Here is a 517,669-nt window from a genome sequence, read left to right on the forward strand (position 1 = left end):
ACATTCATTGTAGTAGTTAAAAACCACCAAGCCACGCCCCCTTTTCCATCCAAAAGGCATGGAGGTGAAACCTGTCCTCCTATTGGCGCACGTTGAACCTGAATAGATCTATTTTCAATATTACAAATATATAAATGCACTACACAGTGATAACAGCGATATCCTGTCAGGTCATTTAATACTTCATTGTCCCAAAAAGACATTTTCATACACTCACATACACACACACACACAAAAAAAAATCAATTTGGCAACTAATGGCCTTTCTTACCGTTATTTTTTTATAGGCTTTCACTCCTCAAGACTCAGGTCGGAGGTCATTTATCGGACATTGTGATCAGATGGGACAGAATGAAAGGTTAAAAGATCAGGCAATACATAAAACTGTCAAGTGCTGTGTTTATAACGTTAACCGTAATTGCAATTATATCGTTAATTGCAATCCGCGTGTCACGTGACCAATCTTGGATTTCTACTTAACGTTTGCGTGTATTATTATATTTTCACATTTACTACTAAATAGGCATCACAGTCAGTAATTGGTTGTGAAATTAAAAACAAAAATAGGAACGTCTACATCGATTCTTGCGGCTGCGTGAAGCAAACAAACAAAAAAAATCACTTTCATAATTTATATTTTCAATTTTGAAGGTTGAAATGGTGACAGGATGCAAAAAAAAAAACGAATGCATGCATACAAACGTCGTAGGTCCGTGTTTTGGTCTCGTCAGGAATGACTACAGTGTCACAAACAAAAACAAAAAAACACGTGCGACTTCTTGAAGGCAGTGCAAAATAATCCAGAATCTGTCAAATGTTCATTAATGATTTGATCTGTGCGACGTCAATCATGTAAATAAACAGATCTAGTTTTTAATACTACTCATGACAACAGACTAAAGCCACCATTATTTAAAAAAAAATCAATCTGACATCTACTATAAAGAGAAAAAAACATTTTGAGACGTCTCCTAAAATGACACCAACTTTGATTGGAATGTGAATGAATCAGTGGAGGTAGAAAGTTAAGCGAGTAGATGTCAGTCTGAAAATGGACTTCTCCTAAAACGTATTTCTCCAACAGTGACTTTAATATCTTGTTGTCAATGAGCAGAATAGCGTGGGCACTTTAAACCTACTCTATAAAAGATCACATACTAATCGCATACCTGTCAACCTCTGCCGATAACTGCCCTTATAAATGATTATGATTCCCCTTACAAACCCCCCAAAAACCTTCCAAACACCGTACGAGTCGTACGGTGTTTGTAAGGTTTTTGGGGGGTTTGTAAGGGGAATCATAATCATTTATAAGGGCAGTTATCGGCAGAGGTTGACAGGTATGCTAATGTACACTTCCAGTGCTTATTAATTGCATTTGAGCAACGCCACCACCTAACGGTCTAATAACCTCATTTTCCTTTTATCCATTTTGATTGAGATTGAACCCAAAGTTAAATTATAAAATACATTTTTTTCCAAGAGTTTCAACTAACGTCGCAGGGAATGACGGCGTTGGTGTAGGATGTTTTTTTTAAAGAAAGAACTAAGATAGTTTCCATCCTTGGGTTGCGCAATCCAAGATGGCTGCCAGCTACACACGCCAATCATCAGTTTTGTTTTGTTTTAAACCAGTGGTTCCCAAACTATCTTACCTGACGCCCCCCCTTCTTGCTTCCAGTAGACCCGCACGCCCCCCCCCCCCCTCCCACTTCCTCTTTTGCTCATGTGAACTTATTTTATTTTATTGCATTTATTTCTTAGCATTGTTCAGGAAAACAGATCTGTTAATAGAAAATGGGTTGGACCGTTGGAGTGACTGCTGTAATCATATTTTGCATGTATTTAACGGCAGATATTTGTTCTTTGATTTTATCATTCTTATAATCTATTTTTTTTTTTAAAATTAGCAGATAACTTCACGCCCCCCTTGAATTCTCTTTACGCCTCCCTAGGGGGGCGCGCCCCCCAGTTTGGGAACCACTGTTTTAAACGTATCGGCACAGGATCGGCGATACTTTTATGAGCGTTATTTGGATAAGAGTTAAAAATGACGGGAAAGGGGGAAAAAAAAATCGATCCATTTTGGTAATCGTGGCTTCCGTAAAGGTGGTTAAGTGTCAAATTTGCGTTTGTGTGTGCGTGGGAGTGTCAACGAAGCCAGGAACAGGGTACCCACTGGGGTTCCGTGTCCAGTTTGTTGATGAGTCTCAGCAGCTCGGCGTAGGCTTTGTCCTGGTCGGTGTTGACGATGATGGCGTCGAACGCGTGACCCCAGGTCTGCTCCATCTCCCTGGCTCGTTCGATAATGTCCCGCAACTCCTCGGGCTGTCCGTGGTCGCAAAAAAAAAACACGATCAGTAAGGGCGAATGACATGAATAAACCAAATGATGACGCTTTTATTTTCTTCCGCGGACGGGCGGAATAGGACCTTGGGGTTCTTGTTGTCCTTAGCCAACAGGGCTCGGAGTCTTTCCTGGGAAGGCGGAGCTATGAAGATGATGTAGGGTTTTAAGTCGGAACTCCTCAGCGCCTTGAGGGCCTACGCGCCAAGAAATGCACGTCAGGGTCAAAGTTAAGTACAAAATTAAACATGTCCTTCAAAGATTCACGTTAGGTGCTCAAACTTTTTATTAGCTCAAATATCTACTTTTCAAGGAGGCAACTTTGCGCGATCTAAGGGATGTACAAAAAAACTTGGAAGAGTTTAGAGCACATGTGTCAAAGTGGCGGCCCGGGGGCCAAATCTGGCCCGCCGCATCATTTTGTGTGGCCCGGGAAATTAAATGATGAGTGCCGACTTTCTGTTTTAGGATCAAATTCAAATGAAGAGTATAGATGTATATTCAATTTCCTGATTTTCACCCTTTTAAATCAATCAGTCATTTTTTAATCCATTTTTTTCTGTGTTTTTAGTTCAAAAATCATTTTGTAAAATCTAAAAATATATTTAAAAAAAAGCTCAAATAAACATTGTTTTAGATCTATATAAAAACGGAATATTCAGTGCTTTTAATCCAGTTCTTTTAATCCATTTATAAATTAAAAAAAAAAATCTAAATATTATATCTAAAATGGTCCGGCCCACGTGAAATCAAGTTGACGTTAAAGCGACCCACGAACCAACCCGAGTCGGATACCCTTGGTTTAGACACTGACCTGAGTGTGAAGACAGAGCAAACATATTTTTCCAGTGTTGATGACCTGTCTCACTGAATCTGTGCTGGTGCCATAAAGATTCTTCTCAAACTCGCGGGAGTCCATCAGCTTGCCTGAGGAACATATTCATGTTTTATGCAAGGTACGGTTTATTTTTTTACTTTAATTTCATTCCTAGACGTCATTTTGTAAATTTTGTTAAGCATTTTTTCTGTTTATCTTTTCTCTATTTTGAAATAAATGACCCCATTGTCTTGCGTTACAGCGTTTTGTGCATGTCAAGTCTAATTTGTGCGCATATAAGCTGTAGCCTCGATTCAGTCATTGTTTTTTAGCGACAAATACAGTAATCCCTCGATTATCATGGTTAATGTAGACCAGAAATGGCCGTGATAAACGAAAAACCGCAAAGTAGGGTCACCCCAATTAAAAAAAAATAATAATAATATATATATATATTTTTACTTCAGTCCTAGTAGCAAGCGGAGGATGGGGGAGTGGCTTCCACTTGCAAGTTTCAGTGTGTATTTTCACATTTTTATGAACTTACAAAAATAAAAAAAAATGTAATTAACCAAAAAAAATTCCCCCAGAAAAAAAAGCGATGTAGTGAAGCCGCGATAATCGAGGGATTACTGTACGGCTTGTATGCGAGAAAATACGGTATCATAAAAGTAGTAACGCTACATAAGTAAATGCATTTACGAGGCATTTAAACCATTTCTAGCCTTACCGGCGGCCAGCTCCGTCTCAAACGTCTGTCGTGTGACGAAATGGTAATCTCGGCCTCCGATTTCCACGTCTCGCCGTCCTCGAGTGGTGTCTGCAAAACACAAAATGAGGGTGAGCGCACATCACGCTTCAACGCGACGCGTGTATTTTGACGCCTTACGAGGGACGGCACCGGCGAAGCGTTCGGGCTGGTGATTCAGAAGTCTCTGTCGAAGCTCCGCCTGCCCGCAGCTGGTTGGCCCGATCAAGGCGATCGGCCGCTTCCTATTGGCCGGCTGGTGGTACAGGGCCATCTCCTCGTAGGTGAGAATCTCTTCGTCAATTTCTAGGCGGAGTGGGTTGCCAATCAAAGGCGTTTGATCCGTGACAGAATAAACTAGATTGTACCTTCGTTTCGCTGCGTGTTGTAAAGCTTCTTCCTCTTCTTCTTGTTTTTTTTGCCGCACCACAACTTCCCTGAAAAGAGACGGAAGAAAAACATTATTGGCCACATTTGATGGGAAATTTAACCTTTTGCTAAATGGCAAAAATGCAGCGGATGACAAAAAAAACGTTTTGAAGTGAGCGTCATGTAGAGATAAAAAAAAATACGTTTCGAGCTTGTTTGGACATTTATTTTGGAGGAAAATGAGCCAAACCAAAAAAAAATGACTGGATGATTGATTGTCTTCCTGTTTTTTGGCTTCTAATGGCTTCCACTTTGGCCACAATGTCATATATTTAATAGGTTAAAAATGGGATGATTACATTTAAATTACGCGTCTATAAAGCACCTCATGATTCGCTTTTCCATGAGTACATACCTGATTTCTCAGGCTCTTTGTCTTCTTCTATCGTCTGTTTCATGGCTTCTCGCTGCTGCTGGAAACTCTTTCCTTTAAGAAAAAAATACACATTTAAATAAAGAACTGTTGCTCTATTGGATAGACCAGGGGTGCTTAATGAGAGTAAGATATGATCCAAGGATTGGATTTGTAGAGAAACCGTATTTTCTAGCATATACGGCGTATTTGTCGCAAAAAAAATGACTGAATCGAGGGTACAGCTTATATGCGCATAAAAAGACGACATGCTCGAAACTGCAAGGTGACAAAGACGAAACGGTCGATACTGTAATTTATTTCAAAATACATAAACCCTTAAAATGTATTTTGACGTCTATGAATAAAATCCAAGAAGAAAAAAACGTATCTTGCATAAAATGTGAAAAAAAAACTCTCTTCAGAAATAGTCTGAGTGATGATTTTTCTTAAGTGTCCCTTCAAAATAACACATTTGTACTCCCTGAATATGGAGGTGAAAAGTATGAATCAGGGGGCGGCTTATAGGAGGGAAATTGTCAAATTCAACGGTTTTAAGGCAATTTTAAGGTTATGGCTTATATGCTGAGGTGGCTAATATGCGAGAAAATAGGGCAGATCTTTGGGCAAAAAAAGTTAGAGCACCCCTGGGAAAGACTACCGTCTTTGGACTTCTAAGTACACAAAAAATAAAAAGGAAAGTACCTGGTACTAATCCAGCAAGAGGTTGATTATCTTCATCTCCGTCTCGGTACGCTTGCCACCAATTGGGGTCCGACTGGCTGATGATATGGAGAATATCTCCTTTCTGGAAGGACAAGCCCAGCTCTCGACATGGGACGTAAGGGTCATCCGAGGGGTCGTAGTCAAAATGGGCTTTCACGTGAACCTAAAAGAATTCAAATAAAATAAAATAAGATAAGATAAAATAAGATATGCTAAAATAAGCTAAGCTAAGATAAAATAAACTAAGATAAGATAAACTAAGATAAGATAAACTAAAATAAGCTAAACTAAAATAAGCTAAACTAAAATAAGCTAAACTAAGATAAGCAAAGATAAACTAAGATAAGATCAAATAAGCTAAAATAAGATAAAATAATCTAATCTAAAATAAACTAAAATAATATAATCTAAAATTAAATAATCTAATCTAATCTGATCTAATCTAATCTGCCACTAGATATGAGCGTGAATGGTTGTTTGTCTCCTCGTGGCCCGCGATTGACTGGCCCGTCTCAGGCCCGGAGTTGGCTGGGATAGGCTCCAGCACCCCCTGCGGTCCTAATGAGGATGAAGCGGTTTGGAAAATGAGATATTTGCTTTAAGATTTTGAAGACATCCAAGAGAGAGTGTAGTAGGTATGATCAGGGTACGAAAGGGAGGGGTTTTGTGTGGAAAAAGTGACGTCATTGGGTAGAAATGAGTTGACGTGACGGACTGTGGAACACAAATGGTTTGAGGGTTTCTGTTTGAAAGACTTTCAAGCGGCTACCTTAGCGCGGTTTCGCCACTTACCACATTCTCTTTGACTGGGGGAGGTTTGCTCTGAGTGCTCGGAATGAGAACAAAGGTCAGGAGGCCGTGCATGTCTGCCTGACAAAAGACATTTTGCAGGTTATCTTTAGCCGTTTGACGCTTTTGCCTAAAATGATTCGTCCGACTGCTAGCATAAACGTTGACTAAAACTGTAATGTAGACATTTTTTCTTTATGTAAGCGTACATGGATACATGCAGTATAAATGTGTTGGATATGTGATGTTTCTTACTAGAATGTCAAAGACTTGGTTGACATCTTTCCCTTTTATTTCAATGCCATTAATTTCCAATATTTCATCTCCTTCTGTTAAAAGTCCGCTTCGTTCCGCCGCTCCTCCTCGGACAATCCTACTGATGATCACGCTCTCCATTTCATTGCGGACCGTCGCCCCCTGCGGACACATCGGATCGTTAAATCCATACCCATTACGTTAAGTTAACGGTGATATTCGAGGGATTACTGTAATATGATAGGAAAAATTGGGATATAATTCGATACCACGTGTAAGCAATGCTATGTTTTCATCTAGACTTCAATCATAATGAAGTCAATTCCAAAAAAACATATTTTTCAAAAAACTGAGCGGTTGAATCTTTTTTGGCTGATTTTGTGAACCTACGAAAATAAAGCTGAATATTATTTAATGCTTTTCAATTTTTTTTCAATAGTTGTGTTTTGCAAAGAAATTAAAAAAAAATAATAATAATCAACTATTACTCACGTTTTGGTTTTAGCTAACACTAACACAACTGACGTGTCGTTGAAAAGGAACTGAGTGCGCTCCTTTCAAAATAATGGAATATCATGGCAAGTTAAAATGGCCAGTGAAAAACTAAAACTTTCAACATTATAATTTTTTGTCATGTAAAATGCAAAAAAAAAAATACATTGCTTGATTTTTTTGGGGTGGTGATTTTCATAGTTTTGATAGAAAATGCTTGGTATAAAATGATAGAAAATTAATAAAATTGACAAAAAAATTTGATAGAAAATGCTTGGTATAAATGGTAAATTACAAAAGATTGGTAGCATTTGGTAGCTATGCTAGTAGCTACATGAAAAATACATCGACACTTTACTTTCAGTCAGTTAATGAAATCCTTGATGAAAAAGAAACCTCCATCTTATTTTCTTATTAATGACTTGTGGTCACTCATCTTACCAGTGGCACGTCTCGGGCTTTCTCGATGTGAACGATTTTTACGGTCTCTCCTCCCACTTGTGTCAGCGTCTCTGTTTGGCTCGTCACTTCTTCCACTTCCATTTCTTTTTCTGCAATGCCATCGTGTGCCAGAAGCATTGACTGCGGCATAAAAGCAGACGTCAAAATACGAATATCTCAAGTCATACTTTTTCAAGTTGTTCTCTACGTTTAAGGACGTCTTCACCTGGACGTGGATGTCGGATAGGAGACTGCCCAGTTCCAGTCCTTCTTTGTGTGGGCTTGTTTGACAGAGATTTCGCACCTGAATCGACGACAAAAATCCAACGCAAATTTTAAAAAAAATGATTATAATAGCGTGTTTACTTCGCAGTTCTGGGGTCGAGGGTTCGATCCCGGGTCGGTCCTCACTGTGTGGAGTTTGCGTGTTCTCCCCGGGCAAAAAACATGCATGCTAGGCTAATTGGATGCTAAATTGTCCCTGGGCATGAGCGCGGTTGGTTGTTTGTTTCATTGTGCCCTACGATTGGCTGGCCACCCATTCAGGGCCGGCCGGGATAGGCTCCAGCACCCCCCGCGACCCTTGTGAGGATAAGCTTTGAGTGAAACTCATTTCAATGGTAGGATTTGCAATAAACTACACTTACTGTGGTGTTATGACCCGAAATGAGGAGCTTTAAAGCCTGAGTTTAATAGATACAGTGTGGGTGGGTGTGTGGGTATGTTTTTATCCATGTTACCTCCAGTGCAAGCTGCAGGGCCTGGTCTGTTTGCGGGTATGGCGGCGAGGGTCTGTGCATGCTGTTGGCCACAGCATTGTGGATCTTAAGTGCAGACTGGAAATCGGACTAGAAACAAAGAGAAGGAATATTTAGTGAGATAATTATGCAAAAACAGAAGCAGGGTTCAAAATAGAATGGAGTTCTCCAGCTATGTCCTTTGTTTTGAGTTGACGGGGAAGTTTGAATTTAGAGTGGTAGACACAGTACTCACATCGACTGGAATCAATGCAGCGAAATAGAAGAAAAACAGCAAAAAGAAAGCTGAGGTCATCCCGAATTGGTCTTCCTGATTTTATTGGGCAGCACAAGACAGGCTAAATTTACAGGGAAATGACTTTCTAAATAGTCTGGCCAGATTTTGGATTACTATACGTGGATGCTAACCATGTAAAAAGGGACGAGGGGGGGGGGGTGTCAATCTATAAGAAATGTGTCCGCATTGTGATTATTTACAGCTCTTTAAACGTCCTTAGAAATTTGCAGTTCACTTGGAAAACATAGAACAAGCTAGCAATTGAGCATTGTTGACGACTCGAGCATACCACAACATTTAGTAACAATGACATAACTCCCCACACCAGGGGTCCTCGCACTTTTTTGCTCGGCACTGAATTTGGAGGGGCGAAATGAAGGTGTTCAAAATCAAAGGAAAGACTTGACAAGAAATTGCGAAGGGTCGTTTGCGTAAAAACGAGACTTTGTTCAGGCCTGACTGGATGAAATCTCACTCTGCCAATGGTACCTTGGCAATCGACGCAACGAGACCACCTGATCTAGACGATTGCTGCAGAAAATGATGAATTACACTAACGTATTACCTTGTTTAGTAGTGCAAGAACCAGCTCTACGTCACTCTGACTTTGCTGGTCGGACAAACAGCCCCGGACTTGTTTCAGCGACAGCAGCAACTCCTCCAACTCTGCAGGACAAATGTAATAACATTTCCATTTTCAGAACATGCCAACAGACGATGAACGTATTTTCTCGTATATTAGCCGCCCCCGCGTATAAGCCGCAACTTTAACGATTGCCTTAAAATGCTTTAATTTAACAATTTCTCTTGTATAAGACACCCCCTGATTCAAAATTCTCAGCTCCATATTCATGGTTTTAATAGGGAGGACAAATGTGTTAATTTGAAGGGAAAATCTTAAGAAAAATCATCGCACCCGGTATTTATGAGATATTATATGAATCGATTGCTGGATTGCCTACATGTAGACAAATTGAAAAATGAAGTCAGGTGAGCAGTACAACCAGGAAGTGTGTCTATAGCGGTCTAGTTTGTCATCCTGAGGTAAGATGGCGGCGCCCTGAGCGAGCAAGTGAGTTTTTAAATCACATTTTATGCAAGATACGGGTTTTTTCTTATTCTTAAATTAAATTCATAGGAATCAAAATAAATTTTGTTAAGCGTTTTATCTATTTATATTTTCCCTATTTTGAAATAAATGACCGTATCGGCCAGAACGGTCCCAAAGCCATTTAATGAAGTGGCTTGGGGGAGACTCTCATGTCTGTCTCTCCCTCCCTTTGGAATTCCCTCCCACAAGTTCTTCCCCGCATTCCTTTCCCTCCGAGCTTAGCTTCCTCTTCTACGGCCGCGCTCTTTCACCCCCCCACCGCTAACGGGTCGGCCGACGTCGACGTTAGGTATCGAGAGTCGGTACCGAGCGAAGTGTGCCGATTGCCCGGCAGCGGTTGCCGCGACGTGCAAGTGTCCTGCAGGAATGTGGGGTTGTCGATGCCAACGTGGGGATTCTGGGAAAGTTGCTTCAGCCTGAGCGAGGCGTTCAGATCCAGCTGCCGGCCCTCCTCCTCGCGGCGCCGACGTAGGTCCTCCTGGCGGAACGAAAAGAACGGAATTAGCGACGACGCGCTCCGTTTTTAATCGAATTCTCTCCCGTTTTGACTTTTTTTTACCTGATGTTGTCTGATTCTCTCCAACTGTGCGGATCTCCGGACCGGCAGGGTCCGGCTCCCGAGTTCTCCTGGGCAGTCGACGGCCATTTCCCTGGGCTGCTGTCCGGCCCTGGCTTCTTCATCTCCTCCTCCTCCTCCTCTTCCTCCGCCCTCGCCAGCAACATGGCCGTTCAGATGAGATGTTGTCATCCCGCAAAGATTTTTCCGGCGTCGTGCAGGTGTAGATTAGCAAATGAAGGATTTCGAGGGGGGTGGCTTGGTAAACGAGGCGGCCATGTTACATTCGCCTGTGGAGAAAGGAAATGCAATTTAATTCTGGGTAATTTTTTTTTTATTTTTTTTTTTAACTCAATGGCGGCCATTGAGTGTGGTAGACGTCCAATCCATTTTGACTGGCAGCGATCGCTCAATCCCTGTTGCTACCCAGAAAAATTGGATTGACGTCTATTCTTGTCAATGGCAGCAAAAGAGTTCATAGGCATTGAGGGGCGTTCTTTTGGATTGGACGGTTTTATACCGTTAATGGCAGGTAAACAAATTAGACGGCATAATTGATTGATTGACTAATTGTCATCTATTTTGATCGTCAATATAGCGGATTTAATTTAAAAAAAATAAACTAATTTTGTAATGTATTTCATTGCAGAAAAAAAATATATAATATCCAATTTTTGGGGTACAGAAATGTAATAAAGTGGAAGACTTTGTGGTACATTTTCTGTACATAAAATGATTATTTTTAAACTACAAGTCACAGTAGCCTTATGTTGCCAGATAAATCACAAAAAAAAGAGAAGTCACATTTTTTTAAAATTAATCTGAAATCAAAAAGCAACATAAGTAGTAATAGCAAAATGCTGAATAACAGGCTAAATGGGCATCTGCTAATGTAGCATTTTCAGAACTATTGCTTAGAAAAACACAACATACCAAGCTGAGTGGAGAAAAAAAATAGACAATTCTCAATTGAGTATGGGTCGGGATAAATATGTAATTAAAGGCTCAATTGATTGCCTAATGACAACATAGAATTTTCTTTTCAATCTGCTGCATCTCTACCAATTGTGAGCTAAAGTAGGCAAATAAAATGGCTGAATCGAAATTGATCACTAATCTGTGACATCAACCTTCAAATCACAAACTCCCGCCAGCCCGATTTGTGTATTCGCAAACACCAGGAGAACGTCCGGATGGCACTCGGATCCCACGGTGCGAGAGCGAGGAATTCCAGGCAGTCCCGGGGACTAAATTCCACCGCGTGGGGGAGGCAGGAAGTGTGTGTGATGCACACACACACACTGTCATTATAGTATGTACAGTAATCCCTCGAATATCGCAGTTAATGTAGACCAAACATGGCCATGATAATTGAAAAATCACAAAGTGGGGTCACCCCTATTATAACTACCCTTGTTTTTCTTCAGTACTGAGTAGCAAGAGGGGCTTCCGCGTTGATTTTCACATTTTTATGAACTTTAAAAAATTAATAAAAAATATGAATTTAAAATATATTTTAAAAAAATAAAAATAATAATTCTTCAGTGCTGAGTCCTCGTAGCAAAAGTGGCTTCCGCTTACGAGTTTCAGCGTGGATTTTCAGATATTTATGAAGTAAAAAAATTAATAATTTTTATTTTTTCAAAAATAATCGCAAAAAAGGGAATTTGCGTAACTGAAGTTGCGATAATTGAGGGAAGACTGTACACTACGGGCAGGATTTTATTTTTTGGGGAGTGTCAGTGTGGTTAAAATATAACGCGGTGACGTCAATACTAAGGAAAAGATGGGTTTTTAAAGAAAAGGGGGCGTGGCTTGGGATTCCTGGCGGAAAGTAAAGTTTCAGTCGTGGGTTAGGAAGTCGGGATGCGTCTTTTTGGAATCACACATCCAGATAGTGGTGAGAGTATCCCTACCTTTTGCCTTTCAAATCCAGTTTAGCTGGAAAAGCCAGTCATTGTGAAAGTAACCTGCTGACTTAACAAAATTGATCAAACATTCCAAATTTCCACTAAATGACTAACATTTTAAAAAAAGCTTTAAACAACACCAACCAGCTTATTTTTTTTTTTCAATCAGTATCGGCGTCTTTGAAAATGTTTGAAAAATATTGAGGAACCCAGCCAATGGGGAGGGAGATACAGTAAAACATAGAGTAACATAGAGATAGAGTAAAACATAGAACATTTTCCCATGTTCTACGTTTTACACGCATTGGCCATTTTGTGCCGAGAAGCCTTCCAGATCTGCAAGTGTGTACTCTCTAGTTGAAAAGCAGAAAGAGTGCCAAACTTTATCATGTGCGCAAGTATAAACACACACACACACACACACACTAAAAAAAAAAAACGCTGTGCAACCCTGTACCAAGCAAAAAGTTAGTGAGGTCACATACAGAATGAAGGCACAGAAAAGTTAGCTAAAGCTAGGTTGCCTTTGACTTTTTGGGGGACAACATTCAAATAATAAATGGCTATATTGTGTAAAAGCTTGGTGGAAATGGCAGAGCGCAACAAAGTGAGCAAAACTGTAAACAAGAGCAATCCAATGTTGGATTGTTGGCGTATTTTCATTCATCATACGTGGCCTCATTTTCAGGCCGACGGGTCATCGAGAGAGTGACGATGAGAATGAGCGTACATTCCGGGGAACAGAGGACTTGTGTGTTGGGCTGGCTCTCGGCCCATCTGCTTCTAATTGCTATCTTAGCTGACCGGCTGCCATTGACGGCGATAGACGTTCAATCCATTTTCAAGTGGGAGAGTTGACGAGAGGGTAGTAGCTTGCCTTATCTCAACTGCATCTCATTTGAAAATATTCACTGTTGTGATAGTGAAACAAAAATATGTTTATCATTTAAATTAGTAGCATACAGTTTTTAATCCTTAAATGGACAGTGGACAGCTATTCAAAAGTTGACACTTTATCCACTAATATAGGGCAAATGACTAGTTTTGTTTTACATTTAAAAAAAAACACTACACAAATATTATCAATTACTATAATTATTAATCATGCCTGCATTTTACTTTTTCTATCATTATTAACATGTCAATTGCTGCTAAATTACCCATTAAAAGACAAATATACATTCTGTGGACAGCCCTAAGTAACATTCAAACGTAGATTAGTTTTTCGGTCATAGTATTTAACTCATTGCATGCCATTGAAGACGATGAACGTCCAATTCAAAATGTGGGATTTACCTTGCTTGAGTTCTTATCTTTCGGGTTTAAAAAAAAAGCTTTTGAGTGTTCCACTGATCTGTTTCAGTTTGTATCGTTATAAGCCAGGTGGAATGCCTTGCTCAGGGGCTACACTCATTCGCCCTCCTATTCCAAAGCCCATGCCTTCGCTAAATTAAACTCTTATACACATTTTCTGTCTCTCCACAGTGTAAAAAAAAACTTTATATTAAACGTATTTCTCGTACATTTGGGTAGGGCGCGGTGACAGCTAACTAAAGAACTCAGTTACACAATCAACAGTTCCGTTTTTCTCAGCATATCTTTACGAATAAACACTAATAAACATTTTGCTGGCGTTCCCCAGGTGTAAAACTATGACGAATAGGCAAAATGAACGTACCGAGCGTCTTCTTTTCCTGACTTACGGCTACCGGGCTAACATTAGCAGCTAACTAGCTAGCTCATTTGCTCCTTACGGCAGCACCTGTTGACAACAAAGCCACTTCGTCTGATACGGAAAACTTTAAAACTCACGCTGTTGCCTGACGGTCCCACTGTCTTCCTTAGACTTTCTTTTTTTTACGTATTGACACCAAGCAGTTGTATTTCCAGGTTTATGGCGGCCGAATGTCAAAGTTTGGCTCTGACAAGTTTATTGCTCGATTATTCTACTCAGCGGTGCAGACGTCTCCCGCCCTCCTCCTCCTCGCATCGCTCTTTCACACACACCCGTCATCGTTTTCAATTGGGCGTAGCCACAGAGAAGCCCCACACCAACGGCAAATATGATTGGATACAGTGAACTTCAGCCTGACCAATCAAATAATTCCCCCGCTGACTCGCGTTTAGGGTTGCCAGATTTATAAAAGTCAGTCTTGATCACAACCTCCCGTTCAAACTAAACCGTTTCGCAAATGCAGGATGAAAAAAAGGCAACTATTTATTATTTTATATTCCGAATAGAAAGTAACTTCAGAAAAGAGAGGTGATTATATTTTTAAATTAAAAAATAAAACACAGTATTTAAAGCTACCGTCTCTTTCTATTCTGACTGTGGTTTGCCTATGAATGTCAAACTAGCCAAAATGTTAATGGGGGTCTTTGATGTCAAAATGTATGTATTTAAGGTTAGCCCAACAAGGGGAAATGAAATGGGATGGTGATTATAAATTGGGGTCAACATGGGTTAACTTCCTTCCTGCTTCATACTTGTAATTGTATGATGGGGTAAAAAAAGCCATAATATTAAAAGATTAAAGTTGTATAACTTGATGACGTAGTGGTTCACTTTCTTGACTTGTGTGCTGGCAGCGCGGGATTGATTCCTGATCAGTGGCGGTGTGTTTGTGAGTTTGAATGGCCTGTGATCTATTAACTCATTGGCTGCCATTGACAGCAGGGGGCGAAATAACGAACAGAAAATAGGGGTGCTGGAGCCTATCCCCACCTGACTTCAGGGGGGGCACCCTGAATCGGTGAGCAGCCAATCGTAGGGCACGAGGAGCTCACGCTCAAAGCTAGGGAAAATTTAGCAACCAATTAGCCTAGCATGCATGTTTTTGGAACGTGCAAGGAAACGGAATTACCCGGAGAAAAGCCACACAAGCCAGGGGAAAAAACACTAAAACTCCAGGCTGGTGGACCGACCTGGATTTTAACCCAGAACCCCAGAGCCGCGAGGCCGACGCGCTAACCACTGAGTCACCATTTTTACTGATTAAAAAGCGAAATACAAGAAGACGGTGGACACTTTTGACCGTCCGTCCTTGTCGGGAAATTTGGGGGTGATGGGTCATCACCTACCTGAATATTTCAGCGGGTTGCTGATGTCAGATGTTGTATAAAAAGTGCTCTCTCGACGTCAATTTCTTCACTGGACATCGGCACCATGGCGAGCATCCTCTACCTCCATCTGGTCGTCCTCCTTTCCACCGTCGTGGTCCTCTATGCGTCCATCGGCGAGGACGTCTCCGTGGAGACCCGCTCGCTGGATTTCGCCTCCTCCAAAAGCCAGCAGGAGAAGGACCTGGTAGGACAACATTTGGGTGTGAGCGTATGAAAACAAGCGGTACCTCGTTGCTAATCGTTTTGACGGCTTTGACGCAGATTGATGCTTTACAAGAAGTTCTGGAGAAGCTGAGGAACAAGGAGATGCCTTCGGAGAAAAAGCTGGGCTGGCTGCCATCTGTAAGTCCACTTTTTCATTTTATGTTGCTTTTTTGGGGGGTGGCAGGGAAGAACTAATGTACGCAAATACTTATCTTTTTCATTGACTCGCAAGTACATACATTTAATGTATTGCTTTTTTTTACAAGGGCTGCGGGGGTGCTGGAGTCTATCCCAACCGACTTTGGCCACCAGGCTTAAAAAAGAAATACAATTTTTAAAATGTATATTTGTTTTTATTTAATTAATTAGTAAGTTAGTGTATTTTTAAAAGCTATTTTAATTCTTTTTTTAAATTTAATCATTCTAATTCTATTTCATGAATATTACTTTAGTGGGCCAAAATGAATGGAATCGTTTGTAAAAATTCAATTTTCTTCCGAAACATTTAATTACATCATGATTTTTAATGTATCACTTTTTATATATCGATCCTATTTGAATTTAATTTTCATTTAAGTACTATATCACTGAAGCATATTGCATTCACTTGAAGAATTTATGTTTTAGCAGTTTTTTTTTAATAATATCAATGATCTTATTTGACAAATTACCAGTACAGAAGATGTGCAGTTTATCATTTTAATTTGTCATCTTTTTTCTTCCTTTCTAGTGCGACGCCGGAGAGGCTTGCGCTTTACGTAAAGGTTCCCGTATCGGCACGTTATGCGGCTGTCCACGGGGGACGTCCTGTAACTTTTACGTCCTCAAGTGCTTGTGAAAGAAGGAGGAAAAAAATGAAATTGTGTCATAAAGTTTGTCGTCAAATTGTTTTTGTTTACAACTTGATCATATGTTGTTAAAAGATGAAGTTCTTGCTATAAAAGAGGAAAAAAATGCAAAGTGTGTCCTTGGGGTTGAAGTATGCGGGTGACCTTGCGTCATCATAATTCTGATAAAAAAAGAAATTATTTGGACCATTTTATCAGCACCGAGTTGATAACCGAAAACATTTCCATAACAAAGATATGCATCCGACGCCCTTGTCTTTAAATTTAAAGTTAAAACGGAAGGAACTAGGAGGGCTGGCAGCCCCTCAGTCAAATTGGATTGGACGTCTATCGACGTCAATGGCAGTGAAACTAGTTCACTAAATATTAGCATTACTATCTTAATTGGATTAGCGTAGAACCGTCCTATATTGATGTCAGCATTTTGGGTTTTTATCGCTATGCTAATGGAGAAGCAATGGCTCCATCTAGTGTTGAAGCTGACTAGTGCAAGAGAATGTAGGTGGAACTCAAGCATCTTGTTAGGGACAATAAAAACTGGAGGGGCCGGAATTTGGACGCCAATGTTTTATGCAGTATTTTTTTTACCTATTTTTAAATATATTATCACTGAATATTAATTAGAATTTTCAAATTTGTAAAATTTAAAATTTGGAAAATGTTTTTTTAAATTGTAAAATTTATATATATATTTTTTAACATATTCTAATTTTTACTCGGATTTGTCCATAATGTCTTATTTATCAGATTCTTGATCAACTTTAGCTTTTCATGAGTCAATTCATTCATTTCAATTCAATTCATTTGGCAATGGTTACTTCAGGGACATCTTGTAATTTGCAGCTATATTACTACATTGTTTTTTGTAAGGAAAAAAAAATCACTTGAAAACAATTCAGTATTGAGGAAAAATAATGAAGCGCTTACCGGCAAAATAGTTTTGAAGTCCAAATATTCCGTCATGGCGCAGTTTGAAGGCTGGTGCTGGCTCGGTGACGTCACTCGGGCATCCAAGATGGCGTCCAACTGCCGGCTGCAGGAGGAGAAAGAGGAGAAGGAGGAGAAGGAGGAGAGGAGGAGCAAGCAACAGCAGGACCCCGAATGTCCCCGTGTCCTCGTCGGACGCCAAAACACACCCGCATAGGTACGTCAACTATGTCATATTTTAATACCATTTTTAAAAAATGGGTTGCGACAAACGAGGATTTCCATTTCATAGCATGCGATCATTTTAAAAAGCATTTTCTTAAAGAGCACCCGCTCTAATAACCACACGACATTGCGATATGTTATTGAAAAAGACGGCGTAATCCTATTGTGCGCGTGCGCGTGCCCATCGTTTGCAATGTGCACGACGCAGGCGATTCGTGAGCATCTTAAGTCATTATATTAGGAACACGCAATGGAAGATTTCTATGGGGGCGCCTTGAGATACGAGTTCAACTCACGCTCGGAAGTCAAAACATGTTCTGCCATTCAAGTCACTTAAAATGTAATGAAGCCATTATATAACCTCTGCTTGCCATAAAAAGCACATTTTATATCAGCACTTAAAAAAAATAATAATAAAACCATAGCTTGGTGGAAGAGTGTTTAGCGCGCCGGCCTCACAGTTCTGGGGTCTTGGGTTCGATGGAAGGTGGGTCCTCACTGTGTAGGGTTTGCATGTTCTCACCGGGCAGATGTGGGTTTTCTCCGGGTACTCCGCTTTCCTCCTACATCCCAAAAACACGCATGCTAAGCTAATTGGATGCTAAGTCGTCCCAGTTTTGTTTACTTTTGAAAGAGCATTATATCTGGCAAATAGGGCGGTCATCATGAATTGACAAATTATCTATCTTTTTTAATCTTACTAAAAACAAATCTTATGTAATATACTTTTTAATAGGGTTTCCGCCAGTGCTTTGTAAGCCTGGTGGGCCGCCATGTTTTCCTTCACCGCCCGCCCAGGTGAAGAGTACGACAAGACAAAGTATTAAAAATAACAATAATAATATAAATAATGACTGGTGATATGTTCCAATGCGCAATGGTGGCATCTTCTGGTCGACATTTGAAGTATCTGACATTGCACTAAATCGAATTGTATTTTAAAAGGCATGCAGGTAAAATCATGTCGAGAATAAAGTGGTTGAAATATTTGGAATTCGGTTGTGAATGGAATTGAAAATGAGAACGCCCGCCGAGGTCAGCGGCGGCGAAGGCCTTGGCGGTCCGCCACTGGCTGTCGTCATGGCAACCCGCCGACTTAGGAAGGAAGGGAGGAAAGTGAAGGGCTGCAACACAATAGCCAGACTCACAAAAAGCGTGGGGGAACTTTGACATCTAAACACAAGGATTGGGTCACTATACGGGAAATGAAAATGGAAGGCAAAGAGAACTGGTGAAGTATCGTAGAAATTACTGTTGCACTGTACAGTCAATGGCCCGTTAGCTTAGCTCATGTGCTAATAATTTTTGTTAGTTGACAGCTAGTGAACCGACTTTTTTTTATACTGATTCATTCATTTTCGGAACCGTTTATCCTCACAAGGGGGGTTGGGGTGCTGGAGCCTATCCCAGCTCAATGGGTGGCCAGCCAATCATAGGGCACAAGGAGACAAACAACCAATCAAACTCAAGTCCAGGGGCATTTTAGCATCCAATTAGCCTAGCAAGCATGTTTAGGGGTTGTAGGAGGAAACTGGAGTACCCGGAGAAAACCCACGCGAGCCCAGGGAAAACATGCAAAACTCCACTTCACCTGAGATCGAACCCTCGACTCCAAAACCACACACTAACCCAGGGGTGTCAGACTCAAGTTGGTTCACGGGCCGCATTAATGTCAACTCGATTTTTATGTGGGCCGGACCATTTTAGATATAATATTTTGATTTTTTTTTAAATAAATGGATTAAAAGAACTGGATTAAAATCCCTGAATATTCCGTTTTTTATAGATCTAAAAAAATGCTTATTTTAGCTTTTTTTATATATATTTTTAGATTTTACAAAATGATTTTTGAACTAAAAACACAGAAAAAATGGATTAAAAAATTACAATTATTGATAGAAAAGGGGGAAAATCAGGAAATGTAATATACATCAATACTCTTCATTTGAATTTGATCCTAAAACAGAAAGTCGGCACTCACGATTTACTTTTCCGGGCCACACAAAATGATGCGGCGAGCCAGATTTGGCCCCCGGGCCGCCACTTTGACACCACTCTGACTTTCACACTCATCCTCAGGTTTTAGTTCCCAGATGAAGAACACGCCCCTCAAACGCGCACTCAAAGACCCGTCGACGCCCACCATCCAAAATCCACGTGAGGTCCCCTGAGAGCGCCCCCCTGAGGATTACCTGGTAGGCGGAAATGTCATCCCAAGGGGATTCCACCCGGCCCGTTGGGGCGTCTCCGTTCGAGCTCCTCCCCCCGCCGGCCACGGTGGGTTTCCTCAAGTTGTCTCGGCCGTGCTGCTACGCCTTCCCGGCGGGCCACGGCGACTGCGCCTTCTTCGCCGTCAACGGTTTCACGCTCCTGCTGGACGGCGGCTCGGAGCCGCGGGCTTGCTTCTGGAAACTGGTTCGCCACCTGGACCGCGTGGACGCCCTGCTGCTGACCCACGCCGGCGCCGACAACCTGGGCGGCGTCAACGCTTTCCTGGAGAGGAAGGTGGCAGAGACGGAGCTGCGGGCCGCCAAGGACGACGGCTCCGGGGCGCTCATCTCCCCCGAGCTCGGGGTGGTCTTCTTTAACGCCCCCGACGGGTTGCTGGCGGAACGGCGGCCTTGTGAGTTCCACGCGTGGAAAGAAAGTGGGATGGGATGGAATTGTTGAAACCAGGGGGTTTCAAAGTCAGCTGATTATTCTTTTCGTAGACGCTGAATCTTTTAGAAATGAAATGTAAAAACATTTTTTTAGAGCATTTTTCATCAAAAAAGGCAGCAATAGGAAATATTTATTACTGTCAAATGTATAATTTTTACTTTTTTATTTTTAGTCATTCACATTTTCCTTGAGCAATGGTAGTAAATGTTTTTATGTTAAATATTTTAGTTTTTCAATAAAATCAAATAGTTATACAAATTAATTAGTTTTTAATTTTTGTTGTCTTGTTTTTTTTCAAGAAAATCAAAGTTTAAAAAGTCATTCGTTTATTGATTTTTATTGTACTGTTTTTTTTTATAAATAAAATCTAAAATACTTTAAAAAATAATCCCTTTATTTTAATTTTTTTTTTAATTTTTAAAATTTATTGTTATTATTATTTTTGCATTTTTAAAAATCTCTTTAAAACTCTCCCTGTATCAAATCTGTAGTCCTGGATCTTACATTAAACCTTCATTAATTTAATCTAGCGAAAAACAAACTCAATACTCACCACTTTCGCGCATCAAAGACAATCACGTGGCTCCTGGGCCTCGGATTTGGGTTTGATACCGGCACTTCAACTCACATCAATTGATTTTGCCCCTCCCTCTTTTTGCAGGCGCAGACAACGTAGCAAAGAGCCCGGACCAGGCGGCGCTAACTGTCAAACTGTTAAAGAAACTGGACATCCGCCCCCACCCCATGTTCCGACCGCCGTCGGGCCCCCCCGAGCCCGTCACCCTCTTCCAAAAGATGGGCGTGGGCCAGCTGGACTTGTACATCCTGAGCCCGGTCCAAAACAGCCAAGACTACCAGACCTTCATGCGGGACTGGCCCGACGTGGCATCCCCCCGAGACCTGGCCCTTGCCACCCTCAGCTCGGCGTCCGCCCTCCTGGTGTGGCACCCGGCCTGCCCCCGGGAGAAGGTGGTCCGCGTCCTGTTCCCCGGCGTCACCCCGCAAGCCGAGCTACTGCGGGGCCTGCGCAAGCTAGGGAGCTTGGACTTCCTGCGGAAGCCCGAGCCGACCGCCGGGGAACCGGAGGGGACGGGGGACGGCGGGAAAAGCAAAAAGGGGACGAAGCGGGAGGAGGGCGTCGCCCTGCGGCGGACGGACGTGCCCGCCAAAGTGGGGAAGGAGGCGAAGAACAACGCTAAAGGGTTAGCCGTGGAACGGAAGGAGGTGAAAAGGAATAAAAAGCCGAGTGGCCGGGAAGAAATCGTGGTGTCGAGGAACGGCGTCGGAAAGAAGGAGACCCCCGTTTCCGGGGCGAAGAAGGAGAACAAAAGTAAGGTGAAAAAGGACGCCAAAGACGACTCCAAGACGCCGTCCAAAAAGACGAAGAAAGCGCCCGGAAAGGACGCCAAGAAAGCAGAGGTCAAGAAACTAGAGGTCAAGAACCACGCGGTTAGACGGGAGAGTGTGGTCGTGGTAGAAGAGTCCGCCCCACCCGTGCCCCCCAAAACGGCGACGACCCCCGAAGATAGGACGACGGACCCCCTCCGAGAAACGAAAAAAGGCAAAGCGGACGCCTGCGAGGCGGAACCGGGGGAAGCCGTCGTGAAGAAACCGTCAAAAGTGGTGGGATTCCCGTCCCCGCTGAAAGCGCCCCCAAAGACCGGAGCCAGCCCGGATACGGATTTGACCCCGACGGAGTACACGCTCCTGGACGGGGCCCTGCGAGCCAGCCCGCCCTCGCGCTCCTCGGAGGAGAGGACGGTGGAGCGCAACTCCGGGCCCAACAGCGCCGGACACACCCCTTACTGCCTTTCCCCGGACGACGTGTGGGGCGACAGAGACGCCCTGGGGCGACTGCGGGCGCGGGAAGCGGCAGAAACCCGAGAAGACGACCCCAGGGCCAAAACCCTGGGGTTCCTCCCCCTGGGCCCCTTGAAGGAAGGCGCCTCGGACCCGTCGCCCTCGGCGGCCAACACCAGCACGTCCACCCACTCCATGGCGGCCGAGGTGAGCTCGCCGCAGTCCACCGAAGTGGACGAGTCGCTGTCGGCCTCTCTGGAGCACTGGCCCGCCGTCTCGGGGGGTCAGCGGGAGGCGGGACTCCCCGGGAGCAAGAAGCCCCGCCTCCCGCCCGCCCCGCGCTTGGAGACGGCGTCTCACGACGTGGACCTGTGTCTGGTGTCCCCTTGCGAGTTCAAGCATTTTAAGGTAACGGACGGCGGCGCCGGCGAATCCAACGCCCCCACCTGCACCGAGGAGTGCCCGTCCACCACGGCCGACGTGGTCCTGGACTCGGACGAGGAGGAGGAGGAGTCGTGCGGCGTTCCGTCGCGGGACCCCCTCCCCGGCCCGCTAAAGGATAGCCCGCCCCTGTCTCCGCTCCATGACAGCGCCATGCCCGTCCCACAGTCGGACGTCGGCGCTCGGGAAAAGAAGACGAAGACGGGCGGCGTGCGAGGGAAAACATCCGGGGTGAGTTTGTCGTTGCAACAACCATAGTCACATGGCTCCATTATTTAACAACATCATCACCTGATGGGTGCTGGAGCCTATCCCAGCTAACTATGGGCATCGGGTGGGGGGATTCCCTGAATCGGTGGCCAGCCAATCACAGGGCACAAACAACCAACCAATCGGCTAGGGCACATGTGTCAAAGTGGCGGCCCAGGGGCCAAATCTGGCCCGCCGCATCATTTTGTGTGGCCCGGGAAAGTCAATCATGAGTGCCGAATTTCTGTTTTAGGATCAAATTAAAATGAAGAGTATAGATGTATATTATATTTCCTGATTTTCCCCCTTTTAAATGAATAATTGTAATTTTTTAATCCATTTTTTCTGTGTTTTTAGTTCAAAAATCATTTTGTAAAATCTAAAAATATATTTAAAAAAAAGCTAAAATAAACATTGTTTTAGATCTATAAAAAACGGAATATTCAGGGCTTTTAATCCATTTATATAAAAAAAATCTAAATATTATATCTAAAATGGTCCGGCCCACGTGAAATCAAGTTGACGTTAAAGCGGCCCGCGAACCAACCCGAGTCTGACACCCTTGGGCTAGGGGCAATTTCGAGTGGCCAACCCACTAGCCTAGCCAAGCAAGCATGGTTTGGGGATGTGGGAGGAAACCGGAGTACCCGGAGACAACCCACACAAGCCCAGGGAGAACATGCAAACTCCACACAGTGAGGACCCACATGGGAATCGGACCCATGACCCCAGAACTGCGAAGCTAAAGCGCTAATCACTCGTCCACCGCTCTGGGAATATTTAAATGAATCCTTTACGATCTTTGTAATAAACTGCCCCCCCCCCACCCCTCTCCCGCCCAACAGGTGACGGCCACCCTCCCGAAACCTCGGACAGGAAACGTCACGGCGAAAGCGACCCCCGTCGTGGGTCGTTCGTCAAAATGGGCGCCCTCCCTGTCTCGCCGTCCGTCCTCCAGCGAGGAGACGACGGTATTCGTGGACCTGGCTTACGTCCCCTCTGGGGCGTCGTCGTCCACCGTGGGCGTGGACTTCTTCAAGAGCGTGCGCTCTTCTTGCTACGTGGTTAGCGGCCACTGTCCCGAGAGGGAAGAGCTCATGCGGCAGACCCTTGACGCGCTTCTCCAAGCCAAGGCCAGCTGGGAGCACAGCGTGCAGGTGAGTGCCGTTGGAATCTTTACAAATACCCTTTTTTTTCCTGACTACAAGTCGCACCTGAGTATAAGCCGCACTAGCCAAAAAATGTCCCCGCCCCCCAAATAACAGAAAAAAACAAAGTACAAGTCGCATTTTGGCCAGAATTTTTCATTCATTCATTTTCCCAACCGCTTATCCTCACCAGGCTCGCGGTGGGTGCCGGAGCCTATCTAAGTGGGAGACAATGAGACAAAAAACCAATCACACTCAAGGCCAGGGACAATTTAGCAACCAAATAGCCTAGCATGCCTGTTTTGGGGATGTGGGAGGAAAGCAGAGTACCCGGAGAAAACCCACAAAAGCCCGGGGACAACCCTAACTCCACACAGTGAGGACCCACCTGTGATCGATAGAACCCACAACCCCAAAACTGCGAGGCCAACGGTACATTGTTTGCTGTTTGGAAGCCAGGTGGTTAGTCTCTCGGCCTTAAAGTTCTGGGTTCGACCCCAGGACCGGACCTTCCTGTGTGCATGTTCTCCCTGGGCTTGCGTGGGTTTTCTCCAGGTACTCCGCTTTCCTCCCCCATACCCAAAACATGTATGCTAGGCTAATTGGAAGCTAAATTATTCCTGGCCATGAGTGTGATTGCTCGTTGTGCCCCGCCATTGGCAGCCCACCAATTAAGGACGTCCCCCGTAGTTGGCTGGGAGAGGCTCCGGCACCCCCCACGACCCTGTTCAGGGATAAGCAGTTGAGAAAATGAATGAATAATAATGTCTGGACTCTACCCGCAGGTGACTCTCATCCCAACCTTTGAGTCAGCGTCCATGCAGGACTGGTACCAAGAGACAGTGGAGCGTCAGCGGGAGTTGGGGGTGCTGGTCCTGGGCTCCAACAGCACGGTGGCCATGCAAGAAGACACCTTCCCGGCATGCAAGATCGAGTTCTGACCAATTCCCACCCCGCCGTTCGTTTGCCTTTCACCCCAAAGTTGCGTTGGGCCAAACCTGTACCACACACATACAGTAATCCCTCGAATAGCGCGGCTTCACTACATCGTGGATTTTTTTTTCATTTAAATTTTTTTTCTAAATTCATAAAAATGTGAAAATCCACGCTGAAACTCACAAGCGTTTTTTTTGTTTATCGCGGCCATGTCTGGTCTACATTAACCGTGATAATCGAGGGATTACTGTACTGCGCTTGTATTGCATGAAAACACACACACACCAACAAGATTGAACATCTACGGTAGAAAAGTGTCTTGGAAGGCAAAACGTGGTCACCATTTCAATGTTTCTTCGCGTTTAGTTCCAAGTCGAGCAGAAAAAAATGCTAATGCGATTGCTAATGTAAGTTTGATGATGAGTTGAGGTTTCACTATGCAACGTTGCGCTATGTTTGAATTTGTTGAATCTTTGAATGTTGTACATTGTACGTTATAACATGATTTTTTTTCTCATTTAAACGCGATATGATAGTGTTTTTTGGTTTACGTTTCGCATTTTAGCGTGATAGCATTAGCGTTTCTTGCGTTAAACAGGAGTTTTAATGTGTTACAGTATGTGTCACCTTCTAATATGACTTTTAATGTCTTACATTTCAAAGCATTACGGCATGATTACTTTCAGGATACATTTCTAGGTTCCATGTTTCAACACTACTTTAACATGATATCATTCAGATTGCAACATTATTCATTTAAAATTTGACATTTTGTGTGCTTGTTTCAAAAGGATGTCATTTCACATTCTGGCACAATAGCTTTCTTACCTTGAACGTGATTGGTCGCAAGTTTCGTGCTCTAACGTAATATAATGTGGCACATTTCACAACTTAACTTTCCCATTTAAGTCGTCACGTTATAATAATGCGCAAGTTTCACGCAATGCAAAGTTTTTCCTTGGAAATTTTCCGGGATTTTCTCCGCCCCCTCCCCGACAGGCTCCGCCTCCTTCCACCCCAATTTCATCGGGGATTAACGGAATAAAGCCGAGCCGAAAAAAAGTCAATGATCGTGATTGTAATCTGGGGATTCCGCGGGTGTTTGTTTACAAGGGATTGTAACAAAATCACATCAAGCAGATTATTATTATTATTTTTGCACATCATAACGAGCAATGATGATTTTCTGTCCATAAATGACAAATGAATCCCTCTGAAAACCAAATATTAAAGTGTCAATCGTGGTAAATTTGAATGTTAGACCAAAATGTGAAAAGACATAAGTATGTTGAATAGATATAATTTCAGATTTTTAATTGAAATGAAATTCTGCTGCATATATATAAACGTATATACATTGTTTCCTGTGATGTAAAATAAAATGACCTATAACGTTTGTATTTTTTTTTCCTCTTGTTTTGTAACATTTTTTTAAAAGATACATTATTGAGAATATATATAGTTGCTGCATTTAACTTTAATAATTTGATATTTCCCTAAATGTGGGAAAGAATTATGCAAAATGGCGCTTTTACTTGTAAATTATTGCTATTAACATTAATTATTGCGTAACATTTTTTTAAAGATACATTATTGAGAATATATATTATTTATTACTTTAGAATTAATTTGATATTTCCCTAAATGTGCCAAAGAATTGTGCAAAATGACTTTTTTTGCTTGTAAATTATTGCTATTTTCCCCAAAATGTGTCCACCAATCAAAAAATCAGGGCCGTGTTTGGCCCGCGAGCCACAGGTTTAAGACCTCTATCCTACATAGATGTCCCGAAAATATATATTTTTAAATGAATTGGACGTCTATAGCAGTCGATGGCTTAAAAACATGATAATCAAATTCCAACCTTCCCCAACTATAAAAAGGTCAAATTTGCAACATTTCAAATGTTATTTTTTTGCGTCATCATTGTTTACCAAATAACCGCTTTCGTAATCTGTTACCAAAAATAGAGGACGTTGCCAAACAAAACATTATATAAAAAAAGGAAAAAAACAGTCAGGTGTTTCCACATACGTAAGAAAAAAAATGTCACGAGATAAAACATGCAACGAAAGAGAAGCTTCGGCCAATCACAACGCGCATCTGGTTTCGGTCCCGCCCCCTTTCCCCCGTGCAAAAATAAAAGTCACCGAACGTTCTTTGCAGCATTGTTCAAGAGTTTTAACGTTTCTCGTTCCTATCATGTCCCCCAAGGAGAACCTGACTTCCAGGATCACCGACAACAAGTAAGTTCCCTCGCCGATTTTCGCACACTCTGGTCGGTGTAGTTCTGATGGATTGTCGGTGAGGACGACGCGTGTGGAGACTTGACGTGCTTCATCAACTTTCGAGGTTTATATTAAAATCTCGCTTGAATGATAACGCACTGAATTTTAGGTGTAAATTACATATTTAAAGCGGACTTTTATTTGTGTTTAGTGACGTTCATCCTGACTGGAAGGGATTGTGCACATTTTAGTTGTGGTTTCGTTTTGTAATCATCACTTTTAACCCTCGTGGGGGTGCTAGAGCTCAGATAACTATGCTCAGATTTGCCACTCAATCACAGGGCACAGTGAGATGTACAACAATGCACAATTTTATCATTAATATATTTTATTTATTTATTTTTTCATGATTAGAAAAACATTTTTAGTGAATACAATGTTAATATAAAAAATAGAAAGTACATTGAAATTAATGAGAACAGAAACAGGCCCTCTAAATTGATTTTTTCCTCCCATAGTATTTCACTTATTGCATAACATTGATCTCGATAGGGTCCAATTCAGTTAAATTTCAGTTTCATTGCCTGTCCAGTGAAAATTGATTGGTAATGCCAATCAATGAGTTAAATGTAAGGTTGTTGTTTTTTCAAATCGTAATTTGAGGTCATTATAATTAGCAGTCACGTGACCTCAAAGGAAGGGTGGTCAATCTGTGGTTGGCGGTCATTTTACTGCACTGTGTATAGACAGACCAGAATTCTCAGTTTTTTTGGAGGTGGTGGTGGTAGCATTTGCTGGTTTGAAATGCTAACTGGTCTTCATGGTGACTTTCCAGAATGCGGTCGGTGGCGTTGGCGCTGGAGGAGCTGTTGGTGACCGCCCAGAAACAAGAATGCCTGACGGTCGGCATCTACGAGTCGGCGCAACTTCTCAACACGTGAGTTGGGAAAATGCCTCCAGTCAATCTTTCTCCAAACCAATAGGGGAAGCCATTTCTTGCGTTGAACTCACATCGTCTGCCTTTTTTAATGATCAATTTCCCACCAAATTGAGCTAATAACGTTGAAATGTAGACGTGCACTGTCGCCAAAAATGGGCAAAAAATGTGACTTTTGGGCGACTTTGAATGATCGCAGGGATGCGGACAGCGTGGTGCTGTGCGTGCTGGACGCCGACGGCGCGGAAGACGACGTGGCGCTCCAGATCCATTTCACGCTGCTGCAGTCGTTCTGCTTTGACAGCGGCATCACCATCCTGCGCGTGGCGGGTTCGCCGCGACTCCGCCGGCTGCTGACGACCGCGGACGCCGCCGGCGACATGCACTGTATGCTGGTCACGGTACGGCCGCCTTTGGAATTCCGTCTTTTCGCTCAGTTGGACGACTATTTAAAGGCAAATGTCCTATTTTCTACAAAACACTCGTTTTAAAATGCCACAAATCCGTCTGGGGGGCACCCTGAATTGGTGGCCAGCCAATGGCAGGGCACCAGGACACAGACAACCAATCACACTCATAGCTAGGGAATACTGGAGTACCCGGAGAAAACCCACGCAAGCCTGAGGCGAACAAACCACCAATCACATTTAAGGCCATGGACAATTTAGCATTAAGTTAGCCTAGCATGCACATTATGGGGGTGTGGGGGAAACTGCAGTACCCGGAGAAAACCCACACAAGCCCGGGGGAACAAACTACCAATCACATTTAAGGCCATGGACAATTTAGCATCCAGTTAGCCTAGCATGCACATTATGGGGGTGTGGGAGGAAACCGCAGTACCCGGAGATAACCCACGCAAGCCCGGGTAGAACAAACCACCAATTACACTCATGGCCATGGACAATTTAGCATCCAGCTAGCCTAGCCTGCAAGTTTTGGGGATGTGGGAAGAAAACGGAGTTCCCAAAGAAAACCCACGCAAGCCCAGGAGGAACATGCAAACTCCACACAAGGAGAACCTGCCTGGATTCGAACCCAGAACCCCAGAACTGTGAGCCCAACCCGTTAACCACTCCCCCCCTGCGCCGCGCATCAATGTTTTAAATTTAGCCAGGATATTTTTGTGTATATTTTCCATTGTAAATCGATTAAGCATTTACAATATTGCTATCTGCGTAGCGAGATAAATAAATATGAATATTAATTACTTTTTTTTTTTTTAATTGAGTCCTAATATTAATGGAAACGGCGATTTTTGGTCCTCAGAACCCCGAAGCCAATCACTGCCGGCTACGTGAAGTGGGCGTCTACTGCCAGGAGAGCCTCCGCGTGGACCAGTGGGTCCCCGAACTGGTCCTGGAGGACCGTTGAAAACCAACGCGGGTCAACTTTGAACAGCTGCGGAAAGGGGAAAAAAACGCACCGAGCCGAGGATGCGCGTCCAAGCCGGCGGACTCCGGGAAACGACAGGGCAGGCCGGCTTGTTTCTGGGAAGCGGAAGTGGAATGCGGCCAAAGTCGAACGACCCGTAAAATGCACATGACAACTGTTATGACAATTTGGTGTTCCTCTATTTATGTTGCTGCTATGAACATTTTTTGGTGTGAAACAGCAATGGACTGCCTATTTTTATTTAATTTAATAAATTATTTTCTGTTTGGATTGAGCGCGATTTCCGTCTTTTATCGGACTAAAATGACACATTCTACGTCTTGTCAAACAGCCTTGGGCATCGAATTTTCTCCCACATTGGTAAACAAAACTCAAAAAGGGGCGGAGACAGAAACCGTCAAACAGGTCAAGCCAGCCAACCAGCTCTTGCACATACACACTTTCCATTCACACATTAGCCGCTGAAACCTGCCTTCATTCATTTTCTGAACCACTTACCCTCACAAGGGTCACGTAGGGTGCTGGAGCCTATCCCGGCTAACTACGGGTATTAGGCTGGCGACACCCTGAATTGGTGGCCAGCCAATTGCAGGACACAAACAACCAATCGCAGTCAAGGCCAGGGACAATTTGGCTTCCAATTAGCCTAGCATGCATGTTTTTGGGATGTGGGAGGAAACCAGAGTACCCGGAGAAAACCCACACAAGCCCGGCAAGAACAAACTACCAATCACACTTAAGGGCCATGGACAATTTAGCATCCAGTTAGCCTAGCATGCATGTTTTGGGGACGTGGGAGCAAACCGGAGTACCCGGAGAAAACCCACGCAAGCCCTGGGAGAACAAATCACCAATCACACTTATGGCCATGGACAATTTAGCATCCAGTTAGCCTAGCATGTTTTGGGGACGTAGGAGCAAACCGAAGTACCCAGAGAAAACCCACGCAAGCCCGGGGAGAACAAATCACCAATCGCACTTACGGCAATGGACAATTTAGCATCCAGTTAGCCTAGCATGCATGTTTTGGGGAGGTGAGAGGAAACCGGAGTACCCGGCAAAAACCCACACAAGCCCAGGGAGAACAGACACGCAAACATCACACAGTGAAGACCCACCTGGGATCGAACCCTCGACCACAGAACTGCGAGGCCAACGCGCTAACCACTCGTCCACTGCTGTGGGAATTTTTAAAATATATTTTTTTAAACTCACAACTGTACACTTTGCTCTATACGTCCAATGGCATTTTTAATATTAATGTCGCACTGTTATTTACGATACCACAAGAGAAAAGACATGTTATATCATCTTTTTATTTATGTATAATCTATTCGTCAATATTTTTTCTTTGACAACCAATATCCACAAAATATTGAGAGTGCGCGAGAAAAACATGACGTATGTACGTATGGCACGTTAGATCAAGGCAATAAAATTAAATTAAATAAAAAGTCCAATTTCAAGGCCGCTTTTTCGGTGGCATTGGTCACGTTTTGATATGAAAAGTATGAAACGTACTTTTTGTTTGACGCGGAGCACAACTACAAGAACTAAGACGGCCAAATACGGACGGCAAAAGGAAGGATTCCCACAATCCATTGCTACCGCTGAAGGAATGACAAAAATGGAGGACGTTTACGATAAATATGAAAAAGGGAAACAACTTGGTTAAAAACGGTGAAATGAAAACTGCTACCATTCAAATGCTTTCATGGATGAAAGAAAGTTTGTACACTGCCGTTGTCTTATCTTTCCATTTTTTTAAAGTGTCAATTAGGTATCATTTCCAACATAGTAACCAAAAATGTTCATATTTTTTTAACCAGCATACTATCAGAACAGTATCAGCATGAGTAAATAGCAGAATCGGTACCGTTACATTTTCCCAATGTTATTATGTTTCAAGACGGTAAAAAAAAAAGTCAAAAGGGGGCAAATAAAATTGATGGATCGACAACTTTCAGCTTTGAGAGGCTTTTGTAAATGGAGCTCATCTGCTCTGCTTCAAAAAAACAAGTTGTTTTACTTGAGTGAACTGAGCAGTGGATTCATTTGATATGTTCGATTTTGGTGCAGTTCTCATTGACGCCAAGGGTGGTGCCATTGTGCCAGAGTAACATCTGATAGTAGTAGAAGAAGCGAGAAGTATTGCGCAATCGTCGTCTGTTTCATGAGGACGGTGAGAAGAAAACAAAGTAGTTACTGTACACTTTTCAAGCTGTGGCCTACTTCTTCACTATTTCTACTACTATCAGACGTTATTCTAGCTACCGTGCAGTGGCGCCACCCGTGGCGACTTTGAGAACTGCACCAAAAGAGATCTTTTTAAATGAATCAACTGTCTTGAATGCTTAGTTCACTTGAGCAAAACAACTCTCCTGAACATCTTGAGATCTATTCAATTCAAAGACATCTTATGAAGTAGAGCAGAAGAGCTAAATTTATATCTTTTACTCAATCATCAGGTCCGTTTTTCAATTTCAAACCCACATTTTAAGACAGAAAAACACGGAAAACATCCCAACTCTCCCCCACGAGCTCCACCGAGCAAAATAAATGCTAATAATCCCTTCCCTTTCCAGTTAAAATGACACAGTTATTAAGAGAATATTACACCGAAGCACCTGGGTTCACACGGATTTCATCCACTGTGTTAAGGACCCCCAACCTTCTACCTCCATCTTTAGTTGGACTGTCGATTATGGCGCTTTTCCAGAGAGGCTATTTTGGGAGTGTGTACTGTGTGTGTGCGTGTGTTTGTGTTTGTTTGTGTGTGTAGAGCGTAGCTATAGGATGATGCAGGGCTTCTTGTCCTTAAAAGGGTTTTCGGAGGTGGGAACGCCAACCAGCAGCGGGTCGCTGCGAGCGTGCTGCTCGCAATAACTCATCAAGTCGGCGGCCGCTTTGGAAACCTGACAGGTGGATTTTGATGGTGAGGTCGGGGGGAGGCGGGGCAAGATGGTAGAAGGAGAAATGAAGACGAGAGTCAGTATTGAGGTGTATTTTGTAAGGGGGGGGGCGTTCCCGATCGCATATTTTACACGTGAATCCAAGTCGCCTGGTTTGGAGAATCTGCCCGTACAGAGGTTGTGATGTCACAACCAGAATGAGTGAAGATTTTTAGCGTTAGCGAGCTAGCGCACGTTGACAGCGTGACACGCTCATTAACCATTTTGAATGTGCTTAAACAAACATTATACTTGTTGACTGTTACTACTCATGATTGTTTTTGCTCATTAAAAAATAAACAAAAACTAACCCCATAGAGACCCGGCGTCCGCACGTCAATAATAAAGTGTGGTCTAGGTGACCCAAACTTTCACATATGTTGTTGCTAAGTCTCAGGTATAATTTTATACCGTTTTGAAATATGACATGATTATAATTTTCCTGAATAACTTCAATTTCTACATTTAAAAATGTCTAAAAATGTCATTAAAATCAAAATGAATAATATTACACTGAATACCTGCTAGTCATGGCTACAGTATTTAAATATGACGTTATATTTATGACTGAATTTTCAAGTTTTGCTATTTTTTGGGGCAAAAGAGTCAGGTGATAATCTAAAAATTAGCATAGGAACATCGCTAAAGGCAACACGTTGGGAATATTGGTACAAAACAAACTAACTAGGAACTAGTTTTTTTGGGGGGGGATAATGAAGTTTGTCAAGAGTGACGGTACCTTAATCCGTTCAATTCCCGCCTCGATCCTGAGCTGCTCCACCAGTTTCCTGGCTTGGGCGATATTATTAGTGGTGGACATCCTTGTCCATCAGAATGGAACAACACGGCAGAAAACTGTAAAAAAAAAGGCAGAGAGAAAGAGAACACTGTTTGAATATAATTCAATAGAGGGCAGCCATTTTGAATTTCATATTTTTGTGAGTGCACGTGAAACAGAACAGGGCAAAATGGTGCAAGTTTAGGGATTTCAGTCTCCAAAACTAAATATTAACTTTGCACATTCAACCAAGGGGAATATTTTTACATATTTTCTCATTTTTAATTTCCTTCCACATGCTTTAATAAAAAAAGGATGGAAACCATTAATCTCTTTTTTTAGTAAATATTTTTGTTTTTTTAATTAAGAGAAAAAAAACAATATTTTCCTTCTATGTATTTTTGTATTTATTTATCTTCATTTATTTAATGACATTTAATGGAAAACAAAAATGGGTAACAGCAAAGTGTCTGTTTATTTATTTATATTTTCCCTTTTTTTTAATATATTTTGTGTACTGTAAACTCATTTCTCCATCCATTTTAGAAAATATTGAAAAAATAAATATTTTCTTATTCCTGTTGTCCTCTATTTTTCATCAAGGAAAACAGAAATGACATTTTTTTTTAATTAACGACCACGAACACGATTTCCAGGCCACGTAAAAAGTGACAAAGAGCCGGGAATTAGCCCCGGGGCCTCGAGTTTAACACCTGCCACTCACCATATCAATCCAAACAAAACATGTTTAAAAACAAAGTCACATATCTACACGCAGATCCTTTTTTCCAATGTGTTTTCCCCTCTGTCACGATTCCCATCCTCAGCCTGTTGCTATTTTTTCCACCGACTTGCAAACTTTTGGCGGCTCTGACAGGGGGGGGACAAAAAGCCACCCGTGCGCGTCTCGTACGATTGGCCCCGAAAAAAAGCTGAGGCGCGATTTTGCGTCCGTCGCCGATGGACCCGAACGGGCCTCGGCTTCGGAACGGGCGCGCGGGAGGAGCACAATGCGGGGCTTTTGACCGCGGGAACAGCGTGTCCCTTTCCGGCCGTCCACGCATCACGAACACACGCCAACGTCGAGCGAAGGGTGGATGTGGATGGAAATGGAGGGTGCTGGTGTGTGTAGGATGAGGGGGGGGGCGTCCTCCATGCAACAGGCCCTGATGGGTGTCACCGAGGTGGGGGTCACGTAAGCCCTAACGGCCATGTTTACACGATACGTCCTTACTTGTCAGCACGGTCCGGTTCGGGGAGGCCGAATGTTCTCCGGCTGGAAGCGGCGCGCTCTCCTTGCCGGCCAAGGGTCGGGGGAATCCGGCTTCGTGACACGGATGGAGTCCGAGTCCGCCTCGGCGGCTCGCTACGCGGGGAGGCAGGCGAGGAGAGAAGAGGAGAAGAAGGAGAGGCCCCGTGCTCTTTTCTCTCGGCGCTCTGCGTCTGCGGAGGGAAATGGAAGCGTTACGGGCGCAAACGATGATCCGACGGGAGACGAGTGTGGCTCTACTCACCTCGGAATGCGCTATTGGGGATTTAAAGGGCCAGTCGGCCGTTTTTGTCAAGGCGGCCGTGCGTTGACGCCGAGCCCCGACGCCGCCTCGCTCCCCCTGGTGGCCGGTCCGTGACATGGCAGGCAATTGGAAGCCAAGCGCGTCCAGACTAACGTCCGGGTTTTAGCGGCCTGCAGGAAAATGAACAAAATAGGGTTGAGTACAGGCCCGCACAAGAAGCTTGGATTCGGTCGATGTTGCTGTTTTCGGTTTTGACAATAGATGGAGCTAGTCGTCTTTTCGTCCGATGAAAACCTGACAACATGTCGAGACAATCTTTTTTTTTTAAACTGATTTTCTTTCCTGAATCTAACAGGTAAAAGAGACTCGAGTTTGACATTGTAGTACACACATTGGCCACGAGAAGACGCTAAAGACTGACATAACGAAGTAGACATCTGTTTAAGTTTTAATTATAATTGTGAATCAGGGGGTGTCTTATATGAGAAATTGTAAAATTAAACCATTTTAAGGCAATTTAAAGGGTGCGGCTTATATACAGATGCGGCTAATGTGCGAGAAAATACGGTAATCAATGTTTTGCGGTAAAGAAAGAGCTTGATATTGAAAACTATTGATTTGTCTCCTTGTGCCCTGCGATTGGCTGACCACCAATTCAGGGTGTCCCCCGCCTCTGGGCCGAAGTCAGCTGGGACAGGTTCTAGCACCCCCAGCGAGCATAATGCAGACAAAGCGGTTCAGAAAACGAGATGAGAATTAAAAGCCTGTCTTGTGTTGCAAGTCTTTCGTTCCATCATCTGTTCTGTCGCTAGAGGGCGCTATCACCCCCGTTGTGTTCACCATCTTTTGTAGGAGGGAACTGTTTTTTTTTATCTTCTCTTTATGAACAAACAAGAATGCTGCGTGAGATTCTCATTGGTTGCCAAGAGAGCTTCGGTGAGAGATGGAAGGATTGGCGATGGTGGGTGAATTTCGGGGCACCCCCTCCACCCCCTTCCTCATTTGGCGTAACTTGTCCTCAGCGGGGGGTCACGCGACGTCACGGCGTCCCCATGGCAACAACACCAAGGTAGGGGGGGTACGCAAGAGCTGTCAATTGGGACTCCGACTACAATTCCTGCTTGATGTCATCGAGGCGAAAACGTGGCAAAATGCACAAGAACTGGAGGAGAGACGTCCAATCAGATTGGACAAGAAGGAGCGGATGTTCATTTGTCAGTCCAAGTCATTCTGGAGGAGAGACGTCCAATCAGATTGGACAAGAAGGAGCGGATGTTCATTTGTCAGTCCAAGTCATTCGAAATGGATTGGACGTCAATGCCACTGAATCATCATTCACCTTGTTGTCAATAAATGAACTTCATTAACAAAATAATAGGCTTAAAGTAAATATTCCAGAATATCAGCAATTAGTTTAAATCATCATATACACTATAAATATTTTCATATATATATTTCTCAATTTTTTTTTACTGCAGTATAATTTTTAAAAAATGAATAGTAACAGTCAAAGACATCCTTTTGACAAAAAAATACAAATCTCAATTCAAATTGTAATGATCATCTTTAATCCTGTAAAAAAAGAGGGACTTTTATTGTGAAGGAGTCTCGAAAACAATGAAAAAAGGCAGCTGACACACCTCCAGTTCACAATTTTATTAGGAAAATCATTTTGCAGAACTGATTATCATCATTTTCATTATCGTATGTATGTATGTATATATATATATACACATATATATACATACACATACATACATACTTCTATTTATACTGTACGTATATGTTAATTCAGTTATTCAGAGGATGCATCAGCACAGTATATCTTAATAGGAAGACTATTGCTAGAATAAATATCTATACATTTACATTAAATTTAGGTTGTTGTTGTTTTAAAAAAAAACAAAAGAAAAAAAAACATGGTGGCAAAAGAACTCATCCGCAAAACCGAAGCACTTTATCTTATTTTATGAATTTATTCATTTTCGTGTTGCACTGCAATTTTAGAAAAAGACAAAAGATGATTCACAGTTTGTGTCCTTGTTCTCATGCTGGCAGGAACACCAAGAATGGGGGAGCATGCGGGAAGCAAGAACCCAGAGGAGCGCCACGCAAGTCGGACCAAAATTAAAGAAAGAAATAAACAACTCCCCCACCCCCAAAACAACGGATTCCCAAAACGCAATCGACGGTCTGCGAAATTCAGAAAAAAACGTGTTTTTAATTCATTCAAACCTGCGGAAAAGCATTGCTGTCATGCAAAAAATCTTTGGGATCCCATCTTAATGTCATTATCACATTAAAACGAGGAAACAATGCGAAACTACCGTATTTTCCGCACTACAAGGCGCAACTAAAAGACCACAATTTTCTCAAAAGCCGACAGTGTCCCTTTTTAAATATTTTTATACATTTCTTTTTAGATTTGAAAAATGCTTTTTGAACTAAAAACACAAAAAGAAAAAAATAATTGGATTAAAAAATTGCAATTATTGATTTAAAAAGGGGGGGGGAGATATCAGGAAATATACTATACATCTATAATCTTCATTTGAATTTGATCATAAAACAGAAAGTCGGCACTGATTATTTACTTTTTCAGGCCGCACAAATTGATGCGGCGGGCCAGATTTGGCCCCGGGCTGCCACTTTTACACCTGTGAGTTAAAGTATAACACAACTCCTACTATTATTACTACAGCTCCATCTAGTGGCTGTATAACATTATAACAATTCCCCCCTACTGTGTTTTATAATCCAATGCACCTTATATAAGAAACTAATTTTAGGGTCATTGAAGGTGCGCCTTATAGTGCGGAAAATACCTCAATCACAACACATGTCCAAATTTTTTAAAACGTCATTTTAATGCAATACTCGTTTCGTTTTTGGGTTTTTTTTTACCTAACAGCAATGCATTTATTTCCCTCTTTATAATTAGGTTTTTTTTTTCAAACTACGTTGTTTCGACCTTCCAGGATTTATTTACAGCTATCTACAAGGACCTTAAACAATGCGACCCACGGTTTAATTTCCTACAAAACCAAACAAAATGAATCGGTTCACTGATACCGCCATCTACACGCGTGTGGGCGTGCGGGTGACTCATGCCGATGTACCCGAATGTACATGGATCCATTGTGTACGTGGCTTTTTTCATGACAAATGAGAACCGTACTCTACATTGCCTTGGGGAATTTTGTTCTCGGCCCTCGAAGATGACTTGAAAATGGGGTTTTGGGACTAAAATGTGCTGAATTTGAGGTTTTTACTAGAGTTGCACCAATACTAGTATTGCACTAAAATGGAGGAATCTGCGAGTAGTTTCAAAATAAATAAAAATAATGTTACACAATGTGTATTCTTTGAGATATGGTGTCCTGACACTTAATAATAGCCAACAGTATGAAAATAGCTGTATAAAAATAAAAATAAACAACAACTAGAGAACTAAGGGCAGGAAAAAATAGCTCAAATCTGATGAATGTGTTTTTTGTAAGATGGAAAATGACAGTCAAGTTCTGTTGCGTTTTTATTCTGCTCATTTGGCATTTATTTTTTTTATGTTAGCGGCTCTATAATAAATGGTGGATAAATTTAAATGTCAAACGGTAACACCAGCTAGGATTTAACGTTTTATGAACATTGACTTTGACGTTAGGTGGTAATATAGTGCGAATACCAAGCTAGCGAACTTGTGTAGTCTGCTAGCAAAGCAATTAGCACACGTGCTAAGCGAACCTGTTGATGTGGTTTAATTACATTGAATGACTATTAACTATGGAGGAGGAAAAACGGGGAAAGTAAGCTAGCAAACTTGGATAGTCTGCTCGCAAACGTGATTAACACACGAACCAAGCGAACGTATTAAACTGGGTTAATGGCATTAAGTGACTATTAAAAATAAAATGGAGAAAAGTAAGCTAGCGAACTTGTGTAGTCTGCTAGCAAAGTGATTAGTAACGGAGCTAAGCTAACACGGTACAATGAAGTGATGGCATATTTCGAACAGGAAAAACATATTTAATAATGTTATCGTCTTACCTTTACTTTTAAACGAAGTCTCTACGCCTCTCCTTTTGAATATAAGTATAACTTTCTTGTAAAAGTCCTTCTGTCTTCAGTTTTAAACGTCTATTTCAAGAGACCGACTTTCTATTAGCTTGCTATTACGATCACTAATTCTACTGTTTACCGCCAAGAAGTGTGCCAAATCAGAATACCTGGTTTCACTACTGCCCCCCGACGGCGAGGAAGGCGAACTGCGTGCCAAACTCTGCAACTGTGCACAGCCGTTTAATGACGCTCAGCACAAGAATACGTTACACATTAATTGCATTAATAAAATCGGATAATATAATATCATACTAAATATATATTAATATGCTGTGTTGGACGTCATGTTGCAATCCACTGCATGTCCCTATTGAAAAGTTCCAACAATTTTAATAGATGAATAAAGTGTAATTAGTTTAGCTAGTGTGAATCATGCATTGTTTATGTTTTATTATTAACAAATGTATGTATGTAACGCATTCTTGTACGCAAAGTGGGCCATGCAGTTTTCCTGCCTGCTGTTAGGGGCGCTAGTGAGACCAGTGATTCTCAGCATAAGGATACAATGTAAAAATTCACCCATTTTGAATTTTAGTTTTATATTTCCATATTGACCTTAATGGCATTGACAATGCACTCACAATGATTTTACTATGTTTTTTTTTCCTGTTAACGTTTTTTAGCAGTCTGTGTCAAATTGTGATAGCAAAAAAAAAATGATTTTGTATGTTTAAAAAATAAATAAATTCGTATCAATACAGTATCAGCCCATTGGTATTGGGAGCAAAAAAATAGCATTGGTGCAACACTAGTTTTACGGCGTAAAATCGAAACTAGCGGGTGAGTGCAGCCTTTCCCGAATTATAACCTCGCACCCGCGTGATAAAAACGTCAGCACAACGTCTGCCAACGTCTGCCAACGTCTGCCAACGTGCAAACAAAGAAGGTAAAGTGCAACAGAAACGCAACGGTTCACTCGATACCCGCCAAGGACGGCGATGCCTGTCAATGACAGCCAATGAGTTGAATAAGACACAAATACGTAGCTTTACCAACTAATTACTAGGGGTGTGCGTCAACAATTTCCTGACTATGCTTTGGATGACACGATTATTGCCGATAGTCCAAAGTTAAAAATTAAAAAATGTCATTTCAACTGGGAGGAGGGGTCTCAAACTTGCGGCTCGTGGGGAAAATGCAGCCCGCAGATCACATTTTGCGGCCAGTTATTTAACATAAAATTGTATTTTTAGTCTTGCCCAAATGTGAAAAAAAACATACACAATTAATTTAAAAATAATTTTGATGTAAAAAAAAAAAGAGAAAAGTAGTTGTAAAGAATTATAAACATTAACATTTAAAAAGCCACGGGCAGTAAAAAAAACACACAAAAATTATTAGAACTAAATTAAGATTTTTTAAATATATTTAAAGAATGACTAATGAATAGTTTTAAAATTTGGCCACTGGTATTTTACTTTGGCAATTTTCAAAAGCGGCCCACCCAAAAAAAAATTGAGTTTGAGACCCCTAACTTAAAACCGCTATAAAAAATACAGAGCAAAAATGACCAAAACAGCATTTCTAAACTTTCTTAATTTCTGTAAAAACTACGGGGGCTTTTAAGCTCGTCCATAATTGTGAAATGAATTGATCATAAACCTATACTAACTAATATCGTGGTCTAAATGACCTCAAATGCGAACTCCACTATGAGGTCATTTCTATAAAAAAAAAACTCCTGCGATTTGATTGGCTCATTACTTAACCGATGTATCGTGACAGCCCTAGTAATTACGGTAATTTACCCCACCAAATATGACAAAGCAATCCATAAATATACGTCCATCTGAGCATCCCTGCTTCCTAACAAGTAAAGGTACGTCTGTAAACAATAAATTCCTCCCCTTTTAGTGCAAAAATACAACAAAAGAAACATTTTTCCTCATTAAAATGCACCCAATGGCCTTATTGATCCAAGATATGATTATGTTATACTATAAATGACAGTCCAGTTCAAATTCCTACTTCCTTCCCACCAACAGGAAATTATTTTTGCCCTTTCGTCTTGATTCTGCTGCACATGTAGAGTGCTAAAAAGATGTGCTTTTTGTCTTTTTAGTGAGTTATTCTTACATATATTGTATATAATTCATGTATATATGTACAGTTTATCCATGTAGATATATTTATATATACATATTTATTGAAATATGTATACCCTGTTGTTTATATATACTTTATTTTAGTGCTGTCTGGATGTAAGGATAAATTTGACCATCTTTTATCGTTTTGATACGACGTTATGTCCATATTTAACACAATCATTTACATTGATCCGGCAGCCATAAAAAGACATTTTTTAAACATTTTGTGGCTAAAACCGTTTTTTGTGTTAGCGAATTGACATTGCATTTCATAACGATACGATAGAGTTTAAATTCAATATTATTATCAATAGTGCACAGCCATTTTGAGCATTTTCTCCAGATCGATCACCGATTGGCTATTCAATCCTCCGCCGCGTTAACCAATCAACGCATTGTTACATGCCTAATACTATATATATATATATTATACCCTGTTGTTCAGCAGAACCACAAGCTCATCGTGCGGGAGAAAGAAATGGGGCGGAAAAAAAATAAGGAAATATTAAAAAAAAGTAGAAAAAGGTCCAAAATATTGTGCTTTTGTGTGCGGGAAGAGTGGCGAGTGCACAAGTTGTGTAAAAAAAAAAGTGTTTATGTTATAAAGTGCTATGTTGGCTTTGCTAAGTGGATTTTTGAGTCCATGACAAGTCAGAGGAAAATATGACAATGGTGGATGGGAGCCATTTTAAGCAACCCTTTATAGGGCGTAAACCGGCTGCCATTGACGGCGATAGACGTCCAAATCATTTCGACTGGGAGGGGCGAATGAATTGGACGTCAATGGAACGGAAAGGTATTTGTTGTTTGAAATGATGCCTGGTGTCCACATTCTATTCATATTTTGTCCTACGTGATCTAAAATGATTTTTAATGGGGTTTTGTTTACGTTTTTAACGGCTAAAAATAGACGCTAGCTTGCCCTATAAAGGGTTAACTTATCCTGATCATCTAATGGAATGTAAAAGAAAGAAAAAAAATCAGCCTGAAGAAAAAAATAACCACATCCATATTTCATACTTGTGTGTGCTTATTTTTGTTTTTGTTTTTTGGGGGGGTGATTGGATGGAAAGCGGAAAAAAACCTGCACATTCTTGACCTTCTCCCCAAAACCTCCTTGCGTCGAATCCTCCCTCTGGCGGGGAAAAGCGAGCACGCCGCCGTCTTCCGCCCGGGGGGGGGGGCTTGGGCGGGGTTGATGGGCCGGTCGTTTTTTCCCAGTGCGCTTTCCTAAACGAGGTTTATTTACATCCTTCTGGTGTGGCGTTGGAAAGCAAGCTCTTTTTATACATCTAGTTCGTCTAGGCGGCGGGGAGGAAGAGGAGGGGGCGGGGCTTCGGGGTGGCGGCGGTGGCGATGTCGGCGTGGGCGCGGGCGTGGGCGGCCGCTCCCTCACATGACGCTGCACTTGCCCTTCAGTCTCTCGGCACGCGACTGCTTCCCCGAGCGCTTGCCGTCGATGTTGAGGCTCATGTTGCGCTTCTTGTCCAGGTTGAGAAGCTCCTGGAAGAGCTCGGTCACGTTGTGGTTGGTCTTGGCCGACGTCTCCATGAAGGCGCACTTCCATTGGCTGGCCTGCGCCTCGCCGTCCTTGGTTTCCACTTCGCGCTGGGTCTCGTCGCTCTTGTTGCCCACCAGCATGATGGGGATGGCCTCCACGTTGCCCTTGATGGCCAGGACCTGATTGGGGGGAGGGAGGGCCGGGGGAAAGTCGGGTGAGAGTCGGGTGAGGCGCGACAACGGAAACAAAACACATTGTGCCTCACGTCGCGTAAAAACAAGAAAACGACAACCGGATTTCTCGTCATTTAGCAAATAGCAGTCTTGTGCTTACCGTATTTTGCTGTTTAATATGCCCCTTCATTTAATATACCCGGGTATATTAAATGGCGCACAAACGGGAGGCTCAAAAAAGCAAAAATCATTTAATATACCCGGGTATATCAAACGGCAAAATACGGTACATAGATTTGGCCAAACGTTGATGCTCTTGAAACCAAACAACTTTTGCTTCAAAAAAATAAGCAAGAAAATTACAAAATCTTGTAATATTATGACTTTTTCCCCCCAATTTAACTTTAATTTCCTAACTAGCTGTTTTATACTCCTCAAACTTTACAACAACAAAATCGGAAGCCCTCAAAACCCATGAACTTCCAGTTCATATAAATAACTAACAAAACAACTTAAATCTCATCATTTTATAACTTTTTCCACCAATTTTACTTTAATTTCCTAACATTACACCAAAAGCAATTTAATTTTACCCATGCAGACTTTACGACGACAAAATCAGAACCGCTAGCATCTTATAAAAATAAGCTCAAATCTTGCGATATTAAAAAAATCAAGCACACCTGTCATATTCCGTTTTAATCTCCCAATTTTTCTCCGTTGATGTCCCGCATTTTCTCGCATATTAGCTGCCTCCACACATATCCTTAAAATTGCCTTAAAAATGGTTGAATTTGACAATTTCCCTCGTATAAGCCGCCCCGTGATTCACAATTTTCACCTCCATATTCATGGTTTTAATAGGGAGTACAAATGTGTTCATTTGAAGGGGAAAATCTTAAGAAAAATAATCGAATGCGGTATTTCTGAGATATTATGTAAATCGATTGATGGATTGCACATTGCCTGCACGTAGACAAATTCAAAAAGGAAGTCATGTGAGCAGTACAACCAGGAAGTGTGTCCGTAACGGTCTAATTTGTCATCCCTAGCTAAGATGGCATCACAAGTGAGTGAATTTTTTGTACCTGCTGGTAGATGGGCTTGAGCTCCTCCAGCGACTGCTTGCTGGTGATGGAGTAGACCAGGATGAAGGCGTGGCCTTTGGAGATGGAGAGCCGCTGCATGGCGGGGAACTGGTGGCTGCCCGTGGTGTCGGTGATCTGCAGCGTGCACACGCTCTTGTCGCAGCTGATCACCTGCCGGTACGTGTCCTCCACCGTGGGGATGTAGGTGTCGCGGAAGGTGCCCTTGACGAAGCGCAGCACCAGGGAGCTCTTCCCCACGCCGCCCGCCCCGAACACCACCACGCGGTAGTCGTTACTCTGTTCCGGCATCCCGATGCCCACGACGACGACGCCTTCGCCGCCTTCGCACGCTCTGGCAACCTGGGACACAGCGTAGTTGCGGACTAAATTCATACGGCGAACAATCAAAGAGTCGGCCAATACAGCAATCCAATTAATGTAGACCAGACATGGCAGCGATAATTGAAAAAAATTGTCAAGTAGAGTCACCCCTATTATTACTTTTTTTTAAAAAATTGCATTAATTTACAAGTTTCAGCATGGATTTTCACATTTTTGTTAACTTTAAATTAATCTAATTTAAAAAAAATAATAATAATTGTGGAAATAAATCGCTAAGTAGTGAATTTGCGATAAGTGAAGACGCGATAATTGAGGGATTACTGTAGATAAAAGTCCCAATTGACTAGTCATTTTATAGTTTTTAGTTTTTTAGTTTAGTTTTTTAATGTTTTAGTTTTTACTTAAGTAAGGAAAGTCAGTCACTGACCATTCTAGGGCTGGGCGATTGTTTAGAAGATTGAAATTGATATTTTTAGATTAATTTCTGTCATAATATATCTATTTAGAATCTATGAGATTGAAAAAAAATGGTATATAAATAATATATCATACATATATAGTACTATGCCAAATTATATTATTGCAATTAACTCATCATTTTTTTACTATTTTAACAAGAAAGAAGATATGTCAATATATATGAATTATGTTGGTTAGTGACTATTTTTATACGCACAAAAAGACAAGGGTGGTCCAGTGGATGAGTGGTTAGCACGTAAGCCTCGCAGTTCTGGGGTCGAGGGTTCGATCCCTGGTGTTTCCTCACTGTGTGAAGTTTGCATGGGTTTTCATCTGGGTACTCTAGTTTCCTTCCACATGCCAAAACATGCATGCTAGGCTAATTGGATGCTAAATAGTCCCTATCTATGAGTGTGATTGGTTGTTTGTCTCATTGTGATCTGCAATTGGCTGGCCACCCATTCAGGGTCTCCCCTGTAGTTGGCTGGGATAGGCTCCAGCACCCCCTGCAACTGTTTTGAGGATAAGTGGTTGGGAAATTGAAGCATAATGTGAAATCTTTAAAAAAAAAAAGATATTTTTGATGACTAAAAATAACAATCCGAGTAAGCCAACCATTCAAACATGAACCACCATTGACAGCGATGGACGTCCAAGCCATCGTGGAAGGCCGTCAGTAAGGAGGCGACTCATCGAGTGGCGGTGAATGCGGACGCCACGGTCACGTTTCATCACAGCGGCGGCTTAGAGGAGCAGCCCATTAGCGAACCTTCAAACCGAACCGCCGCATAAATTATGCACGGCGCTCTGGCAGCAGAGGCCGGCCGCCATGCGCCGAGCGTGACAACGTGCATGCCAGCGTTAGCAAAATGGACGCCGCTGGCTTCTTTAACTCAAACGCTGATCGGCGAGAAAGGCCTTTTTATGGATTACAGTTAACACGGAACCTTAAATGACAAGAGGAAATCCCCCCAAATCAGCAGAAAGCCACAAAATCAATAAAAAAATGTCCAAAATTTACATTAAGTGACCTGGAAGTACCATAAAAGGACATGGAAGTCAGATAAAATTGCAGATGCTCCAATCCAATCCCGATTGGACATCTGGCGTCGTCAATGGCGGCCAGTAAGCCACCTTTTGTTTTTTTAGTTTGACAGGCCTAATTTAGCGATTAACTAAAAGCTTTTTCATTTTTTGCTTGCTCCTTTAATTAAAAATAGAATAACGCATTCATACATTGAACTCATTGACTGGCATTTCAGTCCCATTGACGGCTATTTACGTCCAATTTGTTTGGATTGAAATGAATCAAACCGAACGCTTTCTTTCCTTTTGGCAGCGTCGAGGCTGTTCCGTGACGCCGCCGCCGCCGCCACCGCGGCGCTCACCCACACCTCCCTCCCCTCGGCCTTTTTTCATGCAGCTAAAATTAGCCTTCCCCACACACATACACAGGTGATACACACAAAAGAGTGAGTGTTTTTTTTCTCTCCTTGGCAACCCATCCTCCTGGAAAAGCTGAAGCCACGTTCCCTTCCTTTTCATGAATTAAAAGGTCCTAGCGAAATGGCGACCGTGTCAGAAAACAGCTGCGCTAACGGGAAAAAACAATTTAGCGTTCGCTATCTTTTAGCATTTTGTAGGCATTGATGAACGGCCATTTTTTTCCAGCAATTCTGGTTGTGATGTCACACAGCTTAGCATTTTGGTTTCGCGCTAGCTAGCAAATGTTGACACAGAAAAAAAATAATTCCTGTATGTCAATGTAGAGCAATCCCTCAAAAATCGCGGAGAATAGAACCATGGCCACAAGAAGACAAAGGACTTGGACTAAAACTCCCATTGACCTGTTTTTTTTTTTTTTTAATATTTATATCAAGTGGAGAGGAACTATTTTCAGTACAGAATTTGAATGTAGTTACATTTTTAAATAGATACATTACATTTAAATAATAACACATTAGGGTTTTTTGATATGCTTATAGCTGTAATTAATAAATATAGACTTTTGATCATTGCTACTTTGCGATTTTTTCTGCTATTACTTTATTTATTTTTTTTACATATAAAAATGTGGAACTCGTAAGCAGAAGTTACAATAGGGGTAACCCGACTTTGTAATTTTTCTTATTAACGCGGCCATGTCTAGATATATTATGACAGAAATTAATGTAAAAATGTCCATCTCAGTCTTATAATCAATCACCCAGCCCTAGTATGGTCAGTGATTGACTTTACTTGCTTAATCAACTAAAAAATGACTATTAATGATTTTTATATGATGACGACAGGGCCTATGTCAGATTATTATTATTATTTTTATTATTATTATTATATATTTGTGAAGTTGTGAAAATCCACACTGAAACTTGTACATTAATTAAAAAAATGTTTAAAGGGATAATAGTGGTGATCCTATTTGGCAATTTTTCAATTATCACGGCCATGTCTGGTCTTCATGAACCACGATATTCGAGGGATTACTGTATTACTGTGCTTGGATTCTACCTTTGTTATGAATTGAATGCTTTTATTGTCATTATACAAGTATAATGAGCCTTTTTGGATGAAAAACATGGTACGCTAACATCGCCGTCCGTGGTATTGGCGCGGAAGTTGTCCATTAATGGCGCTGGCCATCCATCCATCCATCCATCCTCCCTTCCTGAAATGTCACCTTCCGCCGTGGCTAAATATGCGCATAATTTTCCAGTCCGGCGGGAGCCACTCGACGCGGCGCGCATTATCCCGCGTTATCCTCCCACATGAAAGGCGACGACGGCAGATCAAGAGCGTGATTAAAAGCGCGCTGCGTGCCGAGGTATCCCGCTTTTAATCGGGGATATTGGAATGCCGGCGGAGGCCGGCCGGGCGAGCCAGCCTATTTGAGGATCAACACATTTACACGCGCGCCATCAAACGAGCGTGAGCGCGTGCCACTGCGCCCTTTTTCCCAGCATGCCGTGGGAGGCCATGTCTCCATTTATTTATTTATTTATTTATTTCTTCTTCTGCCTCCTCGTGACTCACTACAGCCAGCGCTTTTTGTCACCGCATTGCCGCGTTCGCAAACACGTTTAAGCACCACCTGCGAACGAACGGGACGGACAATCGTTGCGTTTTTATTGGCCGCCGCAAAATGATGTCACGTCATTAAGTGTGACCCCACAAGAAGCTTGAGTTCAAGAAACTCTCTTAGCTCAGGAGTCAAAAACCTAGTCATTCATTTTCCGTATTGCTTATCCTCACTAGGGTCGCGGGGGGTGCCGGAGCCAATCCCATCTAACGACGGGGACCTGGTCGGGGACACCCTGAATCGATGGGCAGCCAATCACAGAGCATAAGGAGACAAAGAACCAATCACACTCATAGCTAGGAGCAATTAAGAGTGGTCAACCAACTAGCCTAGCCTAGCATGCGTGTTTTTGGGATGTGGGGTCAAACCGGAGTACCCGGAGAAAACCCACACAAGCCCAGTTGGAACGGGAAAACCCCACACACGAAGCTCCGGACTGGGAATCAAACTCTCGATCTCAGAACTGCAGGGCAGAGGTGCTAACCACTCGACCACCGGTCGACCCGCGTCAAAATCTAATGTTTTGAAATCATCTTTACATCAGGGAAAGAAAAAGCGCTTTTATCCAATCAATGGTTGTGATCACGTTTGCAATGTTGATTTTGGGGGTGATAGAGTTCAATACACGTGTATCAATGGGATGGAGTTGGCTGGCCAACTGCGCTGAGGAAACAAGTTGCAAATTGAAGCAATTGAAGTAAGCAAGCAAGCAGAGTTTTCCGCAGCAATGCTACGCTACGCTACGCCCCGACCGGCATCGGACCAGATCCGACCGGCTTAGTTGCTAACGACAGAGCTTAACTTTGACCCAATTTCCAAAACTTAAAGGGATAGACGACATCTTCATAGAACGGAATCTTGCTCCATCAACCGTAAGAACGGAGAAGGCCATTTTTCTGATGTGTAAGAGTCACCCCCCAAAAAATGGGAATAAAAGGACAGAAATGGCGTGGCTGAAACTATTTGAGCCAATCATATGCGAGCGAGCGTTCCAGTTAGCCGGACAGTCCCGCCCGAAAACTTTTTGTCCTAACATTCAGAGAAATACGGTACCAGAGAAAACTGTATACTTGTCTACACTTATTTGAATTTCTATTTGGATTTCTCTCCTTCCTAATTGATTACAATCCATTTTCATGTATTTTTTTTAAACTTTTTTTTGATTATTTTATTTAGAATGATTTGCCTTGTTTTTTTAGTAGTCTTCACCTTTAAAAATATTATTTTTGCATTTATTGCTCATTCTATTTGTTCCCAAAATGGATCCTTCAACTAATTATTTAAAAAAAAAATGAATTATTTTAAAATAAATGATATTTTTAGACTTTTAAATATTTTTTTATTAGACACACTACAATGGCGATGCGAAATATTGGCCCTTGGACCGCAATTGGCCCCAGGGCCGCAAGTTTGAGATCCCTGTGATAAAAACATTGAAAAAAAACAAAATATAACTTGCGCATTCAAATCGCTCCCAAAAAAAAAAGAAATCAAGCCCTCGTTAAAGTATCACGTGACGACGGCGGCGACCGCTCGGTGTAATTAGCGTGTAGCAGGCGTAGCGCGGCGCATTAGCCTGACCCGTCTCTCGTTAAGAAGCTGCTAATACCGCAGCTCCCGACTGTAAACAACCGCAGCGGGCAGAGGGCCGCCGTCACTAATACGCCGCCATCATCTGCATTTTTATTCTCCATTTTGAAAGATTCATTCTCACAAAGTATGGCGAGGGCTGGACTCCAAATTATGGGCTGCGGCTCCAAAACAGCCCCGTTCGGAGATCAAGAGTCCTTTTTTTGTGTCGGAAAATGCTTCCATTTCATTCTTTCATTTATTCGCTATTCTCACAGTGGTCGCCCGGGGTGCTGGAGCCTATCCAAGCCGACGGGGGATGCCGTGAATCGGTTGCCGGCGGCCAATCCCATCACGCTTACGATCAGGGACGATTTAGCATCCAATTAGCCTAGCGTGCATGTTTTGCCAGCCAATCCAATCCGATCACAGTCATTGCTAGTGACAATTTGGCATCCAATTAGCCTAGCATGCACGTTTTCATTATTCTACAAGGGTTGCCGGGGGTGCTGGAGCCTATCCCAGCCGACAATGGGCAGGAGGCGGGGCACATTGTGAATTGCTTGCCAGCCAATCCAATCAAACTCATGCCCACGGCCACTTTAGCATCCAATTAGCCTAGCATGCGTGTTTTTGGGACGTGGGAGGAAACCAGAGTACCCGGAGAAAACCCACACAAGCCCAGGGAGAACAAATCACCAATCACACTCATGGCCATGGACAATTTAGCATCAAGTTAGCCTAGCATGCATGTTTTAGCGATGTGGCATGAAAGCGGCGCACCCAGAGAAAATATATAATATATGTTATGTATAATGTAATGTTTTTTAAATAATTATATCAGGACTTATGCATGTTTTAAATACAAATGTTCACTTTTTTTGCCTCTTTCATCGCAAATTATATCTCTAAAAAAAATCTAAACAAAAGACTGGATAAAAATGTAGATAAAAGGAGATAAAGTGGTTATGGCGCTTTATTTTTATTTATTTATTTATTTTGCTCGCTCCCAAATCAAGTGTATTTCCTCTCGGGGCGCCTCCACGTGATGCCTCGGCGCCCGCAGTGACAGATGGGAGGCGCGCTGTGGCTTTTTTTCTCGCTAAGTCCGCCAAAGTCGGGGCCGGGGCTCGGCGCGGCGCAGATGGCAAACAAAAGGGAGGGAATCCTGCTCCGGGGGGGCGCGTGATGCGAGCGGCGGGGGCGGAAAAAAAAAAAGAAAAGAAAGTCTCAAAGACGTCACGGGTGACGCTAAACGCCGCTTGGAAAATAGCGCCATCCGATGATGATTAAGCCTTTCGTGCGCAAAGTGGGATTTGTTTGGATGACGTTGGCAAAGCGGCGGGGGGTCTTCAACTTGCGGCCCAGGGGCCAATTTCAAGACCTATTTCGGACCTCCGTGACCTTTGACCCTTTCCCCATCAGATCCGATAAATGGCAATTTTGATTTCTGACCTTTGACCCTACGTGGTAATTTTGACCAAATAAATGACTGTTATCAATTTATCACCAATTTATTTTTCTGACCTCTGTAACCTTTGACCCCACGAGCCCAAATTTGAATAACATCTTTGTTTTTAGATTACAAACGTCGTCCAATTGTTTTCGAATTATTTTGAAGAGGCACAACAATACGTTAAACAATGTAACTAATTTTTAGAAGGCTTTTAAAATGATTTTTACAAAGTTTATGGAAAAACGGAAGAGAAATTGGAATTTTGTGTGCATCGTGGAAATAAGGACCTTTTTTTTCGAGGGAAATAATTAATTATATCTAATTTAGCATCCCACTAGGCGCCATAAAAAAAGCTATAGAAGAATTTTATTTGGCACGCGTCAAATCATTGGCTTTTCCATTGATGCCAAACTGCCTCCCCTCCTTGTTAAAATGAATTAGACACCAGTGGCAGGCAATAATTAATGGTTTCCAGTTAGTTTTTTCCTCAATGTAATTGTATTTAGTAAAAGGAAAATAATATGACAAAGGCTTCACATGTTATAAATACAATCCGATTGATAATAACCGTAATTCTTGGACTATAACGCGCACCACATGTTCACACCCAAAAAACACGCAACTCATTCGCCTGTAAAAATCTACACGTCAACTGCACCGTACTATAAAATGCAGGTTTCAAATGGGGAGGGGGGGGGGGCGTCTTATCCTGAGGAAAATGACGTTCTTATCGCGACCTAACTATTCGATTATTCGATTTTGATCGCTGGAATAACAAACGCAAATTGGACAGCAAATCTCGCTCTCAATGGAAGGCAGGCAGATGGGAGGATTAGCCCGGCACTAGCACCACCACCACCATCCTCATCCTCATCCTCCTCCTCCTCCTCATCCTCATCTTCACCGGAGCAGATTCATGCGTCACGATGACAAAGAAGGAAAGGAAGGTAGCGAAGAAGAAGAAGAATGCAAAGCGAGGCGAGACGCCATTACAGATCTCATTCATAAATACCGGAGGAGCGCCATCTCCTCAACGCATCAATTCTACCCCCCCCCCCCCCCCAACCCCCCTAACCCTGAAGAAATCCCATCTTCTCGCTCCACAACATGACAAACGACGTACCTGCGTGAAGATGTCGTCTTGTCCTCCTCCTCCTCCTCTTCCTCCTCGATGTCACTAAAAGAGGAGCAAAAGAACAAATCTGGTGCTTTCAAAAGAATCAAAAAGATGGGAAAAAACAGAGATGGTAGTGTTTTTTTGTTTTTTAGAGCATCGTGAACGAGCTTTCACGTCGAGCTCATCGTCGTCCGTCCGGGTGGACTCCCCCCCTCTCTCACTTCATCTCCCTTCGCCTCTCCCACTCTGGCGTGGGAGGGGCTGCACTGTCTCTCTCTTGTGCTTCACTTCCTTCCACTTGCCACAGTACAGTAGGCAAGAATTACGCTTGCCGATTTTACGTCAAAATTAATAATACACAGGTAGAAGTCGTCGTTTTAATTAGGGAAGAAAGGTTGAGAAAGGTCCTCAAATTCCAAGTCGGGATTCTGTGAATAAAGTCAGAGTTCTGATTTTCTACGTCGGAAATGTGACGTCGAAAGATAGATGTCTGTTTTCCGTGTGTCCCTGAATGCGTTCAAGTCGCTCATTGGACGTTACTTAATAGAATGAACGAGAGCAAACGTCCGTTTGTGGACTTGGCACTTGGGACTCGGCTTCCCTCTAGCGGTAGAAATGTAGAGTTCACACACAACATAAAATATGTAGTCACGCAACCATTGAGATATAAATACACACAAATATTCCAACTTATTTTAAGGTTATGACAACCGACGTATTTCAAGCCTCGTGAGTTATTGTCTGAATTGTACAGTAGATTTGAAAACTCAAACTTTCATTTCACTTTTTTTGTTCTTGATGCGAAAATATATAATCAATAATGTAAATAAATAGAGCAGTAGCTTTCTGTAATGTTCTTTAAAGAATAGAAATAAAAATAACAGATTGATTTTTTTTAATATATACGTAGTATATCAATATTTATATATATTTTTAACTTACATGAAGCGTGGTAGGACACAAAAGCAGGGAGACAAACACGTACACGGTTAAAAGAAACAAACGTGGCTTGACGAGATAATCAGAAACACCTGGGAGGCAACGACGGGGGCGTGGCAACGACAGCTGAACCAATCACAAGGACAGATCACACAGACGAAAACAAACAAACAAAAGAACAACATAACCTGACCCACCCAATGCGTAACACTAACATTTAAAGGAAATAAGTGCTAGAATAGTGACAATTAAAATCATAACAACCCACTTTGAATTACAAATTGACAAAGATACAATGAAAATTGCCCGTCTTCCTTTATTCATCTCACCGGCGACCTTTCACCGAGCACTAAGCGATTGGCCATTTTCCTGCGACAAAAGCAAGTGAGTGCCATTGAGGGTCTTTGGAGCGTAAGCCAAGCCAAACATTAAATTAACGTCCGGGCGCTTAGGCCCATTCAATGGCGGTAAATGTGCCCTCTGGGGGGCGGGGCTAGTCAAGGGGAAAAAAAAGGAAGGTTTGTGATTCAAAGTGGATTATGTCAGTTTATGAAATTAATAGAAAAACTGTTAAAATATTCAAAATTCACATTTTTACAGTACAATTTCATCATGTACTACCTTATATTTTTTACATGAATTCTTTTCGTATTTTTCGTCTCCGTCTAAAACAAAAGGCGGACCACGAGATTCGTTTGAGTGTCCAGTTTATTAAATCTTCATAATTATTTGACGTACACGCGAGAAAATAAAGGTCCTTAAATAATGCCTGCTCTTGCTCGGTAGCGTTCAAGACCGAAAGGGCTCAGTTTTGTCAGGCATCTTCCCAAAGTGCTTAAACCCGCTGATTGGTCGTACACGTGGTCTTTGCGCCGATCGTACCGAGTGGATTTGTGGGCGGCCGACAAACAAATTGTCGTCACGTGTGGCGCAGTCCAAACAAGAAAGTGTTCCTCAGTGGTCTTGGTTGTGGTTCAGAGCCCGATTAACAGCTGAAAACAAAAAAAATGGAATAAATAAATCAATGAATAAAAGCTCAAAGCAATAAGCGGCCCGCGCTCACGTCGACGACAGTCAAAGTCGAACAAGTTTCAGTTCATGTAAGAAAAAGAGCAGTCGTGTTGCAAAGCGCTGCGTTTTCGGGGCCGTCCCTAAACGCACCGCCTTTGTGGTTGAGTTGGTTTTGTTTTGTTGGCATCAACAGTTTCGGTTGCAAAGAAACCATGAACTGCCATAATGCCAAGTATAGGATCATATGTTTTATTTTTTATTATTTTAATGTATTTTCCTTATTTTGTATTTTGACATAAACTTAGTAATTTAAGTTAGGTCCCTGGAGCTATAGACCTTAACACAAGGACTCCCTGTATTATAACTAAAAAAGTAGTTCAACATTTTAACCTTTTTGTGCATGAATTATATATTTTTAAAACACTTAATAGGTTGACGTTGAAGTCTGTCGGCGTCCAAGCCGTTTTGACTGGGAGGGGCTAATGAACGGATGTGCCAGATGCTAATCTTTTTTTTTTTAACATATTTTTTTGGGTTGAATTTTGACAAATTTTGACTTTAGCAGCTAAATACAACTTCATTTATGTTAGGTCGCCAGAGTAGAAAAAAACAAGACTTTAACGCGAGGACTACCTTTAACTTTAACACTTAAAGAATCATAATCATAAACTAAAAAGTAGTTTGACATTTTGACCCTTTTCAGCACGAATTATGTTTTTTTTTAACACTTACGTGGCCCTCATGGACTGCCAATGAAGTCTGTCGGCGTCCAATCCGTTTTGACCGCCAGGGACGTTCACCCGCCCCTTCCAAGTCAAAACGGATTGGACGCCCAGCGCCGTGGAAGCATGCCGTGGGGCGGGGCCAGCGTGCGGGAGCGAAGGCATGCCGTACGCGTCCGTTTAAAAAGTGTGGTTACTTGCATGAGGACTGTTGGTATTATCTCACCCTCCCGTTCGATCTTCTCCGACACGCTCTTGGCTTTGGCGCTCAAATCGCTAACCACCTCGTCCACGGCGGCCTGGTGCTTGAGGAAGAATGGTCGGATGACGCGCTTGTACAGCAGCTCGGAGCCGTTCCACGTGACGGGAGCCATGCACCACATCAGGAAAATACACTAAAAAATGAAAATAAACTCTCAATGATTGTTGTTTGCGCTTGATTTTTTTGGGGGGGTTGATTTGGACGTACTTTGCCGCCGTAGTAAAATGGGAACCAAAAGAGGAAGATGTCGGAGAAGCTCTCGGCGATGCTGAAAAGTCCGTAGACCACCCAGTAGGTGAGCCACTGGGTGTCGTCCTCCTTTGCTGTGCTTTCAATAGCTTTGATGCTTAAAATGTTAAAAGAAAAAAAAAAGAATTCTATTCAATGGCTTCTTTGTTATTTTACAAGTACAATCACATTTAAAAGCTTTGCCATCAAGCACACACAAATAAAATCATTCATTTTCTGACCCACTTCTCCTCACAAGGGTCACAGGGGGTGCTGGAACCTATCCCAGCTAACTATGGGCACCCTGAATGGGTGGCCAGCCAATCGCAGGGCAGGGGGAGACAAACAACCAATCACAATCATAGCTTGGGTTAGGCAATTTGGAGAATTCAACCAGCAAACTAGCCTAGCCTAGCTAGCATGTACTTTGGGATGTGCGAGGCGATTTAGAGTGTTCAACAAACTAGCAAGCATGTTTTTTAAATGTAAAATGCAGTTTAGAATGTTCAACCAGCTACCTGGCATAGCATGTTTTTTATATGAAAGGCAATTTAAAGTGGTCAACCAGCAAGCTAGCCTAGCTAACATGTTTTTTTTAATGTAAAATGCAATTTAGAGTGTTCAAACAGCTAGCTAGCATAGCCTAGCTAGCATGTTTTTGGGATGTATGTGGCAATTTAGAGTGTTCAACCGGCTAGCTAGCAAAGCCTAGCAAGCATGTTTTTGGGATACGGGAGGCAATTTAGAGTTTTCAACTAGCCAATATAATAATCATGACCTAAAATATGAGGAAAAATACTTCCCAGTCGGCCAATACGTACGAAAAATACGCCGGGTAGAGGAATCCGATGAGGTTGCACAGCAACGAAGCGCCGTAGCCGAAGAGGAGGTAGACGCCGACCAATCCCAGGGCACCTGCACAGAGTGGAAATCAGCTGAGTGTGGGCGGGGCTTTGGTTTTTGGAAACGACCTGCCACCGGTGGACCTTAAGATGATTCATCACTTTACCCGCAAAAAGTCAATATTTGACTTTTTGCGGATGTTAGACTCAAAAAAAAGACAGTGCAGGCGCGTGATAAGTTTTTGCATCTCATTTTGGTCGTGGAAAAAAAAGAAGTCAAAAAGCCAGCTGCCTCAACCACAAGGCCGAACCGGAAGGACGACTTCAAGCTTTCGTTGAGACAACATTTGCATATGAAAAAAACAAACTTGTGTGATGTGAAAAATGATACATATTTCTTCAATATTCCTTTCCCAAAAGCGAAAAAAAACAACTGGATTAAACGGTCCAGGATGTACGGCGCCCCTCCCATCTCAATGTCTCCAAAATAAACAAACTGAAGACTTGTTCTTTTAAAGCTAACGCCGTGGGCTAATTAGCCAACTGTCTTACCTAGCTTGAAGTGATGTTTTCTTTTTTTTACGCAAATATAACGTCCTAGTAATGTCTTTGAACTAATTTTGTTGTTATTTTTAATTTTGTGAACGGGCACTTGAGCATCCTAACCCATTGCTGTATGCTTTTTGCCTCCATTTTTTTCATATTTTCAATATAACCTGCAAAATCCAAAATGGCTTGTACCGTTGAAGTAGCTAAATTTTTCGGCTTAGCAACTGTAACTAAGGAGGTGCTGGTCGGCAAAATTTTGACAAAAGGTCAAGTTTTTATTTTGTTTTATTAACTTTTAGTCTTAGTGTTCATCCCAGTGTTTTGGAATTCAACCCCAATTTGTAATTTTCTCATTCTTTTTTTTTATTCACAAGCTTCTGCTCATTAATACATAGCTTTTAAACACTTGATTATATCCGGTAACCGGAAGTGAAAGTTGTCCGAAAAGTGCACAAATGACAAATACTACTACGTATTATACTGTCACCACGGTTAGTTAACTAGCTCGCTAACTCGATGTCAAAGTCATTTTTCTTGATGGACTTCAACCCCATACGTTTTTTTCCCGTAGAATTTGATGTAAAAGAGAGTTTTGTGGACGTACCCAAGACGATATATTCTCTCTTGGTTCCCGTTTTTTGCTCCAGCGTGGCCAGCTGGTCGGTGACAAAGTTCTTCTCATGGAGCAAAGTCACAAAACGCTCCTTGAAATGACTCATTCTCGAGCCTGGAAAGCAAGGAAAAGCAAACCGGGTTGAGGAAAGGGAATAAATTGAAATAAAAGATCGATTGGGTGGCTTCGTTAAGGAAAAAGTGGATTGTTTAACTAACCTTTTATTGTAAAACGTGTCTTTAAGTGGAGAGTTGTTCAGAGGGCAGCTGTGGCAGAAGAAAGGCAACTGGCCAATCAACGGGCTTCCGAGGAGCGAGGCGGGGCTCAATCAGTTCAGTGGCCAATCAGAGAAGAGAATAGCGTTCCTCGGGCCCCATGATAGGGAAAACGGTTCCTGGTTGATATGGATACAAAACAAGGAAAGCTAACGAGTTCGGAAGGGCTAAAAAACAACGACTTTATGGTTAACGTAATAATTATAAAAACGATACAGGAATAATGTACATTCGTTAAATAAAAATATTTAACGGGGTAAACTATTTCCAATTCAATAAAGAAGCGAAAAAAAATCATGTTTTAGCCCTATACATTTCTTTAAACCAGTTTACTAATTTATGAAAAATTAACGGGTCCTAGTTTTGTTAGTCATACACAAAGATATATGAATATGTAGCATATCAATTTTAGTCAAGGCCACACCCAGCTTGCTGCATCATTTTGTGTGGCCCAGGAAAATACATCATTTCCCCCCCAAATAAAATAAATCTGATATTGTTTACTGTTTTTCTCTTTTCAAAACATGTGATAAAAATGAACATTTAAAAAATGTTCTGAATTTTAAATATATTTTTAATTTGAAAATATAAATCTTTCTTTTTTACAATTAAGAATTCATTATAACGTTTACACGTCGCTAGCTCTATTGTTTCTCGATCGGGGTACTCCGGTTTCCCCCCACATCCTCAAAACATGCGCTAGGCTAATTGGATGCTAAATATTCCCCGGTCATGAGTGTGATTGGTCGTTTGTCTCATCGTCCCAACAACTGCGTGTCCCCGTCGTTGGCTGGGATAGGCTCCAGCACCCCCCGGTTCAATAAGAAGGCGCCACAAAGCGTCATGATACTCGTACGTTTTATTGGACAAGGTCGGGAGTGGAGGGACGGGGGGACTGGGCTCTCAGCAGTGTCCGGCGGGGGGCAGGTCTCGCGTGACGGGGTTGTGTCCGTCCAGGCGGGCCTCGCAGCTCACCCCCGCGGCCTTCCCCCACTGCTCGGCGGGGAGGCTGAGGGTGCTGGTCCAGCCGAAGAGGCCTCCCGCCGCCACCGGGGGGCCGTTGGACGACCCTGAGGTGGCGTCGGCGCCGTCCACCTTCCAGGCCAGGGTCCAGCCGACGGGGGAGCCCCCGCTGGCCATGCAGGCGGCGGTGGCGTTGCCCGATTGCAGCTGTTCTTTGGAGGGCGCGAAGACGGTCAGGGTGGGCCGGCGTACTTCACTCGCTGCGTGGAGAGGAAAGGGTTTTTATAGAACTGTTTTGGCAACACAATGTGACCACGATTTAAAAAAAAAAAAACACAAAGTTGGTAAATAAATGGAAAGAAGAATAAAAGTATGATATTATGGTCTGCTTTTGTTTCATTTTTTGTCAACGGACATGAATCGTCTAGTCCAAGGGTGTCAGAGTCGGGTTGATTCGCGGGCCGCTTTAACGTCAACTTGATTTCACGTGGTAAAATGGATTAAAAGAACTGGATTAAAAGCCCTGAATATTCCGTTTTTTATAGATCTAAAACAATGTTTATTTTAGTTTTCTATATATATTTTTAGATTTTACAAAATGATTTTTGAACTAAAAACACAGAAAAAATGGATTAAAAAATGACAATTATTGACTTAAAAGGGGGAAAATCAGGAAATTTAATCTACATCTATACTCTTCATTTGAATTTGATCCGAAAACAGAAAGTCCGCACTCATGATTGACTTTCCCGGGCCACACAAAATGATGCGGCGGGCCAGATTTGGCCCCCGGGCCGCTACTTTGACACCTGTGGCTAGTCTTTTGTTAGCTTAGCAAATGCTAATCACGCTATTGCTTTTGGCCCCTCCCAATTAAATTACTCACAAAAATAATTCAAATTGGACGTCTACCGCAGTCAATAGCGGCCAAAGAGTTAAGCTGTGCCGGGCCGCAAAAGAAAAATAATAATCATAATAATAATCTCAGAGCAAAATATACACTTATTTGAATTTGGGTCTGAATTCTTTTTTTTCAATTTTGTGGTAAGTGGTTAGCGCGTGGGCCTCGCAGTTCTGGGTTCGACGGTTCAATCCTAGGTCGGTCCTCACTGTCTGGAGTTTGTAAAAAAAAAATTTTTTTTTTTTTTTTTTAAATGGACATCTAGCTCCGTCAACGGCAGCCAACGAGCTGCCATAAATACGGCTGACAAAAAATCATTTCCTGCTCCCCATTTAGCAATAAATTGTCTCAATTTTTCCACTCTAAGTATTTGAAGAAACAAAATGACACCTGAAAAAAAGGCAAATCGTTCGTGTTACGAATCCATTGGCAAAAACGCAAAATAAAGACTTTTGGGGTGCCAAAACAACATAAGATGGATAATGACAAAAAGTGGGATACTCACAGCCCAAGATGAGCTTGGTTCCTTCGCCGAAAGCGTACCACGCCGTGGCAAAGCGGCGAGGCGGCCGTGCAAAAACCTCCTCCACGTTCCGCTGACTCCTTTCCGTCAGTTGAAGGCCTCGTGGGACTGAATTTGGTTTCCGCAGGCCCGTTTCTCCACGCCAGTTCACTCCAAAGTCAGCCCATTTCTAGAATCTGCCCGTACCGATCCGATCCCTCGGAAATGGATTAAGGAGAAAAAACTGTCACTCTTAAATGTCTTTTTTTCCTACGGGAAAAAAAAAAAATCACAAATCCTTTGGAGGAAATCAGGTTGGCCCAGTGGTTAAGTGTTTGGCATGGGGGGCTCGCAGTTCTGGGTTCGAGGGTTCAATCCTCACTGTCTGGAGTTTGCCTGTTCTCCCGTGGGTCTTCTCCGGGTACTCCGCTTTCCTCCCACGTCCCAAAGAACACGCATGTTAGGCTAATTGTATGCTAAATTGTCAATAGCTATCCGTCCTACTAGAATTGCTCTTTTGCAATGGGCAATTAAAAAAATATCTAAATCTGGAATTTGAAATATGAATTCATACATTTAAAAAGGACCCAATTGCGGAAAATCAATGATGTATAAATAAGAATAAGTCGAAATTGAAAAGCTTTGAGTACTATAGAAAATGTCAACTTCCCCCAAAATAGATTCAAACAATGTCATTGTTTTAAACACGTCTCGTAACCTCATTTTTGTCCGCCATGGGCGGTAGTAGACGTCCAATCAATTTGAATCGACTCTCCCAGTTGGAACGGATCGAACGTTGATGGCCGTCAATGACTTGATACCCAAAAAAGGACGTGAAAGAGTGCCAAAGTCCCCCAAAAACAGAAAGCGCAAAGCTGTCACTTTCACAAAGGCAGGTGCGCATCTTCATTTGCATGCTACGCTACGCTACGCTACGCTCGATCGCTCCGCCGCTTCTTCTTAAGCCCTCACGTCCCCCTTAACCCAAAGTCGTCTCGTAAGCCGAATCAGGATGTGGTCTCCCGCGTTGGTGTCCGCCGTGCTCGTCCTCTGGACTCAGCTGATCCCGGGTGAGAATCTCCCAGAAACCGGAACCGGCCGTACCTCTTTTTCGTTGTTGCCGGCTTTTCACGTGGGTGTGATTTTGCTCTTCTTTATTTCAACGCAGGATCTTCGGGAGGTTCTTTGGTGAGGCAGACGGAGAGGTTCAAGTCCGTCTCCCTCGGAGATACGGTGACCATCAACGCCAAGGGCGAAGGCGTTAGCGGCGACTATCTCAGTTGGTACCAAGTGAAACCCGGGCAGCCTCCCAAGCCGCTCATCTACTACGCAGACCAACGCTTCTCTGGAACGCCATCTCGATTCAATGGCGGACGAGCCGGCTCCGATTTCACTCTGACCATCAACGGCGTCCAAGCCGAAGACGTGGCCGATTACTACGCTCTGGGCTGGTCTGGCTCGACGTACGCACGGTGATTGGGCGGCGTCCAAAAACCTCCCCTGACTCCGAGAGAAGTGAAAGTGGCCTGCGAGGAGAAGAAAAGACGAAATGACAAGCATGAACGATCAACAAACAGACTATGCGTCGTTGGAGTATTTTTGATGACTTGCGTGTAGTAAGGCTAGTACATACATTTGATTAAATAACTTTATGTATCCCATATTTGGGAAATTTCACTGTCACAGTAGCAAGAGAGTGAGAATACAGACACAGAAAAAGACACTTTAGACATAAATAAATAAGCATATTGCATGAAATATATATACAGTGGTACCTCGACATGCTCGAGGTACGATGAAAATTTTGATCGGATAATTCGCCCTAGATACGATCAAAATTTCGAGATGCGAGAAAGCCAGGTGGCCATGACATGAGAGGCTGTTTATCATTGTAGCGCACTGTCTTTTTTTGCCGCATCTCTTTCGTGTATAACAGATATCTACGAGCACTGAACGATTTATTCAGACGAGTTTCTTCTACGCATCGACCAGGAAATGCATGCAAAAAGAAGGCTTTCTGGGTAATGAAGTATACTCGTGCACACAACACCGATAGCCAATGGCACCCTTTCTCAGAATAAAACTTCATTACGCACAATCAATACATGGGTAGGCTGTTATTCCTTCCTTAGCCTGTTAGCTCCCGCGATCGCTCATTCAAGACTACTTCTCGTTGCCAAGAGGTTGTGCGTTATCCTATTGTCAGGGCATTTGTGTGCATCATTTTGGGAATATTTTGAAGGGAATACAACAGCTAACAGCACATCGATAGCAAACGGGAGGGTGGAGGCGTGGCCAACAGCTAAGCCACCCAGAACAAAGGTAAAAAAATAATTAAAACAAAATTAGAATTCAGTTTTGTGTAAAGTTACATTAAACGTATGTTTGAGTGTGTCTGTATATATTAATCCAAGTTCATTTAAATTTGTTTGTTCGGTTATGTCCACCTGTGTATCCTCTGCGAAATCCGTCTAATTTTAGTTCTATTAAACACATTTTATTACTATTAAACCACTAGTTATGTGTTACTTTGTTAAAAGATGCCGAATTAGAAGAAATAAAACATTTTTTTCCAATCCAATATCCTGTTTTTGGTGTTTTTTTCAGGGGGTTGGAACAAATTCATTTGTTTTTAGTTCATTTCAACGGGAAATGTCCGCTCGAGTTACGAAAAGTTCGACATACGATCTCAGTCCCGGAACGAATTAAGATCGTATGTCGAGATACCACTATATATACATATATTTTGTTGTTTTTACGATAGGCGTAGCATCAATAAATGGGTTAATTTTGCAACATGAGCTGCATCTGATTATGTTGTAGAATTAGGGACTGAAATGAGTGTTCTGTATTTCTTCTTCATTTTTGGAACTTATATGGGGCAAATGATTATTCTATTTTATTTAAGCAATTGAAAGAAAAAAGCAAAAAATATTTTTATCTTGATTTAAAAACAATGTTAAATGGAGCAAAAAGTATAAAAATAGATCAATCAGGGCTTCGGCTGGGATAGGCTCCAGCACCCCCTGCCTGTCTCAGTTCCAAAAAATGAATGAATCCAAAGAAAGGCTGAAGGCCTGGACATGTTCGTTCTCTTTCTTTCTTTCTTCCTTCCTTCCTTTCGTACAGTTGTGACATTGTTCTGATGGGCTATTACACCTAATTGGATTGCTAGCGAGTGACGTTGGCGGACATTGTTAAGCGCGGCGAGTTCAGGACACTTGACGGGTTAGCCCAGGCGCCGTGGAAGGAGGATAATCCAATACGGGGCCACTTTACCAGGAAGCAGGGCGGGGAACACTGGCGCTCTGCTCTTGAGCATCCGACGACGGAGCGAGGCGGGAATTACTGGCCGTGTTTTTTGCCTCCACGTCAATATCGGCGGGCCGTTCTCGCTCGGGGGGGGTACGGCGGGATAGGACGCCGGGCTCCGTGGAGATGGAGCCGTGGAAGAAAAAGATTCCCGACATCATGTCGCCAAAGTGGAACGCCTACGTCAGGGAGTATTGCAAGAGGAACGGCCTTCTGACCTTGTCCGTCTTCGCCGTGGTGACGGGCTGCGTGCTGGGTTTCTTCCTCAGGTCCTTCAACCTATCCACGCAGGTAAGGAAGGATGGAAGGAAAACTGACAAATGCCTAAAACGGGGTGTCCATTTTTGTTGTTTCTTTACGTTGATGAAAGGTTTTGATTCCTCCGCTAAAGGAGAGGTAGCGTGTCTGGTGGCGTCAAGATGAGAAGTGTTAGGGAATGTCGGTTGAAGTCAAGCTTCTTGTGCGGGCCATCTTTGATGATTTTTAAATCCATTGGCCGGCTTGATTTTGCAGGACTCCTTCATTTTAGGGACATTTAAGGTCACTTTTTATAAAAATGTTGGATGATGGATTTATGGGGGGGGATTTCCAGGATGCTTCTTGTTCCTTTGTGGGTTCCTGCTGATTTGGGGGGACATTTCCGGTTGATTTTAAGGCATTTGATGGTTCCGTGATAACTCATGGATGCCGCCATTTTGTCCGCAGGGGTCAAAAGAACCAATTTCACAGCCAATAGGGAAAAAAAAGCTGTACAGTATGAATGGACTCCATTAAATTGCCTTTAACGCATTAACATCAACTCGATTTCATGTGGGCCGGACCATTTTAGATATAATATTTAGATTTTTTTAAAATAAATGGATTAAAAGAACTGGATTAAAAGCCCTGAATATTCCGTTTTTTATAGATCTAAAACAATGTTTATCTTAGCTTTTTTTAAAATATATTTTTAGATTTTACAAAATGATTTTTGAACTAAAAACAGAAAAAATGGATTAAAAAATGACAATTGATTTAAAAGGGGGAAAATCAGGAAATTTAATATACATCTATACTCTTTCATTTTAATTTGATCCTAAAACAGAAAGTCGGCACTCATGATTTACTTTCCCGGGCCACACAAAATGATGCGGCAGGCCAGATTTGGCCCCCGGGCCGCCACTTTGACACACCTGTGGGTTAGACCAAGTTTCATGTCCAGTGTCCTTCATTCAGGCCAAGATCTACTTCTCTTTCCCTGGGGAGCTGCTGATGAGGATGCTAAAGATGCTAATCCTGCCCCTTATCACATCCAGGTAATTGATATTTGCCTTGAAAATATCTGGGAAATTGAAACAGCGTTTTTAACTCACTCGCGGGTGGCGCTCTCCCATGTCGCGCTCCAGTCTGATGTCCGGACTGTCGGCCATGGACACCAAGGCCAGCGGGCGTTTGGGCGTGCTGACCATCACGTACTACCTGTGGACCACCTTCATCGCCGTCATCGTGGGCATCGTGCTGGTCCTCATCATCCACCCGGGGATCGGTACCGAGAAGGACAGCCACCACGCCCACTCGGGTCCCGTCATGACTTCGGCCGACGCTCTCCTGGACCTCATCAGGTAAACGATTGGTCTCCCACTCCTGAAATGTCAAGTACGGAATGTTAGTCATGTCATGTCGATTTTGAACGATTTTTTTTATTCCACTGTGGCAAATCACGACAATATCGTTGAATGAGGCCCGCAAAAGAAGCTTGAATTCAGCCTACATCTTGAAAATTGAATTGAATGCTTTTTGTTTTCATTCTACAACTATAATGAGATTTAAAGCTTTACCACCAAGTGCACAAAAACAACAGAAATTGAAGAGAAAAAAGAAAATCAAGAAAAATAATTAAATTAAATTAGTTAAATAGTGCCTCTGTTAACTGGTTAAAACCTGGCATGTTTATATCAAAGTAGAATTTCAGTGGATGAATGAGTAGAAATTAGTTTTATTTTAATTTGAATATACGTATTGCGGTTATTACCTAAACAAAATGCACAAATTCCTGCCTACCCTTTTAACATAGCTTGATATTGCAAGTGAGTTACTCTAACGTCATTTTGACTCAATTCTATAAATTAAACTGTAAAAATTGACAAATTGGTTAAATTTGGCATTAAAAAAACCACACCAGAAGGAACCAATAAAGTAGAATGATTTTTTTTAGAGGGAAAACCCAAAAAGTTTTGATATCCCTCTTTTTGTCCTCCTCAAGCAGAAACAAAACAAAATAGTTGCAGTGTCATGGGAAGCTAATAATACGCTAGGTAGCCACTTACTGTTGGTAATCTTTTAATCCCACGCTTACTCTCTCTGTCTCTGTTCTCACCGTGGTTACGGTTAATCGCGGGACCGTTGATGTAACAGCTCCACGAATAAACCGCAGTTAAATCTGATTAGGAACACGGCGTTGGATTGACATAAGAGATCTCTTACGTGATCGTACGTGGCGTGGCGTGGCGTTGTGTGGCGTAAATCCCTCAGACTGTTTGCACCTTTTGGAGATCTCCGCAGCATCTCTTGTTTTTCTTCCCAGCTCCGCTTTCTGAAAAAATAAAGGATCCAGAAAAGAGCCATTTTCAAAAAGGCCCGCTATTAATTATTTTTTTTTTTAAAGTTCATAAAAATGTAAAAAGCAGAAGTTACAATTGAGGTAACTCTACTTTGGAATTTTTTGATTATCGCAGCCATGTCTGGTCAACATTAAGCACGATATTTGAGGGATTACTGTTTTTTACTGGATTTTTTTTAAATCATAAATCCCATATTATGAGTTATTTGAATATATAAATAATCATCAAAAAGCTCTAATGCCTCTCTTTCTCTCTACTAGGAATATGATCCCTTCCAATTTAATTGAAGCCACCTTCCAACAAGTAAGCAGATCCCGTTCCCCCCAAAAAATTCCCAACAAGCGTGAAGTACTTTTCCGTAAACACCATCGTTGCCGTTCCGCAGTACCGGACGGATCTAGTGCCGATCGTGCAGAGTCCCAACATGAAGGAGTCGCAAGCCAACTACGTGTACGTCATGCCCGACTACCACAACCCGCGCCTGGGCCACCCGGTCTTCCTGGACATCACCCCTGCGCCCGACGTCAACTACAAGATCGTGCCCAGCACCAGCAAGGGCATGAACGTGCTGGGCATCGTCATCTTCTCCGCCACCATGGGTGAGAGAAGCGCCGGTGGAATTTTTGAAGGGTCTGGCGTGGAGCTCCCCCACGGAAGAAATGCAAAATGTCGTTTGTGTGTTTGCTGTCAGGGTTGCTGCTGGGCAAGATGGGCGAACGCGGGGCACCGCTAGTCAACGTGTGTCAGTGCATCAACGAGTGCGTCATGAAGATCATTAACGCGGCCATGTGGTGAGAAACGTGCGCACACACGCATGCGCGCTTGAAAAATAAACAGATTAGATCCAAAAATAAATAGCACATGGCACCACAGTATAGTAGCTGTCTCACCGCTCACAAAAACAACACTGTAACCAATTGAATCCATTTATAAGCAAGCTCTGAAAGTATTGGACAGAAAGCCAAAAAACACACCACCACTGTCAGATATTAGAAAAACAAAAACGCCTGAACTGGGACAATACTGTTAGATATGCAGATGCCACCTTAGTTTACAAAATCTTCCAACACAAAGCTCCTCCCCCACTGCAAGATTTTATACCAAAAAATTCCAAGACGTCAACAAGGGGAGGCTCTAGAGGTGACTGTGTAGTTCCCTTCAAAAAATTAGCTAAAGCACCTTCTCTCTTCATACCTGGAAGTCAATAGCAATTAACATACGTTAACTCCCGTCCGTCTCTGAACCTCTTGGCCAATCATCTTAAAGCCTGGCCATTAAACCAACCATATTGCAATCACAACGCTGTTTAAAACTGTGCTAGGTTACGTGTGTGTATGTCTAGTATTTGTTATGGTTTATCTTCAACCTACACAAAGATGGAAATTAGCCCTGGGCTACAATCTTACATATATATGACCATTAATATAAATATGTTCATTAATATGTGCTGTCCCTTATTAAAGGAATCAAACTCAAACTCAAAAGGAGTGAGAGTGCGCTACCAAAAACTTGAATGACTGTTGCTAGGTTCTCAAAAAATAACAGTCTTCAAAATCAAACTTAACCGGGATTGCAGGACATGGGCATGACAAACGTAGAGGGTCGAAATAGGCAGACGTGGGTTGATGAGATCTATCGGAAACACCTGGGTCGCGAGAGAAGCAGCGAGCCGGGGGAAGGGGAAACGACGGGTCAACTCAACGAGCAATTACAAGGACGGGTCACGCAACAAAACCAATCCCCAACAGTTTTGTGTCAAGAGAGAAGCTAACGCTTCTCTCCGATAGGTACTTTCCTTTTGGGATCGTCTTCCTGGTGGCGGGAAAGATCCTGGACATGCACGACCCGGCACACTTGGGGGAAAAACTGGGCATGTACTTCATCACGGTCCTGTCCGGCCTCTTCGTGCACGGCCTCATCTTGCTGCCCCTCTTCTACTTCTTCTTCACCCGCAAAAATCCCTTCAGCTTCATCCGGGGGCTCTTGCAGGCTCTCGTCATCGCCTTGGCCACGTCTTCCAGGTGAGGGCGCTTTGGCGTCCCCGACCGGATTCGCCGGGGGCCGTCCGGGTTTGACGCATCCGGTCCGAACGCTTTGGAATTTCCTTCCAGCTCGGCCACTTTGCCGATCACCATGAAGTGTCTGCTGGAGAACTGCGGCGTGGACCGGCAGATCGCTCGCTTCGTCCTGCCCGTGGGAGCCACCATCAACATGGACGGGACGGCTCTGTACGAAGCGGTGGCGGCCATCTTTATCGCTCAAGTCAACGAGTACGACTTGGACTTTGGTCAGCTGGTCACCATCAGGTAAGGGGAGTTTTTGTAGACCAGGTCCATTACTATAGAGTAGAGAAAAACAAACAGTAATTTAAGGGTTTACATCACGTGTCAAAGTGGCGGCCTGGGGGCCAAATCTGGCCCGGGAAATTAAATGATGAGTGCCGACTTTCTGTTTTAGGATCAAATTAATATGAAGAGTATAGATGTATTTTACATTTCCTGATTTTCCCCTTTTAAATCAATCATTGTCATTTTTTAATCCATTTTTTTCTGTTTTTAGTTCAAAAATCATTTTGTAATATCTAAAAAATATTTTCTGTTTTCAACTTTAATATGGAAAATAATTAAAGAAAAATTTGGTTTCCTCTTGAAATGAAAAACAAATGATTAAAAGAAATGTTCCCTTACTAAGAAAAAAAACTCAAGTAAAAATTGTTTTTAATGTTGCTTTTAACCCAGTTCTATTAATCCATTTATAACAAATAAAAAAAATCGAAATATTATATCTAAAATGTTCTGGCCCACGTCAAATTAAGTTGACGTTAAAGCGGCCCGCGAACCAACCCGAGTCTGACACCCTTGCTTTACATCATAGCCTAGAGCGCCGCCCTGCTGACGAAAAATGTAATGTCTTAACTCGCTTCTACTTAGCATCACGGCGACGGCGGCGAGCATCGGCGCGGCCGGAATACCGCAAGCCGGTCTGGTCACCATGGTGATCGTCCTGACCTCCGTCGGGTTACCGCCGGCCGACATCTCTCTGATCGTGGCCATCGATTGGGTTCTGTGAGTCCAGCTGCAAGGCATTTTTATTTTGGTTTGGGGGGGCTAAAAGACGCCAGGGGTTAATAACCCCACCGTCTCGTTTCTGGCAGCGATCGCTTCAGGACCATGATAAACGTGCTCGGGGACGCCTTGGCGGCTGGTATCATGGCGCACGTATGCAGGAAGGACTTTGAGAAGGCCGCGGCGGCGACCCCGAGGGCTACCCCGGATCCCGTGGCCCCAATCATTGTGAATAATGGAAGCTCGTCGAAACGGGTAAGAAAGTCAATTAAAATACTGATTCATGGTCGGACAGTTTTTCAGCAATTTGTGTTTGTGTGAGGGCTTCGGTTATCTTTAAGAATTGAATTGGTATTTTTACATGGTAATGTTGGAGCGTTATTGGTTGGGCAAGTTGGGTTGTGGAATAAGGGGTGGAAAATATTTGGTCTTGCATTTAGAAAGTTTGTGGGGGCCAGAATTCGTTAATAGCTTGGTTTTTTCATACAGTTAAAAGGTAAATTTAAGATTGAAATTTCGAGATTCCAGATTTGGTAAAGGTTTCCTGGTCTTGGAAAAAGAATAACTCAATTTTAGGCAGTATTTAGATAGGATTTTTATGACTAGGAGAATGAAGAATTAACAAAATCAAAATTTCTCCCAACAGAGAGACACGGTGATCTCGGTGGGCAATCAGAGCGTGGCGCTATCCGACACGCCGTTGATCGGGCACCGCTGCGATTTCATGTTTGATGTTGACGGCGACAATATTCTGGAGAAACCAATGGCCTGCTACAACTTATGCCAAGTCTGAGTCCATTTGTAAAGTTGGCTATAAACCAAAGAGAACTATTTAAGACCCGAGACCAGCTTTTCAGTGCCAAGACATCAACTGTACACGTTCACATGATGTACAATTTGCAATGTGCACGTGCAACCGTTTAGATAAGTACAGTAGGCCTGTCTGAGTGACGGCGTAGACTTTTTATCCAGTTGCCTTAAGACGTGTCCCGCCGAACCTCCAGCGGCGGGTGGCTAACGACAAATGAACTTCCGACTTAGAAATAGAGCGTAACTAGTAATAGAAGCGACGACACGAGACGATCCGATGTCTTTTTATACCACTTTTTGTGCTTTTGTTTTCCAATTAAAAGTTTGTTGGCTCCACCCTTGAATTTTGAAGAGTATTTTTCAATTTCTTCTGGTCAAACACAGGTTAGGGCCTACTTTCAAGAGCTTTGTTATGTAATATGAAGTGAGCAACTCAGTTCATTACAAAACATTAGCATACCTGTCAACCCCGGGCAATTGCTTTTCTTTTGGTAGATAGGTTGGTATACAGCGTACACAATTTGAAATGATTTAAAAAACGCATAAGATATGGGGAAAAACGTATGAGTTCACAGGTATGCTTTAGGTAGGAAGCGCTCTCAGTGCAGTGGTTCTCAAAGTATGGTTTACAGTGGTGTACGCGGGCTCCCTCTAATGGTTCAAAAACGTATTCGTCAATTTGAAGTCGTTTTTTCTTTTTTAATTATGATACAGAATCGTTCTGGGTGCTTTAGTTGCACCAAAATCATAAAAACTGCAATGAAGTGGTCTATCCAAAACTTTCAAAGCAGGCATTTGTTGTTGTTTTTTGTTTTTGCAACCAATTGGATTAAGACAGCCATACTTTTAACAAGGAATACACTTGGGAGAACGACTGCACTCATATGAGGGGCGTAAATACTACTTAGCTAAATTCATACCCACTTCAGAATGTCTACAGATTCAATTGGCAGTTAGGAATTAACATGAGAAAATAAAAATACATTGTACTCACCAATAAGAGATTTCCAGATCTTGCAAGCCTTTACTTTACTTGTCTGGAGATCTTATAACTGAGCGTGCCTTCTTTGGATGTCCTCTGGAAGTCATTAATATACATTTTATAACATTAAAATGGCAAAATATGATAACACTGTGAAGCCATGAGTAGAAAACATTAGTAAAAGGTACCGCTCGTTTCTTTTTGGCATGTCCAAATCACAAAAGAAGCCTCCGTCCTGGAAACAGCAATTAAGAGTACTCGTTACTTGACGCTGGAAAACACACAAGCTCGTCTCGTTCCACTTAAAATCCACCATTGTTTTTTTATTGACATGATCCAATGTTAAGACATACCAGGGATGCCAGGCTTGAAGATCAAGAAAACAAGTCATCCGTTAAAAAACATGACATACATGAAGAAATAAATACTGTGTAGCTATGAACAAAATCAACTCCTGTGATCATAAATTTAAGGCTGAAAGCAGTGCCTCCCCACACACTTTTTTTAGGGAGGAGAGGAACATAAAACACTAAAACCAGTGGTACCAATCAGTAAAAAAAAAAGTCCAACAAGAGACAGGTCTTACCTGCTTTGAGCTAGTCACCATATATTGCACATACGTCAAAGACAGAATAAAAAAATAAAATAAAATAAAGACTAGTGTTGGGGATGAGGGGGGGTTATCGAAAGACGTTTACAAAATTAGTTGTGGATTTTTAAAGAGGCTTTGGGGGGAAAAAAAGGGTAAAATGTTAAGAGTAGCTGTTAGCGTGGATGCTGAAACAAATTAGCTTGAATTGAGTGTCACGTTTTTGTACGCCTGGAATTAAGTTTTAGATTAAAATTGGTCCCATTGCAGGGAAACAAAAATATTCACAGTAAAGAATGAAATGGCCGGTTAACATTAAAATTCAGTATTTTTTCTCTCTCTCCAAATATTATGAACACTAAATCGAAACGCTCGATGGTGCTTTCGAAATACGAGCGGGATGGTTTAACTTAAAAGAAGAAATAAAATAAAACAAACAAAGCAACATTTTTGCAAAACAAAAGGAAATTTAATGGTTTGAAAAGGGAAACAAACAAAAAAGAAAAGTAGAATCATGAACAAAAGGCCATTTGTTTCACTCCAAACTTGAGATGAGCACTTGTTAAAACTTTTGAAACCAAACAAGGAGAACCAAATCCATGAATAAAATTTGTTTTAACCGTGAATGTTTTGCCTACGTTTGGTCCATCACTTTTCCTGTAGAAAGAACAACAACAGTAATAATAATAAAAATAAAAGTAAAACAAAAAAACAACAACCAGACAATCAGTTTTCCTCCAATTTTGATAATTCGAGCAACTGACATGTGGCGGTCAACGAGAACTCAATTTAAAGTGCCTTGCTCTCATAATCCATCTGGATTATTATAATTTAAGGCCTCTATGCCTCCTCATGACAATAATCCAGAACGGTGGGAAGAAGTCCCAGAGCAAAACAAAGCTCCAAACTAGCAAGGGAAGAGGGATTTTTTTTACCTTTCGATTTACAATTACAGTCGTATTTTCCGTTCGCGTGCACACGGCGCCCCCGTGCGTATTGACGTGGCCAAGTTGCCAACGACCTCCGCATGGACACTTGAGTTCCGCGCTCTGTAAAAATGCGAAAAAACCGAACGAGAGCGACGTGGGATGAATTCCGAACAAAAAAAAGCCTTTAGACGAAAGGTGCAGTTTTGAGTGACCGCGTGAAAGTGAACGAGCGAACCGTACTTCTCCGGGCGGCGCCTCTACTTGTGGCCCTTGCTGGTCTTGAAGGACACCTGCAGGGTCTTGTCGCCCAGCCGGTACCCGTTGAGACTGGCGATGGCCATGGCCGCCTCCTCGTAGTTGGTCATGGTGACGAAGCCGAAGCCCTTGCACTTGTTGGTGTTAAAGTCGCGGATCACCTTGACGTTGGTGACGGCGCCGAAGGGGCCGAACATCTGCCACAGGACGCTTTCGTCGGCTTCCTGGCCCAGGTTGTAGATGAAGATGCACCAACCCGAGGCCGCGTTGCCCGCCACGCCGCCCATGCCGCTCATGTGGTCCACGCCCATGGGGGAGAATCTGCGCAAAAATCAAAAACTTTTTGTACCCAAAAATTCCTACACATCAACAAGGGCTGGCTTTAGAGGTGACTGTGTAGTTAGTGCTAAATTAGCCAAAGCACCTTCTCTCTTCATACCTGGAACTGAATAGTAATTAACATACATCAACTCCAGTGATCCTCTTGGCCAATCATCTTAATGCCCAGCTGTTAAATGAACCATATTGCGATCACAGCGCTATCGCTAACTATGCTACGTGTGGGTGTGTCTAGCATGTTTCATGGTTTATCTTCAACCTACACAAGGGACTAAAGATGGAAATTACCCCATGGCAACAATCTTACATATTTATGTTTATCAACATGAACATAAATTTGTTCATTAATATGTGTTATCAAATAAATCAAACTCAAACACAGGTGATCTTGCCGCTTGCCGGTAATTGGGGTGGGCCGAGAACCACCTTGAAGGTACTAAAATGTCAACCCATACCGCAAGAACTCTGCGACCTTCGATAGGATGGACTGCTGGCGACCAAGACTTGGCAAGGAGTGCTTTGCTTAGCATATTTTCTCGCATACCACCTTAAAATTACCTTAAAATTGTTGAATTTTACAATTTCTCACGTATAAGCCGCCCCTGATTCACCATTTTCACCTCCATATTCCTGGTTTTAATAGGGAGCACAAATGTGTTACTTTGAAGGAAAAATCTTAAGAAAAATCATCGCATGTGGTATTTCTGAGATACTTTTACAAATAATTAATATCATTAAAAAAAAAAAAAAAAATCGCTAAGCGAATTTCCGATAATTGAGGGAAGACTGCATTGCAGTGGGAACATTACAAACTAGAGGTCGTTCAGGCCCATAGGAAACTAACGGACTGGGTCAGTAATCTTCCTCTCAGGCGGTCTACCAGTAATACCGAGGCGGTCAAAAATGTCCTTTTTTTAAGCCGACGCCAACACCTGACTAATTATACACTGCGACTTTAGCCACCCACCTGAAGCGTTGCGCCTGGTGGTGCATGGGCCCGGGGAAGCGTCTGGACTGGTTGTGGTAGAGCTGGGAGATAATTTGCGTATTCTTCACCTGGTTGGGGTCGGCCGCGAAGCGCACCGAGATGGGCTCGGTGGCCCCCGGCGGCTTTTGCCCGTTGAGGTTTTTCACCGCCTCCTCGGCCTCGCAGCGCTTATCGAAACGAATGAAGGCTTTGCCGCGGGACATTCCTGCGAGGGCAAAAAGACAAACGGGCCGCTGAGCAAGCGACAAACGGACCATTGAGCGAGCGACGTCCTACCTGTGGACTGGTCTACCAGCACCCGGGAGTTTATGATCCGGCCAAAGCGCGAGAACATTTCCTCTACGTCCTTTTGCATCATGGACCTGGGCAGGCTGCTGATGTACAGGTTGGCGTCTTTGATGGTGTCGGAGCTGGGCCGTGCGTACGACACCTGCGACGGGAGGCAAGGCAGTGCTCAATGAAACGGGACGTTTACCCAGACGGGTGTGCACTCAAATCAAGATTTTTTTTTTGTCCCGCTGCTTTAGAGGGGACATTATCGAAAGTATTAAGAGCTTTTTGGTTGCCCGTAAAGTGAGACAATCAGGTAACTATTCCCTGATCGACCCAGATCTGAAAAAAAGGCTGTTCTTCCACTTCAAGAGAATTCTGGACTGTCTTTGTTTCCTTGGGTATAAAATCAGGCCATATAAATTCACTTCATTACGGCCAATTAGAATTTACAACAGGAATGTGCAAGGTAAGGCCGGATTGGAACCTTGAAAGCAACATTAAAACACAAACGCTGTTGAGCATTTCAAATAAGTGATGGGTTGGAATAATGTTGAAGTCAATGATGATATTGTGTCAAATCTAGCCACGTTCTACTGCTGATTAGCAAATCTTTTAGAACACTCATTTTAATTTGTATAGTGTTCCAACGTTTCGGGAATCCGTTTTGTCAAATTAAAGATGACAATATTCATTGGACAAATGTTGAAAATAGCTAGCAAAATAACTGGCAGAGAATAAGAAATGTGGGCAATCTTTAATAAAACAACATCATCCTTGAATTAATAAACCTCTATTTTGCCACACCCTAAAAACAAAAGTCGCCAAATTACATAATCCAACTTTTTAGTACCGTATTTTCTCGCATATTAGCCGCCTCCACGTATAAGCCGTACCCTTATAATGGCCTTAAAACTGATGAATTTGACAATTTCTCGCGTATAAGCCGCCCCCTGATTCACCGTTTTCACCTCCATATTCATGGTTTTAATAGGGAATACAAATGTTTTACTTTGAAGGGAAAATCTTCAGAAAAATCATTGAACGTGCTATTTCTGAGATACTCTATCAATCGATTGCTGGATTCCGAACGGGTGTTGCCTGCACGTAGACAAATTCAAAAAGGAAGTCACGTGAACAGTACAACCAGGAAGTCTGTCCATAGCGGTCTAGTTTGTCATCCCTAGGTAAAATGGCGGCACCCTGAGCAAGCAAATGAGTTTTTTTTCACGTTTGATGCAAGATATGTTTTTCTTTCTTGAATTTACGGCAAAATAAATGCGGCTAAGCGTTTTATCTATTTATTTAAATGACCATATCAGCCGGGTTATGACGTTTTGTGCACGTCAAGTCTAATTTGTGCGCATATAAGCCGTATCCTCGATTCAGTCATCATTTTTAGCAGCAAATGCGCCGTATATGCTGGGAGAAAATACGTTTGTAGTTTTATCTTTTGACGACAAGCGAGCCGGGGCAAACCCTCTCAACGGCAGGCAACGCGGGTGTGTTACATGACAGTGGTGGCATCGTTTGACAAATGGTGGAACACCTGATATGTGCACGTTACCTTGATAGTTTTGGAATGTAGCCTTAGTCCATTCAGTGAATCGATAGCTCTTTCTGCATCACTAGGGTTAACATAGTTAACAAATCCGTACCCTAAACTGTGGCCTAGAGAAAAAAAACAAACAAAAGAAAACAATAAAATAAAACAAAAAAACGTGATAAGTTAGTGGCTAGTCTAAACAAACAAATAAACAAACAAAATGTTCACAGATCATCCCGGGCCGTTAGAATAAATCAAACTCTGGGGGTGCAGAAACCTAAAAAATAATAAATGAAATTAAAACAAACGAACAAACAAACAAACAAAAAAAAGAATAAAAATCAATTCCTGTAAAAGAACGAGCAGAAACGAGGATTTTTCTATTTCACCACTTCACGTTTTGCCATCGGAAACAAAAGATTGTCCGTTAATTTTCTGTCGTTAGCCGGGCCGCGTTCCGAAAGCCGAGACCCCGCCCCCCCCTGCGTACCTCCGACTTTATCTCGAATCAACTTGGCCGACTCCACCTCGCCGACGCTGCTGAAGAGGTTGCGCAGGTCGTCCTGCGACATGCCCTGCGGCAGGTAGTTGACGATCAGGTTGGTCTTGGCGTCCCCGACGGCCTCGCCCGGCATGTCGAAACCGTTGGACATATCGAATGCCTCCTGCTCCTCATAAGTGGGTGCACAGGAAGAGGGGGGCGGAGTTAGAAGCTGGAATATTGTAATAATCAGCGGTGTTTCGCGACCTTGGAGGTTTTGCGTTGGGAAAAACTCTCCAGTAAACTTAAATGTCAATATACTCTTCTTTTGTTGAGTTGTTACTCGATCCAATATTGGTCATCTAATATCACACATACACACACACGTGGGACAGTTTTACCCATAAAGAGCTATAATTATGCCATTGATATATTGCTGGGTGATTTTTTTTTTGTTCTATTGAGGGATAAGGCTAAACCTGAAAAAAAAACAGGTATACATTCGGGAAGGAATAGGTTTACAGTAATCCCTTGATTATCGCATCTTCACTACCTTGCGATTTTTTTCCACTATAAACTATTTTAAAAATATATACATTTTTAAAGTTCATAAAAATGTGAAAATCCACGTTGAAACTCGTAAGCTACCAGGACTAGTTATAATAGGGGTGACCCTACTTGGCGATTTTTTTATTATCGTTGCCATGTCTGGTCTACATTAAACGCGATATTCGAGGGATTACTGTATAACCGTGCATTCTGGTGGGAAAGAAGCAGGAGGGCAGCAATTTCACGATTAAACCGCTTACACGTGACATGGATGTGCTCATTTTGAAGAATATTTCAGGTTCATGCACTTCACGGCAGCAGGGAGGATATTTTGAGCATTTTTCTCAAAGAGGCATTTTGACAATGCCGTTTTGAGCAGTAGGTTAACAGTCAAAACAACCACATTTTGTACAATGCTAAAAGAGGTGACACTAAGCATTAACGGTTAACAAATAGCAGGTAGCTACACTATAAAGCAACGGCTATTTGAAAACAACACAAAGCAAATAAGATTCACAAGTATGTATGCTTGACCCCCTATCTTAATCACAGTGATAATATTTCAAGACAACGTCGTGACAAGAAATTGAAATGGTAACGTTTCTAGGGCCCAGGACGGAGCGTATCAATGGACCTTTCGCAACAATAACCGTGTCGTAGCAATGATACTCCAAAAAATTAAACAGCGAGGACGGCCTCACTACCGGGGGAACCTCTTCAAAATAAACAAGCACATAGAGGCGTGGCCTAAAGCTAAAAGTCAACCTAACTTGATTTAGTAGAGGCAAGTACATTCATAGAAACAAACCGCTAAATTGTACTGTTATCCAATATAAAAATCCAAAATGTGCTGAACTTCATGTCTTTGTTCGCAGTAACTTTGGCCTTTTGACCTCTATGGATACTAAGTAAACAATAAGTGCCCCGCCCCCTTTTTAAGGATAATTTTGTGAATAAATCATTAACAGACTACGATATCGGTCGGAATCGCGATGATTGGCAGACTGGCAACAGGGCAGAGTTTTACGAAAGGTCCATTCTTTGCTGGGTTTCGCTACTTGTAAGATCCGAGGGAGGTTACGAGGGTGAGGGATGCACTTTACACAACAAAACGTAGTGCCGTCACGTTCATGGTATTGATGTGTTGAAGGATGGTTATTTCAAATTACTTGACAACACAGCTGTGCTTTGTAGTGAGCAAAACAACTTACATCCAAGTACTGAATGTGTCCTCTACGAACTGCCATGAAGACACTTGACTGCTCCAGAAGCTGAACAAGGGGGTGGAATGTAATCACTGTTATCTTAATTATTATTACTATTTTTTTTAAACATAAATGCACGAATGACATGTTAAATTGTCTACGTCGGGTTTAGTGGTTAGCTCGTTCAATTTCATGCATTTCAACTTGGCACGCACTATTTTGTGTGAATGTCGAGCTTTAAGTTGTACCTTTTAAGTAAGTCGTCGCAATGTTTTGGGGGGAAATGCAGCTACGGTTGTTTATTTAGTTTGGAGAAAAAAAATGAAAACGGCGCCAAGGAGCTACCTACTACTAGCATTAGCAGAACCGCTAGTCGTCGCTTCGACAACCTTGAGCGGACTCGACTGAACGTAGGAAAACACCCAAACACAACTTTTAACACGATTTTGACGATTCACAAAGTCGTTCGACGTAACAAACGACGGCTTCATTACGCGAGTTGCTCGCTATTTCCTTCCGCCCGTAGTGAAAATTCCACCAGACTGCCACAAGGCCTCAAAGCCGGACGTTAGCTTTAGCCATGTTAGCCGTAGCACTTGTAGGCCGCGACGGCCACCCCGACCGAAAAACGAAAAATACAGACCACAAACACACCACGGCACATGAGCGAATTCCTCAGAACCTTACCAGCTTTTCAACAGGGGCGGTGGGCCTTGCCTTTTTTATTATTTAGTTAGCCCAAGCGAGTTTTCGTTCCACTGGACGCCGAACTACGTCTCCTCTCCTCCGGCCGGGCTCTTCTTTTTCGGGGCGTCATGGGCAGGGTTGCCAGGTGGGAACGACAGTTTCCAGCCCCCTCAGAGCGTAAAGCCATCCCAATTCGATTAAAAGAAATGACAATATTCTGTTCAAAATAAATCGTTTCACTTTTACAACGCAATCTATATTTTGCTATTCGTTGAATTGTACCTCTAAAACTGAAAAGGCATGCTGTTCACAGCAAATGAGTGGGGAAAAAACATTTTCGTTGGTGGTAGTTTGCATGGATGTATTTGCATAAATTGTATATTTTGAAAAACAAACAGCCAAACAAAGGAAACAGAGCGCTAACACGCTTTTGAATAGACTAAAAAAATGCTAACTATTCTTATACAGATGGTTGAATTCAGCACCACTCTGGTTTCAACTATAAATTTTTGACATATATTTACATTCCTTAAAAAACACAATCATGTCTAATGAGATTTTTTTGCCAGGTGGACTAGAAGAAAATTAATTGGCTTGTGTACAAATTGTTGAGGTTTTAAACATGGCGTTTTGAGGAACACCGTTTAAGGAAGGCACCAAGGTGAGACAACAAGGTCTTCGGATTTTTGGGGGTGATCTTAGGGAAGGGGATGAAATTTTCTTTTTTTTTCTTCAGCGATTGCTCCTCATGGCCTCCTTGGCAGCCAGGATGAGAGGAGTCAGGCTGGACAGAGGCTTGGCCAACTTCAGGAAGGGATGCTGCAAACAAGACACATTATGTCCTCAATTTTCTGGTCCAAAGTCACACACCTTAACCACTAGGCCACCTGGTCACATATAGGAAATATCTTCTTGAGCTATCTAGAATTAAATCATCTGTACCTGTAAGAGTTCTCGGCCCGAGCCTCGTTTCTCCACGTCCATCTCCAAGCAACGTGTCAGGAAGGATCTGAAAATCGGGGAGAGCTTCTCTGGATTCTGCAGCTCGGGGGTGCCGTTGGTGGCGATTAAATACAGTGCCTACAAGATAAACAACAGGGGTGTCAAAGTCAGTTTGGTTGATTTTGCCCCCCGGGGGTCTGGGGTGTGGTCCACTAGGCTCACCCTGAGCGGGTTCTCGTTGAGATAGGGGGGCTCTCCTTCAACCATCTCGATGGCCATAATGCCCAGAGACCAAATGTCCACTTTGGGACCGTAGGCCTTTCTGGTGACCACTTCCGGTGCCATCCAGTAGGGGGTTCCCACCATGGTACTGCGTTTGCTCTGCTCCGGCGTGATCTGAGCGCAGAAGCCGAAGTCGGCTGGAAAGGTGGACACACACACACACAAAACACACAGAATTAACATTATATGACTCAATGGCTGACATTGACGGCGGTGGACGTCCAATCGAGGCACGAAATTGTGAAATTCCACCATTTTTAGGCAATTTTAAGGGTGCGGCTTATACGCAGACGCGGCTAATATGCGAGAAAATATGGTAATACCTCCAAAAAATGACTGAAAAGCAAAAGTCCGATAAAAATTTGAACAATATATCAAGTTACGAGTACACCGAGGTCAACAATAGCAGTTTTAGCACTGATTTAACGGATATAACGAGATTATTTTGGAAAAAAAATGTTTTTGGGGCGTCATTAGTAAGATAGCCGCGTTTTCTGGACTTACTAAGTTTGACCGAGCCGTCCATTCCCAGCAGTACGTTATCACTTTTGATGTCTCGATGGATGACCTGATTGGCGTGAAGAAACTCCAGAGCTTGCAAGACCTGAAAACCAGAGAAACCACTATTAGAATCTCTTATTTCTCTTTTTGTGTCCTCTTTTTGATTAAAAAAAATGCTAATTAATATGTGGCTTTGTAATAAATTGCTCATGACGAATCCCATTTCAATTGCGCAGTAGAAAATATTTGGCCGGCATATTTTCCAGCGGTCATCGCGGCTTAAAACGTGGGAGCGCAACCCGAATAAAAGCGGCGTGGCTCACCTCCCTGCAGACGGCGGCGATCTGGGCCTCGTCCATGCACGTCTCCGTCACCACGTCGGTGAGGGATCCGCCGGCCAGGTACTCCATCACCACAAAGAGTTCTTCGCCCACCAGGAAACTACGAGGCAAAACGGACATGTGACTTTCAAAATAAAAGCTCACCCTCTCCCTTCAAGTGTTTTTTCTGGGACCTGTCGACAAAGTTGACAATATTGGGATTCTTCATCTCCTTCATGACCAGGATTTCATTGATGATGAGTTCTTTCTTGGGCTGCTTCTGCAAGTTGATCTGCTTGATGGCCACCTGCGCGTTCAAACCGTTACGTAAATATAGAGCTAGGACAAAAATTGTAAGCACGGTAAAATTTAAAAAAATCAGTCGATTTTGATAATTATCATGACATCTATGACATCATTTTTGTTTCAAACTTCTGTGAATTAATAAATAAATTACTTTCCTCCTTATCAAATGATGAAAAGTTAAAGAATAAAACCTGCAGGTATTTTGACAGGCGTCTTTATTTGTATAAATTTGCCTTCAAACTTAAAGTTGCTGTGCAATGTGAAATAAATAAAACGATCAACTTGGTTTGGAACTAGCGTTCATCTCGCAACAGCGCCCCCATTATCGTTGGTGGTCGGCTGGTGTAATTGCAGTTTAAAATTATGGATTTGTATTTAATATTTTTAGAGACAAAAATTATTTCACAATAATTATCGTTATCGTTTTATCCCCCAGCTCTAAGTACATATACTCATTTTCCGAACAAGGGTCGCGGGGGGTGCTGGAGTCGATCCCAGGTAACCAAGGAGACAAACTACCACTCGCTGCTCGGGGCAATTTGGCATCCAATTAGCTTTGCATGCATGTTTTGGGGATGTTATAGGACACCAGAGTACCCAGAGAAGAAAGCAAGCCCGACAGGAGGATGAAAACTCAGTGAGCACCTACCTGGGATCGAACCCTGGACCCCAGAACGGCGAGGTCGACGGGATAACCACCCAGTTAAGTATACACAAAAGGGAAAAAACTTTTATTACCAAAATAAATTGGAATATAAATATATATATATATATATATACATATATTTATATATATATATAAATATATAAATATATATATAAATATATATATAAATATAAATATATATATATAAATATATATATATTTATATTTATATTTATATTTATACTTATACTTATATTTATATTTATACTTATACTTATATTTATATTTATATTTATATTTATATTTATATTTATATTTATATATATATATATATATATATATATATATATATATATATATATATATATATATATATATATATATATATATATATATATATATATATATATATATATATATATATATAGTCTTTTTTTTCCACACTGAACTATCATGTTAAATAGGGCTTTTGGTGATTGGCTGCCAGCCCTCCCAAGTAAAATGGTTTCAAGCGGGGGTGGGCAAAGCTGTCGTGGAGGGCCGCCGTGGGTTCCGATTTTTGTCCCAAGTTTTGAGCGAGCGAGCCAGCACGGCCAGTTTGAGAGCAACGGGGGATGGGCTGAAACGCAAAGCACCTGAGTGCAATCCACTAATTGCACTGGTCACATACCAGTTTGGTGAAAGTGTCCGCATTATGAGTTGCAATGAAAACCCGCACCCACTCAGTAAAATACTTTGGCCACCACTGCTTTAAAGAAAAACTTTAAAGAACATACCTCCTGCCCTGTGGCAACATCTATCGCAGTGTAAACGGTTCCAGATGCCCTAAAAGTGTGAAAAAATAATATGTTATATTGCACCAACAGCAACACACTAAGCTCCGCCCCTGACTGAAGCTCCTCAACTCTAACGCAGGAGTTTGATTGGCGGGTACCCATGGTTTGAGCGCCATGGATAAAAAAAATCATGTCCTCACCCTTGCCCGATCTTCTCATATCGAGTGTATTTCTTCTTGGGATCTCCGATACTGACGATGGTTCCTGAAACGCAAAATTGGAAGACGGTCAGCGTGTTGGTTTTCTACGTGGTCTAATGGCAAAGCCGAGCGAGCGGGTGGGTGCTCTTACTCAGCTTCTCCATGATCTCCTCGTCCGTCATCTTGCCTCCTTTTTTCTTCTGTCTGTCGGCGTTTTTCGAGGCGGCGTCGCCTTCCGGAGGCGGGAGGGGGTCGATCACCGATCGCGTGTACACCTGCCGACAACCATGTCCACGACCACCATTAAAATGCTCTTTTAGAAGCAACCGCCATTGCACCGCCATTGCAAGCCACACCGGTTTTATAACAAAATGATGTTCATTCATTTTCGGATCCGCTTATCCTCCCGAGGCTCGCGGGGGGTGCTGGAGCCTATCCCAGCCCACGACAAGAAATGAGTGGCCAGCCGATCGCAGGGCACGACAAGACAAACAACCAATCGCACTTGTGGCTAGGGACAATTTAGCCTCTGATTGGCCTAGCTTGCCTGTTTTAAGGATGTGGGAGGAAACCGGAGTACCCTGAGAAAACCCACGTAGGCAACATGAAATCTCCAGACATTGAGGACCCACCCGAGATCGAACCCTCGACCCCAGACCTGCGAGGCCGACGCACACACTCACTCATAACTAGGGAATACTTGGCATCCAATTAGCCTAGCATGCATGTTTTAGGGATTTGGGAGGAAACTGGACTACCCATGGAAAACCCACAAAGGCAACATGCAATTTCCAGACCTTGAGGACCCACCCGAGATCGAACCCTCGACCCTAGATCTGCGAGGCCGACACAAACACTCACTCATAGCTAGGGAATACTTAGCTAGGGAATACTTAGCATCCAATTAGCCTAGCATGCATGTTTTGGGGGTTGTGGGAGGAAACCAGAGTACCCGGGGAAAACCCACAAAGGCAACATGCAATCTCCAGACACCAGGAGCATTTTGGCCAACGCGCTAACCATTCAATCCACAGAAAATATATCTATTCTTTATTTTTAGCAAGAACGAGAGTCACTTTTATTGAATTTGGAGTCCTCCATTTCCCAACAACTCACCGACTTAGTATGCTCCGGCCTGGGCGCCACCACGGGCGGCGGCGCGTCGTCATCGTCGTCGTCGTCGCCGTCTTTGACGCCCGACGAGGCGGCCGTCGTGCCCTTCTTACCCTTGGGAAAAGGAACGTTGAGAAGAAGAAGAAGCGAGCGCCGGCAGGGGGACCACTCACCGACGACGAGTCTTTATCTGAACGTGGGAAGGAGGAGGAGCCAAATGAAGGAAACTTTTCGCTCGCTTCCAAAATGCGACAAAAAAAGGCGACCAGACTGACCTGAAGCCGAGAAGCTCAGGTACTTCTGCTTCCCGCTGGTGGAGTCGTAGAACTTGAGGATGTCCAGGACCGCCTGCGGATTCTGCTTTTGCTCCGATTTGCTGATGTTGGACGTTTGGAGGAGGCGGGCCCATTGCTCCGGCATCCCCTATTGGACGCAGATTGGGAACGCGGGTTGAATAAGATTTGCAAATCTACAGTAATCCCTCGAATATCGCGGTTAATGTAGACCAAACATGGCCGCGATCATTGAAAAATTGCAAAGTAGGGTCACCCCTATAATAACTTTTTAAACTTTTTAAATTATTTTTTCCTAGTAGCAAGAGTAGCTTCCGCTTACGAGTTTCAGCGTGGATTTTCACATTTTTACGAACTTTAAAAATATATATTATAATTTTTTTTATAATTAATAGCAGAAAAAAATGCAAAGAAGTGAATTTGCGATAAGTGAAGTCACAATAATCGAGGGAAGATTGTATTCCGTTGTTATTTGAGGCTAACACCAGGAATCCGTGTTGCTAGCATATTAGCTAACACAGGGGTGTCAAACGTGTGGCTCGCGGGCCGGAAGTGGCTCGCTAGAGGATCCAATGAGTTATAAAGGAACCTTGAAATGCCACAAAACCAACAGAAAGACACCTTAAAACCGTATGTTAGCGCAACTTTTTGGAAGCACTTTTGCAATATCGAAAGAATCAGATAGATAACCCGTGTAAGCCCCGCCCCCACGCCGTTCCTTACAGTGAACTCTCCAGTGACGGCGTCAAATCCCACGTGGATGGTGTGTTCGAAATCCGACGGGGAGGAAATCTCCGGCCTGTCCTTATCCCGGTCCTTCTTCCGTCCTCCTGCAAAGCAAATTTGGACACGTGAACCGCGTTCATAAGTTTTGAGACGCTCGACCGTTCATCCGAGCGACAAGGCGTCCCAAAACTTTTGACCAGGGCGTCCCCCAACTCCACACCTTTCTCCGAGGCGAACATGGAGATGATCTTGTTTCTGGACTTGCGCTCCTCCGGCACGGACGGGAGAGGCCGTGAGCTGTGATTGGTCGCCTGGGGGTCCTTGGCTCCGCCTCCTTGGCTACTCATCCTGACAGGGGGAGCGGGGGGCTTGTCCTCGCACGATCCGCTGTCGCACATCTACACGCGCTTGGACCTGAGGACGGAAACACGCAAGTGGATTGCCATTGACTGAGATAGACGTCCAATTGGAGGGTTGGACAGCGAATGAACTGCTTGACCTCCTGGTCCAAAAAAAAGTCCTTAACTTAGCATCATGTGTCATTCCAGCGAACCGTGTCCAAAATTTGGAATCATTCCAATGGCAGTCATTCGTCGATTCAACAGCCAATCAAAACGCAGTGTTGCACCACATGACCTCGTGTCCAGGCTTCATTCTACGGCGTATGCTAATCACTAAATATCGAATATGCTATTTTTTGGGGTGCTGTGATGATTTTGAACGCTAAACCTAGCGAAAAATAATCAGCAAGGCTATTACCGACAACTCGCATTGACTCGGGAAGTTTTTCGTGTCGCTACACGTCTTCGACCACAACAACAAAAAGCACTTTCCTCAACAGAAAATCCCTTTCTACCTGCTTCGTGATTCGCTTAAATTAAGAAACTCAAAAATCCATCATTTCCCACAGAGATCCTGAACATCTCACTGACCCAAAATGGACGCCCTTAAGACCCATCCCCATATTGATCATGACCTTGTCCTCAAAACCCATCGCTCACCTTCTAATGCCTCTTCTGTGGTGTACAGAAGAGCCCCAAGAAGAGCGTCACCCCCACAATCCTCTGCCTTCACCGCGTCCACGTAGCTTCTGCTAACCGTGTCGCCGTGCGCACTCAAGCACCCTCCTTTGACACTGTCTGCGGGGCAGGTCTGAGCTGGCTGTCTCATTCCACAGTGGCTCTACACTCAACATGTGTATTCTTGCCTGGGCCTAGAAGGAATTACGTACCCCCGAGGCATGCACACTTTTTGTGTGTTTTTAAAGATTTTTTGGCCACAGGTGTCAGCTTGCAAAGTAGCGCATTATCTGGACTATAAGACGCCGTTTCCTAATTGTTTGGGTGGGTGACTAAAATTCAGGCGCAAGTTTTTGTCTTTTTTCCACTTTGCCAGCAGCTATGGGACGTTCAAGGGTGCCTCAGTCAAAATGTTTTGACGTCAGGCCCCGTCAATGGCAAATAAACGTGTTCGATCTTCCCAGTTGAAGTGAATTGGACGTTTATTGTATTCAATGGCATGCAATGAGTACTGTATTTTCTCGCATATAAGCCGCATTTGTAACAAAAAATGATGACTGAATCGAGGGTAGGGCGCAATACGTTGCTGTACTGTTTTTTTGCCAGTAGATGTCGACAAATTAACATTTTCTATTTGTTGGTTATTTTGTTTTGCAGTAAAAAAAAACTGTTCTGGATGAATTACTAACTTCCTTATGATATTGACCCTAATGATGTGCTTACAGTATCTCTAAAATATCACGGGCGATCATTTTTCTGAAGATTTTCCCTTCAAAGTAACACATTTATACTCCCTATTAAAATCGTGAATATGGAGGTGGAAATTGTGAATCAGGGGGCGGCTTATAGGCGAGAAATAGTAAAAAATCATCGATTTTAAGGCAATTTTAATGATGTAGCGTGCACGCGGGGGCAGCTTATATGCGAGAAAATATGGTAATATACAATAGCTTTACCAGTTTGCATTTCTGGTTCAAAAAATAGAATAATAATTTTAAAAAATGGTCTTTGTCCAAAATCTAAAGATCTCCAATTAACCCTCCCCTACATCACTTTACACACAAAGGCAAGTAATTGGACAATTTCTCCAAGAGAAAACCCCGAGCTGTTTACAGGAAGTGGCCGTCAGAGTCTCTTTTGTTGGGCTTCTAAAAAAGGGAAATGGTGCGGAGGACTTCCCGTAAGGAACGCTGACGCCTGTACGCTTGCGTCCAACTCAGACTGGAAGACAAACACACCTCACGCGACTTTGCCCCGGTTGTGAGTCAAGTGTAAACACGCCGCCAGGTCGCACACCTCAACATCCTGAAAGCAGCGTTATCGAATGTACGGTCCGCGGGGCGGAAGTGGCCCGCCGGGCGTCGTTCTGTCTGACGGGCATTTTGTAGCTCATTCACACTGTATGTACATAATTAAATGCTTTCATTTTTTGACAGTCAGTTGTGTGACTACTGCACTTTGCTCAATTTCCTATCAGGAAACACCTTTTTATTACTCATTTTCTTACATCTTCAGAATACAAAATACAAGGCATAATGCAATTGTGATTATATGCTCTTTTGACTTATGATTATGCAGCATTAATGTTACTTTGGGACGGTGGGAAATCGAACCCACAACCTCAGGGTTGGGGAAACAACTTATAAACAACTTATCTACCACTGATCCACACACCCAATCCAGCCGCCCACGTAGACAATATATATGAACATTTTAAACCAAAAAAGTATGTTTTGCAAAAGCAGATTTCTTTTGAAAGATGTAATTTGAGCAACGTTGCAACCCTATTCATTTTGTTTGCCAATCAGACTTTTTCTAACGGGTTTTAGTTGAAAGCTAGCATAGTGGGGACTAGAAAATAAGTTTAAAAACAATGACGTTGTTGCACTCTTCCAATTGGAATCCATCAAAATAAAGTCATTTGACCGCAAACGCACCATAGAACGTCTAACAGACAGTAAAATACGTAATGAAGTTTGACGATACTCGTATTTTCACGATCTCGGTTTAGGTCTTGCATCAGTCTTTACGGTCGATGATCTGGACTCCTACAAGTTTTGGTCTTGGTTTTGGTAGGTTTTATCAAGATCATGTGCACCTAAGCGTTTTGCAAAGAGAAAAATAACCACGCGGAACTCACCGGTTAGCTGTCAACCACAAATAAAATAAAAAAATAACGGGATGTACTTGAATCAATCTCCTCAGACTCCGCCCGTTTTCTTCACCCCGAGTTCCGAAAAGGAACCTTCAAAATTAAGGCAACGTCTTAACGTTTAAAAAAATATATCGAACTTCTCCTGTTCTTCAAACCGGAGGAGGAATTAGTTACGTGGAAAGGAAGTGTAATTTTGTGAAAATTTCGACTCGGGACTTCCGCCGAAAAGTCGGAAGAGCGCGAAAACACACGGAAGTTTAACGGCATTTAAACGACGTCACACATGACCGTCTCCGTCCTCGACAAACAGGTGGAAATACTTAATTAAATACAATAAAACATTCACTACCTCGTACAATAATGTTTTATATTTTGAAAAAAAATGTTTTTACTTTTAATACTAAATGTATTAAAAGCGTGAGGTTTCAAAAAAAAGTTTATCGCCTCACTCGACGTCGGGAAAGAACGACACTTTTCTCGAGAAATCGGTGAAAATATTCGAATAAGTACAATGAGTCGTTAATAAGTCGTTAAATATATGTATTTGTGTATATGGACGTTATTTGTACTCAACGCTAATGAGCGTTATTACATTTATGACACTGCCGGGCGAAAAAGTCGGCTCCGCTTTGAAGTGACGTCGCGCCCGCAAACGCGACATTAAAAGAGCCGCCGTCATTTTCGACGTATATGAGCCTTTTGGGGGGAATAAAAGTCGGCTGTCAGCTAGGGGCGACACTAAAGTTGGGAAAGTGTTCATGACAAACATAGCGAAGGCTTGTCGCCAGCTTAGTCAGACTGGCTGTGAAACAAGGCCGCGTATCAAACCGGCGTGCCAAGGTATTGCGCCACCCCGCCGCCGACCGCAAAACCACAAATATCCGTTAGGTTAGTTCGGACTTGAACACTTTTGTCTCTCCTCTCCGAGTTGGAAGTCCACTCGCCTTCATTCCTCCCATACCCCTTCCTCCTACACTGACTCATTTTTATGTGTAAACATGTGTGCAGGTGGAATGAATTTCCGTAGGAGCTGGTTCGGGTGGGACAGGTACAGGGCGGCGGAACTCTTCACCGACCGGACGGACCAGAACAACAGTCGCTCCCAGGCCATCATGTCCGCCGGCTCCGAGGAGCTGGACGCCGGCGGCGTCGTGCTGTTGGGCCAGATTCAGGGCACCGTAGTGGGCCTCAGATATTACAGTGGGGTGGTGAGGATCCCCGACAACCCACTGTTCAGTCTATATTTCCACTCAAGACCACGAAATGAAACCCAACACTTCAAATAATGTTACCACAATACCCCAGTTTGACTTCTACACGACAGTTACCCTCATATACGTGAACATAGATTGAGTCAGAGGCAATCCTGACTAATTTTGCCCCCCCCTCATACACACACACTCAACCCTCAATGTACAAACACAAGACTATATTGTTTATGTCTATCAAATACATGCTTAAATTTAACAGGTCTTTCGAGTATACTCTCATTTTAGCAAAAAAATCATTTTGACCCCAAAGAAGTGTATCATTCTGCCAACATATGAACACCAATGTAAAATTCACAAACCCTGAGCCATAAAAATGGAATACATTAGTCATATTTAAATATTAGAACTAATTCACCTCATTTGAATTCAATGATTATACTGTAGTTGTGTACTCAAACAGGAAAATACTCTTAATCATAGCGTTAATTTTGTATATCCACTAACATACAGGCAATTGAATAAAATAAAATGCCACAAAGTATTTAAGAATAGAAAATCAAGTATGAAATTCACACTTTAATTCACCATCTTTATGTTCTGACTATGCAGGTGAACCAAGGAGAAACGGTGGTCCTGCTTCGAGAGCCCCAAAATCCGTTTGACAGCAATTCCGTCATGGTCTCCAACGTCTACGGCACCCAAATCGGCCATATCAAGAGGGAGCTTGCTGCGGCCATGTCACACGTCATGGACAACAAGCTGGCTAAAGTGGACGGGTACGCTATCAAAAATGCTTCTGTTGCCCACAGAAGTTAGAACAAATATTTGTACCAGTATCAGTGAATGGGCTTGAGGATTTTCTCTCATTTCTCCTCCAGAGTGGTGCATTCTGGGACGAAGAACAAATATTCCATACCGGTGATTTTGTCGTTTTGGGGGAAGAACGAAAACAAAGGCGTGGTCACTCAGTTTTTGGCACACCATGGCTTTAAACTTAACACAGGTGGAGTTAATTGCACTAACTGTATTTTCCCGACTGTAAGTCGCACATTTATAATTATCAGAAAAAAAAACAATATTAAAAGATGCCTATTTATCCTGTTCTCCATTTTAATATTGGTACTTTAACATAGCTTCGTTCTTGGTTTCTGATAATCTAAAAAAAATCCCCATCCCAAAAATTACATTCTTTGCCTGGTGTGATTTATAATCTGGAAAATACAGTACTTTTAGGGGCTGTATAATGGATTACTTAATGTATATTAACTAGAATTCTTTGTGTGCTTTCACTCAGGGGCCAGTCAGAAGTTGTACAACACTGGGGTGGCATCCAAAAAAAGACGGGTCACCATTCCACTCACGGTAGGGTTGTAAATCTTTTTAGTAAAAATTGTGTTGGTGTGAAGTAGCTGGAGTGGCACATTTAAATTAAATCAAATTAAAGTACTAATGTATGAATGTGTTAGTTAATGTCATTATTTGCATATTTATATTTTTCAATCCTCAGTTTTCAACATTCATATATTTTTTTTAATTTTTATCCATTTGATTTTTGTATTTCAATTTTTGTGGATTTCATTATGCTATAATTTTGTTTCTTATTTTATTTCATGCTGCACAAAGGAGGAAAAGTAGTAAACTACAAAATACAAATCTGGGAAAAATTAAATGACTCCATAAAATGGAAAAAAATACTAATTAAAATTTATTTAATGGAAAAGTAAATAAGATTTAGAACATACAGTTGTACCTCTCTCTACTTACGAAATTAGTTGCTTCCAGAACTTTTTTCGTAACTTGAATATTTCGTAAGTAGTTCAGTACTTTATATGTAAATTCTGTCATTCGTTCCACGGTCATCAAAAAATGACCAACTCAACCCTTTAAAAAAGATCAGTGTCCCAATTTTGTATGATAGATATGAGAAACAGACAAAAATGGAAGAAAATTACAAGAAAAATATTTATCAATGAATACCTAGAAGCATTCGTAAGTAGAGGTACGACTTTATTTGAAAAAAATAAAACAGTTCATGTTACTAAATTCAAATGAATCAAAAAATACTGAAATGTTGGCCCTCTTCCTCCTGAACATTCTTATTTTTGTCTTTGATGGTCTCTTTCAGCTAAAGAATGCCTTTGACAACTTATTTGAAGGCCTGCTGGAGAGTAAAGATGGAGAAAAGGAAGCAGCTGATGTACGGCCTCGTGCGATTGGTCCCATCGTCGTGATGGCTGCTTTTTCCCCCCCGCAGAACATAATCAAAATCTTCCTTTATTTCCGTAGTCCGTGGTCACCCCTTTAATGCCACACCAGCGGCAGGCATTGACGTGGATGTGCGCCCGTGAGAACAAGTCCGAGCTGCCGCCCTTCTGGGAAAAACATGGAGATCTCTACTACAACAGCCTGACATGCTTCTGGGTCAAGGAAGCACCCGAAAGGGTCCTCGGTGGGATTCTGGCAGACGACATGGGACTGGTGAGTGCCCGCGGGATTTTTGAGCAGGACTTCATATATGTAAAATTGACAAGAATAGTTTTTAATCACCGAACGATTAGTCGATATGGTCATCAGTTTTTTTAAATTAATAGCTAAGCGGCCTGGAACTCTTTTTAAAATTATTTTTTCTAAATTTAGATATTTTTTAACTTGGTAAAAAACTGTAAAATTGCACCTTGACTTGCAAGGGGTGGAATTCATAGCGAAAACTAGCATGTTGAAAAGACGGACATTTTACAGTGTTATTTTGAATTATGAGTGTCTCGTCTTGAGTTAAAAAAAGAAAAAAAGAAAAAAATGGCCACTTTTTACCAGGTCAGTTATTGGTCAGTTTAGTTTGTTTGGTTTTGCCAGCCAAATTTGGACTTAAAATTGAGTAAAAAGTTGACAGCAAACTTTGAAAAGAAACAAAATAGTAGTGAAACATTTTACGAACACGTGAGCTCCATTAAAACTCCAAAACTGGCAGATATGAAAATTGCAGCTAATGTTAGAATTTTTCTTCTTCTCAAAACTAGAACAAATTTAGAAAAATTACTGTAAACTATGCAGGTAGCGTATACATTTTACAGCCATGAGAGTTATATGCTATTTTTCCGGCAGGGCAAAACACTGACGACCATCGCACTGATCCTCAGCAACTTCCGCGACGGAAAGCCGCTGCCCGTCTTCGACCGCGTAAGCTTTGCGCTAAACATTGAAACCCTGGTGTGCGAGAGCCATGTTCCATCTCATGTTTTGTTCATTTGCAGGACGAGTCCTGCGCACCTCTGAAAGGTATAAAACACTCCAAAGGTTGCACGGAAGAGCATCTTAACCAACGTTGTTTTTGGCTTTGTAGGCGAAGGCGCCGGACCGAGCGGCGCGGCGGCTCACCGTCTGCTGTCAGCACAGTATGTTTGACAGACATTTTTCACTACATGATTAATAACGTCAATGCTATGAATTTCAGAGCGTGCCTTACTATAAACTGCAGGTTTCTATTTAACCCCACCCCAAAAAAACGTGGCGGCAAGTACTCAGAAGAAAAAATATAATCCCCTCAACATTGACTTCTTAGCTTGCGTTAAAATCTCCATTATCAATATGGGGCTAACAAATGTCTTTCAAAAATAGCTAGCCGAGTGCTAGCATAGCTGCTTCATCATAGCGCAATGTGGCTGTCCAATCTTTGTCAAAATACACATCCCGGGCGGTCCACTTTTACTTCACTAAACAAAAATTTGGCCCACCGCTGTAATTCATATCTTGAGGCTAAATAGTTTTCTGTAATCTAAATTTGTTGTACATGTTCCAGGACCCAAGAATCTAACGTCATGGACACGGCAAAGCTGTCAAACAAATGTAAGAAGCTGAATGTATTCCTCTTGATCTTGTTTGTCGCCTAGCTTTTAACACTTTGTTTTACAGTTTCAGGCAGAAGAAATACAAGAGCCACCAAGCGAAAACACGGTAAGCACAGCGAAGGATTATTAGCGCCGAAATAGTCGCGTCTAATGTTCTACTTTTCAGCAGAGGCAATGCAGTTCCTGGAAGATGCCGACTTTGGCTCGGGGATACGCGGACCTCCGCCTTCCAATTCGGTCAAGAGGAAGAAGAAAAAGAAGGCCGTTTCCTCCATGGGTAAGATGTTCCAGCTACTTAGACGGCTCTCAAGCATTGAACTTAGTTATATCTGCTTGGAGTGAATTTATGGATTTATTTGGTTGTACTCAAAATCTACCGTGCATGTTTTATTTGAACTCGCAGCCGTCGACAACTACGCCGACGAGGCCCCCGTCGAGACTTTATCGGCAGGCGCGACTCTCATCGTGTGCCCGGTCTCCGTGCTCAGCAATTGGCTGGTAGGTGCCGTTGTCGCCGGGGGCAACGGGGTACTCTAGCGGTCGTTGACGGGAAGGCGGCGATTGTGTTCTCAGGACCAGTTCGAGGAGCACGTGCGAGCAGACGTAAAGCTCAAAGTGTACATGTACCACGGCCCCGACCGCAACAGGAACACGGTTTTCCTCTCGTCTCAGGATGTGGTGCTCACCACCTATAACGTGCTTTCCGCGGACTTTGCCGTGAGTGCGAATGGGATCCTTTTCGACGTCATGGTTTTATCTCGAACCGGCTGTGGTAGGTCTAATGGTTTCTTGTTTGTAGTCTTAACGGTAGTGTGTCTCTTTTCAGAATAAGAGTAGGAGTCCTCTTCATGAGATCAACTGGTTAAGGGTGGTGCTGGACGAAGGTCACGTGGTCCGTAACCCCAACACGCAGATGAGCAAGTCCGTGCTAGAACTCAGAGCGGAACGACGTTGGATTCTGTCTGGTATAAAGAGGCACACTCATTCGTTTGTTATTTTTATGTATTTAATTAACCTAGAGAATGGCCAAAACAAATTTCAAAATTTCAAAAATGTTGAATGTTTGATAACATCTAAAGTGCAAAACATCAGTTGTAAATTTGATCTTTTCTCCCTATTTGTGCCGAAAGCCCCCAAATATGCAAAGAAACATTCTCAGGAAATAATCTACTGAACAAATGGTGGCTAGATTTTCTTTTTAACAAAAAATTCAAAAATAATTCTTTTTTGGGCGGGGACGGGAGACACGAAAAATTGCGTATTTGCACACTATCTGCTCATAAACTGCTTTTTAGCAAAAATATGCGGAACCTATTTGAAAAGCACCAAAGGTATCTTTGATTGTTCTGAAGTCCAGCTCTAATGCATGCAAATCTGTTTTTTCAGCTGTTCTTTGCCGAGTATTCTTTGACTTGCTAGACACGCCAACCCAATCTGGATTATTGCACCTTGGCGGAGGTCTGCTCGCCACCGAGCGCCGCCATCACCCGCCGCCGTCACCTGCCGCGGCCCGGCGCTCCGACTCACGGCCTTTTGTCGTTGTCCCCATCCAGGCACGCCCGTCCAGAATAGCGTCAAGGACCTGTGGATGCTGCTAGCCTTCCTGCGCCTCAAGCCATTGGACGTCAGGGAGTGGTGGAATCGGGCCATCCAAGGGCCTGTGATGCAAGGAGACAAAACCGGGCTAAAGTAAGGCGTCTTTATTCGTTTATTACGGAAGCAATTACCGTATTTTCTCGCATATTTGTCGCTAAAAAATCATGACTGAATCGAGGGTACGGCTTATATGCGCACAAATTAGACATGACATCCACGAAAATGCAAGGTGACAAAGACCAAACGCCATAATGCGGCCGATACAGTCATTTATTAAAAAATAGAGAAAAGATAAACAGACAAAACGCTAAACAAAATTAATTTTGTTGTCTATGAATGAAATTCAAGAAGAAGAAAAAAGGTATCTTGCATAAAATGTTAAAAAACTCACTTATGCCTGCCATTGCCGCCATCTTACCTCAGGGTGACTTCCTTTTTTGAATTTAACTTCCTTATGATATTGACCCAAAGTCCAGATGAAATTGTCCTCCCTTGTTTTCCAGGAACCTCCAGACATTGGTCGATTGTATCACGCTGCGGCGCGCAAAGGACAGCGAGTTGGACGGACGCCCGTTGGTCACGCTGCCCGAGAAGAGCGTCTGCGTGGAGCAGGTGGAGTTGAGCGCCGTGGAGCGCGAGGAGTACGAGCAGGCGCGCAACGAAGGGAGACGGACCATAAGCAGGTTTGTTTGGCCAGTCATCTACTTCAACGGCGAACTTTTAAAGAGGATTTCATAGCAGTAAATGAGTCAGTCTAGAAAATAGGACTCTTGGTGTTCATTCATTCATTTTCTGAACCGCTTATCCTCACAAGGGGGGTGCCGGAGTCTATCCCAGGTAACTACGGTCACCAGGTGGGGGACATGTTGAATGGGTAGCCAGCCAATTGCAGTGCACAAAGAGACAGAACAAATTTTAGCTAGGGACTATTTAGCATCTGATTAGCCTGGGATGTGGGCGGAAACTGGAGTACATGGATAAACCCATGCAAGCCCGGGGAGAAGATGCAATCTTCACACAGTGAGGACCGAACTGGGATCAAACCCGCGACCCCACAGCTGGGGTCAACGCGCTAGCTAGTGGCCCGCCAAGCCACTTTGATATTAGTAATCCTTTTTTTTCTCGACATGTTGATGAGCTGTTTTGAGCAATCTGTTGTCGTAAATAGTTTCAAACTTGAAAAAAATATATGCATTTTTTTGTTTTTGGATTAGATATGTTGCCGAAGGCACAGTTTTGAGAAATTACGCCGACGTCTTGGCTATCTTGATGAGGCTGCGACAGCACTGCTGTCATCCTGACCTGCTGGCCAACACCGCTGTGGATGCAGGTATGCAGAAAAATACCATTGGTAGACAAAATGTTGGCTTTTCAGGAGGGAAAAGTAGTGCCATATTTCAAGTTATATCAGTTTATCTCAACTCATGGAAAAAAAGTTTAGCTACTTTCTTTTTGGGGGCTAGAATTATGTTATGACAGAAGAAATAGTGTACAATTTGGCTCAAGTCAAACGTGGAATTTTTTAGAGGATATTTGCAACTTTTTTTCCAAATCGTCAACTATTTAGAATGACAGCTTGCCCTAGAACAAGCAAATAAAAATCCCAACTTGGATTTCTCCGGGTTTCAGTCCACTCAGGCGCGGCGAACACGCCGACGGAGCTTCGTGAGCGCCTGGTGGAGAAACTGCGCGTGGTCCTGGCCAGCGGCTCCGACGAGGAGTGCTCGGTGTGCCTGCACTCGGTCCGCATGCCCGTCATCACGCACTGCGCCCATGTCTACTGTCGGCCCTGCATCGCGCAGGTCATCGGCACCGAGCAGGCAAGCACCGTTACGCGCCAAACTGTACAGGCTCGCCGTGAAAACGGATTGACAATGCGCCGTTTTGCGTCCGCAGGAGAGCGCGCGTTGCCCTTTGTGTCGGAGTGACATCAAAATCGGCGAGCTGGTGGAGTTCCCGCAGGAGGAAGCGGGAGAAGAGAGGCAAGGAAGGACTCCCGGGAAGTGGAGGACCAGCTCTAAGGTAGAGAAAGAACTGAAGGATTGGCTTAACTAGCCAAAAGGTCATCATTTCCTTATTGCGCTAGTTTCTGTAAGAAGTTGACCTTTTCGAAACGTTTTGGGGAATGGAATTCTGTCTAGACAAGGTTGAAAAGTCCATATTTTAATTATTATTATTGTTAGTTATTAAATTTATCTTCTCCCATTTGGGGAGGGGCTGTATTATTTTGTCCTACTTAAAATAAGAGTTCCATTTTATGCAAATGTTACAAAAATCTAAAAATTTAAAAGGGTGAATAATAATTGCTAAAGTGGGAGAGAATCCTAAAGTTTTTTTAGATTAAAAAAAATATATATTTTACTTAGAGGAAAAACATTATATGCACAAAAAAAGAAAGATGTATCTTTAAGTCATTTGTTTTTCAGGTTAAAAAGACAAAATGTATTTCTTAAAATGTTTACTATTTTTTAATTTATTTAAAAAAATAAAACAGGAAATATTTGGTTTAATTTTTTGGAAAATGCCTTTTGATTTAAAAAATAAAATCAAAATCATTGTTTTTTCTTTTTAAAAAATGTTATGTTGCGGGCCTCACAAATTGACGCAGCGGACCGAATCTGACCCCCCGGCCACCTCTTGTTCACCTGTGTCCTAAACTAGCGCTCTTTTTTTTAAATGTATTTATTTTGTAGATCCAAGCACTGATTAACAAGCTACAACGTCTGCAGTGGGAGGACGGCAGCGCCAAGTGTCTGGTGGTCTCGCAATTCACTCGCTTCCTCACCATCTTGGAAAAGCCGCTCAGGTGAGGCCCGTCAGCCCAAAAAGGATGGCGCCCATCGCCACCACGAGCCTGACTTTATCCACGTGTGCTTTAGAGAGCACGGCTTTAGGTTCGTGCGCCTGGACGGCACCATGAGTCAAAAGAAGCGCACCCAAGTCATTCAAGAGTTCCAGAGCGCCGCCCACTACAGCCCAACCATCATGCTGCTCTCGCTCAAAGCCGGTGGGGTCGGTCTCAACCTCACGGCCGCGTCCCACGTCTTCCTCATGGACCCGGTCGGTATCCTCGCCATTCAAAACATGCCGTCGGGAGAGCAAAATGTCCATTTTAAAACGAGCATTTTACAGCAAGTTTGATGACATCTTATTAGAAAATAAAATGACTAATCTTGTCTTTTTAGGCATGGAACCCAGCCACAGAGGAACAGTGCATCGACCGTTGTCACCGCCTCGGTCAGAAGCGAAAAGTCTTTGTCACCAAGGTAAGAAATATGTCATGGTTTATCTAAAGGTGGAAATTAGCTGGCAGCTGCAATCTCATGTATGTTCATTAACATGAATATAAATATCTTATGAAATAAATCCAATTCAAAATACAAGCAACTCAAAATGATTTGTCAATGTTATCTTTTATGCTAAATGTCTAAATGAGTATTTACTATTTTTGCTATTAAAAAGCTCAAATATTGGATTTTGCCACATTTTTATGTCTAAAAATCTTTTGAATATCGGCTATCATTCGTCGATAAATTTTAGCAGCTGATTTGGCAGATATAAGTAGTCAGCGGCCACTAGATGTCCTCACTCTTTTGTTAGTGAATTCTGTTCAATAATACTGTTTAGTGAAAGCTCACATTTGAACTGAAGAATTAAAATGTAGATAAACACCCAAGACCTGATTTCATTTAGTTCCCCCTCCAGAAAATTGAAATCTATTAAATTAGGGTTTGCACGTACATTTTTCCCTTCCTTAATCCATTTCCAAGGTAAAAATAAATATGTAATAACTAAAATAAAATAATATTAACACTGCATTAATGGGGGAAAAAACATTTTCAAAAATTGGCCCTATTGAAAAGCCATTCGTTTTTATCCCGCAGTTCATCGTGAAAGACTCTGTAGAGGAGAACATGGTGAAGATCCAGAAGAAGAAACAGGACCTGGTGAAGGCGGCCTTGGGCTCTGACCACAAGATATCCCGCGTCAACGACATCAAGGCTCTCATGGAATTATAGAACGTGAACAAAAATGGCCTGCTCGCTATAATCCCCCTTTTTAAACTCCAGATATATTTGCTGCTCTCTCCCCATTCAATCATGTTCCAACCCACTGTTGAATATTTCACATCTTGTTTATCCAGCAAATAAAAAAAAACATTTCCCAACAGGTTTTTGTTTTCAAGTTGCTCACATTTTATTTGTCAATGACAAATTGGGATTTTTTCTGCTTGCTATTATAGGCCGGAGAGGGCAAGTTCCCGCAACGGAGACGACCGCTCGGGTAAAACAGTGACGGCGGTAATAAGGCAGTGAGAAGTGAAACGAGGGGACATGCTTTAGACGACCATTCACACACGGACAAACCCATTCACCACCGACGAGGATGGACGGCAAAACCAATCGGACGTCTAACCCGCTCGTAGCCACTAACGTTTTTCTAGCTACTGTGCTGCTCTCATTAGTCCTGAACTTTCCCCCCCACTTGAAAAGTTCCTAGGCAACCCGCAAAAATGTACCCCATCCCCCCCTGCGCCGAACCCACTGCATGAAAGACCCGATTCATTCCGTTTCCACATTATTTAGTGTTAATATCTACTCTAATCAAGCTCGCCGTGACTAAAAAGTGATGTCCGGAAAATGTTAACTTTTTATAGGAAATGTACACACTCACACGCACCATTTGGGTCAAGGGTCAATTGACGAAAGCACACCCCTTTGTCCGTCGCAGCCCGGCGAGCTACTTGAGGAAGGAGTCCAGCTTGCGCTCAATGTTGGCAAAGGAATCGTCGCCCAAGTAGTCCATCTGCCCCGCCTCCCAGCGCTGCTTTCGCTCTTCGGACGACATGGGCCGAGGGCTCGAGGAGGCCTCGCTCGGAGGGTCGGCGGATGGGGAGGACGCCGTCTCATCCTCGTGAATGTCCTGCAGGTAAGACATGGATGAGAAAAGGGAAGATTTTAAAAAAATGCATTTGAGACAAACTGATTTGAAAATCGCAGGGTGACCCGAAAAACGGGGAGTGAGGAAGAGAAAAATCCATAATATTGAAATTGTTCCAGAAAATTGTAATCTAATGGAACCTCTGCATAAATGAAACAAATGATGTAAAACCGGCACAGGGCGTACGACTCATTAGAAAACAGTATTTGAGACTGGTTGTGTTTATCATGTGATGAGTCAAGATTCAAAATTGGGTGTACCTACCGAATCACACCATATATGTATGCCTATTGACTCAAGCATATTTAATGCATAAACTAATAACCCGTCATCTGAAACCGGTAAAACCAAAATACAGAATGTCAACATACCTTTACAGTGTTTCAGCATTACAGTCAAAGTACAACTATACATTTGGCAATAGATAAGAGGCGGACGGTGGTGAAACTTTTTACGAGGATGTGACGAAAGACTGAAAACTACACGTGCACTATTGAACACATTTGGCAAGATTTGTACACTTGGTCTAATCACAACAGATCCATTTAGACGCCATTTTCTGTCAAGACTAGCTTGATTTTGACGCTAACTCACTTGCCAGCCCCAATCATAGAAACGACAGACTAAAGATGTCAACTCACTCGACTGCCTTCTTCCATGCCGCTGCTAGGAACTGGCTCATCGCCGTAGGCCCGCCGTAGCAGCGGAACCACCGACGCGGTGTACAGCCGCCACCAGTCCCGCAGATAATCCGGGTGCAGCCCGGCCTGGGGGCCCTCGGGAAAGTCGACCACCTTCCCGCTCTCGACGTCGTAGGTGTAGCTCCACGGTTTGCTCTTGCCCAGGAAGTGGACCACCTTTGCGTCACGGCCGTAGCTGTTCAAACACATGATTTAAGATTCAATTTTTTTTTTTGAAGTTCATTTGTTTTGTTCTGCTTATCTTCACAAGGGTCACGGGGGTGCTGGAGATTATCCCAGCCAACTTTGGGGAGTAGTCAACCATGCTTAGGGACAATTTAGAATGTTTAACCAGCCTATCATTCATGTTTTTAGGTTCTGGGATTCGAATGGAGGACCTGGAGAAAACCCACGCAAATGCGGGGAAAATATGCAAACTCACAGGAAGGTCCCACCCAACGCACCATTGATTTAACCGGAGATCTCAGAACTGTGAGTAGGAGATTTCAATTTTTATAAATATTTTGCTTTGGTTAAAAATGACATTTATCGGTACATTTTAAAAAAATGATATTTGAAACCTGGCAAACATTTTGAGTCATGTCGCCCACATTTGAAATATTAGTGGTCCAAAAAAAATCGTCACTTATACTTATTAATGCTTAAAATTGAGGAGGGCAGGCTGCATTCTTGTAAAAAATAAAATAAAATTTAAAAATAAAAAACACCTTTGAACTGACCTTTTGATATGCTTTGGAAAACTTAATGGTTGACTACAGGAAAAATGGGGGTGTGTTGTGTGCGAGTGCGTACTGTTTGAAAGCAGGCAGATAAGAGTAGATGGCGATGCTGCTTAGGTTGTACAAAAAGGGGAGGTGCTTGGAAATATCAGCTGTTGCCCAAGTGTTGAAAAAACTGTTGAGGACACCTTGATCACCACCTAAACCAGGACACACACACAGACAAAAATCATATTAGTCCCTTTTCCAGAACAGAGTTGAGAATTGAGCGTTGTTTTTTTTTCTTTCTTAATTCCCGCTACGCAACAATTGAGACTATATTTGGTCGCGAGCACGGGAGGTCATCTGGAATGAAGCCCGTCTCGGCAGTTTGTGTTATGAAAAGCGCACAAGTGCCCTAATAAGACGTTGTTTGGTATTCGGCCATTTTTTCTTCATGAATGATATCTGACTTGCGAGATGGGGGGTGGTCGATAGGCTCCGTCTTTGGTCCCCCCTAATTTACCCGTACGTCAAAAAGATAAATCCAAAATATATTACTCTCCAATTGGTAGTTTTCTCAAAGGCGTCAGGAACCAGATGGTAAATTCCCGCTAAAATATTTGGGGGCTCACCGTCAAAACTTCCGTTCTCGGCGCAGAAGGTCAGCAGTTTCTCGTGCGTCTCAACGGACGGCCGGAAAACAAACACCCCCGAATTGAAGCAATCGGGCCAACCGGGATCGGGCGCGGCCGATAGCTCCTCCCGCTCGAAAAGTTCGTCGATGTTGGACAGCGCCTGCGGGGCAAACGGCGCAAAGGACGTCCGTCACGGGCGAGCCAGTTTGAAAAGGCGTCCGCTAAAATTAACAACTTTTAATCACCATGGTGTCGGCGTCCATGAACACGCACTTGTCGTAGCGCGTCAGCGTCCAGCAGTGTAGCTTGGTGAAGGTCACGCCCAAGTCGGGCCGTTGCATCAGCGCCAGTCGGGCGGAGTCGCCCGAGTCCAACACGTCCACCGGGCAAACCTCGTCGAAGATGGCGCGCAAGGCGTGCCTGGGTTTGGAAGGAAGGGCGTGGGCAAGGGCGACGGGGTTTAACGCGAGGAGTCGAGCGCCGCCGTTACCCGCAAGGTTCCGTGACGTGAGGGCCCACCAGGGCCACCAGCTTCCGGGTGGTGCCGTGCTCTCGTAACGAGGAGCCCAGGACCATGGCGCCTTTGGCGTAGCCGTCGTTGGTGGCCAACGTCACGAAGGCTTCTTCGCCTGACCACCAAAAATTAAATTAAAAATGGCGTTAGATTGGACGGAATATTTTCATGCGATGACGATTGCACGTAAAGAGAATATTTTGATATTTCTTATATCATTAAATTTAAAAAAAAAAATAATAATCTTATAATTTTGACATGTAGACATTAAAATGTGTACCAAAAAGTTAGTCTTTTAATAGCAAATATTCTCTTTTTTATTTCAGTTTAATAAGGGGCAACATTAAATGTAAAAAATAAAATTATATTTTTAATCAAAAAGAAAAATGATTAAATTATGTATATCAAAAGATTAAAAGGTGTTCAGGTGAAATATCACTAGTTGAAGAAATATTTTTTATCTGCTTTAAAAAGTTATGGTAAATGTTGGTAAACTGTTTTATCGAAATGCTTTTTGTAAAACTGAAAAAAACTAAATATTAAATTTGGGGGATCAAAAAAGGCCACGGCTGTAATCTTCACTTGAATTTTATCATCAAAATGTACACTTTGCGGGCCACCAAATTCACACGGCAGCCCAAGATTTTTTGGCTAAGGTAGAAAAAATACGAAGTGTCAGTGAAGCAAGCACGGCCATTTCCACTTTCAACATTACCGCTTTTTAAATTGGGAAACGATCAATATGGACAAATGATTTGCCGTCAACATAACTTGCGTCCTCAGCAATAATTACGGTAATGCTTCCCCCATGGTTGACTCATTTTTATGGTTATAATGCAAAAATATAGATTTCTAGTAGGGGGGAAAGAAAACTAGAAAGGATGTAATCTCAACTTTTTCTTTTTGTAAGTAAACGAAGCAAACTTTCCATGTTTTATTGAGCTAGATACCGTCTCTCCAACCTGGCAACCCTGTTTCCACATAAAGTTTGTGACATCACATGCCTGGCACATCTTGCCCAGGGAAGAAATATTGTACAAGAATTACCAAGAATTTCCTAAAGAAATATTGTACAAATGTATTTACTAAGACTTACCTAATCACATTTTTTTTGCATGTTTTTGTGCAAGTCGCCTGATTTTCCCAGGAAATGCATTAAGTAGGGGGGAAAAAAGTACTATATCCAAGTATCTTTTGTCCACCCAAAGAAAATTATAATCATATATTCTAACGAAGGAGTAAAATAAATTGCCGTGCAGCACTAAATAAAATAAGGTTGCAAACAAATTGTTTAAATATTGTATTTTACATAAATGAGCGTACACGTACAGGTAACCAACTTGGTCACCCAATGCCATAAATTGAGTTTTTTTGGGGGTGATTTTTTTTTCAAAGTGTCAAAATTGTATATTTTTACATTTTACTTAGGGATAATCTCGATTTCTGATTGAGGACATCCCTAGTATATATACTTGTTGAACCACACACAACAGCAGGGAATTCTTAATAATTAATTTAAAATAATGACTTTTTCATTGTGGGCTCGCCTTAAAAAAGGAAAAAAAATAGAATATTTAAAATAATAATTCCCCAAATTTTTTTTTAGCTTAACTTTGAAAATCCACGCCGGACGCTAACCCACTGCGGAAACTCCTAAATAAATAATAAAAACAATCGCAGCCGCGCTAATGTCACGCTTTTAGTTAGACGTCAAACCACTACGGCTGCAATTAATGTGTTGAAGAAATATGAACCACAATTAATTTTGCAGAGGTGTCGTGCGATCGATCGATCGAATCGGAATCGGAATCTTACCGGACATAGTGAGACTCCGACGGGGCGTTTGGATGCAGATGCACGGGGGTTGAAAACACCTCCGAGGACGCTCGTAGCTCGGTCAAAGAACAGTTGCGCTCGATTCCAGCCCGAGAATTAAAAGAGCACTTTTTCCGGGTCAGGTGACCGCTGACGTTTTATTGTGACCACGCCCCCAACGCCCCTGATTTTGCCTTCACGCTATAATGAACATTTTATCAAGCAAATAACTATTTGAAATGAGCTTATATACGATCGATCATTATTATAATGTGTGAATGTTGATGATTGATTGTTTATGCTCACATGCACACTGTGATAGGCTGGGTTTGGGGTACCGCCCTCCTGCCCATAGTTTGCTGGGACAGGTTCCAGCACCCCCGCACGCGAGGGAATCATACATATATATATATATATATATATATATATATATATATATATATATATATATATATATGTAAATGTGTATATATACATATATATATATATATATATATATATATATATATATATATATATATATATATATATATATATACTATATATACATATGCACACACATACACATACATATACATATATATGTATAATATATGTGCATGTGTATGTTTATGTAGATATGTAGCTATGTAGATATGTAGATATGTATATATGTATATATGTATGTGTATGTGCATGTGTATGTGCATGTGCATGTGTATGTGTATGTGTATGTGTATGTGTATGTGTATGTGTATGTGTATGTGTATGTATATATGTATATATGTATATATGTAATGCTAAATTGTACCTGGCCATGAGTGTGATTGGTTGTTTGTCTCTGTGTGCCCTGCGATTGGCAGGTAACCGATTCAAGGTGTCCCCCTGGGATAGGCTCCAGCACCCCCCGCGACCCTTGTACGGATCAGTGCTTCAGAAATTGAATGAAAAGAAATCCACTTTCATCAGAGGTAAATTCCCATCATTTATTAAAGCATGTTATTTACTAGTAGATCCAGTTTGAAATAAAAAAAAGAACACACATATAGCATCTCTCTCTTTCTCTTATTATTTTTCCCAACAAGCACAACGTTTAAAGATGATAAATAATTCAGTGTAATGACTGTATAATTATGATAAGACCCACGCTGGCCGCCTGCGGCTGAGGCAGGACTTTTTATTTTTTTTACTTCTTACTTCTTAACTTATCTTAAGAAGCACCAAATTCCAACATGTAGAACAAGTGGCTCGTCACGTTGCGTCTTCTTCATTTTTGCGCTCATTTATTGCCAAAAGTTCAAAGAGGAATGAACCGTCGCGTCATCCCAAAGTGTGCAATGCATCCTGGGCCGTGACCCTTGGTTTAAATCAACAGAATTCAACAGGAAGGCGACACTGTCCGCTAAATCCAAGGTTTCCACCTTAATATTTCCTCATTAATGACAAAGACAAATGGCATCAACAACACACAAAATTGCCCGCTTTTTTCAAAATCCAAATTTCCTTTTCTTCACAGTTTCATACATGTCATATTTCCTCAAAAAGTGATCAAAAAGGCATCTTAATAAAATAATGAACAGTTGAACAATAGAATTTAAGGAACTCATCACCATTATCTCGAATAATCAACAATAACAATTAGTCACTCCGTTCCAAACCTTAAATAAAAAGTCCCAAAAAAATCCTGTTCATGCCAATGCCACAATTTGAGGGAATAATAATAATAAGCACCTTTTGAATCAGCATTTTTTTTCCTCCTCGATCAACACATCAATACAGCATATTCATAAATAAATAACCGTAATCCCTCCCATTAATTCCCCATGCTTTCTGACCTTTAATGCACAATCACAACACCGTCGTACGCTTAATCGTATACTTAAATACATCTCATTTCCATAACCCGTGGTTTCATTTCCCGCATAGCGCCATTTTGTATTACACATTAAAACGCACGGCACCCTCAGCTCGGGTGGTGTTATACAAGTAGTAAACATAAATAGCAGTAATTTAAATTCCATGAAAACACAGACATACAGAGTGGTGCCCTTATCATTTTTGTTAAAAAAAGACAATATTACTCATAAAAAATCATTGATAAATGTCTTAAAACCTGTCACATAAATAGCACTCCCATTAAAACTCCTCTCATCTTCCTCGAGGGTTATTAAGCGTAAATTATGTCGTCGATAACTCTTAGTACACCTGATATAAATACATAAATAATACAAGTGGATTGGATATTTGTTCCAAAATTAAGTCAAAACATAAATAGTCTTTCTTGATATCATTTCCAGCAGCTTCGTATTTGCCTGTAGTGTCTTCTTATGTCCACACAGTGGCACTGGTGAGTGAATGGCTTTTTTTGTTCCCCCTCCCCCAAACAGAAGAGACCCCGCCCCCGAAGGACAGATATCGAAAGGGCGTATTCACACCTGGGTTGTTTGATCCTGATAAGGTTGGTGGCTTTCCCGTTTTTTTGTGGGTAAGTGAACGCACCGCGGTGCGAACCAGGTCTGAAATCAAACCATAACAGTCTTCCGTAGCCACAGTGTAGTATCTTAATTTTCATTTTTCATGTCTTTTTATTGAACCATGTTGCGCCGCCCAGACCGTTTTGTCCAATAATCGAACCGTCTGCAGGTTTTTTGTCAAATCCTGGGACTCTAGGAAAAATTGCCACGTGTAAAGGAACCACCCCAAACCCAAATAGGGTCCACGTTATTTTTTGTCCACCCCAACGAAAGCCAACGGTGGACCTGTCAGGTGTGAACACGCCCTAAAAAGTGATGTCGCTAAGACCAGACCGCGACAAAAGACAGCGAGAATATTCAACAGCGCAAGTCAACCAATCCACGAGAAGAGAAAGAGAGAGAGTCCAGAGAGAGAGAGAGAGCTTCTAGCCCCCATCTCTCGGGTCCTAGAAGCTAGGGGGGTTCCTGTCCTTGGATCTGGAGACTAGGGGGTAAAGCCACTAACTGGGGGTTTCAGAAATGAAATGAGAAGCCAACCTGAGTAGTCCTCAGATTTGGGGATCCGCCCCCCTACCTGGAAGTTATCTTGAGTCTGAAGAGGCGCTACCATGCAAGAGAGCCATACACTGGGTCCCCAGAGGCAGGGGATCTCCCAAAACATTAGTCCCGCCCTCGCCCAAGAACCCATGTTCAGGATCTTGCCCCCAGGTGCTGGAACGGACGACCACCAAGTCCAACCTAGTCTGTAAAGGAGCCATCTCTCCGACACTAGATTGCTAGAATACAGGGAAGTACCGAGAGGTTCTCGGGGAATACCCGTGCCTCTGGCTTCAGGACAGACGCAATAATGGCTGTTTTGTGCTTGAAGACGTCTGAGGATTTGGAGTGGTTTTGAACATCTACATGCAAGGGCTACAACTGGGGAATCGAACTGCGTGTGTGTGGAAGTGTGGAAGGACTATTTGCCAGGATCCAGGTTGAAGGACGACTTTCTCGCTCCCTTTGCTTTCGACGTGGACTTTCTAGGACCTCAGTCCGGTCGGGGCACCCCAAGTCCCAAGTGCCATCACCTCACCAAGGAGCTGGCCACGCTGGTGACGGACATGACGCTGCAGCGTTTTTTCACCACCATGTTTATGTAAGCCCTCATGATCTTGGTGATCTCGCCCACCTGCGGGGGAATATCCGGGTTAGCCCGACGACGAGTAAAAAGGCAGAAGTTAAAACCCCCCGAAAATGGAACGGCGTTCACCAGCGGCGTCTCGAAGAACATCTCCCGCTCGTCCACGATGACCTTGTAGGTGCAAATTTGCGAGGCGCCGAAGAAGGTGATGTGCTCGTACTGGAAGGTCTCCAGCGGTTTGGGTTCGCCTCGCTTGTAGACGGACACGTTGTCGGCGCTGACGCCCAACCACAGGTCGTGGGGGAAACCGCCTTCCTTGCACTGGAGCAGAGAGTCACGGGATGGGAAACCGATTTGGATCTGGGGCCCCCATTTGCTAGCCGGCGTTACCTCCACGTCAAAGAGAGTGGATCCGTAGCCGGGCCACTCTTTGATGACGCTCATGTATTTGAGCATGGCCTGGTGCTGCGGCATGCCTTGCAGCCGCGTCCACTTCTCCAGCACGCTGGTGCGCGTGGCCGACGTCTCCTCTTTCACCCACATCTCCAGCATCTGCTCCTCCTCCACCTAAGGGTTCATCGCAATGGGTTGGCTTAGTATTCCATCCTAAAGTTTTTTTCCCCATCCAATCCATCACGACCAGGTTTGGTTGATGCCTACTAGATTCGGCCCCGTTTATTTTTGGTCCAAATTTAACTTATCACCATTGATGAAGATACAATCATACACATAGACATATTTACATATACTATATGTTCATTAATATGTGCTGTCCTTTATTAAATAAATCAAACTCAACTACTTTTAAGTGAACTGGACATCTATCTTTGTCAAGAGCAGGCAATGACTCCATTTTGTGTCACTTTTTCGCCATTTTAGGGTACTGCCAAGTCCTATTGATTTTAAGAGATGATTTATTTTCTAGACACGCGTCGCTAAATGTCTGCTGGTTTGCATTTTTTGAACCAATTAGAGACAGCTCAGACTCGTACTAACCTTCTGTTTCTTTAGCGACCCCGTCTTGAAGCTCCTCCTCAGCGTGCCGTCCAAGAAGCTGGGCGTTTTGCGTTTCTCCACCGCCACGCCGGTGACCCCCGGCCCGCCCGCCGCCGCGGCCGCCTTCCCGTCGGCCGGCCCTCCTCCCCCTGCCGTGACGCCGGTGGACCCCGCGCCCGGTTTGGTGGAGTGTATGATGCGGCTGCGGAGACGTCCGATGGGATATACGGTTCCCAGGCTCCAGCCGGCTCGCCCCGCCCCGTCGCCGTGGAGATACTGCAGCCTCAACGCGGCCAGATGCTGCAAAGTCTCCTCGGACGCCGGGAAGTGTCCGCTGATCAGAGACTCGTGGGCCTAGACCGCCAGGAGAAGAAGATAGAGGTAACTAACGTTCATTTGTTCATTTTCTGTCGTGGGCGGTTGCTGGAGCCTATCCCAGCCAATCGCAAAGAGCGGAAAATTGCAGTCGACAGCTAGTTAAGTTAGCTTGACAAGAGAGGTTCACCTGCTCAAACATGAAGGCAAACTCCACCCCTTCTTTGTGCATGCTTTCCACATCCAAGAAGCAGTAGAGCTTGAAATAGAGCTTCCATTCTCCTTCTTCTTCCTCTTCTTCACTGCCGGCCAGCCTGAGAACCAAACGCCACGTTGGATTGGAAAATGCAACTTTTGGAGGAGATGTTTTGCTCCTTCCTGTGGCTTTTTTGGACGGAGCGACAAGACGTACCTTTCAAACTTGGCTAAAACATCTGCCACGATGACTCTGCTCTCCAAGGCTCGATCCGTCACGGAATTGTGCTCGAACAGAGAGAAGAGGTTCTTGCTGTCCTCCATGGCCAAGCCTCGGATCAACTTCTCCACCACCTGCATGGGAACCAATTGAAATTGTCGGTTTCCTCGCCAGATCCCAAATCCCCCCCTCGCATCGTGTACCTCTCCGGCGGTGGTGTGGGAGTTGATGGAGATCTTGCAGGAACCTCCCCCGTGGCAATAGACGGTGGTGCTCATCTCCTGCCTCACCAGCAGGGCGGCGATCTCCTCCTGAGAAGGAACGAACTCCCGAGTCTTTGTCTTCTTCAGCGACTCTCCGACGAAGGCGGTGTAGCGCTCGATCTCCGAGTTGGGGTAGCGTTCGCGCACCCTGACACGTAAGCGCGCAGCGTTTAGCGGGAAGGCGGGATGGCGGGATAGCGAGATGGCCTACCTTTTCAAGTGGAAGCGAAGATAGCGCAGGATGACCCGACTGGGAAGAAAAGTGCAGCTCATGCAAGTCAGGAGGTGCCAGTGCGCCCGATTGGCCGGGCTGTTGGGCTGAGGCACGTGATTGGTCTGCTTGATCACCTGACAGTAAACCTGGGAAACGCGACAGATCGGGTGCTTAATTTGTTTGTTTGGTTCTCTGTCCAGTTGACTGTTTGGCCGTGTCTGTAAAGTACCAACCTCATCCCTGAGAGGACGGAGGTCCTGGCAGGTCTGCAGGATGCCCTGGATGATGGGCACGGTGTCGGCCAGCGTCTCCATCTCCTGCAGCGAGTTGAAGACCCGCACCGCTTCGTCCTGCAGGCTGGCGTAGCCCTGCTGCCTTTGCACTAAGGCCAGAGAATTCAATTGAGGAGAAAAGTCCAGCTGGGCTTTCCCTGGGGGAGTTTGAGACAAAACTCACCACCGCTGACTTCGCCGTAAGGAAGCGGCAGGAGTGGCGAGTGCAGAGGATGCTGGGTGTATCTGAGGATGGGGTTCCTGCGGTACATCTGCTCCACTATTTCCAGGTTCACGCTGTTCTCCTGTGGGTCGTCAGAGCGCTCGGACTCCAGACTTTGAGATTCGGACTGTTGGTGGTCATACCTTGATGTCCCTGATGAGTTGAAGAGTCGGGGTCTCGATGGGGGTCTTGCTGTCTATGACTCCTTGGATGGCGGCGGTCCATCTCATGGCCTCATTTAGCATTTTGGTGTAAAGGCGGTAGGAATGCTTTCGACCGTACACGATGATGTTCCAGTATCCTGCGAGACAAAATTCGAATTCAACCAAAAATCTATAGCAATAGAAAACAAAAGTATCGCCAGGCAGTTTGTGACCATTTTCACGATTTTGTCTTTTTCTCCTCACCAGTCTCCCTGTGAACTCGCTCGTCCGGCTGGATGACGGAGCACAGCGAGTTGAGCACCAGCGTGCCCATTTTGGACGAGTTGCGCTCCGAGCTCTTGTAGTAGTCCAGCGAATTGTGCGTGAGGACGAACCAGCGCTTCTTCAGCTTCAGCGAGGCGCTCTTGGCGTTGGTCTTCACCTCCTTCTGGAGCCAACCTTGAAAGGTGAGCAGGCCAGATGAAATAATCTCCTCATCCATCCCACCACGATTTCGCCCACAGGGCCACCAGAGGCGACGTTACCCCGAACGAGGAACTCTTCGATCCTGGTGTCGCTTTTGGGTTTCTGCAGCAGACTGATCCAATGATGCATTTCTTCAGGCGTGTCGCTGTTGCAGTGGATCACGCGATTGGCTGTGATGATCACAAAGGAGTTGGGCCTGGAAAAAGGACACCAAATTGTATAAAAAGGTATGTATGTAGACATCCCATTCAGACAAAAAAACAAAATTAATACTGCAATGGTTACCTAATTGAATAAATTGAGTATTTATATTACAAAAAAGCTTCACATTCAATTTTGCTGCTTTGATTAGTATAATTTAATTCAAGTGGCGTTTTAATGGCTTGTTTTGAAAGTGCTGTTTGGAGTTGAATTCATTTGGGAAGATACGCTGCCCTCCGGTGGCGACAGACAATATGACAATTTACGTTTAACGGCCACAAAATTAGAGACAGACTCGATTTTGAATGAGCGGAGCTAGCTTTTGGCATAAAATATTATACATAAACCTCATAAATCAATGTTTATCTCATTTTTATTGTTGTATAATGAGTGTTGTAGTTGTTTGGACAAAGAAGTGTACGTTTATGTTGATGTAAAGAGCTGTTGTTGTCATGTTAGGCGAAAGGTAAGCAAGGTATTTTTTCATATTAAGCTTCAATGCTAAATTGTGCTTTAATATTTTATTTTGTAAAACTATGTTGGGTTGAAGAATTCACTAAAACTAGTTCTATCATTCTTGAATATGATTGTAGTGGTTATATACTATCGTTCTTGTGTAAATATCATGCTAATTAGCGATTAGCACCAGGCTAGCGCTAGTTGCGAGTATAGCTTATTGCTAAGCTAGTTCCAGTTCCATTGAGGCTATTTAAGCTAATGTGCTTACTTTGACATGCTATTGTAATTATTTTCTCCAAATAAATCACTTGTGAATTCAATATCTGTAGGTTTAAAGCCGTATAAAAATTTAACTACTTATTTTAAATGTTTTCATTTATTAATACAGAATGTAAAATGTGAATAAATAATGTTAGGTCCTTCTGCTACACATGATATATCATTAGTGATATAATAACGGATAGCTGCAGTCCTACAAAAGTCTAAATATTCACAATTTGTAACTGAATGTAAAAATGTAATTTAATACAACAAATAGGAATAATTGAATCACGATGACAGACAAATGCAACTCACCGATCAGGATTGTCAGAAGCGCAGACAGAGTCGATCAGGCCCACGTCAAGCGTGCCCTAATGTTAAAAATAAATAAACTTGATTTAGTATTGAGGGAATAGTGATTAATAATTTTTTTTGTTGCATTTAGGGACTCACAACAGCATTTTTGGGGTTGGCCTGCTCGTGGGACATCTCCAAAAGTTGCTCTGGCGTGCAGACTCGAACCTTGCTAAGCACATTAAACCACCCGCTGGAAACACAGAGAGAATTTGGTTTAATGTCAGAAAAAAAATGCTGTTTTGGACGTCATTGCAAGACTTGAGCGACCTGGCATCCTCTGGCGACTCCGCAAAAACCTGGTAGGTCCTCTCGTCCGTCACGATGTTCAAGGCGTTCTCCTTCTCGTGATTGTCCACGATCTCCCTGAGGCCACAAACGCAACATTTTTGTCCAAAAATTGTCCAAAAGGGACGCAAGCATTTTGACATGTCTTACTTACTTTGCAGCCCGGATGTCAATGGTTCCCTTCAGCTTCTCCTCGCTGTCGTTGTCGTAGTACATCAGCTTGCTGTCCCTCAGCACGAACCAGCGCATCTTCCAGTTTCTGGACCGAGACACCAGGTAAGATTTCATGTTTTTTATAAAAATGCTAGAATTTCCATTGCTTTTTTTAATTTAAAAAAATGCCTTGTTTTATATGTTGTGTGTTCAAATGACACATTCAATCCACAAACAGAAATAGAACGAATGATGTGCTTTGTAGCCATCAAAATAATTATTTGATGCAACGGATTAGACGTCTATTGCCGTCAATAGATGTTTTTTTAAAATCAATTTCCTTCTTTTACCAACACATAGTTTTGAACTGATGTCCAATTAAATGTGCTACGACGACAAGTGATTTTAAACCGATAGCAGGCCATATTCTGGACAAAAAATGAAATCCCTTTTCTTTCTCAACTGCCTAAGCCACGCCCACAAAAAAGGCAAAATAAGATAACGTCACATAGAATGAATTACAGATTTTTCTGCTAGCGGGATATCGGCCCACATTCTATTCTGCCAACAACTAGCCCAGCATTAAAAAGCTAGGAATGATCATCCAATCTAGTTATGATGTCACAACCAGAATGGCTGTCAAAACTTTTTTGTGGCCTAACAATGATATGCTGAAAAAGCCATATTTGAAACATTCATTTTCTACGTGTACTAGAATTATAGTGGTGCAGTTAAATTCTTTTTTTGACACGCTCACCACTTCACCCCCCCTCGTTAAGATTATGACAGTCAGGTGGGGATAATTAACCCACTTTTCCCAAATACCCCCAAAAGAAGCTGCCACGTCTCCCTCTTATTTTACAAAGTTCTTTTTTCATGTAACAAGTACGACAACCTGCGCGAGAGGGTGGAGAGGCCTCCTCCTTTCTTATAAAGCCAGCCTGACTTGAGGGACTCTTGCTTGGAGCGAAACCACATGAAGGTCTCGTCTTTTAGCACGCACCAGCGCCTCCGCCAGGGGATCATCAGACCGGCTGTGCGGGGGTGCGGGGGTGGGGAAAGGATGTGGTCAGGGCCTCTCACCCGTAATAGCCGGGCCGGGTCTCACCTTTCATGTAGAGGTAGCCGTGGAAATACGGCGGCCCGTTGCCATTGAACAAGGTCACCCGTCCGTTGGTCACTTCCTCGTCCGTGTCCATCAGGCCGTCGTGCTCGTCGTCGCTGCCTGCGTACTGAGGCGGCAATGCCCGTGCGGCATTAAAAAGGCGCTACGAAATGTGACGACGGGCGGCGTTAAAATGATAGCGGAGCGTTTTTTTCTCTCCACACAAAACCCATTTAAAAATGGACAGAAAAGCCCTCACCATGAAATGAGATCCCAATTAGTGGTTAGCTTGGCCCCGCCCACTACCAAAGTCGATGCCACACCAGAATTAGCTGCAAATTTCTGCTAGCATAGGCTTTCAATTGGCTGTCACGTACTAGCCAGCATAGCACTAGCAAACAGAATTGCTAGAAAAAGTGAAAAAAATACTAATATATTCAAAAGGTCAAAATGAGTTAACAAAGAGCCTGAAAATGCCCCAAAATATGCATAAATCGACAAACGAACTATAAAGCATCCCTCAAAATCAGTAGGAAATAATCCAAAATTTACTGAAAGTACCCTAAAATGGCAAGAAAGTGATGCAAAATAAACTCATTGACAATGATAGATGTCCAATTCATTTAAAGTGGCTGTGGATGCTCATCTTTCTGTGTTTCTGTTTCAGTCAAAACGGATTGGACGTCTAGCGCCGTCAATGGAGTTCGACACCCCCGGACCGAAATTCGACGCGCATTTGACGTCCACTCACCGAGTCGGAGCTCCCCCGGTAGGACTCGGCGCTGACGCTGGTGCAGGTGGACTTGCGCGGGTGCTCCTCGTCGGCCACGGCGGCGCTGCCCCGGTTGCTGCCCGACACGGAGCCGTCGTCGCCGGCCGTCACCGAGCCGTCCTCCTCCTCCTGGTCGTAGTCGGACTCGGTGTCGGCGGGCAAGCTGTAGATGGGCTCCTCGCCGTCGGGCAGGCTCTCCGCCACGCTCCCCTTCCTCTCCGGCTGGGCGGGGGAGCCGGGCGGCACCGTCCCCTCGGCGAACGCCGGCGGCGGCGGGGGGAGGTGAGCCAATATGGCCTGGTCCAGGGGGGCGTCCGTCTCGGCGGGCGGGGGGAAGTCGGGGAGGGGGATGTACTCCTCCTCGGCGTGGAAGCCCTCGTCCACCTCCTCGTCTTTGTGCCGCACGCCGTCGGGTGCCTAAAAAAAAGAAACAACAAATCCCATCTTTGAAGTTTCAGGAGGCGTGGAAGGACGGAGAGAGACTAACCCGGGCAGCCTCGGCGGGTCGGGGGCCGGCCCCGGCCTGGGCAGGGTCCACGCCGCCAAAGTTGAGCAGGTCGATGAGGCCGGCGGCCTTGCGCGACGCCTCCTTCTTCATGCGCTTGAGCTCGGCGTCGCGGCGCAGTTGAAGCTCCTGCTTGGACGACTCGCACAGCTGCGACACCTCGTCCTCGCGCTTCTTCTGCAGACGCTCGATCTCACGCTCCAGCTGAAGGATCTCCTCCATCTGACGCGCCTCGTCCTGACGAGACCGACGGGTAAGCCATTTTTACTCCATTGTCTAGATCTAGATTATTTTAAATATGTTGTTATTTGAATGTATTTTTGGTAGTTTGTGATACATTTGTGTTGTTCTAAGGCACATGTGTCAAATGGCGGCCCGGGGGCCAAATGTGGCCCGCCGCATCATTTTGTGTGGCCCGGGAGAGTAAATGATGAGTTTTAGGATCAAATTAAAATGGAGAGTATAGGTGTATATTAAATTTCCTGATTTTCCCCCTTTTAAATCAATTATTGTCATTTAGTAAATCCATTTTTTGTGTTTTTAGTTCAAAAATCATTTTGTAAAATATAAAAATATTAAAAAAAAGCTAAAATAAACATTGTTTCAGATCTAAAAAAAAAAACCTGAATATTCAGGGATTTTAATCCAGTTCTTTTAATCCATTTATAAAAAAATATCTAAATATTATATCTAAAATGGTCCGGCCCACGTGAAATCAAGTTGACATTAAAGCGGCCCGCGAACCCCTGGTCTAGATAGTTGTATTATTCATAAATGCTAAATACTATAATCTTATTATGAATGAGTGCATTCTCCAGGACCAAATTGGCCACCACCCTGCTCTTAATTGCCCCAAGCTCTGATTGGTTGTCCTTTTGTCTCCTTGTGCCCTGCGGTTGGCTTGTCCACCCATTCAGGGTGTGCTCTAAAGTCAGCTGGGATAGGCTCCAGCACCCCCTGCGACCCTTGTAAGAAAAATGAATGCATTTTTCACAGAATTTGAAACTTGCCTCGGTAGATTTATTGGTCTCCTCTGCGGTTTTCTCTTCTTCCGTTTCCTCCTCTTCTTCCTCCTCCTCATCCTCCTCCTCTTCCTCTTCCTCCTCTTCTTCCTCCTCCTCCTCGCTCTCCCCTCCTTCCTCCTTCCTCTTCTCTTGCCGGATTTTCCGGACCCGGGCCCGGGCCACCTGGCCTCGCCGGTGCCTCTGCAGGACCAGCGCGGCTTTGCGCTGGCGCAGGAAGCGGCTTCGCTGGAGGTGCCGCCGCAGGTGCTTCTGCAGGACCACGACGCCGGCGCGCACTCGCTTGAAGCGTTTCCTGAAACATTCCCCAGTCACGCTTCGTCGTCCGTGGCCTTTGCCGGCGGCGGCGCCTCACCTGGCGGAGAAGGCCAGGAGGTGAGCTCGGATGATCATGGCCGCCTGCCGTCGAACTTGGTCCCGGTCTTTCTCCAAGCGTTGCTCCAGACACTCTTTCATGAACACCTGCGCAGAAAATAGACCCAATTCAAACCCACTAACGTCCAAATATTGGACCGAAGCAGTGGTTGACGTCCAACTTGATGTCACATTATTTTGGACCCGTAAAGTTCAATTTGCTGTTCACGCCGTTCCTTCATTCAAGTCAAAATAGATTGGTCGTCTGGTGCCGTAATGGCACTGTCAGTTTGAGCGAATTGGACATCTATCATGGTCAATAGCAGGCAATTTTCTGTCACTTTTTTGTCATTTTAGGATACTTCCAGGTCACTTCTGGTCAATTTTAGATCATTCCCTATTGATTTTAAAGGACCTTGTTGTTCCTTTGTCGGTTCCTGGACATTTTTGCGCATTTCCAAGTGACTTCTTCTTGGTTTTCAGGCATTTCAAGGTTCCCTATCTGCTCATTGGCCGCCATTGAAGGCAGGGGGCGAATGAAGCAATGTGACGGCGGATGGGAAATGGAGCAAAGCGCCACTCGCAAAAGTCTGGTTTTGTGGAAACGGCGTGACGCCTGGTCACCTCGGAGAATAGAAGAACAAATATCTTACTTTGGTCTTCCCCAGCTGCCACTCCTTCTTTGTCTTGTCGTATCTGGTCAGAAGATCTGTGCTTCTCTTTTTATCATCTCCGGCCGCCGCTGTTTTTTCCTTGCTAATGATCTTATATCTGCAGGGAGAAAAATGGCGGGATGAAGAGACGCCGTCATCTTTGGAAAGCGACGGCCCCGAGGTAAATACCACATTTGATTCGTGTGTGAAATAACGCAATGCCGTTAATATGTAAAAGTGTATTTGAAGGGACGCACCGCGTGGAGAAGTCTTTGAACGTTCTTCGTACGGGGAAACCGGCGCGTCGGATCTTGACCGTCTCTAGCATCCCCGAGTAGCGCAGCTGGTTTAGCACCACCTCCGGGTTGAACACGTTGGGGTTCTGATGGCAAAAAAAATTAAATAGAAAAAAACAATGTCCCAACTAAATGAATTTGCACACTAAAACAATTGTTTGAACTCATTGGCTGCCATTTAGCTTGACTAATGTCCAATATTTTGACCTCGTGGCTTTTTAAAAATTTGTTTTTTTCAATATTTACTTTAAGTTGGAATTTCAATAGGAGAAAAAATAGACTCTTCGCTATTTAAATCATTTTATAATGTGTCTTTTTTTGGAGGTTCATCTGTTGTCATTGGCAGCAAAGGAGTTACAGGGTTAAAAAAAAGTCTGTAATAAATATGAGGTGGAGACAGACGCACCTTTTCCATGTTAGGCTTAATGCAGCGAATAAAGAAAGGATTGGACGCACTCAGAGTGGCCATCAGGGCGTGCAGCGAGTCCTGCAGGGAGGATAAATATCCAGTCAGACCTTGACATATCAGCTTATTTGCTTCAGTTCTTAAAAAAAATGTTGTTGTCAATATGTGTGTTGCATTTTGTGCGCACCCGGAACTGCGAGCTGACGGTGGGCTTGCGTCTGGCCGTTCCCATCTTCTCCTCGTTGTTCCGGCTGCCCACCTTCTCGAAAAGGTCGTAGATGAAGTCCAGCCTGGAGAGAAGGTGGATAAGATGGTGTTTTTATTTTTGTTGTTGGAAGGAATAGGGAAAATAATAAAGCCACTTGTTTTCAGAGCAAAACAGGATTTCTTGCGAATATTTCTACCTGCTGTCTTTAAGCATGTTGAGGATGTCGTCCCTGAAGGTGTCTCTGTTCTTCTCCAGAACGCCCTTCACGTCGTACAGGACCTGAAGCGGAGAAGACGTCACGTCGCGTCGCGTTGGCGAAGATTGGAGCCGCTCACCTCCCCGGCGTAATGCTTGATCCCGAACTGATGGTCGGCCAGTCTGGGTTTCACGTAGTAAGGGTTGGTCTGGAACGGTAAGGAAGGTTTGCGTGGGTGTCAACTTTGGGATTGAGTATGTTCAAAAACAAACAAAAGAAACTCACAGAGTGTCTGCTGTGCAACTTCTCCAGAAGAGTGAAATCTGTGCCTTTCGGAAAGCGACTCTCTTCGTTCACTAGAGCCAACAAGCCCAATTTCTGGAGGGGAATCAAATCAAATCATATGAAGGTTGACCGATAGATTGGATTTTCTAGATATAGAGGATGTAATAGGACAACTGTTTATGTTCATTGTTTCTGTGAGCTTTCTTAACAAGACTAATATTTTAGCATTAAACATCATCAATGAACCCAGATAAAAAATGGAAGTTTTGTATATTCTGCTTTGTATTACAGATGAATTGAGCACTAGATGCATGATACCTTCTCTATGAGGTCAAGACACTCAGCATTGTCCATCCAGTCGATGGCGTCCCACTGGACGCCTTCCCTGGAACGACGTCAACAAAACAAGACATTTGACGGCGTGCTCACAAACGCAACAGGTAACGAGAAAAGCCAGCACTTTTTTTTTTATCCATCTATTTTGTATTTTTTTGTATTTTATCCGTGCTTAGACTACTTGGCTGCAAAAAATGTCGATTAGGGGAAAAAAAGACAAGTAACAATTTTTAGAGTATTCCATTTTTAGCCATTATTCTGGTTACTTTGAGGCAGTGTCTACCTTAAAGTGTTAAATAATAATAGAGAGAGATGTCCGAATAACATTAAATAGACACCAATATTTACCTATGGCGACAGCTCTTTGAAACTTTTTACAGTGATAAACGAGGTATTACAGTAATCCCTCGATTATCGCGGCTTCACTACATCAAATTTTTTTTCTGGGGAAATTTATTTTTGTTAATTACATTTTTTTTTCATAAAAATGGGAAAGAAATTTTATTTTTCATTTTTACTTTGACAGCTTTCTACACGCACCTGTTGTACTCAAGCTGCTCCAGGGAGAAAATGTGCTTGTTGAAGTACTCTTGAAGCTTCTCGTTGGCGTAGTTGATGTTGAACTGTTCGAAGCGGTTCACCTGAAGGTAATCATAGGCGCGCAAATTCATTTCTTTTACTGCCACGTGACACTTTTTTGCGCTCGGACAGATTTCAAACCTGAAAGTTCTCGAAGCCAAAGATGTCCAGGATGCCGATGGATTTGAAGTTCTCCTTGCCTTTTATCCTCTGATTGATCTTCAGGATGATCCAGGAGAAGCATTGGGAATACAGCGCCATGGCCACCGAGTCCCGGGAATCCACCGCCTGCGGGAAGGCGGTGGGCTCAAACGTGGGTAAAAGGGAAACCCCGGGAAAAGCCGCTGACCTGCTCGATGGTGAGCGGCGAGCATATTTCTTCCCCTCGCAGGATGATGGAGCGCTGGGTCAGCACTTCGGAGAGTTGGAAGGCGTCCAGGCCGAGCAGCTCGCTGGCGTCGCTGACCACTGAAGACCACGTGGCACGACAGGTGGCGCCATTTCAGGCTTTAAAAAAAAATGCCATTTAATGTTTTTTTTTTTCTCTCTGCCAACCTTGCTTGGTGGTGATCTGAGCTCCTCCCGCCGTCATGAAGTCCACGTTGCCCAGCTGCAAGACGCCCGAGAGGAGCTTGAACATGTCTCGGATCTCCTCTTCGGAAAACTCCAGCACCTTCAGCGCCTCCTGTGGGCCATGCCATCGAGAAATGGGTCAAGCCGACTGTTTCAATTGGACTAATCGCCAAAGAGGTCAGGACACTTTTGTTACCAAATATATCGGACACTGTATAAGGACATGATGTAAACAAAGGTGAAAAAAATGAAATTATGTTCATTAGGAATGAAATATAGTCACAAAATTATTTTTTTTACTTGATCAGTTTGGTGATGGTTTGTTTTTATGTTGTTTACTTGAAAAAAAATGAAATCAATTTTATTACAAATCCTAAGAAAACAGTAAGAAAATCCATGATTCAATGATCATTTAATATACTAATTCTAAAAATAATGTCTCAATTCCTGAACAAAAGAATATTTTTTTAAATTATATTCATATTTCAGTGTCTGTTGTGGCAGTTAGTAATAGAGGAAGATTTAATATATTCACATATTGTTTATATATATTTGTTTACATATTATTTATATATTTATTTATTTATTAACATATTTATTACCTATGTATTTATGTCTAAAATGTCTTTAACTTGTGTCTGTATTCTTACCCTCTTGCTACTGTGACAATGTTATAAATCAAGCAGACCAAAAAAAAAAATTAGGGCCAGAAATAACAATCATTTTTGACAGAGGATAAAGAACAACTTCAACTAAGCAATGACGCAAACTCACCATGACACTGTTAAACAGCTCTTTATCATTCAGACTTTTATCCTTCAGGCAACCCGATTGGCTGAGGTAGTGAAAAGATTCCGCCGGATCTCCCAGGAAGTACAGACCTGAGCAAATGGATCAAGAATTAAAAAAAAAAAGTCAATCCGCCACGCACGCCATCAATCCTTACCTTTCTGCTCTTTGTTGGCTCCCGCCAGCAACGCGTAGAAGATGTGATAGTTGCGTTCCCCGGGGTTCTGCCGCACCACTCGGTTCTGCGACCAATCCACGCCATCGTCAGCGTGCAGTCGACGGGACGGAAAGACTCGGTGGCGCTTACCTTTTCCAGTAAATCTGACAAAACTCGAGTCAAGGAAGGAACGCAAACCTTTTAAAAAAAAAATTCTTCTTCAGTTTTAGGATACAATCAATGACGCAACCCCCCTGGATGTTGCCGCTCTCGGAGAAGTGAAGCTGGATGAACTTCCCGAAGCGGCTGGAGTTGTTGTTGTAAACCGTCTTGGCGTTCCCGAAGGCTTCCATGATGGGACTGCGGGAAGTAGAAAGGGCCGTTGAGGGAAGGAAATCTTCTCCGGTCGGGGAAAACGCTAATCTGAGACGCACCTGCTCTGAACGATGGCCTGCTCCACGCGGGTGCTCCTTTCCGACGGCGGCGTCCCGGCCGAGTTCTGGCTCATCACCGACAGGAACTGCAGCAACAGCTTGGTACTTTCCGTCTTACCCGCCCCAGACTCGCCACTGAAATTGGGAAGTCGGTCATACATTCATTTGCAGGTTTTTGGGGGGTCCTTCTATATGCCTCCTCCGTGCCTCTGCGTCACTTAACAGGAATCGCTTTTTAAAATTTAATTTTTTTTAATCCTTTGGCTGTCTGATGCTTGCGAAAAATAGCTTACAATATACTTAGAATATATGAAAGCTCTAATTTGCTTCATTTTCTGATGTTTTGGAGACCATTTCCCATCAAATTTACACCAAATTAGCTTTCCCAGATCATTCACATATGTATTATGAGTATTGTTTTTTGAAAAATGAAAACATTTTGTCTTTTGTTGACATTATTTCTTCCATCTGGCGATTAACGGGCTCGAAACGTTATTTTTTGTGACCATGTGGCGCTAACTTCAAAATGTTTTTTTAGCATCTGCTACCTTTTTGATATTAAGGCCTGTTTTGGTGGTGGCAAAATGTGCATTAGGCAGTCAAAGGGTTTCTTATTTCAACACGAATTCATTGATTTCAACATTTTTTGGGACTAAAAAAAAGTCAAGCTAGGTCCGACCTGATGAGCACGCATTGGCTGTCGTGTCTCTTCCAGATGCAGCGGTAGCATTCGTTGGCCACGGCGAAAATGTGCGGCGGCAGCTCGCCCAGTTGGTGCTTGGAGTACAGGTCCACCCGCTCCGGGTCGTACAGGCCCGGGATCCGCTTGTACGGGTTGACCGCCGCCAGGATACTGCCGATGTTGGTCTGAAACGAACGGGTCGTCACGTGGTTTGTCCGCGGATAACCACATGCCATCGGTCTCTCACGTAGATGCAGTCCTTCTGGTAGCGGCGGTACAAGTTGTGCATGATGGCCGCCTCGTGCAGCTCGGCCAGCGCCGACATGTCCTCCACGCCGTCCACGCTGGTCTGGTGCATGGCGTACACGCGCTCCCGGGTGACCTCCGCCTGCTGCAGGTACAGCGCCTGACGACGGTTGCAGGTCGCGTCTTTATTGGGTAAGTCCCACCGTCACGCGTTCGTTACGTAGTGGCAAACTCAAACATTTAAATCCGGGGTGTCCGAGTGGCATTTACAATAAAGAAAGTCAGGAGGATCTAATACTTGTTAAATAGTTTCGTTTTTTTCAATAGTTCATTCTGGCAAAGAAATAAAAACCCAAACAACAAATCAACTAAGTTTTTGTTTTTAGCTAACATGCTAATCTGGAGCATCTCGGTCACTGGTAGCGGATGAAAACGTTATCGGTGATTGCTAACGTTGTCATTTTTAGCATTTTAAGCATGGCATGCGCACGCATTTAAATCACTTCCACCTTTTCACAAAATAAATAGAGCGCGTCAGCAAGCAATGTACCCAGCGCGTAAAATTGTCAGCGTCATACAGCGACATCTACAGAATCTTGAATTGACTGATTGGGAACCTTGTCCACTTTGGAGAAAATTTTAGACTTTTAAGTGCGCTCTATGTGAGTAAATATATACCGCTTAATATGGGGAATTGTTATCATTAATAAGGGGAGCGAGTCTCAGTAAAAACGTAGGGGGCTGCAATTTACACACCCCTGTCAAACTTGGCCAATCAAATCAAATCTAAATCAAAAGTCTTTATTGTCATTATACAACAGCTGCGTATAACGAAATTAGTGGTGCTATTCCACAAAGTGTGTTTCTCAGTAAAAACATAAATAAGTCATATAAAAAGTCACGTCCGGGCAAGGTAAATTCAAAAATATTGCACAATCTTTTAGAATATATATACCTTTTTTACCTACTAAAAGATTGTGCAATATTTTAGAATTTACTTTGCCCGGACGTGACTTTTTATATGACTTATTTATGTTTTTACTGAGAATCAATCTAAAGTCTTTATCGTCATCATACACAGCTGCGTATAATGAAATTGGTGGTGCTACTCCACAAAGTGCATTTTCCCAGTAAAAACATAAATAAGTTATATAGAAATATAAGAAGTCACGCACTTTGTGGAGTAGCACCACTCATTTCGTTATACGCATTTTTTGTATAATGACAATAAAGGCTTTTGATTTGGATTTGATTGGCCGAGATTGACAGGTATGTGTAAATAGCAGAAGAAGAAAAAATCAACTTAGCCCCCCATTTTTCTTCTGAGCACGCACCACCATGTGTTTTCATGTCAAATAATTATTTTAAAAAGTAATAATTAGTAGGGCTGAGCGCAGGCTCCCTCGCGAACGTCCTGGCCAAATCGGACGGACGCAACCCACGAATTTGGGTCATTTTTCGCGACGAACGCAGCAAAAGCGGCGCTGACTTTTTCCGCCCGGTCACATTTGAGTTCGCCGCCAGCCCGCGGCGCGTTTCCCGCTCCAGCGAGCTTTCGCCGTAGCGCCGCAGAAATCCAGGTCACGTAACGCCCACGTCTCGTAGCGTGCGTAACCTAAGATTATAAATAGACACACAGGTGCTGGTGGCGTCTGCCATTTTTTTGCCTGGCATCACGGCCGTGGGGGGAAATCCCCACCCATGAGACCAATTTAGAAATATTATTTTGCTTGGTACTGTTGTGTAAATTGCTGCTAGAAAGCAGGAAGTTACGCCGACGGCACCAAAACATCGTACAGTTAAAAAAAGGCAATAGTGGCGATCGTTCCTTTCTAATATTTCCTTTGACTACGTCTTGGAGTTTCCACTATGCAGAAACAAACCGTCCCAAAATGATATTTGTTGCATTTGTTATGTCATCTGCAACAGCGCAGCTTTGATTGACTTCCCGCCTTTACGGGAAGTACAAGTTGAGAATCAGGAAGTGAACGTTAGCCAAAACGTGACCTCGTCCTGCCCCTGGTGTCCGTAACCTTTTGGTGCCGTTCCCATGGGCTAAAATAATGTCATTGAAGGTTCCAAAGGGAGCCGGTGCTCATCTAATCTGAATATCCGTCAAGGGCGCACGCACGCGCGCACACCATGCACTTTGGATTTAATGTTTTTTGAGCCCCACAGATAAATGTGCGGTCCAGTTGGCAGCTAATAATAGAGTGTAGCCAAGCCGTCTCAATCCCCTTAGCACGTTTAGGGCTTTTTTTTCTTTTTTTTCCCCCTTCTTCATCTTAAATGAATTCATATTTAACACGCTGCTGTCAGAACATCTTTCCGTTGCCCTGTTTTATCCGTACCAGAATTACATGCCTGTCAACTTCGGCCAATTGCTCCCCTTATTATTGATTGCAATTCATTATTTGCTCACATAGGGCACACTTTAAAGTCTAACATTTTCTCCAAAGTGGACGGGGTGCCCAATAAGTCGGTGCACTCATTTCAAGATCCTGTAGATGTCGCTGTATGACGCTGACAATTTGACGGTCTGGGTACATTGCTTGCTGACGTGCTCTATTTATTTAGTGAAAAGGCGGAAGTGACTTAAATGGGTGCGCATATCATGCTTAAAATGCTAAAAATGATAACGTTAGCAATCGACGATGACGTTTTCGTCCGCTACCAGTGACCGAGATCATCCAGATTAGCGTGTTAGCTAAAAACAAAAAGTGAGTTGATTTGCTGTTTGTGGTTTTTATTTCTTTGCCAGAATGAACTATTGAGGTGTGCAAAATTAGTGGTGTACTTATTGAGGCAAACATTCCCATTCCTCATTCAGACTTGAAAATCAGGATGTTTTTTTGAGAATAAAGTAGGAATTCTCACTTTCAAGTGAATAAAGTCCGATTCTAAAGTCCAGATTTTAACGTTAATTCAATTTCTTCTGATCTTACTCAGAATCTTTTCACCTTCATTGGCCCTAAATCTTCTTCTGTACAGTTCCAATCTCAGCTAATAAAAATAAATGTAGCATTTTAGCGTCCCAATCCTCAAATCTAGTTGCCTCCGTACATCTTTTTTTTTTGCACAATCCCAGTTAAAAAGCGTTAACCCGCACAGCCGCAGAGATAAAGGTCGAGACATCAATCCGACAGTTTGGGAACATTGCTCAAGCGTAAAAACTCTGAGTCACCTTTGGTTAGGAGCCCACTCCCAAAACGCTCGGCCACTATTGGCCGTTCTTCCAATGAACGCAATTGTCGGGAAGCTGCAATGCCAAGCTTTAAATGCGTCCCCCATAAAAATAGCCAAAGCTTTCACCACGAGAGCCATCTTGTCAAATTCAGAACCCGGTCGGGGTGTTTTGGAGCGCTCTTACCTGGCCATAGTCGGTGGTGACCACCAGGGTTCCGTCCCCGCAGGAGTTGACCGTGGCCGGGAGCAGCTGCTCCTTCTCCCGGACCCAAACCCGGGCACCCTGGAACATAAGTAAGACACTAAATCACCCGTTTAAAACCCAAAAAGTCCACTTAATATTTATTTTAGACATTGTTTTTTTCATTATTATTTTTTTCATGAAAATGACTATTTCAAAAATAGATTCACTTTCTGAACCGCTCATCCTCACGAGAGAGGGTGCTGGAGCTCATCTCAGCTAACCCAATCGTATGAATAATGGATTTTTTTCCCCCCAAAACGGATTCATTGGATTTCAAATGATATAATGCACGCGTATGAATTCTTTTAATGGCCGTGGCAAAATACACGCAAGCAAGTGCACTCGGACGTGAAATAGGGGCCGCAAAAAAAAACTTTCAAGGGAAAAATAATCATAATTCTCGTACAAAAAGAGTTTCAGCGGCGAAAGCTCGACCGTGCGGCGCGTGGGTTTTTATCCGGGCTGCCTACGTGAACAGATGTGTTTAATGAGAGATAAAAACGGCAACATCTGTTATTTTCCAACTCTGTTAAGCAACAAGCGCTCAAAATATGTCCGTGTGTGTGTGTGTGTGGTTGACTCGGAGGTCTTTACGGTGCACGGACAAAAATGTCCTCAGCAAAATAGCAATTATTTATCATTATTATAACATTTTTTCACCTGAATGGGTGGCCAACCATTCACAAGGAGACAAAGGACCACCATTCACCTTCACACTCATAGCTAGGAATAATTTAGCATCCAATGAGCCTAGCATGCCTGTTTTGGGGACGTGGGAGGAAACCGGAGTACCCGGAGAAAACCCACGCAGGCCCGGGGAGAACATGCAAACTCCAAACAGAACCTGGGATCGAACCCTGGATCTCAAAACTGTGAGGCTGACGTACTAACCACTTGTTCGTATGTATATATGTATGTATATGTATGTATATATATATTCATTGAAAGTGCGCCTTATAGTGCGGAAAATACGTTCATTTAAAACACAATTGTATATTTGCGCTTGAGGATAAGAAGCTAAAGAACAAAAATGACAATAATGAAAAAATGTAGAGAGGCATATGTTTGCAATATAAAATAAATTTGTGTCTTTATTGATTTGCTTTAAAAGGTTGGAGAGAAAGCTGTCATCAAGCACTCTGATCCCTCCCCCATCGTCGCCCGAAAAGTATGTCAGTAATATTCCATTAAAGGTGATAACACAATCGGGAGGGGGCAGGGTAGGGGGGGGGGGGCTTTCAGCAGATTAACGCGGGTGGGTTGGGTCGGACATTTATGGTTTTATGGGTCTGGCTTTTTGTTGGGTGTCAATGTCACCTGTCCCACGGCGGTCACGCTCAACGGGATTATGGTTGCAACCCGACACCACAGGTTTGAGGAAAAGAAATCAATTGAGCCTTTAATGCAACAACAAAAATAAAAATAAAAATCATTGCTAACATTTGAAATTCAACTATAACTGAATAATCCAATGCTAATTAGACCTCAATTTTTTACATTGAAATGAACAAATAAAAACGGGTGGGCAAGTGATTAGCACGTCGGCCTCGCAGTTCAGGGGTCGTAGGTTCGATCCCGGGTAGCTCCTCTCTTTGTGTGGAGTTTGCATGTTCTCCCTGGTCATATGTGGCCTTTTTCCAGGTACTCCACTTTCCTCCCACACCCGCAAAACATGCATGCTAGGCTAATTTGGATGCTAAGCTATGAGTTTGATTGGTGAAGTTTTTTCACCCTAACCCTTTTTTTTTCCTACATAATATATGAACTGTCATCATGCCTATACGTATATTGACTGCGATAGACGTCCCATGAGTTGAATCCAATTTAAAGGAGATCCTCTTAGAGAGGCCATTTTTGAACATCCTGCTAATTATGGTATTCTCTCTTATCTTGGATTCAACTCCAATCTCCCCCACACTCCCACAGGCGCCATGGCAACAGGACTCCACGGCAACAGGGCGCCATGGTAACAGCCTCTTTCTCGCTTTGGCACCAATGCAAGCTGGGAAATGGAGTTCCCTGGATTCAATGGTATGCTATCAAAAATACATTTAAATTGACAACCCTGATTTTAATCATCTCTTTTTTTTATATATATATATTTAAGGAAAAAAATGGAATGCCGAAAAGACAATGTTTTTTATTTTGTTATAGTATTTCATAGTTTGTCTGGGATGGCGACTTATATATTTTTTTCCACTCTTTTATTCATTCATTTTAGATACCGCTTATCTTCACAAGGGTCGCGGGGGTGTTGGAGCCTAGCATAGTCAAAAACCAATCAATAATGTTTTAAATGTATTGGACATCTATTGCTGTTAAATATCAATTTGCCTCTTTTAACTTCAAATCGAACACAAACCATTCAAAATGAATATTAAAATAAATATTAGTGTGTTGAATGAAAATGAGCCCTAAAAATGTATTCGCCTAAAAGAAAAAAAAATACTTTTTATGAATAAATGCTACAGAACATGATCGAATAACTGAATTTTTAGAGCGTTGTTCTTTAGAATGCTTGAAAAGATGAGAAAGAACCGTTCAATCCAAAGTTACACCACATTTGACCATACGTCGCCCATTTGGACGCCGTTCCCGAGAAGCCGAGCATTCTGGGAGATCCTATTTTAGCTCCTATTGCCTTACAGTAAAACAGAGTTGATGCCTTTTGACGTCCCACCTCCACGGCGCCGCATCAAAGCGGGCCACGGCCAACGACTCGAGCTGTTGCTTAAGGCAAACGGAGGAGAGGGAAAAAAATAAAAAAATAAAATAGGGAAATTCAAGCTTCCTGAGCAGAACAAATGTCTGAATATAGGTCACACATCTCCAGCGACTCTTCCCTCCCTCCCTCCCTCCATCCCTCCATCCCTCCCCGCCTGCGCTTGTTTCAAATCCCACATCATTTCCAGCGCGATCCATACATGAAAAAAAAAGCTGAAATATGTGTCACACATTTCTCAGACTAGCCCAAAAAAATGCAGCATCACAAACAAGAAAAACACGCATAAGTCACACTCAATTATAAGTTGCCTTTTTACAATTCAACCCCCAAGAACAAATATTTACCGTATTTTCTCGCATATTAGCCGCCTCTGCGTATAAGCCGTAGCCTTAAAATTGTTGAATTTGACAATTTCCCTCATATAAGCCGCCCCCTGATTCACCATTTTCACCCCCATATTCATGGTTTTAATAGGAAGTACAATTGTGTTACTTTGAAAGGAAAAATCATCACACATGGACAAATTCAAAAAGGATGTCATGTGAGCAGTACAACCAGGAAGTGTGTCCGTAGTGATCTGGTTTGTCATCCCAAGGTAAGATGGCAGTGAGCAATGGCAGGCACAAGTAAGTGATTTTTTTCTAGTTTTATGCAATATACGGTTTATTTTTTTCCTTGAATTTCATTCATAGACGTCAAAATAAATGTTATGTGTTTTATAAAGTAGTTTGCCGCAATTCAATAAGCACCCAGAGAGGTCATGACTAAAAAAGACTTTCTGGTTTAGTGACCAATCCCGTTGGTTGATTGAAGCTAGCTTTGCTATTTAGCATGTGATTGTTTTAGTTTTGTGATCACATGATTTTTTTATCACCGTTGTTGGAATTGAATGTTTTTCTCCTTGCGATATTAAAGTACAAATAGTCTGGTGAGCACCATAATATACAAGCGACATATCATTTTACATTTTGGTATAAATGGCTCCAGAGTATAAAAAAATATGTGTAATATAGTCTTAAAAAATACATTATATTCTGTCCTGTCCAATGTGTAACAAGCTGCATCCATAAATGGTCGGTTGACTTGTATCTGGGTTTTACAGCTTCTAGCGCATTATTCAAGCAGCGTATTAATATTTTAACGCCGAGTTATGAGGTTCTTTGCATAAAAAAAACAGCTTCAGTGCTTGAAAGCTTTTTCCAGATTTCCCTTTTTGTTCCTTTTGGAAGCAAAAGCCACTCTAAAAAATCCGTGCCATTTCCCCAGGAAATCAAACACACAGTCAAAGCCAATCAAATCATATTTGAAATAACTTTCTGAATATCTGATGAAATGTCAACCCTATTCCTTCATTTTTAATGTCAAGAATCTATTATTTTCGCAATTCCCAGCGGTTTTGGTACGATTGTCAGCGCGAATGGTCACCTGTCTCTCTTTTTGCCCTACGGCTGACTGGCGACCAGTCAAAGTCGACTGGGATGGGCTCCAGCAACCATTACGAGGATGGGGGTGGGTGGGGCCTATCAAAAAATGGCCCTCTACCACTACTGTAATAACATATCGAGTTTGTTATGAACTGTGACATGTACACCCACTTCAAATCACATCTCAAACTCCGCCCATTATCCTACACGAATTTTAACCCCGCCCCTATTCGCCATCCCAGTTCACCTATTCCATTGAGCCACCACAACCCCCCCCCCCCCCCCCCCCCCTCCTCCAGCTGTGCACCGCCCTGATGCATGCACCCACCCCAAAGTGCACAAAAATATTGATTAGAAAAGCAAATAGATGTTTTAGGCTGAAGATAAGTGTTTAAAAAAACAAAAACAAATGACTTTGAATCCAAGCCAGCTTGCTAAATAAACCACTATCCATTTTTTTTTCGTCTTTCATCCGAGACGTACGTTGGTACGTAGCCGGGCCTCGAACCACCGCATCGGCCGCAAAGTGACCAACGTGCACGGACATTTTTACGTCTTTTTTTTTCACGAGCACCATCGTCGCGGATAAAATAAAGGAGCGAAATGAGCTTGGCAGGCGTAGAAAAGCTAGGCAAGCGAAAAAGGGACGTCCAAACGGCGATAGGTAGCTCACCTCGTCGAAAAAGCCCTCCATCCTCCTCCTTCCTCCGTCGGTCCGCGAGCCGAGCCGAACCGAACCGAACCGAACCGAGCCGAGTCGAGCCGGAGCCCAAATCTCCGCGTGTGGGCTCCGAAATGCGAGCGGACGAATCGGCGCTGGCGCGTGCGCGTGCGCGCGTCCCATTCACATCACCACTAACATCTTCTTGTGACCAAATCCAATGATGGAGGGGGGGGGAGTCTTGGCTAAAATGTCCACGACTGACTAGGATTCGTCGGAGGTGTCGCTAGTCTTCCGTGCGCGTTTCGACGTCGTCAAACAATAATGACCCGGGACCAGGGGGCGGGGCAATCGACGGCTCGTGGGCCGAAAGAGGACCGATTCCCTGATTTTTTGTGGTCCGTGGGAGATAGCGGGTGCTATGAAATACGACTGCAAACAAGTTTAAATTTGATATCTGAATGTCATTTATCATGTGAATCAATCCCAAAATGTGTTTATTATAAAATTAGATCCACACCAGTTTTCCTTTTAGTTGGCCCCGCCCTAAAAAAACGAAGATGGCGTCACACCCACAATGAGCTGTCGACATGAAACCGAAGATGAACGCATTAATGGGAAGAGGTGGAAAAATAGCTAACTGTTGTTGTATATTGTCCAAGTGGTTAGCATGTTGGCCTTGCAGTTCGGTGGTCGAGGGTTCGAGTCCCTGTCACCAGACTGTTTTCAGCAGGAAGGTTTTTTTTTTCAAAGCACCACCGTGCCATGACACTTAACACTTAAATTATGAGAATTATATTTTTTAGGAAAGTACATCGTTGTAATATCTCCTCAATATTAAATGTTTTTTGTTGTTTTTGTTTTTTTTACAGTGCATACTTCTTATCCAATCTCCTCTAAAGACGCTCTTCCGGGAATCGACTCATTCTAATGGCCAGTCTGGAGCGAAGATGACTTCATCCTGAAAGCCCCCCGCCGCCACTTGGCCAGCCAATGCGACCCCCCCCCCCCGACAGCACCTCTTTGGGTAAGTATTAGTGGATGCCTTCCCAACACCCCCCGCCTCCTAACCGCCCCTCGCTCCTAATTCCCCAAAGGCGGTGGGGTAATTTAATCGGCCTGCCACAGCCCCCAGCCGTACACGTATGCCAACACGCCAACACACCAACACGCGTACACGCATACGCACATACACGTATACGCACATACACGCATACGCACATACTACATCACACTGACATGAGTAACGGTCATGGCCATCATAGATGTTTTTTTTTACAAGAGCAAAATCGCAAAGATTTTTTACAGATGATAATCAGTTCTCAGGCGGGCAAGTGGTTAGCACGTCGGCCCCACGGTCTTGGGACCGTGGGTTCCATCCCAGGTCGGGTAGTCTGGTTTTCTACCACGTCCCAAAAACATACATGCTAAGCTAATTGGATACCAAATTGCCCATGGTTCGTTGTCAGTCTCCTTGTGCCCTGCGATTGGCTGCTATCACTTGAAGTTGGGTGGGATAGCCTACAATAATAGGTACAAAAATATTTGTGAATATTAAAAGGATAATTAATTATCGTGAACTTTTTTTTAACCCTAACTATAATGTCACAACGCTTCCATTTTCTTATATCAAATATCTGCCAGTATATAAAAGGATGGAAAAAAACTTATAATTGACCTTACCGTCTCGTTTCCTTTTAGGACAAACAACCAGCAGGTGGCGGCAAATTCTCGTAACTTCTGGGAGGCAGCTTCAGCGCAGCGTACCGGACCGCCAGCCCTCTGAGCAGGACGATGACCGGCTCTGGGTATTTGCTTCTTGACTAAAAGTCGTACGGCGAATAGTAAATACAGTCTTTCCTCAATTATCGCAAATTCAGTTCTTAGCGATTATTTTTTTCTGCTATTAATCATTTAAATTAATTATTTATTTTATTCTTTTAGTTCATAAAAATGTGAAAATCCACGCTGAAACTCGTAAGTGGAAGCCACTTTTGCCACTAAAACTCAGCACTGAAGGGAAAAAAGTAGTCATAATAGGGGTGACCCTACTTTGTGTTTTTCCGATTATCGCGGCCATGTTTGGTCTACATTAACCGCAATATTCGAGGGATTACTGTACATATTTTGTGCCAAAACAATAAGGCAAGGTGGCTTTATTTTTAATAGTTCATATGGAATACAAGGTAGTTGTTTACATTTAAAAGGACAACATTTTTTTTTTTAAATCAAGGTCAAAAAACGGAAAGCTTTTTAATGTAAAGCACAGCTAGTGTTACAGTAATAATGTGCTACCACGGGGGTGCCCTACGTTGCGATTTTTCATTGATCACGATATTTGAGGGATTACTGTAATAGTATAGGAGCAACAAAATGTGAAAATACATGTTTAAAAAATGGTGCTTCTTAAACTGGCTGAAATTTTTGCCGACTGTATGACTTTTTCTCCCAAAGGTTGGACGCCGTAACCGTCAGTTCAGGCAGCAGCGCAAGTAAGGCTCAATTGGGCAGTTTGGTCCTGTCTGAGTACGCCTCCACGAAGATGAGCGTCCTCGCGCTTTACATACACGAATTTTCTATTCTGTCAAAGTACACACGCGTGCACGATTTTCACGCAGCGACTGCTTTTAAAGCGTCCAACTCAAGCAGTGCATAAAAAGCCCCCAGCTGTCCCAACGCAAGCATAAACTATTTAAATATTCAAGGCAGCGACAGAAGGCGGGTTTGACTGTGCGAATCTTAATCTTGGCTATGCATAGTCAGCGCCTTCAGGTTGTTGTTTTGAGGGGGGCATAAATAAATGCGTGCACATTACAGGTAGATGTTGACGTTTGTAGTGCAGTAGATTGACATATGTGTATATAATATTTAAGATCATCTTATGCTGTATTTGTTGCAGCATTCAGCTTCCATAATGTCAATTTTGAAACTGCGTTTATTCACAAATCCATTTTTTGGCAATAATAGTTCGTTGTAAAGCACTACACAAATAACATTTATTTATTTATTCGTAGATCGATAGAGTTATCTCGTTAAATAAACGTTTGACTCGAGAAAACGTACAAAAAATGTAAAAAATAATGATTTATTTCATTACATATAGGATTTCTATGTATTTATTTGAACTATGTACTTTTCTTGATTTATCCCAGGAAAACTGGTATACATTAATTTATTCCGAGTTGTTGTACAAAAATATTTGTGAATATTAAAAGGAAAATCAATTATCGTTAACTTTTTTTCTTCCTTTTAGGATAAACAACCAGCAGCAACCAGCAGGTGGCGGCAAACTCTCGTAAACATTGTTTACAGTGAGAGGACACCCTACAATCAAAGCTCGCCTTTGCTCAAATATGATTGGCTACTGGGTGATGACCTCCTAGAGCGCCTTTTCTATTGGCTGGTTTTCTGGTACGTTAGACCTTCGACAGACGCGAAGAGCTACTTGCTAACAACGAAAGCTAACTGCGGAAGACGCGAAGGAATAGAAAACGGAACATATGCCCGCTTAAATGGAAAGTTTGCCTTTTTAAAGACATTTTGAGAAACGACGACTGTGCGAAGAGCTGAACTGACGGTAGAATTTTGTTTCCAAAGCGGGCATTTTTCCCTGCTGTCAACAATAACACCTGAGTCGGTTTCACAGCTCGAGCTAGCCAATGTGGCTTTTATTTACTTCGTCTTCTGACAGTATTTCTTTATATGTAAGATAGAAGCTTGTGTGACCCAATTGACTTCTCCTGGGTTGATGTCGTCTGAGATAGTTCTCCTTTTTCGCCTAGTCAAGAATGGAGAATATCCACAGCTGGAGGGGACTTGCTTCGTTGGAATGGAGGTGAGCGTGTACGTGGAACCTAAAAAAAAAAATATAACCAGAGAAATACATTCTAAACATTTGCATGTAAAAATAAACGACATTTTTCAAATTGTTTCCGTGTTGTTGACAACTAACGAAACACGTTCAGGTGACATGGAAATTAGCAGGGGCGGATCTAGAAGAAATATTTATGGGGGGGCGGGAGGAGTTACGTCAGATGTAAACATGTGACCAAAACAAAAAAATCCCAATGATTGAACATAAAGGAATATAGTTAAAATCTGGGTGAAAGCATGATTTCAATGATAGCTAGATTTTTCTATGAGAAGTCATAATAAAAACTGATATTTTTGTTTAACTGCAGGTTGTAGCGGGAATTGCAGCGACGCAAAACTGACGGCGCCATGGCCCACTTCGATACGGAGTACCAGCGGTTGGAGGCGTCGTACAGCGACTCCCCGCCGGGCGAGGAGAACCTGCTGATGCACGTCACCGAGGGCACTAAATGTAGCCATTACCCCTAAAAAAAGTGCTCTTTGATGTGGTCTTTGCTAACAATATTCTTCTTTTATTGCAGCCCACTGGCATCACATTGAGAACCTGGACCTGTTCTTCCAGCGAATATCCTTTCAAACTTGGTTGGGGTATTAAGAAGCCTTTCATGAAACGGTGGGAAAGTAGCAAAAACGGAGAGAAAATGATTGAAATATTCCTTAACATTCTTTACGTTTATAATTTGCATCAGAAGAATGGATTCACGTGTATGCTGCTGGGAGAGTTCTTCGAGCTAGTGTATGCTTTAGCCTCTATATTTGCTCAAAGCTATCATTTTTTTTGCTTCCCATTTTGATACCAAAACAAAAAAAATGCTAGTTGCTAAATAGCTTGGTAAGTCACTGCTCAGTAAAAATAACCTTTGGACAAAATACTAATACAGACTTAGTGAGTATGCAGTCAAAGCCATTTTCCCACATGAGTTAGCTTAGTTCACGTGCTAATCACTTTAGCTAGGAGACTGTACAAGTTCACTTGCCTAATTTTACCCACTTGTAACCTAGCTACGAGTAACTCTCGTCATAGTTCACATTTAAAAATGTTCAGTCCTGGCAGATTATTATTATTTTTTGGGTTGCCATTTAACGGGGGTGTCTGTATTTGCAGTCAGCTGCTGTTTGTGGTGGGCTTCACGGTGTTCCTGGCCAACTGCGTGGACTACGACATCCTTTTCGCCAACAAGTTTGTCAACCACACGGATTCATCCAAGGTCATCCTGCCCGACGCTTTCGTTCCCCTGGAAGTCTGCAGCGCGCGGTAGGGCTTCCCCATTGGTCTAGCTCAGGGGTGCTCATGACGTGGTTCGTAATGATTCATGGTAAGATTGTAGCTGAGGGCTAATTTCCATCTTTAGTTCCTTGTGTAGGTTGAAGATAAACCATGACACATACTAGACACACCCACACGTAGCATAGTTAGCATTGTGATGGCAATTTTATTGGTTAAACAGCCAGGCTTTAAGATGATTGGCCAAGATGTTCAGAGATGGACGGGAGTTGATGTATGTTAATTGATATTGAGGTCCAGGTATGAAGAGAGAAGGTGCTTTTAGCTAATTTAGCACTCTTTTTGAAGGGAACTACACAGTCACCTCTAGAGCCAGCCCCTGATGTATAGGAATTTTTGGGTACAAAATCTTACAGTGTAGGAGGAGCTTTGTGTTGGAAGATTTTGTAAACTCAGCATATTTAACAGTATCGTCCCAGTTCAGGCGTTTTCTTTTAATATTTGACACTGGTGGTGCATTTTAGGCTTTCTGTCCAATACTTTACAAACACTTTACTTGAAAAGTAGATCTTGGATGCCCAAAAGTCTGAGCACCCCTGATCTACCTTTTTTTTTTCAAAAAAAAACCTTATTTTGTTCAGCATCTTTCATTAAAGTTGAAATGTTTTGAAATGTTGCCAAATTGGACCGGATAAATTGTTCCACAGAATCCGAGACAACGGCCTGGTGATTTTCGTGCTGATCATCTCTGGGGTGTTTTGGCTTCACCGCCTGGTGAAATTCATCTACAATGTCTGCTGCTACTGGGAGATCCGATCCTTCTACATTCACGCGCTGAAGATGACAATGGTCAGATGAAAATATTCCCATACGAGAATGATTTTCCATCCACCAAGTTGTTGTTTTTTGGTTTTTAAACAGTCGGAGCTGCCGTACGCCACCTGGCAGGAAGTCCAGGCCAGGATCGTGGAGAGCCAAAAGGAACACCAGATCTGCATTCACAAGAAAGAGCTGACGGAGCTGGACATTTACCACCGCATCCTCCGCTTCAAAAACTACATGGTTGTCATTTAACTTTTTAAAAACAAGTTTCATTCCAAGTCAAGTCACTTCTTAGAGGTTTGTTGGTTTGACTTTGGCAGGTGGCCTTGGTGAACAAATCTCTGCTTCCTGTGCGCTTTGGACTTCCTCTACTGGGGGAGGTTGTGTTCTTCACGAGGGGACTCAAGTACAACTTTGAACTGATCTTCTTTTGGGGACCAGGTTTGTCACTCCCCTCTAGTATATTGCTTTTCATTTCACAGGCTAAAGGCCTCTAGACTCAAGTCCTTGTTGTTGGTTTTTTTCTTTTTTTTTTATTAGTTGACTTATAATTCATTTGATTTGACGTATTCATATTATTTTAGATTATATTAGATAACTTTATGTCTCCCGTATTCGGGAAATTTCACTGTCACAGTAGCAAGAGGGTGAGAATATAGACACAGAAAAATACATTTTAGACATAAATAAATAGGTCATAAATAAGTTAATAGATATATAAATAAATAAAAAGAAGTTGTTAATACAAAAATTACATATTCATTTATTTGATTTATAATTAGTTTGACCTATTATTCATTTCATTAGATTTAATCCTTTTGTTGGACTTATTTTTCATTTTTTTGGACTTATTTTTCATTTTATTTGACTTATTATTCATTTTATTGGATTTATAATTCATTTTGACTTATTCATTTTATTAGACATATTTTTCATTTTATTTGACTTATAATTCATCTTGACTTATTATTCACTTTATTTGAGTTACTAAAACCTAAAAGACAAAAACTACAACAAAAAAAGTATAATCATCCTGACCTTTTTAGTCACAAGCGCACAGTTGACGAATGAACGCATGCAAGTCAGGTTTTTTTTCCTCTTCTTCAGGCTCTCTATTTGAGAACGAGTGGAGTCTCAAGTCCGAGTACAAGAGAGGAGGAAACCGCCTGGAACTGGCCGACAGATTGGCCTCGCGCATCCTGTGGATCGGAATTGCCAACCTCCTCTTGTGCCCCGTCATCTTAGTGTGGCAGATCCTCTACGCTTTCTTCAGCTACACCGAGGTAGGCCTTTCCTCGCCGGGGCCGTAGCCTGGAATCGGGTTCGAGAGCGTGCCGTCTTCCAGGTCATCAAGCGAGAGCCGGGTTCCCTCGGGGCGCGATGCTGGTCGCTGTACGGTCGATGCTACCTGCGCCACTTCAACGAGTTGGATCACGAGCTGCTGTCCAGGCTCAGCAAAGGTTACAAGGTGAGTTAGCGGAGGGCTGAGGAAAGGAGGAAGTGCTCGCCGCGACGCGTCCTGATTGGCCCTCCGTGTCGTTCGTTCCTCTCTCTGTCGTCCTGCCAGCCCGCTTCCAAGTACATGAACTGCTTCCTGTCTCCGCTGCTGACCGTGGTGGCCAAGAACGTGGCCTTTTTCGCCGGCTCCCTCCTGGCCGTCCTGATCGCCCTGACCATCTACGACGAGGACGTGCTCGCCGTCGAGCACGTCTTGTCCTCCGTCACTCTGCTGGGCGTGTGCATCACTGTGTGCAGGTGGGATGAAAAGCATTCAATTCAATTTTCATTTTTAAAAAAAGACACAAACAGCAAATCAACTATTACTCACGTTTTGGTTTGCGCTCACATCTTAAAAAAAACACGTGTCGTTGAAAAGGAAGCGAGCACTTGACTTGACTTTCAAAATAATGTGCAAAAATGCCACATTTATTTGCGTTTCGAAACAAACTGTCACGGTAAGTTAAAATGGCGACATTTTAATGTTTTGGAATGTAAATTGCTGAAAGGAAAATACACATTTTGTATCAAAACTAGGAAATTCAAGCAAACGATTGCTAGTTTTGATACAAAATATGTATTAGGTAAGTAGTTTGGTAAAGGCTGGAACGACAGGACACTTCACGTGCTACATTAGAGGGATGCAGGCCAGGCTGGCTGCCGAATTGCCATTAAATGCGCTTTGGAAACGGTGTGGAAATAAGAAACAATGGGAAGGGTGAAGGAAGAAAAAACAACCCACATTAATGCATTATTCTGTGTCCCCCAGGTCATTTATCCCCGATAAGCACATGGTGTTTTGTCCCGAGCAGCTTTTGCGAGTCATCCTGGCTCACATTCATTACATGCCTGACCACTGGCAGGGCAACGCGCATCGATACGAGACGCGGGACCAATTTTCCCAAGTCTTCCAGTACAAAGCCGTGAGTATGAATGGGATACTTGGATTCAATGATGACATAACAGCGGTTGGGGAAAACTTTGTAAATAGTGGACTGATGGGCTCAGTCAATGGAGAAGTTCCATTTTTTAAATTGTATTATAGTTGTCTTTTTTTAACCGATTTCAACCTCCACCATAAAACAATCAATGGGCTGTCATTACTTTCGAAGCTAAAAAAATCTTCATTAGCGGTCAGTTTTTACTGATCCCAAATCAATACAACATGACCCAGAAATGCCCCAAAATCAGTCGAAAGTGACCCAGAAATGGCTTCAAATAAACGCAAAATGACCCAGAAATGGCTCCAAATGAACAGAAGACAAAATCAATCGAAAGTGATTTGGAAATACCCCCAAATAAACAATTAATGGCTCCCTTAAAAGGCCCTCAAATCGACAAGAATTGGCTTGGAAATGGATCAAAATGACTGTAAAGAGTTAAAACATTGTAGTATTCGTAATAACTCACATTTTGAAGTGCTGTCCTTCTGTCCTTTCTCCTCGTAGATGTTTATACTCGAGGAGTTGTTGAGTCCGGTGGTCACGCCACTCATCCTCATCTTCTGCCTGAGGAGGAAATCGCTGGAGATCATCGACTTTTTTCGCAATTTCACCGTGGAGGTGGTGGGCGTGGGAGACACTTGCTCCTTCGCCCAGATGGACGTCAGACAACACGGCCACCCTGCGGTAAGTCCTTTCTTTGGACCTGCTGGACTACTTAGAGCTGGGGGTGTCAAAATATGTTTGGTTGCTGGGGTGGGGACAACTTGTCAACTATGTGGGACCAACCATTTTATTTTTGGCCCCAAAAGTTAAGCTAATTTGGGTCAATTGGACATCTATCGTAGTCAATACAGGCAATGACAGTCAAGCTGTCTCAACTCTGGCAATTAATCAAAATTAATTCCCCCGGCAGTGGATGTCCGCGGGCAAGACGGAGGCGTCGGTTTACCAGCAGGCGGAGGACGGCAAGACGGAGTTGTCCCTGATGCACTTTGCCATCACCAACCCGCAGTGGCAGCCTCCGCGGGAAACCACGCACTTCATCAGCCAGCTGAAGGAACGAGTTCAGCGGGAGGCCGCCGGGGCTCCGTCGTCCGAATCCGAGGTGCACGCCGGCGCCCCATCCTCGACCTCACCGCCCGGTGGTTTATCTTCTCGCCATTTTCAGCCAAGGAGCCTGATGGCCAATCTCCCGGCGACGCCCTCCGCTCTGGCCTCGGTACATTTTGGCCGGGACGCTTTACCGGGCGGTCACGCGGCGACGGCGACATCGGCGGCGGCCTTGCGCTCCCTTTCTCCCATAAGCGCCGGTCCTCACCTGGGAGGCAGCTTCAGCGCGGCGTACCGGACCGCCGGGCCTCTGAGCAGGGCGATGACCGGCTCCGGGTATTTGCTTCTTGACTGAAAGTATAGGAGCAACAAAATAAGAAAATACATGTTTAAAAATGCTGCTTCTTCAACTGACTTTTTCCTCCCAAAGGTTGGACGCCACAACCATCAGTTCAGGCAGCAGCGCGTGGGAGGGCCAGTTGAGCAGTTTGGTCCTGTCCGAGTACGCCTCCACGGAGATGAGCGTCCACGCGCTTTACATACACGAAGTAAGTGGCTACAACACGGGTGTCCCACTTTGTTTGCTCGGCATCGGCGGGACACATTTAGGCCAAACAGATCTCGTGCGTGTCGGACCAGTTCCGTTTTTTTGGCCACAAAAAATATCACTTATTGTCCGTGCTCAACGACGTCCAATCCACTTCGAATGGGAGGGGCCAATGATTCGTCCCACCCGGTGACAATGGCAGGCATTTATGCCTGACTTTATTTTTTTCCACTTCCATTTTAGGGTATTTACAATAAATTGTGGATTATTTCCTATTGATTTTGAGGGGTTTTCTTGTTCATTTGTCACTTCCTGCTGATTTTTGAGCAACGCCAGGTGCCTTCCTGTCGGTTTGGAGGCATTTCAAGGTTCCGTATGAACTCGTTGGCTGCCATTTAACGGCAGGGGGCGAATTAACTTCTGGTTTTGTGGAAAAAATGAAGGCATTTCATTGTGTACGTCGAGTACGATTGAGTTTGATGGCAGACCGTTTAAAGCTGCCGCGTTATTAATATTTCCCCCGCCATTTGTCCGTTTCCCCTATCAGCTGCACAAACAGCAATCCCGCGGCGACTCCCTCTCCCGCCACACCTGGCACAGGCAAGAGAGCGACGAGAGCAGCGATGGCGGCGTCCCAGACGAGGTGAAGAGCGTTCTGGGCTCCCGCCACGAACGCTTCCCCCGCTCGCACACCTTCCCCACGGCGGCACCCGGTCCCGCCGCCGCCATTACCTCTTCGTCTTCCGACGGCGCCGTCGTCGGCGCGGAGGGGGCGTTGGCGCCGCCGGGTGGGGACCGGCGCCCGCGCTACGGTAACTACCCCTTGACGTATATTTCTATAGTATCCTATCTTTGTCCGTCTTTATCGGCGATTTTTCACCAGCTTTTGAGGAGATTGGATCATTTACTGTATTTTCTCGCATATACGCCATATTTGTCGCTAAAAAAATGAGTCAATCGAGGGTACGGCTTATATGCGCACAAATTAGACTTGACATGCACAAAACTGCAAGGCGACAAGGACAAAACGCCATTACGCAAGACAATCTGGTCATTTATTTCAAAATAGAGAAAAGATAAACAGATAAAACGCTTAACAAAATTTATTTTGACGTCTATGAATTAAGTTTAAAAAAATAACTAAGCATATCTTGCATGAAATGTGAAAAAAAATCTCCTTTGCTCGCTCAGGGCGCCACCATCTTACCTTGGGATGACAAACTAGACACACTTCCTGGTTGTACTGCTCACATGACTTCCTTTTTGAATGTGTCAACATGCAGGCAACCCCCTTTTGGAATGTGCAATCCAGAAATCGATTTTTACAGTATCAGAAATACCACTTTCCCTTCAAAGTAATACATTTGTACTCCCTCTTAAAACCATGAAAATGGAGGTGAAAATGATGAACCAGGAGGCGGCTTATACTAGAGAAATTGTCAAATTCAACCATTTGAAGGCAATTTTAAGAGTTCAGCTTATACGCGGAGGCGTCTAATATGCAAGAAAATGGGGTAAATGGCATTTAAATAAGGACCACGGTTGGAATTTTAACTCTCCCGCCCACGAACGCAGATGCTTTAGGCGCAGGGGGAAAGACGACGAGGTCCGCCCGCTCGCCGATGGGCGGCTGGGCAGAAGAGCCGTCCCAATCGGCGCCACGCCGCCACGAGTCGCTCCCGGAGGAGAGTTCTGAGGACGAGTTGCCGCCGCACTTACACAAGGTAGATTTGCCGAATGCTTGTCCGGCACGGGTTAACGTTGAAATAAACGGATGCGTCTGTTGCTTTTCTTTCCAGGTTTGTTAGCAAATGCGAGGGAGCAGGCAGATGGTTTCTTCCCTTCAGAGATGCTCGAAGACACTATGGAGTTTTTTTCTGGACTCTGATACAAAGAAAAATATAGCGGAGACGACCCGGAATCAGTCCTTGGGGTTTATTTTGCTCTTTAAAGGGTCACGGTTGGTAAATAACTGGATAATACCATTCCTTTTTTTGTTTTTGTTTTTTATACAGTCTATGGGACAATAAAAGGGAGTTTTTAAAGAGTAGAACTATACTACAGTACTCACAAAATCTAGGGATATTTGGCTTTCCGGTAAGTTTGATGATTTGATTGGGCAATTTGAAAGGGGGTTTATTTAAGATAGTCATAGTCGTGTCGTCTTATTCGTTCACATTTTGACATCACGAGACGAGAAAGTAGCTTAACAATAAACGGTACTTTATAAACACATAAAATGCATTTCAGTTTTGACCTGAATTCAACCGGATCATCAAATACGTTTTGTGAATGCACTAGTTTAAGTATAATATACCACTACAGATGCAGTGTCTGCTGGCTGGACCTTGCTGGTACAGCACCAAACATTGAATTGCATTGTTTTAAGATAATAAAAAAAATAACACTTATTCTACACTCTTTTTGCAGCGGCCATTGTGAATTGTGTAAAAATATTGAGGTCACGGGACCCTTCGCCGCAGCACATGTGCATGACTTTCATCATTTCGCCTTGCAAAGGTACAGCTGGTTTTTGTTGAGTTCAGCATAAGAATAGGGAAATGACTTGGTCACGAATTTTTGACGCACTTTAACGACTCGTAGTGACTTAAGTTAGCATGTGTCGCCTGAATGTTTCCATGGATTGTTCATTTTGATTATTGTGACTCACACATGGAAAGTGCCATAAAAGTGACTATCAATCAAACGAGAGGCTGGTAGTTAAGATTTTTTGTTGTTGTGTGTGTGTTCATTGATGGAAAATAGTCTTGTATAAATGTAAAAAAAAGCACCCATTAAAATGAATGTGTTTAAAGATTTGCTTCTTTTAGGCAGCAGTCTCAGGCATAGTCGAAGCCCGGATAGCTCAGTCGGTAGAGCATCAGACTTTTAATCTGAGGGTCCAGGGTTCAAGTCCCTGTTCGGGCGTATCTTTTCTTTTTTGTTTCTTCGATAATTAAAATTTTGCAGTAATTGTAGTATCATTTATTAGAACCACACTATTCAATTCCGTTTACATTTGTGAATTCTATTGACCTTAACTGACTTGTGATTTGATTCTGCGGATTATCATGAAAAATAATCTTACAAAGAGAGGCAGTGAACACATTCATATTTTAATGTTGGATACATTTATTCGTTGTATCTTGTTTTTGATTGTTTTTCTCTATGCTAACAGCGACAACGTGCTTGAAAAACGACGATAGACAACGTTCAACACCAAATGTATTTGGTATGTATATAGCCAAATTCTACTAATGATGTTTTTTGTATTTCGTAAACTGTAAACGTTCCGAAACGACAGTATTTCCACTTTCCCTAAATTGTTTACATCTTAGTAGTTGATTTACATTTGACTGTTCTGAATTTTCATTGGCTCCTGGATCAAATATAGTCACGTTTTGCATCTTATTTTGATAGGTTACCGAGTTTGATTTTGTAGAAGAGGCGGATACTTCAACCCCTGTTGACAATCAAATTACAATCCTATTGGCCAAAGGCGGGAAATGCGACGATTCTGATAGGCTCGTTCCACCAGAAACACGGAATTTGCTTGGCGGCCATATTGAATATCCTCAGGTTGACAGGAGCGCGTCTTGAGGAAGTTCAAAGATTTCTCTCTAATTAATGTTCGGAAGGAATAAAAGTTATGCCTTCCAGTCGGTTCGGGATATTTTAATGTTTGGTTCTTATCAAGGAGATGGATGAAGATGAACGCCGGAGGAAAGTGGAGGTCGGGAGAGCTAAGGTTAGAGTACGCGAATGCTAATGTTGTTCATGCTAGCATGTTAGCCAACTCTTTTGTCACGGACTTTAGTTGGCTATGAATGTCCCGAACTCACTTTTTACCACTTTGTCAACCCTAGCCGATTAGAATAAGCGTATTTTCGTGGATAGTTGTTTTTGTTAATGATACAATTTCCATTTGTATTCATTTTGCGCGCCTAAAACGCGAGCGACGTGCTCCAGTGGCGAGGACAAAATAAACCAGTCAAAATAGCGATAATTCAGGAAAGTAATGTGGAAAAATATGCTATTAATGTTTACTCAAGTCAATTACAAAGTGTCCTTACGGTGCTTTTAGGTAAACCGGGAATTTATAAATGCTTTGTTGTTTTTACTGTAATTTTAAATTTACGGTATATTTTAAATTTATTTAAGGTCTAAATGGCCCAAAACTACATTTGTCTCATTTTGGGGTTGTCTTTCTCTGCTTATTTAGGATCAAATTTAGAAAACTAATCAACGTAGTCACGGTATAGTAGTTTTAAGATGGTTAGTAGTCCTGGTAGACTTTGGTCGTTTTCAATATCAGATCATTTTGGCAGATTTGTTCCCCCATTACCCACAGAATACCGTGTACAATGATTGAGAATTATGTACATAAATTCTAAATTAAATCCTAAATTGTGGCACATTTAACTCCTTTGATCTTGAATCCTTGATATTCCCAATGCAGAAATCATCTAAGGTGCCTCGTGAGAAGTCGGTAAGTCAGCACGGAGGAAATGTCACTCTTTGTTGTCCTTTTGGATTGACGACTCTTACGGGCGACCAATCAGGGTGTTCTTATTTGTTCATAATTGACTTCCACTCTTGCGCTGAGACGTGGGGCCAATTTCATGGCGTGTTGCTATGGTAATGCTTTGCGGTGACTTTCATTTGTCATATTTTTTATTAATTCATTGACGACTTTTTCCAAGGACAAGATTTTTCCATCTATTTCTCTTCAGATCAGCGGTATTAAAACCACAGCTACTTTAAAGCCGTGTAGAATTTTTTATTTTATTTTATTATCCTCCCGCAAATTGTAAACAAAATACGAGCGCGGACGAACATTTCATTGGACCTTTTCAGCCTCTCAATTCCAAAAACTTGCAATTTTCTCAAGACAAAATACTCATAATAAATATATGAATGACCCCAGAAAGCTAATTTTAGCACATTTGGATGGTAAATGGTTTTTCCAACATCAGAAAACAATGCAAAAGGAAATATAACCTTCATATAGTGTACGTAAAATGCAATTTTTGGCAATTATAGATCCCCTCCGCAAAAAAAAAAGATTTTTGTGGGGTGGTTTACGGTTGAAAGGCTAAAAGCCTTATTTCCAAGCTTATTATTGCATGCAACTCAGTACACAAAGCAACAAGTAGCTCCCCCAAGGCCATGTCACCTCCAATGGAATGAGCGCTCTGATATGTGCAAACACACACACACATTTTCTGCTTTCTCTCCGTATGACTTCTCCCGATCCTCCGCCTCGACTCGTAGCATCCTCCGTTAAATCATTGCGCGTCCCTCGCGAAGCTCACTTTTGTCTCCCGCCATGCGAACCGCTTTCATTCAAGCTGCTTAAAACCAGATCGTGACGGATGTAACGTCCTCAAGTGGATTGAAGATGTTTAAAAATGAATGAAGGGCTTTTTTCGCATGCTTCTCAGATCCGCTTTGGGTTGCCTCCTACTTTTTGGGACTTCACTTTGGCTTCCGCTGTGATCTCCTGGCCTATTTTGTCTTCCTTTCGGAGGGCGTCTTCGCCCGTTATTTTTTGTCGGAAAAGATAGGCATGCTGCTGGCGTGGTGGTGCTCGGCGGTACTGACTTACGTGTCCGTCTACCTCTCGCTGTCCTTCCTTCGCAGCTTGCTAGCTTTCGACAGAAGCGGGCGAAGAGCAACGGTGCGAGGCCGGCGAAAAAGGCGGCGCCGAGGGCGGGCCCGGCTGTCTCGCAGGATGACGGAGCGACGCAAGACCGCCACCTAGCGCCACCGCCGCCCACGACGACCGATCGCCAGGAGCCCGAGCGGAACTCCGTACTCGAGGTACGCCGTTATCGCCTCCAGCTTCGAGACCATGAGCTATCGTCTCAAATTAAGCAATCTTTGTCCAGGAAGTTAAACCTAAAAATGCATACGTTTACAAAAAAAACTGATCATTCTTACCTGATTCATTCCTTCTGTCGCATTGCTTGGACATTGTCATTGATTAAATATATACTTTTGTCTGCTCATTTTAACGCCCGTTTTCTGACCCTAGTTCATTTGTAATTCCAGTTTTCCTTTGTGGTGGGAGGGGCATAAGAACTGGACAAAATGTCTTGCCAGTCAGTGATTTGCATTTTGATCGCCCGCTTTAACGGAATAACCTCGTAACCCGGCCTTCCACTTTATAAACATACAACACAGAAATGGGTCAGCAAGCATCATGTTGCCTGTGAGCCATGTTGTCATAGCAACCTGGCCTGCATTTACCGACATATCCAGCCTTCAGCTAGCAAGCGTGTTTGTTTGTCCCCTCCCCAATGTCTTTTTTGGCCAAGCGTCAACGGAACACTTTGTGTCTTTCCATCTTTTTCCCCAGAATGCGCCGGCCACCGAGAAGACGACGCTTGGCCGACGGGAAGCGGAGCTTCTCGGCGGGGAGACCGACGAGTCTCCCGTTGGTCAAATGCGAGACGGGGAACGGCTTGTGCTCATCAGCCAAGAGCAATTACAGGTACGGCTAATTTAATAATCAAATGTCGTTCTGCCATGGCTTTTGAAACACCAGGGAAATGAATTTAAAAGGAAGATACATTTCACTTTTTCATGTTGAATTATTTACTGTGAGTTTAGTGTGCAACATCACGTCAGCTCCATTTTCGGTTTTGACATTTTCAGCCAAGTTTACTGCACCATCGCGTTCCGTCAGACTCACTGGTTCTTACGCCCAATTTGTCTTCAGTCCAGCGCATAAACCTGAATTGAAAGTGTCTATTTTTTTGTTGTACTTTGCAGCAAGCGGTGGAGAAGCGGGACGAGATCATTGGCAAACTCAGTGGCAACTTGCAGGAGGCCCTGGCTAGCCGAGACGAGTTACAGCTAGAAGTGCAGTCCCTCGCCGGTCAGATCCAGGCCCTCCAGAAGAAACTCCAACAAGTACGTGTCTGCTTCAATGAGCATCCGCTTTTACAGATTTCATGACCTCCAAAACACCCCTAATTTTTAGGATGTAACAACATTAAAAAATCAAGAAGACTGACAGAATTTTATAACCTGAAAATTTTGTACCTAGAGGCATTTGTCAGTAGAGGTACGACTGTAATTGTCATTCTGATAGGTCAAAGTGTATTTCTAATCTTAGCTATTGTTCATTGGCTTGTAATCCATAAAAGCCAACATTTCCAAATTTCTCTCATTGAACTTTTTCAACTTTTATAGCTTATATAAAAGAAAGCAAAAAACCTTTGTCTAAAATCACCAATACGTTGAGTTGATGGCTTTGACATTGACAGTGGTAGACGTCCAATCCGTTGCGAGCGTCACACGGGATCAGTGATAACGAAATATGATCATTCAAAACCGAGCGTCCCGGTTCTAACGGCTTTGACGTCTTATCACTTTCGTTGACGTACCGCAAAAAGCTCATCTGGATAAACTTGTGTTCCGTAGACGGGCGTGGACTTCCAACGCCTCAAAAGTCAGCTCGGACCAGAAGTCCACCACGCGGTTGAACGGCGGCGGGGGACCGTCTCCCAAAACGAGGACCTCGGCTCGGAAGACGCATCGGTCGCCTCCCAGAGCGGCTTACTGGAGGACGCAGGAAAGGACGGGGAGACGCGGAAGGAAGCGCTGAAGGAGAGGCTTGAAGAGGAGGAGGAAGAGCGATTGAGTCGAGAGGAGTCGCTCAGGACGTTAAAGCGGGAGCACCAGGAAGAGCTGGACAGAGTCAAGCGGCTATTGGAGGAGAGCGCTAAAGAAGTTAGCGCCCTGAAAGCCTTCAAGGAGCTCCAGAACCAAGACCAAGCTGCTTCCGAAAAAACGCTCAAGGACAACGATTACCTGTCGCTCGCTGGAGACCTTGTCATGGAGCGCTACTTGGCGCCATCTTCGTGGAGTCCCGGGAGATCTTGCGCAACTCTGGACACCTCGTCAGAACAAAGGTTAGATTGTTCCTGTGCCGGCCAATCGGCTAGTTTTTTTGTTTCAGTCTACTTTTGACACCGTGTCCTTATTGCTCTTTGCTCTTACAGGTTCGAGCTGGACAGCGATGTCTTCAGTGACCAAGCCCTGCTGTCCATCTCCAAATGCGTCCCGCGAGAAACCTGGGACGATACGGTTTTCGAACCGGCGGAGACCAGCGGCGTCTCCGGGCGGTTTTTCGCTGAGACTGATCTGGCCAGAGAGCTGCTCAACCAGCAGTGCGAGGAGCTGCGTCAGGAGCTGCTGATGAAAGACCACGACTTGGAAGCCATGCGAGAAGAGATCCGCAAGACCGCCGAAGATCTGGAGGAAGCCAGGAGCAGGTGATCCCACTGTTGAGCCCAAAAGTATTTTAATTGACAACACCGAAGAAAGAATATTTTTTATTTTGATCGACAACACCGTTATTGCATCCATCCCAGTGAAAAGAATATTTTTTTTAATATGCGAGAAAATATAGTATATACACACGATTTAATTTTTCTCGTGTCATAGCGGCAATTTTTTTTTGTTTCTAGGTGGGCTCAAGTTACGGAGGAGCTTATGGACGCCAACAGGGAGGTCGAGGACGAAAAGGAGAGAAGACGATGGGCCGAGGAGAAGCTCAACTTGCAAAGCCTTGCACAAGACAGCCTTCAGGAGGAAAAAATGGCGTCCGAAGCCTCCCCTACGGTCTCAACGTTGGACGATAAGACGTACGAGGAGAGCGACACTTCTTCGCCGCCATGTCAAAATGGGCCGGAGAGGCCGCAAATGCAGGCGGTGGATGACAACTGCCTGGAAACATTGCAGGTATGTTGAGGAAAATACCAGAAAAATGATTGAGTGCCAATCGGTGACCTAAAAGAAAACACAATCCCATTTATTAAGTACAATTACTCAAGTACACTGCTTAAAGGCGTAGTATTACAGAGCTGCCAAAAAGTAGTTTACTACGTCACTTTTTGCCAAACTGCTAAATATGGATTTTGTATCCAAACTACGAAAACCAAAAAAAAACATCTAACTGTCGTTAATTTACATTTAAAAAATCATTTCTGGCCCTTATTGGGTATGTATTTGCTTTTCAATCCAATCAATCAAATCAAAAGCCTTTATTGTCATTATCGTGACCGGACGTTACGCCGAAAGACGTTTGGCCGACGGACGTTTCGTTGACGGCCGTTTCGCCGACAGACAGTTCGTCGAATGGACGTTTCGCCAAAACGGGATTCGCGCGCTCGCCCGGCCCCCGGATCGTGTGTGTATATGTTTTTCAACCTCGGCACAAAAAAACTACACAATGAGAAACATCCCCACTTTTATTTGTTTAATAAAATAATAAATTATACACTTTAATTTTTTCGGCGAAACGTCCGTTCGGCGAACTGTCCATTCGGCGAAACGTCCTTCGGCGAATCGTCCCTGTACTGTCATTATACAACAGCTGCGTATGACAAAATTAGTGGTGCTACTCCACAGTGTGTGTTTCTCAGTAAAAACATAAGTAACATAAAAAGTCAAGGTAAATTCTAAAATATTGCACAATCTAAGATATTGCACATTGTCAACGAGAGAGCAAAGAGCCACTGCATCCGTGTGCGCTGCCATCTTGGATCTTTTGAGTAAATACAATATTTACGACTGAGATGATGTACATTTGTTCAATTTGGGACTAACCGGCGACTACGTCTCTCCTTTTCTAGGCCAGTTATGATGAGCTCCTGTCGGAACTTGAGGAAATAAAAAACAAGTATCAAACAACATCGGCATTCCTGGACGAAAGGACGACGGCAATGGAGCGAACGGAAGAAGAGCTCCAAACAACACGTGTCCAGCTCCTGAGCTTCCAAACGCAGGTGACCAGCTTAAAGGAAGAACTGGAAAATTGGCACTGTCGTTCGCAAAGTGCCGATGACCTTCGAAGGGAATTGGAAAGCGAGATTAGAAACCTGGAGGGGGAAAAAGCTCAGGCACTCCGGGAGAGAGAAATATACCGGAGCCAACAAGAGAAGATGGAACAGTTGCTTAAGGAGGAACTGGATCAGTTCGAGAACTTGATCAAGATCAAGGATGCCGAGGTGAGCGTCCACAAAATGGCGGCCGAGCGCTTCCATTGTGCGGCCGTTTTGGGAGAAGTCCAGATGGTTTATTGATATTTTGCTCCTACAGTTCGCCGGAGAGAGAGAAAAGTGGGAGGACGAGAGGCAGGAGAAGGACAAACAAGTTGGAGAAATCCTGCAAACGCTCAAGACCGAGCGAGAGGAGGAGGTCAAGGCCCTCACGGAAAAGTGGCTCTCGGTCGTGGAGGAGGCCACGGAGAGCCTACGACAGGAGCTCCACGATCAACATCGGCGAGAGGTGTTTAACGGCTGCTCATCCTTGGTGAAAACCGGGGACCGGCGCCAAGACTATTTAACCCGAGCTTTTCTCTCTCGTAGATTTCCGAATTGAACAGCCACGCGGAAACTGAGCTGCGAAGGCAAATAGCCGCCATGGAGCAGGAACAGAAGCGACAGATGAGCCTCATCAAACAGGTATTTCAGTAGCCAGTTACTTCAATCTTGATTTTTATATTAAGCACTAATAATGAAGTTAAAAAAAAACAATTGAAGATGTTCCACCTTCCAAGTCGGGTGGAAAAATATGAACCCTAAACCAATGCCAAGTGTGGTCATTTTGACACTGCAAACGGAATATACAGAGCTTCCAAATGTGAAAAATGATACTTGGTAGTGGGTAAAGAGAATTTTCAGATTTTGTGAGCGCTTCTCCTCGTGGATTTTTGTGGCGACGTGTACAAAAATCAAGCTCAATATAAGCTAAACAGTTTCAAATATAATATTTTTGTCAATAGTTCATTTTTGGAAAAAATAAAATGGGCTAATCAACTAACCTTTTGATGTCGCGGACTTTGTTAACACACATCTTGAAGTAACTGACGTGTCATTGAAAAGGAAGTGAGCACGCCAATTACCTTTCAAAATAATGGGAGGTTTCGGCAACAAGCAAAATTAAAAAAGGAAGTTCAAATGGTGAGCCAAACCCGAAAATTATAGGTTTTTTTCATGTAAACATTGGATGATTTTTATTTGTATATTTTTTTACTTTTGTAGTTTTGATACAAAATGCGTATTTAATAGTTTGGTATGAAACTACAAAAGATTTGTAGTATTTGGCAGCTCTGAATCCACTATACCCGCTTTCCTCAGTTCCTTTTTCAGCTTTTTTTAGGAGCCTCCTTTTCTTGTGCAGGTTACGGAACGCGAGCACGAGCGGGCGGTGTCCGAGCTGTTGGAAAAACAGCAGAAAGAGCTCCGCCGCCTGAAGCTGGAGGTCTCCGCCGAGGTGACGGAAAGTCTGGAGGCTGCTCACCAGGTGGAAATGGAACAGGCACAGGTAAAAACAAAACAAAAAAAAACAGCTTTTTCGAGAGACGGGGATGTTAACCTGACTTTGCACCGCTTTGAAACCAAAGGCGCAGAAGGCTCGTGAGCTAGAAGCCTTTCACATGAGCCTGACAAACCTCCACACGTCCCCGCTCGAGGTCACCCAGGATTTGGATCTCACCAATGTGCAAGTCTCTCTGCGGGATCAGCCCCAGTTGGAACTGGACCTCATCCGAATGCAGAATGAGGCCAAGGAGCTTCGCCTGCGCCAGTCGCATCAACGAGACATGGGTGAGTACGGCCGGCTCGGTGCACGGTCGATTGGTCGCCCGGAAGGTTATTAATAATTACCATTTAAATTGTTGCTCAAATTCCCTAAATACAAACTGCGAATGACTATTTAGTCATACTTAATGCCCTAGTCATTATTAGGCTAAAGAAAAGCTCCAAATTTCCCAGACTTTTATTGTTTTTTGTTGGAGAACTTGTTAAGACCCTGACTGACGTAGCTTCTTACAGGGACAGCGCACGTACATACAAACTCTTCTACACTCACACGTCGGCTCAGTGAAACTGGTCATGGCCATTGTTGGTCGCCCGTTGTCGCGGTCCGGGCGACCAATCGACCGCACACGGGCCGGCTCCAATAATGAATATCTTGGGCTTCAATTTCTTTTCTGTTTTGTTCGGTTGCCCGTACAGAAGAGTTGAAAGAGAGCTTTGCCTACGAAAAAGGTTCCATGGAGGAGAAGCAGACCAAAGAGATAAACGTAAGGCCTTCCCAAAAAAACCCTAACGCTTCATTCGCATTTTTTGAAATAACCACGCTTGGCGTTCCAGCTCCTAAGGTCGGAGTGGGCGTCCGAAGCCGAAAGGACCCAGTCGGCGCTTCGAGACAGCCAGGCCTCATTGGCGCAAACCAGCCGAGATTTGACGGAAGCCAACGAGTCCCTGTCCCGCACCCGAACCGAGCTGCAAGAGTCCAAAGCGCGCTTGGAAAGTTTGGAGATCTTAAGTCAGGAGCAGAAGCAGAAACTCCAGGAGGAGCTGAAACGGGCCTGGGCTGACAGGAATATCAACGCCTGTATGTTTTCTCCTCAGATAAAGACTTACATTGTATCTGCCAACCTTGCCACAAAGGCATTGTATCTGGCAACCTTAAAAGGTTGCCAGATACAATGTAAATCCAGGAACACCGTCTTTTTGGAAAAAATGAAGTCGTGTGTGGGGTTTTGAAATGATTAGCATGTTTCACCAGGATGTTATTTCCCTTTTTTTTTTATTTTAATGGGTTCAGGTTCTCTGGAGAATTTGGTGTCTAGCCACAAGGCCTTGCTTCAGGAGAAAGAGCAGCAAGTTCAGCAACTAGAAGAGACGCGTCGGAAATTGCAGGAAGAGGTGAATTAAGTCAAATCAGAAACAGTGATCAAATCTTTCTAAAAGTCACAGTGACGTCATTTTTTGGACGCAATTCAAGTCCCGTCTGACAGGCGGCGTCTCGCGCGGTTCTTTTGAACAGATGTCGCGGCTACGGGAAGAACAAGATCTGCTGAAGAAGACCTCCAAGCAGGAAGTGGATCAGTTGTGGGCTCAGCTGGAGAGCATGAGAACTAGTCGTCAGGAGTTAGGAGGTGAGCTTTGTCATACGACATGTTACCAGACCGCCATTTTTAAGATAGGCGGTTATTCTGCTTCATGGAATGGGGCACGGGAGAAATATGGAATTTTTTTTAACTGGAATCATTTAGTCAACTGCTTTTTTTTCCATCCCAGAACTGAAGGAGCAACTGCTGGCTCGCTCGTCCCGCGTGGACGACATGGAGCGCCTCAAGGTGGAATTTAACAAGCAAAAGCGTGAAATCGAAGAGCAGAACGAGGTCGAGCTGGAGGGCTTGAGGAGGTACAAGCGACCCGATACCGATTTCTTTGTTCTGTATCAAATGGAAATTGATCTCCTGGTGTTCAGGTACTTTGAGCAGCGATTGCGCGTGTCGGAGGAGAGCTACCGAGAAGAAATTGCTCTACTTCAGATGAAGCTGGTGGAAAGCGCTTTGGAGGATTCTTTGCTTAAATCCACGGAACACAGGTATTCCGACAAATACACCTTGATAAACCTCCTAAAATACTCAAATGTTGTTGTTTTTTCCCCCCTCATCGCCTGTTCAATTTAGTTTCATATCTCAAGATCCGGCAAAAGGAGAAACGGAGGACGTGCTATGGGACGACAGCCTTCAAATGGACCAACAAAAGGTGAAATTACGAGTACTGCTATTCCCTAGAACTGCGCAATCTGCCCCCCAAAAAAGATCATTTAAAAAAGAAAAAAAATCTTATCCTGTCAATTTTTTTCACTTTGTTTTTCTGTGTTTTTTTAACTTGTAGTTTTAAAGAATTGGCAATGGTGAAAAAAATTAAGCATGATTTTTTTTTAAAAATCACTGACTACAAAGTGTTTATAAAAGCATCACATTTTTTGAAAAGTGATTTTTCTTCAATAACTAGCAGTCCTCACAGTGCATGGAATTAAAGGGACATTACACCAAAATTGTTTTTTAAAAATATAACCTGTAATGCATGGGAAATGGGCGGGACTTCCAGCAACCATTTTTACTTGAACAACTTTCTAATTTCTTAATATTTCACACCATCTAGGAAGGACCCGACACTCCATCGGAAGCCAAATATCGAACGGAGATAAACGACCTGCAATCGTCCTTTAAGGAAGAATTGCAGAAGGTAGGACTCATTTCATGCTTGCCACCTCACACGCGGGTAATCCCAACTTTGGTTGTAGGTGCATTCGGATCTGGCAGCCCATTACTACCGAGAACTGCAGGAGATGAAAAGTCGCCATTCCTTGGAAGTGGAGCAGCTCCGAGCCAAACTCTCCGAGCGTCACCTGCGAGGTGCTTGACGCTCTTCCCACATTTCCACGTCCGCGGGAACGCTAAATCAATTCGACTTGAACCCGTCCGTGTCTTGCAGAGGTCACCCGCGTGCACACGGAGGCCGCCAGACAAGTCGAGGTGAGAGGGTGGATCTCGCCACGGGGGGAAAAAGGGCCGACGTTGAACAGACGCGTGGTGGTTTCCTTCAGGTCGAGGTGGAACTGCGTTTATGGGGCTGCACCGAGGAGCGCCACACCAGCTTGACGCTCATCCACAGCTTGCAGAACACGCTGGCCGACGAGAAGAAACGCAACGGCGAGCTGAGCGCGGCCACCCGAACGGTAGTCGAGACGGCAACGGTGAACGGTTACGGGATTCTGAACGGTTACGTTTGCGCGGCAGCTGAAAAGGGAGCATGATGAGGAGCGCCTCGTCCTGAGGGAAACGCTGGTGCAACAAAGCGAGGAGAAAATGAGAAGGGCGAGAGAGGAGCACCACGCCGAGCTGGCTGCCGTCAAGAAGGAGATGGAAGAGGAGAAAGCGCGGTTGGAAAAAGCGCTCTCGGAGGAAAAAGCAAAGAAGGCGGAGTGTAAGATGTGTTTTAGCATGTTGGCATGTTATTTTGGGTCACGAAGGAACATCTTGTCGACCATATTTTGACCAAAGTGACCCTAAATGCCAAGGTTTTTTTTCTTTGTTTGATTTTTCAATGTCCCAAAGTCATCACCTAACCTAGAAGAAGTTAATATTGATGTGCCCATCCTTTGTTTTGTCATGCTTTTTTTCTGTAGATCCCCAGACTCTTAAAGCTGAGCTACAACACGAGACGAGCACCACGGCAAAGGAAATGAAAGAGCTGACACTCCTGCTCCAACGGCAGGCTGACGAGCGACTGAAACAAACTTTAGACGGGTGAGAGAGATGTCATGGATGATGCTTCAAATAAAGTGGAACTTCCATGAATTCCTTATCGGCAAATATTTTTGTTTTCTTCAGATTTGAGGAAGAAAAGGCTGTTTTGGAGCAACGCTTGGCCCAGAAGAATGAGATGTCTTTGGCGGAGCTGCAGAAGAAGCATCAGACTCAATTGGAGAAGGAACTAGCCACCCTGGTGGAGAAGCACTCCAAAGAGGTGGATTCGCTCCAGGCCCAACACAAAGCACAACTGGAGTGTATCGGTGCCGGGCACGATGAGCGGCTGGCGTCCGCCGTCGCCCGGCTAAGGTCGGAGCACAAGGCCCAGATCTCGGCTCTCGCTTCCAAGCGCCAGGAGGACCTGGAAGCCCTGGAGGCCTCGTACCGAGGAACGGTCGGAGCCCGGCTGGAGGCTCGAGAGGCGGAGCTGGCTCAGAAACACCAGGAGGAAGTGGATGAAATTGAAAAGAGGATGCTCAGTAATATGGACACCTTGGAAGCCACCTACCTGAAGGAAGTACACGTAAGAGCCCGCCTTTGGAGAACCGTCGTCTTGGTCCTCAAAGTTGGTTGTTTTTATGGAGTTATTTGACGTTTTTGTTGTTGTTTGTAACGCCAGGCGCTGCGTGATGAAATGATCCTTCTGGAACAGAAGCACCATCAAGACCTCGTCAGTCAGAAGGAGCGTTACTTCAAAGAGCAGGAGGTGGTCAGAGAAGAGGTGAAAAAGGAACTTGCTCAGATGCACGTAGACAAGTTTCGAGCCATGGCGGCCGAGCTCGACCTTAATCACCAGGTGAACAAGAAGGCGAAAACCGAGACCGAGTCTTTTCTCCCCGGAATACATTTTGTTTTGTAATACTCTTCCATATATTTTTTTATTTATTTATTTTCCCCCACTTTGCACAGACGGAACTGGCTGCTCAAAAAGAGTCATTGGATGCCGAACACTGCAAAGCTCTGAGTACCCTGAAGGCACAGGTAATAATTAGTCGCACCAGACTTTAAATCGAGTTTACAAAAAGAAAGTTTAAGCTGTAACACTGTCACTAGTCTCACTTGAGCACGGAAAGAGTAGTTGAAATGGATTGAACAATGACCAAAATCACGTACAGTAGTCCTGATTAATTGAGTTATTACTTTTGATACTGCTAACATGAGCAGCATTTAGCCTAGCAAGCTAACATGATGCAGCACTTCAGCTCAACAACGGACGCTCTGTCAACGTTAGTGACTTTCCCAGCATGTACACGGCCTTGTTTTAGCTACACTCGGCTCAAGAAGAACAGTTCCGTTAGCTTAGCGACTTGGAGTGGTTTAGGGTTAGGGTTAGCTCTGGTTGCTAGTTTTCGGTGACCAGGTAGCCTCCAAAATGTTCAGTGTATCTTCCGTTAATAATAAAAGTCATGGTATTTTTTTCTATGCTGGTAAATAATAAATAATAACGGTCATTCCTCTTTATGTTTTGTAAACAGCAAATGACTGTCTATTCTCAGGTTCTAGAACTGGAGCAGCAACACGGGACTGCTCTTCAGGAGCTCACGCAGGCCTTCACCACTGACAATGAACAACTACGCAATCAGTTCCAGCTCCAACTAAAGGTCTGTTAACAGAGGTTACGGTCAATGAAACTTAAACACGATCCACCTCAGGTATTGATAATCATTGTCTCTCCATATTGTGAGAGAATCATTCTCGTGAGTCTCGTAACGCCAATGACGTGGGGCGGTAACGAGAGGTTCCTGGCCTTCGCTATTCAATCTTCCGCCGTTCACAATAGTGTATTTGTACCATTCTGTGGAAGAAGAAAAAAACAGACCATGCATTGTTGCTCTGTTTACAGGAGCTGAAAGGCGTTTCGGCACGGGAACTGGAGGCATGTCGAAGGGAGCTTGACGAAGAGTCGTGCAGGAAACGGCAGCACTACCTGGAGGAGGCGGAGCTTCTCAAGGCCCAGTTGCAAATTGACATCCAGCACGTCAAGGTGAGAGATGCTTTTGACTAAAATCCAAAATCGCACTACTCTACAATTAAATTACTTTCTTTCATTTTTTTTTTAACTTTAGAAAATCATACTGAGTGCATATCACAATTTGTCTACATATTGAGAAATGGGTTAATTTTCAGGATGCATCCTTTTGAGATAGTTTTGATATTTTGCTTCATAATAATCCCATTCTTTGTCCATTTATTTGCATGAATTGTAAAATATGTTAAATGATAAAAAAGGGTTGTGTTTAAAGGAGCACTATTCCAACAAACACTATTGCCCAATCTCGATCTGTTCTGTAATATAGAACATTTACTATAATGTTGAATATAAATGAGTGTTTATTTATAATCAAGTGAACTGTAATATAGTCTTTAAAATGTATTTGCTTTTCATCAAATATGTATTTATATTTAGTAAAAAAAACATGATTCTCAACAAAATAGAATGGCTTACTTATTAGTACTTAACGCATAAATCCTGATGAGCAAATTCCACGCCTGAATTCTTACGCTTCCCCAAGCGTGTCATATCTGAGCTGTTGTTATGTAATCTCCGTGGATTATTTCACGCTGCCGTTTGTCCGTTGGCGACGTTCCGCTTTTTAATCTCCAGATGCACCAATTCATTTGAAGGTTTAGTTGGTTTTTTTTTCCTCCTCTTTTTTGGACCCGTTCCCAATGGAGCTTTAGTCAAACCGGGTTTCTCGCGTAATCCCGCCATCCTATACGAGGGGGCGCGCATGCACGTGTTTTTTACATCGCTGCCATCTGAACAGGGGACGGACAAGTAATCTTTTTATCCGCTGATGTGCAAGGATTTTAGACCAAAAGGCTCTTATTTTCTTTTTTGACATTTCACAGAACTAGACAATGCTGATAAATGAATGGGCATGCCCTTTATTTCATTCTTTTTCTCATTTCTTTCAAGACTGAGAAAGAGGCGGAGCTTGAGGACCTGCGGCAGGCCCTGACGTCAGAACAGGAAGAGAAGGAAAACAGCTACAATGCCAAAATGAGTCAACTTCAAGCACAACTGCAGCAGCTAGAGGATACCATCGCGCAGGTACTTTTGCCATTCCTGCAATCCACTCCAATGCTTCAACCATCGCGGTTTCGCTACATCAGGTTTTTTTCTGTGGGAAATTTTTATCTTGGTTAATTCAATTTTTTTTTGTAAGTTCATAAAAATGTGAAATTCCACGCTCGAATTCGCCAGCGGAAGCCACTCCCCCGTCCTCCGCTTGCTACTAGAACTCAGCACTGAGGTAAAAAAAATAAAAAATAAAAAATAAAACAAATATTTAAAAAATATATATAAATAAAGAAAATAAATATATATATAAATTAAAAAAATAAAACAAATATTTAAAAAATATATATAAATAAAGAAAATAAATATTATATATATATATATATAAATAAATAAAAATTAAAAAAATATATATACATATAATTTTTGGGGGGATGTCTGGTCTACATTAACTGGGATAATGGAGGTATTACTGTACTTGTTTAGTGAAAGCTCACATTTGGCTCACATTTGAACTATCTCTGCGGTAAATGTATTAAGATGTGAAAAATCACGGATTTAGAGACCTAAAAGAAATGTCTCCATTTCCTTTAAGTTATGATTTCCTCCACAATAAGCAACAAAAACTGCTTTAAAACTGCGTAAATTTAACTTTTCAGTTATGTTTTTTAAAGAGTTACGCTTGTACACTTAAAAGAAAACAAATTGGTTTGTGCGTAGTGTTCAAGGTTTTACAATTAATTTTACAATATTAATTGGGATATAAAAGGTGCCTGCTGTTGTGAATGCATTTTAAATAAATAAATAAATAAAAACTGAGGTTGGCAGGTCAATCTTTTGCAAAAGCAAAGCTCAATCCACCTCACAATCTTCTCGCAGAATATTGTTGGCTAACGGCAAGTAAGTGTGTGCATACACGTTTTTGTTGTCATGGCACCTGAGACTTGACTGTTTGATCGTAAGACATGAACATGCACGCTCGCTGGCCCCGTCCCTCCTCCACCAAGAGGGTTAGCAAAGAGCAGCTCAAGAGGGATGATAGGAGGGTTCTGTTCCCCAGGCGACGCCATTGTTTGGCTCATGCAGGTGGCAGCAAGAGACATTTTTTAAAAGTGGGAGGAAGAGCAAAGCAATGAAGGAAAGGTTACAGAAAGCCCAAGCTCCAAATCCTGAAGATCTGACCTATGGATCTTGTAAGATAGGGGTTTAAAGAAGTTTCTTTGTTTCCTCCTCCTGACTAAAGAACCTTTTTTTGAAGGTGCGTTTCCAAGCTAGTCAAAATGACAAGAAAATCTTTTTCATCCCTCCAGTTGCGAGCGGAAGTGGGCTGCCTGAAGGGAAAGTTGGAAGGCGAGCAGTCCGAGAAGGAGACACTTGACGTCCTTCTCCAGAGACGGGAGCGCGAGAATCAGGAGGGAGGGAACCATCTCAAAATGCTGACCGACGACCTGCTGGTCGCCAAAGAGGAGAGGTACGTCTCCGAGACCGTGTTTTTTGGAGGACTGGACTTGTCTCTTTTAATTTCTGATTGATCAATCTAATTGTTTGTCTCCTTTTCCACGCTTAGACGTAAACTGTACCAGGATAACGACACACTGAAGAACGTGGTGATCGAGATGCTTCGGAGCACCATTGCCACTGAAGAGTTGATTGACCAAAAAATTAACACCAGAAGCAGCCTATCTGGGGAAGGCAATAAAAATGCACAAGAATCAGGTCCGTTTTTTTTCTTTTAGAGGGTCCTGACATGTGGATTTGACAGAGGTTTGCTAACCGCTACGCTAGCAGATTTTGCTGATGACTTTTCCCTCTTCTGTAGCCCTGTCAGTCGCAGATATCACTTCAACCGACGACATGGAGCTGACCCCCCAGCTATGTGAGAGTCTGCTGGTTTTAGACGCGCAACTTCATCCCGGCGGGGAGGAAACGGCCGTGAACGCCTGCAGCCGACTGCGCCACACAGTCGATACGCTCCTGGACTTGCTCAACCAAGCCAACGCACAGGTAGCTAACGCTACGGGTTGGAATTACAAACACAGGCGCAAATGGCGCAGAATGTTGCTAACCGTAGCAGAAATGGCACTTATGCTAACGCTGCCCTAGTAAATTGGAAAAGACCGACACAAACCGTCAACTCCCAACATGCATTGTGACCTCGGTACACAGTCGATTGGCGATTGGTCGCTGGTCTTTTGGTCGCCCGGAAGGTAAGTGATAATTACCATTTAAATCGTTGCTCAAATTCCCTAAATACAAACTGCGAATGACTATTTAGTCATACTTAATGCCCTAGTAATTATTAGGCTAAAGAAAAGCTCCAAATTTCCCGGACTTTTATTGTTTTTTGTTGGAGAACTTGTTAAGACCCTGACTGACGTCGCTTCTTAAAGGGACAACGCATGTACATACAAACTCTTCTTCTACATTCACATGTCGGCTCAGTGAAACTGCTCATGGCCATTGTTGGCTTTTAGTGATGCGTAGACCGTGTTGTTTTACCTTGTTTTGTCGCCGGTCTTTTGGTCGCCCGTTGTCGCGGTCGGGGCGACCAAAAGACAGCGACCAATCGACCGCACACGGTGACCTCAAACTTGTGCTTCTTCAGTGACTGTTCCGTTTGATTTATGTGACCATTTGTGTTTTTTACTTGAGTTCATGACCAGCCATTTTGCCGTTTTGGAATTCATTATAAGCCCGTTAGTCTGCTTACAATATTAAAGTTCTAATTTTCTCTTCCCGTCCGAGCACCACAACGTTAAAAAGTTTCCCACGTAAGCCGCACCATCAGCAAAACTTTGATTTTACAGTGTCTTACAAATACGGTGAATTGCTCTTGGGTTGTAGCTGCAACAGATGCATAACTCCCGCTTGTCCATGGAGGAGAGGTTCTCGCAAAGCCAAAAGGATTCCGTCCAACTCCTCGAGCAGCACGACCTCTTGTCGGCGCAGATCGAACGAGAGGTCAAGTCCAAGGCTGAACTGGAACTGGAGCTCCACAAGACGGCGGGTGAGACCCACTAGAGCGACTCTGGTTTTGACATTGGCCTCATTTTGACTTTTTGTAACAAGGAAAGGCACAAATGACCTATTTTTTTCCATGGCAAAACATCCAGGGCTCCTGGACGGCTACGTAGCCGAAAAGGCCATCCTGGAGGAGGCCCTGGTTCAGAAGGAGACGCAGGAGGAGCATTTAGTCAAGGAACTGGATGACCTCCGGAGAAGGGCGCAACGCTCGGAGGGTCTCTGCGCCGAGCTGGAGAACCTGCGAGCCAGACAGCGGGAGTTGGGCGAGGAGAACGCCGCGCTCCTGCGCCAGAAGGAGCACCTTTCTGCCGGCCTCGGGGAGAGGGAGAAAGGTGGGTGTGGTTTTAGAGGAGCCTCAAAGATGCGAACGAGCGAGTACATGTCATGGCCGCACTTCAATATTTCTTCTCTCCTTTAGGCCGTTGGCTCAATTTAGATCCTGTTGCCATTTAGGGGGTCAAAGTAGGTCAAAGTGGGGGAGATTGTGTGCTGTGTTTTTTTTAGATCATTTTGGCATCTTGTGTGTGTGTGTGTGTGCTTTTTTTGCCTAACTCCTATGTAATTTTATGTTTTTTGGGGTCACACACTTTAAAGCACGTGTCAAAGTGGCGGCCCGGGGGCCAAATCTGGCCCGCTGCATCATTTTGTGTGGCCTGGGAAAGTCAATGATGAGTGCCGACTTTCTGTTTTAGGATCAAATTAAAATGAAGAGTATAGATGTATATTAAATGTCCTGATTTTCCCCCTTTTAAATCAATCATTGTCATTTTTAATCCATTTTTTCTCTTTTTAGTTCAAAAATCATTTTGTAAAATCTAAAAATATATTTAAAAAAGCTAAAATAAACATTGTTTTAGATCTATAAAAAACGGAATATTCAGGGCTTTTAATCCAGTTCTTTTAATCCATTAATATAAAAAAAACCTCTAAATATATCTAAAATGGTCCAGCCCACGTGAAATCAAGTTGACGTTAAAGCAGCCCGCGAACCAACCCGAGTCTGACACCTCTGCTTTTAAAGCCTTTATTTTTTTCAAATGGCTAAAAATGGCAATGTACATTATAAACCAGTATGGCTGGAATTATATAAACTCTGGTTGTAATCAATGACCTCAAACCTCATTTGTTGGAGTAACAGTAATTACAATGTTAAAAAATATTTTCAAAAATGCAGTACACTGCTGCGCTAATGTTCTTTGTAATTAAAATATGGTAAGTTTGCAGACATTTTTTAAGAAATGACAATAATAACAAAGAGCTTTCAATTGGTGAGTACGTTCACATTCATTTCCAACTGTCAGAAGGAATGAATATGAACAGTGTTAATGTGGAGGGCCAAAAAATCCCCGCGTTTGGTCCATAACGGTCTTTGGTCTTTCCACCCGTAAAGGTCTGCTAGCGGAAACGGAGCGCTTGACCCAGGATCGTCTCGACATGCAGCGGCAGGCGGCGAAGGACCAAAGCGCCCTGTCCCAACGTCTACAAGTTCTGGAAAGGGAGCTGGAGGAGCAGGAGACCAAGGGCCAGGAGAAGGAGCACCACCACAAGAACCAAGCGGAAGACCTGAACCAGCAGGTGCAAGCGTTGGAGAAACAGCTCAAGAACAATCGCCAGTTCATAGAGGTACCGCCAAAACTCTCTCTCTCTCTACAAAAACTACGAAAATAAAGTCAAGCAACGTATTTTTTTTAGCAATTTACATAAAAAGAATGAAAATTTGGAAAGTTTTCATTTTTTGGGCTGTCCATTTTAACTTACCATGACCATTCATTTTGAAACGCAATGTTAAAATGTTTGGCATTTTGCACCTTGTCAATTATTTTGAAAGTAGCGTGCTCACTTCCTCTTCAAGCAACGTTGTGTTAGCTCAAACCAAAACGGGAATACTAATTGATTTGCTGTTTGTGTATTTTATTTTTTGCAAGAATTCCCCATTGAAAAAAGGAAACTATTTGAAAAACAGTAGGTCATTTTTTAATTTATTTTTTGTTCTTGTCAATAATTAACTCCATTTTATCGGGCCGAACAGGAACAAGCCGTCGAACGCGAACACGAGAGAGACGAGTTCCAGCAGGAAATTGGCCGGCTAGAGAATCAACTCAGGCAGACGTCGGGAGGCGACGTCAAAGGCCACAGGGTAATGCTCACATTTCCTTAAAATAAAATAGATTAGAGCCAAAATGGGGGGGAAATGTATGCACGGTGTCGTGACGCCGTGTCGGAATTGAATGTCTATTAGCGTTTGTTTGCTAAAAGTTGCAGTGACCAAACAAAGCTTGACTTTTGCCGTGTGTTTGTTTCCTCCTGCGCTGTAGTTTGAGGACTTGGTTCTACAGGTATGGACTTCTCCCTTAGTGTATTTATCTGAATCTAAAGCACGGGGTGGAATTTTGCGTTATCCTTTCTCTCAAGCCATCTTTAATGGAGTTTATTTTATCAGAGGTCGACCAATATTTTCAAAGGCTGTTTTTGAAGGAAAGAAAATTCAGCCGATTCAATTAATGCTATTTAAAGCTAATTTTGCATATTGGAGTAACGGTCCACCTTCATGAGAGATCCGAAAACTGAATTGAAGTCAAGTTCTAGCGACTTCCTTTCATATTATTATATCAGCCTTTGGCCAATCTAGAAATATGGGTCGACCTTTTAGTTTTTCTGTAATGGCCTCTGTTAGCAATCATGTTGCATGCATCCATTTGCTTCCTCCTTGTCTAACTTTTCCTTCACCTCAGCACGTTAATGGCTTAGCTTTATTGGGTTACGAGGACCGGAGTCGGGCATCTCGGCGGTAGAACCTCCAAAGTCGAAATTTGTCCCTTTTTAACGAGAGCAATCGGTGCTTCTGTGGGGATGAAATTGAACTTTATTGGAGTGCTTATCATTCAAAGTGGCCAAAATGTAGCGGAAAATCATTTGGGAATTGGAACGTAGATTTGGACGCTCTGACTTTGGCGGTTCCTCCGTACTTTCTCACCGCCCGCCGCCATGCTGTCTCCTTAAACCTCTCCCCTCTTTCCAAGATGGAGAATATGGAAGCCATCATCACAAGGAACTCCAAAGACCAAGCCTCCTGGGAGGCCGACAACCAGGAGTGGCAGAGAGAGCTGGCCGAGCGCAACGAGGAGATCGACAAGATGTCGGCGCGAATCCGCGAGCTGGAGCAAGCCTTGCTGTGCAGCGCCGAGTCCAACGGAGCCGCCGAGCAACTGGAGCAACAACTCCACAGGGCCAAGTTGAGGGAAGAGGAGCTCATGCAAGTGAGGGTCAACTGGAAAGAAGTCAGATTTGAGCACGCTAGCTAACGCTAATCCTACCTCCATTTTTTTTTCTCGTCAGGATAAGCAGGCTCTGGAACAGCAACAGATGTCCAACCGGCTCCAGATCTCGGCCCTGCAGTCCAAAGTAGACGAGACCAGACACTGCTACAACGACAACGCCGGGGAGCCCACTCAAGAACTCAGGGATGCTCTTGACGCGGCACAACAAAGCCTACAAAGCAAAGAACAAGAGGTAGGCGGGGTTTCCTGATAAAACAACATCTCTTAGCTTCACGCTAATATGCAATGGAAGACAATGGATTTACGCGCTAATGAAGATTAGCATAGATTGACTTCATTTAACAATTTCCCAGCACAATTGGTTTTGGGACCACTTCCATTTCACATTCATGGACCGCAAAGAACCGAAGCATTCTCAAACTAAGCTCATTTACAACGTTAAAAATAATTTAAACCGTTTTAATCGTGTGCGGTCGATTGGTCGCCCCGACCGCGACAACAGGCGACCAAAAGACCGGCGACCAAAAGGCCAGTGACAAAACAAGGTAAAACAACACGGTCTACGCATGAATAAAAGCCAACAATGGTCATGAGCAGTTTCACTGAGCCCACGTCTGAGTGTAGAAGAGTTTGTATGTACGTGCGCTGTCCCTTTAAGAAGCGTCGTCAGTCAGGGTCTTAACAAGTTCTCCAACAAAAAACAATAAAAGTCCGGGAAATTTGGAGCTTTTCTTTATCCTAATAATTACCAGGGCGTTAAGTATGACTAAATAGTCATTCGCAGTTTGTATTTAGGGAATTTGAGCAACGATTTAAATGGTAATTATCACTTACCTTCCGGGCGACCAAAAGACCGGCGACCAATCGACCGTGTACCGTTTTAATGGCTCTTCATAGTATTTATCCTACGTTGCTTTCCGAACTTTCTGATCAAATCTATTTTAATTAGGTGGATGTTCTACTGGGTCAACTGGACGATGTGCAAAGGGACTTGAGCATCAAAGACGCAGAGGTGAAATACCTCACAGTCCAACTGGAAAGAATCTCCAGTGAGAAGACGACACAGGTTAACCAACTCCAAGAGCAGATTGACGCCCTTAAGGTAGGCTTGTTCCACTTTTCTTGTCTTCTAATATTCTGTACTTGTCTGACAGCAACTTTTTCCCCCTCCAACTAGGAGCAAGTGTCCACCCTCAGTATTTTGGCAGAGGAAAAAGAAGTCCAAAGACAGGCAAAAAAACGAGAGGAAGAGACACTCCCCACGGCTCTGCTGCAAGAGAAGAATCAGGAGATTGACCACCTCAACAATGAGATCCAAAGGCTGGAGCAAGAACTGGACAATACCAACAATAAGGTCTTCACTTCACAGATTTGCTTTTTAAAGAGAATTTTCAGATTTGGGGAGCTTTTTGTTAGCCTAGTGGCATTTACAACAAAAAAAGAAGCTAAATATGATTTAATTTTGCTAAAATGCTTTTCAAATACTTTCCTTTTTTCAATAGTTCATTCTTGTTAAAAAAGAGCAAATCAACTATTGCAGCCGTTTTAGTTTTGGCTAATAAACGTCATCGATGCAGCTTGAAAAAAGTAAGGCGTCGCTAAAACGGAAGTGAGCGCACTACTTTCAAAATAATGGAACTTTTTGACGACGAGCAAAATTCAAACCTTATTTACGTCGCGTTTCCAAATGATTTGTCACGGTAAGTTAAAGTGGAGACTGAAAAACGAAAGCATTTAGTTTTAAAATTTAAATTGCTGGGGAAAAAACATTGCTTGATATTTTATTTTCGTAGTCTTGATACAAAATGCGTATTTCGTTAGCATTTGAAGGGCTGGCAATCAGTGTTTTAATTTTTTTGTAAATTAACCTTTTTTTCTTTTCTGGCAATTATAGCAATTTTTTGTCACATTGTCGACCTGATTTGGGCTGGACACGGATTGACAAACCTTCTTTTTCTGTCTTTTAGGTCTGTCAAAAGGAGGTGGAGGCCGAGCACCTCCTCTCCGACAACGCCAGGTTGCGCCAGGACAAGCGCGAAGAGCAAGAGCGCCTCCACGAGGTCATCAGCACGCTGCAAGCCGAACTCTCCACGTTGCGGCCCAACGTGTGCGAGGTCAGCGACTCGCAGGACGGCGACAGCATCAACCCCTCGCCGGCCCCCAGCCCCGAACCCGGAGGCGGGCCCAGCAGCCTGAAACACGAGCTCCACCTGAGCCCCTCCCGGCCCCTGCGCTCGCGACTCCGGGCCCTCCGGAGCCGGCTGGAGACGGCGGCGGCCGAGAAGGAGGCCCTGGAGCGCTTGCTGCTGGCCCAGGAGCAGGAGTTCGGGGGACAAAACCGAGAGCTGGCCCGACGGCTCGACGCCGAGAGGGACGAGGCTGAACGGCTCCGGGGCCGATTGGCCGGCGCCGAGGAGGAGAGGGCCGCCCTCCGCGTCGAGAAAGACCACCTGGGCTCTCTGGTGGCGCGACTCGGAGAGAAGGAGCGAGACTTGGCCGGAGAAGTGGAGGACTTGAAAAGCAGAGAACTGGAATGGAGGTCCGAAGGCCCGAATCTGGAAGCGCGAGCGGTCCGGCTCCAAGCCGAGGTGGCCGTTCGAGACCGGGCCGTCGAGGAGGAGCGGGCCAAGTCGCGCGCGTTGGAATCCGCCACGGCCGAGCTGTCGGCTAAGAGCGAGGCCCTGGCCAAGAGGGAGGTGCTACTCCTGCAGGAGATTGAAAGGCTGAAAGCCCGCGCTGAGGAGCTCACGGCTCAAATCCTGGAAAAGCAGAGTGGTCCGGAGGAGGAAGTGATGGTGAGTTGTCGTCACCCCTGAAAATGTGCACAATTGATTCACCATGTCATGCTCAAATTGTGTAATTTTTTTAAGCCATCGTAATGCCAGCCTCTTTCATATGTGAGTAATGCAGTCAAGACAATTGGAAATAACAGCGTTAAAACAAAATACGCAACCCAAATTGTTTCTTTTTTTCCGGCCAATTGCAGCCTGCAAGATAATAGTTTTTAGCCGATTGTAGTATTAGAGTTGTCCGTGGGTATGTAAATCATTTAAAATGAGACAAATTGAAGGATACATTTTTTAAAAACTAATAGATAAAAATAATTGAGATGGAAAAACAAATTTAAAAAAAATACATGATGAATCAAAATGTTCAAGAGAAAATTTAGCTTATTTTAAAACAAATTGTAATTTTAAAAAAAAGAAGAAAAAGGAAAGAAAATTCAGTTCATTGTGGATAATGTGCACTTTGCTTTGGGATTTTTTTTGTTTTGTTTTATAAATCCGTTGACATTCCATAGCTCAACTTGCGATAACCTTTTTCATATTTAAGGAACACCCGCTTTATAGATATGCTAATGCTTTGAATTTGGCTGCTTAGTGAATAATTGGCCGAAGCCGGACCCCGTCTTGGTTTCCCCAGGCGTAATGCCGGACTGCCTCTTTAAAAGAAAAGAAAAATATGCACTCTTGCGAAAGCGAGACCACATCTGGTAGCAATTAGAGCGGAAGCTACGTCGGGACGGCGTTGTGGAGGAAGTGACATTGAAATGAGGAAGCGGCTAGACTAGCTCTTGTTTTCTTCTGAGCTCCCCTCCGTGTCTTTCTCGCTTGCGAAATACCCAAACGGGTCGCGTCTGCCTCGCTGATCAACAAACGGTACGCGACGCTCGTCGAATGACGAACGGGAGAAGTACGACGCTCTGACTGCCGAATACTAACTAACGAGGCCTTTTTTTCCCCCTCTTGTCAGACCCGAGCCGGGAAGAATCCGCTTGAAGCCGATGCCGCCGTAAAGTCGGGGAAGACGGAGCCGCTCGGACTAGCGGAGGAGCCTCGGGATCTGAGGGAAGAGTTGGCCGCTGTGAAACTAAACTTAAACGGCAGCATTCAAAGAGCTGAAAAATTACTTGAAGATGGCCAGGTAAGCTTCAGAAAAATAACACGTTGACCAAAGATATACTGAGGGCGCTGTTACGTAGAAAAGTGTTTAGTGGCGTGAACTGAAGTTTTTAAAATGCTTCTACAGTTGTACCTCTACTTACAAAATTAATTGATTCCGAAAGCTTTTTCGTAAGTAGAACAGTACTTTATATGTAAATTCCATCATTCTTCCCACGACCAACTCAACCCTTTAAAAATGATCGGCGTCTCAATTTTGTAAGAAAGATGCTAGAGATGGACAAAAAATAAAGAAAATTACAAGCTTTTTATTTATTTACGTAATTAAATGAACAACAAGCATACAAAAACGTGTTCTATTTGTCCAGGAGTATTATTTTTTGCTTTCTTCTGCTTCAATAGCGTAGCCATGCTCGGGACTGGGTTACGGCCAATCATATTGCCTTGCAATATCCTCTCTTCTATTTTTAGATGAATCACAGGGCCTGCCTATTCATTTCATTCGCTCCAATAATTTTAAATAAAGAACACCTTGAAGACAAACGGCGGTCAAAAGAGTTAGTATGTTCTGAGAGGCTCCAAACGACAGTAAACTAATATTGTTACCAGGACAATTTCAAAAGGAAATGCATTTACATTCAGTGGGATTTTGTAGCCTGAAATTTTCGTACCTAGAGGCATTTGTAAGTAGAGGTACGACTATATTTGGAAGTGGAAAGGCTTTGAATGATGAAAATAATGGAAGAATGGGTCTTCAGAACTGCTTTTTAATGCCTTAATGATGCGATAGACTTCCTTACCATTGATGGACAAATTGCTCACCGCTAAACAAAAAGAAGCTTATCCTAAAAATGCCTTCCTGAAGTGTGACATCTCATTTTTAGAGCAAAGAGCGTGCCTTGGTGGAGCTGGAAAACGACAATCGCCTGCTGAAAGAAGAGATTGTCCGCTTGCGGGGGGACTTGAACGTGCAGCAGAAGTCGCGAGCCGCCCAGCGACGCCAACTGGACACGCTAGCTCACCACAATGGAGGTGGGTCTTCAATCATTATTAACAATCAGCCTTATTTTATGGACAAGAAGTCGCATTTTTTTTCCTAGTTTGGACTTCTTTTTTTTTTCGTTCTCTATTGAACTATTTTGTTTACGAGCCATAATCCCCCTCCGCTGCAAACAAACATTTTGACTCAAATAAAAACCATGTTAAAATGTCCTTCCCCTTCAGATGTGTCCCAGATCTGTTTCGAGGATGCGGTCAGCGCCTCCCTGAGCTCCCCGGAGGTGATGCGGCACATGGAGTGCTCCAGAGATCTCCTCCAGGAACATTTGTATCCCTCCATTTTGGGATTTCGGCTGTCCGAGCTGAGCACGCTGGAACTGGTCCACTCGGACCCCGGGCTGGACAAATCCCCCACGCTGGCCATGGAGCCTCCTCTTTCCCGGACCATCACCCCGGCGCTGACCAGACAGAGTAGCCACTCCCCTCGGTCTCTCTCCCTTCCTTCGGACAACTCCTCCATCGCCGACTCGGCCGGTGGACAGAAGGTATGGAATTGCCGCCACCACGCCGTGTCTTTTTGTCTGATCAACATTCAAATGTTCACTTCCCGCTAAATTAAAACTTAGCGTTTACTTAGTTTGGTTGGGGGGACACATTCATGCCAAATAGATCCATATCTGGGAACTTATACGTTTTTCCCGTATTTTAGAAGTTTTTTGATCATTTCAAATGGCGGATACCGTAAAGCAACTTTTGTATGGGATTTTTCTTAAGTACGTTTAAAAGTGACATGGTTTTACCCATGTCGGCTCTAATCCAGATCATCTCGCACAATTCCCCTTTCCTAGGTCCGCCTTTTCAAATAAATATAGCGCGTCAGCAAGCAATGTACCTAGACCACAGGTGTCAAAGTGGCGGCCTGGGGGCCAAATCTGGCCCGCCACATCATTTTGTGTGGCCCGAGAAAGTAAATGATGAGTGCCAACTTTCTGTTTTAGAATGAAATTCAAATGAAGATTTTAGATTATTTCCTGTTTCTTCATTTTAAATCAATACTAGCAAAAATTGTTCTAATTTGAATGTCCAAAAATGATCTATCGATTAGCACGATCGAGAAAGCTGTCAATTTATTAATCAATTAATTTTGGCAGCCAAGTTGGAAGACATAACGGCCCTCCGGATGTAACCGAAACTACCATGTGGCCCGTGACAAAAAATGAGTTTGACACCCCTGACCTAGACAGTCAAACTGTCAGCGCCATATAGCGACAAGTACAGAATCTTGAATTTTAGTGCTTACTGATTGGGCACCCCATCCACTTTGGAAAAATGATAGACTCAAGTGCACCTTATGTGAGTAAACGTTGTTTGTACGGTTTATTAACGCTTAATACAGGCCCGCGGGCAACATCTTTGACACCACTGTCTAAAAGCAGTGTCCCCCCACCCCCTTTTTTAATTTAATTTTTTATTTTTTTTAAGATGTGCGATTTGGAAGGACTTGACCTAACCGCCCCCCCATCCTCGCTGGGCTCCACCTCCTCCTTATCGGTAGCGGAATGGGCCAGCGACGGCTACGGCAGCAGTGAGTAGCCCCGCCCTTTCCTCCTTTAACACTGGAGTTCTCCGCCAATCAATATTGACGGCATCTTTTTTAAATTTTTTTATTATTTTTTTAAGACGTCAGCTCCGAGTTGGGTGCCCGACTGAAAGTGGAGCTGGAGCAGACGGAGAGGCTAGACGCTCAGTTTATGGAGTATCTGGGCCGTCGGGGCGTCAAGCCCGTGGCTAACACGGATAGCGCGGCGGGCAGCATGAGCTACAGCGACGACCTCTTAACCCCAGAACTTCAGGTAGACTCTTAAAAACGCCATAAATGCTTGATTCCAATTGAATAAATCAGAGCTGCCAAATACTACCAATGATCCCTTTTTAACAAACTACTAAATACACATTTTTTAATCAAAACTACAAAAATAAGACCAAGCAATTTTTTTCAGCAATTTACAACAAGGTAAAATGTTTTGGTTTCTGGCCCACCATTTGAACTCATTTCGAAACGCAACGTAAATACGTTTTGCATTTTGCACCTTGTCAAAATGTTCCGTTATTTTGAAAGTAGCGCGCTCACTTTCTTTTGAATGACACGTGTTAGCCAAGTCCAAAACGGGAGTATTAATTTTAATAGTTTTTGATTTCTTTGCAAAAACAAATTATTGAAAAAAATGATTTGAAAATCATTGGAAATTGAGATAATATTGAGCTTTATATCTGTACCTGTCGCTAGTAAATACCACTAAGAACAAAGGTCACAAAAGCTGACAATTCTCCTTACCCACCAACAAATATGATTTTTGGCAGCTCTGGTTACATGATTCGTGTTTCTACCAAATATTTATCTGTACTCTTTATCGCTGTCTTGAACAGGCCCACTTGAGGAAAGTGTACCAAGAAAGCTGCCGAATCTTGACTCTGTCCCAGCGATGGGCCTCCACTCCCTTCAATCCTTCGCACGTGGCGGAATTGAACTCCATCTCGCATCTCCAGGAGAAAGAAGGCCCCGCTTTACTGGGCCAGGGGGATCAAACGTCCTCCAATCCGCCCATGGGATGGCAGGAAGAGAAACGGGCCTTGCAGGGGACCGTCATTTCTCTACGTGAGCTGCTTTGCCGGATGGCGCAGAGACACACGCAGGTCAGTTTTACCTAAAGTACCTCAAGCAAAAACCTACAGGTAAACTATAGGCAAGGCAGCGAGAGATTTAACATATTTTTGGGGGCAGTAAGTCAATAAAGTTTAAAAAAAAAAAAGTAAATAAAGTATCACAACCAAGATTTTAAGGCTGTATATGTCATTAACAGGGCAACTTCAAGTCATGTGAGCAAGTCTACTCTCAGTAACGGTGCCCTAACAAAAGACCCATGAACGTTTGCTGGCGGAACAGACCAATACGAACGGTCTCGTTGCGCTCGGGATGTAAACAACGTTCAAAGTTCCTCTTCCCGGTTCTTTCATCGCTTGCTAGTTTGTTGCTATGCGATCATTTCGTTTTTTTATGACACCGTGACAGGGCATGACATTTGAGTTAATGAGTAGACATTGCATACCTGTCAACCTCTGCCGATAACTGCCCTAATAAATGATTATGATTCCCCTTACAAACCCCCCAAAAAACCTTACAAACACCGTACGAGACGTACGGTGTTTGTAAGGTTTTTTGGGGGGTTTGTAAGGGGAATCATAATCATTTATTTATAAGGGCAGTTATCGGCAGAGGTTGACAGGTATGACATTGTTTATCATTGTTTGCGTGCTCTAGAGATCACGATACGGAAGTATAAATTGTCTATCAGCGTTTTATGACCGTCCTTTTGAATATTTTTAATAAGCCTCACTCCCGATGTGACTTATTGTCCGAACAATTTGGTAAGTGCGTTGATTTTGTTCACTTGGCAGACTAACTCCGGAGGTGATGCCGATCGAGAGTTCCTCCAAGCGGAATTCCAAACAAAAGCCGAGTTGGAGGAAGCCCAGAAGCAGCTGAAATGTGCTCACCAGACTCGGCAGGAACAAAAGAACAAAATTCAGGCGCTCGGGTAACGTCGTCCACTGAGAAATGTCCATGAGAAGATGTGCGCTTTGTCATCCTTCCTTGTTCTAAAGAAGAAATTTGTTGAATTGCCTCCACAGGTTGACCATAGAAGAGTATGAGAATACTTTGGGCAAAGAGCGGACGCTGGTGAAGGAGCTTCAGCAACAGCTGGAAAACGAACGGGTTCTCAACTTGCAGCAAGGAAGAGAAGTGGAGGAAAAACTAGAGGTATGGATTTGGGGCTCAAAAATGTCAAGTTTGGAACCTCATGTTGTTGTTTTCACCCCAAATAAAAGCAAACAGAGTGAATGTAAGCCACGCAAAGTATCTCCACACATCTGGGAAGTTTTAAATTGCCTCTGGAAACCATGTGAGCGAAGTTATTTGATCTGAGTGGAGAATGGAAAATGCCAGGAACATTTAGGGGAACATTTCGCTGAACTTCATCAGTGGGAATTAGTTAGAATGAATGCAGAGAATAGGAAGCTAAGCTAAGCTAACCTGACCAGACCAGACCGTTGGTGACCTGGTTATTAGCCAAAACTGTTGAGTTTTTAGCGATGAATTTGAAGAATAGGAAGCCACAACAGCTAAAATGGTAAGACCATTAGCGAGCTGCTTATTAGCGAAAACTGAATTTTTAGCAAAGTGTAAATGGTCATGAAAATGAGGTAGCTTTGAGATGATTGAATGTAAATTTGTCATCATTTCAGACGGAGGGCTACTACACTTGACTAATCAAAACATAGCGTATAATGTTTACATAATAATAATAATAATTACAGCCGTTTTGGAGGTAACTTGTACATTGAAAACACCCACAATACAACGCAAAATCAAAAATTTCCTCTCCCAGGCTACGCGAGTCTCTTCCGAGGAGCTGAGGTCCGAAATTCTGGCCCTCCGAGGTCTTGCGGAGCAGGAGAGGGTGACGTGCAGCAACCTGCGACGCGAGCTCCAGATCGAGCAGTCCCGCAGCGTCCTGCTGGAAAAGCGTCTGGAAGAAGAACGCCGGCGATGCTCCGACCGAGGTCAAGAGAGCGCCCGCCTGGAGGGCGTCCTGACCCAATCGGAAGCGCGGCTGGCCGAGGTCCGCTCGCGGCTGGCCGACGCCCACCGGGCGCTGGACGAAGAGCGCGGACGCCGCTCCGAACAACTACGCGACGCGGGCCTGGCGCGCCAAGCCGACGCCGCCCGGGATGCCGAATTCGTCTCGGAGCTGCGCTCGCGGCTGGAGGCCGAGCGGAGGCGGGCGGAGGGACTGGCGCTCGCGGCGGACGTCTTGAGGGCGGAGCTAGCCGAGGGCGGGACCCGGGAAGAGGCGTCCAGGGAGCAGAAGAGGAAGACGGAAGAGATCTTGGAGGCTCGCAACGCCGAGCTCGGCGAGGTGCAGGAGGGGATGCGACTGCTCAAGGAGCGATGGGACGCGGAGCGCCACCAGGCCTGGCAGGAGCACGTGGAAAAGGACAAACGCCACGAGAGGACAGTCAACAAACTGGTGAGAAAAGCATGGCGCCCTCACCGTATTTGACGGGCTATAAAGTGCACCATTATTGAACCGGGTTGGTTCCGGATTATAGTTCATAGTAGTCTTGCATTTTTTTCATTCATTTTTTTTTAAATCCTCCAGCATTATGGTGTTCCCTTAGTTTGAGTGCTGTATTTTCCGCACGATAAGGCGCAACCCAAAGTGTTCAATTTTCTCAAAAGCCCACATTGCGTTTTATAATCCAAAGTTTCTTTTATATGTGGATTTTTTGGTTACTACTACTACTACTACTTTGTTATATAATCCGGTAGGCCTTATATATATATATATATATGAAATCAATTTTAAGAGGGAAATTCATGGTGTTGCTGCATAGTCAGAAGAATAACCTATAAAAATATAAGATAACATAAAAAAACTACATAAAAAATGATATACGACAAATAATGACAAATCATGTGGGTCCGCTGAATGCAATTTTTCCCCCCGTCTCTCCCTGAAGCGCGAATTAGAGTTGCTTGGACAGCAGGAAAGGCAACGTGCCGAAGACTTCCAGCGAACTTTGGCCCAACTCCAAAGAAAGAAGGGGGATCCGGACGCTCAGTCGATGGATGGCGCCTACCCTGCTGGGGAGAACTGGCAGGTACAAGAACTAGCTAGCTTTTGCTTCCACTATTTTATGAAGGGAAAAATAAATGCCTTTTTTCTCCTTCTTAAAGATGGCGCCCACCACCTCCACGGGCCTCCTGGAGAAGATGCTGAAGGAAAACACAGAGCTGACGCAAAGTCTGACGTCTCTAAGCCGGGAAAAGAGCACCCTGAACCAGAAAGTGACCCGCCTAGAACGCCAGCTGCTCCTGGCCGAGAACGAAGCGGCCAAAGTGACCACGGAGAGGGAAAACATCCCGCTCAGGGACGTCATCCCCAGCAACAAGGTTGATAATAGGGTCGGGAAATCTGGGTAGGTCGTCGAACGATCCAAATAATTGACGGATTTGGTTTTTGTTGCGTTCCGTCCCAGGTACAGCGTTTGTACGAGCGCTACCTCCGCGCCGAGAGCTTCCGGAAAGCTCTGGTGTACCAGAAGCGCTACCTGCTGCTCCTCCTGGGAGGTTTCAAGGACTGCGAGCGGGCCACCCTCTGCATGATCGCCACCATGGGAGTGCGCCCGACCCCGGCGCCCTCGTCCCGGAGACCCCTGGGAAGGTTTCGATCGGCCGCGCGAGTGGTCGTCGCCGTTTCACGGTACGTATCTGTTTTTCGGATGAATAAGGTTTAATATAATCTATTCTGCTAAAAGTGAAACCTAACTTTTTTTTGGGTGGCAGAATGAAGTTCCTAACTAGAAAGTGGCAGAAAGCCATCCGAAGATCGCCTGCGTGCGGGAGCGCTAACAGCTACGCCACAGGTTGACGCTTTAAATACCCGCCATTGATTTTTTGGGGGGGTTTTAACATGCTTTTTTGTCTGCCTCCAGGGGGCGCATCTTCCAAAGCTGAGGTTTTAAGGGAGCAGAAGCAGCCTTGCTTCAATTTCGTCTCGCCCCTGAAAACTGACGCGGTGTCGGCCACCTTCCCGCCCGGCAAATCGACCGTTAGGACGCACAACAGGTCGGCAAAAAAATCAATTTCACTATCAATTTTTCGAATTCATATAATTTTGCGGGGGCGAAAACAGGTCTTTTCTCAATTGTTATTGCTTTTTATTTATTTTCCAATTTTCCTTTCAACGTCTTTTTAATTGACATTAATTCATTCTGTCCATGACAGATGATTTATTAACATTTTACTAAATGTATTTGTCTTGCCATCTATCGCACCTTCAATGAGTTCAAATACCTTTTGGGGTCGCAATAAATGGACGGATCTTTTTGTACATCCCATTCAAGCTCAACTCCGTCTTCCCAAGAAACCGAAAAATCCCTGACCGAGTTCATCCATCACTTGGAAAAAGTCCAACAGCGATTGGTCGGTTCCAAGCCAGGTGAGTACGACTTCACGTACTTGTAATCACAAAATACTGAATTATCTTTAATTGTAAATATTTATATTTATTCCCTGCCAGGTCCGTCTGTTCAGCGTGATGCCAAGAAATTTGAGAACTGATTCCTTCGTTTTTTTTTTTTTTTGCCCAATCTATGCCTTACATCAACTCAAAATCCAGTGCATATCGTCACATTTGTCCACCTGGTATTTATAAGGTTTTAATATACTTGAAAGTGAAGATCAAGATAAAATCGTTCCCCCTTTTTTGTAAAAAAAAAGTCATATTTTTTTACTTGTAGTATTATCTTTATATCCCATCATGTTTTAATTAGTTGGAAATCCTTGAGCCAAATTGTTGTTTGTACATTTTTATGGCTATTTTGTATTGCCGCTGTTTCAACAGTTGTTACAATAAATATTTTTTAAATGTGATGCGTTGGTCTTTTTCAGGGGAAACTGAACATGTGGAGAGGAATCTTTATTCTTTTGGAGAAAAGCATCATGGGAATTGTAGTTCGTAAAAAGGTGCAAACAATTGAATTATTTTCATTTGACTCAACAATATTTAACGGTATGTATTGTTTTTCTCATAAAAATCACTGTTGAAGTAGAAGAATGTATTTTTCTCGGGCCGAATTGAAATATTAAGTGCAAATATTTTTTTAAATTGGAATATCTGATTAAAAATAATTCAATAGTTTATTTTAATATACTGTATTTTAATTCCAAAAGCCAAAGACTTTATTTTAATGATTCATCGAAACGAAAATGACTATTTCGTTCATATGAATTGGAATTCTCCTGTCAAATATGAATAATTAACAAATTTGATTTTCTTAATCTGTCAACTGTTGTCGTTGTTTGCCGTTACGTAACTAGTGACGCATATTGACCTCAGCCAATCATAATCTCGTGGCGTCACTGGCTGTGGCACGTTTTCTGGGTGCGTTGGTTTTAAAGCACGAACGACCCCAGCTGGGAGACTACAGTGTCAAACACATTAACCCCGCCCGCCCGGCACCTCGCGACCGTAATGCCTTAAACGAAGGTAAACTAGCTTAGCTTTTGCTAGCACCGTGTCGAACGTTATTTTTTTTTTATTGTTCAGCTACCTCCCCGAGACGGAGCAAGACAGTCCTGGCCCGTGTCGGGGACCCGCTTGCCATATTTTCCTATTTGTCTGGGATGTATGGATGGATATTTGACGGAATCTCGTCGTTATTCGAGCCCGCCACAAGGCATAACAGCCGAATCAATAACGGGGAGCCGACAAGCACGTTAGCTCGGCGGCGAGATAACCACGACAGACCCGTCAAGAGGAACTACCAGAGGTGAGCAAATTCACAAATTAAATACTCATTTATTGTAGTTTTCGCAATATTCGAAGCAATAAAGTCAACGTATACCGAGCGAAAGCAGTGCTCGGAATGAATTACAGTCGACATCATTCAAATCTGAAAAAAGCGAAAGACTTTAGTCGGGAAATATGATAAAAGTGGTGTATTTTTCTTTGTGAAGTGTTGTACTTTAGCACAGGTGTTTGTAATTATAAGCTTGTACATATGGCACGTTGAAAAGTTTTGTTTGGACAAAGAGCCCGTCAAATAAATAACCGAGAATTGTTTTGATTAATAAGTCAGCGGAAATAGACTAATTTGTTTAAAATAGCCCAAGTCTTCAGACTTTAACTTCTTAAATGTATTATTTCTACATTAAATTGCATTCATTACACGGTAGTGAACTTATTTGAAGGCATTTTTCTTAACAAAAACGGACTGTAATTAAGCAGCATAATTCAGGTGAGGTGGTGTTAAAATGCCTCCAAATGTTTTTTTTTATTTTAAAAGACGACATTCAGAGGCAAATAAGATTCGAAGCAGGTGTGTCTGATTATCTTGTATTTATTTGACTACATTTTTCTTTCTCCTACGCCCAGTCTTGATGCAGAAGAAAGCGTTGGGCAGACGGATCAGGTTGCGGCAAAAAGGCGAAGGCGAGGTTTGTGCACCCCCTAAAAAAATCTATCATTATTGATCAATCATGTTCTGATATTTTTCTTCATTTTGATACCAGATGTGGTGATAAGTTTTGTCAAGAAGACGGTTTCCGGGGTGGCCCGCTTGCTCCGTTTACGCAAACCGGCGATTTCCATCCCCGATGACCACGGACCCTTAAAGGACCCGCAGGTTTGAGATTCATCTCATTCAATAGTGCTGATGTGAGTGACGCTTATTCCGATCCGTTTCCGTTGTCGATTCAGCCTGGAATCGATGAGCTGCGCACCCCGTGGCTGACGAGCACCGATTGGAGAATGGGTAAGGCGACGGCGAGGTAAAAATCACGCGTAATCTCCATGCTTTTCTCGAACCGGATTCTTTCTCCGCAGACAAACCGATGTCGGCGGTGGGCGACAGGGCCACCGCCATGCGTTTCCAGAACTCGTTGCCTCCAATGAAGAAATTTAGGCAAGTATCTCGATGATCCGATTCTAAATGACAAATATAAAGCTCCGCCCTCCACAGCAAGGGCACGGCTTCTACCGCGAGGAGAGGCTCCCTCCAGCTGCTGCCTTCGAGGCCCGCGCCAAGCGTGGGGATGCCCAACGCCGAGCGTGCCGCTTGCAACGGCTTCGGATACAACCGCTGCCAGAGGCCGAGTCTCACCGTGGAAGAGGCGAGTCACAGTCGATGAGTTCTTTGTTTGATTTCGGGGTGTCCTGAACGATGCACCCGGAAAATAGAGCCATCGGTATAACAGTATAACCATGATAAATGTTAATGTAAATCACAAATCCCTTTTTTGAACTTGTGAAGCACCAAAATAAGGTTGCAGACATTTTTTTTTCCATAAATAAACTTAAACAGCAAATAAATTTGGTCCCCCAATGCCATAAGTGCAGTATTTTTAATTGTGATTTGTTGCTGAAAATATGCTGTACAGGGCCGCGCTAACGTCAACTTGATTTCACGTGGACCCCCACTGAATATTCAGTTTTTTTATAGATCTAAAACAATGTTTATTGTAGCTTTTTAAAATATATTTTTAGATTTTACAAAATGATTTTTGAACTAAAACAGAAAAAATGGATTAAAAAATGACAATGATTGATTTAAAAGGGGGAAAATCAGGAAATTTAATATACATCTATACTCTTTATTTTAATTTGATCCTAAAACAGAAAGTCGGCACTCATCATTGACTTTCCCGGGCCACACAAAATGATGCGGCGGGCCAGATTTGGCTTAAAATAACCCCCTTTTATAATAATAATAATAATTACCCGATTTCGATCTTCTGAAGTTGACACGACAGGGCACAATTTTTGATCCCTAGTTTTATCTTTGTCACGCTTTCTCTTCTTGTCCTTTAGGCCATAAAGCAGAACGACAAAGAGCACTACAGGCGGCTGCTGGAAATGGTGACAGAAAAATACAGCAAAAGCCAACCGCTACCTTTCTATCAGACTAAACCACAAGCGTGAGTTGATTTGGCCTAATTTTGCCACATCCAAAAACAGTCAGACTGCTAATTATCAACGCTTTATTTTTCCTTCAGTCTGTTGATGTTGCACAATCAACACTCAGTGAATCGGAAATCCTACGAATTGGCCTCTAAAAAGATGACATGCTCCGGTAAAGACAACATTCTCCACACGAATAACATACATAAGGGAAATAAATGTGCTGATGAATGTCATTTGCCTTCGAACAGCTAACCCTAGCGCTCTCTCGTGGAGGCGGGTGTCTTCCAATAAGCCCAGGTTGGTGGTGTTGTTGTTTTTTTTTTTTTGAATGGATGGACACTGCCCTAAAAAAGTGCCTTTTTAAAAATGTATTTTATGTGGAAATGAATTTTAATTTCCTTCCAGATGGGGTGCTCCTCCCCTCAGCAAGTCTTACACAGAAGCACAAGATGACAGCTATGATGTGAGATGTTTTTATTTTATTTTTCTTAACAATTTCTTGCTGGACTTTCCTCCAATTAACAATAATTCGGCACCCCCCGTGACCCCTGTGAGGCTAAGCGGTTCAGAAAATGAATGAATGAATCTTCTACTCTGTTGCTTAGACACCAGATTTGGACATCTCCACGGAAGTCGCCACCCGCCTCAACCTGGTGGACCGAGCGGCGTCCGCCACGGCGCCACACGTACGGCACGCGGACGATGTGCCCCGACTCACTAAGGTGCGATTCCTTGAAGGGCAGTCGCAAAGTCCAAAGGTTTTTAAACATTCAGCAGTACTGAGGAAGACTTGACAGCTGCTTTCTCTTCCAAATTAGTTAGGACAAGTAGCCTCGAATAACATGGTTTCTTTGACATGTCTTTGACGTACGTGTCTTCGGCGTGTCTTTGATGTGTCTTCGACGTGTCTTTGACATGTCGTTTGCGTGTCTTTGACGTGTCGTTGGCGTGTCTTTGACGTGCCGTTGGCGTGTCTTTGACGTGTTTTTGACGCGTCTTTGACGTGCCTTTGGCGTGTCTTTGACGTATCTGCGCGCTTGCAGGAAATGGCGGCGGAGGTCTGCGCCGCTCTGGCTCAGCGCGACCCCAACCTGGTTTTGAGCGCCGCGTTCAAGCTGCGCATCACGCAACGAGATCTAGTCACTCTTCAGGAAAGCGGCTGGCTCAACGACGAGGTATTTAGAGGGCGGGGCTTGTCCAGAAATGCAAACGACTGCACCATGGTCATTTCGCATCCGGAAAAGGAAATTTGGCCCCGGAGCTTATTTCATTTGCGTCGTTTTCGGGCTGGTGAAAGTGGACTCGCAATTTCCAGGTGATCAACTTCTACCTTTCCCTGGTGATGGAGAAGTGCTCGGACCCGGCGGCGGGGAGGCGGGTGTACTCGTTCAGCACCTTCTTCTACCCCAAGCTCTGCGGGCAGGGCGGAGGCCACGCGGCGGTCAAGCGCTGGACCAAGGCCGTGGACATTTTCCTCTGCGACTTGGTTCTGCTCCCGCTGCATCTGGGCGTCCACTGGGCCTTGGCCGTGAGTCGCCGGAAAGGTCGGTCGTGTTGTGGAAATCAATCGGTGAATGAAAACGCCATTTGCACTCCTCTCAGGTGATGGACTTGAAGGCAAAGACGCTGAAGTTGTACGACTCCATGGGCCAGAGGAACGATGACGTTTGCCGTCTTCTCTTGTGAGTCATCTTTGTCGTCGTCTTGTGGAATGTCGGGGTTGTTTGGGAGATATTCGGCACGATGCAAAACAAGCCAACGAGGTCAATCCCTTTTGACTGGGAGCGATCGGTTGTTTTGTATCACTCCATCTCGCTTGGTTTTTTTTCAATGGCTGGCGACCTCAAATCTGCGTCGACACAAAAATTGAGTTTTCGTGCTCCTATCTTGCTATAAAATCAAGATTTGCTTCTTTTGCTTGTCGTTAGAAGACCCGCCTTTCCTCTTTGAGGCCAAAATGTGAAAAAAGGGCGGGCGAAAAAAGGTAAACGTGGTAACCCGGGGGCCCCTGTGTACTTTTTCTTTCAGCGTTCCGAACCATTTGGCCATTAAATAATATTGAGTTGGGCACTTTTCTAAGATTCTTCACATTTTTGCACCATCCCTGGAGAATCGCCTGTAATGAACGGAATGGAAATGAATTTGGCACCTCAGGCGTTGATGATCAATTTTCGTCGTGGCTCTCTCGTTCTCTTAATTTAGTTTGCTTGCTTTTGGCAGCCTCTACCTGAAGGACGAGCACAGAGCAAAGAAAGGCAGAGAGCTGGACTGCACCAAGTGGGCTGTCGGCTGCATGCGGCCCACCGTAAGTAATAAACTGAATTGAATTGAATACTTTTATTGTCATTGTACAAGTAGAAAGACATTTCAAGCTTCACCACAGTCCAGCTTTTCAAGACTCAGCATTTGAAGAATAGATCAGAAGACAATTTCTCATTTTTTTTATCTATCCAGGAGATTCCTCAGCAGAAGAATGGCAGCGACTGTGGCGTGTTTGCGTGTAAATACGCCCAATACATCGCTCAAGGGAGGCCCCTCACCTTTAGTCAGGTAAACCAGTGGAGCTTGTGATTATTTTTATGTGATGAGACGTTAACGTCAGGCCGTCTTTTCTCATCAGTCGCAAATGCCGCTATTTCGGAAGTTGATGATCTGGGAAATTTTGCATCAGAAGCTGCTATAGCGACTTCAAGCTACTTATTGAAACCTGACACAACCTAGGAAGGACTTTTGGGTGAACGGGATGGACGTATTCGGAGTTGGAATCAGCGTTCCTTCATCTTATTTTCATTTGAAAAAGGTTTCGCATTGGAAGTACCGCCACGAGTGCCTTTCAATGTTCTCACACGGAAACTGGGTGGACCCACTTTAAATCGGGTGTCGTCGGATTCTGAAAAAGGAAAAAAAAGAATGCGGGTTGTTTCCATTTTCCTCAAATCGCAATGCTAATTTATTCAAGCATCACTTGGAAAAACGTGACCGGAATGCATGGTGAAATAATTTCTATTTATTTATGACACGACTGAATGAGAGACATCTTTTTTCCCTCTGCTAAGAGATGCAAGGCACAGCTGCATTCAGTGTATATACTGCTTAGCAAACTGCTGTCTACAAGTGCATGTTTAAGTTTATGGTTTGAAATGTTTCCCATGATTAAAAGGGTTAATATAACACATTATTTGCTCTTTCGTGTCTGTGTTAATGATTGATAACGTAATTGGGTCCAAAGTCAGACATTGTCGAAAAGTCTTGACTCGACTTTTATTTGTGCGATCTTCCGACGGAAGTAGGTACTTTTATTTCCGGGAGCGGAAATTTACTTCACAGCCGCTGCCTTGACCATTCAGCTCAAAACCAGTTTTGGCTGGCGGTGGAGCAGATAAAGCTTACGCCTGAATAAAACTAATTCATTCGAGCACATTTTGCTCGCTTCTTCATCCGCAAATCGACCAGTAAAGCGAACATGAGCGACACAGAGAAAGAGTTCAGAGATAAGGTGAGTTTTGTTTGATTTTATCGAAAAATTGAGTGAGAAAGGAAACACGCCATGCAAGTCGCAGCGTGCCACCTCCGGTGTCTATTTGTTTAGGCCCCATGGTTGTGGTAAGGCATCTTTTGAACCCCGTTCAAACATGTTGATACAAATGTTTTGAATGCGTATTCGTCAGTTTATCTCTAAAACGGAATTCTTATCGAAGCATGCGGCCCACAACGAGCCGCCCTCGTAAGACAAGGCCGCGACGCCTTGGTACCGTCCTTTCATTCAATCGCCACTAACGTTGCAAACGGTAAAGTTCGCGGCAGTATTTGTGGCTTTAAATGTTTTTTTTTTATACTTAGTACTTCAAAAAAATATTGTGACAAAGGAGTTATTAGGGCAACACTGAAAATAAAAGGGCGAGTATGAAGTGGAAGTACCATAGGAAAATGGCGGTCTTTGTGTTACGTTCACGGTCGTTCCGGAAATTTGGCGTCGCGTGCGCACAAGCGCGAGGTGTCGGTTATCCGTTTAAATCAAAAGAACCGCGTTGTCGTAACATTCTTAACTCAGGAAAATGTGTTATCTTATACAAATGTCGAAATATTTCCGATTTCATGTTCTCTTACAGGATATTGTTTCAATTAAGGCTTTGTTGGAAAACCTAAGCACTTTCCATTTGAACGAGGGTGCCTGAAGAAGGTCAAGTTTTTGTTTTGTGTACCAAATGGATTTGAACGTCTATTGTTGTCAATAGCACCCGATATGTTGATTACGACCAAGGCTGTTAATTAGATCACAAATGAGGTCAAAACTAATTATCTGCGTTCAGTGTGGCCCACAATACTCCTTTGTGTAACTGTTACTTTTATGTGACAGAACTGTTGTTTTCTTTGGTTTATTTAAATGCAAAGCAACCAACCATCTTGCCTTATCACCTCCTTGTTTGTTCTTTGTCAAGGTTGAGGTTGGAAGAAAGAAAAAAAGGCGGAAGACGTTTCAGATACGAAGTTGTTAATGTTTGAAGCCGATGCCGTTGATGCATGCTAATGTATTGGGAGCAGGAAAAAAGAAGCGCTCAAGATCCTATAGTAATGGCAGATGGTAAAATTGGGGAAGAGGAGCAAAAAAGACGGCATAATGTCAAAGAGAAGAAAGAAGAAATGAAGGGTTGTTTTGAAGTTATGAAGTTATGATCAGAAGTTTGGCCGGGTAGGAGTAACTTCTTAACAGCCTATTATGTGGCTACTCTCCTTTCTTTCTCTAAATCATGCATGTGAAATGTTCCTTTATCTGTAAAACTCTCACTTGCAAGAGCCCCGAACCCTCAGATCATCTCAATTTGCTACTCTGCTAAACAAGTAGGTTCATATCAATGCATTTCATGTGTATCTCATTGATTCCCCCTTAATATTTAAGATAATCTAAAAAAAAAAAAAACGAAACAAAAACAAGTAGTGCTTTTAAAAGGGTTTGGCGTTGGGCTCCCGTAATTAACAGACAGATCGTTACTGAGTTCATCGACCATTGTTTTGATAGTCGAATAATTGTTGGGAGACAAAAAAAGGTTCAAATCAAGGCGCTTAATGAGTAATATTTGAATTTTTAGAAAATATTTTAAATAAAAAGGGCTGTTAATAATCTTTATAATGGTATTTAAGGTTTCTCTCCCCCCAATTTATTGACTTATTTTAATATGAAGAGGTCTCTGTTGTAAAACACAACATCAAATAGAATGTATTCCTCTTTTTCTGATCATAGAGCAATGGTTTATGAACCCACTAGTGACAATTTAAAAAAAAAAAAAAAAGGATTAATCGACTATCAAGAATAGCAGTTTGCGGCAGCTCCGGCTAGAAGGGCGAGCGGAGTCACCCGTTTTGAATTCTTTGTCATGCCGATGTGACTTGTTTTAACTGTTTTAACTTTGTCTAGGAGCCCCAGCCCGGTTCGGGAAGTACCTCCCCGCGGCGATCGGCCAAATCCGCCAGCCGTTCGCCGGCGCGCTCCAAGGATGCTTCCAACCGTTCCCGGTCCAGGTCTCGCTCGCGCTCCAGATCCAAATCTAAATCCAGGTAAGTAGCCAGGGGCTCAACTTCGCCGACTCGCCCTCGAGCCGTGGCCTGACGTCCGATTCCCTCGGTAGGTCCCGTTCCCACCGGAGCTCGCGCAGGAACTATTCCCGTTCTCGCTCCCGTTCCCGTCGCCGCCGTTCCCGAAGCCGCTCCGGCAGCCGGAGGAGGAGCCACAGCCGCTCGCCCATGTCCAACCGCCGCCGGCACATTGGCAACCGGGTAACGTTTGTATGCCAACCTTCTTAGTCCAAACCAATTGGATGTCTAACTGTCAATGGCAGTGAATCAATGAAGAAAACAGGCAGATAAGCATTGCGCTTACGCTCCGATGTCACGTTCCCAGGCCAACCCCGACCCCAACGTCTGCCTGGGCGTGTTCGGCCTGAGCCTGTACACCACCGAGCGGGACCTGCGGGACGTCTTCTCCAAGTACGGCCCCCTGGCGGACGTCAACATCGTTTACGACCAGCAGTCGCGGCGCTCCCGGGGCTTCGCCTTCGTCTACTTTGAGAACTACGAGGACTCCAAGGAGGCGAGCGCCGGTCGCCGTCGACCGCCGTTTTCGCCATCTCGTCTGGGTTCTAACGCCGCCGCCGTGTTCCCCCACGCAGGCCAAGGAGCACGCCAACGGGATGGAACTGGACGGCCGGCGAATCCGAGTGGATTTCTCCATCACCAAACGAGCGCATACCCCCACGCCAGGCATCTACATGGGACGACCCACATAGTGAGTCTCGTGATTTTGTGTTATATCATTCGGGCAGACCCAAAATGAACGGAAAGGGAGCCTATTTCCTCGTCCTAGTTTGGCATGTGTCACGACTAGTTCTGACTCTGCTCGCGGTTTCAGCGGCGGTGGTGGTGGCGGCAGCAGCGGCGGAGGAGGAGGTGGAAGCAGCGGAGGCGGTTCCTCCAGGCGCATGTCGAGGGATTACGACCGAGGCTACGACAGAGGTTACGATCGCGGCTACGATCGGGACTACGATCGTTACGACGACCGGGAATACCGATCCTACAGGTAATTATCTATAGGATGAACTTGCATACTTTCGACCATTTCATCCCGACTGAATTGTTTTTAACCGTTCGATAGACGAAGATCTCCATCGCCGTACTACAGCAGGGGATACCGTTCCCGATCCAGATCACGCTCCTACTCCCCACGTATGTTCGTTCACTTTTAGATTATGAATGTAAAGTTTGATGACTTCTGACTGACTCCGCCCCCTCTCCTTTCTTACCCACAGGTCACTACTGAGCAGTCAAGTCGTCCATTGTTTTTAGATGTTGTGAGGAGATCAGACCGACACGCACACGCGCGCACTGAAATGCATGGCAACACCAATTTATCTAACAAAACCCCCCACAAAAAAGATCTATACAATGTTCCCAGTCATGAAAGTTGCTCTGGTGGGAAAAAATCTGGACTCTCAACCAATAGGGTACCATTCAAAAGGAATATTGTTTGTTTGTTTTGTAGTGTAGTACAACTGGTTCCAGGATGTTTTTTTTTATTCAAGCAAGTTAGTCTGCTTCGCATCAGATTATTTTTTTTTAGCTCATGGTCCTTGTCTTTCTTCTGCAGCCATTGTAGTCTTTATTCATAAGAATCAAATGATTGACAGCTATAGACGACCAATCCATTAAAGATGGAAGGAGGTGTTGGTGGTGATCAGTATCACCATCAATGGCTGTTAAGATTTTAAACATGTTGAGCTTAGGTTTTCCCAAGAATTTAATTACAATAGGTAAATGTATATAATGGCTTGCATTCTTTTTTTGTCACATTAGTCTGATTTGTATCCATGAGGAATTTGTCAAGTGGTTTTCAAATAAAAGTCGAAAGCATTGCACATAGTCTGAATGCTTTTTTAGGTATATATATTTTCAAATTGTAAGGACATGAACGGAGCTCATTTGTTGTACTATATTATATACTGGTGTGAAGCGAATGACAAACATAAATTTACTAAGATGATACACAAATAAATTGAGTTCAGAATTTGGGTCTAAGGTACGTGGTGTCCAATCACCCTTCTGCTGAGTTGAAAATAGCCTCACTGGCAGATATCCAGTCCATTTGAACATTCACTCACTGCTAACCCTCCCACTTCAAATGGCTCGAATCTTTAGCATTTTCAATAGCAGATACTTTAAGCTAGTTTTGGCTCCATTTTAATGTGAATGCATTTAACTCATTGGAATGTTACCCTGTCTTACAAACATGGCCGCCCTGGATCCATTTTGGTGCACGTCCAGACGTGTATCTGACTAGATAGGAATCGTTGGAAGTTGCTATAGCATTAATATATATATTTTACAACGTGAAAACGTAGCGTAATCATGACGTAGTCTGCAAACTAATTTCCGTTGTAAATTCAGTTTATTTGTATTTAATCTCGACAAGACAAAGAGCTCCAAAATGATTTTTATCCCCTCCGCTTTACTTAATTGTTAAATTCGCGTCGCGCAAATCTGACGTCATCACTTCGCTGTCGCACGACCAATTAGAAGGCACGCTTTCCAAAACACTTCCGCTTAGTTTTCATTCCCAAACTGCCTCAGTCTTTCCCAGCGGAGGCGTCTGCCTGAGCGACTAGCTTTGCAGTGCACGTCACGTATAAACAGAAAATAAAGGTACAAGTTAACAAATTTCAACTTAAACTACCAAACTGGAGTTCCAAATGTGTTGTCCGCTCGTAGCGTCGCTCGGGGACTCGGTTCGCACACGAGTGCCTCACCTTATCCGCTTGCTAACGTTAGCATGTCGCGTTTGAATGGACGTGCGAAGCCATGCGTTCTATTCTAGAGATAGTGCAAAGCGAAAAAATGTTTTTAAAGCTGTACGTTAGCACTGTGTTCAGGGGAATGTGTTGTCGTGTTTAAATGGTAACCTGACGCAACTCCTGCAGATGCCACCAAAGAAGGGAGAAGCCCCGAAGCAGCCCCCGTTGATTGGACGCTTCGGGACGTCGCTAAAGATTGGAATTGTTGGACTGCCTAATGTCGGGTAAGGTGCCACCATTCCTAGTCATTTTCTACTAGAATAGCGTCTACGTTAACTGAGCGAGAGTCCTTACATTGTACGTCTGTCAGTGGGAAGTAATGATTTAAAATGTATTTGTTTTTATTAGGAAATCCACCTTTTTCAACGTGTTGACCAAAAGTCAAGCATCCGCTGAAAACTTCCCCTTCTGCACCATCGACCCCAACGAAAGCCGAGTTCCCGTCCCGGATGAACGCTTCGACTTCCTCTGCAAGTATCATAAACCGGCCAGGTGTGTCTTTAAGATATTTAGCAACCAATCCGTTAACGTAGGCTCTTTTGGAAAGGTTTTTATAGCAAAACATGAATAAAATCATGACTTCATATACAAAGAATGTGAGTAGCTGCATTGTAATTTACAACGTAGCAGCATCTGCATCTTTTTTATTTTTTAGCAAGGTTCCGGCGTTTCTGAACGTGGTGGACATCGCCGGCCTGGTGAAGGGCGCTCACGCGGGACAAGGGCTGGGAAACGCCTTCCTCTCGCACATCAGCGCCTGCGACGGCATCTTCCACATGACACGTGAGTCGCGTTGCGTCGCCTTGATAGCTTGAGTGAAATGGGCAGGTGGAAGTCAAACGGGGCTGAACCCGAGCGCCTTTTGTGGCTCGCCAACCGGAGTAGTACACCACAGCTCCAACTTTTAAATGGAAGGGAAAACGTTTTGGACTGAGATTTCAAAAGAAATATGTTGGGGGAAAAATGCATCAATATAGTAGTATCCAATAAGTCATGCAAAAGATAAAGCTAAAGTATTTGGAGGAATATACTATTGGCAAAAGAAATACTGTATTTTCTGGACTAATATGTCACACTTTTATATCTTATACTTATACTCAGGTGGAACATTTGTTTATTTTTATTTTTTTTACTCTGACAGCTATATGCTAATGTTAGCTGAAAAATAGTTTGTGTTGCCTTAACCCTGTGGTTTTGTATTTTATCATTTTTACTTTAATGTAATAGTAATTAATTTAAAAAACATTTTAAATTTTTTAAAAATTATATATATTTTTAAAATGGACACAATCAAACCAGAAAAATAACAAATATCAAAATAAAAACAAATACATCATTTTTTAAAATAAGTCAGGTGGAAAATGGAAAAACATGACAAACATTTCTAAAATAAACAATTCAAACCTCGTGTACAACAAAAACAATCAAATAGGTGATGAATAAAATGTACAAAAATAAAAAGGTAATCATTCCACATTCAATTGATAAAAGTTACAAAACGTCATTGAGGAAAACAACCAAATAGAGGTTATATATATATATATATATATATATATATATATATATATATATATATATATATATATATATATATATATATATACACATATATATACATATACATTAAATACCCAAACAATCGTAAATGTTTGACTTCATTAAAAAAAGCCTGTACAAATATTTATGCAAAAAAGGATGAGACTAAAGTATTGAACAAAATGACTAAATGGAAAATAACACACCAAGCTTGGATCCAAAATATTGCAAAAAGGCCAACTTTGACCAACTATGGTTCCTTTTTTCCAGGCGCCTTTGACGACGAGGACATCATCCACGTAGAGGGCAACGTGGACCCGGTGCGGGACATTGAGATCATCCACGAGGAGCTCCGGCTCAAGGACGAGGAGATGATCGCGCCCATCATCGACAAGCTGGAGAAGACGGCGGTCCGGGGCAGCGACAAGAAGCTCAAACCCGAATACGTACGTTTTTGTCCGCGCCGTTCCTTTTATGGGCGGAATCGGCAGACCCGCCACATCTCTCTCTCTCTCTCTCTCTCTTTAGGAAATCATATTGAAGGTGAAGAACTGGGTGGTGGACGAGAAGAAACACGTCCGATTCCATCACGAGTGGAACGACAAAGAGGTACGCCGCGGCTTTAGCCGTCGGTGGGCCGACGTCCCCTTTAACGTTGGGTCTTTTCCAGATTGAGGTTTTGAACAAGTACCTGTTCCTCACATCCAAACCCATGATCTACCTGGTCAACCTCTCGGAGAAGGATTACATCAGGAAAAAGAACAAGTGGTAGGTTGTGGTCTTCCCTAGAAAATGGAGGAATGGTCTTGTTTTTGCTTCTTATATCATGCATTCATTTATTCATTTTCCTGACCGCTCATCCTCGCAAGGGTTGCAGGGGGTGCTGGAGCTTATCCCAGCCAACTACGGAGGACACTCTAAATGGGTGGCCAACCAATGACAGGGCACTTAAAAGACAAACAACCAATCACACTCAAGGCCAGGGAAAATTTAGCATCTAATTAGCCTAGCGTGCAGGTTTGTGGGATGTGGGAGGAAACCGGAGTACCTGGAGAAAACCCACACAAGCCCGAAAAGAACTTGCAAACTCACACATGGAAGTTTAAAATATATAACACACTTACACGGTACGTACAGTGCTATAGAGAAAGCACCTTGCTTTATTGTTTTACTATATAATTCAATATATATCACACAAATGTATATCATTGGCAGGAAATACCAGATATCAATAGCCAGGGTTACTCAAACTTTGCTCCAAGATATCATTTTCAAGGAGCCAACATGGGGCGAGTTACTTTTTTTTTCTCCCGTTTTACTACAAACGCAGTAATCACGTTTGACCACACGAGGGCGTTGTTTGACAGCGCAAATGCGGGCCTACTAAGTCTTGATGGATATTTTCATGGAGCGTTCATAATTGTGCCTTAAAAAAATAAATAAAGTATATCTGCCTGAAATATCGGCATTCAAAAATTTGAAAATCCTCTACTCAGGTTGGCAAAAATCAAGGAGTGGGTGGACGCTCACGATCCCGGCGCCATGGTGATCCCCCTCAGCGGCGCTTTGGAGTCCAAGCTATTCGACATGGAAGCCGAGGAGCAGAAGAAATACTGCGAGGAGCAAAAGACGCAGAGGTGATGAGCTGATAGCAGGGAGGGGGCGACGATTATTTTATTTAATCCAACCAAAATGCGTCTGTTCCCAGCGTCCTGACCAAAATCATCAAGACGGGCTACGCGGCGCTACAGCTGGAGTACTTCTTCACCGCCGGACCGGATGAGGTGCGAGCGTGGACCGTCAGGGTGAGTGTGTTCGCGATGACAGTTTTTGACAAACTGCTAAATACGAAAATAAAACAGTGTCGTTGTGCTGATGTATCTAAAAGCAAGCATTTTATTTATTTTCCGTCAATGGCGCCCAACAGAAGGGGAGCAAAGCTCCACAGGCGGCTGGAAAGATCCACACCGACTTTGAGAAGGGCTTCATCATGGCCGAGGTCATGAAGTATGACGACTTCAAAGAGGAGGGCACCGAAAATGCGGTCAAGGTACGGCTTTTCTGAAGGAATATATTGTCTTACTTCTCGTCACAATTATTGTTACTAAAGGGAGTGGAATTCGCGGTCCAATGAAAAGTGGCCAAAAATTTAGCTCTGCAACAAGTAATCATTTAAATAATAATAATGTAAACAACAATATATTTTATTCTTGTACAGTATTTGTGACTTTCAAAAATGCATTTCTTTTATAAATACTTTTCCCATTTTAATATTTAACTCAACGTCTCAAATGACGTTTGTAAATAGCGATTTTTTTCTTTTTTTAAACAATCTATTTTGTTTTTTGTTGCATTCCGGAGGAAAATATTCCTATTTACCTTAACGCCCCCCCCCCCCAAAAAAAACATGCCATAATTTCTGGACTATAAACTCCCAAAATATCACAAATTTAAGAGAGAAAAAAAACAAAACAAATATATATTTATGGATCACCTGTCCCTAATAATTTAGAAATTCATTTTATGTTAACTGGGGTTATCTGTGTCTGTCTGATTTGTCTACTAGAAAACATTTGAGAGGGCAAACTTTTTTTTACTACTGTGTTGTTAATTTATACTAAATTCAACATGTTTTTAATTACAAAATTTTTATGTCCGGTTATTTAAAAATTCCTTTTTAACACGTGTATACTATTTTGACATTTCCGCCTCTTAGGCTGCCGGTAAATACAGACAACAGGGTCGGAACTACGTAGTGGAGGACGGTGACATCATCTTCTTTAAATTCAACACACCCAACGCGCCGAAGAAGAAATAAGAATGTCAAAAATGTATATTTTTTAAAGAGAAAACTGCCCACCCCCTGTTTTTCTTTTTATTGACCACACACGGATGGCCTTCCAAGTGCTCTGCTTTCACGCGGACGATCCAAAATGCCTCATCATTAAAATATGCGCGTCAATAAAATGGGTCAGAATCCCCTCGTTTGCATGACGTGACATTTTTGACGTTATCTTCCTCCCGTTTGCGCTTCGCTCGACTCGCATTGTTTTCAAAATTCGGTGCTTCTCAAATGTTTGACACCAAGTACCTCCTGAAAAATAACCACAGCGGACAGAGCGCAATAAATGGCGCTTGCCAATTGGAATAAATTGCCAATGCAGATAAAGTTGTTTTTGTGTCGTTGTTCTTAAGGGAAAATATTTAGAAAGTGTCTCAACTACTGTTCTGCCGTTATATTCATGATCAAAATGTTATAAATGCATTGTAGTATGGCTCATAGGTGGGACGTTGTGAGTTTGAATCCAAAGTTTGGCTTTCCTAAATGGGGATTTTTTTTAATTGGAATGTAATTGGATATTTTCTCCATATTTTAAGGGCAAGATTTTGACTTATTTTTAATTTTGTAGTCCATTTTATGTGTACTGACTGCGAATGCTCATGTATCAGTGCCTTTGATGGCCAATTTGTCAAATATGTCAGGTTAATATCTTAGAATATTTTTGACGCGTTTTGATACTGTAAAAACACTCCAAGAATTATCTTTGAATGTTTTTTTTTTAATTGATAATCCCACAATATATATATATATATATATATATATATATATATATATATATATATATATATATATATATATATATATATATATATATATAGTGTTGGGCGCCCGAAAATGAATTTTTCAAACTTTCAATCTCCGCTAAGAACAATTGTCCCCCTCTGTTGCTTCTCCAGCTCACTCAAACAGGAAACACTTGTCCTTTAAAAAAGACTGACACGTACGAGAGCCAATTACGCGTCGACGCACGGGTCCATTCAGCCAATCGGCGCAAAGAAGAAAGGTGGGACATCCTGTAATGCGATGCAAATTACACAGTCGACCTCGCTAAGTCCCTCCCCTTTGTGTTTCCCGCACCGTCAATCAAAATAGGAAAAAAATCGACCCGAATTCACCGATCAACACTACTAGCCCGTCAATGATAAAATGGCCATGTTCGGGTTTTAGCGGCTTTTATAACGATCCCGCTCGGGATGTTAACTGTTCGCAAAGATCGCTCATTGGTGTGCGACTTGGGGGGTGAGTTTGATTGACGGCAGCTGCGTATTTTGAAAGCTTTTTTTATTTTTTTGCTCGGCGGCTAACTAGCTCGGCGATGGTGAGCTAACAGTCGAGCTAGCAAGCTAGCCACGGAGTTGTAAACAGCGGTTCTCCTCGTCCCCGCAAAGTTGGCGAGAGTTCCGGCTCGTCGAGGGGAGGCTAAAACGGTTCTTTAGCGACGAACCGAGAGAAAATCGCAGGGTGGGGATGCTTTGCGAGGCTTTCGAGGCCCGACGGGAGTTGAAGATTACCGAGTGAAACAAGGGAGAAATGGCGTCGGCGGACGTGGACAGCAGTCAAAGCGACTTTCTGCAGGAAACGCAGGTCAGTAAACTCTTTGACTTTTTTTTAAAAAAAATTAAGTTATCCCTTCCCTCTGCGTTTTTACCCCGGCGTGCCGTGTTTGCAGAGCGTCAAAGTTGACACGTTTTGAAATTTTGAATCTATTGAGGGTGGAGGAGGGTGAAACGCCGTCGTACACTTCCTGTGTTCCCCCCACTCTCCACAACGGCCACCCACTTTTTACCCCGCTAAAACCCGCCCATAGTGGGTCGGACGCTGGGAGGCCGTCGCTCGACGCGGGGACACCCGCCCGGTGCGACGAATCGTGCGGGCGAAGGATAACCACGGGGAAAATGTCGTTCATCTCCGGCGTCGTCCATAATCAAAAACAGTAGCGTTCATTTCTCGCCCATCCCCCACTCGCCTGCCCCGGCCAGGCCCGTCAAGCAGCCACCATCACGCGAGCTAGCATCGGCTCGACAGCCCCACCGCTAGTAAAATAAATAAATCAATAAATAAAAAAATAAAAACGCAAAATTTCACTCGAAAGTGCTTTTATGTGATCGTTTGGGTGGCAGCAATGTCGCTATGTTACTATATTCAACTGTGAAGTGTATTACTACAGTCGAATCGATGCTAGCTAGCTAGCATAGCCACGTCCAGCTTCCGTGTTTCGACGGCGTTTTTGGCTTCTAAGGCTTAAGTTTTAGTCCAAAGTGTATTTTAGCGTCGTTATAATGTTGTTAGGAGCCTTTATTAGGGATTTCTTGATCCAAAATGTTTGCGTCCGTGATTTTGAACGTGTGAGGATCGAACAAAATGTATAAAAATGGGTAAAAGTATAGTCATTTGTTATAGTGGACAGCTATTCAAAAGTTGTCACTAGGCTTTTGTTAGCAAGTAAAATTAATGATGAATAAAAGGTTTACAAAAGCGAATTTGATGAAATAAAAACACATACTGTCTGGTCACAGTCAAATAACACAATAACGAGCATTTCTTCCGTAAGCTTTATTGCCATCAAAGGAGCATTTATGTAAAACTGCAGGGCGAAAATGATATCGAAACCAGGATCAAAACATTGACGCTTTCAAAAACCGGCTCCCCACTTGGCCGCCAGATTAAATCACGCCGCATTGTCCTTCCTACTAATCAGAAAAGAAAGAGGCTAACCCATTAACGCTAGCAACGATCATGTGAACAGACTCCTTTACATACAAAGAATAACAATGAGTCTTGAATCATCAGGGTTTCAAATTGCACCGGGTTTAAGTCAAAAATCATGGTTTTTTTTAGCCTTGTAGGTTATCGCAAAAGAAGAGATTCCAGTAAAATGAGGCCAATTATGAAGGCCATCTAACTTGTTCCTTCTACCAGAAACACTGATTTTCTCTAAAACATAGCACACGGACAAATCATATTTTATTGACCATTTTATTCCTCCATCCATTTCAATTTGGGAAAAACGTGCATGCGTAAATATGTTTTTTCTCCTTATCCAAAGCCAGAGCAAAACACTCGTAGCATGAGCACGTGACCTTAAGCATTCGATTCAATATATAGCTAAATGTATTAATAATGGAAGTGCAAATCTTACATCACGCTAGTTTAATGTCAATAGACATCATAGGCTTTTCCGGTCAAAATCGATTGGATGTCTAACGTGGCCAGCGTGTTAAATGGGGTGTGCTCCAATGACATGATAATAATAATCATCATTTCTGGCTGCCACAGACGACAGACATGTCTGCCATTCAGCTGTCGGGATCGGACCGCTGGGAGGTGCTAACGCCCGTCTCGGCCGCCAAGGACGATGCCAACGGCGGGATCGTGGCGTCCAACGGCCAGTACGTGCTTCCCCTCGGAGGTCTTCCCAGCCAGCCCATCTACGTCACGGCGTCCGGGGGGGAGGCCATGGCCAACGGCGTGTCGGGCATTCAGTATCAGGTGAGAAGCTCCACTCGCCTCGACACGGTTCTCCGGTAACGCTCGAAATTTCCTTCAGGTCATCCCTCAGATCCAAAACGCGGACGGGACGCTGTCCGGCTTCCAGGCGCAAGGCCTAGACGACGGCGTGGGCCAGATCCAGCTCCTGCAAGACGGCGGCGGGCAAGCCGGCGTGGGAATCGGCTGCGCGGCGTCGGCCGCCGGCGACCTCCTGACGCAGGCGGGTCAGGCGCAGTCCATCCAGGGCCTCCCGCTGGCCGGGGGCTCGGCGTACGCGGCGGGGCTGCCCGGCAACATCGCCTTCGTGCCTATCAACAGCGTGGACCTGGAGTCGCTGGGCCTGACGGCGGCGCAGGCGGTGCCCATCGCCACGGGCGTCACGCCGGAGGGACGGCTCATCATGAGCGGCCAGGCCCTGGAGGGCGGCAAGCTGGCGGCCGGCGGCGGCGGCGAGCGGGAGATGTACGCGCCCAACGGGGCCTCCTCGCAGCTGCCCGCCACCATCGACGGCACGGGGGTGCTGACCCAGGCCACGGCCGTGTCCGCCGGCGTGGCCGACCCCTCGTCCTCGGCGGCCAACTTTAATTCCCACCTGCAGCAGATTCAGGTGGGTTCTGTCCTCCGACGTTTATTTCGGGCAGTCGACTCGACAACAATGTTTTTATACTTACAAAAACTGATGCAATATGAACAAGCAATTGCCAAGCGACTTTGTCATTTTATCTTACAATCTTATCTTACAAATGGCGTTCTTGTTATGTTGCTAAGCTAATATCTCATGACCTTGAAACGTAGACTACAAAGAAGTGAGAATAGGAGCAGTTGTTGTTGTTCTTCATTTTTTAATTGGAAACCAGATCTAATGAACTTAAAAATACATTCAAGGTTTGATTATACAGGGTGTTCCAAAATGTTTGAGCCCATTTCGTGGGCCAATCCGTTTTTCCATTTTCATTGTTCATTTCAAATATTCACAAGTTGTGTAGAAACTATTCAAGTTTCCGCGCGTAACGTTGGGCGTTGTAATCTTTTCGGGTTAAGAAATGCCGTTCGCTTCAAAAGAAAAGGCATTTTGCGTGTTAAAGTATGCTCCGTCAGATTCAGGCAACCAATGTACCGTCTTCACACATTTTGCCAAATAGTCACCAACTATAAAACAAATTAGGACTTTCAAGAAAAAGCCTGGAATGTGGCTTGCTTTCCACACTTGCTCTTCTAACACTCTCTCAATTTTTGGCCTAGGAAATGGGGTCAAACATATTAAAACACCCTGTATTTGCGGGCCAAACTCAATGAAAAATGTGAACCAAACAGGTCAAGATGTATTTGTGTGGCAAACTTCATGAAAAATCTCAAAGTTTGTTCTTGCTAACACTATAGATGCTACTCAAAACATCTAATATCATGTCCTGGTTGGTAAAGTCATGGCAAGTTTTTTTTGTTGTGAGTATAACTATAGTGGCCTCGGCGGCCCAGTGGTTAGAGTGTCGGCTTCTGAGATCTGAGGTCCTGTGTTCAAATCCCGGCTCAGTATACCTTTGTTTTTGTTTTGTTTTTGTGCCCAAAACCCATGTCAAATTTTTTTTTTTAGCTAAAACTATTGGGGGCTCCGCCGGCAGAGCGGTTAGAGCATCAGCCTCTGACATCCAGGGTCCTGGGTTCGCATCCCGGTCACTGCCCGGAAACAAAAATCTTGGTTCCCTCCCGCCGAAGGCGGGAGGGAACCAAGTGTGTTGGCGTCCACCCCCGCCGAAGGCGGGGGTGGACACCAAGTGTGTTGGTCCCCTCCCGCCAAAGGCGGGAGGGGACACCAAGAGTCCTGGTCCCCTCCCGCCGAAGGCGGGAGGGGACCAACTGTCTTAATGTCCCCTCCCGCCGAAGGCGGGAGGGGACCAATATGTTTTGCTGCCCCCTCCCACCAAAGGCGGGAGGGGGACCAATATTTTTGTTTCCAGGTAGTGACCGGGATGCGAACCCAGGACCCTGGATGTCAGAGGCTAATGGTCTAACCACTCAGCCAGCAGAGTCCCTAATAATTTAAGTAAAAAAAAAAAAAAATGACATGTGTTTTGCGCCCAAAACACATGTCAATTTTTTTTTTTTTACTTAAATTATTGTGGCCTCTGATGGCTGAGTGGTTAGACCATTAGCCTCTGACATCCAGGGTCCTGGGTTCAAACCCTGGTCACTACCTGGAAACAAAAATATTTGTGTCCCCCACTGCCTCTGGTGGGGAGGGACCAAGTGTTTTGACATGATTTTACCAACCAGGACATGATATTAGATGTTTTGAGTAGCATCTACAGTTTTAGCAAGAACAAACTTTGAGATTTTTCATGAAGTTTGCCATACAAATACATATAAGTAAAGGTGAGTGAGGGCTTTGTGTATATTGTGGATCAAACCGCTTCTCACGAGGTTATGTGAGCAAACATGAGAGCGGTAAGCACCCGGTATTCCAAGGCAGTCTCCCATCCATCCAAGTAGTAACCATGCACAACCCTGCTTAACCTCCAGAGTTTTTTCAGGGTAGTATATCAGAAAGCCAACCATGACATGATATTGGATGTTTTGCATAGCACCTATAATTTGAGCAAAACCAAGCATTGACCTGTGTAGTGCACATTTGACATGGAGTTTGGCCGACCAGTCGACATACACCAATCTAAGTAAAGGTGAGTGAGGGCTTTGTGTGTATTGTAGAGCAAACTGCTTCTCACAAGGTAAGTGAGCAAACATAAGAGTGGTAAGCACCCGGTAGTCCAAGGCAGTCTCCCATCCATCCAAGAAGTAACCATGCACAACCTTGCTTAACCTCCAGAGTTTTTTCAGGGTAGTATGTCAGAAGGCCAACCAGGACATGACATCCCATATTGTGAGTAGCACCTTGAATTTGAGCAAAGGCCAACGTTGACCTGTTTGGTGCACATTTTTCATTGAATTGGGGTCAAGCATTTTGGAACACCCCTTATTCAATAGATTCTTATTATAGAAGCAGATGCAATTGAAAATGTTTTTTGTCTGTCAGAAGGTACTTAATTAACGCTGGTTGTCTTTGTCCAGGTACCAACGTCCAGCGCCACCACCCTCTCGCAGCCCATCCTGCATCTGTCGAGCGACGCTCAGGCTCAAGTGGCCTTGGGCCAGGACCTGAACGCGGCGGGGCAGACGCTTCAGAGCGTCCAGTTGGTCAACCCGGGGACTTTCCTCATTCAGGCCCAGACGGTCAGTCCCACCGGGCAGATCCAGTGGCAGACCTTCCAGGTGGGCACTCGGTCGGTGGTAGCGATAAAACGCTTCAGAGCGGAGGACGCCGAAGCCCCGATGCCGTTCATGTTTTTCTTAAATCTCCTTTGGTTTGCTTGTTTTAGGTGCAGGGGGTCCAGTCGCTTCAGGGGCTACAGCTGCCCCAGGGCCAAGCTCAGCAGCTGACGCTGGCACCCGTGCAGACCCTCCCGCTGGGCCAAGGTCAGGTCAGCCTGCCCAACCTCCAGACGGTGACCGTCAACTCGCTGACGCAGGGCGGCGTTCAGTTCGCGCAGCCGCAGCAACGGGCCGACGACAGCCCCGCCGGTAAGACCGCGGCTCTCCTTTTGACGGACGCGTGGATTCCTCCGAGTCAACGGCATCCATCTCCCTCCGCCGCCGCAGGCATCCACATCAAGGAGGAACCCGACTCGGAAGACTGGCACCTGAGCGGCGACTCTACGCTCAACCCCAGCGATCTGAACAACCTGCGCGTGCACATGACGGCGGCCGAGGACGAGGCGGGCTCCGGCGTGGGCGGCGAGGGCAAGCGGCTGCGGCGGGTGGCCTGCACCTGCCCCAACTGCAAAGAGTCCGGAGGAAGGTGAGTAAGGGCCAGGTGGGCGCCAAGCCACCCCAAGGCCCACCCTTACCATTCTGTCCGACTTCCTTCCTCGCAGGGGCTCCGGGCTGGGCAAGAAGAAGCTGCACGTGTGCCACATCGCCGGCTGCGGCAAAGTCTACGGAAAGACGTCGCACCTGCGCGCCCACCTGCGCTGGCACAGCGGCGAGCGGCCCTTCGTCTGCAACTGGATGTACTGCGGCAAGAGGTTCACCAGGAGCGACGAGCTGCAGAGACACAGGCGGACGCACACGGGTAAATCATCATTTCATATTCAATGCAAACCCAAAGACCAATACAGACGCTTCCCCTACTTACGAACGAGTTAGGTTCCGAGCGATCGTTCGTAAGGTTAATTTGTTCGTAAGTTGCTTCGGTGCTATATTTTGTATTATCATTTATGTTTAAGGCCTATATAAGTATATTGAAGGTTTATATAAGTATGTTTAAGGCTTGTATAAGTAACACAGTATGTACATGTACGTCATAAGATAAATAAAATGAAGTTTAACTTACTTTTGGAAGATGTACTCGATGCTTAAGGAGGAAGAGGAGGATTTTATATCATGAGAGGGTCTTTGTCGTCGCTGGAATGGCTTTCAAAAGTGACTTCCTCCTCCGTAACTTCAATGTAGGAAGAAGTTGAGGGTCGGGGAGAAGATGAGGCTTGATGAGTATCTTCCTTAGAGGATTTACTAGAAAGTGGCCCAAAGAAGCGATCTAACGACGATTGCAGTTTTCTTCTTTTTTTTCAACATAAATGATGAGGTAACACTGTATGGCATCATTCAATTGATTCGCAACATTTGTGCAACGTTCAATATTTGGGTCTTGCCCCTCGGCCAAGTGTTTCGTCTCGAATTTCTTCATGGGGACAGGCGTTTCTTCCTCCTCCTCCTCGACACGTTGCTGAGCCTCCTCCGTCTCAGTGCCAAGCATCAGTATTAGCGGCAGAAAGGAGCACTACTCGGGGGGGAAAAAGGCGCACAATACAAACTTGAACTTCCGAACTTACATATGCCATATTCACGGACATGTTCGTAACCCGAATGTTCGTAAGTAGGGTAGCGTCTGTATACAAACGTCTCCATGTCCCGTTCCGTCCTTCCCCAGGCGAGAAGAAGTTTGTGTGCGGCGAGTGCTCCAAACGCTTCATGCGCAGCGACCACCTGGCCAAGCACATAAAGACTCACCAGAACAAAAAGAGCGGCGCGCCCGTCTCGGCGTCGCCGTCGCCGCTGGCCGCCGACACCCTCATCACGGCCGACGGCACCACGCTCATCCTGCAGTCGGCCGCCGCTCGCAACCTGGTGGCCAATCAGGAGATCCCGCTGCAGCTGGTCACCGTGGCGCCCGGTGAGGTCATCGAATGATCCACGTCCCCCCCCTCCCACACGCACGCACACACACACACAAACACACACCTCTTCCCTTTGCCTCCTTTCTTATACATATATATATATGAATATAAATATATGATAAATATATATATATTTTAATTAAGAGTTATCCAGACCTTGTTTTTGCAGTCTTTTTTATAGGCCGGCGAAAGCATTCAAAATGGTTGCTATGTACACGTACACACGCACACATTCACACACACACAAAATGAAATGCCTTATTTTGTATCATAGTCGTGTAAAATATGCTGGAGGTGCATGGGTTCTTTTTCTTGTTCATTTTTTTTATGACAAACATCCGTCATAGAAAGGTTGCCCAATTTTTGGGAAGTGCGCTTATAGTACGAATGTCCCAGCGAGCTAAGCAGCGGACGCTTAAATCCAAAAGCTCACTTGTCTTTCACTCTTTTCTTTTCTTTTCTTTTTTTTTGTCGCGTACTAAAAATGCAAGGTTTTCTGGGAACAGGTTTGTCGCTAAAGCAAACGTGGCGACGAGGTTCTCCGGAATGGAGAAAGTTTGGGGACGTTAAGGCTAAGTGGTTCGTTCGCAGACTTCTTTTTTTTTTTTTTTTTTTGTTCTGTTTTCATATAACTGCAAATTTGTGCTTCCCTCTGGTTTTTTTTTTTTTTAACATCTGGCTTCCCTTTGTCTTACAGTCCAACAAAAAACACGCACGTCTAAATGGTTCGAAATTTGAACGTGGAAAGTCAAAAGCTGCCGACGGGCGTGTTTTCTGATGTACGTTGGCCCTTTTATTGTATTGAATTTCCGTGGCGGCAAGCGTTGCCCGGAGAAAAAACGATGGCGCTATTTTATTTTATTTTATTTTATGTCATGTATAATCCTCATGCTCGTCCCCATGTTTGTAGCATTCTTTTACACGTGTATTATGCCCTTGTTTATAGAAGCCATCACTAAGACGACGCAATTTATTTCAATGTATCAAAAACATTATTTTAAAGTGATTTTTTAAAGAGTTGGTGTAAAAAAATGAATGTTATCTTTTTTTGGTAAGACGTTTTTTCAAATGGATCACAATAAAGTCTGAAACCTGACGTTTCTGCGTGCGTGGCTGACACGTTTGTCAAAGGGTTTCAAATTAGAGGTCATGCTTGAAAGAGTAGGTAAGTGAAACAGTGTAAGAAGGAAAGCGTGAGTGAGTGAGTGAGTGCAAGAGAGAAAAAAGTATGAGTGAGTAAGAGTTAGTGAAAGAGAGTGTGAGCGTAAAAGCGAGTGAGTGAAAGAGTAAGAGTGCAAGAGAGAGAGTAAGAGTAAAAGCGTAAGATTTAATGAAAGTAAGTGAGTGCAAGAGAGAAAAAAGTGGGTGAAAGTAAGAGTTAGCAAAAGAGTGAGTGAGTGAGTGCAAGAGTGAGGAAAGCGTGTAAGAGTGAGTGCAAGAGTAAAAGTGAAAGTGTGTAAGAGTGAGTGCAAGAGTGAAAAGAGTAAAAGTGAAAGCGTGTAAGAGTGAGTGCAAGAGAGAAAAAAGTATGAGTGAGTAAGAGTTAGTGAAAGAGTAAGAGTGAGAGTAAAAGCAAGTGAGTGAAAGAGTAAGAGTGCAAGAGAGTGTAAGAGTAAAAGCGTAAGATTTAGTGAAAGTAAGTGAGTGCAAGAGAGAAAAAAGTGGGTGAACGTAAGAGTTAGTGAAAGCGTGTAAGAGTGAGTGCAAGCGTGAAAAAAGTGAGTGTGTAAGAGTAGTGCAAGAGTGAAAAGAGAAAGCAAAAGCAAGAGTGAGCGATTGAAAGAGTAAGAGTGTAAGACTGAGTAAAAGCGAGTGAGTGAAAGAGTAAGAGTGCAAGAGAGTGTAAGAGTAAAAGCGTAAGATTTAGTGAAAGTAAGTGAGTGCAAGAGAGAAAAAACTGGGTGAAAGTAAGAGTTAGTGAAAGCGTGTAAGAGAGTGCAAGCGTGAAAAGAGTAAAAGTGAAAGTGTGTAAGAGTAGTGCAAGAGTGAAAAGAGAAAGCAAAAGCAAGAGTGAGCGATTGAAAGAGTAAGCGTTAGTGAAAGAGTAAGAGTGTAAGACTGAGTAAAAGCGAGTGAGTGAAAGAGTAAGAGTGCAAGAGAGTAAAAGCGAAAGCGCGAGTGAGTGAAAGCGTAAGAGTTAGTGAAAGAGTAAGAGTGAGTGCAAGAGAGAAAAAAGTGAGTGAAAGCGTGAGTGCAAGAGTGAAGAGTAAAAGCGAAGAGTGAGCAATTGAAAGAGTAAGAGTGAAAAGTGTAATAGAGTAAAAGCGCAAGTGAGCGAAAGAGTAAGTTAGTGAAAGAGTAAGAGTGAAAAGTGTAATAGAGTAAAAGCGCGAGTGAGCGAAAGAGTAAGTTAGTGAAAGAGTAAGAGTGAGTTAGTGAAAGAGTGAGTTAGTGAAAGAGTGAGCAAGTGGAAGAGTGAGTGAGGTTCAAATCCTAGAGTTAACATTCCTACCTTGGTTGCACAATGGTGGTGGGGTTCCAAACTACAATTAGGGTTTCAAATGAGTCCTAAGTCAAATTTCAAATGAAGTATAAAGTTAGACATTTGCTTTTAAGGATTCAGAGGTTTCAAAAGTAGGGTTTGATTTGGAAAGACCCAACGTGACTTTAAACTTACCTTGCTTCATGATTGGTGCCACATTGAGAGTAAAATGAACATTTAAAAAATACACATCAACCATTTTTAGTTAGGTTTCATTAAACAAAAATATGACACCACCAAAAAAATACAAATTTCACAGGAATCATTCAATTCATTGTCCTTCGTGCCAGCATTCAGAAAAAAACAAATCTTATCCCCAAGTAGGTGATGCACCTTTAAACTAACAAAATGTAAGCAGCTAGTTCTTGTGAACACGCCGCACATTTTGTAGTTGTTCAGTGACCACAAGAATGGAATTTTTACACATACACACACGCGCGCGCCATGGCTAAGAAGCTACAGTCCTTCCACCACAGCGCCCAAATGGACAAAGAAATGGTCACTTCAAGTATTTTTGGGGGGTAAAGATGGCGAGCGAGCAGTCACTGAGCAAGTCGGGACCTCAGAGCTGCGAGGCGGATGTGCCGAAAAATGAAAAGGGATAGCCGGCGTGGCATTGGGCGGACGCCAAAGTGGCGGGCGGGCGGGCGGGGCTGCTGAAACAGGCTCTTGAAACAGAGTCCGTAGAAGACGTCTTCACAGCTCCGTGTGCGCGTCTGAAAGAGGGGACACCTTTTAGCGGGGGCGTCAAACTCATCTTTTAATGCTGGATGCCACATTTTCTGATTTCTACTGATTTATAGTCTTGAGTTGGAAAATGGAAAAACTTTTCTTGGGCAATTTCAAAAGGAAAAAAATTACTAAATTTAAACTTTGTTATTTTTTCTTTTTTGGAAAAAACGACATAGGTACGCAAGTCGTTTTTGGGGGAGAAAACGACATAGGAACGAACTTAAGTCGTTTTTTGGGGGAAAGACATAGGAACGAACCTAAGTCGTTTTTGGAAAAAAATACCAAGTTTAAATTTAGTATTTTTTTCTTTTGAAATTGCCCAAGAAAAGTTTTTCCATTTTCCAACTCTAAGTCGTTTTTTTTTTTAAGAAAAAAACGACTTAGGTACCTATGTCGTTTTTTTCCCAAAAATAAATTTAAATTTTATTGTTTTTACATGAAATTTATTTTTTAAAATGGATCTTTTGTGTTTTTACTTAAAAAGAAAAAGACAAGGGTCAAATATGCCTAAAGCTTGAAAAAGTCATTATTATGATTTAAAGTTAAAATTTAGGGAAATAGTAAATGATTTTTTCATCAGGGAACTGGCAAAGCATGATGTACCTGGGTGGGCGTGTTTAACACCTGTGCCAATCAATCAAAGCCGTACCTGTTTTGGGAGAACCTGGTGCACTTTTGTCTCGCACGGCTTCCTTTTGCAGTCGTTTGATTTCTTGGTCGTAGTCGCTCCACTCGGCCACGATGCGCACGGCCGCCTGCAGCTTGGGCTCCTTGGTCATCGGGTTGTTGCACTAAAAACACGGGAGGGAAAAAAAATTACAAATGTATAAAAAAAAAAATATATATATATATATATATTCTACGCCCTCGCTCTGACTACACCTTGTCGCAAAGCGTAATATTCCTTTTTCCCCCCCCATTTCCTTTAGTCGTGACAATTTATTTATTTATTTTTTGATAAAAAAATGCCATTCATTTTCAATGATTTTATTTAAATTACAATTTTACAATGTATCTCCCTACTTTTTTTTCAATTTACAAAATGTAATGTGCACCAAGTTCCCCCCCCCAAAAAAAACAGAAGGCCTTACTTAAATTTGACAAAATTTGCTCCCAATGGCAAAAAAAAAATTGATATGAACAAAAACTTATTAAGAAATAAGTGAGCCAAAATGGACTCCTTACCAGCCAAAGTGGCCACAAAAACTGCCATTGGCGCCACATTTTTGTTGAACGCCCACTTCAAAATGGTGTTCAAACCACGTTGAAGCGACGCAAACATAGCTCCAAATGTAGAGGAGGTGAGCCAAAATGCCCGAGCAAAACTTCCTTACCAGGTCAATAGTTTTGGCGTTCTTCTTGGAGCCGTTGTCGCACCACGTCTCGCACCACAACCACTCTTGCGGCAGAGACTTGATGGGCACTTGATGGATCATGTTGTTGGGGAGATCCTTTCGCAAGGGGAACAACAACATTTTTTTTCAATGTTTTTACACGTCATCGTAACATTCCTTTTTTTGCCACGCCATTCAGCGAACGCACTTTCATTCCAAAAAACGTGACTCTTTTTAAAAAAGCCCTTTCGTATCCATTGGCACAATGACATTTGTACATTTCCAAATGTGTCCCATCTTATTTGTACATATAAAAAAAAAAATCGGGATATTAAAAGAAGTATGCAGAATTAGGCAACAACGTAGAGTTTGACGAAGAAAAAAAACCATGAAATTTGGCTTGGATTTGGGCGCAATTTGGAATTTAGTTGGGAATGAAGGCAGTTGAACATTTTGCACATTGTGCAATGTGCTGCAGTGCGGTGCTTACCTGGTCCAGGTTGGAAAGACTGTTGGGGTCCTGGCTGAGCCCCTGGTACTGGCCACGGAGTCGATCCCCCGCGGCGATCTTGCGGAATTTCTTCAAGTCCACCACGTAAAGGGCGCTAAAAAGCACACGTGGCGTGTCAAACAATTCTCTTTCTTTCTTTGTCCTCACATTTCAGATAATAAGGACTTTTTTGTGTACGTCACATTGTACAAAATCAATCGGAAGCGCTTGAATCAAACTCTACCTGATGTGGTACTTGCGTCCCGCCAGGTGACTGGCCCAGTAGCCGGACTTCCAGAAGCGATATCCGTCCATCTCCCGCCGGCTCTCGCAGAAGGGCGTGTAGCCGTACGGCGCCCCCTCCAGGTCGAAATCCCGCAGCTCCTTCAAGTCCGTCCGTACGATCTGAACGTCGCCCCGAGGGGGAGAAGGTTACGGCGATTGGCTCGCCTGGGCGCGCTGTCCGACGCACAGACGGACCTGGTCGGCGTCCACGAAGAGGATCTTGTCCACGGCGAGCGGGAAGAGCACGTCCAGGAAGAGGATCTTGTAGCCCCAGATGATCCTCTGCTTCTCCGTCTGCTGGTGCAGCCAGCGGGGCCACTTGTACTGGACCAGCTCGTATTGGAAGCCGTACTTTTGGGCCATGCGGGGGATGAACTCCTGCCGGACAAACAGGGATGGGACGGGTGGCTTTCCAGCTTCAAACTCTGAGCAGAGCCAACCTTGAAAGTGGGCGACAGGTAGTTCTTGAGGAACCAGAACTTGACGGGCGTCCGGGTGTTCTTCAGGACCGACAGCATCATGATCCGGAGGAAGCGCTCGTACAGGTGACCCGAGGCCACCGAGAAGATGTTGATCACGTCGTCCTTGTCCCGCTTGGCCTCCTCCGTCTTCCCGCCGCCCGTGAAGCCCCTGAGGAGGAGATGGAGTCAGAAAGGGGAGTCGAAAGAGGCCGGGCTCTCACCTGGTCAGGGACTTCCAGAAGCCGCTGTCGTTCTCCTCGGCGCTGCCGTCGCTCAGCAGCTCCTCGTTGAACTTGTCGGCTTTTTTCTGGACCTGACGGAGGGCGGATTCACTCGCTCAATCGTACGCGCGTCTGCTTTCCGACGGCGCGCCCGCTCACTCACCTTGACCTTAATGATGCGGCTCTTAAAGTTGTTGAGCACCACGATGATGTCGTCCGAGTCCGCCGGCGAGTCGGTTCCGTCGTGACTGCGACGGAAAAGTTTTGCGTTTGTTGGGATGTAAAATGCAGTGTGTCGTCGTTTGGGATTTTCATGGTGGTTTAATTTTTTGTAGTTTTAGTGGATGCGCTAGCTTTTATTCACATTTGCTCGTCTTGAAATTGTGATTTAGTTCAGGCAGGTGCAAGGTTACAAAAAGAATAAAACTCAATTTGAAAAAAGAATGGACTTATTTAATTTTGTCCTGTTGCTGACGCACTTTCATACATTTTAGATCCGTGCGGACACAATCGGTTTCGGTCATTGGTTATTTTTGTTTTTAATAACCTTGATACACAACTACACACTTGCTCAAAATGTGTTAGCGCTCACAGAAAAGAACACCGGTTGAAAAATATTTATTAAAAAAGCCCACCTGTATATCTTATAGATTTCGTCCGATCTGCCTTTCCTCAGCTTCAGGTTCCAGGCTCCCGGGTTGGCCTTGAGTTGGAAGTAACCCTGGGCGGCACGATGGAAAACATTTAATGGGTAAGCGAGGCAGGGAGTGAGGGAGGGAGGCCACGCGCCCACCTACCAGATTGGCCATGACGATGGTGTCCACGATGACGGGCTCGGAGGCGGTGCCCAGCGTGAACTGGAGGCCACGCGGCGGCTGGCCCGAGCTGACGTCGAAACAGTGACCCTCCAGGAGGAGGTGCTCCAGCTCGTACTGCGCCGCTACCACATTCTCCACCTGTCCCGTGAGCAATGAAGATATTTATGGGTCATCCGCTGAGCACAATATTACCGTATTTTCTCGCATATTAGCCGCCTCCGCGTATAAGCCATACCCTTGAAATTGCATTAAATGTTTACAATTTCTCGTATAAGACTCCTGATTCACCATTTTCACCTCCAAATTCATAGTTTTAATAGGGAGTACAAATGTGTTACTTTAAAAAGGGAAAACCTTAAGAAAAATCATCGCATGAGGTATTTATGAGATACTGCATAAATTAATTACTGGATTGCATTCAGAAAGTGTGTTGCCTACACGTAGACAAATTTTTAAAAAGGAAGTCATGTGAGCAGTACAACCAGGAAGTGTGTCCGTAGCGGTCTAGTTTGTCGTCCCTAGGTACGATGGCGGCGCCCTGAGCGAGCAATGGCAGGCAAGAGTTTTTTCACGTTTTATGCAAGATAAGTTTTTTTCCCCCCTGAATTTCATTCATAGACCTCAAAATATATTTTCTTAAACATTTTATCAGTTTATCTTTTCTCCATTTTGAAATAAATTACGCATTGTCTTGCGTTATGGCGTTTTGTGCATGTCAAGTCTAATTTGTGCGCATATAAGCCGTACCCTTGATTCGGTCATAATTTTTTTGAGTTACAAATTCGGCTTATGTGAGAAAATACGGTAACAATACACTGCCTGCAAAAAATAAATAAAAATAAAAAGGCAGCAAAGAGCCTCTTCATGGTCAATTTCCATTTTTCCCCTCAATCTCCCGCCCCATATTTTGGCCAAATAGTATCATTACCTCCTCCAAGTAGATGTTGTCCAGGTCGTAGCGAGTGCGTACCGACTCCACCATCCAACCCTCGGGAGGGTTGAGGTTCAGCGTGAAGAGCGGTGACTGGGGCATGTCTAAGAACTGCGCCATGGGACCGGGAGAGAAGCCGCCACCCGCCTGAAAAGCCACCTCCGCCTCCAGGACGTAGCGGTAAAAACTGGGAGCGTGGGGAAGGGGATAGACAAATTAGCGAGGGAACTGGAAGACCCTTCTCGGCCGGAAGCCTCGCTCGTCTCGGTACCTCTTCAGGGGCATGTCGGACAGTTTGGACTGGCAGTTCATGAAGACGCGCATGTTGACGTTGACGAGTTGTTTTAGAATCTAAAAAGGGAAGAAGAAGGAAGGACATCTGTAGGACACGAGTAGAGAAGAAGGTTGTGCGTGGATGGACCTACCATCAGGAACGGAGCCAGTTTCTGAGTGTCCCGCGTCACGGGGTCCACAACGGCGACGACGTCGAAATACACGTCGCCTTCCTTGGGACGGATCTTCACCGCACTGATGGCGAGAGAAAAGAAACCGTGTGGTTGGCGGCGGGATTTTCGATGGTCGGCGGTGTCCTGGGTCAATCTCGCCTGTGGCGTTCGCCGGCAAAGTCGTAGTCCATGCGCGCTTCTCCTTTGGGCTGAGACGAGAGCAGAGCGTCCACCTTCATTACCAGGTCGCTGGCCCTGAGACAAAAATGGGTAGCTTTTAAAGTGATGGCTTTTGTGGCTGGGAAAAACAAGGTATTTAGGAAAGTTGTCTTTTCTGGGAGCAAGTAAAACGATGGTGCGTTCAATGGACTCTGCAAGAGTTTGAAATGGTGCCTTCGGAAGCGCAATGGTGTTTGTTTTGAGCGCCAAATTATAATACAAGTAATAAGGGGAGAAAAAGTACAATGCGTGTGTATGTGACACAACAGCAGCTTATTAATAGCATTTCGAACAGTTGAATTGAATGCTTTATTGTCATTATTATAATGATTTGATTTAAAGCTTTCACCACAAAGTGCCCCAATAAATAATCAATAAATAAATAAGTAGTCAACAACAAGCTTTTTACTCAAGAGTGGGACAAGCTAAACATTTAATTTTGTGTTTAATCTTACTTAATGTTTTTTTGTATTATTGAAATGTGACTATTTCTATAATTCTTTGCGATGAGACTTCATACAAAAAATAAAAAATAAGCACTGTAATAATATTTTTATTATTTTCATTTCAATATTGAAAATAATCATTTAAATATATATATTTTTGCTGCTGTTGTTGTTGCTGTTGCATCAGCCCTATAATGATGGACTTTGATTCCAAAGTGCCCACCCTGATGGCAAATACCTGTCCTCCTCGATGCCAAACTGCTGCACTTTGTTTTTGATGCGTTCGCCCGACGTCTTGAGGATGATGCTCTCCAGCAGCAGGAAGTCGTCCTGATTGAACACCTCATCCTCCTCCAGGGGCCCGATGATCTGCGAGCGGAAGGACACCCGCGGAAAAGCGCGTCAGGTGGGGGGGGGGGCAGACGCGGGAGAGAAAATAAGCGCCCTACCCGTCCGTTGCTGATGACGGCCCTCTGGCCCTTCTTCAGTTTCAGCACGTCTCGGCAATAGGCGGCGTGGGAGAGCAGGAAGTCAAATTTGCCGCTCTCGTATGCGCTCTCGAAGGCCGTCATGTCCATCCCCTGAGTGGAGAAAAAAATTCGGGAGTTGGAACTGCGATGTTGGAGTGTTTGGGTATTCTATAAATGGTAAAACCCAACTTTGCCAGTCGTGAGGTACCCATAAGACACAAGAATAAGCTTTCATTGAAAGGCTCTATTTCCAATTTTAAGAATGCATTACTCACCACGCGGGTTGCGAGACAACGTTTTCAATCAAGTTGAAATTCTTGTCGCTTCATTGCTTTTACCAATTCTTTTTTTTTATGTAGTATTGGTTACAATTCGCCTCATTGTTTATTTTTATGAGCAGTTTAATTTATGCACATATTTTGGGTCATGTGATCCTTTGACAGCCCTATTTTTTTTCTTATTTACATGTATAATAATGTTTGTCTTTACTATTGTGAAAAGTTGTTATATATACGCAAGCTCAACTCACCCCAACAGCAAACTCGGCGATGTCGGTTCCTTTCTTCAGTGCCGCCGCCGTTTCCTCTTTGGCCATCTTGGTGATGAAATTTTTCGCGTTGTTGGCCGACTGCGTTTGCATGGCGGCCCAGATGGCGCGCGTCACGCGGCTCGACTCGGCCGACAGGTCGCCCGACGGGTTGCTGACGGTGCCCAAGCGCACGTTGTTGCTGCTTTTCTGTACACGATGAAATACATCTAGCTCAGATTTTTGCATTCATGACAGATTTAATTGAATTCGACGGGGAAACGTCGGGATAAAAAGACGAGGTCACCATGTGCCGGATGGCATCGTAGAGGAGGCTGCGTCCCGAAGGCGTGTCAAAGTCTCCCACCACCCAGAAGGTCACGGGTCGGATGTAGCCGTCGTCTATTTGGCACAGGAAGAAGATCAAGTTAGACGTACATTGCTTTGACGTGCCATCTTGGATTTAGCTAAGGGCTAAACTTAAAAATAAAAAAAGACAATACGTTATTTAATTACACCAATTAATTCAATTCTATAAAATGTGTTCAAAATTATTCAAGCTATTTAATGAGTCTTAATTCGATCAATTATGAATCAGATAAAAATAAGTGTCTTAAAATAGCGCAGTGGGTCTTCAATCAGTTAGCTGACATTACAACTATTTAGTAAAAACACAAAGGGGATAAAATAGGACTTTTAGCAGAATATGATAAAATAATAATGACCCAATTAATGGCCAACGAAAGATGTCCAATTCATTGGAACTGGGAATCCCAGTTCAAACTGATTGCAAGTAAATGAGTTCATTTTAAAAAACGCTACAAAATGTATGCACGAAATTACTGTATGTATTTTTTCCCCAGTAAAATTAAAACTTGAAATGATCAAAGTGACGTTTGTGGACAGAATTAAACAATTCTGCAGCCTATTTGTGGCCGGCAGGCCATATCTAGCTCACCCATGTAAACAAATTAACTCGAGCGAAGGATGACTAAATGAACAGCATTCAGGCTTGGAGGTGACGGAATCCCGTTCGCTCGAGCAGAGCTTAAGCACCCCTGAACAACCCTTGTTTTGAAGCGCTGACCTTTCTTGGTCATGTAATTAATGCTGTTGGCCACGGCCGTGCTCTTCTCCCGCGTTCCCAGAGTGGAGAAGCGAGCGTAGTCGTCCACAAAATGGTTGTCTAAGGGCGAAAGAGACAAAAATTGGACGCGCTTCGTCAAACGGCGAACGGAAACGGACTGACTGACTGCTGTCGGAGAGGTCCAGGTAGGATCTGCTGGTGGACAGCACTCGGGAGTTGATGCGAGGGACCACGTTGGGCTGGTTCATGATGAAATCCACTACGTCGTGATCGGTCGCCAGTTCGCCCTAAGAAAAAAATACAATGAAAAATTAACATGACTTGTGCTGAACTTAAAAAAAGCATAAAAGCCTTTTCCCTCGGCAGCGATGTTCTATTCAATTTGGCTTCAAACTAGAAATGTCATTGTTTTGTTCCTTTTGTTGTCAGCCAATAGGCAGCGGGCCCCTGACTGTTAGCTCAGCATTGGACCTCATTAGTCGACTGCAAGTCAGCACAGCGGAGATTAAAACCAGTCGTTAGGAGACTTCATTAGCAAACATTTTCTCAATTATGCTTCGACTCCCGACGGTTTTACACGAGACAATTTCCCACTTTCATGCACTTGTACTAAAAAATGGGGAGTCAAGTATAAATTTAGGTGAAGCCCACCAACGATCCCACTAAAAATATATTTGGACATCTAGTCCTATCAAAAGAAGCTAATAAATTATGATTGAGTGTCCCATCAAGGCTTAAACCACACAACTTACTACTTTATTAAACTTATTATGAAGTATTAACTAATTTTCTGCCATTGACGACGACACAAGGGCAAGCAAGTTCTCCGGTTTCCTCCCACCTCCCAAAAACATGCATGCTAACGCTAATTGGATGCTAAATAGTCCCTTGGTATGTTCCTATACTTGGCGTATGTCCCCCAACTGACCAGGTAGACGGCCCTCTGGTAGAAGGAGGTGGTCTCCAGGATTTTTTGCATGGTGATGGTTTCCAGCTCGTCCGGCTCCAGTTGCTCGCGCTGGTACGGAATCCCGTTGTACATGACCACCGGCAATGGGCCCACCCCCGTTTGCTCATAGTAGGCCCGTCCTTCCTGTCAACGTGCGCAGATGTTGATTTGAAGATGGCATTTAAAAAAAACTAAAAAGCACATCTAACCTTTCTGTTGGTGTCATAGGGTGAGTCGGCTCCCAGGACACTGCTGATCTCCACGTAGGGGAATTTCTTCTCCAGAACTTTAACCACGTTGGCGACAGTAAGCCGCCCACCTTGAGGGACGTGGTTGAACATCTTAAAGGAAGAAATTATGTAAAGAGAGATGAAATGACAACAAAGGGCATATGATTGCGATTGGACTTACAGAGATAACCGCTTCGAAAGCACTGTGGCTGTCCACCTCGTCGCTGATGTAGTTGTACGCCCGCAACAGGGCCACACCCGCGTCCTGCATTCCGTCGATGTCATTTTCATCCGACACCACAAATATCAGCCCGATCCTACAAAAAGAAAACATTCTCTGAAGAAGCGGAGGTCATTCACAGCCTAGTAAATATAAACATGCCTAAAAAAAATGACCAACTTTCCTTATTTTACAATAGCTTAAACATTGGGGGACATGCCAGTGGACATTGCAGTTATTCAACGTAAGATGAATGTTAAACTATAGTCGTACCTCTACTTACGAATGCCTCTAGGTATGAATTTTTCAGGATACGAAATCCTTCTGAATGTAAATGCATTTCCTGTATTTGTTATTTTATTATTAAATTGTCCAAACAACGTGTGCAAACGTTAGCTTCTTCCTTACCGTACTTCCTTACCGTACTGTACTACTGCACAAATAGAACAAGTTTATGCATGCTTGTTATTCATTTAATTACATTAACAGATAATTTTTTTAGAACTTTCTTTAATTTTGTCTGTTTCTCGCATTTTCCATACAAAATTGGGACACTGATCATTTTAAACGGTTGAGTTGGTCATTTTTGAGGACCGTGGCACAAATTACGGAATTTACATATAAAGTACTGATCTGCTTACGAAATATTCAAGTTACAAAAAAAGTTCTGGAACCAATTAATTTCCTAAGTAGAGGTATGACTGTACATTTTTATTCAGCCCCCAAAGATTGCACCAAAATATGAATATGATCCTGCAAAATGAATACATATTTTTGGCTCCATTGGTGGCCACCTTCAAGGCACAAACCTGAGTGGGATGTTGTTGGAATAGAACATCTCGGCAACACTCAACAACTCAACGGCGCTCTCCTGAGTCGGATCCAGGATGATCACCTACAAAAAAGCAAAAAAGCCGTGTTTATATTTTCTCTTTTCATTTTGAATACGTTGTGCTTGGTTAGCGTCCCACCAGATTGTGAAAGTTTTTGCGGATCTGCCTAATCACTCCGGGGAAAGTGGGTCTGAGTAGTTCCTGGACGTTGTAAGGCCAGGAGCTGTACCGGTGGTCCGTCTCCAAGTTGTTGATCCACTAAAAAACGCAGGGAGCAAAATTACCCGGTGCATATGCACATTTCTTTCCATTTTTTTCGGTCCCTCTTACGCTGATGGCGGCGCTGCGGATGTCGACGGCGTAGTCCGAGTCCGACGGCTGTACGTTGAGTCGGAGGATGTCGTGGATGTACGGCGTATCGATGAGCAGCGAGCGTAAACCCTCCATCACCCGGGCCTCGCTTCGCAGCACTTCAAACACGCTGAGGGCCGGCGACAATGTGGTTAGGCAGAGAAAGCGGAATTAAAAAAGATGTACATGCATAGACATAACGTTTGGACACGCTTCTCCAAAAGCAACCAAATAAATTCCACTAATTAACGCTGATAAGACGTACAGTGAAAAGCATTTAAACTCTTGAAGCTCATCGAGAGAAAGCCAAAAAAAAGCATGGCTAATTCATAAGAAACTAGAATATATAAAGAGGATTTTTCTTATTTCACCTTTTTTTTTGCTAGGTACTGAATAGTCATGAAAATGAATAAACACCTACAAATAAAGTTTGTTCAAACTTGTGCTCTGTACTGCAGAGAACATTTTTTTTGCCATTAGTTTTTCCACAGTATTTACATGGCTGCATATCTGCCTTAAACACCTTAAAAAAATATTGGCTCGAGCTATAGTTTAAATATCTTTACTGTTCTTTGCTTGGGCTTTCGCCCAAAAAAACAAAACAACAACAACAAAAATAAAGTGTTGGATGATGATGAATCAAATTTTCATGTCTTAACACAAGTTAATTAAAGTTGTATGACAGTAACAGTTGGAACCTACAAGGTATAATTTCTACCTTTTAAACGGCGACGAAAAAAGGGGCACGGTACGGTGAAAAAGGAGGTATATATATTTTTTTTAAATAGCAGCTTATCTGGTTCATATTGAGTGAGACTACCTGAAAATGTCTTGTGAGTCCAGATCGATGTGCAGCCCATTGATGAACAGGGCCGAGTCGCCCGGATGCAGACCCAGCGTTCCTTTGAAAAACTAAGCCATAGGAGAGATATAAACTCTTTTTTTAATCCTGTTGTCGATTCAGGCTTTCATTTCTTTTAGCAGTGTGACGACTAGTAGATAGTAGGAAAGTCTACCTTCTGGTTTTCGGCGATCTCTCTGCGGATCTCTGCGCTGACCACAGTTTTGGTGATTGACCTGCAAAAGGGGGAGACCAAAAGGAACTTTTATCACTCCTAAACAACGGTGGGCATTCATGCAGTTTCCGCCTGACTTAAAAAAAAATAAAAAAAAATAAAAAAAATCCCAGAACTTTAATTGAAATTGCTACTTTATTATCATCTACCAAACCGGATTATTATTCACCTGGCCTTGGTTGGGAAGTTCTGACTGAGATCCTTCATAACGTTGAGGGCGTCCACGGATGGAGCAGCCAAGATGCGAGCGGCTGTCTGGAAGCTGAGGTCTGTAAAAAAATAAAAAATAAATAAATAATAATTTTTAAAAATGGAGGCAGGAAAAAAATAAAACAAAGGCATATTTTTTTTGATAGACATGACAGATTTAATATTTTGCCCTCTTTTCTGATTAAAACATTGTGTAAAAAATTCACCACAAGAGAATATTTGCTAATATGAGGGTCAAATTGAAGATTTTTTACAAATTTTAATGTTTAACATTGATTAGAACTTTATTTTTTTCCCGTATTTGGGAAATTTCCTTGGTTGCAGCAGCAAGCACAGACACAGAAGACATTGTAGACCTAGGTAAAAAAAACTGAACTATCGATCATCACAATCGGAAAAGCTGTCAATTCATAAATCAATTAATTTTGTCAGCCTCGTTGGAAGACGAAACGACGACGTGGCCCGCGACAAAAAAATGGGTTTGCCACCCCTGATTTAGAGGTATACGGGTCATGTGAGAACAAAGCCCACCTTGCATTTCCCAGACTTTGAGCGGTGCCATTTCGTTGGTACTTTCCACTAAATGTTTCCTCAACTCCTTCAGCTGTTCTTTCAGTTCTGGGTATGTTTTCCTGGAGATAAAAAAAATGCCTCTGATGTTCTGCATCGAAGGACTATGTAGCAACGAGTTTTTTGGACTCACTTGAGTCGACCGAAGAGGAATCCTTGGACCTCGTCCAGCGGATCGTTCTCCCTGATCATTGTGGCGTTCACTTCCGCCCCTGAAAGCACAATCGATGAACTAAAAGCTCTGGGCTTACATTGTGGTTTGTGGGTTTGCGTACCTTGGACTTGGGTGTCATCCTTGGCCTTGTATTCTTGGCTTTTGATGGCCAACTCCACTCCGTAGCCAGAAAGAGAGACCCGCTTTGCGCTTGGATTCTATCGGGAAAGGCAATAGACAATGGAAACATTGACCAATTGCTAGTTTATTAAATGATCTAAAAAAAAAACAGGATTCATTTTTGAGCCAACATCTAATTTGGCAAAAAAAAAAAAAACATTTTTTATGAATACCCTTTAATTAGAGCTGGGCGATATGACAAAAATTGTTATCACAATAAAAATAATTATCCGTCGATATCGATAATTATCAGGATACTTTTTGTTTCAAATTTAAAACTTAAACTTTCTGTGAATAAGTAAATAGATTACTTTCCTCCTTATTCAAACATGAAAGTAACTATGTTACCTTACTTTATAACAAAAGAGAATATGATGGTTTTAAAAACTATTTTTGTTGTTCTTTTGTGCAATAAAGATAAGAGAACTTGGATGAACTTAACCCATTTTAAACCAAGATAACACGTAGATTTTTGCAACGTTTTTAGAACCTTTATATAAAATGGGAAAACATCTTGATAAAGTCAGAAAAATATTACAGGCTGTCCTCAAAAGTCCATGAACACATTGCCATTGAATCTGCTTTAACGGCAATAATTTGCAATAAACATGTGCCACACCCACCGCAACATAATGACGAAGCACATAAGTCGCCAGGCCTTCCCCGACTTTGTCCACAGCGGCTCGGTGCACTTCATGAAAATCCGCCTTCCCCAACTCGGCGTACAGGATAATAACGGGAGTGTCTGGCTTTGATCCGGGATATTTATGATCACCCTTGAAAAGATAAGGCTTTGGCCTGAGAAGGAAAAAAAATATTATCAGAGGTCCTGGCGTTGATAACAGCTTAGATTTCTTATTACCGTTTCACAGCCGTTTCAAGGAGGCCATCCAACATGTCAGGATCGCATGTCTTCTCTCCATGGACGCTAAAAAAGGCCGAGCAGCCTGCAGGTGGAGGCTCATTCGATGCAATCTTGATGCAAAGACAGATTATGAAACGCCAACTAAAACAATCAACAAAATGAAATTGATCCCACCTGCTGGAAGGAGTGCACTGTTGCCGAGTAGGCTCTGAGGGAAAGAGCGAACTTGAGCATGTTCACTTGGATGGAGCTGAGCAAGGTGCCCGCTTTCTCCACGATCGACGCGTAGTAGGCCTGGTCCGTGTCGGCTGGGAGAAGAAACCGATTTCTCAAAATTTAATCAACCTACATATTCAACAAAAGTCGTCGTGCATTTTTAAGTCAATCATTTGAGCTCACCATCGTCAAAGTCCTGATTGTCCTCGACAAAGTCCCAAAACTTCTCCTGGCTCTCCTCGGCTAGGAATTCACTAAAAGACGAGGCACGGCACATTTCCAATTGAGCATTCGTGAACGTTTAAGGTGACCACGCCGATGTTTGTCGTCAGACCTGGCCTCCAAGAGCAGAGGTGTGTCGGCCCACTTGGCCGTGAGGGTGGTGGTGACCGCCTTGGAGTCGGCCCCTCCGCCGGAAACAGAGACCAGGGTGGACAACAGTGATGTCAACAGGAGCCACATCATCCAGCCTGCACCATGACATAGGAATTAGCAACATAAAACATCACTAGAAATGACTGACCGACTTTTTTCCAACCGATCCAGTGCCGACACTTTAACCCAGGGGTAGGGAACCTATGGCCCGGGAGCCACATATGGCTCTTTTGATGGGTGCATATGGCTCTCCACTAACCTGTGAGGTAAACTATGGAAACTGCTGGTGAGAAAGCGCAGGAATAGGAGCGTTACGTTGGTATTATGGCATTGACACTACCCCAGCGCCTTATAATCATTTTTTTTCCATTACACTCTTTTGCATGGATTTTCTCATTGATACTCATTGATTAGCAACAACGTAACAATGTTGTCAAAAGAATTCAAATACTTTTTGTACTTTAAAAGTGGTGAAGTGACCAAAAAAAGGCACACATTTTCATGTATGTTGACTTTTAAATTCGGAGCATGGCTCTCAAGGATTAACATTTAAAAAAATAAGAATTGTTTATGGCTCTTTCCATCAAAAAGGTTCCCGACCCCTGCTTTAATCAATGAGGTGCCTTCTAAAATGAGTAGCACCTGACTGCAATCAATTGGTTACACATGCAAAAGGTAGCTTTTTTTGTTCAGTTTAAATGAAAACCTGCACCCACTGCGACCCTTTGAAAACTAGTTTGACACCCCTGGGTCTGTGCTGGGTCAGTTGGAACAAAAACCTGCACTTTGTGGAATAGTTTAGACATTAGTGACTTAATACAACAGCAATAATGGTGTGGGCTCACCAGCAGTTCCGCTTGTAAACTAAAAAAAGTAAAGCTTCTAACCAATAGGAGCCCTCAGCGTGGCCGCGTCGGCCAATGAACGCATAGCTTGTACGTTCCGTCGTCACTTTGACAAGCCAGAGTTATGGCATTATTAGCACCAATATAGTGAGAGAAATCACATTTTTATGTTTTTAAAGGTGTTTTATGTAATGATAATCAAGGAGCAACATATCGTAACGGGTTAAACCTTAAAACCAGCCACAGATTAGCACTTGGATTCTTATCGAACACTCGACTACCCAATTTAGGCTGTTTTATCGGCACGCAGTGCAATTAAAACGAGATAAATATTTTATCTTTGAAACCAGGGGGTGAATAGTAGTTTAAACGTGGGTAATATGCAAAAAGAAGGCTTAATTTTCCTTACAGAAGCCGGATTCGTAGCTTCCTGGCGTCATGATTGCCGGAGAGAAGGCGGGGTCCTTGCCTGCTGGGGTTGTTTAGGTGGCCAATACATTAGCCTGATTACAAAGAAGCAGACGGGGGGGAGTGGGGTCCTAGCCTGCTGAGGTTGTTTAGGTAGCCAGTACATTAGCATGATTAAAAAGAAACAGACGGGGGAAAGCGGTCTTGAAAATAAAAAAAACTGACACTATTTGGAGGGGAAGGAACCCGTAAACACTGCCAAAAAACAACAACAAAAATAATTGTAATAAAAAATAAACTATAATTGAAACTATAAATGAGTCTGGCTGGAATCATATTTTGCAAAATAAAAAAGTAATAGAAATTACTATGGCAAGAATGCAATTCTTTACATCACCTGATTGAATCAATTTACTCAAATATAAAAAATCAATATTCCCTTATGAGTGTTCCATTAACTCATTCACTACCATTTGACTAGTTGACATATTAGTACACTCAACCTGTTGTAGATTCTAGTCCAAAAACAGAAAAAAAATTGGACCGGGCCCTTAATAAATACAAAATACTTTACAAAAACATGCATGGGTGCACCCCCATAACCCAAAGAATGGAAAATGAATGAATTCATATATATTTCCTTAGTCGTACTACTATAGGATGAGCTAGTTGACTATTTGTTGCAAAGTATATTCGGCTAGTTCACACATTTAAAAAAAAATCGGCATATTTTCAAAAGCTATTAGAGTAGGTTGCCGTTCCCCCTTGTTCTGGCACCACTTTGAGAAATTGACACCCACTCAAAGTGAGTGAGAATAGGCAAAAGTGAGAAGAATGAAGGTTCTTTCTCTTTCTCGCTCCGCGGCCCGAATTAAATTGGACAAGCGATCCTCCGAAGAGATCCGTTACGGTCAGTGATTCAACATTTTCTGAAAAGCGGGCAACATTAATTATCCTGTCGGCTTTGACCTTCACTTTGAAAGCGCCAGCGTAGCCATCTTTTTTTTACACACGGAACAATCCGATGGCTTCCAACCGAGCGATTTGCTCACGGAATTAAACACCACGCAAGTCACGCGTGTACGCACCCCGCGGGCGGTTGTCAACAAAGTGATGTCCTCACCTGAATTACGGGAGTGGCCGTCATCCTTCAAATGGGGTCCGGGGGTCTTTTCCTGCCGCTCAACGGGGGGAACCCGGCGACGACCTCAATTAAAGCGCCATGAATATGGAGGCGTCGCGGGGCTTCGCGCCGGTTGCCGCTAATTAAAAAAGTGCGGCGGACGGTTTAACGGGAGTCATCTTGGCTCGCCCGGGTCGTCAAGTTCCGAAAAACACCTGGCGAATTAGGACAGAAAATAAAGCATTTGTTTTAGTGATGCTGTAAATAGATATTTTTATGTAAATGTGTAAGTTTGGGAAGAAAATGGGGTCACGTACCAGTGGTTAGTGCTCTGCTGGTTTGTGATTGGATGCCGAACCTTGGAACCTAAAATGAAAAATGACGGTCAGCTGGGATAGGCCCCGGCACCCCCCGCGACCCTTGTCAGGACAACCGGTTCAGAAAATAATGACTCTCCAAAAAAATGTATATTTTGTGAGGCCCTATTAAGATGCGTGTTTGGACGTTTTACTACCATTCGTCTTAAAAAGTATTTTAAGTACTTTGGTATATTTGAAAAAAGGGGAAATAATATTGAAAATACAAATATACACTTCAAGTACGATGTTTCATTTCAACGGGGCAAGTTATTAAAACAAATTGGTGTTAAAAATAAATGGCGCATTCGCGGGCAAAAAGAGGGCTTTCTGGGTAATGAAGTATACTCGTGCACACAACACCGATAGCCAATGGCACCCTTTCTCAGAATAAAACTTCATTATACCCACAATCAATACGTGTGTAGGCTGTTATTCCTTCCTTAGCTTGTTAGCTCCCGCGATCGCTCATTCAAGACTACTTCTCGTAGGCAAGTGGTCGTGCGTTATCCTATTGTGAGGACATTGGTGTGCATCATTTTGGCAATATTTTGAAGGGAATACAACAGCAAACAGCCCATCGTTAGCGAACGTGAGGGTGGAGGCGTGGCCAACAGCTAACCCGGCCAGAACGAAGGTAAAAAAAAAAATGAAAACAAAATTAGAATTCAGTTTTGTGTAAAGTTACATTAAAAGTATGTTTGAGTGTGTCTGTATATATTAATCCAAGTTAATTCAAATTTGTTTGTTCGTTTACGAGTGCGTTGTTGCCATGGATAAAGTCCCCCCGATCAGCCCCCCCCCATCCGCCTCCGTGTATGTCGCTGTCTCTACCCTCCGCGAAATGCGTCTAATTTTACTTCTATTAAACACATTGTATTAATATTAACCCACTAGTTATGTGTTACTTTGTTAATAGATGGCGAATTAGAAGAAATAAAACATTTTTTCCAATCCAATATCCTGTTTTTGGTGTTTTTTCAGAGAGTTGGAACAAATTCATTTGTTTTTAGTTCATTTCAATGGGAAATGTCCGCTCGAGTTACGAAAAGCTCGACATATGATCTCAGTCCCGGAACGGATTAAGATCGTATGTCGAGGTACCACTGTATTAGCTTTCTCGATGCCACCATTTTGTAAATAAACAATTCCCATGTTGACTAAAGGCCGCCTTTTCGAGTCGAGAGGAAGTCGTCCAAGCGGCCGTCGGGTCGCCTTCGTCTCGGCAGACTAATGACAGAGTAATGGCCGTCAATGACGTCGGGAAATTGATGCGACGCGACGTACGCTGACGGCGCTCGGAGGCCAATTGGTTTATCTTTCGTGTTGCGTATTTATAGAATGTGGGAAAGGGACCGTGCCAGATTTAAAATACTTTTTAAAAGGGGGAAATTGGATTAGTCTGAAGCTGTCGGAAGCGTCTCGATATGACAATGTCATTGGTTCTGCTGATGAAGGAGATTAAAGACAAACTCATGTCCAACAGCCCAAAGCAAAATGGACAATTAGGCCCACCCGCTAAAAAAGATGCATCCATTCAAGTACAAAAATACAACACGGAGTTGTTCTCTTGTTATAATTGGACACACCCACTAACGCGGGTGTGTCCAACTTTGTTTAGCGGGCTACATTCAAGCTAACTAGATCTTACCTGGACCGGATCAGTTGATTTTTGGCCCAAAAAGTTCACTTTTGCTGTTCACGCAACGACTTGATGTTGGTTCATTCTCCCCTCCCAAATGGATTGGACGTCTAGTGACGTCAATGGCGCTGAAAGATGAGCATACACAGTTCACAGTTTCATACCTGTCAACCTCTGCCAATAACTGCCCTTATAAATGATTATGATTCCCCTTACAAACCCCCAAAAAACCTTACAAACACCGTACGAGTCGTACGGTGTTTGTAAGGTTTTTTGGGGGGTTTGTAAGGGGAATCATAATCATTTATAAGGGCAGTTATCGGCAGAGGTTGACAGGTATGCAGTTTAAGTGAATTGGACATTTATCATTGTCAATAGCAGGCAATGACTCCATTGTGTGTCCTTTTCTGGCACTTAGGGGTCACGTTTGGTGAATTACAGATCATTTTCTATTGATTTTGATGGATTTTCCGGGACGCTTTTTGTCCTGTTGTCAGTTCCTGTTGTTTTTGGGGCATTTTCAGGTGACTTTCTGTTAATTTTGGGCCATTTTAAGGCGCCGTTTTGACGGCAGCGGGCAAAAAACAAATGTGATTGTGGATAGGAAATGGAGCAAAGTGCATTTGATCACACGACTCACAAACTTTTGAAAAAAAAAAACTATTTTGTTCCGTAGCGGTCCACATCCGGCCCATGGGACGCAAGTTTGACACCCCTGCTCTGCATACATCCATTTTTTTCATCTTTTTTGCTTCTTATATTCCACAGTAAGGATAGTGTACTTTTTTTTGCTGACCTGATTTTTGACATGCGCTAATGCTAATTCTGAGCACGTGTGTCAATGATAAAGAAAATAAATGGTCTCGTGGTAAGTAACGCGTGAAGGCGACAGATGAGGAGACGTATGAACGGGTTGGAGAGGAGATGCTTTTAACGCTCGCCCTTGCCATCTCCATCCAGGCGCCCTGAGGGAAGGAGATGATGATGATGATGATTATTATTATTACCGTTCTCCTTGCCACGCGCTTGGGAGTCACCTTCTTTGTGCTGGACCAGGGCTGGGATGGCGCTTTGAGCTTGCCAGAGGGCACCCAGGGGCCCCTTGCGCCCCCCCCCACCAGTGATGGATGAAGCCCGCCCGGCGTGATTGCTTGAAGGATTCTTCACTTCATTTGCATGACTTTTAAGGGAGAAAATAGGTCACCTTTTACTTTGAAAGTACATCATTGGCTTGACAACTTGCATTATTTGACCTAAAGCATGACATTTCCTTGTTATGTTTTATTTTTGTAATGTATTTTTTTTTTATATGTTAGATGCCATCTGCAAATGTTCTTCTGATAAGCAATTTTCCTGGAAAATGTCTTTCCTTTTATTTTGAATCAAATATATAACATTGAAAAATGTACAGTAACTTTTTCGCTTAAAAATGCAGTTTTATTATAACCATTGTTTTAATCAATTCATTAATCTGCAATTTGCTTCTATAATAATTGGATATAATATATGTAAAACATGTATTTTCATGGACATTAAATCTAAAAATAGGACTATAAATGTCTTCGATTATGATTTTTTTTGTAAAACATGTGTAGTACTTTTTTTTCCTCTGAAAAATACTATAAAAAAGAATAGGATTTTGTACTATACGATTTTTTTTGTAAAAATGTGTAGTACTTTTTTCTGAAAAATACTATAAAAAAAGAATATGATTTGTACTATACGATTTTTTTGTAAAAAGTGTAGTACATTTTTTCTGAAAAATACTATAAAAAAGAATAGGATTTTGTACTATACGATTTTTTTGTAAAAAGTGTAGCACATTTTTTCTGAAAAATACTATAAAAAAGAATCGGATTTTGTACTATATAATTTTTTTTAGTAAAAAAATGTGTGGTACTTTTTTTTGGAAAAATACAATATATTTTTTAAAGGATTTTGTACTGAAAATACACAGTAGAACTTTTTATTATGTAAAAAAATAAAAAAGAATAACTATGTCCTTCCATCTTGCTTATAGGCAAGATAATGTGTGTGTGTGTGTGTGTGTTTGTGTATGCATGTGTGTGTGTGTGTGTGTGTGTGTGTGTGTGCATAAAGGCCAGAGGATAGTCTAACCTTGGCCAAGAATATTTTGGACGCAGTCCAGCCGTGTTTCACCTTAATCCCCCTTAGGATCGTAGATCCTACAGCAGATCTTGTCGGGGCGGCGGCGCATTTCATTTCTACGAGCCTATCATCCTTGTGATAAATCTCCTCTGTTCCGCCCCCAAAAAAGAATGGCAGTGATGGCCTCCCTCCGCCAGGGGGCAATCTTGAGCTTCCTTTGCCGTGTGCTAACGCCGCGTGGCTTGGAAAGCAATTAAGGAAGGGCCAAATGTTAAAAATGATATTTAGCGGTGGGTAAAGAGAATTTTTCATTTTTTGTTTACCAAAATAAAGCTCAATGTTATCTAATGCTTTTCAATTAATTTCCTTTTTTTCAATAGTTCATTCTGCCAAAGAAATATAAGACACAAACAGGAAATAGCCTGTTACTCACGTTTTGGTTTTAGCTAACGCTAAACAGCTTGGTGGTTGAGTGGTTAGCTCGTCCGCCTCACGTTTTTGGGGTCCCGGGTTCCATCCTGAGTTGGTCTTCAACGTGTGGAGTTTGGATGTTCTCCCAGGGCCTGTGTGGGTTTTCTCCGGGTACTCCAGTTTCCTCCCACATCCCCAAAACATGCATGCTAGGCTAATTGGATGCCACACTCCTGTCTGGAGCTTGCATGTTCTCTTGGGGCATGTGTGGGATTTCTCCGGGTACTCCAGTTTCCTCCCACATTCCCAAAACATGCATGCTAGGCTAATTGGACGTCACACTCCTATATGGAGCTTGCAAGTTCTCTCGGGGCATGTGTGGGATTTCTCCGGGTACTCCGGTTTCCTGCTATATACCCAAAACATGCATGCTAGGCTAATTAGATGCCACAGTCCTGTCTGGAGCTTGCACTTTCTCCCGGGGCCTGCGTGGGTTTTCTCCAGGTACTCCGGTTTCCTCCCACATCCCCAAAACATGCATGCTAGGCTAATTGGATGCCACACTCCTGTGTGGAGCTAGCATGTTCTCCCGGGGCCTTTGTGGGTTTTCTCCGGGTACTCCGGTTTCCTTCCACATCCCCAAAACATGCATGCTAGCTAACTGGATGCCACACCTGTGTGGAGCTTGCATGTTCTCCCGGGGCCTGCGTGGGTTTTCTCCGGGTACTCAGGTTTCCTCCAACATTCCAAAAGAATGCATGCTAGGCAAAATGGATGCTAAATATTGCCTGGCTATGAGTGTGATTGGTTGTCTGGCTAGTAAAAGGAGGCTTTCTTTCCCAAGCGTCAATTTTTCTCGGCCTTCAGCCTTGCCTTGACCTCTTCCTCCGACCTCCACCCCACGCAAAAGCACGCACAAAGAGGACATATTTCATATGTTCAATCACGGCCGCGGACGGGATGGCCGTCGGGGCCCGCCGTCAGCCGTGACCGGCGGACTCGTCGAGGCGGGGGCGGCCGGCGGGAAATGGGAGGACAGTACGGCGGCGGCGGCGGCCTGTGATGATTCCCAAAAGCCATCGGCGCTAACGGCCTCTTTATGGGCTCGCCGAACGGCCGTGAATCTCACGCGGCGGACGGACACGTTCACGAGCACTTACCGGTGGTCGCAGAGGAATAATTGCCCGCAGATTAGTACGTCTGACACCGCCTTTTTTGTTGCCAAGGTAACCTGGCGGTGACTCTCAGACACCGTTAAAATGAGTCTGGCTGGAATACAAAAAAAAAGACAAGTCGTCAAGTGGTTAGAGTGATGGCCTCACAGTTTTGGGGTCGAGGTTTCGATCCCAGGTGGGTCCTCACTGTGTGGAGTTTGCATGTTGGCCCCGGGCTTGCGTGGGTTTTGTCAGGGTACTCCAGTTTCTTCCCAAAAACACGCATGCTAGGCTAACTGGATGCTAAATATTCACTAGCTACGAGTGATTGGTTGTTTGTCCGTTCGTGCCCTGTGATTGGCTGGCCAGCGGTTTAGGGTCTCTCCCGTAATTGGCTGGGATAGGCTCCAGCACCCCCCGTGACCCTTGTGAGGATAAGCGGTTCAAAAAATGAAGGAATAATAAGTAATTTTCTCTCATTTTTGAGTGTGTATCTTTCAGGACATCAATTATTTTTAAAGTTTAAGTGTTTTTTTGTTTTAGAGGACCGTGGAACGAATTAGAAAATTTACAATACATTTATATTATATTATATTAATTTAAAAATACATTTCTATTTAAAAAAATCAAATTTTTGTAACAAATTAATTACCTTAAATAGCTGTACTTGACTGACGTAAAAAAACGATGATCTTACAAAATTGATAGTCAACGTTTAACCATCAAAAGGTGCATTCAAAGACCTCTGACAAAATGGGACAGCAGATTTTTAGTGAAATGATGACTGATATGTTGACCTAAAAATCTGCCAGCTGCCTTTCTAGCCATTTCAGGCCATCAGCTTTCACTTGCCAGCACGAGCGACTTGTTTTGTTTTATTTATTTCCAAGCGATTGGCTTGTCAGTGTCAGCCCGGGGGAAAGTGCACTTGTGTGTCGCCGCTTGTCGTCGCCTCGACGCCGATCGCTAGTCTTGCCTGATGCGCGGCAGCAAATTACCGCCATAAAAGCCCCCGTCGCTCCCGAGTCTCTTCAATGCACTTATTGCAGAGTGGGGGGAAAAAACGAGATAGTGTTTTGTTTAGAGTAACAAACTATTGCATCGTTGTCTTCCCTGCCAGAATTGGAACATTTTTACGTTAACTTATTTATAGGTGATCAATCATTTTTATTTTTACTAGTGTTGCCATGTCTCGTCGTAGTAGTGCTGCCATTTTCATGACCAAATGATATTTTTGGAAAATTTAAGGAAAGAGGAATGCTAAATATGTTGGCATACTTGCCAGGTGTACATTCTTGGCTAATGCTAGTTAGCATGTGATGAACACAAGCAGGATCGGATTAACAGACTCGCTTCCTTTTCTTCTAAAAAAAATAGTTTCAAGTGTAAATATTAAAATATCAAAAATACATGCATTTAAAAAACTTATCTTTTTTACCCAATTCCTCTGTTTAACAAATCTAAGATTTTCATGCCCAAAAAAGCGGGCCTCAGACACCCAAAATTTTCCTTTAGCACCCTCTTGTGGCAGGGCTTTAAAATACCAAGACACGCTCGGGTGGAAGCCGCTAATGAAGACAAATCCAATTATGGCATGCATTTTGCAGCTGGCAAAAATCATAATAGGAAAGCCTTTGAAACTGTGTTCTGTCGGGCGGCCATTTTGGAGCCTGACGCCGAAACAGGATCGACCAAGAAACGCCAACCCCCGGCCCCCCGACCCTCGCATCCCCCCTGTCAACGTCTCTCTTTTCCCGTCTCGGCCATAATTGTCTTCCCTCCCAGAAAAAGTCCATGGCGCCTCCTCTTCCATCACCTTCCGCCATTCCTTATTCTCGCCATCCGTCTCATGCGCTCGCTTGCCTTTCCTTTTTATTGGTGGTGGCCTCTCACGGAAAAGGTCATCTTTAGCTCCGTGAATGCAGATAAATTGAAAAAGTACAGAGTTACGAGTTGGGCCTCCAGACCATGGAGACTTATTCTCCATGGGGTTCAGGTCAGGGGCATTTGCAGAAGAAAGAAAGGAAGGAGCGTTATGATGGATTTTTTTTTTCCTCATAAGAGTCATTTGCCATCCTGGCCAATCGCAAGACACGATGAGACAAACAAGCAATCCCGCTCGTCGCTAGGGAATATTTAGCGTCCAATTAACCTTGTGTATTTTTTAGGAAACCCGAGTACCCGGAGAAAACCCACACAAGCCACGGGAGAACATGCAAACTCCATAAATTGAGGATCCACCTAGGCTCGAACCCTCGACCCCAAAACTGTGAGCCCGACGCGCTAACCACCGACCGACATTTTTAATATTAAATTTTAAAACATTTCCGCCGCTTTTGTCTTCATATTTCTACTCTAGTCCATCCGGTCCCCTAAAACGGTGGCTATTTTCCTCTCGATTCCAACTAAGTCTCTAAGCGAAATTCCTCAACTCACTTCAACACCCCTTAAACAACCTTACCCCCAGAATGACAACTCTCCTAATTATCATAACGAGGACAGGCTTTCCCCTGCAAAAAAAAAAACACTCACGGAAAAAAAAAATGACACGAGATGGAACGCTCCGACAAAATAACGCGTCCACCCTCCGCCGCCGCCACCGCCACCGCCAACCTCATTACATCCCGTTTCCCCGTCCGTTTTGCCGCTTTGCCGGCCTCACCTCGTTTCGCCCCCTCACCTAACCGGCACCCCCGTCGGTATCGCCGCCTCCCGGCCCGTATTTTTTTTCCCCCTGTGGCGAGTGTGGGGTCAGCGGGGGGTCAAGCTCCAGTCAACAGTGTGGATTAAAATTTCACAAGAGCCCCCCCTGATGCATATTTCATGGGTCTCCCCGCCTTTTATCCATCATGCAATCTATCTCCTTCTGGCTGCTGACAGTCTGTCTGTCCTCACCTCCTCCTCCTCCTCCTCCTCCTTCTCCTCCTTCTCTCTCTTTCTTTTTTTCTCACTCTCTTTGGCTGTCCTCGAACACAACTCGTCGCCTTGAATAATTTTAAACAAACGCAACGCGGATTTAAACGTGGGCTGACGGACTGATGGAAAGATTGATGCGCAGGAGTCTAGACAGTTGACGGGCGGACGGAAAAACGTAAAAAAAGAGCGGAGGAAAGGTTAGGCGTGCACGTCATACCAAGGGTGTCCAAGGTGCGGCCCGCGGGCCAGAAGTGGCCCGTCAGGGGAATCTGATCCGGCCCGACAGGCACTTTGTAGCTTATTCAAACACAATTAAATGCTGTTTTTCCAACAAAACCAGTTTTTGAGTGTTGATCAAGTGTGTGTAGTTATAGTTTTCCCCCCAATATTTATTCATGTATTTATTAAATTACTTATTACCCATCTATTTATGTCTAAAAAAATTGTGTCTGTCTGTATTCTCACCCTCTTGCGACTGTGACAACGAAATTTCCCGAATACGGGATGAATAAAGTTATCCAATCCAATCCAATCTTCTCATTTTACCTAAAATTTTATTTTTTGGCTTCACCTTTTTTTCTGAAAAATTGACGTTTTTATGTATTGTTGGAAATTGAAGTCAATTTTAGGGCTTACCTGAAGGCGGGGATGAGTGGTTAGTGCGTCGGCCTCACAGCACTGTGGTCCTGGGTTCAAATCCAGGGTCGGTCCACCCGTGTGGAGTTTGCGTGTTCTCCTCGGGCTTGTGTGGGTTTTCTCCGGGAGCTCCAGTTTCCTGCCACATTCCAAAAAAATGCATGATAAGCTAGATCAGGGGTGTCAGACTCGGGTTGGTTCGCAGGCCGCTTTAACGTCAACGTGGGCTGGACCATTTTAGATATAATATTTAGATATATTTTTTAGAAATTGATTAAAAGCCCTAAATATTCCGTTTTTTATAGATCTAAAACAATGTTTATTTTAGCTTTTTTATATATATTTTTTAGATTTTACAAAATGATTTTTTAACTAGAAACGCAGAAAAATGGATTAAAAAATGACAATGATTGATTTAAAAGGGGGAAAATCAAGAAATTGAATATACATCTATACTCTTCATTTGAATTTGATCCTAAAACAGAAAATCGGCACTCATGATTTAATTTCCCGGGCCACACAAAATGATGCGGCGGGCCAGATTTGGCCCCCGGGCCGCCACTTTAACACATGTGGAGTAGAGTAGATGGTTGAAAAGTGTAAAACTTTTCAAAATAAAGGGTCTTGTAAGAGCGCACGCTAGCACAATATTTTCAGAAGCTCACGGGTTATCGGAGCCGTCCGCGGTGGTGGAGATGTTTCTTATCGGCCGCGTAACTTGAAGAGCCGCGTGAGAGGAAAGCGATACGACGGGACGGCGTCCAACGCGGCGGGTGGACGGGAAGCCGCGGGAAAAGCGAGAGCTCTCCATTTCATCCGGAGTTATCGCCCACGGGCTCCTCAGATCTGGGACGAAAATGTCCTTCCTCTGATCCCACGTTTGTCCTCCTAGTCTTTATCTCAGGGGTGTCAAAAGTGCGGGTCGTGGGCCATTGGCGGTCTAGTTTAGTTTGCGTGGGACACGTCGTCCACGTCTTACCACCTGGCGATGACAGCGAGACCAACTGTTGAGTTGCGATTAAAAAAAAATATTTAAAAATGACATAATAGCCATAAGTGTGGGAAAGACGGGCAAAGATACGCGATGGGAAAAAGCGTTTGAGAAATGATATGAAAGGACGTTTAATTAAAAATGGACTCATGATAGGATTAGGTGGCTTAATTCTGGATTGTGTTTTTTTTCCTTTTGACCTTGTTTCGCCCGCCTTTGTGTCTTTTGACGGCAGGGACGGACGGAAAAGGAATTCTGGGTCAGAAGTTGCCAAAAAAGACGGATGGGAAATGCGGCTCGCCTTCCAATGTTGGGTGACCGCTAAACGGACGCAAATCGCCCTCGGTGTCCTCTGGGCGGAGCCCGTGACAAGAGCCACTGATTGGTTATCTTATCGGATCTCATTTTGGACCTTGAGGCTCCAGTTTCTTTGTAGCGGGTTCCGATGACATGACTTCCTGTTCCGCGACGGCCAATCGATAGAGGGCCACGTTGTGGGGATTACGAACTGAATTTATCCTCACGTAAAAATTGGCTTTTCCTAAATTAAACTTGGCGGTGCGGTGGATGAGTGGTTAGTGAGCCGGACTCGCAGTTCTGGCGCCGAGGGTTCGATTCCGGGAGGGTCCTCGCTGTTTGGAGTTCGCATGTCGTTCACGGGTTTTAGTGGGTTCTCTCCAGGTGCTCCGGTTTCCTCCCACATCCCCAAAACATGCTAGGCTAATTGGATGCTAAATTGCCCCTCAGAGTGGTTAGCGCGTTGGCCTCACAGTTCTGGGGTCGAGGGTTTGATCCCAGGTGGGTCCTGACTGTGTGGAGTTGGCATGTTGTTCCCGGGCTTTAGTGGGTTTTCTCAGGGTACTCCAGTTTCCTCCTGTGTCCCAAAAACGTGCATGCTAGGCTAATTGGATGCTAAATTGTCCCTTGGAGTGGTTAGCGCGTTGGACTCACAGTTCTGGGGTCGAGGGTTTGATCCCAGGTGGGTCCTGACTGTGTGGAGTTGGCATGTTGTTCCCGGGCTTTAGTGGGTTTTCTCAGGGTACTCCGCTTTCCTTCCACATCCCCAAAACATGCACGCTAATATTTTTGACAGGGCCTAAAAACGGGGAAGCGAAGATGGCCAAGCGAGCAACCACCCGCCACCGCCTCGGCGCCTCGCTACATCACGCGCGTCAGCGTCAATTACTTTAAAGCGGCGTCAGCCTCGTTCATCGTCACTCTAATCGTCGTTACAAGGTCAAAACGGAAATTAATTTCAACACATTTGCTCATTTTCTTGACGAAAATGATCCTACAAAGGCAGCCTTGCCCTCGGGGGGCCTGACTTAATCCAGGCGGAGTCTAAAGTGCGGCCCGTGGGCCGTTTGGTGGCCCGCCGGGGGGAGTTCCGATCCAGCCCGCGGAGTTGTTCCGCCTGACTGGAACTTTCTACTTCATGAAATACTTTCATTGTTTCTCCACAAAACCCAATTTTTGTGAGCCGAGTGATCAACTGGACTTTGCTCAATTCCCTATCCGCAATCTCATTGGTTCATTCGATCCCTGCTGTAATGGCAGCCAATCTGTCAATGAGGAACCACCAAAAAGTCACTTGTAAATGCCCAAAAATTCATTTTTCAGTGCCATTGACGGCGCCGGACGCCGAAAAGCGGCTTTCCTACGTCGCCCGAGCAAAGCGGCGCTTCTCGGCATTCCGGCGGCCATGGCGAGCTGGGCCCCAGATGCGCCGGCACGTGCCCGCGAATCCGTCGAGCGGCGGGCGCGTTTACAAAACGCGCCGCGCGTGTCAACACACAAATGAAGTGTTTGCTCGGGAGCCGTTGAGGCGAGCTTGCGACTGACCGGAATGCCGATCGGAGCATCCGCCATCTGTCGGCCGACTCTTTTGCGGGAGTCGAATGGAGAGCCAACGGAGCGAAGCGGGATGCCAAACGTCAAATGTTCCGCAACGGCCTCGTTCGGAGCGCCGGCCAAAATGTAGTGTTTAGCTTCGGATTGAAAGGCGATGCTTTTCTTTTTTGGTAGTCTGAACACTCGTATAGAATGTTAGCACGTCGGACTCACAGTTCTGGGGCCGAGGGTTCGATTCCCAGGTGGGTCCTCGCTGCGTGGAGTTGTGTGGGTTTTCCTCAGGTGCTCCGGTTTCCTCCCTCATCTGAAAAACAGGAATGCTTTCAGCTGATTTTGGGGCATTTACAGGTGGGCTTCCTGTTTGGGGGCATCTTAAGATTCTTTATGAACTCATTGGCTTCCATCGACAGCAGGGGGCGAATGAACCAATGGGATGGCGGACAGGAAACTGATCACATACATCTGGTTTTGTGGAGAAAAAAAATGAAAGCATTTAATTCTGCTTGAATCAGCTACAAATGTCTGCCTGAGGGCCTGACCGAACCCACTAGTGGGCCATTTCCGGCCCGCCGGCCACATGTTTGCCTCCCCCATCATCATCACAGCGCCTCAAAGGAATTCATTTCTTCATTTTCAACGCCCACCGCTGTTATTAATCTGTATTTCTTTGTTGTTGTGTTCAAGAGGGTAAAGTCAATAAGGGAGAAAAATGATGGCAAGGTCTTTATTTATCTATTTATTTTAATATTCTAATTGTTTAAATTATTTTAATAATTTTAATTGTTTAAATTATGTTAATTATTTTAATTGTTTAAATTATTTTACTATTTTACTATTTTATTATTTTAATATTGTAATTATTTTAATATTGTAATCATTTTATTACTTTATTATTTTATTAGTGCAATTATTTTTATTACTTTATTATTTTATTATTGCAATTATTTTATTTATTTTATCATTTTAATTATTGTATTTGTCTGTCTGTCTTTTCATTCATTTAATGATTTCTATTTGATTTTTTTTCCTGAAAGGCGCTTGGGCCAACAACGCGTGGGCTTTAGCCCGCCGTTAACCCCAATTCCGCTTGCCGCCATTTTCCCAGACATTGGGGGCAAATATAACAAGCTCATTTATTGATGCGGTGCCTTGCGCCAATTGCCTCGCACTAGAGTAACTTCTCATTCATTTTTAATCGTATTTGGGAGTAGTGTGTGTGTGTGTTTCTGTGTGTGCGTTTGCTATCTAGAGGAGACACAATCAAAAAAGAAAGTTAACGAGAAGTGCCACACCTGCCAAATACTTCCAATCATACCGAGTTACTACGAATACACTTTTTACCAAACTACTAAATACAAATTTTGTATCAAAACTACAAAAAAATGAAGCAATGTTTTTCTTCTGTCTCGCCATTTTAACTTACCGTGACGCTAAATTTCGAAACATCATGTTCTAAATAAATGTTGTACTTTGCACGTTGTCAAAATGTTCTATTATTTTGAAAGTAGTGCTCACTTCCTTTTTAACGACACATTTGTTGTTTCAAGACGTGTGTTCGCAAAACCAAAACATTATTTTTTTGGCTCTGTTTTTTTTTCTTAGAAAGAAAGGAAACAATTTGAAAAGCATTAGAAAATATTGAGCTTTATTTTTGTAGAAATAAAATGCCTGGTCCATATCAGGTGCAGTGTTTTTTATTTTTTTATATTTATTTTTTATCGTCTACTTATGATAAACGTCGCGCGGAATGAAACGCCGTTTTGCCCGGTGAATAAAAGGCGGAATTTCGGCGGTGTTTATGGTGTCTGAACCCTATTAAAATCAGTCACGATGCAATAGCGAACGAGTCTTAGCGTGGTAATATTGTAGCGCACGTGTGCACGTGCGTGTGTGTATTTGTGTGCGTGTGCGCTAAGCCTAAAAGCATCACATGGCTGAACGCTCCGTTGCATCCCAGCTGGGCTTTTAGACAACTTTGACCATTCACCTTTTTCATCTCAAATCTTTTTTCTTGCAACGGTAAACACACACACACACACACACACACACACAAAGACTGCCTTCGCACCCAGGTTATCATAAACTCTGTGTGTGTGTGTGTGTGTGTGTGTGTGTGTGTGTGTGTGTGTGTGTGTGTGTGTGTGTGTGTGTATTTTTGTATTTAAACATTATGGACCAGGCATTTTATTTCTACAAAAATAAAGCTCAATATTTTCTAATGCTTTTCAAATAGTTTCTTTAGAACATAACGTTTCGAAATAAAGCCATTTGGATACTTCTGTCCTTCTGAAGAGAAAGCATCAGCTCTTAAGCAAGTAAAAATATCATGGTTTTGGTGATTTCAACATCCATTTTAAAATTACAATTTTCACTTTTTTTTTAAAAATTCCATAAATCATTCAGCGTTCATATACTGTATTTATTTGTATGTATATTTATATACATGTATATATATATATATATATATATATATATATATATATATATATATATATATTTCAGCAACACGCTTATTTATGTATTTATATATTATGTATTAATTTATATATTTATGTATTTATTATTTATATATTTATTTATGTATTTTATATTTATTATTATTTTTATGTATGTGTTTATTTATTTTTTAATTTATTTATTTATATATTTATTTGTGTATGTATTTTTTATTTATTAACTTATTTATTACCTATTTATTTTCTAAAATGTCTTTTTCTGTGTCTGTATTCTCACCCTGTTGCTACTATGACAATGAAATTTCGCAAATACGGGATGAATAAAGTTATCCAATCCAATTTACTATGCTCATCTTTCAATGCCATTTTCATTGGTCGATTCGTCCCTCCCAGTCAGAATGAATTGGACGTCTAGTGCCGTCAATGGCGGCGAGTAAGTCAACTTTTTGGGTCGAAATTAAAACGAGTTCGTCTCAACCAGACTGGTTTGCATTTTAAAACGCTAACTTTAGCTTTAGCAGCCCAACTGGCCTCCGTCCGATATTATTCCGCCGTGACTCGTCGATAACCCGATCAAAAAAAATGACAAACGTTTTAAGCCGTTTTTGCAATTAGTCAACTCTGGCGCCTGCTTCCCCCCTCAGAAGTTTGAGTCCCCCGCCACCAAACCCACGTAAACTCGGACCACGTTTTTCTTTCATGTCGCCCGTCGTCTCTTTTCGTGCCACACAAAAAAAAACTAGCGACGTAATGGAGAGTTAAAATGGCGTCGCCCGAGGCTCCTTGTGCTTGATTACCCGCTAATCCGTATTATTAAGGATTGAAGTATTATCCCAGTGTTATTCAGCAGGTTAATTGCTGCCAGCAAAGAATAAAAAGTCAGATAAGAAGCGGGGAAAAAAAAAGTAGTCGTACGCGCTATATTGAAATGCAATTTAAAGATTAACTTTTGCAAACGTGCACGAGGAGACGGACAAAGTCGACGTAGCGGTGATCAAGACCATTCCTCATCAAATTAATGGAATAAAAATGACATTTGGAATGACAAAGAAAGTCCGCCATTTTGCACGCATGTAATCATGAATTTTAGTTTAAAAGAAAAAGGTTGGATAGCGGAACGCTTTAATGGCAACGAGATGGACCCAAAAAGTTGGCTTACTTGCCGCCATTGAACTGCTTTATCCTCACTAGGGTGGCGGGGGGTGCCGGAGCCCTGGTAGAAACAAACTCCACACAGGTGGACCGACCTGGATTTGAACCCAGGTCCCCCACTGCAAGGCCCACGCGCTAACCAGAGCTGCCACTTATTTGTTTTAATTACATATCGATGTTGACACTGACATTTTGACTACTTATTTATGTTGACTATTATTATTATTATTATTATTATTATTATGAGGTTAAATACTTATTTATGTTGACTATTATTATTGAGGTTAAATAATTATTTATGTTGACTATTATTATTATTATGTTAAATAATTATGTATTTTGACTATTATTAGTATTATGATGTTAAATAATTATTTATGTTGACTATTATTAATATTATGATGTTAAATACATATTTCTGCTGACTATTATTAATATTATGATGTTAAATACTTATTTATGTTGACTATTATTAATATTATGATGTTAAATACTTATTTCTGTTGACTATTATTAATATTAGGTTGACTACTTAATTATGTTGACTTTTATTATTAGGTTAAATACTTATTTATGTGGACTATTATTATTACGAGGTTAAATAATTATTTATTTTGACTATTATTATTATGAGGTTAAACATTTATTTATGTTGACTATTATTATTATGAGGTTAAATACTTATTTCTGTTGACTATTATTAACATTAGGTTGACTACTTATTTATGTTGACTATTTTTGTATTTATTATTTATTTTCTGCACTTCATGGTGAAGCTTTAAATCTATATCATGACAATAAAGTAGGGGTGGGCCAAGCGGTCGTGGACGGCCGGTGTGGCTTCCGATTTTTGTCCCAAGTTGCGAGCGAGCCAGCACGGCCACTTTGAGAGCAACGGGGGATGGGCTGAAACGCAAAGCACCTGAGTGCAATCCACTAATTGCACTGGTCACATACCAGTTTGGTGAAAAGTTGTCCTCTTTATAGCTTGGAATGAAAACCTGCCTGCACCCACTGCCTTCCACACTGGAGTTGTCTGACCAGCCCTGCAAAAAAAGAGGCATTCCATTCAATTCAAACATCTACTTTTGTCAAAAAAAGTAAAAATAAATCAAATCATTTAATCCTGTCTAAATGAGCTACAAAGTGCCCGTCAGGCAGAACCACCGGTTTGGACCCCCTGGCGAGCCACTTCCCGGAACATTAAACCCCGCCCCCCACCCCCTTTCCGTTGACTCTAGCGGGACACTTTAATGGCAACGAGTTGGACCCAAAAAGTTGACTTACTTGCCTCCATTGAATCACCTTATCCTGACTAGGGTCACGGGGGGTGCCGGAGCCTATCCCAGCTGATTTTGGACCAAGACACCCTGATTGGGTGGCCAGCCAATCACAGGGCACGAGGAGACAAACAAACAATCGCACTCATGGCAAAGGGCAAATTAGCATCCAATTAGCCTAGCATTCACATTTTTGGATTGTAGGAGGAAACCGCAGTACCCGGAGAAAAGCCACGCAGGCCCGGGCAGACCATACAAACTCCAGACAGGTGGACCGACGGGGATTTGAACCCACGTCCCCCAATACGAGCCTGACGCACTAACCACTGAGGCGCCATTTATTCGTGTTGACTACATATCAATGTTGACACTGACATTTTGACTACTTATTTATGTTGACTATTATTATTATGAGGTTAAATAATTATTTATTTTTACTATTATTATTATGAGGTTAAATACATATTTCTGTTGACTATTATTAATATTAGGTTGACTACTTATTTATGTTGACTATTAATTACTATTATTAGGTTAAATACTTATGTGGACTATTATTATGAGGTTAAATAATTATTTATTTTGACTTTTATTATTATGAGGTTAAATAATTATTTATTTTGACTATTATTATTATGAGGTTAAATACATATTTCTGTAGACTATTATTATTATGAGGTTAAATAATTCTTTATTTTGACTATTATTATTATTATGAGGTTAAATACATATTTCTGTTGACTATTATTAATATTAGGTTGACTACTTATTTATGTTGACTATTAATTACTATTATTAGGTTAAATACTTATTTATGTGGACTATTATTATTATGAGGTTAAATACTTATTTATTTTGACTATTATTATCATGAGGTTAAACATTTTTTTATGTTGACTATTATTATTATTGAGGTTAAACACTTATTTATGTTGACTATTATTATTATGAGGTTAAATACTTATTTCTGTTGACTAATATTAATATTAGGTTGACTACTTATTTAGGTTGACTATTTTTGTATTGATTATTTATTTTCTGCACTTCATGGTGAAGCTTTAAATTTATATCATGACAATAAAGTAGGGGTGGGCCAAGCGGTCGTGAAGGGCCGGCCTGGCTTCCGATTTTTGTCCCAAGTTCCGAGCCAGCCAGCACGGCCAGTTTGAGAGCAACGGGGGATGGGCTGAAACGCAAAGCACCTGAGTGCAATCCACTAATTGCACTGGTCACATACCAGTTTGGTGAAAAGTTGTCCTCTTTATGGCTTGGAATGAAAACCTGCCTGCACCCACTGCGTCCCACACTGGAGTCGTCTGACCAGCCCTGCAAAAAAGAGGCATTCCATTCAATTAAAACATCTACTTTTGTCAAAAAAAAGTAAAAATAAATCAAATGATTTAATCCTGTCTAAATGAGCTACAAAGTGCCTGTCAGGCAGAACCACCGGTTGGGACCCCCTGGCGAGCCACTTCCCGGAACAGTAAACCCCGCCCCCCGTTCCCACCGGCATTGACGTTGACTCTAGCGCACTTGATTGTCATTGACTGATTTCTCACCTGAGAAGGCTGACTTAATTAAAAGCGCCAGTGTCTCCTTTCAATTTGGGGGCCAGCTCATGCCATTAATAAATAATGCATGGATATTTCAATTAGAAGCCATTCCAATTCTCTTTCTTCTGTAACAGGTATCGATCCTCTTTTAATAAAGTTTACAATAGCATTTACCGTATTTTCTCGCATGTACGCCGTATTTGTCACCAAAAAAAGATGACTGAATCGAGGGTACGGCTTATATGCGCACAAATTAGACTTGACATGCACAAAACTGCAAGGTGACAAAGACCAAATGACATAACACAAGAAATGCAGCCAATACGGTCATTTATGTCAAACTAGAGAAAAGATAAACCGATAAAAAAATTATTTTGACATCTGCAAATGAAATTCAAGAAAAAAAATATAAAACGTATCTTGCATAAAACGTGAAAAAACCCTGCCATTGTTCGCTCAGGGTGCCGCTATCTTACCTCGAGATGACAAACTAGACCACTACGGACACACTTCTTAGTTGTACTGCTCACATGACTTCCTTTTTTAATTTAACCTCATAATATTGACCCTTATAATGTGCTTTTGATTCATACAGTATCTCAGAAAAACCACGTGCGATGATTTTACTGAAGATTTTCCCTTCAAAATAACACATTTGTGCTCCCTATTAAAACCATGAATATAAAGGTGAAAATTGTGAATCAGGAAGTGGCTTATACGCGAGAAATTGTAAAATTCAACCATTTGAAGGGAATTTTCTGGTGTGGCTTATACACGAGAAATTGTAAAATTCGACAATTGGAAGGCAATTTTCAGGTTGCGGCTTATACACGAGAAATTGTAAAATTCTACGATTTTAAGGCAATTTTCAGGGTGGCTAATATGCGAGAAAATACGGTAGTACATCTAGATCAAGGATGTCAGACTCGGGTTGGTTCGCGGGCCGCATTAACATCAACTCGATTTCATGTGGGCTGGACCATTTTAGATATAATATTTAGATTATTTTTAATAAATGGATTAAAAGAACTGGATTAAAATCCCTGAATATTCAGTTTTTTTAGATCTAAAACAATGTTAATTTTAGCTTTTTTTAAAAATATATTTTTAGATTTTACAAAATGCTTTTTGAACTAAAAACACAGAAAAAATGGATTAAAAAATGACAATCATTGATTTAAAAGGGGGAAAATCAGGAAATTTAATATACATCTATACTCTTCATTTGAATTTGATCCTAAAACAGAAAGTCGGCACTCATCATTTACTTTCCCGGGCCGCACAAAATGATGCGGCGGGCCAGATTTGGCCCCCGGACCGCCACTTTGACACCCCTGGTCTAGATATTAGGCTAATATGAAAATTTCAATTTCAAGCTGGTGTTTGCTTTGCCGACCTTTCTAAAGCGTTTCCAAACTTTTCGTAGAGAGCATCTAAAAGGATATGGAAGTGTATTGCCAAAAGAAAGACGGCAGGAAAGCGGCGGGTTAAGTGGGGCGCCGCGGCAAAATGGAGAGTGAGGCGTAAAAGGGCGCAGCTGTGCGGCCGGCAAACATTTTCCTGAAAATACAAAGCTGGAAGCCTGAAAAGATCAGCCTCCCGACATGGCAGGATTAGCGCAGAGCGCCACAGGACACAATGTAAACATGGCGCGCGGCAAATCAAACAAGTGAGCGCTACGGCGCGGCATACGCCGACGAGGAACGGACGCAAAACGGCGGCGAGCAGATGGCGACGGTGACGCCGTCGGGGGATGCGTGGGGGATTGACGGGTGGCTGCGGGGCGAGAATAGATCAGGGTGATCAATCTTCCCTAACTCTTGAGTTGCTAAACGTCAACAATCATATTTGGTAGTGGCTAAAGAGAATTGTCACATTTTTTGAGTGGTATTTAGTAAAAAATAAAGTGCAAAATGATCGCATGATTTTCAAGTAGTTTCTTTTTTGTAATAGTGAATTCTTGCAAAATGCAAACAGCAAATCAGGTATGGTGACGTTTTGGTTTTAGCGAAAACGTGTCTTTTTAGGCTGCTTGAAAAAAAAAATTCAGAATCATTGACAAACGTGAAAAATGCTAAACTTATTCAGAACATGACGTTGCATTTTGAAATGAATCGTCATGATGAGTTCAAATGGCCAGTCAAAAACCAAAACTTTCAACATTTCGACTGGTTTTTTTTTGTAATTTAATAGTACTATCTTACTTTACCCTCCCCAAAAAGTAACTCCAGTAAATGTAATATAGTAAAAGTTCTGAATTACTATTTCAAGTAAAAATACCGCTATTTCAAAACAATATGACTCAATTTAAAGTAAAAACAAATCAACCAAGTACAAGAAAAAAAAGAACTATTTGGTGAAAATAGTACTCAACATCTGTGTAACTATTTGCAAACAAAAATTTATTTGATAAAACCCAACAGCAAAAACATACATGTCATCTTGAAAGGCAATTTAAACCAAAAATAAAATAGAGTGTAAGCTATACTAACATGACTGCTATGCTTGTTAACGTCAATAACGACATAACATATTAAGACTCTAGCATAACAAAAAACATGCTAACAAGTGTCCCAAACTATCAGTTTGACGAAATCCAAAGCTTCCTCTTCTTCGTTGCTAACGTCACTCATCGTCAGTCGCATTTCCGGTTCTCAATGACTTCCAGGAAAAGTTGCATGGCGCATTCTCCCGGTTGCCATGACGCTGTACTCTCCATCCATCACCCACACTTTACGCAAGACTAGCCAAGAGCATAGCATCAGCTCATGATATGATATTTCATTCCCATCCGCCACTTTAGCCTTTTGTGATGGCGTTCTTTCCATTTTTCACTTTGGCCCTGGCAATCAGGCCAAGACAGCGACCACTCATTCACTCACTCCCACCTCAAATACCCCCAGTTGAAAAAAAAACAAAAAAAAGAAGCTTCCTTTTGGCGTAGCGGACTTGCTAAATTGAAGGAATTGGCAGAGCGCGGCCGGGCGCCGCATATTAATGTCTTCTTTTCTTTCTCCGACAGATGCTCCTCTCCTCTTGGTCTCCTCGCCGCTCTTACGCAAGGCGTTTATCCGCGCCAGCGCTTTCGGGCGCGTGTCGTGTCGGGGCTGAAGCGAACATCCTCCGTCTCAAAGGAATCCCGCTCGCTCATCCTATTTGCGGAGGAGGCCCAGTCCAAGTTTTATCAGGTGCGAGCAGGATCGTCTTTACGCTCCTCTTTTTTTTGTCTTTTTTTTCTCCCTTCGGCAAAGTCGTCGGCGTCCGGGCCGATGGAAATGACCAAGACGGATGTCCAATAGAACGAAAAATGTTTGACGACAAACGGTTAGCGAGGCGGCGTGGCGACTTGATTGAAATTTCAAATGGGAAATTGTTGATAGGAATACATTTACGGAGCTGTCAAATACGACCAATCTTCCCGACGCCGGTCTTTACCAAACTACTACATTTAAATAAATTTTGCATCAAAATTACAACAACAACAAAAAAAAATCAAGCAATTTTTTGTTAGCAATTTACATGAAAAGATTTAGATAAGGCGGCCCGGTGGAGCAAGTGGTTAGCGCGTCGGCCTCACAGCTCGGGGGTCATGGGTTCAAATCCAGGTCAAGTCCATCTGTGTGGAGTTTGCATGTTTTCCCCGGGCCTGCGTGGGTTTTCTCCGGGTACTCCGGTTTCCTCCCACATTCCAAAAACAGGCATGCTAGGCTGATTGGACACTAAATTGCCCCTAGCTATGAGTGATTGGTTGTTTGTCTCTTTGTGCCCTGCGATTGGCTGGCTTCTGGCCCGGAGTCAGCTGGGATAGGCTCCAGCACCCCCCGCGACCCTAGTGAGGATAAGGCGGTTCAGAAAATGAGATGAGATGAGACATTTAGATCGTTTTCATTTTAACTTGCCGTGACGATTCATTTGGAAACGCAACGTAAATTCGTTTTGCATTTTGCACATTGTCAATTATTTTGAAAGTCACGTGCTCACTTCCTTTCAGACACGTTAGACGTGTGTTAGCTAAAACCAAAACGTCAGTTGATTTGCTCTTGGTGTTTTTGATTCCTTTACAAGAATGAACTAGTGAAAAAAGTAAACTATTTGAAAATCATTCGATCATTTTGGAGCTTTATTTTTGTAAAACCCTTGCAAAATCTGTACGTGTAAAATTCCCAGCTAGTCTGCCCACCTTAAAATATATATTTTTTTAAAAAATAAGCTTCTAAAATAGCATGCTACATTGAGGCTAGCTATTTACTCATTTGTACTTGAGACCAGCGGACAACAACAACCTCCCCTGACGTCCTTGATCTTACACCCCCCTTCCCCCCCCTCCACCTTCCTCCCCCCTCACCCACAAATGACCTTTGCTACCGACAGACGGACGAGTTCACTTTGGCCTCGGTCGTAAGAGAGAGCGCTCGAAAGACGGATGTGGGAAGACTGGGCTCGTTAATAGGACAAAAAAATGGCTGAAAACTAGACAAAGGGATGAGATCTCTATTTTTTTTGGTTCTGACCGTGGCAACATAAGCACACGTTCAAATAGAACATTGCAATAAACTGGCCGGAAATTTGGACTGTCGCATACCTGTCAACCTCTGCCGATAACTGCCCTTATAAATGATTATGATTCCCCTTACAAACCCCCCAAAAAACCTTACAAACACCGTACGACTCGTACGGTGTTTGTAAGGTTTTTTGGGGGGGGTTGTAAGGGGAATCATAATCATTTATAAGGGCAGTTATCGGCAGAGGTTGACAGGTATGGACTGTCTTGTCATTACATCTGCACCCCCCCCCCCCCCACACACACATACACACTCTATAAAGCAACTTCATGAAGACTTTTGCCCCAAAAAGCGCATTTTTGTTCCCCAGGAGTGACAAGAAAGGGCATCGACGATCCCGTATTTACATTGCAGTCAATGGGCGATTCAGTGATGCGTTTAAATGACCTTGTAAAGTCAGTAATCCTAGCTTCACCATGAATAAATACATAAACAATGACGTGGGGGGGTTTTAGAGGTTTGACCGAAGCAGATTTTGTGGCTAATTTGCCGATAAGTAATTGCTTTTTTGTGTGGTCGCGATGGCATTAACGTCAATCCTGCACTTTGACGGCGGTTGACGATCAATCAAGTCTGAGTCCAATCAAACATCGTTACTCCAAACCCCCCTCTCCCCGAGGTTTGACTAACACGAAGTGGAACATGAACACGCTTGACCCGCAAAAAAAAATAGATGCGCTAAGTATGTCGCTAACCTTAACGCACCGTTCCTAAATGGCTTTTTCTTGCGGCGCTAACGAGGCCCCGCCCACTCGGGTCATAGACAAAGGCGGCGGCAATTTAGAGCGGCAATAAAAATGCAAATGGGGAGAAACGCGTTTATCGGTCACTGACGACGGGGGTGTCAAACGGATCGGGGCGAGGAGTTTGTCGGTGGAAATGACAAATGCTTTTTGGGTCATTCGGTTTTTGGTTTCTAATTGGTTATTTGTGAAAACGTGTGCTGCAAAGTGTCCTCAAATGACAAATCTGTCTATTTTTTTTGCGAAGTCACCTGTGAGTACCCTAAAACGACAAGAAAGTGATGCAAAATGATGGCATTGTCTGCTATAGACAAGAATAGATGTCCAATTCACTGATGCTGATCTTTCAGTGTCATCCAGCCCTCCCAGTCCAAATGGATTGGACATTTAGCGCCAACAATGAACTTTTTGGGCTGAAAATAAATGGGCCGTACTAGACAGTGTTCGACTACGTAATAATTCCAATGGAAAAGTCCACATGGTCAAATTCGCTAACGAAATGGCTAACGAAACGTAGCGCCGCCGTCCGAGTTGAGCTAATCAAGCCTAAATGTGTTCATCCGTCATCGAGCAACACGTCGGGAAGAATTTTAAAGGCCGAGATGCCCTTGGATAGCGGAAGAAAAGCAGCCGTCAAGTGACTAAAACCCTCCCGGAGAAGAGCGCGGCGGGTATTATTCCCATCACAAGCGTCGTGGCGCTTCTTAATGGCTAATCCATGGCGACTTAGTTCCGCCGCAGCGACGTCGATTGGCGATGCTTTGGAAAGCAGCTGTCTGAGGAAGACGCATTTGCCGGCCACCAGCACTTTTTCTTTTTCACTGACTCGCCGCTTCCGAGTTCGCTGACTGCGCCGGACTGCGCCGGACTGCGCCGGCCTGCCCGCCGGCCGAGTAAGTGCACGGCTAAGCGTCCGTCTTATTGTCGCGGACGCTGATGGAAGAGCTTCCCCATCGACTCGGGCGTTGCCTCTCATGGATCGCTTTGACGACTCGTGCCTTCCAAAATCTTGGGGCAATGTCTTATTCTCTAGGGGTGTCCGCGATTAAAAATCAGATCGCAGGGGATGGGAAATGGGTTCGATGCCGTCATTTTCAGAGGATCGGAATTGGGTGAAAAAGTGAGACTGAGCTGGTATGTCGATTTTCTTGTAACTCAAATGAATGTTTCCTATAGAAATGAACTAAAAACAACTTTTTGCACGGCAACGCGCTGGTAACATAACATAAACACTTTTAAATGAACTTGTATTACGATGCAGACACACTCCAAAATAAGTTGAATCTAACCTTACACTAAACTTAATTCTAATTTTGTTTTAAATTTGGATACCTTTCTTTTGGCTGTATTTGCCCCGCCTCCACCCTGACTTTTAGCTGCAACCTATCGACGGTTGTTTGCTTTTGTATTCCCTTCAAAATATTCCCAAAATCATGCACCCAAATGTCCTCAAAATAGGATAACGCACGACCACTTGCCAACAAGAAGTAGTACAAGGGTGTCAGACTGGCATTAACGTCAACTCGATTTCATGTGGGCCGGACCATTTTAGATATAATATTTCGATTTTTTTTATAAATGGATTAAAAGAACTGGATTAAAAGCCCTGAATATTCAGTTTTTATAGATCTAAAACAATGTTCATTTTAGCTTTTTTTTAAATATATTTTTCGATTTTACAAAATGATTTTTGAACTAAAAACACAGAAAAATGGATTAAAAAATGACAATTATTGATTTAAAAGGGGGAAATCAGGAAATTGAATATACATCTATACTCTTCATTTGAATTTGATCCTAAAACAGAAAGTCAGCACTCATCATTGACTTTCCCGGGGCGCACAAAATGATGCCGCGGGCCAGATTTGGCCCCCGGGCCACCATTTTGACACATTTGGAGTAGTATATATAACTCTCGTAACTCTCGTATTAGCGATAGCTCCGCCATTCGCACTGACTAACAGGGAAAAAAACACTGAAAAAAATGCAACGCAATATTTGCTCAAAATTTTTACTCGTATCGGGGTACCACTGTATTGGTTTGCATTTTTAGGTATTACCTCGATCCAATTTGACTCCCAATCAAATTCGATTGGCGTGGGTGGGGTACTGGAACCTATCCTAACTAACTACAGACACCATGACTCGCCGGTCAACCAATGGCAGACATTTCTATCATTCTCGCATTTTTTAACGAGACAATAAAGTCTCCATTTTTAAAGAGCTACTCACTGACTTGGCGTAGACAGTTTGTTGTTGTTGAACTCTTCTTGCTTCCTGTCCCGCCAGACCCCCAATGGGGTTTTGGGGATTAAAGCTAATCTTTTCATTTCCAACGCCGCCTTGTCTGTTTTTGCAAAGTTCTTATTTCCTCCTTTTTCTCAGCATCCTACAGCTGCATCCGAAAGGCAGCGATTGAGAAATGATTGTAGTGAGTCTGAAGAAAAACAGGGAGGGAAAACCATTTGCAAAGATGACAAGACACCCGTGGATTATAGGGAAGAAAAAAAATAATCATGCCAATGGATTTCAAAAAAGAATACAACTTTTATGCAGTCATAAAATGTGTTGGTGCCAAAACTCGGCACTAAAAACTATACTGCGTGGGTAACTGAGGGGTTTCCAGCAGGTGTGCATCCCACCACGACAAAAAACTTGAATCCAAGCAAACAAAATGTAAAAGTGAAGTTGAACGGCAAACCTAATCTGACATAACGTTATTTGTTCATTCATTTTTCTTGCAGGCAAGGAGTTAAATACTATGAAAAAACGTTGTACAGTAATCCCTCGAATATCGCGGTTAATGTAAACCAAACATGGCCGCAACAATTGAAAAATTGATTTAGATTTTCACATTTTTATGAACTTTAAAAATAATGAAAACATAATTAATTAACAGAGGAAAAAAACACACCTAAGTGAAGATGCGATAATCGAGGGATTACTGTAAATATTCCTTCATTCATTCATTTTCTGAAGTTCTTATTCTCACAAAGGTCGTGGGGGGTGCTGGAGCCTATCCCACCTAACTAGTAGGCATAAAGAGAGAAACAACCAATCACACTTAAGAGCAGGCACAATTTAGCATCCAGTTAGCCTAGCATGCATTTTTTCGCAACGTGGGAGGAAACCGGAGTAACTAGAGAAAACCCACACAAGCCCGGGGAGAACAGGCAAACTCCACAGAGTGAAGACCGACCTGGGATCGAACCCACGAGCCGAGAACTGCGAGGCTAATGTGCTAACCACTTTTCCACTGGGCCGCTCACGTAGATTAAGTCAATATTTTATGTCAGTTCGGCCTGATGTTTTCTTGACGATCAATTCGTGGAATGAAAGGACATTGTCATTTAGAAACCCATTTCCACTAAACTTAATTCTTACAAAGGTCACGGGGGTGCTGGAGCCTATCCCAGTCAACTACGGATACACTTTGAATCGGTGGGCAGCCAATCGCGGGGCAAAAGGAGACAACCAACCAATCACACTCATAGCTAGGGAATATTTAGCGTCCAATTAGCCTACTAGTATACATATGGGAGGAAACCGAAGTACCTAGACAAAAGCCATGCAAGCCCAGGGTGAAGATGCAAACTTTACACAGTGAGGACCCACCTGGGATCGAACCCTGGACCCCCCTCCAAACTAAAAATGAGCTCTGCCATTATCATTTCGCCATCTTTCCATCTCGCTACCTATTTTTGCACCGGTGAGTGTATTTGACTTCCTTTTCAGCGACGTGCGGGTGAACAATGACTCAGTTTATACGGATTTATACGGCGACAGTCTAGTTTCCTCCTCCTCCGGCGGCCATCGAGCGTCAACATTTTCCTCCCGCTGTCTACCCTGAAATTGCTTCCCCATCTCTTGGAGTTCCTGGCGCTCTCTTAATTCTGCCCTCCGCCCAAGTTGGACAAATGTATTTATCCATTTTGTTTCACGGCACCCCCCACCCCAACCCTCCTCCCCGCGTTCTCGCTCTGATTTCCCAGGAAACCCGGCATCGACGGCAGCTGCAGACCTTTTCCAACTCGCACGTAATCCCGGACTATTTAACGTGGCCTACCTGGGAACGATGTGCAAATTCAATTGTTTATTCGCCGGGAATTCCCGGTCCCCGAGTGCGTGGCGGCAGACGTTTACGAAACCAAACGAATTAACTGTGCCAGTTCCCACGGGACGGCGAGGGGGGAAAAAAAACACACACTCGCACACACACACGCGTGGCAGATTTGTACAGGAGATTGGAACATGGGTCCCGCGTGACCTGCAGCCATCCTCATCTGTGTACGCCAGCGACACTTGCCTTTAGTTTAGGCGCTAATATGTTGATTTATTTGGGACAGCTGTGGCGATGCGGCACGGCAATTCTCCGCGGTCCAAAAAAGCTACGACAACTTTAAATGCTAAACGGACTACTCCTTTCCACCTAAAAGAAGGACGACACTATGCACATTGCCTACTGATCGAGAACAATATAAGCAAGCTTGGAAAGTATTAGACCGAAATCCCAAAAAAACACACCGCCACTGTCAGATATTAAAAAAACAAAAACGCCTGAACTGGGACAATACTGTTAAATATGCAGATGCCATCTTAGTTTAATAACTCTTCCAACACAAAGCTCCTCCTCCACTGCAAGATTTTGTTCCCAAGACATCAACAAGGGCTGGCTCTAGAGGTGACTGTGTAGTTCCCTTCAAAAAGAGTGCTAAATTAGCTTAAATCAATAGCAATTAACATACTCCCATCCGTCTCTGAAACTCTTTGCCAATCATCTTAAAGCCTGGCCGTTAAACCAACCATATTGCAATCACAACGCTATCGCTAACTATGCTACGTGTGGCTGTGTCTAGTATGTGTCATGGTTTATCTTCAACCTACACAAGGGACTAAAGATGGAAATAAGCCCGCGGCTACAATCTTACATATATATGTTCATTAACATGAATAGAAATATGTTCATTAATATGTGCTATCCCTTATTAAATACATCAAACTCAAACAATGCTGGCTTTGGAATCTTACTGAAGGACGGGGAATCGAACCTGCAACCTCAGGGTTGGAGAATGACGACTCTAGCGTTAACAAAATCATATCACAGACATAAATAAGTAAATAAATAAACAGCGCTGCTGTCATCTTTTACGCATTCATTCATTTTCTGAACCACGTACCGGCACAAGGGTCGCGGGGGGTGATGGAGCCTTTCCCAGTCAACTACGTTGACACACTGGATCGCTGGCCAGCCAATCGCAGGGCACCTAGAGACAAAGGACAACTGATCACAGCTCAGGGAAATTTAGAATGGTCGACCAGCTAGCCTAGCATGTTTTTGGAATGTGGGAGGAGACTGGAGTACCCAGAGAACACGAAAAAGCCACATAGGCCTGACCGGAGATGGAACCCAGGACCCCAGAACGGTGAGGCCGACGCGCTAACCACTGTAATAAAAGAGAGGAAAAAAAAAAATCGACATTTTTCGCAAGTTTTAGTACGTGTGGATTGACGAACATGAATTTATTTCATGGTTAAAAAGGAAGCGTTTCCGGAACTAAAGGTAAAAAAGATTCACCTATGTGGAACGGCCGTCATCCACTCCGCCTTCCGTCTAGAAATAGTCCAACATCCCGTCCGCCGGCGTCACGACGTGACGGAGAAGGTTAAGTACAAAGATGGCGGAGGCTGGCGGTGCACGGGAGGTGGGTGGCGAGGTTAGCCGAGTGGGTGTTTCCACTGATTCATATATACGTACGTGTGTCAAGAGCATCTCTCCGCCGGGCCCGCGTGGAGGGCTTCAAAAGTTATCGATTTGGGCTGGAAACGCTAGCTGGCGGTGTTTTCTTTTTCGTCTTGGCAGAGTCTTGATCTCCACCTGGAGCCTTCAAAGTCTTGGGCTCCACTCATCTGCGCTCTCAAAAGTTTCAGGCCGCTAATAAAAATAAACAACCTTTACGGCCCGACCACGTCGTTCCGAACGTTACCTAACCGGCGGCCCCGCTAAGGGATCCGGTCCGCGGGGGTTTTACGGAATCCTACTTTGAAACTCCTGCGGTATGTATCATATCGTGATTTTGTTGTTTATGTGGTTTTGTGTGCAAAAAAGTTGCGTGTCACTGCGTTTTTTTCTCCTACAGTGTTAGTCCTGCGATGTTGTCCACAATTTATTTGAAAGGCGTAGGGTTAGCGCGTTTGGCTCACAGTTCCGGGGTCCAGGGTTCAAATCCAGGTCGGTCCACCTGTGTGGAGTTCGCTTGTTCTCCCCACGTCTATGTGGGTTTTCCCCGGGTACTCCGCTTTCCAACCCACGTCTACGTGTCTTTTCTCCGGGTACTCCGCTTCCCTCCCATGCCTACGTGGGATTTCTCTGGGTACTCTGCTTCCCTCCCACGTTTACATGGGTTTTCTCCGGGTACTCCGCTTCCCCCCCACTGCAATGTGGGTTTTCTCCGGGTACTGTTTTCCTGCCACATCTACGTGGGTTTTCTCCGGGTACTCCGCTTCCCTCCCACGTTTACATGGGTTTTCTCCAGGTACTCTGCTTCCCTCCCACGGCTATGTGGGTTTTCTCCGGGTACTCAACTTTCCCCCCACGGCTACGTGGGTTTTCTCTGGGTACTCTACTTTCCTCCCACATCTATGTGGGTTTTCTCCGGGTACTTTGCTTTCCTCCCACGTTCCAAAAACATGCATGCTAGGCTAATTGTATGGTAAATCGCCCCTAGGTATGGGTACGAGCGTGAATGGTTGTTTGTCTCCTCGTGCCCTGCGATTGGTTGGCCACCAATTCAGGGTGTCCCCCACCTGGGATAGACTCCGGCACCCCCGGCGACCCTAGTGAGGAAAAAGTAATTCAGAAAATGAATGAAGGGTGGATTTGTCACTGACAAAGCTGCTATTGAGTTAATATTTTAGCGTGGAGGATTACACATTTCTGTCGCTGTCGACAACGCAGTTTGTTTGTTTTGAGCGATGAGTCAGTGGAAATTATTGAGATTTCCGAGTATGAATTTCAAAAAGCTTGTCATTTGTGAATTGCGGGTGAAAACGAAAAGGTCGCTGCGAGACATTTTAAGCCACTGCAATGATTTCTCTTCCCAATAAGTGTCAATATTTTCCAAATGAATATGCCATTTATTCAAACCGCCGTTATCTACATGAAATGTGAACGAAAAAGACTTTGGCGCCAATGTCCTTGCACATCACGGGGTGTTCCCTCACCCATTTTTCTCCTTCTTTTTTGGGGGGGTTTCTCTTTTCAAGGTCTCCCATTCAGCCAGCGAGATAACGAATAGTCCAGTGGTGTGAAGAGGGGGCCCGGATCCCAGTTTATGGATGCCTAAACTCCGTCAGTGAGAGAAAGGTAATTTCACGCTTGACGGGAGCGACTCCAGCCCCAACGTTGTCCCGGTGATTAATTAGGCTTTTTAACGGGAACAAACCCGGAGCCAGGTGAAGATGTTCATTTTCCGCAGACCATATCGTGGCGGGACTCTTTAACACGCGGAACGTGGTACAAATCTACCCGTGAACAAGCCAGTGGCATTCATGGGAAAGACTGGAAGGCGTTCAAAGTGATGACTTTGATGCGGGAAAATTCCGATAGTCTAGCCGCGTTTGGATGAGATGAAAAAGGACTGTTGGCGAGGAATTGACGGCTTTCCACTGACAATGTTTTTGCGCTCAATTCGTATTTAATGGCATTGAAGGCCAGTTTAAGTCAAATGGATTTCGGTTCTTGTGAATGGCAGCCACTGAGGCCATTTTGTCTGACTTTCTTGTCATTTTAGGGGATTTTCAGGTCACTTCCTATACATTTGGGATCATTTCCTATTGGTTTGGGGAGAAATTCCAGTGTCTTGGTGGATTTCTTCTGATTCTGAGTTGGTTTTGGGCCATTTTAAAGTTCCTTGTAAAGGAATAAGAATGCGGATAATAAATTGAACAAAGTGCAATAGAACTAATTTCTAGTTTTACAGTGCCCATTTTGAAAAAAAAGGATATGTATATATTTTTTTCCCTTTTGTGTTGCCATGTGTGTATATATGTATACGTATATATATATACATATACATACATATATACACACACATACATATACATACATACATATATACATACATATATACATACATATATACATACATACATACATACATACATATATACATACATATATACATACATATATACATACATATATACATACATATATACATACATATATACATACATATATAGCAGCCAATGAATTATGACTTAAAAATATCTATACATTTTAAAAACATGGTCTTTTTCTTGCCAATTTTCATTCCTCTAACAAATGAATGTGGAAGGATTTCAAGTTGGCCCTTGCATCCTTCGATTTATTTATTTTTTATTTTTTGTTTACCTCGGCATGTACAGTTTGCATGAGCTATAAAGTCAGGCAAAACACCCCTGCGGACCGTGTGTTTAAGACCACTGGGTTTAAGGGTTAACATTATTAGAAAGCAAAAAAACACAAGACGCACATAACAACAAGCTGCCACACCCACCCAAAATAATCATCCTCATCCTCATCTTTTTCCTCATCCTCTTCATCCTCATCCTCCTCTTCCTCTTCCTCTTCCTCTTCCTCCTCCTCTTCCTCCTCCTCCTCATCATCATCATCCAACACCAAGCTACACTGTCTGGATCTGACTCCCTTTTTAAAGTTTCATCTGTCTTGTGGAACAATCTGAATCAGTTCACGGCTCCATTTTGGTTCCGAACGGGCATGAATCATCCGGCACGTGCAAAAATGTCGTGGTTTCTACACCCCCCCCCAACCACGGTAGAACTTGGCTCGGGGTGCCTGGGGGCTCCCAGACTTTGTTCCCCAGAATCCCCCACCAAGGTAAACAGACGCAAAAAAAACCCGCGTCTCCCCCATCCGCGGCCCGCTCCTAACAAGCACATAATTGCTAATATCTTTGCCGAGCCAGAGAAGGAACACCCCGGAGACGAGCTATGTATATACGGCCTGATGGAGAGATAAGAGTGCGTTGCTATAGAAACTAAGACTTCTTAGCGTGCTGGAGTGTGCAGAACGCACACTCGGAGAAAGCACTTAAAAAGTTTGTTTGCTCTTTTTTTTCTACACTTTCCCGTCAAGATGGATGTGGCTAATATTGTTTTTAATCGAGGATGGAGCAAAAAGATGAGAGGGAAAGACGCTTGGCGGCAAATTTAGCCCAGAGTGACGAGTTGAACGCCTGCCGTGATGTGCCGCTATTTTCCAAGGGCAAGAATTCATGGCATATTTTCCGTGTGTATACGTAAAGGTTATGTTAGTCAATGATAAAAACCACAATTTCAATATCAATTAGCAGTTAGCATGAAACGAGTTGAGCTAATACCGAATTGGTCCGAATATAAGACGATCCTGATTATAAGACGACGCCCTCTTTTTTTATTTTTTTTGAACACCAAATTAATTTTTTATACAGAAAATGATGACATTAAATCTGAAACAAATATATTGGAAAGACAAAACATATATTTTTTCCTGATTCAAATCATGCAAAAGCATCTTAATATCTGCTGAACATTTAAATATGTAAACGTAAGCCCACTACATTTGTAAATGAATGGCTTTTGGTTTTTGAAATGTAAATAAAAAACAACAAAATTGCAATAACAACATTAACCATCAAAGTGTTCTGCATCCGCTTTAAACATATCTGGCGCCATCTAGCATTATGAATGGGTATAATGTCCCGACCCCAAATTTAAGACGACCAACACTTTTTCAGTCTTATTTCAATGCCCAAATTTAATTCCAAATTCAGTCTTATTTCAATGCAAAAAAACACTGTCTTATATTCGGGCCAAAGCAGCATTTAAATTTGCAATATTTTTCTGAACTAAAATTTCTCTCACCAATTTTTTGGGATACACAAAACAGATTTCCACGACTACATCACATGACTTTCAACCCAATTTGGATTGATTTCAATTGATGACTTACCTTTTATTTCTTATTTCTTATGTCTCGATGGAGCAAAGTGTGCGGGTTTTTTTGCCCGTTGCGCCTCGTTCACCGCCGTGCTACCAGCTGGAGCGCCGCACCAAAACGGGTGTTGAGGGTGGAGCTTATAAGCGCTTGGGTAATGTAATTCCAACCTCACCAGATGGCCAGCTTTTCTGCAAAAAAATAAAAAAATAAATACACCATTTTTTGTTTTACCCTTAACTGATCCACTCCCTCGTCCTAATTTTATTTCACCCGCCATTTCTCTCCCCTCATACATAGTACCCGTGGGTATTTTTCACAGAGGACATTTTCCCGTTATCATCGATCAACGGCTCGCTTTCTGGCGCAGCGTTTGGGGTCCTGCGACACGACGGGCGTGGGCTTTATGTCCGACGTGAGACGGACACGTTCCCCCCGCTCGCGGCGGCAAATAGGATGCGAGAGGGCAATGGCTGTGGTGACCCGGCGCAAGGTTCAACCGGGTTTGAAGGCAAGAAAGATGGTGGTGAAATGATGATAGATATCCCCCATCTCCGGTTGAGCAAGATAAAGCAAGCTCCGCCCACTATTTTTTCTCTTTGTACGTTGTCGTCAATACTAGGGATGCCCTGGTCAAAAATCGGAATTAATCGGGTCATTTTAAGAGGATTGGAATCGGGTAGAAAATATATTTTTTTATGTATCGGGAATCAGTTTCTTTCCTATTTCATTGCATGAATTAATTAGAATTTTTAGCTAAAAAAAAAAAGGACCGCACATTTTTAATTTTTCACATAGTTTTTTTTTTTTAAATTGGGAATGATATAGTAGTTCAAATCTGTTTTTTTTTTTAAATTTCCCACACAATTTTAGCAAATGAACAAATGTTACGCACATTTTTAATTTTTCACATAGTTTTTTTTTTTTAATTGGGAATGATATAGTAGTTCAAATCTGTTTTTTTTTTAAATTTCCCACACAATTTTAGCAAATGAACAAATGTTACGCACATTTTTAATTTTTCACATAGTTTTTTTTTTTTTAATTGGGAATGATATAGTAGTTCAAATCTGTTTTTTTTAATTTCCCACACAATTTTTGCAAATGAACAAATGTTACGCACATTTTTAATTTTTCATAGTTTTTTTTTGAAAATTGGGAATGATATAGTAGTTTGAATCTGTTTTATTAATTTCCCACACAATTTTTGCAAATGAACAAACGTTAGAGCTAAAAAATAATAATATTTGGCTCTATTAAACTTTTTACTTTGCCGACTCCAACTTGACCAATTTACAGTTTCCTTGAAAATAAATTATAACTTGTACTAGTATCTTAATTAAAAATTCCACGGAATGCCAATAATTATACGCCACCAATTTTAAGAAGGATTAAAAATGCTTTTCTACTCGGTAAATTCCTCTTCTTGTCTCTTGCGCCATGTTTTTAGCCTCATACAAAAGATAATATTTGCACCTTTAATCTGCTATGACCCTTTTCTTATTAGAAGACACCATCCCAACTGGAAGTGTCAGCAAAATGAGCTTAAGGCAATTCCCGTAAGAGCGAGTAAACTGATTTATTGCTGTAATAAATAGCATTAACGGAATGCTTATCTGTGCCTTCTTTTCACGCTTCTTGTTCCCCTTTTGTTGACGGCTTGACAATTTCCTCCTTGGAGATTTGCGCTCATTTGGAGACGCCGCTCGCTGGCGCAGGATTGCCGGAAGCGCCGAACGGGAGCGACGGATGTCAGACTTTTTACTTATTATGTGCTATACTTTGGATCTTGAGCTATTTCTGTGCGTGGATATTTTCAGGGTATGGCCTGAAAAGACCCACAGTATACATATGCGGAAAAAGACGGTTATTTTTAAAAAAAAATGTATTTATTTATTAACATTTATTTTTTAATATATATTTATTTATAGATTTATTTATTTATAGATTTATTTATTTATAGATTTATTTATTTATAGATTTATTTATTTATAGATTTATTTATTTATAGATTTATTTATTTATAGATTTATTTATTTATAGATTTATTTATTTATAGATTTATTTATAGATTTATTTATTTATAGATTTATTTATTTATAGATTTATTTATTTATAGATTTATTTATTTATAGATTTGACTTATTTATAGACTTATTTATTTATAGACTTATTTATTTATAGTTATTTATTTATAGATTTATTTATTTATTGATAGATTCATTTATTAGTTTATTAATAGATTTATTTATTTATAGATTTATTTATCAATTTATTTATCAATTTATTTATATCTTTATTTATTAGTTTATTTATAGATTTATTTATCAATTTATTTATATATTTATTTATAGATGTATTAATTGATTTATTTATGTTTATATATTTATTTAGATATTTATTTATTTAGATATTTATTTATTTAGATATTTATTTATTCAGATATTTATTTATTTAGATATTTATTTATTTAGATATTTATTTATTAACTCATTTATTACTTAACTCATTTATTACCTTAAAATGGTTGAATTTGACAATTTCTCTCGTATAAGCCGCCCCCCGATTCACAATTTTCACCTCCATTTTCATGGTTTTAATAGGGAGTACAAATTTGTTACTTTGAAGGGAAAATCAGCGTACGTGGTATTTCTGAGATACTGTATAAATCAATTTATAATTCAATATTCCTAAAAGATGTCGCCTGCAGGTAGAGAAATTCAAAAAGGAAGTCAGGTGACCAGTACAACCAGGAAGTGTGTCTGTAGCGGTAAAATAGCAAGCAATGGCAGGCACAAGTGAGTTTTTTCACATTTTATGCAAGATACAGTTTATTTTTTTCCCTTGAATTTCATTCATAGACATAAAAAAAATGTTAAGCGTTTTATCTGTTTATCTTTTCTCTATTTTGAAATAAATAACCGTATCGGCCGCATTGTCTTGCGTTACGGCGTTTCGTCTTTGCAGTTTCGTGCATGTCAAGTTTAATGTGTGCGCATATAAGCTGTACCCTCGATTCGGTCATAATTTTTTTAGCGACAAATAAGGCTTATATGCGAGAGAATACAGTAAGTTTGTCTTTTCGGATTGGTCACAAATGACCAAATGTTTTTGCTTCAGTTTGCAAGCATTTTAGCAACCAATATAGAGAGGGAATTGAATTGAATGCCTTTGTTGTCATTATACAAGTACAATGAAATTTAAAGCTTGACCGTAGCGTGCACACATAAATAAGTAGTCGTAAAAAGATGTATATAAAATAAATAAAATCAAATTAAAAGCAGAATAGCATTTTTGGGAGATTCTTTGATGCTGTTTGACAAACTGTTGCTATTTTCACCCTTTTTAGTCCAATGCATCGCATATATATATATATATATATTCTTTGGGGAAATCCAGGCAGAACAATGACTGTTTGGCAGAGTAATCCAGACGAATGGGCAACGGGCACTTTACGGCCCCAAACTTTTTCATCTTGTCGCACTTTGTCACTTTCATTTGTTTCCTGTGAGCAATGAAGGCGCATTTGTATAAACAGCTGGCAAAATGTGCTCTCACTTTCTCTAGGCTATGAACTGTACAGCCTATAATTCATCACCAACGTGACAAATGACTTGGGGGGCTAAAAAAACTGGAGTGGACGCTAAACCTGGTGTGTGCGTGTGTTTGCGTCAGTGTGCAGTGTGTGTGTGTGTGTTGTGTGTGTGTGAGACTTTACCTACTTTAGGGGACACCTTCTGCACTAAAGAATAATTAAAGGTGGGTAAAGGCAGTTCCACTTGGAATACGAACATAAGGGAAGTAAAAGTAAAAAGGAGAAGCGAGCATTTGAGCACAGCAATGACCATTTCTTCTTTCTTATAATAGCAGATATATTTTTAGAAATTTTAAATTGTTCAATCGTGTTGTTCATTCATGATTTTTTTTCGCATTGGGAATTTGTTTCTAATTTTTTAATATTGCTTGACATTATCCTTGTGAACATTTCACTGTAATAATCAATATTATTTGTGGCAATACATTCTCGGAAGAGCGAAATTTTATTAAAATTTGGAATTTTCTTGATGTATTATGTTTTTTTATTTTACTTAAGTATACTGACTGGGCTAATACAATGACAAGTGTGATATATTTCATTGTAATATACAGTATGTTAATATTTTAGTGCATATTTGGCTTTTAAGATGGAAATAATGTATTGTAAAAATGGATAATGCCTTTTTGAATGCAACCGATAATTCAAAATTTTGGTAGAATAATAGAACATACTATAAAATGTGTTGAACCATTAACCATGCCATTACTAAATGTATTACTGAATTTAGAGGAAATGTTTCTTCCACATAAAATCCAAATCCAAAATATACAAAAGGGGAAAAAAATATTTTTTGAAAAAGCATCTTTTTCTTATTACATGATATCAAGTCTAGTAATGTAAATGTTTAAGTTTGCCCTTTTCTCTTAATATCATGTTGTGACTGTCTTTTACACTCAACTTTTTTTTTTAAATAAATTTATTTGAGCTGACATTTTGGACAATTCTGCTTCTCGGCTACATTTATTTTTTTTAACAATTCTTGGAACCCACGCCGTATTTGTCAGCTGATTTTTTTTAAGGCCGACCACGTGTTATTTGATATGTAGTGACTAACGCAGGTGCGACTGTGTTTATGTTTCCACGACATTTTTCATGACCTCTCCAAAACTCAGTGTTGATCTTTGCTAAAATGCGGGCCAACTCCAAAAGTGAGCAGGAATGGCAAAAATGCATAATAAGGGCTCCAATGTTGACGAGTGACATCGAAATCTTTCAATAAGAGAGATTTGCTGTCAGATTGAGTTTACTTTCAAACTAAACATAAAACCAATCCCGTGATCTTTAAATAAACATATAGCTTTGTTTTCTCTGACGTCTGCTAACACATACCATATTTTCTCGCATCGTATTTGTCGCTAAAAAAAATGCTGACTAAATCAAGGGTGGGGCTTATATGTGCACGAATTCGACTTGACATGCACGAAACTCCAAGGTGACAAAGACCAAACGCCATAACGCAAGACAATTATTTCAAAATAGAGAAAAGATAAACAGATAAAACGCTAAACTAAATTAATTTTGACATCTATGAATTTAATTCAAGAAAAAAATAACGTATCTTGCATAAAATGTGATTAAAAACTCACTTACTTGCTCGCTCAGGGCGCCGCCATCTTACCTAGGGATGACAAACCAGACCGCTACGGACACACTTCCTGGTTGTACTGCTCACCTGACTTCCTTTTGGAATTTGTCTACGTGCAGGCAACGGTACATGGTCGATTGGTCGCCGTTTTTTTGGTCACCTGGAAGGTAAGTGATAATTACCATTTAAATCGGTGCTCAAATTCCCCAAACACAAACTGCGAATGACTAGTCATACTTAACGCCCTAGTAATGATTAGGCTAAAGAAAAGCTCCAAATTTCCCGGACTTTTATTGTTTTTTGTTGGAGAACTTGTTAAGACCCTGACGGATGTCGCTTCTTAAAGGGACAACGCATGTACATACAAACTCTTCTACACTCACACGTCGGCTCAGTGAAACTGCTCAGGGCCATTGTTGGCTTTGATTGATGTGTAGACCGTGTTGTTTTACCTTGTTTTGTTGCCAGTCTTTTGGTCGTCGGTCTTATGGTCGCCCGTTATCGCGGTCAGGGCGACCAAAAGACCACGACCAAAAGACCGGCGACCAATCGACCGCACACGGCAGGCAACATGTGCAATTCAGCAATTGATTTATACAGTATCTCAGAAATACATTTTCTTAAAAATTTCCTTCAAAGCAACACATTTGTACTCCCTATTAAAACCATGAATATGGGGATAAAAATTGTCAATCAGGGGGCGGCTTATACTCGGGAAATTGCAAAATTCAACCATTTTAAGGCAATTTAAAGTGTGCGGCTTATACGCATGGGCGTCTAATATGTGACCACGGTAACCAGAAGAGTACAAAACACAAAAACAAACAAGCAATGGCGCAATTATAGTCCAAACACTTCTCCTATTCGGGAAGATGCCGAGTAAGCAGTTGAGCCGGGCGAAGTGATGAGCGCCGATAAACATACGTCTCTACAAATGCTAAAAAGCGTCCCGCGGACCGCTTGGGCCTAATAGATTTCCCCACACAATCAAACCGATATGAATTCCCAGAGTGCAACCCGTACAGGAATGTTCTTTTACGGCCACCAAGCTGCTCCAAATAAATTGCCGAGGAGGGAAAAGCCCATCATCGCCACTCGCTTTATCAGCCCGACCGGGAAAGGAACAAAAAAAAAAAGAAAAGGTGTGCTGCCAAAGAGGACGGGGAGAATGGAGCACAATCGATATCCCCGTACTCCCGTGTCTGCCCCCGCCGGCCCCCCGATGTTATCGCGCATGATTGCGGAGAGCGCGGAGAAGACGAACGACGACGGTTTGATTGGGGAACGTGGGGCCGCGCCATTGGGGAAGGTGACAAGATGTACCGGACGTGGCTAATATTGCTAGCGACAGAGATGCTGTCTTTCCAAATGTGACAGCGTGAGACAAAAAATCCAATTCCGGCTAAAAAAAAAAACTTGACAAGAAGGGGAGAGTTAGTTTGTTTCAGGCTAGAGGTAACTTTACTTACTTTTTGAGTTTCTGAACAAATACAACTCTCAAGAGCTGCCCAACGCGGCAATTTATCCGTAGTTTAGGACAGGCTTTACCAAACGATTAAATATGTATTTTGTATGCAAACTATGGAAATCAAATCAAGCATTTTTTTTCCGAAACTTACATGAAGAAAAAGTTGAAAGTTTTCTAGATAATAATATAATTTCAACTGACGAATTGATTGTCAAGAAAACATCAGGCTGAACTGACATAAAATATTTACTTAATCTATGTAAGCGGCACAGTGGAAAAGTGGTTAGCGCATTAGCCTCGCAGTTCTAGGGTCGTGGGTTCGATCTCAGGTCGGTCCACACTCTGTGGAGTTTGCCTGTTCTCCCCGGGCTTGTGTGGGTTTTCTCCAGGTACTCCGGTTTCCTCCCACATCGCAAAAACATGCATGCTAGGCTAACTGCTAAATTGTGCCTGCCTTTAAGTGTGATTGGTTGTTTCTCTCTTTATGCCTTGCGATTGGCTGGCCACCCATTTAGCGTGTCCCCCACCTAATTAGGTGGGATAGGCTCCAGCACCCCCTACGACCCCTGTGAAGATAAGAATTGCAGAAAATGAATGAATGAAGGAGTATGTACAGTAATTCCTCGATTATCGCATCTTCACTTATTCGCAATTTTTTCCCACTATTATTTGTTTTTTCAAAATTCATAAATGTAAAAATCTACGCTGAAACTCGTAAGCGGAAGCCACTCTTGCTACTTAGCACTGAAGAAGAAAAAAGTTACAATAGAGTTAACCCTACTTTGCGATTTTTCAATTGTTGCGGCCATGTTTGGTCTCCATTAACCGCGATATTCGAGGGATTACTGTACAAAGTTTTTTCATAGTATTTAATGTTTTACTGTACTGTGTATTCAGATAGCTCCTAGCAATAAAAATATATTGCATTTTATGACTGTCTGCTCCAAAGCCACGAGGGACGCCGCCACGCATACGATTGCATCACTTCCTTATCATCGTCATTCCTCGCCTCCTCTGGCCAATACGCGGGTGTCCGGACAGTGGCGAGCGGGTCACCGACAAAAGAAGACGCAATACGTGGTCATTGTGACAAATTAAAAACATAAAAAAAGTCTTCTGCGATGGATGCCGATACAAACAACATGGACGTGAAAAGACGGCAAACGCACCTATGCGATATTTGCATTTATCATGGGGCCAAAAAAATCAACTTGGAGCGGGCTCTTTTGTATTTTATCGACATTGCGAGATCACAGGCGCAATTTGTTGGCGGGCAAACTCGCGATAAGATAAGATTTATTGAAGCTGGTGCGCGTGTAATTAGAAGTTATTGAAATGGACGGACCCCGGAGGCAAAATATGGCCGCCAAGTCAATATCTATCGAAGGCACGACTCACGAGAGAGCCGCACGCAAAATGAGAAGAAATGAGCAGAAAAAGTCTGGCTGGCTGGACCACTAATGAAAGGGAAAAAAAAAACATACCTTAGTCTACAATGAACTGCATCGCATCCATTTTGATTGTCAGGGTCGCGGGGTGTCGGAGCCTGTCCCTGCAAAACCTTCCAGTCCCTCATATGCCACCAACGTGTTTCTTGGTGGATTTGTTTTCGTGGAAAAGCACTGTAAGAAAATAAACGAAATTAACCCTAAAAATGCAAGCCTAAAAAATACAGGCCTAAATAGAAAAAAAAATGCACCGTATACCCAAAATTGTTTTGAAGTTAGCGCCATGTAGAAAAGAAAAATAAGGTTTGAGAGTCCGATAGCCGCCATTTTGGAGAAATAATCACCTGCCGCAAAACAGGGGAAGAACCTTTTACTGGACTTTTTTGGCTTTAAAACGCCAAAAAAATGTCATTTCCCCCCCCCAAAAAATTATAATAAATATAGGAATGAGTGCAGAAAACTCATATTGGAATATTAGGATGGGAAATAGTCTCCACAACAACAGAAAATGATGCAAAAAGAAAGAAATAGAACCTTTATATCAGTAAAATGCAATTTTTCAGAAACATAAATCCTGTGACATACATAAATAATCCTTACATAGCTCATTAGATAGACGTAAGCTATGTAAAATGATCAAAACTGCCTCACAAACTGCAGTAATGATACAATTTGTGCAGAGGATAAAGAATACGTGCCACTCTAAAAGTTAAGGCATAGCAAAATCTTTTATTATTATAAACATTTACTGATATTTTTTTTCATCAACGACTATTTCCTTTTGCTCGCGAGGTGGTGCAAAACCACATTAGCTAAGTAGCTAAAAGTAGCTAAAATCTTCAACCGAACAGTGAATAAATGTTTAGCAATTATCCAATAATATCGTTTTTTTTATATGGAAATCGGCCGAAATATTGAAAATACTTATCCGATATTACCTGGCCTATTTATAATAATAGAGAGTGAAAATCTATTATCTACGTTTAGCGGTCTGTGTACTATTTAGTGAGGGTCATTTTTTTTTTGCAATGCAAAATTTGTCAACGCGGCGCAGTGACATTTACGGCAATGTTGGAATAATTATCAAACGGCATTTGTCCGTATCCTGACAGGTGCGTTTCAATTACGAGGCATAGAAATGTGGGCGGAATTTCAAAAAGGGTCGACGCCAATGAACTTGAGCGCTCTCGAAAGGAACATATGGCGAATCGCACGTGAATTTGGAGAATGCGAGAAGATGACACGGCATGCTTGGGCGTAATTAATTCTCGTCGTTGCAATCTGCGTGCGTGGACGCCTGAATAAAACCGTCGTAAACATCAAGCTTTGTGACGCATGAGATGGCCACTCGCACAACATTATTAAAAATGTTGTAAATCCCAAATATTACAAAAAACTTTCAAATAGCAAATAGTTGAAAGTCACCCGACACATACAAATAAGAGACTCCGTGATTGGTCTATATTGAGGGTAATTAAAGGCAACTTTCCTGGCGCTCTGCCTCTTAACAAGTCATTTGAGAAAATGATCAAGTATTACATGTACAGTAATATGTTCCTAATTGCCAATCAACAGGTGGTTAGCGTTGCAAATTAAAAAAAACAATCAATCGTGTCGGCCTGAATCAGTGCTTCTCAATTATTTTCTTTTGCAATATTCCTTGTTTTGCGCAAAAATAACAGACTCAAATTGATTACCGTATTTTCATGACTATAAGGCGCGCATAAAAGTCAAAATTTTTCTCCAAAATAGACAGGGCGCCGTATAATCCACTGCGCTTTATATATGGACCAATACTAAAATTGTTATCATGATAAAATAAAATAAATCAGTCGATAGGACAACTACAGCAAGCAGCCCCCGACTCTACTATTTTCCCGTAGTGACTGCTGGGATATAGAGTTCTTAATACACCCAGTTCTTCAATACAGTTAGTATGAAGGCGACCACACTAATTTGGTGCTGGCCGTCATTCCGGCTGTATTTACAAAAGAATTCCTGCCGCTAAATGTTGGCGTCAACAGAGCATTCAAAGCTAGACTGTGAACTATGTATATATATTATATATAATAACTCGGAGCTTGCCGTCATTCCCGGAGGCTTAAGAACTACAACCGCGGGACCCGGCGTTTTGGAAGACTCATTTGGGCAATTGTTTAATTCGGACACAGAAAATGAGGACTTTGATGGATTTGTGGGTGATGATGACATAAGTTGTAAAATGTCCAAATAAAGTACAACCGAACTCAGTTTTGCTTCCGTTGCCTTTTTAAAGCGTGTTTTTAGCGTGTGGGTGTTGCGCCCAAGAACTATATTTCCCAGCAGTCACTGCGCACCGGAACCCGGAAATAAGCTGCTTCCGGTAGCCAGCGCTATTGCGTTTCGATGTTAATCCATATATAATATATATGCGTCTAATGAAATGGTGCATGCTTTGTGTGTCTAAAATACAGAAATAGCACTCGTTACTGACACTGCGGCGTAAAATACGATGCGCCGAATAGTCGTGAAAATACGGTACACATTCTAAATCCAAGAGAGAATAGCTTTACGAAAATCTTTACAATTTGTACTACATAACGTCTACGTGACGATTGGATGATGTAACGATGCATCATGATCTTGCAGCGAGCATTTTTTTACTCCGTTTGGAATGCGGCAACAGCGGCGGCCGCTTTAGCCACCCACCAACCTTCTCCTGTCGTCGCCTCGCCTGGAAAAGCGTTTCACGCTCTGTTCTGTTAAGCGATACCTCATAACACCCAACCCCCTCGCCCCCTCGTCCCCCCCCCCTCCGCCGTTACACTCAGACACTCTTGGCGCCGTCTGTTGCTTTGCTAGAAATGTGTTTTGGACCCAATTTTAGAGAAGCTAGCTCCTTCGAAAAGGAGGCTTTTGACACATTTGCAAGTTTTCGACGAATGGCTATTGCGGGGGTGTCAAACGTGCAGTAAGCCGGGGGGTCCGCGGGATTCTTCTTTGTACCTCATTCATACTGTACGTACACAATTACCGTATTTACTCGCGTATAAGCCGCATTTGTCGGACAAAAAAATGGTGATTGAATCGAGGGTGGCTTATGTGCGCATAAAAAGACAACATGGACGAAACTGCAAGGTGATGATGCCAAAACACCATGGCGTCATGACGCCATTTTAAGGTAATTTTAAGGGTTCAGCTTATACACGCGGGAAGCTTATATGCGAGAAAATACGGTAAATGTTTTCATTTTCAGACAACGGTGCCGCAAAATCAGATGTCAGGGAATTGCGCGTACACTACAGCACTTTGCTCAATTTCCTATCTGCAATCACGTTAGTTCATTCGCCCCCTATGGTCAAAACTGTGGCTTTAATGGCAGCCAATCAGTTAATGAGGACGCTTAAAATGACCCCCAACCATTGGAAAGTGACCTGGAAATGCCCCAAAAATCAGTAGGAACCGACAAATGGACAAGAAGCATTCTGGAAAGTCCTTCAAAATGGTCCACTATTTCCAGGAAGTGACCTGTAAGTACCCTAAAATGACAGGAAGTGATGCAAAATGAAGTCATTGGCTGCTATTGACGATAACAGATGTCCAATTGACTTGAACTAGCTGCTCATCTTTCAGTGCTATTGACGTCCAATTCATTTGAACTGAGACCAGTCCAATTGGATTGGACATCTAGCGCTGTCAATGGCAGCAAGAAAGTGAAATTTATGGGCCAAAAATAAACAAAATAAACAAAGCCAGGGCAGCCCAGCGGCTGAGTGATTAGCGCGTTGGCCTCACAGTGGGGATCCTGGGTTCAAATCCAGGTCGGTCCACCTGAGTGGAGTTTGCATTTTCTCTCCGGGCCTGTGTGGGTTTTCTCTGGGTTCTCCAGTTTCTTCCCACATTCCAAAGACATTTACGGTAGGATGATTGGACACTCTAAAATTGCCCCTAGGCATGAGTGTGACCGTGAATGGTTGTTTGTCTCCTTGTTGCTTGCAATTGGCTGGCCTCTAGTCCGGAGACAGCTGGGATAGGCTCCAGCACCCCCGGTTCAGAAAATGAAAAAAAAAAAAATACAAAGTTGACATGAATCAGGCCCACCAACCGAACAGTGTTTGACACCCTCAACAAAGCACCCGTCGGGCAGAACTGGACCCCCTAGCGGACCACTTCTGGTTCGCGGCCCGCGCGTTGGACACCACCAACCCCGACCTCGCCGAAACGAGGACCCGGCAACAACTAATTTACGTTTGCGACTCTCCCGACGACATGTAGCGGCGCCAATTAGTTTCGGGACGCCTGCGGAGAGACGGCGGCGTTGTTAGAAGGCGGCGAAAGAAAAAGGATATGAATATTTTAGAGTCCAGTGGAAGTCATTTCCTCATTTCCGAGTCATCTGGGCTGTCATTGCATGTGTCTGTTCATTTCTCTGTGTGTGTGTGTGTGGGTGTGTGTGTGTGTGTGTGTGTGTGTGTGTGTGTGTGTGTGTGAGATCGGCTTTGCATGGTGATGAGTGCGCATGGGGGTGTTTTGACATGCAGAGCACAACAGCATAATGAATGCACTGGAGCACCCGCGTTTCAAACGCGACAAACTGTTTACTCTTCCGGCAGACAGTGTTCCCTCTCTGATGTTCTAATTTCCTCGCGCAAGTGGCCGAGCAGGTGCATGCTACTAAGCTGCGAGGCACACAAACTCATTTAGGTCTCGGGGAAGAGGCGGTGGCGCTAAAAGGACTTGCGTGCTGTGCTGTTCTTGAGTAGTACGACGGATACTTGGAAATCTCAATACGTTGGAATTAAAGTACTCCTGTAGACAAACGTTGTCCCAAATAAATAAACTGATTCATTTTGGATAGGATCATTTTGAGGTTCCCTCTTGCAAAAAAAACAATAACAAGGATGCGCTGTTTTACATGCATTACGGTGGGTACGTAGTTCTATTGATATATATCAATGTCGGACGGGTCGTCGATACCTTTTCAAAAGTCGGTAGAAGATCATTTGATATGGGCTTCTTTTTGTAACCTCCATTTTAGGATACCTACAGGTCACTTCCAGGAAATTCTGGGTCATATTCTATTTATTTTGAGGGATTTTGTGGGATGCTTCTTGTTTTTTTGTCGGTTTTACTGATTTTAGGGCATTTCCAGGTGACTTCCTGTTGGCGTTAGGATATTTTAAGGTTCCATATGAACTCAGTGGTTGCCATTGAAGGCGCTGTTTTGACGCAGGGGGGAAAATGAACCAATAGGATTGCGGCAAGGAAATTTAGCAAAATGCAGTCGTGCTAAAAATTGTCAAAAAAAATGAAATCATTTCATTCTGTACGTATATCACAAATTAAATACACAAAGACCAACCTTGCGGGCCGGATCAGGTCCTCCTAGCGGGCCATTTCCAGCCCACGGGCCGCACTTTTGACTCCTCAGAATTAACGTCTAAGAAAAAAAATGTGTTTCCTTGAAATAAATGCTCCTTAAACACTATTTTCAGAACGGCAGTTGGTGCATCATTTGGTAAATGATAGTCACGATCCCAGTAAAACAAAGCTCTTGTTAAAAAAACACACACACGCCGCAAGTATCCCTGCTGAATGTTGATTAGTGCGCACCCAAACACACACCTTGCTACGCAAACGGGAGTCTGCAGTGAAAATCCCCGGGCCGCCATCTCCCTTTGATGTCTCCAATCTAGCCATCGCGTTTGCCCGCGAGCGCCGCGTGTCCGCCGTTTTCCTTCCACGCGGGGTCAACCCAGAGGGGATCACAGCCGTAGAAGATACCGCGATGGGCTTCTTGCCTGTGAAGGGGGGGATAACCAACATCATTACTTCAGTCTGGGTAGATTTTTGTAGATTTTTCTGCATTTTTTCAAGCACCAAATCCATTGACGTTCAAATGGTGACACTCACCTGTTGAATTTTCCGGACAGGTATATCAAGAAACGTGAATTTTACGACCGGCTGCCATTGTGGGTGTAACATACAGCAAAATCCAGGTTGGCTAACCCGTGTGGAGTTTGCATGTTCTCCCCAGGCCAGCGTGGGTTGTCTCCGGGTACTCCGGTTTCCTCCCACATTCCAAAAACATGCATGCTAGGCTAATTGGATGCTAAAATGAACCTAGGTATGAGTGTGATTGGTTGTTTGTCTCATTGTGCCCTGTGATTGACTGGCTACCGGTTCAGGGTGTCCTCCGCCTCTGGCCCAAAGTCAGCTGGGATAAGCTCCAGCACCCCCCCGCGGCCCTAATGAGGATAAAGCAATTCAGAAAATTAATGAATAAATGAATATTGGGTGAAATTTTTGGGTCATGTAGGCCACAATATTTTTAAGACCCAAAATGTGATATGAATCCCAGTTATTTATCTAGTTTATATTAGATATATTTACTTAATTGAACCAAAACGTTTATATTAGATATATTTATTTAATTGAACCAAAACGTTTATATTAGATATATTTATTTAATTGAACCAAAACTAGTCACTTGCCATAATCGGGCTTTGGTTCATTTCTTGGCTGATGTCACATCAATCAATCAATCAAAAGCCTTTATTGTCATTATACACAGCTGTGTATAACGAAATTGGTGGTGCTACTCCACAAAGTGCGTTTCCCAGTACAAAAAAAAACATAAATAAGTAATATAAAAATATAAAAAGTCACATCCGGGCAAGGTAATTTCTAAAATATTGCACAATCTAAGATACTGCACATTGTTATTGCACAATCTAAGATATTGCACATTGTTATTGCAGACCCCAAAGTTATTGCACATGAAAAGGTATGATCAAATATGTCATGTTATGCCAGATTTTTGGTTGCTTGGGTGTGTTTCCTTGCGTGTCCTGTTCACCTATTGTATCTTTTCTGGCTCTCATACCCTTATGTGAGCCACCCGAGTGTTCGCGATTGCCTCGTTAACCAACCCCCGCCCTGCGTATTCCAACCCCCGGGTTCGAATATCCTCCTGACTTGGTCGTGTCGCCTTGAATGAGTATTTTTTCCGTGAAAACCTGAAGCTGTGCACCGACCGGCACTTTTGCCGAGGCATAACATAACAAAATATTTCCCTTTCCTTTATAGGTCTGTTTTTGTAATTATTTATTGAAAGGAGGGGAAATGAGGATCATTAGAAACAATGGTCTATGAAGGGGGGAAAAAAAATTGCTGATCCGGTGGGAATTCTGCGGGAGGAAAAGGTGATAAAGTTCACGGATCTCCTGTGAATTCCGTGTCGGCCAAGAAAGGGAGGAGCGGACTCTAAAATCAATAATCACGGCTAATGGCATACTAATGGTGTGACTGCTCGCTGTACAATACAATGGGGGGAGGAGCAAGCTGTGGCCATAATGAGTAACGAGCCAACAAAGTGGCAAAAAGTCCAAAAGATTGTCCAAAACTTTCAAAAGGACATGAAGTAACAAAGGCAAATGTTAATCTTTTTAAGGCAGCATTTGGAGAATAAAAATACACGTGTACGCATTTGTATCAAAAGATGATGTAGACATTCATTTTATTTTGGATTTCTATTTTGGGGTTAGGGTTAGATATGGGCAGGGGGTCAAATTTACTCAGTGTAAAAAATGTACAGTAATCCCTCGATTATCGCGGATTCACTACATGACGTTTTTTTTCTGGGGGAATTTTTTTTTTGTTAATTAGATTTTTTTTTGTAAGTTCATAAAAATGTGAAAATCCACGCTGAAATTTGCAAGCGGAAGCCACTCCCCTGTCCTTCAGTTGCTACTAGGACTCAGGACAGAAGTAATAAAAAAATATATATTATTATCATTTTATTTATTTATTTATTTTAAATAGCGGTGACCCTAGTTCGCGGTTTTTCGTTTATCGTGGCCATGTCTGGTACCGCGATAATCGAGGGATTAGTGAATTGACTATTTTGGGGGGGAGGAGCTAAAATGTTAATTCCCAGGCAAAAAAAGCAAAACCAAAAACAAGAAAAGTGACCGCCTAAAGAGAAACTAATTATTTCAAATATATACTTTTTAATCTATTTATAAAGATCTAAAACTATGCTACTCATTTTACACTTTAATATACATTCTTAAATGCTCCAAATCAGAAAAATACAGATTTATCAAGCCTTTATCTTGGGAACACATTATTTTCAATACAATTCTTGTTTCGCTTTCCAAAGAAAAACAATTTAGGAGGTCAGATTGCATTTGACAAAACGGAAACGAAGGAACCGCAGTTTAAGTCTCCAAAGCAGCTCACTTTTCCCGGCCATCATTACCGTCCAAAAACCCCTCTAACATGCAGACCACGTTTGCTTTCCGCTGCGTCGGAGTCCCACGTTTATTATCGAGACGGCGTTCCTTCCGTACGTACTGTACATCACTTTTCTGCAATTTACCGACACGAGTGGCGACTCATGGGTATTAATGACGGAAACATAAAAATCAGAGTGATGCAGTTGTCGCGGGCGACTCACTAAACGTTGATTGATGTTAGCGGCCTCCCCGTCCGCCGCGTGAAGCTGGAAAAAAAAGATGCTTGCTCTAATCTATAAAATAGACTACGGTACTTTTGGATGTAAAAATTATGCACGTCTGCCCTCGTAGACCATAAAGTTATTTTTAGTACTTATTAAACGCTTCCCAGGGCTCCACAGCTATCATTTTTGCCTGTCTTGCGGTAAATAGGCGAACCAAAGGTGTTAAAGGTGCGGCCTGAGGGCCAAAAGTGGACCGCTTGGGTGGTCAGATTCGGCCCGGGGGGGTTTTCTGCCTGATGGGGTAATTTGTAGCTCATTTATACAGGTTGTGCATAATTACTATTTTTTCTGGCATATACACCATACTTGTCGCTAAAAAAATGATGACTGAATCGAGGATACGGCTTATATGCGCATAAATTAGACTTGACAGGCACGAAACACCACAATGCAAGACAATGTGGTCATTTATTTCAAAATAGAGAAAATATAAACAGATAAAATGCTTAACAAAATTTTTTTTGACGTCTATGAATGAAATTCAGGAGGAAAAAAAACAAATTTTGCATAAAATGTGATAAAACTCACTCACTTGTGCCTGCCATCTTAAAATTCAACCATTTTAAGGCCATTTTAAGGGTGCTGCTTATTCGTGGGGGCGGCTTATATGCGAGAAAATGCAGTAGGTGAACTTTTTGGGCCAAAAATAAACGGGTCCGTCTAGTTGGCCGGCGAAGTAAAGTGACTTTGACACCCACGGGCTAAGCAAATGTTTGTAACCGCTCTCAGTGTGACGCAGGCAAGTTCCAAAGAAAAAAGAAAGTATGATGAAAATAAAGAACATCATGAGGAGTAATGAAAGTCATCATGCCTAATGACATCATGCAAGGTTAGGAGCAATGAAAAATCACAACTGTTTGGAAGATTGGACTTAACGCTCTGCATAATTCAGCTCTTAACTGCTCCTTCCATTTTGACTTTGACAAATATCCCTAATGTTAAGATTAAACCTAATTAAAGCACTGTATTTCAATGTCACTTTTATTCAAACTTCACAGAGAATTGACGACGACGACTGCTCGAAAGTTTTCTTTTTTTCTGCAGGGAAAGTCCATCATGATTTTATTTTACTAAATTTTGAAAATAGATGTATGCGTAGTGTCCGGAATTAAAGTAATCCCTTGATTATCGCGTCTTCATTAATCACAAATTCACTACTTTGCATTTTTTTCCGCTATTAATTATTTTAAAAAAAAACTTTTTGGGAAAGTTCACAAAAATGTGAAAATCAGCAATGAAGGCAAATACATAAATAATAATAATAAAAAGTTATAATAGGGGTGACCCTACTTGGAGATTTTTCAATTTTCGCGGCCATGTTTGGTCTACATTAACCGCGATATTCAAGGGATTACTGTAAACTGGAAAAATATGTCCATGTTGGACATATAGTACTAAATACTTGATATTTTGTGTTTTTTAATCCTTAGAGCTTTCCTTATAAAATACATGGAACGTTTGAAGATGTGCTGAAAATTACTTAAAATGAATTCAACTTAGCCAATGAATTTTAATTGACATTTACTCTCATTCTTATGGAATTTATACGGAAATATATTTCCTCAAAGATGCATCACAGTAATTTTGAACTGTTAAATACACAAAATAGTCTCCAATTGAAGTGTGTAGTTTTTTTATTTGACTGCAAACGTGTTTGCCAGTTAGATTATTCTGTAAAGTGTAGGTTTTGAAATTGGTCATGGTGTGACATGACACCATGACAAGTGCCCTTTTAAGCAAGTGAAGTACCTGCCATCTTTGTTCTTCCTCCACGGTGGCTAATTTCTGGAGCACCAAGCTCGTCTCTCCGGTCTTGACTCGAGTCGGCCACTTCCTGGTTCTCGACTGAAGCCGCACAAAGCCTACAATTTATAAATAATGCAGTATTATAATCTATACAAGTGCATTAGCTGTGGTTTAACACACTGCTATTGTCGCATAGCCAGTTCCTGTCTTTATTGCTACTCCATTAAAATGACATCCAAGCTTATGAAAAGTAACTAAAAAAAACCTGTTGTGCTATTTACAAACAAAAGAGCATTAAAAGTACACAGTCGGGCCTTCTGATCTTGGATAGAACCTCATTCCACGATGTTCGGGGTGGCACAAGATTCCTCGGTGGAAATAAGACATCTTCTGCATCTGTTGGGGAAGTCTCATTTCGATTGTTTCCCTACTATTTTAATGAAGAAGAAAAAAGTCTGGCATCTTTCTGTTTAATAATGAATCTTTTAGAGACTGTCGACACACATACTGTGCTAAAATTAGAACAAGGTCTAGGTTCCTTTTTTCTCTGTATTCAAAATAAACAATAATTCCGAGCAGTTATTTCCTGTGGATACAATGGAGTCTGTCAGAAATAGGAAACATTATTTTAATGCTGTTTAAAATAAAATGTGGATAATTAAACAAGCAATAATTATTGGCTGCCACTGCAGTGTTTTCAGTCGTTACCAATACCACATTTTGGGGGGGGAAATATTTTGTGTTCCTATTATTACTTTTATTTATTGTCGCATACTCATTTTAATGTGAAATGTGCCATGTCATGCTTGGTCAGACACTGCTTCGCAATTTTTGGGTCCACCTGTTATGGGTGACAAAATAGTTAAACTCTAAAACTTGAGATTTAAAATGCTACCAAAGGCAAAAGTGTTAGTTTTAATGTTTGTCCGTTTTGGCGTAAAACGTGAGGTTTGTAATATCCGAGTCGTTATACCACACATTAGTGCGTTAGCTTGGCTCAAATGCTAACCACTTAAGCTAGCGGAGGGCAGAAGTTCGCTAGACTGCTTTTTCCAATTTCCTTGTCAATGTTCGTAAAACGGGCTAGTTTTAGCGTTCTACATGTACATTTATCCACAATTATAAGTGTAAGCCTATATATCGAAATTATGACAACTAAAGGGATACATTTCAGAACCTTTAGTCGAATAGCAAAATCACTTTTATAGGCAAAAAAAACTCACGCATTTTCCCTCTTATTCTTATTCTTCTTTTGCCGCTTTATCTTCTTCTTCGTCTAATTTCGCTGCGTCTTCTTCTTCTTCGTCTGATTTCACCGCTTCTTCTTCTACTGTTAATGCCTCTATTCTGGGCGGTGTTTGTAAATAAAGTTATTGCTAAGTATCCAACATGGATCCCCGAAGATCCTATTCTGGGCAAATTTCGTGACGAAAACGTTAAAATTGAACATTTCGAGAGATTAACTATTTGATTGTATTTAACAGTAAATAAATAACAGCATTTGCTGGTACAAGAGTCCGATTTTAATAGGTCCAAAATGGGTTTAATTTTTATTTATTTTTAATTCTAGGCCCCAAAACATGCTTATTAATGCAAAGGAAATCAAATGTAGACTTAACAAAATTTCTTCATTCACTTTTTACGCCACTCATCCTTTTCAAGTTCACGGGGTGCTGGAGCCTAGTTGTCGGCAAAGCTAACCATTCTCATTCCTGATCCCAGTCTGACTAAGTGGGAATCAAACCCACGTAGCCCACACGTTGAGTCAAGTGGAAGAACCACTTTAACACCGGACGATGTCCTCAAAATTAGTTTAGGTTTAAATTAGATTTCTGTGAATCTCCCCCAAATTGCCCAGGTTGAAATATGAATGAAAATTAGTTGTATAATAAGACTACATTAAATCATTGAAAGTTAAATGATTTTACCTATAAAAAAATATGCTAATGACAATAAAAAGACATTTAAAAAAAATGATATTTTAAAGCATTGTCAATTTGCATGGGTTTTTATTTTTTCTAATTTGTTGTGCAAAAAGTGTATTACTAAAAAAATAAGTGCGACTAGAAGGAAAATAATATTATGATAATAATAATAATACTTTTTTTAAAAGTGATGATGTGGAATGGAATTGAGCAATCTTCAAATTGATGGAGTACAACTTTTTGGAATGGAGCTTATTGTACGGCCGCGTTCAAACAGATGGGATTTGACATCGGCGCAGAGTTATGACCTGACTAAACTAAGATGATAAGATGATTAAATATCTAATTCACTTTAGATCATTAACTTTAATCTGCTTATACTTGCGAGGCAAAGATAGCGGACGGGGTGGGAGGAGAAAAAGAGATTCCAGGATTCCCCATTTTATTATTCAGTACAGACATTTTTTTTTTCCTTTTTAAATTGATCGACAGTTTCGGAGCATCCTTTATAAATTGTTTTCTGCCCATCTGCTTCTGTCTTTGCCCTGCAGATTACATTTTCAAATAAACCTTCATGAATAGACACTTTGCTCTATTTGTCTATTAGAGCAGGAAACCCCCCAAAAATGGATTTTTGCCAAGAAATCCACATAAAAATACGGTCGAATATACAAAATTATCGATTTTTGTAAGGCCAACCATTGCACAAACATTCAAATTCCTCTCCGAGCAAGCAAAGATCACAAGCATGCACAAACTTGTTCAGGCACTTACAAATTGAATTATGGATTTCATATAAAAGCACGTCTGGGTGGATTTATCTCCAGAAAAAAATGTACGCGTAGAATCTTGAAACTTGCTGACAAACAATAGATTAAAGAGATAAATTAGGCTTTTAAGGCCATCCATCAGTCCAGGTGGACCAAAAAACAAAACAGCAAAAAATAGGTTTTATGTTTTCAATGTTTAAAAGTGTGCAAAAGTGACTTTTTGCTGGTAAAATTGGCAGATTCTCAGCGTAATATTTTGGTAAAAACTTTGTATATGAGACTAATTTGCTGGTAAATGTCCAACATCAATGTAATTTGATGGTTAATTTTGTAAGAATTTTTTTTTTTACTATATTAATCTATTCTCCAGGGTTGTTTTTGGTAAAAATATCCCACAGGGACCTAATTTGTCTGAAAAAAATAAATACAATCTGCACATAATTTATCAACATGACTGTACAATACAAGCACCGTTTGGAAAATATGTCCAACATATGCATTTATTTTATTTCCTTAACAATTTCCTTGACATTTTAGGCTTCTTCAGGTCACTTTTGGTCAATTTTGGATCATCTTCGTATCGATTTCCGGACTTTCCGGGCTGCTTCTTGTTTATTTGTGGATTTTAGGGCATTTAAAGGTTCCTTATTAACCCATAAAAGCCGCCATTTTGACGCCAGGGCATAAATGAACCAATCCAAATGCGGATAGGCACAACTCGGAAACGTCCGGCTTGTACAACATCCAAATTCCACACATTGAGGCCAAACCTGGGATCAAACCCACAACCACAGAACTGCGAGCCGCCCTTATTAACCACTTCTCCACCGCGCCACTTTAAAAGTCGGTCTTGATGCGCGTATTATCCCGACGTGCCGATTTGACGTCAGAAACGTTTTTCTAACGGACGTGCACAATCCCCGCAACTCGATATTTAGTGACCCGGCACAAGACGACATTTTAAATACAGTTTCGCTTTAATCATTAACAACACACGATAATCCAATTCCCCCGGCGACGGACTTTTAATCCCCGGCGTTGGCGCGGCAGAGAATTAAACGTAAAAGTCGACACGCCCGTGGAAAAACACACGTCCTCCGGCGGGGGCAGGGTCAAAGGTCGGCTCGTCGCAGGAAAAATAACAAGGCAAGGGGGAAAAGTACGCTAAAGCTACACAAACACGGAGGAATGTTCCGGGCCGCGTTACGCAAATTACACGGGAGGGAGGGGTCGACCCTAGGGTGGGTGCTTTCGCAATGAACTTGGCTGTGCCCCATTTTGAAAAATTAAAATGACGAATAAACGGCGGCAATTACACGACTCAGCGGGATTCTGCACACACATCAAATTGAATTGAATTGAATGCTTTTATTGTCATTATACAATTACGATGAGATTTAAAGCCTCACCACCAAGTGCACAATAACAACAAATAAAGAATAACTATTAGATAATCAAAAAATATGTAATAGATAATAAATAGATACGTGTATTCGGGTTGTTCTTGCTATATTTACAGACTGTCTGTACTCCTGGGCTATTTCACAAGCAGTGTTTTAAATGAAGGATAAGCGTGCTAATCGGTTTGTAGAATAATCTGATGGCGTGGAATGGATTAATCGCGTCTTGGAGCCACGGAGGCAAAAGCGAAGCGTCGCGTTGCGACTGTCGACGCTGTTTTTCCGTTCGCCTAATGGTGCCTTGAAATAGGAGTCAAATTTGTATGATTATGCTCATAAATCAAAATGCTAATATATATGTAACAATGTGTTTATTTTGGCAAAATAATTTTAATGATATGTTGAGGTAGTGTTGGGCGCTAAACCAAAACGCAATAGAATGTGAGCAATTTAAATATTGTAAAGTGAGTGGTTAGCGCAGGGGTAGGGAACCTATGGCTCGGGAGCCACATGTGGCTCTTTTGATGGGTGCATCTTGCTCTTCGCTAACCTGTGAGCTAAAATATGGAAATCACTGGTGACAGAACTGAGATATTACATCTAGAACTGCTTTAATCTTCATTTTTTTTTGCAGTAGACTGTTCTGGAATGCATCCTCTCATTGATTAGCAACAGCATAAGAATCTTTTAAAAAATATTATTTTTTTCCACTTTAAAAGTGGTGAAATTACAAAAAAAAAAGAAAAGGCACTCGTTTACATGTATGTATTTTGACTTTTAAATTCGTAGTATGGCTCACGAGGAATAACATTGGAAAATATGGATTGTTTGTGGCTCTCTTCGTCAAAAAGGTTCCCGACCCCTGGATTAGTGTGTCGGCCTCACGGTACTGGGGTCGAGGGTTCGATTCCAGGTCGTGGCTCGACTTTGTTCATCCGCAACTCCCAGTCTAACTTTAATTTTAGGGTATTTACAGGTCACTTTTGGTAATTTTTGGATCAAATCCTGTTGATTTTGTGGGATTTTGTTGTTTGTGTGTCACTTTCTGCTCATTTTAGGGCATTTTCAGGTGACTTTCTATTGTTTTTGAAGCATTTGTTTAGCATTAAGCTTAAGAAAAATGTTTACGCAGAAGTTAAAAAGATCTTTCTACGGGACATTTTTAATATGTTCATCATTTGCGGCCGGGCCAATAAAAACTGGGCTGCAATTGGCCCACTGCGCCCAGTTTGGACGTCCCTGTTGTCGTCTTATTTTGGTAGGCTCATTTTGCTTTAAAAGCCTCTTTTCAGGTCGTGACGTAGAGTGGGCGGTCTGCCGGTTAGCCAATGAATGAAGAGAGCGAGGGCACGAGAGAGAGGGTAAGAGACCTAGCTTGGGAGGGGAGAGAGAGAGTAGAAAAAGGCGAGGGAGACTTCACTTCATCCGGGGACCACAGCTCCATGGTGATGCGGCGAGCCTGTTGTGTCGCTCGGCTAAGTGAAGTAAAGTAAACCCGGGGAGGGTCGCTTAGGAGGAGGCTGGGGGGGTGGGCTTGTTTTTTTTTTTTGTAATTTTTGCTCCCCCTTTTTTCCCATTTTTTTTCCAAGTCTGGGAGTTTACAATGCGCCTTTCACACGCATCGGTGAGGCAAGTTCGCCGGACGATTGGACTTGTCGCGAGGCATTCTTGAATCCCGGCAAAGCCTTCTTCTTCGGCGGCGGCGGCGGCGGCGGCGGCCGGCATGAAGAAGCCGAGCGTCCCGCTCCCCGGGAAATGGTAGCGGGCTGCGGACACTACCACCGGGCAGGAACATGGTCGAGAGGAGCAGCAAATTCTTGTTGATCGTAGTCGGATCCGTGTGTTTTATGCTGATTCTCTATCAGTACGTGGCGCCCGGGGTCATCCATTTGGGCTCACCGCACGGCTACTTCGCCGAGGAGGACGACGGGGACATCTTCCCCACGCCGGACCCCCACTACGTCAAGAAATACTTTTTCCCGGTACGAGACCTGGAGCGGACCATCGACTTTCAAATCAAGGGGGAGGACGTGATTGTCTTCCTGCACATCCAGAAGACCGGCGGCACGACGTTTGGCCGCCACCTGGTGCAGAATGTCCGCCTGGAGGTGCCGTGCGACTGTCGGCCGGGCCAGAAGAAGTGTACCTGCTACCGGCCCAACCGCAAGGAAACCTGGCTCTTCTCGCGATTCTCCACCGGCTGGAGCTGCGGCTTGCACGCCGACTGGACCGAGCTCACTAACTGCGTGCCGGGGGTGCTCAACAAGAAGGAGAGCAAGCAGAAGAATTTAAGGTAAGAAACGAAACCAAATTAGCCCTCCCCTAGTCATATTTAAATATATATATGTTCATTACCATGAATAGAAATGTTTGTTAATATGTGCTGCCCCGCCGCCCCCCTGTTAAATAAATCAAAGTTAATGGTTTGTTCCACCGTGATAGTTATCAGTGCAACTTTTGAACCTCATGTTGATTGATTACGTATTTACTTTTGGACGATACCATTAGCAAACGGGACAGGTAAGTGAAGGGGTACAATGTTAGATTTCCACTTGACACGTGCTGCGATTTAAATTAAGAGCGTTCAAGACCGGGTGTGGTGGCGTGATCTGAAATCCAGGACTTGTTGTGCTGCTATAGTGATTTAAGGAAGTCATTTTCCAAATTCCTAAACCTTTTCCAGCTTTGAAATGCAAGCGATTTGACCCCAAGACAGGAGACCGCTCCAAAAAGTCCAAATACTTTCTGCTATTTAGATCAAATCAAGTGACTGTTAAAGTAGTTTGGATTGACAGGATAGACAATAAAACTAGATCCATCCTAACTGTTTTCTACATTTTTGCTAGAGCATACTAAGGAAAAAAACGCTATTTGGTGGTTTGGTGGAGGTAGTGGTTAGCGCTTCGGACTCGCAGTACTGGGGCCGAGGGTTCGATCCCAAGTGTGTAGTTTGCATGTTCTCCGTGGGTTTTCTCCAAGTACTCTGTTTTCTCCCCACATGCCAAAAACATCCATGCTAAGCTAATTGAACACTCTAAATTGCTCCTAGGTATGAGTGTGATTGGTTGTTTGTCTCCCGGTGCCCTGCGATTGGCTGAACACCGAATCAGGGTGTTTCCTGCCTGTTGCCAGTAGTTAGCTGGTTGGCTCCAGCACCCCCGAGGTTTTCAGAAAATAAATGAATGAAAAAAAACAGTATTAACTCTAAAAAAGATTCAAAATATTTCAAAAATCAAGGTATTGTTAGTTGTGGGTGTATTAGCATTTCAAATAAAATAGTAATATAAGAATAGTGATAAAATCATACAAAGCGAATTTGATGAAAATGTCCGTTTTTGCCTGTTCGAACCAAATTTGGCAATTGTTGTGAAAGATTGGTCTTATTGTTTGGTCACGAATCCCTTGAGTGACAAAAAAATGATTGGTATTTTTAAGTCCTGGGGGGCTGCCATTTTGCCCCTCCCCAATAACCCGTTATCTTTCGAAAAAAAAAACAAAAAAAATCCCAACCTACTCCCGACACATCATCTTCCACGTCGACGCACCCCCATGTGCCGAAAATGAAGGGGTGCTCCTTTTGTGTTTAGCTTGTTATTTTATCCGGGTTTGTGTGATCGGACAAAGAAGAACCTGTGTGAGTGTCATGTTTGTGTACCTCGCGGACAAACTCAAAACGAGCCGGCTGTTACGCTTCCCAGGGACTTCCCAAAAAAAAGAGGGGGTTCGGGGATGGCCGAGGCGTTCGAGGCGGGGGGCACGGGGGGAATTCGCCCTGCAGGGGTTTGGCTCTGCTCTAATCCGGGTGATTATTACTGCTGGGACACTCACACACATACACACACATACACATACACATTAATGCTGGTATTGGCTGCTGGCGTCAGTCTTTTCCCACCCCCGCCCGACGCCGGTTGGAGGTGATAACGTGTCCAAGCTGAGATATCAGCGTGGACGCAGGATAATTGGGCTCTCGTTGCTTAGCTGCTTTTTTGTTTTTTTTGCTGGATGCGAAAGCCAATGGTTGCTACTGAAATATTATTCACCACATGTGTCAAAGTGGTGGCCCGGGGGCCAAATCTGGCCCGCCGCATCATTTTGTGTGGCCCGGGAAAGTCAATGATGAGTGCTGACTTTCTGTTTTAGGATCAAATTAAAATGAAGAGTATAGATGTATATTAAATTTCCTGATTTTCCCCCTTTTTAAATCAATAATTGTCATTTTTTAATCCATTTTTTCTGTGTTTTTAGTTCAAAAATCATTTTGTAAAATCTAAAAATATATTGAAAAAAAGCTCAAATAAACATTGTTTTAGATCTATAAAAAACGGAATATTCCGGGCTTTTAATCCATTTATTAAAAAAAAAAAACAATCTAAATATATCTAAAATGTAATTTTTTTAAATCATTTTTTCCGTGTTTTTAGTTCAAAAATCATTTTGTAAAATCTAAAAATATATTTAAAAAAAGCTAAAATAAACATTGTTTTAGATCTATAAAAAACATGGATATTCAGGGCTTTTAATCCATTAAAAAAATAAATCTAAATATTATATCTAAAATGTAATTTTTTAAATCATTTTTTTCCGTGTTTTAAGTTCAAAAATCATTTTGTAAAATCTAAAAATATATTTAAAAAAAGCTAAATTAAACATTGTTTTAGATCGATAAAAACATGGATATTCAGGGCTTTTAATCCACTTTTAATCAATTTTATTAAAAAAAATCTAAATATTATATCTAAAATGGTCCGGCCCACGTGAAATCAGGTTGACGTTAAAGCGGCCCGCGAATCAACCCGAGTCTGACACCCTTGGTATACACTCACACAGTTATAATTGGGACACAGATTTGGTTTGATCGAGATATTAGCCACTGTGAATAAGCCGCACCGTTGAATTTGCCTTAAAATTGTCAAATTTTACAATTTCTCTCGTATAAGCTGCCCCTGATACATCATTTTCACCTCCATATTAATGGTTTTAATTAGGAGTTACTTTGAAGGGAAAATCATTGCACGTAGACTAATTCAAAAAGGAAGTCAGGTGAGCAGTACAACCAGGAAGTGTGTCCGTAGCAGTAGCCCCACATTTCAGCTAAAGTGGGCTAGCCGGTCAACTAAAAAAGACAAAATAGCGCTAACGGGAGCTTCTCGTGACATTGATCTATTTTTTCCTGGTGGAGCTTCTTTTTTGTAAACATTAAAGTGGGCTTCTTTAGCGTGCCCGGTCCGACTAACGGAGATGGCTCCCGTCCATGTTATTTCCGCAGCCTCTGAAAGGTAGTGTGTAAAATCCACCCTGACAGCCGGCGGAGAATGCGGCGTTGGCGAAAAAGACAACTGCGGCTTTTGCTGGATTTCTCCCGTAGTTAATGAGCTAGCTTCCACTTCCCGCGCTAAGCAGTATTTTGCAGGTAGGCCTAATTATGACTTTTTCCTCTGAAGACTCGTGGCTTTTATTCCCAACGTGTCAACGGGCTCATTAAAATGTTCAATGGTCGCTGATGAGGCGACAAAAAAAAGGACAACGACGGGGCGGGGAAATCCAAAGCGGTCCAGATCTCGGAGTTTTACGCCGCTTTAAAAAGAGTCCGTGAAAGACGATGCTCGCCGGAGAGGGGTCAGAGGTCACCTGACTTGTATATGGATTCTGCTGAGAAAACTGAAGTGTAAACAAGCAGGATATTTGTCATATTTTGGCGACGTATTTGTCACCGGGCCCCAAAATGGATCCTAATGCCGGTTTCCCTCGGCCCGTTTATTCTCGGGCAGCGCACGCACGCACGCACGCACGCACGCACGCGGAGAGTGCGAGCGAGACGTGAGCAATCGATAAATAATAAAGCCCTTAAAGGTCATAAATGTAACAAGTTGGATACGCGGCCGGCCGATCGATCGGAGCCGGCTTCGGACCGTCTCGCAAATGTCACGCCGCGTGTCTTTTGCTGTCATTCTGGAGGCCACCGGAGAGCCGGCCAGGGACCGTTATGTCGTCGTGTTAAACGCGTTTAAATGCGTGCGTGCCAAGGTCTTTTTTTGGGGAGTTTCAAAGTCATCGTTTGGTTCACACCAGAGTCAAGGGCAAAACTCACATTTTTTTACGGGGGGTTGATGTAGTGCGATAAAACAAGAAGCGAGAGATTGGACTGTGCTGTAAAATTAAACTGGCGGTTCGGTGTCTTAGTGGTTAGCGAGTGCGCTTCGCAGTTCTGGGGTCGAGGGTTCGATTCCAGGTCGGTCCTTACTGTGGAGAGATTGGACTATGCTGTAAAATTAAACTGGTGGTTTGGTGTCTTAGTGGTTAGCGAGTGCGCTTCGCAGTTCTGGGGTCGAGGGTTCGATTCCAGGTCGGTCCTTACTGTGGAGAGATTGGACTATGCTGTAAAATTAAACTGGTGGCTCGGTGTCTTAGTGGTTAGCGAGTGTGCTTCGCATTTCTGGGGTTGAGGGTTTGATTCCAGGTCGGTCCTTACTGTGTGGAGTTTGCGTGGGTTCCTCACACATCCCCCAAAAATTGAATTGAATGTTTTCATTGTCATTTTTATCATTAAAATGAAATTTAAAGCTTTCACCACATAGTGCGAAAATAACAACAACAATGGATAGATCAGTAAATAAGTAATACATTAATAAGTAGTCACAATTAAAGTAAATAATTAGGCAAGTGCTCAAATAACAACAACAAAAAGATAAATAATCAATAAATAAGTAGTCAACATAATGAATAAGTCATCGTCAACATTCAATAAGTAGCTACAAAGCATGCTAGCTAGGCTAATTGGATGCTAAATCGTCCCTGGCCGTGAGCGTGATTGGTTGTCTGTATCCCTGTGCCCGGCGATGGGTTGCCCACCCGTTCATGGTGTCCCCGTAGGGTAGGCCCAAGCACCCCCCGCGACCCTTGTGGGGATAAACGCTTGTGAAAATGATTGCTTCAGTAGCTTGGGCTCAAATTAAAGTCAAGACTTTTTACACACGCCATCTGTCCCTGGGTATCTCGGGGCCCGTCCGCGTTTAATCCCGCCGCGTCTCGGCGAAGACGGGAACGGGGCTAATTTTACTGGTCTCCGGCACTGGCTGTTCCTCCGCCTCCTTCCTTCATCTTCATCATCATCATCATCATCATCTTCTTCACCCTCCCCAATGGGCGGGCGGCGTTTCCCTCCACGCCTAAGCGCTTCTTGCCACCGCCTTCGTCGCTCTACGCCGGTGTCACTTCCTAATCAAACAGCAGGCCCGCTTTCCGCACGGTGGCTTCGTGGCCAGGGGGGGAGTTTTTTTTCTCCATCTCCTCCCTTCACGTCGCCCCCCGCGCCCCAACTCCCGTTCCCTCCTCGTTCCTCCCGAGCGCGGCTGCCACATTAGAGGAAATGTCTTTTTTCATGGAAGATTTGCCGTAATTTCCAAAATGGCCGCTTCGCCTAATGGACGACCGACTCGTTTCTAATGAACGATTTACGCGCGAGAGGAGGATGGAGGAAGAGGGAGAGGTGGAGGAGGAAGAAGAGGAGGAGGAAGAAGAGGAGGAGGAAGAAGAGGAGGAGGAGGAGAAAGAGGAGGAGGAGGAAAAGGAAGGAGAAGGAAGAAGAGGAGGAAGAGGAGGAGGAGGAAGAGGAAAAGGAAGAAGAGGAGGAGAAGAGGAGGAAGAGGAGGAGGAGGAAGAGGAGGAGGAGGAAGAGGAGGAGGAGGAAGAGGAGGAGGAGGAAGAGGAGGAGAAGGAAGAGGAGGAGAAGGAAGAGGAGGAGAAGGAAGAGGAGGAGAAGGAAGAGGAGGAGAAGGAAGAGGAGGAGAAGGAAGAGGAGGAGAAGGAAGAGGAGGAGAAGGAAGAGGAGGAGAAGGAAGAGGAGGAGAAGGAAGAGGAGGAGAAGGAAGAGGAGGAGAAGGAAGAGGAGGAGAAGGAAGAGGAGGAGAAGGAAGAGGAGGAGAAGGAAGAGGAGGAGAAGGAAGAGGAGGAGAAGGAAGAGGAGGAGAAGGAAGAGGAGGAGAAGGAAGAGGAGGAGAAGGAAGAGGAGGAGAAGGAAGAGGAGGAGAAGGAAGAGGAGGAGAAGGAAGAGGAGGAGAAGGAAGAGGAGGAGAAGGAAGAGGAGGAGAAGGAAGAGGAGGAGAAGGAAGAGGAGGAGAAGGAAGAGGAGGAGAAGGAAGAGGAGGGGAAGGAAGAGGAGGGGAAGGAAGAGGAGGGGAAGGAAGAGGAGGGGAAGGAAGAGGAGGGGAAGGAAGAGGAGGGGAAGGAAGAGGAGGGGAAGGAAGAGGAGGGGAAGGAAGAGGAGGAGGAGGAGAAGGAAGAGGAGGAGGAGGAGAAGGAAGAGGAGGAGGAGGAGAAGGAAGAGGAGGAGGAGGAGAAGGAAGAGGAGGAGGAGGAGAAGGAAGAGGAGGAGGAGGAGAAGGAAGAGGAGGAGGAGGAGAAGGAAGAGGAGGAGGAGGAGAAGGAAGAGGAGGAGGAGGAGAAGGAAGAGGAGGAGGAGAAGGAAGAGGAGGAGGAGGAGAAGGAAGAGGAGGAGGAGGAGAAGGAGGAGGAGGAGGAGAAGGAGGAGGAGGAGGAGAAGGAGGAGGAGGAGAAAGAGGAGGAGGAGGAGGAGAAAGAGGAGGAGGAGGAGGAGAAAGAGGAGGAGGAGGAGGAGAAAGAGGAGGAAGAGGAAAAGGAGTAGGAGGAGGAGGGAGATGAGGAAGAGGAGTAAGAGTAGGGCTGTCAGGGAATGATTGAACATAAAAGCCGGAGGGGTGAAAATGTTTAGTTTCATTGGTGGGGAGAGCGGGGAGAGCAGGGAGGGTAGTCAATTAGCACGCTTGTCAAGCAATGGGCATTACTCTTCTTTCAATGGCTCTCTTTTCAATTCCCACTAATGTGTGTGTGCCCATGTGTGTTTGTGTGTGTGTGTGTGTGTTGTTGTTGTTGCACGGCGCCATATTCCAGATGAACTCCAGGAGCCAATCGGCCGGCCAGCGTGTTGGGCCCAGGCGCTCTCGTGCCTATCCGGTCGGGTCGGTGTTAATCCAATCAGATTAGCCGCGTATAAGCGCCGGCGGCCCGGCCGCTTCCAAAGCCGCTTTAGCTCCACCGGTCCCGCCAGGACGCCGCGGTGGCGTTCTTCCGCCATCGCCCGACCTTGGCGTCCCCCACGTTCGGCCAGGTTACGATTCGCTCGGTTCCGTCCGCTAGCTAGCGCCATCGTGGCGTGGGGATAAATGAGCTCTCGTCCGTCCGCCGAACAGCCTCGTAATCCCAGTCTCGTGGCATACTGGCATTGGCGTGTAATTCCCCATTATGGAAATTGCCACTAATCGGGTAGGGTGAGGGGCGGGGCTAATCAATGGGAGGTTTAGCGGCCTGGAAAAGCCAAGGCGCTTTAAAAGCGGGACGATTTGGCGAATGATGTCGTCCAAAATGGTCAAAGGATTTGAACCGTGCTAACCACAAAAACATAATAATATCAATTTTCCAAGTTGTTTTATGCCAGAATTCAAATGAGAGTTTTAGATCTATAAAGAATATTCATATTTTTTTGCCCTTTTTTCATTAAAAACAAAATATGATTCAGGAAAATCTATTTTTTTCAGTTATTCTTGCATTCATTTATTTTGATTTGGGATTGACAGCCTTGCTAGATATCATAATATTGACACTCTTGATTGACATAAAACAAGATTTTCAGAGTAATATACGGACGCCAATAAATGGTGACCCCTGTCTTTCCAAATATGTTAAATTTCAAACTTTTGGACAAATTTACAAGACATTTTTTTTCTCCCAAATTCTTCCGTCCAATCCCAAGAGTCACGACATTAAAGAAGCGGGTGAACAACTACATTGAAAGACTGTCAAATGAAAATAAAAGCGCAATTTTCCCAACGTCCAGGCCCAAAGCGCTCTACAAGTGTCATGTTCTCCCATTGTAGTCAAAAGAATGGTGGTGACATGAAAGGCTGCGATAAGGCCTCCCGCGTTCCCTCCTGCCCACCCGTCTATAGCTCGAGGCCAGACGGCGAAGCCGCACCCACCGCCTTCGCCGTCGCCGTTTCGTACCCGCGAGTTCAACTCCGGTTCAGCCTCGGGTGACTGCAAGCAAAAACCTCCAAAATGGACGCTAACCACGGCTTTGTTTTGACTCGGCGTACATTTTTTAGTTTGACCACATCCTGGTAGATCTTACTTTGTTGCCTTGTAGCCCGTTATTAGAAACATTATATCGTGAACACCCATCTTTTTTCCACCCGATTTTGACATTGAAATGAACTCCTCGATTTACGGTCACGTGATTGGACGGGGGACGTCCTTAATCGTTTTTGAATTGCTTATTTAATGTACTTGGCTCATTCGCTGACAGCAATATTCATTCATTTTCTAAACCGCTTTATCCTCACTAGGGTCTTGGGGGGTGCTGGAGCCTATCCCAGCTGACTTAGGGCACCAGGCAGGGGACACCCTGAATTTCTGGCCAGCCAATCGCAGGCCACAAGGAGACAAACAACCAATCAAACTCATAGCTAGGGACTATTTAGCATCTAATTAGCCTAGTATGCATGATTTTGGAATGTGGGAGGAAACCGGAGTACCCGGAGAAAACCCATGCAGGCCCGGGGAGAACATGCGACAGCAATATTCATTCATTCATCAATTTTCTGAACCGCTCATGCTTGCAAGGGGGTGCTGGAGCTTATACCAGGAGACGGACAAACATTTGCGCTCGCACTTATTCCACAATTTAGCATCCAATTAGCCTCAGCATGAATGTTTTGGGAATGTGGAAGGAAACTGGAATACCCGGAGAAAACCCACATGGGCCCGGGAGAACATGCAAAGTGCCTGGATTTGAATCCACCGTTAGCATCGTGTTGCTTTAGCTAACTTGAGTATTTTTTGCGTAGATTTAAATATGAATGAATGAAATGAAATGATTGTTGGCGACTTTTGTAGCTTGTAGTTTTTTTACAAGACGCGCTGTCAACGCGGCGTCCCGCCGCGGTCAACCCGCACTCGGGTCGCCATCGATCGCCTTCAGCCCAGACGCGCTAACGACAGGACGGGCTAAAGAATCCTCTGTTTATCTCCCGTCGGCTCGCCGGCCTTTGTCATTGATTAGTCATTACGTGGCTTTTTCATCGATTGATAAGCCTCCAATGACACGGACACAGAGCGCCGGCTTTATTCCCCTGACCGACAACCCCAACAAAGCCGAGCGATAGCGCCAGCGAGCGTAAGACATAAAAGCCAGAGCCACTGGCTTTTTAATCATGACGCCGCATCCCCGATTCGATTCGCTGCGTCACCCCGTCTTCGCCGCTGCCGAACGTCCACCCCCGCTCCGCTCGTTCGCCAACCCGCGGACAAATAACCCGTGATTAGCGGGCCGTAATGAAGCGGAGGGTACGCCGCTCTTCAACGGGATTAGCGTCTATTGATTAGCCTAGCCTAGCGATGGCCTCACAAGTGAAAAGGCGAGGGGGCGGAGGGGTATTTCTATAAACGGCTAATGAGTGGCGGTGCGGAATGCTACGCTATGCCATGAGAATGGGATTAGCGGCTATTAATCAGACAAGAGGCTAGCTAGCGCCAGTCATTAGCCGGCCCGCCGGCAAAGTCAACGCGTCTGCCGGATGGTTCCGGCGTTCTAAATTGGGTTTGGCCTTGTCGTTGTCACCCGCTTTCTTGCGACAAATCAAAGTCTTTTAATAGCCTAGCCTAGCCGCCTAGCCAATGGCGTCTCGTCCTTTGACGGCGCGTCCTGTCCTTTCCTATCATCCCCTGAATGGAGGCACGTCGCCAATATTAATGGTGGAATCCGTCCATTTTCTCTAGCGTTTGTCCTTTATCGGGGTCACAGGTGAGCCCGAGCCTATTGTATCGCATCCGGCCAGGAGGCGGGGCCAATCGTGGAAGGGTATCAATCATTTTTTTCTCTTGTGCTTTCTTCCGCGCTGTGGGTGCCTATCTTTTTTTGCCCCGCCAGCTACTTTTCAAACGACCGACGCAAAATGATTTACTGTACCTGTATGGTAGTATATATGGCTAGGGGGAGGGGCTAGGAGGTCCGATCCGGCCCCCTGGCGGGATTGTTCTGCCTGAATGGCACTTTGTAGCTCAAAATATATTTTTTAAGACAATTATGACAACAATAGATGTAGGTTTGTTGAGAAAACTATAATTAATCGAATGAACTTCTCTAAAACTGATGATAAACTCTGAATATTGTCATTTTTGGTCAAATGTATCGCATTGCCAGTTTAATGCTGATTTTTTTTCGACACCCGTATTTAAAAAAAACAAACAAAGAGAAAATAATTCCATATTGTCTATATGGTGATGGCGCCCTTTCATAGCAGTACGGTTATTTCCGTATTGCTTCCGTAATTCGTCCGTCTCCAGAAGACGACGGCTGCCATCTTGTCTCCGTCAATCGGATAAAAGAAAGCACGGAAAAGAAGGACGCTTCCCTCGGGGAAGCAAAAAAAAAAAGAAGAAGCCTGGAATCCCGCTCTCGTCTCAATCTCACGTCGGATCAGATCACTGGCGGATAAAAGCACTTCCTGGCGCATCATTTCCTCTCTCTGGAGGAAGCGCACGCCAACTGGAAAGCCAAAATGACAGCCATGGCGGGGGCGGATGACGGATAAGGTGCCGTTCCACGCCGCTTCAAAACAGAGACGGACGGAGATGGAGAGAAAAATGAGAGGTTGACTTGGCTGAGGTCAACGATAAAAATGACTGAAAAGTACGATACGGGGGAGTCCAGAGCATCGAGTCGCCAAGGCTAAGAATAGCGGTAGCGGATTAGCGTTAGCAATGACCCTCTTTCGGCAGGGTGACAGTCTTGACGGTGGCCCCGTTTGACCTTTACGTACATTATCGTTAAGGGGTTAAGTATTTGATGGCTTGCGATAAGGTTAAAAAAGAAGGGAACCATTTTCTCCAATTTGGGAACGCCGCAAATTCTATTGGGTGTGGCCGTTAGCATTTGTTGAAGATCAGGCGGCCTTGATGAGAAAAAAATTAAAGCATTGAAATTGAATTAAATTGAATGCTTTTATTGTTATTGTACAAAAAAAAGCATTTAGGAATGAGCTACAAAGTGTCCATCAGTGCAGAATCGGATCGGATATGTATGTGTGTGTGTTTAGATATATTATGTTTTGACTGGTTTGTTTATAACAGACAATGGTGTTTTTATTTTTTATTTGCGTCGCCAAACAATTTCTTTCCATAGATGTCAAAACTTGTCTGGTAACTAAAAAAAATAAAAACATTGTCTGTTATAAACGAACTGGTTAAAACAAAGATAATAAGAAGACAAAATTAACTTAGTACAACTATATGTGTGTGTGTATATGTGTATATATGTGTATATGTATATATATGTGTATGTGTATATGTATATACGTATGTATATGTATGTATGTATGTATATGTATATGTGTATATGTACATATGTATATATGTATATGTTTATATATATATATATGTATATATATAGCTATATATATGTATGTGTATATGTATATATGCATATGTATATAGTATATATATACATACACATATATTTGTATATGTGTATGTATATATATATATATACATACATATATATATACACACATACACACACACACATATATATACATACATACACACATATATATATATATATATATGTGTGTGTGTATATATGTATATATATGTATATATATATGTATATATATATGTGTGTATGTATATATGTATGTATATATATATGTATGTATATATGTATGTATATATATATATGTATGTGTATGTATATATATGTGTATGTGTGTGTATATATATGTATATATATGTATGTGTATGTATATATATGTGTATGTGTGTGTATATATATGTATATATATGTATGTGTATGTGTATATATGTGTGTGTGTGTATATATATATGTATATGTATGTATACGTATATGTATGTGTGTGTATATACGTGTATGTTTATTTGTGTGTATGTTGTGTTATTTATTCAGAGAATGCAGTTGGACAGAAAAGGGGTAATAAGCGACAGAAAAGACGAACCGAGGGAATAGCGATACAAAAACATGATTAAAAATGTATGCTACCCGATGCAAGTGGCTTTTTGGTCTGGATATGACTCCACTTATCCAGTTGAAACTGTGGTCAGAGATACCTGGCAACCTCAAGATAAAAAAAGACAAGAAAAGATAAGAAGAGGGAAGAAAGATGGGATAATAGTCGAAACGTGCATGTGGAATGTTAATGTGTTGTGGGGAACGGCCCTCCACACAATTTGGTTAAAAACAAGGTTCTGGAATGTGGGAGGAGGGGCAAAAAACAAGATCATTTTACGAGGTTAGCATTGGTAATTAGCCGGGTTAATAATGCTGCCATCCACAGTACGCTTTTATGCCGGGATGCCATTTTTTTTTTAGTGTTTTCCCGCGTGGTCGCGGCTTAGCGAGGATCCTGCCTCGTCATGTTTTGCAACCCGGGCGAAATTCATTATAACGCAAGCATCGGCATGTCTGCGCATAACATAGCGTTTAGCCTAAATAAAGATGACAAATCGTTAAAAATCTGTACACGCCGTACTGTGCGGGTGTTTTCATTTGACTTTTTTTTATACATGTTGTTGCTTACTTAACCGGAACAATCCATCTTGAATTCTTTTACATATTTATATAGCGTTTTTTTTTTTTTTTTTTTGCTTGGTATAGGTGTCATTCCACAACAGAGCGTTTCCAATAAGCAGTGTTTGCCAACAAAAATAAGGACCTCCAGGCAAATGCTTTTTAGATCAATGTGGAGAGGGTTAACATACACACCCACACACCCACACACACCCACACACTAGACCGTTCTTAGCTGTCATGGAGTTGCTTTGATGCATTGTGCCAAAAAGAAAAAGTCAAGTGTGATTATTGTGACTTATCTGAGTCATCTCCTGCGAACAAAAAAGTTATTTTTCTGGCAAATCAATTGATGTTCATCTAATGGAAGGACATTTTTGACGACGCAAGCTTGAGCCTTTTTAGCTAAGACCAGGTTGACTCCAAACCAAGACCCATACTTGTCAACTTGTATTTTTTTCCCATTTTTATACATTTTTGGATCATTTCAAATTGTGTATGGCGTATAACTTTTGTATGGGATTTTTTTTAAGTACGTTTTTTTGGAAAAGTGATCTCGTTTCAGCCAAATTTTGGGCGACGCAAACTTGAGCTGTTTCATCTTAGACCAGGTTGACTTCAAACCAAGACCCATACTTGTCAACTTATGTTTTTCCCATATTATATACATTTTTGGGTCATTTCAAATTGTGTACGCCAGGGGTGTCAGAGTCGGTCGGGTTGGTTCGCGGGCCGCGTTAACGTCAACTCGATTTCATGTAGGCCGGACCATTTTAGATATAATATTTATATATATATTTTTGATACATGGATTAAAAGAACTGGATTATTACTGAATATTCAGTTTTTTATAGATCTAAAACAATGTTTATTTTAGCTATATATATATATATATATATATATATATATATATATATATATATATATATATATATATATATATATATATATATATATATATATATATATATTTAGATTTTACAAAATAATTTTTGAACTAAAAACAAAGAAAAAATTGATTAAAAAATGACAATTATTGATTTAAAATGGGAAAATCAGGAAATTTATTATAGATCTATATCTATCATTTTAATTTGATCCTAAAACAGAAAGTGGGCACTCATCATTTACTTTCCCGGGCCACACAAAATGATGCAGTGGGCCACATTTGGCCCCCGGGCCACCACTTTGACACATGTGGTGTATAACTTTTGTATGGGATTTTTTTTAAGTACTTTTTTTTTTTGTAAAAGTGATCTGTTTTTGCCATTTTGGCTCTAATTCGGATGGTCTCGGTCACTGGTCGCAGACCAAAACGTCATCGTCGACTGCTAATATTGTCATACTTTAACCATGATATGCACACCTGCATTCCGCCTTCATAAACCATAAAACAGGCAAAAACAGACATCGATTTAGATGCTCCTTAACTCAACTTGTGGAAGTCCTGGTCTTGTTAAGGCTGCCACGAAGAAGGAAAAAATAGTCATTTTGTCACGAGCCGTGACGAGTGAAAATTTGGAGCCAAAGGTGTTTCATTAACGACTCCACACCTCTGCATCTTAATTAAAAGCCGTGATTCGCATACAGCTGCAGCATATCAAATGTCGTTGAAGGCCGTTGGCGTGTGCTGCCACTTGGCCCAAGATGGTGTTAAGATTCGGCTCCTTCTTGTTGACAATCCGTCATTTCATCTTGGAAATAGCTATGTCTTGTAAAGTCTTTGCACATTTCTCTATTTTTCCATAAATGCATACAGAATACATTTATATTTAACCCTACTGCTTAAAGCCGATCCGTTTTACAAAAAAAGTACAGTAATCCCTCGAATATCGCGGTTAATTTGGACCAAACATGGCCGGGATAATTGAAAAATCCCAAAGTAGGATCACCTCTATTAGAACTTTGAATGAAAGTAACTGTCAATTACAAATCATTGGCTAAGTTGAAGTTGAGTTTCAGCGTGGATTTTCACATTTTTATAAACTTTAAAAAAAAAAAAAATCAATTAATAGCGGGGAAAAAAAATCTTAAACTAGTGAATCCGCGTTAAGTGAAGACGCGATAATCGAGGGATTACTGTACTTAAAAATCCCGTATAGAAGTTGCTATATGGCGTTCAAATGATCAAAAACGTATAAAATAGCGGAAAAAAGTTGTGTTCTTCCCAAAATGTTTTTTTTATGACTGTCGTCGTCCTCTTTGATCAAAAAGCATTCGTTTTTCCTTTCACTTGCGCCCCGTTCTTCCGTACTTCTCTTATTCTTAGGCCCCGCCCCTTGTGATTTTTAATACACTCATTGGCCATCCCCCCGCTCTCCGATGAGTGACTGATGAATAAAGTGGCTCTTTGAAGTCAAGAGTCGAGGCACGCCCGCTCAAGCGTTAAGAGACGCCGCACAAAAGAAGGCACGGACGGAAGGGGAGGATGTGAATGAGGGCAGGGGCAGGGGGTGCCGGGGACGAGCTGGGGGGGGGAGCTGTATATATTCAACAAGAGAAAATGTCAAACAGTGACCATCCATAAAGTCCGTAAGGGACTGACTGCGGAGAAGTGTATTCGTGTGTGTGTGTGTGTGTGGGAGGAAAGTGCAATTTTGCATGAGTGCCTCAGAGTATTTGCATTGTGGCGCGCAGTGTGGGGAGGGAGGGGGTTTTGAGTCACGAATGCCGATGGGGGGAGGGAGCGGCCCCAGTTTGACTTTGCCTGCATGACTTTTTGGAACGGGTTCTTGACGGTCCGCGGGGATTTTTGGTTTGGGAAAGGGTTCAAAGATGGCCCCAACAGTTGTTTGTTGTGAGCGTCAAATCGATAGCAGGCTTATGGAGTTCGTTTTTTTAAAATCGCATTCCTTCGCGATGTCGTCGGGTCTTGATTAGTTGCGCCTTTCGGTGTTTGGGTTGTTTTGGGAGTGAGCGGAAGATGGACAATTTTGTTTAAAATAGGGTCGGAAATGGGTAAAGAAAATGATCTTTACAATGATGTTTACGTTTTAGCTCATTAGCTGCCAATGATGGCGAGAGACGTCCAATTCATGTCAACACAAAACTACTTTTGCCGTTATATTAGGAGAAAACGTTACTAGATTTTTCGTTACTTGAAATGCACGTTGTTTGGACTCTGAATTTTGTTGATTTATCAATGCAAAAATAGGAAAATTACGTAACTTTAAGAGAGTTTAAGTTGTAAAAATCATCAAATTAAAGTACGTAAAGTGGAAATTGTTCGGCGTAGACGACCTTGTAACTTTTGGCGACGTTAAGGGAAGTCAGAATACAAAACGGGCATTTAGCCACTAGCATAGTGCTAGCAACGGGCGCCATGCTAGCGACAAACCTGAAGCGATTATTTCATTATTTGCATGCCTGTACATTGAGTTGATCACTTGTTTGTTTACAAGCTGCTCCCTAAATAAAGTTTTTTTTTTAAAAGGAAAATGACTGTTTTTTATCGTCATGCTAGCGCCAAAACGAGGGGGTTAAAATTCCGGTACCAAGAAAACCTAAGTAAAAAAACTTTTGAACTTGTTGCCGTTTAATGATGATTGGATGATACAATATGTCTGAAAAGTTTGTGTGTTTAGTTTGTTGTTGTTGTTTGAAAGTTCCACTTATATGCCATATTGTCATTTTAACTGGGTCTCTTTAGCAATTGTCCCCTTTTTCCCATTTTGCCGCTAATTTATGCTTTGAGCGATTCCATGGCAGGCTTTTTTTTTTCCTGCCGTTTCGAGGCCCTTTTTTCCCACAGACTTGAGACGGTGGGGGTCTTTGAGGCGGGCTTTGGCATGCAGACAAAAGCCTTTTTAGATCACACAACAGGCAAAAAGTCAAAACGCATCAAATTTTTAGAATCAGTTCACAGAACGCTCCGTGAAAAAAGGCCGGCCCGCATGGCGCTGGCAAAAAAAAAAAAAAATGAACGTTTGTTTCTCTTCTCGGGGGTGCCGGGGGCCCCTCGCGGTTTGCCGCTTCCTCGTTAAATTGGCCTTTTAAAGGCGGAGACGATTCCGTGTCGTAAATAACGGCCCGCCGCGCTATTAATTGCGCAAGCGCCGCCTGTTTTGGTTTGTTGGGAACAAAAGCGACGATGCTTTTTTTTGTCGACTTGGCTTTGAGTTAAACAAACGCTAAAGTATGGTGTTGGTTGTTATTTTTGCGGTTAGGATTTTGCCAATGGAGCAAATTCGGGAATATTTCCAGTAATATACTCCAGTTTAGCATCCAGTTAGCCTAGCATGCATGTTTTTGGGACGCGGGAGGAAACCGGAGTACCCGGAGCAAACCCACGCAAGCCCTGAGAGAATACGCGAACTCCACACAATTTGGACCGACCCAGGATCAAACCCTAGATCCCCGAACTGTGAGCCCGTGGCGCTAACCACTAGCTCACCGCGCCGCTGTTGCTCAAACGCGATCGATTGGAATATTATTATTTTCTGTTTTCATTTTGGCCCAAATGCCCTTTGAACAAATCAAGTGGAGGAAGTGAGAGTAAAAAGTTCAGACAAAAAGGAAAAGGCTGCCATAAAAAAAGGGAGTTGAAAGCGCAAAGTGCGGCATCCCTCGGCCACTTTTCATCTGTGGCCAAGCGCATTTGCAACGGGCGAAGGCGACATGATTTAGCGGCCACTATTTGGGAGCTCCTCAGTCGAAAGGAGGCCTCGTTACTTGATTTGGAAGCCAACTGCGCTCTCATGCAGCGTGTGTGAGCACTCCAGTGCGGGATTAGCATTTAAAAAGCACACCTTTTACTTTGAACGTGTTTTAGCCGCCCCCTCGTTATTTACTCTCCACCTTGTCTTTTTTTCTCTCTCTCTCTCTTTTTCATGGTCGCCCACCGACATCGCTTTCTCTTCAACGGCTTGCGCAACAGGTAAGACCTTGTTTTATGATTTTATCACTTGTGTGAATACAGTAATCCCTCGAATATGGCGGTTAATGTAGACTCGGGTTGGTTCGCGGGCCGCTTTAACGTCAACTTGATTTCACGTGGGCCGGACCATTTTAGATATAATATTTAGATTATTTTTTTTATAAATGGATTAAAAGAACTGGATTAAAAGCCCTGAATATTCAGTTTTTATAGATCTAAAGCAATGTTTATTTTAGCTTTTTTTATAGATATTTTTAGATTTTACAAAATGATTTTTGAACTAAAAACACAGAAAAAATGATTTAAAAAATGACAATGATTGATTTAAAAAGGGGAAAATCAGGAAATGTAATATATATCTATATTGAATTTGATCCTAAAACAGAAAGTTGGCACTCATCATTGACTTTCCCGGGCCACACAAAATGATGCGGCGGGCCAGATTTGGCCCCCGGGCCGCCACTTTGACACTTGTGATGTAGACCAAACATGGCCGTGATAATTGAAAAATCACATACTAGGGTCATTCCTATTATAACTTTTTTATTTTATTTTTCCTATTAGTAAGAGTGGCTTCTGCTTACGAGTTTCAATGTGGATTTTCACATTTTTATGATAATAATAATAATGTAGAGTATAAAAAATCGTAAAGAAGTGAATTTGCGATAAGTGAAGTCGCGATAATCGAGGGAGAACTGTACTCAATCACCCCCCACCCCTTCCCCAACAAACACACACACACACACACACGGACACACACTAACACACTTTCTCCAGACACTACACACAAATACCACACCCGCGTTTTGTTAGTTTTACATGTCCGAGCTTTCCCACATAATTGCAGAGCTGCCAAACATCAAAATTTGCAAGAGAATTTTGAGATTTAGTAATCCCAGTGGCATTTTTAAAAATGAAGCACAATATTATCTCATGCTTTCAAATAGTTTCCTTTTTGTCAATAGTTTATTTTGCCAAAGAAATTTAGAAAAAAATCGTAGCAAATCAACTAACGTTTTAGTTTTAGCTAACGCTAGGTTTTGTTGAAAAGGAAGTGAGCACGCCACTTTCAAAATAATGGTATGTTTTGACAATGTGCAAAATGCAAAACGTATTGAGTTTTGAGATGAATCGTCACGGTAAGTTTTTTTTTCATGTCAATTGCTAAAAAAAACTGCTTGATTTTTTTTTCTTAATTAGTTTTGATACAAAATGTGTATTTAGTTTGTTTGATAAAGCCTGGTTACGTAAACTCGGGAAGATTTTAGTCGTTTTTTGTCAGCTCTAGCTCAATTGCTACGCTAATGTTGATTTGAGAGCTAGTTAAACGTTAGCCCGACTTTTTGACAGGTTTGCGTGTCTTTATTTGTTTTACCCAGCAGTGTGTGAATGTGTGTGTGTGTGTGTGTGTGTGTTTGCTCTCCCCCTATTTAGGATATCTGTGTTATTCCAAACGGAATTTGCCCCTTTTCCTTCCTTCCTTTTTTCCTTCCATTTTGTAAACTTGTGACTTCTTTGTATTTATTTATTTTTTTGCTCATTTGTGCTGCCGTCATCCATCCCTTCCGTTGCCTTATCTACTTTTTGCAGCGGGGAAACAAACAGGATTTTAGTTACATCTTGCGTAGTGTATTCTTTAGATTTTTTCGCAGTTCTGTTGTATTTCACTTTAGCGCCATTTAACACTGAATTTAAATCTGTCGGCTTTTTATTTTTGGCTGCCTTGAGATTTTTCACTGCCTACCTCTCACGGTCAGAAGGAATTGGACGTCTTTGACGGGAAGTGTTTCAGGGGATCGTCGCTCTTTGGAGAGGATAAAGAATAGATTCTTGATTTATTTTTCAGTTGGCCATGAAGGTGGTAATTGAAACTTGATAGCCTTTTGATCGATATTTTAGTTTTATTTTGGTTATTTTGGGCTGATTAATGAAATGCAGATTTATGGGTGCCCGGGTTGCCTGTGAGTTAAAAGTTAGCCAATAGCGCGCAGTCTTTGATCATTAGCTGTGGCACCCTGCAGTCTTTTTAGACGTGATTTAAACGTCAAATGTGAGCGCATTATTTGACAAAGAACCCAAACAAACAAACAAACAATCAACCCCCCAAAAATGTAAGCCGCATTTCTAATCCTAATTATATCGTCTAAATCCGGATTGTTCTGACGTGGCGGAGCTTGACACATTTAGTCAAAAGATGACAATTTGGCAAAATTGCCATTAGAAATGCTAAAAAAAATCATGTTCCCAAGTTAGCATCGATTATGATTGATGCACCGATGCACCTTTTGTCATTTATCATTTTATTTTAATCTCATCTTTGGCTTCTTTGGGCCTTTTTTTTCCTCCCCGAGGCTCTCTTTTTTGCTCGATGTCTGTTTTTCCAACACCCCCTGCTTCCTCCCACACAAAAATTTGTGTGTGTGTTGTGTGTGTGTGTGTGTTTGTGTGTGTATACAGTGATGTGTCTGGGATGAGTGTTTGTGTTTGTCCTTCTCTGACGCTTGATGTCGTCGTCAAAGTCTGTTTCTTCCATCTAAGGAGCAAACAATGGCGTACCAGGCATTTTTTTGTCTGTGTGTAGTGTTTTCGAGCAAAAGTTGCTTTTTCGCTTAAAAACAACATTGCGGCAAACTGCAAAAAAACAAAAACGCAATCGTACCAAGAGACAAACTGGATTTTTTTCAAAATGGCCGATGTTATTCAAGGAAAAGACTGGATGGGGGAAAAAAGATGGGTTTTGTAGAATGTATGGATTTCATTTTTGAGACAAAACTAAGGAATAGTCCGGAAAAAAAAAATGACGTGGTTCATATTAGTTGCTAAGAAAATGGCCGAAGAGACTTTTAAGTGAAGGTTCTGTTAGCTATGGCTAACATAGCATCATGCAGGAGTGTAAATTTGCATTATGAATTTATTTGAATGCATTTTTTTGTTTTTCATTTGGGGTTGGTTGAAAAATATGCGGTCGGGACATCCCTTCATGTCATTAAACCATATTTACTACACTAGTCATCACATTACATTGGTTTTGATCACGGTATCCAATATGTAAATTGGCCAAAATGGCGGCCAATTCATAAGATTTACCAACGTTACGAACGTGACAAAATGGCAGCCAATAAGTTCATAAGAAATAAGCACTTTCCTCCAATACAACTCTAAAATGCCTCAAAACCAAGAAGAAGTCACCTGGAAACCCCTGAAATGAGCAAAAACCAACAAACCAACAAGAAGCATCCCATAAAATCCCTCAAAATCAACAAGAAATGATTCAAAACGTCCCAAAAGTGACTTGGAAGTCCCCTAAAATGCCCGTCAAATGAACACATCACCTGCTATTGACAATGCTAGATGTCCAATTTACCCCTCCCAGTCAAAAGTAAGTGAACTCTTTGGTCCAAAAATAAACGAATCCATCTGGTTGTAGCCCGGCAACCGAACCCACTTGGACACCTCTTCCCTGGCCACCTTTTTGACAAATACCCGACGCTCCTTCATTCACACGGTCCTCCGTCGGCAGGCTTTTAATCATTTCCCTCCATTTCCTGCGGGTCTCCTGAAGGAGAAGAAAGGATGACCCAGATAGGACGAGTGACAGGTCGATAGATTTACAGGCCCGACACCTGTTTGGCGCCGGCGCTCCATCAAAACATTCTTTTCCTGCGCCGCCTCAATTTGTCTTTTCCCTCTCGCTCTCCGCGAACAAAAGGACGCTTCGCTAGGGGGAGGGGCCAAGGGACGGATGGAATGCGGCGGGCGGCGGAGAGGGAGGGTCGGCCGGGCCGTCTTTCACGCCAATGGGATTCTACGCGGCGACGCCTTTTCAAGACGGGCTCTCAAACCGCATTATTGACTCATCTGGGTTTTACCCCAGTCGTCCCCCCCTCTGTCTTTTCAGACAATGCACTTTTAATAAGCGCACACACACACGGGCGCACACGAGGCGCGTGCACACCCATGAAAAAAGCGGCACACGGTGCGCTTTGACAGCTCCCCGGGCTCCGATCCTGGAAAGGCGAGACACAAGTGTGCGGCGAAGCATGCCGGGGGAGATGATGAGGACCCGGACGTTCGTCTCTGAGCCTCCTATCTCCGTTAATACTTAATGTCGCGAGCCTACACACACACATACACACACACAAGAAGCAACTTTATAAACACACACACACACACAAAGCCAGGACACACACACAGTCACAGTACATGAAATATTCAAGAGCTCATGAAATAATGATGAACATTGATGGAATGAAACTCGCTAATTTAACGGGGACGGACGCACTTCTTCCTTTGTTGGAGAACACAAAAAAATTGGAAGACTTGGGAGTACACTAGGGGTGTCGGAGGTGCGGCTCGTGGGTTGGAAGTGGCTCGGGTAGTAGTGACCTTGTAGCTTTTTCATGCCGTAAGTGCAGAGTTCAATGCTTTCGTTTTTTAGGGTAATCATGTTGGGTCGTTGGCGCTCTGCCGTCAAAACTCCGCCTTTAATGGCTAGTACAGAGTTTTAAGGAGTCTTGGAATGCCCCGAAACCAACAGAAAAGTCCCCTGAAAATCTGCAGGAACTGACCAATGACTTTTTAGGACCTGGAAATGCCCCGAAACCAACAGAAAAGTCACCTGGAAACGCCTGAGAATCTGTAGGAACTGATAAACCAGCTTTTAGTGTGAGATCATATCCTTGAGATAAGTCTTGTTGACAAATTTTGGCAACTAATGACTTATTAGGGAACCTGGAGATGCCCCAAAACCAACAGGAATTCATCTGGAAATGCCCTAAAACCAACAGAAAAGTCACCTGGAAATGCCTGAAAATCTGCAAGAACTGATAAACTGGCTTTTAATGTGAGATCATGTCCATGAGATAAGTCTTGTTGACAAATTTTGGCAACCAATAACTTTTTAGAACCTGGAAATCCCCCCATAACCAACAGGAATTCATCTGGAAATACCTCAAAAGCAACCAGACTCCATCTGGAAATGCCCGAAAATCAGCAAGAACTGATAAACTAACATTTAATGCCTGAGAATCTGCAGGAACTGATAAACTGGCTTTTAGTGTGAGATCACATCCATGAGATAAGTCTTGTTGCCAAACTTTGGCAACCAATTACTTTTTAGAGCCTGGAAATGCCCCAAAACCAAGAGGAATTTATCTGGAAATACCTCAAAACCAACAGGAAGCCATCTGGAAATGCCCGAAAATCAGCAGGAACTGATAAACTAGCATTTAGTGTCAGATCCTGTCTATGAGAAAAGTCTTGTTGCTAAATTTTGCCAACCAATGAGTTTTTAGGAAACCTTGAAATGCCCCAAAACCAACAAAAAATCACCTGAAAATCTGCAAGAACTGATAAACTGGCTTTTAGTGTGACAGCATGTCCATGAGAAAAGTCTTGTTGACAAATTTTGCCAACCAATGAGTTATTAGGAAACCTGGAAATGCCCCCAAATCAACAGGAATTCATCAGGAAATACCTTGAAGCCAACACGAAGCCACCTGGAAATGCCCAAAAATCAGCAGGAACTGATAAACTAGTGTTTAGTGTCAATTCCTGTCTATGACAAAAGTCTTGTTGCAAAATGTTGCCAACCAATGAATTATTAGGAAACCTTGAAATGCCCCAAAAACCAATAGGAAGCCACCTGGAAATGCCCAGAAATCAGCAAAAACCAACAAACTGTCAGCAGGAACCAACAAAATCGCTTTAGTGAGAGATCATGTCTATCAGAAAAGTCTCATTGCATAATTTTGGCGACCAATGAGATCTCAGGAAACCTTGAAATGCCCCAAAACCAATAGCAACTCACCTGGAAATGTCCTAAAACCAACAAGAAATCACCTGAAAATGCCCGAAAATCATCAAGAACCAACAAAGCGGCTTTTAGCGAGGGATCCGAGAAAAGTGCGGCCGCATGACTTTGTTGCCGTGCCGTGCCGTGGCGGCGGCGGCGCCCCGAGTCACGACACAACGAATCCCAACGATGCTGAAATAAAGCCGCGTTTGCAAATGACGCCACGGTTTGAAAGCCGGAGGGATCTCGTGCCTGGCGACCCCCACCGGGAAAAAACAAGGTTTCTTTCTGTCTGCCTCCCAAAAACCACACTTTGCTCTTTTTTCTATGCACACAAATTCTACACTTGGGAGACTGAGTCAATTGTTTCCGGCCCTTTAAATGACATTCATTTAACTTTTTTTATTATGAATACCTGCATTCTTAGCTCTCATCAAATTTCACCCAAACATTTTGTCCATTTTACCCATACCAACATACACACATACATTAGGGATGTCCCAATGGCATATTTTTGCATGTAAGATTTTGTAAACAAAGGTGACATGTGCATATTTAACAGTATCGTCCCAGTTCAGCCGTTTGTTTTTTTTTAAATTAATTTTTAATATCTGACAGCTGTGGTTTTGGTTTTCTGGCCAAAATTTTCAGAGATTGCTTCTAAATTGCAGCAACTTGTTAGGCAAAAATTCACGTGTGATTGCCGACGCCTTCAATTAAAAGACGATTTTGCTTTAAATCTTGAATCAATTCCGACGTCGTTTTTCCCTCCTGCTAAAATCCAGCAAAACAGCCCCGCCCCCAAACAGCGATTTAATGAGCTGATTTAATTAAGCGATGAACAAAGTTTCATCGCAAGACTACAAACGGCGGCCAACGTTTTCAATCATTGTTAGCGACTCTGCCGCACTTCCCACTCTTTTTGCAGTCTGGCAAAACAAGACTGCCCTACTTACACCACATATTATATTTATGCGCGCATAGGAGTGCGAGTCAATGCGACAGATACTCAAATTAAAAGATGTTACATTAAATAGGTTAAAATAAAAGAAATTAAATCGGACGCCTCTCGCCGTCCATGGTATTGAAATGGGATTATTTGCTATGGCGGTTAATGGGTTAAGAAACAAAAGTACATAGGTATAATGCAAAAATGTATAATTATTTACTGTATATTTTTATATTTACTTGATTGATATTATTGAAATGAACCTGCAGTACTGAAAATAGGGATTTATGATTTATATTTTTTTTCAGCTTTTTTTGAAATCACATTTTTATATAATTTATGGTGCGTTAGTGCTATGCTAGTGCTATGGGGCTATGTAAGTGTTGTTAAGGAAGAACGCACGCTACTTTTTAAATAATTTGTTTTGGCCAGATGCAAAATGCGCCGGAATGCTAACTTTCACATTTTCATTTTTTTTCCGAAGTATTGCTTGACTTTTGGGGTGTTTCCGTAATTTTGATACAAAATGTGTATTTAATAGTTGATTTAGGAAGACTGGATTGGTCGTATTTAGCAATTTTAATTCCCGCCGCATCAGCATTTCATATTTATGATATTTACTGTATTTTCTCGCATATAAGCCACACCCTTAAAATTGCCCTATAATTGTTGAATTTTCCAATTTCCCGTGTATAAGCCTTCCCCTAATTCACAATTTTCACCTCCATATTCATGGTTTTAATAGGGCACCTGTGTCAAAGTGGTGGCCCGAGGGCCAAATCTGGCCCGCCGCATCATTTTTTGTGGCCCGGGAAAGTAAATGATGAGTGCCGACTTTCTGTTTTAGGATCAAATTCAAATGAAGAGTATAGATGTATATTAAATTTCCTGATTTTCCCCCTTTTTAAATCAATAATTGTCATTTTTTAATCCATTTTTTTCTGTATTTTTAGTTCAAAAATCATTTTGTAAAATCTAAAAAAATATATATAAAAAAGCTAAAATAAACATTGTTTTAGATCTATAAAAAAACTAAATATTCAAGGCTTTTAATCCAGTTCTTTTAATCCATTTATAAAAAAAAATATCTAAATATTATATCAAAAATGGTCTGGCCCACATGAAATCAAATGGACGTTAAATTCTGACACCCCTGTAATAGGGAGTACAAATGTTTTACTTTGAAGGGAAAATCTTCAGAAAAATCATTGCATGTGATATTTTAGAGATACTATGAATAAAAAACACATTATGAGGGTCAATATCATAAGGAATGAATTCTGTTGTCTTACTGCAAAACAGAAAATAACCCCAAAAAAATAAATGTTAATTTGCCGACATTTACTGGTGAAAAAAGTAGTCTTATGCGCATAACAAATAGTAAATGTAACAAATAGTACAAGACAGCAAGTCTTGTTCATATATAAGCCGCACCCCTTGATTCAGTCATCATTTTTTTTGTTACAAATACGGCTTATATGCGAGAAAATACAGTATTTATTTGTTTTGATATTTCCCGCCTGGTCTTCCGTGCGCCGCCAAGGGCCGATTTATCGAGGGAGCGCCAGAGAATGGATGGAGATTAGAGAGACGGACGGACGCTAGAATCCTAATTCTCCTCTCCTAATGGCCCACAGCGGAGGGCGAGTAATACGAAAGGGATTAACGGCGAGATGAATGCCCCGGTTGAGCCCGCCATTACAATGGAGGCTTTGTTTCTCCCGGCGCGTCTAGCTTAGCTTTCCCGCTAGGATCCATTACTCTCGCCGTTCCCATTGTCTCCGACGTCGGATGTCGCGCAAAATCATAAGCGGCCTTTCGTACGTGCCAATTTTGCACATCGTAATTTTTCTCCTTCAGGTGATTTCGTTTGGGTGAGTGCTTCACGGTTCTGGGTTCAAATCCAGGTCGGTCCACTTGTGTGGGAGTTTGCATCTCCAGGTACTCCGGTTAACTCCCACATTCCAAAAAACAGGCAGGCTAGGCTAATTAGACGCTAAATGATCCCTAGCTATGACTGTGATTGGTTGTTTGTCTCTTGTGCCCTGTGATTGGCTGAGCACCGATTCTGAGCGTACCCCGTCTGATCCCAGAAGTCAGCTGGGATAAGCTCCGGCGCCCCCCTTGTGAGGATAAAGCGTACAGATCCTTAAGTATCAAAATTGGACAACAAAAGGGATTTTTGTCATGTTTGATTCTGCATAGTAGAAACCGATACCGATGTCAAACTCGGTTTGGTTGGCGGGCCGCATAAATGCGACCAATTAGTTTATTTTTGGACCAAAAAGTTGACTTAAATCCAATCCATTTTTATTAGGAGACAATGTCAATCTGGCAACGCGCTAAGCAGACACACCCCCTCCCCAAAAGGCAGGAACGGATCCCCCCCCCCCCCCCCTGCTAAGCGCTCAATTACCCCGACCGCCTGTTGTCGGCGGTGCCGTTTATCAATTCGATTGTCAAGAAGCAGATTGTCGGAGAGCCGAGAAGTCGGGGACAATTAGAAGACGTCTGATTTACGGCGCCCGATAAAGACCGGCCCTCGGCTCTGCGGAGCGGTTCGGCTCGGAACCGTGACGGATAACCCTGGCGCGGCGTTCGCCGATATTGTTCTGGACATTGTCTTCGTGCGCGCACATCTTATAGGAAAGTTTTCGACTCTGATCCGGTGAAATTCCGGTTCTTATCCCGAGATTCTGTTGAGCTTCTCACAAGACATTCTTGACATTTTTTGGACCCCGCCCCGCTTCTGTAGCCAGACAAAACAGGGGAGAGTTGGAGTCCGGCAGGGGTGACGTGTACAGGTTCAATTCAATTGAATTCCATTCAATGCTTTTATTGTCATTTTACAAGAATAATGAGATTTGAAGCTTCGCCACAAAGTGCTCAAATAACAACAACAAACAAACAGACAAATAATAATACATTATGACTAAATACGTAAGAAATAAGTTTTCAACATAAGTAGTAGTCAACATAGATACCTACTCAACATAATAACTTAGTAGTCAACATAGATAACCTTTTCAACATTATAAATAAGTAGTGGTCAACATAGATTAGTCGACATAGTAAATAAGTAGTAGTTGACATAGATAAGTAGCCGACATAATAAATAAGTAGTGGTCGACGTAGATAAGTAGTCAACATAGATAAGTAGTCAACATAGATAAGTAGTCAACATAGATAACCCTTTCAACATTATAAATAATTAGTAGACAACATATATAAGTAGACAACATAATACATAAGTAGTAGTCAACATAGATAAGTAGTTGACATAATAAATAAGTAGTGGTCAACATAGATAAGTAGTCAACATAATATATAAGTAGTGGTCGACGTAGATAAGTAGTCAACATAGATAACCTTTTCAACACTATAAATAAATAGTAGTCAACATATATAAGTAGACGACATAATAAATAAGTAGTAGTCAACATAGATAAGTAGTTGACATAATAAATAAGTAGTGGTCGACGTAGATAAGTAGTCAACAGATAAGTAGTGAACATAGATAAGTAGTCAACATAGATTAGTCGACATAATAATTAAGTAATAGTCGACATAATAATTAAGTAATAGTCTACATAATAAATAAGTAATAGTCGACATAGATATGTAGTCAACACAATAAATAAGTAGTGGTCGACGTAGATAAGTGGTCAACATAGATAAGTAGTCATCATTGATAAGTAGTCGACATAATAAATAAGTAGTAGTTGACATAGATGCGTAGTCCACGTAATAAATGAGTAGTGGTCAATGTGAATAAGTGGTCACATAAATAAGTAGTCGACATAAATAAGTAGTCAGGTGCAAAAGTGACTAAAGTGGTCAGCAGCTGATAGAGTTTGAATGCAGTCCAAGTCACAAAAAAGGAACAATTATTCCCGTCCGGCGCCACTGCTTTTCACTTCTGCTATTTCTCTCTGTTGGACATTGTCGATATTTCTGCACTTTTGGGGCCAAAGCTAAGAGTGGCTGGCTGGCTGGCTGGCTGGCTGTGGGGATTTCAAGGAGAAAGTTCATGAATGTCATTGGAATGCTCTCGGAATGCAGGAACGTTTTTTTTTTTCTCTTTTCCCAGGGAGGCCTTTCCCTCGAGCCGGCCGGGGGGTTTGTAACACAGCGGCAAATCACATGCACGTCACCCCCGCCGGTGTTTCCCTCCGATACAAAACACGCGCATACACTTGGCCAGTCCACACACACACACACACACACACACACACACACACAGACACATTCCAGGGTAACATTGTCCCCGCTATGAGCGACGCGGCAGGAGGCGTGGGAAGGAGTTAAAAGTGCGATTTCACCTCCAGCTGGTTCCTCCCAACCTTTGCAGATGGTCTTACTTACACTTACAAGGATTTACGTTTGCAACTTGGAAGTGACGCTCCGAAAAGTGCAAAAAAAAAAGAGAAAATGATTCTACTGTTAGCTCCAGATGGCTTTTTCCTATAGACTTGAATTGCGCTACGCTTTCCCGATTTCGCTCGAACGCATCACGAGGTTTGACGTCATGTACATATTGATACGCCCGCCCAAAATGAATATTTTTTTCCCCCCATTTTTTATTGTTGGGTGTGTCTGAAAGTTTATGTTGATTGTTCAGTAAAACGCCATTTTTGTGCGATCATAATTACCGTATTTACTATAAAACATCCAGAAGAGCTCACTTTTTTCATAATTTGGCACTATTTATATTTAGTTGTGATTTATGATTATTTCCATAGTTGGTAGATTTGTTGACGATCTGGTGGTGATTTTTGATAAAATTAAAAATGTCGAGTTAGCTTGTTGTTCTCAATTTTTATTTTTTTGCTAAAATGTAGAATGTTTGTTCTTTAGCTCCGATATTTAATAAAGTAAATAAAAATAAAAAATTTGGCCAGTGGAACTGTGGTAAAAAAAAGACTGCCGTATTTGCCGCACTATAATGCACAACTAGAAGACTTCAATTTTCTCAAATGTGTGCCTTTTATATATGGATCAATATTAATAATTTTATGAAATTCTCTTCAGCCGAGCCTATTACAACGATATGCAACCTAATAATTTCCCGTCAGATTCCCATATTTTCATTTCTGCTGCCTTTGATAACTGGCCCTGAGACAGTTTCAACTTAAAATGGACTATTCTAGCCTTATTTCTTTTATATTATATCTTGCTACAAGAAGAAAATAGTTCATTTCTTTAATACTTAGCCTTTTCAGACGGAATGTGGCGACTTTATTTCCGAGACGGATCGAGATGGCGCTCAAACGATCTGACCTTTCGCTTCCGGGACGCGTCCTGTAACCATTTTGCCTTTCTATTTTATTTTTTTTGCAAATTGCGTGGCAAGTTAACCGAACAGACCGGCCCTGTGGGCGTTTTGGTCGACGGCGCGCCTGAAGGTCAACGGCTAAAAATGCTTCTTGGGGAGAGTGGGCGTTTGCTCTGATAACGTGCGGTCATCTAGCGCTTGGAGTGTTGGCGCCTCCTTTTTTTGTAGACTTGTACGTCAGTGCGTTCCTCGAATTTCCTCCGTTGAGCTTCCCTTTTTTATTTTTTTAGAGATCCATCTCCATCCTGTTTTGCTTTTTCCGGCGTCTCCCGCCGAGTAGCGCCGCAGCGTTTGAGCTTAAAATGTGGGAAAGTGCTCAGGCTTCCATGGGGGACTCATTTGCAGTGTGTGTTCAAGCCACTCGCCATATGGACCCGCCTCATTTGCGCTCGGTCCCTGGCGTGCTTCAATCTGCGACCATCCCATAATTTCTGGCTTTCCAAAGGCAAAACTGGGGTGTCCAAAGTTTTTTTTGGGGGGGGACCGAATGATACAAATGTTGCCTACAGTGCATTTTGACATTCATTCATTTTCTGTACCGCTTATCCTCACTCAAGTCGCGGGGGTGCCGGAGCCTGTCCCGGTTGATTTCGGGGACCAGGAGGGGGGACACCCTGAATGGGTGGCCAGCCAATCGCAGGGTACAAAGAGACAAACGACAACCAGTTAGAGCTAGGGTTAGGCAATTTAGAGTGTTCAACCAGCTAGCCTAGCCTAGCATGTTTTTGGGAGGAAACTGGAGTACCTGTAGGAAAACGCAGGGGGTGCCGGAATCTATCCCAGCCAACTACGGGGGACACCCTGAAAGTGTGGTCAGCCAATCGCAGGGTACAAATAGACAAATGACAACCAATTGGAGGTAAGTTTAGGCAATTTAGAGTGTTCAACCAGTTAGCCTAGCCTAGCATGTTTTTGGGAGGAAACCGGAGTACCTGGAGAAAAACGTAGGGGGTGCCGGAGTCTATCCCAGCCAATTACCAGGGACAGATATTAGCCAATCGTGGGGAACAAGGAGACAAATAACCAATCACACTCAAAGCCAGGGGCAATTTAGCAGCATATTAGCCTAGCGTGCATGTTTTGGGGGTGTGGGAGGAAACCGGAGTACCCGGAAAAAACCCACGCAAGCATCCACAGGATGTTTTTTTTCTCCCCAAACAAGTGTTCCGTCCGCTGCATGGCCAATCAAAGCAGATGGCAAATGTAATAGATGCTAATTTGGGAGTGGGGCTCTTAGATGTAGCCCGCCTTTGAATTGCCAAGTAATGTGGCTCCGTTTGAAGGATCCCTTCATAAAAGTTGGCGTGGGATATATTTTCTTTTCCTCATTCCATCGGGGTGGATCGACAAAAACAACAGATGTCCGCCGTCCCCATTCCATATCTTTTGACATCTTGGGGAGATTAGTTTTTAAGGCTGTGACTTTATTCTTCAATATGACCTCAGTCATATTGGGGGATAATCAAGCCATTTTAAAAATGCATTATATGATTTAAAAATATATTTTGTTGTTTTTGTTTTTTTAAATGTTCAATGAAAGCACATACCTAATCTTTAGGGCAGGCTAGTGGTTTTGGGGGTCAAAGGTTCGATTCCAGGTGGGTGGTGTTTGGTTCTATGTTCTCCCAGGGCTTGTGTGGGTTTTCCCTGGGTACCCCGCTTTCCCCATACATGCTTGGCTAATTTGGTCGCTAAATTGTCCCTAGCTTTGCCGTACCTAATCTTTAGGGCGGCCTAGTGGTTTTGGGGTCAAAGGTTCGATCCCAGGTGGGTCCTCACCGTGTGGTGTTTGGTTGTAGGTTCTCCCAGGGCTTGCGTGGGTTTTCTCCGGGTACTCAGGTTTCCTACCACACCCCAAAACATGCATGCTTGGCTAATTTGGTCGCTAAATTGTCCCTAGCTGTGCCGTACCTAATCTTTAGGGCGGCCTAGTGGTTTTGGGGTCAAAGGTTCGATCCCAGGTGGGTCATCCCTGTGTGCTGTTTGGTTGTATGTTCTCCCAGGGCTTGTGTGGGTTTTCTCCGGGTACTCCACTTTCCCCCACACCCCAAAAACATGCATGCTAGGCTAATTTGGGTGCTAAATTGTCCCTAGCCTTGCGTGTGATTGGTTGTTTTCGTCCTTGTGCCCTGCCAAAGACTAACCACCCATTCAGAGCGTCCCCGACAGTTGGCTGGGATAGGCTCCAGCACCCCCCACGACCCTTCATCTTCGATCAACAATGACGCAGGTGAATTGCTCCATAATAGTTCACTTTTTTGCAGCGTTTTAGGTTTTCCTTCCAATTTAGACAACAGTAGTCCGCCATCAAAATAATTAGCGGCACCGCTACGTACGACTTGACACATCCGCCAAAGGCATTTCCAATGTTTTGAACGCCGTTTGGCCAAAACGAGGATTTCCCCGTCCCCTTCCCATCCCTCCGCGAGCAGAACGTCGGTCGGCTAGACGTTTCCGAGAGTTTCGTGGGCCGTCGACAGCTGCCGCCGCTCTCCGATCTTCCCCGCGTGTCATCCGGGATTAGCGATTGGCGGGAGACGCTAGCGGGCTGACGGGCGGGTCGGGCACGCACACAAAGAGCGGAACGCGTGTTCTTAAAGGCGCACGCAGATGTAAGGCTCGGCGCCGATGCTGGGTGGAGGCCAGATGTCACCCGCAATATAATGGAGGGATGCCCTCTCTTAAGCTGCTGGAGAAAATCAAAGTGTCATATCAATGAGTCCACCCCCTCGCTGACATGGACTTGAGTCCGCCCCCCTCCGAAAAAAAATGGTTTTGAAGTCGTGCGGTAGAACGAAGAAGGCTTTTCAATTCTTATCTCCCTCATACGGAATGGTTTAAGAGGGAAAGGGGCGGGGCCTAACGCCGATCCAAAGCCACGACAAAGTAAGACGGACAAATTGAGGACAAAAAATGAAATTGAAGTACGAGAATAAAGATTTTGTACAAGAATACGGTTGCGGTATTAAAGAGGAAAATGGCACGTATTAGTGTGAGGTTGGATTTGTGTGTTGTAATATTACATGGTTGGAATTGTAGTATTACGACTTTTAAGTCGTAGTATGAGCATGAGTATAAAGTCGCAGTACGAGAATGAAGTCAATGGATTAGTACGAGGAATAAAGTCGCGGCGTTAGTACGGTAATAAAATCAGAGTATTAGTATGAGATAAAAAGATGTAGTATTACGAGATTAAAGTTGTCCCAGTATGTGGAAAAAGTTTTTGTATTTGTACAAGGAAAAAAGTGGCAGTGTTAGTATTACAATAAAATCGTACTACTAGTTTTATTTATTTGTTTTATTATTATTTTTATTATGATTTTATTATATATTATTTATTTGTATTATTTTATTATATATTATTTATTTGTATTATTTTATTATATATTATTTATTTGTATTTTATTATATATTATTTATTTGTGTTATTTTATTATATATTATTTATTTGTATTATTTTATTATATATTATTTATTTATTTTATATTTATTTTTTATTATATATTATAATATATTATATATTATTTATTTATTAATTATTCATTACCTATTTATTTATGTCTAAAATGTCTTTTTCTGTGTCTGTATTCTCAACCTCTTGCTACTGTGACAGTGAAATTTCCTGAATACGGGAAGAATAAAGTTATCTAATATAATATAATCTAGCATCAAGCACGTAGCGGTTATGCTACATTAGCCGTACGTATTACGCCATGCCACATTGCGGCTCTAATCTCGTAATAGGACATCTTTTTTTCCCCCGGTGCTAACACTTTATTCTCGCGCTAAGGCTACGACTTTATTCTTGTACTACTAATACGGCGACTTTATTCTCGTGCTAAATGCTACGACTTTATTCTCACGCTAATACCGCGACTTTATTCTAGCGCTAATGCTACGACTTTAATCTGCGAGTCCCATTTTTTTCCCCGTCTTTGTTTGCCCTTAATACTTCGTCGTAAAAGGGAAACATTGAATCACACTTTTTTATTAATCCCTTTCTTGTCGGAATCCAAAGTGCGAGACCACCAAGCAACTCCGCTCTTCCCCAGGTGGTTACATGTTTTTTTTTTTCTTCTTCTTTTTTTTAACACATTTTCAGGTCTGTAGAATTCAAAGTCGGCTTTTAAATCCGGGAGCGATGTCGGCAATGTGCACCTGGCAGATGGTGCCTTGGATCTGCTACTTTTTTCTTCTTTTGCTCACTTAATTCCCTTTTTTTTTTGGCCGCCTTTTCACGAGCCAGCGACAAAATGCCGCAGCTCGGCGCCGGTCGGGTTTCCGCCGCGTGTGTTTGTTCTGCTCCGTCGCAGATGCGCCACGAAATCGTGTCCGTCACGCTGGACTTAATCCCGAGGTTAGCAGCTGCCAATTGCCCAGGCGCGTACCTACGCGAGCGAGCGAGCGTCGGTTTGTTTGTTTGTGGCGAGCGTGGGAGGGAACGCTTTTGTGCAAAATTGTCGTCATTACCTTCATCGCGACGGTCACCCGGATGGCGGCCGTTAAACGAGGGCGTCGCGAAGTGGGCTTGTAGTGGTTTTTCACTCGGTGACGGGCGTTGACGGCGGGATGGTTTATTCGAATGGGAATGCTGGTTTTGAAAGATCAGGTTGCTGGGTGCTGCCAGTCAAAGTGGGTTGGAAGTCGAAGGGTGTCAGTGGCAGAGAGTGAGATCAATAAAAAATAAAATAGTAACATTTAGGATTGTCGTTGCTTCTAAACATGTTGCATTATGTCATTTTTTTTAAATGTGGAGTGGACGTGTGTATATGTAATATATACGTATGTGTACATGTGTATATGTGTATATATATATATATATATATATATATATATATATATATACATATACACATATATACACATATACACATATATACACCAATATACATCTATATACACATATATATACAAATATGTACATATATATGTATGTGTGTGTATGTATACAAATATGTACATATATATGTATACATGTGTATATGTGTATATATACGTATGTGTACATGTGTATATGTATATATATGTATATATACGTATGTGTACATATGTGTATATGTATATATACATATATACATACATATACACATGTACATATGTACACATATGTGTATATATACATATATACATACGTATATATACACATATACACATGTATACATATATATGTACAAATTTGTATACATACACACACATATATATATATGTACATATTTGTATATGTATGTGTATATAGATGTATATTGGTGTATATGTGTATATGTGTATATGTATATATACGTATATATACGTGTGTACATGTGTATATGTATATATACATATATATATATATGTGTATATGTATATATACATATATATATATATATATATATACATATACACATATATACATATACACACACATATATACATATATATACATATATACACAAATATACATATATATATACACACATGTATATATGTATACATGTGTACATGTATACACATATACATATATATACATGTATATATGTATACATGTGTATGTACATATATACATATACACATGCATATATACACATACACATATACATATACATATATATATACATATATATATATATATATATATATATATATATATATATATATATATATACATATATACACATGTATATACGTGTACATGTGTATATGTATAGATGTGTATATATGTGTATGTTTTTATATATGATCACTTTCAGATGTAGTGTATTTATTTTCTGTTTAGAAATTGAATTTGGTGTCCAAAAAGTCTTCTTTTTATTTTTACTTGAGTCTTGGAAAAAGAGGGGGTTGTCTTCTATTCGGGCCAATACGGTATAGGTGTGTGCATGTGTATACACTGAATCCACAAATCCCCAAAAACTTTCCATTTTCTTGATGTAGTATTTCCCGTGTCGCGTTTTCTGCTACCTCTTGTCGTAAAAAGTGGACGTGTTTTGATTTTCAGGACAATGAGTGTCTTTCAGCGCCCTTTGCATGCACGTAGCACAGTAGACTTGTTGTTGTCGTCCCCCCCTAAAAAACCTGCCGTGCCTGGTGCACAATATTTGGTTGTTACTGGTTCATTAGGTCCTTCTTTTCATCCCCTATCCTGACATTTCTGCTTTTACTGCCGTGGCTGGCTACTTTAGGAAAAAAAATGGTGGACGTGCAAACATACACACACACACAGCCACTCACACACATAATTAAGCAGAGGGTGTGCTCGGCTAAATTGCTCGCTAGTGAGACGAGAGACAATTTAAAACTCTCCTTTTCCCGTTGATTGCCATTGACGGCGAAAGCTCGGCCTCATTAAACACGGACATCTTTTGAAAGCTAAATATCAATTGGAACCTTTTGTGATGTAAAGTATGACGATATATCACCAGAATGATTTGTTCTCACATTGGTTGATTGATTCAATGGTATTTTTCTGCGCTTTCCTTCAAATCTTGAACTATTTAAAAAAAAAAAACATTAAAGGTAATATTTTATGACATAAGTTGCATTTTTCTGATGGTCAAAATGTTCCATTATTTTGAAAGTAGCGTGCTCACTTCCTTTTCAATGTCACTTCTTTCAATTAGTGTGTTAGCTGAAACCAAAATGGGAGTAATAATTGATTTGCTGTTTGTGTTTTGGATTTATGTACAAAAAATTAACTATTAAAAAAAGGAAACTATTTGAAAAGCAAGAAAATGAGATCATTTTGAGCTTTATTTTTGTGTGCCCCTCCCGCTGAGGGCCGGGAGGGCGTGGCAGCGAGTGACTTCATCGCCAGGAAGATGAGGTCATACTCTGCAGGTGCAGTACTAGTGGTGGTCCCGGGTGGGATCGTGTAGTCATTGCGTTATCTGAGTGATGATGGCTTTGACCTGGCTATCGGGAAAGGGATCGGGATTTAGACGTTCCACGTTAAGTAGTGCTGCCTCTACTTACAAATGCCTCTATTTACGAATGCCTCTACGTACAACTGCCTCTTCTTACAAATGCCTCTTATTGCTAATGCCTGTACTTATAATTGCCTCTAGTTACAAATGCCTCCGCTGACAAATACCTCTACTTACAAATATCTCTTCTTACAAATGCCTCTATTTACAAATGCCCCTACTTACTTATGCCCCTACTTACAATGCCCCTACTTTCAATGCCCCTACTTACAATGCCCCTAATTACAATGCCCCTACTTACAAATGCCCCTACTTACAAATGCCCCTACTTACAAATGCCTCTACTTACAAATGCCTCTACTTACAAATGCCTCTCCTTACAAATGCCTCTCCTTACAAATGCCTCTCCTTACAAATGCCTCTACGTACAAATGCCTCTACGTACAAATGCCTCTACGTACAAATGCCTCTAAATGCGACATTTTCATCTTACAAAACCTTGTCATGCAAATGACTATTCCAATCTACGAAAACAAGATCCAAATACTGAAAACCCCCAAAACTTAAAATACATTGTCTGTATCCGTTATTTTATTTTGAAATTGTCCCCTTTCCTGCTTAACACACGCTGCAGGCTTCCCATTGGAGCCTCACAACCACAACTTTCTTTTGACTGCCGTTTGTCGTCACAGGTTTTTTTAGTTAAAATTATGGGTGCGAATGAAATGTATAAAAATAGAAGATAAGAAAATGGCGTGCGCTTTTGTTTCGCTATAGTTTCAGGAGTGTATTCTTTTATCCTCAGCCAAAAAACAACTAATACTTTGATAATAATACATTTTTTTACCTTAAAAATTGGCTTCCCGTAAACAGCAAATCCACATTTGGTGACTGCAATTGACATTCAAGTCCGCATTTTCATGCTATCAGAAGCCAAGCGCCACTGAATTTTTCCACCTTTCAAGCCGAGGCACGTGGCAGAAGATGTTCCCGTGTTTTGGGTGTAATATTAGAATAGATTTCTCTTTGAAGTGCCAGATGAATGCCTATCGACCAATGTCCATCCAAAACAGTTACTTTCCGAAGTTGGTCAGCATCCTGCTATTTGTTCTCGTGGATTTTCGTCAAGCTCGGGCCAGAAAATAATGAATCAATTTATGTATGAGCCTGGGCTGTCCGCCACCTCTCAAAGGCAAGCTTAGCTAGCGCGCACACACACACACACATATACACACACATACACACACACCATTATTTATCACCATCTGGCTTGCAACCAAAGATAAAGCCCAACAAAAGCTTGTTCTTGTTTATTTAATGTAGGGCCAATCAGTACCTTCAACACGCATCAAAATAGCTCATAATGCAACGAGTAAAAAGTTATATCCCTCTATAAAAGCCACACGAAGACCCGATTAAATGGTGTTTTGGATAAGGTTGAACAAGATTTTCATCCCCAATTTGATTAATATTTAGCATTTAGCTTAGCACCCTCGCTTCATGTATCCATATGTTTTCGCGGTGCCTGCGTGGCTTTTCTCCGGGTACTCAGATGTCCCCCCACGTCCCTAAAATGTTGTTATAGGCTGATTGAACAATCTAAATGATTAATTATTTCCGTCTCCTTGTGCCCAATCAATTCAGGGTGACCCGCTGAGTAGGCTCCAGCACCCCCGCGTCCCTTGTAAAGATAATGAATGAATTTAGGGACTTTAAAAGTGATAGCAGACCATACTCGATCGAAAAAAGGCTCCATCTAGTTTTAAGGAAGGGTATTGCAGCTGAATTTAGGTTGAATTTCAACTTCTTGTGCATATTCTAACCTTCTAAACATCTTTTAAAACCAATTCTTGTGCATAATTTTCCTTTCTGCTTCTCTTAAAATCAATTCTCCTATTTTTACAAGCGAAAATATTTCAGCAGCCATGATTGTTTTAAAAAAAAAAAGCCTTTAATAAGCCTTTTTTTCACAATACAACATGAATGGCATAAGCCACCATTAAGGGTCTTTTTTTTAAGGAATCCTTTTTAGACTCGTGATTAGAGATTTTTGGTAAATTGTATGTGTAAGCTATAGTACTTTACCCTGACATTTTATTTGCAGTCCATATTGTAGCACCTCCCAGGCATTTACCTTTCAAGGTTTCCACAGATTTTCTCTGACAATCGTTGTTGGTTTGATTTTTTTTCCGTTCTTTTGTAATGGAAAGAAAATGAGAACATCTGTACTGTAAAAAGCTTCTTCGCCCAGCCCTCGGACTTTCTTTTTTTTTTTCTTGTCTCTCTCTTTTCACGCTCGTCTGTGTGTTTAAAAGAAGAAAAAAAAATCTAAAAGGAGCAAGTTGTCTGAGCCCGGAGGCTGCCATCGATCGGCTCGGAAGCGGATAGACAAGACGGAAAGAAAAGATGACCCCGGAGCTTGTCTGAGGCCTCTTTTGTTCGCTCTAGGTAGCTCGTTATTGGACGGCAGACGATGGTGGTCTACGGCGCCGGTTTTCTTTTCTTTTTTTGTGTATCGTTAGCGCTCCACTGCTTTTATTGCTGTTGTCAAGCACCGTTTGATTTTGCCGGGGTTCAATCTGAAAAGAAAAATCTCTTGAGTTCCATTATTACGCTGATTAAAAATAATATCGGCTCACTCGTATTGCTTCACGTCTGATAAGCAACCAATTCCATTCCAGTATAATCGTTTCGCCAATTGTATATGATAGGTTTATAGTGTAGGAATAATAATACAAACATGATTTTTTTTTAAAGTAAGTCACAGTATTTTATTGGCCACTAGGGGCAGTGTCTACTAATCCGGTTGTCTTCAACTTGAACACTCTATTATAAACGTTTTGCCAATTTTATATGATAATTTTATAGTGTAGGAAAAATTATACAAACATGAAATGGGGGTATAAAAAAAGGTAAGTCACAGTATTTTATTGGCCACTAGGGGCAGTGTCTACTAATCCAGTTGTCTTCAACTTGAACACTCCATTCTAAACGTTTCGCCAATTGTATATCATACGTTTACATTTAAGGAACAATAATACAAACATGAAAAGAGGGTAAAAAAACGTAAGTCACAGTATTTTATTGCCCACTAGGGGCAGTGTCTACCATCGGAATGAAATAATATTACAAAGAGTTTTAGTCGTCCAAATAATAGGAAATAGACAGCATAAAAACACTATCCCTACATAGTGGTTATTCATTTAGGCGGCATAAAACAGGCATTATTGTATAAAGCCAAATAAATTGAATTGAATTGAATTGAATTGAATTGAATATGCGCAATTGCGCATTAAGTAGCGATTCATATTTTTTTCATTTCCAATACTTGAATCCGGATATCTGCCGATAGAATGCCGATGTTATGCATATTATCAATATGTTTTGGCATTTGAAAGCTATTTATTGATCTATCATGCGATATATAGTATATCCTGATATACATATTTTTTTGTATGTAAACAAGACTTAATCGTAGTGTTTCAAATGAGCAAGTTGTGTTAACATGACAGCATTAAAATTAGCATTTACAACGTCTTTTTATGGACACTACATTCGCATAGATCAGAAAGCGGTGATTCATTTTACGGTTGAAAACAAAGTTAAAACAGTCAAAAGTGACTGTCAACTATAATTTGCAATCAAGTCCTGACATGTTGCTTCCCTTCCTCCGATTTGAAAACACACGCACTCACAGAGCTGATATCATCTATATTTTCTAGCCAACACATTCCAAAAGTCCATTCCCCAGGAAGCCAAGGGAGTGGTAAGGCAGTCCAAAGGTTTTCCTGTCAAGGGATGCTACACAGATGCTCATTAAAAAACTAAAAACATAAATTATCATTAAAAAAACAATGAAGATTAAGCCCCAAGTCTCTATTCTTACAAGAAAAATAGTTCAAAAGTTAGGAATTGTAGCCGAGTACAAGTCGCAGCAGCTAAAGAAGCCAATAATTTAAAAAACAAACATAGAATAGTACCTCTACTTACGAAATTCATTGGTTCAGAACTTTTTTTGTAAGTAGAGGTAGTACTTTATGTGTAACAGCCCTCTTGTTCATATCACTAGAATGTAGTGTCCATAATTTTAGATAAAAAAACGCATGACGACAAACAAATTGTTGTTGTTGTTGTTGTGAGCCTCCAATGGGAAGCTAGCGAAGTGTCAAGCAGGACGCGGGACAATTTTAAATAGAATAATGGATTCAGGAAATGTATTTACATTTTGGGGGGCGCTCATTTGGATTTTAGTGTTTGTAACCTGGAAATTTTGCATCTAGAGGCATTTGTATATAGAGGTATGCTACAAAAATGTGTAAGTAGAGGTACTGCTAGAAAAATTTGTAAGTAGAGGTACTGGTAGAAATATTTGTAAGTAGAGGTACTGCTAAAAAAATTGTAAGTAAAGGTACTGCTAGAATAATTTGTAAGTAGAGGTCCTACTAGAAAAAAATTGTAAGTAGAGGTACTGCTGGAAAAAATGGTAAGTAGAGGTCCTGGGTGAAAAATTTGTAAGTAGAGGTACTGCTAGAAAAATTTGTAAGTAGAGGTACCGCTGTAGAAGTCAAACTGAAGTATGAATTGCATTGGTTGGGGGGGTGCAATCTTTTGAATTTAGGTGCACAAAATGTATTTCCACTTTCCATTTTGATGGTCTGGACGTAAATGCACCATTTCCCGATCTTTATTTGTCCAAGCCGTCACTCCAGTTTTAGCGCTGGCTTTGCGTGGTGGAGGATTTCACCGCAGCCTCGAAGGACAAGTGTGTGTAATCCAGAGACCCACAAACACACACACACACTCACACACAGCAAGTAACATTAGTGGTGGGGAGAGGTTGTGATTAAGAGAGACTTAAAACCACGAGGAGAGAGGTTAAAGAGTGTTGGCGGTTTTACGAGTAATCATTGGTGATTCTCATGAAAACCTCTCCACCCTCCTCCTCAAAGTGTTTTTCCCTTAATAGTTCTTCCGACAAGGCCGCATACAACGTGGATTTCTTCCAAATAAAGGCTGGCGGGGGAAAAAAATGTGCGGTCTAAAAAGTTGAAGTTAATTGTCGCGTTTCATTGGCTTCCATCCGACGGCAATCGTTTGTTTAATTTATTCCTTCATTCAATTTCCCTATCGATTATGCTCAAAGGAGCTCATTCACTTGATTTTATAGTGTTTAACCAGCTAGCCTAGCATGTGTGTTTTTGGAATGTGGGAGGAAACGGAGTACCTGAACAAAACCCACACAGGGTGTGTGTTTTGCAGTTATACCTCGAGATACGAGCTTAATGCGTTTTGGGATCGAGGGATAATTCGTACGCTTGTATGTCAAATTTATCTCGGATCTCAGGGCAAAAATGTGCTAAAATGCGGGAGGAAACCGGAGTACCCGAACAAAACCCACACAGGGGTGTTTTTCAGTAATGCCTCGAAATACGATCTTAATGCGTACTGCGAGGGATCATACGTACGCTTGTATGTCAAATTGATCTCTTATCTGACGGCAAAAATTTGCAAAAATGTGGGAGGAATCTGGAGTACCCGCACAAAACCCACACAGGGTGTGCGTTTTGCAGTAATACCTTGAAATTTTGAGCTTAATGTGTTCTGGGACCGGACTGAGGGATCATACTTACGCTCGTATGTCAAATTTATCTCTTATCTCAGGACAAAAATTTGCTAAAATGTGGGAGGAAACCGGAGTACCCGAACAAAACCCACGCAGGGCGTGTGTTTTGCAGTAATACCTTGAGATACGAGCTTAATGCGTACTCCGAGGGATCAAACGTACGCTCGTATGTAAAATGCATCTCTTATCTCAAGGCAAAAATTAGCTCAGAATTTTCCGCATATCTCAAATTTCTCGTATGTTGATACACTCGATTGTCAGGGTATTATTGTATTTATTTGCGGTCCTTAATTCGTGGAGTCCCGCCTCGGTTCTACCCGCAGCCTCAACTTTGATAAATCACTCGGGCTCGGGGCCCTGGCCGCTTTCACGCTATTAGAAAAAAAAGCTAATTGAAATTCGCATCCGGCACCCCCACCGTAGCCCACTCCCCTCCCGTTAACCTTCCTCCTCTTCGTCTGCGCCAAATGGGGGCGAGTTTCTGCAGGTTATGCAGGCTGAGAAAGGAAGGAAAATGTCACCGCTGATTTAATGGGTATAGTCCTACACACACACACACACACACACACACACACACACACACACACACAAATGCACATGCACACGCACACGCATATGCGGTGCACTCTGGGGATTGTTAGGAACGGTGATAATGTCATCAGAGGAATGTCGAAAATGCGCCCAGCTACCGTTTTCATGGCGCCTTTTTCCACTCAGCGCTTTTTTGGGGGTTGTTCATTAGATAGAAGGGCAAGATGGATGGGATTTGGGCTTTGGATTTGGCCCTGGTGGGTCCATCTTTGGTTCTTTGCCCGGGATTTCCCAGCTGCGACTGGATTTAAGGCTGACTCGTCAGTCTTTTATTTTTGGATTTCTTTTGTTTTGTTTTTCGTTTGGATGGCGCTTGATTTGTGGGATGGAAGCAAAAATGTGGCAAAAATAGTTTGAGGCGTCGCTTATTTTTGGGTGGAAACGAGTATTTTGTTCTTTCGAGTAAGCTAATTGATTCTCTGCCATTGACAGCCGCTGCCGGGCCTCTCGGTTTGAATAGATTGGACATCCGAAGTGGGTCAAAATCATCCTTTTGGTCGATTAGTGAAGTGACAATCACATTAAATGTAAATATTGATTGACATGGTCATCTTTTAGATGTGTTTTGTCGAAAAAAAAAAATCTGAAAAATCGGCTACAAATTGCTAAGAGTAAAATCTGAAATTAATGCAATATAATTTCTGATGACCTGATTTTAAATATGCAAGTTATATCGTATTAAATCCATCATAGGCCATTCAATTGAATTGTATCGAATAGATGTGTATGTGCTATTATATAAGTGTAATATTACAGATGGACATTTTCCCCTTTTAAAAGAGGCAATGAGGGAAATTGAAATGTTGTGATGTAGCCGTCTCTTTTCATTGGTTGTCTGGCTACGCACTTTTAGCAGTGCGTACACGTCGGCTCTTTTAATTTTCTCTCTCGGAGAACACGTGTTTATGCCTTCAAGGAGGAATCCATACCATCGCACACACACACACACACACACACATGCATGCAGGTTGTGTGCGCACATGCGTGCTTAATGAGGACGTGTTGATTGATTGAGACTGCAGTAATTAGGCGGAGTTGGAAGGCTCGGAAAGGTCTTCGCTCTGGTGCGAAGGTCTCTTCCCCAACTCGCAATTTTACCACAAACTCAAAATATACACCGCCGCCCACCCACACACAACAAAACACTCTCTGAAAATCCCACATCAAACATGTCGCCAAGGCAGCTTTATATTCAAAAACAATAAATAATTTACACATAAAGCAAGAACAAGACAGAAAAAACATCAAAATGGCTAAAAAAAAACAATTTACACATTCACAGCACCAAAAAAAACAACAAGAGAAAGTCGGGCCTTTTTGGTCCGCCCTCTGTTCGTCACCTGGGTTCCCATCTGCGATTTCTCCAGCAGGAAGTTCTACTACATCACTCTGCTGAGGGACCCGGTGTCGCGTTACCTGAGCGAGTGGCGTCACGTTCAGCGCGGGGCCACGTGGAAGACCTCGCTGCACATGTGCGACGGACGAACGCCGACGCCCGAGGAGCTGCCGTCTTGCTACGATGGCTCCGATTGGTCGGGCTGCACCTTGGAGCAGTTCATGGACTGTCCCTACAACCTGGCCAACAACAGACAGGTGGCAAAAATAGCACATGCACGTCATCCCTTACTTCCTTCCCCTTTTTATACACACATACGTGTGTGTGTATATATATATGTAAATATGTGTGTGTATATATATATATATATATATGTATGTGTGTGTGTGTATATATATGTATATCTATATATATGTGTGTATATATATATATATGTATATATGTATGTATGTATATGTATATATGTATATGTATATATGTGTATGTGTGTATATATGTATATGTATACGTGTGTGTGTATATATATATATATATATATATATATATGTATATGTATATATGTGTATGTATGTATGTGTTTATATGTGTGTGTATATGTATGTGTGTGTATATATATGTATGTTTGTGTATATATATATTTATGTGTATATATGTGTGTGTATGTATGTGTATATATATACACACATACACATATATATATACACACATATATATATATACACACACATATATATATATATATATACACACACATATATATACACAGTAATCCCTCGAATATCGCTGCTTCACTACGCTGATTTTTTTTACTGGGGGAATTTTTTTTTAATTATTATTTTTTGTAAATTCATAAAAATGTGAAAATCCACACTGAAACTAGCAAGCATAAGCCACGCCCCTGTCCTCCACTTGTTACTAGAACTTAGCACTGAAGTAAAAAAAAATTAAATTAATAGCAGAAAAATATTACAAAGTAGTGAATTTGCGAAGTCGCGATAATCGAGGGATTACTGTATAATGTTGGAGTTATTTTTCTTTTTAATGTTTGTCAACAGTTTTTTGTAATGTTTTGTTTAGACATTCGTTCTAATATTTTTCAAGTTTTAGAAGTATTTGCTATTGCAGATTGCTATTGCAGTATGTCAGATTAGGACCACATTCCCTGTCCTCACGCTATTTAAACCCGCATCCGTTTGAAAACGTACCCGAGCCGAGCAGTTGACGTCTCGAACCCGTTCCCGCAGGTGCGCATGCTGGCCGACCTGAGTCTGGTGGGCTGCTACAACATGTCGACGGTCCCCGAGAAGAAGCGGGCGCAGCTCCTCCTCGAGTCGGCCAAGAAGAACCTGCGCGACATGGCCTTCTTCGGCCTGACCGAGTACCAGAGGAAAACCCAGTTCCTGTTCGAGCGCACCTTCAGGCTGCGATTCATCCGCCCGTTCATGCAGTACAACAGCACCCGCGCCGCCGGGGTGGACTTGGACAACGCTACGGTTGGTACCGACCGGGGTTCAATTCTATGATGTGTTTCCGGGCTACTGACAGGTCCAAGTGGATTGGACGTTTTTCAATGGCACCCAAGAGTTAATACTTAACTATATTTGGAAAAACACGATTTAAAAAAAAGAACGTGATTCTGATCCTCTACCACGTTTCTACGTGGTTTTTCTAAAGTATCCCGGTAGTCAAGGTCAAAGTGGCCTCGTTTGGATCGGCACCAAACCTTCAAAGATATCCACCCCTTGCATATTTATGATTTCATTTTTTTTTTCCTTTTGGTGATTCATGCATTATTCAGTGAGAATGTAATGATTTTTAATAGGAATCAAAACCTTTGCCGTGGTGGAATTTTTCTTTTTCTTTTTTTGCTTCAGGCTTTTCATGTTCATGATTAATAGAAACTAGAAACTTGTTGTCTGCCATTGATGATATGGCTCGTTTTGTAGTACGATAAGTTGTTTTTAAATATTTTTTGTAGCCGATAAATGCCAAACATTGACATGGTGGCCTATTTTATTGTTTTTCTTAGTATCTGATTGTTTAGTAGTAGCTTATGTGGGTTCACTAGAGGTCAACGGATATGGGATATATAAACAGTAATCCCTCAAATATCTGCTTAGGGTTAGGCAGCTGTAGAGGATGGTGTACCCTATCGACTGATTTATTTTATTTTATCGTGATAACAATTTTAGTATTGGTCCATATATAAGGCGCACTGGATTATAAGGCGTCCCGTCTATTTTGGAGAAAATTGAAGACTTTTTAGTGCGCCTTATAGTCGTGAAAATACGGAACATACATATTAATTTGTGTATATACACGTATATGGGCGATAAATTGGTCTTTAGTCTTGACTCAACTCATAATGTATTACCTTCCATGTTCTAAATAACAAGAGTGATGATTGAATTATAATTATAATTCAATTAATTTTATTTTTTGGTGGGTGTGGCCAGGTACAACGCATCGAGGAACTTAACGAGCTGGACATGGAGCTGTACGATTACGCACGGGATCTTTTCCAACAACGCTACCAGTTCACCAGGCAGCAGGAGCGCCGCCTGCTCCGCCTCAAGAACCACACGCGGCAGGGCGCCGGTTCCGGCCCGTGGCCCCCCGCCCGGCGCCGCCCCCCCGACCGGCCCGAAGAGAGGGACGACGAGGAGGGCGGGCGCACCGAGGAGGCGGCGGGGGGCGGTCGCCTGCCCACCGAGGACTACATGAGCCAGATTGTCCGCCGCTGGTAGCGACCGAGCCCACTTTGGCATTTCCAGGGACTGGAAAAGAAGGCTGTTGCTATGACGACCGGGGGGGGGGGGGGGGGGCGGCCCCCCTCACTAGCGCCCGCCCCCTTCTCGGTATCCGCGGCCGTCGTTAGCGCCCGAAGTGCATTTTTAAAAGCGGCGGTTCAGACGGCGGAGGTTTCAACTATTTTTTGGCTCTGAAATTTGCGCTCAAATTTAGGACCACCTTCGCTAATTTTATTTTAAAAAACTTTTTTAAAGGGAAAGACATCACTTTGTGTAAATGTGCAAATTTTAGACCAGAACTGGAAGTTTTGTTGGGTTTCAAAAGGGCAAAAAATATTGCTTTTCACATCATATTTGGAGATTGAAGTAATATTGGGAGCAAAAAAGTTAGCATGTTGTGAGAGTTTTTAGAGCTTTTCTTGTTTGTTTTTTTTGCTCCTTGAACCCGATGTACTTTGGTTTCAAAAGCGCATCGACGTAAAGTCTAGCTGAGCAAAACATTGCTTTTCGCATAATATTAGCAGATTGAAGTAACACTGGGTGAAAAAGTTTGAACATTTTTGGCCCGAATATAAGACGACCCTGAATATAAGACGACCCCCTTTTTTCAAGACTTTTTGAACACCAAATTCAATTTTTATACAGAAAATAATAAGGGTACCCTATCTCAAACAAATAATTATAACAGTATATTGACTGCCTCCTTCAAATCATGCCCAAACTTTCTATTAATATCTGAACATTTCATTTAAATATGTAAAGTGCATTCACATTTATAAATGAATGGCTCCTGGTTAAATGTAAATGAACCAATCTACTGTGATAAAACAACAAAATCGCAATAACTGCATTAACCACTAGTGTTCAGCATTCCCTTTAACAATATCCAGATCCATCTAGCGAACGTCTAGACCCGAATGTAAGACGACCGCTGCTTTTTCCAGTCTTATTTTAATGCAAAAACGCGTCTTATATTCGGGAAAATTATTACGCCCCAAAAATTCAGTTCTCATAAGATTTCCACTATAAACTCTGTTGTCTTTCCCTTTAAAGCAACCCAACAACAACGTAACTGCCTCGGACGGCTTCCCCAAGATTCCTTTGATTATTTTGGGGGTGGTTGCGGTTGTTTTGAGCGAAGCCTTCCCTCCCGGCGACGTTGGGGGAGTTTCACCTGCAGACTTTTGACAGCCAATTAGCACGGCTCACCTGGAGCTCTCAAGGTCGCCACCAAGGCTTCCGCCGCCGCTCTCGTTTGCGCGTTTTACGTTTCAAAATGGCCGTCTCTCGTTATCGCAGACCCGGAGGGCGGCGGCTCGTTAGCTATTGGACGGCTTCGGCGCGCCGTCCGCCAATAGAAAAGGGAGCCTTATTCTATAGTAGGCTAGCAGCTCCGGCGTTCCTCATCGTGATTGGGCCAAAAAGGACGGGCGGGATAAAACGCGTTTAGTAAACGTACACTTTGGAAATGTAAACATTCATTCATTTCGTTTTTAAATTGTATTTTTTTTTTTTAATTCTTGTTGAGTGATATATTTTTTCAATCTTTTTTATTCATGCAAACATCATTTTCTGTACCGCTGAGCCTCACAAAGGTGGCGGGGGTGCCGGAGCCTATCCCAGAATCGTTGGCCGGCCAATTTTATTTTATTTTTTTCTCGTTTTTATCTGCTCGGATTGGAGAATTTGAGAAAACTATTGACGTATCGTTACGCATTAACTTTAAATTAGGAGAAAATTGAGTCGCTGTGGGCGTTTCCCCGCATCTAATTTGCATAAATTAAACCTTTCGCGTCAGGTTGTGCGTGTGTGTGGGTGGGTGTGTGGGTATGTTGTGTGTGTGTGTGTGTGTGTGTGTGTGTGTGTGTGTAAATACAGTGTACAGTCCGCTTCCGATTGGCGGGTACGTATGCTTTTTGTAAATAATGTGCTTGAATGAAGGAGCAAAAGAACTTTCATGAGTTTTTCGCGGTTAAATCGGTGGTGGTCAAGCTTGTTGCCGTGGCGACCAATCCTCCACTCACCCCGTCAGGTGATTGTACTGCTTTGATCCTTATTTATATCATTTTTTTTTATTTTAGATTCTTGTGACCTCAAGTTCGGATGTGTTGAAGATGCCAGGGTTGGTTTTTGGTGGCTTTTCTCGGGGTTGATTTTGGGATGTGTTTAGTGTTGGTAGCCAAAGTAGAGTTTAATTGACAGTAAATGGGTTAATAAAGGGTATTATTTAGAGGGTATAATAAAAGGTATCATTTTTCTATGTTTTTTTAATGACAAAAAAATGAGTTACGATTTAAATGGATGTTTTTCTTAATATTTCAAGTTATGTTTTTAGTTGCAATGTGAGGTTTCTTTTTTCATTTACACGTGAATGTGGTTGAACGTTCATATTTTGACGTCAAGTGGCTCAACAAATTTTATTTTATTTTTTTAACATCCCAAAAAGGTTTTAATTGATTTAATACGAGTTATCAAAAGCCAACCCCGGCCATCTTGGATCGTTGATGCGAATGTTTGATTAATGAGCAGCGGTGACACTGAATGTAGTCCAACGTTGGTGTCACTAGGGGGCGTCACCTTGCCCTCTTATAATCGTTCAAAAGGACCGCCCCCTTTTCCTCCCACAGAAGACTTAGTGAGCAAAATGATTCCTGAAATAATTCCACAAAAATGTCTTAACAAGACTTTGCAAGCCGAGTTTCACTGTTTTTTAAAAAATTTCATTTCAATGTTTCCAAGATGTGATCGATTGTCGTCATTCTGTCTTTTTTTTTTTTTTGGTTCTTATGATTGAATCATCAATCCACCCATTAAAAAATTTCATTTTTACAAACTTATCAGCGTGGCGTTTGGCAGAAAATAGCGTCTAATGTACACCTGTGTTTTTTGCAATTACAGGACGTCAAGGGTGCTGAACTCGTTTTTTGTCGCCGGGGGTGCTGGAGCCTATCCCAGCTATTTACAGGCACCAGGTGGGCGACACCCTGAATCGGTGGTCGACCAATCGCAGGCCACAAGGAGACAAACAACCAATCACTCATAGCTAGGTGCAATTTAGCATACAGTTAGCCTAGCATGCATGTTTTGGGCATGTGTGGAGAAACCGGAGTATCCGAAGAAAACCCACACAAGCCCGGGAAGAACATGCAAACTCCAGACAGCGAGGACCGACTTGGTATCGAACCCACGACCCCAGAACTGCGAGGCCGATGCGCCAACCGCTCACCCACCGGACCAATTTTTTTTTTTTGAATCTACTCCAAAAATTTCAATTCCTGGGCCGCCCAACATGATGTGGCGGGCCGGGTCTGGCCCCCAAGCCACCTCTTTGACACCTGCACCGTAGTACGTCCTTAAGAACACGGCGAGAATGTGATGTCATGCAGCTGGAAAAGCTTTTAACACACACGTCGAGTCGTGTGTAATATTTTATAAGGAGCGAGCCGCTTCCCCTGCGGTGTACTCGCGCCCATGTGCCGCTGACGTGACATGATATTCACGACACGCGTGTGTGAGACGGCTTCCACACCGATGTTTCTTCTGCCCCATTTCTCGCACAAATGTTCAATGGCAGCTTTTTAAATGTTGGGTAGCGTGCCAGACAAAAAGGCAAAACCACTCCAACTTCCGGCCCAAATGTTGCATGGCTTTTTGGGTTATCTTAACAACCATTCATGCTTATACGTAGAGACCACTTAGCATAGAATTAGCTTAGCATGCATGTTTTGGGGATGTGGGAGGAAACCGGAGTACCTGGACAAAACCTACTCATCCTCCTGTAATTCTGCTTTTATGTCGTGAGGCGATACTTTGTCAGGGTTTTTTTGTTATTGTACCGTTCTGATTACTGGCAAAAATACTCTATGTCTTTAAAATACTCTAGGAAACACACTTTGGATTTGGATTCTGCGGAAGAAAATCAGTGACTTCCCTGCATCTGCACGAGGGTGGATGAAGGTGACACGTCCTTGGGTTTGACCCCGTTGGGAAGCGTTGCCTTTGGCAATACACACACATACACATACACACACACACACAAAAGGGAGTCACACTCCACCTGCAAAAAGAGTGTACGTTATTAATGAGCCCTTGTTCTAACAACCTCATGGAGGAAAAGACATGCTGGGAGAAAAAAGAAATTGTGAAGCGAAGCATCACAGGTGAAGAGAGAAGTTCCTTTTTTGTTTTTAAAGTATTTGTTTTGAGATGAAGTCATTTTGCCCATCATGAACAGCTAAAATAGTTTCATAGTATGAGTGTCAAAAGCACAGATGACACATAGTGTGAATGACCTTTATGTGAAGTGAGGGATTTGAGTATGAAAATTGCAAATATGTAAAATATGTAAATGCAAATCATATTTTAAAAAGTGTCAGCGCTTACAAGCGGAACTATTTTTTTCACATCGTGTAGCCACCCTGATACACGCTGATGCATTCAAGCACTCATTTGATAATGGGTATTAATTATTTCACCGAAAAGGTAGGCAATCTGGAATACACAGATTACTCACATTTAGACAGCTATTGCTAAAACGTCGGGCAGCCACTTGGCCAAAAGGCTTTTGTCGACACTTTATGTATTTGACATCATCCAAATTAAATTCTGTTTACTTTTTTAAACTATTAAACAAGTTCTCCGACAAGACGCTCATAACAAAGGTGCCAATTAAAGAGATGTTTAGTTTTTGCGGAGGGCGTAGGCCGTAGGGGATATGCTTTTAACACATTTTGTTATGCTTTCAAATTGGATTGCTGGTGATTATTATTTTTTACTACATATTTTGCAATAAAGACAACGCATTCTCTTTAGTTAAAAGGACACTGACAAAAACAAGTGTGCATGAACTGCTCACTGATTAGGAAACATTGCCTTCACCTGGTTGTTGACTACCATTGCATCTAGCGGAATGACGCCAACGACCTCAAATTAAATTAACGCGGACCAAATCTTTAAAAATACTCGTTAAAAGGTAAATATTATGAGAACTTTTCTCTCAAACTTTTTTAATACAAGTACTCAGATAGATAAAGTGTAACTGTGAAATTAAATGGCCGTGAACATCTTCGGTAAGTACTAGTCGTCTTTTTCTGAACATGTATTCGGCGTGCGCCATTACTCCCAATTTATTGAGGAAAATAACCGTTTAAAACAGATTTCTTCGCCGAGGACTTCGCAACGAGGCCGGTCAACATTCAAGAGCGACACAATGACTTTGGTTGAAGTAGAAGCGTGTCCCAGCGATACGGTAAGAGAAACTAGTTTTGATACCGATTAGCATAGCATCGCGAATAGCATTAGCATAAATAAATAAACAAACGTTAATTCTTCATTGTTGAGGTTTTGGGGTGAAAGCACGTTGTTGAGACACTTTCGTTGAGATGTTTAATGGTAGTCACTGTAACATAGTTTTATTTTAGGTTTGTTAGGGATGGCTGATAATTTAATAATGACAGTAATTCCTGTGATGGATGAGCTGACACATAGCCTGTTTCTCCCCCTTCATCACTGTCATTTTCATTTCAGTGCCCCCAAAAAAGACCCAACTAAATATTTTCTTCCTTTCTCAATTTAACTACGGCCTAAATTGACGCAAATAGACGCCCCATCCATTTGAACCGGGTTGCGAACTTTTCAAGTTCAAACGTATTGACTCATTCAATGGCACTGAGGCCTGATTATTCATGGCCTGCGAATTTCACCTAATGACCACAAGAGGGCAGTGTAATACCAGAAAGAAAGAGAAAAAATGATGTTTTTATTTACCTCCAATTTTTGTTTACGTAGAGGTTTCAATGTTATAAGCTTTTACATTTCTTCTTAAAATCGGAAAAAAAGTTAAAAGTAGTTATAAATAACCAATATAGGTATTTTTGTGTGAGGAAAATTTGCAGCTAAAACTTAGTCGAGAATGACTATTTTTAATATAGGCAACATAGTTTTAATTTAAAAAAATCAATGCAAAAAGTGTGCCACGGCTCAAAAAAGGTTGGGAAACACTGGATTGAACTAACATCGAAATAAAATGTAAAATAATGACATAATCCTTCATTCTGTCCAGGATCCATATCCTGATTTAAAAATAACAATTTCTTTATTGCCTCTCAGATGACACAAATTTAGTGACAAAAGCCATCAAAAATGAACCCATCGTAACCGAGTACGTCACCCCCTTGGGGATCCTGTTTCTTCACTCTTATTCGGTCATCCGCGCACCTGCAATTCTTGCGCAACGATTGGCCGCCATTTCCCAGAAATAGCAAATGGCCTTGAAATTGGCTCTTTAACCAATTTTTTTTATTTTTTTTTAAAAAGGGGGTGGCCTGGCAGGATTCAAGATGTTTTTCCAACCTCCGTGTTTGTCTTGAGATTCCTCCGATTACCGTTGTTGACCCGCTTTACGATAACGTTCGGGAATGTGTGTGTGTGTGTGTGTGTGTGTGTGTGTATGTGTGTATATCCTGTTCCCTTTACAGCTGTTCCTTTCCCACCAAAGGTGTGTCCGCCCTCCCGTATGAAATGCATTGATAAGTACTCCGTGACCTAGGCTTGATTGCACTAAACTAAAAATATTTCAAATATACAATCAAAAATAAGTGCTAACACCAGAACTTCAATAAATTACAACAGCTAAACACAAAATTCAAGCAAAAATGGAATGACAAAATCTACTTTTAGTGTATTAAGACTAAAAAAATAACTCAATCATATGATTAAATGTACTGTAATAAACAGGTTGATATATTCCGCTAGTTAATAAATAATGAGAACTACCGTATTTACCGCGCTATAAGTTGCACATTCAATGAATGGGCTATTTTAAAATGTATATGTAAGGCGCACCGGATTATAAAAGGCATGAATTTGGCCAACCAAAAATCAGATCCACCTTATGTCAAGTGTAATGAAGCGACCCGTAAATTGTGTGCTTGTTCGCTAGCGAAAGTATGTCTCAGGTTTTGAATATTCCAGCTGTCAGTCGACACCACAACGATTGTTTGTTTTGCGGAGCTGCTACTCCGGCTTTGTTTGAATCCCAAATGGACAACGTCACTTTTATGTCACGGCATGCCACGCCGTCACTACTTTCTCGGGATGCTCAATCGTGTCCTTCCACTGTTCCACCGCTTCCGGATTGGGTACAGCCAATCCCAGCTGGACCTGCGAGAGGATTCAGAAAGAGTTTCGACATTCGTCTATTACGCTAACTTTCATCTCTGACCAAATGTAGTAATCTATAAATAACTATATATTTTTCAGTCAGTGTATATCCAACTGAAACTCAATAAATCTAATAGACACGCTCATGTGGAAGCATACTAAACTAACAAATAATCCAAAGATCCCTGTAAATATGTTAAATAGACCAATAACTATATTAAATTCAAATATATACACAATAAAATATGGTGTATTAGACCACATAAATTACTTGTAATCCCCCTTAAAAAAATTCAAATCTATTACCAAGTCTGTCAAACCAACTAATTTCTTAAGTGTATTAAATGAACCAATAACTCTAGTCTAGTGTATACTATCGACTAAGATTACCAGACCGACCAGGAAACCAAGTGTATTACACCAAAGAATAACTTAAGCGTCATTATACTGACAAAATAAGTGAAATATTTTAAACTAACCAGTAACCAAAAAACGCAGACTGATCGATAATGACTCAAAACCTGTTAGACTGACTAATATCCCAATTGTATTCGTCTGACTCATAAATTTAGTGTAGTGACTAAAATTAATTGTATCAGACCAACCAGGAAGCCAAGTTCATTAGACCAATCAGTAATCTAGGTGTATTACACAAACCAAGAATTTTGTTTTGACCAATAAGTGAAAGGTAAGAGACCCGAATGACCTTGAATATATTACAAATACCAGCAACCCAACCTACAACTGTATTAGACCAACCGCTAACTTGATGTTAATCGACCATCCAATAAGTCAAACTGGGACTGAATGAAAAACTCAACTTTGCCAGACAGACCAGTAACGCAAATCTTTCAGTATGTGTACGGGTGCATTAGAATGAGCAATTGTGCTAACCCGCTAGTAAATTTTTTCGAGCTTGTAGCATAAACCTGTTTTCGAACTGTAGCGCGACCGCTATCTCTCGCATATTTCGCCGGCCAGAACCGTACCTGTCCGACGCATCGCTTCTTCTTCAGCGAGGTGCGAACGAAAAGTTGAATTGACAGCCGGCACGAGCTTGGGTGTAAGGCGCCGAGTTCCAAGTAGAACACGGCGTTCCATTGACACTGACCCTCGACGGCTTTGAGCGCCAGTGTCTTCTCTCTCGCGACCGGGATCCCGTCTCCATGCAACTCCACCGTCACCGCGTACTCTGCGCAAGGAAGACGTCGGGAGAAAATGGCGGCCGTTTCCGGGAATGGACCACTCACCTTGAGCGAGCGACAAAGAACTCGTTTGCAGGTTTTGCGCGGCGAGGGCTCGGACCTGAATGCGCCTGTAGACGGGCTGGAAGCAGGTTGCCAGACGTAGCTCGCATCCTTTCCTCTGCAAAACAGCGACGGCATTGTTGACCGGGACATTTTTACGTCATTTCATTTCCAGATTGGCCATCATCGCCATTACGAGGCACGAAGAATTTCCATCCCTCAAACCATGGATCTGGATCTTGAAGGGCTACCACTGGGTCTACTTTTAGTCGCATTTCTCTTGCTCTGGTTTGGACTTTCTAGGTCAGCTCACGCAGGGTAAACGTCGTCCTTCACGATGTTCCTTTCTGAGCAAACGACTACCGTGATTGCAACTAAATGGACCTTTTGAACGGAGGACTAAACGCGCAATGACGATTCGCCTGGCACCTTTCCACGCCATCGACTGGAAAATGGACCGATTTATCCACACAAAGGACAAATCGTCATGTGCTTTTGAAGCTGGAATGACAACAAACTTTCCTTTTGGAATCCTGAGACACCACGTCGAGCCTGAAACGGCGAATCAACCAGTCAATCCGGAACAGAGACCAGTCGGGAAGGAAGGAGTGTTTGCCTCAACAGCTGCTCAGCTTGTCAAACCGCATTTCGCCTAAGCCTAGAATATAAATAATCTTTACGAGAGAAGACCATCACGAGTGCTAATTTGACGACACGCACTACGCAAACTTTGCCAAGTGACCTTGTATTGTGGTTTGTCTCTTTTGCTTCCAGTTTCAAGATGACAAAGAAGTGGCGAGTGTGTCGGGAAAAAAATAAAATGACCGCCCGAATGTAATTTTACGTCTGGAAAACCAATGAGGGGAACGCCCGCTTTTGTCAGCATTTCTGGAACATGACAACGTTAATTAATAATCCCGCTGCGCTAGCTAATATTGTTGACTGAGTATTAAAAGGATATGGAAGTGGCCCAGTTACCACACCCGCCTCGCTGTTCTGGGGTCGAGGGTTCAATCCCAGGTGGGTCCCCACAGTGTGGAGTTAACATGTCTGCGTGGGTTTTTTTCCCAGGTACTCCACTTTCCTCCCAATAACATGCATGCTAGGCTAATTGTATGCTAAATTGTCCTTAGGTGTGCGAATGGCTGTCCTTTGTCTCCTTGTACTCTGCGATTGGGTGGCAAGTAATTCAGAATGTCTCCCCACCTTTTGCACATAGTTTGCTGGGATAGGCTCTAGCACCCCCCATGATCCTTGTGAGGATAAGTGGTACGGCAAACGAATGAATATGGAATTGCAAAAAATCTGAAGCTCATTCTGGTGGTGATGTCATCTTCAATATAGAGTTTTTTTAGTGGGCGGGGCCAAGGCATCTTAGAAAGAACTACTGTCATTTTTAGGCTTTTTCTGTTACATTTTGTCATTCTTAGATGGATTTTACTGCAAAATTCTTTTTTAAAGCCACTTTAACTTGGTATTTGATAGGAATCCGATCCCAAATTTGTTCCAGGTACTCACCGCGGCGGCGCCCGGTGGGCCAAGGCGGAGCCACTGCTCGGTCTCCCGCGTTTGGAGACCCCGCAGCGACAGGACGCACTCGGCCGCCGTGCGCTTCCTGGCCCCGTGCGTCTGCAGCTTAAGCAGCAGGGCGCTGCGGTGGAGGGTCTGCAGGCTCAGCGCGAACACAAAGGTCTCCATGAAGTGCGTATCCTGTCAAAGGTAACAAAGATTGGTCGCCGAGTGGCGAGTTTAAAACCTAAAGGGGTGATACGATCAAGCCACATTTAATCAATTGCCTGATCTTGATCTAAATAGTGTGAAAATCCTTCTTATTGAGCCTAATCGTGACTAGTTTTTCCTTTTTGTTAATTTTTTTCTACAAAAGGAGAAAAATTAAATGTGCTAATTTGAATTAGAAACTTCTGTATTTCTGTAGTGCGCAAAAACCAGACTGGTTATCGTTGTAGTGACTCAAAAATATTAAAAGAAAAATTACCCTAAATAGTCTCTGATTTGAAAGCAAAATTTCATAAATCATTTTTGTCAATGTTTACAAAATATCGGTTTGTAGTAGGCCCTAATTATTTTTTTTAAATAGCAGAGAAATACAAATGCTTGGCGCACCTGAGAATATTCTTTGATGGTAGTCTTGAAGTGGATCGCTTTTGGGAGCGTGATGATGCCTCTAATCTGGATCCGTGGCTTTTGCGCTGCGTTCACCGGCAGGTTCAGTTGTGAGCACTAAAAAAAATATATAAATATTTTAAAAACACCAAAAAGTCTTCATTTATTAAAACTATTTTCTATCATAACGGTGTTAGTGTGGGGAAACAAATGCGTTTTTACTCCTTCTACTCGGCCCAACCTATTCATTCATTCTTTTTCCAAACCGCTTATCCTCACCAGGGTCACGTGGGGTGCTGGAGCCTATCCCAGCTGACTTTAGGCACCAGGCAGGGGACACCCCGAATGGGTGGACAGCCAATCGTAAGGCACAAGGAGACAAATCCCAGCTAGGGGCATTTGAGAATGCTAGCCTAGCATCCATGTTTTTGGGATGTGGGAGGAAAGTGGACTACCTGGAGAAAACCCACGCAAACCCTGGAAGAACATGCAAACTTCACACTGAAGAACCACCTGGGATCAAACCCTCGACCCCAGAACTGCGATCCTGACGTGCTAACCACTTAACCACTGGGCTGCACTCCAACCTATTCTATTTCTTTTCATGGAAATTCCACAAAAAGGGGCACCCTGCCCTTAGTGGGTTCAAATATCTAACAGACCCCATTGACCGCATCTCACGTAGCGGCGCACAAAGGACGCCGTTGTCCACGCCAGGATTCAAACGGCGCTGGCGCAATCTTACCTGTACCAAGGTGATCCACACCTGCTCCTCCTTCTCCTGGTAGCTCAGACGGACACACAAGCTCCCCAGATCCTCCCCGGACTCGCAGGAAGACTCTGGAACAGGAATGCAAAGTCCATATCAAATACCTGACACCCCCTTCCACAGGTCTCCCTAACAACTAGTGACTTTGTATAGAATCCGCAATAAATACAATTTAACAAAAGTGCTAATAAAGTGTGTGAAAAGCTCTCGACTACTCTTAAACGCAAGGGATGTCACTCACAGGCACAAACAAAATGGAACAAAACAAAATTGCCAATCATTGCTAGAAGATTACAAAACTCAACAATGATTGAGACAGTCAATACAACGTCCTTTAAGAGAAAAAAAAAACATCAAGAATTACCCGCCCTAAAAGACTCGACTCTAAATGCAGCAGAAAAACCTCAAAGTAACACTAAATGTTAAAAAAAGTGACAAAAAAATAACACAACCCAGTAATAAAAATCCCAAAAACTAACACACGAGAAATCATATTTATATAGTCATCATTCATTAAAAGATGAATCAAAACTAACTCGACATTTAAAAAAAAAAAGGAACATTAACAACACAAACCACAAAAAATGGGCCAAATTTAACAAAAAATCCAGAAAGAATGCATTGATTCGTACCTGTGCTGCTTTGAAAAGAGGACGAAGTGCTCACTGTACTCGACAACGAATCGTAGTTCTGTAAATATGGATTAAAAAAATACATCAAATCACGCTTGTCCCCCACAAACATCAACGTAAAGATCAAAAAGCCTGACCTTTTTGTTTGAATTGTGCAACTTTGACCCATCTGGTCGCTCACCAACACCTGCAAAATCAAATTTAGTTTGGGTAAAAAAAAAACACACATTATGATTCATTTCTGTTTAGCTTTTTATTTCTGTCTTGATCAGCTGCTTAGCCACGCAGAATGCTAAATTAGGGTCTGAAACGGTTTTAACGTGCCACCTGGGAGTTTGCCGTGTTCCCGTCATAAGTGCCTAAATGCGGTTGTCGAAAAAAATGACTTCATTTACGGGTCGTCTAATGTTAGTAGCAGCGTCACGACTCTCTAAACGATGCGGGAAGGGCAGATAGGCTGGATAAGGGTGTGACGGGGTAAGGCCAGTGTGCTAACAATAATAGAAATGCATAGCAGGGAATCCAGGATGATTACAAGCCGTCCTTAAACACATCACGCGTTTGACTGGGGCCGATTTTGGTTGCAATTAAATGGCCAAACTTTCCATCAATGGGAAATACACTATCTTGTTTTTTATATTTTTATACAAAACATTTTGAAGTACATTTTTATTTTAAAATGTTAAATCGGATTGACACGGAATTTCGGGTAACGTCATCGGCATATGAATGGAAGGCATTTGTTATTTTCCGATTCTCTGCACTAGGCTTGCACGATATATAATGTTTTTACATTGCGATTTAATCTGGATTAAAGGAGATTATGTAAATGAATTAATCCAATGTGGTCATAGTGACCCAAGACAAGTCTCCTAAAACAGCTATTCATGTCATCTGGTGAAAAAAAATCTATTTTTAACATTACCCTATGTGGCAATGTCATTTTATTTTCATTTTTAATGTATTTTTCCCAATATTTCATTCAACGCTACTGTATACTTTTTGTTAAATAAGATAATGAGATTTGGGGCAGAAATACAAACAGCTATTGTGTGTGTGAGACCAGGATTAAAATAGTATTAAAGTACCTAAAGATTTTTTGTAATTCTCATCGTCTAGGGGATCGGACCCTGCCGAGACCCTCTCTGTCGCCACGGCGACGGCGCCCCGATTGGACTCGCAGCTGTATGCCGGCGGAACAGAGTTTTGGAGCAGCTGACGGAATCAAGGTAAATGTCCAATTCGGAGCCAAGCAGGACATCCGGCTCACGCCTCAGTAATAATTTCAGCTAAGCGTTTCATTCTGGTTGGGTTGCGCAATTTTTGGAGAGAGGAAAAAAAAATGGATGTAGAATAGGGGGGGCTTGAAAATTTGGGAGCAACCACGGCTGTCCCTAGCATGTTTTTTTTTCAATACGTAGAAAGGATTGAAATGACTCGTACTTTTGGTCAATTGAATTGAATTGAAGGCTTTTTATTGTCATTATACAAGTAGAATGAGATTTAAAGATCAAGTGCGCAATAACAATAACAACAACAACACCAAACAAACTAATAATTAATAAATAAGTAGGTTTTGGTAACATGTTTGCGTGTGTCTTGTGGGCCACATATTTCATAAGTCATGATTTATACTATTGTAAATTATTATTACTCCTTTTCAAGAGACAACAAATAATAATAATAATAATAATAATAATAATAATAATAATGCCCCCAAAAATGAAATTTAAATTCGGTTTTGTTTGAGATTCTACTGGATTTTTAGAAATGTAAGACAGGAGGAAAAATGCCATTTTAAAGGGGTGGGCCTTAATTCATTTGATATATTTTTTTAAGACGATTTAAAAAAAAACATCTATTTTCTTCCTTTGTTTTTAGTTAAGATTAGGTCTCAGGACTTTTTTTTGTAAGTTAATATTTTACATTTTATAATCTCCTTCAATTCTCTTTATGTATAATTGGACTCATTGTGTGGTAAGAAATAAGCACAATAGCAGGAAAAAGGGCTCCAAAATGTACTTACCGGGCATCTGGTACAGGAGGTCATGAGAATCGGACGCTGCGGGCTGTACGTACGACGTCTTCGTGGTGGGAAGGATAAACGGGACCTCCTTGCCGTCCTGAGGTAGCTTGGACAGGAAGTAGTCTGTGTGGCTTCCGTCTATCGAGGACGATTTTGATCCGCCCGGGTTGATCTGCATGGCAATGCCTGAAAACCAGGTGCAACAAAATGGAAGTACGAGGGGGAAAAAGGGGAAATTTCTATTGGGAATTTTACCATCCGTCTCATCAGGCTCCGCCCCTCGCTTTTTAATCAGCCTTTTGCAACAGTTTTTAAGGCACTCCATGCCTGAAACAAAAGAAACAAATGATTCATTTTCTCTACTGCACGCTTGTGAGACTCACAAGGGTGCCGGAGTCTATCCCAGCTAACTATGGGCAGAAGGCGTGGACTGGTAGCCAACCAATCGCAGGGCATACCTGAACCAAAACTCATCAGGAATTGAGTGTTCAACCAGCTAGCCTAGCATGCATATTTTTGACATGTGCGGTCTTTTGGTCGCCCCGACCGCGATAACGGGCGACCAAAAGACCAGCGACAAAACAAGGTAAAACAACACGGTCTACGCATCAATAAAAGCCAACAATGGCGCTGAGCAGTTTCACAGCCGACGTGGGAGTGTATAAGAGTTTGTATTTTCATGCGCTGTCCCTTTAAGAAGCGACGTCAGTCAGGGTCTTAACAAGTTCTCCAACAAAAAACAATAAAAGTCCGGGAAATTTTGAGTTTTTCTTTAGCCTAATAATTACTAGGGCATTAAGTATGACTAAATAGTAATTCGCAGTTTGTATTTAGGGAATTTGAGCAACGATTTCATTGGTAATTATCACTTACCTTCCGGGCGACCAAAAGACCGGCGACCAATCGACCGTGTACCGTTGACCACTACTAATTTATAATGTTGAAAAGGTTATCTATGTTGACTACTAAGTAATTATGTTGAGTAGGTATCTATGTTGACTACTACTTATTATGTTGAAAACGTATTTATTACTTATTTAGTGATAATTTATTATTATATACCAAACGAGCGAGTACCATCAATCGCAGGGCATACTTGAACCAAAACTCATCAGGAACTGAGTGTTCAACCGGCTAGCCTAGCGTGCATATTTTTGAGAAGCTAGAATACCCAGAGAAAACCCACGCAAGCCCAAGGAGAACACGTCACATAGACAGAAGGCTGGGATTTAACCCTGATCCCAGCGGTGCGAGGCAGGTGTCCTAACCACTCAACGTTCTATTTTTTTTAAATGTACGATAAAGGCGATAATGAGCCAGTTTCTTAATTTTTAAACAAAGACATGGAGTCTTAGCGACAGTCATCAAAGCACTTGAAATTTGATTGAACTTGTGTCATGACGTTTAAGGCATTTAATTAAATTGGAGAAGTTAAAGTGTTAAGTGTGTTGTTAGAATTCAAGGTTAGAATAAAAAGTGTCCTTAACCAAAAAGTCAAGTCTTACCTGGACTTTGCGTTCTCCACTTGAAGATTTCTTCTTCTTGTTGTCGTCCATATGCAAGTGCAGTCGAGTCAACGCGGGAGTGACGAGAAATGCGCAGCGCCTTCCCTATAGGCTCCTCCTCCTTTTTTTCTTCCTCACTCCCTCTTTTTCATGCCGGCATCTTTTTAATTCTTTCTGGCTCGTTTGACCTTTACGTTACGCCGCTATCCATTCAAAATTGTCATTTCCAATCAAACACCCCCTCCAATAATGTGCTATATTGATTTTAAAATGGATACAGGGTGTTCCATAATGTTTGACCCCCATTTCGTAGGCCAATCATTTTGACAGTTTTCGTTGGAAGGATGGTATTGGTGGGACAAACTCAATTAAAAATGTGCACTAAACAGGTACAAATTTGGTTTTGCAAAAATTCTAGGTGCTACTTAAAAGATCGGCTCTCATGTCCTAGTTGGCCTTAGGGCATACTACCCTGAAAATGCCTGAAGTTAAGCAGGGTTAGTACATGGATGGGAATACAAGGTTCTGTAAGCTCTTATGTTACCAAGGGGAATTAGCTCAAGTGCTAAAGTGCCCGGTTAGCATGTGAGAAGCAGTGGGATCTCCATGAGGAATGTAACGGAAGTGGGCCCACGTGGCCTGAGTAGTTAGTGCGTCAGACTCGCAGCCTCACAGCTTTGGCGTCCTGGGTTTCAATCAAAAAGTACTGAGTTTGCCCTTTTGTTAATAGTCAAAAAATTATGTCATTGCTAACAAAAAGTGGGGTTTTCCTTCCCATTTTTTTCCCCCGGCATTTGATTTTTTTTTTTTATTCTCCTCAAATTTTTTGCAGCTGTTTTTTTTTCGCTGTTGAGTTTTGGACACAAGCTTTCACTGCAGATTTTTTATTTTATTTTCTGCAGCTGACTTTTTGCCCGTTTTTTGGGGGGGCTCATTATTTGTTCCGGAAAACGATTGTAATTTGCAGATTAACTTGATTTTTGCAGTGAACTCCAGGGACTCCGAGGGGACAGAGGAATACCAGGACCCAGGCGGGTCCCCGGACTTCCGTGGCCGCAGGTAAGCCCCGCTCCCATGGCGATTCAAAATGACCCGAAACACAAGATTGTGCCACTTCCCACAGGGGAGGCCGGGATCCTCGGCCGGCGTGGGTGTCCCGGGACGTCGCGGAGGTCAAGGCCAGAAGGTGAGAAGGCTGGGAGGCCGGCTCTTCCCGCGTGCCGTCGCCACGGTGATGACCAAGGTGTGTTTGTCGTTACAGGGACAACCTGGAGATCTGAGCGCACGAGGTGCAACGACATAGTATAGTAAGGCTTTTTTTCTTAAAAAACGACATAGTATAGTAAGGCTTTTTTTCTTAAAAAACGACATAGTATAGTAAGGCTTTTTTTCTTAAAAAACGACATAGTATAGTAAGGCTTTTTTTCCCCTAAAAACGACATAGTATAGTAAGGCTTTTTTTCCCTAAAAACGACATAGTATAGTAAGGCTTTTTTTCCCTAAAAACGACATAGAAGAGTGAGGCTTTTTTCTTAAAAAACGACATAGTATAGTAAGGCTTTTTTTCTTAAAAACGACAGTGTATAAGTAAGGCCTTTTTCTTCTTCTTAAAAACGACATGGTATAGTAAGGCTTTTTTTCTTAAAAAACGACATAGTATAGTAAGGCTTTTTTTCTTAAAAAACGACATAGTATAGTAAGGCTTTTTTTCCCTAAAAACGACATAGTATAGTAAGCCTTTTTTTCTTAAAAAACGACATAGTATAGTAAGGCTTTTTTTCCCTAAAAAACAACATAGTATAGTAAGGCTTTTTTTCTTAAAAAACGACATAGTATAGTAAGGCTTTTTTCCCTAAAAACGACATAGTATAGTAAGCCTTTTTTCCCTAAAAACGACATAGTATAGTAAGGCTTTTTAAAAAAAAAAAACGACAGTATAGTAAGGCTTTTTTCTTAAAATAATGACATAGTATAGTAAGGCTTTTTTCTTAAAATAATGACAAAGTATAGTAAGGCTTTTTTCTTAAAATAATGACAAAGTATAGTAAGGCTTTTTTCTTAAAATAACGACAGTATAGTAAGGGTTTTTTCTTTTAAAAAAACGACATAGTATAGTAAGGCTTTTTTCGTAAAAAACGACCATGTATATAGTAAGGCTTTTTTTCTTAAAAAACGACATAGTATAGTAAGGCTTTTTTTCCCTAAAAAACAACATAGTATAGTAAGGCTTTTTTTCTTAAAAAACAACATAGTATAGTAAGGCTTTTTTTCTTAAAAAACGACATAGTATAGTAAGGCTTTTTTTCCATAAAAAAACAACATAGTATAGTAAGGCTTTTTTTCTTAAAAAAACGACATATTATAGTAAGGCTTTTTTTCTTAAAAAACGACATAGTATAGTAAGGCTTTTTTTCCCTAAAAACGACATAGTATAGTAAGGCTTTTTTTCCCTAAAAACCATAGTATAGTAAGGCTTTTTTTCTTAAAAAACGACATAGAAGAGTGAGGCTTTTTTCTTAAAAAATGACATAGTATAGTAAGCCTTTTTTTCTTAAAAAACGACATAGTATAGTAAGGCTTTTTTTCCCTGAAAACGACATAGTATAGTAAGGCTTTTAAAAAAAAAAAAACGACAGTATAGTAAGGCTTTTTTCTTAAAATAATGACATAGTATAGTAAGGCTTTTTTTCTTAAAAAACGACATAGTATAGTAAGGCTTTTTTTCTTAAAAAACGACATAGTATAGTAAGGCTTTTTTTCCCTAAAAACGACATAGTATAGTAAGGCTTTTTTCCCCTAAAAAACGACATAGTATAGTAAGGCTTTTTTTCTTATAAAACGACATAGTATAGTAAGGCTTTTTTTCTTAAAAACAACATGGTATAGTAAGGCTTTTTTCTTAAAATAATGACATAGTATAGTAAGGCTTTTTTCTTAAAATAACGACAGTATAGTAAGGGTTTTTTCTTTTAAAAAAACGACATAGTATAGTAAGGCTTTTTTCGTAAAAAACGACCATGTATATAGTAAGGCTTTTTTTCTTAAAAAACGACATAGTATAGTAAGGCTTTTTTTCCCTAAAAAACAACATAGTATAGTAAGGCTTTTTTTCTTAAAAAACAACATAGTATAGTAAGGCTTTTTTTCTTAAAAAACGACATAGTATAGTAAGGCTTTTTTTCCCTAAAAAAACAACATAGTATAGTAAGTCTTTTTTTCTTAAAAAAACGACATAGTATAGTAAGGCTTTTTTTCTTAAAAAACGACATAGTATAGTAAGGCTTTTTTTCCCTAAAAACGACATAGTATAGTAAGGCTTTTAAAAAAAAAAAAAAAAACGACAGTATAGTAAGGCTTTTTTCTTAAAATAATGACATAGTATAGTAAGGCTTTTTTTCTTAAAAAACGACATAGTATAGTAAGGCTTTTTTTTCTTAAAAAACGACATAGTATAGTAAGGCTTTTTTCCCTAAAAACAACATAGTATAGTAAGGCTTTTTTTCCTAAAAAACGACATAGAAGAGTGAGGCTTTTTTCTTAAAAAAACGACATAGTATAGTAAGGCTTTTTTTCTTAAAAAACGACATAGTATAGTAAGGCTTTTTTTCTTAAAAAACGACATAGTATAGTAAGGCTTTTTTCTTAAAAAACGACATAGTATAGTAAGGCTTTTTTTCTTAAAAACGACAGTGTATACGTAAGGCTTTTTTTTCTTCTTAAAAACGACATGGTATAGTAAGGCTTTTTTTCTTAAAAAACGACACAGTATAGTAAGGCTTTTTTCTTAAAAAACGACATAGTATAGTAAGGCTTTATTTCCCTAAAAACGACATAGTATAGTAAGGCTTTTTTTCCCCTAAAAACGACATAGTATAGTAAGGCTTTTTTTCTTAAAAAACAACATAGTATAGTAAGGCTTTTTTTCCCTAAAAACGACATAGTATAGTAAGGCTTTTTTTTTCCTAAAAAACGACATAGAAGAGTGAGGCTTTTTTCTTAAAAAACGACATGGTATAGTAAGGCTTTTTTCTTAAAATAATGACATAGTATAGTAAGGCTTTTTTCTTAAAATAACAACAGTATAGTAAGGGTTTTTTCTTTTAAAAAAACGACATAGTATAGTAAGGCTTTTTTCGTAAAAAACGACCATGTATATAGTAAGGCTTTTTTTCTTAAAAAACGACATAGTATAGTAAGGCTTTTTTTCCCTAAAAAAACAACATAGTATAGTAAGGCTTTTTTTCTTAAAAAAACGACATAGTATAGTAAGGCTTTTTTTCTTAAAAAACAACATAGTATAGTAAGGCTTTTTTTCCCTAAAAAACGACATAGTATAGTAAGGCTTTTTTTCTTAAAAAACGACATAGTATAGTAAGGCTTTTTTTCTTAAAAAACGACATAGTATAGTAAGGCTTTTTTTCCCTAAAAAACGACATAGTATAGTAAGGCTTTTTTTCCCTAAAAACGACATAGTATAATAAGGCTTTTTTTCCCTAAAAACGACATAGTATAGTAAGGCTTTTTTTCCCTAAAAACGACATAGTATAGTAAGGCGCTGGATGCGGTGCTCGCCATGGTCTCGCCGAGGAACGCTCCCGCCATCCAGGCAAGTCCCTCCCCGCCCAGCTTTCACTGCAGATTTTTTATTTTATTTTCTGCAGCTGAATTTTTGCCCGTTTTTTGGTGGGGCTCATTATTTGTTCCGGAAAACGATTGTAATTTGCAGATTAACTTGATTTTTGCAGTGAACTCCAGGGACTCCGAGGGGACAGAGGAATACCAGGACCCAGGCGGGTCCCCGGACTTCCGTGGCCGCAGGTAAGCCCCGCTCCCATGGCGATTCAAAATGACCCGAAACACAAGATTGTGCCACTTCCCACAGGGGAGGCCGGGATCCTCGGCCGGCGTGGGTGTCCCGGGACGTCGCGGAGGTCAAGGCCAGAAGGTGAGAAGGCTGGGAGGCCGGCTCTTCCCGCGTGCCGTCGCCACGGTGATGACCAAGGTGTGTTTGTCGTTACAGGGACAACCTGGAGATCTGAGCGCACGAGGTCCAACAACATAGTATAGTAAGGCTTTTTTTCTTAAAAAACGACTATGTATATAGTAAGGCTTTTTTCTTAAAAAATGACATATTATAGTAAGGCTTTTTTATTTTTAAAAAAATGACATAGTATAGTAATGCTTTTTATTTTGAAAAAATGACATAGTATAGTAAGGCTTTTTTCCTTAAAAAACGACAGTATAGTATGGCTTTTTTCTTAAAAAAAACGACAGTATAGTAAGGCTTTTTTCTTAAAATAACGACATAGTATAGTAAGGCTTTTTTCTTAAAAAACGACATAGTATAGTAAGGCTTTTTAAAAAAAAAAGACATAGTATAGTGAGGCTTTAAAAAAAAAAAAAGACATAGTATAGTAAGGCTTTTTAAAAAAAAAACGACAGTATAGTAAGGATTTTTTCTTAAAATAATGACATAGTATAGTAAGGCTTTTTTCTTAAAATAATGACAGTATAGTAAGGGTTTTTTCTTGTGGTCTCTCTGACAGGATGGAGTAGGTTTGGGAGCAGCTTGCGGATGAAGCGCCGCCCCGACCGGTCGCCTTCGTATTGGCTCGGTATGTGATGTCTCGCCTTGTTGCAGCGATCATAGTGCGTGTATAGCCACATCCCCTTACAAAAAACTTTTTAGAATTAAAAAAAAAAATTCTTATAAATAAAAGTCAAGGTCACATAATAGAACAAGAGATACTTTGCTGTCAACTTATTTTTATTTTTTCAGATGAGTGACAAAGGCAAAAATGGATGACTTGTGGGATGGACAGTCTTCCAACGAAAAGGTTCCCCAAACCGTGGAGAGCGAGGACACCTGAAGACAAAAAAGTAAGTTTAAAAGAGACATTCATGTTGCTCTGCAGAAAATATTTTTTCTTTTGTTTTACTTAGACTCACCTGCGGATGTCGATTTCACCAAGGGGCTGACGCGGGAGGAATTCTAGCTTTCTTTCAAAATGCCAGAATTGTCAAGAGTGTAAGACCTTTTGGCCCACTAAACGAGACTTGAGTACAGTTACACATTCTTAACCATTTTGTGACTTTTGTCTTGCAGGACTTAACTGGACCTTAAAGCAGCCCAAAAAAGACTTCTTTCACTAAATGTCAGCCAAGACAATTCAGGCATATTCTTGGTCTCTATCAAACTGGATCCTGTTTCCACTGCACGCAGGATTTCTGCATTTTGACCCAAAAATGAGGTATAGTGCCCACTTAACATACAAAAAAGTTGCATTGATTGATTCCCACATCCTTCAAGTTGTCACCCTTCAGCTCAAACGGATACTTGGCCTCAATAGAAGAGCACCAACTTACCATACAAAAGGTAATTGGTTAGATTCCCCGCCTCCTCCAACTTTTCAGGTCAAATAAAAACCGAGTGGGCAGGACCATACTTTTTAGGGCAGTGGCTTATACACTTAGTCAATTGAGTCGAGCGCCCTCCTACCGAAAATACTTGGCCTGTCCAAGTTTAGTGGGTGTGTGGGTGGGCCCCTTGGCGCACACAGTAGAGTATGCGCCTACCACCGAGTGGAAGCTGGTTCGCGTCCCGCAGACGTACTCTTGGTGCCTCTCCCCGCCGCTGCGACATAGGATAAATTACCTTTTACTAAAAAAAACTAAAAAATAAATGTTACATTTAATCATTACATCAAAATTTGTTAAAATACTTAGCCTAAAAAATCAAAAGACACTGGCTATTAGCTTGGACAGGACCATGCTGGGTAGGGAGGCGGCTTGCACACTTAGCCAAATTACTCGAACACCTTCTTACCGAAAACACTTGGCCGGTCGAAGTTTAGTGGGTGTGTGGGTGGGCCCCTTGGCGCACACAGTGGAGTATGCGCCTACCGCCGAATGGATGCTGGTTCGCGTCCCGCAGACGTACTCTTGGTGCCTCTCCCCGCCTTCGGCGGGGAGAGGCACCTGCGACATAAGATAAATTACCTTTTACTAAAAAAAACTAAAAAATAAATTTTACATTTAATCATTACATCAAAATTAGTTCAAATAATTAACCTAAAAAATCAAAAGACATTGGCTATTAGCTAGGATTTCAAATAAGCCACCCAAAAAGTTTTATTGGACACAACCATGCTGAGTTGGGAGGCGGCTTGCACACTTAGCCAAATTACTCGAGCACCCTCTTACCGAAAATACCTAGCCAGTCGAAGTTTAGTGGGAAGGTGGGAGGGCCCTTTAGCACACACAGTAGAGTATGCGCCTATCACCGAGTGGAAGCTGGTTCGCGTCCCGCAGACATGCGCTTGGTGTCCCTCGACAAAAGACTTAATACCTTTTACTAAAAAAGACCTTAAAAATTAAATTTTTCAGGGTTTTATGCGGCAAGGCAAACTAGGACATGACATCCCATATTGTGAGTAGTACCTACCTATAAAGCTTTGTTTTCATCGCAAAGCGAAAAATGACCAGACACCAAAAGTCAGCGGGTTGGACCTTTATTGCCATCAATAATGGTAAAAATCCGCTCCGCAGGGGGATCCGAAGGGAAGAAGACTTGAGAATACAACGTTTGCGGTGCTTCTATGAAGAGGAAGAGGATGGCAGAAATTGTACAGCGGACGCAACCCACCCGAGTGCCCGTCGTCCCGAGTCCTTGGAGACGTCCGTCCGTCGTGCTTCAGAAGGGGTGTTCCGACACGAAGATGGTGAGCCGGATGATGGAGCTCCCGCGGAAGTTGATGACGTTGTTGACCGTCACCATCTCCAGGTCCAGGACCACCTCGCGGGGGCCCGAGATGGGCCGCGACAGCACCAGCGTGGCGCTCATGTTGCTGGTTTGCTAACACAAGTCAATTGCGGGATGGGTCAAAACGCAGATCATAACATCTAGATAGGCATTTGTGAGTAGGTGGTGAAGTGCAATCAATAAAAAGATATTTTGTCATTGTAATATGTTGTTGTTGTGTATGGCTGTGGCTTACCCTCATGTAGAACTCTTGACCGTCGTTGCCCGACTTGATCTGGAAGATGTAGAAGGCGCCCGGGTAGCGCGTGGTGGCCTGCATCTGGAAGACGTCGGCGGGCACGCTCCGCCCGGACGACAGGTCCATGTGGCGGTACAGGATGGTGAAGGGCTGGTCTCGGCAGGCCGGGTTGCCCGTGGTGCACATGCACTGACTGGGTGGGTGGGGCACAGGAAGTGAGAGCGTTGTCGTTGGTTAAAAGGGACGTTAGCGGCGAGGAAGGCGGTTTGGTGGGGGGGGGCACTCACTTGTCGCCCGCGTCAACGTAAGGAGGCGGACACTGAAGAGGAGCCAGGCACGTGTGGCCTCCCTGGAAATTGAAACAGACTCGGTCTGTCGTACAGGTGTGGTTACCACTCTCACACTCATTGATATCTTCAAAATCAAGCACACGACAGACAAGACGCCCGGGGGTCAGTCGGGAGGGGGGACGGAGGGGGGCGTGGGAAGTCGGAGGCGGCGTTCGCTCGGCCACCTTCGCAACTGCGCCCGTCCTCGAAGACGTAGTAGCCCGGCGGGCAAAGACAGTTGAAGGAGCCCGGCGTGTTCAGGCAACGGTGCTGGCACAGGAATTCCGAGAAGCTGCACTCGTCCACGTCTAAGGGAACATTTCACATTCACTCTTAGTAAAGTGTACCATATTTTCACGACTATAAGGTGCACTTTAGTCTTAAATTTTCTCCAAAATAGATAATTCAGTGTGCTTTATATATGGAAAAAAAATTAAAATGTGTCATTCATTCAGGGTGCGCCTTATAGTCGTGAAAATACGGTACTTTAAAATGGGTCAATTGTTGTTTCTGGAAATAAAAAAATGTGATTTACCATTGCAGGAGGTTCCGTCCGCCGCCAGTTCGAAGCCTTCGTCGCAGTTGCACATGAAGGAGCCGTGGCTGTTGAGGCAGCCGTGACTGCACGGCTCGTCCGCGCACTCGTCCACGTCTTAACGCAAAGACACGGGCACGTGCGGTTGGCGACTTTTCGCTTTTTAGGAAAAAGCACGGCGGCGGCGTCGTACTCACCCACGCAGCTGCGGTTGTCCGCAGTGAGGACGAAGCCCGGGTTGCACGAGCAGGAATACGAGCCTGCCACGTTGGCGCACAGCTGCTGGCAGTAGCCGTAGCGACACTCGTCGATATCTGGAAAAGACACCGTTTTAGGGAAATGCTTTCCATTCATCACATTTTGCTTGTTATTTCTGTTCAAATTGAAATGGATATAAAAATCTGCCAGAAATTAAAAATAAATTGCCTGAAGGAAAAAAAAACAGTCTTGTCTTTTATTGCTGAGCAGATTCCATGCAAAGTATATGGAATATTTATTTAAAATATCTGTTATTAAAGTCATTGCAGTTGGCAAGCCACTTTCAAGGCAATTACTGTATTTTCCGCACTATAAGAGGCAACTAAAAGACTTGCACTTTCTGCAAAGCTGACAGTGCGCCTTATATACGAATCAATCAATATTGGTTAATCATTATATCAAATTCCCTTTAGCAGTATATAATACAATCCTCTACCATTTATATATGAACCAGATTTTAAGATAGGCCATTGATTGAAAAGGCACCCTCATTGAGGGGAAAATACGGTAGTGAGCCAGACCAATATACAGTAATCCTCAAATATTGCGGTTAATGTAAGCCAAACATGGCTGCGATAATCCCAAAATGGCAAAGTAGAGTCACCCCTATTATAACTACTGTATTTTTTCTTCAGTGCTGAGTTTTAGTGGCAAATGTGGCTTCCGCTTACGAGTTTCAGCATGGATTTTCACATTTTTATGAACTTTAAAAAAACATTTTTAAAATTAATACCGGAAAAAAATTCGCAAAGTAGTGAATTAGCGCTAATCGGGGGATTACTGTAGAATTTTTTAGCTTACAAATAAGACTCTTAAACCATTAGCCCTTACCGGTAGTCTCACCGCGCTTACTGACCTTGACACTGTCCCCCGATGAGCCAAAATCCTTCGGTGCAAGAACAGGTGTAGCCCCCCTCTGTGTTGATGCACACCTGGGTGGGGTTACAGTGGTGCGAGTTGCCCTCACATTCGTCAACATCTGTAAAAAAAAAAAAAAAGAGGACAAAAACATCACTATGGTGTCAAAAGCAGATCAATAACAACAACAATCACATCAAAATTGGTAAGATTGGCATCTCAACTGTCACTTTTCAATCCCATTAAAGGTTCCCACCCGTTCTCTGCCAAGTGGCCCCTCCTTTGTTTAAGAACATTCCATTTTATTCTCACTCGACAGGGCCAGATCGTTGCGATTAGGCGCACAATTCCTCCAATTTCCTTAAGAGGCAATGACAAAAATGGAGCAGGCGGGAGGGAAGCGGAAGGCGGGACTCGCTTTTGTTGACTCAGGCGCCGGCCGCCGATAAACGGGAGCCCCTCGACGCCCTTCTGGGAACAAAAGTTGGCGCGCCATCCACTTTCATTGTGTGGCTCTATGTAATATCCTTCCACAAGTATAAGGAACTTGAAAATGGCATTTCTGGAGAAATGAAGTGGGGGATTTTTTTTTTGCTCTCCCGTGGGTCACTTCCTGTAGATTTCATGTTTTCGTGGCACGCTATTAAAGATAAGCAGGGCCGGTTTCCTCAAATAGTCAAAAGCTAAAAAGGCGGTCAAGTGGTGGCTCCCACCCGTCCGTCAAAGGCGCGTTTGTCGGAGGGCCAGACGTGACATCATTCCATACACTAGCTGGCTGGCTGTTATTAAAATTTGCAACCCAAACGCCTCGTTTACCCAAAAAGTCGTCGCTCTACGGCAAGCAAAATCCACCTGCATTTGCTGTCATAACATCCAGACAACAAGAAAATAGGGCACACTTTTCTAGTAGTTTCAATGTTACATTTTAGAAGAGCTTTTTGGCCTTACTATAATCTTTAGCATGAATTAGAATCGAGGTGAATCCTTATCAAAATTGCCTGAGTTTGTGGATTCTGTTCTTAATATTTTTTGAGGTAATTTTAAAGGCTTTGAAATAGATGTAGAACATTTGATTCTTTAAAAATCAGTCACCATTAAGCTCTAAAATTCTAAAGTGCAGGGGTTGGGGTTTGTAAAGCGAAATTTGATTAAATTGATAATTATGTATCTATTTTTTTCTTGTTGAAATAGACCAGAATTTACTGTCAATTATTTAGTGGTTTGCCCTTTAAAAGGGTTGCATGATTACCACATAAATACCTATATATTTTTTAAATATGCCTGAATAGGTCAGCATCACACTACAAGTGTCGTATTATTTTTCTCAATAAAAAGTGTAGTATTTTATAGGATTGCCTGTCTCTAACATTGTGCTGTTAAAATCTTGGGTTTTGAAAGAGTTGAAGAAACGTGAAGAAAAAAAAGAAATTTGAAAGAAAAAAAACAATTCTATTGCCTATAAAAGCAATACACTACTCCAAATTAAAAAAAAAAAATACTGATTCTATTCCAATGTATCGCCTTCAAAGTTAAATACAAGCGAATGGCAATGACAAAAATCAGGCAAGCACTCACCGTTGCAGGTCCCGTCATCGGCCAGCGTGTAACCCAGGACGCACGGCACCTGGTAGCTCACTTGAGGGTAGCTGGGCTCGCCCGACCTCGGGGGGCCCGGCACGTAGCTGTCCGGCGTTCCCGCGGATGCAGCCGCGCCGCCGCCACCGCTGACGACAGGTTGCTGCGCCACCTGCGTGTTGTCCCCACCGAAAGGCTGGCTGTAGAGGCCGCGGGGCAGGCACAGGTAGCCCCCGTTCTGGTTGACGCAACGCATGTCGCCCCTGCACGGGTCGGGGAGGGTCCGGCACTCGTCCACGTCTGTCGGACCGAAAAAAAGGACGCTTTATGGAACGGTGAGGTTAAATAAGACACGTTTTTGTTGCTGTTTTTTTGCATGAAATTGATTTTTGTCAAAATAAAAATAGCTTATAACCAATGTTCCCTCTAATTTTTCGTTGGTCTGAGCAGAAAGTCAACCTCCCTGAGCGCACTGAGTACCAGTGTGAGCGACATCATCGGTACTCGGATGATTCGCCTAAAGACGTTTCGCCGACGGACGTTTGACAGACGGGCAGGTCGCCGAATGAATGTTCGGCGGAACGTCCATTCGGCGACCTGTCCATTTTTCATGTAAAACATGCTGTAAAACACGAAAAACATAAGTGGACAGAGCTACTGCCACTTGCTGCCGCTTAAACGGCGCCATCATGGGGAAAAGGGTAAAAAAAAAAAAAAAAAAAAAAAAAAAAAAAAAAAAAATCCGATTTTTTTTTTTTTTTTTTTTTTTACTGCGCGCCATATGATTGCTGCTGCGCAGCGAGGACGAGAGTAGTGCGCAATTGCGCACGCGCGCAGCTTAGAGGGAACACTGCTTATAACTTATAACTATGCCTTTTCTTGCTACTGTCACAATGAAATTTCCCAAATACGGGATGAATCAAGTTATCCAATCCAATAACGCACAGAAGTCCCACTTCAAAGCGTCACTTACCGATACATTGTCTGGCCCGGCGGTCGTATCGGAAGCCATCCGTGCACGTCTGGAAAAAAAAAAGTGGTGAGGTTAAGTAGGACAAGTTTTTTGTTGTTGTTTTTTTGCATGAAATGGATTTTTTGTCAAAATAAAAATAGCACCATGAGCAATTGACATTGGATTGCCCTTTTGGGCGCTATAAATAAAAACAGGTGAAGAGAAATGAACTGATTTTTTTTAAATGGAAAATAAATTTAAAAAGGTCAATTTACTTTGATTTACTTTGTACTTTGTGCTTTTGCTTTGTTGTTCTGCGGCCTTTGCGACTGTACTGTCCAACTATGCCTTTTCTTGCTACTGTCACAATGAAATTTATCCAATCCAAACCAATAACGCACAGAAAACCCACTTCAAAACGGATTGCACATCCATCCAGCGAGTTAAAAAAAAAAAAAAAACAATCCAGCATTCAAACCCCATTTCCCAAGAGCGCAGAGGATTTTTTTCCCATCGTTCATCATTTAAAGTCAAGCGTCCCCCATAATCCTAAGTATCTTTTCAAAATATTAGTCCCTGAATATTAGACGGTAAAAAAAAAAAACGCTCACCTGGCCGTGTGCTGACTGCATAGCAAGCAAAATAAATAGCAAGGCGGCCAACATCCTGCAAAACAATCCAACAATCCCCATTCAACTCAACAACTACAACACACACAAACAGGCACAAAAATAAGGAGCAACACTGACCTCGCAGACGAGCAAAAAGGCAAAGCCACGTATGTCCGCGAGCTCATTTTTCCTTTCCTGGCGAGCTCCTTTAAGTCGCTGGCCCCCCCTCCGCCCGCACAATAGCTCCCCCCAAAGTGGACAGAGGCGTCTGTTGCTGTCGCCTGTTTAAAAAAGAAAAAAAAAAGACAAAATTAGTGAGCAAGACCCCCGCCTCCCTCCACAGCTGGATCCCATCAAACCAGGAACCCGGACCCTCCACCCCTCCTTCGTCCTGACTTAAAACTAAGCCACCAACAGGGGGCAGATGTACGTTTATTATAATATTTTTTTCGGACCGTTTTCTCCAATTTACAAAGGATAAATGTACAAACCGTTGTGTAAATATAAATATTTCTATGAAGCATTTACACTTGATTATACAAGTTATTTGCAGAAAATAACAGGCACTTGGATGTTGTCCCCTCTTTAACCAGTGCCCATTATTAAAAGAAAAAGCAATCCCACCCAATCGTATGTAATAGTAGCGTCGTTATGAGTCCAACACGTCGCCGCCGCCGCAGAATGTTTGGCAACCGCGGGCGCGACATTGTCGTAAAATGCAAAGTACAAAAAAGGAGGGGGGCTGGAAATGTTCGCAAGGTCACTTTGGTGGAGAAAAAATAAAGTGGGGTAACGGTGGGGGGGACCCTAATTATTCAAATAGCGCCGTTTGCGGTTGTTGTCCCGTTGTGGCTAAGTTTTGTTAGCCTTGGCGGCGTGAAAGGAAGAAAAAAAAATTGCTGAAGAAATCCTTTGTTTTGGTTTCAAGCAGGAAAAGTTAAGTGGGACGTTTGATTTGTGGCTGTTGGATAAGTTCGCTTCTTAAAGTCCAGCCAAAAGTCTTTTAAAAAAGACGCTAAGTTTTCACTCTTCCCTTTAGCTTTTTAGCTTTTCGCGCTAATTCTAGCTAGCTCGATTGCAAATGGGCGAAGGAGAGCCGTGCTTCCAATGGCTTTCTTTCAGTGGGGTCCGTTTAGAGAGAAAAAAATGGCCTCCTCCTGGCTAGGAAGACGATGGACGTCCATTCCGTTTGAACGGGGAGGGCTGGCCGCCAAAATCTTCCGTCCGTGGCGACAGTTTGCTTCACTGCTTGAGCAGGTCCTCCAGCACGGCGCCGCCGCGGGCCTCGGCGGCAACGGGCACGGGCGTGAAGGTGGGCAGAGCGTTTGAGATGGGTTTCATCAGCAGGTGTCCGCCGGGGGGAACGGCGCCCGTCCCCGAGAGGGGTACGGCGGCGGAGCGCGGGGCCAGGAAGGGGTTGTTGGCGTTGCTCGCCGTTCTCCTGGAGGGCCCCAGGGGCGCCATATCCAGGACGGGGAGCTTGAGCGGGGGGAGCGACGGCGTGGATTCCGTTTCCAGGAACTTGACGAACATCTCCGAAAAAGACTAGACACACAAAACAATGAGAATTTGACTCCGACGTTTTTTGTTTTTCGGCGAACTTGGACTTTTTTTGGCGACGAGAAGAGGGCGCGTGGAAGTCGGCGTTTGTTACCGTGTTCAGGTGGCGTTCGGCGGGGGGCCGCCGAGGAGCGCCGCGGGCGCCGAGCCAGCTCGACACCCAGCCGCTGACGCCGCCCGCCACGTCCTCCTCCAGCATCTAGGCAGCAGGAAGAAGAAGAAAAGACAGGCAAAAAAGCCCAAAGATCGTCTTTATGAGTGCAATATTTCCCGGGCCACTAGAGGGAGCCGCACTTTGAGAACTAGCGCTTCAAGATGAAATACAGTCATACCTCTACTTACAAATGCCTCTAAGTACCAAATGTTCAGGTTACGAAATATTTTTATATGCAAATGAGTGCCTTGAGATACGAAAAAAAGTTAAGAAATCATAAAACGTTAACGTTTGTCGTTGATATATGTTGTTAGAATTCTTAATGTTGTGTTTATGAGGTGTGTTCATGTGTTTGCAAGTTTGTGTGCTCTTTCTCTTTGTTGCATACCGTTAGCATTCTCTTGTTCTGCGTTTCAATATGGATAGATTTTGTATGCTTGTTGTTCATTTTAAGGCATTAATAAATCATTTTCTTATCATTTTCTCTCAATTTTGTGTTTTTTTTCCATAAAAAAATTGGGACACTGACTCAAGAGTTTAGTTGGTAGTTGTGTGAGTAGCGTGGAACGAATTACAGAATTTACATATAAAGTACACCACTACTTACACATTTTTCAAGTGACGAAAAAAGTTCTGGAAGCCATTAATTTCGTAAGTAGAGGTACGACTGTAAAACGTAAAACCCTGGAGTACTAAGCAAACATTTCCTTGGTAGTGAAACAGTTCTTGTGGTTTTTAGCCTCCTGCCAAAAAGACGGCAAGATTTAGGAACGCGTTTCCACTCGTGCATTATCGACTAGACTGCGCGTGACAAAATGCGGGCCGCCAAATGAGCGCTGTTGTGTTGCAAGACCCTCAAACAAGTCGAATGCGGTGGAGCTGGTTTCCCCCATTCGGACCGCATAATTAGACCCACGGGGTATTTTTCGCTGACTCCCTTTCTTTCGACATGGATCGCAGCTGGATGCACTTAGAACTCGGCGTGAACCCACAACTTGAGCGGGAAGGAAGTGTCGGATTAAAAACAAAACCATAATAAAGGAGGAAAGAGATCCGCTGTGACAAAAGAGCACGGCCATAAAAATCTTTTTTTTTGTCTTAGGGTCATCCAATTGGTCCAATCTGTGTCCCTTTAGGACCTAAGAGGGTCCTGCCAGACCTTCTACTTTTCCCCCAAAAAACAACCGCCACTTTTGTGTCATTTTTATGCCTTTTAGAGCTAATTTTAATTTGTCAACGTATGTTTTCCAGCTCTTTTTGGGGGGTGATTTCGTCATGCTTTACAATAATTTTAGCTTTTTAAGGCCATTTTTAAGATGTATACTTTTTTTGATGCATCAAGTTTGTATTAAGTTTAAAAAAAATATATCACCTCAAGTTAATTTTAGTGTTTATACGACTTAAGCTTTCAAATATTAGATTGCTCGATATTAAAAATGACATTTCCATACATGGTCAGTCCTAAATGGTAGATATTTAAATACGATCTTTCAGATATAATGTTTTGTTAAAGAGGCATGGAAGTCCAATATATTTTAAAGTGTTTCAAGCAAAAGATGGAATGTTATTTTTTATTTTTTTTAAATTTTGTTCAATGGTTGTGCAGAATTTTGAAATTTGGCATTTGATGACATCCCAAATTCAATGAAATTTCACCGAAAGCTTTGGATAATTTAGTTACTCAAATATTTGAATGAAAAAAAATGCTTCTGAACAACAAAAATTACGTTTTTTTTTGGTTTATCATTAATTTGACAAAAGCTTAACCTGTGGATATATTGCTAAATGTTGTCATTTTAGCCTACGAATTGGACAGTTAGCATATAAGAGCAAACCAAAAAGCAACTGGCAAAAACAGACCGACTGTTACTTGAAGCAGCCACACCCACACATTTTGTTGTTTATAAACGCAAGCAAGTCACACAAGGGCGTCGGAACACGAACACCTTGGCGTCAAACACAAGGCGCGTTATTGCGCTACAAGGCGCTCATTCATTTGGAGAAAAAAAAACAGGCGGCAATTCATCTCTGACCTTTTCCATGTCGTCTTGGCCCAGAGCCAGCACGTTACCCATGAGCCTCAGCACGTCCGGGCGCTTGTTTCGGGGCGTGTGGAAGTAGCCTTGGAGCAAATTACGCATCAGGGCCCTGAGAGAAGGGGGTGGGGGGGGGACACAATTGCAGCGTAGTCAACAAACAGCCTCTGTTCTGACAACCATAACGTTTTTTTTATGTATAGATATATTTTTGGGGTCGATGGACTCGCTGCCGCCGAATCTCCCAGGTAAAATGGATTGGCTACAAGCGCCATTGTTTAGCGACAAGAAAAAAAAACTGTCTTTTCAGAATGAATGCTAGGCTTTTTAAACTTTTGAGCTTGACTGAATATTACTTTGCCCAAATTATTTTGGTTCGGGATTGCAAATTGAAGCTAAAAAAAGCTATTGTGCTCAAGGGACATTTTTATTCATTTTTAACATGGAGGATTAATTGTTATTTTGCAAGATTTTTCCCAAAAATGGGAATGCTTGTAATTTTGCCTTCTAATTTATAAGCTTTTTACAATGGAAATGAATATAGTCTTTACTGGACATTAATAAAAGTAGCAATGGAGGAAATAAAATTATTAAGTTGACATTGGGACTTTGGTTGACTGAATTTCCATCTTATGTTCCCAGTATCTTATTTTGAAATACTGTATTTTTCGCACTAGCCTAAAAAAATTGCAATTGAAAGGGGAAAATAATAATAAGTTGCACTGAAGTATAAGTTATGCAGCATTATACATTAAATTAATAAGAAAATAGAGAACAAGAGTCAAAATAAGGATCTGTTAATTAATCATTAACATTTTTTTTCAGAAAAAAAGATATCTTAAAAACAGCATAACAAGCTGTTGTCACTCAAAGTGAAAAATAAAATACATAACTCTCCCTTGAGTGTAAAAAATGGCAGCCCTGGCCAAACTATGAAAAAAAAGTGCGACCTATAGTCCAGAAAATACAGCACTTAATTTTCTATAAGGTCTTTGTTTGGCAAAATGTTTAAAATTTTAGCAAAAATGACAAAAAAAGAATTTATCGGCTAAATTCCACGTCACTCACTTGTCGATTTTGCCTTCCGTGCTGTTCAAGAGGTTCATCAGTTTCTTCTGGGCCTCGTCCAACATCTCTTGTCTTACGTCCACTAAACACACAAACACACACACACGGACGGACATTAGCAATGAACAGACGTAGCCACAACAGTCCGACGCCACTTAGCGTACATGCTACGTTCCATAAGTGGCAGTCAGATAAGAAACTGGGCAAACACATGAGCTCACATGAAAGGTTTACAATAACACTAAAATCTTGACATGTTTGTGTTATTCAAAGGAAGCGAGGTGGAGGGAGCAGACGCCGAGTCGGGGAAAATTGGGCGCCGACGTACGCGAAATGAAATGTGTCGTTGTTGTTGTTGATTTTTTGCTCACCCTGCCGCTGGAGCTCCTCCATCTGCTCCTCCTTGAGGTCCAGCTGGTCGGCCAGGCGAGACGCCGAGTCCAGAGCGGCGGTGGCCTCGTCCAAGTTGATCTGAAAAGAGGGCGTGCTTTGGCGCTCGGACTCATCTGGCCTTCAGGTGGCGCCGAGCGGACAAAAAGCACCTGAAGGGCCGACGCCTGATCTTCTAGCTTGTCCGCCTTCTTTTGCCACGCCTCCTTCTCCTTCCTCAGCTTGTCCAGCTCGGCAGAGTACATGGCTTTCTCCTCTGAAAGAGAGGACAAATTGCAAAAAGAAATTAAAATTGCGCGTGTATTATTTAAGCCGTAGTTCCTAGCACACATGGACATCTATCACCGTCCACAGCAGCCAATGAGTTAACGTCTTTCCATTTTAAAAGCTACGTTGTGTATCTACAGCTTTAGTCATCACAAAAAACATATTCAAAGACTTGTAGTATTTCCTAAATAATAATTAGAGAAGAGAAAATATTGCTATTAAAAGTGGAAATGTTTCATATATAAATAATTGATGTCTAAGAGTATAAACAAAGTCAGGATTTGTGTCACCCCAAAAAATTGAATTGAAAATTTCCATCATCCTGAACATTAAAAAAAGGCAAATCTCCAGAGATCATAATTAAACTCATGTTAATTTCAAACGCAGTGGTTGAACTAAAATAATAATTTCTATATCGTTGAAAAATACTACTTGTAAATTGGCTCATTTCGACATGCGTGTGTATTGAATTAAACGGCCTTGCCTTGTTGAAACTGCTCTAGCACCATCTGCAGGTTGGAGAGGGAAACTGCGTACTGTTTGACCTGTTCCTGCGAGGTCCTGAGCTGCAAGAGGGCGTCGTCCCGTTGCTTGACCACGCCTCCCAGCTGCTCCTGCAGAGACTCCACCTGCATGCTGGCCTGCTGACTATAAAAAAAATAATAATAATAATAATTAAATAAAAATACATTCCAGAATTATTTTCCGGTCATCTCATCCATCGCGCTTTGCCCTTTGACCTGGCACTCTCCACGGCGCCGGAGGACGTGGCCAGCCGCTCGTCCAGGTGGGCCACGCGGCGCCGAAGCTCCGTCTCGCGGTCCTCGGCGGCCAATGCCTCCCGCGTGTACGAGTCTTCCATCTCCAGCAGGTGGTTGCGGAGCCGCTCCAGCTCCAGGTTGAGGCGCTGTTCCTTGTCGCGGACGTGCTGAAGCTGTCGGATGAATTCATTTCATGAATTGAGCTCCAGTTTTGCGCTGGAAATGAAGATTCACCTCGGTGTGCAACGCGGTGGACTCCATTTGCTTCTGCTTAAGTGCCATGACCACTTGGTCTCGTTCCTGCTGGAAGGCCACTGCTTTGTCCTGCATGGACTTGATTTCGTTCAGGAGTTGATTGAGCTCTCCGGAATTACCCTGCGTTGGAGAAGGGACGACAAAATTGGCTTAAAATCCTCCAAAAGACAAGTAAACGGTGGGCAAAATAGGAGGAAAAGGACGGTGGTCATATTCTAGCAGTTGGGTTGCCAGATTATTCCTGTAAAAAAAAGTATGGTGCTACAGTGACCTGAAATTTTATAGCAGATTTGTTGATTTTGAACTGAAAATGATTATTTTATTCTGTGATCTATCGTTCTACTTTTTGGACCGGGATTTGATCTGACGACTTTAACTTGGCAGTCAAGTATGCTATCTACAGACGTTTTAGAGCAGGGGCAGGGAACCTTTGGCTCAAGAGCCACATATGGCACCTGTAAGCTAAAATATGGAAAGCGCCGGTGTGAGAGCCGAGTCCCGGACGAACCAATAGGAGCGTCACGTGGGCACCGCGTCGCCGACACTACCTCAAGAGCCAATTAAATAAAAAGTAAAAATGATTCAACTCTTCTGCATGCATACTCACTGATTAGCAACAACCTGAAACCTGAAGTTTTTTTTCCTGAAAAAAAAAGCACACATTTTCAATTATTTTGATATATTTTCTGTGTAAGGCTCTCAGGGAATATTTAAAAAATGACGGCCGTGACTCAAGATAGTTATAAAAAGCCAAAATAGCTGGAATACCAATCTGGCAACCACAACTGCTAATGATTAAACTCTTCTGAATGCACACTGACTGATTAGCAACATCCTGAATCCTGTTGTTTTTTTTCCAGACAAAAAAAGCACACATTTTCATGTATTTTGACTTTTAAATTCTGTGTAAGGCTCTCAGGGAATATTAAAAAAATGACAGCCGTGACTCAAGATAGTTATACAGAGCCAAAATAGCTGGAATATCAATCTGGCAACCACAGCTGCTAGCATTTTAAGATCCTTTTTGGATGGTTTTGTCGGGAAACCCACCTGTTCTTTGTCTTTGAGCATCTTCTCCACCGTGTCGGCTTTGTCCCTCAGGGCGCCGAGTTCGAACTCGCGCTCCCGCAGCAGCATGGACACCTGCATGTTGGTCTCCTGCAGCGCTCGGAACTCCGAGTCCTTCTCGCGCGAGCTCGCCGCCACCCGTTCGTTCTCGGCCTTCAGCGTCTGGGCGTCCATCTCCAGGATGAGGGCGCGTTCCTTCAGGTTGGTGACGGCCTGCTTGAGAACCTCGTTGTCGCTCTCGCGGTTGCGCAGGGCTTCGCTCACGCGGCTCAGCTGGTCCCCTTTGCTCTTGATGAGGAGGTCCTTGTCCCGGACGGAGCTCTGCAGGGTCTCCAGGCTGGCTCGGATCCGATGGACCTCCTGGGCCTGGTTCCCCTCGAGGATGGGGTCGTCCCGCTGGGCCGGAAGCGACGTCGGGTCCGTCTCAAGGTCCGTCTCGTCTTGGCCTCGTGGAACTTCGATCTGGAGGCGGCCCAGCAGGAGATCCTTGGCGGCGTTGAGCTGGACTAGCCCCCGACGGACCGTGGCCAGCTCGTCGCTGACGTCGCCCAAACGCCGCTCCTTGCGCTGGTAGCTCTGGATCAGCTCGTCGTAGTCGGCCGACATCTTGGAACCGGCGTCGGCGTCGACCAAGACCTGGGCCCGGAGCTGGACCAGCTCCTCCTGAAGCTGCCCCGACTCCTGCTGCATGTTCTTGACGGTGGTGATGACCTGCTGCTTCCACTCCTCCATCTTCTTGACCCGCTGCTTGAGGGCGTCGCGTTCCTTCAGCAGCTCCTCGAACTGGTTGCTGCTGACGCCGCCGGCGTCTCCGCCCGACGACTGCAGCACCGTCACCAGCGTCTGGCACTTTTGTGTCAGGGCGTCGATCTCGATGTCCTTCTCGCGGATGATGCGCGAGAGGTTCTGGATGGTCTCCTTGAACATCTCCTGGTTGCCCGAAGCGTCTCCCGAGCGGGAGAGGCGCTGGTTCTCCTGCTGCAGCTTGAGGAGCGCCGCCTCCTTGCTCGCCACCACGTCCACCAGGCGGTGGTAGTCGGAGCGGAGCTGGCTGTTGTCCCGGGTCTTCTCGTTGAGAACGGCCAGGACCTGCTCCCTCTCCACGCCGAAGGCCTGGAGCTGCTGCTGCAGGAAGAGCACGTCTTGGCTTTGGCTTTGGTTTTGGTTTTGACCGCCACCCATCGTGACTCGTGCGTGGAGCGCCTGGATCTCCAGATCCTTCTGGAGGATCACCTGGGAGAGCTTTCCCACTTGCTCACGAGACAGGGCCAATTGGTCCAGCTCCCTGGTCAGAGACAGGTTCTCCTCGTTGAGCAGGCTGATCTGCGTCTCCTTCTCCTTCATGTCCTTGGCCAGACGTTCCAGTTCCGCCTTGGAGAGGTCGTGCTTCTCGTTGCCGTTCTCCCGCTTCAGGGCGTCCGTCTTGTCCAGGATGAGCCGGTCCCGCTCGGTCGGGCCCCGGGTCTCCGAGGCCCGCCGCAGTTCGGCCAGCTCCCGGTCCTTGGCCCGGAGAAGCCCGTCGGAGTGGAGCGAGGCCCGCTCCAGCTCCTCCCGAGCGTGGACCAGCGCCGCCTGGCGTTCCTCCAGGCTACGGTCGAGATCCCGCGCTCGCTCCTCCAGGCCGGCCGCGGACGACTTGAGGCGGGCGATTTCGGCCTCCAGCTCGGCGATGGCCGCCGGTCTGCTCTGCTGATCCCGCAGGCGCTCCAGCTCCTCCTTCAAGTGGCTGTTGTCCTCCTTCATGGCCGCCAGTTGGCGCTCCTTCTCCTCCAGCGCCCGCCCGAGCGCTACGGTCTCTTCTCGGACGTGGACGAGGCTCGCCTCCAGCTCGGCCGCGTTCCGCTTCAGCATCTGGGCCAAGGCGTCCTTCTCCCGGCTCTCCTCCGACAACTCCTCCGCTCTCCCGGCGGCCTCCTTCAACTTGCCGTTGTCCATCTTCAGCTGGAAGACCTCCGACGTGGCTTTCTCCAGCTCCAGTCGGAGATCCGAAAGTTCTCCGTCCTCCGTCCGACGAAGCTCTCGCTCTCTCGGCTCCTCCTCCTCCTCCTTCTTCTTCTCCTTCTCCAAGAATTCTCTATGGGCCAGTTGGTCCTTCAGCTCGCGGAGGTTGGCCTCCAACTGTTGCTTGCTCACGTGCAGGTCGTTGAGCGCATAGGCGCTCTGGCTCAGTTGCTCCTTCTGAGCCTCCAGGTGGCGCTCCAGTTCTTTCTTCTGTTCCTTGGTGGCCACGAGTTCGGCCTCGGCACTCTTGAGCTGATCTTTGGTGGAGATCAGATGCTGGAGGAAGAAGAGAAGAACAAATCAAGATAAGACAGCGAGTGGGCATGAACACAAGTGTCCATTTCCTGGAAATACTAGCTTTTATTTACCATTTTTTCTCGCATACGCCTCCGCGTATAAGCCTTGCCCTTAAAATGGCCTTAAAACGGTTGAATTTTGCAATTTCTATCATATCAATTTTTACCTCCATAATTATGGTTTTAATAGGGAGTACAAATGTCTTATTTTGAAGGAAAATATTAAGAAAAACCATCGCACGTGGTATTTCTGAGATACTGTGAGTACAAATGTCTTATTTTGAAGGAAAATATTAAGAAAAACCATCGAACGCGGTATTTCTGAGATACTGAGAGTACAAATGTCTTATTTTGAAGGAAAATATCAAGAAAAACCATCGCACGTGCTATTTCTGAGATACTGTGAGTACAAATGTTTTATTTTGAAGGAAAATTTTAAGAAAAACCATCGCACTTGCTATTTCTGAGATACTGTCAGTACAAATGTCTTATTTTGAAGGAAAATATTAAGAAAAACCATCGCACGTGCTATTTCTGAGATACTGTATAAATCGATTGCTGGATTGCACGTTGCCTGCACGTAGACAAATTCAAAAAGGAGGTCAAGTGAGCAATACAACCAGGAAGTGTGTCCGTAGCGGTCTGGTTTGTCATCCCCAGGTAAGATAGCGGCGCCCTGAGCGAGCAATGGCAGGCATAAGTGAGTTTTTTCACATTTTATGCAAGATAGGGTTTATTTTTTTCCAAGACTTCCATTCACAGACGTCAAAATAAATTTTGTTTAGCGTTTTATCTTTTCTCTATTTTGAAATAAATGACCGTATCGGCCGCATTGTCTTGCGTTATGGCGTTTCGTCTTTGTCACCTTGCAGTTTCGTGCATGTCAAGTCTAATTTGTCCGCATATAAGCTGCACCCTCGATTCAGTCATCATTTTGCTTAGTTACAAATACGGCTTATATGCGAGAAAATACGTTAAATTTAACGAAAAATTGGGTCAGACCTGCGTGGCTTCCTGGTTTTGCCGGTCCAGCTCCTCTAGCTCATTCAGCAGGGTGTCACGTTCCTCTTGCGTGGCCTTCAGGGTCTTCTCTCGACTCTCCAGCGCCACCCTCAGGTCTTCCGCCGATTCGCCGTCGACTTCTCCAGCGGCGCCTTGCACGGCTGTGCTCAGTTTCTTAACAAATGTGACATTTTTTTTAATTTGGTAGAGAATGAGTTATTTTTCTAAAGTGGCACTTACCAAATCGAGAAGAAAGATGGCGCTAAAGCGGGGGTGTCAAACTTTGGTTCGCGGGCCACATTTGTGCCAACTACATCACCAATGTGGTCCGGACCACTTTATGACACCCCTGCATTAAAGCAAAAATAAAATAAAAGAAAATAAATGTGGTACCTTTTCTATCTCCAGGGCCTGGTTCTCTTCTCTTAGTTTGCTGATGATAGTGTTGAGCTCTAAGATCTCAGCATGCTCCACTTCTTCCTCGGCTTTTGCCTGCTTTGGGACAACCGTGTCAGAAAAAAAGTCATGTTCAAAGTGAGCGATCAAGTCAGGGGGGCGAACTCGCGGCTCCTGAGCCGCATGCTGTGCTTTGCTTCTTATGATATTTTTCATCTACTGTGGCTTTTTGCCTCGTTTCATGTTGCTCTTATTTTTATTCTCTCTTAAAACACACTCAATAATATGTATTGATTATTTATTTAACATTATTTATTGATTTATGTTATTTGTGCACTTCCCTATTGATGTGACTAGTTATTTTTTTTACTTGTTTTCATTGATTTATTATTTCTATTGTTGCTATTATTTATTTGTCTGCTTGTTGTTATTTCTGCACTTCTTTACTTGCGTGACAAGTTATTTAATATTTATTACTTATAATTTCTTAATATTATTAGTTATTATTTATTTGTCTGCTTGTTGTTGTTATTTCTGCACTTCTTTACATATGTGACAAGTTATTTAATATTTATTACTTATAATTTCTTAATATTATTAGTTATTATTTGTCTGTTTGTTGTTATTTGTGCACTGATTTATTTATTTATGCGACTAGTTATTTTTTATTACTTTTTTCATTAATTTATTATTGCTATTATTTATTTGTCTGCTTGTTGTTATTTGTGCACTTCTCTACTTATGTGACTAGTTATTTAATATTTATGACTTATTTATTGATTATTTGTTTATTAGTATTGCTATCATTGATTATTTGTCTATTTGTTTGTTGTTGTAATTTGTGCACTTGGTGGTTAAGCTTTAAATCTCATTATAATGACAATAAAAGCCTACAATTCAATTCAATTCATCTAGGCCCATTAAAAACAAATATTAAATGATATTTGTTTTTTAAAAATGACATATTGGATGGGAATAAAATGAATTATAATTACGTTGAAATGAACACTTGTTTTTTTAAAGGGAAGAAAGTATTATGGGGAAAAATATTGTTTTGATTGTGTGTTTTTGTGCGGTCACCACGTGGTGTCGCTGTTGGACTCTCACGGTTTCAATTTTTTTGCACTTTGTGTGCTCTAACTTGTCTCACTCGAGTAGCGTACCTCAAGCAGGCCTTTCAGTCGGTCCGTTTCCTTCTGGGCGGTGTCGAGGTCGTGCCTCAGGACTTGGATTTCCCATTCCAGCTGGGCTCTGTGCACCGCCTTGCCCTCCTGCTCCCGCACGCGTTCCTGAAGCTCCTCCACGGAGGACTGCAGGCGGCCGTAACTCTGCAGCAGCGCCTGGTTCTCCTCCCGGGCGTCGTCCCTCTCCGAACGCAGCGCCGCCAGTTGGGCGGACTCCTCGGGGGGAGGCGTCTCCGCGGCGGTCTGAATCTCTTCAGGGGGACGGGATGAGGGAGCTACGCGGGGATATTCGGACCAGTGACGGGGAAATTATCTCTCCCGGGATAGTAGCCAATGGCGGGGTTTTCATTCACCGTTCTGAACGTGCTCTTCCAGTTCCTCGATCCGCTCCTCGTACTCCTTCAGCTCCTCCTGGTGGCAGCGGATGAGGTCGGACATCTTCTGGCGTTGAACGTCCTGCAAGGTGGCCAGCTGGTGCTGGTGCTCGTCCACCTGTCGGATCAGCTCGTCGCGGAGCTCCTGAGAAACGGAGAAAAAAAAATGAAAATAAAGAAATAAAGCTCACAAGTCTGCTCAAAATAAAACTCAAACCAAGAAATTTGCCGAATACAGGATGAAATAAAGATCGAATCTAATCGAAATGGTCAGTTTTGCGTTGAGGAACTCACCTCCACTGTTCTTTGGAGCTTGAGAATCTCCGCCTTCTCCGTGTTAGCTCCGCCCACTGCTGTCGACGCCTAAAAAAAAGCAATTTGAAGGTGGTGACATCAGAAGCGAGATTTGAAACACAACCCAAGAAGATCAGGATTTTTTTTTTTTTAAACCAGCGACCAATCCGTCAGTTAATTTTACCTGGGACACGCGCCTCCAGTGCGTAAGCTCCGCCTCCATCCGCAACACCTCGTTGGACAGCCGGTTGATCTCCTGCTGGGACCAGATGACCTCGCCCAGGTCCATGTCGTCGCTGCCGAAGCCGTGGTGGGACGCCCCGCCGACAGACCCCGCGCCGATGGCCGGCGGGGCGGGGCCGGCGGACGCTCGCTGGGCGGAGCGTTGGAGATTCTGGACGTCCTCCTGGAGGCCGCTTTGGCGGGCCTTCAGGTGACTGATCTCCACCTGGAGGACACCAACACACAAGTCGTCATTTTCTGAACAATAGTGTTTGACTGCCATCGATGGCATTAGACCACGTGTCAAAGTGGCTGCCCGGGGGACAAAACTGGACGGCCGCATCATTTTGTGTGGCCCGGGAAATGACGAGTGCCGACTTTAAATCCATTTTTTCTGTGTTTTTAGTTCGAAAATCATTTTGTAAAATCTAAAAATATATTTTAAAAAAAGCTAAAATAAACATTGTTTTAGATCTATAAAAACTGAATATTCAGGGCTTTTAATCCAGTTCTTTTAATCGGGAGGGTTGACAACGAGGGTTCGATCCCCGCCAAACACGTACGTCTTTCTGCTGCAGAAGCGCCCTGTACTCGTCCGACTGTTGCTTGTTTTGAATCTCCGACGCCTCCAGCTTCTCTTCCAGCTCGGCCTGGAGCTTTTTCATCCTGTCACACTGGCAACAAAAACAAACAAAGAGACAAAAGAAAAACACTTGCTTATGAATAGATTCCAGCGGCAAATTATAATTTTGATGGAAATGTTTGTCAAATTTCTCCGGGCTATCTTTGTGACGGCTAAGCAAACGGACGACATGCTAAACATTCCTTTCTCCGTGATGATTATCTCATAGCAAAAAAAAAGTGACAGCTGTGACAGCAAAGTACACCCCTGAACAAAATATGAAATGTAAATAATTGCCAAAAAAATGCTTTTATGAAAATAGGATAGACACCAAAAACTGCGATAACATATTTTCCTATTATTATATTCAACACTATTATTTCTGTCTGCTGTTCATTTTCTTGAAGACATTTATTTATTAATTATTACTTATTGAGTATTTATTGATTGATTATTTATTTGTCCACTTCATGGTGAAGCTTTAAATCTCATACTTGAATATCATTCAATTATTTTTTTTACCTGAAACAGAGTAGAAAAAAAATGGTGGAATGTAGACTTTTTTTTTAAACATAACGGGAAAAAAAATTAAAATGGGATTTCATAATTTGCAAAATAATGGTCACACATATACTAGATATATATACTTATAGTCAGATTACACGTCTTTTAAATAACACCAACTGTACTGTATTTGCATGCATTAACTTTGCAGCTGTTTGGAGATTTGACAGTTACCAAAAGAAGACTTTTTATAGGTCAAAACTCAAATAAAGAATCCAACCTCAAATTTGGAAGAGGAAAGTGCCGTCTCCGTATCCGCCAGCTTGGAATTGGACAACTGCAGCTCCGTGGCGGCGTCTTACAGTATAAAAAGGGGAAGAAAAAAAATCACTTAGTGGAGCTTTGGGTTTTTTTCTAAACAGAAATAAATATATCTCCCAAGTGTGTGTCTTGCATTTCCACAATGGAAAACAACACACTGCTGTCAACCACATTCACAATCTCACATGACAAGCAAGCCATCAACAGACACAAATTGACAAAAGATCCATTCATATTCCCATTTGGATTTTTTTTTATTGAAGTTGTCATTTCAAAATATATATATTTATAATTATGTGGTTATTACTCTTTTTCTATTCAAGTATTTTTTTTCGATAATGGATTTTTCCCATTCATTCATTTTATTAGATTCAAATACTGTCATGTATTTGAATAGTTATATTAATAATCACAGTATTTGATAGATACAACGAATGAATTACTGGAAGAACTTTTTTATGCCTATTGCAAATATAAATATGGGCGACACATTGGATGTCAAATGGGACGCAAGATATTCTCCTGCGGGCCGCAATTGGCCCCTCTGACGCAGGTTTGAGACCCCTCTTCTATATAAATGTAAATTCAAAAAATAAAGGAATCCTAATTCATGCAGGCCAGAGTTTTTCAAGGTATGTTTGGTCTGAACCTGAACCAGAATTGAAGAAATACACTCTTTTTTGGGCAAATAATGATGTTTGTTTGTTTAACATTTATGCTGATAAGATTCTGATTTCGTAGGCTTTGTCAAAAGCAATGTTTTGGATTGAGTTCGGAAATTGTAAAATTAAATAAAATAAAAATACTGTTTTTTTTCTAACATTCCTGAGTACGATGTACAAAAATGTTTTTCTCTGAGAAAGCATTATTTTTTTATACCTATTGTGTTTTTTTTCTCCATTAAATCATTCCATTTTACGGAGAAAAAAAAACGCGACCTAAAAATTAAAAGACCACTTAGGTAGTGTCCTTCCTTTAAATGCAAACAGCCCATAAATTGACAAAGGCATGTGAGTAATAATCTATACTAGATAACTAAGCAGACATGTCACGTGACCCGGAACATTTTGGCAGCCAATTAAGTGGCACAGCTGGTGCAGTATGCCATTGATTAGCACGTTTACGGAAAGGAGTGAGCAACGTGATTACAAATATTGACATGTTTTAGCTGTAATTACATAGTCAAGCACAACACGGTTATAAGCATCGATATTCGATTAATTGTGTAAATAATGTAAATAAGTGCGATATTGACGATGATGTGGCGGCGGCGGCGGCGGCGACTCACCTCCGACTTCCTCCACTCCCTCCAGCAACATATCTTTGGTAAAGTTGGAGAGTTGCCCGGTGAAGGACGACAAGCTCCCTCCGACCTGTCCGAGACCGGACCCAAGTCCCCCGAGCCAAGACGACATGTTTCGGGGTGGCTCGCCGACAACACGGCCAAAATCAAAACAAAAAACGGGGTCGTTCGGGGAGGGCGAGTGGAAAAGGGGGGGGAGCTAGCTTAGCCTAGCTTCAATTAGCCAGCGACCTAGCGCATTCGGGTAAAGCTTATTATACAATAATTAGAGAATATTTCGTCTTCTAATAACTTACTTTTGGAAATGGGGGGGAAAGGTTGCTCGTTGGCTTCATGAGACTGCCAACTCGGCTGCAGCAGCCATTATCGGACCGGTTGGCTTTCGGTGTGACGTGGAGAAAGCGCGGTGCATTGTGGGAGGTGACATGAGACAAACATTTTTAAAGGGCCAGCGAGCACGTGGAAGGCAAAATGACAGGGTTAGGCATTTGTACAACAACAACAACAACAAAACATATTTTTCCATGCTTTTCTTTGAGGATCTTATACTGCTCAAGGAACTATTTATTTCCCTTTTAAATCTAAAAAAATAGAAATATTAGCACAGAAAATTTGAAATATTTGCCCATCGATATAATAATAACAATAATCGGACATAGGCTTTGACATTATCATTGAATCGACAAAAAGCCTAATTGTCATCTTACCCAGCTGCGTATGACGAAATTGGTAAAATAATAAATAAACAGCATATTATTTTTTAAATCAAACGTTCAGTACATGCTCTTAATTACACGAACGTCATGTGTACTTGACATTTTCCGAACAAAACCGCTAAAGCGATGGCTCATCTTTAAGTCTTTTATTAAAATACTCTTTTTACATTGGTAAATATCATCTGTCCAGAACGGACGCAGGTGGCTTTCACCCTCAAAGACCGTTGGTGAGACTGCGAGACCTGAATAAAGTAACTTTTGCTTGGAACAAACTGCCATTGTCAGTTATTGGACGTCTGTGTGTGCAAAAACAGAACAAGACAAGAGATCGGCGAGCCCGTGCACTTGGGCAACCGGTACCATTTTGACCTAGCTTCCATCAAGGGTGGGCTTCGTGCATTTCTGGCGAGTAAGTCAGGAGCACAATCATCACCCAAAGATGCAAGACCACCTGCCACAACAATCAGGTCGATAAGTTACGGGCTGGAATGGAATTTTCATTGCTACTACAATCCTCATTGTGACCTACTAAAGCAGGGGGAGAAAACCTATGGCTCTGAAGCCACATGTGGCTCTTTGGATGGGTGCATACGCTAACCTGATTATTTTTTTGTTCGCTTGTTTGTTTGTTGTTGATATTTGTGCACTACACAGTGAAGCTTTTACATCTCAATGACAATAAAAGCACGCAATTTAATTCAGAATTTTTGTCAATAGATTCTTCTGAATGATTTTGATTGTTTAGCAACAGCGTAGCAATATTGTTTGATTATCAATATGTCAATATTGTTCAAGAATTCAGGGACTTTTTGTATTTTATATCAGCGCTGAAATGACCAAAAAAATGCCCAAATTTTCATCAATTTTGACTTTTAAGTTGTGATTTTTAAATTCTGACTTTAAATTATATTCTCTTAAGTTATAACATTTAAAAATATAAACTGTTTTTGCTTCTATCTGTCGAAAAGGTTCCCACCCCCTGCACTAGATTTAAATAAACATGCCAAAAAAAAATCTTTAAATTGAACAACATTTTTTTTTCATTTCTACAATTATAATTAATAATTAAATACTCACCATGTACAAGATGACAAAAATCCGGGCCATGGGATAGCGCCGTAAAAAGATCCCAAGTCTGATGCTGGAACGAAGAGAAAAGCAAACGAGAGCCAATAAATAAACAAATCCTCAACTAGCGGCTAACGTAGCTTCCGGCTAACGACTGGCACGTTTACCTAAATCGGTCAATGGTGCCGGCCGCCTTTTGCACTTTCCCGTACACGCCGGAAGCGTCTTCGTGGTTGAAAAGCACCGGGATGTTCCTTTGCCGAGCTCCTGAAGGTTGGAAAAAAATAATAATAAAGTGTTAAAATATGCTAACTTTTTCGATCCACCATGGCGAGCCAAAGATGCGCTTGCCGGGGCCTTCGACTGCGCTCATGTTGATGGACGGCCCCCCGGCGCTGGGACCGCCCTGTGCGCTTTTGAGCTGCTGCTCCAGGCGTTCCAGCTGGAAGACCAGCGAGGTTTTTTCCGTGCCCAGGGCCTCCAACGTGGTCTGCTTCTGGATCAAGGTCTCGGTCAGTTGGTGTAGGCGGTTCTCCAGCTCTGATTGGCTGCTGCTGCTCAGGGTCTTGTTGGTCAACTAAACGAAAAAATAAAAAAAATAATAAAGCATTAATACAGGTGATTGGCATGCCATTCATTCAGTTGCAAATTTGAGCTTTTATATAATATATAAAAAACTTTTTTTTAAAAAAATAGGAGGACTCTGAGAAGGGTAATACATTTAAAAAAAAAATCCATAGATTAAAAAGAAATTTCTGAAAAATAGGGTCATTAAAAATACCGATCAAATAAACAGGCAGATACTTTCTAAAATAAGACAAAAGGAAAAAGGTGGTAAACAGTGGTTAAACATCCTCATCGCCAATCTTCCATTTTAGGATTAATTTTATGTGTTTTATTGAATTGAATGCTTTTGTTGTCTTGATACAAGTTTAATGAGATTTTAAGATTTAACATGTGCAAGTGCACAAATAAATAATCAATAAGGATAATAACATGATAAATACACTAACAAATTGACTAATTGATGGAAATTATTAATAATAATGATAAAAAAACTGAAAACATGGCCACTTTTTTGTAGTTGACTTCGAAAAACCAACAAAAAGAAATATTTTTCAAAGCAATCCTAGATCAAAAATAAATAGTAATACTATCTTCTGTCTCCTGAAAAAAATGAACTTTAATAAAGCCTATTGCAAAAGTTAAAAAAGCTTTTTAAATGTTGTGTGCAAAAAAAAACATCGCGTTTTGTAAGCAACGGTGATAGGCCACGCCCACCTGATTCCTTAGTTTTTGAATGTCATCCTCCCGGTCTTTGATCCGGCTCTGCAAAGTGCCTTTGGTGCGATGATGCTCTTCCTCGGCGTACTGCAACTCCTGAGAACAGCTCAACGAATCAAACGCGGCGCTTCTGCCGCCGCCGCCATCGTGCGGACGCTTCCCTCTCACCTGCTTGTGTCGCTCCACCTCGGCTTCCAGCTCCCGCCGGACCCGGTTGGTCGCCGCCGCCGCCCGTTCCTCGAACTGCGCCGCCTGCTGCCGCCAGGTTTCCGCTTCGGCCAGGGACTGGCTCTCCGAATCCTGAGGACGGAGGGGAAGCCACGGGTTCGGCGGATGGAAACCACAAAAAACCACGTCCGGAAAGGTCCCCCTTTTGCGTGGGTCACCTGCAATTCGGTCCGGAGCGAGTGCAGTTGTCCTTGCAGCTTTTGGATCTCCTCTCGGTGGAGCTCCTTCTCGTGGCGCAGCTCCTCCAACTCCAGGGCGGCCGATCCGCTGCCGTCCAGCGTGTCCAGGCTGGAGCCTTCCTTCAGGCTGCTGATCAGCTTCTCTTTGGACTTAAACATTGAAAGACATTAGAAAGCAAAAATAAAAGCAAACAACCCTCGATAGGTTGCCTCTGAAAGTCAGGGTGGAGGCAGGGTAAATACAGCCAACCCGGGAGAAGAAAGGTATTAAAATGTCAAACTAAATTAGAATTAAGTTTAGTGTAAGGTTAGATCCAACTTATTTTTGAGTGTCTGCATTGTAATCCAAGTTCATTTCAATTTGTTTATGTTATGTTACGAGCGCATTGCCGTGCAAAAGGTCTCTCCGTCTAATTTTAGTACTATTAAACACATTTTAGTACTATTAAACCACTAGTTATTTGTTACTTTTTTAACAGATGGCCAAATAGAACAAATGCAAATGTTTTATTAATACAATATCCTGTTTTGGGTGTTTATTTCAGAGGGTTGGAACGAATTAATTTGTTTTTAGTTCATTTTTATGGAAAAACTTCATTTGAGTTACGAGTAAATTGACATACGAGCTCAGTCCCGGAACGCATTAAGCTTGTATCTCAAGGTATCACAGTACAGCAATCCCTCGAATATTGCAATTAATGTAGACCAGACATGGCCGCGATAATCGAAAAATCGTTAAGTAGGGTAACCCCTAATTTTCTTCTTCTTCAGTGGTGAGTACTAGAAGCAAGAGTGGCTTCCGCTTATGAGTTTCAGCGTGGATTTTCACATTTTTATGAACTTTAAAAAATAAATATATATATACACTTGCGCTACGGTTTACTTCTGCATAGTTGAAACCCATGACAAGGTCAAAGGTAAGGATTTTTACTTAAAGGAAACCAGCAGTTGATAAGGCTTACTTGTAGGATGCGGGAGGCCTTGTGTTTGTATTCCAGCAATTCTTGTTTGGCGCTCTCGGCGGCGCTCTTGGCGCTCCTCAGCTGCTGCTGGAGGCCGTCAGCTCGGAGTTTGTCCTCGGAGGCCCGCCGCTCCGCCGCCGTCAGGGCCTCGGCCAGGCTCTGCCGTTCGCTCTCCAGCCGTGATTGGCGGCCGGCGTATTCGCTCTGGGAAAACAAAATGGCTGACGTTAGGGGAAAGGAGAGTGGCTTCCACTTGGAAGTTTCAGTGTGGATTTTCACATTTTTATGAACTTACAAAAAAATGTAATTAAAAAAATAAATAAATCAGTTGAGAAGATATGGTATATTCTAAGCAATTTTGAGAACGCGTAAATCACAGGTGTCAAAGTGGCAGCCCGAGGGCCAAATCTGGCCCGCCACATCATTTTGTGTGGCCCGGGAAAGTAAATGATGAGTGACAACTTTCAGTTTTATGATGAAATTCAAATGAAGATTGTAGATTATTTCCTGTGTTTCCTCATTTTAAATCAATAATTGCAAAAATTTGTACTCATTTGAATGTCCAAAAATGATCTATCGATTAGCACGCTCGAGAAAGCTGTCAATTTATTAATCGATTCATTTTGGCAGCCTAGTAGGAAGACATAACGGCCATGTGGCCCGCGACAAAAAATGAGTTTGACACCCCTGAGGTAAATCATCCCAGGATGTAGGTCTGACCTGCATTTGTCGATAATTGTCCTCTTCTCTCCTGATGTTTTGCTCCGCCTCCCGCAGCCTTTCCTGCGTGCTTTCCAGAGCTTGGGAATGCAACGTGCTGCCTTCCGTCTGGTCCTCCAAGATCCTGAACATCCCGGATGGCTGTCATTACCCAGAAAAAAACAAAACCAAAACAATAGTACGTGGCGTGCGTTCGATCGCACCTGGATTTTTCCTCCTGCGCCTCTTCCAGCGCCACGCTACGGCTCCTCAGCAGCTGGTCGGCCTCGTCCAATCGGACCTTGAGCACGGCCAGCTGCCCGTCCTTGGCGGCCAGCGCCTGGTTCAGGTCGTCCACCTGCGAGCGCACGCCCCGCAGGGCGCGCTCGCTCTGAGAGCGCTCGCCGTCCCGTTCGTCGACGCGCAGGCGTGCCCGCTTCAGTTCTGCGGGAATTAATTATTATTTTTAAAAAATATATTTATATTCAGTCATACCTCTACCTACGAAATGAATTGCTTCCAAGACTTTTTCGTAATGTGAAAATGTCGTAAGTAGAGGTGTACTTTATATGTAAAACAGGGGTCGGGAACATTTTTGAAAGAGAGATTCATAAACAATTACTATTTTCAAATGTTATTCCTTGAGAGCCATACTCACAATTTAAAAGTAAAAATACATGAAATGTTTCATTTTACCACTTTTAAAGTAAAAAAAATCTTTGAATTATTTTGACAACATTGTTACGCTGTTCCTAATCAATGAATATCAATGAGAAAATAGATGCATTAGACTCTAATGGAAAAAAACAAGTCAATGCCACTGCCGACGTGACGTTCCTATTGGTGCATTCGGGACTCGGCTCTCTCACCACCGGTTTCCATATTTTAGCTCAGAGCCATATGCAACCATCAAAACAGCCACATGTGGCTCCCGAGCCATAGGTTCCCTACCCCTGATGTAAATTCTCTCATTTGTTCCAAGATATGACTTGCCTTCTTGCGTTTCCTTTGATCTCTGAATGACGGACGCCATTTCCTGGTTGAGGGAGGCCACCTCGCGACGCAGGAGTTGGTTCTCCAGACGTAGACTGGACAGAACCTGGCCCCGCCCCTCCTCGGAGGGAGCGCGCGACTCCCGTCGGCCAGAATCCTGAGGGTTAGCCGACCCCGAGTCCAAATTCTCACTTGAATCTGAACTGGCTGAGACTGCGACGAGACAACATCTAATTAACGCTTTTCGCAAGCTCGCTTTGATTCATTACTTTCATCTTTAGCTTTAAAAAAATGGCATTCTTAGGCGTGGGAATCGTTTTTTCCCCCTACCTTGGATTTGCTCTTCCCCAGAGTTCTCCTCAGACGCTTCCATGGCGTGAGTGGACGGCGAGTCGAGCTCAGGCGCCCCGGACGCCTCGGCGCTGCGAGGCGACTTGGACGGGAGCGACGGGCCGGCGCCGGGAGGCGCGGAGTTCTGCGTTTTAGCGTCCGCGACCCCCGCTTTCATGTTGGAATCCCGCCTAGAGTCGCGGCGTACTCCAACCGGCGGCTCCGAGCTATTCAGGAAGTCAAAGAGCAAGTCATCGTCCACATCGTGCGTGCTCTTTTTGCGCTTCACAAAGCCAGAGGAGGCGGAGGAAGAGGGCGGGGCCTTGGGAGTTCTGCCCAGCGACGACTTGTGGGCCGAAGTGGCGGCGGGGGCGGACTTCTTGATGTTGCCGGCCGCCGAGGAGATGAAGCTCGACGCGTGGTGAGACGTGTCGCCGGGCTCCGCCTTGTATTCCATGGCGCCATCGCCGTCAAAGTACGACGCCAAGGGGGAGGTTCTGCTCTGATCTTTGCTCAAGGCCGTGGCGGCGCCTTGGTCGACTTGATTCAGGAAGTTTTCCGCTTTGCCGGCAAACTCGGCAAACCAGGACATTTTGCCTGCTGATGGGAAAGAAAAGGAATATTAATGGCAAAATATTTTGGAGTTACACCTTCAAAGCACTATGACACTATGTCCTCAATTAGCTACTGCTAATGTAGCATCAGGTGCAACGTGGGCTTCCATATCTTGCGCAAGGACAATAGTTTGACACAAAATGATTCATGTATTCATTCACTGGGGTGCTGGAGCTCATCTCTGCCAACTTTGGGCAAATGATTAATAAAAGAAAAAAGATTTTAGTACCAAAATTAAACCAGTTTCGGGTAGAACTACAGATCAATTTTTCAATCATTTATAAGTATATTTTCACATAATTTAAGGAACAGCAAACCACGAATTTGCAGGGGATCACGTTAGCGATTACTCAGACAAAAGGTCGTTGACATTACAGTGATAATAATCTTCAAATCAGGTCTCGTCAAAAATAAATAAGTCTGAATCATTGGCCGGACTTGAAAAGTGGGCTTTTAGGCTAACAGTTAGCTGTCCAGCTCAAGCTATTCTACTTGCTTACCGTTTAAATTGACGTCCAAATGTCAAAAAACCTCCCCTAGCATCGAGCTATTTCCACGGTTCCAAGTGAACACATGAGGGTGATGTCGTTTACGTACAAATAAACAAATGACATGATATATACTGCGAAAATGAGGGAGAAAACAATAACAAATCTCTACGTGGATCAGGAAGACAGCTGAGGACCCCGGAAGTTAGGTGGCTAAAAAGTGCCTACCGATAATTAAAAAAAATCATTTGAAATACGTACTCAAGAGTAATAATATAATTTCATTTTGAAAGAGAAAAATCTCGCATGTTCCGAAATAAATATAAAAATAATGACAATAAAGCATTCAATTGAATTCAAAGCGAAGTAAATAACAATCACGTTGACGCAATAAATAAGTATCAAAAGTGCCTGAACAGAAAATAGAACGATGTCATTTCAAACCGGAAAACGTCATTTTACGAAAAAAGCTCGACAGTATTTTTCGATTTTTTTAACTAATTAAATATTTCTAGCGTTATGCATGTCGAGTTTATGAGTACAAGCTAGTACTTGAAACCTTTTTTGTATCGAACGTCCAATATATAAACTGAATACTATAACTGAAAACATAACTGATATATGAAACAGTGCCTTTTATTTTTTTTCTCCTCCCCATCTCACTCCAAAATGCATATTTACATGGCATGCCACATCAATACAGGAACTGACTATTGACAATCAATAACAAATAGAATCTGCTCTTGTAGTTAAGGACGAGGGTGTCTTTTAAATCCTTTTAAGCAACTTGAGGAGTTAAACAAGAGGAATGAAGCAACATCCATTTAAAAAAACAAAACAAAACAAAAATTTTCATTTTAACCTCTGGCCAACTGCAAAACATTTACAAAATGACAGATCTCATGATGTAGTAAAGTATCCGATCCAATACTTGATCAACATGAAGGGCAAGGACTGTAAAGTGGGGGGGGAGTGAGGGTATTTTAACTCTTTAGCTGCCATTAACAGCGATAAACGTCCAATATAACTTACCTTGGAGGCCCGGCAGTGAATGATCACATTTCAATACCATTGATGGGGATAGACGTCACTGTGATTTGCATCCAATGAGGTCATTGCTGGTCAAACACAATTTAGTTTTCGTATAATCCACCGCCACGGAGTACTTTTTAAAGGGAAAAAAATGGAGGATGGGTTATACTTGGAGGATTAAACATTTAAAAATAAATGCAGAAAAAAAAATATTGGGGGGAAAATGGTTGTCTGGATCGGTATGTCCGCTGATAAAAAGTCTGTTGTCGCACACTCACCTCTGACAAACACACACACACGCACTCACACCCACCCACCCACATACTGGTCATTCACAGCCTTTCCTTATGCAGTGTGGTGGTCTTTAGATGAGCCCCCTCCTCTTCTTGTAGTCCTCCAGGTTGAGTGACCGGCGGGGTGCGCCATCTCTCACTGGGAGGGAGATGGAGCTCACCGACAGAGACTGTGCTTCTGGTACGTGGTGAGAAGGGGTGATGTTAGCGTTAGCATTAGCGATTTGTGTGTGTGTGTGCGCAGGAGGAATTTTGGTTGTTTGTCCCCCCTCACTTACCCGCGTTGGGAACTTGGAGGTCAATCTTCACGTCAAAGTCATGAACTTTGAATAAGTCTTCGGAGAGGTCAGTGGTTGGCTTAGTTACATCTTTGTCCTTAGGGTCCGTGGGACCCTGCGGTAAGGGAAGTAAATGTTATTCACACAAAGGGGAAAAACACCAACTTCATCGTGATCACCTAGCAGAAAAATCTTTGTAGAATTGAAAAAAAAAATCATTTTAATCACAGGTCACTTCCTATTGCAGGACATTTTTGCGATTAAACCCAAATTATAAATGTACATATGGCATCCTTTGGTTCAACTAAAATCTCTTTAAATGGATTAAATGGTTTTTAGCTTAAAAATGCATTAATGATGAATTACAAAACCTCCATTTTGATTTTTTTATGTTCTCCCACTCCTAGTTTAAAAAATTAAAAATTAAATCTGTTACCAGAAAGAGGTATAACAACTTCAATTTATATATTTTTTTTATATACAGTGAAATGCCTTTGGTTAGCATCTTAATGTCAATGTTATTTGTACTAGCTGTTGTCTTTCCCTTTAAAATGGCTAAAAGTAATTCAGACAAAAATAATTTTTGGGCAACATCACAGACCTGTTTGTTCGTCTCAAGAACAGAAGGATCGGGCGTAGATCCAGAACCGTACTTTTGATTGAGGTGAGCGAGGATGGCGGCGTGCACCGACGGGTCTCGAGCCTTGAAAACCCAAGCCAGCACCAACCAGAGTGACCAGCCAAGATATATATATAAATAGAAAGAAGAACAGAACAAAAATCATGTATTTTCAGAAACAGGGCCACTCAAGAATAGAATCCTTACATTGGACACCATGGTGGGTTTGCATTGTCTCCGAGTGAACGGGTCCATTTGTTGGTTTCTGGCATTTTGCCCTTCAGCCTGAAACATCAAAAAACCTGTATAAATGCATGTTTTTAACCCCCCACGTGACAAGGGTTCCTACCACAAGGGCTTTTTCCGATTCCACGATGTTCCAGCTTCTGTTCCTCTGATTGATGTAGCTACACATTTGACCACAGTGTCAAAAAGTCTCAGAGAAACCAAGTGACGCAGCGGCGGAACCCGAACGGGTCTGAAAACCTGATGGCGGAGATGTTCTTGGTTCTCTGCCTGTCCAGCGCCTCTGCTCGCTCCTCCAGCTCGTTCAACTCGTCCTGGATGACCTTGACTTTGTCGCCGTCGCCGCTCTCCTCCGCCATAGCCTTTGGGGAAAAAAAAGGGTTATTAACTGGATAGGCATTTATTCGCTACTAGCTCCTCCCACTTCAAATGGATTGTATGTTTAATCCAGTCAATGGCAGCTAATGAGTACATCGTCAATAATAACCACGTGTACACGAAAAATGCAGTAAAGGTTGAAAAAAAATAGCTTTAAAGCGTGGAATATTTTAGAAGCTGGTCTAGTTTTGTGCTTTTTTTATTTTTTTTACTGTTCTCAAATTTTTAATATCAGAGACTATACTTTAAAAATCATGGGTGGTCAAACTATTGGGCCGCAGTGGGTATGGGTTTTCATTCCAACCCATAAAGAGGACAGCTTTTCACCAAACTGGTAATTTACCAGTGCAATCAGTGGATTGCACTCAGGTGCTTTGCGTTTTCAGAACAACCCGTTAGTTAAACCGGTTTTACTGGATAGGTTAGAAAAAAAATCTGCACCCACAGCGGCTGGCCCTCAAGGACCGCTTTGCTCACCCGTGCTTTAAATAGTAAATAAACATACATGTAAAATGGCAAAATCAACAAGGGAAAATGTCGATTAGCACACAGGCTACGCTAACAACATATTATACTTGTATAGTATAATGGCATGGTGTCTATCAAATAGTCTTATTTAAAAGCAGTGATTGTCAAGCCATGATAGCAATTATATCTGCCATTTTAGCATATAGTAATTCAGTGAATACAATAAAGTATTTACAGTAATCCCTCAATTATCACGTCTTCACTTATTGCAAATTCACTACTTCGGTTTGTTTTTCTGCTAGTAATTATTATTTTTAAAAATCTCATCTCATTTTCTGAACCGCTTTATCCTCACTAGGGTCCCGGGGGATGTTGGAGCTTATCCCAGCCGACTTTGGGACCATTCATGCTCACACTCATACCTAGGGGCAATTTAGAGTGTCCAATCAGCCTACCATGCATGTTTTTGGAATGTAGGTGGAGACCAGAGTACCCGGAGAAAACCCTCGCAGGCCCGGGGAGAACATGCAAACTCCACACAGGTGGACCGACCTGGATTTGAACCCAGGACACCCACTACGAGGCAAAAAAAAAGAACCAAGTTGAGCTGATGTCCCACAAAACAAGACTTGTTTACCTTATCTTTGAGCAACTGTGTTTTCTTCATGGCGTAGTTCGGTGGCGCTTTCCGGAAGCGGTCCTTCTCTTTGACAATCTGTTTTGGAATAGACAAAGCGAGGGAGGACGGTTTTAGTTTTTGGCAGGCAGAGGCTGGCAAACGGCGCCCGGCAGAAGACTGACGTCCTCGATGTCTTTGTCGTTGAACTTGTAATTCATGGCTTCTTTGATGGACTGCTCCTTTTTGGTGATTTCGTCCAACGTCGGCACCTGCATGCTGGCGACGATCATCTGCGCGAGACACCGTAGGAGTCAGAATGAAAACGGCCGCCCGATTTAGTCGGGCCGGTTTAGTCATTTTTCGTCTGTGCGCTCACCGCCTCTTTCCACTTCATGAACTCGTTTTCGGTAAACTCCTGATTGGAAACAAACTCCAGCCTGAAGACGCGCATGTCGCCGCCGTGCCTGAGAAATACAACAAAAGAAGAGATGAGCTCGTTTTAAGATCAAAACTATTTGAAGTCGATTTTAATGACGGGCCAATTAAATCAAGATACTGCACTATAAACCGGATGAATTTGGTAACTCAAGTGCATTGTGAATTATAATAACAGTTTCATTTTAATTGTCTGGTTGTCTTCCTTTACATTTTATATTGAATTCACACAAATCCCATTCACTCCTGATGAAAACATAAAACTCCTGAAATGGGGTCAACGGAGGTTGGCAGCTCCGTAAACTCCAAAATTTCATACATTTTCAATTCTTTTCTGTCCCTTCAAAAACATTAGCTTCATGCTAATGCACCATCACACACTTTTTTTGGAAAGTGGCACACAATGATCGCAGTTTTCATAAAATTCATTGCATTTTTTACTGAATTTCTTACTTCTTTTTACAATTTATTCTCTTTGCATGTTACTTTCATCACTTATCAAAGAACCAGAAAGGTGAACTATTTTTTTTTTTTTTAACTATTTGACCTACCGTAATTGTAGGCCTTTATTTGTCCGCGTCGTGCCCAGTTGGTAAACCTTTGCCGTCTCGACCACATCTGTAATTTCAGCGACCTGAAAAAAACACGAGAGTAAAAATTGAAAAAGTCGTCAGGGTTTGTGTAGTTTTTTTTTTAATTTAATGTTATTTTTTTTCCCGAATTTTACCCTGTAGACCGGTTTACTGCTGCTGTTCCCGATGCCGATCCTGACGAAGCAACCCGTGACGGTCTTGGCGAAGAAGGGCATGTGACACCAGCGCTCCAGCTTATGCCTGGACAGGCGGATCCGGTTCAGTTCATCGGGCAGGGACACGGGCTGCGACTTGGGCGGCGTTTCCTCTTTCCTGCCAAAAAGACGGCCGCTGAAAACGGCCGCTTGGCGGGTTCGGAAAGCGCTCCCCGGGGGTGACGGGACTCACTCATCATCGTCGTCAAAGGAGGACGAGCGCGAGCTCCTGTCGCTTTTGACCGAGGACTTGTCGTCGTCTTCCTCCTCTTCCTCCTCCTCGTCGTCGGAGTAGACCTCGCTGGTCTTCAGGGGCTGCCGTTTGGCCAACAGCTCGGCTGCGGCGAAAGGAGCGTCGGGCGCAAAGCCAGAGGAGCGCGTGGTACGTCGACCGAGCACCAACCTGTTTTGTTCTTTTTCTTCTCTCGCTCGGCCTTCAGCTCTTCCATGGCCTGAGACTTTTTGTCCAGTTTCTCGTCGCGCTTGGACCGACGCTCCTTGTTGTGGGACATCACCTAGATAGAGATGGAACAAATGTTTGGGCAACGGTACAAATGCTTTAAACGGATGTGGCTATTTTTTTGGGTCATTTGAAAATCAAATGAGGAAAAACTTAAACCCCATAGAGACCCAAAATGGCGTGAGTGACGGTATTAACGTCATGTCACGAGACATTCCCAAGTGCCATAGAATATTGTGTTGGATCGCTAAATGAAGACAGAATTTACAAAAAAAGACATTAAATCGTTGGTCATAAACTATTTTTTTTTAATTATTTCTTTTTTTTCTTCGTTTTTTAAGTTATGAGCAGCTGAGCATCACAAACAACATTGTTTATACGTCTTTGGTAATGAATGGTGGTAAATCATATTTCACCATAATGACATCATTTTTGTAATTTGACATTTTAATGATATATGTAAATAAAATGTAACGGCAATAACATGATATAATTGTATTTTTTTTATTTACTTTTTGATACTATTTAACTCATTGCCAGTCATTGAATATGATGGGTGTCCAATTAAATCAAATTGGGAGAGAATGATTTATCATTTTAATAATATATAAATAATTGGGAGTACATATTGTGAATGCTCCTTTTTTAAATATATTGCAAATTAAAGTTAAAACAGTTCAGTTCTTCAACATTTTTTTTCAATTTAAATAAAAAAGAACTAAAACCTTTCTCGCATATAAGCCGTATTTGAAACAAAACAAAAAGATGACTGAATTAGGGATATATCCACCCAAGACTTGCTGTATTCTTTCACCAGTAGATGTCGGCAAAGTAATATTTACTACTGGTTGGTTATTTTCTGTTTTGCAGTAAGAAAACAACCATTACTGGATGAATTAATTCCTTATATTGACCCTAATAACATGCTTTTGATTCACACAGTATCTCAAATAACACGTGCGATGATTTTTCTTAAGATTTCCCCTTCAAAGTAACATATTTGTACTCCCTATTAAAACCATGAATTATGGAGGTGAAAATTGTGAATCAGGTGACAGCTTATACGCGAGAAATTGTAAAATTCAACCATTTTAAGGCAATATTAAGGCTTATGTGCGAGTAAATACGGTGATTGACTTCTAAGCCTCTCCCAGTCAAAACGGATTGGACATCAGTACTCACCACCTGCGGATCTTGAACTTGAGACGACTTGCGTTTTTCTTGCTCTTCCTCTTGCTTCTTCTTCTTCTCCTCTTTCTCCTTCTTCTTGGCCGTCTTCAGCTTCTTCTTGATTTCAAACCTTTTTCCACACAGAAAAACGTCTCAAGTTCCGGAACAAGGTTTTTTTTTTCCTCCACCGGGCCAACATTTCGCCGTCTCACCGTCTCTTGAGGACCTCTCGCTTCTCGATCCTGTTGAAGAGCTCCTGCTCGCGTTCCTTCTCCGTCATCTGCTCCAAGCGCGCTCGGTCTTCGGCGTCGCCCATCAGGTCGTCGTCGTAGCCGTCCCGGAAGACGTCGTCCTCCGACGAGTCCGAGTCGGAGCTGGACGAGGAGCTGTTGCTCTCCGAGTCGGACACTTCGCCTGAGAGGAGAGTTGAGATTTCCTTTTCAAATCATCGTTTTTTTTTTAAATCTCAAATTTTCTGCTGCATACAAATCATAAAAAGTGGTTAAGGACGTTGTCCACGTACCCTCCTCCGGCGCGGAGCTCTCCCCGGAGCTGTTTCCATCGGAGCTCCCCGACCCGGTCGTCTTCTGAAGCTTCTTTTTGGTGGCATTTTTCTTCTCGGGACCTTTTCCCGCTTTCACCTTCTTTTTGACTTTAGTGCCCCCGACGGTCCACTAAAACAACACGCAAAGTTATGGTTCATCACATCCCACCAAAAAACACGAGAGCCACCAAATACTATGAATCTTTTGTAGTTTAATATGCCAGTTTTTGCTAATCTACTAAATACGCATTTTGTATTAAAACTACGAGTTTTTTTTTCAGCAATTTACATGAAAAAAAATTGTTTACATTTTTGGAATGCCATTTTAACTTACGTAACGGTTCATTTCCAAACGCAAAGTCGTGTTCTATATAAGTTGTGCATTTTGCACTTTTTCAAAACATTCCATTATTTTGAAAGTTGCGTGCTCACTTCCTTTTCAACGACAAGTCAGTTTATTTCAAGCAGTTTAGCCGCGTTAGCTAAAACCAAAACGTGAGTAAAGGTTGATTTGCTTTTTGTGTTTTGATTTTTTTTCAAGAATTAACTATTGAAAAGGGAAACTATTTGAAAAGCAATAGATCTTATTGACAGTCATTTTTGTAAACGGCACGAGGAAAAAGGCTCATAAAATCGGAACGTTTTCTTCTACCCATTACCAAACATGATTTTTGACACTGGACAGTCGTACCTCATCGTCGCTGTCCGACGTCTCGGAATCGGTGGACGCTGTCGGTTTGCTCAGCGGTTCCTCCTGCTCGCCAGAATCAACCCGCTTCCTCTTAGCCAATGACAGCAGCTCCTGGAAAGAATGGCAACCCAGTCAGAGGAACAGAAGAACATGTGCACGCAACGTACGTGCGATCCATTTGACCTGCATTACATTTTTTATATGCCAGCATTATACTTGATCCATTTTAAATTTGTGACAGGTCTGTTCAATGTCAATTCATAATCAAATGAGAGGTTTGCAGCTCCTTCAAGTCCAATAAATTGGACGTCAAAGGCACCGGACGAGTTTGCAACAAGACCAATGTGGTGCTACAATGTTGATTGGCGCACGGTACCCATAATGTAACGTTGAATTGATATTTTTAAGATCTGTAACCAATGAAAATTGAAGTTACAGTTTAAGTAGAAAACGCGGTCTTACTTGAGACTTGCGCGTGTGTGATTTGATCCCATCGCTCATCAAGGATATGGAATAAACACTCAAACGGTCATCCATAGTGGAATTTTACGTACGCTCGGGTGCTTTTGCCAATAACATAAATAATAAAAAAGAGGGGAGGGAAAGGAAGACTGTTGCAAACAGTGCTTTGTTCGATTACGACTAGGCTTAAGTCGCTTCGCTCTTGTTTGACAACAACGCACCAAAATAGCTCGTCAGTGACGTCAACGAGCAATAAGGTCTGCTATTTAAGACGAGCACTAGTAGTAGTAAAACACAGCACAGCAAGCGTGTCGTATTCAACACAACCCGCACAGACTAGATAAACGTCATGTAAAAAAAAAATATTAGCAATTAAACCCACTCGGTAACGTTCAACCTTAGCTTTAGCATTGTGGAGCTAGCAATATCCACTTCTGTTGACCCGCCAGGGGATTTGTTTCAATGAGGACAATTGAATAGTGCATTTTTACAAACGACTAATAATTTTGTTCACTTTGCAGCTTGGGTTTGCAGGAATTTTAACAAAATGAGGCTACTTTCGACTCCCTCCATTCCCAGAGCGAGGCCAGATGAGCTAACAGCTAGCACACTTTGGTGTCACATACATAGCATTGCCAACTTTTTGCACGGGGCGTCACCTGGTCTAAATTGTCATCGCTGGCGCTGTCTTCGGAGTCCGAGTCGATAACGACGCGACCTTTCCGTTTCTTGACGTTCACCATGGTTACAACGTGCAAAGTGGGCCAAGCTAAACTGCTAGGAGCACCACAACCGCGGTGAAGTCGCCTTATGTTGATAAGAAAGCGAAACTGAGCATGCGCGGTGGTAGTGACGTCGTGTTGCCCAATAAATATGAAAGTAAGAAACGGAGGAAATCAGCTTTTGAAACGTGAATAAATATGCGCCTAAGAGGCTTGTTGTAGTTTCTAAGGGCTAAAGGAACGATGAATACAAGTTTTTGGTCTTTGTTTTGCTGCTTTAGGTGAGGGTAATGCTACTGCGAATCCGCGCTAAAACATAAAACAAAACAAAAAACGTCAGAACACTCATAACGTTGTCCCTTGAATGCTAACTTGCCGCAAATTTAAAATGTATATTTAAGTGCAAAACATTAATTTTATTGTATTTTATTACGTCACGAAAACACTATAAACAAAATGCAAGTGCTGGAACCTTTGTCACTAGTTAACAAACCCTTACGGACAAAATTAGTTGGTGCACACATCAACCTTAGACATTTTATTTACATTTTAACTTAATCTAAAAAATAATGAGACAAATTACACCTAAAAATGAATTGGGTTTTGTTTTAATTATGTTTATTATTCAATTGATTTTCGTCCCTAATAAACGGATTATACGTACTGTTATCTGGAACCTTTACCACGAGTGAATGGATCCTTACGGAAACAAATACTGGTGCACAGATTCCATCCACATTACCTTCGGTCGAAGTCTCCAATCATTTCCTTTAATTTCCAAGTTTCAGTCATTAATTTCAAGTTTTATTTAATCACAGCCCGCATTTTCTGGTGTAGTGTGTCGCACATTTTCCAAGGTCATTGATTCAAAATAATTCAAGGACAATCTGACCCCCACGGCTTGCGTCATGTGATAGCATCAGAAAGGTAAGTGCAAAAATAATGGCAACCTCACTTTTTCTTCCTCTAATTTTTTAATTAGAACAATACAAATCGACTAAATGGGTCTACATTTCACAGGGGGTTTGTCGGTATTGGTTAAGTGCAACGCCCTTATTAATCTGTTACAAAAGAAGATTGGATCAATTGTAAATATAACAAATAATAATTGACTTATTATTCTTGCATAAGCACTGCTTAAATGGTTTAAAAAATAAGTGAGGCGCACACAACTTGAGAAAAAGTGCTCAGAAATCAAAGGCGGAAATTAGAAATGAACATGAATAGCCTATTTTACTCCATAATTGCTCTAATTGATTTTTGAAAAATTGTTGTACTTGTATTATATTGAAAGGTGTATGTATTTTTTACTTCAATTTCAATAGTTTTCATAGTACTCTCACCTTTTCTGCTTTGCAGGCACTTGTCATGGTCACGACTACGATGTGGACAATCCGCCGTCTCCCTTCCACGAGGTTGCTGGGATGCCTCCAGCTCCGGCCTCACCTTCCGAGCCGGAACGCGACCCAGGGCGAATACAGACGTCCCGGCAAGCCCCAAAAAGACAAGCTTCCCTGGCGAAATATCAACTTCAGCTTCTCCAAAGGCTTGGACGGCATCTGGAAACAAATGATGCTGGTAAAAAAAGAGTTTTTGGATACCTTTGTGGGCCCCCAAGGGAAGCCCCTCAGGGAACACATCCTGGAGCAGAACCAGGTGGTGTGGGAGTTCCGGGGGCCCCAAAGCCTGGAGAGGTGGATCGTGTCATCCGATCGTGAGATAGGAGGCCAGAGTGAGGCCTACCTGAAGGTCGGGAGGAACACCAACACTTGTTTCCTCTATGGGACGCTTAGATCGACGCCCCCTAGGGACGGAGAAACGCGTTACAGCGGTTACTGCAGCATGCGTTCCAAGCAGACGTTGGTTAGTAACTTTCATTTTCCAAATGTATTAACGCACACACACACATTCTCAGAAATAGTAATATATGTGTATATATAATTCCATTTATTACCTCCCAATAGAGGTCATTTGACCGGAGGAAGCAATTCGACTGGACCAGCTTCAACACGCTGCACCTGCGCGTCCGTGGCGACGGCCGGCCGTGGATGATCAACCTCGCGTCGGAAACCTACTTCTCCCACCAGAAAGATGACGTTTACAATTACTTCCTGTACACGAGAGGCGGGCCCTACTGGCAGGACGTCAAGGTACGGACCCTACCTTCACGCCGATAGACGTCCCGATCCACGTTTGGCTAAACGTGTTCACCGTACTAACGAGATCCATTTTTTTCCTGGCAGATTCCTTTTTCAAAGTTTTTCCTCGCGCATCGTGGAAGAATTCAGGATGATCAGCATCCCCTTTGGCTGGATAAGGTATAATTGCAGTTAGAAAACATATATTATATATACACAGATATTTTTGCAATTTACAGATCAACACTATCGGATTTACCCTGGGGGACAAAGCGGACGGTCCTTTTCAGCTGGAAATCGACTACATCGGCGTCTGCAAAGACTACGCGCACACCGAGGAGTTTGCGTACGAGCTCAATAAAAAAAATCCTTAAGTTTGACAACAACAAAGAGCTCAAAGTGTAGATGTCTTACTGCACTTGTTTTTATGGAAAAGTGAAAAATTGTTCATGTTTTTGGAATATCTTGACATGAGAGGAAAATCCCTAAAATCTCACTGTATTTTTTGTGCCAGCCGCTTTGACATGTCCCGATAGTTTAAAAAAAATAAAAATAGTACAGTGCACATCCCAATTGAGTCCAATTGTTTTCCTTTCAGAAACAACTTTTTTTTTTATCAGCAAACAACAACAAAATTCTATTATATTAAAAAACAACACTGCAAAAATAATCCTGTAAATGTGGGCCATTGATTTAGAGTCAGATTAGTTAATCCAATATATATTACTTGTTAAAAAATAATTTTACCTATATTGAAATTGAATATCTCATCTAACAATAACGATAAAACATCCCCCTAGTTTGTCTACTTTTAAAAAACAGGTAACGCTCAATATCCCTCTTGTAAACATATTTACATGTTAAATGTATGCATGTATCAGACAGATTACATGTATACACTGCTGTTTTCGCTTCAGTCTCAATAATCGATCAAATTTCCTGCGACCTCAAACGCACCATGACCATATATGGAACTGACAAGGAGTTTTTCCGGATCCGGCACTTCCGGACCAAATAAACAAACATGAGCATCACCACGGCAACAGTCGGCATTTTCGTGCTGCTATTAAATGTTTCTTTAGCGGACAAGTTAAAATACAAAGCGGCCACCAAACCTGTGAGGTTATTCACCGAAGAGGAGCTCCGGAGGTATGACGGCAACCGCGTAAGTAGGACGTGAGTGACCGCTTGGAGTAGGAAAATCACGGCTCAAAATGTGTGTCACCGTCGCAGGAGTGCGAACCCATCTATATGGCCATAAAAGGGGTGGTCTTCGACGTGAGCACTGGAAAAGGTAGGTGCGGCACAGTTAAAAAACAATTAATGTATAAATTATTTAACGTTCAGATGGAATAATGTGCACATTTGTTGTCTTTTAATGTACATTTAAGGGGTAAATCGTTTTTCACGTATGTTAGCCGTCAAACTAGTGGCGTACCCCCCCCCCCCATCACGCCACATCTTTTTGTGGCCCATGAAAGTTAAAAAAAAACCCTACTATTTACGTGTATATATAACATTTTCAAAGTTCAGAAATCTAAATATTTACAGTATTTTTCCCCTAGTTTTAAATGTGAAAAATAAAACTAAAGTCATTAGCCAGGTGAGGATACGACTGAATAAAAACAAATTTATTGTGTATTCTTTTGTTTAAAATAAATCCCCCAAATGGGAAAAATACTTTAAAACCCCCTTTGTAATGATAAATTGTAAAGAAATAAATCTAATAAATATACATGATGTTTAAGGAACAAAAAAAACTTTATGCTATTGATGTATAGTACTGAGGAATAGGTTGGGCCAAAACATTATAGGGATGGCCGTGAGCGCCCTCTGGTGGCGCTATTGGTCAAAAAGGCAAAAAAAAAAAAAGTTAAAATTTCTGGTTTCAGAGTTTTACAGCAAAGACGCACCTTACAATGCTCTGGTGGGAAAAGACTCGACTCGAGCTGTGGCCAAGATGTCGCTCCTGGCTGAAGACATGACATCGGATATTGTGAGTTGACGCTTTCGCTCGTATTCGCCATACTTTGAATGCCTTGTTTTTGCCGTCCCTTCTTTTCCGAGGCAGTCGGGCTTGACGGAGGAGCAGCTGCGGTCCCTGGACGCCGTCTTCGAGGACACCTACAAAGCCAAGTACCCCATCGTGGGCTACACGGCCGCACGTATTCTCAACCGGGACGGGAGTCCCAACAAGGACTTCAAGCCGGAGGACCAGCCGCATTTCAACATCAAAGACGAGTTTTGACCTCCACCATCTTTCTATATCTACTCCAACAATTTGGATGACAGTTAACGTGAACATGTGGACACATGAACCAATGTACACGCAAAAATCCACTTTTGTATTATTTTTGATAAATGTCCATACTGTATTTTTGGCACATGTAGCAGGATTAATTACCGTATTTTCTTGCATATAAGCCGTATTTGTCGCTAAAAAATGGTGACTGAATCGAGGCTATATGGCTTATATGCGCACAAATTAGACTTGACAAGCACGAAACGCCATAACGCAAGACAATACGGTCATTTATTTCAAAATAGAGAAAAGATAAACAGATAAAACGCTTTAAAAAATGTATTTTGACGTCTATGAATGAAATTCAAGGAAAAAAATAAACCGTATCTTGCATAAAATGTGAAAAAACTCACTCGTGCCTGCCATTGCTTGCTTAGGGCGCCGCCATTTTACCGCTACGGACACACTTCCTGATTGTACCGCTCACATGACTTCCTTTTTAAATTTGTCTACATGCAGGCCACTCCCTTTCGGAAGCAATCAACTGATATAATATCTCGGAAATGCCACGCGCGATGATTTTTCCTTCAAAGTAACACATTTGTACTCCCTATTAAAACCATGAAAATGGAGGTGAAAATGGTCAATCAGGGGGCAGCTTATATGCGAGAAATTGTCAAATTCAACCATTTTAAGGGTGCGGCAAATATGAGGAGGCGGCTAATATGCGAGAAAATACGGTCATCTTTTTTTAAAGGCACCTCCTGACTTCCGTCTTATATATATATATATATATATTCTGTCTTAATGATTTGATTTGGTGATTCATAATGATCCCATTGACTTTGATTTGCTTTGTATTTTGTGCTTTTTGCTTTTGCCTTTGCTTTGTTGTTCTGCGGCCTTTGACTGTACTGTAACTTATAACTATGCCTTTTCTTGCTACTGTCACAATGAAATTTCCCCAATACGGGATGAATAAATAAAGTTATCTAATACAAAATACAGTAGTTGTGTTTTTTTATGTGGCTATGTCCTTGATAATTTTGGAATAAACTCCCACCTCCGAAACTTTCACGTCAAAGTGTCACCTATTAAAGTTCCGTTTGATTCCCCCGGGGGAAGCATTCGTCATCATCCACGGCGGAACTCCGATCGAAGTTCACGCGTGGCCCAGTTTGCGCCATGGCAACCGAGCCAACGGCGCGACGTCACGGCGGCGGCGGTTCAAAGGCTACACGCCCTGCCCTCTACAGGCCGGCCCTCCCGCCACAGCCCCGCCGCCTTCATTAGCAAGCTGACGCTCTGCCGCTTCCTCAGTCCTGCTGGCGAACACCTGACTTCCCTTTACCCTCCGCGACCACGAGCGCCAAAATGCCCAAAACGGTAAGTTACGGGGAACCTTTATTCCGCCATTTTTATGCTCTCTTTGCTCTTCTGTTTGCCCTTCCTTTCCTATTCGCTTTTTTTTGTACTCATTAACCACAAGTAGAACTTGCACGCCGAGTTTGCGAATTAGAAACGGTGTGATTTGCCACCACGTACGCGCTCGACCCCGAGAAAAGCCGAGAACGTGATGTTGAGTTATGAGTCAGCGGGCTGGTATTTTTCAAGATCTGACTTTGAGATGGATTGTAAGGCAGGACTTTTTTTTTTCGCAAATGATTAACTTGAAAGTCTTGACTTTTTTCATGGTGAAGCCGAATCGATGACGGCTTCCACTTTTTTTTTCTTACCCGACTTCCATCGCGTTTATCTTTATGGCGGACCGGGGCGTTGTTGCTTCAGCGCCGGTTCATAAAACGATTGCGTAAGCCAATGGGGGGGTCTCGGCGGAGGGGTCACGCGATCCACCCGCTCGCCGTTTGTTATTTGCAACGCTTTTTTTTAAGGCCAGCAAAATTTTGATTTGTGGCCAAGCCATTTTTTTTTGACGTTTCAAAAGAGGAAACCCACACAAATGCCGCCAGGTGTCCTTAGCGACCATTGTGCTATTTTCGCTTAGCGACGGTGGTCCAAAGTCTAAGCGAGATAGAGAGCAATTATGGTTTATGAGCAAACCACATCGGCCTTAAAAGGCAATTATTGACATAATTTCTCATCTTTTGGCTTCGGAATAGTCGATATTTTTGCTAAGGTCAAAATGGTCGGATGGGAAGACGGAAGTCAGGTGCCTTTAAAAAAAGATGACCGTATTTCCTCGCATATTAGCATATAAGCCGCTCCCTTAAAATTGCCTTAAAATGGTTGAATTTGACAATATCTCGCGTATAAGCCGCCTCCTGATTCACTATTTTCACCTCCATGTTCATGGTTTTAATAGGGAGTACAAATGTGTTACTTTGAAGATAAAAAACCTTAAGAAAAATCATCGCACGTGGCATTTCTGAGATATTATATCAGTTCATTGCTTCCGAAAGGGTGTGGCCTGCACGTAGACAAATTAAAAAAGGAAGTCATGTGAGCGGTACAACCAGGAAGTGTGTCCGTAACGGTAAAATAGCGGCGCCCTAAGCAAGCAATGGCAGGTACAAGAGTTTTTTTCACGTTTTATGCAAGATACGGTTTATTTAATTCCTTGAATTTCATTCATAGACGTCAAAATACATTTTGTTAAGCGTTTTATCTTTTCTCTATTTTGACATAAATGACCGTATCGGCCGCATTGTCTTGCGTTATGGCGTTTCGTGCATGTCAAGTTGGATTTATGCGCATATAAGCCGTACCCTCGATTCAGTCATCATTTTTTTTAGCATCAAATACGGCGTATATGCGATAAAATATGGTATGTGTGGCCACGTCACATGATTCACCAACCTTTCTTCCGCAGGTCAACGTTCGCGTCATCACCGTGGATGCCGAGCTGGAGTTTTCCTTCCACCCGAACACAACCGGGAAGCAGCTCTTCGACCAGGTCGGGTCGGGTCGGGGGTGGGCTGCCGTGAAAAATCAGAGCGTTAAAGCGCTGCCGATGTTGACGAAATGGACGTGATTTCTGTTGCAATGTACCTTAGCCAGGTTGAATGATTTTTTTCTGGCATTTTTTCATTCTCTCCAATGGATTCCCTTTTTTGTCGTGTTTTTTTTTTTCAGGTCGCCAGGACCATCGGGCTCCGCGAGGTTTGGTATTTTGGCCTCCAGTTTGTTGACGGGAAAGGTTTCGTCACATGGCTCAACATGGAGAAGAAGGTTCTTTTGCTTTACATAAATATATTCTGGGTGGCGGTTAGCACGTTGGCCTCGCAGTTCTGGGGTCCCGGGTTCAAATCCAGGTTGGTCGACCTTGTGTGGAATTTGCTTGGGCCTCCGTGGGCTTTCTCCGGGTACTCCGGTTCCCTCCCGCGTTGGAAAAACATACATGCTAGGCTAAGCGGATGCTAAATTGTCACTGACCTTGTGTGTGATTGGTCGTTTGTCTCCTCGTGCTCTGCGATTGGCCGGCCGACATATCCGGGTGACCGCCACCTCTTGCCCCGAGTTAGCTGGGATCGGCTCCGGCACCCCCTGCGACCTGAGTGAAGCTAAAGCGGTTCAGAAAATGAATGAAAAAACAAACAACAGAAAAAAGGGCAAAAAACCCTAAACAGTTTTAATTCAAATTGTCTCTTGGCCAGACAGTATTTTTCATTGGTTTAGTTTACGGGTGTCCAACTCAGTTTGATTGGCGGTACACATTCATGCCATTTATTTTTTACCCAAAAACATACCTGTCAACCTCTGCCGATAACTGCCCTTATAAATGATTATGATTCCCCTTACAAACCCCCCAAAAACCTTACAAACACCGTACGACTCGTACGAGTCGTACGGTGTTTGTAAGGTTTTTGGGGGGTTTGTAAGGGGAATCAATCATTTATAAGGGCAGTTATCGGCAGAGGTTGACAGGTATGCAAAAACTAGGCGTCAAATAACAACAAAAGACGGTGACAATTACTTATTTTTTTACCTGTCCCTCAGGTGATGTCCCAGGACATCCGCAAGGAGACGCCGCTTCAATTCAAACTGCGCGCCAAGTACTACCCGGAGGACGTGGGGGAGGAGCTCATCCAAGACGTGACGCGTCGTCTCTTCTACCTGCAAGTGAAGGAGGACGTCCTGAGCGAGGAGATCTACTGCCCCCCCGAGACGGCCGTGCTCTTGGCCTCCTACGCCATCCAGGCCAAGTACGGACAGTACAACAAGTCCATCCACCGGCCCGGCTACATGTCGTCGGACCGCATCATGTCGCGGAGGTCAGTCCACGCCAACTAAAAAAAAAAAACACACCGCCAAAAATGACCACCGACGCTAACCTTCCGGTTTCCTCAGAGTCCTGGAGCAACACAACTTGTCCAAAGAGCAATGGGAGGACAAAATCCAGGTCTGGCATGAAGAGCACGGAGGCATGCTCAAGTATGTTTGCTCAAAATTTACAAATGGACCTACTTTTCTATGTCCAGAGATTATTTGTCAAATTTGTAGTCAAAGACAACGTCTTTTGTGCGGTAAAAAACACACACACACAAAAAAAACGTGAAGTCAAAACAATGCGGATTCGTCTGAAAAAAAAGTCCATTACGTCGTTGAAAACGTCACGCAACTGTTTCAAAAATTCCCAAAACACCCCGGTCACGTGATCAAAACAATCCGGAGTAGTTGGAAATAGCCGTGTATGTATGCAAGTAGCGGCCCGGGGGCCAAATCTGGTCCACCGTATCATTTTGTGCGGCCCGGGAAAGTCAATGATGAGTGTCGACTTTCTGTTTTAGGATCAAATTCAAATGAAGAGTATAGATGTATATTTAAATTTCCTGATTTTCCCCTTTTTAAATCAATAATTGTCATTTTTTTATCCATTTTTTCCTGTGTTTTTAGTTCAAAAATCATTTTGTAAAATCTAAAATATATATATATATAAAAAAGCTAAAATAAACATTGTTTTAGATCTGTAAAAAACTGAATATTCAGGGCTTTTAATCCAGTTCTTTTAATCCATTTATCAAAAAAAATCTAAATACTATATCTAAAATGGTCCGGCCCACGTGAAATCAACGTTAAAGTAGCCCGCCAACCAACCCGAGTCTGAACTTTTTTTAAAACTTTTTTTCCTCCCTTCTGTGCTGAGTCATAGTCGCAAGAGTGGCTTCTGGTTACCAGTTTCAGCAAGGATTTTCACATTTTTATGAAGTTAAAAATAAATAAATAATAATTTTAATAATTATTAGCGGGGAAAAATGCAAAGTATTAAATTGGCGATAATGGAGGGATTATTGTACTCATTCACGTGTCTAAACTATTCCACTGTGAGTGAGGCTTTTCCTTCCAAGCCATAATGCGGACACATTTTCACCAAACTGGTATGAAACCAGTGCAATTAGTGGATTGCACTCAGGTGCTTCGCGTTTCAGCCCATCCCCCGTTGCTCTCAAACTGTCTGCTGGATCGGTTAGAAGAAAAATCCGCACCCACAGCGGCGCTCGAGGAACGCTTTGCCCACCCCCGACGTAGTCACAACGACCCTCTCTCGTGAATTCAAAACCACTGCACGCTTAAATTGCCAAAACAACAACACATAATAAATTTAGCCATGCTAGCCGAAAAGACCAACTGTGTATTTTTAAGCGGACACTCTCTGGGCCTAAACAATTTAATCGTTCATATGATCAAAAAAAAAATCAGTAACAGACGTGCGTAGTTGATTTTGCTGGGGTAGTCCAAACGACCAGTTGTGTGTTTTTTAAGCAACCGCTCTCTTAATTGGCCAAATGGATCAAACCCGTAGGGATTTTATTCCTCAAAACACCTGACTAATATTGTCAAAATTATAGCCCGGCTCTATTTTTTTTATACTTTTATATTACTATTTATTTTATTTTATTTTTTTTCCTTGGGAAAACGCACTTTGTGGAGTAGCACCACCAATTTAGTTATACGCAGCTGTGTATGATGACAATAAAGGCTTTTGATTTTGATTTGATTTGATTTTGCATGCAAAACAATGAGAAAATGTCTTTATATCTGGAATAAAAACCTTTTTTTTTGTTATGACGAACAGGGCCGAGGCCATCATCGAGTACCTGAAGATTGCCCAGGATCTGGAGATGTACGGGGTCAACTACTTTGAGATCAAGAATAAGAAGGCCACCGACTTGTGGTTGGGCGTCGACGCGCTGGGCCTCAACATCTATGGAAAGGAAGACAAGTAGGGTTTATTTGTGTGTGCGATATTTTCACACGCTCTCTCTCGGTGTGTCATCGTACCTCCGGATGTTGACCTTGTTCTGCTGACCCGATTCTTTTCAGCGAGGTTGTTGAACTCGCCCCGTGGGTGCGCACCATAGTAGTCTGCAAAAAAGGACAGTGGACTGATTGATTGGTCGCGACGGACTGGAACTGCATCAAAACTTTGAGATTTTTGCATGTTCTCCCTGGGCTTGCATGGGTTTTCTCCGGTTACTCCGGTTTCCTCCTACATCCCCCAAAACATGCATGCTAGGCTAATTGGATGCTAAATTGCCCTTGTACCCTGCAATTGGCAGGCCACCGATTCAGGGTTTCCCCTGCCTGGTGCCTAAAGTCGGCGGGGATAGGCTCCGGCACCCCCGTGAGCTCAGAAAAATGAATGAATGTCCCTCTGTTGCCTATCAATGAGTAGCAAGGGAGTCTAATGAAAAGAAAAATATGACGACAGTTAGCGCAGAGTCATACGCACCCGTTCGAAGAGCCAGATATGGCTCGCGAGCCACTCTGATCCGCTCTGACGGCTAAACCTGTTTTTCGTTGGCTCAGGATGACTCCCAAGATCGGCTTCCCCTGGAGCGAAATCCGGAATATTTCCTTCAACGACAAAAAGTTCATCATCAAGCCCATCGACAAGAAGGCCCCGGTAAGTCCTAAGCGGCGGAGACGGGCGGACGGGTCGCGCCCGCTATTAAAGCCACGCCCCTTTCTCCAGGACTTTGTCTTCTACGCGCCGCGTCTGCGCGTCAACAAGCGCGTCCTGCAGCTGTGCATGGGCAACCACGAGCTGTACATGCGGCGGCGCAAGCCCGACACCATCGAGGTGCAGCAGATGAGGGCCCAGGCCAAGGAGGAGCGCCTCCAGAAGAAGAAGGACCGCGACCAGCTGGAGGGCGAGAAGAAGCGCCGCGAGGCCATCGAGCGCGAGAAGGCCCAGATGGAGCGGGAGAAGCTTCAGCTCATGACCAAGCTCCGCGAGTACGAGGAGACCACCAAGAGAGCCGAGCTGGGTGAGGCAAAAGTTGCGCCACGTGGATAGACGTGCATAGACGTCCTGCGTTGCTAGCTTAAAAAGCTAAAAAAACCATCATTTCCCTTTGGCTAGGTTAGCTTTGGCTTTTTTTACAAGTCTGTTTACTTTTTAGGGGTTGCTGCTAATTAGCGATGATTAGCTGTGTACGTAAACGTTAGATGTCCTGCGTTGCTAGCTAAAAAGCTAAAAGACCATTTTTTTTACTTGACAGCCCATTTTTGACTTTGGATAGGTTAGCTTTGGCTTATTTTTTCGTAAGGGTGAGGCAAAAGTTGCGGGATGCGGCACCCCTGTCGGACGTGGGCGCAGATAGACGTCCTGCGTTGCTAGCTTAAAAAGCTAAAAGACCTTCATTTTTTTTTTAACTTGACGGCCCATTTTTGCCTTTGGCTAAGTTAGCTTTGGCTTATTTTTTCGTACGGGTGAGGCAAAAGTCGCGTGATGCGGCACCCCCGTCGGACGTTGGCGCAGATAGGTCCTGCATTGCTAGCTAAAAAGCTAAATGACCATTTTTTTGACTTGACAGCCCATTTTTCCTTTGGCTAGGTTAGCGTTGGCTTATTTTTTCGTACGGGTGAGGCAAAAGTCGTGTGATGCGGCACCCCCGTCGGACGTGGGCGCAGATAGACGTCCTGCGTTGCTAGCTAAAAAGCTAAAATACCATTTTTTTTACTTGACAGCCCATTTTTGCCTTTGGCTAGGTTAGCTTTGGCTTATTTTTTTAGTAAGGGTGAGGCAAAAGTTGCGCGATGCGGCACCCCCGTTGAACGTGGGCGTGAATAGATGTCTTGCATTGCTAGCTAAAAAGCTAAAAGACCATCATTTTCCTTTGGCTAGGTTAGCTTTGGCTTTTTTTACAAGTCTGTTTACTTTTTAGGGGTTGCTGCTAATTAGCGATGATTAGCTGTGTACGTAAATGTTAGTTTTGTTGTTTTATGCTAGTTTGCCAAAAATATCATTTGAAAGAAAGTTTTGCGTCATCATATAATGTTGAAATATTTGTATATTAATGAAGAAATTAAGTTTTTTAATGAATGAAAAGGGGGTAAAAGTCAATATTCTCTTTGGGTTGAATGTATTATTTGTTTAATATTAACTGCAATTGGCTGGCAACAAGTTACGGAAACACCCCGCTTTCTGTCCAAAGTTAGCTGGGATAGGCTCCAGCACCCCGCGAATCTATAAAAAAAATTAAGGAATTGGAGAAGCGGTATATATTGTTTTTAGTAGGGTTTTTTTCAATTAAACAAAATTAAGGAATTGAAGAAACAGTGTATATAGTGTTTTTAGTAGTTTAAAAAGAATTCTTACTAGTTTCATTTGTTTTTCTTTGCAGAGCTCCGAGAACAGCTGGAGCGTGCCGTGCGGCTGGAGGAGGAACGCAGAAAAGTAGAGTGCGAGGCGGCCCGGCTGGAGGCCGAGAGGATGGAGGCCATCATCGCCAAGGAGGAGCTGGTCCGGCAGGCTGAGGACCAACTCAAGAGCCAGGAGCAGTTGGTAAGAGTCCTGGAAAAAAAAGTCCGGCAAAAAAAATGTTAAGATCATTCGTTGAAGGTGCGTAGCCGCACATAGGCTAACGTAGCTCCTGCTTTGACCATCGTCTTTCTCCTAAAATGAACCCGATGTCAGGGCACGGGTTGTTTTGCGTTGCATGACTTGTCCCGTCCCCCGCCGTCTCTTTTGTCAAGGCGACGGAGCTGGCGGAGTATAGCGCCAAGATCCTGCTGCTGGAGGAGGCCAAAAGAATGAAGGAAGAAGAGGCCGACACGTGGCACTGCAAGGTGATGCGCCGGGCTAACAAACATCGCTAATAAATAGCATTTATCCCCGAATAACAGGGTCGATCGACTAATCACTGAACGGTTTTCATTCGTCAACTCGTCCTTTCCCAAAGAAATCACGTAAAGTGCTACGGCAAGGGTATCAGACTCGACTTGATTTCACGTGTGCCGGGCCATTTTAGATATAATATTTAGATTTTTTTATTTTTTATAAATGGATTAAAAGAACTGGGTTAAAAGCCCTGAATATTCCGTTTTTTATAGATCTAAAACAATGTTTATTTTAGTTTTTTTTAAATATATTTTTAGATTTTACAAAATGATTTTTGAACTAAAAACACGGAAAAAAAATGATTAAAAAAAGACAATCAGTTTTTTATAGATCTAAAACAATGTTTATTTTAGCTTTTTTTTATATATATTTTTAGATTTTACAAAATGATTTTTGAACTAAAAACACAGAAAAAAATGGATTAAAAAAAGACAATTATTGATTTAAAAGGGGGAAAATCCGGGAATTTTATATACATCTATACTCTTCATTTGAATTTGATCCTAAAACAGAAAGTCGGCACTCATCATTTACTTTCCCGGGCCACACAAAATGATGCGACGGGCCAGATTTGGCCCCCGGGCCGCCACTTTGACACCTGGGCTACGGTATCACTTTGGGCTTTCCATTTGATCTGGAATTGGGCAAATTTTGCACCCAGATTAAGTGTCTCATTTCCTCAAAGCGCCGTCCGACCACACGCTCTCGCCCCCAGGCCAAGGAGGTGGAGGAGAACCTGGTGAGGACGCAGGAGGAGCTGCGCTCGGCCACGAGCGCCCCGCTGCTCGCCGTTCCGGCCGCCCCGCTGCTCGCCGTTCCGGCCGCCCCGCCGGCCGCCCCGCCGGCCGCTTCGTCGTCGTCCTCCTCGGACAGCGAGAGCGACCACGACCACGAGCACGAGCACAGCGAGGAGAACAGCACCGACAGCGCCGAGCTGCACTCGCAGGGCATCAACGACCACCGGCTGGAGGAGGACCGGCTCACCGAGGCCCAGAAGGACGAACGCCTGCGCGCCAAGCTCAAGGTCAGCCCTCGCCAAACAACCCATCGTAGCTAGGAACCAACAACTTAGCATCCAATTAGCCTAGCATGCATCTTTTTGGGGGACGAGGGAGAAAACCGGAGTACCCAGATATAAAAAAAAACCCTTGGGGAGATGACGCAAAATCCACACGGTGAGGACCCACCTGGGATTCGAACACTCGACCTCCGAACTGCGAGCCCGACACACGAACCACTTTACCACTGCGCCGCTAACCAATTTTAGCCAAAAAAGCCGTAAATCCCGATTGACTCAACCGCCATTTTGTTCTTCACTGTCATTGGCTGTGACAGATGTCTAATTAATTTCAATTGTAAAAATTTAGTGATCATTGACGGCGATAGACGTCCAAATCGGTTGGCGACTCAAAGCAGAATTTTGTTTTGTCAAAAGTTAGATTCCGATTAAGGTCACGGTCTTAATTCGGTTTGTAGGCGTGTCCAATTTTTGGGCCAGGAGGCTCGAAAACCCAAATTGTGTCGCCACTGACCTTTGACCTCCGCAGGCGCTGAGCTCGGAGCTGGAGGAATCCCGCGACCAAAGCAAGAAGACGGCCAGCGACCTTCTGCACGCCGAGAACGTCCGCGTGGGGCGAGACAAGTACAAGACGCTGCGGCAGATCCGCATGGGCAACACCAAGCAGCGGATCGACGAGTTCGAGGCCCTGTAACGGAAAAAAAAAATCTAAGCACTGGCTCAAAAACATCCAGCGACCACTCGCGGCCGTACCGTGTCTTGGTGCGGCCGTTCCATCTTACCTTTTATTTTATTTTATTTTTGCGATGACCTTTGGCCAATGGCATCCTTCCTTCCCCAAGTCGTTTTGGAAAAAGGCAGAAATTGAAGTTAAAAATGACGGAGGCAATTGTGCTGGTTAAATAAAGAATCTTCTTACGTTCAAATCAAACTTGACTACTTATTCAGACGTAGTATGTTCGTTTTTTCGAGTGACTTTTTTCCCTTCTCGATATACAGACGCTCCCCTACTTACGAACATTCAACTTACGAACAACGGTACATACGAACATGTCTGCAAATTGCGTTTAAGTCCAAAAATGTTCGCAAGTCCAATTTTGTCTTTCGCGTCTTTCGGAGTAGTACTTCTTTCCGCCGCTAATACCGACGCCTGGCGCTGTGTGAGCTCAGCTCACCCAGCATCTACCTTCTTCGTTGCAATGCGGAAGTGCGTGAATGTATCTCCAGTGTGCAAAGAACCTTTTTCATTTGTATCATTAAATATCTCATGCATCCAATATTGAATATGGTTGGTAAAAAGCTAAAGGCTTCTATTGAGGGAGTTGCAAGGAAGAGGCAAGCCATTTCATTTGAAACGAGTGGCAATAATAACGAAGCTTGATGCGCGTGAGAGTGGTTGAGCGTTGCACATTCAGTACCATTTATAAACAGAAAGATCGAGCAGCAGGACCCAAATATTGAACGTTGCACAAAGTTTGCAAATCAATTGAATGATGCCATACAGTGCTACTGCATCATTTATGATGAAAAAAAGAAGAAAACTGTGCAATCGTCATTAGGTCGCTTCTTTTGGCCAGTTTCTAATACATAAATCTATCTCTCTCTCTAAACACTACTGTACATATTCTCTCCATTTTATTAAATGTTTTTAGTACAAACCAATGTGTGTTACTTATACAAGCCTTAAACATACAAATGCACTTATATAAACCTTCAATATACTTATATAGGCCTTAAACATAAATTATAATACAAAATATAGCACTAAATCAACTTACAAACAAATTCAACTTATGAACAATCGCTCGGAACCAATTGCGTTCGTAAGTTGAGGAGTGTCTGTACTCAAATTTAGATATGGGATGGATTCCGGCACCCTCGTCAGAGTTAGCAAGTTGGATTTGGCCCCCAGGCCACCACTTTGACATCTGTGGTATAGGCGAAATGGAAGTCATTGTGTTAAAAAACAACTTAATATGAGATGAAATGAATCAAATGGTAGAGGGCTTAATAGACTTAATATAACAGAGGACAATATCAGCAAATAATGTATCTAGCGAATCAATATCGAATTGTCAGTAAATTGGGATTTACAGCTTTTTGACCCGGTGGAGAAGTGGTTAGCGTGTCGGCCTCGCAGTTTTGGGGTCGAGGGTTCGATCCCAAGCGGCTCCTCACTCTGGGGAGTTTGCATGTTCTCCCTGGACTTGCGTGGGTTTTCTCCGGGTACTCCGGTTTCCTCCCACATCCCCAAAAACAAGCATGCTAGGCTAATTGAAAGCTAAACTGTCCCTGGCCAAGAGTGTGATTGGTTGTTTGTCTCCGGTTTCCTCCTACATCCCAAAAAATAAAATAAAATAAAAATAAAAAATAAAAACATGCAAGCTAGGCTAATTGGATGCTAAATTGCCCTTAGGTTTGACCATGATGGGTTGTTTGTCTCCTCGTGCCTTGCGATTGGCTGGCTGCCGATTCAGGGTGTCCCCCGCCCGGTGCCTGTAGTTAGCTGGGATAGGCTCCGGTACCCCCTGCGACCCTAGTGAGGATAATGATTGTACGGCTGCCATTGACGCACTTAATGGCAAAATCCCTCCACTTAAATCGTGTCAGACTCTGCAGTCGAATGGGCAAAAGTCGTAGGTTCCGTTTGGCATGGGTGATGCCCATTCCAAGTTACCATTCAGGGTTAATTTTTTGAAGATGGTTATTTTTATTTCTTTTTGCTTTGCGTATATCCGTCCGGAGGGTTTGTGTAACTTCAATATTGACAGTACGGCTTGCCTATTTGTCATATTCAACCTGCACGCTCAATATTTGCCGTGCTTTGAAGAAGACACTTGCGCACCACAGCTTCCTCTTCCTCCTCCTCCTCCTCCTCCTCCTCTTTTAGCGCGGGGTTGCCCGCCGTCTGTTTTGGACGGCGACGCCAAACAGTCAGTCCGGCGACGGCGGCGGCGAAGGAGGAGGAGGGAGGAGAACGAGTTTGCGAAGGAAGAACGAGCTTCGTTTCGGCGGTGGCGGAGGGGCTACTCCGGACGCCCCCAATCCCCCCCGCCCCGGCCATGAAGCGTCAAAACGCCCGGACCCTGGTGCTGATCGTCAGTACCCTGACTTACCTGGTGGTGGGCGCCGCCGTGTTCCAGACGCTGGAGTCCCGCGAGGAACGCGGCCACAAGCGGCGACTGGAGGGGCGACGGCAGGAGGTCATGCGCAAGTTCAACCTGAGCCGGGCCGACTTTGACGAAGTGGAGCAGGTGGTCGGCCAGCTGCGCGCGCACAAGGCGGGGGTGCAGTGGCGCTTCGCCGGATCCTTCTACTTCGCCCTCACCGTCATCACCACCATCGGTAAGCGGATCTGCGTCGTGGGAAAGGCAAAAAAAGGGGACCGTTAAGTTTAAAAAAAAAAACATTTTTAAAGCAGTGAAGCCTGCCGTCGATGGGAACGGACGTCCAATCCGATTGGACGCCGGCGGTGTCAAACGTAGCTCGTTCCAACTTTACGTACAAAATTACCGTATTTTCAAAATAAAATAATGGATAAGGAAATGCATTTACTTTTTCGTAACTTGGATCTTTTTTGTATCTGGAGTCACTCATTTGCATTTAAAAAATTCGTAACTTGAAACTTTCATACCTAGAGGCATTCGTAAGTAGAGGTATGACTGTTTTTCTCTCTCTTAAATTTCATTCATAGACGTCATCATTTTTTTAGCATCAAATACAACATATATGCAAGAAAGTATGGTAAATTTCTTTTTTTTTAACATCTTATTTTGACATCACGTGAACAGGAAGTTGTTCCAAGTGCGCAGACTTCAACTTTTGTTAATGTAACAAAAATGATTCATTCGTTTTCTAAACCCACTTATCCTCACAAGGGTCATGGTGGGGGTGGTGGGTGGAGCCTATCCCAGGCTGGGGACGCCCTGAGCAGCCAATCACAGGGCACGAGGAGACAAACAACCGATGACTAGTTTAGGGGCAATTTAGAAGGTTCAAGCATGCGACATGGAAACCATTTTTTGTGTCCGTTTGATTTCCGTTACTGAAATCGAAGATATATTTTTTAAAATATTTTTTTTCTTGCAGGTTACGGCCACGCGGCCCCCAGCACGGACTCGGGGAAAATCTTCTGCATGTTCTACGCCCTGCTGGGCATCCCACTCACCCTGGTCATGTTCCAGAGCTTGGGCGAGCGCATCAACACGCTGGTGCGCCACCTGCTGCACCGAGCCAAGAAGTGCCTGTCGCCTCGCCACGCCGAGGTTTCCATGGCCAACATGGTGGCGGTGGGCTTCCTGTCGTGCGCCGGCACCCTGTGCGTGGGAGCGGCCTTCTTCTCGCACAGCGAGGGCTGGAGCTTCCTGCACGCCTTCTACTACTGCTTCATCACGCTCACCACCATCGGTTTCGGCGACTACGTGGCGTTGCAGCGGGGCGACGCCTTGCAGAAGGAGCCGCGTTACGTGGCCTTCTGCTTCGTCTACATCCTGACCGGTCTGACCGTCATCGGCGCCTTCCTCAACTTGGTGGTGCTGCGTTTCCTCACCATGAACGCCGAGGACGAGCGCCGCGACGCCCTGAGGCAGGGGACCGCGGCGGGGAGCGGCGGCGGTGGCGGCGAGCCAGCGTCCTTGACGGCGCTCCTGCCGCCGCCCGCCGCCATCGCGCCCAAAGCTAAAGACGTCTACACGGAAGTTCTCCACTTCCAGACTGTCTGCTCGTGCCTGTGGTACCGCAGCCAGGAGGAGTCGCGGGAAAGCTCCGCCCTCCCCGAAGCGTACCTGCCGAGAGATGGGACGCGCTACGCCGAGACGGCGTCCACCGGCTGCGTCTGCACACCGCGCCGACGCTCGGGGAAGCGCCTGAACTTTCTTTCTTCGTTGAGAAATTTCTGGAGACGCGGCTCCGTGTAGCGGTGAAGCTACGCCGGAATCGGCGTTCGGGGTTAGGTTTCAATTCGTGGTGCTAAAAAATAATAATACTTGAGCGCTGGGTTGTTGGTGTTTCCGTCTTGAGTTTAAGAGGGTCTTTGAGAATTTAGTTTGAAGGGGGGAAAAAAACAAACAAAGCAGGAAGACCTCCAAATAACCGGCGGTTTCAAAACAGATTTGCCTGAAGAACAGATTGATTTAAATGAAAATGGGAAAGTGAGGCTATAAAACTTGTATTGGTTTGGAGTCATTTTGGGGCGCGGAATCCAAAACTGAAATCAGTTTTTCGCTATGACGTAGAGGTTTTGCAGTACAGATGAATGTTTTTCTTCTTCAGTGTCGTTTGGTGAAGAAATATTGAAGAAACAAGACTGATTGCAATTTTTAGAGTCAATTGTGGAGAACAAGCTTGACATGATCGAGAAAAATGGAGATCAGTTTTGGCTTTGGCTAGAGGTTATTGTCCCACGTAAGGCTTCAGAATGTATCTGACAAGAATATGGAAAAATAGAAAACAAGTTTCCAACTTTTCTAAGATGCTAGTTCTATAAAAAAATAAAAATAAAAAAGCATTCTGCCCCAAAAACTTCAGTGAAGCGTTTGAGCAGAATTGGATACGTTTTTGAGATAATAATTCAAGGACGGCAGATAATAACGACGCCAAAAAAACCACAAATTTCTTGTCGCCAAGCCTTCGTTATTCCAGGAAGGAAAAAAGAAGGCGGGCTGGGATTAGGCGATGGTAAATGAACTATTTTGACAGACTATCTTTAGCGCTGGTCTGCTGTGGCAGATGGGAGGAGCTTTGCCGTGTTAGCACAAAGGATAATAATTATCAAGCTGTCAATCACAGGCTGACATCAACTCCAATTGACTGCCGTTAGCAAACTTATAGCACAGTATACCTTCAATTTTGCTCCAAAAAATAGGAACTCATCAATACTACAGTATTTCCAATCCGTTCTGCACAGAACGACCACGATAGCAACAGCGGTCCGATCCGTTTTAAGGTCTATCGGCGTCAATAACCGCTGAAATGACCCGTCGGCGCTCCCGCCTTCGGCCGTTAGACCGCGGACAGACGGAGCGCCCGTCGGGCCGAATCGTCGCCGTATCGAACCCCCGCCGGCCGAGCATCTGTTGTTTGCGCTTTGGCAGTCAAGCCGACGATGTCAGAGACCAAAAATAGTCCCTCCGCGAATGTCAGCCGCCGGGTTGCGTCAAACGGAGGGAAAAAAGGACAGATCTTTTAAATGTACCTGGCGGCGCCCGATTCCTGGGGTGACTTTTGTTTTTGCCCGTGGCCGGTGCTTCTTCTTCTTCTTTTCCGTAGCTTCCACCATATACGCTTCCTCTTCCAGAGCCGTGTCGGAATCTACAACAAAAAAAATGGAGTGTCACTCGTCAAGTGTGCGCTCATAAAGTTATTTTTTTAGCGCTGTAGCAATTGTGAGGCGTCAGTGAGATTAATAGTCACTTATTTTGATGAATAAAGCCTGCTGCCACATTATTAATGGCTGTGTTTCTTTACTAAAGATGAAAATGGTGTCAAGGATGGATGGTGTTTGTTTCATGAGTTTTGGGATAGGAGGAAAAAAAATGGAGATACAGCTTGATGGTGTTAGAAAAAAATTGTGGTCATCATTAATTTACTTTGCGGTTAAATATGAAGAAAAAAATGTTGTATATGGAAGGTTTAAAGGTAAGTCAACAACTAGAATGGATGACTTTCATGTGAAAGACGGTTGCTAAAGGTATTTACATAAGCAAATTGGTTATTTTAGAGGCCTTTGATAATGGAGAAAATGTTTAAACTGAAGGTGGGACTAGTTAAAATAAACCGAAATAGGGGTTTTGTCATTTATTTATTTTAGATCAACGTAATTTGTAACAGTTTTATAATTATTTTAATTCAGATTGTCTCTTTGCAAAGCACAGGCTAAAATAGTAGCTGATTAAAATGAAAAATAGGATGCTCTTATTGATGGCAGGGACTTCCCGGAAACATTAGTTTTTATTTACATTTTGTTCCACTATTATTGGGAAAATTATTTTTTTTCACTTGATTAAAGTAGATTTTTCCTGCTAGGTTTCAGAAGACAAAGATGTCACCTTTCTCTTAAAATTGTTATAAGAAGCAATTATTTTAGCATACAGATGTCAATTACTCTGTATATACTGGAGACTAACAAAGAGAAATATAAGTTCATATAGAGGGGAAACCGATCAAAGTTGTCCAAATTACGGGGTTATTATAATTCTATTTAAATAATGCTAAGCAATGTTGTTCTAGCAAAGAAAACGAGCTGTCGTTGCAAGTAGTGAATGAAGAAATCCTGAGAATAATAAACGCGCGTGGACAAAAAGTTCCACTTGAAAATTCCCACTTTAAGGCACCACCTACGCAAAAGGCTGTTTGCGTCAGTGAACGCAGCATGACCAACCGGCGGGACGGTGGAATAGCGACAAAACCAAGAGTCGCGTGAACGTTGCATTGTTATTGCCCCACGGAAGTTCTCAAGTCCGAGCGAGCGTCTAAAATGGAGACCTGGCAGGCAATTAAAGGCTTGTCCAACAACAACAAGTTGACCCACGTGCTGGTCGGCGGCCTGGCCGCCGTGCTGCTCGCCCTGGGAGTCGGATATAAATACTGGCGGAAGACGGAGACTCGTGAGCGCGTGGGCGTCGTGGTGCAGCTCCTCGTCCACCCACTCAAGTCCGGCAAGGCGGCGTCGGTGCCGCTCGCCGAGTGCCTCAAAAAGGGGCTCAAGTGGGGGGACATGCGGGACCGGTGAGTATGCGTCAACCCCCCCCCCCCCCCCCCCGAAACTGGACGCAGGGGACGGGGGTCTGACTGGGGTTGGGGAACCACGAGAAAATGTAACTTGGGCTGGGCGATATCACGATTATATACATCGCAAAGACGATAAGAAATCAGGTGTTGTCATGTATTGCGACTAATGTTATTTTTTTAAACAAGCAACTAAACAATGATTGAATATTCACCCAGCAAATAAAAATTGAATTGAATGATTTTATTGTCATTACACAAGTACAATGAGATTTAAAGATTCATTACAAAGTGCACAGACAAATAAATAACAATAAATAACGGACTAATGCGCTAACTACTACATTTGATAAACTTCTGCCTAACTTTTTTGATGCTATATTGCCATCGTGATTTTTTTCTTTCCTATATCACCCAGACAAAAATTGCAAGAATGACTTTTTTTCATTATCCATGTCAAAAAAGTAGGCGGAGCCAAGACCTGGCCATTTCTTTGTTGACATCCACTTGACGGATGACGCTAATGAGCTTCTGCGGCGTTGTGCTCGCATCGCAGCCACTGGATGCTGGTGACCGAGGACGGCCACATGGTGACGGGACGCCAGGAGCCACGTCTGGTCCTGGTGTCCTTGACGTGCGAGGACGGTCAGGCGTGCCTGAACGGGCCGGACATGGCCGAGCTGCGTTTCCCCATCGAGCAGCCCGGTAACGCCGTCCTGGACTGCAGGTCAGCGGACAACGGTTTACAACCGTGTCTTCTTCGCCGCTTTCCACGTCTGTTTTGCTTTCCCTGACCCAGAGTGTTCGGCGCCGACGTTCAGGGGCGGGACTGCGGCGAGCTAGCGTCCGACTGGTTCGTCCGCTACCTCCGGGCGGAGACCGCCTATCGCCTTGTGCGCTTTGAAGCCCACATGAGAGGCAGGAGACCAGCGGACGGAGAACCTCTCTTCGCTCGAAAAGAGGTCATGTTCCGCTTTAAAGTGTCTTTTCGTAAGGCTTTTTGGAAATGTGATTGACCGTTTAGAACGGGGGTGTCAAAGGTAAGGCCACAATTCATTTTTTTTTCGATGAGGGTGCCGCAAAACCAGACGTTTGTGAACGCCTGCACTTGGATCAATTTCATACCTGTCAACCTCTGCCGATAACTGCCCTTATAAATGATTATGATTCCCCTTACAAACCCCCCAAAAACCTTACAAACACCGTACGACTCGTACGAGTCGTACGGTGTTTGTAAGGTTTTTTGGGGGTTTGTAAGGGGAATCATAATCATTTATAAGGGCAGTTATCAGCAGAGGTTGACAGGTATGCAATTTCCTATTTTTTAATATTTTTATTTTTTTACCCTGCTGTCAAAATGGCACCTTCAATATCAGCCAATGAGTTGAAGTGCTCCAAAACCAACAGGAAGTCACGTGGAAATACCCAAAAATCAGCAAGAACTGAAAAAAGAAAAAAGAAAGTCACTCAAAAAGAGTAGGAAATGATCCAAAATGTACTGGAAGTACCCTAAAATGGCAAAAAATATGCAAAATGAACTCATTGACAATGTTAGATGTCCAATTCCTTTAAATTAGCAGTGGGCGTGGCTATTGATATCATTAGGCGTCCAATGTGAAAATCGATTTGGACGTCTAGCGCCGTCAATGGCGGCAAGAACATGAACTTTTTGGGCCAAAGGTTAGCGGGTGTGGCCCGCCAACCCAACTGAGTTTGACACCCCCGTTTTTAGTGTTTATTCTAATTGAAGCAAGCCTTCTGCACCCCTCCCCCCAGGAAGTGGCGTACCCCGACTGCGGCCCGGTCATGCTTCTGTCCGAAGCGTCCGTCAAGGACCTGAGTGCCAAGCTGGACGCCGACTTGACGGTGGAACGCTTCCGGCCCAACGTCGTCATCGGCGACTGCGAGGCGTTTGCCGAAGTATGACGAGCCGCCTTCTGTCCGAAATAGGAAGAAAAAAAAAACGTCCTTCTGCGCTACGCAGTCAGAGAACTAATTATACCAAACGACTCAACCGGCAAGATGCTTTTTTTTTTTTCTTTTTTCCGGCGCGAGCGTAGGATTCGTGGGACCACATCCAGATTGGCAGCGTGCGTCTGCGGCGGGTGATGTCATGCGGGAGGTAAGTCGGCATTTTGGTTTGATGCAAACGCAACATTTTGAATTCAATTCAATTGACTACATTTTGTGGCCCGGCGGATGATTGGTCACGACTGTGGAGTTCTGGGTTCAAATCCAGGTCGGTCCACCGGTGTGGAGTTTGCATGTTCTCCCCGGGCTTGTGTGGGTTTTCTCCGGGTACTCCGGTTTCCCCCCACATTAAAAACAACAACAACAGAAAACATGTGCACTCTCAATCAGTGGGTTTTGAATCAAATGATTGGTTGTTTGTCTCCTTGTGCTCTGTGATTGGCTGGCCACCGATACAGGGTGAGGATAAAGCAGTTCAGAAAATGAATGAATTAATTCCTACAAATGGCTGGTTTAATGGACACCCAAAAATGACCACCCTTTGGTACTGTAAAAAATGTGTTTAAATGGCCTAGTCTTTTCTGTGAGCTAATTAGCATTGTTTTCCTTGTCATGTCAGGTGCATTTTCACCACAGTGGATCCTGAAACTGGAATTATCAACAGAAAAGAGCCTCTTGAAACTCTCAAAAGGTACGAAATGAATTTAGTCACCCACAACTGTCAATACCTCAACTAGCTTGTATGTGATTGGTCAAAATCGTTAGCAGACCTGTCAAGATAACGATTCACACTGTGTAAATCATCTGCTTAAGGTACAAGGGTCGCAGGGGGTGCTAGAGTCTATCAAAGCCAACTACTGGGGACATCCTGAATTATTGGCCAGCCAATCACAGCATTTTGTTGTACACGCTGACGAAACTTGAATGAAAATTTAGATTTTAATACATGCTTTGAATACAGTAATACCTTGAGATATGAGCTTAATGCGTTTCAGGACCGAGCTCGTATGTCAATTCACTCCTATCTCAAATATTTTTTTCTTATATAAAATAACAAAATACAAATGAAAAAAAAAAAAAACCTAACCAATGGTAAAACGTTTTTAATTGTTCAAATTCACCACCTACGCTCACAAGGTAACAATATATATGTCATATCGTATTAACATTATATTTAGCAGTTATGCTCTACAATATTAGTAGTTAATATTATTTTAAGTGTTACACAACTTTATGTAAGAATCAAAAAGCAGCTGATTCAAAATAATAATAATAATAATTGAACATTACTTACGTTTGAAGCCATTTTGGTGTTGATTTGTGTCCTGGTCACGCAGTTACCGTCAATGCAAGCCCAACGAGAAGCACATCTACAAGTCGGCGCCGCTGTTTGGACAGCTGCTGAGCGTGGAGAAGACGGGCGTCATGCAGGTGGGCGATCTGGTCTACAAGATCAGCCGTTGACAAAAAAAGAAGACCTAAGGAGAGGGGAGAGCATGGGAAATTGAAACTGAATGGCACATCATGGTCTTATATTTCCACATTGAGATCTCATCATCGGATAATAAACGCATTTGCCACATTTTGGTTTGCTAGTTAATTATCTTGTTCAAATGCTGCAAAGTATTCGTAAGATGGCTAAACATATTTGACTCAATGATGGACATTGTTATTTTTATAATCCAGGATTTTAAAAAAAGACTCAAATATTCACTGCTTTTTGTTTCCCATGAAATGCTGGGGAGAAAAAATAGAAGACAAATAGGAAAGAAAATATTTGATTTTCCCCTCTTTCAATTATATTCGTCATTTTTCGCCGTCATAACAGTCTAAATTTCGTTTTTTGCTCATTTGCAACCTAAAAACGTCCCAAATAAAGCTGCATGTGAATATTTTGGAGGATTGGTCTCCCTCTGCTGGCCGTAAACAGAATACACTTTCAACTTATTCGACGCCAACTTTTTTGCCCTTCTTTAAAACAAAATATGCTGTTTTTTTACAATAATGCTTCTCGATATAATTTTGGCGATGCCAATTGTTGGTAGAACGGCGTACTAGAGCTACAAAGTATTAAAAAAAAACGATGCTAAAAATAGACACAGCACATCTTCCGCATCTTTTTTTTGTAGTGCGCACATGTTGAAACGTGTTCGTGTATAACGGAATCGACCAAAAGAGGAAACCAGCACCAAGTAACTCCCTGCCCTCGAAAAGAATAAGGTAATTTGATCGCATAAATGCGGATTTAATTTTTTTTTAAATGAAATTAAGTCATAACTACATATTATATATTGCATGATATATTGTGTATATTGCATATCACCTCATTTTGACCTGTCGATACAGAAACTCAGTTTTGAAGTCACAAAATGAGGCTGTAAACTTTTTTTTTTACATAACTAATTAAAATAAAAATGTTTTTAGGGCTGGGAAATCTTTATACTTTTAGAATATTTTGTCGCCTCTCACCATTCACTTCCATTGACAGCTTTAGATATTTTCGATGTGGAAGGCTGGTATTGACTGATAATTTTTCACTCCCATTGACGACGATTGACTTTCAATTCATTTAGACTGGAGTAGACGTGCGTCGCTGTCAAAACTTCCTGTCAAAATACATAACTAGACGTGAATGCGTGACTGAATGACTTCAAAGATTTCCGATTAAGATCATCAAGTAACACGTCAGTTTCCTTTACAGCTGTTGCTTGAAATGTGACGAACCCCGCATAGAAATGTTTACAACACGTGACGGCTGTAAATACAGCATGTTTGCTTCTTTTAAAATCCTCAAAATGATTTTGCACTAAAAACGCTACTTTAGTGTTGTTTTCCTCAATGAATTTCTGTAACTCCTTCGTTTTTTTTTTTCCAAAATCAAAGACATTTTCTTATAATTTACATATTATAAAATTCGGGCAACAAAAGTTGTATAAAGTTAAGCCACAAAATTATGTTCCACAAGAATTTAATTTAAAAAATCCCTAACACGACCTAATATGAACCCCAAAAGCCCCAAACGCTACATAAAGTGAACCAGAAAAGCTAAAAAAATTGACACTAATTGGATTCAAAAACAGACATTTTCTTATCATTTACATATTATAAAATTCGGGCCACAAAAGTTGTATAAAGTTAAGCCACAAAACTATGTTCCACAAGAATGTAATTTAAAAAATCCCTTACATGACCTAATATGAACCCCAAAAGCCCCAAATGCTACATAAAGTGACCTAGAAAAGCTAAAAAAATGACGCTAATTGGATAAAATTTCACGAGAGCCTTTTTTTAAAATCCAAAATATGCTTTGCTATCATTTTAAAATGTTCACACCACATTTTAACTAGGCCTGCGAGCTAGTGTACTGTTGACAGCCATTTTGACCGAGAGGGTGCGAATGTTTGCGCCCTCCCAGTCAAAATGGATCAGAAATAGAGGATAATAACTTACGCATGATCGTACCTGGCGCTCAGATGATCGACAGACTAAGCGAGCTCCGTGGCCTCGCCGCCAAGGCCCCGGAAGTCCTGGAGGAGAACACTTCGACCGTGCTGCTTTTCGCCGGCGAGGAGGAGATGGAGCGCATCCACGCGGAGGTCCAGGCCACCAGAAAGGAGATCCTGCTCCTCACGGCGGACGTCAAACGCTTGGGCAAACAGAGCAGCCGCTTCCTCACCTCGGTGCGGCGCTTCAGCAGCATCAAGCGAGACGCCAACGCTCTCGGGCGCTCCATCAAGGCCCGCGGCGAGGCCCTCTTGGCCCGGCTGGAGAAGCTGAGCGTGCTGAGCCGAGAGCTGTCCCGGGCGCACGGCGACGCCTCCACGGTGGCCCGGGTGGCCCGCTGCCAGTTGGCCGACCTGACGGGGAGCTTCCGGCGGGCCATGACGGCGTACAACCGCGCCGAGATGGAGCAGCGGGAGAACTGCACGACGCGGATCCAGCGGCAGGCGGCCATCGTGGGCAGGGAGGTGACGCGGGGTCAGATCGAGGAGATGATGGAGACGGGCAAGTGGGACGTCTTCGCGGGGGACGGCGCCCTGACCGTGGCGGGCGCACGCTCGGCGCTGAGCGAGATCGAGAGCCGGCGCCAGGAACTCCTGCAGTTGGAGGGACGCATACGGGATGTGCAAGACCTCTTCTTCCAGGTGGCGCTGCTGGCCGAAGAGCAGGGCTGCATGGTGGAGGACATTGAGGACCACGTACGGGGGGCTCGGGACTACGTGGTGGCCGCTGGGAACCACGTGCGGCAGGCCGTCCGGTACAAGAAGGCGAACCCTTGTAAAAAGATCTTCTGCTGTTGTTTCCCCTGCTGCCACTGAAGCCTAAAAGTCAAAACACATTTGAACGGCCCGCACGGTCCACGGGAATTGGACGTCTGCCGTCGTCAATTACATTGTTGGACAGTCGCGAGTGTTCATTCGTTTCATTCATTTGGGAGCTGAAAGGAAGAAAAATAGCATTATAAAGCAACTCGGCCAATGAGTTGAAGTTGGAAAATATTTCAGAAAATGGAGTTCTTTAAACGTTACAACAACGACGACTTTAACCATTAGTTTTTCGGCGTAGCTCGCCTGCTAATTACTGATGCTAACAGAGGAAACAGGTGCGTTAGCCTGCTTTTTCCCGCCTACGAAAGCGAAAATCTTTGTTGACGGTCATTAAACTTCGAAATATGGCTTGTATTACCGCTTAGCGTGTATAATTATCCACTAATTAAAGTCCACATACGAAAAAAAAACACTTACCAGAATTAAAAACGGCCGTAGGCTAAAAGACAACATATTTCTTCTTCTGCAACTGGCGGCCGTCTTGGGAAGGGCGCCAGTGGATTGAACCTAATTACGAAATCTCGAAGGGTACATTTAGCGAAGCATTGGCATAATATTTATACTAATTCCTGCATTTAATGCCCGCAATCGTATCAATATCAGTGCAACACTACTTAATAATTCCCCCAAATCGACAGGAAGTAACCAGATAACCAAAGTTACCAAGAAATAACGCTTTATTTTATCACCCCCCCCCCTCCTGCAAAAAATGAAACATCTCGGAAGAGACCAAAATTGTACAGAAAGGGGACCAATGCAAATCATCCCCATTCCTCCTGAAATTGCATTTTCTAATTTAAACTATTTTCTCCACCCTTAAATAAAGCTGTCATAATTTGTGCACCATGAAGCCTCTTTATTTTTCTTATTAAAACACTTGAAAAACGGTCCTCCTGGGTGAACACATCACATCTGGAGTGAAATACAAAGGCTTGAAAACTGTGAGAAAACAGTGCAAATAAAAACAAAATGGAGGTTCAAACTTTATGAAAACAAAATGGAGGTTCACGCACTGTGCCTGAGAACTCAACACTATCAATAGATTCGTCGCTGTCGGGCAGTTCTACATCTGCTCAACTATGTTTAATTATATATATGCACTTAAAAATAAGAAAAACTATTTCAGAAATTTGATTTTATCCATTAAAAATGACGTGATCGCAACCTATTTCCAATCGGGCGCATGACTCGGGGATATTTTGGGTGGAATGTACTTTTTTTTTCATCCAATAAAATAAACAGTTGACATATTTTTGGTGTGATGTTAGCAATAGCAATAACGGAACGATGCTTTGTTTTGACGACTTCCTAAAAATGAGTCATTTTAGAGACGCAAAAGTTCCATCCGACAGCGACGGACAACAAAACAAGTCAAAATTCCATGCATAATAACACAAACTCAACATTTTACAGTACATGCGTCGTGTGCAAATCCATCATTCACAAAAATAAAAATCCTAAATGTTACAGAGGCAGCTTTCAGAGTACCAGAAAGAGTTTTTAAAAAAACAACAACATGAAAAACTCACTCCATTCTGATATTTTGAGATACAAAACGTCTTTTAAAAAAATGTCACTCCAAAAACTATGTCTGAGAAATAGACGTAGAATAAATCTGTTCACGTCAACACTGCAACGCTATACTGAATTAACAACGAGGCCTCGTTGCCTCGTTAACCGTTTGTTCGTTTGCTTCGGTTACGAAAGTCACGTAAGACGTAAAAGTGAGATTATGAAATCTTATTTTTAAACCAAAAGGGGCAACAAATCAGTCTCAATTAAATGAGCAGTTATGTAACACTTTTTTGTACTAAAAAAAATACATTTTCACAAAATTGGACAACATATTTTTGAAACATCCAAATCATTCATGACCTAAAATATGCTCAATCCAACTTTTAGTATTTATTTCATTTCATAGCAACCTTAAATAAGGAAGTCTTGACTGTAAAGGCTCACATTTGAATGCCTTTGACTGCAATCCACGTCCAATCCATATTAACCATCTCAACTACAGTTCTGTTTAATATTTTTGTTGTTGTCTCTGGACGACTAATGTCCCAAAAAGCCACATAACACATCAAAGCAGCAACATTCTTTTCTTTTCTTTACTCCAGCCACATAACCATTTTCACCAACTTTTTCATCATACAAAAATTAGCATTTTATTATTTCATTATGTATTTTAATGAAATCCCTCAACTTGACGAAACAGCTTCTTGAAAGCAAAAAAAAATGGAAGATCCCGAAATCTTCATAAAAAAAAAATAGAAAAAAAATCCAAGGGTGACTTGTCCTGATTCCGCCATTTTCCCGTGCTACAAATAAACGGCAAGGTTCGTTATTATTGGACGCCCCCGTGCCCGCGGGGGATTTTTAACCTTCCTCCTCCGAGGTTAACCGTTTCAAAAGACATTTACATTCACGCTCGTTTTTATTCGACCGCTACATTTTTCGGCTTCGAGCCGCTAGCTCGGGCTTAGCGTACCCGCGCAATAAGCCAGAAGCTAACGTCGGACAATTTCAAGCGACGTCGAATATTTCGCTAACCGCGATGATTACTGACTTTTGTTTGCTATCAAAAATAAAAATCAGTGTGCGATTATTGACACAACAGTGCCGTGGTTGTGCTCGTTATTTTTTTTTTTAGGGGAAAAGTTGAGGATACATTACTGTAAACATTGGAGTATGGAATGCCCTGAGAGTATTAACCCCATATCCTAGCCATTCAGCTCTGCCTGTATGCTAACACGCGTTTTATTTTGAATGAGGTCAAAGGTCAGCGGGGTCAGAAATCTGTTAGCGTCGAAGATGACCCCAAAAACGAATAAAGATGCTATCGCGCGTTGGGAGGGTGCGTTTGAAACGGGAAGTGAAAAAAAAAAAGGGGAAATAAATTTGAGTGATAGGCTAATCCAGTATGTGGTTTAATCAAATTTGTAGGGTGGGTGATGTTATGACAAGAGATGGAGTGATGATATTTTGGCTGCTAATAAGCAGAAGTAGCCCACTTAGAGGAAAAAGATTATGATGGTTTGTTTTAGTCATACATGAACCTTAACTCGTCAGACTAGCGTGGTCGGACGGCAATGAAAGGGTTACACGGGATGAGAAGGATACTGGATGAATTCTCCAAGTGGTTTTCCGCGGAGGGGGGGCGGAGTCAAGCCACCGGCTTGAGCACGGAGCGTAAACAGCGCCCCTCCTTGGTCAGCTCGCGGGTGAAGCACATGCACGGCAGGGGGACGGCGTCCTCCCGCCGCGTCACCGTGTTGAACTTGCACGTCTTCAGGTGGTCGGCCATGCTGCTGATGTTGGCGAACTTCCACTCGTTCACCGTGCCGAAAGCGGTGCTGAAGCGCCACACCTGCAGAAAATTGACGGGAGATTAATTTTGGGAAAATTCATGCTTACCGGATTTTCTCGTATATTAGCCGCACACTTAAAAATCGTTGAATTTTACAATTTCTCTCGTATACACCCTGATTAACAATTTTCACCTATTCATGGTTTTAATAGGGAGTACAAATATGTTACTTTGAAGGGAAAGTCTTGAGAAAAATCATCGCGGTCACGTGGTATTTCTGAGATACTTTATGAATCGAAAGGATGGTCTGCTGGATTGCAAAGTCCTAATGGGTGTTCCCTGCACGTAGACAAAATCAAAAAGGAAGTCGGGTGAGCAGTACAACCAGGAAGTGTAGTAAATAGTGGTCAGGTTTGTCATCCTGAGGTAAGATGGTGGCGCCCTGAGTGAGTAATGGCAGGCACAAGTGAGTTTTTTCACGTTTTATGCAAGATAACGGTTTATTTTTTGTCTTGAATTTCATTCATAGACATCAAAACACATTTTGTTTAGCGTTTTAGCGGTTTGTCTTTTCTCTATTTTGAAATAAATGACCGTATCGGCCGCATTGTCTTGCGTTACGGCGTTTCGTCCTTGTCAAGTGGAATTTGTGCGCATATAAGCCGTATTCTTTAGAGCGACAAATACGGCGCATGTGCGAGAAAATACCATAAGCCTTTTCTGGAAGAATTTGGTCTGCTATCATTTTAAAATCGCTTCACTTTGAACCTGGCGAGCGGCTTCCCACGAACAATGCGACGTAAACGGGGACGGCGAGGAGAGACGGACCTTGTCGGTGATCTGCCAGGACGGCGAGCCGTCCACCCGCCGCTTCTTCTCCCACAGCAGGACGACCATACCGCGCATCTGGAAGAGGCTGGAGCACACGTCCCTCATGGTGCGCGACGTCCTGGACAACTGGCAGAGGCTGAAGCCGTCCAGGAAGCCGGCCACGTGCTGAAGCACCTCGTAGGGCAGGCCGCTGAGCCGGTCGCGCTCGTGGGCCGGCCACGGGCGGGCGCTCCTCGGCGGCTCGTCGCCGAGGGGCGGCGGGAGCCCCGGCTGCACGCCGAAGGAGCCCAGGTGGCGGTCGTGGACCACGCGGAAGCCCTGCACGGAGGGGCAGAAGCGGCGCTGCGAGTAGGCGCAGCCGTAGTACGCCAGCGGGCAGCGCTGCTCCATCCAGCCGTTGAGCCCGGCGTGGATGTCGCCGTGCACGTTCTTGAAGTGCGAGGAGAACTCGTCGCGGCGGAACAGTTGGCCGCACACGAAGGTGAACATGGAGCGCTGCTTGGTCTGGTAGCGCGCCACGCACTCCAGCACCAGGTCCAGGCGTAGCGTGTGGAAGGGGCTGGGGTTGGACAGCTGCGGGCTGGCGTGGTCGCACGCCGACGCCGAGGCCACGTCGCCCACCATGGTGTCGGTGGCCAGGATGGCCGAGGGGAAGGAGAAGGTCTGCGTGCCAAAGTCCACGCGGTAGCCGTCCACGAAGCGCCCGTCCGAGATGCCGCGGCCGCCCGGCGAGTCGCCCAGGCAGAAGAGCAGGGCGGCCGTGATCAAGTCGATCCCGTGCAGGCCCGCGGGGTCCTCGGGCACCTCCAGGTCCGACGTGTCCACCGCCTTGTCTTCAGTCTTGGCCCGGAACAGGTCGCCGTGGAAAAGCAACGTGCCGATGGCGCGGGGGGCGGCCGCGTTCTGGAGCTTGCGCTCCAGACAGCGGAACCTGAGCTCGGTGGGGAGCTGGTGCAGAAAGTTGTTCCTCACCTGGTCCGAGAAGAGGAACGGCACGGGCGGGGGCGGGGCCGGTTCCGCGCGGTCCGGAGGCGCCGGGGCCCAGGCGGGCTGTGCCCCCGCCGCCGGCTCTTCGGCGGCGTCTTCCCTGTTGTCCAAAAACAACTCCACGAAATCCTGGTTCTCCGCGGGCCAGCTGGGAGCGTCGCCTCCCCGGCGTGCACCTCCCACAGCCCCCAGCTCGCACTCCGAGTCCGAGTCGCTCTCGCGCATGTCCACGTTGCTGCCCGCTCCGCCCGACTCGCCGTTCGGGGCGACGGCGGCGGCGCCGGAGCGGGCGAGGACGTCTAGGGCCGCCGCCGAGTCGCCGTACGGTTCCTCCTCCATCTCCACCGTCCCGTTGGCGCTCTCGCCGACGGGCGCCTCGGCCATCTTGTCGTCCTCGGACACGGTGGTGGTGACCTTGAGGGACTCCAGGAGCATGCGCTGGTCCTGCAGGTTGAGTTGTATTTTGATTAATCAATGATTTTTATGAAACAAAATCATTAATCATTAGTAAAAATAAATGTATATATTATTATTTTGTTTGAGACCTGGTGTCACAAAAAAGTGAAGTCGCCATAATCGAAGGACGACTGTAAATATATGCAACTCAACCCGAGCCGGCGACACGGCAGATGAGTGGTTAGCACGTCGGCCTCAGTGGGGAACCTGGGTTCAAATCCAGGTTGCTTCACCTGTTTTGGAGTTTGCATGCCCTCCCTGGGCCTGCGTGGGTTTTCTCCGGGCACTCTGGTTTCCTCCCACATTCCAGAGACATACATAGGCTAATTAGATGCTAACTATTCCCTAGCTACGAGTGTGATTGGTTGTCTGTATCCTTGTGCCCTGCGATTGCCTGGCCACCAATTCAGGGTGACCCCAGCCTCTGACCCGAAGTCAGCTCAGATAGGCTCCAGCACCCCCCACAACCCTAGTGAGGATAAAGTGGTTCAGAAAATGAGATGAGATTAGCCACTACCTGCCACCAAATGATGTGGCTAACTGACTTTTAGCCCCAATCGGCGGTAGGAATAAATGATATTTTTAAGCAGCGGCCTGGATCAGTGTGCACCTTGGCGCTGGAATTTTCCGGAACCAAAAAGTTCACCTGCAGCGCCAGCGCCATGTCCAGCTGCTCCACCTCGTCAAAGTCCCTGCTGAGGTTCTCGTAGGACTTGCGGTCGGCGTAGCTGACGGGCCAGCGGTTCCATTCCATGGTGCAGCAGACGATGCTGGCGGGGCAGGTCTCCAGGTGCTGCGCCATCTTGGCCCGCGCCACGGCGAAGGGGCAGCCGAAGCCGCTGTTGAGGCACGGCAGGCGCTCGTACGGGCAAAGCAGGCGGTGCTCGGCCAGCTTGCAAGCGTGGAAGACGGCGCCGCAGACGCGCGGGCAGCCCATGAGGTCGCAGGAACGCCCCGCCTCCGGCCGCACCATGCACCTGCGGTTGATGCATTTCAGGCAGTGCGGGTGCAGAGCCTCCATCTTCTCGTAAACTATTATGGGATGCAAGAAATTGCGGTATTAGTTTTGCATGCACACATTTGACATATTTTGCAATGAGAAATACGTTTTTTTCATCATTTCAAATAAAATAATTGTTTACTAAAGGCTACAATTTAATTTTTATTTATTTATAAAAACATTCATTATAAAAAAAAGATTTTTGAACATTTTAGTTTTGCATGTACATATTTTGCAATGAGAAATACGTTTTTTTCATCATTTCAAATAAAATGATTGTTTACTAAAGGCTCCAGTTTTAATTTTTAAAAACATTCATTATAAAAAACTTTTTTTCTGAACATTTTAGTTTTGCATGCACATATTTGACATATTTTGCAATGAGAAATACGTTTTTTTAATCATTTCAAATAAAATCATTGTTTACTAAAGGCTACAATTTGATTTTTTATTTATTTATAAAAACATTCATTATAAAAAAAAGATTTTTGAACATTTTAGTTTTGCATGTACATATTTCGCAATGAGCAATACGTTTTTTAATCATTTCAAATAAAATTAATGTTTACTAAAGATTCCAGTTTTAATTTTTTAATTTTTAAAAACATTCATTATAAAAAAACAATTTTTTTGAACATTTTAGTTTTGCATGCACGTATTTGACATTTTGCAATGAGCAATACGTTTTTTAATCGTTTCAAATAAAATTAATGTTTTCTAAACGCTACAGTTTGAAAAAAAATATTTTTTTAAAACGTTCATTTAAAAGAACATTTTTGAACATTTCGGTTCAGAACAAAAACTAAAAAAAAATTCATATTTTGCCTATGCAAAGAAAAACATTTACACCGAAAGAAAATTAGGATTTTAGGAATTGTTAAGATTAAATAGAGACCTAGGAATGAATTGTTACATTCACGATTTATATTTTTTTCTCCTTTTTATATATATACATTATATCGCCTCTGGTTTCTACCCAAATAAGGTCAATAATTCTGTTGACCTATACTTTTGCAATGGTGTGTCATTGCATTTCAACGAGACACTGCCAGCAAATTGCACATACACACGCACACACAAATACATTCGCACGCACACACTCACACACGTGTGTGTTCCATAAACACACAAATCCTGAAAGTGTTTACCAAAGGGATGAAGTAACATGTCGCAATGCCGCTATTTAGTTACATGGAAACACGTCTACCATTCTTCTTGGCTCACTTTTACACCACGTGAGGATTTCAACATTGAACAAAACTGCCTAAACAGCCAGTAATTACTACCATAATCCATCAAATGGAAACTTTTGTTCACATTTGCGTCGGCGCGAGTTTAAAAGGGACAGTCGACAAGCCGGTGGGTGAAAACACCAAAACATTCCTTAAATAATAAAATAACTTAGAATGACATCATACTGTGTAGATAATTCAAATTATGGCTGTTCGAATTTAAAAAGTGGCTATAAAACTTGTCGAGTTTTAAAAAAAAGTAGCCGAACAAACAAAGCGAAGCCCAGCTAGTATGCTACACCTGTTAGCCCTCCTTGGTTAGCCCGGGTTAGTTTCGTCCAAAAAACTTACCTAAACTTTGGTGAGGCGCTTGGTTCGGTATCACCTTTTATATAAATGTAGGTCAGCTCCGCTAGCATGAATAATTCGGCGCCGACACCTAGGCGCACATTTCTGGGGGTGTATTTAAAGACCCCCAACTATCTATCGGGTGAGTGCGCTAAATGTAGCCGCACGGTCAATTCTTCTTAAACTGCGCGACTACTTTGAGGCGCAGAGTGATTGCGTCAGAAAGCTACCGCCCAGAGTATTAATATACTGTTCAGAGTTCAGACTTGTATCGTTTGGGTTATTTAAAGAATCATATAGAATATCATTTTTATAGTATTCTTTTATTAAGTTGAACCATTGTTTAAAAATAGTTTTCAGACATATTTTTGTTTTGGCCTGTCCAACCTTGAATAAATAGAACTAGATTGAAAATGCGGCACTATTAATCTCATGTTAATTCTGGATATATTTCATATTCACAGTATAAAGTTGCTAAATCAGACACCACATTTTCATGTTTTTGCAAAAATGTTCCCTTAATATTTTTAATAAGACAAACAGTTGACAAATCCGTCAGAAATTTAGCAAAGTAAGAGAATATTAGTGAAACCGACACAAGATGGACGCCAGTTTCTTACGCCGGTAACTCCCCTTTTAGACATCTATTAAATACGTGACGAGAGCGGTTCCTCTCGGCTCATTGGTCAATCATGAGCTTTGTGTCCATATTTGAATCCTCGTTGCTAAACCATCGAGAGTTGTTGTTTGGCGAAAGCTCTGTTTAGCGTTTTTAACGTTTTTAATCAGACAAATAAAAATGGAATTGGATTCTCTGAACTACGCGGAGCTGCGCAAATTAGCCAAGAAGCTAAATTTGAAGGCTAATATGAAGGTAAGTAACAGAACGATCTTTAATTTGAATGATTTCCTAAACACTGAACGTGGTTAACGTACGGAAGCGTATTGCATTCACTTTAAATAACATTTTTAAAAAAGCCCTGACCGTTTTTGCAAATGATTTTTTTTTCAATCTCCGTTTTTCTGATTAATTTATTTGAAACCTAGTTTTTATTTCTTCGTTTGTCTGCCAGCGGAAAAAAAATATTATTTGAAAAACAACCCTCAAAATAAATTCATCAGAATAACAAAGTTGGGAAAAATAAATCGAAAAACCACTAAAGAAAATCAATTATTTAGAAAGAGTTTAAAAAATGATTAATTCGAAAAACAACCCCAAAAATAAATAAATTTGTAAAAGTTTCAGGGCTTTTTGGGGATTTTTAAAGTGAATGCAACATGCTTCCATACAAATGTGTATTTGTTATTGCAAAGTAATCATCTAACTGCTTCAAATGTGTGCAAATAGGCTCCCAGGTTATTAAATGCCATCAAGAAGGTTTATGAGCAACAAAAGGACACCGACAAAGACAAGGTGAACTTCTACTTTTGTCAAACAAGAATAGCGCGATTCCTGTTAACAAAGATAATTTCCCCCATTATTTTTTTAACCAGGTAGAAGAGATGGAGGCCGACACCCCCGCCGAGATGAAGCCAGAAGATCCGAACGAGGTTTTGGTCAAGTCGGTGTTTGTTAGCACACGGCGAGGGAAAGTGAAAAGCCAAAATAAAAGATCACAATCTGATGTCAAAATGCACGATGAGGTGAAGGAAGCTCACTATAATCTGAGCTCAAATCTGTCAATTCTGTGCCAGATTGAATATTTCTCCTCTAAAGGTGGTCGGTGAAATGGTTCCACTGGTCCAAACCCGCAAAAAAAGACGGGTGTCTACCCATTCCGAGACTGAGACGAATGAAGAGAACGCGATTCCCGTCCAATCTTCAAATGTGGATGAAGCAGGTCAGGAGAAACTCGATACTGTTATAATAACTTGATTGAACCAAAAACAAACAAAAAATCACGGTAAGAAATTATATTAAATAAATAGTTTTTGTTTGTGAATGCATCTAGAAAATAATAGTCATCTGTTTGAGTTTTTTTTGTCAAAATGAAATTTAGCAACCAGTTAATCAATAGATGATTCCTATAGACTTTTTCTTTCTATATATTTATTGCTTGGATTTAACATTTGACTACAAAAATCCCCCCAAAAGATCTTTTTTTTCAGCAATTTGCAAGAAATGTTGTTTTAATAATGTTTGTTTTTGGCGTACAGTGACAATTCACTTTGAAAAGCAAGTCATATTTTTAATAGGTTTTGCACCTTGTCAAAATATTCCATTATTTTGAAATGAGCGTGCTCACTTCCTTTTCAGCGACACGTCTTTTGTTTTAACCAGCGTAGACGTGTGTTAGCTAAAACCAAAACGGTAGTAATAAATTATTTGTGGTTTTTACTTCTTTGCAAGAATGAACTATTGGAAAAAAAGGAAAATATTTGAATTATTAAGCCTCATTTTTCAAAATGCTACTAGGGAAAAAGGCTGCGAGAATCTGAAAATTCTATTAACCCACCACAAAATCGTGTTTTCAACAAATGTCAACTCTGTCTTTTGTAGGCAAAGTGCCGCTAGTGGCCAAACCATGTAAAATCCCCCGAACAAAGGAGAAAAGGACTGCTCTGAAAGCAGTCACGCCAAGTAAGATCTCAATTTCCCTCCCCAAAAAATGCATGACCCAATGAGAACACGCCACCATTATCTTCATGATCTCAGACTTCCAAAAACTCCACAACGCCCATTTTGACAAGCTAGAGTCCATCGACGACTACCTGCAGAGGAAGAACGGCAAGAAGACGGCACCTGCACCCGCCCAAGAGACCAAAGTACCGTCCACTTCCACAAGGTGTCGAGCGACCGAGCGGGACGGGGCCTAAGTGACGTTCCTTGTCGTCCCGCGACGCAGGTGGCGAAGACCGCTCGCGTGTCCTTGTTCAGCCCGGCGCCCCACAGGAAGAAGAACGAGGCCGGGTCCAAAACCAAGATGGCCGACAAAGGCAAAGATGTCGTGTTCAAACCCAACGTGATTTCCACGAGAAGGATTAACATCAGGTGAGTCCTGACTGAATGGAAACATAAATTCTCGTAGCATTACGATTCAAATCATCTAATATTTTGACTATAAGACCTTTTTTTTCTTTCTATTGTTGGCCTTTATTTGACTGGACGTTGAGGAAGGTGTTTATCTTGAGAATATTTTTTTGACCTCGCCGTCCACGCAGGTTCTCCGAGGCGACGGTGGACAACGAACACAAGAGGTCGCTGGCGAAGACCCCCGCCCGCATTTCGCTGGCTTTGGCCACCAGCACGCCCAACAGGGCCACGCCCCAGGGAAGGAAATCGGCTTGGTCCGCCATCACGCCTTCAGGTGTGTTCGGCAACCTAACAATTGCTAAGATGAAGTAACGTGACAGTCAAGTGACCAAAACCTCTTTTATACTAAGGCAAAATAGACTAATTAAGCATGTGATTAAAGTAAAAAGACATAAGTAAGTAGTCGACATAAGTAAGTAGTCGACATAAGTAAGTAGTCGACATAAGTAAGTAGTCGACATCAGTAAGTAGTCGACATCAGTAAGTAGTCGACATCAGTAAGTAGTCGACATCAGTAAGTTGTCGACATCAGTAAGTTGTCGACATCAGTAAGTTGTCGACATCAGTAAGTCGTCGACATCAGTAAGTCGTCGACATCAGTAAGTCGTCGACATCAGTAAGTCGTCGACATAATTAAGTAGACAACATAATTAAGTAGACAACATAAGTAAGTAGACAACATAAGTAAGTAAAGTAAGTCGTCGACATAAGTAAGTAAAGTAGTCAAGATAAGTAATGTAAGTAGTCAACATAAGTAAAGTAAGTAGTCGACATAAGTAAAGTAAGTAGTCGACATAAGTAAGTAGTCGACATAAGTAAAGTAAGTAGTCGACATAAAGTAAGTAGTCGACATAAGTAAAGTAAGTAGTGGACATAAGTAAGTAGTGGACATAAGTAAGTAGTCGACACAAGTAAGTAAAGTAAGTAGTCGACACAAGTAAGTAAAGTAAGTAGTCGACACAAGTAAGTAAAGTAAGTAGTCGACACAAGTAAGTAAAGTAAGTAGTCGACACAAGTAAGTAAAGTAGTAAGTAGTCGGCATGAGTAAGTGAAGTAAGTAGTCGACATGAGTAAGTCGTCAGGTACAAAAAGTGACTACAGTGGTTAGCAGCCTTTGGAGTTTTAGTACAAATGCAAGACAAGAAATGAGGTCCTCCCAGGTGCAGACCTCGACTTAATTAAGGTGAACCTACTCTAACAGCCAACTTTGTGTATTTACCCCTATCCAAAAAGCAGCATTTGTGTTCACCGGCAACACCAGCGTCACTCCGGGAACCCAAAAGAAAGCCGTTTTCGACCTAAAGGCCAGCCTGGCTCGCCCCCTCAACTACAAGCCTCACACGGGTAAGATCTGCTTAGCATTTGACGGCACGTAGCCCGTACGCTAACCGCATCCAACGGCGTCCGTTTGCGCCGCTAGGCAAGCTGAAGCCGTTGGGGGACGAAAAACCCGTCACGAAGACTTCGCTTCTCGAATCACGCAAACAAAACTACAAACAGCACCGAGTCCAGACCAGGTGAGTGTCAAAGCATCCGCCATTGGCTCAGAGGCTGCCATTGACGGTGCTTGACGTCCAATCCATTCAAAGTCTAAACGCGTTTAAATGCAGTCAAACTGAATTTTGTTTTTCAGGGAGGAGCGACTGCTCAAACAAGCAGAAGAGAGGCAAGCCAAGAAGGCCAATTTATTGTTCGCACGACGAGGATTGGCAATGAATTAAAACTTTTGGGCTCCTGCTGCTTCCTGTGAATATTTTATCGTGTATGTGTAGACTCTCCAGATTTCACCTTGTTCAACTTTTGCATCGTTTTATCGTCTTTGTGTTTTTATTTCACTTTGTTTTCAGAAAGTTCCTCTGTAAATTGCTCTAAAAAATCCATTTACTTCTGTAATCTGCTGGTTTGTTTTTGCAATAAAAACACTGCATTGTGTTGTTACTATTTGAAGGATCTTTATGTCAGAATTTTATTATTCAATCATTTTTAACACGGGGTGCTGGAGCCTATCCCAGCTGACCCCAGGCTACCTGCCCCAAAGTCAGATGTATAAACAACCAAAACACCATTGGTGACCCTTATTCATAAAATTGGACTCATAGTTCATAACAGTTTTTAATGTTTAGCCTAGATTTTGTGATTCTAATTACTATTACTAAAGGTGATAGCGAGCCCTCTTTACGTGGTGTGGGAAATTTTTATACCACCTGACTAAAAAGATTTAAAAAGCTCTTTTCATCGTCAGAAGTGCTTTTCAGAGAATCCCGTCACTCACCCGGGTCCTCTTCACGCCCAAAAACTACCCACATTCTCTCTGCCCCTGGGGAAATAGCAAAAACAGCCCACTCGTAGTAGTATACTGTATTTCAATTTTGTTTTTTTTAGTAGTGCCCGTGAAGTATCCGCGCGGCAATGCTCAACGAGACAAGCGGACATCCGGGAACTCAAGTCTTTTTAGTTGTTTTGCTCTCTAACTGTCTCCGAACGGTCTTTTATCGTTTTTAAAACCTCAATTTATTATTTAGAACCACGCGAAACAGCTCTCGTGGGAGTTTTGCTTTAAAATGCTGACTGAAAGTTGAGGTTGTCTGGCGGCACTCGCCTCAAGTGCTCATTCGAGCGTAGTTGACGGGATGCTCGGAAAGGACAGTACTTACAGAGAGGTACGTTTTTTAATAATAATAATAATTCATATTGTCTCTGAAATACTTAAAATAGGCCGACTTGAACGTTTTGTTGCCCGTCAGTTGTGAGTCTGGGAATGTTTCCTGCACGTTTGATATCATGTGATCCACATGCAAGCGCAGGAAAAAAGGCTTCCTGAATGAACGAGCTGACTAGGCTTTTTGAAGTATACGTTCTATTTAAAAAATGTGTTGAAATTGTCTTATTTCCAATGAATTGGACGTCTATAGCCGTCATTGACGCTGAAAAAGTTTAAGTTTAAGACCTCTTACTCGTTATAGTGTGACTTTTTGGGCTTCAATTTTTTTTTAAATATTACCAATTATATATGAGATCAATTAGAAATAAATACACAGCCCATATATTTTTCTTTTTTTCTGCAGTATTTTAATCACTGAACTATTTTCAACGATAAACGTGCATTTAATTTAAACGGAACGGTTATGTTTGGCTTTCATTGACGGCATTAGATGTGCAACCCATTTTAGTTGGGATTCAAAATCAAAATAAGCATTTTGCCATGTATTGTTTTGACACCACAGTTCAACGATGACGATGTCCACAACGAAGAAATGCGGTCACCGGACTTTTTCCAAGACGACGGCGAGGAACGGAACGAGAGCGTTCCACTGGGTAGAACTTCTTGTTGTCCCTCGTACTTCTGGCCTCTGTTGATTTCTATTTCTCAATCCCATTTCAAGTCACAGCGTGTGTTTTGCTTTTCAGGGGAAGACAATCGCGGCAGCACGCCATCCATGCGCTTAAGCAAGACGTGCTTGAAGAACGTTTTCACGGTGGTGCTCATCTTCGTCTACCTGCTGCTGACGGCCGTGGCCGCCTTCCTGGCCTACCAGACCATCTCCGACTTCCTGGAGAAGGTCAATCACCCCGTCATGTCCGTCACCTACAAGGAGGTGGACGCCTTCCCGCCGCCTGGTGAGTATGAAAATTGCATTTTTTTCTGTTAAAATAAAGCAGAGCTGACAAACGTCAAAAAACAGTAGTGGGTAAAGAGAATTTTCAGATTTTGTGAGCCTTTATCTTATTAAAAAAATATTTTTCTACTGCCACTACTTAACTGTTATGAATTCAGGCCAGTCCTTGAGACTGGTAAGCGACCAACAAAATATTCATATTAATATTCTTTGTACAGCACAAATAGGAGGAGATGAAAGATGGAATTTTTGCACTTGAATTCATGAGTGGAAATTGCAGAAAAGGTCCAAAATTCATTTTCTGTACCACTTATCCTCACGGGGGTGCTGGAGCCTATCCCGGGCAATAGGCATGGGGGCACCTGATTGGGTGGCCAGCCAATCGCAGAGCACAATGATGCAAATAAGCATTCACAATCATGGCCAGGGACGATTTAGCATACAATTAGCCTAGCATGCATGTTTTTGGGATGTGGGAGGGAAGCGGAGTACCCGGAGAAAAACCACGCAAGCTCGGGGGATTATGATTGGACATTTATCGCCCGGCAGGTATCGCTCTGTACCCGGGAAACGCCCGACTCCTGAGCTGTCGCCACCACTTCCACAACGACATCCCGCCCCTGGTGCACCCCGGAGAGCCTCAAGGGGGCGACTGCGTCCTCAAGGAGGTGACTTATCAAGGGCCTTTCACCAACGGGACGCAGGTGGGCGCTAAAATGGCCGTCGTCTCGTCCGGGGCAAGATTTTTTGAGCGTCTCTCTCGCCACGCAGAAAACGGCGCTGGTGGTGCAAGGGCCGTCGGACGTCCGCAACAAAGAGGTGATTTTTATGCAGTTCAGTCAAAATGAAACGGAAGAAGACTTCAGCGCCATCACTTATATGCCCTTCGCCAATTTCAGCCAGCTGGAGCAAAGGTTAGCATCCAATCGGATCGCTCTGTCTATTATTTTTGAATTTTAAAAAAGAAAATTTCATATTGAGAGGCTCCAAAAATAGAATTTTTAGGTCGACAACATTTTTAGTTGGCGATTAATCTCATGGTCGATTAAGGGGTGATTCATCTAATGGTCCATTGGTTGTCGATTATTCTAATGGGGTGATTAGTTGGCGATTAATCTCATGGTCGATTAGGCGGCGATTAATCTAACGCTCGACCAGTTGGCGATTAATCGAATGGCCGAATAGTTGGCGATTAATCTAATGGTCGATTGCTTGTCAATTAATCTAATGGTTGATTAGGTGGCAATTAATCTCATGGTCGATTGGTTGTTGATTAATCTAATGGCCGAATAGTTGGCGATTAATATAATGAGCGATTAGTTCGCGATTAATCTAATGGTCTATTGCTTGTCAATTAATCTAATGGTCGATTAAGTGGCAACTAATCTCATGGTCGATTAGTTTTTGATTAAGATAATGGTCGATTAGGTGACGATTAATTTAACGGGTGATCATTTGGTGATTAATCTAATATCTGAATAGTTGTCGATTAATCTAATGGTCGATTAAGTGGCGATGAATCTATTGGTCTATTAGTTGGCGAATAGTTGGCGATTAATCTGATAGTCGATGAATTTCCTCAGTTTAAATGAATCCAAGTTCATGAGGGACTGCGAGAGGAACTACTCCACGTGGACCTTCTCCGGCGGCTTCCGCACGTGGGTCAAGATGTCCTTGGTGAGGACGTCGGGGAAAAGCGACCAATCGGTGGAGTTTCGCCAAGAGGTAAGAGCGACCGCATTCCTTCCAAAAGTTTGGATCTCCCCCCAACGCCGCCGCTTTTGTGTTTCAGTCCACCGTGGTCAAATTCAACGACAAGAGGCCCGAACCGGAGAGGAGCAATCAGCTCTTCTTCGTCGTCTTTGAGTGGCGGGACCCTTTCATACAAGAAATCCAACTGGTATGTCCGCCATTTTGGTCTGCTTTGCCCACAGTTAACAAGTGTGGCTTTCTTTTGACACTGAAACAGATCGTGACGGCGAACCCATGGTCGTCCGCCGCCATTCTCTGCGGCGTCTTCATGGCCTTCTTCAAGGCGGGCAATTTTGCCAAACTGACCGTCCAGTGGATCATCAGAATGCGAAAGCGCCATTTGCGGACCAAAGCGCGCTGATTGGGCGCCATCAACTGACTAAACTGGGGGTGTCGGATCCATTTTTGAGGTCCTTTTAACCTTTCAAAAGACCTTTTGAAGTCTTTGCGTTATTTTCAGGGTCAAAACATTTTGTTACGCAAACATTGTAGTACGAGACACTTAAATATTTTCATGTGCTGTTTGTTTTTCAGAGATCTTACTACATGTGTTATGTTGAAATGAATGTTTAAATATGTTATAATGGTAATTGTTGTTTTTATATATGTACTTATTTATAATTTGGATGTTCTCCGACATACTTTTAGCAACAATTGTCAGCTTTATAGGACTAACACGGAACACTTCACCTTTGTTTTATTGTGTTTTGCAGTGTTGAGGATTTGTGTGATTGGATTAAAATTATATGTATGTAAAATATCTTTTTATGAGTTCAGACTTCATTATTTTTTACTTTTGGGGTGCTTTATACGTTTTAATGTCCACATTTCTTTATGTGATTCAAATCACAGCCCAACAAAGTCATCGTACATTGGCTCATATTCCAATCTTTCATATTTTCTAGGTTTGTACACATTTTCACACAAAAATGACAAAAAAAAGACTTAACTGTTTACTTTATACGCTTTAGTTCTTTTAGAATGTTTTAAGTTTCGAAATATACGAACTCTGGTATCACCATTCCTCGTTAGTATAGTGGACAGTATCTCCGCCTGTCACGCGGAAGACCGGGGTTCGATTCCCCGACGGGGAGATTTATTTTTTTCTGTTATTCTTGTACCAGACTATAGTAGTACTTATATGACCACTTATTAATGTTGTTGACTCGCTATTTATTAAATATGTGTTTTTGCACTTCACGGTGAAGCTTTATATCTCATTGTACTTATTATATATGACAATAAAGGCATTCAGGCGACGAGCGACTTTTTTTCCAATTGTGCGTCGACGTACTTTTACGTCACTTCCGTTGTCGTGCGACGCGGGGGTCTCTCTTTTCCTTTTGGCTGGTGGAGAATGTTGTTATCACTGCCTTCTACGCGGGACAAAATATGGAACTCCGGACACTTACTTAATTCATAAAGGTAGAAAATGAACCCCATTTTACCTATAAAATGAACAAGACTTTTCAACAAAGCTCCATGTTTTGGGTTGCCTTCACGAAACTCAGTCGTTACCTTCGTTGCCGTGGCTACTATGCTAGCTTCCTTCCAGTCCATTGTGCTCACTTTTATTTCAAATATTATTATTACAATGTAAGTTTTATTGTGTTATAAGATAGATGCCCACTCGGGGTGTACTCGGCTAGCACTTGGCCATTGTTTAATAACAAAAACACAAGTTGACCATGAGGTCGGCTAACCCAAACAAATGGAAAAAAACTACGTATTCGCTATGACGTGGGCACCCTGACAAAAATAGAAGTCATTTAAATATGCATTCATTTATTTTCTGTATCGTTTATCCTCGGAAAGGTCGCGGGGTGATCTGTAGTTTATCCCAGCTGACTTCGGGGACATCCTGATTTGGTGGTCAGCCAATCACAGGGCACAAGGAGACAAACAACCAATCATACTAGTTGCTAGGGATTATTTAGCGTCAATTAGCCTAGCATGCATGTTTTTGGAATGTGGGAGTTAACCGGAAAACCTGGAGATAACCCACACAGGCCTAGGGAGAGCATGCAAACTCCACACAGTGAGGACCCACCTGGGATCGAACCCTCGACCCTAAAACTGTGAGGCCAACATGCTTGACCACTCATCTGACGGGCTGCCATTTATAATTATTTTATTATTTTAAATAAAAAAGAGGCTAATAGAACCATAGATGGCCCTTTATACATTTTTCCAAGATTTCAAATAGATACGCACTGATAGAAGAAGATGCAAACTATTATGTGGCCCATTGACGTGACCAGGGCAAAATGCAGTGACTTTGACAACATTGTAACATGAAAAACTTATCATTTGAAGTACTGTCAAGCTGTAAATGTTTTTTTCTTCTCCCTGTGTTTTCAGATACGGACACATTTACCGCAGTCAAGATGACGAGAGACAGGAAGTGCATCCTCTGCGAGACGGTCCACGCCTCCAAGCAGGTCAATTGCTAGTTCAGGGGTGCTCAAACCTTTTTGCTCAAAGATCTACTTTTCAACGAGCCAACATTGCGTGATCTACCATTTTTATTTCCGAACCCCTGATAAAGCTCCAGTAGTTAAGTATATGCTGATGATATTCCTCATGTGGCAGGACCCAAAATAGTGTAGGCAGGTAGTAATCATGATTGGACACGCGAGGGCGCTGTTTCCCAGCTCAGGTCCAATATAATTTTTATTTTTAACTCGATCAAATCTCACTGTCATACGAGCTACCAATAGTACTTTAGGGATCGATGTATTGAGCACCCCTAATCTAGTTGATATATAACACAACTACTACTTTTACTACTACTACAGCTCCATCTAGTGGATGTATAACACAACACTACTACCCTACTACTACTGCTTCATTTTATAATCTGGTGCACCTTAAATATGAAACAAATTTTAAGATAGGCCATTCATTGAAGGTGTTTCTTATAGTGCTGGATATATTTGAAATATATAACAATTTTATTTTGACATCATTTCCTGCATGTGGGTGCAACGTTGTTCCCAAACGTGATTTTTGAACACTTTGTGGTGTTTACTTCCTTTTTAATGGAACTTTAAACCGATTAAATAACCAGGAATGTCCCTTTAAAAATACTTTTTGCCTTTAATCTCAGAATTGATCAAACTGACCATCTACTCATTTTTTTTGTCGATACACAGGAGATGGACGAGCACATGAGAAGCATGCTGCACCACCGCGAACTTGAGAAACTCAAAGGGCGGTAAGTCCATCGGAAACCCGCACAGCTGTCCCCTCCATTTCAGTCGTTTAGGCTTAATATTATGTGGGTCAGTGTGAAACACATGAACGCACCGGCACGTGCTGGTCGGGGCTGGAAAAAAAAAATGGGGGGCGGCTTCAGCTGTTCCAAGTGTGACACGTATATTTAGACGCTAGCCTGCCGGATGCCCGAAAAGAGGCAGCTGTCTGGCTCGTGACTTTTAAAGGAGTATGCTAGGGGTCAGTGTTGAATATTTTTAACCTTCTAAGCTGATAAAAGTGATAGGACCAAAGGGCATGAAAGAGCGGTCATTCTTTAATGGTGAGTCACGATCCTCTACGGACAAGACTGGTAGTACAGTAGGTTAGTAGAGTGTGCTACAGCACACTAACAGGCCGAAGGCTGTCAACGGGCTTAATTTGGAGCTTACAGGCATGATAAATTCACAAATTTCTGCCTCCGGGAATGGAGACCGAGCAATTGGTCGCCCCTGATGTATATATATTTTTTAAATCTAGCGCCTAGGATTGATAGAAACCGCCCCCCTGTTACATAGCTAACAAGTTTGAGGAAAATCCGTCCACAAATGACAGAGGAGTAGGGATACAAAGTTAGCGTCCACAAGAACAACAACAACAACAATTGATTTGACAGAACTTTAGCCTGTAAACAAAAAAATGCACAGGAAAGTACAAGCATGCTAGGCTAATTGAATGCTAAATTGTCCCTGGCCATGAGTGTGATTGTTTTTTTTGTGTCTCCTCGTGCCCTGCGAGGGTGGGTTTTCTCCGGGTATTCTGGTTTCCTCCGGCCTCCCCAAAACATGCATGCTAGGCTAATTGCATCCTAAATTGTATCTAGGTATGAGTGTGATTGGTTGTTTGTCTCCTTGTGCCCCGGAAATGGCTGGCCACCGATTGAAGGTGGGTTTTCTCCGGGTATTCCGATTTCCTCCCGCGTCTCCAAAACATGTATGGGCGGCTAATTGGATGCTAAATATAGCTTTGGGATTGACAACTCAGTAGTTACTATTGGGCAGCCCGGCGCCTGAGTGGTTGGCACGTTAGCATGCTAGGCTAATTGGATGCTAAATTGAACCTAGGTATGAGTGTGATTGGTTGTTTGTCTCCTCGTGCCCCGCAATTGGCTGGCCACCGATTGAGGGTGGGTTTTCTCCGGGTACTCCAGTTTCCTCCCGCGTCCCCAAAACATGCACGGGAGGCTAATTGGATGCTAAATATAGCTTTGGGATTGACAATTTAGTAGTTACTATTGGGCAGTCCGGTGCGTGAGTGGTTAGCATGTCGGCCTCACAGTCCTGAGGTCGAGGGTTTAATCCCAGGTCAGTCCTAACTATGTGGAGTTTGCATATTCTCCCCAGGCTTGCGTTGGTTTTCTCCGGGTACTCTGGTTTCCTTCCACATCCCCAAAACATGCATGCTAGGCTAATTGGATGCTAAATTGAACTTAGGTATGAGTGTGATTGGTTGTTTGTCTCCTCGTGCCCTACGATTGGTTGGCCTCCCATTCAGGGTTTCCCCCATAGTTGCCTAGGATAGGCTCCAGCACCCCCCGCGACCTTTGTGAGGATAAACGGTTCCAAAAATGGATGGAACAATATTTTTTATTTTTTATTATCCTTTATAAAAAGTGGGTCATGACCTAGTTCTATCGGGCACGAGAGTAAAACAGTTTGGGAATCTCGTGCTCAAAGGGTGAGAAAAGAGCGACCAAATATGTTGGGAGACAAGGTGACACATTTGGGGGAGGTTAGGAATCAGAGGCAGCTGCCCACTCGAGGATTGATTGCAGGCGACGTCGGCGGGAGGAGGGTCGGAAAGGGAGGCGGCTCGGGTACTGCCGAAAACAGACCACGCCAAGCTAGCTCTCAGAGTGCAGGGGACGCCATCATGAGCGAACGCTAAGCCCAGCGCTCCGTAGCCGGCAAGCTCCGTTAGCGCGCCGGCTCCAGCCCGCTTCTGCCGCAAATGGGCCGTTAGGAAACCTCCAAATTTCACAGATCAGGAAGATAATTGTTTTTTTTTTAACGTGAAATTTCAAGTTAGCCACCTCCTGATCTGCAACCACTAGAGAATTTGCTGTTAAGTGAAGAAAATTAGGGATTGTCGAGAACTCTCCTCTTCCTAGACGTCGCCGGATTTAGCCGGACTTAGCGCCGCCGGGATGCCCGAAGCGAGTATTGAGCGTCCGTTTTCGCCTCTTCTCCCGCGCAGGGACTGCGGCCACGACTGCCGGGTGTGCCGGGTGTCGCTGGTGAGCCTGACGGAATACGCCGGACACATTTCCAGCCCCGCGCACAAGCAGAACGTGGAGAAGGAGAAGAACGCGCCTCGCGGCGACAGTCGCCACCAGGACTATTTTGACCACAACGTGGTGGAGCTCATCCACAAAAGGAAAGAGAAGTTACGGTAAGACCAAATGGGATCTATTCTCCATTTTATTTTTAGCGACAGGGTGGAAAAACTGGACCCACATTTGGATTGCTAGCATTTGCCTGGTTTTTTTATTTACTAATTTTCCCAGCAAAAAAGAGACTGGTTATACGAGTCTGGATTTTATTTTTTCAGATTGGATTTATTTGATTTGGGGTTTATTTTCTGGGTCACCAGGTTTAGAGTTGAAATTAATTTTTGTGAATGACTATAATGTATCCCCATGATTTTGTATCATATATACATAAATAATATAGTTATCATGAATCCGATAATAAGGTAAATTTGTCTTTCCAATGATGTAAAATGGACCTGACAGATGTAAAATTTATTAATAGATACTTCTTTCATCCATAAAAAAAGTATTGTTATAAACATGCTAAATTTGGCAAATTTACATTGGAAAAGACTCCTGATTTCACTTCCTGGGCCAACCACTAGGGGCGGAGTTCTCACTATGCATTGTACAGGTTGTAAAGCAAAACAAAGGAAAAACTATTTAGTAAATGTTAATTAATTGGTCCATTCAGTCTTAGAATTGAGTTTTTTCTTGCATAATGTCAATTTTATTCAAATTTGAGGCTCTAAATGAGTTTAAAAATAGAGAGAGAATCATTATCTCTACACTGATTTAATTACTAATCTTGATAGGTTCAATCATTGTGATTGAAAAGCCGTTATCATGCTATCTATCGTCACATTCTTATCGTGAGCAATCACAGGCTTCTCTTAGCCTCTGCCTCAGTCCAATTAGGGCCAAGCTCCAATTTCACATCTGCTGCCAATAACAGGAGGGCGGGATTTATTGCCAGGCTGATCTTTTTTTAAACCCTCGTTCAAGCTAACTTTCTGTCCAACTGTTAGTCAATTTATCGCCCTGTCCTTCATACTGTATATCCATTTGTGGCTTTCACATTGCAGATGTTTAGGTAAATAAAATGCGTTAAAAATGTGTAAAAAGCCGGCCCTTGATCTCGATATTTGCTGGTCCTCGATTTTTTTAAACAATAGACCACATGTGTCAAAGTGGCGGCCCGGGGGCCAAATCTGGCCCGCCGCATCATTTTTTGTGTATCCCGGGAAAGTAAATGATGAGTGCCGACTTTCTGTTTTAGGATCAAATTCAAATGAAGAGTATAGATGTATATTAAATTCCCTGATTTTCCCCCTTTTAAATCAATCATTGTGATTTTTTAATCCATTTTTTCTGTGTTTTTAGTTCAAAAATCATTTTGTAAAATCTAAATATATATAAAAAAAAATAAAATAAACATTGTTTTAGATCTATAAAAAACAGAATATTCAGGGCTTTTTTATTTAAAAAAAAAAATCTAAATATTATATCTAAAATGGTCCGGCCCACGTGAAATCAAGTTGATGTTAAAGCGAACCAACCTGAGTGTGACACCCTTGCAATAGACCTTTAATAATCCATTCAATGTTACACTGAATATTGCCAGTGAATCAAACTACTTCGAGTGCTATAAAAATATTGACAAATATGCTAAAAACTAAAAAAAATAAAATTATTTTTTATTTTGTTTGACAGAAAGTCAATTCACACAATTAATTTTAGGATAGTTTCAATGTGAGCCAAATGTGAGCACTCACTAAAGTCAAAGTGCATTGACTCCCAAACGTAACGTCTGTGACCAAACGATAGCAACTAATGCTAGCCATATTTGTCAAAATGGCCTTATATTTTCACCCAATTGACTCATCATCTGCTTTTGACTTACAGCAAAGAAAAAGAGGCGGCGACCGCCGCCAAGCTGGCCAAAGAGGCCGAGGAAACCAAGAAACGGAGCATCCTTCAGAGAATAAAGGAAGCTAACGAACGCAAGCAGCTGGAGCAAGGTGGGCTGCCTTTCTCCAACGGCCGCTCGTGGAACTCTCAATATTACTCTTGGAATAGGAGCCAGGAGCAAATCCCCAACGGTCCCAATGGCCCCAACGGCGCCCCCTGGAACAACAAGAGCGCCTCTTGGCACGCTCAGGCTCCCCCTAACCTGCAGAGGCGGGGGTCGCACGAAAGCAATCCCGGTCGTATGCCGTGGCTGAGCAACCAAGGCAGCAACTACGGTTTCTACGGACGGAACAACCTCTCCCAGTTCTCGCTAAATAACCGACCCGATCAAGGGTCTTTTCAAAGGTACCCGCCGCCACCGCGGCTTTTCGCCACCCCCGTGAGCAACCACAACCCGAAAACCCCGAGCGAGGGGACGCCTGCGTCCAAGCGGAACCCGAAACTCGCCGAGACCTCCCGGTCGTGTCCGTCCCTCGACGGCAAAACGGGTTCTCGCTCAAAGTTGACGGAGAAAACCCCCAAAGAACCCGGAAAGCAGGAAAAGGCGGCAGAAGCGCCCACCTCCACTGAGCAGGGAACGAAGAAGGCGCTTAGAAATCAACACAAAAACGACATCCCGTCCAAAAGCCACGAAGAACTACATCCCCAGCCCCACAACCGGGGAACGAAGACCCCTCCGATTGTAGCCCCGCCTCCGCAAACAACTCCTAAGCTTCCACGAAGCTCCAAGAAGTCCTCGGGAAGGAGGAGCTCTTCGGACTTCTCCCGACCGGCGACCCCACCGCAAGCGGAACCCCGCAACGACCGGGCGAGCGTCCCGACGACGGAGAACGGCCGTCACCGCAACGCCCCCAAAACCAAATCGGGCGATCGGGCCCGAGAAAAGCTGACCGCCTCCTCCGCGGAGAGCATCGATTCCCTTCAGTCCCTCCACGTCAGCACGTCTACCTCCAAGAAATTCAAGCGCGCCGCCCCCAAACCCCACGAACGCGTCAAGGACACGACGGACGCCAAAGACCGCGGCTCGGAGGGCGAGCCCCCCAGGTCGGACAAGGGCTGCCCCAACGTAGCCGAACTGGACCTGCCTCCCGTCCTGAAGCGCGACCTGACCAAGCGTATCGGCAGCAAGACGGGCGGCCACGAACCAAACCTCCACCACGCCAGACGCATCCGCAACCTGAGCGAGTTGAGACGCAGCGACGGCGAAAAGGACTCCGGGATCAAACCCACGGTGCGCCAACTCATCAGCTCCGCCGGATCGCGGCGGAAAGTAAACTGGGACCAGGTGTACCAGGAGGTGCGCAAGAAGCAGGACAAGGGGAAAGGAATGCCCAGGTAAAATCCCACTCATTGGCCGTCGTTGACCAATAAGAGGCGCTTTAAAAATCACAACACTCAAGCTAAAACACGTCAAAATTATTCCTCTAAAATTAGTTTGCTCCATGTCAAGTTTATTTTTGGCCCAAAAAGTTCACTTACTTGCCGCTATTGTCGGTGCTAGACGTCCAATCCACTATGAGTGGGAGGAGCTAATGAAGAAAGGGCACCCACAGCCAGCTTAAGTCAATTAAATATTTACTATCATTGTCAATAGCAGTCATTGACTTCATTTTGGATCAATAACTTGCGATTTTAGGTCACTTCTGATCAATTTTGGATCATTTTCTATTGATTTTGAGGGACTTTAGTCCTTTCCTGCTGATTTTTGGCCACTTCCAGATGATTTCCTTTTGGTTTAGGAGCATTTTAGGGTTCATTATTCACTCATTGGCTGCGGGAGCGAATGAACCAATGGGATTGTGGATAGGTAATTGATCACATAGCTCACAAACATCTGTTTTGGTCCAAAAATTGAAATGATTCAATTCGGTACATGCATTAATCCCTCGCCATTTTGCGTTTCAACTTTCACAGTCAACCTGTTGATTTCCCGCAGGTTCGGTATCGAAATGGTGTCAAACGAGGACCACAGTCAGGAGGAGAACGACTTGGCCACGCTGGAGAACTTCCCGTGGGAGTCGCTGATCGAGAGCGCCACTCCGGCGGCTTCATCCCGCAAACGCTCTCTCTCGGAGAGCAGCCTGGCCCCGCCCACCGAGGCCTCGCCGCGGAGAGCCTCGGTGGCCCGGGAGAGCGCCGGACGGCGGATGTCGGACCTCGCCGTGGAGGAGGCTCAAAAGCGAGCGGACCAGCTGATGCGGGAGAAGATCCAAACGCCACGGACGTTCGGGGGGAACGGAGCCGAAGAAGAGCAGGTGGACGGGCAGGGAACGGCGAAACGACGAAGGACGCCAGGGGTAAGTTCGTTGTGCGCTTATGGGGATATGAATTGTGAAAAAAATTATTGTATTCCATCTGGTAGGATGTTTTGAGCCTGGATTCTTCAAGTGTGGAACAAGATGTCAAAAGAAGAAAGACCAAATCGAAAACAGGTTAGATTAAATAACTTTATTCATCCCGTATTCGGGAAATTTCATTGTAGCAAGAGGGTGAGAATACAGACACAGAAAAATATTTTTTTTTAGACATAAATAAATAGGTCATGAATAAGTTCAATAATTAAGCGTGTTGCTGAAATATGTTGGTTTGGCATTGAAATTGACCCCAAAATATTGCTTGTTTAACTGCATTTAACTACCTGTGTCAAAGTGGCGGCCCGGGGCCAAATCTGGCCCGCCGCATCATTTTGTGTGGCCCGAGAAAGTAAATCATGAGTGCCGACTTTCTGTTTTAGAATTAAATTAAAATGAAGAGTATAGATGTATATTAAATTTCCCAATTTTCCCCCTTTTAAATCAATAATTGTCATTTTTTAATCCATTTTTTCTGTGTTTTAGTTCAAAAATCATTTTGTAAAATCTAAAAATATATTTAAAAATAAGCTCAAATAAACATTGTTTTAAATCTATAAAAACCTGAATATTCAGGGCTTTTAATCCAGTTCTTTTAATCCATTTATATTTAAAAAATCTAAATATTATATCTAAAATGGTCCGGCCCACATAAAATCGAGTTGAATGCGGCCCGCGAACCAAGCCGAGTCTGGCACCCTTGGTCTAGGGAGCACTCAATTAATACAATCAGAAAAAAAAAAAGTTTGAGCCTCAATTGTACTTCATTGCAATTCATTAACCGTAATAATGACGCAGTACAAATGTGCCTAAGTGTTTGATTATCGCTGGTTCGACAGACCGCGTACACATTGACCAACTTTTGGCCGTCTCGCTTCGAGAGGAGGAGCTTAGCCGCTCGCTGCAGGCCGCGGACGTCAACCTGGTCCAAGCGCAGGCGGCGCTGGACGCCGCGTACGTGGAAGTACAACGAGTCATGGTGGTCAAACAGCAGGTACGCACGCACTGGCAAAAGACAGAATTCCTCGGCGATGTCTTTTAGAAAACAGAATTTCTTCCGAGAATTCGTACAAGTTTTATTGTGTTCAATTTGGTTTGTTTTTCAGATTACCACCGAATTGAGCTCTCTGCGAGAAAAACGGATTTCTCTATTAAAAGGAATGCAAGGTATGAAATGATGACCCTTATTAATAAATATACATATATATCATTTAATCTGAGCGCACATTTATTGTAGCACTTAAACATATTAGCACAAATGACAAGAAATATTGCTCTAACTTCAAACAAAAAAATGCCTTTAAAAAATATGATAAAAATATTTTTTTTGTTTAGCCATGGTTAAAAGTAATAATTGTAAAATAATGATACAATTGAGAAAAAAATGCATCTGTTATCGTAACAATAACAGTTTTTGGGTTAAGTATAGCCTAAAAAACTTGCTAACACGTCAAGTCGAAACTCTTGTTAAATTGTCCAAATGCTCTTATTTTGAAACTGAAAGTTTTGTGGAAAAATTGCCATTAAATTTGTCCTAATATGACATTTTTTCTTTGCGTGTTGTTCAAGCCGGCAACCCCAACGTGGCCGAAATTCCCCCGATAGGACCGAAACAAGAGCCGACCGACGGCGCGGAAGCAGAAGACTCCGCCTCCAATCCGCCGCCTTCCGTCCAGAGTAACCCCGCACCCGCACCCAGCACCCCGCCGCCACCCGCGTTCTCCGCCACCGTCAAGGAGGAGCCCCTCTCTCCCGTGCATATCGCCTGCGAGTCGGAACCGGGAGAGAAATTCACCCTCCCCGAGCCCACGCTCAAAATGGAAGACGCCACCTTCACGGAGAAATCCGTTCAGGCCACCTTCCGGGACGAATTCCTCCCCGACGTGAAGCCGGCGGCGGCCGCCGACCGCTCGCCGTCCCCACCCTCGGAGACCCCCCGTGCGGCCGACGGTTCAGAGGCCCGTGGCGGCAAACGGGTGCGCAGGTTGAAGAAGAGGAAGGTGCTGGAAAAGGCGCACGGGAGCCCGCCGCCGGAGAGCAGCGACACCGAGATGGACGCCAAGCCCAGGTGGCCGCGAACGCAGCGGCGGGCCAGCGGCGGAAGCGGTGTCGGAAGCGGTGGCGGCGGCGGCAGCTCTCAGGTCAGCACGTCCGGGATGCCGCCGGGACGTCGCGCGGAGATGGAGGAAGGCGGCGAGGATCTCAAAATGGCCGCCCGGCCGGAAGCCAGCATCCCGGACCGGTCCGAGAGCGACAAGCCCACCGTGGCGTGCAACGAGGTCACGTCCACCAGCGACATGGACGTCTGTAGATCGTCTGAGAGGTGATGAAGCCTCCGCCTTAAAGGGACAGGCCACCATAAATTCGATCAGTCATTAGTATGGTATTTGGGTCATTTTGGTAAAGCATCAGGAAGGTGACAAGATGCAGTTCGCCGATTTATATTTCATTTAATATATATTTTTTAACTATTGTTTTTGCTAATATTAAGTAAAAAAGGACATCTAGGTCGTAGCAAATTATAATATTGTACCCTAAATGACCCAAAATTATACTGTAGATGGACGCCATGTCTCAATTACAATTATGTACTGAAATTAATAGGTTTTTTTGCTTATTTATCCAATTAAAGTGAGCTTATCCTGCAGAAAGGAAAGTTTTTGGGGGAGTTATTAAAAAAAATCAGTTTGATTCCAAGTATTTAGTGTCAAAACAAATTAAAGTCCGCTATCAAGCACACTTAAATAAATTGGCAACTTTTTCTCCGCAGTGAAATGTCACTTCCAAGGATATCGTGGAGCCCTTCCTGTAAGTTTGACTTGACAACTTGTCCACTTTTTCCACTCGTCTTTTCAACGTGGTTTAATCAAACCCGCATTTTCTGTGCAGGTCCGTCGACCGGCGTCTTCGAAGGCCACCAGGAGGCGGTCAACGGCATGCAGATCCACAACGGGCTGCTGTACACCTGCTCGGGCGACCGCACCGTCAAGGCCTTCGACCTGCTGGTGGGAACGGATAGAATCTCGATGGGTCACCTGCGATTTCCCGACATTCACTTTTTTTTCCGCTCTTTGCAGAGTCGCAGGTGCGTCGCCGTCTTTTCCGGACACGCGTCCAAAGTGAGCTGCCTTCTGGTCTCGGCCGCCCCCTGCCTGCAACACCGCCTGTACACGGGGTCCAGCGACCAGACCATACGTTGTTACAGTCTTAGGGTAAGTGAGGATTGACTGACAGCTATTTGGGTTTTCATTCATGGATTGGACGTCTAGTGCCATCAATGGCGCTGAAAGATGAGCATCCAAGGCCACTTTAAGTGAATTGGACATCTATCATTGTCAATAGCAAGCATTTTTTTTCCACTTCCATTTTAGGGTACTTTTCAGATCATTTCCTATTGATTGATTTATTTTAAATGTATTTTTATTTATTATTATTTTTACATTTATCTTTATGGGATGCTTTTTGTCGGTTCCTGTTGATTTTTTTCCCCATTAAAAATGTTTTTTTTTTAAATTTCATCATTTTCATTTCCGCGTTTTTGACAGCAGGGGGCGATGAAACAATGGGATTGCGGATAGGAAATGGAGCAAAGTGCAATAGTGCACACTTGAGCACACGACACACAAAAATCTAGTTTAGCTGAAAAAAAAAGAGCATTTTTGCCATATGAAAAGGCAGGCAGAACAACCCCGCGGGCCGTATCCGACCCCCTGGTGGGCCACTTCCGCCCCACGGGCCACAGGTTTGACACCTATTCTAGAATATTCTGCATCCATGCAGATTTCAGCATGAAAATAACATAGTTTGAACACACACAAGCAAATAGTTTGGCCACATCCAAACGTTCCTGTTTGCGAAATGTCGTAAGTGACGTGTCAATGTTTTGTTTTCAGACGCAGGAATTGGAGCAGCAGTTCAACCTGGCCGATCGCGTCCTGTGCCTGCACAACCGATGGAACTTCCTGTACGCCGGTCTGGCCAACGGCACCGTGGTCACTTTCGATCTGACGGTCAGTAACGACGGCGCCGGCCGGGCCAGCGCTTGGACTCAGGCGTCCTCCCCCGTCCGGCCCGCAGAGCAACAAACAGCGGGACGCGTTTGAGTGCCATGTCCCGCGAGCCGTCAGCTGCCTGGCTTCGTCGCGCGAGGGCTCCCGCCGCATCCTGCTGGCGGGTTCTCACGACAGCACCATCAGCGTACGGGACGCCAAGACCGGGCTGCTGCTGCGCACGCTGGGGGGACACGCCAAGACCGTCCTGTGCATGAAGGCACGTCGGCGGCAATTTAGCTTAGCTGAATTGCTAATATTATTAAAATAATAACCCACATTTGTGCTTGCAGGTTGTGAACGACCTGGTGTTTAGCGGCTCCAGTGACCAGTGCGTCTATGCCCACAACATCCTCGTGAGTCCTCCATTTCAAAATGATTGGACGTCCATCGACGTCAATGGCAGCCAATATATGGAGTCCTCTTAACTAGTCTTAACTACCATTTTAGGATCCAGATTCCGATACTTAGATACTCTAAATAGACCACACTTAAAACATATAATATATCAAATAATATACATATATTTATATAAATAATATAATAAATATATAGATATATATATATATATATATATATATATATATATATATATATATATATATATATATATATATATATATATATATATATATATATATATATATATATATATATATATATATATATATATATATATATATACCATTTTTTTAATAGTGCAGAGCTGCTAAATATTACAAATCTTCCATAGTTTACTATGCCAGTCTTTCCCAAACTACTAAATGCGCGTTTTGTATCAAAACTAGAAAAATAAAATAAAAGCAATGTATTTTTCAGCAATTAACATTTTTTTTAATGTTGAAAGTTTTCGTTTTGAACTTTGCATCACGATTCAATTAAAAAAGCAATGCCATGTTTTCAATTAGTTTGGCATTTTTAACGCGTTGGCAAAACGTTCCATTATTTTGAAAGGTAAGTCGCGTGCTCACTTCCTTTTCAACGACACCTGTGTGTTGTAATCAATTGTTTGAAGGCGCTTGTGTATGTTAGCTATGTCCACCAAACGAAAACGTGAGTAATATTTGATTTGTTGTTTGTGTTTTTATTTCTTTGTAAGCTTTAATTATTGGAAAAAGGGAAACTATTTGTAAAGCATTCGAAAATGAGACCGTATTGAGCTTTAATTTCGTTACGCATCGCTGGTCTGCAATCGGAAAATTCTCTTTACCCACCACGAAATATAATTTTTAACTTGAATTTAAAAGAATTAGTATCATAGTTTGGTCAGACATTGCCTAAAAATAATTGTGAAACAGGTTAACAAAAAATAAATAAACAAGACTAATACAAACTGCGAGAATTAGCTTAGTACGTTAGCTTAGCTGATGTGCTAATCGCCGTTTAGCAAAACAAGCCAAGTTCACTAGCCTACTTTTCCCTCTTTCATGCTCCTGTCCAATCCTGGCTGGTATTACCATTTGGCATGTACATGTATTCACCATTTAAAGCCTAGACTCCATGAAAAAAAAATATATTTGTTCAATGAGCAGATTAAAAACCTCAAAACAGCCCAATAAATGCTGCTCAACCATTTTTTATGTAACCCAAAATAGAACTTTGAACTATTTGCTACCCTAACTGTCTTGTAGTATCCATACAAATATTAATGTTAATCCCAACATTTTCCGTGCAGACCGGCGAGCTGGTGCACGTCTACGAGGGCCACAGCCACGCCGTCACCGTGGTGACGGTGATTGGGAAAGTGATGGTGACCGCCTGCCTGGACAAGCAAGTCCGTATCTACGACCTCCAGGTGAGCTAGATTTTCGCCATCCGCTCAGCAAAATCCTCCAATTTTCCTTCCACCGATTAAAAAAACAATATATATTTATGACCCCTCTACAGTCTCGAGAACTGCTGCAGGTCTACGCGGGCCATTCGGACATGGTGACCAGCATGGCGGTCCACCAAAGCCAGGTAAAGGTGTTGACGTAGGCAGGAATGAACCCAAAAAAAGGTGAACTGTGTCTTATTTGATGATTGATTTATTTGGGCAGATCTACACCGGTTGCTACGATGGCAGCGTGCAGACTTTTGACTTCAACCTGATGCAGAACTACCGCTGCAAGGTAAGTGAAATACTCATTTTTACGGACGTCCCTAAACGGGTCGGCGTAAAAATCGAAAAGACGCGAGACAAAATGGAGTCGAGAGGAGGAAAAAAAACAATGTTATATGGCGTCAATTGGTATTTCATTCTTTTTAATTGGCCACCTTGCCAATAACCCAGCATCTGTAAATATTACAATCAAAAGTAATGCTTAATGATTTAAAGTTTAGACCTGGGGGAATAAAACAATGTCAAATTAAACAATAATGAAAGATCCCAAACTCTACAAAAAATATTTTTCATAGCTAATCCTGTCCCAACACGACAAAACTATATAAAATCATTTGATCTACTATTACTACCATATTTTTCGATAAGCCAAATAATGTACAAAGAGGAAAAAAGATGTCAGACTTTTGGGGAAAAAAAAAAAAATCATTTGATCACAAACCAAAAACAGACATACTTTAAAGTCACAATTGTAAAATGGCGAAAAATAATGCTAAATCTGTAAGCCTTTTTTTAAAGACAACTATACCCTAAAACAGGGGTGTCAGGCTCGGGTTGGTTCGCGGACCGCTTTAACGTCAACGTGGGCCGGACCATTTTAGATATAATATTTTGATTTTTTTTTTTATAAATTGATTAAAAGAACTGGAGTAAAAGGCCTGAATATTCCGTATTTTATAGATCTTAAACAATGTTTATTTTAGCTTTTTTTTTTTAAATATATTTTTAGATTTTACAAAATGATTTTTGAACTAAAAACACAGAAAAAAATGATTTAAAAAATGACAATTATTGATTTAAAAGGGGGAAAATCAGGAAATTTAATATACATCTATACTCTTCATTTTAATTTGATCCTAAAACAAAAAGTCAGCACTCATGATTGACTTTCCCGGGCCACACAAAATGATGCGGCGGGCCAGATTTGGCCCCCGGGCCGCCACTTTGACACATGTGCCCTAAAAGACGACAACGTAACAGCCTGTCGTGGTCAGCGAGAAAACTTGTGTATTAGTCGCAGGCCCAGTCAAACAATGTGTGCAACTTATAGTCCAGAAAATGCGGTAAATACAATAGATGACAACCAAAAAAAAAACCACCCGCCGTCCCCCCTTCAGTGGCACGGCTGTTCGCTGGCCTTTGGCGTCCCGGCGCACCTGCAGCAGCACGCGCTCGCCGACCACGTGGCCAATCAGCCGACGCCGCGATGTAGCTGGAAGAACTGCGAACAGGTTTTCTGCCCCCGCGACGCCTCCAAGCAGGTACGCCTCCTCCGCCCCTCGCTCGACGAAGCCCCGCCCCCTCCCCGTTAAACGAACGAACCCCGAGCTCCGCTCTTGTCCGTTCAGGCCGCCCTGGCGCACGTGCAGCGGCACGCCGACGAGGCCCGGGCGGAGCCTTGATTGGCCCCGCCCCCTCCCCGCCATCCGTCTCCCATATTGGGCAGAAGTTCGGGGGCCTTAGCCTTCCGTGTTGGAATCCAACGTGAAGCGTCTCCGAGTCCCAATTTTTAATTTTCTACGTCTCCGGAAGAGCGCGGCGCCCACGGCGACCGCTCTTTCGTCTTTTTTTGCACTGACCAAACACACGATAGTCGTCGTCTTTTTTTTTTCCGGAGGAAACGTCAACGCCGCCGAGAGCGTGAATGCCGTGCTTCTGGAATCGGCTCGTATGGCATGGGATTGTTTTTATCGTTATGACGTGTCTTTGCGAGCAACCCCGTCATTTGATTGGATGGTTTTTTACTTTAAAAAATAGATGTTTTTTTCTTTGAAGTCGACCACTGGATCGGTCAGCTCTCGTTAGCGTAACAGAGCGGTTTGTCTTTTTTTTGGGGGAGTCGTTTTTTTGTTTTGTAATCACGTGTGAATCACCCAAAAAGTTGTAGCGTTAATACGTTTATTATTATTATTATATTATATATTTATTTAACAAGATTTTAGACAGACTACTTAGTAACTCTGGTAAATTAACAATGGCGACACTTAAATTAGGGTGATATGGATTAATCATGAAATTTCAAATGGGCTGGGGTAGGCTCTAGCACCCCCGTGAATCTTGTGAGGATAATTATGCAGGACGGAAAATGAATGGATTAGATTTCCAATGTATATTTTGATTTTTTTGAATTTTTTTCCTCCACCAAAACCAGATAAAGCTAAAATCCAGTTTTAAAAATTTAAGTATTCAATTTTGATTAAAAATGTACTGTAATATCCGGACTATAAGACGTTACTTTTTGTCTCCTGCAGTTTATGTTTTTGGGGGGTGTAAATATCCCGGACACTAGAGTTTATAGCTCGGTCGGTGCACCTTATATGTAGAGAAAATTAATATTAAAAAAATATGCCTAAAAGAAATATAAATAAAGTGGGAAACCTGTTTTAAATATCGTATTTTTCTCAGCCAATTTGTGCTCTCAGCACTCAAATTAAAATGAATAACTACAAAATAATGCGTAATCTATTTGGTTGCTAGATTTCTTTATTGGCAAAAACAACAATAACAAAAAAAACATTATTTTTGCGAAAATAAATCCAAATTGCAAAGTGCGTTTTTTTTTTCTTTTCCTTTTTTTTAAAAACATTTCAGGGCCGTTGCTCAGCGTTTTTTGAGGAAATTGGACAGGCTGTGGTGCAGTGTCGTGTGGTCGTTTGTCGTTTTTTTTTTCTGCCGTGAAATCGAAGTGTTGTGATGAAATAACGCCAGACGTTAACGCTGTCCAATCGGGTCGACCGACTCGGACATTTGGACGGGAGGCATTTTTCTGCCGTCCGACGTATTTAATCAATTTTAGCGGTTTGGTAGAGCGAGGTAGCACGTGTAGCGGAGGTGTTTTTGATGGAGCGGCGTGAAGATGTTGCGCTTGATCTCCCATGCCATACCGCCCATCCCTTAAACCAACCAAAAAAACAACCTTTTTTGACGTTTTCGGAAGGAAGCAAAAAAAACGGCGTTCACCTCCGGCCCGCCAACTCAGATTTTTTCTCTCAATGTCTTCAGTCATGTTACCTGATTTTTTTTTTTTAACTGTGCAATCAAAGACATTTAATAATAATAATAAAGAGAAATGTGCAACCTTGCAAAATGTTTTTTTTGTTTTTTTAGGGTGGTCTACCGTACTGTCCGCACTATAAGGCGCAAGAAAAACTAATTTGTTCAAAAAGTGCTTTCTGTATGGATCAATTTTGGTTCATCATTGTATGAAATTCCCATTAGCACAGCGCTATCTAGTGGATGTATAACACAATGCCCTACTACTACTACTTCGCTTTAAATATGAAGCAAATTTTAGGATAGGCCATTCATTATAGTGCGGAAAATACGGTGTTTGTTTCAGGTTGGTGTTTGTTTGATTAAAAATAATAATAAATAAATAAAACTAGCAATTCTTGGATGGGAAATAGAATTTAAAAATTAAAACAATAAAACTAGCAATTCTTGAATGGGAAATATATTTTTTTTTAAAAAAGATTGGACGTCTATGGCTGTCAATAATGGTTAGATTCAATGTAAATATGCAAAAATACATTTTCAGTGTTTAAATGTCCAAACCCGCACGTAAAAGAAGCTTCAGTTCAGCCCTCTATTTTGTTGCACTTCTCATCCCCACCACTGGAGGGAGCTAAACTGACTCAATTAACTCAGGCGTTCAAACCAAAGTAGTTTTCATTAGGGTCAAAATCTCGTATAAAAGCTAAAATGTGTCTCAAACGATCAAATAGCATCACAGCATTTAAATCACGATTTAAATTCATGAATGATTTTAATGATTTAGCAACATTACGGCGATCTACTTCTCCCAAACTCTTTGTGAACAACGTCAACCGCATGACTTTACATGTATCCATTTTTTGGGGTGGGAATAAAATACTTGGAAAAATGCATGACACTCATGTGACTAAAGCCTTAAATAGCATAAAAGAAAAAAATCACGACAAAAAAGCAGCAGTCCAAACTTTGACGGCCACGTTCTCTTCACGGAAACCTGAAACGTGGATGTCAACAAAAACAAAATAATAATAGTTCGACAAAACTTGTTCACCGTGAGTTCCCGGCCTGTACCGGGGGTGTCAAACCTGCGACCCTTCCCTTGTGTGGCCAGGATGTTTGGGATTTGTCATCGACCATTGTCTGTGTATTTAAACACTGTTTTGTGGGAGTATTATTTTCCTGTTTGACTACCGTATTTTCTCGCATATTAGCCGCCTGCGCGTATAAACCGCACCCTTAAAATTGCCATAAAATGGTTGAATTTGACAATTTCTCTCGTATAAGCCGCCCCCTGATTCATAATTTTTTACCTCCATATTCATGGTTTTAATAGGGAGTACAAATGTGTTACTTTGAAGGGAAAATCTTAAGAAAAATCATTGGACAAATTCAAAAAGGAAGTCAGGTGAGCAGTACAACCAGGAAGTGTAGTAAATAGTGGTCTAGTTTGTCATCCTGAGGTAAGATGGTGGCGCCCTAAGTGAACAATGGCAGGCACATGTTAGTTTTTTTCATGTTTTATGTAAGATACGGTTTATTTTCGTCCTTAATTTTCATTCATAGACGTCAAAATACATTTTGTTTATCATTTTATCTGTTTATCTTTTCTCAATTTTGAAATAAATGACCGCATTCTCTTGCGTTATGACATTTTGTCTTTGTCACCTTAAAGTTTCGTGCACGTCAAGTCTAATTTGTGCGCATATAAGCCGTACCCTCGATTCAGTCATTTTTTTTAGTTACAAATACGGCTTATATGCGAGAAAATACGATAAGTTCACTTTTTGGCCCCAAAATAAAGTGATCCGGCCCACGTGAAATATGATTGGCACCGGCGTGGCCCGCCAACGTTTGAGTTTGACACCCCTGGCGTGCGTACGGGCGCGAGATATCAAAAGAGGTCGTGGTTGTGTGTGTGTGTTGATGCCTGAGTGGAAACAAAGTACACACGCGGCGGGGAGGACAAGCACAAAGTCGTGATGGTCGCAAATGGCCGGAAGGAAGTCTGTCGTGGTGGGGGGGGGGGGGGGGGTCTTTGATTGGGCGGGTTGTGGGATGCCAATGGCCTGGAGTGTGCGAGAGCGATGAGGTAAAGTCTTGGCAGGCGTGCTGGTCCTCGCGCCAGACGCCGTCTCTAGGCGTACATGGTCAGCTGGAGCCACTGCGGATGGCAAAACCCCCGCGTTTTAGCCGCGAAAGGCACCCAAATGTGATCGTTGGCTCCCAGTTGGAAAAAAAAAAAAGGACGTGGCCATCTTACCTCGAGGACGCAGAGCCGGATGGTGCCATCGCCGTCCTGGTCGAAAGCCTGAAACGCCCCTAGAGTTTCAAGCGGATAGAAAATATGCATTCTTTATTCTGCTCCTAAATTGCTGCCGTTCTTCCCTCTCCCCAAGTGTCGTATTTTCACATATCAAATTTAAAGAAGGGACGATTAGCAGGTCTAAATGAGGTCAAATGTGGTGAATATCATGTTAAAATGTGATAACTATGGTGTAAAAAATGAGAAAATGATCTAAAACTATGATGTTAAATAAAAAAGTGACAATTGTCAGGTCTTAATGAGGTCTAATGTGATAAATATGTTAAAAATGTCGTAACTATGGTTTAAAAATGAGAAAATGGTGTAAAAACATGATAGAAATATCATCAAATGAAAATGTTACCATTATCAAGTCTAAATGAGGTCAAATGTGATAAATATGGGATAACTAGGATGTAAAAGCATGATAAAACTATCATATTACATTTAAAGAGTGACAATTGTCAGGTCTAAATAGGGTCTAATGTGATAAATATCATGTAAAATGTGATAAGTATGGTGTAAAAATTAGATAAAAACATGATTATCAAATGAAAATGTTACAATAATCTTGTCTAAATGAGGTCAAATGTCATAAATATGGGATAACTGGTGTAAAAATGAGAAAAGTAAGTAGAAACATGATAAATATAAAAGAAAAAAATGACAATTATCAGGTCAAAATGAATTGATATGTGATAAATGGTGTCAAAAAAATGTGATGTAAAAACATGATAAAAGCTGAAAATGATTTCTCCACTTGATCAAATATGCAAATGAGCATCTCCAGCCCAAATCCCACCCAGTCGGGCCACGTTTAAAGAGCCACTAAAATGGCGTCCTAGAACTTACTAAACATGGCCTCCAGACGCACCAGGCAGCTGACGAAGCTGTCCAAGTCCACGTTCATGCTCTCGTTGGCGTAGCGCATGCTGATGATGTCGTACAGCTGGTTGTTGAGGCGGAAGCCTGAGTGGGACACAAGACACATGACTGCGCAGTGACAAAAAAAACAAACAAAAACAAAACAAAAAAAAGTCACAGCGGGGGGGTGGAGCTTGGAGTCGCCTCGGGCCAGGCCGACGCCCCCTACCCGCGTCGTTGACGGCGTTCCTCATCTCGTAGCTGTTGATGCTTCCCGACGGGTCCGGGTTGTAGTTCCTGAAGATTTCCTGCGGGGGGGAAGAAGGCTGAGTGTGGGAGGGCCGGTAGGGAAAGGAATGTACGCGCTTGCTGACCTGCCATTGTTTGATTTTATTCCAAAGATGGCGGAACTCCTGAAGGTTGAGGCGACCCGTCCCGTCCATCTGAGATTGCGCAATTTAAGGATGGGATGGAGCCAAGGGAGGGGGGTAAAAAATGTTGGGGTTGCCCCGCGGGAGAGCCCGTTGTAGCACCTTTGTACGTCAGTAATATATTTTTTATTTTCTTATACAATGGCGGCGTAAAAGCAGATCTTCAATTGATGAATTTCTTTCCTATCTGCAATTGGGTCCCCCTGCCCCAAAATGGCGCCCTCTGTGGTAGATAAGGAACCCTAAAATGCCCCCAAACCAACAGGAAGTCATTTGGAAATGCCCCAAAATGAGCAGGAAGACCCTCCAAATCAATAGAATGATCTGAAATTGAGCAAAAAAAAGACTTGCAAATCTCCTAAAACAGGGCTGTCGGAATCGGGTTGGTTCGCAGGCCACTTTGATGTCAACGAGGGCCGGACCATTTTAGATATAATATTTAGATTTTTTTTAAATAAATGGATTAAAAGAACTGGATTAAAAGCCCTGAATATTCAGTTTTTTAAAGATCTAAAACAATGTTTATTTTAGCTTTTTTATATATTTTTAGATTTTACAAAATGATTTTTGAACTAAAAACACAGAAAAAATGGATTTAAAAAATGACAATTATTGATTTAAAAGGGGGAAAAATCAGGAAATTTAATATACATCTATACTCTTCATTTGAATTTGATCCTAAAACAAAAAGTCGGCACTCATCATTTACTTTCTCGGGCCACACAAAATGATGCGGCGGGCCAGATTTGGCCCCCGGGCCGCCACTTTGACACCTGTGCCCTAAAATGACAAAAAAAGTGTCACAAAATGGACTCACTTCCCGCCATTGATAACAACAGAGGTCCAATTGCCCGTGGAGTCCGATCTCTCAGTGCCATTGACGGCGCTAGACGTCCAATCCCATCCTCTAGTCCTAATATTTATGCATCTCTCCTCCTAAAAACTCATTGTTTTTTTACAATCCCATCGGTCGAGATAACGGCGTCCATCGGACCCGTACTCGGCCCGTTTGGGCGCTCGATACAAAGGATACGTCCATCAGAGCTATCATGCTCCTGCAGCTCTCCAGGCTGAAGCCGTCCGTGGTCAAGTTCTTGTCTGCAGCGCGTGGACACGGCCGTCATTTCTCCTTCCGGTGGACCTTATTATTTCACGTTATATTTGACGCCAAATGGATTCAAATCACTCACGTTTGTCCACGATCATTCGCAGGACTTTTCTCAGCTCGTTGGCCGTGATCTCCAAGTCCTGCACGGAGGGGGAAGGCGGTTGTCGTCAACGGATGCTTGGCGTCCAATCTCTTTGGACTGGAAACTGTAGTTTTATTGGATATACCGATCCAAATTTGGCGCTATACAGGGGTCCACCTGTACTTGTGCACTTGCTTGTTTTTTGTGGTTTTTTTAGGACTCACATCTCCCGCAATCTCCTGAAAAATATTCTGGAACTGCCGGTCCTCCTCGCTCTCCTCCTCTGCAGAGTTTGGCACCGGCTGGTCACGTGGACGGAAAGAAACATGCAGGACGCCATTGGTAAAAATGGCAGACAATCTTGAATCCATTTGATGATTTAATAACAGTAAAACGGTCAAATGTGAACCTAAATGTCATTTTTTGGTCCAATTCCTTCATTCCTTTTCTGAACTGCTTATCCTCACAAGGGCCGCGAAGGGTGCTGGAGCAAATCCCAGCCTCCAAGGGGAGACCCAGAATTGGAGACCAGCCAATCGTAGGGCACGAAGAGACAAACAACCCATCGTAGCTAGGGGCAATTTAGAGTGTTAGCCAGTTAGCTTAGCATCCATGTTTTTGGGATGTGGGAGGAGAGCGGAGCACCCGGAGAAAACCCACCCAAGCCCAGGGAGGACATGCCAACTCCACACAGTGAGGACCCACCGTGGAATCGAACCCACGACCCCAGAAATGTAAGGCCGACCCGCTAACCACTGGTTTCTTTTATGGTCAAATTAAAAAAACAAACATAATTAAAAGAGACGACTCACCACCGGATGGTCAGCCTCGATCCGGTTCTCGATTTCCCTAAAGAGAAGATCGACAAATTAGCCATCGCCATGGTGACCGACCACGACAACAAAAAAATCACACGCCGGCCAATCGGCTCACTCGCTGAATGCTAAAAAAAATCAGCTGTTTACGATTACGGACGGGATTTCCATTAAAAATGGATCCGCCCCCAAAAGAGCAACGTCCCGCCATCTCGTTAACATTCCCCCAAAAGCCCCTCGTCGGAGACCCATCGTCGTGGCGACCACTCACTCTGACGTGTTCCTCTTTTCGGAGAAGACGCGCAGGATGAACTCGCCTTCCTGGTGCGGCTCGTAGGTGGACGGCACGATGACGTACTCGCCGGGGCTCAGGCGAAAGCGCTGGGTGACCTCGCGGAGGTTGATGTAGGACTTGCAGCGCGCCTTGGACGAACTGACCAGGAAGAACTCTTTGGACATGTGCTGCTTGTTGCCGTGCATCTGCAACAGGACGGAGACCGCTCGCGTGGGAACTCCGCCGTGGGCCCGGCGTCCTCGCGGGGGCGGACCTACCTCCTTGGGGACCTGCCAACCAATGGTTAACCATCAGATCCGCTGTAGAAGCCCGTTCTGGCTAATGTTGCGTCCAATCGACTTCTGCCAACCCGAAACGAGGGATAATAATTTCTTATCATGGGGTGCCCTGGCCAAGGAGTGGTTAGCGCCCCGGCCTCGCAGTTCTGGTGTCGAGTGTTTGGTCCCTGGTGGGCTCTGACTAAGTGGAGTTTGCATTTTCTCCCCGGGCTTGTGTGGGTTTTTGTCGGGTGCTCTGGTGTCCTCCCACATCCCAAAAACATGAATGCGAGGCTAGCTGGCTAACACTCTAAATTGCCCCTAGCTATGATTGGTTGTTTTTCTCCTCGTGCCCTGCGATTGGCTGGCTACCAATTGAAGTTGTCCCCATAGTTACCTGGGATAGGCTCCAGCACCCCGGCGACCCTGGTGAGGATAACTGGTTCAGAAAATGAATGAATGGTAATTGAATGGGGAAAAATTCAGGGGTTCTTCATTTGTGCACCCCAATAGATGGCGCCCAGGGCTTTATTGCCCATTGCCAAAACCGGCCCCGCCCCCTCCACCATCCACTCCGAATCCGTTCTCAAAGTTTTAATACTTATTTCTTTTGATCATTTAACTGCCATGTTAGAAGCGCTATTTTTCCCCAATAAAGTGCGGCAGACCTCGTAGATGGCGAAGCCGATGGTGAACAAGTTGGCGCCCATCCTGCGCTCTTTCCGCCGATTCTTCTGCATCAGAGCCACCACGAAAGTGCAGCCCACCTCGTTGTCCTCGGGGTCGTCGTCCTCCTCCAGCAGACGTAGGCGGTACTGTGGGTTGGTCCAGAAAGTCTCTGGGGGCGGGGCAAAGTCATACATGTGATATCTACAGTAATCCCTCGATTATCGCGGTGAATGTAGACCAGACATGGCGGTGATAAACGAAAAAAACGCAAAGTAGGGTCACCCCCATTTAAAAAATACCAAAAAATATTATTATTATTAGGTTCCCGAGCCCCGATTTCGACAATCCAATTTTGGGTCTGAGCGAATCAGGACCAGACCTCCTACCACAGTCGTAGGTCCGTCGTGTACCGGGGTAATTTCTGCAGCCTCCGGCCGAGCACCCTCGAACCCAGCGGCCCTCGTTGACGGAGACGGTCCACTTGTGGATCTTGTCGTCCTCCAAGGCGTCCGGGGTCAGGTTGCAGATCTCGATCTTGGTGAAGTTCTTCTTGAAGTCCTCAAAGGACATCCTGGAAAAGAGCAATGGGAAAACTTCTAAATGTGCTGAGCAAAAACTTTGCTGTCGCACCACGTTACCAGAACTCGCCGTCCTCTGCGCTCTGGTGTTGTAGCTTCTCCTTCTCGGCCTTGGAAAGCATGGACCACTCCTTCGAGCTGAAAGAGAAGAGTCCGTGAAAGCGGTCCGTCGTCTAGAACACGCCTGGGCGATCCGGTTCTCGAGGGCCCACGTGGGCGCAGGTTTTCGTTCCAACCGATCCAGCACCGACGGTTGAACTTCGAAGATACCAGATTGGTGGGAAGGTTTCCTTGGAACGAAAACCTGCACCCACTACGGCCCACCGTGAAATGAAACGCCCAAGTCTGGTCTAGATTCTGTGCCAAAAATTCTCCCGCGGGGACGCTGACTTGTCGCTCCAGGGTCCGTTCCACTCCACCTGGCCCCAAGGGTTCCTGAGACGCACCAGGCGCACTCTGGAGTCCCTGTGCTGCGAGGCCCGGCACTGCGGGAGACCCAGACCAAGGGTCAACTCCTGAGACCTTCTCCAACAACACACTCCGGCCCTCTTACCTCATCCACCGCCGTCACGGAGTAAGCGTGGCCTTTCACCAGGCCGGTGGAGGTCCGGGTCTCGAAGCGAGCGGGGACCAGAGACTGTCAATGCATGTCGTTTGTGTTCAAATAATTTTTAACATGGTTGTTCTTCCCAGATACAAGCCAGGTGGACTCACGTCAATGGAGCAACCCATGAGGGAACCTCTCTCCAGAGCCTTCTTCATGATCTTGTAGAGGTCTTTGGGGGCCTCCCTCATCTCGTAGAACTCGGTCACCCCGCCCGTAAAGTCCTCCATGGCCTCCGTGGTGTTGCCCCCCTTCAGGGCTTCGTAGGAGCCGTGGAGTCTAATAAGGCGGTGACGGTTCGGTTTTTTTGGACGACTACAAAAAAAACGGTAAGTCCAGTTCATCTGGGAGACTCACTTTGCGTAGGCCTTCTCCAGCAACGCACTCCAGAACTCGTTCCTCTCCGCCGACTTGGTGAACACCAGCTGGTTGTTGAAGGTCGGGATGCGGTCGTCGATGACCACGTCAACCCAATCGCCATAGCGCCAGAACTGCAGGTAAGGAGCAGGATACAGGTGGGCCGTTTGAACGGAAATCAAGACCGAGGGTCTCCAGAACCTTTCGTCAGCCCACCTGGAAGTGAAATATTCCGGCGTAGTCTTGGATGAAACTCTGGTCTGCGGGAACCACCCGGTAGAGGAGTTTTTCGTTGAGGGTCAGGCAGGCGATGGCCGCCAGGAGCCAACAATCACCTGCGTGCAAGGTCAGGTACATCACAACGGCGGTGGGAGACCAGAACCAGCAAGGGTCCAATCTCATTGAAAATATTCACTTATAAATTTGTTGATATTTTCTGCTAATAGCTGAGAATAATGAAAAGAAAATAATATTTTTTTCTTTTGTCCCTTTTGTTGACGCGCTCAGCAATGAAGTGTTTTTAAGTGGGCATTAAATGCCCCCCAAATGAAATAGTTTGCGGTCAGTTTTAAGTTTGTTACAGTGTTTTATTGTTTATGACCCACTAAAACTAGCTTCCCAATATGGCACTAAAATGCAGCCATTGTTATGAGGACTACTAATAAATATTGTAGCAATGTATTTTCAGTTTGCAATCATCTTTCATTATAATATGGTTACGCTACTCTGTTTTAAAAAATAAAAAATAAAAATATTTATTTGTTTCTCGTATGCTTCCTTGATAGAACACCTGTTGCCCTTCACAAAATGGCTGCCGTCACAAAGAGAAGACGATGTGAACGAAGACGAACGCAGTAAAGGTAGAGAAAAAGTATACTAAAAGTGAATTTAGATTTCTTTTGTCAAGTGGTAAATCTTAGACATAATTCCTGGTGTGTTTGGAGCCAAAGAGCGTTTTTATTTCGCTCATTTAGCGGTCGTATTTGCGATATTACAGCCTGCGCTTTAAGTGGTACTGGTATAGAAATGTAAATAAACGGTAATTACAGTAAGGACTTGAAGTTTTGTGAGCAATGATATTGATATGAGCATCTTTAACGATGTTAGCGTTGTGCTAGGCTGGTAAAATAGGGAAAAGTAGGCTAGCGAACTTATATAAACTATTAACAAAAGTGGTTAGCACGCGAGTTAAGCTAACGTATCAATGGGGAATCACGACATTGAATGGGCTCTCGCAAAGTGTTTTTTCTTCTTCCCGTTTTACAAATGTAATTAAGCTGTGTCTCACCAAGCCGTGATAGCAATTATTTAACATGTAATTAGGTATGTATTCAAAACATAAATATATATATAGTATATTTTTGTCTAAAAACCTTGTATGAGTACAACACGACCAGGTATCAGTATCTAGTATATAGGAAAAAAAGGTATCACTGCATAGATCACCATTCATATATAAATAAAAAATAATTGATATAATTATGTTAAAAAATTGAACATACCGAGATCTCCCTGGCAAATGTCGGTACGACTGGCTCCTCCAACGATGAATTGTGGGTTCTCGCTAATTTCCTGCACAAAACACCATTACACCAATTATTTTGTCTTGTTTTGGTCATCCGAACAACTGTTAATACACCATGTAAAAATATCTAACTTACGGTAAGTAAGATTTTAAGTAAATATAACTTGAATGCTATTTTGTGTAACCCGAACTCATCAAATTAATATTTGTAAACATACACATTTGACTTCAGACTATTTCACAGAAGTCCACTTTTCGTGAAAACATTGCACTAAACTATAAATAACATTGTCTTTTTCGTTTTCTGTCAAGAATGGGTTCATCTGAAACTTGAAATTCAGTCAACCTTTGAATTTGAATTTTTTACAGTAAACGTTACATTAACAGATACCTGTTGTTCTCCATTTCCTTGACATTATTACTCTTTTTCAACAAAATTCCCCTAGAAAATGCGACCTACACTGTATTGAAACCCATGTTTTATTTTTCCCAGTGAATTCTCGACCGGCGCGACTTCTACTATTCTGAAAACTACGGTAAACTACTACGCTTCATCCTAATCATCCTGCATGGGTTGATCACCTCTCAATTTTACCTTGGGCCTCTTCCAGACGATGTTCCTGACTTTGTTGGACTTGTGTCCGAGCTCCCTGAATCCCAGCGACTCGATGTTAGCCGGGAAGGATTGGTCTTCGAAAAGCATCCCACGCCGACTCAACTCGAGCCGCAGGGCGCCAAAGTCCTGCCCGTTGAAACGCAGCGGCTTGTTCAGCGTCCCCTCGCCGTCGCGCCGCTCTCGCTCCCGGATGAGCCGGTCGCAGAAAAATCCAGACGGTGTGTAGGGCATCTCGTCCCCACTCGCTCGCCTTCCGTGGCGTGAATGTATGTGTGTAAGTATGGGTTTTTTTTGTGGGTGGGCGGACTGAAGTGTCCGAGGCGGACGGACGGACTGGCATAAATCCAAAGAACAAGTGCCTGATTGGCTTGGCGCGGCGGTGACGCTCCGACAGTGTTCATTCAAGCGTATTGTGAATGCCGGCGTGCGGCGGCGGACGCACAATGGCGCGTGGGTCATTGTTGGGTGGCACAAAGGCCAGAGGGCCGCGCCGGAGGCCATCCAAAGCATGGCCGCCGAATGCCCGCTGGATGCCCTGCCTCAGCAGAAGGCATTCAAGCGCCTCTCAATGGAGCTCAGCGTCGAGCAGTCTCAGCAAGAACGCATTGGGAGCGCCGGACGACATTTTGTCTTGGAAAAAGGCAAAATGTGGGGAAAAAGTTCCCCCCGGTCCAAACTACATCGAGGCAGAGGGGGCGTTTAAAGTAGTGGCATGGGATTTTTTTTTTTACAGCAGTGTTACCCAAACTTTTTTGAGCTGCGGCATACTTTCTGCATTGAAAAAAATCTCGCTAACAAAAACGGGATTTGTAATGCAGTAATCCCTCGAATATCGTGGCTTCACTACATTGTTTTTTTTCCTGGGGAAATGTTTTTTTGTTAATTATTTTTATTTTTTGTAAATTCAAAAAAAAGTGAAAATCCATGCCAAAACCCACAAGCGGAAGCCACGCCCCTGTCCTCCGCTTGCTACTAGAACTCAGCACTGAAGTAAAAAAATAAATACATAATTTTCAAGTTCATAAAAATGTGAAAATCAACACTGAAACTTGCAAGCGGAAGTGAAAGAATTTATTATTATTATTTTCTTAAATAGGGGTGGCATTACTTCGCGTTTTTTTGTTTATTGCGGCTATGTCTGGTCTACATTAACCGGTATAATCGAGGGATTACTGTACAAGCTTTTGTAGATGTTTTTCTCCCATATTACACCATTTATTTTCTTGAAGGTGAACACCGTGACAGGAAGTCAACATATCTGGATATCCCAATCATCATCCAGTCTGAGGTCCAAGTTCCCTATGCAAATACGCCCTTGTTCCGGATGGTACCGGAACTCAGCCGCGTGGCCCTTTTCCTCCCCGGCAAGGTAAACCTTCACCTCTGACGGCTCGCCCCGCATTCCCAAGATATCAACCGAGCGCAACGCCACGCCGCTCTCGTAGTTCCCCGGTTCCCCGGCAGCTCTCCTGTGCGACACAGTTGCGGCGTGGTGACGTTACGAGTCACGGGAGGCGACCGGGAGGCGGCGTAACTCACCGGCACTGCAGCCGTCCCGCCAGCATGTGGAAGGAGCGCAGGCAGAACTCATTCTTGTCACGGTACGAGAAGCTGTGGCCGTCGTCCACGTACGCTTCCCCTTTAGCGGCACCCTGGATTGGACAGAAGCGAGGCTAGTCAATGGCTCGAAGCGATCCAGCGCTCTCCCTCCTCTCACCTCAGCGTCCAAAGCCACCGTGAGGGCGAAGGGCGTCTTCCAAAGGTCGGCGGTACAAGTCCCGACCGCTGTGGCACGGCACACCGTCGTGCCGCCTCGCTGGAACACCGGAATCTGATCGGGTGGGTACGTAGCGACACTTAGTTCTTGAAAGTTAACAGTTTAAAACGCAGCTTAAATCCATTCCACCGGCCAGTCTGATACCCCAAAAACTAATTTCCATCTTTAGTCCCTTGTGTAGGTTGAAGATAAACCATGACAAATACTACACACCCACATGTAGCGACAGCGTTGTGATCACAATATGGCCAGGCTTTAAGATGATTGGCCAAGAGGTTCAGAGATGGGAGTTGACGTATGTTAATTGCTATTAAGGTGCCTTGGCTAATTTACCACCTTTTTAAGGGAACTACACAGTCACCTCTAGAGCCAGCCCTTGTTGATGTGCTATAATTTTTTGCTACAAAATCTTGTAGCGGTCTTGATACTTGCCAAAGATGTCACGCGATTAGTTGCTTAATCAATATTTTATTTAAAGTCCTACACTGGGATCCACACAAATCCTTTACCGTGTTTAAGGTAACCGGCAAAGTCTTCGTCCCGCCTCCCCGGTGAACCTCCGCCGATTTGACGTCATACCAAAGCTGAAATACCAAGACCAAAACTTCAATTCACCAACCGCCAACTCTGGGATCAATACTTGACGCTACCTGCTCCGCACCGGGAAAGACGACTTGGAGTTCGGTGACGCCGGGTTCTGTGACCGGACACGCCATGAGCGCTTCTCCTGGATTGCAGACCAAAAGGAATCAGAAGAATGAATCCAGCTTTTGCAAGAAACCGCAGAGGGTGGCATTACCCAGCATATACTGGCGCTCCATTCTGAAGATGCTCTTCTCGTGAGGGAACTCCATCCACAGAGGCCTGAACATAGAACCCAGTTCTGTAGTCACCATTATTATATTTTGGATCTAGTCTCACCCGGCGGCGGCGCTAACCTGAGCACAGGTAAGCCATCAATGTGAGCTCGGTAGAAGAGCGTGTACCAGTACGGTAGCAAGCGATACCTGGGAATGTGGAAGCCATTTTGTTTTTAGTGGATTCCTAATGAGACCAATGCCAAAAGGTCAAAGACCATGTTCCGTACCGGTCTTCAATGACACTTCGGACGGCGCTGATCACGTCCTCCTCGAAGAGCCAGGGCTCCCGCCGCTTGGTGTTCATGGACGAGTGGCCCCGGAAGAACGGTTGAAGGCCAGCGGCTTGATACCAGCGGACCAGCAACTCGGAACCCGGCTCGGGAATGAAACCGCCAATGTCCGCTGCGAAGCAAAGGATTAGTAAGTTAGCAAATTGGGAATTGTCAACGACATTCTCCGTCTTCCAATCGACCCTACAACTGTCAGAGTTCTTGGACTTACACCCGCAAAACGAGATGGCCGTTATGCACATGGACAGAGACATGGGGATGGAGATTCTCAGGTACTCCCAAGTGGAGAGATTGTCGCCAGTCCAAACGGCACCTGCACGACAAACCGACGTTTATCTTGGGAACGGAATCCGCATTTTTTTTTTTCATACCAAGTCTCTGGGTCCCGGCAAAGAAGGAACGGGTCAGGACGAAAGGTCTCTCGGAACCGCCGGAGCGGGTCATCAAGCCGTTCACTGTCGCTAGATGCTAGGAAAGATGAATTCCATCAATTTCGCAACCATTAAGGCTCCAAAGAATTTGAAAAGTACCGTATTTTCTCGCATATTAGCCGCCTCCGCGTATAAGCCGTGCCTCTGTTTATCTTTTTTCTATTTTGAAATAATTGACCGTATCGGCCGCATTGTCTTGCGTTATGGCGTTTCGTCTTTATCACCTTGCAGTTTTGTGCATGTCAAGTCTAATTTGTGCGCATATAAGCCGTACCCTTGATTCTGTCTTTTTTTTTTTTGAACGACAAATACGGCCTAATATGCGAGAAAATACGGTAACACAAATTTACAAGACAGATCGCTACTGTGTTGGCGTAGAAGAACTCAAATTGTTTTCTTAGAGCCTCCGGCATCACAGAGTTCAACGTTTATTTTTTGTTGCTCATACATGTCTGCGAAGTCAATATTTGTTTGAATAATTTTACTATTTTTTTTTCCCCTTCACCTGGTGAAAACCATACAGGTTGTGCAACTCCCGGTGTTCCCAGCCTCCGTATTGGACGGCGTCCTTGGGTATGGTCAACTCGGGCCCGGAGAACATGGTGGGTTCGTTCATGTCCAGCCACACGTGCAAAGATGGCGACCACAACTGCGTCAGAAAGGAAATCCCGGAATCGGAAGGTAACAAATCTTTACGGGGAAACTTAGTGTGAGCGAATTGCCCCAATTCATAGCTTTGACCAGATGTGGGGAAACAGAAATTGCCAATGTGTGGTTCAAAACAACAACTTGAGAAGATTATTTTCAGTCCAACCTTGTATCGGTCCAGGTTAAAACACTTGGCGTACCAGGCTCGGGTGTGCGGGCTGCTAAAGTCCGGGTAATGGGATTTTCCCGGCCAGCAGTCGCCCTGCTGTATCCAGCCCTCCCTGTCCATGACAAAATGCGCTCCGTCCCGCCCTTCTCGGTACAGCGACCAATCCGGATCGATCATGATGGGGGGATCGATGATAACCACCAACTGGAATAGGAATAAACATGGATGTGCTGAGAAGAAGATGGGATTCTAGGACTAATAGGACAGTGAAAGTATTGCGAGAATGATTGGTGGTTGTCAGAATGCCCGATGTTTTTCACATTACATCCCCAAAGAAGAAAGCCCGGTCTTCGAAGGTTCAGGGAAAAGAAAAACAACTATCGTGGAGTGAGTCCCTGTAATCGTAAAGACTAGGAACTAGGACCGCAAACTTGGGTCTACAGACCAACCAGGATTGGGGATCGCCAACTGCAAGACGGATAGAATTATGAAAAAAGGCCAATAACCTTGCGGTTCTTCTCCTCCAGGCGGCGCTGTAGCTGGGCTGGGTCAGGAAATAGCTTGGGGTTCCAGGTGAAGAAGCGCTTCCCGTCCGTGTGCTCGATGTCCAGCCACATCACGTCATACGGGATGCGGTGGCGGTCGAAGTTGGCGTCCACCTCCGTCAAGTCCTCCTGGGTGTCGTTGTCCCAGCGCGAGTGGTGGTAGCCCAGGCTGAACAGAGGAGGGAGGGTCTGGAACCCTGCACCGGGGAGTAGCATTTAAGACCACTAATTGCTAGCTCCCCAAACGAGGGGTTCCGGGGACAGCGGCCGTATCACGGCAACGACGGGTCTACCAGTTAGCTCGGCGTACTGGCGGTACATCTGCGCCGGACTCGGGCCCGGGAGAATCATGCAGTCTATCACCCCGCTCTCGGACAGCCAGTGGACGTCGGTGTAGGGTAGCGTTTTGTCGTCTTCCTGAAAATGAAAGAATTGTTAGAACTTGAACAGAACTACAGGCTAGCACAGAGTAGTAGGGATTAGCAAGTGACTAGGACCAGGACAAGAGACTCGTATGGCCGTGCCTGGCTGTAGTTGACGTGGACAAACGAGTCCGAGGCGTTGAGCCAAAAGACTCCGAGAGTCCGGTCCGGCTTGTGGGCTACCAAGAAAGGGACGCTGCCGTAGAGACCCAGACGGCTTTGGATCTCGTAGGCGAACACGTCCAGGTTGTACAGTCGGTAAGGTTCGTCATCTCTGGCACGAAGGACGGAAAATAGTTGGAGTTAAAGCATGACCTTGTCAGGACAATGTTGCCATCAAATCTTTGAGCAGAATCAGGTTAAATCTGTCCTGGAACAGCATTAGCGTACGCCAACCAATCCCATTTAGGCGTAGTCTCACTTTTGTATATTTTGGCTCATTTTGGTCATGCAATTTCTGTGTATGGTTTAGGTTTATCCCTGACCCGGACCTGGTGTCTGCCAGACGGAAACTGTCGGCGTGTTCGGGGATGCCAAACACATCGTGGAATCCGTGGAGACGTAAATCAGCGCCAATGCTAGTGGGGCCTAGAAGGTAAAACACAAAACAGCACGTTTTGTTTCTTTTGGCCCCTGATTGGACATCTATCATCCTTCAGCGAGACCTCATTTACGCCAAAATAAAATCCCAACCGTTGGCTTTGACGTCCACAAAATTCCGGAAGGTCTCACTCCACAGGTTGTCCTCATCCAGCTGAGAGACAAAGGAGAGCATATCCATAAAAGAATGTCAAATTGGTACGATTCAGTGTCCTTCTCTGACCTGGCTCACGTCCGCCTCCGCCCTGGGAAAAACACACCCAAGACAAACAAAAGCCCGTTAACGACCTGTTAAACGAATGCTAATGACTTTGAATTTACAATCAGGCAAAGAAGAAAGCTCACTCCGTGGAACGTTCCCGTAGGGTCTCGAACCACAGTTTGCTTTGCGGGTTGAACGTCGCCACCGTCCGGTCGTCACACAGGAGCTCCAGGCGAAAAGGTAACCGCCAAACGCGACACCCGTAGAGCCCCGAGGTCCACGTGAGCGTCACCGAGTCGGCTCGCCGCTCCTTCACTCGCACCCTGAGGTCAAAGACGGGTACGATGACGAGAGACGGACCATTTTTTTTGTCATTTCAGTCCACATTTTCCTCACATTTCACATTTTGGCTCACGGGTCAGCACATCGGGGACCCGGTAGCGAGGTTTGAGGGGCTTCAATTCGTCAATAACCAATCTCAATGTGTCGTTTTCGCAGGGTGACACGTTCACGTGCAGCCTGTTCTGTGGACAAAAGCCAACACCCATCTGTAAAATTGTCTTTTGGACCACGCCCGGCCGGGTCAACTGTGCTGGGACAACAACGCTTCAGGAAACAGGTTTTTACATCAACGCATACCATCCAGATGGAACATCAGGTTAAAATATAGCCAAAGAATGCTTATACTTATCACATTTTCTGAACCACTTTATCCTCACTAAGGTTGAGGGGGTGCTGGAGCCTATCCCAGCTGCCTTTTGGGGGACACCCTGAATCGGTGGCCAACCAATGGCAGGGCTCAAGGTGACAAACAAACAATCACACTCAGGCATAAGGGCAATTTAGAGCAGGGGTGTCAGACTCGGGTTAGTTCGCAGGCCGCTTTAATGTCAACGTGGGCTGGACCATTTTAGATATAATATTTAGATTTTTTTATTTTTATAAATTGATTAAAATAACTGGATTAAAATCCCTGAATATTCAGTTTTTATAGATCTAAAACAATGTTTATTTTAGCTTTTTTTAAATATATTTTTAGATTTTTCAAAAGGATTTTTGAACTAAAACACAGAAAAAAATGATTAAAAAATTACAATTATTGATTTAAAAGTGGGAAAATCAGGAAATTTAATATACATCTATACTCTTCATTTGAATTTGATCCTAAAACAGAAAGTCGGCACTCATCATTTACTTTCCCGGGCCACACAAAATGATGCGGCGGGCCAGATTTGGCCCCCGGGCCGCCACTTTGACACATGTGATTTAGAGTGTCCAATCACTCTACCATGCATGTCTTTTGAATGTGGGAGGAAACCGGAGTACCCGGAGAAAACCCACGCAGGTCCGGGAGAACATGCAAACTCCACACAGGTGGAATGACCTGGATTTTGAACCCAGGTCCCGCACTATGAGGCCGACGCGTTAACCACTCAACCACCGTGCCGCCAGAATGCCTATTATTTTATTTAATAATTCACGATTGGTCTTTTCGTCGATGTCGGACTTAATACCTGCATTTTTGCTTCCAGTAATTCGAAGCGAGCTCCTTTTTCAGTGAGGATGAGGGTGTCTAAAAGGGCTTGGTACTGCATTTTGGGACCCTTGGTCTGCCGTCTTGGGAAAAACAAATTCAAATTTTAATTGATTCATGAAAGGCTTTTAATTTGTTTAACTAGCAATAAAAAAGACACAAACATAAGTCCGTTCAGTGCGGAGAAAAATTAGTTTGATATACTGTAAATGTCATATTCATCTATTTTCGCACATTAAATTGACAGTACAAACACAAAAAAAAATGTATTTTCCCAACCTAGAAATATCAAAAATTCCCTAAATATACTCATGTATTTTTCCCCATTCAATTCAGCGTAATGATGAATAAAACCAAATAAATATAATATTTAATAAAAGCGACACACCTGTAAAAAGCAATGTCCTGGCTTTTCATAAACTTATGTTTGCCGTCACCGCCTGGCACGCCACTGTGGAACAAAAAAAAAAAAAAAAATCTCTTTTTTTTCTTTGCACTGCTAAAAATAATATGCATAAGGTTGGTTTTAAATGTCATATGTTATTCATAGTAAAAGGTCAAAATGATACCCTGGAATGGGTTGTTTGACGTCCATCATGTCGAGCAGAAGAAATGTTCACAGATCCAACTTCATCGGCGTCTGCCAATAAATTTAATTTTCAAATTTTAGATCATTTGTCATAATAAAGGATGTTTGTCTGCCTTAAATCCCAAGAATCTCAATTTTTTTTTTCTTGAAATGAAACAGTTCCGGTATACATTTCAAAATAAAAGCCTATAATTAAAAACATGTAAAGGAGACATCTCATGATCATAGTTAACTTTTGTTTCAACCCGTTCATGTACAAATTATGATTTTTTAATACCCTTACTAAAACGTGTATATATATATATATATATATATATATATATATATATATATATATATATATATATATATATATATTCATATGAGCAAAAAATAGTCATTTGCCCTATTACAAGGTTAAATTGTTAAAAAATGTATTCGCCAAAGTTCTTATTATGTACCTTGCAGTAAACGAAGCTCGTCGTTTGTCTCCCTCTAGCGACCGCTCTGCATATCGCCTACATCCGTGAAGAAGGGGGAGGAGGCGGATGCTAGAGCCCGAAGCTCCGAAGCCCCGAACGGCCACAGGAGCCACCAAAGATGCCTAGCAACGCAGCGCTCTCTCTCCGCTTTCTCTTGCTATTGACGGCGGCTTTCCCCCCCGGCAAAGCGGCGGAGGTTTCCGTGTGGAATGTGGACGTCAACTCGGTGGGTGTCACGCTTTTTCCCGGCCGCATTTCGAAACCAGGAGGATTTGTTTGTTAAAAAAAAAACGAAGCTAGCCTGCCAGTCGAGTTAGCTGGTTAGCTGTCAAATAATAACAGTGGCGTTTATGGGACGCGTTCTGAGCGTCTTGTTCGAGGTTCCTTCACGTTTTTAAGATTTATATGCTTATTGGTCTTAAGGGTAGAACGATTAGGTATGCTAGGAACCAGTTTTTCCTGTTGTGTGATTTGGTTTTTGCACGTAACTTTTGTATGACATCTGCCATTGGAGAGTTTGGGGCATGTCATATTTTGTTTGTTAGCTGGCTGTGTGGTTTCGGTCGAGAACTAAACTGCTGATACCACTTTTTGTTTTTGGGAAAAAATCGAAAACAAACATGTTGTGAAATGCTAAATTACTGAATACTCGACTGTCATGCAATTGCTGTCATGAATTAACTCATGATGCTAGGCATCCAATTTATTTGACAGCACTAGACGTCCAATCCATTTCACAAGGATGCATATGATTTTGATTTAAATTATGGTTTACAACTTGACAGCTGTTGTGGGTTATTATGTAGTATTCTCCAAACTCAAAATTGGAGAAAGTGGATCTGTTTTCAAATTTAATCCCATTTTTTTTTCTTTTCTTAAGTGATATATTCTCAATATTTATGGATATATGGTATGACATGATTACCTTTTTCTAACTTGCCTCATTTGTGTTTGTTTAGACACAGCACGCCGTCTTCCGGAAGACACTGTACGCCAACACCACGGTCTACATGAAATGTGAGTAAAGACAAGAATATGACATAAAATAGTTCAACATGGATTCCCGTACCGTATCGGTCATATTTATGTTTTTAAAACCTCTACATTAAATGCTGGATACATTTTCACGTCGAACGGTAATACTAGGCAGGATTTAATATTTTATGAACACTAATATTGACACACGTAGGTAAACTGGGGAAAAGTGGGCTTGCCTACTTAGCTAGGAGACTAGACATGTGATTAGCGCATAGCTAAGCTAACATGCTAATGTTTTTTCAGTGTTTTTAGTCTTTTTCATGTAGTTTGTGGATGATTAATAAGAAGTGAGAAAAGCACAATCAGATTTTTTTTAATATTTGATAGTATTTAAGTGTTTTGCTTTTTTTTTTTTTAAAAAAAAGCATGCTCTTGATACAAAATCGGTGTCGGCTGAGATTAGCAAGCAAAAAAACGTTTTTGTTTTGCTCTCTTGACGACAGTCCAAGGCGACGTTGGCGCCTGCGATCGAAACCTGGCCTTCAACGTCAGCTGGTACCTGCGCTCCTCCGTGTGCTACAACGAGATCTTCAACACGCCCGTAAGGAGCCCACCGACCGGCCGCGACCGCCGTCTCACCGCGTCCTTCCGTCTCTTTCGCAGGACAGCAAGGCCATCAACATGTTCGCCATAAAGCACATGCTCAAGGAGGGATGGAACGGCTTCTACAGCGAGGGCTACGTCTACTTTGAGAATTGCTCCGCTCTCTTCTTGCCCAAGGTCGGAGTTTCCATTCATATTGATTTTTTATCCTTATTTTTTTTTAACCTTTACTTAACACACATGGAATTTATTGAAGCCGCCACACATCGAGTCCTTTTTGACGTCTTTATAATGAGAAAAAATAAGGATGAACCCTCCCTAAACAGTCTTGACAAGCCTAAATATTAAAAAAAATATTTGAAGTAGCACCTTGTAGAAATAATAAAATAATATTTAGATTCCGTTAGTCGCCATTTTGAAGAACTACTCCGCCTCTGCAAAATGTAACCTAAAATACAAGCGCAGATGAACATTTCACTGGACTTTTTCGGCTTTTAAACTCAAAAGTTTTCATTTTTCAGGAAAAAATACTATTAATAAATATATGACTGACCTCGGAAAGCTAATATTTGTATATTAGGATGGGAAATGTGTGCCACAGCATAAAAAAAGGATAGAAAAGAAGCAGAACGAACCTTTACATAAGTAAAATGCAATTTTTCCTCATCATAAATCCTCCCAAATGTCGTCAAATTGCTTTTTCACTAACTTCCAAAATCTCTTGTCTTCCCCACCAAGGCGTACTATCCCGATTTCCATCCATACCAACCGCTTTCCAGCCCAAAAGTGAGTCTCACCCACTCGTTGTTTGATTGAAAACCCCAATTTTTGACTTTTTTTTTTTACTGGATCCAGAGCGACGCGTCCAATCAGAGCTTCGTTTGGCCAGACAAGCCGGTAAGTAGCATTTTTCTCCAAACCGCCCGGTCGCTGGTTCAAAAAGGCTCGTTTCAGGACTTGGGCGCCGTGGCCAAGGCGTGGGAGGACAGTCCCTACTTGTTCATGGTCAAAGTTCAGCCGTTATACCGCGGCACGGAGGAAGACGAATTTGCGGCCGAGCAGCTCAACTTCGCCTTCACTAGTGAGGAGCATCACGTTTGCCTCCTTAGAAAAATAACCTCATATGAATGGATATCATTTTGTTTTGCAGTGAAAGTGGAAATGAAGGGACCACATGATTATTCCTCACCGGCCGATTGGCCTCAGATGATGGTATGTACATTTATTTAGATATTCTGCTTCATGAAAAATATTTTTCATAAGTCCCAACAGATCCAAAAAGCATCAGGCAAAAAAAAAAACATAAGTAGGCACCATTTAGAGAGGAAAGTATGTACGTATAATGCAATAACAATGTGCAATATCTTAGATTGTGCAATATTTTAGAATTTACCTGGCCAGGATGTGACTTTTTATATTTTTATATTACTTATGTTTTTTTTTACTGGGAAAACGCACTTTGTGGAGTAGCACCACCAATTTCATTATACACAGCGGTGTATGATGACAATAAAGGCTTTTGATTTGATTTGAAAATGGAAAATATGTTGTCCGCCATTTGTCGTCAACAAGCTCGAACGCACTCATTACTATTACTTGAACAAAAAAACAGTTCAAACTAATTAAAAAAAACCTGTTAAACAGTCAGGTTAAGCAAAGGTGCTCCTATTTAGCACTTGTTAGCTTAACATGCTATTACTGTATTTATACAAGGCTTGAATCCGTTTATTTTTATTTTTTTGGGCAGTTCTTCATGATCATGTGCATCGTCTACGTGCTCTTTGGCGCCCTCTGGCTCTTCTGGTGCGCCTGCTACTGGCGGGACCTTCTCCGGGTCCAGTTCTGGATCGGCGGCGTCATCATCCTGGGAATGCTGGAGAAAGCCGTCTTTTACTCCGAGTACCAGAACATCCGCTACCGAGGAGATTATGGTTTGTAATCCCGTGTGGCTCGCGAACCATAGCTTTACATACCGTATTTTCTGGACTATAAGTCGCACTAGCCAAAAAATGCATAATTAAGATGGAATAAAGCATAAGTTGGACTTCCGGTTCAGGTTACAGAACATAAGCAACAAATTAACTTTTTAAAATCTTTTTTCCCCTCCGGGTTTTAGTGGAGGGTGCCGTGATTTTCGCTGAGCTGCTTTCTGCGTTGAAGCGGTCCCTGGCTCGGATCCTGGTCCTCATTGTCAGCCTGGGTTACGGCATCGTCAAGTAACAGCGCACGATGGCCATTATTCAATAGGTATTTTGTTGTACTTCTACTGTTTGCGTTATTATCGGTTTTTTTTTAGGCCGCGTTTAGGGACCACGGTGCACCGCCTGGCCGCCGTCGGATCGCTCTACCTGCTCTTCTCGTCGGTGGAAGGTGTGCTCAGGGTAACGGGTGTAAGTATACAAAAAAAGTCCAGTTCTATATTTTATCACATAAGTCGTTGATGGATATTTTTGGGGTTGTCGTCATCATCATTGGGAAACTCATTGCTTCTTAAATGAATCAATTTCATGGTCGAATAATCGTTTTGAGACATTATTGATGTAAATTGGCCATATTATTTTGCATTTTAGGTTTTAATTTGATCTTTATATCTTAATTCTAAGAAAAAAAATAAATTTGGTTTAAAGAAAACTGGAAAATTCATGTGAAATGTTTATTTATATTTAAGGGATGTAGAAAATGGATAGAAACAGTATATATATATTTTTTATTTAATAGTACTTTTATTTTGAAACCTGTTTTCATTGAGAAATAAAAATTAAAAAGGGTACATTAAGTTGTTAAAAAAATCATTTTCATTTGTTTTTCATATTTTAAATAAAATACAAAAAAGGGAAAAAAGCAATAAATATTCACTTTCAAAAGTAAAACAATACACATTCACTAACTAAATAAAAGCTGTTTAAAAATCAAAACCAAAATTGGATATTTTCAAACATCCACTTTACCTTCCAATGACACAAACGGGCTAATATTCCTATTCCGATTTTTATTTTCAATGCAAATTTTGGGATTCCGCCACTAATCTGCCATTTATTGACTATCAAAATAAGCGTTTGTCCATCGACAGGCTCCAAATCTGCTCTCTGAGGATTCTTTCAATTTGGCACTGACATTTTTTCACCCTCTTTCTGATCTCTGCAGGCTTTTTACGGTACGGTGGCCTTGGTGGCCAACCTCAGCCTCTCCCTCATCGACTCCTGCGTCATGTGGTGGATATCCTTGCCGTGACACCAACGCCAATGTTTTCGTCTCGTTCTAATTGCTCCTTGACTCGAACGCCAGCACATCTTCATCAGCTTGTCCCAAACCACCCGCCTGCTCAAGCTGCGCCGGAACGTGGTCAAGCTGTCCTTGTACCAGCACTTCACCAACACGCTCATCTTCTCCATGCTGGGTGAGACCGAATTTCCGTCCCGACGTGGGCCAGGCGCCGAGTTTTATAAAGATGAGATTAAATTAGTAGTTTACATTTTATACTCAGCCCATACTCAGGGAATTTTAATTTTGATTTTGTCCGCAGCCTCCATCGTCTTCATCGTCTGGACCACCAAAGTCTTCAAACTGGTGGACTGCCAGAAGGTCAGTCTGGTTTATTTTGGAAATGACGGGTTTTTCAGGGGAGGAAAAAAAAACACTACCGTATTTTGCTGTTTAATATACCCCCATTTAATATACCTGGGTATATTAAACGGCAGGGGTATATTAAATGGCGCACAAACGGGAAGGTACGATCCACTACGCACTCTTTATGCCATGACGGGGTGCATCAACGTTTTGCAGACTAAAACTACTTACTGCTCAGGTTAAAACTTCTTACTGCTGAATAATGTCTGACTTGGAATTTTATTGAAATTAAGTATCAATAATTATGCCCCCATGAACACCATACAAATCTTGCCCCAAAAAGCTGAGTTGCCGTTTAATATATATTAAACGGCAGGGGTATATTAAATGGCGCACAAACGGGAGGCTCAAAAAAGCAAAAATCATTTAATATACCCGGTTATATTAAACGGCAAAATACGGTAGTATATAAATATAAAACAAGTAGTAACTTGACCTGTGGTTAGCGCGCCGGCCTCACAGTTCTGGGTTCATTGCCTGCCATCTACAAACATAGACGTCCAATTCCAAAAAAATGCATTTGCGTGTGACCTTCTAGAGCTGGCGGGACTTGTGGGTGGACGACGCCTTCTGGCGGCTGCTCTTCTCCACCATCCTGCTGGTCATCATGGTGCTGCTCCGCCCTTCCGCCAACAACCAGAGGTCCCCACCGCCCATCCCCCCCGTCCGCCGTCACGCTCGCGCCGACTTTCCCCGTCCCGTTTGCATCTGCCGCGCAGGTTTTCCCACTCGCCGCTGATCGACGAAGAAGACGAAGACGAGGCCAAGGAGCCCATGTTGACCGAAGCCTTTGGTAAGGTCGTCCTTTCCGGACTTGCACAAATGCAGTCATACATGTTGATAGAATCATGACGTCATTGCTGAGCTTTGTCAAGTGGCCCGTAAAAAAAAAAATAGACCCTGGAAGGTTTACTCCTTGAAAAGTAAATCTTGGAGCAAAAAAAGTTTGAACACCCCCGCAGTAAGTCACATATGATGCCTTTCCACAAAATTGGCGTCCTCCAAGTGCAATTAGTGCATTGCAGTCAGGTGCTTCTCATTTCAGCCCAACCCCCGTCAGCTCAACCCCCGTCGGTTCAACTCTGCGTCTGTGGAACAAAAAGCTCCACCCGAAGGTTCACTTTGCCCCCCCCCTCCCCTCCCCTCCCCTCCCTGTATTCCAACCCATACAATAAAGTAGATCACGGGAGGTTGGCTCATTGAAAAGTAGATCTTGGAGCAAAAAAAAGTGCAAGTGCCCTTACTCTAAATCAATAGCATACCTGTCAACCTCTGCCGATAAATGCCCTTATAAATGATTATGATTCCCCTTACAAACACCCAAAAAACCTTACAAACACCGTACGAGTCGTACGGTGTTTGTAAGGTTTTTTGGGGGTTTGTAAGGGGGATCATAATCATTTATAAGGGCAGTTATCGGCAGAGGTTGACAGGTATGCATAAATCTTGGAGCAAAAAAGTTTGAACACCCCCGCAGTAAGTCACGTATGATTCCTTTCCACAAAATTGGCATCCTCCAAGTGCAATTAGTGCATTGCAGTCAGGTGCTTCTCATTTCAGCCCAACCCCCGTCAGCTCAACCCCCGTCGGTTCAACTCTGCGTCTGTGGAACAAAAAGCTCCACCCGAAGGTTCACTTTGCCCCCCCCTCCCTGTATTCCAACCCATACAATAAAGTAGATCACGGGAGGTTGGCTCATTGAAAAGTAGATCTTGGAGAAAAAAAAAGTGCAAGTGCCCCTACTCTAAATCAATAGCATACCTGTCAACCTCTGCCGATAACTGCCCTTATAAATGATTATGATTCCCCTTACAAACCCCCCAAAAACCTTACAAACACCGTACGACTGTGTTTGTAAGGTTTTTTGGGGGTTTGTAAGGGGAATCATAATCATTTATAAGGGCAGTTATCGGCAGAGGTTGACAGGTATGCGTAAATCTTGGAGCAAAAAAGTTTGAACACCCCCGCAGTAAGTCACGTATGATTGCTTTCCATAAAATTGGCGTCCTCCAAATGCAATTAGTGCATTGCAGTCAGGTGCTTCTCATTTCAGCCCAACCCCCGTCAGCTCAACCCCCGTCGGTTCAACTCTGCGTCTGTGGAACAAAAAGCTCCACCCGAAGGTTCACTTTGCCCCCCCTCCCCCCTCCCTGTATTCCAACCCATACAATAAAGTAGATCACGGGAGGTTGGCTCATTGAAAAGTAGATCTTGGAGCAAAAAAAAGTGCAAGTGCCCCTACTCTAAATCAATAGCATACCTGTCAACCTCTGCCGATAACTGCCCTTATAAATGATTATGATTCCCCTTACAAACCCCCAAAAAACCTTACAAACACCGTACGACTGTGTTTGTAAGGTTTTTTGGGGGTTTGTAAGGGGAATCATAATCATTTATAAGGGCAGTTATCGGCAGAGGTTGACAGGTATGCGTAAATCTTGGAGCAAAAAAGTTTGAACACCCCCGCAGTAAGTCACGTATGATTGCTTTCCATAAAATTGGCGTCCTCCAAATGCAATTAGTGCATTGCAGTCAGGTGCTTCTCATTTCAGCCCAACCCCCGTCAGCTCAACCCCCGTTGGTTCAACTCTGCGTCTGTGGAACAAAAAGCTCCACCCGAAGGTTCACTTTGCCCCCCCCCTCTCCCTGTATTCCAACCCATACAACAAAGTAGATCACGGGAGGTTGGCTCATTGAAAAGTAGATCTTGGAGCAAAAAAAAGTGCAAGTGCCCCTACTCTAAATCAATAGCATACCTGTCAACCTCTGCCGATAACTGCCCTTATAAATGATTATGATTCCCCTTACAAACCCCAAAAAAACCTTACAAACACCGTACGACTGTGTTTGTAAGGTTTTTTGGGGGTTTGTAAGGGGAATCATAATCATTTATAAGGGCAGTTATCGGCAGAGGTTGACAGGTATGCGTAAATCTTGGAGCAAAAAAGTTTGAACACCCCCGCAGTAAGTCACGTATGATTCCTTTCCATAAAATTGGCGTCCTCCAAATGCAATTAGTGCATTGCAGTCAGGTGCTTCTCATTTCAGCCCAACCCCCGTCGCATCAAACCCCGTCGGTTCAACTCTGCGTCTGTGGAACAAAAAGCTCCACCCGAAGCGGTTCAGAATATGAATGAATAAATGGCAGTGGATGCTAATTTTTCAGTGCCGTATATTCATTCACTCCTGCCACTCAAATGAATTGGACGTCTGGCGCCGTCATTGGCAACCGCTGAGTTAGAGCATTTAAAAAGTCAGATTTCATGCTTGAAAGGGTTACTCCATCAAACTAGTCTTTCCTTCTGTTTTTCAAAGAGGGCATGAAGATGAGGGGATCCAAACCGGACACCAATGGCTCCCAGAAGCTACTGAGTAAAGAGGTATTATCGTAGATTATCTTTTTTTGAGTTAAGTTAAGTGTTTAACTTACTTGACACATGTTTTTTGCCATGGTTGCGATTTCAACGCTAGGATGAAGACCTAAAATGGGTCGAGGAGAACATTCCCACCACGGTCGCTGATGTGTAAGTCAAAAATAAAACATAACATTTCAAACAAAAAGGGATTTATGATCATAATGCATGTATAATAGTACCAACAATGAAAAAGAAGCTTTTTTAACGCTACACTTGTAATATTTGGTAATATTTCAACTTTGGACATAGTATTAAAAGCAAGAAAACCAAATTACATAAAAATATGTAAATATACCATATTTGGTCATAGCGCAAACAAAAAAATAGTTATTTAAAATGCTATACAGAAAGTGAAAAAAAACTGCATCATATATCTGCATATGCATTTTTATTTTTAAAAGTAACCAACACATTTTTCTACTGTATTTAAATGAACACATTTTCATAAACCCTGAAATTTCCTTTTTTCATGCATTTTTATTTCATTGTTTTTATTGTCTTATAATGCCTACCAAAATTGGAATGTTTGCTCTTTTGGCAGAGCCCTGCCGGCCATGTTGGACGAAGAGGAGGTAAAAAAAAATTCCGCCATCTTTGGACACCATTTTACTCCTGACGTCTCTCACCCGTGTTTTTCTTTTTTGGGGGATGGTTGCAGGAAGTCCTGAAAACTAAAATGGAGCGCTCCAAGATGGAGTGACGACAAGACAGGTCACCCAAAGAGAATGTAGCGTGCGGCGGAAATCATTTTCCTCCCCACGGAAATCATTGGCTGCCCTTGACGGCCAGAGGGGTCCAATCTGTTTGAAGTGGGAGGGTTGGCTGCTCCCACTTCAAATGGATGGGAAGTGATCAACTGATGGCGGCTCATTTTGTCCTTTAAATTAAGCCAAGAGGCTCGGCAGCGGGTTAACATTTTTTGAGGCCAATTCAATCAATGTGGAAGAGTTGGCAGCAAACAACCGTTTGTTCATTTGCTGCCACATTTCCACTTTAAAATGCATCGGATTGACCATTGGACATTTACTCACGGTGGCTAATTAAGGGAGGGTCGGCACAGAATCAACAATTTTATTTTTAGACAATCTTATTTACCCGCTTAACTCATTGGCTGCCATTGATAGACATAGATGTCCAATTCACCAGTATTGGAAGGCAATGAATACATTATTTTCAACATCCTAAATGACCTGCTAAACACAATTGGACGTCTATCTTGGTCAATGCCACGAAAAGTGTTAAAATGGGTTGGCCTTTTTTTTAAAGGTTATTTTTTGTTACACAAATTCGGGTGCGCATACATTCCGTTGCTTTAACCAATCACGTTAGCATTATTATGTGTTTCACTGAAGTTTTGGTGTCGCTGTGCAATCTACTGACGCGTGTATGTGACGTCATTTATGATCGTCTCCACATCGTTTATTTAAAAAACAACAACTTTTTTTATTGGTGTTGCCACCTGTAGCGTCAAGCGGTAATTGCAAATAAAGTTTTTATTGATATTTTGGTCCCATATAACTAAACTGAATTTGAATGCTGGGACTTGTCTGAGACAAAACCAACGGTCGTTTTCTTTGTGAAAAAAAAAGCGCTAAAAAAAAATCAGTTTTAATACAATTTCGCTGTTAGCTAAAATGCTACACGTCTATACTACTGAGTGAAGTCACGAATGCATGGTGTCTTCGTGCCCTCCGTCCTCTTCTGTTTATTCTCATAACTGGCGTCCAACGTTTTAGTTGTTTTTTTCTCCCCCAATGAATTAAATAGTTTTATAGGCAATTGGTTCACACCTGTCGTGTAGAAAATTAGAAGAACGCTGACTATAAGCTTCCATTTTTCTCCGTCCGACCGAGACGAGGCACACCAAATACAAGCAAGTAACGACAGGTAAGCACTCTATTGTGTTGTTTTATACCGAATATGTTCCGTAAAAATGTGATAAATGATGTGTGTCCAAATAGTTGGGTTGTTCTTTGTGTTAAAGTGCGTGAAAATACACCCGTGTTGTATGGTTAGCATGCGGGCTAGCTTCCCCAGACAATGGCATGGGAAACGAAAGATAATGCATTTTCCCAACGGGACAAATGTTTTTAGGTGTCAACATGGCAAATTTAATAACTCAGAAATGTTTTCCACGTTTTAACGGACCCAAAATGTTTCCACGTGTGAACGGGGCCCAAACATTTGTCAAAGTGCGTATTTAGTCCGGACCAAAATAGAACGGACATATTGAAATACAACCAGAAAATGTGCTAAATTAAATTTTAAGAATCAAAATATTGGAATATATCTTAATAATAATAACCTCAAAACATATTAATAACATGAAATAGACATTATACAACCCATTTGCTTTAATTAATTGTCTCTGAGGGCTAACAGTCAAATATCCTACTTGCAAAATGTTTATTAGAAATGACAGCAAACACAATAAAAACATGAAATACCCACAATGCAAGCGATTTGCTTTATTTTATTGTGTCTGAAGGCTAACAGTCAAACATCCTGCTGGCAAAATGTTTATTAGAAATGAAAGCAAACACTGGTCAAAAAAAAGTTAGAAAAGTCGAGCAGCACGTGCGCTAACATTTATGTAAATGTAACCATCCATTTTTGGCGTTAAATAATCACGCAAGAAACATTTGCCCTTCAATTCTCTATCAAGCAATAAATAATATCGGTGAAGTGAAAATGTACAATTGGGGTTGAACCCGACAAGCGAAATTGAGCAATCTGGTGTCCGAAAGAAGGCGTAACAGTCGAAGCGTCCTCCGTCGAAAAGCTACCCCAAAAAATCTCCAGTTTTCCCCCTTTCATTTGCGAGAACATTGTGTTGGGAGATTTTATTCCGTGGGACAGGCGTTTCGGTCTTTGCAGCAAAAGTAGTGAACCACCACACCGTTGGGGTACCTGGCGAATGCACTGCAAAAACAAGAAAAAACAGGAGATTCTGGTCAACCTAATCGACCATAACGATCGTCAATTATGAATCTTCATTTGCGGAATGACAAGGCACCTCACAACACCTTAAAAAAATAGTTAACCCGTTAGATGTTATTGATAAAAATGAATTCCAATCTGTTTGAAATGAAGTGAGCGGTTCCTTTAAACATGAAAGAACAATTTAACTTTTCAATTCTAATAGAATATTTCATATTTAAAAAAGGAAAAGTTAAATCTGGAGATCAATACGGGGTAGATATTCTCTTATGTAACTTAAAAATGGTTTAGAATTTTAGATTTAAAAATAAAAAATAATAAAAAAATATTATTCATTAAAAATAGATATGTTATAAAAACAAAAAGATAATTTTGAGTAGTTTAAAATTGTTGATTTAAAAAAATAGATATTTTAAAAAACAAAAAGATAATTTTGAGTAGTATGTGTTCATTTAAAAATATATATTGATCAAAAAATAGATACGTTAAAAAACAAAAAGATAATTTTGAGTATTTTTTTTTAAATTGTTTTTTTTAATCAAACGATCTCTGCCAATCATCCTGATGGAAAAAGACAGGCCATCTATGGCATGCAACGCCCCCAAAAGACGCAAGCAAAAAAAGTGTACCTGTTTCCAATCTTCTTCTTGCAAACTCTGCACGTCTTCTCCTCGGTGATGACACACTTGACCTGCTGGTGAAAGATGCGTTCCTCCTGCACCTGGAAAAAAAAAGCCCAAAAGTCCATCAAGTCGCCCCATGGCTTGCCATCTAGCCAATCTCACCCTGAGAAAATCCGCCCGCAGCAGACTCTTGAGCACTTGGTCACCACGTTTCCTCTGGGCCTTCTCCTCCAGGACGCTCTCCAGGAAGACCTGGATCTCACGGATCTGCGTGTTGGCCGGCAGTAGGTCGATGGCCTGCATCGGGAGGGAACAAAAACCGCCTCAGCGCCCCCTCATAGTTCCCGGGCCGACGTCCTGCCGTACCTTGGCGGTGTCGAGCTTTCCGTGGTGCAGCTCCAGGACCCGCAAGGCGTCCCGCAGGTTGGCCCGAGGTTCCGACAGCTCCATCTTGATGGGCCCCAGGCAGTGCGCGTCCGGCGGGGACAGGTACATCCTCAGCAGTGACAGGTACACCTGCGAACGAAGATGCTCGGACGTCCATCGCTGTGGGCGGAGCTTCATCGCCGGCCCACTCACGTCTTTATCGCTTTCCACGGAGCCGCTGTAGTGGCTGTGACAGTATCTGCGCAGAGGTGGAGGCAAAAGTTGTCATGGCGGCCATTTTGGGGGTGTGTGTGCACGTGCACGTACTCTTCGGCCATGCGAGTGTCCTTCAGAACGTGCACGTAGATGAAGAGCGCCTGCTCGTGCTTCCCCATGCGACCCAGAAGCAGCGCCCGTTCTTCCAGTAGACCTGGGAAGAGATGGTCCAAAGGGTCCGGCGGACCTCTGGTTAGCGCCGAGGCCTCGCCACTCTGGGGGCGTGGCTTCCAGGTGGACATAGAACCATACCTGTCAACCTCTGCCGATAACTGCCCTTATAAATGATTATGATTCCCCTTACAAACCCCCCAAAAACCTTACAAACACCGTACGACTCGTACGGTGTTTGTAAGGTTTTTTGGGGGTTTGTAAGGGGAATCATAATCATTTATAAGGGCAGTTATCAGCAGAGGTTGACAGGTATGTAATTGAAAAGGATTTTCATTTCCTTTTTCTTACCGTCGAAGGGGAAGTCGCTGATGAGTCGCGCCGGCTCGTAACAGCTAGAAATGTCCAGGAAGGACAGCAGCTTGTTGCGGAATTCTCCCAGCTCGCCCCGTTCCGTACCGGCCGGGACCGCCGCCACTCCTGATGTCAAAGCGTTTCCTTCACGTAAACAACGAGGCACGTCTATCTCGTTTTCGGGCCAGACCTTCCGGCAGGGAGTTGAGGTACTGCTTCATCAGGCTTTGGACGCGTTCCAGGTAGAGCTGGATGAGGGTGTTGTGGAACTCGGGACCCTTGTCGTCCCACATGTAGATGATGTGCTCCAAGTACGGGATGGCCAGTTCCTTGAAGCCCTCTTTGAGGAAGTGGAGCACCCCGTCCCGTGGCAACGTCTCCACCTCGGTTAGGTCCTCCGTGAAGATCTGGAGTGGAGGAGGGATAGTCTTTTCAAGTCAGCAGCGATACGATGCGTCCTCCACGAAGAAAACGCACCTTCAGCCCGTCTTCGGGACAGATCTTCAGCACCCAGGGAGCGAACTCGAAGATCATGCCCAGGTTCTCCACACCTGTGTGGGCGGAGTCAGAGGAGTATGTAAAAAAATACGTTAAAAAAACAACTCATTTTTGTGGTTGCTCACCCAGTCTTTGGAGGTACTGGACGGTGCGCTCGTGGCCTTTCAGTGGGGAGTTTGCCTTGGTGGACTGGTCCAGTAGAACCTGCAGAGCTGAGGTGAGAGGGGAGACCTTTTAAGATCCGGAAAGCAAGTATGTGTAGAAGCAAGGAGAGCTTACCTTTCTGATGCAGGCCTTTCTTCTCGTAGAGAATGATCAGTTCGCTGTACTTGTGCGCTTTCTTTAGCACGTATTCGCTTTCTTCAATGTGGCAGTGGTTGTTCTCCAGGCGCAGGAGGGGGGAAACCAAGGCGACATTAGTCTACAATACAAAAACAAGAAAAATCAATGGTAAAATATGGATTAGGATTTTGTCATTTTAATGAATATCTAATTTTCTTAGGGCCGACAGCATAAATCCAGAATGAAATTAATCCACAACCATTTTGACAATTTTAGTCAACTGAACTATTCAGACTTTTTTTTTACACTTAGTTTTTTTCTATTCATTCACCTCTTTTTCAATTTAAAAAAAATTAAATAAAATTTCCACATTGTTGGGGATTTTTTTTATGTTAAAAAAATGTTGTATTGCTTCATCAATGTATTTAAATGGAATAAAAAAAAGAGTCTTCCCTCGATTATCGCAAATTCACTTCTTTGCAATTTTTTCTGCTATTAATTATTGAGAAATATATTTTTAAGGTCATAAAAATGCAGAAGCCACGCTTGCTACTAGAACTCAGCAACAGAAAAAAAAAATATAATAGTTGTGAAACTACTTTGCTATTTTTCAATGATCATGGCCATGTTTTGTCTACATTAACTGCGATATTTGAGGGATGACTGTATATTTTCTGTAGTTCTGCGGTGTATACCCACGTGCAGGTAGCACTTAAGCAACGTGGTGTCGATGATCTGCAGCAGCTTCTTGCGGCTCTTGATGGTGGGCGTGCCCTCCATCAGCGGCGACGTGGTAGACGGGTCCGAGTCGTTGAGTTGTTTCACCAGGTGGCTGCGTTTCTGTCGCCGGGGAAAAAACGCCGTGACCGCCACACGCCGCCAGATCGGGCCGAAAAAGACTCACCTGCGTGAGGTAATCGATCAGCGCCAGGTGGGCTTTCTCCAGCTCGGCTCCGGACAGCGCCGGCAGGGGGTCCGGGTAGTGCAACTGCCGGCGGTAGTCGGACGGCAGCAGGTCCGGGTAAAGGCCAATCACGTGGGTGGGATCTGCGCAAAATAGCGGCGAGCGCTCGCGAGTGGGGAAACCAAACTACGGCTCGGGGGTCTTACGCACCCGTGCCCAGTTTGGCGAAGACTTGCATGGAGTCGTCAAATCGCTTCTGGCAAAAGAGATTGAAGGCGAACAGGTTCTGGATATGATGGATCTGCTGTTTTTTCTCGCCGTCCGAGTCCTCTTTCATCTCCTGGAGGGAGGGAAAGGGAAAATATGGACGGAGAAATTCAAAAGGGGAATGTGTTTGGGTGCTCACCGCTAGCTGGAGAGCCAATTCAAATTGCTTGTCCTGAAGCAGCTGACGGATTTGCGCGGCGATGGACACGGGGACCAGACGCCATACGAAATGGTTGCTGGCCACGTACACCACGTTTGGCCTAAAAAAATGGAATAAAGCTCATGGTCAACCTTCAAAATCAAGTGTTATATGTCTTCATTTAAAAACAACTATAAATTGAAAGTGCGAGAGCTAATTTTGACTACTGTTTTTCGTTTCAAGCTAGCAAGTACGCACCCGGCGGACGTAATGAAACGAGGCCTCTGCAGTTCCACGCTCTGGACCAGAAGTCGGGGCTCCAAAGTCCGGATCTCCACGTAGCGGGGCAGTACGGCGATGATGTATGGAGGTTGGTGCTCTACAAGGTGAGAGAGGGGTTGTCAATCAAAATTGTTAGGCTTCATCAAAATGAACGTATAGCTAAACATAAAATATTGTCGTATACTGCTAGAAATCAACGCTACAATTAAAATTAAAAAAAATAATAGCTGAAACAGTATTGCACTCAGTAAAAATGATGGCTTCCCGCTTTAAAAAATCTATAGCCGTTCTTGACAGGCAATGACTCAATAGTACATAGTCTCTAGTTTGTTTTTAAACTTTTTTTTTTTTACACATTTTCAAATAGGAAAACAATTATAAATATTCTTATTTATACAAAATGTAATGAAAATGCCTTAATTAAAAAAGAAAAATATTTTCTTTGTGGAAAGGGAATTTTAAAACATGACTATAATATATATTTTTTAAATACAGTGGTCATGTGGTTTTGAAATTGAGGGTTCGATCCCAGGTCTGGAACTTTGTGTGGAGTTTGAATTTTCTTTCTAGGCTTGCTTGGGTTTTCTCTGGGTACTCTGGTTTCATCCCACAACCCAAAAACATGCATGCTAGGCTAATTGTATGCTAAATTGCCCCTAGCTATGATTGATTGTTTGTCTCCATGTGCCTTGCGATTGGCTGGCCACTAATACAGGATGGTGCCCGTAGTTGGGTGGGATAGGCTCCAGCACCCCCGTTGTGAAGGTCAAATGGACATCAAATTTAAACAAAAATAAGCTAAAACGAATTATTTCAATGACAATGAAAAGTAAGCAAAAAAAAAACATAAGTCCCAAGTCTTACCCATGGCTATGGGGATGTCGGTCCAATTCAGGGCACACTTTTGGGTGCAAACGCCCTCCTCGTTCAGAACCACGGTGAGATCGTCCTGCCCGACGGCCACCTTGCCGTCGGACAGCGGCGTCACCAGCGGCTCCAGCTGTTTGCCCGTAGGAAAGAGCTCCTTGAGGGTGCCACGACCATCCATCTGCAGACAAACATAGAAACTTATTTCGTATCCCAAGAAAAAAATGCAAAGTCATTTTGCCTAGCTTTAAAGGACTGTAAAATGGAAGTACCCGGATGAGGTAATAGTCTCTTTTGAAGCCCACGCAGATGGAGTTCTCGCACCAGGCCATTGATTTTGGAATATCTGGAGTGGCAAAGTCTCCCTGAAAAAAAGTCAAAAACAACAAAAAAAGTAAGCTTAGTTCATCTAGTAATATGTTCTGACTTTGTACAGAACTGCAAAATGTCTAAAATCATATTTTGTGGAGGGTAAAAAAATTTTTTTTCCATTTTGTGAGCCTTTTTCCTAGCGGCACTGACAAAAAAATGAAGCTCAATATTATCGAATGTTTTTCAAATTGTTATCTTTTTTTCAATAGTTCATTCTTGCAAAGGAATGAAATGACCCACCTTTTGGTTTTAGCCCAACTCGCGTCTACACTGCTAGAAACGTGTTGTTGAAAGGGAAGTGAGCACGCTACTTTTCAAAATAATTGAATGTTTTGACACGTGGAAAATGCTAAATGTATTCACATTTTGAAATTACAGTGATCCCTTAAATTTCGCGGTTAATGTAGACCAGACATGGCCGCGATAATTGAAAAATCGCAAAGTAGGGTCACCCCTATAACTTATTTTTTTCTTTAGTGCTCAGTCCTACTAGCAAAAGTGGCTTACGAGATTCAGCGTGGATTTTCACATTTTTATAAACTAAATTTTTTTTAAAAAAATTGTAATTAACAGCGGCAAAAAATCGCAAAGTTGCGAATTTACAACAAGTGAAGACGCGATAATCGAGGGATTACTGTAATCGTCACGGTAAATTATAATGCAAACCAAAAACAAAGACATTCAAATTTTAGTTTTTTTGGAAATTGCTGGGGGAAAAATAGATTGTTTTGGGATTTTTGTAGTTTAGATACAAAATGCGTATTTAGTATTTTGGTAAAAACTGGCGTGCGGAAAATTGTAATATTTGGCATCTCTGTTTGTACCTGCAGTTCGTGGAATTCTCGATCTTTCCAGTAGTACATCTGCAACTTCTTTTTTACGGCGACGCACATTCTCAGTGTTTCATCTCCAGAACTGCGTTGCTGAAAACCAAAAAAAAGGTTAGGCTAAGCTAAGGCTAAACACGAGCGGCAAAATGCTTTCAAATAGGAAAACCCACCAGGAAGTCGCATACAAATAGCGTGGCTCCCTTAGCTTTGGATACTACGGTAATTTGCTGGAACGTCAGCAGGTCGTGGACGTGGATGTTGTTTTCTGCGCGAAAAATGTAGACAAAAACGTTTTTAAGGGGTGGAAATTTGTTTAAAAAAAATCATTTTTGCTTTGCTAACATTGTACCGACCATAGAAATGCCTGCCGTTATGACAGCATTTTAATTTTTAAATAGATTTCTGTAGCTTTGACAAAAAGTGACTCTCACCGAGAAGACTGACGAGAATTTTGTACTGCGAAACAACGTAGAGCTGCGAAAGATAGGAGAGATTAGGGTACGCTTGGGTACGATCGTGCGACTAAAATACGTCAGTACCTGCTGGATCTTCTTGGAAAAGTGCTTGTTAGATTTCTCAAGGGTGACTTCGAAGAGGTTGGTGGCTAAAAAGGGAAACAATTGCAACCGTCAGGCAAGAAAAATCGGAACGTTTTGCAATCCCATTTCTACCTGCATCCTTTTTAATCCGGTACAAAAGGAGATGTCCGGGTTTGGTTCCGACGAGCAGCCAGTCCTCTATAGGCAAAAAAAATGCAATATTAGCACGGTTTATTCCATTTTCTTAACAATGGCCAGCAATTTGGGAGATGTTAAATGACTGTAATCAGACACGTGTTGTTTTGGTTAAGCGATCATCCAATCAAAGCAAAAAACAGCTGAATTGATTTGTATATTTTGATTTCTTTAGGTGAAAATGTAACTTGCTTTAAATGGGTTCATAATATCAGCAAAGCAGGGTCTGAAGATTCACTATCATTTGGTTATAAATGAACTGTTTACATCCCAATCAATGACGTATTCATTCTATTCGTTCATTGATGGTGACAGCTAGCCAATCCATTTCGTTCACATAATATTGAGCTTTATTTTTGTCAATGCCCCACGATCCGTGGTTAAAACGCACCCCAGGCCGCCATACAGTCAATCTGGAGCGGAAGCTTCTCCAAAATCGGCACCGGCTCATAGGCGTCGTGCATCTTGACCGATTCCAACCCAAAACAGACGGTCAAGTGATCCACTCAGTCGCCGCTGGTCACGGTGGTAGTGGTGGTGCCTTCATGAACCAATCGGAGTAGATTATCCCTCACGAACCAAACTAAATAGTAGGAAAAAAACGAATTTGTCTTGGGTGTCAAGTATCTCCAAGGACCACAACAACAGTTAGCTTCGTAGCTAAATAGTTGCTAAGAGATTTGCGCCTCTTTCCAGGATATCCGCGTCGATAAGTCGGCCCACGAACTTAAATACAAAACTACGACGACGAGTCCAAACCCTTGAATGTGTCATTGGAATAGGGACCCGCTTCGTGTGGGTATTAGCCACGTTAGCTCGGAGCTAGTTCCTCTTGGGTTCAGCTGACTACAAGCTGCACGTGACTCGTCACATCTCGCTCACGAGTCGCGAATTAAAATATGCGTTTACGCGCACGAGTTCGTTTTGAAAACAATATGGCGACCGGTGTGAAATGACGTTGCGTGGGAAAGCATCTTTTATAGAGGAAAATGTTTAATTGTACATGTTTGTGCTTCGAACCTTGTGTTTTGTTTTTGTTTTTATTGATCAAATCTCGCGATAAGGTACGGAAAGTTGTTTTGCCCAATCAAGCAAGTGTCAAATGCTGCCTTCAGGGAGTGTCGTAACTATAGGAACTTGGACTCGTATTGTCGCACATAAACAGGGCTCACTCGCAATAGGCAATTGGTAAGAGTCATCTTTACCGGCGCAAGTGAACGCAACATAAATTCCACTTTCTCTAACATTGAATGGATTACAATAGAAACGGTTTGGAAAATATTAAATGTTCAATTGACTAATTAATTTACACATCCAACTGAATTGAAAGCACTGTTGTTTTTGTAAATATTCACTTATTCTGATGCTCGCAGCACGTTTCACACAAATATATAGTTTCACAATAACAGTTTGTTGACATCCTGCTCCACTTTGCTAACCTTTTATTGATTTTTGTCCAGCTTTTATTTCTAATAAACCTTTCAAAGCAGGATGCAGGATGTTTGACTATTTTATCTTCCAGACCCAATCATTCCAAACAGCAAATTCCTCCATGACACAGCAAATTTCTTAAAAAATCATCTGTCTTGGATGATCCTTTTTAACAGTCCGAAAGGCAGCGAAAAAGTTAAGTCGATAGCCCATGTCACCACGGTGTGGCCGTTCGGAAAGCAGGCCGGCAGCCGTCCAGCTGTCACTGAGATTGGCCAGCCGGACCTACACGACCAAACATAACAATGCAGAAAACTCCCCGGCAACCGATGATGTCACTTTCTGCCAACTGTTGCCTTTATGTGGAATCTGACGTTTTGCCGTCTGTCCTGCAAAAAAAAACTGCAGCAGTTGTGGGAACACTCCCCAGGTTGTGTTTAATACTACATTGAACATTTTGGATTATGGTTTTCATTCCATGACTCATTTTGGGTGTCGAGGTCATTCAGTGTTATCTTACATACTATACGAAATTGGCCATATTTGTTTTGCTAAAATGTTCTGTTTTATTTTTGTTCATATATTTTGTATATTTTTCATATATTTTAGGTGTCTTTTTCCCCCAAAACATCATTTTTTTTCACTTGTATTCTAGGCTATGTTTCATTTTATGTTTTAGCTTTCCCATTTTCACACTCATTCTGAGGGCTAATTTAGCATCCAATTAGCCTAGCATGCACGTTTTTAGGATGTGGGAGGAAACTGAAATACATGCAAATTCCACACAGGAATCTTCCAACCAGGGTTTGAACCCTCGATCTCAGAACTGCGAGACCAACGCGCCAACCACTAGTCACCGAGCCAATTTATTTTAATAGAATTGAAATGCAATAACGATTTTTGAGTTATGATTACTTTCTAACAGTCCGTGTTTACTGTTGCTAACTTTTTTTTAGTAAAAGGCCATATTTATTATTTTTAGAGGTGTTCACTATTTGTGTTACTGTACAAAACATATACTTAAATGCTATATATACTGTACATACATACATTTTTCATCCCTGCAAATAGGATTGACAAGGAGAAGGCGGAGATGCTGACTGGGGTCGCGCGTTTGACCTCGCGGCAAACCGCACGAGCGCGCACCCCGTAATCTCGGGCCGAACGTCTTGCCTTTCCTTCCTGTTCCGCCCTCGCCGCCCGTCGCGTTTGTCGCCTTTTTCTTTCTTTCCCGTATTTGAATTGGGAGGCGATCTCCACTCAAATGAAATGTCAGCCTTAAAACTTTGCTCCCATCTGCAGTCTCATAGGCCCGATCCATCACGGCGCGTCGAGAGCGTCACCAACACGTGGTTTGAATCCGCATCTGCTCGGGTGACCTCTCCTATCTGCGCAGCTGGCTGCCGAACCGAAGATAAATCTACAGTTGTTTTTCAATCCCAGAAAATAAGTCGGGGGATAACGTGTTCCACTCGGCGACAAAAGACATTTCATGAGCTACGATTCATCTTACTGGGTAAAAAAAGGAGGAATGTACAGTTCAATCCAAAATTGTTAGCATAATAATGTTGTTCTTCCAATTTTGCAATTAGACTTGTTTCTACATGATTGGCGCCAGCACCCCCGTGACCCTCGTGTATAGAAGATTAATGAGTGTTTTGTTCCGACAACGATTTGTCATGGGTGAGTATTAGCCAAGAAAATGTTGAAGTTTCAAGGCTGGTTCATTTATTTTAATTAGGGCTGCCACAAAAAATCATCTTGATAGTTAATCTTTTTTGGGGGGTAAAATGGGCCCCCAACATTTGGTACATATATAAGTCACTAGTTATTTACTGTTATTATCTTAATATTGTACATTGGAACGCCAAACTACGAATGCTAAAATCTTTTCCACTAAAACAGCAAATGTTTGCAAATATCTCATTCCTTCTTATTCTAAGCCGCTTATCTTCACTAAGGTGGCGGGGGTGCTCGAGCCTATCCCAGCCAAGAATGGAGTCGGTGGTACATAACCAACCAATCAGCCCGCGTTTCAACCTGAGCCACAGCTAGGACCGCCCCCTCATTTGAATAACACTTCCTTAGTGTAAATAGAGTAAATATGATAGCAAAGCTCTTTTACGTATTAATAGTTAAGTCAATCCCTGTATTTATTTTGAAAATTGTTTTCATTTCGTATTTGTATCATTTCTGTTTTTACTTTGATACATCAGTAGATTTATTTACAAACCTTTGTATATTATTTGTGCTATTTTTTTATTTTTTTTTATTTCGGTTTCAGCGTTTAAAAAAAAAACTAAAAACATTCCAAATGTTCTTTTATTAGCACCAAATTGCGTTAAGTAGTATAGTTGACGGCCGGAAGGGGCGGCGCTAGGACCGCGCAAGCCATCCTCCCCACCAGATTCAGTCAATAGAGAGGCAGCGAGCGTCCTCCTCCTTCTCCTTCTTTCTTCTTCTTCATCGCCATCGACGCTCTATTCTCTCCCCACCAGAGGAGGTGGTAGCAGGGTTCCGGAGCGCCCTCCTCGCCGCGCCCCCCCCCCCCCCCCCCCTCGGGCTCCTGCCTATGGGTTGACCATGCGCAGGATTCGGGCCAACGCCATCGCGATTCTGACAGTCGCTTGGATCCTCGGAACCTTCTACTACCTGTGGCAGGACAGCAAACCTGCAGCGGCGGCTTTGGCGGCACCCTCGTCCGGGGGGAACCAACATCACCACCCCCAGGGAGGAGGGGGGCCGGAGAGCCACCGGGACGACAGGACCATCCCGCTCATTGTGAGTCAGTGCGTTACGGGGATTATTCAGCATGCGCAAAAGGTGTGTGCCGCATGTCTCATATCGGTTATGATTTTATTTTTTATTTTTTGGGGGGGAGGGGGCTAAGGTGCCGCCCAAAAGCACCTGTGAGCGTTTTCCAATTATCGGAGCACCCAACTGCACCCCCCCCCCCCCCCCCCCCATGTTGTAATGGACGCTTCTGGGTTGCATGCAAGGCCAGCTGGGTGATTGTTTAGCGCTGTGTCGCGTTGCGTTCAGGTGACCGTGAACGCACCTTCGGCCTGCACTGTTTGACAAAAAATTCGGTGTATTTACGATAGCTGTGGTTGACCATATATTACCTTTAACTCACTAGCTAAAAACAACAACTATATTTACAATAGCTGTGTTTGACCGAATATTACCTTAAACTCACTAGCTAAAAAACAACTGTATTTACAATAGCTGTGATAGACCGAATATTACCTTTAACTCACTAGCTAAAAAAACAACAACAACTGTATTTACAATAGCTGTGTTTGACCGAATATTACCTTAAACTCACTAGCTAAAAAACAACTGTATTTACAATAGCTGTGTTAGACCAAATATTACCTTAAACTCACTTGCTAAAAAATCAGTGTATATTTACAATAGCTGTGGTTGACCGAATATTACCTTAAACTCACTAGCTAAAAAAACAACTATTTACAATAGCTGTGATAGACCGAATATTATCTTAAACTCACTAGCTAAAAAACCAACAACTGTATTTACAATAGCTGTGTATGACCGAATATTACCTTAAACTCACTAGCTAAAAAAAGTCTTTGTATTTACAATAGCTGTGGTTGACCGAATATTACCTTTAACTCGTTAATAAATGTTGACATAATTGCTGTAAAAAGGAGCTGTTTTTACATTGACCCTGTAATTGACTATTCTTACCACGCAAAGAAAACAGATCAATAACATGGGGGAGGTCTCAAGTTCTCGCTCGCTTTGTTATCGTCGTCGACGCCATTGAAAACGCGTACTACAGTCGAGTGGGTACTCAAATTTCCAAATATTTGGAGTAAAAGGCATCACGATTCAAGTATTTAAACTACTCTGATCCATATATTGTTTTTTCTTTTAATCCAAAATGTTCAAAAATAGACAAAATGTGCGCTCATTTTTTCAGTGTGGAGGCAAACTAAAATTTCTACTCTTCTGTTTTCATCGTCCGATTGAAATGCGATTGGCTGGCAAGCGTCCGCTCGGAATCCGTGCCAAATTTTCCGCGACTGGCCTTTGGAAGGCCGGCGCTCTCTTTACTTTGTGCCGAGGTCCTTCAACTTTGTCACCACACCGAGAAAAGCGTCACCCGCCGGCCTAAAAATGTGCGGGCCGCCCCTCGCTTTTTCTTCCTTGTCAATGTCTGAATTTAACGGTTAGTAAACGTGTAATCCACGTGAATTTCGACGGCTGCCATGATTTAATCGGTCAGCTAATCACGGATTATTTGTGCCACGAGCCGACTAATTAGCTCGCGTATGAATCACGTTATTTCCCGGTGGCTCTTAAAGGTCACGAGAACTGAAATCCACGCTGGGCAAAGTGGTTCTATGAAAAGATTTGAACTATTCTAAGATTTTTGTTTTTTTGTCGGCGGCGTTCAGGTGAGCCGGCCCCCACGCGATGACCGTGGGGAGGGTCTGCTGGGCGGCCTGGACGAGAAGCAGTACCTGGACGCCAAGCGGCCCAAAGCCGGCGACGACCCGTACAGAGAGCACGCCTTCAACCTCATCGAAAGCCACCGCCTGGGAGCGCAGCGGACCCTCAGGGACACCAGACACTACAGGTAACGCCAGACATAAACAAGGGGAAAGTGGGCGGGGCTTTAAAAAAAATAATAATAATTATATAAACCTTAGCATTACTGAATATTAGCAAGAGTTCTATAGTATTGGTCCAATTCAGCGTTACTGTCAATTGCTTGATTCAATTGTATTTGACCGCATTTGCCGGACTATAAATTGCAGTTATATTTTTATTATTTTTATTTTTTATTATTATTATTTTTAAATCTTAGCTGGCAAGCATCACCGAACATTAGCAATAGTTCTGTAGTATTGGTCCATTTCAGCATTGCTGTCAATTGATTGATTCAAATGCACTTGACCGCATTTTCCGGACTATAATCTGCAGTTATTTTTTTATTTGTTATTTTTTATTTTTTTATTTTAGCTGGCTAGCATCTCCGAACATTAGCAACAGTTCTGTAGTATTGGTCCATTTCACCATTGCTGTCAATTGATTGATTGCACTTGACCGCATTTTTTGGACTATAATCTGCAGTTATTTTTTAATTTTTTATTTTTAATCTGAGCTGGCTAGCATCACTGAACATTAGCAAGAGTTCTGTAGTATTGGTCCATTTCAGCGTTGCTGTCAATTGGTTAATTCAAATGTATTTGACCGCATTTTCCGGACTATAATTTGCATTTCTTAAATTTTTTATCGTTCAGCCGATGGTGTGACAAGGGTCACGGGAGGTGCTGGAGCCTATCCCAGCTAACTAGGACCACAAGGCAGAGGTGGCCAGCCAATTGCAAGGCACAAGGAGACAAACAACCAATCCCACTCATAGCTAGGGAATATTTAGCATCCAATTAGCCTAGCATGCATGTTTTTGGGATGTGGGAGGAAACCGGAGTACCCGGAAAAAACCCACGCAAGCCCGGGGAGAACAAGCAAACTCCACACAGTGGGGACTTGGTATTTAGACGGATATTTCCGTTTTCTCCCCGCAGGTGCGCCTCCCTGAACTACGACGGCGACCTTCCGCCCACGAGCGTCATCATCACCTTCCACAACGAGGCTCGCTCCACGCTTCTGCGCACCATCAAGAGGTAATCATGCCGGCGTTTATTTATTTATTCATGTATTTTTTTCCACCCGCCGCGCTTTTTGACGCACAACTCTGCTTTCCCGGCAGCGTCCTGACGCGGAGTCCCCCGCAGCTCATTCACGAAATCCTTCTGATTGACGACTTCAGCGCCGACGGTGAGTTTAGCGCGAATGACGCCGCCATGTTTATATGAGTTAATACCTAAAAAACACACAAATCAAGTTTACCTGCTTCGGATCCTCTGAAAATGAAGCAAACAAACCCAATTTCTGATAAATTCCGATCCGATTTTTAATAGCGGACATCCCTCAAAAATATTATTTCCCCTTTTTTTGTGAAATTGAAAAAGCAACGTTAAAAGAATACAAAATTGAGATACTTGTCGTCCTTTTTTAGATGAAAAATGGGGAAATAATTCGATACACGTGCAATTTTGGCTTAAATTTGATATGTTCTTTTAAATATATGAACTCATGGGGGTGAATTTGAATATAGTCTTTGATTCATTTACATTGAGTGCAGTTGTAGCGGGCAACGGGAATAAGGACAAAGCATGTTCTAAATGGAGAGCCGGCGATTAAGTGGAGCCTTAACTGGATTAGGGCCTTTCTTCCCAGTTGCTTCCTCCTTTTGCTTTCCACTGCTCACATCTCATCAACATCAGCTCAGCTACCGGCTCTCCCTGTCCTTCATTTGTAGTTCAGGTCTGCCGTCACGCAATTACAAATGAGCACATTATTTTGGGACTCCTTTCATGCTACGTTAACATTGAACAGTCAAACAGGCTCTCAGATTACAATTGAACATCAGCACGGAAAATTCTCATTTTCTTTTTTGACCTTTTTTTTAATCATAAAAATTCAATGTAATCATCATAAAAGCCATTGATGATTTTTAGCAGAAATCAGATCGGACACAATTGTGCATTTTTCAGAGGATCGGAAATTGGGTTTTTTAAAAAAATATTTTGCTAGAAAATGATTTTATATATATATATATACACACATACACATATACACATATATATATATATATATGTTTAAATATTATTTTATATTAATTATAAAAAATATATGTATATATTTTTTAATATTATTTTATATTAATTATAAAAAATATATGTATATATTTTTTCATATTATTTTATATTAATTATAAAAAATATATGTAAATATATTTTTTAATATTATTTTATATTATTATTATTTTTAAATAAAAAATATACATATATTTAAAAAACAAATTAATAATAGCAGAAAAAACGTGATAAGTGAAGACGTGATAATCGAGGGATTACCGTACTAACAACCATTGCTAGTCAACACTTATTTCTTGGAGTGTAGCCGGCTGCTTTTTTCCATTAAAAAAACAGTAGCAGTAATAACAGAGGTGCTAATAGGCAATTGTGTTTGGACATGCTGTTGGCGCCGTCACCCCACAGCGTGTGCGCTTGTAAATCATCTGCTTACTCAGCACGCGTAAGGAGGTCATTCACGATTAGCTTGCGTTCCACCACCGTGCCAAAGAATAATTAGCGCCCCGTCACAGGGACGGACGGGGGTGTCAAAGGTACGGCCCGTGGGCCGGGAGGGGCCCGCTGGGTGGTCCGGTCCGGCCCGCACGGTTGTTCTGCACTTTTGAGCTCATTGTTAGTCTACATCAGAGGTGTCAGACTTGGGTTGGTTCGCGGGCTGCGTTAACGTCAACCCGATTTCATGTGGGCCAGACCATTTTAGATATAATATTTAGATATATTTTTTAATAAATTGATTAAAAGAACTGGATTAAAAGCCCTGAATATTCATTATTTTTATATAAACAATGTTTATTTTAGCTTTTTTTATTTTTAGATTTTACGAAATGATTTTTGAACTAAAAACACAGAAAAATTGATTAAAAAATGACAATGATTGACTTAAAAGGGGAAAAATCTGGAAATTTAATATACATCTATACATTTCATTTTAATTTGATCCTAAAACAGAAAGTCGGCACTCATCATTTACTTTCCCGGGCCACACAAAATGATGCGGCGGGCCAGATTTGGCCCCCGGGCCGCCACTTTGACACGTGTGGTCTACATAAACAATTAAATGTTTTTTTTTTTGACAAAACCAGATGTACTTGATTTAATATTTAGATTTGAATCTTGCAGCTCTATGAAATTCAGCATATTTCACATTTGAAAGTATGCAGGATCCTTTCATTCCCCCCAAAAAAAATCCGTTTTGTTGTTCACACCCAAAAACCAGTTGCCTAACCTTAAATCAACCAAAAAAATGATGTTATTAGCGTCGTCAATTCTAAACATTGGCGTCACCTCGTTGTGATTTTTCACTTTTCGCTTGCAATAAAATGACACAAAACAGTAAGAATGTGGTGTGGAAATGAGACACCACTGTGCAAAATACACACACACACACACACACACACACCAGCAGCTGTTTCATCGACATGCACACACATGCACACACACACCCATCTACAGACAGTTACAAGCTGTAGAAAAAAAGTAGTACACGTACATCTCATTCAATCTGTGAGGATTACAAGTGGGGAAGGATGTATCATTACAAGGGAGGGGAAGGACATACCCACAATGCAACAGCAGGGTCAATCATCATCCTCAACTGCGTGTGTGCGCTTGTTCATATGCCTGAACAAAAGTTTAATGCAGAAATAGAAAGGCAGGAATATTGTTTTTGTTATTCCTGGATATATAACAAGACATATTAGGGGCGGGAATCTCTTGGAAGATACTGATATGATATTATTAGTGATCATAATTAGTTATTTTGTGATATGGCAAAATAAGAATGAGGGATTAAAAAATGCTGCTAAATCGTGAAAAAAAGACCAAAAAAATTCATTAAAAAATGCTGCTAAATCGTGAAAAATTAGACCAAAAAATGAATTTAAAAAATGCTGCTAAATTGTGAAAAAAATAGACCAAAAAAATTATTTAAAAAATGCTGCTAAATCGTGAAAAAATAGACCAAAATAATTAATTTAAAAAATGCTGCTAAATCGTGAAAAAAATAGACCAAAAAATTAATTTAAAAAAAAACACAAAAAGGTTGCAATATATCGCCATATTGCCACACCCCTATTAAATACATATACACGAATAAAACTCTATTTTAAGAATGAATACTTGGAAAAGTGCTAAGTAAAAGTGGCTTTAGAGTTTTTTTCCCCCAAAAAATGTAGCTTCCAAGAGCCAAAATGTCCGCTCTGAGCCACGCGGGAACTTTTTGTATACTACATTTGCAGGATATCCCTTCCATAATTATTTTTTTGTGAGGATTGTCCACCTTGACGCCATGCGTTTGTCTTCCGCAGCCGACGACTGCCAGCTGCTCGCCCGGATCCCCAAAGTGCGTTGCCTGAGGAACGGCAGAAGAGAGGGTGAGTGTGAAATCGGCTTGAAGCGGGAAAGGTGACAAAAGAGGTCAAAGATTAGACCAAACGGGAGGCCACGGCAGGTCGGCACAGAAAGAGGGAGGCCTCGGTCTTGCCCTAAAACACAAACTAGCATAAACTTTTAAGCAAACACATCATGGAGCAAATATGTGAGCTGAAACGCTCCAAACCTCTGGAGGTCCTGCTAGCGAGCGCTAATTGCATTGCTTCATTCGCCCCCCCTGCTGTTAATGGCGGACAATGAGTTCATAAGGAAGCTTAAAATGTCCCAAAACATTCAGGAAGTCACCTGGAAATGACACAAAATAAACAGGAACCGACAAAGGAACAAGAAAGACTCTCAAAATCTATTCGGAATGATCCAAAATTGACCAGAAGTGACCAAAATTGGCTGCTCTTGACATTTATAAATGTCCAATTCACTTAAAGGGGCAGTGGATGCTCATTTTTCAGTGCTTGAAATCTCCCAAAAGCAACAGGAAATCACCTGAAAATGCCCAAAAATCAGCAGGAACTGAAAAACGCACAAGAAAGTCCCTCAAAATCCATCCCAAAATTTACCAGAAGTGACCCGTAAGCACCCCAAAATGGAAGCCCCCCCCCAAAATGACATAAAATTGCCTACTTTTGACATCTATAGATGTCCAATTCACTTAAACTGGCCTCGGATAAATCTTTCAGTGCTTGAAACCTCCCCAAAGAAACAGGAAGTGACCTGTAAATGCCCAAAAATCAGTAGCAACCAACAAATCCCAGAAGGTCCTTAAAAAAAAAAAATCAATCGGAAATAATGGTAAAATGTCCCCTTTAGGACTTATCCGGTCCCGGGTGCGAGGGGCCAACTCGGCCTCGGCCCCCATCTTGACCTTCTTGGACAGCCACTGCGAGGTGAATGCTGATTGGCTGCAGCCCATGATTCAGCGCGTCAAGGAGGTACCCACACACACACACATTTTGTATTGTCAAAAAAGACAGAGTTGACGCTGCAAATCTGTCATTTTTTCCCCAAATTGTGTTCGAAACGCCTCCAAAATCTAATGTAACAGTTTTTTTTTCATCCAAACCCTCAAGACGGAATGTCTATTCCATTTGGACTTTGAATCCTGACTCCGGAATACATATTACATACAAATAGCGAGCGACGTTGATGTAGATGCCGTATTTTCCCACGGCAAAATATTTCCCCGGAGTCGAAACGAAATGGATCCCCCTTTTGTGAAGGGAACGTTAATGAGAAACAGAATGTGGATTGAACACGTCATATTTATGAGCGGCGGATTGAACACGTCATATTTATGAGTGTCTCAGGGGGAGGGAGACATAAAACAGGACAAATCATTGGACGACAGCCACAACCATCAAATTATTAATACGGTAATCCCTCGAATATCGCGGTGGCTCCGATAATCCCAAAAATCGCAAAGTAGGGTCACCCCTCTTATAACTTTGTTTTTCCTTCAGTGCTGAGTCTTATGTCATCTCATTTTCTGAACCACTTTATCCTCACTAGGGTCGCGGGGGTGCTGGAGCCTATCCCAGCTGACGCTGAATTGGTGGTCAGCAATCACTGGTACTCGGATGTTTCGTCGAAAGACGTTTGGTCCCCGGACATTTGGTAGAACGGACGTTTGGTCGGTCGAACGGACGTTTGGTCGGTCGAACGGACGTTTGGTCGCTGGCCAGCTCTCAAAATTATGAGTTTATTATCTAAATATCTAATATCAAAATATCAACAATAAACTCTCTGTCATAATTTGACAGCGAGCGAACCCGGCGACCAAACGTCCGTTCTACCAAACGTCCGTTCGACCAAACGTCCGTTCTACCAAACGTCCGTTCTACCAAACGTCCGTTTGACCAAACGTCCGTTCGACCAAACGTCCGGTCACGGCAATCACTGGGCTCAAGGTGACAAACAACCAATCGCACTCATAGCTAGGTAATATTTAGCATCTAATTAGCCTAGCGTGCATGTGTTTGGAATGTGGGAGGAAACCAGAGTACCCGGAGAAAACCCACGCAGGCCCGGGGGAGAACATGCAAACTCCACACAGGTAGACCGACCTGGATTTGAACCCAGGTCTCCTACTGTGAGCCCAACGCACTAACCACTCATCCACCAGGCCGCCGCCTCTGCCACCCCGGAGACAGTGGGATAAGCTCTAGCACCCCCCGCGACCCTAATGAGGATAAAGTTGTTCAGAAAATGAGATATATTTTTTTTTAATAAACATTTTTATGATTAATAGTGGCAAAAAAAATCACGATAAGTGGGGGATTACCGTAATAACTTTTGTGACAGGACCATACGAGAGTGGTGAGCCCGATCATCGACGTCATCAGCCTGGACAACTTTGCTTACTTGGCCGCTTCGGCCGATTTGAGAGGAGGTGAGGGGACGGACGGGCGGCCCACCGGGGAGCGCTAAGCTAACGGCGCAGCTGCGAACGCAGAAATTCCCCGTCGTTAAAAAAAACGCTCGCTTGAAATGATCTGATGGGATGTTTTGATTGTCACCAGGGTTTGACTGGAGCCTTCACTTTAAATGGGAGCAGATTCCCATCGAGCAGAAAATGGCCAGGAGCGACCCCACGCAGCCAATCAGGTTTGATTGATCCGTGACCCAATCGCCTTGGCTGCCACGGACCGATTGCTCTAAAAAAAAAAAATACCGTAATGCAGAGTTGATAAATTCAAGCAATCTTCCGTTTTTACCAAAGGACGCATTTTGTATCAGAACTGGGAAAATAAATAACCCACTGCAAAATATGATTTTGGATGTTTGTTAGCGCTGAAAATGCAAAGGCACGCAAAGTCCAATCCATTTTGATTGGGTCAAAGGTCAAAGTTCATCACACGTGTGTTTTTAGGACCCCAGTGATCGCTGGTGGCATTTTTGCAATGGACAAGAGTTGGTTCAACCATCTGGGCCAGTATGACACACACATGGATATCTGGGGTGGAGAGAACTTTGGTAAGAAGCCTCCCTTTGTATTTTCCACAAGGAAGTTCTGTCTCCCCGTTTTCTAGCCAACTACCCTATTTCCCGGACTATAAGTCGCACTTTTTTTTCAGTTTTCCTGGGCTTGCGACTTGTATTTCTTTAATTTTCTCAATCTGACCGCTCACAGCTTGTTATATGCAGTTTTTTTAGGCTGTAGTTGTCTAAAAGAATAGTTAATGTTACATTAACAGGTGCTTATTTTGACTGTTGTTCCTAATTTTACCATTACTTTAATGTTGTATAACTGAGCATAAGTGGTACAAAAAAATGAATGAATGCTAGTGCGAATTACCGTATTTTCTCGTATATAAGCCGTATTTGTAACAAAAAAAATGACGACTGAATCAAGGCTACAGCTTATATTACAGCGTTACGGCTTTTTTTCACCAGTAGATATCGGCAAATTAATATTTACTGTTGGTTATTTTCTGTTTTACAGTAACAAAACAACCATTACTCGATTAATGAATTAATTCCTTCTGATATTGGCCTTAATAATGTGCTTTTGATTCATACAGTATCTCAGAAATCCCACGTGCGATGATTTTTCTGAAGATTTTCCCTTCCAAGTAACGCATTTGTACTCCCTATTAAAACCATGAATATGGAGGTGAAAATTGTGAATCAGGGGGCGGTTTATACGCGAGAAATTGTAAAAATTCAACGATTTTAAGACAATTTTTAGGGTACGGCTTATACACAGGCGGCTAATATGCGAGAAAATACGGTATATCTATATTTTCCCCTTTCATTGTGCATTTTTGTTGGGCTAGTGCGGCTTATACTGGGGTGGCTCGCTAACTCAAATGATGATGATTTTTATGACTTATGTTTATTACCAGAGCTGTCATTCCGCGTGTGGATGTGCGGTGGGAGTTTGGAGATATTACCCTGCAGCCGCGTGGGTCACGTGTTCCGGAAGCGACACCCGTACGACTTCCCAGAAGGCAATGCGCTCACTTACATCAAGTAAGTGAGTTTAAGTGTGTGTGTGTGTCAGCTGTATTCACGGCGCTTGACTTTTTATTTTTTGCATATTTTGTTAATAAATGGGTAAAACTGACAAAAACTGCCACTAACGTTAGTTAGACGATCACGAACAATTATTTTTGTTATTAAAAATAATGGATGATAAAAAGTTGGACTGTGTAAGCCACAGGCGTCAAAGTGGCGGCCCGTGGTCCAAATCTGGCCCGCCGCATCATTTTGTGCGGCCCGGGAAAGTAAATCATGAGTGCCGACTTTCTGTTTTAGGATCAAATTAAAATGAAGAGTATAGATGTATATTAAATTTCCTGATTTTCCCTCTATTAAATCAATAATTGTCATCTTTTAATCCATTTTTCTGTGTTTTTAGTTCAAAAATCATTTTGTAAAATCTAAAAATATTTTTTTAAAAGCTAAAACAAACATTGTTTTAGATCTATAAAAAATGAATATTCAGGGCTTTTAATCCAGTTCTTTTAATCCATTTATTTTAAAAAAATCTAGATATTATATCTAAAATGGTCCGGCCCACGTGAAATCTAGTTGACGTTAAAGCAGCCCGCGAACCAACCCGAGTCTGACACCCTTGATTTAGACGAGCACGAACAATTATTTTTGTTATTAGAACGCAAAAAAATGGATGATAAAAAGTTGGACTGTGTCAGCATATCATTGTTTTTTATGCAAAAGCTGACCTTTGCAATGATCTATTTTGATTGTTTACAAAAAAAATCACATGCTTTCATTGAGAATTTTTTTTCTCATTCATTGGGATCGGAAATCTAGCGCCACCAAGCCGTCTTTTTGGGCCAAAATTAAACTCGCTAGCCCGCCAACAATCAGAGTTTGACACCGTTGCTCTAACAGCGCAAACGCTGGAAAAAGTGAAGCCTGGTGAATACTTACCACGAATGACATCATGTGACACGCGTGTACGTACGTGTAGGAACACGCGGCGGGCCGCCGAAGTGTGGATGGACGAATACAAGCAGTACTATTACTCGGCCAGACCTTCGGCGCAAGGAAAAGCTTTTGGCAGGTTTGTACCTTCCCGCCCCGCCATTGACGGACGGCGATGGACGTCCATTTTGTTTTGAATGAACCGTGCCACTCACTTAAAACTAATTGGTCGGCCATCGCCGTCAATGATTGTCTATTAGTTCAAGTTAATATATGTGTATATATATGTATATATATGTATATATATGTGTATATATATATGTATATATATGTATATGTATGTATATATGTGTATATATGTGTATATATGTGTATATATATGTATGTATATATATGTGTGTGTATATATGTGTGTGTGTATATATATGTATATATATATATATATATATATGTGTATATATATGTATATATGTATCTATGTGTGTGTATATATATATAAATTAGATTTTATATATATATAATCAAATTTATTGTAAAAGCCTATATATTTTGGATTATATATATATGTATATATAATATATGTATATATATGTGTGTGTGTATATATATATATATAAATTAGATTTTATATATGTAATCAAATTTATTGTAAAAGCCTATATATTTTGGATTATATATATATATATATATATATATATATATATATATATATATATATATATATATATAAAATAATACAAAAATATATATATGTGTGTATATATATTTTTTTTTCAATACATGATTATTGGGCGTGCAATATATTTATAAGCATTTTAAAATTGCAGCATAGCGGACCGCCAGGCGCTTCGACGGAAGTTGAACTGCAAACCTTTCCGCTGGTACATGGAGAACGTCTACCCCGAGCTCAGGTGACCCACATTTGATACTTTAATGCAAAATCCTTGTCAACGCCCTGACAAATAGATTTAATTTGCCTCCCGTCGTCACACATTGGACCAATTAAGTCGGGAGGCCAAAAGGGTGAATCACCATCAGATAAACGTAGGAGGGAAGGCGCCAGGTTATAAATTGAGTCGAGTTTCCAGTTGGTTTTTTTTTCCTGGCATGTCACCCGAGAGTAAATACGCACGGGGTGCCATGGCACCCTGACATCACAAACGATCGAGTTAATGATTCATGCGGGAGTGCATCAGCTCACTTAGAAATTAAGGTTTTTTTTTTCCAATTATGCATCGAATAATACAGTATATGAATAGGTATTGTATTAGAAATAAAAATTCAGGGTTCTGAATAAAACTATATCATCCTACTTGAAATTAAACTATGAAAATTTGTGCTGTGCTTTTCTTTAGCCTAATAATGACTAGGGCATTAAGTATGACTAAATAGTCATTCGCACTTTGTATTTAGGGAATTTGAGCAACGATTTAAATGGTAATTATCGCTTACCTTCCGGGCGACCAAAAGATCGGCGACCAATCGACCGCACACGGTTGACGACAGTCACAGTCAAACCACGATCACGTGATCGAAAAATAAGTGTCCACTTCACGTTGCGATGTCGATGCGTGTCTTCTGGGCTGTCCGTAAACATACGATGTCAATATTTTTGTAGTTATGGGTGAAATACAACTTGCATGGAAATTCTAAAACTTTGAAAGCCTCCCCATGATCTGGTTTCCGTATCAGAAACTATTTTGAGTATAAACACTGAGTGGCATCAATCCGTTCCTCAAGGGTTCCTGAGCAGGACGCCGTGTCCAGCATCCTCAGACAGGGGTCGCTGTGCCTGGAGAGCCGCGGGACGGACGGACTCGGACTAGCCGAGTGCAGGTCGCTCAGAGGCGGTAGGCCGCAAGCGCAGGTCAGTACTCGGACTCTTACAAGCCAATTAGGACTACGGTCCATACTTGAGGGAGTTTTTAGATCCCTGGGCTACGGCCTAGTGTCAAACACGTGGCTCGCCGGCCACAAGTGGCTCTCGCTAGGGTGTCTGATCCGTGCTAAATTTTCAAAGCGTTCTTTTTCCAGAGGTGGGAGTTAATTGAGCCGCTGATCCGGCAGCATGATCTCTGCTTGGCCATCACGCTCTTTGCCCCCGGGTCAAAGGTCACCTTGGAGCCCTGCAATGCCAAAGAGCCAAGACAGGTCAGTGGTTAACTAATCACCGGGCTTTGTTTCATAACCATTTGGCTTCCAATTTAGCTTTCAGGATAAGTTGAAGGTTTCTTTTTTTGGGTAGACGACGCATAGATTCTTTATCCTCTGCAAAAATTATATGGTTTCTGTGTTCAGAAATGGAAGCCCAAAGGTTCGGCACTACAGCACACGGTCAGTGGTTTATGTCTGGACAGTCAGAACCCGCCCGGCCCCCCTGTCGTCAACCAGTGTCGCCCCCTGGTGGCCAGCCAGGCCTGGGAGCCGCAAATTATCACCTGAAAGTGTGCTAAGGATGACCTTTGGCCTTGCTTCTAGAGCAGTGTAGGGATACTCCATCTTTAAAGGAGGCTGCAGCTTATTTTTCCCCTTTTTTTTACATTTTCGTGTTCATATCATGAAAAAATGACTTTTTAATGTTTGTACAGTAAAAGCCTGCAAATTCGCTCTTTGGCCCAAACCATTTGTAATATAGATACATGACTTTGGTGACATCTTGTGGCATATTGGAGCCAAGGTGCGTTTTCAGGCCAAGGCCTTATGTATTGTAATGAGGGAAAATTTAGCTTTTGCAGACATCTTGTAGCATTTTTTGTGTGTGATGTCACAATTTGGCAAATTATAGACCACCTGGCTAAAAATAGCTGTAAAATATGTCTATAATATTTAAGGAAGAAGTCCTGTTACCTCTATGGAAGAAGATAAATGATGACTGTTTTGAATTGAAACCATTGACAATATATGTTTTTTTTAAAATACCTACGGTGGGATAACTCATTTTTTGTCATTTAGATAAATAGTGGTCGAATTCAAGGTTTAGTCCCACTTTTGACATCCAGGGTGCCATCCATAATTGCACTCAGCACTTTTTTCTGTTTTTTTTAAGTCTAGCAAATGGCAAAAATCATGAAATATGGAGAGATTTTTACAAATTGACAGATGTTTGGTGACTAAATGGGAGGAAGGTTTTTGTCATATCATTTATCAAATTTCATTGCAGCCAAAAACTTATCCTTTCCTGCAAAGTGACAGAAAATAGTTAGTCCACTTAATTGTAAGTAATTATAATAATGATCATTATAGTATGTCTCATTTGAAAATGTAAGAGGAGAAAAAAAAAGTGAAATCAGGTGTTGGTTTTTATTTATTGTTCTGCATGGTTGCACCCAAGTACGTATTGTTTTTCTTTTGTCGTCTCATAAATATGACATGAAAATTCCTAAAACGTATATTTGCTTGAAATTTTCTTTGTGTGTACGTGTGGGGAGAAAAGGAGGGCTTGTGTGTGCGTGTGTTAAAAAATACACTTGAAAAATAAAATGTAAGACATGGCCGCCTCACCTGTTGTTTTAATGGTTTTCCATGTATTCTAATTGAGTTATTTGTGGAATTTCCCTAAAGTTATTTGCATTTTTTCTAACACATTACTTATTTTTTTACTCCAGTGTATTTGCTGTAATCTAATTAAAGTTAATTAAGTTTTAATTGGCTTGATTCCAAACAATGCTTCAGTCTAGAAAACCGTAGTTTCTGACGGGGACGAGGGTTGTCATATGTCGGCCATTTTGGGTCAGACTCCATACGTCGCTGCGCAGTGTAGTGATGGAGTTGCGCTTTATAGCCACCCGAGGGCGTCAGATACACTTCCAACTTGTGTTTTCAATGCATGTCACTGTCTGTTTCAGGTTGGCTCCCTCACCTGTCCATCACAACAAAAGCTCCCCGATGAACCAATAGCAAGGCGTAAAGGCGGTCCGTTGCCAAGGAGGGAGTTTGGTTGCGCCGCTCGCTCGCAGCCATTCAGCGGCGGTGGCCGAAGCGATTGGACTACGCCAGTCTTTCGCAGCCTTTCTGTGGAATTTGAATTATTTTCCTCGGAGGGGGCCGACGCGTGAGGCTCCGCGGCGGGGAGGGGGCGGAATTTGTCACGGCATTACCGTCTTGCTCGACCTCGTCGTTGCAGGTAAGTCTATTTTTTTCATGCTGTTTCTCCCGTCAATTAGCTCGCTAGCACGTTGAGCTAAGCTTCAGGTTTCGGAAGTGGCTACGTTAGCTCCCCCTCAAAACCTCCGTGAAATTAGACTGACTTCGTGACCAAAGAGTAGGCGACGCATACGTCTCGGTGTCTTTGTTTGTTTTTACAACGGAATTGGTTTAAATGGGCAGATATGGGTGCAGTATTGTCGCACCTGGCGTTGCCACAAGTCATCTACCTGGACGAGATGAACTTGTCATGGGGCGTAATGGCTAATTACTTGATTTCCGGGTTGTGACGTCACACGCCAACTACATACAGGGTGAGATAGAAAATTAAATCAGTGTGTTCATCTGTACTGTTTTAATACATTGGGTTCGAAGGTTGTTAATGATGGGAGTAAAGAAACATCCATTTTGATTGGTGAATTAACCATACAATCAAATTGGTAGAAAGAAATTTGATTTTGCAGTAGTTGTCGGTGCATGATGAGTTTGTCTTTTTGGAAATTTTAGCTATCTATATGCACCTGTTTTTATTCTGTTACACCTACATTAGGCCAAACTCTTCATAAGGTATGTCAAATATAAATACTCATGTCATGATTAATGTGTCTCACCATCACTTTATTGCAATCCCTTTGTTTGCATGTGTGTGACTGTCTGGCTACCAGTCCAGGTTGGACCCTTGTGAGGATAAGTGGTACAGAAAATGAATGTTAGGATGTGGAAAAAATGATACTATTGTGGTAAGTATGCTGGAGTTTGATGTTTATAATCTTCTACGGTCACCAAATGCCACAAAGTCTTCTTCTTTAGTGCCTGAACATGTCAAAAAAGATGCATATTTGTTTGTGGCTAATGGTGAGCCTGCTTTAAATGGGAGTGTGTTAGCGGTTGCTAGCACATGCTAAATGTTGTCAGAGCTGTGACGCAACGCAGGTTGATAAACTCGCTGTGCAAATGTGATGCAATCAAAGGGCCTCACTTTTTTTTTCTTCCTTTTTTTAATGTACTGATTACAAGTAGATACGGCGACCCCTCCCCAATCCAACCTTAAGTTCGAAATAGCCTCTTAATTGTATATAATAATTTTCTACTCTGTTTACAATGACACCGTGTGAAAAACACTTGTGTTTCAAAAAGAGATGGTTTCAAATGGTATATATTATGATAAGTGTCCATTTTTTTCCAGGATCGCAATGTGGAAGAGATTCATAATTGTTATTTTTAGCCGTGATTCAGACTCCGGTGACGTTTCTCTTTTCTATTGTCTTAAAACGTCCTCCAGACAATAGTAGGAAAAGGTTTCGTGTAATTTATGGAGAGGCCTTGTACGTTTTCCTTCTCATTTTTGGTTCCCAACAAATTGTTTAAATGTATTTTACGTAAATACACGTAGAAAGCAACTAAATTTTGTTACGCAATTCAATAAATTAAGCTATTTTAGCTGTCATTTGTTGGACATTTACCTTTGTTTACATTGATTCAACAGTCACAAAATAGTCTATATGCATAAACTTTTGTACTATACTTTTGAATCATTTTGTAACCTTAACTCTTAAACTGACTTTTTTTGATTTTTGGTCAGGGACATCCTTAGTTAATGTGCTAGAAAAACATTCCAAGCTATGTAATGTTGAAAAACAAAGTGTTACTGTATTTTCTCGCATATTAGCCGCGTCCGCGTATAAGCCGCACCCTTAAAATTGCCTTAAAAACGTTGAATTTTACCGTTTCTGTCGTATAAGATGCCCCCTGATTCACAATTTTCTCCATATTCATGGTTTTAATAGGGAGTACAAATTTGAAGGGAAAATCTTAAGAAAAATCATCGCACATGGACGAATTAAAAAAGGAAGTCTTGTGAGCAGTACAACCAGGAAGTGTGTCCGTTAAACTACTTATAAAAAGGTAAGATAGCAGCGCCCCTGAGCAAGCAATGACAGGCACAAGTGAGTTTTCACGTTTTATGCAAAATACGTTTTTATTCTTGAATTTCATTCATAGACGTCAAAATAAATTTTGTTTTTATCTGTTTATCTTTTCACTATTTTGAAATAAATGACCGTATCGGCCGCATTGTCTTGCGTTATGGCGTTTAATCTTTGTCACCTTGCAGTTTCGTGCATGTCAAGTCTAATTTATGCGCATATAAGCCGTCATCATTATTTTAAAGTGACAAATACGGCTTATATGCGAGAAATACGGTATTTGTCATTGCATGTTTTTGCGTTACAGTTGAAAGCTCGAGCCGTTGTGTACAAACAGAGTGAAACCGCATTTGAACGGAGCCTATTTTAGTCCGGTGGTGTCCAATCGGGGCCATCTCGATTGTAAAACTCTATTGGCCGCACTCCCGAGCGGCTCAGAATAGGTCGCCTGGAAGAGCGCTCTTCTTCCTGACCAGTTTGCCCCGCTTGTCACATCCATTTCTAAGCTGATCAACAAAGCTAGCTTTTTTTTGTACTGTTACCGTTAGCATCTTTTGGGACAGCGTGCCCATTTGGGACTTTTATCTTTAGCTGCTAATGAGTTCCATGGGGCTTTGAGCTCCTTATGTCGCCGCCTGTTAAATCTGGGGGTGCTTTTCAGGTTTCGGGCGGCGCTCCTTTTTGTCTGTGGGCGGAGCCTCGCGCATACCTGAGCCCTCCTCGTGCTTTATTCATAGCCGCTCGTCTGTAATTAAGACGTTCTGGCGAGCAGGGAGTTCGCTATTTATCAGAGCTGTAGTAACGGTCTAATGATTTTTTTTTTTTTAAATGAGCAGAAAGAAAAATCAGGGTTTTTTTCAGGAGCGCAGCACCAAAATAAGGTTGCAAATAATTGTTTAGAAATAATTGTTTAGAAATAATTGTTTAGAAATAATTGTTTAGAAATAATTGTTTAGAAATAATTGTTTAAAATAATTGTTTAAAAATGATTGGCTAAAAAATATTGTTTTAAAATTATTGGCTAAAAATTATTGTTTAAAAATTATTGTTTAAAAATGATTGGCTAAAAATTATTGTTTTAAAATTATTGGCTAAAAAAATCTTGTTTAAAAAATCTTGTTTAAAAATTCTTGTTTAAAAATGATTGGCTAAAAATTCTTGTTTTAAAATTATTGGCTAAAAATTCTTGTTTAAAAAATCTTGTTTAAAAATTCTTGTTTAAAAATGATTGGCTAAAAATTATTGTTTTAAAATTATTGGCTAAAAATTCTTGTTTAAAAATAATTGCGTAAATAAACGTTGATGGCGAATAAACTTGGTCAGCCAATGCTATTTTCGTTGTGATTTGCGTATGTTTTTTTTTAATGCAGCAGTGTTGATATAAATATGGAAATACTATTATGAACCATGCAAAATTGTCCAATTGACTTAAACTGGCGTTTTAGCGCTATCAAAGGCGGGAGGTAAGTTCATTTTATAGGCCCAAAATAAAATGATCCGGCCCACACGAGATCTTGGCGCTCTGGCCGCCATCTTTCGCCGCCGCTCAAAATGGATTGGACGCCTCGTACGGTCAATGGCAGCCGACGAGTCGACGGCGTGCTCCCATAAAGACGTAAAGTCACACGCACTCCGTCTCGACCGTAAATCACGCTGTTGATTTTGAAATCTACGCACATGATTTTGGGTCACGTGACCAAATACGCCACGACCTGACGTAGTAAATTCAAATTCCCCCGACCGCCGTTCCCCCCCCCCTGCTTGACGAATGGCCCGACGGGACGAGAGCGGAGCTCGAGTACGTGAACGGCATTCCTGAAATACGTGAGCGAGCGAGCGGCACGACCGATCGCACGCCGGTCCGTATTACACAATTCTGCAGTTTGTGCTGTCTTGAGGCTTCTGTTTTTGTTTCTAGGCGAGTGTAGCCAATCAAACGTGTGCGTGCGTGTGTGTGTGTGTGTGTATTACTTGGGTCTTAGCCAGGGCAGAGCATGGTGCATGTTTGCAAGTATGGTCGCCCGGCGTGAATTTCCGGTTTTACCATCATGTCATCACACCCGCTAAGACCGATACTCACTCACTTTCTATAGCCTCTGGTGTCAAACGTAAGGAAAGTGGCCCGCTAGGGGGTCCGATCCGGCTCGCGGGCTTGTTCTGACAGTTAAAATGATTGGACATCTATCGGTGTCGATGGAACTGAAACTTTATATATCGCTGCCAGGGCTCCGTTCAAAAGGAGAAAAAATGAATGAATATATCCTACAAAGCGGTTTCTTATCTTTTTGCTTTTCCACAAGTCGAAGCAAAGTCCCCAGCGTCCTCCACGCGCACCCATGACTTACTTTTCCGTTTTATTGCCGGCGCAAGCGAGCCAGCCAACCCGAGTCGTAAACCTTTATCTCCCCCCGTGCACCTTCCTGAACATTCCATAAAATTCTCTCGCATTTTCACGGGCGTAATAGATCACGCATTAAACGCACTGGACCTGGTCAATATGTAACGGGCCTTTGCTCCTTGGGGTCAATGCTACGCCAACGAGCACCGCTGCCGTCGTGCGTTTAATCACACAGAGAGCCTTTTTGGCCACCATATTTGAGGAGTAGTCGCGTTTTAGTTTTTTTAATGCTAAGTAGATTTAAGATGAGAAAAAAGGGGGGTGGACGTCACTAGGTACTCAGCCAAAAACCCGATTGAATGACCTTCTAAGCACAAAATAGGATAGGGCTATAAATTGATTGAATCCACTCATTACAATCAACGCATTTTCCGGACTATAAGTCGCGTTTTTTGTCCATAGTTTGGCTGGGCCTGTGACTAATTTCCCCCATGTTTTTTTTTCCTTCTTTGACCACGGACAGCCTGTTTTAACTTAAAAAAAAACATTTTTAGGCTATCTGAAAAACTTTGACAGCGGATGATGCCCTGAATTAGTGGCCAGCCAATCACAGAGCACAAGGAGACAAAGGACACAACCATAACTAGGGGTGATTTAGAGTGTAGTTAGTATAATTTATTGGAAAAACAAAACAGTAACATTATATATCAACTGATTTCCTATTCAGAAAAAGCAGCGGGACGGAAAGGGTTAAAAGGGTGAAATTAAGAACAAACAGGGGGGAGTAGTAATACTAAACCCCGCCACCATTAAATATATGCTACCTAATACAAAGTAGTGACTACTCTTACAGACCTGGGAACTGAATGAAAGGGAAGATAGGACAGAAAGGATAAGGCCAGGGAACTTTTAACTTCTTTATTTTTTTACGGCAGGTGCGACTAAGCAGGTCGTCTGGGTGCATGGCCGAGAGCCAAAGCTCTTCTGGCGATTTATTCCCGTCCACCTGCCGAAATTCAACCCCCCCCCCGCGGCCAATCTGGTTCTTGTCTCACCGCGCATCGCCGCATCACGGACTTGCTTCAGGAAGGAAGAGTGCTTCGTCATCCTGTGTGTAGTATTTATTTATATTGAAGGGCGCGTACAGGCAGGCAGGCTGTTGGTGTTGGCGGCTCGTCAGCAACATCGCGGCCAGCTCCAATATGACGTGGCCTAAATCAAAGTGTTACAGAGGGGGCGACGGCACCGGTCTTGTTTGCAAACACTAGCCTAGCATGTGTTCATGCCACCACCGCATGACTTCCGTTTAATCTGCATTTAATAACCCGGTACAGTAAATACTGGCTTAGTGATTGTCCACAAATATGAGATGAGATGCAGTCGTAGTAGTGGTGGTAGTGGTAGCGGTGGTACGAGTAGTACTAGCAGTGGTGGTGGTGGTGGTGGTGGTGGTAGTGGTAGTAGTAGTAGTACTAGCAGTAGTGGTGGTTGGTGGTAGTGGTGGTAATAGTAGTAGTAGTAATAGTAGTAGTAGCAGTAGTACTCGTAGTAGCAGTAGTAGTAGTAGCACTGGTTGTAGTAGCCGTTGTAATAGTAGCAGGTGTAGTAGTTGTAGTAGTAGTAGTAATATTATATGTAGTAACAGTAGTAGTAGTAATAGTAGTAGCAGCAGTAGTAGTAGTAGCGGTAATAGTAATAGTAGTAGCAGTAGTACTAATAGTAGTAGTAGCCGTAGCAGTAGTAGTAGTAGTAGTAGCGGCGGTGGTGGTAGTAGACGTCGTAGCAGTAGTTATTTTCCAAATATTCTAGCACTAAAAACACAAAGAAGAAAATGGATTAAAGATTGCAATTATTGATTGAAAAGGGGGAAAATCAGGAAATTTAATATACATCTATACTCTTCATTTTAATTTAATCCTAAAACAGAAAGTCGCCACTCATCATTTACTTTCCCGGGCCACACAAAATGATGCAGCGGGGCCAGATTTGGTCCCCGGGCTGCCACTTTGACACATGTGCACAAGAGGAAGTTGCAGTATTAGTAGGTTTTCAAAAATGGAAGTCTTCAAGTGCGGAAAATGCGGTACATTTGGTCACTCCCCAGCCCAATGTTTGATGTTGGATGTGTTTGTTTGGGTGTCAAGGCCTATTGCTCTATTGTGCCCATTTTCAAGGTGGGCAAGGCAGATAAGAGCCAGCGCCTCACCTCAAACACATGACCAGCAAAACGGCAAAATTCAACATTTTTCCTAATATAAAACAACTTCAACGCTAAAGAAAGCCTAGTACCGTCCGTCCCTGTGTAAAATGACAACACGAATGACCTATTCAAGGCCAAACAAAGAGACCGGTCGGTTAGGTGTGTGTCGTTACATTAGTCGTGTACGCTTGCAGACATTTAAATCTCCCGGATTAAAAATACTCTTAATCCCGCGAAGTCCGACTCCACGCCCAAAAGTTAGCTCGGAATGCTACGGCTCAGTGACCCGCGTTCCCTCGGCCACGATACGACGGGGCGTATGTGAGCCGCTCCTTCAAAGATGGCCGCACCTTTCACTTCTCGTTTCAATCAGACGCTTTTTAATTGGGTCTCTTTGCCGCCCGTTAATCTCCCAACTAAAGTCGAGAAGGCAATCCCGTCCATAATAGGGCTCTCAAACATTTTGCACCTTTGTCCTAGTTTAGTTCAACTTTAAACTCTTATAGGTCAAGTGACCATTCATTAAAAATAATGGGCATCCTTGCAGATTGACGTTAATTGATAAGATTGGCCACTAATTTCATTTGTGCTTCTTTTTTAAATTAAGATTAGTTTTCTTAACTTGAAACAAAACTATTCATTCAAGATTGTTCTCCGTAATTAGCCGCTAATTCCTAGGGGGCGCTAATAAATATTGGAAAAACACAGACGATAGCCACAGGCAAATGTTTTTGTAATCGGTGACTTCAAAGTATTTTAATTAAAAATTATGTATAATGCTCAAGGGTTTTACATTTGAACAATCTTGTTGCAAAAACACCCAAAAAATATGTCAGAAATGTAATTAAAAATAAAAAACGTCACTGCCAGATTTTTTTTAATGCTAATTTATGTGAAAAAAGCAAAATTTGCACCATTTTTTAGGACACAATTAGTTTAGGGATCATTTTTCTTCGCTACAATGAAGTTGTCACATTGACACACATTTAATCATTAATTCTGTGACGCTATTATTGATCAAGTCAGACAGTCATTCAGTCTAAAGTTTTACTTGACCGTTCAATATCGATTGATCGGCAAAATTGCATTTTACTTATTAATCCGAAGGTTCTATTTCAGTTTTTTTGCATTATTTTCTGATATATTTAAAAGCATTTCCTAAACAAATCTCATATTAGCTTTCTGAGATCCATCATCATTTTGAGTCTTTTTTTCGTGAAAAATAAAAACTATCTGCACTTTCAAAGTCGAAAAAAAACAAAGTTAAATATTCTTTTGTTTACATTTTACGGAGGCGGCTAAGTTCTTCAAGCTAGCAAAAAATGGCGGCACCTAGCTGACGCTAAACATTATTTTTTGTTTTTCCATAGCCTGGTACACAGAATATAGATATGTTTTTCGTTGCTGTCCGTGTACATCTTTGTAACGTGCCTGCGCTGACCTCCTCCCGCCCACAGGGAGCGCCGCGATGAACAAGCTACGGCAGAGCTTTCGGCGGAAGAAGGACATCTACGTCCCCGAGTCCAGCCGGCCTCACCAATGGCAGACGGATGAGGAGGCGGTCCGCAGTGGGAAATGCAGCTTCGCCGTCAAGGTATGAAATTCATAAAAACAAACCAGTGTTGCTAAAAAAAACTGTGATTTTTACATTGACCATAGCTCCTTTTGCATATTAACATTTTGATTAGATTAGATAACTTTATTCATCCCGTATTCGGGAAATTTCACTGTAGCAAGAGGGTGAGAATACAGACACTGCAAAAGACATTTTAGACATAAGTAAATAGGTCATAGATAAATAAATAAATATAAATAAATGCATAAATAAATAATTACCTAGATAAATAAATGCATAAATAAATACCTAAATAAATAAAAGCATAAATAAATACCTAAATAAATGAACAAATAAATAAATACCTAAATAAATGAACAGATAAATAAATACCTAAATAAATGAACAAATAAAATACAAAAAAATACATACATAAATAAATAAACAAAAAAAATGCATAAATAAATAAATTAAGAAAGAAATTAAGATATAAATGTAAGAAATAAATATATAAATAAAGAAATAAAGAAATATATATAAATAAATTAATAAATCAAGAAATAAATATATAAATAAATTAAGAAATATATATAAATAAATTAAGAAATAAATAAATCAAGAAATAAATATATAAATAAATTAAGAAATATATATAAATAAATTAAGAAATAAATATATAAATAAATTAAGAAATAAATATTTAAATAATTGACCAGAAGTGACTGACAAGTACCCTAAAATGAAAAGGTAGTGAGGTAAAATGAAGTCATTGACAATGATAGATGTCCAATTTACTCGAATGGGAGAGCAGAGGAACTAGGCACACTGGGTTTTATTAGATTAGATTAAATTAGATTAGAACTTTATTTCATTCCGTATTCAGGAAATTTCCTTAATAATAGCCCAATGACCAAAGAACACGATGTCTCATCTTGTGTTCTCTATCAAAGATATACACTTAATCCTAATCCCAGATTAAAACACAATAGTCTCTTGGGGAGTAGAACGCACCGTGACAGGAAATACGCGGGTAAGGTTTCAAAGTACAACAGCACGTCTCCCTCCATTGTCATTTTCATTCACGGAAGGATTAAAAGCTCACTTGTCTCACGGATTTTATTCTATTTATTTTACATTTCTACGGTCATGACAGGAAGCCAGTTTTGCCGAAAACAACGTTTGTTGCCAAAATAGAAGCAAGCAGTCTAGTTTAAAATTGACATTCTATTTCATATGATCCTTCCTTTTAGGAAAGGGAATAAATCACAATACAGTGGTACCTCGTCATACAACATGCTCGTGTTACGACGAAAATTTCGATCGAATAATTCGCTTGCGATACCATTAACATTTCGAGATGCGACCAAACCAGGTGGCCATGCCATGAGAGGCTGTTTATCATTGTAGCGTCTTTTTTTTGCCGCATCTTTTTCGTGTATAACATATCTACGAGGACTGAACAATTTATTCGGACGAGTTTCGACCAGGAAACGCACAACGCACATGCGCAGGCAAAAAGAGGGCTTTCTGGGTAATTAAGTATATTCGTGCACACAACACCAATAGCCAAGGGCACCCTTTCTCAAAATAAAACGTCATTACCCACAATCAATACGTGGGTAGGCTGTTATTCCTTCCTTAGCCTGTTAGCTCCCGCGATCGCTCATTCAAGACTACTTCTCGTTAGCAAGTGGTCGTGCGTTATCCTATTGTGAGGACATTTGTGTGCATCATTTTGGCAATATTTTGAAGGCAATACAACAGCAAACAGTCCATTGATAGCGAACGTGAGGGTGGAGGCGTGGCAAACCGCTAACCCGCCCAAAATGAAGGTAAAAAAACAAAAAACAAAATTAGA

General features: G+C 42.8%; 44 protein-coding genes, 8 long non-coding RNA genes, 2 other non-coding genes and 1 gene segment (V, D, J or C); 33 read left to right on the forward strand and 22 right to left on the reverse strand.

The window, feature by feature from the left end:
- Window positions 1–1,320: 1,320 nt before the first annotated feature.
- On the reverse strand, window positions 1,321–15,292 carry LOC144089516 (protein PALS1-like). 3 transcript variants are annotated; one of them, XM_077620434.1, is made up of 17 exons: window positions 15,192–15,292; window positions 10,101–10,387; window positions 9,848–10,019; window positions 8,996–9,096; window positions 8,136–8,243; window positions 7,622–7,699; window positions 7,396–7,536; window positions 6,463–6,624; window positions 6,211–6,288; window positions 5,398–5,581; window positions 4,696–4,767; window positions 4,280–4,348; window positions 4,053–4,217; window positions 3,894–3,983; window positions 3,161–3,273; window positions 2,433–2,543; window positions 1,321–2,328 (listed from the first exon to the last, which is right to left on the reverse strand). In XM_077620434.1, the coding sequence occupies exons 2-17, from the start codon at window positions 10,287–10,289 to the stop codon at window positions 2,152–2,154; spliced, it is 2,010 nt and encodes a 669-aa protein (XP_077476560.1). In that variant the 5' UTR covers window positions 10,290–10,387; window positions 15,192–15,292; the 3' UTR covers window positions 1,321–2,151. The 3 variants fall into 3 exon arrangements, with proteins under 3 accessions (XP_077476560.1, XP_077476559.1, XP_077476558.1); XM_077620433.1 differs by having other exon boundaries at window positions 15,089–15,254; XM_077620432.1 differs by lacking the exon at window positions 15,192–15,292 and adding an exon at window positions 13,820–14,076.
- On the forward strand, window positions 15,141–16,274 carry LOC144089520 (cocaine- and amphetamine-regulated transcript protein-like). Its single transcript, XM_077620440.1, has 3 exons — window positions 15,141–15,314; window positions 15,392–15,472; window positions 16,065–16,274. The coding sequence occupies exons 1-3, from the start codon at window positions 15,174–15,176 to the stop codon at window positions 16,170–16,172; spliced, it is 330 nt and encodes a 109-aa protein (XP_077476566.1). The 5' UTR covers window positions 15,141–15,173; the 3' UTR covers window positions 16,173–16,274.
- Window positions 16,275–19,460: 3,186 nt separating this feature from the next.
- LOC144089515 (microtubule-associated protein 1S-like) lies at window positions 19,461–22,549 on the forward strand. Its single transcript, XM_077620431.1, has 2 exons — window positions 19,461–19,957; window positions 20,657–22,549. Exons 1-2 carry the CDS (start codon window positions 19,540–19,542, stop codon window positions 22,492–22,494), a joined length of 2,256 nt encoding a protein of 751 aa, XP_077476557.1. The 5' UTR covers window positions 19,461–19,539; the 3' UTR covers window positions 22,495–22,549.
- A 4,125-nt stretch (window positions 22,550–26,674) lies between these two features.
- Window positions 26,675–29,403, forward strand: LOC144090219 (growth arrest and DNA damage-inducible protein GADD45 beta-like). Its single transcript, XM_077621578.1, has 4 exons — window positions 26,675–26,815; window positions 27,633–27,734; window positions 27,934–28,135; window positions 29,004–29,403. The coding sequence occupies exons 1-4, from the start codon at window positions 26,772–26,774 to the stop codon at window positions 29,106–29,108; spliced, it is 453 nt and encodes a 150-aa protein (XP_077477704.1). The 5' UTR covers window positions 26,675–26,771; the 3' UTR covers window positions 29,109–29,403.
- A 2,170-nt stretch (window positions 29,404–31,573) lies between these two features.
- Window positions 31,574–39,345, reverse strand: gng7 (guanine nucleotide binding protein (G protein), gamma 7). Its single transcript, XM_077620934.1, has 5 exons — window positions 38,417–39,345; window positions 34,373–34,542; window positions 34,093–34,301; window positions 32,820–32,935; window positions 31,574–32,044 (listed from the first exon to the last, which is right to left on the reverse strand). Exons 4-5 carry the CDS (start codon window positions 32,898–32,900, stop codon window positions 31,919–31,921), a joined length of 207 nt encoding a protein of 68 aa, XP_077477060.1. The 5' UTR covers window positions 32,901–32,935; window positions 34,093–34,301; window positions 34,373–34,542; window positions 38,417–39,345; the 3' UTR covers window positions 31,574–31,918.
- Window positions 39,346–41,561: 2,216 nt separating this feature from the next.
- diras1b (DIRAS family, GTP-binding RAS-like 1b) lies at window positions 41,562–52,820 on the reverse strand. The gene is made up of 4 exons (XM_077620435.1): window positions 52,299–52,820; window positions 51,363–51,416; window positions 43,338–43,697; window positions 41,562–42,255 (listed from the first exon to the last, which is right to left on the reverse strand). The coding sequence occupies exons 3-4, from the start codon at window positions 43,644–43,646 to the stop codon at window positions 41,968–41,970; spliced, it is 597 nt and encodes a 198-aa protein (XP_077476561.1). The 5' UTR covers window positions 43,647–43,697; window positions 51,363–51,416; window positions 52,299–52,820; the 3' UTR covers window positions 41,562–41,967.
- Window positions 52,821–52,985: 165 nt separating this feature from the next.
- Window positions 52,986–56,905, reverse strand: LOC144089519 (receptor expression-enhancing protein 6). Of its 3 annotated transcripts, XM_077620437.1 has the most exons (6): window positions 56,741–56,905; window positions 56,514–56,636; window positions 55,340–55,433; window positions 54,498–54,636; window positions 54,255–54,423; window positions 52,986–53,287 (listed from the first exon to the last, which is right to left on the reverse strand). In XM_077620437.1, the coding sequence occupies exons 2-6, from the start codon at window positions 56,626–56,628 to the stop codon at window positions 53,250–53,252; spliced, it is 555 nt and encodes a 184-aa protein (XP_077476563.1). In that variant the 5' UTR covers window positions 56,629–56,636; window positions 56,741–56,905; the 3' UTR covers window positions 52,986–53,249. The 3 variants fall into 3 exon arrangements, with proteins under 3 accessions (XP_077476563.1, XP_077476562.1, XP_077476564.1); XM_077620436.1 differs by lacking the exon at window positions 56,741–56,905 and having other exon boundaries at window positions 56,514–56,723; XM_077620438.1 differs by lacking the exon at window positions 56,741–56,905 and having other exon boundaries at window positions 54,230–54,423; window positions 56,514–56,723.
- A 733-nt stretch (window positions 56,906–57,638) lies between these two features.
- On the reverse strand, window positions 57,639–65,099 carry LOC144089591 (Ig lambda-2 chain C region-like). The segment is given in 4 exon segments: window positions 57,639–58,020; window positions 59,167–60,689; window positions 63,828–64,098; window positions 64,939–65,099. A coding segment is annotated over 1 exon segment (237 nt).
- Window positions 60,164–60,639, forward strand: LOC144089590 (immunoglobulin kappa variable 6-21). Its single transcript, XM_077620599.1, has 2 exons — window positions 60,164–60,233; window positions 60,332–60,639. The coding sequence occupies exons 1-2, from the start codon at window positions 60,176–60,178 to the stop codon at window positions 60,637–60,639; spliced, it is 366 nt and encodes a 121-aa protein (XP_077476725.1). The 5' UTR covers window positions 60,164–60,175.
- Window positions 62,402–69,294, forward strand: slc1a8b (solute carrier family 1 member 8b). Its single transcript, XM_077620587.1, has 11 exons — window positions 62,402–62,766; window positions 63,691–63,770; window positions 63,861–64,076; window positions 65,336–65,378; window positions 65,461–65,674; window positions 65,767–65,866; window positions 66,863–67,096; window positions 67,187–67,381; window positions 68,006–68,140; window positions 68,230–68,395; window positions 68,787–69,294. Exons 1-11 carry the CDS (start codon window positions 62,602–62,604, stop codon window positions 68,931–68,933), a joined length of 1,695 nt encoding a protein of 564 aa, XP_077476713.1. The 5' UTR covers window positions 62,402–62,601; the 3' UTR covers window positions 68,934–69,294.
- A 940-nt stretch (window positions 69,295–70,234) lies between these two features.
- On the reverse strand, window positions 70,235–77,937 carry elavl1a (ELAV like RNA binding protein 1a). Of its 7 annotated transcripts, none has more exons than XM_077620593.1 (7): window positions 77,771–77,936; window positions 77,090–77,149; window positions 75,339–75,513; window positions 74,870–74,973; window positions 73,309–73,462; window positions 73,012–73,237; window positions 70,235–72,026 (listed from the first exon to the last, which is right to left on the reverse strand). In XM_077620593.1, the coding sequence occupies exons 2-7, from the start codon at window positions 77,123–77,125 to the stop codon at window positions 71,708–71,710; spliced, it is 1,014 nt and encodes a 337-aa protein (XP_077476719.1). In that variant the 5' UTR covers window positions 77,126–77,149; window positions 77,771–77,936; the 3' UTR covers window positions 70,235–71,707. The 7 variants fall into 7 exon arrangements, with proteins under 7 accessions (XP_077476719.1, XP_077476718.1, XP_077476717.1 ...); XM_077620592.1 differs by having other exon boundaries at window positions 75,339–75,516; XM_077620591.1 differs by having other exon boundaries at window positions 75,339–75,519.
- LOC144089596 (uncharacterized) lies at window positions 76,974–80,294 on the forward strand. Its single transcript, XR_013305112.1, has 3 exons — window positions 76,974–77,168; window positions 78,340–78,431; window positions 78,507–80,294. It is a non-coding gene; the product is annotated as an uncharacterized LOC144089596 (long non-coding RNA).
- Window positions 78,115–87,251, reverse strand: LOC144089587 (serine/threonine-protein kinase PAK 2-like). Its single transcript, XM_077620588.1, has 15 exons — window positions 87,035–87,251; window positions 84,096–84,289; window positions 83,873–83,979; window positions 83,132–83,279; window positions 83,030–83,046; window positions 82,860–82,970; window positions 81,895–82,018; window positions 81,744–81,807; window positions 81,544–81,592; window positions 80,010–80,122; window positions 79,819–79,936; window positions 79,499–79,598; window positions 78,935–79,131; window positions 78,713–78,850; window positions 78,115–78,589 (listed from the first exon to the last, which is right to left on the reverse strand). Exons 2-15 carry the CDS (start codon window positions 84,271–84,273, stop codon window positions 78,503–78,505), a joined length of 1,551 nt encoding a protein of 516 aa, XP_077476714.1. The 5' UTR covers window positions 84,274–84,289; window positions 87,035–87,251; the 3' UTR covers window positions 78,115–78,502.
- Window positions 87,234–97,869, forward strand: hltf (helicase-like transcription factor). Of its 4 annotated transcripts, none has more exons than XM_077620586.1 (26): window positions 87,234–87,359; window positions 88,058–88,257; window positions 88,870–89,036; window positions 89,139–89,263; window positions 89,555–89,622; window positions 90,386–90,457; window positions 90,547–90,738; window positions 91,363–91,437; window positions 91,512–91,536; window positions 91,601–91,652; window positions 92,057–92,103; window positions 92,170–92,211; window positions 92,272–92,382; window positions 92,509–92,603; window positions 92,679–92,822; window positions 92,932–93,070; window positions 93,492–93,563; window positions 93,659–93,794; window positions 94,205–94,384; window positions 94,916–95,031; window positions 95,331–95,521; window positions 95,598–95,723; window positions 96,395–96,507; window positions 96,581–96,761; window positions 96,887–96,967; window positions 97,586–97,869. In XM_077620586.1, the coding sequence occupies exons 2-26, from the start codon at window positions 88,063–88,065 to the stop codon at window positions 97,718–97,720; spliced, it is 2,880 nt and encodes a 959-aa protein (XP_077476712.1). In that variant the 5' UTR covers window positions 87,234–87,359; window positions 88,058–88,062; the 3' UTR covers window positions 97,721–97,869. The 4 variants fall into 4 exon arrangements, with proteins under 4 accessions (XP_077476712.1, XP_077476710.1, XP_077476709.1 ...); XM_077620584.1 differs by lacking the exon at window positions 87,234–87,359 and adding an exon at window positions 87,516–87,937 and having other exon boundaries at window positions 92,275–92,382; XM_077620583.1 differs by lacking the exon at window positions 87,234–87,359 and adding an exon at window positions 87,517–87,937.
- Window positions 97,870–97,873: 4 nt separating this feature from the next.
- Window positions 97,874–103,154, reverse strand: LOC144089588 (glycogenin-1-like). The gene is made up of 7 exons (XM_077620590.1): window positions 103,009–103,154; window positions 101,170–101,308; window positions 100,925–101,099; window positions 100,677–100,839; window positions 100,136–100,262; window positions 99,284–99,518; window positions 97,874–98,624 (listed from the first exon to the last, which is right to left on the reverse strand). The coding sequence occupies exons 1-7, from the start codon at window positions 103,013–103,015 to the stop codon at window positions 98,442–98,444; spliced, it is 1,029 nt and encodes a 342-aa protein (XP_077476716.1). The 5' UTR covers window positions 103,016–103,154; the 3' UTR covers window positions 97,874–98,441.
- A 793-nt stretch (window positions 103,155–103,947) lies between these two features.
- Window positions 103,948–129,578, reverse strand: myo10l1 (myosin X, like 1). The gene is made up of 44 exons (XM_077620600.1): window positions 129,478–129,578; window positions 124,596–124,694; window positions 121,227–121,385; window positions 120,977–121,164; window positions 120,298–120,432; window positions 120,099–120,223; window positions 120,014–120,027; window positions 119,864–119,948; window positions 119,692–119,798; window positions 118,900–119,029; window positions 118,694–118,812; window positions 118,486–118,632; window positions 118,306–118,406; window positions 117,748–117,814; window positions 117,430–117,522; window positions 117,284–117,352; window positions 117,145–117,227; window positions 116,928–117,030; window positions 116,741–116,821; window positions 116,296–116,420; window positions 116,039–116,156; window positions 115,387–115,493; window positions 115,020–115,326; window positions 113,988–114,246; window positions 113,484–113,896; window positions 112,736–112,859; window positions 112,523–112,661; window positions 111,629–111,733; window positions 111,457–111,552; window positions 111,286–111,379; window positions 111,148–111,203; window positions 109,971–110,107; window positions 109,690–109,884; window positions 109,426–109,583; window positions 109,244–109,364; window positions 109,021–109,169; window positions 108,785–108,933; window positions 108,514–108,721; window positions 108,308–108,444; window positions 108,086–108,209; window positions 107,581–107,934; window positions 106,975–107,151; window positions 106,714–106,905; window positions 103,948–106,632 (listed from the first exon to the last, which is right to left on the reverse strand). The coding sequence occupies exons 1-44, from the start codon at window positions 129,496–129,498 to the stop codon at window positions 106,528–106,530; spliced, it is 6,075 nt and encodes a 2,024-aa protein (XP_077476726.1). The 5' UTR covers window positions 129,499–129,578; the 3' UTR covers window positions 103,948–106,527.
- On the forward strand, window positions 109,354–110,133 carry LOC144089598 (uncharacterized). Its single transcript, XR_013305114.1, has 3 exons — window positions 109,354–109,542; window positions 109,693–109,892; window positions 109,950–110,133. It is a non-coding gene; the product is annotated as an uncharacterized LOC144089598 (long non-coding RNA).
- Window positions 110,405–111,832, forward strand: LOC144089597 (uncharacterized). Its single transcript, XR_013305113.1, has 3 exons — window positions 110,405–110,578; window positions 111,278–111,488; window positions 111,636–111,832. It is a non-coding gene; the product is annotated as an uncharacterized LOC144089597 (long non-coding RNA).
- On the forward strand, window positions 117,208–119,088 carry LOC144089595 (uncharacterized). 2 transcript variants are annotated; one of them, XR_013305111.1, is made up of 5 exons: window positions 117,208–117,553; window positions 117,721–117,869; window positions 118,292–118,412; window positions 118,477–118,657; window positions 118,736–119,088. It is a non-coding gene; the product is annotated as an uncharacterized LOC144089595 (long non-coding RNA). The 2 variants fall into 2 exon arrangements; XR_013305110.1 differs by having other exon boundaries at window positions 118,570–118,657.
- LOC144089593 (uncharacterized) lies at window positions 119,744–132,433 on the forward strand. 2 transcript variants are annotated; one of them, XR_013305109.1, is made up of 9 exons: window positions 119,744–120,021; window positions 120,088–120,399; window positions 121,013–121,162; window positions 121,231–121,417; window positions 126,582–126,686; window positions 127,881–127,975; window positions 130,338–130,492; window positions 131,167–131,273; window positions 131,920–132,433. It is a non-coding gene; the product is annotated as an uncharacterized LOC144089593 (long non-coding RNA). The 2 variants fall into 2 exon arrangements; XR_013305108.1 differs by having other exon boundaries at window positions 121,013–121,158; window positions 131,920–132,432.
- A 483-nt stretch (window positions 132,434–132,916) lies between these two features.
- Window positions 132,917–141,231, forward strand: atg9a (ATG9 autophagy related 9 homolog A (S. cerevisiae)). Its single transcript, XM_077621321.1, has 19 exons — window positions 132,917–133,300; window positions 133,647–133,789; window positions 133,860–133,903; window positions 134,010–134,074; window positions 134,444–134,593; window positions 135,271–135,412; window positions 135,485–135,625; window positions 135,706–135,826; window positions 136,493–136,668; window positions 136,731–136,853; window positions 136,953–137,140; window positions 137,652–137,805; window positions 138,331–138,510; window positions 138,740–138,931; window positions 138,995–139,212; window positions 139,307–139,424; window positions 139,971–140,235; window positions 140,999–141,147; window positions 141,223–141,231. Exons 2-19 carry the CDS (start codon window positions 133,687–133,689, stop codon window positions 141,229–141,231), a joined length of 2,538 nt encoding a protein of 845 aa, XP_077477447.1. The 5' UTR covers window positions 132,917–133,300; window positions 133,647–133,686.
- Window positions 141,232–142,278: 1,047 nt separating this feature from the next.
- trnak-uuu (transfer RNA lysine (anticodon UUU)) lies at window positions 142,279–142,351 on the forward strand. The gene has a single exon. It is a non-coding gene; the product is annotated as a tRNA-Lys (tRNA).
- Window positions 142,352–142,984: 633 nt separating this feature from the next.
- On the forward strand, window positions 142,985–176,279 carry pcnt (pericentrin). The gene is made up of 61 exons (XM_077621402.1): window positions 142,985–143,171; window positions 143,883–143,912; window positions 145,067–145,246; window positions 145,785–145,919; window positions 146,201–146,341; window positions 146,855–147,345; window positions 147,436–147,708; window positions 147,904–148,177; window positions 149,071–149,445; window positions 149,537–149,725; window positions 149,806–149,901; window positions 150,620–150,763; window positions 150,843–151,044; window positions 151,456–151,523; window positions 151,594–151,837; window positions 152,051–152,151; window positions 152,273–152,384; window positions 152,527–152,653; window positions 152,720–152,839; window positions 152,925–153,003; window positions 153,406–153,489; window positions 153,548–153,659; window positions 153,739–153,779; window positions 153,851–153,982; window positions 154,044–154,230; window positions 154,433–154,553; window positions 154,638–155,079; window positions 155,176–155,352; window positions 155,466–155,537; window positions 156,053–156,157; window positions 156,400–156,540; window positions 157,477–157,611; window positions 158,889–159,049; window positions 159,146–159,294; window positions 159,398–159,582; window positions 160,423–160,585; window positions 160,692–160,934; window positions 161,993–162,225; window positions 162,632–162,739; window positions 162,918–162,938; window positions 163,623–163,859; window positions 163,939–164,112; window positions 164,830–164,982; window positions 165,058–165,234; window positions 165,848–166,675; window positions 167,634–167,804; window positions 168,667–168,814; window positions 169,007–169,326; window positions 170,264–170,366; window positions 170,462–170,634; window positions 171,209–171,475; window positions 172,238–172,377; window positions 172,472–172,601; window positions 173,230–173,871; window positions 174,365–174,505; window positions 174,582–174,797; window positions 174,884–175,107; window positions 175,191–175,270; window positions 175,340–175,472; window positions 175,751–175,845; window positions 175,927–176,279. Exons 1-61 carry the CDS (start codon window positions 143,124–143,126, stop codon window positions 175,965–175,967), a joined length of 11,034 nt encoding a protein of 3,677 aa, XP_077477528.1. The 5' UTR covers window positions 142,985–143,123; the 3' UTR covers window positions 175,968–176,279.
- Window positions 176,280–176,864: 585 nt separating this feature from the next.
- senp2 (SUMO specific peptidase 2) lies at window positions 176,865–182,488 on the forward strand. The gene is made up of 17 exons (XM_077620663.1): window positions 176,865–177,178; window positions 177,784–177,845; window positions 177,921–178,033; window positions 178,108–178,162; window positions 178,234–178,312; window positions 178,370–178,520; window positions 179,218–179,324; window positions 179,403–179,479; window positions 179,559–179,607; window positions 179,716–179,773; window positions 179,916–180,032; window positions 180,354–180,485; window positions 180,626–180,838; window positions 180,913–180,992; window positions 181,531–181,615; window positions 181,765–181,860; window positions 181,931–182,488. Exons 1-17 carry the CDS (start codon window positions 177,033–177,035, stop codon window positions 181,991–181,993), a joined length of 1,683 nt encoding a protein of 560 aa, XP_077476789.1. The 5' UTR covers window positions 176,865–177,032; the 3' UTR covers window positions 181,994–182,488.
- A 162-nt stretch (window positions 182,489–182,650) lies between these two features.
- Window positions 182,651–186,716, forward strand: tra2b (transformer 2 beta homolog). Of its 3 annotated transcripts, none has more exons than XM_077621217.1 (8): window positions 182,651–184,000; window positions 184,724–184,863; window positions 184,935–185,082; window positions 185,207–185,395; window positions 185,475–185,590; window positions 185,714–185,881; window positions 185,957–186,027; window positions 186,111–186,716. In XM_077621217.1, the coding sequence occupies exons 3-8, from the start codon at window positions 185,050–185,052 to the stop codon at window positions 186,119–186,121; spliced, it is 588 nt and encodes a 195-aa protein (XP_077477343.1). In that variant the 5' UTR covers window positions 182,651–184,000; window positions 184,724–184,863; window positions 184,935–185,049; the 3' UTR covers window positions 186,122–186,716. The 3 variants fall into 3 exon arrangements, with proteins under 3 accessions (XP_077477343.1, XP_077477342.1, XP_077477341.1); XM_077621216.1 differs by having other exon boundaries at window positions 182,651–182,806; window positions 183,750–184,863; XM_077621215.1 differs by having other exon boundaries at window positions 182,651–182,806.
- A 625-nt stretch (window positions 186,717–187,341) lies between these two features.
- Window positions 187,342–192,166, forward strand: ola1 (Obg-like ATPase 1). Its single transcript, XM_077620902.1, has 11 exons — window positions 187,342–187,500; window positions 187,776–187,873; window positions 187,998–188,141; window positions 188,305–188,432; window positions 189,456–189,631; window positions 189,714–189,794; window positions 189,856–189,953; window positions 190,682–190,822; window positions 190,894–190,990; window positions 191,113–191,235; window positions 191,902–192,166. The coding sequence occupies exons 2-11, from the start codon at window positions 187,776–187,778 to the stop codon at window positions 192,001–192,003; spliced, it is 1,188 nt and encodes a 395-aa protein (XP_077477028.1). The 5' UTR covers window positions 187,342–187,500; the 3' UTR covers window positions 192,004–192,166.
- Window positions 192,167–193,095: 929 nt separating this feature from the next.
- Window positions 193,096–201,840, forward strand: LOC144089945 (transcription factor Sp3-like). Its single transcript, XM_077621203.1, has 8 exons — window positions 193,096–193,611; window positions 195,304–195,516; window positions 195,575–196,123; window positions 198,580–198,780; window positions 198,888–199,089; window positions 199,168–199,366; window positions 199,443–199,639; window positions 200,498–201,840. Exons 1-8 carry the CDS (start codon window positions 193,558–193,560, stop codon window positions 200,755–200,757), a joined length of 1,875 nt encoding a protein of 624 aa, XP_077477329.1. The 5' UTR covers window positions 193,096–193,557; the 3' UTR covers window positions 200,758–201,840.
- A 1,582-nt stretch (window positions 201,841–203,422) lies between these two features.
- uggt1 (UDP-glucose glycoprotein glucosyltransferase 1) lies at window positions 203,423–219,316 on the reverse strand. Its single transcript, XM_077620858.1, has 39 exons — window positions 219,176–219,316; window positions 217,881–218,016; window positions 217,730–217,800; window positions 217,505–217,638; window positions 217,328–217,440; window positions 217,089–217,263; window positions 216,407–216,503; window positions 216,265–216,343; window positions 216,093–216,193; window positions 215,521–215,620; window positions 215,292–215,352; window positions 215,096–215,187; window positions 214,255–214,405; window positions 214,063–214,182; window positions 213,901–213,986; window positions 213,053–213,188; window positions 212,851–212,982; window positions 212,621–212,785; window positions 211,859–211,979; window positions 211,693–211,791; window positions 210,913–211,007; window positions 210,609–210,815; window positions 210,059–210,190; window positions 209,848–209,978; window positions 209,104–209,199; window positions 208,924–209,026; window positions 208,770–208,849; window positions 208,496–208,685; window positions 207,547–207,705; window positions 207,385–207,470; window positions 206,913–206,997; window positions 206,750–206,841; window positions 206,508–206,697; window positions 206,263–206,445; window positions 206,027–206,187; window positions 205,783–205,897; window positions 205,293–205,409; window positions 204,608–204,749; window positions 203,423–203,942 (listed from the first exon to the last, which is right to left on the reverse strand). The coding sequence occupies exons 1-39, from the start codon at window positions 219,204–219,206 to the stop codon at window positions 203,923–203,925; spliced, it is 4,584 nt and encodes a 1,527-aa protein (XP_077476984.1). The 5' UTR covers window positions 219,207–219,316; the 3' UTR covers window positions 203,423–203,922.
- Window positions 219,317–225,497: 6,181 nt separating this feature from the next.
- On the reverse strand, window positions 225,498–272,885 carry LOC144089734 (uncharacterized). Its single transcript, XM_077620859.1, has 12 exons — window positions 272,738–272,885; window positions 272,437–272,549; window positions 267,789–267,964; window positions 267,526–267,603; window positions 262,221–262,358; window positions 254,101–254,276; window positions 246,342–246,546; window positions 238,489–238,577; window positions 236,929–237,017; window positions 232,577–232,667; window positions 229,522–229,660; window positions 225,498–226,084 (listed from the first exon to the last, which is right to left on the reverse strand). The coding sequence occupies exons 1-5, from the start codon at window positions 272,845–272,847 to the stop codon at window positions 262,260–262,262; spliced, it is 576 nt and encodes a 191-aa protein (XP_077476985.1). The 5' UTR covers window positions 272,848–272,885; the 3' UTR covers window positions 225,498–226,084; window positions 229,522–229,660; window positions 232,577–232,667; window positions 236,929–237,017; window positions 238,489–238,577; window positions 246,342–246,546; window positions 254,101–254,276; window positions 262,221–262,259.
- A 5,013-nt stretch (window positions 272,886–277,898) lies between these two features.
- Window positions 277,899–328,117, forward strand: hs6st1a (heparan sulfate 6-O-sulfotransferase 1a). 3 transcript variants are annotated; one of them, XM_077620148.1, is made up of 5 exons: window positions 277,899–278,012; window positions 278,118–278,821; window positions 322,562–322,787; window positions 323,775–324,023; window positions 324,987–328,117. In XM_077620148.1, exons 2-5 carry the CDS (start codon window positions 278,322–278,324, stop codon window positions 325,275–325,277), a joined length of 1,266 nt encoding a protein of 421 aa, XP_077476274.1. In that variant the 5' UTR covers window positions 277,899–278,012; window positions 278,118–278,321; the 3' UTR covers window positions 325,278–328,117. The 3 variants fall into 3 exon arrangements, with proteins under 3 accessions (XP_077476274.1, XP_077476272.1, XP_077476275.1); XM_077620146.1 differs by lacking the exon at window positions 277,899–278,012 and having other exon boundaries at window positions 278,040–278,821; XM_077620149.1 differs by lacking the exon at window positions 277,899–278,012 and having other exon boundaries at window positions 278,040–278,821; window positions 322,565–322,787.
- Window positions 328,118–331,331: 3,214 nt separating this feature from the next.
- On the reverse strand, window positions 331,332–340,807 carry tc2n (tandem C2 domains, nuclear). Its single transcript, XM_077621403.1, has 11 exons — window positions 340,745–340,807; window positions 339,495–339,566; window positions 339,240–339,425; window positions 337,351–337,400; window positions 337,214–337,271; window positions 336,558–336,652; window positions 335,813–335,929; window positions 335,207–335,398; window positions 333,692–333,806; window positions 333,431–333,633; window positions 331,332–332,441 (listed from the first exon to the last, which is right to left on the reverse strand). Exons 2-11 carry the CDS (start codon window positions 339,562–339,564, stop codon window positions 332,337–332,339), a joined length of 1,191 nt encoding a protein of 396 aa, XP_077477529.1. The 5' UTR covers window positions 339,565–339,566; window positions 340,745–340,807; the 3' UTR covers window positions 331,332–332,336.
- A 1,036-nt stretch (window positions 340,808–341,843) lies between these two features.
- On the forward strand, window positions 341,844–348,710 carry LOC144089431 (uncharacterized). The gene is made up of 8 exons (XR_013305072.1): window positions 341,844–341,987; window positions 345,288–345,350; window positions 345,490–345,746; window positions 346,291–346,393; window positions 346,524–346,624; window positions 346,688–346,772; window positions 346,851–346,995; window positions 348,293–348,710. It is a non-coding gene; the product is annotated as an uncharacterized LOC144089431 (long non-coding RNA).
- fbln5 (fibulin 5) lies at window positions 348,240–354,177 on the reverse strand. Its single transcript, XM_077620258.1, has 11 exons — window positions 354,001–354,177; window positions 353,863–353,917; window positions 353,273–353,321; window positions 352,300–352,599; window positions 350,723–350,845; window positions 349,806–349,922; window positions 349,609–349,725; window positions 349,259–349,381; window positions 349,032–349,158; window positions 348,742–348,937; window positions 348,240–348,599 (listed from the first exon to the last, which is right to left on the reverse strand). The coding sequence occupies exons 1-11, from the start codon at window positions 354,045–354,047 to the stop codon at window positions 348,438–348,440; spliced, it is 1,416 nt and encodes a 471-aa protein (XP_077476384.1). The 5' UTR covers window positions 354,048–354,177; the 3' UTR covers window positions 348,240–348,437.
- A 99-nt stretch (window positions 354,178–354,276) lies between these two features.
- trip11 (thyroid hormone receptor interactor 11) lies at window positions 354,277–370,361 on the reverse strand. The gene is made up of 19 exons (XM_077620257.1): window positions 369,926–370,361; window positions 368,597–368,673; window positions 367,754–367,864; window positions 367,153–367,416; window positions 366,969–367,037; window positions 366,654–366,819; window positions 366,280–366,575; window positions 365,114–365,215; window positions 364,721–364,894; window positions 361,404–363,698; window positions 360,333–360,473; window positions 360,078–360,271; window positions 359,822–359,985; window positions 359,223–359,326; window positions 359,052–359,151; window positions 358,681–358,762; window positions 357,610–357,724; window positions 355,517–355,621; window positions 354,277–355,407 (listed from the first exon to the last, which is right to left on the reverse strand). Exons 1-19 carry the CDS (start codon window positions 370,050–370,052, stop codon window positions 355,105–355,107), a joined length of 4,989 nt encoding a protein of 1,662 aa, XP_077476383.1. The 5' UTR covers window positions 370,053–370,361; the 3' UTR covers window positions 354,277–355,104.
- A 426-nt stretch (window positions 370,362–370,787) lies between these two features.
- On the reverse strand, window positions 370,788–377,716 carry golga5 (golgin A5). 2 transcript variants are annotated; one of them, XM_077621643.1, is made up of 13 exons: window positions 377,515–377,716; window positions 376,400–376,996; window positions 376,070–376,282; window positions 375,301–375,520; window positions 375,098–375,221; window positions 374,378–374,581; window positions 373,395–373,565; window positions 373,177–373,308; window positions 373,006–373,104; window positions 372,076–372,301; window positions 371,892–371,991; window positions 371,734–371,797; window positions 370,788–371,107 (listed from the first exon to the last, which is right to left on the reverse strand). In XM_077621643.1, the coding sequence occupies exons 2-13, from the start codon at window positions 376,989–376,991 to the stop codon at window positions 371,036–371,038; spliced, it is 2,217 nt and encodes a 738-aa protein (XP_077477769.1). In that variant the 5' UTR covers window positions 376,992–376,996; window positions 377,515–377,716; the 3' UTR covers window positions 370,788–371,035. The 2 variants fall into 2 exon arrangements, with proteins under 2 accessions (XP_077477769.1, XP_077477768.1); XM_077621642.1 differs by having other exon boundaries at window positions 376,400–376,999.
- A 406-nt stretch (window positions 377,717–378,122) lies between these two features.
- Window positions 378,123–386,818, reverse strand: rtf1 (RTF1 homolog, Paf1/RNA polymerase II complex component). Of its 2 annotated transcripts, none has more exons than XM_077621632.1 (18): window positions 386,644–386,818; window positions 385,523–385,633; window positions 384,811–384,961; window positions 384,500–384,701; window positions 384,300–384,417; window positions 383,061–383,172; window positions 382,851–382,995; window positions 382,598–382,775; window positions 382,422–382,504; window positions 381,812–381,899; window positions 381,618–381,725; window positions 381,454–381,531; window positions 380,211–380,332; window positions 380,074–380,131; window positions 379,932–380,009; window positions 379,707–379,808; window positions 379,106–379,220; window positions 378,123–379,002 (listed from the first exon to the last, which is right to left on the reverse strand). In XM_077621632.1, exons 1-18 carry the CDS (start codon window positions 386,725–386,727, stop codon window positions 378,899–378,901), a joined length of 2,037 nt encoding a protein of 678 aa, XP_077477758.1. In that variant the 5' UTR covers window positions 386,728–386,818; the 3' UTR covers window positions 378,123–378,898. The 2 variants fall into 2 exon arrangements, with proteins under 2 accessions (XP_077477758.1, XP_077477757.1); XM_077621631.1 differs by having other exon boundaries at window positions 378,123–379,005.
- Window positions 386,819–387,375: 557 nt separating this feature from the next.
- Window positions 387,376–389,413, forward strand: ndufaf1 (NADH:ubiquinone oxidoreductase complex assembly factor 1). Its single transcript, XM_077620262.1, has 5 exons — window positions 387,376–387,633; window positions 388,066–388,569; window positions 388,671–388,856; window positions 388,950–389,024; window positions 389,084–389,413. The coding sequence occupies exons 2-5, from the start codon at window positions 388,075–388,077 to the stop codon at window positions 389,216–389,218; spliced, it is 891 nt and encodes a 296-aa protein (XP_077476388.1). The 5' UTR covers window positions 387,376–387,633; window positions 388,066–388,074; the 3' UTR covers window positions 389,219–389,413.
- On the reverse strand, window positions 387,471–402,174 carry LOC144089440 (uncharacterized). Of its 2 annotated transcripts, XR_013305075.1 has the most exons (16): window positions 402,109–402,174; window positions 401,972–402,017; window positions 401,704–401,877; window positions 399,650–399,844; window positions 397,778–397,902; window positions 397,327–397,410; window positions 397,143–397,249; window positions 395,033–395,333; window positions 394,096–394,607; window positions 393,904–394,022; window positions 390,763–390,968; window positions 389,960–390,031; window positions 388,870–389,015; window positions 388,661–388,780; window positions 388,450–388,510; window positions 387,471–388,265 (listed from the first exon to the last, which is right to left on the reverse strand). It is a non-coding gene; the product is annotated as an uncharacterized LOC144089440 (long non-coding RNA). The 2 variants fall into 2 exon arrangements; XR_013305074.1 differs by having other exon boundaries at window positions 387,471–388,510; window positions 389,960–390,129; window positions 390,758–390,968.
- nenf (neudesin neurotrophic factor) lies at window positions 389,842–391,149 on the forward strand. The gene is made up of 4 exons (XM_077620264.1): window positions 389,842–390,009; window positions 390,078–390,138; window positions 390,737–390,840; window positions 390,916–391,149. Exons 1-4 carry the CDS (start codon window positions 389,869–389,871, stop codon window positions 391,090–391,092), a joined length of 483 nt encoding a protein of 160 aa, XP_077476390.1. The 5' UTR covers window positions 389,842–389,868; the 3' UTR covers window positions 391,093–391,149.
- On the forward strand, window positions 392,340–402,120 carry ezra (ezrin a). The gene is made up of 12 exons (XM_077620260.1): window positions 392,340–392,472; window positions 393,917–394,000; window positions 394,180–394,275; window positions 395,044–395,318; window positions 395,395–395,478; window positions 397,121–397,267; window positions 397,855–397,951; window positions 398,021–398,315; window positions 399,675–399,835; window positions 400,027–400,119; window positions 400,887–401,195; window positions 401,719–402,120. The coding sequence occupies exons 1-12, from the start codon at window positions 392,461–392,463 to the stop codon at window positions 401,881–401,883; spliced, it is 1,818 nt and encodes a 605-aa protein (XP_077476386.1). The 5' UTR covers window positions 392,340–392,460; the 3' UTR covers window positions 401,884–402,120.
- An 857-nt stretch (window positions 402,175–403,031) lies between the features above and the next one.
- On the reverse strand, window positions 403,032–412,452 carry LOC144089441 (uncharacterized). Its single transcript, XR_013305076.1, has 4 exons — window positions 412,180–412,452; window positions 407,383–407,498; window positions 404,306–404,544; window positions 403,032–403,117 (listed from the first exon to the last, which is right to left on the reverse strand). It is a non-coding gene; the product is annotated as an uncharacterized LOC144089441 (long non-coding RNA).
- On the forward strand, window positions 404,163–406,786 carry kcnk3b (potassium channel, subfamily K, member 3b). Its single transcript, XM_077620261.1, has 2 exons — window positions 404,163–404,534; window positions 405,279–406,786. Exons 1-2 carry the CDS (start codon window positions 404,252–404,254, stop codon window positions 406,103–406,105), a joined length of 1,110 nt encoding a protein of 369 aa, XP_077476387.1. The 5' UTR covers window positions 404,163–404,251; the 3' UTR covers window positions 406,106–406,786.
- On the forward strand, window positions 408,579–412,467 carry marc1 (mitochondrial amidoxime reducing component 1). The gene is made up of 7 exons (XM_077620265.1): window positions 408,579–408,914; window positions 409,471–409,641; window positions 409,714–409,876; window positions 410,691–410,834; window positions 410,975–411,036; window positions 411,505–411,576; window positions 412,223–412,467. Exons 1-7 carry the CDS (start codon window positions 408,664–408,666, stop codon window positions 412,347–412,349), a joined length of 990 nt encoding a protein of 329 aa, XP_077476391.1. The 5' UTR covers window positions 408,579–408,663; the 3' UTR covers window positions 412,350–412,467.
- Window positions 412,468–413,044: 577 nt separating this feature from the next.
- stx11a (syntaxin 11a) lies at window positions 413,045–415,791 on the forward strand. Its single transcript, XM_077620263.1, has 2 exons — window positions 413,045–413,105; window positions 414,359–415,791. Exon 2 carries the CDS (start codon window positions 414,359–414,361, stop codon window positions 415,202–415,204), a length of 846 nt encoding a protein of 281 aa, XP_077476389.1. The 5' UTR covers window positions 413,045–413,105; the 3' UTR covers window positions 415,205–415,791.
- Window positions 415,792–416,048: 257 nt separating this feature from the next.
- On the reverse strand, window positions 416,049–423,586 carry fbxo30a (F-box protein 30a). Its single transcript, XM_077621513.1, has 4 exons — window positions 423,378–423,586; window positions 421,441–421,826; window positions 419,349–420,782; window positions 416,049–418,580 (listed from the first exon to the last, which is right to left on the reverse strand). The coding sequence occupies exons 2-4, from the start codon at window positions 421,813–421,815 to the stop codon at window positions 418,377–418,379; spliced, it is 2,013 nt and encodes a 670-aa protein (XP_077477639.1). The 5' UTR covers window positions 421,816–421,826; window positions 423,378–423,586; the 3' UTR covers window positions 416,049–418,376.
- Window positions 423,587–424,045: 459 nt separating this feature from the next.
- On the forward strand, window positions 424,046–428,355 carry nusap1 (nucleolar and spindle associated protein 1). The gene is made up of 11 exons (XM_077621167.1): window positions 424,046–424,248; window positions 424,723–424,788; window positions 424,869–425,018; window positions 425,092–425,215; window positions 425,875–425,955; window positions 426,031–426,140; window positions 426,221–426,366; window positions 426,537–426,682; window positions 427,645–427,752; window positions 427,829–427,925; window positions 428,042–428,355. The coding sequence occupies exons 1-11, from the start codon at window positions 424,174–424,176 to the stop codon at window positions 428,127–428,129; spliced, it is 1,191 nt and encodes a 396-aa protein (XP_077477293.1). The 5' UTR covers window positions 424,046–424,173; the 3' UTR covers window positions 428,130–428,355.
- Window positions 428,356–428,813: 458 nt separating this feature from the next.
- Window positions 428,814–432,537, forward strand: pacc1 (proton activated chloride channel 1). The gene is made up of 8 exons (XM_077621083.1): window positions 428,814–429,068; window positions 429,633–429,723; window positions 429,817–430,026; window positions 430,575–430,729; window positions 430,797–430,939; window positions 431,609–431,750; window positions 431,818–431,925; window positions 431,995–432,537. Exons 1-8 carry the CDS (start codon window positions 429,039–429,041, stop codon window positions 432,136–432,138), a joined length of 1,023 nt encoding a protein of 340 aa, XP_077477209.1. The 5' UTR covers window positions 428,814–429,038; the 3' UTR covers window positions 432,139–432,537.
- A 262-nt stretch (window positions 432,538–432,799) lies between these two features.
- On the forward strand, window positions 432,800–432,871 carry trnad-guc (transfer RNA aspartic acid (anticodon GUC)). The gene has a single exon. It is a non-coding gene; the product is annotated as a tRNA-Asp (tRNA).
- Window positions 432,872–433,099: 228 nt separating this feature from the next.
- znf106a (zinc finger protein 106a) lies at window positions 433,100–449,626 on the forward strand. Its single transcript, XM_077621357.1, has 21 exons — window positions 433,100–433,202; window positions 434,139–434,218; window positions 434,933–434,994; window positions 437,229–437,423; window positions 439,189–440,589; window positions 441,191–441,551; window positions 441,617–441,686; window positions 442,445–442,599; window positions 442,712–442,772; window positions 443,175–443,928; window positions 444,376–444,413; window positions 444,495–444,610; window positions 444,683–444,817; window positions 445,499–445,615; window positions 445,683–445,874; window positions 445,948–446,010; window positions 447,330–447,449; window positions 447,542–447,613; window positions 447,694–447,765; window positions 448,874–449,017; window positions 449,105–449,626. The coding sequence occupies exons 2-21, from the start codon at window positions 434,165–434,167 to the stop codon at window positions 449,156–449,158; spliced, it is 4,236 nt and encodes a 1,411-aa protein (XP_077477483.1). The 5' UTR covers window positions 433,100–433,202; window positions 434,139–434,164; the 3' UTR covers window positions 449,159–449,626.
- Window positions 449,627–452,290: 2,664 nt separating this feature from the next.
- capn3a (calpain 3a, (p94)) lies at window positions 452,291–470,160 on the reverse strand. 8 transcript variants are annotated; one of them, XM_077620169.1, is made up of 22 exons: window positions 469,760–470,160; window positions 461,232–461,378; window positions 460,614–460,683; window positions 459,328–459,446; window positions 459,112–459,245; window positions 458,865–459,033; window positions 458,704–458,787; window positions 458,541–458,635; window positions 458,211–458,288; window positions 457,983–458,143; window positions 457,572–457,741; window positions 456,904–456,915; window positions 456,623–456,831; window positions 456,349–456,385; window positions 455,761–455,838; window positions 455,537–455,594; window positions 455,380–455,444; window positions 454,290–454,358; window positions 454,094–454,223; window positions 453,904–454,020; window positions 453,010–453,068; window positions 452,291–452,910 (listed from the first exon to the last, which is right to left on the reverse strand). In XM_077620169.1, exons 2-22 carry the CDS (start codon window positions 461,337–461,339, stop codon window positions 452,884–452,886), a joined length of 2,049 nt encoding a protein of 682 aa, XP_077476295.1. In that variant the 5' UTR covers window positions 461,340–461,378; window positions 469,760–470,160; the 3' UTR covers window positions 452,291–452,883. The 8 variants fall into 8 exon arrangements, 5 of the variants coding, with proteins under 5 accessions (XP_077476295.1, XP_077476294.1, XP_077476293.1 ...); XM_077620168.1 differs by lacking the exon at window positions 469,760–470,160 and having other exon boundaries at window positions 454,145–454,223; window positions 461,232–462,113; XM_077620167.1 differs by lacking the exon at window positions 469,760–470,160 and having other exon boundaries at window positions 453,904–454,044; window positions 454,145–454,223; window positions 461,232–462,113.
- Window positions 462,502–469,328, reverse strand: ganc (glucosidase, alpha; neutral C). Its single transcript, XM_077620171.1, has 23 exons — window positions 469,300–469,328; window positions 469,119–469,181; window positions 468,711–468,813; window positions 467,593–467,720; window positions 467,340–467,519; window positions 467,218–467,239; window positions 467,088–467,148; window positions 466,886–466,982; window positions 466,497–466,668; window positions 466,266–466,389; window positions 465,934–466,169; window positions 465,425–465,631; window positions 465,116–465,259; window positions 464,551–464,647; window positions 464,391–464,492; window positions 464,117–464,291; window positions 463,968–464,036; window positions 463,829–463,893; window positions 463,680–463,756; window positions 463,539–463,613; window positions 462,970–463,083; window positions 462,792–462,904; window positions 462,502–462,718 (listed from the first exon to the last, which is right to left on the reverse strand). Exons 1-23 carry the CDS (start codon window positions 469,326–469,328, stop codon window positions 462,502–462,504), a joined length of 2,670 nt encoding a protein of 889 aa, XP_077476297.1.
- On the forward strand, window positions 467,695–479,906 carry LOC144089394 (transmembrane protein 87A-like). The gene is made up of 21 exons (XM_077620172.1): window positions 467,695–467,815; window positions 469,798–470,006; window positions 470,740–470,797; window positions 471,262–471,359; window positions 471,422–471,538; window positions 472,100–472,147; window positions 472,217–472,258; window positions 472,316–472,442; window positions 472,512–472,573; window positions 473,109–473,292; window positions 473,478–473,577; window positions 473,658–473,751; window positions 474,506–474,577; window positions 474,650–474,758; window positions 474,885–474,943; window positions 475,527–475,630; window positions 475,708–475,781; window positions 478,304–478,368; window positions 478,460–478,512; window positions 478,946–478,976; window positions 479,063–479,906. Exons 2-21 carry the CDS (start codon window positions 469,899–469,901, stop codon window positions 479,102–479,104), a joined length of 1,647 nt encoding a protein of 548 aa, XP_077476298.1. The 5' UTR covers window positions 467,695–467,815; window positions 469,798–469,898; the 3' UTR covers window positions 479,105–479,906.
- A 951-nt stretch (window positions 479,907–480,857) lies between these two features.
- Window positions 480,858–489,237, reverse strand: vps39 (VPS39 subunit of HOPS complex). The gene is made up of 25 exons (XM_077620164.1): window positions 489,009–489,237; window positions 488,641–488,832; window positions 488,187–488,252; window positions 488,055–488,119; window positions 487,947–487,989; window positions 487,686–487,780; window positions 487,510–487,608; window positions 486,586–486,678; window positions 486,311–486,494; window positions 485,423–485,543; window positions 485,165–485,285; window positions 484,969–485,098; window positions 484,759–484,901; window positions 484,554–484,694; window positions 483,852–483,993; window positions 483,698–483,784; window positions 483,552–483,625; window positions 483,265–483,481; window positions 483,072–483,200; window positions 482,661–482,763; window positions 482,547–482,592; window positions 482,334–482,483; window positions 482,130–482,264; window positions 481,974–482,065; window positions 480,858–481,326 (listed from the first exon to the last, which is right to left on the reverse strand). Exons 2-25 carry the CDS (start codon window positions 488,711–488,713, stop codon window positions 481,248–481,250), a joined length of 2,628 nt encoding a protein of 875 aa, XP_077476290.1. The 5' UTR covers window positions 488,714–488,832; window positions 489,009–489,237; the 3' UTR covers window positions 480,858–481,247.
- A 2,838-nt stretch (window positions 489,238–492,075) lies between these two features.
- On the forward strand, window positions 492,076–507,150 carry galnt16 (UDP-N-acetyl-alpha-D-galactosamine:polypeptide N-acetylgalactosaminyltransferase 16). The gene is made up of 15 exons (XM_077621250.1): window positions 492,076–492,461; window positions 494,105–494,286; window positions 495,239–495,337; window positions 495,424–495,491; window positions 498,679–498,744; window positions 499,571–499,692; window positions 501,062–501,149; window positions 501,280–501,364; window positions 501,630–501,733; window positions 502,606–502,732; window positions 503,697–503,789; window positions 504,478–504,561; window positions 505,391–505,517; window positions 505,685–505,801; window positions 505,949–507,150. The coding sequence occupies exons 1-15, from the start codon at window positions 492,264–492,266 to the stop codon at window positions 506,090–506,092; spliced, it is 1,704 nt and encodes a 567-aa protein (XP_077477376.1). The 5' UTR covers window positions 492,076–492,263; the 3' UTR covers window positions 506,093–507,150.
- Window positions 507,151–507,604: 454 nt separating this feature from the next.
- The window catches only part of numb (NUMB endocytic adaptor protein), a 20,720-nt gene continuing 10,655 nt past the window's right edge, over window positions 507,605–517,669 (forward strand). For 2 of the 4 annotated variants that reach the window (XM_077620792.1, XM_077620795.1), the window contains exons 1-2: window positions 507,605–507,773; window positions 515,714–515,850. In XM_077620792.1, coding sequence (XP_077476918.1) covers window positions 515,725–515,850 — 126 coding nt within the window. In that variant the 5' untranslated portion in view covers window positions 507,605–507,773; window positions 515,714–515,724. The other 2 variants (XM_077620793.1, XM_077620794.1) reach the window with 2 other exon arrangements.

The sequence above is a fragment of the Stigmatopora argus genome, chromosome 15, assembly GCF_051989625.1.
Source record: "Stigmatopora argus isolate UIUO_Sarg chromosome 15, RoL_Sarg_1.0, whole genome shotgun sequence".
NCBI lineage: Eukaryota > Metazoa > Chordata > Actinopteri > Syngnathiformes > Syngnathidae > Stigmatopora > Stigmatopora argus.

Excerpts from the sequence above, each read along its gene's own strand:
- kcnk3b (XM_077620261.1), top strand. The coding sequence starts at position 404,252 with ATGAAGCGTCAAAACGCCCGGACCCTGGTGCTGATCGTCAGTACCCTG. Across the intron at positions 404,535-405,278 it reads CACCGTCATCACCACCATCG|GTTACGGCCACGCGGCCCCC; the intron begins GTAAGCGGATCT and ends TTTTTCTTGCAG.
- LOC144089515 (XM_077620431.1), top strand. The coding sequence starts at position 19,540 with ATGTCATCCCAAGGGGATTCCACCCGGCCCGTTGGGGCGTCTCCGTTC. Across the intron at positions 19,958-20,656 it reads GCTGGCGGAACGGCGGCCTT|GCGCAGACAACGTAGCAAAG; the intron begins GTGAGTTCCACG and ends CTCTTTTTGCAG.
- LOC144089519 (XM_077620437.1), bottom strand. The coding sequence starts at position 56,628 with ATGAGTCATTTCAAGGAGCGTTTTGTGACTTTGCTCCATGAGAAGAAC. Across the intron at positions 55,434-56,513 it reads GAGAGAATATATCGTCTTGG|GTGCCCTGGGATTGGTCGGC; the intron begins GTACGTCCACAA and ends CACTCTGTGCAG. Across the intron at positions 54,637-55,339 it reads CTCTACCCGGCGTATTTTTC|CATCAAAGCTATTGAAAGCA; the intron begins GTACGTATTGGC and ends TAACATTTTAAG.
- tra2b (XM_077621215.1), top strand. The coding sequence starts at position 182,774 with ATGAGCGACACAGAGAAAGAGTTCAGAGATAAG. Across the intron at positions 184,864-184,934 it reads AGATCCAAATCTAAATCCAG|GTCCCGTTCCCACCGGAGCT; the intron begins GTAAGTAGCCAG and ends TTCCCTCGGTAG. Across the intron at positions 185,396-185,474 it reads ACTACGAGGACTCCAAGGAG|GCCAAGGAGCACGCCAACGG; the intron begins GCGAGCGCCGGT and ends TCCCCCACGCAG.
- nusap1 (XM_077621167.1), top strand. The coding sequence starts at position 424,174 with ATGGAATTGGATTCTCTGAACTACGCGGAGCTGCGCAAATTAGCCAAG. Across the intron at positions 424,249-424,722 it reads ATTTGAAGGCTAATATGAAG|GCTCCCAGGTTATTAAATGC; the intron begins GTAAGTAACAGA and ends GTGTGCAAATAG. Across the intron at positions 427,753-427,828 it reads CAACTACAAGCCTCACACGG|GCAAGCTGAAGCCGTTGGGG; the intron begins GTAAGATCTGCT and ends TTGCGCCGCTAG.
- LOC144089945 (XM_077621203.1), top strand. The coding sequence starts at position 193,558 with ATGGCGTCGGCGGACGTGGACAGCAGTCAAAGCGACTTTCTGCAGGAA. Across the intron at positions 196,124-198,579 it reads CCCACCTGCAGCAGATTCAG|GTACCAACGTCCAGCGCCAC; the intron begins GTGGGTTCTGTC and ends GTCTTTGTCCAG. Across the intron at positions 199,367-199,442 it reads TGCAAAGAGTCCGGAGGAAG|GGGCTCCGGGCTGGGCAAGA; the intron begins GTGAGTAAGGGC and ends CCTTCCTCGCAG.
- nenf (XM_077620264.1), top strand. The coding sequence starts at position 389,869 with ATGAGCATCACCACGGCAACAGTCGGCATTTTCGTGCTGCTATTAAAT. Across the intron at positions 390,139-390,736 it reads CGACGTGAGCACTGGAAAAG|AGTTTTACAGCAAAGACGCA; the intron begins GTAGGTGCGGCA and ends TTCTGGTTTCAG. Across the intron at positions 390,841-390,915 it reads AAGACATGACATCGGATATT|TCGGGCTTGACGGAGGAGCA; the intron begins GTGAGTTGACGC and ends TTTCCGAGGCAG.
- ndufaf1 (XM_077620262.1), top strand. The coding sequence starts at position 388,075 with ATGGTCACGACTACGATGTGGACAATCCGCCGTCTCCCTTCCACGAGG. Across the intron at positions 388,570-388,670 it reads TGCGTTCCAAGCAGACGTTG|AGGTCATTTGACCGGAGGAA; the intron begins GTTAGTAACTTT and ends ACCTCCCAATAG. Across the intron at positions 388,857-388,949 it reads CCTACTGGCAGGACGTCAAG|ATTCCTTTTTCAAAGTTTTT; the intron begins GTACGGACCCTA and ends TTTTCCTGGCAG.
- atg9a (XM_077621321.1), top strand. The coding sequence starts at position 133,687 with ATGGCCCACTTCGATACGGAGTACCAGCGGTTGGAGGCGTCGTACAGC. Across the intron at positions 133,904-134,009 it reads TGGACCTGTTCTTCCAGCGA|GTTTATAATTTGCATCAGAA; the intron begins ATATCCTTTCAA and ends AACATTCTTTAC. Across the intron at positions 134,594-135,270 it reads CTGGAAGTCTGCAGCGCGCG|AATCCGAGACAACGGCCTGG; the intron begins GTAGGGCTTCCC and ends ATTGTTCCACAG.
- myo10l1 (XM_077620600.1), bottom strand. The coding sequence starts at position 129,498 with ATGGAGGGCTTTTTCGACGAG. Across the intron at positions 111,380-111,456 it reads GAGTCGCCAGAGGATGCCAG|CGGGTGGTTTAATGTGCTTA; the intron begins GTCGCTCAAGTC and ends CTGTGTTTCCAG. Across the intron at positions 107,935-108,085 it reads TTGCCTTCATGTTTGAGCAG|GCCCACGAGTCTCTGATCAG; the intron begins GTGAACCTCTCT and ends CTGGCGGTCTAG.
- uggt1 (XM_077620858.1), bottom strand. The coding sequence starts at position 219,206 with ATGACGCCAGGAAGCTACGAATCCGGCTTCT. Across the intron at positions 206,998-207,384 it reads GAAATCTATAAGATATACAG|TCACGACGGAACCGACTCGC; the intron begins GTGGGCTTTTTT and ends TTTCCGTCGCAG. Across the intron at positions 206,446-206,507 it reads ACCTGTCGCCCACTTTCAAG|GAGTTCATCCCCCGCATGGC; the intron begins GTTGGCTCTGCT and ends TTTGTCCGGCAG.
- elavl1a (XM_077620591.1), bottom strand. The coding sequence starts at position 77,125 with ATGGCAGTTCGTAGAGGACACATTCAGTACTTGGAT. Across the intron at positions 75,520-77,089 it reads GACACATTCAGTACTTGGAT|GAGCAGGAGGCATTCGATAT; the intron begins GTAAGTTGTTTT and ends CCCACTTATGAG. Across the intron at positions 73,463-74,869 it reads TACATTCCAAAACTATCAAG|GTGTCGTACGCACGGCCCAG; the intron begins GTAACGTGCACA and ends CTCCCGTCGCAG.
- marc1 (XM_077620265.1), top strand. The coding sequence starts at position 408,664 with ATGGAGACCTGGCAGGCAATTAAAGGCTTGTCCAACAACAACAAGTTG. Across the intron at positions 408,915-409,470 it reads TGGGGGGACATGCGGGACCG|CCACTGGATGCTGGTGACCG; the intron begins GTGAGTATGCGT and ends CTCGCATCGCAG. Across the intron at positions 410,835-410,974 it reads ACTGCGAGGCGTTTGCCGAA|GATTCGTGGGACCACATCCA; the intron begins GTATGACGAGCC and ends GCGCGAGCGTAG.
- stx11a (XM_077620263.1), top strand. The coding sequence starts at position 414,359 with ATGATCGACAGACTAAGCGAGCTCCGTGGCCTCGCCGCCAAGGCCCCG.
- LOC144089590 (XM_077620599.1), top strand. The coding sequence starts at position 60,176 with ATGTGGTCTCCCGCGTTGGTGTCCGCCGTGCTCGTCCTCTGGACTCAG. Across the intron at positions 60,234-60,331 it reads CTGGACTCAGCTGATCCCGG|GATCTTCGGGAGGTTCTTTG; the intron begins GTGAGAATCTCC and ends ATTTCAACGCAG.
- fbln5 (XM_077620258.1), bottom strand. The coding sequence starts at position 354,047 with ATGAGCTCGCGGACATACGTGGCTTTGCCTTTTTGCTCGTCTGCGAG. Across the intron at positions 353,322-353,862 it reads TGCAGTCAGCACACGGCCAG|ACGTGCACGGATGGCTTCCG; the intron begins GTGAGCGTTTTT and ends TTTTTTTTCCAG. Across the intron at positions 349,159-349,258 it reads GGACGGGCGCAGTTGCGAAG|ATATCAATGAGTGTGAGAGT; the intron begins GTGGCCGAGCGA and ends TTGATTTTGAAG.
- gng7 (XM_077620934.1), bottom strand. The coding sequence starts at position 32,900 with ATGTCCACCACTAATAATATCGCCCAAGCCAGGAAACTGGTGGAGCAG. Across the intron at positions 32,045-32,819 it reads CGGGAATTGAACGGATTAAG|GTTTCCAAAGCGGCCGCCGA; the intron begins GTACCGTCACTC and ends TCCACCTGTCAG.
- LOC144089587 (XM_077620588.1), bottom strand. The coding sequence starts at position 84,273 with ATGTGCGACAGCGGATCGTGCGAGGACAAGCCCCCCGCTCCCCCTGTC. Across the intron at positions 82,019-82,859 it reads GGCCGGAGCATACTAAGTCG|GTGTACACGCGATCGGTGAT; the intron begins GTGAGTTGTTGG and ends GGTTGTCGGCAG. Across the intron at positions 81,593-81,743 it reads TATGAGAAGATCGGGCAAGG|GGCATCTGGAACCGTTTACA; the intron begins GTGAGGACATGA and ends TCACACTTTTAG.
- diras1b (XM_077620435.1), bottom strand. The coding sequence starts at position 43,646 with ATGCCGGAACAGAGTAACGACTACCGCGTGGTGGTGTTCGGGGCGGGC. Across the intron at positions 42,256-43,337 it reads TCAAGCCCATCTACCAGCAG|GTCCTGGCCATCAAGGGCAA; the intron begins GTACAAAAAATT and ends CCCCCCAATCAG.
- ganc (XM_077620171.1), bottom strand. The coding sequence starts at position 469,328 with ATGATGGACGTCAAACAACCCATTCCAGG. Across the intron at positions 467,520-467,592 it reads CGTGAGCCAAAATGTGAAAT|GGTGCGAGTGAAGGAGCGGC; the intron begins GTGAGGAAAATG and ends CTTTGACCTCAG. Across the intron at positions 462,905-462,969 it reads CGGTGGCTTTGGACGCTGAG|GGTGCCGCTAAAGGGGAAGC; the intron begins GTGAGAGGAGGG and ends TGTCCAATCCAG.
- golga5 (XM_077621643.1), bottom strand. The coding sequence starts at position 376,991 with ATGTCCTGGTTTGCCGAGTTTGCCGGCAAAGCGGAAAACTTCCTGAAT. Across the intron at positions 375,521-376,069 it reads ATCAAAGGAAACGCAAGAAG|AACTGAAGCGGGCACGCCTG; the intron begins GCAAGTCATATC and ends TAATTCCCGCAG. Across the intron at positions 374,582-375,097 it reads ACAATTATCGACAAATGCAG|AGCGAATACGCCGGCCGCCA; the intron begins GTCAGACCTACA and ends TTGTTTTCCCAG.
- LOC144089520 (XM_077620440.1), top strand. The coding sequence starts at position 15,174 with ATGGCGAGCATCCTCTACCTCCATCTGGTCGTCCTCCTTTCCACCGTC. Across the intron at positions 15,315-15,391 it reads GCCAGCAGGAGAAGGACCTG|ATTGATGCTTTACAAGAAGT; the intron begins GTAGGACAACAT and ends GCTTTGACGCAG. Across the intron at positions 15,473-16,064 it reads AGCTGGGCTGGCTGCCATCT|TGCGACGCCGGAGAGGCTTG; the intron begins GTAAGTCCACTT and ends CTTCCTTTCTAG.
- LOC144089734 (XM_077620859.1), bottom strand. The coding sequence starts at position 272,847 with ATGAGACTTCCCCAACAGATGCAGAAGATGTCTTATTTCCACCGAGGA. Across the intron at positions 267,604-267,788 it reads ACTCCCGTTTGCGTAGCAAG|ACGTTAATTCTGAGGAGTCA; the intron begins GTGTGTGTTTGG and ends TTTTTTTCTTAG. Across the intron at positions 262,359-267,525 it reads GACCTGATCCGGCCCGCAAG|TGCTTTTCCACGAAAACAAA; the intron begins GTTGGTCTTTGT and ends ATTTTCTTACAG.
- fbxo30a (XM_077621513.1), bottom strand. The coding sequence starts at position 421,815 with ATGGAGGCTCTGCACCCGCACTGCCTGAAATGCATCAACCGCAGGTGC. Across the intron at positions 420,783-421,440 it reads ACATGGCGCTGGCGCTGCAG|GACCAGCGCATGCTCCTGGA; the intron begins GTGAACTTTTTG and ends CTCAACCTGCAG. Across the intron at positions 418,581-419,348 it reads CCTGGCAGATCACCGACAAG|GTGTGGCGCTTCAGCACCGC; the intron begins GTCCGTCTCTCC and ends AATTTTCTGCAG.
- LOC144089588 (XM_077620590.1), bottom strand. Across the intron at positions 100,840-100,924 it reads TCATGGACGCCGACACCATG|GCGCTGTCCAACATCGACGA; the intron begins GTGATTAAAAGT and ends TTTGCCCCGCAG. Across the intron at positions 99,519-100,135 it reads TATCTGCCTGCTTTCAAACA|CTACGGCCGTGACGCAAAGG; the intron begins GTACGCACTCGC and ends GTGTTTGAACAG.
- galnt16 (XM_077621250.1), top strand. The coding sequence starts at position 492,264 with ATGCGCAGGATTCGGGCCAACGCCATCGCGATTCTGACAGTCGCTTGG. Across the intron at positions 495,338-495,423 it reads CTTCTGCGCACCATCAAGAG|CGTCCTGACGCGGAGTCCCC; the intron begins GTAATCATGCCG and ends CTTTCCCGGCAG. Across the intron at positions 505,802-505,948 it reads ATGCCAAAGAGCCAAGACAG|AAATGGAAGCCCAAAGGTTC; the intron begins GTCAGTGGTTAA and ends TTCTGTGTTCAG.
- hs6st1a (XM_077620148.1), top strand. The coding sequence starts at position 278,322 with ATGGTCGAGAGGAGCAGCAAATTCTTGTTGATCGTAGTCGGATCCGTG. Across the intron at positions 322,788-323,774 it reads ACCTGGCCAACAACAGACAG|GTGCGCATGCTGGCCGACCT; the intron begins GTGGCAAAAATA and ends CCGTTCCCGCAG. Across the intron at positions 324,024-324,986 it reads TGGACTTGGACAACGCTACG|GTACAACGCATCGAGGAACT; the intron begins GTTGGTACCGAC and ends GGGTGTGGCCAG.
- pacc1 (XM_077621083.1), top strand. The coding sequence starts at position 429,039 with ATGCTCGGAAAGGACAGTACTTACAGAGAG. Across the intron at positions 430,730-430,796 it reads CTTTCACCAACGGGACGCAG|AAAACGGCGCTGGTGGTGCA; the intron begins GTGGGCGCTAAA and ends CTCGCCACGCAG. Across the intron at positions 430,940-431,608 it reads TTCAGCCAGCTGGAGCAAAG|TTTAAATGAATCCAAGTTCA; the intron begins GTTAGCATCCAA and ends GAATTTCCTCAG.
- pcnt (XM_077621402.1), top strand. The coding sequence starts at position 143,124 with ATGGATGAAGATGAACGCCGGAGGAAAGTGGAGGTCGGGAGAGCTAAG. Across the intron at positions 148,178-149,070 it reads ACTGCCTGGAAACATTGCAG|GCCAGTTATGATGAGCTCCT; the intron begins GTATGTTGAGGA and ends CTCCTTTTCTAG. Across the intron at positions 159,295-159,397 it reads TAAAAATGCACAAGAATCAG|CCCTGTCAGTCGCAGATATC; the intron begins GTCCGTTTTTTT and ends CCTCTTCTGTAG.
- ezra (XM_077620260.1), top strand. Across the intron at positions 397,952-398,020 it reads CCATCGACAAGAAGGCCCCG|GACTTTGTCTTCTACGCGCC; the intron begins GTAAGTCCTAAG and ends CCCTTTCTCCAG. Across the intron at positions 400,120-400,886 it reads CCGACACGTGGCACTGCAAG|GCCAAGGAGGTGGAGGAGAA; the intron begins GTGATGCGCCGG and ends TCTCGCCCCCAG.
- LOC144090219 (XM_077621578.1), top strand. The coding sequence starts at position 26,772 with ATGTCCCCCAAGGAGAACCTGACTTCCAGGATCACCGACAACAA. Across the intron at positions 27,735-27,933 it reads TCGGCGCAACTTCTCAACAC|GGATGCGGACAGCGTGGTGC; the intron begins GTGAGTTGGGAA and ends GAATGATCGCAG. Across the intron at positions 28,136-29,003 it reads TGCACTGTATGCTGGTCACG|AACCCCGAAGCCAATCACTG; the intron begins GTACGGCCGCCT and ends TTTGGTCCTCAG.
- tc2n (XM_077621403.1), bottom strand. The coding sequence starts at position 339,564 with ATGGAGTGCCTTAAAAACTGTTGCAAAAGGCTGATTAAAAAGCGAGGG. Across the intron at positions 333,807-335,206 it reads GCCCACCGGGCGCCGCCGCG|AGGAAAGGATGCGAGCTACG; the intron begins GTGAGTACCTGG and ends GCTGTTTTGCAG. Across the intron at positions 333,634-333,691 it reads TTCTTTGTCGCTCGCTCAAG|AGTACGCGGTGACGGTGGAG; the intron begins GTGAGTGGTCCA and ends TTCCTTGCGCAG.
- hltf (XM_077620583.1), top strand. The coding sequence starts at position 87,808 with ATGACAAACATAGCGAAGGCTTGTCGCCAGCTTAGTCAGACTGGCTGT. Across the intron at positions 91,653-92,056 it reads CACCGTCTGCTGTCAGCACA|GACCCAAGAATCTAACGTCA; the intron begins GTATGTTTGACA and ends TACATGTTCCAG. Across the intron at positions 93,071-93,491 it reads ACGACGTTGGATTCTGTCTG|CTGTTCTTTGCCGAGTATTC; the intron begins GTATAAAGAGGC and ends CTGTTTTTTCAG.
- LOC144089394 (XM_077620172.1), top strand. The coding sequence starts at position 469,899 with ATGCCTAGCAACGCAGCGCTCTCTCTCCGCTTTCTCTTGCTATTGACG. Across the intron at positions 473,293-473,477 it reads CCGCTACCGAGGAGATTATG|TGGAGGGTGCCGTGATTTTC; the intron begins GTTTGTAATCCC and ends TCCGGGTTTTAG. Across the intron at positions 473,578-473,657 it reads CTGGGTTACGGCATCGTCAA|GCCGCGTTTAGGGACCACGG; the intron begins GTAACAGCGCAC and ends GTTTTTTTTTAG.
- rtf1 (XM_077621631.1), bottom strand. The coding sequence starts at position 386,727 with ATGGTGAACGTCAAGAAACGGAAAGGTCGCGTCGTTATCGACTCGGAC. Across the intron at positions 382,996-383,060 it reads GAAGAAAAAGAACAAAACAG|CCGAGCTGTTGGCCAAACGG; the intron begins GTTGGTGCTCGG and ends CTTTCGCCGCAG. Across the intron at positions 379,006-379,105 it reads CCTCCAAGTTCCCAACGCGG|AAGCACAGTCTCTGTCGGTG; the intron begins GTAAGTGAGGGG and ends ACCACGTACCAG.
- znf106a (XM_077621357.1), top strand. The coding sequence starts at position 434,165 with ATGACGAGAGACAGGAAGTGCATCCTCTGCGAGACGGTCCACGCCTCC. Across the intron at positions 441,687-442,444 it reads AAAGACCAAATCGAAAACAG|ACCGCGTACACATTGACCAA; the intron begins GTTAGATTAAAT and ends CTGGTTCGACAG. Across the intron at positions 445,875-445,947 it reads AGACCGTCCTGTGCATGAAG|GTTGTGAACGACCTGGTGTT; the intron begins GCACGTCGGCGG and ends TTGTGCTTGCAG.
- LOC144089516 (XM_077620434.1), bottom strand. The coding sequence starts at position 10,289 with ATGACAACATCTCATCTGAACGGCCATGTTGCTGGCGAGGGCGGAGGA. Across the intron at positions 7,700-8,135 it reads CCCTGCAGCTTGCACTGGAG|GTGCGAAATCTCTGTCAAAC; the intron begins GTAACATGGATA and ends TCGTCGATTCAG. Across the intron at positions 2,329-2,432 it reads AGGACAACAAGAACCCCAAG|CCCGAGGAGTTGCGGGACAT; the intron begins GTCCTATTCCGC and ends GACCACGGACAG.
- ola1 (XM_077620902.1), top strand. The coding sequence starts at position 187,776 with ATGCCACCAAAGAAGGGAGAAGCCCCGAAGCAGCCCCCGTTGATTGGA. Across the intron at positions 187,874-187,997 it reads GTTGGACTGCCTAATGTCGG|GAAATCCACCTTTTTCAACG; the intron begins GTAAGGTGCCAC and ends TGTTTTTATTAG. Across the intron at positions 191,236-191,901 it reads GCACCGAAAATGCGGTCAAG|GCTGCCGGTAAATACAGACA; the intron begins GTACGGCTTTTC and ends TCCGCCTCTTAG.
- slc1a8b (XM_077620587.1), top strand. The coding sequence starts at position 62,602 with ATGGAGCCGTGGAAGAAAAAGATTCCCGACATCATGTCGCCAAAGTGG. Across the intron at positions 64,077-65,335 it reads GCTCTCCTGGACCTCATCAG|GAATATGATCCCTTCCAATT; the intron begins GTAAACGATTGG and ends TCTCTCTACTAG. Across the intron at positions 65,867-66,862 it reads ATCATTAACGCGGCCATGTG|GTACTTTCCTTTTGGGATCG; the intron begins GTGAGAAACGTG and ends TCTCTCCGATAG.
- vps39 (XM_077620164.1), bottom strand. The coding sequence starts at position 488,713 with ATGCACGACGCCTATGAGCCGGTGCCGATTTTGGAGAAGCTTCCGCTC. Across the intron at positions 485,544-486,310 it reads CGACATCCCCATAGCCATGG|AGCACCAACCTCCATACATC; the intron begins GTAAGACTTGGG and ends CTCACCTTGTAG. Across the intron at positions 482,593-482,660 it reads GACACTCGCATGGCCGAAGA|ATACTGTCACAGCCACTACA; the intron begins GTACGTGCACGT and ends ACCTCTGCGCAG.
- senp2 (XM_077620663.1), top strand. The coding sequence starts at position 177,033 with ATGTATGGATGGATATTTGACGGAATCTCGTCGTTATTCGAGCCCGCC. Across the intron at positions 179,774-179,915 it reads CACAAGATGACAGCTATGAT|ACACCAGATTTGGACATCTC; the intron begins GTGAGATGTTTT and ends TCTGTTGCTTAG. Across the intron at positions 180,486-180,625 it reads GCGGCTGGCTCAACGACGAG|GTGATCAACTTCTACCTTTC; the intron begins GTATTTAGAGGG and ends CGCAATTTCCAG.
- trip11 (XM_077620257.1), bottom strand. The coding sequence starts at position 370,052 with ATGTCGTCTTGGCTCGGGGGACTTGGGTCCGGTCTCGGACAGGTCGGA. Across the intron at positions 355,622-357,609 it reads GCCAAGACGACATGGAAAAG|ATGCTGGAGGAGGACGTGGC; the intron begins GTCAGAGATGAA and ends CCTGCTGCCTAG. Across the intron at positions 355,408-355,516 it reads CCGAACGCCACCTGAACACG|TCTTTTTCGGAGATGTTCGT; the intron begins GTAACAAACGCC and ends TTGTGTGTCTAG.
- capn3a (XM_077620166.1), bottom strand. The coding sequence starts at position 461,762 with ATGCTTTGGATGGCCTCCGGCGCGGCCCTCTGGCCTTTGTGCCACCCA. Across the intron at positions 458,289-458,540 it reads AACGGACCCTGGAGCGACAA|CTCGAAGGAGTGGTCCATGC; the intron begins GTCAGCGTCCCC and ends CTTCTCTTTCAG. Across the intron at positions 453,069-453,903 it reads GCGTCTGGAGGCCATGTTTA|GGGCGTTTCAGGCTTTCGAC; the intron begins GTAAGTTCTAGG and ends TTGAAACTCTAG.